Source organism: Canis lupus, chromosome 9 (assembly GCF_048164855.1).
Source record: "Canis lupus baileyi chromosome 9, mCanLup2.hap1, whole genome shotgun sequence".
Lineage (NCBI taxonomy): Eukaryota > Metazoa > Chordata > Mammalia > Carnivora > Canidae > Canis > Canis lupus.
This window is the reverse complement of record NC_132846.1, coordinates 28,320,473-28,731,500: the sequence shown is the minus strand read 5'-3', so window position 1 is coordinate 28,731,500 and position 411,028 is coordinate 28,320,473. Positions and strand designations below refer to the sequence as shown.

At 38.0% G+C, this 411,028-nt stretch overlaps 4 protein-coding genes and 2 long non-coding RNA genes across 33 annotated transcripts; 4 read left to right on the top strand and 2 right to left on the bottom strand.

Annotated features, from left to right (window-relative positions):
• Nucleotides 1–8,922: 8,922 nt before the first annotated feature.
• On the top strand, nt 8,923–27,417 carry LOC140639388 (uncharacterized). 2 transcript variants are annotated; one of them, XR_012036117.1, is made up of 5 exons: nt 8,923–9,063; nt 9,235–9,356; nt 10,625–10,696; nt 10,824–10,946; nt 26,966–27,417. It is a non-coding gene; the product is annotated as an uncharacterized lncRNA (long non-coding RNA). The 2 variants fall into 2 exon arrangements; XR_012036116.1 differs by having other exon boundaries at nt 8,923–9,356.
• Nucleotides 27,418–34,780: 7,363 nt separating this feature from the next.
• Nucleotides 34,781–139,348, top strand: NIN (ninein). Of its 19 annotated transcripts, none has more exons than XR_012036599.1 (33): nt 34,781–34,848; nt 35,214–35,267; nt 44,508–44,711; nt 56,689–56,770; nt 66,057–66,146; nt 67,613–67,773; nt 80,874–80,913; nt 82,269–82,459; nt 86,697–86,843; nt 93,607–93,774; nt 94,461–94,597; nt 94,911–95,051; nt 95,303–95,477; nt 98,048–98,158; nt 98,549–98,638; nt 100,588–100,726; nt 102,515–102,636; nt 103,917–104,422; nt 105,260–107,389; nt 108,646–108,771; nt 108,880–108,949; nt 110,844–111,059; nt 114,185–114,298; nt 116,984–117,106; nt 118,161–118,274; nt 119,237–119,383; nt 120,943–121,134; nt 122,434–122,583; nt 124,540–124,641; nt 128,019–128,079; nt 129,572–129,772; nt 133,289–133,402; nt 135,620–139,348. XR_012036599.1 is itself a non-coding variant. In XM_072838512.1 (33 exons), the coding sequence occupies exons 3-33, from the start codon at nt 44,529–44,531 to the stop codon at nt 135,651–135,653; spliced, it is 6,393 nt and encodes a 2,130-aa protein (XP_072694613.1). In that variant the 5' UTR covers nt 34,781–34,848; nt 35,214–35,267; nt 44,508–44,528; the 3' UTR covers nt 135,654–139,348. The 19 variants fall into 19 exon arrangements, 12 of the variants coding, with proteins under 12 accessions (XP_072694613.1, XP_072694616.1, XP_072694615.1 ...); XR_012036597.1 differs by having other exon boundaries at nt 124,537–124,641; XR_012036595.1 differs by lacking the exon at nt 128,019–128,079 and adding an exon at nt 134,275–134,365 and having other exon boundaries at nt 124,537–124,641; nt 135,620–135,753.
• Nucleotides 124,141–173,466, bottom strand: LOC140639944 (uncharacterized). Its single transcript, XR_012036601.1, has 5 exons — nt 173,317–173,466; nt 172,464–172,667; nt 167,599–167,751; nt 144,886–144,946; nt 124,141–124,599 (listed from the first exon to the last, which is right to left on the bottom strand). It is a non-coding gene; the product is annotated as an uncharacterized lncRNA (long non-coding RNA).
• A 3,962-nt stretch (nt 173,467–177,428) lies between these two features.
• SAV1 (salvador family WW domain containing protein 1) lies at nt 177,429–204,920 on the top strand. The gene is made up of 5 exons (XM_072838530.1): nt 177,429–177,864; nt 181,184–181,627; nt 193,635–193,905; nt 197,153–197,296; nt 203,549–204,920. The coding sequence occupies exons 1-5, from the start codon at nt 177,771–177,773 to the stop codon at nt 203,748–203,750; spliced, it is 1,155 nt and encodes a 384-aa protein (XP_072694631.1). The 5' UTR covers nt 177,429–177,770; the 3' UTR covers nt 203,751–204,920.
• An 894-nt stretch (nt 204,921–205,814) lies between these two features.
• On the bottom strand, nt 205,815–279,942 carry ATL1 (atlastin GTPase 1). 6 transcript variants are annotated; one of them, XM_072838524.1, is made up of 15 exons: nt 279,778–279,942; nt 265,035–265,205; nt 238,132–238,379; nt 235,459–235,593; nt 234,889–234,993; nt 231,533–231,583; nt 228,866–228,922; nt 219,935–220,027; nt 218,764–218,902; nt 213,911–214,038; nt 212,782–212,838; nt 211,832–211,903; nt 209,737–210,168; nt 208,460–208,474; nt 205,815–206,262 (listed from the first exon to the last, which is right to left on the bottom strand). In XM_072838524.1, the coding sequence occupies exons 2-15, from the start codon at nt 265,066–265,068 to the stop codon at nt 206,152–206,154; spliced, it is 1,677 nt and encodes a 558-aa protein (XP_072694625.1). In that variant the 5' UTR covers nt 265,069–265,205; nt 279,778–279,942; the 3' UTR covers nt 205,815–206,151. The 6 variants fall into 6 exon arrangements, with proteins under 6 accessions (XP_072694625.1, XP_072694627.1, XP_072694626.1 ...); XM_072838526.1 differs by lacking the exon at nt 279,778–279,942 and adding an exon at nt 279,703–279,765; XM_072838525.1 differs by lacking the exon at nt 279,778–279,942 and adding an exon at nt 279,331–279,665.
• Nucleotides 279,395–388,954, top strand: MAP4K5 (mitogen-activated protein kinase kinase kinase kinase 5). 4 transcript variants are annotated; one of them, XM_072838520.1, is made up of 32 exons: nt 279,395–279,533; nt 280,535–280,751; nt 306,423–306,480; nt 325,893–325,983; nt 326,401–326,465; nt 330,285–330,340; nt 336,407–336,454; nt 336,540–336,582; nt 337,637–337,709; nt 344,017–344,148; nt 346,391–346,453; nt 348,180–348,261; nt 349,188–349,304; nt 354,335–354,413; nt 359,576–359,634; nt 360,838–360,905; nt 362,260–362,302; nt 362,901–363,111; nt 363,967–364,064; nt 364,258–364,299; nt 365,162–365,246; nt 368,456–368,535; nt 368,818–368,878; nt 372,173–372,287; nt 372,661–372,719; nt 374,843–374,946; nt 375,555–375,732; nt 378,389–378,457; nt 380,587–380,679; nt 383,546–383,616; nt 385,921–385,976; nt 387,320–388,954. In XM_072838520.1, the coding sequence occupies exons 2-32, from the start codon at nt 280,644–280,646 to the stop codon at nt 387,405–387,407; spliced, it is 2,595 nt and encodes an 864-aa protein (XP_072694621.1). In that variant the 5' UTR covers nt 279,395–279,533; nt 280,535–280,643; the 3' UTR covers nt 387,408–388,954. The 4 variants fall into 4 exon arrangements, with proteins under 4 accessions (XP_072694621.1, XP_072694622.1, XP_072694620.1 ...); XM_072838521.1 differs by lacking the exon at nt 279,395–279,533 and adding an exon at nt 280,192–280,283 and having other exon boundaries at nt 362,901–363,054; XM_072838519.1 differs by lacking the exon at nt 279,395–279,533 and adding an exon at nt 280,192–280,283.
• Nucleotides 388,955–411,028: the final 22,074 nt, after the last annotated feature.

The following is a 411,028-nucleotide window of genomic DNA, read 5'->3' as shown; positions in this document are numbered from 1 at the left end:
GAACTACACAGTTCACGCCAAAATTAACACCTTTTTGGCATTTGGTTTCTTCAGCGACATCTGACAAAACCCCACCCTGTATCAGGGAGTTCACACCTGCGGGGTTGGGCCCAGATGCAGGCTTACATATGCCCGTGGCCTAGGGAAGCCACACAGCAAGGTGGGAGGGCAGAGAGGAAGATGGGAATGAGGCCTCGCTCGGATGCAATTTGATGCCAGCATTAAGACTTCATCTTGGAGCCAAGGTGCAACCTCCCCAAGAGGGAAAATGTGGGGGGGGTTTGTGGTGCCGGCGCTATGGGGCAAAGGGCACGCCACAGAAAGTGCACAGGAACCCACCTGCTTGGGGCTCCTAGGCCAGTCTGGAGAAAGCACCCACACCTTTCAAGGAAGGGCAGGTCTCTTCAAGGAGGAGGCCATTTCCTGTAACTAGTCTGACCAGGGGGGGAGTCTTGTTGGCTGCCTCTTGTAATTGCTCTGAGGATGTCAATTTTCTGATTCATATCAAGATAGAAGAGGAATCACATCTGGAAGGACGAAAGGATCTAAGCCTGACTGATGAGCCAGCTGCAGGTGGGTTTTCTCAGGGCCACACCCTGCATGATGAGGAAGGTCCCACTCAAGCAAATGGAAGATTCTACCCCTGCAGTTGTCCACAAAATGGGTCTAGAATCCCATAGAACTTGTTTAGAGAAGCTCTAGAGGAGACCCTGGGCCATACCGTTCGGAGATGGAGCCATCAGAGCCGGGAGCAGCGGAGGAGTTGTAAGCAGCAGCTGCATCTGATCCCAGATTCTATCTCCGTCTGTTTATCCAGGCTGAGAGGGTAGAGGTCCAGGTGCTGGTTAAGCCAAAATGTTGTACGCCCCAAGTCAGACGAAATGTTCGAATGCTCAGCAAAATCTCTGAAGTTGGAAATCACTCTGACCCCTTTTTCTAAAAAAGACTCTATAAATTAGGAAGTTTCGGAGAAAGCATTCCCCAACGTTAATAGCCCCTTTTCAAATGGCACATCCTCTAACTCGGAGAGCAGAGTCTCTGATTTGATTTGGCTGAATCGAAAACACAAGTGATTCATTAATTTACTCAGCATCTATTTACTGTGCAACTTCTAGGTGCCAACTACCACTTTGGGTACAAAGTAGGATCCTGCCTGATAGATTTATCTCAGGAGAAATCACGAGAACACAAAATAGGAATTGAAGAGTGCCCGAAGGGCAGAAATCAGATCAGAGGGTCACAGGGCCTGGATGTGGGAAGAGGAGGTTGAGTCCACAGGGATGTGAGGGAACACTATAGGGTGATGGAAACAGTCTATATCTCAAGTGTGGTAGTGGTTATAGGACTATAAACTTTCACCAAAATTCATAGAATTGGAAACCTTTCAAGGGTGAATTTGACTGAATATAAATTATACCTCAACATACTTGACTGTTGGAAAAGTGTTCTAAGAAATGTGCAGATGAATTATATAAACAAACATGTCTTACATGATTTTGTAGAAATGTCAGGACAAAGCTGTGGGTACAAATACTTCAGAAACCAATATTGTTGTTATTTGCACTTCTGGTAGAAAAGAAATCTCAATTAAAGATAGATAAATTCTACCACCAAGAATTATTCAGAAGAGCACACAGCTCTTGATCTCAGGGTCGTGAGTTCAAGCTCCATGTGGGGTGTAGAGATTATTTACATAAATAAATAAATTTTTAAGAAGAATTATTCTGGGGGCAACCTGAGTGGCTCAGCGTTTTAGTGCTGCCTTCTGCCCAGGGCCTGATCCTGGAGACCCGGGATCGAGTCTCGCCCGCATCGGGCTCCCTGCATGGAGCCTGCTTCTCCCTCTGCCTGTGTCTCTGCCTCTCTCTCTCTCTCTCTCTCTCTGTGTGTGTCTCTCATGAATAAAAAAATAAAATAAAATAAATAAAATAAAATCTTTTTTTAAAAAAAAGAAGAATTAGAAAAAATTAAAAAAGAAAAAAAGAATTATTCTGGAAAAAAGGAATGGGAGATAACACTGTCTCTCAGCTGCCACACAGCTGTGAAGGCAAACTGCTGGTAATAAAGCATTTGAGGAGCAAAGAAGTAGCAAACAACAAATCACCAATTTTATATGACTTAGAGAAAATTTTATCTTGAAAGCAAAATACTCATCCCCCTTGCATTTTCTTCTTTGTTTTACATTACAGCTTTATTGAGACATAATTCACAGACCATAAAATTCACCCTTAGACGTGTCCAATACCGAGGTTTTAGTATATGCAGAGAGTTGCATATTTGTCATCAGGATTTGATTTTAGAATGTTTTCCTCACTCCAAAAGGGAAGCCCCGTGCCCTTTGCTGGGTCACATGGTATTTCTGTGTTTAATTTTTTGGGGAACTTCTAAACCCTTTTCCAAAGTGGCTACCCCATTGTTCAATCCCACCAGCATGAGCGCCTGGCATAGCCCCTCGCTCATCTTCCTCACCCCTCCTCAGCTTCCCAGGTGCAAATAGGGAATTACAAAAACAAGCAAACTGATGCTTTTGAGGTTGAAATGAAGCATTAAAGGGAGTATGGGGATAGTCTCAGGTGATGGACAGTGAGTGAGGTGACTCACTCAGAACACTTGTTTTTCTATGCTGTTAAAGTTTATCTTGTCTTCACCTATATCAGATCTACTTTAAGGACTGATTTATTATAGTTACAAGAGTAGGTGGTTATCCTTGGGTTGAACTTGAGAGTGTTAATATGAGCTTCCTTTTAGCAAAAGAGGTGATTTCTTTGAGAAGAGAGGGTGATGGGAGAGCTGAAACAGGAAGTGCCTCTGTCTTCCCAAGAACCCCGCACATTCCCAGACGTGGCCCATGGGCTCCCTTGTTCCATGGCAAGAGATGGGACTCTGGTTTTCCCCTTATCAGTGGAAGCACTGAGCCAGGATTAAAGCCCCACAGGCAAAAGTCCTCCTCCTCTCTGGATGCTCACTTCAAATTCCTCCTGCCATTCCTTAAAAGTGACTTGTTCCCCAGGCTTCCTTCCTAGCCCTGCTTCTCTTCTTATGCCATACCAGTGTTTCCTTTTTTTTTTTTTTTTTTTTTTTGTTCTTAAGATTTTATTTATTTATTCATGAGAGACACAGAGAGAGATGCAGAGACAAAGGCAGAGGGAGAAGCAGGCTTCCCACAGGGAACCCAATGCAGGACAGCATCCCAGGACCCTGGGATCATGCCCTGGGTCAAAGGCAGATGCTCAACCACTGAGCCACCCAGGTGCCCCCATACCAGTGTTTCCAAAACCACATGCAATTATTTGGGAAGCTTGGGGCAAAACACAATAAAATGTATTCCTTTGGCCAGGATCTCATGTCTCCGAATCTTTACTTGGCCAACGTTTTTGAGAATTTCAAGGAGAATGCTGCTTATCTCCAAATTCGTCTCTTCTCCTCCTTCCCCTAAACCTGCCCTGTCTTGAAGAATGGCTCATCACACACCAGGTTTCCCAAGCCACAGATCTGGGATTCACCTTGGATTCTGCTGCTTCCCTTAAGCCCAGAATTCCCTCTGGATAGAATGAAGATTATTCCTTGTTGTAATATTTATTTATTTAACAAATATTTGCTGAGCATACTTTAGATAGTATCTGGCTTGAGAGGCTTACCCTATAATCCCAAGGACAGGACCCATACACACGAAAAGGTCAGTCACAACCTGAGCTGTATCACAAGGTAATAAATAAATATGCATTACAGATAATATGCTGCAGGCTCATGGAGAAACATCTTTGTGGGCTGAAGAGGTCAGGCAAGGAGTCAGGGAAGTACTGTTCTGTTGCTTGGAAACAGCTTTCCTAATGGAAGGTAATTTAAAGTGGCTATCCAAAAGGCCTCGGAGGATGTGAACACTGGAAGACATGTAAGCAGTCATTTGCCAATACTCTCATTTTACACAGAGGAAGCTGAGACACCCCCAGCCCTACCTCCACCCTCACCCCCTCACTCCCTACCTCCAGAGACCAAATGATAGATGAATGAATGCAGTAGAGCTGCATTCATTCAGTATTTATTGAGTGCCCACTGCATGCAAAGGCATAGCAGAGGCTACAGTCATGCAAAACAGCAGGCAAGGTGAGAGCAATTACCAAAGGGCACATGCTGTCTAGTAAGAAACTGACCTGTGTCAAAGCAGCTCAGGAACAGGGCTGTGATGGCAAAGTTGAGGGACCCACTGGTGGGTTATAATCTGGGTTACTAGTCCTTCCACTTACCCTTGAAAATACAAGAATTAAAAGAGTTAATCACAGGTTAGTTATTTCTGCTTGGTGAGTAATGAGGGTGGAAGAAGTCACTACCACCCACAGTGCCCGATCATCCCATCAGATCTCCAGGCAGGAGATGCTGAAGAAATCTTTACTGTGTCCACTCAAGGGAAGGTGACGTGGCCTGAATTATTGTGAAGTGGAAACACTGCAGGTTGGTATTAGGACAACACAGGGCTGGGGGAAAGTATCACCTTCAGGGTTGTTTTTGGTTTGTTTTTTTTTTTCCCTGCTTCTAATTGAGTTATTTTCTAAATGTCCCTCTAACAAATTCAGAGAAGGGAACTTCCATAGCCACAGCCCAATCTTAGGAAGACAATGACATGGGGTTTTTACTCCCAAGGAAGCCTAACAGGAAAAGCTAACCAAAGGGGTGAAAATACATTTATCTTCCTGAAAATGAAGGCACACTCCTGGAGAAATTGCCGAAGACAGGAAAAAAGTCACAGCTGTAGATAAACAGGAACTGGTTTTGCAATCCCAGGAGAGGAGAGGTTTCCAATTCTGTGCTTTCTGGATGCCAGGCAGGAGTTTGAAGTAATCTATTTCTCATTGTTTGTAGAATCTCCAAAGTCGGTCCTGAAAGTGGCCTCATTGCCTTAGTCCCCCTGTTCGTGCCCTGAGCATCTGTGTGCTCCCAGCACAGCTTGAAATTAGTGTACTTTTTTCATCTTTGTCTTTAGTTTTTCAACAAGCCAGGAGAGACCCCTGGGGACCAGAAGGACCTGCGCACTGGACTGATGTCGGGAGCCTGAGGCGGGGCTTCATTATCCTGGCCCGGCCTGGCTTTGCATGCAGAGAACAACCTGTCCCTAGAGAGGAGTTTTAAAATAATAATATGTAGTGTGAGATGAGATCATAGATATGAAAGCTCTTCTTTGAAGTTAAAAAATTATCAGCCTGCAAATGGGCAGTACTGAGATTACTTATTAATGAATGTATTTGATACTGTCTTTGTCCAGCTCCTAGGCAGATTTGCATGCATTCGTTTAAAAACACAATCATCAGCATTATGGGTTATAGACTAACATAGAAATCTAATGACTAATAAACACTAATACTTACACAGCTGTACAGAGGAGGCCACATGGCCGATCTATTTCATCACCAACCAAAAGGAGTTAAAAATTGATATCACAAGAGACTCTCTTCCTTCCCTACAGTGTGAGAGACAAAGGAATGCCTGGGGGTGGGGGCAGGGGATGCTCTTCCCTCTCCTGCCTGCTAAGTGTCAAAAAGGATAGGAACTCCCAACGGAGCCCTCCCAACCCAGCAGTCACAAATTATTTAGCACACCAGCTCCGGAAAGGTGAGTGTTGAATAGCATTGTGAGGTGACCTGCTAAGGAATTTTTAAGCAGAAGGGCTATAGAGTTTAGCATACAATCCTATAGTCTTGCAATATATGACTCACTTGTTGTGTTTGACATTCCTTGTCAAGTGGGGAACAGCACTGGTATCCCCAGCACCTAGCATAATGCCTGGCACAAAGCAGGTATTTTGTAAGATGAATGAATAATTGGAAAACTTGACTCTGTTCAGCAGCCAGTCCAGTGCCACAAAATCCCAATCTCCCCATCACCATACATTCTTCATAGGCCACTCTGGCGTCCTCTGATTCACACCTATAAAATTCTGAACTGCACAATGATGGGAATGTAGAGCTCAAGACACACAAAAGTGCTGGAAGGTCTAGAGGCCTATTGTGGGTCCACTGCCTTGTTCTCACTTTCCCCACCCAGCACCGTGTTGCAAGCTTAGTATGGCCATCGTGCACTCTGTAAAGGTGGGGTCCTGCCCCACTCTGCCTTTGACCCATCTGAGGATTTGACACATATGCCTTCTGTGCAATCTCACTCAACAAGCATTTTTAAGAATCCAACTGCATATGTTATGCCATGCCAGGCGCAGTGGAGAAGAGCAGAAATTAGAAAATATGACCTCTGATCTCAAGAGCTAAGGTTATAGTAAGGGAAACTCTGCATTATTCTTTACTTATTCTACAAGTGTTTGTTGGGCATTATGTGCTAAGTACTGTTCTAAGTGCTGGGGATTCAATGTGAAGAACCTCCCTGCTCTTATGATGCTGATAGTCCAAACGGAGAAGACAAAAAGTAATCATACAGACAGATACATAATACAAATTCAGATAAGTGCTGTTAAAATGAAATGAGGTCATGGAAAAACTATTTTATCTGAGATCTTAATAACAAGACTTGAGAACAGAGTTCCAGCCAGAGGGAAGAGCAAGTTCAAAGTCGTGCGGGTGGGAACTCAAACTTGAAGAGATCAGTAATACTGGCTGTCTGTTCACTCCATGCCCTTCACAATTTCCCTTTGGGAGCAGACATGGGGTTGGATGTAAGACAATCTACCTTAGGGAAGCTACAGCATCCTACATGGTCACTAAATTTGACTAGAATTGTTCAATTCCTTTGGAGGAGGTAAAGCCCATGTCTTCTCCTGCAGAGCTCTTTTTGGATTGAGCGGTGAAAAATCGATAAGATCCACAGACAGGCACTCAGGAACCACAGAAGGCTGCAGGTAGTAGGTGACTTTGGGAAGCGACACTGAAGCTGCCACTACAGTATAGAAAGAATCTGGGATGAGTGTTAGGAGCAGGTGGCCATTTCCTCCATGCAGGTGATGTTTTTGCAAAAGGGAGCAACGCTTTGATCTGTGTAGGATGCGAGGCATTTTCCAAATTCCATCTAGGACAACATGGTATTCTGTGTGGCTCTCAGTTTCTGTGAAGCAAGAAGCAATGAAATAAACCACATGGAAGAACAAGAAACAAGAAGAATGGGTGCTCCCTACAATCCCACAGAGGCAGGTTAGTTCACATCAAGACAGGGATCCGATCAGCTCACTGAAGACAGAGGTACCAGGTGAGCACAAGGAGGTCACACTTTGATGTGTATTTGTTTGAGCCATTTTTCAGAATTATTTCACATCAGAGACTCTTTGTACAAGCTTGCAATCATCCTGAATATAAGATGTTTATTGAATGGTATAAAATATAATGCACATCAATGAATCAGTCATGTGGTTTCTCTACAAGGGGGTATCATTAGTTAGACTTCTGTTGATAATATAATCATAACCCCTCCCTCTAAGGATTAAATTTTAAATGTATCCTTCCAGCAAAGGCACGATGAATTGAAAAAAAAGAAGAAAAAAAGGTGATACAAGGACGTCTTCTAAAATGAAAGACTTATTAAACCCTCACCTGGGTTACACAGTTCTCACTAACAAGCTTAAGCATTGCTTTCATTCTATGTGATTTATTTTCATGGGGGCTAATAGACTGGTGGGGGGTTTCCACCATTTTATTTGTGAAGAAAACTGTGTTCTGATTCTTAGATCAGACACAGGGAGGCAGCAGTGAGCCAATGAGGCGTCTAAACAATGGCAACCACTGAAAGTTTGACTCTGGATGTTGAGAAGCAACCTGGCTGTTTAAAATAATTTACCCGAACAGAAACACTTTATTTAAAAGGCTTTAGGGGGATCCCTGGGTGGCGCAGCGGTTTGGCGCCTGCCTTTGGCCCAGGGCGCAATCCTGGAGACCCGGGATCGAATCCCACGTCGGGCTCCCGGTGCATGGAGCCTGCTTCTCCCTCTGCCTGTGTCTCTGCCTCTCTCTCTCTCTCTGTGGCTATCATAAGTAAATAAAAATTAAAAAAAAAATAAATAAAATAAAAGGCTTTAGGGACACCTGAGCGGCTCAGTGGTTGAGAGTCTGCCTCTGGCTCAGGTCGTGATCCCAGGGGCCTGGGATCGAATCCTGCATGGGGCTCCCTGTGAGGAGCCTGCTTCTCCCTCTGCCTATGTCTCTGCGTCTCTGTGTTCTGTGTCTCTCACGAATAAACAAAATCTTTTTTAAAAAAGAAGACTTTAAACATTAGAAGAATTTACTGTTGTAGCTTATGTTTTCTGTTCCCTGTTAGAGCTTGATTTCCTTACCTCCCAAATGTTTTTTGCTTTTCCTACTGACGATTTTCTGTTTTAAGATTTTTCTTATTTCCAAGGCATCTCCACACCCAACGTGGGGCTCGAACTTACCACCCTGAGATCATAAGTTTCCTATGCTGTACTACTGAGTGAGCCAGTGGATCAGGATGTCCCTAGCCCAGTAGCCCAGAAAGCAAGCTCCCCGAGGTGCACAAGTAACAAGGACCGCCTCCTGGGGGAGCCTCCTGACAGCGCCCCTCAGGGCAAATTGGTTTCCAAGGGCCCCTCCTTAGGAGAGAACACAGGGCACTTCCTCTTCCTCCCCAAAGAGGAGTCTTCTCATTCCTGCCCATCTGAGAACCGACTGGGCACCGCAGACTGGTACCACGGCCAGTCTGTCTTTAACCCCCAAGTGAGGGTGAGAGAGACGCCTGGAAGCAAAGGATGGGGGTGTTTACTGAGCACAGGCTGGTGGAGCCCAAGGGGATATTGGGAATGACACCCCAGCAAAAGGGAGGGGCTGGGCTCACTCCCCACGTGGCTCTGGAGCAGCCCGCAAGGAGCACCCAGGACAGTCCTCCCTTGCTGCGCCTCACAACAGGCCTTTGTTAGGCCGGCAGGCTGGAGTTTATTTTTAGGCTCCTCCCAGGCTGCCCTGCTGGCTCTGGCCCTGGGCTTCCCCTCGCCCAGCTGTTGCTTCTGCTTGCCCAATCCCTGGCCCAGCTGTTGCTTCTGCTTGCCCAATCCTTGACCCACGGGGCGGGGGCTGTGCTTCCCTCTGCCCTTGTCTGGCGTGACGAGCCACAGGAGTGATGGTAGCTGGGGAAGGTGGCACCTGGGCTGAGGTCCCTCCTTGTACCCACATCCCCGTGCCCAGCCCAGCCCCAAAGAGGCCAGCCTTCCCTCATCTCACTGTGGGCCTCCAACCCAGGCCTTCCTTTCTTTCTTTTTATTTATTTTTTATTTTTTTTATTTATTTATGATAGTCACAGAGAGAGAGAGAGAGAGAGAGGCAGAGACACAGGCAGAGGGAGAAGCAGGCTCCATGCACCGGGAGCCCGACGTGGGATTCGATCCCGGGTCTCCAGGATCAGGCCCCGGGCCAAAGGTAGGCGCTAAACCACTGCGCCACCCAGGGATCCCCCTTCCTTTCTTTCTTTTTTTATTTTTTATTTATTTATGATAGTCACACAGAGAGAGAGAGAGAGAGGCAGAGACTCAGGCAGAGGGAGAAGCAGGCTCCATGCACCGGGAGCCCGACGTGGGATTCAATCCCGGGTCTCCAGGATCGCGCCCTGGGCCAAAGGCAGACGCCAAACCGCTGCGCCACCCAGGGATCCTCTCTTTCTTTCTTTTCTTTCTTTCTTTCTTTCTTTCTTTCTTTCTTTCTTTCTTTCTTTCTTTCTTTCTTCCTTCCTTCCTTCCTTTCTTTCTTTCTTTCTTTCTTTCTTTCTTTCTTTCTTTCTTCTTTCTTTCAGGTTTTATTTATTTATTCATGAGAGACAGAGACATAGGCAGAGGAGAAGCAGGCTCCCTGTGGGGAGCCCCATGGGGGACTTGATTCCAGGACCTGGGGATCATGACTTGAGCCAGGGGAAGACACTCAACCACTGAACCACCCAGATTCCCCAACTCAGGCATTTCTAAATCGCAGCCTCCCTGACTAACAGGGGTGGGTGGCCTGATTGCCTAGAGCATCCTGAAATGCTAGGCTCTCCTTACTGCTCTTTGAGGATGGACCCTTTCTCCCAGGGTCATCAAGGAGAAGGACACAGCCTAGAATGAAACTCTAAAGCCTGCCCTCCTTTCTGGGTGCCTACACCCGCAGACTATCTCTGATGGAAAGGGTTCCTGGACGGGTCATATTTTAAGTTGTTTTCTTCCTTCCAGTGTTGTCTCTCTGGACAAATCCAGGAGTAATTTTACACTTCTGATGTTTTGAGCATGGTTGTAGCCCTACTGAACCTGCAACTGCAAGCTTCCCTGTGTGTATTTTTAAATCTGCACAGAAGCAGAGATTGCCTATGGGAAATAGGCAGTTTGTGTTTGTGTTTTTAATTTCTACCCTTCTGCATTGTTTTTACCTTTTCCCAAGACATGAATTATTTCATCATGTTTGAAAAGGAAAGAATGAGGACAGCTCTGAGTAAAGTCAGGGCCTTTGCCATGTTGGATATACCCTTTGCCAGAAAAGCACAGCAGGTTTTTTCTCTTCCATTCTTAAAAATATGCTTCAATTCTTGCTTCTACTGTTGTAGTCTCCTTTGCTAAAAGAATATAAGTGCCAGTCCTGTCCTGAGGGCTTCCTAGTTGCCCAGCGTCCTGCCCGCCCTCCCATCCCCCATCCCCACACACTGCATTTTTCCTCTTTTTCAGAAGCATGATGCTATCAGGCCCAAGAATTGGCCAGGGAGGAGCTCACTACAGACAGGACCACTCAGAAAGACGGTAAGATAAGTCCACATTGTATACGATACTTTGAAAAAGCAAATTGTCAGGAGAGTAGGAGAGAACTGGCTCCTCTTTATTTTAACACTTTGTCCTTTGATTTGCATTCTCTCTGTAATCCATTCAGCCTCTAAACACTCCCTGAACACCCACCCTGTGCTTGGCTCTCTGCAGTTCCTGGATTACCAAGGGAGGGAGCCACACCCTGCACCCAGAGGACCACACATTCTGTGTGGGATACAGCTAAGTGGTGAGTGGGTGGGGGCCACAGAGCCCCCAGCCTTGCCCTGTCCTGCCAGCCTGGAAGCCTTGCCCGGTCCTTCCAGGTCCTGGAAGGTTCTCAGGAGGAGGAGATGCCTGAGCTGAGTCTTAATGGACTAGTTGGCCACGCAGAAAATGAGAAAGGCCATTCCCCAGGTGGGCAACATGGCATAGTGACAGGGTCCTTCTGTCATTGAGCTTTTCTATACATCATGGCCCCATTCTGAACACTTGGCATGTGTCCTACACTTAGTTCTCACAACCTTGTGGGGCAAGTGCTCTTATGACTTCATTTTATTTTTTTTTTAAGATTTTATTTATTTATTCATGAGAGACACACACACAGAGAGAGAGAGAGAGAGAGAGAGAGAGAGAGGCAGAGACATAGGCAGAGAAAGAAGCAGGCTCCATGCAGGGAGCCCGATGTGGGACTCGATCCCGGGACTCCAGGGTCATGCCCTGGGCAGACGATGGGCATCAAACCACTGAACCATCCAGGGATCCCTTATGACTTCATTTTAAAGCTCAGGTCCCTGAGGCACAGAGGATGGAGTGATTTTTCGAGGTCACACACTGAGTGAGTGGTGCAGTCAGGATTTGAACTGAGGGAGTCTGGCTTCAGAGCCCTTGCTCTAACCCCCAATGATCCTCCAGTTTGGGTCATTCTGGAAGTGAGAAGTGGCTGGAACAGAGTTGCAGAAGCTGGGTGGAAAGGTGGGCAAAAGCCACAGGATGCTAGGGGGCCCAAATTTTATACTGATAATGGGGAGATGATTGGAAACAATGGGGAGTCATTATCAGATTTGGGTTTTAGAGAGATCTGTGTTTCTGGAAGGATTGGTGGGGCAAAGCTAGGGCAGCAGTAAGGTGGCTGTGAGCCATCTGATGCAAATGAGGCTGTCAAGCCAGGTGGAGAAGGCAGATGACTCTGAGTTCTACTGAGAAGACAAGGTCTGATGCTCAGCACCCAGTTTAGGTGACTGGATGGTGGGGGGGGGGAGCTCTGCTCAGGTATGCTGGGAAAACGGCAATAATAAGATCAGGCTGTGAAGGAAGAGGAGGAGCCAATCAGGGGCCTCCATGTGGACAGAAGGACCCTAATTAGGTCAGTGGCCGGAGGATTGGAAAGGAGGAAGCATGTGCCAGAGATCATTTTAAAGCGGGCATTCTTTACTTGGAAAGAACTCAAGGGGTTTGTAAACTTGTGGGGGGGGGGGGAATATTATATCTTTATTTTTACTTTTCTCTTACTAAAGTGTGTTTTATTCTCTGATGATTAATATAAGAACACTACTGTAGCAACGTTAGCAATATTTATGGCTTTGTCCTTAACAGAAATTACAGATTTTTCACATCACATTTCACCGAGAATCTGAGTATTGTTTGTGTTCATCACTACTTGAAAATGATGGTAATTAGACCTGACATTGGATCTGAGTATTTAATAGTATATTAGTGCATTATTACATGTGTTACCATACCAAAACTTTTTATAACTTTGGAAACTATATTTTCAAAAAATTATTCCTTTTGTGACCCTTTGTATTGTTTCATGCTCTAAAAAGCATTATTCTTGAAGCAATCCAAAGTCTTCCCCACACAGTCAAGAGGCTTCATGGTTCAAAAACAAAAAAAAGGTTAAGAACACCTAACTGAAAGGTAAATAAGTAATGCTTGTTAATGATTAGCGATGAGGTGTGAGGGGGAAGGAGGAAAGCCTGGAGTCTTCAAGAGTACCTTAGCAATCAACGGTGGCACCTTCTACCCTGGAGAACATGGGTAAGGAGAGGTGTAGGAAGGATGTGAAGGAAGATCTTCATTTGTGAAGGTGTTAGGTACAAGAAGCAGTTGGAGCTTTCTAGTGGCAAGCTGGAAATGTGGCTACAAAGTTCAGGAGCAACCACGGGAATAGAAATCTCATTGCAGAGTCCACAGCAGAGATTTGTGAGAGAGCAAACAGGCACATCCAGGAAGAGTGTGTGAGATGGGAGACCAATGATCTGAGCCGGAGCCTGGGGGACACTGGCAGGGAACCCAGGAACCCAGGAAGCAGAGGAGGCAAAAAAAGAGACCGAGATCAAGTGGTCCAAGGGGAAGGAGGTGAATGGGGAGAACCGGCCATGGGGGCCAGAACAGAAAGGATGCAGGAGAGGGTGGTGAAGACATTGGCAGAGGCAGCGGAGAGGCCTCATTAGATGAAGACTAATCCGAGGCCAGAGGCCAGCAGTGGCAAGTCTAGGGGACGATTCCCAAAAGCTGCAAGAAACCAGATCTCAATGCAATGAGGAATGAGGAAGCGGAGGCCCTATATCTGAGCTTGTCTTTCAAAACATTTAATGAGGAGAGAGGGCAAGAGTCAGGAAGCCTCTAAAACAGAGGAAGGCAGGGGGTGGGCGTCAGAGTCAAGGGATGACACTTTTGAGCATGCTTGCTCAAAAGGAAGCCAGCAAGGAGCAGGAACATGCTCATCCAGAGGTGGGGCCATCAGTGAGGAGAGAGAGTCACTGGAAGAGGTGGGTGATAGGGTCAGAGGCCAGGGGCCATCAGTGTACAGATGAAGGGAATGAGAAGGGCCATCCACTCCCCTTCTGAGACAAAGGATGGTAAGTACAACAGAACACACAGATCCATCTGGGAGAGGTGAGAAGGAAAAGCCAAGGCATTCCCTCATTCCTGTTTCCTCCTGATGGAAGTAGGTCCAGGCTTGCGTGCCTGTTCGGGAGGAGGGCCTGTTTAAGAAAAAACACACAATTTACAAAATCAAAGTGAGGGACAAAGTGGATATTGTTTAGAATGAGAAAAGAAATCACACAAATTATATGATTTATATTTGTTGACTGGCATGTCCCTACTATACTTTATTTTCCCCTACATGTATGGCTATAGACTCTGATCATCTCTAAAGTGAAAATAACTTTGTAATATTTTCTAAAGAGAGAGTAGAAGAAGAATTCAATGATTTCTTCTCATGTGCTTGGTTTAAATTTATTTCTCTACTATTGATGGGTGGGATGCATAAAGCTCACAACTTCACACACAGACCACCTGCTGTTTGTGGTACTGCTATGGGGTTCTGGTCTGCAAATGCAGGAATTACAATTCTCTCTAATATGATTCCCATTAAAATAGAAAAAAACAAGTTTAAAGTGTGTCTTAGCTTAGGCTGCTATAACAGAATAGCCTAAACTGGGTGGCTTAAACAACAGACATTTATTTCTCACAGGTCTAGAGACCATGAAGTCTGAGATCAGGTGCCAGCAGGGTCAGATTCTGGTCAGAGCCCTCTTCCTGTCTTGCAGATGGCTGCCTTCTCACTGTATGCTCACACGGCAAAGAGAAAAAGAGCAAGGTCTCCAGTCTCTCTTTTTTTAAAGCTTTTATTTATTTATTCATGAGAGACACACAGAGAGAGGAAGAGACATCAGTGGAGGGAGAAGCAGGCTCCGTGCGGAGAGGCTGATGTGGGACTTGATCCCAGGACCATCACGCCCTGAGCCGGAGGCAGAAGCTTAACCACTGAGCCACCCAGATGCCCCACATTCCTGTTTTTATGTTATCAATCCAGTCAGTTAGATTATTTTCCAGTGGCTCGTAGGACTCAGATCATGTGTCATTCAGACTTACACTTTGGATCACACCCTGAGCTGAAGGCAGATGCTCAACCACTGAACCACCCAAGTGCCCCTCTTCTGTCTCTTCTTAGAAGGCCACTCACTCCATCATAAGGACCCTACCCTCATGACCACATCTAAACTGAGTTAGAAGGCCCCATCTCTCAATACCATTATGTTGGGTGTTAGGACTTCAACATATAAAGGGGGGAAAGTCACATAAACATTCAATCCATCAAAACGCATTAATAATTATTAATGTTGCATTATCTAGTATGTTCCTGACAGGGAAGGATTGCTGCCTTGACTATGCCCTGAGAACCAAATCCTTTGCTTATAATTTTATACATCAAAGTATTACAAGAACTTTCCAACTTTCCAGAAGACCAACTTCTGGCTCTGTACATTTCAAACCCTGGTTTCCCCTCTACCCCTGCACATCTGCTGTCACCCTATATGGGACACATTCCCTTCACCCGGTCCTACCCTGCACCTATGGCACGCGCAGTGGGTGGTAGGAGGCCTGGAAGCTGCCTCTACACTGTGATGGCCAGCAGTGACTGAAACTGGTGTGGAAGTGACCAAACACATAGACGTTCCCCACTAAACTCAAACTAAATGTGTCTCCAATTTTATTTCCTTGGCTGAATCCCCAGATCCCTAAAGCCACCTCAGTGCTACGTAATATTGACGTCTTAACCAGTGCAATTAAAATATCTTATTTTAGGGGCACCTGGGTGGTTCAGTCGGTTAAGTGTCTGCCCTCAGCTCAGATCATGATCCCAGGGTCCTGGGATCAAGCCCCACTTTGGGCTCCCTGTCAGCTGGGAGCCTGTTTCTCCCTCTCCCTCTGCCTCTGCTCCCCCTGCTTATGCTCTCTCTAATAAAAAATAAAATCTTTTAAAAATTATCCTACTGAAAAAAAATATGTATCTTACTTTCGCAAACTTGATAAAAGCACCACATGAACACATTGCTAGGGCCTGTCTGAGGGCCCAGGAAGTGAGTGACTTCACCAAGCAAGGGGCATTCCCTTCAAGGTGATTCTATCTCTGCCTCGAGGGCACAGGCTGTGAAGGAGAGAGGTGAGAGCAATGATGAGACAGCTATTTAAACTAGCTGACTATTGTGTAGTGTCTATCAGGGGATATGTTACTTGTGTAGTAAGTCATTTAATCCTCTTAATGGTCCTGTGATATTGGTACTATGAAAATCTTCCTTTTACAGATAAGGAAACTGAGTCATAGAGACATTAAGCAACTTGTCCAGCGCCACACATATAGTAAGTGCCAGACCTATAGGATTTGAATCCAAGCAATCCGGCTCATACTTGTACCCAGTATGGGAAGCAGCCTCTCCACAGCATAGCTCACAACCTCCACTCCCTTCCTAGGATTCTATAGGCCCACCTATAACTTTCTGACAGTATATATTTTACTTATTTGCCTATTTTCCATTCCTTGCTACTAAAATATAAACTCTCTGAGGGCAGAACTGTTTATTTTCCTCACTACTGTATCCCTACACCTGCAATATTGCTTAGCCCACAGTGGATATATAGTAAATATTTTCTGTTTTTTAAAAATTCTTTTTTTTAAGATTTTATTTATTTATTCATGAGAGAGGCAGAGACACAGGCAGAGGGAGAAGCAGGCTCCATGCAGGGAGCCCGATGCGGGACTCAGTTCCAGGACCCGGGATCATGACCCTGAGCTGAAAGCAGACGCTCAACCACTGAGCCACCCAGGTGTACCTATTTATCATAAATTCTTTAGTATTCTTCTAAACTTTTTTAAAAAATATTTTATTTATTTATTTGAAAGAGAGAGAGCATGAATGAGGGAGGGAGGAAGGAGGGACAGAGGGAGAGGGAGAAGCAGACTCCCTGCTGAGCAGGGAGCCCAGATATGGGGTTCCATCCCAGGACCCTGAGATCATGACCTGAGCTGAAGCCAGATGCTTAACCAACCGAGCCACCCAGGCACCTCTATTCTTCTAAACTCTTAAAGAGGTAATCTATTTGGGGGGGGGGGGGAGAAGTAATCTATTTGGAAAACTGCAAAAGAAAGTGAAAATAAGAAATACATACCAAAAAATGGGGAAATTTTGGCCCACATGAAATCCGGGGTGGGGGAATGAATCTTACTATTTTTAATGTATATAATGTATTCAATACAGCTCTGTCCTAAGTGTCTGTGATTCGTGTTATCCAGTTCCATGTGTCTCACATCAGGTTGGTTACACAAGCAATCAATTAGGAGTGATCAGATGGTCTTGAATTGCAGGTCCTCTTGAGTGCCCGGTTGAAGTATGAAATTCAAAATTTGTATTAGCACCTGACTGCATGATTATGTGTTATGTGATTTTCTCCAGTAAAACTTGGGGCCAAAGAAAACAGATGGATCCAAAGTTGAGGATTTGTTGACTGGCTGTGCCATTAAGTCAAAGGTAAAGAGCTTGTATCTGATAATGAGAATGTCCTTCAACCCAAGAGGGTTGGAGGCTATTAGTTGGGGAGGCTGAAGGCCAGATGCCTTGGCAAGACTGAAAATGGGTGAGTACCTGAGGGGCTCAGTCCGTTAAGCAGCTGACTCTCAATTTCCACCCAGGTCATGATCTCAGGGTCCTGAGATTGAGCCCCATGTCAGACCCCAAGCTCAGCAGGGAATCGCTTCAGGATTCTGTTTCTTGCTCTGCTCCTCCCCCTGCTCACTCTCTCACTAAAATAAATAAATAAATCTTAAAAAAAAAAAAGACTAAGATGGGAGGGATGGTGGTTAGGGGAGGGAGGGTATAGGGTTGAGGTCAGAGTGGAATTTCAAAGTTTAAGATGCCAGAGGTGAAACAGTTCTAGGTGATGACAAGGTCTTGTAACAGGATAGGAGATATTGATGACAAGTGAACAGAGCTCTCAAATGAGTCATAGGATATGAGAAAATTTGATATTATATGAGGTAGGCACTAATGCGTAAGTTTATTAGCTTGAGCAATGATTTGTAAACTGTAAAGCCAGCCTTAAATATCATATAGTATTTAAATATCACCTCTAATAATCTACTTTTGATTGACAATACTTTATTTCTGATCTTTCTAAAATAATAATCCTCCCCAGGGATCCCTGGGTGGCGCAGCGGTTTGGCGCCTGCCTTTGGCCCAGAGCGCGATCCTGGAGACCCGGGATCGAGTCCCATGTCGGGCTTCCAGTGCATGGAGCCTGCTTCTCCCTCTGCCTGTGTCTTTGCCTCTCTCTCTCTGTGTGTGACTATCATAAATAAAAATTAAAAAAAAAAAATCCTCCCCAAATTAAACCAGGATACTAGCATTATCTCAATTCAGTAGGCTTATAAAGTCAGGGCTGTTTTGCTTGTTGAAGAATTAATTCTGTTCATTTGCAGATAAACACACACCAAAGAAGTATTACTTCATAGCTCCAGATTAAGTCCCTTTTAAGATGATACTGAAGAATCCATATTTCATTGGGTGTTCCAAATATCATAGAAGATCTGTAGTCTCCAAAAGTGCACATTCTAAGGCTACAAGACCCTCAATAAATGCACAAATATAATGTTAAACAATGGTGGGATGGATAAAAGTACTTATATCTCCCAGACACCCTGTCCATGAAGAGCTCCCATTACCAATATAACCGGCTGATTTTCCAAGAAACAAAAAACTTTACTAGGTATTCTCCAGTGGCTTTTAAAAAAGATAATAGAGGCTTGAAATTGGATGTAATGTCCAATGGGGAGTAAGATTTCCACTTCTTTCTCTATCAGGTGCAGCTGGGGATAGGCAAAGAAATGTTTTGTTTGGTTTTTCAGGTTTTTTCATCCAGTACTTAGCCTGAAACATTAAAGAATGATATCAGAAATCCCAGATCAACTGTAGCCAGTGAGGAAATTTATTTTACTTTAAGAGTATTCATCATAAAAGAGCCAATTTGTATGTTCATTAAATTCACCTGAAATGATAAGAAGTCTTAAAGAAGTCTTTCAAAGTGGGGGTTTTGTGAAAGGCTTTTGCCCTTGCACCCTTTTTTTTTTCTTTTAAGATTTATTTATTTATTCATGAGAGACACAGAGACTTAGGCAGAGGGAGAAGCAGGCTCCCCACGGGGAGCCTGACATGGTACTGGATCCAGGATCCTGGGATCATGCCCTGAGCCTAAGGCAGATGCCCAACCTCTGAGCCACCCAGGTGTCCCAACTTTTTTTTTTTTTTTTTTTAGACTTTATTTATTTATTCATGAGAGACACTGAGAAAGAGGCAGAGACATAGGCAGAGGGAGAAGCAAGTTCCCTGCAGGGAGCAGGATGCAGGACTCAATCCCAAGACCCTGGGATCATGACCTGAGCTGAATGCAGACGCTCACCCATTGAGCCATCTAGGCATCCCACCATTGCACACTTTCTAACCAGGGAGTAACTGAGCAATTTCTTCTCTTCCTGCTTTGGAGGGAAGATGGACAGGACCTGGGTAGTGTAGAAGTTAGAAGTGGAGGAATCCATGCGCCAGATCCTACATGTGAAGTAATTTTTAGATATTTTATGGAGCTAGGGAAACAATTTTGCCCTTTCCATTTTTCCCTACTGAGTCTTCCATATCTCCAAGACAGATGGAGCACATGTAACAAAACCAACCAAATGCAGAGAATGCAATCTGGGATATTAAAAATAAAATCTTTTCCAAATCTTCACAGGCTCCTTTAAAAACACTTCTACCCAAGTGCTAAAGCAGCTAACAGAGGTGTCTAAAAATGGAAAGAAGAGGTGCCCCAAGGGTTCTTTTTTCAAAACCAGTCAGCATTAATATTTACTTCTCAGGAAGGGCTCTATATACAATCAGCAAATATGACCAAATTTAGTCATATGTGGATTGAAGATGAATATATCCTAGAGAGCTCTCCATTAAGAATCTTTAAATATAACAATGTTGAATCCAATCCAGAACTAAGGCAAACGAGCAAATGCAGCTAATACCCAAGTATAATGTTAATATTTCAACTGGCTCCAAATAAACATTCAGTACCATTATATTATTCAAAGAAATCAGTAAAGAAAATATGATTAGCTGGATTTTGACATTGTATTGTTTGCCCTAAGTATAAACTCCTTATTAGACACCTTGTAGCTTATATTTTACATTTTCGTAGTATTTTAATATTATAGTTTCTTAATATTTAAACGTAAGAACCTATCAATCGTGGCTCCTGGGTTTTTAATTTTCTATGTAAAACTAATTTATTCTGAACCGTATGTAATTTCAGATTTTCTAGGGGTAGATTAACCTCACAAGATTGTGTTCAGAAAAAAAAAATTGTGTTCAGATATCACTATTCCATTCCATCATCCAAAGAATACATCAATATTCAATTAAATGTAAATAAAATTAATTTTTTCTCCTTTTTTCCACCGGGGTGTATAAGTAAATTGTTTGAAATGTATTACTGATGGAAATTAAATGTTAATTACTTACTTCTTAGTTTGTGGAATCTCTGTGCACTGGAAACTTATCTAGGTGCTGGGGATACTAGCCATGAACAAGGCACAGTCAGGCTAATGGGGGTGGGGGGGGATTGGGGGGTGGAGAAGACTGGCAACAGCTCTGTAAATAAGCAAATGAATGAATAAGAGCATTTCAGACAGTGTTGAGTACTGTGAAGGAAAGGAAATCTGCTAATGGTATAGAGGATGCTGAGAGAGGGTGAGGGGCAGGGAACAGGGTGGTTGGGGAATTGGAGGCAGTCATGTTTGGATCCCTGGAGGGGAAGGAGCCAGCAATGCAAAGAGCTGGGGGTGAGGATGGGGTACCTCTGGCAAAGGAAACGACTAATGCAGGAAGGAGCTTGGTATGCCCCTATGACCGAAGTGTGGCCCGTGGGGCTGGACTTTGGGGAAGAGTAGTGAGAGATGAGATGCGGGTGTTAGGCAGAGCCAGCTTTTGTAGTAAAGATTTGGAGTTTATTCTAAGAGTGAGAAGAAGCCACAGGAACTGACTGCGTACTTTTAAAGATCACTCTGTCTCCTGCGAGGCAAATGGATGGGACAAGGGCAGGAATGGAAGCAGGGAGACCAGCTGGATTGATGAGAGAGTCTAGGAGAGCCACAATGGTGACCCCAAGTGGGCTGCTGGCAGTGGCCCTAGTGGAGATGGTGAGAAGTGTTCAAATTCAAAATATATTTTAGAGATACAACCTAAAGGACTTGCTGGTAGTTAACTGCATTTTCCCAAACTAAGTTCTCTCTCTTGAGCCACACTTCCAAAGCTTTTCTGAAACAATTTTAGGTTCTGAGCTCCTTGCTCTTACCTCCCTATGCATATGCATGTAAATGCATGCACACCATTTAGGCCTCAGGAAAATGCCACCCTGCCCCCAAACCTCTTAAATCACAGTTGGTCCAGAGGGCTTATCTAGCCTTCCTTCCAATGCATCAAGTACAGATCAGCTGCTTTTCTGTCTGCAGATCTCAGAAATGACTCTCCACACCGCCTTTCCTAGGTCTTGTCACCTTACCATCCATACCCTCCGACAGACTCCTAGGGACATTCCCAATCATTTCATATTTGTGCATGACTTTTCAAAAGCCCAAGACTTCTGCTCCCCCCCCGCCCCGGGGGGATTTTCCTAGAAGCTACAGCAGCCCCAATAACATTATCAAGGCCCAGCTCAATGCTGGGGTCTTCACCAGCCTGTTATGTCACAAAGTGCCATCCTACAGCTGGGAAAACCAGGAATGTAGACATGTTTGCAAACTGTGAAACAATACCCACCTGGGTTTTCAGTCAGGTGAAACTGGGCTCTTAACCTCTTGCTTCTCCAGGAACTGTGGCCCCAAGAACTTGGTTAAGCATCATAATTAGAATACAACTCTTGGAGGCATCTGGATGGCTCAGTCAGTTGAGCGTCCGACTCTTGGTTTCAGTTCAGATCATGGAGTCAGCTTGTCCTTCTCCCTCTGCACCCCCCTCCCCCAGCTTGCTCGTGCTCTCTCTCTCTCTCTCTCTCTCTCTCTCTCTATATATATATATATATATATATATATATATATTTTTTTTTTTTTAAAGCACAACTCTGGAGCCAGATTGCCTGAAATCGAATCTGAGTGTCACCAGATTTTATTTGCTTGACTTTGGACAAAACACTTCACCTCTCTCTCTGTGCTCTGTCCATCTGTAATTGGAGATAACAATATCTGCCACTTAAGGTGGGGAGGAAGGGAGGTACTGTGTATAAAGTGCTTAGGATGGCACCTGGCATAGAACAAGTGCAATATAAGTGTTAGCTATCACCCGCACTATCTTCCTGTCTCACCCACCAAGGTGTCACCCTCATTTCTTATTTGTGCATCGAAAATTCAGTTCTATGATTGTGGAGACATTACCCAGCCCCCTGGGGGTGGTGCACATAGGTAGATGTGGTTAGAAGAGAGCACATTGGGGTCATTACAGAGGAGCATGGTGGGGCAAAGTGATAAGGTGAGCTCACTGAAGAGACACTTAATAAGTTGTGATTAATTTACTCTGAATAATGCATCCACTTGAAGGCATTTTTAAAGCATTCTTCAGATTAAATTCCCTACCATTCTGAGGCTCATCTCACTGAACAGGAAGTGTGTGGAATGGGCAGGGAGAGCCTTTTTTTTTTTTTTTTTTTTTTTTTTTTTTTTTTTTTTTGAGAGCCTGTTTTTTGCAGTAACTCAGAGTTGAGTTTATGTATCTCAAGCTCTTGTCTTCATTTCATTGATTCACTATAGCTTTTGGGATGTTTGGCAGTTAAGCCAGATTAGCTGTGGTCACAACACATTACAGCAGGTTAAAATGATAGTTTTCTTCTTGTTCATGCTAGAAGTCCCCCATGGAAGGGACAAGAAGGTCTTGCTTACTGTGGAATCAGACTGGCAGAGGCCCCATCTCAATAGGCTTCCCGGATCATAGTGGAGAAGAAATGTGACAAACTGCATGTTGGCTCTTGAATTTTTACCTAAAAATGACCCATCATGTTGTTCATATTTCTTTTGTCAGAGTGAGTCATATGACTATGCTTAGGCTTAAAAGGGAGAGTATGTATGATTTTTCTACAGGGAAGTGCCTCCAAATACCTGGGGACAAGTTACCACAAAGAGTTAACTGAAAGTTAACAGAAAACCCCTCTAAAAGCAGCTTAAACAATTAAGGGGTTATTTTCTCATACAACAAGAAGTTTGGAGGTGGATCAAGGCTCAAGTTGGTAAATCTGGTAGCTCAAGGAGTCTTCAGGAACCCAGTTTATTGCCATCTTTTTACTTTTCCATCCTTAGGATATCCACAATATCTCTCCTCATGGTCACAGGATGGCTGCAGCAGTACCAGCCATCATGTGCAGACCAATAACATCCAGAGAAGAATACTTAGTGTTTCCTTCCACCAGTCTCATAGTATTAAGAAAAATCTTTCCCAGAACCTCCAGCTTACCTTGGTTCCTGTTGGCCATAATTAAATCAGATGACTATAACTTAGCCAGTCATGAGCCAAAGGAAAACCACTTCCTGGGATAAGAAAAGGCCTATTTTCCCTTTGTACAAACAACTCTGATTTCTATAAGAAATATGTCACTGAACATAAGAAATGAGGAAAACGTTAACCCAGTTTTACCAATTATGGTAAGCTCCTTTATTCAGGGTGTAAATAAAGAGGAACAACAATTAGGCCAGTATTTGTGCTTACATAATTATTCACAGTCAAATAACTATGGGCAAATAAAGCAAGCAAAACAAGCATCTAATGGGGAAGGATCATTTACCTGAGAGTCAGGGAAATAAGAAACTACTTGGGATTGATATTACATCCATCTCAAAAGAGTTAGCTAAAAGAATTCACCACTCCCTTCTTTGTGTCCACCCCCAACTATAGCCTAAATATTCTTTCTTCATCATTCACTCACCACACTTTATTGCCTTTATCTGTGTACCTGTCTCCAACTGCAAAACGATAAGCTCTTTGAAAGATGTGGCCTATTTCTTCTGTTTATTCCTGTGCATGCCAAAAATAATAATGGGTAACACCAGTTGATTGCCCACTGTGTACCAGAGCCCATTCTAAGTTCTAAATGTAATACAACTGTCCCACAAGGCATATGCTATTATCTATGCTTAATACATAAAGAGTTGGAGGGTCAAACAGTTAAGTCATTTGGCCAAATGTACACAATTATTAAATGATAGAACTGGGGATCCCTGGGTGGCTCAGTGGTTTAGCGCCTGCCTTTGGCCTGGGGCGTGATCCTGGAGTCCCAGGATAGAGTCCCACATCGGGCTCCCTGTGTGGAGCCTGCTTCTCCCTCTGCCTGTGTTTCTGCCTCTCTCTCTCTCTCTCTCTTTCTCCCTCTGTGTGTGTGTGTGTGTGTCTCATGAATAAATAAATAAAGTCTTTTTTAAAAAATGATAGAACTGAATTTCAAGTGAAGGTAGCCTAGTTGGGTTATGCATGACATATTTGCCCCCAAAATGGGTGAACCTAGTATGCTTTAATATACAATATGAACACGTGAGAGAACAGGAGTGAAGGACAAGTGATATTATCCTTTATTTACAAGTAGAATCTGAAATCAAGTATAATAGACTTAAATTATCTGAGGATGGAGATCACATATGTTTCCCTTGCTCAGTATGGTGTCTCTATCTCCTAGTATACTCTCTGGCACACAGTAGATCCTCATATGTTCCTGGAAGTAGAGGAGGGGGAATGGGAGGGAGGAAAGAAGGGAGGAAGAGGAGGAAGGAGGGAGAAAAAGAGAATGAATGAATAAACACAGTTAATGTTCTCTTTCTCTTGCTCCTTACATTTTCTACCATCTTTTCCTGTGTTATTTCTAGGAGTATTTTGGTGTCAAAAATCTACTTCTTACCTAAGGTAGAAAGAAGTATTGGTTGCTCTAAGTATCAAGGGTTCTCAAAGAGAAGTGTTTAAATGTAACATTGTTGCAGAGTAGGGGGACCTTCTGTAGCCCTATAAATTATTTGGCTTTTGAAACAATGTATCTTCTATAAAGTAGATTTTTTCCTTAAACTGAAACATTGTAACCGAAGCTTTTGCTTTTAATTGTGTGCTGCTTGAAATGTCAATACAGTGCATGGACATATTGAATTATTTTTTTTAAGTCAATGCAAGGCCATCAACAAATGAACAGCAATAATTAAGGAAATGGCCACTGTCAGTTGATGGAAATACTACTCTAGCAGTTCCTCCGCCAGTCACGTGTTACAGTAGATAAATGACAGGTTGGGAACACTAAAAGCATGATGTTTCTTCTTGTTTCAGCACCAGTATCATGGGGGTCTGCTTTTGCAGAATGCTCCAAAAAGTCATACAAATGTAATACATTAGATCTAATCTTCAGACCATATAGACCCGCACTCTAGTTTTCATCAGCAAAGTAAGATCCTGGTTAAACTGAATCATTGCGCTGTTGTCACAAGTGAATTTTAAGTGTTCTTCTTTTTTTTTTTTAAGTGTTCTTATTCTTAAAGGGTGTCGAAGTTTTTTTAAAAAAGATTTTATTTATTTATTTGACAGAGAGAGAGTAAGAGAGAACATGACCTGGAGGAGGAGCAGAGGGAGAGGGAGAAGCAGACTCCCTGCTAAGCAGGGAGCCCTGTGCGGGACTTGATCCCAGGACTGTGGGATCATAACCTAAGCTGAAGGCAGATACTTAATTTATTGACTGCCCAGGCAGCTAATTTTATTTATTTATTATTTTTTTTTTTTTTCAGGCAGCTAATTTTAAAAAGTGTTTCTGTGGTCTAACCTTGAACTAGAACTTCATGAGTCTCTGAATATCCCAATTTCCCCCAATATCCCATTTTTCATTGTTTTTTATTCTCAGATGATTTTCAGATTTCATTCAAAAATTTTTTGAGTTATTAGGGATTTTTTTTTCAGACGTCTAATCCAATTTCAATATATCCAAAAATGACCTCACTGATTTCTCTCTCCCATCTGTCTTTCTCTCCTTTTAGGTTCTATCTCTTGGTTGAAGGCATCACTGTTCACTCTTTGATCCAAGCCAACATTTAGTCACTTTGGATAGCTCTTGTTTTTCCACTTACATCCAGTTAGTTGACAAGCCTATTCATTCAACCTCTAGATCCATCCTTCCCTTTTCCTTCCCATGCCCTAAGCCAGTCCCTCATTATCCTCACCCGGAATATTGAAGTGACACCCCGCCCCCCACTGGCTTCCATTGTGTATCTCTTATCCTACCAACTCATCTTTTGTTTTTCCAACCAGTTATTTTCTGTGAGATGTAACATGTTTCTTCCCTGGTCAGAAACCTATAATGAATGGTTCACTATCACCAATTTTTAACAAGTCTAAACTCTTTAATAACATTCAAGATTCATCTTCAGTTACTCCAAGCCTGCCTTAGCACTCCCATTTCCTATCACCCCCTACTATTACCTTCCTTAGAGCTGCACATATATGTATCATCCTTAGATATATTGTGATGTTCCTCAGTTCTATCTACCTGGCAAAATCCAAATTACCCTTCAGGGCCTTGTTCAAATACCTATGGAAAGGTCCTTGGTATCCATGCAGAATTAGTCATTTCTTCTTTGCTCTCCTAGCATTTTGTTTCTATTCTTGTTATGCTCCTGTCTTAGGTTAGGTTCCCAGAAACAGATCCTGAGAGGAGGATTTGTAGGAAAGTGTTTTCTATGGGAAATGTTCCCAGAAGAGATTGGCAAGTGAATGAAAGAAGGAAGCAGACAAGAGAAAGGGACTGAGCAAGTGAAGCTTTAGACAAAGTCCCAGAGGGAGTGGCTCAGCCTCATTTAGTAGAGAAATATGGACATTGTTTTATGTCCTGCTCCAAGGCAAGGGGCTGGGCTTTCTTACCCCTACACCAACTAGTCCCTAGCAAAGAACTCTGCTCCTAAGCACTTCCTCTCTTGGAATAATACGTTTGTAGTGCTCAAGGACATCCGATCCAGGAGAGTCATAGGTACAAACCATTGGAAGCAAAGTATGTCAAAACTGATGCAGGAGGACAGGAAGGGTAAAAAGGGATCCCTAGGCATTCAGGAGGAGGCAGACTGTCAGCTACAGCTCGCTCGCTCGTCAGTATAGGCTTCTTTGTTTCTACCTAAGCACCTTCAGCCCCCAGGTAGTGAATTACTTGGGAGGGAGACCCCTCCCCTACAGCAGGGAAGATAATACTTCACACCTAGAGAGTGCTTAAAGAGCATTTATTGGTTTGAATTGAATACCCCCTTTGTTGGTCGTGTGCAACGTTTTGCTGCTACTAATTATATTGCTGAGATTTTTCCCCCTAGCTGGTTTTAGCTCAGTAATAAAAGATAGGGCTTCTGGGGTTTCAAAACCTAAGGTTCAACTTTTCACCTTGCACTTTTCTTCCCAGGGCAACAATTTGCTCAGCATATCTCTTCCTAAATTCCAAGACAGGCTGCTTGCTCTGTTCAGTCAAGACTGCCAACCCAAGAAACATTTTTGAAAGATCACAGTCAACGTCATTGCCAAAAGAAGAAGTTCTTGGCACACAAAGGACCTGGTTCAATATGAGATGCCAGATGGTGATTTCAACTTCAGCTAAATTCCTGCTGAAAAAAGTGTTTGAACTGCAGATGAGAAAAGCTTCTATGACAAATTTCCAAGTGTTAGAAGCTTCAGAGGGAAATGGCAAGTGTTGATACACGTACCCCCCCCCCAACACATGCACACATATCATAGAACTACTACCTGCATCTGGTAATTAAGATTCCCACAAAGATGCCTCTGCTTTTTAAGAAGACTAAGCTCTAATTTGATTTTTACTAATATTAAAGTGCATTAACTGAGTCCATTGAAAGCAAATACTGTTTGATTGCATGTAGTGTTTCTCAAAGGATGTATCCCCTTAGCATCTGTTGTAAGCTTTTTTAGCATCTGAGGCAGTTCTCATTCCTCTCTCCTAATAACTCTATTATTAAGCCAGTTAATAATCAGCAGGCACCCCTTCCCTAGTTTTCATTTTTTTCTCCCTAACTACTTTCATATTACAGGGAATATATATGAAGTATAAATTGATGGTGTTCTCCTGGGTACTCTTAGGTCCCTGACTCCCTGGTGCAGGAAACTGAAAGCCCAGCTCCCCTGAGTCAAGTGAGGGCACATTCCAAGATGTGGTTTATGCACCAGAGCTCCATTCAAGATTTAGCTGAGGTTGAGACTTTGCCTAAAAGTATACGCTTAGCTGGTTCCTTCTTTTCTACTTTCCCTATCTTGCCTCTCCCTCCCCATCCTTCTTCTCCACCACACTCCCTTACAGAACTAAGGAACATCTCTTCAACAACATTCTTGCACACAAATCCTCAACTCAGGGTCTGCTTCTGGGGAAATGACTTAAAATTCTGTGCAATGGAAAAATTCAAGACATTTCATGCTGATAGAGAGAAGAGCCATTGTTTCTGGAGCAAGAAATGTATGCATACCTACTTTATCAATCGAGATTTAGAAGGAAATAGTGGATAAACTCAAATTAGATATTTAGAGAATAGTTAATAAAAGGACTGAGTATAAAGGAGTGGGGCTGGGTGCAGAGAAACAAGGATAGTGCCTGCCTGGAAACTGATAACAAGGGGTGCCATTACCAACCCAAGGCCCCACTGGCAAGAAGGGAACTGGTAACAGAGTTGTATGGAGAGGACTGTGTGACAGAAGCTGTAATCTTATTTTTTTAAAGATTTTATTTACTTATTAATGAGAGACACACACAGAGAGAGAGGCAGAGACACAGGCAGAGGGAGAAGCAGGCTCCATGCAGGGAGCCCAACTTGGGACGCGATCCTGGGACTCCCAGGATCACAACCTGAGCCAAAGTCAGATACTCAACTGCTGAGCCACCCAGGTGTCCCAGAAGCTGTGATCTTAAAGGGTGCAGCCAGCCTAAAGGACCCTAGAGAGAACAAGCTGGCTAAAATAAATACCCCAATCTCATGCTCCTTCATTCTTCCCATCTTTTACCAGTGACCCCACCAGCTGAAAAGAATGGAAGCCAGGTGCAAAAGAGCCCCTTTGTGCAGTACATCTAAGCTGGCCTCTTAGGGCATAGGGCAGGTGGAGAAGAGCAGACAGGGTGTCCAGAGGGACAAACAGAAGCTATCCAACATATCTATCTACCTACTTTCACACACACACACACACACACACACACACACACACACATGCACGTGCACACACATAAATGCATATACACACACACACAGTTTGTCCTGTTCTTGATTTTGACCTGTGGCCAGACACACATAAATAGACACTGATTTTTCTCTCTGCTGATCTTATTTCTCTTTTCATTTTATTTATACTTCAGGCTGCATGATGTTGTTCATCATACAATCAATAATGAAGAATCAGACATAGTACATTTTTATTAAAGTCTGAGTATGGTGTCTGGGCATCTCAACAGTAGCCCCAAGCCTTAGCCTCTATGATGGCATTTTTTTGTACATCAAAATATGACTCACAGAGCTCACTATATAAAGTGTATCATCTCTTTGGCCTCAGTATTTTGGTATAAAGAGCTCTAATTTATATATCCCTAGAGAACCATACTCATTTTCTTCCAATTGAAAACAAAATACAAATCAAAGATTTATGTTGTTTTTTTTGAAATGACATGGCTGATTGCTGTCTCATCAATCCAGGTGCAAGGATGCCCTCATTATTCCGTTTACTCCCAGATGTCCTCATTATTGGAAGCGATGCTCTCTTTCTATTGGTCTCATTTTCTGTTTTTGAAATGGTCATTTTCCCCACAAGCAGCTTTGGCTTGGTTCAGAATATAAAGCACTGCAAAATGTGCAGATTGAAGACAAAGGGTCACTCAGTTATTTGAAGGTCTTTGAGATTAATCGTGGAAAGCAGAACCCTGGTCCTCAGGATGCTGGCAGGAGCTGATGTGGGTGAGATGAAGGATAGATGATGGAGAAGTACCACTCCCACACATCCCTGGAGGACAGGCAATGCACAGCAGTGCCTTCTGGGCCTCTAGCCCTCTCTCTCTGCTGGGTGCCCTGCAGACTCAGATACAGCTGAACAGAAAACACGTGGGCCATGGGGCACACATTAGCAAATGGCCTACAGGGCTGTCATTTCCAAGTATTAAAATAGTATGTGTTGGGCTATTTTCTTCTGAAATTTTATTTTAATATACTACTGGGGGGTCCAAGGGTTATAGAAGGTGGTGATTTAAAAAAAAATCTCTAAACATCGTGCTTCATTTTGAGGCAGCTGCCTGCATCATCCATGCAGACTCACCACAGAAGGTGAGTGTGAGGGTGGATGGGCTCTGCCTAGAAGCCTGATGCAATCACTATGAGATTATGTAAAGCAAGGCACGTAACCCTCCCAACCCCAGATTCCTTGTAACAAGGAATGAGGTTAGATGAAGTTGGAATCCTCTTATTGTTCTAATATTTCACTACGAACTACAGTAGCCAATGGTCACATATGGTGAGTCTGAACTGAGATGGGTGACCAGTGCCAAAAATCACCAGATTTCCAAGACTCAGTACAAATGCTGGTGTAAGTTATATCATTAAAATTTTTTTATATTGGTTATGTGTTGAAATGATAATAATTTGAGGTATATTGGGTTAAATAAAATAAAAACAATTTCACTACTTTCCCGTTTAAATTGCGGCTACTAGAAATTTTGGAATTATACATGTGGCTTATATTACCTTTCTATTGGACAGAACAGTTTTTAAAATTTATTTATTTATTGACCTATATAAAAATATATGTTCCCAGGTTCCCATTTCTTCTGGATGCACATCAAATTCTAGAAAACTTAAAGTTGTCTTGAATGGCATCATTTTACATTCAAAGATCTTTTTGTAAAAAGGTAAAAATTTCATGTCATGTTGGCTAAGTGTTTAAGAGAGTGTAAGGGGAAGGAAGAGAAATGGTCCTTAAACTAGAATTTCATTTCCTTCTACTTTGAGTGAAGCTAGAGTGTCAGTCTTGAGACATTTTTAATTTTTAGAACAGTAGGACGTTTCCAGATTGCAGACACATGAAAATAGACGCTTCCCAAAGTGAAGAGCAGTCCTCCTCCTCTGCCATGCACACACATGCAACATCTCTTCTCCACTGAGTGCCAAGTATTTGGAAAGCACCTAAATGCTCAATTCATGAGCTCCAGAAAGCACATGTTCAATAACCACTTCCTGCTGTGCATTAACTGCTGAGTCTAATAAAGAACAGTAGACAGAGACAAGGTATAAAATATGCCTTAGGACTAATGATCTGGGTTAGAGAGAGCAGCACAGGGAAGATTCAGAGGCACATGTAAGAGCAGAGTAGAAGGAGGGTAGTTTGTCTGGGGACACTGAGCAAACACTCATCCGCAGGGATCAAGTAGGGAGGGCCTTGCCTATCAGGAAGGAGATCTAGGACCTGACATGAAAGAAGATGGGCTGAATGATCTAACAGAAGCCATGTTTGAGGGGACTCATCCCTCTCTTCCCTGTCATGTTTTATATGGAGATTATCTATCTATCTATCTATCTATCTATCTATCTATCTATCTATCTATCTATCTCCCAACTGGAAGATCTGATTAGAGTCTAATGCTACTTCACACTATTCTGTTACTCTCTCCTATGCATGTTTTTTGCTTACCCAAGGGAGAATGAATGATACAGAGAGGACAAGAGCCAAGGTTGATGTTTCTTTTGAATATCTCATGGTTTCCAGGACAGTAGTAGGTACAGAGTAGGTACTCAATGCTTACTTAAAAAATAATAAGGTAAATTATGCTAAGTCCCTGTGTCCTGTCTTTAGTATATTTCATGAGGGAAAATGGAGAATCCTAATTCCTAACATGGGTTCTTCAGGGGCAAAAGTGTAAATCAGTTTGCCTTCTATTTCCTGTCCCTTTTCTGTGTTTATCTCCTTTCTTCCCAGTATCTTCCTGGGTGCTTACCACCATCATTTTGTCATTGAAACTTTCTCCTAGCCCTTGACTTATGCATCTGGATGGAACCCAGATTTCCCCTTTCCTTCTTTCACCACCCATTTCCTTAGGTCCTCAGGGAGAGTATGATGTCCCTTTACCCACACAGTCCCTGGCTTGGATTAGAAATGATGATCTACTTTAACCATTTAGCCCTCCCTGATGCAGTGTCACTTACGTGAAGATTGTTCTGATCACTTCATATGGTCAGAGAAATAAGAAAGGCATTTATTAAAGAAGTGTAGAAGGAGATGGGAGTTACTATGGAGTGACAGAAGCATTTTTGCTTTGTTTGGTTTTTAAATGTACTGTACGTAAGAAATAACTCATCCCCAACTGTGACTTTGGGGGAGGGTAGATTGAATTTGGTTAGAACTATAAGCTTTCCTTACCCAGAAAAGAAGTGACTCTGTAGATCCTATTAAATTTACAACACCTGAATTTTCTCTCTCTCCTTTAAAAAAAAAAAAAAAAAAATCCACTGTTGTTGTCCTGGCTTTAATCATTACAAAATTACTTCAAGAAGAAACAGACTTTCTCTACCTTAGATTATTCTTTGGTTAACTTTTTAGAGCTTTTAGCCACCTGAGAAAGCCAGTCCAATACTGAAAAATGTTGCAAAAAGCCACTCAAAGACATCACCTGCCTTAATTCGTTAAGCGTCCCAAGTCCCTGAACAGGCTCTTTGTAAAGTGCCTCTTAATACCAGAGGCAGATAAACTGCAACAGATTCGAGTGAAATGTAGTCTGTACAGGCTGGGTAAATGTTTATGTCTCTTTTCATTTTTCCTTCTATTGCATATAATGTAGAATCAGAGCCTGGCTACTATTTCTACTATCTTTATTTTTGTTTAACAGAGGAAAGCTCAAGTGATAGGTTCTAAGGCAAGACCCTGCTTTTTTCCCAATGATTGTATGCTGGACTAAAATTGACCTTTCACCCCATGCAACCTAAATCGCAGGCACATGGTATTAAATTATCTGCCTTGGTAAGATTGTCCTTGCAAAGCTACACCACAAAGTAGCCATGCTCCACACTCTCCCCTCCTTTGTAGCAAGCCTGGGGATTGGATGTCATTTCAAGTGTCTGGTCCCAGCATTAACTCCACCCCATTCACCGCTCTCAAGAAAGAGTATCTTGTGTTTCTCAAATCACACAACCCCCACCAATTCTGATCTTTCTCCATAGAGAGTGAACACCACCTCCAACATCCCCTAGCTCCCAGGAATCACCATTTTGAATTAATGAGCAATCCCAACCTTAAGGATTCTTGCAGGTAAAAGGGATGCTTGGAGAGAGAACCGGTAGGATGAGGCTCCCATGCCAGAAATTAGGTGAAACAAGAAACATGTCTTCATTCTTACCTTCTGAGACTGTTGGCTGTTTCCTTCCCCAGTGAACATTCTTCTAAGATGACAGCTCTGTAAGTATTCCGCTAACAAATTAGCTATTCACTTAACTGTGTGTCTGTGTGTTGTATAACTACTACTGGATGGAACAACTGTGCATTAAGTACATGAGCATGTGTGTGCACAAGAGTATTAAGAAGGGGGCGGAGGAGCATGCATTGAAAGAGAACTGGGTTCTAAAATAAGACTGATATGCCTTATTTTTTTTAAAATTTTATTTCTTCATGAGAGACCAAGAGAGAGAGGCAGAGACACAGGGAGAGGGAGAAGCAGACTCCTCAAGGGGAGCTCAATGTGGGACTCAATCCCAGGACCCTGGGATCATGACCGGAGCCGAAGGCAGATGCTCAACCACTGAGCTACCCAGGTGCCCCCAAGACTGATATGCTTTTTAAAAAAAACCCAAACTTAATTTGAGGACAACTGTAGATTCACATTAAGTTTTAAGAAATAGTGTAACATATATAGAACTTTATAATAGTATATGGACCTTTAACCCAATGGTAATATTTTGAATAACTGTACCAGGAAACTGACATTAATACAGTCGTAGGGCCTTATTCAAAATGTCACCAGTTTTGTATATTCTCATTTGTGTATTTAGTTTAGTGCGATTCTGCTTTTGAATCTCAGCTGTGCTTAGTACTAGCTGTGTGACCCTGAATACGCGCCCTAGCTTCTCTGAGGCCCAGTCTCCTCATCTGCAAAATGGGCATGTCTGTCTCCTAAAGGTGGTGTGAGAATTAGGTAAGATCATTTCTGCTAAGTTTCCAGCACACTGGATTCTCAATAGATGCTACTTTCCTTCCTTTCTATCCCTTGTTCTTTCAGTAGCAAGGGAATGTTCTCCAGTTTCTTCCTGAAATAAGCAGACTTAGGGGTTATCCGGATGAAGCGGCTCCTTCTTCAAGGCCAGTAACGTTTAACCCTGCAGTTCAAAGACAGCACAGTGGACGTCACTTGCCCACAGCTGCTGCCTATAGGCTTGGACTTGGGGTCCAAATCAAAGTGTAAAGATGGGGGTTAGAAAGGAGAGATTTGGGGGGGAGCTGTGGAGTAGGGGTAGGAGGTAGTAAGTACTGAACACTCCTTGGCTGGAGAACTGCCAGTTCCAAGGAATTTCCGAACAGTGTGGCCAGTGACGGAGGTTGGAAGAGCCGCGGAAGGCTGGGTACGGGCTGGGAGCCTCTGAGGACACGGTGGGCAGGTGCGAAGCCGGCCTGGACGGGGTGGGAGGGTCACGGAGGGTCACTCAGCCCCGAGCCAAGTCCAGCGCTCTTCTGTCCCCCGGAGCCCTCTTCCAAGGACGGCCAAGGAGCGCCGAGGGGCCAAGAAATCCGGGACCGCCGGGGGCGGGAAGGGCACCTTGACCCCCACCCCAGGGTCCCGCCGGCCCGGGGCGGGGGCCTTTCCTCGCGCGGAGCCGCGGCTGCCTGGGTGTCCTAGGCTCGGCGGGGCGGGGGGCGCGGGGGAGCCGTAGCCCCGGCTTGGCCGCCTCGAGGCGCCGGCCTCCCCCACCTGCACCGCGCGGACCCGGGCGTTTCCGAGGCGCCACGCGGCGGCCGAGCCGGGACGGGGCTCCCCGGGTTCCCGCGACCCGAGCGGGCCGGGGCGGGGCGGGGCGGGGCGGACCCCGCGGGGGCCGGGAGGCCGCTCTGCGCTCCTCCCCCGGCAGCCCCGGCGCCGCCCTGGCTCCTCCCCGCCGCGCCGCCGGGCCCGGCCCTTCCTCCCCGCGTCCAGAGCTCCGGGTGGCCGCGGCCGAGCCGGGAGCCGAGCGCGCTGGGCGCGGCCGTCCCGCCGCCGCCGCCTCCGAGCCCAGAGCGCGCCCGCGGCCATGGTCCCTGCGGCGGCGCCGGGCGCTTGAGCCCCGCGACGCGGTGAGCAGGAGCCCGCTCCCGGCCCCCCCCCGCGGCCTGGGGGTGCGCGGAGGCCTCGCGCCGCCCCCCGCCGCGGGACGGGCTGGGGCTTCCCCTGCGGCGCGCGGGGCCGGGCGGGAGCTGTGCCCGCGGGGCGCTCCCGGGGCCGGGGAGGGGGCGGGGCGGGCCGGGGGCGGGGAGGATGCGCGCCGCGGCCCCGGAGAGCCGCGCTTTTGTACGCGCCCGCCCCTTACATATGGAAATGACGCCCGCGCGGGTCCCCAGTCGCGTCCTTTTGAAGGACGCCCGCCTGGACCCGCGGCGCCGGCTGCGAAGCATTGTCCCGCGTCCTGAGCCCTAACAAAGCGTCCCCCTCGGCTTTGCAGAGCACCGGAGGCGGGCGGCCGGCGGCGCGGGCGCAACGGAGAGGCCGCCAGAAGGTAGGCGAGCGCGGCGGGGGCCGAGCCTGTGCGCTGCCGGGTGACACAATGGGGCGTCTGAGGTTTGGGGGTGCGATGGGCTGGCGGAGCGGAGGCGCAGCTGCATCTGCATCGCAGGTCGCCGGGCCCGGGGTCCTCCGCCACCCGCGTGGTCCCGGCCGCAGCGGCCCGCGGAAGGCCGCTCCCGTGTGCAGGGCCCGCAGCGCGCGGAGTCCCCGAGGCGGCAGAAGGCGGGGTTGTCCAGTCGCCTTGTGCCACCCAGGCCGACTTGCGGTCGAGACGCGGGGGGAGACCCGAGGTGATGAGCCTGGGCGCTCTGAGCAGCCGGAGCAGTTTGCGGCCCTTAAACGGGGCGAGGGGGTCTTAGAAGGTGTGTGGGGAAAACGCATATAGGACTTCCCCAGCGCAGTCACTAGGAACTAAGGGGAAAAGGACAACACGACACGCGGTTATTGCCTGGAAGCCTTGCTGGCCAGCCCAGCGCCGTGCAAGTGTGGAGCGCTGCGGGGGAGGCTTCCAGGGTTCCCGGGGCTGGGCTTCTGCAACGACCAGACCGGTCTCTGACAAAAGGACAAAGCTGCTGGAAACACTTCACTGCTGAAAGCTCCCTCTGTGAAGTTAGAGGGAGAGGGAGAGGCATTTTCCTAGTCTCAGCCCTGGACAAACCCGGGTAGAGGTGCTCATAAAACGGGAGCTGGAAAGATTGCCCTACCGTGTACCTTGTTAGACAACTTAGCTATCAGGAGATCCTGTGCCTTCCTTATTTAACAGGGGCAGAGGAATTCTTGAGATGGACTCGTATGGCAAATACAACCTAACTCCTGAATTTGTGAAATCAAAACCGATCGCATGGTTATCTTTTGTGACACGGTAGCCTTTTAGGATTAGAATCCTGATAAAGTCCATCGTGGCACAGGGGCTGAGCTTCTGGGGTCATGGACGATTTGTCAGTTGGGCTCCCTTCTATATGTTGACAAAATCTTACGTCGGCTTGTTTCCAGAGGCTTGACAGTCTACAAGGAAATGTATTTTTCCTGTGTCAGCTTAATTTTATCTTGAATCTTCTCTAGTGGCTAGCGTCTTGGTGGATGACCTGATATATTGGCAGATCTTGCTCTGGAGTTTGTGAAAATTTCCAGGCCGTGCATAAAAGTAACGTGACAGGCTGGCTGAAAAACCAGTTATCTCTTCAGCCGTTGTCAATGTTCTTAGGGAGGTGAAGTGAACTCCTGGGGAGTTCCTTTGTAGGTTTATTTTCACCTGTTCTCTGGCCATTCCGCAGGGGAAAGCATTCTTAATGTCAGCAGAGATAAAGGGAAGGACTTACAGATGTTCCACATGGGTTGGGTATCAATAAAGATATTGCCAAGGCAGGAGAAGCCTTTACAGGGGCAATAGAAGGGAAGCCATCACAGGCATAGTCTTTGCATTAAAATGTCAAAGATCAGTCATTTTAATTAGGCACTTGCTCAGAATGGCCTGGTGTCTTTCGTCATCTTTTTTCATTTTAGATATGTGATGACCCATAATGTCAAAAGATGTTAACTGCCGCAGAGGGGGAGAATAGGGCCCCAGTGAATTCTCAACAGCCAACCTTGATTTAATAGGCAATATTCTTATCTTAAGTCAAATGTTGCTAAAATAAATTGTTTTAAATGTCACTGCAAATGACTTTCTAAACTAACATTTCACCAATCTTGATGCTTCCATTTTCTGTTGATAATGAAAATACATTTTATCAGTCTTACATTTATAAAGGGTTGGCAAGTTGAGCCAGAGCATTTTAGTGGGCTTCAAGCAGCCTCTTTGGGAGGTTTATTTTTATAGATGCCAATTCATCTGTGAGCCAGTAAATTATGTGGTTTGAATTCTGGCTATTGAGCTTACATCTGCTGGGCAGGAGCTGGTGGAGAAACTGAGGCTTGCAAAAAGATGTTTTTATCTTATTACAAATAGAATTTTTAAAAGATTATGGGAATATGTAAGTGAGCAACTTTTTTTCCCCCCCAAAATTAGAACACTTCTTTGTTGCAATCTGTATCAGCAGTTAATCATTTATTCAAGCTTTTGGATGGAAAAATTACAAAGTATTTATGTTCTAATGTTCACATAAAAAAACAAAGTTGGGCAACTATTGTTTATAGATGTGAGAAGAGAAGCTCTCCCTGGGGGAACTGTGCTCATAGCTGCAGGCATTCTGGATTAATTCCAGTAAATACGGCTCAAGAAGTGAAAGTTGCTATAAGCAGTCTCTTTCAAGAAAGTAACAAACATGTTTTCTGCTTCTGTAATTTTCTTAGTAGCTGATTACAGGCTATTGATTGAACGTGCGAGGCTAATGATTTTCTTCCTCCAGCTACCCTGAGTTGACTCCCTGTTTGGTAATCTACCTCACTGTTAGATTTAACAAAAGCTTGGTTTTGGCCCATCATTCAGGATAGTAAAATATGAAAAATATTTTGAATGTTTTAGAATAAATGCAAGTAGGATGTAATCAGCAAAGGTGGTTACTTTCTTTCAAATCTATGTAACCTGACTTTTTTTGTGTGTGTGGTGGCATTTAAACTTTTGTGTTCTTTCTGCCATGATTTTATTCTTGGTGATGCTCTGGTGCTTGTGGTATCCAGCTAGAACTGAGGTACTGCCGGGAACTGAGAGGAGGCTACCTCACAGGAGTCATTTTGATGAGCAGCAATAATTTCTGGCAGAAATATCCTATAGAGATATGTAAATAGGGACAGTTGCGTTTTCTATTAAAGCCTTTGCTGAAACTGAATTTATTCTTGTCACTATTTCGTTATATGCTGAAGTGAGTCCAAATTGACAAGACTGGAAATCTTTGCAATTAAAGTGTTTGCAAAAAAGAGAAGAAAAAGAAACATTTTAATTTGATCATTGGCGTTGGGAGGCTCTGACTTGCCAAATGGTGAAAGCCGAAGGCATGAATGAAAAGCTTTCCCAAAGTAAGGTTTGTCCATGTTCACCCCTTTTGTTATAAAGTAACTAAATTAGTCACTTGGTGGTCACTGCCTGGTCTGTGGACCCCCAACAGCTATGTCTGAACACAAATCTAAAAGCATCTATTATGATACCCAAGGAGAGCGGCTGAGCCAAGAGGGGCATCCAGACATTCCTCGTAGCTGTTCAGCTGCTGGACCATCTGGAGGGAAATAAAAGGCCTGGGCTAGGGGCTCTGGCATTGTGTTCATTTATTATTTGGTTTTCCCTTGCCAGACTTTGTCCCTTTTTCACTCCCTCTGGCCCAGAACAGAGTTCCCCTTTGGCTGGGGTGCCATTCTTACAAACTCCTTTCTGTACCTCGGATGCTGGAAAGTTCATAAGTTCATGTATCCACTTCATGTTGGCCTTATGTTGGGGACTTCATTATTCCAGCTGTACCTCCACCTCTTTTCCAGTCCCAGTTGGCATTGTATTCATCAGCCAGGGTTGCCGAGCGGAGCGCAGTAACACAGATCTGTAATGGACATCCCTGTCAGGGGCTGCGCATTTTGGCAGCCCTGTTTTGAGTTATTTGGAAGGAAAATGCTCCAAATAGTTCTCAGTATGGGTGGTTATTGGGTGGTAAATGTTTTGATAAATGGCTCTGTGCATCTGCCTCTTATTTATCCATCCCTAGGTTAAAACTCCAAAATATTGCCACACTCGCCCTTCTATTCCAACGGAATTGTAAAGGCTTTCTGTCAGTTTGATGGGGAAGGTAGATGGTGAGGAGAGGCCCTGGGTTGTGGTAGGCTTTATAAAATTGGAATTGTCCTTTGTGATTTGAAGGAGGAGTTGTCACTCAAAACCCAACTTTCTTCATCTCTGAGTAAGATTTCTGTCTCTGGTGGGTGTCTGTAGGCTTTAACTCTGGAAAGCATTGATGGCACAGATTAGACATACTTAAGTGTTCTGAGGAAGTAATTTAACAATGATCAATTTCTGGATTGTGCCCACTGTTGAAGATAGGGGACTCTTCCCGGTCACTTTTATTAAAAAAAAATGCATTTCTTCTTTGCTCTAAATCCCAACTCTGCTTTGGAAAAAAAAAAAAAAAGAGTGCTTGTTCTGTGTATCACTATGCCTTATAGGCTATGATTATTCAGTAAATGGTTTAGAGAGGTAGGGAGGAAGAAACCCCACCCTTCCCCTCACTCCAATTTGGAGGAGTTTGTGGCCATCAGGTTTTCATGGTGGTTTCTGGTACTTGGTACTCTTTGTTAGCTGATTAACACATGAAGGTAGAGATAAGGGATTTGCCTTGATGTCATTTCAGTGGTTACATTCGTGTGTTGTGTGTGCATGCATAGGATTGAGAGCATAATTTATAGAGTCCAGAGTTCAGATCTCAGCTCCACCCCCATATTAGCACTGTATCCTTGGACGAGTTGCCTGATTTTACATCTTAAAATGGGATTATGATGTCTACTTTAAAGAATTAGAAGGATTAAATGAGATCATTTATGTGAAGTACTCAGTGTAGGCCACACTTAGAGTAGGTGCTCAGAAGTTTAAAAAAAAGTTTCTTCTTAATTCCAACTATATTTCAGCCTTTCTGCTTTTGTTTGATGTTAAATGTATCAGTAATCTGCTTTTTTTTTTTTTTCAGGTTTTTTTTTTTTTTAATTTTTATTTATTTATTTATGATAGTCACAGAGAGAGAGAGAGAGAGGCAGAGACACAGGCAGAGGGAGAAGCAGGCTCCATGCACTGGGAGCCCGATGTGGGATTCGATCCCGGGTCTCCAGAATCGCGCCCTGGGCCAAAGGCAGGCGCCAAACCGCTGCACCACCCAGGGATCCCAGTAATCTGCTTTTAAAGATGGAGGAGGCATGGAGTCTTAACTTGCTGCCGCTAACTATTTATTTATTTATTTATTTATTTATTTATTTATTTATTTATTTATTTAGATTTTATTTTATTTACTCATGAGAGATACAGAGCGAGCGAGAGAGGGGCAGAGGGAGAAGCAGGCTCCACGCAGGGAGCCCGATGCGGGACTCGATCCCGGGTCTCCAGGATCAGGCCCTGGGCTGCAGGCGGCGCTAAACTGCTGCGCCACCAGGGCTGCCCTTATAATATTATTTATATATGCATTACCTGCTCTGTGCATTCTTCTCTGTGAGGCATTCCACAGCCTCTGCTCTGCTTCTCTGAAGGCCGATCTCTGGCTGGTTGACTAAGTTACCTTTCTTCAGTTTACCCCTCCTTTGTCAGTCGCTCCTGTTTTCTTAGTGGTTTTCTCAATTCTACTCTTGTATCAACTTTCTCAGGGACTGTCCTGTCACTTGCTTGCCATCTTTAACCCCCAAGACAGCCCTTTCAGATAGGTATTATTTTTTTTATTTTATGTATTTATTATTATTATTATTATTATTATTATTATTATTCATAGAGATGCAGAGAGAGAGAGAGAGGCAGAGGGAGAAGCAGGTTCCATGCAGGGAGCCTGAGGTGGGACTCGATCCCGGGTCTCCAGATCACGCCCCAGGCTGCAGGCGGCGCTAAACCGCTGCGCCACCGGGGCTGCCCTCAGATAGGTATTATTATCCCTATTCTATAAACAAGAGGACTTTGGAGAGTGTTTAGTTTAGATTCTCCTCCAAAGTCATGTCCTAGAATTCCCGCCCCCACCCCCACCCCCACCCCCAAATCCCTGCAAATGCAGCTGAAGTTTATGAATCTATTGGCTTAATTACTAACTCCTTAAACTCCAGCCAGTTCTGGATGCTACAGTTTGGGATGGATTCTGGCTTTCTACTGCTTAGTTACATCTAAGACTGAAAATGCCTTTGAAAAAAAGGGTTGGATGGGGAAGGAGAGGTGTGCTTGTGGAAGAAACAGGCATTTTAAAGTCTTCATATGCTCATTTTATCACTCATTCAGAGTAAGTTACCACTCAAGGGATCTCCCTACACTGTCAGTCCATGATGTTTACTGGGTCCCTGGTGTGAGGAACAGACTGTACTATGCATTTGGGGGAGGATGTAAAAGAAATGAGTTGTGGACCTTGTCCTTAAGGAAATTTCTGCCAAGTGAGGAGAAAAAAATTCTTGCACATGAAATTACTCATGAACATTTGGGGAATAATAGCAACCAGTAAAAATGCATTCTGTGCCAAATGAGGACTGACAACTTGTCACCATATGTAACATCGTTTGGATGTTTCCGTATGCTCATTTGTTCCGCAGATTTGGGGCTGTTTTCCACCCCTTCAGTCAAAAGAATGTTTTCTGAAGCACAGTGTCTTGGGAAGGAGGGAGATGAAATAAAGAGATAGAAAAGGAAAGCTGCTGTGAAGAGATTGATTTAGTGAAAATCCAATGACCTCCCAAAGATCAGGGAATGATAGTTTATGAAATTCAGAGCTATGGATAAGATCAGGACTTTGCAGTACATGATGAGTTTTAGGATTTTCTTTCATTGGTCTAAATGAACCTATCCCCGCCCCTTAAAAATAATTTGAAAAAGAGGAAATGTTAGAATTCTTTCACTTTTGAGTTTGTTTTTTTTTAATGCAAAATCAAGTGAAAGTCGAATAGGCAGCCTTTTATGAAGTTGGTCAGATTGTAGCCTGTAAACCTGGGACTGTAAAACCCAGAGTGGGGCTGAGAGCTCTCGCAACCCTGAAAATCCCAGCACACCTGGGTGTTCTCAGATCTTAGCCAACAGCAACGTGCAGACTCTGAGTAAATCTCATTAGCTAGGCATTGGCCCTCTCTAAATTCCTAACTTTTGTGGCTTTGCTTAACACCTTGGTGTTTCTTTTCTGATGCTCTGATGTTTATATAGCACTCTCAACTTATTTTGAAAACATTTGCATGGTGATTAGTTAACCCAACAGACCAACCCTGGGAAGGCAGCCAGAGCCCGCAGCACCTTAGTAATAGAAAAGCTGATAATTAGAAGACCCATTCTCCACTTCCCTCTCTCTCTCTCTCTCTCTCTCTCTCTCTCTCTCTCACACACACACACACACACACACACACACACACCCGGACCAGGAGCCTGGATCTAGATGGTGCTACATTGCTTTAATGAGTGGCCTCAGTAAAAACTGAAGAGTGGTGGAACTATTTGAATCCACCTAGTTCTGCTGAAACTCTTGGGATGGTCAAGACTCTGTTTTAGCTGGTAGTATTTTGAACAGTGTCTGTGGGAAGAAAGCACTGCCTAGAGTGGCACTGACGTGTGATGGAAGCTTCTCTCGTTTTCAGTCCTGTCCATGTTCAACACCTGAACTTGCATGTTGCCTGTGTTTCCCATCTGCTCTATGAACATCACCTCTAAGTTAGAGAGTTCCCTTACTCAGGGCTTTTTTTTTTTTTTTTTTTTAAGATTTTATTTATTTATTCATGAGAGACAGAGAGAAAGAGAGGCAGAGACACAGGCAGAGGGAGAAGCAGGCTCCTCGCAGAGAGCCCAATGTGGGACTTGATCCTGGGTCTCCAGGATCATGCCCTGGGCCGAAGATGGCGCTAAACCACTGAGCCACCAGGGCTGCCCACTCAGGGCTTTTGTTAAAGGTGCTGCCTTTTTTTTTTTTCCTTACGATTTTATTTATTTTTTCATGTGAGACACAGAGAGAAGGGCAGAGACCTAGGCAGAGGGAGAAGCAGGCTGATGTGGGGCTCCATCCCAGGACCCCGGGATCATGACCTGAGCCAAAGGCAGACACTCAACCACTGAGCCACCCAGGTGCCTCAGAGGTGCTGCTTTTAAAACTAGAATGGTGATTGCCAGGAGCTGGGGGAGGAGGGCAGTGGGAAGTTTCTCTGTGGTGCGTACAGTTTCAGTCATGCAAGATGAAAAAAGTTCTGGAGATCTGTACAACAACACAACATATAGTGAAGATTGTCCTCACACCTAACATTTTGTTAATAAATTTTTGTAAAATTTCATGTTATGTGTTTTTTTTTAATCATAGTAAAAAATGTATTGGCAAGAAAATATATTTTTTAAAGTGCTGCTTATAGTCAAGGGGCTGATTCTGAGAGCCTTGTTTCAGATGGCTGAGGTCACCGTCTCCAGGGTATACGCTGTGTTTGGCTTTATTGCATCATGGTGAAGGGAGCTTCAGATGGGCAGGTTTCAGGCTTATTACTGGAAGCCACACCACATTAAAAATTAAATACTGTGTAAGCAAAAAAACCCCAGATTTCACTCTTAAGATAGGAGGAACCTAGAATTTCATAATGTATATTTTTAGCAAAAATGATTCTGAGTTCATCATGAGTCCATGTTTTTATTGATCCCAGGAAAGGTAGAGAAACAGAAGGGTTGGGGGTTGGGGGTGGTCCAGAGGACATAAAACAGGTTGACCAGGTGTGCAGATGTGAGATGGTCTGGATAAGGGAGGTTCCCTGAGACTCTGTATGATTCGTCTGGTCTGCGGCTCCTCTGAACCTCATAATCTGAAAGCTTGGAGTAGTGTTTTCCCCTTTCTCTAGGCAACTAGGCATTACCTAAAGCTCCTGGGGACTAAAGTGAGCTTCAGGGACTGCTCTTCCTGTCACACCTCATGTAATTGCACCAGTGAAGTTAATTGTGCTGCTTTTTGAGGAACTTGTGTAAAAGGCGTGTGTCTCATGTAAACAGGGAGGTGGTTTTGTATCAGACATGTTCATCTAGTGCTTCTCGCAGCAAGTCTTCAGGCCAACAGTGGTGGGGGGCATCTAGGCTGAACGATGTGGAACTAAATAGGCTGGCCACAGGGGTGGGTTGCAACATCTGGGCAGGCGGGCTGGAGCTCGCCAACTTGCATGGAAGCTCAGGCCCCACAGCCTATTGGTCTACCAAGTAGTTTGAAAGCACTGAGTATCCGAAGTGGCCTTTCACCTTCTGTAAGTCCAGGGCCAGATGATCTGATAGGAGAACTGCTCTTTTGGTCTTGAGTTTGAGACTGGCTGCCCGCCTGAAGACCAGGCAGGAGAGGAGACTCCCTCATTCTGGTAATGTTACCCCGCGTGACCCGGCCTGTGGCTGTGGCCCTGGTGTGAGTGCCTGTGGGAACTGGGCTGGCCAGGGCTGGCTCCTGGAGAGCCCTACCGTCTTGCTGGGGGTTGGGGCAGGGGATGGCGGGGGCGGGGGGCAGCATCACCTCTCCTGCCTGCCTCCACTGAGGTCCTGATCTACCAGCACCAGGGGCCAGGCCACACAGAGCATTCCTGAGGGGCTGGCCAGGGCACGGGTGGGATTCCCGGGGCTGCCACAACCCGCCCTTGTCTCTGTTCCACACAGGTGAGCGCCGTGGGCTATGGGATGGATGAGGTGGAGCAGGACCAGCATGAGGCTCGACTCAAGGAGCTGTTTGACAGTTTTGATACAACGGGCACCGGGTCCTTGGGACAGGAGGAACTCACCGACCTTTGCCACATGTTGAGCTTGGAGGAGGTGGCCCCCGTGCTCCAGGAGACGCTGCTTCAGGACAACCTGTTGGGCAGGGTAAGGTGGGGAGGGGGAGAAGGCAGGCAGCGGGAGGGAAGTGGGTGCAGCTTCTGTCAGGTGCTGGCGGGGTGGGCGGGGGTAGAGTGTGTGCAGAGCACGCGTGTTGCAACTTGCTTCTGACATCCTGGCTGTGTGTGCCCCTAGCTGCCAAGCTGATAAACAGAGAAAATGTAATGGCAGGACCCAACAGTGTGGTTTGCTCGTGTTATGGAGGAGGGCCTGCTTGGATTTGTGCTCTGGAATAAAGGGGTGCCCTGAGCATCTTAGATGAAGACAGAAAAAGGGGCAATGAGAGCATGTTTTCCAATGCTCGTTCATTGTGGATCATTTTATGGCCTCTGCATTTATCATTGGGACAGAAGGAGGGGACCACGATCTCCCTTGAAGAGAAGGAAAACACAGTAAGAAAATTGCCACTCACAGAATGAACGGATTGCTGTTATGACTTCTACTCCCAATAAAGCTGTTTCTTGTGCAGATTGCTTCTGGGGTGAAGTATTAATTAAACCTTTCACCTAGGAAATAAGACAGGAGGGTAAGTAAATACAGTGCAGGTTCATTTAAAACCCAGCACGACTTGCTTCCAGCAGGGATATGTGCTTATGCTGATGGTAACTTCTGCATTTGACAACAAATAGTCAGTGTTGTCCCCACAGATCAAGTCACAGAAATGAGTACAGGGTGAAGAGGGACCTTTTGAACTCTTGCTGTTAGTGGGAAGGATGTTCTCTCTGTCTCTACCTTATATTGTCTTTAGTTCTTATAATTCTAAGAGCATCATTTGTATGGCTTTGAGTCTTGCTATTGATTTTTTAGAACAGATGAAAGGAAAAGTGGGCAATTCTCCGAGCTCTGTTGTTGTCATTGATGACACTTTGTAGACAATGGTTTTTATCATGTGGTATGAAGTGGGGAAGGAGTTGTGAAATTCAGCTTTATTCCAGTGACTGAATTTCCTTTTTTTCGTTTCATTTTCATTGTCTCTTAGTTGACACGTTGACACGTTGGGTAAGTGACCTCAGATACAGCACGACGTATTGGCTGTCTGTGACACAAGACAGACGGGAGTAGCGATCATCCTAAAATGAATGTACAAAGGACGCTATTCTCAGGGGTTTGGCACTGTGAATGTCATGTTTATCAGGGCTCACACTTAGGAAAAACAAATGTGAGGTGTTTTACGAAACTGGAACCATCCTTGTTCACTCTGGGAGGGGAGGGATTAGTTGCTTGGGGATACATGTGGTCTCTGAAAAATGCTGAAATCTTGCTTCAGAAGCCATAGAAATGGGAGGTTTGGGGATGAAATCCTTTGCTCCTCATCATGCAAGGCACTCAAATGTGTTTTTCGTTTCTGTCTCATTCGCGGACACCTTGGGGAGGCAAGGGAGTCTCGCTTCCCACTGTGATCCTTGGAGATCTCAACCCTTTGGTATACAGGAGTAGTACCAAGAGTGGATCTGTCTCAGCGCTTATTAAAGCCTGAGAAGACAGATACAACCTCACGTTTCCTTGAGAGGTTGTCTCCGAGTCAGCGTAAATATACAACCCTCTGCCGTTAACAGATTGCACCTTGGTAGCACATTAACAGTCTGCTCTCCAGATGTTGCACATCTTTGCCCTCATTCAGCAAACTAAAACAAGGGAACAGTTATCGATTGATTTGTTAACGACTTGACACTATCAGCCCGCTTTTTACGTTTGCTATTTGCTTGTGAATAATGAATACCTAAGTGGTCTATAGCCTGATATTTACTTAGTGAGCCAGTGATAAAAGTTAAATAGATGTATGCATATTGATTTCATGTGGGAGGTCCCTGGTGACTGTCTTGAGAGCAGGGTTGGCATGAATTAATGCACTACTGCTCGATTTGCATTTTTTATGAAACGGAATTATTCTCCTCAGATGATCACATAAACTTGGCCATATGTTCTTAAGATACTCTATATGGTCTATAATTTTAAATTAGAAGGAAAAAATTCCTTAGGACTCACTGCAGAATTCTAAGTGCCAAAACCTTCATGATAATATTGAGTATGGATCATAAGTTGGAAATTTATAAGTTTCTTTTCAATGCCAGTCATCCTTCCTCTCTTTAGCAGGTATTTATAGAAAAACTTATATAAGAGTTCACAGTTTGCTTCATACGCAAGGACAAAGAAATAGCACGACAAATCCAAATATATTCAACTACTCATTAATTCAACAAATGTGTATTGTTGGGGTCCTGCATGTCAGGCATTCTGCTAGTCTATGGTATAGGTGCAACTTATTTATGTTTATCATAGATAAGGTTTTCCATTAGATTGGCTTTTGGATATAGTAATATCCAACAGCTTCCTGGATTTTTAGAGTTTAAATTTATCTTTAAATTTTAATAAGTAGAGTTTTTAAATAAAACAAAACTTCCAAGTTTACCTTTATTGGAATTGAGCTGAATGAATTACTTTTTTTCTTGAAAAAGATAAAAAGCATTGTTCTCCTCAATAAGAATATGAATATTTCTGTTTATTTTTTTCTTTTAAAATCCATCTGTAATAACTTTCTGTTTTTTCTTTAAGCTTAATATTTCTTTTGACAGTTAAGGAAAACGATTGAAATTGACTTGCCATTTTCATGCATTTTGCTACTAGGCCATTTACCCCCCAAATTATGTTTCTTTTTTCTTTTTCTTTTTTCCAAATTATGTTTCAATTCATCTATCTGATCTTGCTTTATAACTTGAAGTCGTATTCCCCAGAGCATGGTACTCACCATATAAGTGTTTGAAATACCTGATGATTGTGGATCACTGATTTGAAGGAAGCAGGACATTGCCGGTAGGTGTTTCCTGCTACATTATCGCAAGGGCTCCATCCACATCTTGGTCATCTGTTAGGCACCTGTCAGGTGGGTGGGAGCCCAAGGCCAGGGACTCCTACGATACTGAAGACCTTTTAGTCTGGTCAGGTAATGTGCCTGGCAGCTGAATGGTCCTGAGAGCAAATATTACAAACATATAAGGAAACAGAACAGCATTGGCTTTCTTATTGAACCAAGTTTTCATCTAAGCAATTGATATTGGTCACAGGTGCTTCATGTTTTCTGTCTTTTGTTATTATTTTTAAAGATTTTATTTATTCATGAGAGACACAGAGAAGCAGAGACATAGGCAGAGGGAGAAGCAGGCTCCCCTCAGCGAGCCCGATGTGGGACTCAATCCCAGACTGAGGATCACGCCCTGATCCAAAGGCAGATGCTCAACTGCTGAGCCATCCAGATGTCCCCTTATTGTTATTTTTTAAAATTCAAGTTAGTTAACATATATTATTAGTTTTAGGGTAGAGTATAGGATTCATCAGTTGCATGTCACAGCCAGTGCTCATTGTATCATGTACCCCCCTTAATACCCATTGCCCAGTTACCTCATTCCCCCATTCATCTCCCTTTCAGCAACCCTCAGTTTGTTCGCTAGAATTAAGAGTCTGTTGGTTTTCCTCCCTCTCTGTTTTTATCTTATTTTATTTTTCCTTCCCTTCCCCTATGTTTATCTGCTTTGTTTCTTAAATGTGTCCTTTCAATTAAATGTTTTCATATGCCTCTCATTAGAAATCAAGACATATGATAGTCTACCTTGGTTTTATTGAAGCTGTTAGTTATATCATTTTTAAAAATGTATTATCCTTTACTTAAGGAATATAGCAACTTTGAAACCAAACAGACCCCTGAGATTCTAAGGAGTTTCCTTGCTGTATTCTCTGATACGAATCTGGTTGCCGAAGTACTCCATGTCCTGGGCACTCTTTAGAATCAGAACAAGCCACCTGGTCACAGAACTCACAGTTGGCTTCCAAAGAGTCCCATTGGTGTGTGGACTTTGCTCATAAAAGGCACTTTGAAATTTTTAGTGTTAAAATCTGATAGCTTTACAAATAAATCATTTAGTGCAGTTTTCCCACCTTCATTTTAAAGTGCTTGGGGCTTCTTTTATAAATATTATGATTAATTTCATGTGGTGGATTTGCTTGTTTGTTTCCAGTCCATTAAAGCTTTTTAAGATTTCCTTCTCTTATGTACTTTAACTGTTTGTAAAGTTAATCAGAAATACAGAAGTACCTTCTGGCCATGATTATCTCAACGTGTGCTCTGTATGCAAAATTACGCTTGATCATCAAATAGTGTCTATTTATAACTACCCAATGTTCATGCTTCTGTTTCATATTATTAATCTGAGGCTCTTAATGGGTTGGAGGAAAGGATGGCAACATTTCTCATGGCATCTCTTGTTAAATGTCTGGAAGTTGCTTTATCTTCTTGTTTAACCACCATAGTTTAACCTGAAATGGTGAAAGGTATTTTCTGATTCCTATTTTGTCTTGTGATTCTGTAAACCATCACTCCCTTTCTTTACAACAGTCTCCGCTGGGTCTGAACTCCTAAGGGTCTGTGGTTCCCAATTAGAGACAAGAAGACGTTCTGGTTAAGAGGCTGCAAGACTTGCTTCTATTCTGTATTAGTACTTTGTTGCCAAACTCATTGCAAAATTAACTTTAGTTTGGCATGCTGCCAACCTCGAGCCCCTCAGAAGTATTTAGCCTGGAGGGAAACCAGGGTGAGGGGAGGGCTGTTGGGAAAACTAGCACGTCTCAATGAGAGGTAGGAACAGGTGTGGAAAGGCTGTCCTCTTCTACCTGCTTTATTTCAGTAATGACTGTCTCTTCCTCTGGAGAAAGTATGGTCCAGAATGCCCATTTGATTTGTGTAGTATTCCACCAATACTCTTATGAGTAGCTTCTTGTTTGGATAGAGGGGGCAGTTCTTTAGTGTCCATCACAGATTTTATTTTATTTTAAAGATTTGTATTTATGCATGAGAGACACAGAGAGAGGCAGAGACATAGGCAGAGGGAGAAGCAGGCTTGCTGCAGGGAGCCCGATGTGGAACTCGATCCCAGAACCTTGGGATCACAACCTGAGCCAAAGGCAGACACTCAACCACTGGGCCACCCAGGTGCCCCTTCATCACTGATTTTAGACTTTAGTGTTCATCTATATGGCAGAGAAACCTTGGAACCCAGAACTTGGAGAAGTACATTGACCTGTCCAAGGTCAGGCAGCTCATTTCAAGCAGCAGCCAGATAGAAACCCAGATTTCTCCATCCCTGAATTTGAACGTGTGTCTTCACGATCTCCTCAGACTCCAGATGTGCAATAATAAATCTCATTCTCCACACCCTCCTGCCCCCACTGCTACCACATCAAGACAGTGTATAGCATTAGAGCACAGTGTTTGAAGTCAGACTCGGATTCAAGTACTGATTCCTGCTATTGTTAGTTCTATGGGCATGTTACCTTATATAGTCTGAGCCTAAATTTCCTCATCTGGGGGCACCCGGGTGGCTCAGCGGTTTAGCGTCTGCCTTTGGCTCAGGTCATGATCCTGGGTTCCTGGGATGGAGTCCCGCATCAAGCTTCTCATGGGGAGCCTGCTTCTCCTTCTGCCAATGTCTCTGCCTCTCTCTTTATGTCTCTCACAGATAAATAAATAAAATCTTAAAAAAATTTTCCTCATCTGTGTAATGGGAAAAATAATACCGTCCATCCAAGATCGTGATGATGGTTGAATTATATTGTATGTGTCAAAGACTTAACATAGAGCCAGCCATACGGTTAATTACTATGTTCTAGTCTGCCTGTACGCTTCTCTCCCTCCCTCCCTTACATACCCAGAATGGGTCTTTGATAAATAGTGACTTCCCAGTAATGATTTCCTGAGAAAGCTCATAGGAGTAGAAAATGGATTTGCTAGAAATTCTCTTGTGTGGCAGCAGTTTACATCTATTTCCATTTATAGGCAGGGCCTCTTGGATCACTCTTGGAATATGACTTCATACAGTTGCTTTAGGTTTGGACTTGTCTTTTAAAATGGACTTCGCCTCCCTTCACATTGTCTGCAGTAAATGACCACAATAACTTGCATGCGTTATTTAGAATAAAATCTTTCACAATTGTCTTTCATTATGAAACTGTGTCTCTTCTCTTTTGCATAATCCTGTAAACATCATTTTCCCACACAGTGATCTTCTGAAGAGGCCCTATTTTCTCTACCGATTTCAGCTAGCACTTCATGTTTTGAGTGTTCTTTCATCAATTTCCCTTTGTATTGTTAGATACGAACCTCCTTGGTGTGATGATAGTTACACGGGCCTTTGTCTCGTTTAATAAGATCACTTGGTTGAACACTTGGCTTAAGCCTCTCATCTTGGGGCTGTTTGAAGTATTGCCTGCACACATGTGGAAACTGTATTTGATCTCTGTCATTGCATGAGATGATTTTATGCAACATTAAGTTCCTTATTCTACTTCCTGTTGCAGGGTTTTTTTTTTGTGTGTGTGTGTGTGGTTTGAAGTAACGTTTCCTTCTTATGGGGTGCTTGACTCTCTTTTTTTCAGAAAGGCAAGTTGTGTTTCTAAAAAAGCATTCAAATGAAATTTGGAGAGGAAAAATAAGGAGGTAAATTTCTATTAAGCGGTGGTGACACATGACAAAAAAATCAGACTTGACTAGTCTTCCTGTTAATTTAGTTTAAATGTCATGTGTGTTTTTAGCCCATCACATAATTTTCCCATTGCTGCAAACTGCCCTTTGAGGCATACAAGATAGAGGAATGCTTGTAAAATGAATGGCAGCAATTATTATTCAAATGAGGGGGTACCAACCAGGGGATGCACAGCTTGGAGGCTTGTTACCGGGTGAGATTTAATTGCATTGTGTATTTGTGGGGATTTCTAAATTTTAACATAATGCAATGGTAAAGCTCCCTTGGAGGAGAAAAATAGTACTTACAAATTCTAGTTCCCCAACTTAGTGAGCCCATTGATGCACATTTCTTCCCGATAGAGGGCATTTATTAACATTTTGGTTCTGGGATGTGCCCTAAGGGGCTCTTCCAGCATATCAGTATTCAGGAGCATTGTAGGAAAGAGCAGTCACCTGCCTCTGTTATAGAATTATCTTCTTGGAAGATGAAGATGTGGAATTTACTGTTATTTAACGTGGAAGGTCTAGTGTCTGTCTGCCCCTGTAGAATGGAAAATAAAGATCAATTTAAGACTTAAGGCTGCTCTAGTTGTTTTGATCAGCTTGCCATGTTTTCATTCTTGGATTTTTAGGGGTGTGTGGGGAGGGGAGGGGAAGAGGTCCATCAGACAGATTGCTGGATTATGAAGAACCTCCAAGTTAATCATGTTTAGTCTTTTACAGACCCTTCTTTAAAAAAAAATGTGGCTGATTTAATAGGTCCATCTCAGAAACTGTTAAGCTCTGCCTGTGAATATCTTAGGGAAGCCAAAAATCACAAAGCTGTCCCACCAGCTTGTTCTTGTATCTCTGGAAGCACTCACCAGGTTCTGCTTTACAGGTGCTAATCTACTTTCTTCTCTCCCTTCCCCTTCTGCCCTCCCACAATCAAGATTCTTTCCAGATTCTTTACCCCTGGGGTCCCAGTGTACTGCTTTACATGGGCTTTGTGTCAAGTTGAGTATGTAACGGAGTAGCACAGGGATTTCCCTGAGAGGCCAGACCAGCAGTGAAGCATGCCTGGGGCATGCAGGGCTGCTGGGCTTTGCTGAGTCCAGTCAGAAGTCCTGGGTTCTGCACGTAACCCCGAGACTTCAAGAAGGGAGGCCTCTATATCTAGCAAGGCACATCCCTTCTTTGTGCTCTGTCTCCTCAATTCTACAGGGAGATGCCTGCTTTGACTGACTCACGTGGGTGTTGTGAGATCAAATGCCCGGGAAAGCATGAACCTGCAATAATATACCTGCTCATCTCGTGTTATCCAGGATGCACATTAATCCAATTTTCTAACAACTGGATCCCTTACCCCATTTAGTGACAGTCTTAAAAATAAAGTTAACCATTTGGGATTCCAAACTTTTTATTAAACATCATAAGGTGCTTTTCTTGATTATTTAAAATCTTTTTGGTCAATCAGTTATTTGTTTATATTATAAGAGCCATACTCCCTGCACTTCCTTACTGGCACATAGATCCTTGTCTCAACACTAGATAATCCTAGCCTATTAGGGTTTTGAATGCATGTCTTTTTAAATAGTTGGTATAGTTTTGCGTGTGTGTGTGTGTGTGTGTGTGTGTTTTAAGGTTTTATTTATTTATTCATGAGAGAGACAGAGAGAGAGGCAGAGACATAGGCAGAGGAAGAAGCAGGCTCCCTGGAGCCTAATGCGGGACTCATCCTAGGGCCCCAGGATCACGCCCTGAGCTGAAGGGAGAAGCTCAACCACTGAATCACCCAAGTGTCCTTGGTGTAGTTTTTAAAACCAGGTTTTTTTAAGTGTAAAAATTATACTTTATTTTTGCTCGAGAGAAGATAGTTCATGTCTTTACTCAACCCCAAGATGTCAGCAGTTACTTCTGAGGTATTTACCTCAGAGCACTCCTCTCTCTTATTTTCTGCTTCAATCTATACTGGGTTGGGAAGCAGGAAAACAAAGCTTATAATAAATCAGGTAAAGTGAGAATAAATCACTCCTGAGCTGGTTTTATGGCATTTTCTATGAGAAGAATGTGGGCTTTCTGATGCCTTCCTCAGCTTTGGACATAACTTGTTTGTTTTCCAACTGTCTGCTCTTCCATTAACTGATAAGCAATCTTCATATGAGATGAGGTTTTACTACCTCGAAGGGTGGTGTGTTTGTATGAGGCCTCAGTGTCCCTACAATGTGGTGTAACAAAGTCTTGGAAGTTGAATGGAATTAATATCCAGATTATAGGTATAGGTCATTTTTCAGAGGGAGTCAAATTGAGGTGCATAGACTCCTGGCCAACCTTCCTGGCTAATACTCACTGAATGGAACTGTGTAAGGACTAGATTCAGGAGGGCTCTCTCTAATAACCTCTGTCAAACCTTGGACCTTTAGAAGACCCAGCAGAGACCCACAAGTGAAAGATAAAGGACTTGAAGTTTTCAAGGCAAGTACCTCCTTTTCAAATTGGAGCCTCTTTCTGTTCAACCTACAACAGGCAAGGAGAGACCAAGGTTTCCTTCAGGTCATTACCATCAGTATCCTAAGGGAGAAGAACACCCCTCTCCCTCCCTGCCTGCCTGAGCTGAGGTCCCTAAACACGGCACACTGGATCAGTTCCTCTCATGTTGATCAACTGTCTGGATCCTGGTGTGGAGGCAAGACCCCTGCTGTCACCCACAGCACTTGGGTATCTTGGTTTCTTTCATGGCCAGTTGCTTTGCTTGAAAATGTGGCCATTTCTCTGGAAAAGTAGAGGAAACAGTCATGCCATATACCTATCAAGTGATATTAATGATCACTTGCTGAGTACCTGATAACTCCCTGGAAATTCTAGACACCTTACATAACTTTCATTTTAATTTCCTCATGCCACTGTGAGGGAGGTGTCATTATAAATAACATAAAACACATGCAGTGCTTTTAACACATTAGCTGCCCAGGCTCCCTGTGACGTTCCTGAGAAGATGCACTCTGTGATGCCAGGTTCTCTGTTATTTTGTTCATGGCTCTGTCAGCAGGGCCTAGGATAGTGCCTGGCACATGGCAGCTGCTCAATAAATATTTGTTGAATGAATCATAAAAATCATTAGAAATCCCCATTTTTACACATGTGTGAACTAAAGCTCAGAGAGGTTTAGTAATTTAGCTGATTTGGAGCAGGAAGTAAGTGGTTGAGGCAGGGTCAGCACAGAGCCTGTGCTCCTATCCCTCCTACTGATCGCCTGAGAGGAAGGAGTGATTCTTTTTTTTTTTTTTTTTTTAAAGATTTTATTTATTCATGAGAGACACAGAGCGGGGGGTGGGCAAAAACATAGGCAGAGGGAGATGCAGGCTCCATGCAGGGAGCCCGATATGGGACTCGATCCCAGGACTCCGGGATCACACCCTGGGCCAAAGGCAGGCACCAAACCACTGAGCCACCCAGGGAGCCCAGGAAGGAGTGATTCTTTTTTTGGGGGGGGATTTTATTCTATTTTTTTATTTTTATTTATTTTTTTAATAATATATTTATTTTTTATTGGTGTTCAATTTGCCAACATACAGAATAACACCTAGTGCTTATCCCGTCAAGTGCCCCCCTCAGTGCCCGTCACCCACTCACCCTCACCCCCCGCCCTCCTCCCCTTCCACCACCCCTAGTTCATTTCCCAGAGTTAGGAGTCTTTATGTTCCGTCTCCCTTTCTGATATTTCCTACCCATTTCTTCTCGGAAGGAGTGATTCTAATAGGAGGTAGTAAATGCCTGGCAAGTGTCCCTGGTTGGGAGAGCCCTTGAATATGTGCTGCTTGTGGACTGGCTGATTGGGAAGATGGCTTTGCCCCTGTAAACAGGAGCCAGGATGCCACAGTGCCTGAAGCCCACACTCAGACTTTGGGCAAATTAGCAGGACATGGCCCTCTTCCCTTCTGCAGGCTCCTTGGTGATTTGTCTCTTGTGAACCCTAATCAACACCACTTCCCTTTTTGCAGTTTCTTAACCTTTCGTTGATTGCAGGGCCCTGGCTCCCTAGCAGATGCCCTGCCTCCCTTGACAGATTTCTTTTCTTTTTAAGAGGGAGAGGAGCCAGGGGAGGGGCAGAGGGAGAAGGAAAGAGGGAATCCCACGCAGACTATCTGCTGAGCGCAGAGCCCGGCGTGGGGCTCAATCTCATGATCCTGAGATCATGACGTGAGCTGAAACCAAGAGTCAGACAGTCAACCCAGTGAGCCACCCAGGCTCCCCTGCCTTGACAGAATTCTGCTCTGGCTTTATGGAGTATACTGATTTTTAGTGTATACTATCTAAAGGAACATAATTTTAGAAAGTAGTTCTAAGTGATCCAAATGGATGTGGCAGAAAAATCACATATACTTTGGGAGAGTATGGTGCATTGCAAGCATATACAATTTTATGACATAGGAACCTCAGTGGACTCCTCTCCTTTGTATCAGTTCGCATGGGTAAGGCATTTGCTTTCTTTCCTCCATTGTTTAGATTACTAATGAGGTTTGCTTCTTTTTCCAATGTAATTTCGAAGTGGTTTTTATCTGTCACCTCTATTTAAACTTCTAGGCAATGTTTTGTAATGATGTCCAAAGAGACCCATAGCAACACAAATATCAAATTTACTGACTTTATATTTACGTATGGGCTTCTATATAAATAGGTGCCACATTATCAAACTAGAATTATGGCAAAAAGAAATACCATCTTTCCCTTCTGCCCCATGGTGAGATCACATAAATTTAAGTTACAGAATATACTTGGCTATGAAGAAAACTCTTTTACCCCTTCAACCAAAGCAATATCCCAATTCTGAGTAGTTACTTAAATAAAACTCATGCTTTTCATCCTTCCATCAAGGAAATTGTATTTTTAAGAATTTAAGAAAATGCTTCCCAAGTTTCTTTTATTCTCTGTGTTTGTTATTGGTTTCTTTCTGTTTATAGAATCACAGGCACCTTGGGAGATAAATATTATATACCTGCCTCAGGCAAGACTATATTCAAGTCATCCTCAAACGGTCACAGACTCTCTTCTAGAATGTCTTTAGAGACGAAAGCATCTTTGGAGCATTGTTTCAATGGATCATTTACTTGGGAAGTTTTTCCTAACATCTAACCTAACATCTTGTGGTCTTGTTCAGAAAAATAAAAGGAGTTGAGCTCAAAACAGATCTTTTTCTGAGTTTACAAAGAGGGTTTTGCTCTATAGCTTTCCCCCTCGGGGTTGAATAAATATTGATACTAACGTTAGTGTTTATGACATTGGGATGTCAGAAATGATCAGTCCACTTTCCCTCCAGTGCTTTAAAGAAACGAAGAAAAGGGAACAAAAGCAGGTTATGACTCACTTCAAGGTTGTCAGGATGTTACCAAATGGTTCTGGTATCTTGAAGATGGATTTACTTCCTTAAGGCTGTAGAAACTGTTTTGAATTTATTTTTTAATTGTTTATTTTTAGGTGCATTTTGACCAATTTAAAGAAGCACTAATACTTATCTTGTCTAGAACTCTGTCAAATGAAGAGCACTTTCAAGAACCAGGTAAGAGCATTCATTATCTTTTCTTCTCTATATTTTCCTTTAAAAATTGTCCAGGGAAGAATTCAGGGACCTTGAAGCATGTCCATGAAAGATTTGGGCATCTGCCTTTTACAGATTAAACAGTTATTTCCAGTGACTGGTCTTTTGATATTATCTTAAGAGCCTTGCAGCTGTCAAACACTAAAATGGGGCTTCCCTACCACAACATAGTATTATAGAACAAATAATTGGATTGTTCTAGGCAATGTGTCAGATGGCATGCCAGTAACTCATTCTTGGAATGAGCAGAGTGAAGCCGAACGATGCTCCCTTTATCCTACTTCCGGTATACATGGAAGGATCTGAGTTGGGGGGAGGATTTTGCCTGAAAGAAGGGTGGCCAATCTAGAGATAATCTCTTTTAGTCTTAGTAGGTGGATAACACTCTACTATAGATGTTATCACATTATATTGTAATTGATAATATATATTTCAAGCGATAGTTCTTGAGAACCATGTTCATTTTTGTATTTTCAGTGTCGAGTAGAATGCTTCACACGTAATAAATGTTCAACGAATGTTAAAAAATAAAAGACTTAATGTTACACGTCACTGTTTTTTTTGAAACACCATAGATTATAAGACATCATTATTTTATGTATCTCTGAAAAGAAATTTTTTTTTGCCAGCTATAAATAGTAAAATGCCATTGATTATAAGACCTATCCTAATGTCAGTGTTCAAATCTGGGGGTGTGGGGTGTCTTGTGGTGTTTGTTGGTATTTTTACTTATTTAAGGTTGTCTTTCATCTTGATAACAATAGTGCTTGTGAGTCTGTCTTAGGATCAGTGAAATATGGTAAATATTTAAAGGAAAGTCTAAATAGGGCTGAACTTTGTATTATACAGTCCAATTTTATCCAGTTATGGGTTGTCAGGCTAGGGGTTGGCTATAAAGGAGTGTGAGGAGATTTTTGGGGTGATGAAACGGTTTCATATCTTGATTGTGGTGGCAGTTACAGGTAGGAGTTTTCCAAACCATAGATTTGGGCACTAAAAGAGTGAAATTTATGGTGTGAATTATATCTCAATAAAACTTATTTTTAAAAAGATACCAAAAATATAGTCCAGTTTTTGAGAATGAAGAGAAATCATTAACATTTTGTCACTACAAAGACTCCTTCAATGTGACCTATCTAGATAGAGCACAGATGGGAACTCATTTCTTCACTGGTGATCTAGTTCTTCATTATACTTTCTGGAATGCTCAAGATTTGTGTCACATGTATGAACATTGCATTTAGCAGTGTTTTGGATTCGAGATCGAATCTCCCCTTTCTGCCTATTGTCACTATCCCTAAGAAGGTTATCAACAACTCTGGGGCTTGCCAGAGTTCTCTAGAAGCGCACAGTGAGCTGGTGGGGGAGGTTATTGCCTTCTGGGGATTTTCTAGACTGAGAATGTCTGTAGAGATCACCACTGCTGGAACATGGGCTTTTACTCTTATGAGGTCCCACATTTTTGTTGTTATTTTTAGGGATCCTGAGTGGTGCTCTGGTGACATGTCCCCATTTTAGTTAATAAGCGCCTCCGTAACCTAAGCGTTAAGTCTGTTGTTGTTCTGTTGTGTGGATCATGTGCCTTTATGTGGGTTTGGAATGGGCAGTCCTGCCACTAGCCCACATGATCTTTTTGCTGCCCTTTCTTCAAAACCTGTGCTGTCACCTGCCGGAATATTCTCGTAATAAATGTACGGTTCTCTGGTGACCACAGATGTGAGGGGTACCACCTAGAGTTGCTCAGTGTTGGGATGTAAATAATAGGAGGAGAAGGAGGTAGACAAAGGCTGGCTGAGCTTGGTAATAGCCGAAAAGTAACATTTATGAATCTAGCTCCAGATGGCAGTTTCAGAGTTATGTGTGTGCCCCACTGCTGTGCAGGTTGAGACCGTAATTTGGATATGTCTTCCTGGACAACACACAGAAGGGATTTTATCGTTTCTCTGTGTGCTCCGTCCTTTGGATAGGCTGCAGCAAACCTTCATCAGGTTTGCTGATGAAAGCAAACCCCCCAAAGCAGTATAATGAAGCAGCAAAGTACTTATCAGGAGCATTTTCTACAGCCTTTACGCGCCTCCCTACCCCCCGCCCCCCCGTGTTTGGCCTGGTAGAATGAAGTCTAGGATTGAGCCAGCACCTCACAGAGAGTCTGTTATCTCCTAGGAGGCGTGAGTCAGCCCTGCCTCCCACATTCCCCGCTTTGCTCCTGAGCATCTCTGCTTTTTCTGTCTGTTGCCCGTCTCTTTCTGGCCCTTCCAGTTGTTCCTGGGGATCATGCAGTTCTTTCCACTGAAACATTCTCCCACCCACTTGAAAATGTGATTCAGCCCCCACAGGCTCACTGCTTGGCTGGCGAGAGACAGAGAAAGAAGGATCAGGACTCAAATGCGGTATCAAGAGTCCACCTGAGTTCACCCCCCATTCCCCTTTATGAAGATAACTATCCCCTAAGTCATAGACCATGTCATCATGGGGCTGGAGAGAGTGCTGACATTATGGATGAGCACACGAGGCCCGAAGAGGCACATTGCTTCATTGATGTCTCCCAGATGGCCGCAGAGGAGGATGGTGACACTATATCACCAAGGGGGGGCTAGTCCTCTCTAGGAAGCTCTGGTTTCAGAATGTTAACCCCCAGATGGATGAACGGGGGGCAGACCCAGTCCTCAGTCAGTACAGCCTGGCCAAAAAGATCCTGACAGTTGGCCAGAGTCAGCAGGAAGGAGTGAAAGAGCAAGTTTCACCTGATCATTAGTGACAGGAATGGCCGTGCCTACAGCATTCGTTGGCTTTTTGGTACTTAATTCAGCTTGTACCGTAAGGGCCAGACCTGTGGTATTTTTGTCTTATCCTTTGAACTCAATAGGCCAGCTAGACTTTGAGAGAAAAGATTGCCCTTCAACTATGGAAGGTGACTGAAAACAAAATGGGGCCACAGTGCACAGCCTTTGAAACAGAATGGGTCACGAATGGCTATTTTATAACACCCAAGGTTTTAATAAGTTAAAAATACCAGATGCTGTACCAGACTAAAATATAGAAAACCCAGCTTGATATGGTGGAAAGGCCCTTGAGCCAGGAGTTATAAAATACTGGCTCTGCTTCTCTAATTGGGTGGCTGTGTATATCACCACCTCTGTGGTCTTTAGTCACTTCATATATGAAAGAGGTTGTCCTGGAAAATACTTAAAATCTGTTCAGCTCTAAGAGTCAGTTGTGTCATCTCTGAATATTGAAATGACATCTAAGTTTATGAGAAAGGCTAGCTTTGTGTTTCTTAACCAGATTTTATGTAACACAAATGGACACTATGAAGTTCTGCTTGCTGAGGACAAATGCCTAGTGGACTTCATGCTTTCATATTCCTCTAATAAAAGACAGTTATATGTAAATAAAAGCAAAACTATATTAGAATTTGAGAGAAGGAGCACTTGGGTGGCTCAGTCTGTTAAGTGTCCGAGTCTTGGTTTTGACTCAGGTCACAATCTCAGGGTCGTGAGATTGAGCTCCATGTCAGGCTCTGGGCTGGGTGTGGAGCCTGCTTAAGATTTTTTTCTCTCTGCCTTCCTGCCTCCTCTCTCTTTCACTCCCTCTTTTTAAAAAAAAAAGAATTTGAGAAAAAATGGAATTAAGTCATTATTTCCATAGACTTGGATCCTGCCACTTATTATTTCTCTGAGGTACGGTTTCTTTATTTTTTAAATTAGTGTGATGATTTTTCATGCTAGATGATTTTCAGCATCTTTTTTACCCTGATAATTTATGATTCTAAGACTCTTAGGGAAGAGTTTTTCCCCTAAAAACACCACCACCAGCACCACAATGAAAAATGCTAATACCCAGTTAGGGACAGGAAAATAGATTGGGGATGTAGGGAATTGTAAATTCCTAGCTGATTAACACCAGTGACATAATTCCTTCATATCTACATGTATAGTTTAATTTTTAAAATTATTTTCCTGGAATAAAAGAAGGACAAAAGCTTAATTATTGATTATTATTTATTCAATTTTCTCTGGCTTTGGATTATAGGATTTTTGTAATGGAAATGCTGGCATGGGCTCTAAGCTATATGGCATCAACATACTGTCTGGATCTGCTCTCCAGAGATTTTTGTCCTTGTTTAATGCATCTTGCATTAGATTTCTGTTCAGTAGTAAATGTTAGCATCATACTGGAAGCCCTTTCTCTCCCTGATATGGTTAATGTAAAAATCTTCCCTTTGTTTACCTGGTGAGGGAAAACTCAGATCTGGAAAAGCCAAATCATTAGGAAAGTAAGACTGTACATAGTTTTGGGGCAGATGACCCTTTTTTTTTTTTTTTAATAATATTCCTAATTCCAGGAGCTGTCCTACTTTAATTATCTTTCTTATATTTTAAAGAAGCTGGAAATATAGTAAACGTATCTTTTCACTCAGCAAGTGTGCAGTGAAGCAGGTCTTTTTTTTTTTTTTTTTTTGAAGCAGGTCTTAATGACCAGGCATCAGGCTAGACCCTGATTTGCAGCAGTTGAAGATGTGTGTTTGCCACTGCATTTAGAGGTCTTGGGATAGGCACCAAAGTCTGGCCGAGAGCCCTGTTTTTAGGAGACATACACACAAGTGGCCCAAGAATTATGTTCTCTTGTCCTCTCTCTGGTTGAGTTAGATAAGTAAGAACTTAGTCGCCCATTCCCTTGGCATCTATGAAATGCTAACAGTGAGGACCAGAACATTTTTTCCAAGAGTTAAAAGCAAAATAAAACCACTACCACCACCACCATCAAAAAAAGTCTTTTCCTAAGGTTGGGGGAGGGGGCGGGGATTGGGAATGCTCATGCCCGTTGCTGGTCACATAAAATGATAGGACCTTCCTGGAATTATATGAAACAATGAACAGGCACCAGAAAATGTAAAAATGCCTTTGGCTGATCAATGCAGTTCTTAGATTTTTATGCTATGGATGTCCACAAAGATATGTGTATAAGGATAGTCACTGAAAATAGTGGGAAAATATATATCAAGAATAAATCATTGATAAGGTATAGTTAGGCAAATTGTGATGTATCTGTAATCAAAGAATAAATAACAATTCAAGTGTGCTGCAGAAGAATGCTTACGATGATTTTACTAAGAATACCTGTGATGATTTTGCATGTGCTTCGTTTTTACTAAGGGCAAGAAGGCATTCATTTAAAAAATACATGTTACGCAAAAAAACCCAAAATACTCACGTGAGGAAAACAGTTGACTCAGAAGTTGTGCTGATGTTGTAAGTTTATGTCAACTCCAGAGTCCGAGAAGGTCTCCAAAGCAGGAACATGGATAATTACAGAGTCTTAACAAACTGACGTGTCCCTCTCATATCAGCCCACGAGTAAAGGGGAAGGAGGTGACAAGGAAGAGAAAATCAGGACAAGAATGATACAGAGGTGGCTCCAGTTTCTGAGATGACAGACTGGGTAACAACATCACTCATTTGCCGCCAGTCTTACCCAGTACAAAAAAATGAGGTTGAGGAAGGTTGCTGCAGGTTTGGGGGTTATGAACTCTCTGACTTTGCTCCACTGGCCCAGCCCACTGACCTCAGGCCACCTTTGGTCCCACAGAAGTCTGGGTTGGGGTGACCCGATATGCGATATGCTGTGATATGCAGTATGTCTGGAGCTTCAAGGTCAGGAGCTACTTGACAGAACAGTGACTGTCCCACTGAGCTCCTATTGTTTTCCTTTCCAGATAAGTAGGCTAAGCCTTTATGACATTAAGTACTCCTAATCTTTGTAAGGACTGAGGATCCTGGTCCAGGTCTGTTTGAATCAAAGCCCAGCCTCTTTCCATGAAGATCTGCTGGGTTGGTAATTCTAACATGTAAAGTGCTTTTAGAAAAATATAACCATCATCATTATGAAATCAGGAGCTATCAACAATATGGGTTGCACTAAATTCATAGGAGAAAAGGTTCCATGAAAGTTGGACCTAAGCAGCTACTTGATAGAAATGAGTTTTGAGTTGAACCTGGAACAACAGGGAGGATTCATTTAAGTGAAATATGAATCCCTGCCTTCTTCCCCCAAATAGCTCAAGATGCATGGCCTTCCAACAAGGATCAGCCAACTGATTCCCCTCGGAGAAGGCTGTGGAAACAATCATACCATGGTTTGCAACTCAAAGCATTTTCCAGTTGATCCTCAACTGCTTTAGGGCGACCTAGACCATCTAGTCAGACCACTCAGCCCTGGGGATTGCTGGTCACGCCCATCCGCCATCCTTGGCACCCTTGTCGGCCTCTGGGTCCCTGCCTTCTTTTCTCCCGCCGCCTCTCCCTTTCCCCACCGTGTCTGTCCATGTCTCCCTCTCTCTCGGTCTTGGTCTTCCTTTAGTTCTTTCTCTTCCCTTTTCTCTTATCTAATACCAGGTATGGGGTTGTGCTCTGTGTAATCCGCATGTGAGGGTATTCACAGGAGGCAAGGAGGTGGGGATGTGCCATGGGGCTGGGTGGTGCTCATTTGCTGCCTGACAGCTCTTTCCCAGGGAAGCTTCTTGGGGCTGCCCGTCCTGAGGCTTGCCTGTGCTTCATTTTTGATTCCTTAGTTTTAAATGAGTTTCAGGAATCCCATGAGCTCAGCAGAAATGTATTATGGAGGGCCTCAGACTGGCATTACTCTGTGCTGAGGGCCTTTGGCTTTGGAAGGGGCTGGTGTCCCAGGGGATGATTGTCCAGGATAACTGAATGAGGCAAGAAGGGAAGGAGAAAGCAAGGGTCTGTACAAACAATTTCAAAAAAAGATCAGCATCAAAGGGCAGCCCGGGTGACTCAGTGGCTTAGCGCCGCCTTCAGCCCAGGGTGTGATCCTGGAGTCCTGGGATCGAGTCCCACGTCGGACTCCCTGCATGGAGCCTCCTTCTCCCTCTGCCTGTGTCTCTGCCTCTCTCTCTCTCTCTCATGAATAAATAAATAAATAAAATCTTAAAAAAAAAAAAAAAAAAAAAAGAATATCAGCACCAAAAAGGCAAAGCTTTCTTCTTCATCCTGGAAATATCCTCAGGTCAATTTTGGGAACAGGGAGGTTTAAATCGAAAAGTGATAAAATATCCATCTTGTCCCTCAACAGGTACAGTATAATACTTTGTCCGTGGCAGGTGTTCAGTAAATAGAAGTTAAATGAATCTACCTGATACTGGAGTGTATCTTTGAAACTCTCCTTTAACTTCCTGTTCATTGAATGAATAAATGATGCCTAGGCTTTCCCGTAACTATTTTAGCTTCCTCTGGGATTCTCATTGTTTTACCCTTTGGAGAGCAGAGGTTGCAAGTGGAGACCTAGCTCCAGCAGGCTGTACTCAGTCCGAGGGGGAGGATGACATACTCTGTACTGCTCGCTAGAGTTGAGCCAGGGAGGGAGTCCAGAGGGGTGGGCAGGTGGGTATCTGGTTTTCCCTGCCTGCAGCTGCCTTCTCCCCTGAGTGGTCATTCTCACTGGACTGCATTTCAGTTTTCCTTTTATTATAAGTGCAAGACCTTCTGGTCATAAATCTTATATATGCATGGTGGTTCATCCTGATTCTGGAAGGTGGACATTATCACAGGTCTGGAGTTTCTCTTCTTGGGACAGACAAGATAAGGAGTAAAGAATGTGGTGTCTGAGCTTACAGATTTTAATTTCTAAAGCTGGGAGAAATGGTATCTCTTTTGAATTCCCCAGGTAGATTTTTTTCCCCCATCTGCTCTGTAGAGACTGTTAGTTGCTTCCATATTTCTCAGCAGTCTTTAGGGGAGTGAATCAAGATTTTTCTGTTTTCTCCTACTCATAATCAAATGTTTAGTTTATGGAATAAGACTCAGATCATCTAAACTAAGTCATGTAGGACTGCTTCAAAGCCATCTTACTGTGACTGGTGTATTTCATAACAAATTCTCCGAGGATGGGGTCCGAGACTCTAGGCAAGTGCAAGCTGGGCTTGTCCTCTTTCCTTCAAAGCCCATTTTTATTTTTGTCAAATAGGAGAAATAGAAAATTGAAAGAAACAAAAATGACTCTGAAGCTTGGCAGTCCAGATAGAATCATAAATAAATGTTCAAGGAAATAAAACATTGAAAGTTTGGCTATCCTTTCTATATTGTTTGTTTCCTGGCATTTTCATCTTCCTCCTTGGAGCACATGATTGGAGCAGTTACTTACACTTACGTTAAAGAAAGCTATGTGACGCAAACAATTTCATTTCTAAGTAAATCAACACCATATTATCCGGCATAGATAACACCATATTATCCGGCATCATTGTTCCATGATGAAACCCTGAAATGTGTAAGTTACATCTGGATGCACTCATAAAATACATGTAAGGGTGTCTGAAGATTCATTTGGTGGACTGCTACTGTGGTCTTTTAAAGGCCTGGTTGAGACTGATTGAAAGAAACATGGTTTTCAAATGTTTAACACATGGACTGCTGACCATGAGTATTCTCTCTGGACATCCTTACTTTTGCTATTTTATTCACTTCTTATCATGTAAATACAGTGACACTCATGTTCTAAATAGGAGAGAGATAGGTGAGTATATAAGTCAAAGAAGTAACTATAATTGGTTTGATTAGTCTAATTCTTTATTGGTCACATAGATGGTTTGGGAAATTTGGTATGAGATAACATTAACATCCCATCTTTCTTTTGTGTATGCTAATGTCTTTATTCCAAAAAAGAGTTTACGGTTTAATAGATTTCTCTAGAAATTGACTTTGTGATGATGTACTTAAATTCTGTCAAAGATACTAACTTAAAGTTTGTTCAAATTAATTATAGTAATAAAATATAAAGTAAATAAAAAATTTAAAAATTCTTGGCAATGCAAACATAAGTCAAAGTAGATCCAAATTTCACAGGGTCCCTCCTAATGGCTCACAATCTATTACCTTCTGTCTCTTATTAAAATTCACCTCGGCTCCCTGCATGGCATGAGGTAGTGGTAAATAACTAGGGAATCATTTCACCCACAGGTGGGTTTCGGAGTAAATTACAATAGTTGTTTTAAGCTGGATGCTCTGTCCCACTACTGTCTTCCGCTGTAAAAGCGCAGCATGCAGTAAGAGCTCCTTTGCCACTTCCATCCCCAGACCACAACTGTTCTCACTCTGGGAAAATGTCATGTTCCATTTTTCCAAACCCACACCCCCATCATCAACTAATGGTGTATCTTGTTGTCTGCCAGTAAACTTTAAGAATGTGTAATAAATTAAGGATGGTTCTGCATTGCCTCTTATCTGACTAGCATCTGTGGGTGTCAGCTGCCAACAAGTAGCTCGGGTGTCTGGGCCGCTCCTGAATACTCACAGGCTGACACACTCTCTTCTGAAGAAAGGTACCTTCAAATATGCATGTGATTTTCAGTATAAATTGTGTATGCTTAAAAACCCTTCCTGCAAGAGAACTGCTCAACCGGAATAAAATGACTTGGCTGGGACTTTTAAAAAGCTGGATATAAATATCACTAGAAATTATAGAGCAAGCATAAATACTTCACTCTGAGCTTTGCTGAGCATTTTCAGAATGCTTTTGACCACATCTGTGAAATCTGAGCTTATACCAGAGGAAGGGCAGGGGGGGCGCGGGGAAGGGCAGAGTTAATCAAACAGGATCACTGGTCCTCCAGGGAAGCTACAAAGTGATGGCTAACGCCTAATGTGGTTTCCATGGTGGTAAAGGAGGTTTCATTCTTTTAGTTCTTATTTCATCAACCACCCTTGTGTTGATGATGTGTGTACATACCTTGTCTGAAAATCTACATGTCTGAGTTGAGACATCTTGTTAAGACTGTCATGTTCAAACAGAACCCACACTATGTTCTCTTGAGAGACACTAGGCTCTTGTGGATGGATGTTAAGAACCGAAATCAAAGTATTGCCAATCTTTGGTATGTTAATAGAATATTTTCTGCTCCTAATTCTGTGGAAGGTGCTAAAAAAATATATCTAAGCTGACATCTGCATAGAGTGAAGTATTTATTGCTTTAATGGTGGTGGTGGTGGCGATGGTGGCAGCAATGTGGTAGCAGCATTGGTGAAGGTGGTGAATGTTGCACTCAACATGTTACATCAGAATGCTGAGGTCCTTTAAGGTCAAGAAATGACTCTCCCCTCTTGCATATTCCTTTTTATTTCATACAACACCGTAGCTCATGACGAGAATAAAACATAATATACTGTTTTTCTTTATACAGTTGTGCACTTACTATTTTATTCCACAGCTTTTAATTTTATAGTGAGATCTTGATGCCAGATTTCATGTAAGCGATGGGCTGTCATTAATTTATCAGGATCCACTGTGTCAGTTTCTTTGTTCTGTCATCCTGCTTGTCTGCTAGATCAGAAGGTGGGAGGGTTAACAAAGGAGTCACTGAGGTACAAGAGGGGTGTGGAAATACGAATAGGGCTGATATGGTGTTTGGTTTTTCATTATTTTCCAAGACTTCCTCCAATGTGTCTCTCCCTTTTCCTTTCTCTGCAAGATACCAGTTTCATAAACAGAAGAACAAATGTGACTCCTCACTTTATCCTGATCTCAGTTCTGCACTCTAAGTCAGACACTCTTCCTTGCTGGTATTGCCTGTCTCCCATTGTATGCAGAGATGTGCTTGGGGTGCTGTCAATCATTCAGAATTAGAATCTGACCTGGTGGCTCATCTATACGCCCACATCCAGCACAACTGGCTAACAGTGGTGGTTTATTTTGGGGCGAGTATAAGAGGCTGTGCCTGACAGCTGTGAGTGTCAGCCAAGGGCTGAGATTGTCATATAATGTGGCCTCAACTCTTGTCTCCCTGCCTAGACTGCTCACTAGAAGCTCAGCCCAAATATGTTAAAGGTGGGAAGCGTTATGGACGAAGGTCTTTACCGGAGTTTCAAGAATCTGTTGAAGAGTTTGCAGAGATCGAGCCACTAGATGAAGAAGCACGGCCCTCACACGCCCCAGCCAGTGACCGCGGTGAGGTAAGGAATTGGATGGACACACCCATCTGGACCAGAGGTGTGGAGACTCACACCTGCCCACAGGTGTGGGGCAGGGACAGGAGAACTCAGGGGTTTATGGCTTTTCTCAGTTACCAGCTACTTGCTAATCTTACCACTTGCCTTTGGGGGTATATATGGCTAATTTTTCTGTTGTTTGAATGTTTTCCTCTCTGTTTCAGCTTCCGGAGAGCTGACATTTTTGTGCAAGCTTTATGTTGATATATCTTATAATTCAGATCCTTTCACCTTATCTGGAGTCTGCCACTTGCAGCACTCCTCAGGGCACTGTCATCTTTAGTTGTGTAAAAAGCTGACCCCCTGGTGCACAATCTGTAAGCCAGCATCCGTGGCAGGTAGGGAAAGGAAGGCGGTGCGCTTATCTTCTTGAGAGCCGCGCCTTATCTCTCATGGTGGGAGAAAGCAGCTTTCAGACTTGGTTCTGTGGCCTCGGCAGTCGCCACGGCTCTCCTCCCTGGGAGTGTGGCACCCAGGCATGCCTGGTAGTCGAATTCACGAGCTTCCCTCATCTCCCTTGTACACACAACACCACAATCTACCAGTAAAGGAGAAGCACTAACATTTTCTTTATTCTTTTCTTACGGCTCATTTACCAGCATGCCATTTACAGAACATGATTGAAAATGCCATGCTGAGCAAGTTCTAAGTATTTCTAGCAAATCCCAGCTCAGACTGGGGATGCAAATATTTCAAATATTAACATAAGCTGGAAAAAAGACAAAGCGCCTCAACTTTCTCAGTAGCTGTCGATTGTGGGTTGATGGAGGTATGTGTGTATGCACGTGTGCACATGTGCTCACTGCTGTCTAATGCCTATGGTCAGCTCTTTAAAGTCCACAGGAAACTTGCTCCAATAATGTCCCCAGCAGTCAGACATCCAGCCTCTTCAGCTTTCCAGAATGCCCACAAACCCACAGTTAACTGAAAAGAGCCCAGATGCTGAACAGAAAGGAAACCAGCCATAGTACTGCAATCTAGAAGACACAGGACCAGCCTGCCAATCCCAAGAAGTTTGCACCATTGTTTTAAAGATAAGGAATACCCGTCCTCACACCAGAGGAGAGAGAACAGTGGCAGACATGGGAGTGAGAAGAGAGGAAGAAACAGCTAGAGAAGAAAGTTAGAAACCCCCCAAATGGTGTAAGAGTCGCATGGGTGAGAAGTGACAGAAGAAGCCACAAGAAGCAAAGATGACAACACTGCCTGGTACATCATGGCATTGGGGCCAGTTGGTGTGGAGCAGAGGCTACTCCCCTGCTTGGGTTCAGTCAGTTTCAGACTCTATCTCAGGTCCCTGTGAGGATTTAGATTTCCCCAGTAAAACCCATGTACTCACATGCACAAAAATTTTGCATATCCCATTTCAAAGATATTTCAGTTCTTGCTGTGTTCAGATTTACCTTTCTGTCGGGAAGAGTATCATTTGATTACATAAAGTCTGTTCCATGACCCTGTGTAGTATGGGATGTACCTGAGACACTTCCCTAAGGGGGAAAAATGGTTAAAATGTGTCTCAACACTTTAGAGTGGTAAGCTTTTGTTATTTGGAAAACACGTTTAAGTCTAATATCTCCTTTCTCCCAACTACTTTCAGTGCCTGAGGCATTATTATTTGGTGCTAAGAAATAAAATGACGACTTAGTTTTTGGTGAGATAGTTTCTAGTTACTACCTGGAGACATCCAGAAAGTTCTTGGGCAGAACTGATTTTGTTGCTGGCAGCTTATTTTTCTTATACTCTTGATTTATCTTACCTACCAACTTCCAGTGAGATTTACTGTTTAAAACTGAGACTTTGGGATATCTGGGTGGCTCAGTCATTGGGTGTCTGCCTTTGACTCAGGTGGTGGTCCTGGGATCAAATCTTGCATCAAGCTCTCCACGGGGAGACTGCTTATCCCTCTGCCTATGTCTTTGCCTCTCTTTCTGTCTCTCATGAATAAAGTCTTAAAAAAAAAAAAGTGAGACTTTGGGCTAATGTATAAATAAAGAGGCCAGAGTTTGGGCAAAATCTTGCTGCTGTGTCTTAGTAGAAGGGCATGCCAGGAAAACCATTTCACACACCACCACCACCACCTCCCCTCCAGCCCCCTATGTACTTCAGCTTCCCTTAATCTTTCAGAACCTCTTCGGTGAGACCTTCTGACACTGTATATAGAAGCTTTAGTGATCAACAACCTCTCTCAATAGAATAGCAAATAAAGGCCTGGAAGGGTCCTTTCTCTTCCATGTCAGTTCTCCTTGAGGACCCCCTACTGCCCCGACTTTGCGAGTCTGTTCTGTCCAGGGTGGACTCAAACCAAAGCTCACCCAGATGCTTTCTTGCCTAAAAATGAAGTGTTAGGTGAGCTGAATTGACCCTGCCAGTTTTCAAAGGGATTCATCACTTTAAAAAAAATCAATAGCTTCACATGTGACATGTTTGAAATCCCTGTTGTCGACAAGAGAGGGCCCGTCCAGACTTTGTGTCACAGCCATGCTCCTAGGTCACGCTCGCTGCCTTCACAGATATCTACAGTCCAGTGACATAGTTTCCTTGGGATGTCAGTCTTACAGCACACTGTTGTGTCAAAACAGCATCCCTTTCTTGACCAGTTTCCACAGGAGCCTCAGCAATTTAGGACCACTCAGTTGGCCAATAGAAATTCATGTTCTGGGCAGCTTGCACCAGAAATACCTTTGTCTTCAGAGTGCCTGGTAATCTTCCCTTTTTTTTTTTTTTTAAGATTTCATTTATTTATTCATGAGAGATACAGAGAGGCAGAGACACAGGCAGAAGGAGAAACAGGCTCCCTTTGGGTAGCCTGATGCAGGACTTGATCCCAGGCGCTTGGGATCATGCCCTGAGCCAAAGGCAGACGCTTAACCACTGAGCCACCCAGGTGCTCCCATAGAGTGCCTGGTAATCTTATTCTAGAGTTGTCTCCATGTGGGAACGATAGGGAGGAGAACATTCTTAATAACCTGTGGAGTTTATTTATTCTTAACTTATAAGCAGTTAAGCATCTGTCAGGAGTTCTTTACTCTTCCATTGGCTTCCCCCACCCCTTTTGGTTTCCTGAGGCCGTTTGTCTCCTGCCCTTGGGTGTTAAAAATTTATTTCCTGAGTATATTTGTTACCAGTGTTCTTCCTTCATCTCAATGCTACTGAGCACTGAAGGAGGAAAGTGGGGATGGGTGTCTCTTGACGTGAGTGAATAATTCATTAAGAGTAGACAGATGGGGAGCCGGAAATGGGCCTTCGTGGTTTTGACTGTGGGTTTCCTTCAGCTGTTGGGTCCTGGCTCAGGGAAAGGTGAGAATCCTAGTTTGCCTTCAGACTACAGTCTCTGCTGCTCTCAGACATGCCTGATTTTTCCTAAAGAGACTTGAGAATTTTTTGGATGATGATGAAAGGACCTGAACTTGTGTCAAAAGTTACATGGGGTGGAATCCTGCCTGTTGCTACCCAACAGACCAATTTTTGCTCTAAGATGAACTATTATTTTATTTATGTGAGTACTTGGAGAGGGATGGGCAATGGAATGGTGTCCTCAGGATACCTTGCTTCCTTCTAGGAACCGATCCTATAGAGACAAGTGAGCAGTTACCTGAAGGGATAAAACAATACCCCTCCCCTTCCTTCTAGGGTTATTCCATAATAGGGGAATTGCTGTGGATTGACAATTCAAGCCTGTGCTCCTGAGTTAGTGGCTCACAACAGTTTTTCTAACATCTTTATTTGGGAAACCTTCTCCCATATGTACAACCAAAATTACAGATAATGCTCAGGAGTTGTACCTCTGCAACTCCACCCAGGAAAACATAGTAGTGCAGACAAATGAGGGTGATGCTATTATTGTAAAGTTTGCTTTCAAGCAACTAAATTTATATATTTATTTTAAAAAATTATTTATTAGAGAGCACGCAAGCGAGAGAGTACAAGCAGGGGGAGAGGGAGAAGCAGACTCCCCCTGAGCAGGGAGCCCAATGTGGGGCTCCATCCCAGGACGCTGGGATCATGACCTGGGCAGGCAGACGCATAACTGACTGAGCCACCTAGGCTCCCCCTAAATTTATTTTTACTCTAAGTCCCATGGGAAGCTTCTGGCTTCCTTTATTACCGTGACCTGGAATCCCTCTCATGACCATTCATGGTACATCACTGTGATGGAACGCCTTGGGTGAGAATGCATGTGGTTGTTAGGGGCTACCAAATGCTCCACCACCTTGACCTCATCCTCTGAATGGGATGTATGAGAATAAACCTTGTTATCAGGTGCTTTTGATTGTGTTGGACTTTTGTTTCAGTTCGTATATATTGAGCTAATAAAAACTGTACACATTTTAGTCCTCTCAGTCCACCTTTATTCCGACAATTTGATTCTTTCCTGCTGAAGTAGCCAATCTCTAACCTAGCTATTAAGCATGCCTCCCCTATGCGTCTAGTTCACAAGGCCATAAAGCGATCACATAGGGAAAGACCACTGTATTCTTTCTAAATTTTCAGCACTAAAATGTGTATTTCAGAATTTCATTTGGAAACCCTGAAGCAGAATGTGCTAATTCACCAGTGACAAGTAATTTCCACCATGAGGCTGAAATGTGCATTCACCTTCCAATGTAGTGTGTTTATCCAACGAATGGATTCCCTTGGGAGTCCGACCTCTCATCTCAGGTGACACAGAAAGGAAAGTGGTGATTTTTCTTTCTTCTTTTTTTTTTTTTTTTAAATGAGATCATTTTCACTCAAGGCAGTTTAGTTGGACATTCTATTCTGAATTAATCCAGACCAACAAAGGGCACATTCTTGATTCCAGCATAAGGTGTGATGAATGAGAATGTTCTGGTGGTTATTTTGCTTTACGTGGTTAAGAAACAGAAGTGAGATTTTAGGTTCCAAAGAGTACCTCCCTCCCTTTTTCTACACATACCTGCAATGGCTACTGAACTGACATTGAATTTTAATTTTGTGCTTTTTTCTAAGGATAAGTGGATGGGGGGGGTGAGAAACCAAACTAATGCCCAGTTCTATTCTGTGTTAACTCACACCTGGTAGGAGAGGTTGTTTAGCGAATATAATTGGGGCAGGGCCACTTTGCTTTCTGCCCTCGTTGAAAACAGGGGACACCTTGTTAACTGTTTTCCTCCAGAGAGAATGTATCAGGTCTAGTAAGATCATTATCGAGAGCAGGAGGCTTCAAACAATTATTTCTTCAACTACAGACAATAGTAGTGTAAGCCAAAACCAGACAGTTTAAGTGAGGACCTGGGAGAAAAGTTGAAGCTGGTTGTTTCATTTGCTTGACAACAGAGGAGCAAATCACAGCTCCGTGTCACGGTGGGGGGTGTGGAGTGGTGGTGGTGGTGGTGGTGGTGGTGGTTTAAGAACTAAAAATGAACAGACCACCCCCCCAAAACTGGTTTTACTACCTCATGTAAAATCACACTTCTTCAAGCCGTGGGAAACTGACTTCTGGTCCCCTTACGTTCATTTTCCTATATGTGTAACTTTGCAATTAACCTTCGTGAATTATTCATTTATATTGCATAGAGGGAATATTTGATGCTGGAGCAAACTTCTTAATAACTGAGCGAAGTTCTGCTAAGAACTTCCATAGTTGAAATGTACCTATTTTCCCGTTCCTCTCATCAGATTCTCTGGTTCTAGTTCTTGACAAAGTAAGCGGTGTCATTACTGATGTGCCATCTATTTCCATCAAACGATATGACATCATCAGGATAGCTTTTTTTTTTTTTTAATGGAATTCCAGCATTTCCCTTTCTTTTTCTTAAGTCTATTAGATCCTTTGGCTATTCCCAGAGGTGAAACACTCATTCAAGATGCGATTGTAGACCACTTGAAAGTGATATAAAGAAGTCCCTTCAGAGCTAATAAGGTAGCTCTCATTCTCACGCAGACTTTGAGGCTTTGCTGTTCTGGTAGTCTTCCTGACTTGATCCCAGAGGGAATTCCCTTGGCGTCCAGCCCCCACCCCCACCTCCTTCCAGGTCAACAACTTCCAGTAATTATTTTCTAGCTAGAAAATAAAACCGACAACAAAATATTAACAAGTTAATTTTAATGGTAATAGTAACATTTTCCAGCTATGCCATTAAGTATATTTTCCAAATGGAAAAACAGGGTTCACTCTCCACCGGAAGCAGCTCTGATGAATAAGATACCATGAGCAGATATATGAAAAGAGCCCTTTCCTTTAGGGACTTTAAAAATCCAATGAACCGAGAACACTCCCCAGCCTTGGTAAAGGAAGAGGCTTAAGGCTCAAAGTCTTTTTAAATTCAGCATTTCTCCACATTGGCAGTACCGAAGGCTTCCTGGCAATGTAGCAGGGCTCTCCTAAATGTGTGTGCACTTAAAAATCATACAGTAACTCCTGTTGTCCCCAGTACTTGTAGCTTTTAATGGCTTTTAAAGATAAAGGAACTGATTCGCTTTCTGGTCATGATCGCCCTGCAAACTGAGCAGCTTGTCCCTGGGTTCGGAGAGGAGACATTGGGAGCTGGGCAGTCAGGCCCTCTGCTGCCCGTTTTGCCTTCAAGGCAGGGTGGCAGAAATGAAGTCCCAGGAAGTGCGGCTTCCAGGACCTGGCTCAGAGCAAGGGCTTTGTAGCTATTTGGGACTATTGGATATGCCATAGATGCCATGTTTTTCAAAGTCTTCAAGTTCTGGTTACAGGCACTCTTCTAAACCGATCACTGTTTTTTCCAGAGACTTCCTGTGCTTAGCTGAGTGTGCTACTCTCGTAAAATGGACGCTGCTGCTCAGTTTGTTTGGGGAGCGTTGTTATCCCAGCAAATTTCCTTCCTCTGCTCTCTGGGCTTGCAAGGCTTTCCCCTTCCAAAAAAAAAAGAAAAAGAAAAACCCAAACATCTGCTTAAGGCTGCTGAGTTCAGTTCAGCAACCTCTGCTGGGAAAGAATAACCCCGTGTGTGCCCCCATAATCGTTTTAATTAGCCATACATTCAGCAGGGCTCAAGGTCTGTCCTGGAGCAGATGGCTGCTGGGGGCCGGGCCTGGGCTATTGTGGGCGGGGGCCTCGGCAGACCTGCAGGCTGCAAGCCCGGGACCGCGAGCCTCGGGCCATCTGCTCTGCAGTCCGGCAAAGCAGGTGGCCCTGCAAAGAAAGCATTCCTGAAAGCGGTGTTGCTGGTGTGGCCCACGTGTGCGGGGCACCCTTGTCAGCTCTAGGGCAGCTAGAGCACTGGCCACAACGGCCGGCGTGACATTGAGAGGCACAGCCCACGGCGGGTGCGGGCCCCTTTGTCTGCCTGAGGGGGCTGGGGGCTGCCTTCTGTAGCAGCATTTCGGGGCCAGGCCGCCCCTGACCCCGTCCCCTCCGTCTGCTCTCGCTGGGGCTGTTGGCCAGCAGCACGCGCGGCCCCTGCCAGCTGCGGCCGCCCAGGGCACCCCGCCGACCTCGGGGAGGCCGCCCCGGGAGGCGCCGCTCCTGAGTGGAGTCGGAAGGCGACGGCTCCCTCACGGCGGCCGGGTTCAAAGCTGTAGCTTCTACAGAGCGTCTTCTGGGTTTGCTCCTAAAGCCGACGCTGGTCTATCTGCTGTTTCTTTTCTCTGCCCTTGGCCTAATTTTGGACACCCAGATAATAGTAGTGACCGGAACATCTACTTACTGACAGACGTTTAGCTCTCCATCGGCAGCAGGCACCGTTTGAAGTGCATCCCACATTGCACACCTTCGGAGGCGGGCGTTGCTACTGTTCCCCCTGAGGTAACCGAGGCAGGCCCCGAGTTAAGGAACGTGTCCGAGGTCGAGCAGCAAGTGGGTGGTGGAGCTGAAATTGACCTCTGGGGGCCCAGCTCTGGAGCCCGAGTCCTTAACCACCTCATCGTTCTGGCTGAACTAATGACAGTGGCTGACAGTTCCTAAGTCCCGGGGGTGTCCCTCCACGTCGGCGCGGCGCCGGGTGGCTCATCCCCTCTGTGGATGAAGGAAGGTGCCCGGGGTCCCGTAGTGTGGCCGGGCCAGACTTGGTCCCGTCCCTCTGCTCAGCCCTTGTGCTCACGCCCTCTGTCGTTCTGCCTTGAGAGTCCACAGTAGCTGAATACCACTGAATGATTTTAAAACATTTACTAATATCCATTTCTCCCGTGCGAGGTGACAGAAGATTTCAGGGGAAGAATTAAAAATCCGTTCTCATGAATTAGTCTTGAGAACACAGGCCAGCAATTGTCCCTCCTTTCTTCCCCGACTTTTCCGGAGATCTTTGGGATTCTCTGCCTTCCGATGCTCACGGCTGATCTGTGCCTCGAGGCCACCTGCCAGCCTTTCACTGCCCTGGGTAAACCGGCAGCAATTAAAAGACCCTGTTCCAGAATGATGCCTCTTTTTATTGGCGTTGCTCTAGTGGGCGAATGATCTAATCCCCACAACCTTCTAACCTGACGTCCCCCTCCCTCTCCCCCTTCTTTTTAATTGGAACTACTGGCTCCAGGCAGTGGGAATAAAAATGAGCTATGAATGAGCTGAATCTCCCCTCCTACCGCCCCATCCTTAAAATTGCAATTTAATAACAAACATTCAGCTGCAGCGTGCTTGCCTCCCCCTTATTAAAGGAACAGACCCTTGGTGGAGACTGGGGAGAAGCACAGCCCTTGTTTCTGGGGAGCAGACTCCATCTCCAACTGAAATGGTCTTGGAGTGAAAATCTAGCTGTTCAGTATAAGCTTGCTGCTTCAAGCAGGTTCTAGCTGGATCTAGGTTTCTTACACTGGGCCACGGGAGAAATGTGTGTGAAACTGTCACCCCTGGCCATTTTTTAACAGGTTCACCACGGCTTACTCAGAGTCCGTGTGAAATTGTGTAAGCTGCCCATGCTGCCTGGGCTTCAGAAGGCTGTGCTGTACGTGATGCCGCCGGGTTAAGCCGCCTCCAGGATGTCACAGTCTCAGACCCCAATTCGGGGCGCCAGTGTCCCTGATCTTTCCACCCTCTGCCAAGCCCGGGAGGCACTGGCGTCAGCAGCTCTCACCCTCCTGAAGGGCACCTGGCCTCCTGCGAAGACTCCTCTGTCGCAGGTCACAGTGCTGGAGGGTGCTGCCGATGTCACAGGGAGGTGTGTAGCAAAGGGAGAGTTCTTCCCTTTCTCCCCACCCCCATGTCACAGGAAATTCATTTGGTGAGAATTTTTTTTTAAGACTTATTTATTAGAGCACAAGCAGGGGGAGCAGCAGGAAGAGGATGAGGGAGAAGTAGGTCCTTCTTCTGGGGTCCTTCCCCACTGAGTGGGGAGCCCAACTTGGGGGCTCGATCTCAGGACCCCAAGATCATGACCTGAGCAGAAGGCAGATGCTTAACTAACTGAGCCACCCAGGTGCCCCCATTTGGTGACAATATGAGGGCAAGGTGGGTAAAACAATAATCGAGGTTGTACTTGTTTATATTGCATAAATATACAGAATAGCAAAGGAAATATAATTGTTTCCCACATTCCCTCAACCAAATGCCTCGATTTTGATTATGTCTATTTCCTTCCAGTCTTTGTCTAATTGTATAAATATCTTTGCCAGCGGCAGTCATGGTGTAGATGGCATTTTTGATATGGTCTTTCATTTAACATTTTATGAGATATTTTTCCATCTCTTACATGGTTTTATAATTATACTTTTAACGATTATGTTATGATGTATAGTTGTACTTTGTGCTCCATTTTTGAATAAATTGTTTTCAGTACTTTTACAAAAAGTGCTAAATGTACATATCTATGCATATGCATTTTTCCTTTGATTTTACTGTCATTGGAAATCATATGAATTATTGGGTCAAAGAACATGAACATTTTTATGGCTTTCAGAGACAAAGCAATTTTCTTTACTAAAAGGGTAATGTCCATTCACATCGCTACCAGTAACATATAAACAGACCTATTTTAAATCATAACCTTGACGGTAATAGGACTCCTATTTTACATACTGCTAATCTAAGGGGAACAAAGTGATTCCTTGGTTTTAATTTATACTTTGCTTTTGAAATGAGTCTTTCCCCATATTTATTTAATTGTGTTGCCTTTTATGTGAATTGTCTGTCTGTATTCTGCTGGACTTGTCACTGTTCTTACAAATTTGTATGAATAACTGATACTTTCCCAGGGCCACCCAAATGAACGCCCTAAAGTTTAAACATGGTAATAAAAATGAAATCTGCAAAAATAAGAAATGAAGGGTGCATAAATACATGCCCAGTAAAAATAAGATCTTATAGTGCTTATTATGTGCCACATGATTCTAAGCATTTTACCCAGCTTGGTAAAATACGTCTTACTTTATTCCCATTTTTTAGATGGAGAAACTAAGCAATTTAGCAATTCATAAATGTGTCTAGGCTAAATTCAGTAAGTAAGGGTGTCTGGCTCCCATGTCCCCACACTCTTATTAGTTGGTGTTGGGGGGTGGAATCAGGGATGGAGGGCAATGGGGCAGTACTTCCTGAGAAGTGAATCAGATATAAGCATCTAGTCCTGTAGACTCAGGAGATAGTTGAAACAGTAGGTTGGAGCCTCTTGTACCTCTGAAGTAATTGCTCACTATTTTAAAATGAATTGAGAAGTGAGCAAATGTAAGAAATAAACCTTTCTGTCAGTATACATACCTCATTATGTTAGGAATTGTTACCAAGGGTTTTTTGAAGGTATGTGTTTATGTTTTTCCATCTGTGTCTCCTAGTGGGGGCTCCCTTTGTTGTTTGGGTCCACTGATGATATATATTCTCCTGTTATTTTTTCCTGTCTGCTTGTACTGTTAAAACTCATCCCCTGCTCATGATTTAGTAGGTTTTATTTTGAACAATGGTTCTTAGATCATAGAAACCCATTTAATTTGTTTTAGGTGGACTAAGGGATTCCATTTTAGGGTGCTTCCAACTTACATGCTGAATAATGAATTTTTGCAATTTGGGGTGCCAAAGTAGTATAAGAATTTAAATCTTTGCTTTGTGGGTGAGGAAGTAAATATGCCAGGACAGACAGGCAGGATGCTTTTATTAGTGGAGCTTTATTGATTGAATCATTTCCTATGAAAACAGTTGAATTGTGCCCAGAAACAATAATGTAAGATGTATGGAGGACTTTTTACCCCACTGCTCCTTCCCCACCCCCACTATGCCCCATATATCCACCAGGTTTGAAATACATCTTATGAGGAAATGTGTACTGCTAACATTGTAATCACAAACAAGCAAACATCACACTGTCCCTAATTCTGTTTCCATAACTACCATGTGTATTAGTGACTTGTAGTTGTTACCTGAAGGAGTTGTAGTGAACTTCTGCATTTTGAGTCATGGCCTTGTAATGTTGTCTTCACGGCAAGAATGATCCATTTCAGCATTGTCACTTTGGAGTTGGAGTATCGTGTAGCGGAACTGGGGAAATTCTCTGGTGGCAGCTTCAGTATCTTTCTAAGTAAAATATAGAACTGTGAAATCCTGGTAGACAGTTGTCCTTTAGTTAATTGGAGAGGACCAGCATAAGTGCATATGGGGAGGAAGAAAGTAGGTGACCTCAACTCATCTCAGCTTGAATGAGATACTGAAAGTCAACATTCAAGCTGAGGATTTTGGGTGACACACTGCCATGAGGGATCCAAGCTCTTGGACACTGAAGTTAATCAGGCTAATTATCCTGTTGAGTTTATTTAGAAGCTCAAGAAATCAGACCATCCTGAATAGTTCAACCATCCCAGAGAAAAGGCTAGGTATTTGTTATCAAAGGCAGCTTCATTCCATCAAGTTAGATCTCTTCTGAGACAGCAGCCAGGTTTTGAGAGGGAGATACACCTTTTCTCAACAGGGTTTCCTACGATGGTTGTAGAACCTTCTGACAGGAGTGATTAGGCAGCTCGCTGGCCAGCCAGAGGCCATTGTGGAGCTATGTGTTGCCGTTGACTGGGAATAGATCTGTGCTATGGTTGGCCAGTGAAGCAAGGGCTGGAGTTTGGTGCCAATTTGTGTCCTTGGCTGGGTGCTTTTGTGTAGTACACGGACCACAAATATATGCTATGACTTGAAAAAGGCCCAGTAGTAACAGCATAATAGGGGCAAGATGGTCCCATTCAGGTAACTTTCACAGCGTTTTTTTTTTTTTTTTTAAAGATTATTTATTTATTTATTCATGAGAGACACAGAGAAAGAGGCAGAGACACAGGCAGAGGGAGAGGCAGGCTCTGTGCAGGGAGCCTGATGTGGGACTCGATCCCGGGTCTCCAGGATCACACCCTAGGCTGAAGGCAGGTGCTAAACCGCTGAGCCACCTGGGCTGCCCACTTTCACAGCTTCTAATGCAATTTACTGGTATCATATTTTGTTTGACTTGAGCTCTCCAGCCTAAGTGTTTCGAGTTGCATCTCTGTCTCTTCCTCACTGTGTCACAAACACACTAAGCTCATTCTTGCCTCCGTACTTCAGCAAATAGTAGCTGCTCCCTCCTTTTCACGTGGCTGTCTTCAGCTCACCCTTCAGGTCTCAGTTTAGATGTTGCTTCTTTCAGGAAGTCTGCCCTGATCTCCTGAATCTGGAGGATCCCATTGAGGTACCGTCATAACATTTTGAACTTCCCTGTCGTAACACTTAATGCTGTACAATATTGCACTTTCCACTTTCTTGTCTGCATGTCTTCATTAGCATATAGGCTTCTCAAGGCAAGAAATGTGTTTGTTCTGTTCATAGTTGTATTCTGAAGATGTATCATAATACCTGGCACCCAGTACACATTGAAGAACAAATTTATAAATGCATGGTATGAATTTTTGTTGGTCAATGGATTCTGAATATTTGCTTTGGCTTGGTTTTATTGGTTGTAATAAGTTTTACTGCTGAATATGTGAATTTGCAAACATGAAAGGCAAATCACTAGTGAAATAGCACAGATGGTTACGTGGCATTTCTTAGGAGTCTCTTCTCAATTGGCTGGTTGACTCAGGAGAGCCCACCTGGAGGGTTCTGAACCATGTGACTCATTCAGGTGATGCTTGCAGAGCCAGAGAGTGCTCTGATCTTGGAAAAACTGAATACGTACTAAAGCACACTAATCTTCTCTTGCCTTCTCTAGCACTGGAAGACACAACGCAGTGAGGAGTATGAAGCAGAAGGTAGGAACTGAATGTGTGTTGAGGTCTGCCATTCACGGGGCACTCCCCATACCCCCCTTTGTGCATCTCTGAGCCTTCTCCCCAATAGCCTCACATGCTGGAGGCCAACTAAAAAGTCACCTTAAGACATCAGCCACCCAAAAATTCATTCCCAGTGGAAAGTTCATAGGTTTAGAATCCTAACATAGAACCTCATTCAAGGTATGGCATCTAAATGTAGAATTTTACTTATGGACTAATTATTCTCTTATACAAACTTTCAAATTAATCTATGAGCAGTCCTAAACTAGAGACCTATTAAAGTGCACCCACTGACAAGTTTCAGATGTATTTAAGAAGCCCTGAAACATGTTGAATTTCTGGGGCCAGCAGATGGCACTGTGGTTCAGGGGATGGACTCTCCCCTCACTTCACAGCCCACTTTACTGGGCATAACTCTACTTAGGTGTAATTACTGTGCATCCTCCAGGTCTCTAACCTGGAAAAACACAGCAGTGATAAGCTTGGTTTCTTCAATAAATAGTAAAGGTAGCACTAAATGCTCTTCTCAACCTCCTAAGGTTCTTCCAAGGCACCCAAAATTGTACTAGTAATTATCTCATGATTAAGTAATGACTTTATAAATCTCCGATATGTAAGTGGAAAATCTAATTAGAAGTGAGAACTTTTAATAGAGGATAAATTTTGATTTTTAAACTAAAAGTTTGATCCTTAAGTGTTCAAATGAAACTTACGCTTAATGTATAGATAATTGGTAACTTGCATTTTATTTTTATTTTATTTTATTTTTTGGTAACTTGCATTTTACAACCATTTATTCTTTCAAACTGGTGTATCTGTAGGTCAGAATATTTAAAGCTGTAAAGATTTCGTAGGCTGATCCTACGACTTTTATGACTGTTTTATGATATTTATCATGAAATCATTTCCTTCTCAGTAAAAGCAGTTCTAGTGCTTAGACTAGAAAGAGTGGCGGTAATGAAGTCTGATAGCTAAAGTTGAGGCAGGGCAAATAAATCTCTTTGGATTAGTTCTCAACTAGCCTTCTGTTCCAGTCACACCAAAGCCTTAAGCCTGTGCATGTTTTCAGTTGGAGTAAAACAAACCTAGAACCTTGGTATGCCTGCACAGATGTCTCTTACATGGTATAGAAAAAAGTGCTGGTTTGCTCTAGTTGCAGCTTGAGAACCAAGGGTTCCATTTCATTTGAACTTGCAGATTTAAACCAAAATGGAATCAGCATTTATAGTCTCTTTCTTTTAATATTTACTTTTAAAAAGCACAATTTCTTTGAGGATAGGCTCCCCCTCTTTGCAATTCCTTTGGGGACAGCACAATATATGTTTTGATTTCAGGCCAGTTAAGATTTTGGAACCCAGATGACTTGAATGCCTCACAGAGTGGGTCGTCCGCTCCCCAAGACTGGATAGAAGAGAAACTGCAGGAGGTTTGTGAAGATTTGGGAATCACCCGTGATGGTCACCTGAACCGAAAGAAGCTGGTCTCCATCTGTGAACAGTATGGGCTGCAGAATATTGATGGAGAGGTAAGCCTTGCATCATATTTTTCTTCAGAAATAATAGTCATGATGAAATCTAGACTGGCCATAGGCTAGGAACAGCCCTATTTTGACTTCCTGTAACATGTTACAGAGAGTCTAGTCTCTTTCTCTTCTCTACGAAGCAAGCCACTGACAATCCTTTCTTTGAGTAGCTCATGTTGTGTTCTGGAAAAAAGAACGCTGATAATAGCTGACACCTTCTGAGCCCACACTACATGCCCCTTGCTGTGCTAAGCATGTTACCCCACATTATTAGATACTACTTTGGTGCAGCCACGATGTCAGATGTATTTGTAGAAGTGGCTTTCACAGAGCAAAGTGTGGGAAAGGCCTGGAAGATGGATTACACAAGGAGTTCAGAAGATTTGAGCTGGGAGAGTATTTCAGGGGCTAGGCTTATGAGTTTAGGTTTTGGGAGAGAAAATCTCAATATCAAGTGTGATATTCTTTAGCAGATTGAGTAGTATATAGGAAAAACAGCTACTGGGAATGGTTTGAGCTTCTTTTGTGGGGTATATTGGTGTCAGGACACCCTTTGACTTGGAGACTGGCCAGGAGCCATTACAATGTTCTGGTCATGAGGAAATGGAAAAGGGTAGGTTGGTGGTTTTGAAGATATACAGAAGAATCTTGAAGGAGGCTCTTAAAGACCCCAGCTTGATAAAATTCTGAGCTTTGCGTTTTCTGAAAAATTAAGAGGCAAACTGGCAGGACTGAGTCCATGAACAGTCATGAAACATAAGAATATAAATAATTCTAAGATATGTCTTTCAAAGAGCTGAAAATAAGGAGGGACTCAGAGGTTAGGGCTACAGTTGTAGTTTGGGGAATCTTTGATCATAATGATATTTGAAACCATACTGTCTGCTTGGTGGTATTATTTTCCTAAACCAGAAAGACATTTATTATCAAAAGCTGCCAAGTAGCCTAATTTGCAGAAAAGCTTTTTCCCCTCCCTAGAATATGTGACTGTTCTGTACCCTTTGACTGCCTTTTTTTTTTTGGGGGGGGGGGACTACCTTTTTAATGGCTCAGTGGTCATTTATTTTTCAGTGTTGGTTGTTGAGTCATAAAATTACATTCATCCTCTTAAATTATAAACTAGTGCAGTATACAGAACCTTGGGTTGTTTTGCCAAGAAATATTGCATACACTTGGATTATTTATCTAAGAACAATTCTTGGAATAAACTGTAACCATTTGTGGGGAGCTGCATTTTCTTCAGTGGTGGAGTTTCCAAAGCCCTGGAAAAGAAGTAGCACATTGAGTTATTTTCCTCGGATCTGAGGATGAGTAAAAGATTGCTCATTGAAAATAGCTTTTACTTCATGTTTCTCCTGCCCCCACCCCTCAAAAAGCATGAAATACTGTAGTACTTTATACTACTGACTCTAGACCACAGAGGAGCTGAAAGTTCAGGATAATCTCATCAAGAATTTGGGATCATAGGGTTTTATGACTGAAAGCAATTTTAGATTTAGTCCCCTCCCCATTTCATAGATAAAATGATGTCCCTGCTGCTTGATGCCATTACCATGAAGGGGAACTGACTCACTGTCTCACGTACCCTGCTTTGCAGAAGCAAGGACAACTGTAGGGCAGGGATGGCAAGCTGTCACTCTAGATACCAAATATGGCTCAAAGTTTTGGGTTTGTTTTTTTTTTTTTCCCCCCTCTGGCCTGCCCGATGTTTAAAAATTAAACTTTTGCTACACTTTTTTCTTTTTTTTTAAATCAGGAAATTTAGTTCTAAGAACCAGAGTATTTGACTCCGTTGTGCTAGCAGGGAGAGGTGGCTGGCTAGCTCCTTTGAATGGAGTATGCACTCACGCATTCAGTCCCCTGCTTTAAGTGGTGACACTTTGTGACATCTCAAGACCATCCTGCCTTATTGGTCTGTGTTGCCCTCCTGGTCTCTCTGGGTATTTGGGTTTACTATCCCTAGCCTAGTGCATCATTTCCCAATGGGAAATCAACCATCCAAGACCCGGCTGGTATGTCATGAGGAGTAAGAATGTCCTCAGGGTTCTAGATTTGGCTCCTACACAGGGTGCAAAGGATGCCCCCATTACACATATGACTTGCATTCTGTTCAGCCCAACCCTGCCTTCATCTGAATCCACAGCCATCTGTTCACCACCTCCCCACTCCCCTGCGTACAGTAACTGGCGGGACTCATTTGCTCCATGACTTTGAGTGGATGAGGTGATGGGTTTTTAGGCAGTATGGAATCTGTGTGTTGATTTGGCCAAGATCACAGGACCAAGCAGTGTAGAGCTAAGGTTAGAGCCGAAATAATGCCTGTTAACTTGTCAGTGCACCTGGATTTTACTGTGACTTCTGATTTGATGGTCCTGAGAGCCTCCTCCTCCAAGAAAGTAAAGTGTTCTTTTGATTGGTAAGAATGAGACAAATGCTAAGAGAAATGCTAAGGGATTTTAATAGCCTCAGAATTTCACCCCAAATACCTTTCCATTGGTTTTCCATATAATTCTCTCTTAGGAACTGTTCTTCTAAAGATTTCCACTCCTTAGAATGGTTTCTTGTTCCAGAGTCCTCCCTAGAGGAAGTGGTATTTAAAAAAGAATAGAGATGGATGTTTTCTATTGGGTGTGAATTGGAAAGAAGCATTTGAGATCAATGCCTCAGGCACTTACATGAAGAATAAAATCAGTAGTTATGAGATGACAAATCCTAGTAATAGTCCAGACTTATGAAATGGATATTCAGAATTTGAAGATGTGTCACAGAGAAGCCTTTGTTCGAATGGACCCCACTGCAGACTGATGCCTCAAGAGTAATTTTGCTGCTTATCCTTTTTCCCTACCATTCAACAACAGGGGCATCACCTGAGAGTTTGTCAGAGATGCAGACTCTCAGTCCCCTGCCCCAGATTTAACTATATCAGGGTCTGCGTTTTAACGAGATCCTCAGGTGATCTGCTTTGTACAACAGAGGAGTTTCTGTAGAGAAAAACTTTAGCCCTTGAAGTAAAGAGGAATCCAGCTACCAGGAAAAAGGAGGTCATTGCCTTTCCTCCCTGTTTTGTGGTATCAATGACTCATGCTGCTTTATTCATCCCTTTATATTCCACTGTTGAGCTAGGGGACAAATCACCTCCTAGGCAAGCCCCTAGAAGGCACTGTAGTCCAGTCTCTCCTTCTCTACACGATGACTCCTTGCTTACTGTTAGAGGATACAAAATAACCAGACAAAATTCTCTTACATCTCTTGGATCCTTCTATTGGGCACACACAAAATCCGTCTTCTCTGATCTTCATTTCTCTTGTGTTAAAGCATTAAAATAAAAACCCAAAACGTGCAGTGTTGTTCCAAGTAGCACTCTAAATCCCAAGTCTTGGGTTTCAGACCCAAACTCATAGATCATTGCAATCTGTCCCAGGCCAAATTCTGCTGTGCTAACATACCAATTGCAAAAATTCAGTATAAGCAAAATATCATGTAGTAACACTGCAATATAATGACTTAATGACTGTCTAAATTCTTTCTTTCTTTCTTTGTTTCTTTCTTTGTTTCTTTCTTTTTCTTTCTTTTCTTTCTCCTTTTCTTTCTTTCTCCTTTTCTTTTCTTTTCCCTTTTCATTCTTTTACCTTCTCTTCTCTTCTCTTCTCTTCTCTTCTCTTCTCTTCTCTTCTCTTCTCTTCTCTTCTTTCTCTGTTTTAAGAAAGGTTGGGGAGGGGCAGAGGGAGAGAGAAACTTAAGCAGGCTCCATGCCCAGGGTGGAGCCAGCCTCAAGGCTCCATCCATCTCATGACCCTGAGATCATGACCTGAGCTGAAATCAAGAGTCAGATGCTTAACCGACTCTGCCACCCAGGTGCCCCCAGTTCAAACTTACTTCTATTATGACAACACTGGAAAGCTGTACCTTTATATTTTTAAAGTAATTTTTTAATCCATAGAATAATGTATAGCTACATTAAAGATTACCCATTTTAAGAGTACGAATAGGAGAAGGAACATTCAATCATTCAAATGCTAAATTGCATGATTATGAAAATGGACATTTATTTGGTTTGTGGAGGAAGGAGAGATTACCAGAAAAGTAAATAAATGTCTATAAAATGAGAATTAAGGTACATGTTCTATCATCTGCAGCCCTAGAGTCAACAGTGAGACCGATTTCTATTGGCCACAGATGTACTTTGGGCCTTATGTTATTTCGAGGAAAATATTGAAAGTAAGTGGTTATTCTTTTCTAGATACTTGAGGAAGTCTTCCATAATCTTGATCCTGATGGTACAATGAGTGTGGAAGACTTTTTCTATGGCTTGTTCAAAAATGGAAAATCCCTCACACCATCTGCATCTACGCCATACAGACAGTTGAAAAGGCACCTCTCCATGCAGGTAAGAAATAAATAGGAAGTGATTTCTTTGTGAGTAGAAGTTAAAACCCATTTGAGTAGTTTCTAATGAATCAGTCTGCTGTCTGGAGAAGAATAAGGAGAAAAAGAGAAGCAAAAGAAAAAGAACGACTAAACCATTGGGAAGGAAAAGTTGGGTTTGAAAAGTGACCATAAATGACAGAGTGGGAAGCCACTAATTATGCCCCTTAATGGTAGCTGTGGGTCAGAAGAAACCTGGTTTTTTTTTTTTTTTTTTTTTTTTTATTGGTGTTCAATTTACTAACATACAGAATAACACCCAGTGCCCGTCACCCATTCACTCCCACCCCCCGCCCTCCTCCCCTTCTACCACCCCTAGTTCGTTTCCCAGAGTTAGCAGTCTTTACGTTCTGTCTCCCTTTCTGATATTTCCCACACATTTCTTCTCCCTTCCCTTATTTTCCCTTTCACTATTATTTATATTCCCCAAATGAATGAGAACATATAATGTTTGTCCTTCTCCGACTGACTTACTTCACTCAGCATAATACCCTCCAGTTCCATCCACGTTGAAGCAAATGGTGGGTATTTGTCATTTCTAATAGCTGAGTAATATTCCATTGTATACATAAACCACATCTTCTTTATCCATTCATCTTTCGTTGGACACCGAGGCTCCTTCCACAGTTTGGCTATCGTGGCCATTGCTGCTAGAAACATCGGGGTGCAGGTGTCCCGGCGTTTCATTGCATTTGTATCTTTGGGGTAAATCCCCAACAGTGCAATTGCTGGGTCGTAGGGCAGGTATATTTTTAACTGTTTGAGGAACCTCCACACAGTTTTCCAGAGTGGCTGCACCAGTTCACATTCCCACCAACAGTGTAAGAGAGTTCCCTTTTCTCCGCATCCTCTCCAACATTTGTTGTTTCCTGCCTTGTTAATTTTCCCCATTCTCACTGGTGTGAGGTGGTATCTCATTGTAGTTTTGATTTGTATTTCCCTGATGGCAAGTGATGCAGAACATTTTCTCATATGTATGTTGGCCATGTCTATGTCTTCCTCTGTGAGATTTCTGTTCATGTCTTTTGCCCATTTCATGATTGGATTGTTTGTTTCTTTGGTGTTGAGTTTAATAAGTTCTTTATAGATCTTGGAAACTAGCCCTTTATCTGATATGTCATTTGCAAATATCTTCTCCCATTCTGTAGGTTGTCTTTGAGTTTTGTTGACTGTATCCTTTGCTGTGCAAAAGCTTCTTATCTTGATGAAGTCCCAATAGTTCATTTTTGCTTTTGTTTCTTTTGCCTTCGTGGATGTATCTTGCAAGAAGTTACTATGGCCGAGTTCAAAAAGGGTGTTGCCTGTGTTCTTCTCTAGGATTTTGATGGAATCTTGTCTCACATTTAGATCTTTCATCCATTTTGAGTTTATCTTTGTGTATGGTGAAAGAGAGTGGTCTAGTTTCATTCTTCTGCATGTGGATGTCCAATTTTCCCAGCACCATTTATTGAAGAGACTGTCTTTCTTCCAATGGATAGTCTTTCCTCCTTTATCGAATATTAGTTGACCATAAAGTTCAGGGTCCACTTCTGGATTCTCTATTCTGTTCCACTGATCTATGTGTCTGTTTTTGTGCCAGTACCACACTGTCTTGATGACCACAGCTTTGTAGTACAACCTGAAATCTGGCATTGTGATGCCCCCAGATATGGTTTTCTTTTTTAAAATTCCCCTGGCTATTCGGGGTCTTTTCTGATTCCACACAAATCTTAAAATAATTTGTTCTAACTCTCTGAAGAAAGTCCATGGTATTTTGATAGGGATTGCATTAAACGTGTATATTGCCCTGGGTAACATTGACATTTTCACAATATTAATTCTGCCAATCCATGAGCATGGAATATTTTTCCATCTCTTTGTGTCTTCCTCAATTTCTTTCAGAAGTGTTCTATAGTTTTGAGGGTATAGATCCTTTACATCTTTGGTTAGGTTTATTCCTAGGTATCTTATGCTTTTGGGTGCAATTGTAAATGGGATTGACTCCTTAATTTCTCTTTCTTCAGTCTCATTGTTAGTGTATAGAAATGCCACTGACTTCTGGGCATTGATTTTGTATCCTGCCACGCTACCGAATTGCTGTATGAGTTCTAGCAATCTTGGGGTGGAGACTTTTGGGTTTTCTATGTAGAGTATCATGTCATCGGCGAAGAGGGAGAGTTTGACTTCTTCTTTGCCAATTTGAATGCCTTTAATGTCTTTTTGTTGTCTGATTGCTGAGGCTAGGACTTCCAGTACTATGTTGAATAGCAGTGGTGAGAGTGGACATCCCTGTCTTGTTCCTGATCTTAGGGGAAAGGCTCCCAGTGCTTCCCCATTGAGAATGATATTTGCTGTGGGCTTTTCATAGATGGCTTTTAAGATGTTGAGGAATGTTCCCTCTATCCCTACACTCTGAAGAGTTTTGATCAGGAATGGATGCTGTATTTTGTCAAATGCTTTCTCTGCATCCAATGAGAGGATCATATGGTTCTTGGTTTTTCTCTTGCTGATATGATGAATCACATTGATTGTTTTACGGGTGTTGAACCAGCCTTGTGTCCCAGGGATAAATCCTACTTGGTCGTGGTGAATAATTTTCTTAATGTATTGTTGGATCCTATTGGCCAGTATCTTGTTGAGAATTTTTGCATCCATGTTCATCAGGGATATTGGTCTGTAATTCTCCTTTTTGGCGGGGTCTTTGTCTGGCTTTGGAATTAAGGTGATGCTGGCTTCATAGAACGAATTTGGAAGTACTCCATCTCTTTCTATCTTTCCAAACAGCTTTAGGAGAATAGGTATGATTTCTTCTTTAAACGTTTGATAAAATTCTCCTGGGAAGCCATCTGGCCCTGGACTCTTGTGTCTTGGGAGGTTTTTGATGACTGCTTCAATTTCCTCCCTGGTTATTGGCCTGTTCAGGTTTTCTATTTCTTCCTGTTCCAGTTTTGGTAGTTTGTGGCTTTCCAGGAATGCGTCCATTTCTTCTAGATTGCCTAATTTATTGGCGTATAGCTGTTCATAATATGTTTTTAAAATCGTTTGTATTTCCTTGGTGTTGGTAGTGATCTCTCCTTTCTCATTCATGATTTTATTAATTTGAGTCTTCTCTCTCTTCTTTTTAATAAGGCTGGCTAATGGTTTATCTATCTTATTAATTCTTTCAAAGAACCAACTCCTGGTTCTGTTGATCTGTTCCACAGTTCTTCTGGTCTCGATTTCGTTGAGTTCTGCTCGAATCTTTATTAACTCCCTTCTTCTCTTGGGTGTAGGATCTATTTGCTGTTTTCTCTCTAGCTCCTTTATGTGTAAGGTTAGCTTTTGTATTTGAGTTCTTTCCAGTTTTTGAATGGATGCTTGTATTGCGATGTATTTCCCCCTTAGGACTGCTTTTGCTGCATCCCAAAGATTTTGAACGGTTGTATCTTCATTCTCATTAGTTTCCATGAATCTTTTTAATTCTTCCTTAATTTCCTGGTTGACCCTTTTATCTTTTAGCAGGATGGTCCTTAACCTCCATGTGTTTGAGGTCCTTCCAAACTTCTTGTTGTGATTTAGTTCTAATTTCAAGGCATTATGGTCCGAGAATATGCAGGGGACAATCCCAATCTTTTGGTATCGGTTCAGACCCGATTTGTGACCCAATATGTGGTCTATTCTGGAGAAAGTTCCATGTGCGCTTGAGAAGAATGTGTATTCAGTTGAGTTTGGATGTAAAGTTCTGTAGATATCTGTGAAATTCATCTGGTCCAGTGTATCATTTAAAGCTCTCGTTTCTTTGGAGATGTTTTGCTTAGAAGACCTATCGAGTATAGAAAGAGCTAGATTGAAGTCTCCAAGTATAAGTGTATTATTATCTAAGTATTTCTTCACTTTGGTTAATAATTGATTTATATATTTGGCAGCTCCCACATTCGGAGCATATATATTGAGGATTGTTAAGTCCTCTTGTTGAATAGATCCTTGAAGTATGATATAGTGTCCCTCTTCATCTCTCACTACAGTCTTTGGGGTAAATTTTAGTTTATCTGATATAAGGATGGCTACCCCTGCTTTCTTTTGAGGACCATTCGAATGGTAAATGGTTCTCCAACCTTTTATTTTCAGGCTGTAGGTGTCCTTCTGTCTAAAATGAGTCTCTTGTAGACAGCAAATAGATGGATCCTGCTTTTTTATCCAGTCTGAAACCCTGCGCCTCTTGATGGGGTCATTAAGCCCGTTTACATTCAGAGTTACTATTGAGAGATATGAGTTTAGTGTCATCATGATATCTATTCAGTCTTTGTTTTTGTGGACTGTTCCACTGAACTTCTTCTTAAAGGGGAATTTTAAGAGGCCCCCTTAAAATTTCTTGCAGAGCTGGTTTGGAGGTCACATATTCTTTTAGTTGCTGCCTGTCTTGGAAGCTCTTTATCTCTCCTTCCATTTTGAATGAGAGCCTTGCTGGATAAAGTATTCTTGGTTGCATGTTCTTCTCATTTAGGACCCTGAATATATCCTGCCAGCCCTTTCTGGCCTGCCAGGTCTCTGTGGAGAGGTCTGCTGTTACCCTAATACTCCTCCCCATAAAAGTCAGGGATTTCTTGTCTCTTGCTGCTTTAAGGATCTTCTCTTTATCTTTGGAATTTGCAAGCTTCACAATTAAATGTCGAGGTGTTGAACGGTTTTTATTGATTTTAGGGGGGGATCTCTCTATTTCCTGGATCTGAATGCCTGTTTCCCTTCCCAGATTAGGAAAGTTTTCAGCTAGAATTTGTTCAAATACATATTCTGGCCCTCTGTCCCTTTCGGCGCCCTCGGGAACCCCAATTAAACGTAGGTTTTTCTTCCTCAGACTGTCGTTTATTTCCCTTAATCTATCTTCATGGTCTTTTAATTGTTTGTCTCTTTTTTCCTCAGTTTCCCTCTTTGCTATCAACTTATCTTCTAGGTCACTCACTCGTTCTTCCACCTCGTTAACCCTCGTCGTTAGGACTTCTAGTTTGGATTGCATCTCATTCAATTGATTTTTAATTTCTGCCTGATTAGCTCTAAATTCTGCAGTCATGAAGTCTCTTGAGTCCTTTATACTTTTTTCTAGAGCCACCAGTAGCTGTATAATAGTGCTTCTGAATTGGCTTTCTGACATTGAATTGTAATCCAGATTTTGTAACTCTGTGGGAGAGAGGACTGTTTCTGATTCTTTCTTTTGAGGTGAGGTTTTCCTTCTAGTCATTTTGCTCAGTGCAGAGTGGCCAAAAGCAAGTTGTATTGGGAAAAAGAGAAAAAGAGAGGAGAGAAAGAAGGAAAGAAAAGAGAAAGAGAAAAAAAAAGGGAAGAAAAAGAAAAAAAAACGAAAAAAAAAAAAAAGAAGAAGAAAAAGAGAAAGAAAAAGAAAGGAGAAAAAAAGGGGGTGGGGGAAGGAAACAAATCAAAAAGCAAAACAAAACAAAAACAAAAACAAACAAACAAAAGAAAGAACCACCGGGGAGTATCTTCTGATTCTGTGTTCTTTAAGTCCCTTGGCTTCTCCTGGAAGTTTTCCGTCTAGCTGGTGTTCTGGGGGAGGGGCCTGTTGTGCTGATTTTCAGGTGTTAGCAGTTGGGGGAGCTGCTGTGCCCCCGCCTGGTGCAGGGCTCAGTGGGGGTTGTTTACCCCGTGAGGCCGCAGGAGGAACAGCCCCAGGCGGGGCAGCTCTGGAAACCTGGATTCAGCTCCGGCAGGAACTCTGTCTGCAGGGCCTGGAGGCTCCGGGGCGGGGCCGCTGATCTGCTCAGCTGGGGCAGGAGCGTCCTCGCTGTCCTGGGCCCTCCCGGCCTCTGCCTGTCCCGGGGGAGGCGGGATCCTGGGCTGTGTCCCGGCGCCCTGTGCTCCGGAGCCTGCGCTGGTGGATTCGCGCTCCCGGGCCGCGCAGCCCCCTCCGCGGAGCCGCCGCCCGAGCCCCTCCGAGCTGCTCCTGGAACCGCGCAGCCCCCTCCGCACGGAGCCTCTTCCTCTGCCCGAGCCCCTCCGAGCTGCTCCCGGGGCCGCGCAGCCCCCTCCGCGGAGCCGCCGCCCGAGCCCCCCGAGCTGCTCCGGGTCCCGCCTGTGCGCTGCAGCCCTTAGGGAGCTCGGCGCACTCTCCTGGGCGCGCAGTTGCTCTGTTACTGTCTCAGGGAACCCGAGGGCATCCTCGCCCTCCTGGGTCCTGCTCCACCTCCCCGCGAGCCCCTTTCCGCCCGGGAAGGTCGGTGCAGCTCCTGCTCCTCCGGGACGGGGCTCTCCTGTCCTGGGGACACTCGCCCCGGCCTCAGCCCGGCTCCTCGCGGGGCCCCTCCCCCTTGGAGGCCTTTGTTTCTTTACTTCTTTTTCCCCGTCTTCCTACCTTGATAGAAGCGCGAACTCTTCTCACTGTAGCATTCCAGCTGGTCTCTCTTTAAATCTCAGGCCGAATTCATAGATTTTCAGGATAATTTGAAGGTTTTCTAGGTAGTTTGGTGGAGACAGGTGATTTGGAGACCCTACTCTTCCACCATCTTGCTCCTCCCCCCAGAAACCTGGTTTTAAGTGGAGACATGTCTGTGTCAAGGAACTCCCCACCAGATCAACTGTTTTTGATAAGTTTTGCATTCTCAACTCACTTTGGAAAGAAAGATCAAAGGGGCTGCATGACTTGTTTTTCTGGTAGTGTTAGGGAGACATGCCTTCTGCTCATCGTGGTCAGGACTATCCAGTTTGGGTCAATGTCTGGTTGAAATGTCAGACCCAGCTCAAGTCTCCTCTTCTAGTCCTTCGATGAAAGTGGACGACGAACCACAACCCCATCTGTGATGACAAGTACCATTGGCTTTCGGGTCTTCTCCTGCCTGGACGATGGGATGGGCTATGCATCGGTGGAGAAAATCCTCGACTCCTGGCAAGAAGAGGGCATTGAGAACAGCCAGGAGGTCCTGAAGGTATTGCAGCTAAAATGGGAGAAAAATGACAAATTAGGGGAGGATTGAAAAATTCTAATGCTTTCTTCCTTTTTTTTTTTTTTTAAGATTTTATTTATTTATTCATGAGAGACACAGAGAAAGAGGCAGAAGCATAGGCAGAGAGAGAAGCAAGCTCCCTGTGGGGAGCCTGATGTAGGACTTGATCCTGGGACCCCAGGATCACGCCCTGAGTCAAAGGCAGACACTCAACCACTGAGCCACCAAGGCGTCCATATTCTAATGCCTTTGAAACTGACTTGAATTGATTTCTCCTTAATGATTCTTATTTTCACAAGATCTCAGAGATCAGAGGTAACTTTTCTTATCCCCTTTAGCCAGGAGTCTGTTGCTAACTACTTTCCATGTTTTTAACTCCTAAACTATTGACAAGTGCCATGCTTTTAATTGATCTCTGGCTAGTAAAGATTAGTGAACAATTGTATTTATTTACAGTGCCAGGTGGTATTTTTTTAAACAGGCAAATAAGTATGTTACTGTTTCCTTAGAACTTAGAAAATTGAAGATTGTCCCTATGCAATCACTAAGGAAATGTAATCCTCCAACTTCTTGACTATACATTCACTTCTCTGAGTTTGTTTCCCCTTGACTGCTTCCATTTTAGAGGACAGAACATGTGATCGTCTTCAACTTGTTCTCACTTCTAGGCCTTGGATTTCAGTCTCGATGGAAATGTGAACCTGACAGAATTGACACTGGCTCTTGAAAATGAACTTTTGGGCACCAAAAGTGGTATTCACCAGGCAGCGCTGGCCAGCTTTAAGGCTGAGATCCGCCATTTACTGTGAGTTGAGCGGATGATTCCCCTGCCCCATTCCCTTCCCTGCTGGTGCAGCAAATCCCTCAGATGCCTGTGACACACATTCTGTATGCAAATGTGGCTAATCTCCTATCCTTTCACTACCATGAAGACAAGGTAACACTCAGATTTGCATTAGGTTTGTGAAGGGAGCCGTGGAAACATCTTTTTTGTTTTGGAAGGGCTTGGGTTGTCTTGGCTTTGTTTTTGTGTTGGAGCAAGCCAGGCAAGAGCTTTTTTGGGTCTACTCGTTGCTTAGAGACAGTTTCCCTTTGACTCGGTCTCTTGCCCATTCTAGGGAGCGAGTTGATCAAGTCGTCAGAGAAAAAGAGAAGCTACGGTCAGATCTGGACAAGGCTGAGAAGCTCAAGTCTCTAATGGCTTCGGAGGTGGATGATCACCATGCAGCCATAGAGCGGCGGAATGAGTACAACCTCAGGTGCGACTGGATAGGGCCAGGTCCCTCTTTTCCCTCCACCCTGGCCCAGGGCATTGGAGCTCAGCCTGCTGCCTGCATGGCCACACCCAGCTGGAGGGATGGAGGTGTGGTCAAGCCTCAAGGAAAGCAGGACACATTCGATACTTCGAGGAGCTTCCTGTCTCTTCGACTCTGTGTTTCCATTTTTTGGTGGATCCGCACCGGACCTCTGAGGGGTTTAACAGCAGCTCATTGGTCTTTCCCTCTCACAGGAAACTGGACGAAGAGTACAAGGAACGGATAGCAGCCCTAAAGAATGAACTCCGAAAGGAGAGAGAACAGATCTTGCAGCAGGTGGGCAAGCAGCGTTTGGAACTTGAGCAGGAAATTGAAAAGGCAAAAACAGAAGAGAACTACATCCGGGACCGCCTTGCCCTCTCTTTAAAGGTAATCACCCTATTAGTGCTCAGGCCTGTGTCCGTGTTAAATACGGCAGGGAAGGCCACGGGTCTGCACAGGGCTCAGTCCCACGATTCCTGTTAAGTTTGCCCTGCTGGGTCGTGACCCACACATGGTAGAGTCCCTGCTGGGATCCAGATTTCAGGAGTATCCAGGCTTCCGGTTTGCCGACACTATTGATTAGCATATCTTGCTCTTTTTCCCCCACCCCCCCCACCCCTGAGTTACACTAAGTCCTTAGGGCCGTTGGGCACCTGGTCAATGCCCTCCTCCTTCCCTGTCTCCACCACCTCAGCCCCCATCCCCAGTTCAGAGCAGATGGCATTGTCTCCTGCCACACAGAGCTCATCAGCTTTGTTTCTTTGCTTCCCAATATGTCTTTTGCCTTATTATACATCCTCCTGTCCTTTCCTGTGTCTCAAGAGAGGAAGTGATCTTTCTCTTTATTGGACTCTGATATGATACAGTGTAGTCTAGAGATAGAGGGGGGTGAGGTGGGGACTCAGACTGCCTAGGTCCATTCTGGATACCACTGCTTACTGGAAAACCTTGATCACGTTATCCCAGCCTGTTTCCTGACACACGGGATGGGCACCATTGTAATACCTACCTCAGAGTATATTTAATATAAGGATTAAATGAGATGCTGCATATGCTGTGTTTGGAAGGTAATAAATAGACATAGACTATTAACTGTTGTTCCAGAAACTCCGTACATCAAACACTGAGCCATTTCTCCCACCCTAACCATCAGATTGCGTCCTTTTCTGAATTTTCTCTTTAATCTACACAATTACCGTGTGCTGTCACAGAAGCTAAAATCTTGGTCACTCTCACTCATCAGTCTCTAAGACCTGCTGATGCTCTGAGAGGTCTCTCCGATTTATCCACTTCCTTTCCATGTCTGCAGCCTCTGAACAGGATTCATCAGGATTTCTCAGCTGACCTATGTGCATCTTTTCTTCTATCCATCCAACCTCTCTATGGCCACCAGAGTTAGCTGACTGAAGAACATGCTGTGACCCTTCGTAAAAGTGCAGCCTGGTAGCACCAACGGCCCCTGGAAGGGAGTCTGGCCTCAGACACTTCCAACCTCCCATCCTGCCCCCGAACCATGCCCCTAATCCTGCTGCACCTGCCCTTGGCGCTCTCACTTCCTCTGTGGGTTTTTATGATGCTCCTCCCCTGCTTTCTCCAACACCACATACCACATGGCTTTTTCACTCCCTTTATGCTTACTTTTTTCTTGCCAGAAGATAGCACATCACAGATAATTAATTGGATCTACGTCTGCCTCCCTCCCCAAGGTCCAGATTGTATTTTCCCTGTGGTCAGTAGCAGAATCTAATTTGTGACTTTGCAGAGCCACAACAGGGGCCTGATACACAGAGATTGCTCCTAACTGTTTGGACATCTAAATTTAGACATGCTTTGAAAGATTAGAGTTTTAGAACTGGCATTTTGGGAGAAGTTTTTTTTTTTTTTTTTTTTTTTTAAGAAGAAAACTCTTCAAGCACATTCTTTTTTTATTCCATATTGCTATGTGAGGGTGTGAACTAGAATGTATTAAAAATATACTGGCTTTATATTCTTTTGGCAAAATATACTTTGAAAAGAATGTTCTTCCAATCAGCCTTTAACACTGGAATAGAACATATGTCAAAATGCACGTCTGTGTGGTTTTATTTATTTTTTTAAGCAAATGTGGGTAAAAAATCTCTTGTTAAAAAAATACTTGTTAGTATTATATATATATATATATATATATATATATATATATATATATATATAAAATCTTTTGTGGACCTTTTGTGATGTGTTATTTTATTATAATAGTTTAAACATACAAGTTATGAAAAACCTTGATATGCAGCTTTTACATCCTTAAGCCAAAATAAAATTGTAAATATAAGTGAAATGGATTTTCATTATTCTACTTTTTATACTTTTCTTAGTTCTCTTTTGCTATCCGATGAACAGGATACCTTTATCCTGCAACCAATTTTGACAATGTTTTTCATGTCATTAAATATTATATTGCAATGCTACCCGATAGAAATATGATGCAAGCTATATACGGAACTTCAAATTTCCAAATGGCCACATAAAATGAAACAGGTGATATTCTGAATCATTTTATTTAATCCAGTATCTCTAAAACATTATTTTGACACATAATCAATATACAAAAATTATTATTGAGCCATTTTACATTTTTGCATTATCTTCTCAAAATCTGGTATTTTACATACTTACTGTATATCTCAGTTTGTACTATATACATATTTCAAGTGCTCACCATCCACATGTGACTTCTAGTGGCTACCATATTATACAGCATAGTTCTGTAGGATCAAAGAAAGAGGAGGCAGACTTTTGGGTTATAAGCTAAATATCAATTTTTTTTATATTTACTTTTGTCTTTTCTCATCTACTGAAACCTTCAAGATGAACAGATTTTCTCAGTCTAGAGCACTACTTTATGTATCACATAAAAAGGTGTAATAGTTTGCTTGTTTTTACTTCTGCACCCATTTAATTTCCCCAAATATCTTCAGGAAAACAGTCGTCTAGAAAATGAGCTTCTGGAAAATGCAGAGAAGCTGGCCGAATATGAAAATCTGACAAACAAACTTCAGCGAAATTTGGAAAATGTGTTAGCAGAAAAGGTAAATCTGTTTAAACTTGATCTCCTGATACACAGCCCAAAGTGTAGTTTACTCAAAAGAGTAGAAGCAATGCCACCAAGGAAATTTCTATTAGGGAAGTATTTAGATGTCTAAAGGGAGCCGTCAGTTTTGCAGGGATATAATTTTGGAGCTTGGATCCGAGGTAAACATTGCCTAGTGCTGAGAAGTGATCCCTGCCTTAGTTGAACACATCACTCTAGTATGTTCTTCCCATCATCCAGTTGGTAATGTTCTGTTTAAATGTCACATTCCTTTCATACTCAAGAGACCATACTCTGGGCAAACACCAGAAACTGGGGCCTTTGGTGGGTTAAAGGTCTAAGAGTGACAGTTGGGGAAAATGAAAGCTATGTCCTTTTCTTTTTCTAGTTTGGTGACCTTGATCCCAGCAGTGCTGAATTCTTTCTGCAAGAAGAGAGGCTGACACAGATGAGAAATGAGTATGAGCAGCAGTGTAGGGTAAGTGACTACAGAGAACCTAATAGTGGAGGAGGGCCTGGGTTTAAATCCCATTTCCTCATTTACTAGTGACCATAAGTAAGTCACTTAATCTGTGGGTGCCTCAATTCCTCATCTGTAAGATGGTAAACATAAGAGTACCCACTCGGTTGTTGTGAAGAGTCAATGAGTGAGTATATATAAAGTGCTTAGAACAGAGCCTGGAACATAATAAGCACTTAACCAAAATGTTAGCTGTTATTATTCAGTATCCCCCAAATATTAGGGAATCATGCAAACTACATTTAAGTCTGCTTTATCTCAGTCAGAAATTGCTAGTGCTTAGAGGAGAATATAGTTTTATTCCAAGTGGAGAAATACGTGGTCATGTTGATGAGTTTATTCCAAAATGAGCCTCTCTTAATCAAATACTTCAGACCTAATCTGATGTAATTTGCTCTTGTCTTGTGGCTTTTGGGTTTTTTTCCTGAACACATTCCTTATTTTATTTACTAAATGCAAATGAAGCAGAAACAACTCCAGTCTTCAGCCAGTAAGTCATTACCAATACCTATCAGAAAAGACAAAAATGTCTTTATAAATAATACGAATCTTTGACTTCTTTCTTTAAAGTAACTCTCCTAAGTTTAGGAATTTGAGATTTTTTTTAACAAGGGTAAGTATAACTGAGTTCTGACTACTTTAGATGGAAATTGTACTTGTGCAGACGTAAGGAAAACCATCACTTCCTTGTGAGGTTGCTCATAGGCTGTCTTCCTAGGAAGTATATGTACACATTTGGAGAAAAGTGAAACAATGCCGCTTTTACAATTAAGTTTTGGCTCTTCGCTGAAATCGAGTAGAGGTGTTTTCCTTATAGATCTTTAAAGTTATGATTTCATTAGTAAAATCTGTCATCTCTATCTCCCCAAATTCCCCAAATCCATTCAGTTATTTTTGTAAAATATATTAATATACTATTCACCCATACAACTCACTCAAAGTGTGCACAGAATTGTACAATCCTTACCCCATAATCGATGTTAGGACATTTTCATCGCCCCATGAGGAAACTCCCACTCCACTTAGCTATAGTCTCTCCATAGGTAACTAACACTCTACTGTAGATATGCCTATTCTTTACATTTCATGTAAATGAAAACCTACAATATGTGGTCCTTTGTGGCTGGCCTCCTTTACTTACCATAATGTTTTCATGGTTCATCCATGTTGTAGCATGTATTAGCACTTCTTTTCTTTTGATGGCTGCATTATATTCCATTATATGGTTATATTACATTTTATTTATCCATTCATTAGTTGATGAACACTGGGGTTAGTCTATTTTGAATAATACTGCTATGAACATCTGTGTGCAAGTTTTTGCATGGATAGGTTTTCATTTCTCTTGAGTCTATATCTAGGAAGGGAATTGCTGGGTCATAAGATCATTGCGTGTTTAACCTTTGGAGGAACCGCCAAACTTTTCCCAAGGGGCTTGCACCATTTTACATTCCTACCAATATGATGGTTCCAATTTCTGCACATCCTTGCCAATAGTTCTTCTTGCTGTGTCTTTTGGAATCTAACCATCCCTAGGGGTTATGAAGTGGTACCTCACTGTGTTTTTTATTTGCATTTCCCTAATGACTAAGGATTTTAAATATCCAATGCTTATCAGCATATCTCTTGGAGAAAGATCTATTCAAATCCTTTGTCTAATTTTTAAATGGATTGTCTTTTTATTATTGAGTGGTAATAGTTCCTTATATATTCCAGTTACAGGTCCCTTAGCAGACCACATAATCTGCAAAAGCTGTTCTCTCACTCTGTGGGTTGTCTTCTTACTTTCATAACATCCTTCAAAACAAAAGTTTTTAGTTGGGGAACGTCCAAGTTCACTATTTTTTCTTTTGCTGCTTGTGCTTTTGCTGTCACATATAAGACTGGTGTTGGTTTTTACACTCCAGGTATTACAAGACCAAGTGGATGAACTCCAGTCGGAGCTGGAAGAATTTCGTACACAAGGCAAAGTGTTGAGACTTCCCTTGAAGAACTCTCTGTCAGAAGAACTTGATGTTAGCAGGGATTGCGTTGAGCCTGACCAGGGTAAGCCATTAGGACATCATCTTTTCAGAGGCTGTGCCTTTGGTTTTTGCTTTTTGGGCCATGTTTGAATGTAAAATTGCACAACTTTGGCAACCAACAAAACCAAAACAAAACATAAAAACCCCTGGCAATACTGTTTGCTTGAGCTGTTTCACTTGTGGTCTGTTTTTCATTTGTCTTTAAAGTCTTTATGAGAATATTTCTATCTGATTTTTAAATGCATCAACAAAGGAATGGAAAAATCAAACCACAAGGATATTTGCTTTGTTAAAAAAAACAACAACAACTGGCCACAAGTCTGAGAATCCAGGCCTTGGGAGTGTTAGAATTCAGACATTGAGCTATTGCTGAATCCTCCCTTTCTTAAGGAGTGCCTCACTGGTCTAATGATGGTTTTGGAGAACAGGCCAACCAGAAACCAGGATTTGGTTTTCTCATGCTGGCTGTGTTAAATATCAGCATTGCCTCTGTAAAACAACAAATAAGTTAAGTAAGTATTGATTAACTGTGCCTTGGAGGAAGATTCTGAGTGGCAAGGTTGAAAGGCAGAGTTGTTTGGAAGCCCCTAGTATTCTCTTTCCTCACTATTTTGAGTTTGAATTTCAGAAAGGGCTCATAATAAATTGTTCTGTCATAGTCTTCCCCACTGTTATAGAAGTATAGGTTCTTCCAAGTTTTGTTTAATCCTTTTCTTATCTATTCTAGAATAAATAAGAGATTGGGGAGGGGACAGGAAGAGGGCTTAAGACCTTTCCTGTGATTCTAAGTATGTGGTTGGCAGCCTTACTATACTGTGAGGATGGACCCCAGCTGATCATATGATGCAATTCAGAAGGTTTTCTGTGTTCCATAGTGTTGGGAGTTCTCCTCCTAGATATGTGAAGCTGTGCCATCTTGGGGTGGTTTATACCCCAAGTATCACTTCTCAGTTGGGGATATGCCAACTGAAAAGAAAGAATATATGAAAAGAAACTCCAAGGCAAGACTGTCAGTCCCAGATGCAAGCCATACCCTTTCTCCTGACTGCCTATGGACCCCCACCTGAAAAACCTTTTTGAATCCCTTGCCTTGAGAGATTTCCACATAGTATTAGACACAATCATCTGTCTGTGTACTAGCTCAGCGTCCAGTTTTTGCTTTAGTGTTCTTCTCAGTCACCATCACGGCATTTGTGGAAGTGAACTCATATGTGTGAGTTGAGAATTTTTCTCCCAAACTGCCTATATCCAAGTTCCTATCCAGCGCCCTATTTTTAAAATTTCAGCTGATAATTTAACACGGGGTTCCACTTGCACTATAGGAAATCAATATTATAATACTCAATCTTCTGTAATTGAGTGGTGGGTTTGATAGCTTGACCCATGAAGCAAATGCCTCCAGGCATCTTCTGCCACAGTGTCCCTCTGCTAATTTGTCACCTAGTGTTTGTTGGATGGATAGAAGGCTGGTTGGTTTAAACAAATTAACTCACTCCATAGAATTTTCAATTAGTAGGTCACCTTTGAATAATTTCCACCCCTACCTCCATCTACTCTTAAAAAAGATGGATTCTATTAAAATTCGGTACAAAGTCTGCACATGAAGGAATCTTACTGTACTGCCTGTTCACCTTCATTTTTATGCTTGAAAACAGAAAACCTCTTGGCTTCTATGGTTTCCTAATAGATCTTATTAGTGGTAATTTAGGCCAAAAATTATTTCTTGGTTTTACTGGATGCCCCTCCTCAGATGCCAGTTGTGTTATTGAAAGCACCTACTTCAGGGTCAACAGATCCCATGTGTTTTCAGGGCTCGCTTCTGAAGAATGCAATCCATTGAATATGAGCATCGAGGCGGAGCTGGTCATTGAACAGATGAAAGAACAACATCACAGGGACTTATGTCACTTAAGACAGGAGCTTGAAGATAAAGTAAGTCCTTCTTACCGTGTCCTCTCATTTCTTTGAGGTCTGACAAGCTTTTGCATGTAGGACATTCTTAATTCTTTTCACTTTCTATACATTTCCTCTTGGGTCTGCTGGCTACCCAAAACCCCCTTCCTCAGGATGGTTTCATAGGCTGGGTATATGAGGCCTTGTCCTCCTCGGAGAGAGTTTCTCCAAAATGTATTATCTTCAGCTCTAGCAAGCGTGGAACTTGAAGGTCAATAGGTTATTTCCAACTGGTTCGAAAACATCTTAATAAAACCAAAAGAGCCCTTTGATATAGTTAGCATTAGATACAAGGTCTGAACCCTCCACCATGTTGCTTCAACATATATTTTTAGTCTTCTCTTTTCCCTTCTCCTCCAGTCAAACCAGTAGTTCACTGTTCTGCATCAGACCATCCTCATTTGTTCATGCTATTACATGCTGTATTATTTCTTTTAGCTCTTGAAAGTCTACTTACGCTCTAGAGTTTATATCAAATGCTACCTCTTACATGAACCCATTCCTGAATACCCTTGACCAAATGTGATTTTTCCCCCCTCTTTGGATCTCCAACTTACACTGGAGCTCTGTTTTCTATACCTTTTATGTTTTTCATTCTGCCTTGTAATATACTTGTTGGCACTTGTCAAAACCATGTCTAGAGTGGTTTCTCCTTGATGGAAGGACTATATCTTACCCAACTTTGTGTCCCCACAAGGCCCACGATGTGCCTATGATAGATGTTCAATAAACATGTGAATTTAATTATTTTAAGTCTCTACATTTATAGTTGGACAGGATGCCTGGGAAGACAAATGGTATCTATGTGAAAATCTAGTCGTTTTTATCAGAGTTGTTCAGAAAGTAATAAAATTTGGGGCACCTGGGTGGTTTAGTTGGTTGACTGTCAGACTCTTGATTTTGGCTCAGATCATGATCTTGGGGTCGTGGGATGGAGCCCTGTATTAGGCTACCTGCTCAGTGCAGAGTCTGCTTAAGATTCTCTCCCTATGCTCCCCCCACACTCATGCACACATGCGTGCTTGCTCTCTCTCTCAAATAAATAAATAAAATCTTAAAAAGAAACTAATAAAATTCAACCAAATTAAAAAGGAAAGGAAATAATGCTTGACTCAAATATATCCTATTCAACATGTTTTCAAGTTGTTACAATGGGAAAACTGAGGAATGTCTCATAGGAAAAAGTAGTTACAGCCCCAGTAACCTCTCCACGGCCTGGAGTTGAATAACCTTGTGGTGGTTTCATTTTCTGACTTTAGGTGCACCATTATGAAAAGCAGCTAGATGAAACCAAGGTCACCTGTGAAAAGGAGCAAGAGAACATGAAGCAAAAGTATGAGAATGAAGTGCATGTCTTGGAAAAACAAATAAGTGACCTTAAAAATGAAATTGCAGAACTTCAGGGCCAGGCAGTGGTGCTCAAGGAGGCACAACGTACAACTATCTGCAGACACGAGGATGAGAAAAAGCAACTGCAAAGGAAGTGGGATGAGGAAAAGACTCACCTGCAGGAGAAACTGAAGCTGGAATATGAGTTGAAACTCAAGGCTAGCCTGGAGCAGGCCGAGGAGAGCTTTAACCAAGAGAGAGAGGGACTCATTCAAAATGGCGCCTGGACAGAAGAGAAGGTGAGAGGCTTGACTCAGGAACTAGAGCAGTGTCACCAGGAGCAGCTGAAAAGCCTGATGGAGAAGCACAGTCTGGAAAAAGAGGAGTTGCGAAAAGAGCTCTTGGAAAAACACCAAAGGGAACTTCAAGAGGGAAGGTAAGAGATGGGGGAAATGGAGAAAACCTGGGCACTGTCCCTTGGTGGCGCCAGAAGTTCCAGCCAGTTAAAGAGACTTTGACTAGACTCGTTAGTTTCTCAACCCCTTTTGCCATTGTTTAGACCTAAGTCTGTCCTGGGGTTATTGGAACTATTCTGTTTCTTTCAAAGACCATACTTCTTGTATCAGCAAGCATCCTTTCATGTTCCGGATGAGAATAATTATTGTGTGCTAAGAAACGCTATTTGTAAACTAAATTCTGGGTTAAGTTCTATTGCTCCCCAAATTATGCCGCTTTGTGCTTACCTTCTTCACAGGAAATCTAAGGTACATTTGAGGGCTTTGATGCTTCATTCTCTGATTAACTGGGTGCTGCTTTATTAAATAAGAAGGAAACATATAATGAATAAGTTAATAGATACGGTTTATAGGACTACTGTCCTCCAATGTATACTTAAGTAAAAAGAAGGAATTGTATATATTTCCCAAGTTAGGGATTAGGTTAAGATGCATTTGATCATTAACGTGAAACAGCAGTTTACATTTTCCATAAACAAATACATTCAGGAGAATGCCAAAGAAGTTGGTTTCTAACTTTTCCCTCTAAATGCAGAAAGAGGTAAGTCTTTTAAATTAATTATGGCTGCCGGTCTTAGCTCTCAGAAATGAGATCCTGTCTCTGTATGAAATTCATTACATAGGAATAAGTGAAGACCATTTTCAGAGAGCATTTAAATTGTTTGCCTGTCAGCTTCTTCTATGCATGGGAAAATGTTTTTTGTTTGCTTCTGGAGTTGGTGGCAGTTTCAGTAATGCTGTGTGTTGACTACATTTAGGGAAAAAATGGAAACTGAGTGTACTAGAAGAACCTCTCAGATAGAAGCACAGTTTCAGGCTGATTGTCAGAAAGTCACTGAGCGCTGTGAAAACACCCTGCGAAGCCTCGAGAGCCACTACCACCAAGAGCTGAAGCAGCTCCTGGAGCAGCAGCTTGAGGAAAGATCCCAGTGGGAGTTTGAGAAGGATGAGCTCACCCAGGAGTGCATGGAAGCCCAGGAGCAGCTTAAGGAGACTCTGCAGAGAGAGAAAGCAACTTCTCTGGTCCTGGCCCAGGAGAGAGAGATGCTGGAGAAAACATACAAGGAACATCTGAATAGTATGGTTGTTGAAAGGGAGCAGCTACTCAAAGACCTGGAAGATCTAAGAAACGTGTCCAGAAGTCAACAAAGCCTACTCTCCGACCACATACTTCAGCTGAAGGGCAGTCATGAAAGGGAGGTGGAGGACTCCGAACAGGGCCTGTGCCAGGCAGGGGCCTCCGAGGAGCTGGCCAGCCAGCAGCTTGAGAAGCTAGAAATGGAACGTGACCGGGAGAGGCAGGAAATGCTGGCCAAACTTCAGGCCATGGAGAGTGTCCACAAAGTGACCTGTGAGAAAGCGGATCAGGAGAGGGCTGAGATGAGCACAGAAATCTCCTGGCTTCAGAACAAAATTAAGGAAATGCAGCAGGTGGTGGCTTCTCTCTCCAGGAGAGAGAGTGGCTGCCAGGCAGTGGCAGGGGAGGAGGCAGAAGGAAGTGGAGCCATGTCCCTGGTTCAGCAAGGAGAGCAGTTGTTGGAAGAGAATGGAGATGTCCTCTTAAGCCTGCAGAGAGCTCATGAGCGAGCTGTGAAAGAAAACGTGAAAATGGCCACGGAAATTTCAAGACTGCAACAGAAACTGCAAAAATTAGAGCCAGGGTCGGTAATGTCGTCTTGTCTAGATGAGCCAGCTTCCGGATTATTTGGAAATTCTGCAGAACAAACAGAGCCCTTTTTACTACAAAATCAAATGAAGCAAGCAGAAGGTGGAAGCACGCCATGCGTCCTAAGTGACCTACAAGACGACGAGGCACGAGATCTGGGAAGTACAGGGACGAGCTCTGCTCAGAGACAGGAGGTCAAAATGGAGGCATCTGAAGCATCAATAGAGAGTTTTTCCGAGCTCGAAAATAGTGAAGAGACCAGGACTGAGAGCTGGGACCTGAAGAATCAGATTTGTCAGCTTCGGGAACAGCTAATGATCTTACGTGCAGATTGCAGTCGAGCTTCTGAAAAGAAACAGGACCTACTCTTTGATGTTTCTGTGCTGAAAAAGAAACTGAAGATGCTTGAGAGGATCCCTGAGGCCTCCCCCAAGTATAAATTGTTATATGAAGATGCCAGCAGGGAGAATGACTGTCTCCAGGAAGAGCTGCGGGTGATGGAGATGCGCTACGATGAAGCACTAGAAAGTAACCAGGAGCTCACTTCCCAAGTGTTCAAACTGCAGGATGAACTAAAGAAAGTGGAAGAGGTGACGGAAACATTCCTCAGCCTGGAAAAGAGTTATGATGAGGTCAGAAGAGAAAATGAGGAGCTGCACGTTCTGGTTTTGAGACTTCAAGGCAAGATGGAGAAGCTTCGGGAAAGAGCAGTGCTACAGTGTGACTGCTTCTCCTTGTGGGAAGCCCACTTAGGGAAGCTGGAAGTCCAGCCTGAGGGAAAGGTGCTTGGACTACAGCAGACACTGGATGAGCATGTGCCAGAGGTGATGAACGTACATCATCTTATAGAAGAGCAGTACCTCGAGCAGGAGAACACACAGCTCCTGGAAAGAGTACAAGCAAGTGAAATTGCCTGGCTACACAGAACAATCCGAACCCATGGAGAAAAGCCCAAGGTACAGAACCAGGTTATACTGGAGGAAGACACTGCTCTCCTAGGCCTTCAAGACAGACATCTTCCACATGGGGCCACCATCGCAGAGTTAGAACTGGAGAAAAAAAAGCTGCAAGAGCTGACTAGGAAGTTGAGGGAGAGGGTTGCTGCTTTAGTTAGGCAAAAAGATGTTCCTTCTCAAGGAGAAAACGAGGAAGAACTGAAGGCAATGATGCATGACTTGCAAATCACGTGCAGTGAGATGCAACAAAAAGTTGAACTTCTGAGGTAACGTATACACCTTGTAAACTTCACGGAATCCCAACAGCACCTCACAACATCTAACTTCCACTGCTTGCTATGCCTAGAGAAACTAACCTGTTAGTCTTCAAGAAGGGAGCACTACCATAGACTTTCTCCTGCTTCTGTGTCGTATTAACAAATAGAATAACCTGGCCTAGGAGGCATTCCCTTCCTCTATAGGAAATAAGTGTCGTTCATTTGGGGTGGCATAATGGAGAGTGTTTGCTGTTTAACCACGTGCATCATTAATGTACTTCAAGTCTTTAACTCTCTTCTAGCATTTTCTTTGGATGGATAGTTTTTTTATTTTGTTTTTGCTAAATGTTAGTTATTTTCCTCATTTGGTAGAACGTGTTCTATAAGTATGCCTTTTGTTTATTAACTCACTTAGTAGATAAGAACTCATACTAATATAGGAAGCATGCTTTTTGTGGCTTATAGTTTTTCACTTATATCACTTGAAGGACATGCTGGTATTCTTTAAACAATGGAAGTTTATCTTAGAATGTATCATTTTATTGAAGAGCGATCAGATTCTAATCATTGTGCTCGAAATAAAAACAAAAATGAAACCAATCTGAACCATTGCTCACTTGACTTTATACAACATGATTGCAATAGTCTTAACAAACTTGGTTTAAAAAACTTATATTACATGTTTCTGAATTATCTTAATGATATGAAAATTTAATTCTGGATGTAGTTTTTCCTCTTCGGACCATTTTTAGTTCTAAAAATCAGGATATAATGAGTTGGGGGAAAAATCACAAAGTAAACATGAGTGTACATATTTCAGTGTGGTCTTTTATTTATGAAGGGAACTTTCTTTCCCTAGGTACCCTGAGGCATGTAACTAAAGCTAAATACAGCTTAGTAAGATGGCTTATGCCTATTCAGAGCCAGTAAGACTTGAGACTGAGATAAATGAAGTTACTTGCTCAAAGCAGTATGCTTGCCACTGAGAAAATTAGCAACCATGGTGGGCAGAGTCTCAATTCCTGTCTCCATGCTCAAGTGTTTTAGCCACACTTCCCTAACGTCTTTTAGTGAAATTCTTAACTTCCCAAAAGAAATGAGTCAATATGTCATAGCTCGACTTCCATTACTAAGAGTCTACTAATTTAGACTTCTCTTTTTAACTGGCATGGAATACTTGTTTTATTGGAAATTACTAGAAAGCATTTTCCAAAGATGCCAGATGACTGCCTTATTATAACTATTTTTTTATCTCTGTAATTCAGATATGAATCTGAGAAGCTTCAAGAAGAAAATTCTATTTTAAGAAATGAAATTACTACTTTAAATGAAGAAGATAGCATTTCTAACCTGAAATTAGGGAAATTAAATGGATCTCAGGAAGAAATGTGGTAAGACATATACTTAAATTTTCTTAAGGCATTTTTGTGAGGACTAAAACTGTTTTGCTCCCACTTTTAAAGCCTAACTCTTAGGTTCTATTTTCACTGTCCTTTTAGGCAAAAAATAGAAACTGTAAAACAGGAAAAAGCGGCAGTTCAGAAGATGGCTGAAAATTTAAAGAAACAGGTAAGGAGGAGATACTTAGTATTTCCCCGTGTTTTTTGATTCTGAAATTGTCTTTATTTGTTATTTATAAATTTATAGGACATGCTACTGCATTAACATGTAGCTAATGATGGTAAAGTTGTAAATCCTGAGTTTCAGAATGGAAACTCATCCCTGCTGACTCTAAACTAGGTTTCTGTTTTTTTGGTGAATATAATAATCTACAAATTATTTCTAGATTCTGAGTGCTTAATACAAGCTTTATAATCAGTGGGAATGGGGAGATGATACCTCTAAAACCATATCTCTGAGATACTAGCTCTATCCCTCACATTCTTGCAATTAATGTTATCTTGTTCCTCTTTAATCACCATGATTGAAACCAGAAAGCTAAGTTCAGATATAGAGTAATAGTTAATCACTATATCTTTTCATAGAATTACAACGTATTCAGTTAGCTTGAGCCATTCAGTGCCCAATTTGTGTAATCTCACAACATGCAGTTGTGCAAGCGAAGGCCATTTAAGAATCTGTCTGAAACAAGGGTGCCTAGGTGGCTCAGTTCGTTAGGTAGCTGTCTTCAGCTGGGCTCATGGTCCCAGCGTCCTGGGATCTCGCCCTGCATCAGGCTCCCAGCTCAGTGGGGAGTCTGCTTCTCCCTTACCTTCTGCATCTACCCCTGCTTGTGTGCTCCCCTTTCCTCAAATAAATAAAATCTTAAAAAAAAAAAAAATCTGTCTGAAACAGCCAAAAGACAAGGATATCCTGGGAAAAGAGCATTTTTCAGAACTTGAAACAGACAAGGTCTTAAGATCCAAAATATATTCTGTACTCTTACAAATAAATGGCAAAACCCAGTTGAAAGCAGATAATTGATTTGAGGAGTCAAGTAAAGGGAAAAAATACAACATATAAAAAGATAACCTTATTAGGGAAGTACAAATTAATTTTCTTTTTTTTCATCTTTCAGATTAGCAAAAATTAAACATAGCATCTAGACTTTTAAAAGGTGTGAGGAAATGAATGTACTCATTCATTCTTGATAGGACTATAAGTTGGCAACAATATGAGGAAGGTACTTTGGAGATACCTATCAAAACAGTAATGTGGGGGCACCTGAGTGGCTCATGGGCCGCCTGGGCGGCTCAGCGGTTGAGCATCCTCCATCAGCTCAGAGCATCAGAGCGTGGTCCTGGGGTCCTTGCGGGGAGCCTGCTTCTCCCTCTGCCTCTGCCTCTGTCTCAATCTCGCTCTGTGTCTCATGAATAAATAAATTAAATCTTAAAACAAAAATAGTAATGTGTACGCAGACCTTCTAAACCAGCAGCCTTACTTCTAAGAAAATGATCCTAAATACAAAATGCTACCATGTGTAAATGAATTTTTCAAAAGATTGTTCTGTATCTTCATAATAAAAAGAATGGTAACAAACCTATACATCTGTCAATGTGGGAATGGAATGTCTTGACACATAGAATATACTATAGCCACTTAAAAACAGCATGTGGTGGTTTTGAATGGACTGAGTTAGAAAGATAAAAGTCTGTAAGTTGCTATAAGGGGAAAAAGCAGGCTGTCCAAACATCTGAAATGATTCAAATTTTTGTTATAAAGAGAAAAACATCTATGTGCATACGAGCTTTGTATATACATAGAAAACAGTCTGGAAAGATACATACCCAGCTGTGAACAGTGGAGTGAGACTGAACTGAGGATCTGTCACTTCTTCATACACTTCCCAGCTGATTGAATATGTAATAATGAGCACTGTATTATTTCTATTATTAAGGGTGTGTGTGTACGTATATACATATAAATCTTTATCTACATAGAGGGAAGAACCAGGTACTTTCTATATCTGTTTTCTCCTACAAGCCGGGTAACTAGTTTTTAAAATTCATTTCAATTTAATTAGATTTCAGAATTAAAAACCAAAAACCAACAGTTGGATTTGGAAAATATAGAACTTAGCCAAAAGAACTCTCAAAATGAGAAAGAACTGCAAGAACTTAATGAACGTCTGGCAGAAATGCTATGCCAGAAGGATGAAGAGCCAGGACACAGTACATTTGAGGAATGGAAACAAGAAAAGTCTAATCTGAAAGAAGAACTGGAACAATGCAAAGCGCAGGTATGGAGTATGGCCACCCTACAGTCTTCTGGGAGGAAATCCCAAGAAATAAAACAACACTGGTATTAAATTTATGTATAAAGTCTTAATAATTAAAACAGTTTGGTACCAGCAGATGAACAGGCAAATAGAAAGTATTGAATTGGACTCCAGTGGAGATGGAAACTTAGTATATAACAAAGGTACCTTCTCAAATCAGTGGGGTAAAGATGAATATATATATTTTTAAATAAGTGGTTCCTGGACAACTCCGTGGACATTTGGGAACAAATAAAATTAGATCCATACCTTATACAGTATGTAAGGATAAACTCAAATTGGAATAGGAGTCTAAATATCAGAAACAAAACTAGGTAAGTACTAGAAGAAAACATGGATGAGTTTGTCTGACCTTAGTGTAGAGAAAAGCCATCCAACTATGACTCATAAACCAGAGACCAAAAAAAAAAAAAAGAAAATTATTAAGAAAAAATTTTCATGGCAAAAAATACCATAAACTAAGTCAAAAGACAATTCACAAACTAGGAGAAAAATATTTATATCACATACCACAGAGAGTAGGGCTAATATGTTTACTATGTAAAAAGCTCTTAAAAATTCATGGACTTAGGACCAAAATCCGATTGCAAACTGAGAAAAAACATGAATAAATAATTCACCAAAAAAAAGAGAGAGAGAGAGATAAAAATAGCCCTCAAGCCCATGGTAAATACCCGAAATCAGGGTGCCTGGGTGGCTCACTTGGTTAAGCGTCTGCCTTCAGCTCGGGTCATGCTCTCAGGGTCCTGGGATCCAGCCCTGTGTCGGGTTCCCTGCTCAGCAGGGAATCTGCTTCTCCCTCTCCCTCTGCTCCACCTCCTGCTCAAGTTTTCTCTCTCTTTTTCTCTCTCAGCCAAATAAATAAATAAAATCTTTTTAAAAAATGCCCCAGATCACTCATAATTAGAAAACTGTAAATTAAAAAAATGCTGATAAATCTTTTCTCACCTATGTAATTGGAAGCAATTTAAAAATAGGACTTTCTATTGGCAACACTTTGGGGAAGCAGGTACTTTTATACATTGCTGGTGGGGGTGTAAAATGGCATTATCCTTCTGGAAGGAAATTTGCCACTACTTGACAAAATTACATATGAGCTTACCATTTGTCCCCAAAATCCTCTTTCTAGGGATTTACCCTAAAGGTACACTTCCAACAATGTGAGTATTCATATGTACAGAGCTTGGAAACAACCTAGATGTTCATACATAGGAGAGTGGTTGGATAAATATGATGGATACAGTGACACCTTAAAGTACTATATGTAGCTATAAAAGGAAGGAAAGAAGGGAGAGAGGGAAACAGAGAGAGAAAGACCTCTATGGATATGAAATTATTTCTAGGACATAATGTTAAGTGAAAAAGAAGAGCACGAAAAAGTACCGAGTGCCTCTGTTCATGTAAGAGAGAAAGGGACGTTGAAAAATACACATATACTTGCTCATTTGTGTGAGAGAAACACAAGAATGATAAACCAGAAACTAAAGATTCGGTCACCTGTAGAGAATGGGCGGGAAAGGGATGGAAGAGAGCAATAGGAATGTTGTCAAAGGAGTGAGGGAAAGGAGTACCATTACCCTGAGTATATCTTTTCACATAGCTCTGGCTCTTAGAATCAAGCAATGTTTTACAAGCTCTTCACATACCCCAAAATAAATGCACAATTAAAATCAATCAAGATGGCAGGGGATACCAACAAGGAATACAAACACTAAGAAATGAACCTAACCATATTATAAATGGGTAACATAATTACAATGGGGAAGAAAATAATTAAGTAATTTGGAAATTATCATCTGACTTCATACTGTAGATAAAGATAGAAAGATGTGTACACAAATGCTGTAATAATCTAGTCAGTAAATGTGTTTGTCATGGGGGAGAAATTAGTAATTCCAAAACTGTGTATGTTAGAATTGAATAAATAACTAGGTGGATTATAGGTAACAGAACTGAGTCTCTCACTGTTGGAGAAGGAAGCTCCAAGTAAGAAAATGGGGAAATTAAAATGAACCCTATGGTGTTAGGCTGGAATTTGAGGCATTAGTATAAACTCACATTTCTTAATATGTGTACAGCTTGAGACAAAGCTTTAGGTATTTGAATATAGATAGAGTGCCCAGATCTTGGGGTCTAAACACCATTCTTCTATAGAAGAAATCAGGGCTCCTTGGAAAATGATTGATTCCAGGGCAGGAGCAGGGAAAATGCAGGATGTGCCTGGAACACCTCATGGTATCAGAAAGAAAAAAGTGTTTAAAAAAAGAGGGCATATTAAAAGGACACAGAGCCCCACCTGAAGGAGCTTCTAATGGTTTGGTTAACAGCTGGAATGGTTTGATCAACAAAATAAGTAATTCTAGTATAGCATAAAATAAATATAAATTTGTATGGGTACATCCTGATATTAAAAGTTAAATAAATGAGGGAGAAATAACAGTTCTTCTTCACGGCAAAATTCCAGTTAATAAATGTAGAAAGAAAGAAGGAAATAGAAAGTCATCATTAGGCAAACACGAGAGTTAATAACTGTTATAGGCAAAAATCCACTGAAGTAAACCAACAGGAGTTTCAAGAGAAACACGATCTTTGTTGTCTCAAGCTATCTCCCCCGGGAGAAGGTAGCTTTGCAGTGGACAAACCTGCAAAACCTACGTGAGAAATCACGTTCATACCGTTTAGGTGCACGATCTTTCAAAAGATAGTTTTGACTGAGGATAATGTTCATAAAAGAAAGGAAAAAAAGAAAAGATGAAATCAGAGAGGGAGACAAACCATAAGAGACTCTTAATCAGGAAACGAACTGGGGATGGCAGGAGGGGAGGGAGTTAGGGGAGTAACTGAGTGATGGGCATTAAGAAGGGCACATGATGTGGTGAGCACTGGCTGTTAAGACTGAGAATCACTGACCTCTACCTTGGAAACCAATAATACATTATATGTTAATTAATTAAATTTAAATTTAAAAAAAGTGTGTCCCTGAATTTGGGCTAGGGTTTCCTGACCTCTGCCTTTTGCAAACCTAGTAAATTTCCCCAAGCTACAGGAAGATGTCCCTTACTTGACTTTCTAATTTTTCCTCTTAGTCCTCAGCTTTAGTGTCTTCTCTGGAGGCAGAGCTCTCTGAAGTTAAAATACAGACTCATATGGTGGAACAGGAAAACCTCCTTCTCAAAGATGAGCTGGAGAAAATGAAACAAGTAAGACTGTGCTGCTTGGAGTGGGTGGCAGCGGGGAAACTCCTAGAACAATATGGCACCTGATGGTCTGGTTTTCTAGCCACCAAATATCTTTTATATAGAGTCCTGTCAACCTGCTTAGTAAAACTGAGGGTTTGCAGAATGAGCCCACTTATAAGAAAGGGCTCCTAGTGCTAATTCTCTGAATGCTGTTCTAGTTGTGTAACTTACATATGTTGTAGACTGGAATTCTGTTACTAGAAATCAATCACAACCACTTCAATTTAGAAATTTGTTGTTCTGCTCTCTTCTGGCCAGGTGATAAAGCAATATAAGTTTATCTAAAAGAGAGTGACTCTCTTGTTCGTAACTTTAGTAACTATTCATCTAGATTTGTGAGACATAGGTGAAGCTCGTCCCTCTTTCCCTTTATTCTTATAGAAAGTTTGAGGCATCTCTCCTGGGCAAAAGAGTAAATTCTAGAACATTATCAGGGATGCAGTCTCACTTAGCAATTTGGCTTTAAGAAACCTATTTCAAAGTTTGAAACAAAGACTTGATTTTAAATATAAGAGGGTTCACCTTAAAGCTATATCCTGAATGTTGTCCTTTTTTAAATTCTTTATTCTGAACAAACTTTGAGCACTCCTGATTTATAAATCAGGATTCTGCTTTTTTAATTTGCTTCACCATAGATTTACTTTGATACTATGACATCCTTAGATTATAAAACTCTCTCACTTGTGTCTGTTCAGCTTATGAGCATAATGGCATCCTCTGAATGCTGAAATATTGAGTCTCTGCCACGGAATTTTATGTTGGTGTTGATCTGTTGACTCCTATGAGTCTTGATTTCCTAATAGGATTGTAATACTTCCAGGGAATTTGTATCTCTCCTAATACCTAGTTTGGTAACTGATAAGGAGCTTTATAAGAACCCTTTCAAGTCAGGTGCTGCTATGCAAGGTTCATTTGTTCCGCCATAACAGAAGCTGTCTGCCATGATAAACATTCCAGAAATTAAAAGGGCCTTTCTATAGTGCACAAGTATTCTAAAACTGTTATGACCAAGTTCATCCTTGTTACCATGGGCATACTTATCTCCTTTACCTTTTGAAAATCTGTTGTTCCGTCTTTAAGATGTTAATGATGGGCTCCAAATCCATAGCATGGGAAATGCGTGTTTTGTGACTTCACTAAGCTAAAGATCAGAAGAAATGGAGTGGATCGGGGAGTAAAATAGCATGAGGAGGACATCATTCAGCACATTTTTATTGTATATTTTTTACAGAGGCGTTGGTATAAATAGTGAAGTGGAAAAATGATGAGCCCTTTCTGCCTTTGGTAGAAGTTGTTTCGTGGCACCTGGATTCTCTTGGATCACAACAGTAGGACAGTTTCCAGCCCATTGTTGCTGCTGTACAGCTTGGGCCTAGGAAGTATGTGCCACTCTGTAGGACCTAATACAAGTAAAAGTATTTTTTGAATGAGAAATTCTCTGTTGCACAGAAAAGAAATACAAGTAGCATCAGCAGAACTCTCGTGCCAGTCTGTACACTCAAAACGGTACCAAGTTTTATGAGGGTCTGGGGGCGAGAAAGCAAGGTAGCTAGCAAAGGAGACCGGTCCTTTCATAAACCAATGCCTAGCTACTTTAAAATACATTTTCCTATGTCCTTCTGACTTTAGATTTGTAAGGTATGCTGGATTTGTTGTCAGTTGAAGACAAGATTCCACCCTTAAAGTCTATTTTGTCATTCCTAAAGCTAAATGTGTAAGAACTTACAGTGTGAAGTAAAATGATGGCCATAAAATCATCATGAATAATAAAGAATTGAAAACGTGAAAGCCAGGTGAAACAGAGGGAAATTTAAAATGTATGAACTCTGGGAAAGAAGTATAAGAAATCATCAGTCTCTTTAAGGCAGTATTTGTGGAGAGATGCAAATTACTCCTCCACCCAGGGACATTTAGCCATGTCTAGGGCCATATTTGGTTTTCACAACTGGTGTGTGGGGAGAGGAGTGCTACAGGCATCTGATAGGTAAAACCAGAGAGGCTGCTAACCATCCTCCAGTGCACAGCACAGCCCCCAAAACAAAGAATTATCTGACCAAAAGCATCAATCCTAGTAAGGCTGATACTGAAACAGAAAAGGAACGGTCTGGTTTGTCTTGACTCCAGTACAGAGGAGGAAGCCAGTGTGTCCACCATTAACATTTTACTAAGCAAGGCAGTTTTGGCCTCTTCCAAAGGGAAAATGCTCATTGTTTTAGCTTTAAAACTTGCCCTTTGATGCGCTGTACTTGGTTCACTGATTCTATAGTCTAGACTGAGACTTCTGAAAAAGATTTTTTTTCTAGTTAAAAAAGTGTGAGGAAAATGTATTGTGCTATAGACATACACACGTTATACTGGTAACAGAATGGCAGTATTTTACCCTGAAGGTAAAAACGGAAAGCCAGGACCACTATGTAATGGTGTCTATCTGTGTGAATCTATTTGGGCAGATATTTTGGCAGTCATTAGAGATTGGAGAGAATCTAGCAGGGAACATTTTGTTAAATTTAATTCCCTAGAGTTTATATGTCCCCTGAAATATCCATGCAGATAGGGAAATAGCAGCAGCCACGAAAATGCCCTGTTTATAAATACCTCTTTATAAGTACAGCCATGAGATATGATGGGATTGTTTATCTCTTACAGCTGCACAGATGTCCTGATCTCACTGACTTCCAGCAAAAACTTTCTAGTGTTCTAAGCTACAATGAAAAACTGCTGAAAGAAAAGGAAGCTCTGAGTGAAGAATTAAAAAGCTGTGTGGATAAGGTAGTAAACATAAGACTTTTTACCACTATTGTACAGTATATACCATAATGAGCATTTCTCTGGACAGTGGCACATGGGCCTCTTACTTCACCCTAATTGTTCCAAGGTCTCCGAGAGCAGCAGTTCGGCTGCCATTATGTGACCTCAGAATTCCTGAGGTCATGATTTTGATAGGAGTCTACATTGGTTAATAATTATTATATATATAGTTTATCTTATTTTAATATATAACCATGCTACTTAATATGTATTATTGAAATGTCTGTGTATTTGTTTGTTATTTATTTATTATTTTGAGCACAAGTAGAGGCGGGGGACGGAGGGAGAGGGGGCCAGAGAGAATCTTAAACAGGCTCCATGCCCAACCTGGGGCTCAGTCTCACGACCCTGAGATCAGGACCTTAGCCGAAATCAAGAGTCAGACCCTTAACCGACTGAGCCACCCAGATGCTCCTTAATGTATGTTATTTAAATATATCACTATTAACATATGATAGAAATATTGTTGCATTTAATAATCTGAGATCTATTACACTGACACTTTTTTTCTATTGTATTTTCCCTAGCAAACCCCAAAAATACTGCTTTTGTCCCACCTGCCCTAATAGGCATTCCATATTTTCCTATTATGGTACACTCTCGAGACTGGAGGGGGAGGTATGGGGAGGGGAGAGGGAAAAAGAGAATCCTAAGCAGGCTCTGTGCCCAGCCCAGAGCCCAACGTGGGGCTCAATCTCATAACCCTGAGCTGAAATCAAGAGTCAGATATCCAACTGGCTGAGCCTCCCAGGGGCTCCTTGAAAATTCTAATTGCCTTCCAACCATTTCTCACCCACAATGAGGCAGGGAGAGAGAAAAATGGAAATTGCCCCCCAAAAAGGAGACTCTTCAAAGTTAAAGTTAGAAAGGGAATCAGGAAAACACCTTTCTTTCACCTTGCCCTGCTCCACCATGTAAATAGATGGTGCTTGATCTTCTCAGCATATGCAGAAGTATATAAATTGAGGCTAGATGCAAATATGCCCTTGTTACCTCTTTTCTTTTCCTGGAACAGTTGGCAAAATCAAGTCTTTTAGAGCACAGAATAGCTACTATGAAGCAAGAACAGAAGTCTTGGGAACACCAGAGTGAAACTTTAAAGTCCCAACTAGTGGCTTCACAGGAAAAGGTATGTGGACAATTCTTGTTTCATCTGCGCAGTTAATATTCTCTTACATATTCCAACAGAGCTCCCCATAGAAAGAATATTCTAGGTGGACTTGGCCCAGGAAGGCTCAGAATGATTCAACTTGACTCATATCTGTCACATGCTATAGTGTGATGAAATAATTTGAACACTTCCCTCAAAGCTCATTATTATAATTATGAGATTATCTGATCATAAGGTGTAGAAATGACTGCTTGTTTCTCATTAAGAAAAAGGATTTTTTTTTTAAAAGATTTTACTATTAGAGAGAGGGAGAGAGATCATGAGCGGGGGTAGGGGAGGGCAGTGGGAGAAGCAGATTACCCACTGAGCGGGGAACCCAATGCAGGACTGGATCCCAGAATCCTGGGATCATGACCTGAGCTGAAGGCAGACCTTAAACGACTGAGCCACCCAGGCACCCCTAGAAAAAGGATTTCTAAGGCAGATTCATGCCCTGTTAAAGATCTCTATCAACATTGCTTTTACAAATTTAAATTATTTTTAATTAAAATAGATATTAGATGTTAGCATGGAGTAGGGTTCTAACAACTATGGATTTTGATTTTCAACTAAGAGGTCCTTTGTTAACCAACGCCACTGGCTAAAACACAATTTCTACGAGATTCAGTAAGGCCATCTTTTGTCTTGCCAGTTGGTTCTCATTGGTTCTATAAGATACCACTTGGTAATATACCAGATGACTATATCAGCAATACCTTGTTATAGAACACAGTTCATCATTGACCTAAATATAACATCCTGGGATTATAATACAGTATAATATCTGGGATTTCCACTAAGCTACTGAAAAGAGCTGTATATAGTAAATAGAAACAGAAGGGACTTTGGAATTCTCTTGTCCTAGCTCATTTGTTTCTGGGCATGCTTTGGTAAGACCACGAGGATCTGTATCACAGTGCAAGATTGTTCTTATGATGCAGGTCCAGAATTTAGAAGACACCCTGCAGAATGTAAACTTGCAAATGTCGCTGATTAAATCTGACCTTCGAGTTACTCAGCAGGAAAAGGAGGCTTTAAAACAAGAAGTGGTGTCTTTATATAAGCAACTTCAGAATGCTGATGACAAGGTAATTTCTTTTTTATTGAGGTATAATTTTATACAGTAAGGTGCACAGATTTTAAGACTATAACTTAAGTTTTATAGATGCATACATGTATTGACATAAATATAGAGTTGACCCTTGAACAATGTAGGAGTTAGGATCCCCAGCTCCCTGTGCAGTCAGAAATCCACATATAATTTCTGACTCCCCCAAAACTTAAGTATAATAGCTAAGGCTAGTGTTGACTGGAAGCCTTACCAATAATATAAACAGTCAACACATATTCTGTGTATTACATATGTTGTATACTGTATTCTTACAATAAAGCTAGAGAAAAGAAAATATAAAATACATTTATGGTACTGTATTTATCAAGAAATCTGTAAAAAAAAAAAAGAAATCTGTGTGCAAGTGGACGCATGCAATTCAAACCTGTGCTGTTCAAAGGCCAGTATGTATATTTTACATACCTATCAGTGTATGTGCATGTGTTTATATTTGCGTAAACACCTCCTAGCTCAAAATATAGAACATTTCCAGCACCCAGCAGTCTCTCTGGTCCCCCCTCCAGTTGATAACCACAAGGGAACCGCTTCTCTACCCTCTGCCACCATAGGTTAGGAATGCCTGTTTCTGAACTTCATATAAATGGAACTGTAGTGACAAGGTTATTTTTTTGTATTGTGTAAGACAGAAGACCATGCTGAGTTATTTTATAGTAACAAAGCATATATTTCGATGTTGTATAAAGTCTGTTGTCTCATTTTAATATTTCACAATTCTGCTTCATCTATGTGTATATAAATGAAATGGAATTACAGATGTCAGCCTTGTGGAGATATTAAGATTTTGTCCTACCATAAAAGTAGGGCAGTTATTTTAATCCAGTTATTTTATATCTTGGTGATATATATATATATATATGTAATATATAATATTTTTTAAGTGGGCTCCACACCCAATGTGGGGCTTGAACTCATGACCAAGAGTCTAAGAGTCAGCATGTTCTTACCAACTGAGCCAGCCAGGTGCCTTCTTTTTATTTTATTTTTTTTTTAAGGAAAATAGTTGTTTCCATTTTTAACTTCTGGGCTGACATTTTTCTCAAAATGAGATTGTAACTTTTCTTTTTCATGTTTTGGCTTTAAAAGCAAAAGCCTTACCTACTTGTTCCCTTTTTTAAAGCAGTTTCCAGGACCCCCTAAAAAATCACTTTGGTAGCTAAAAGCATGTTCTGGAGTTCAGACCTCAATTACATGGACAGTTTGTGCTTAGGATTCTAAGAAAGGATCTGATTGCAAATGTGAAAAGAGTTTAGCTTGTGAAAGCTTTCAAGTTAGCCATGGAGTTTGAAGTTCTCTTTGTGTCCTCTGTTTAACCAAAAGAATGGTTCTCTGGGGCCAAAGTATTAACTCCATAAGTAAGAAGCAATTTTTAAGGCCACCGCACTCTATGCACTTGGGTTCTCTATAGAATTGGGACTTGCCCTACAGTTCTCTTTGCTGTTAAACTTGATGGGGCTCATCATTGAATAAATATACTCAAAACAGAAATCAGCTTGTTTTCAAGGCTTAACTCTTCAGTTTACTCTTAAGAACTGGGCCCCAGAAATAGTCAGCCATCCATCAGGATTCCATAACCAGCAGCAAAGGCTGACTTGGGACAAGATGGATCATCTGGTAAAGGAGGAACAACAGCTGCTTTGGCAAGAGAATGAGAAACTCCATACCGTGGTACGGAACACCAAAGCAGAGCTCACGCACTCCCGGGAGAAGGTGACTTAAAAAGCCACACATGGTAGCAAATGTTTGACAGTACTTAGTTTGATATGAAAATGAATGTTTGATATGATTGAAATGCTTCTAAGGTGTGGGTTTGAGTATTCTGCTATGACAGACTTGCTTTAAGAATACATAATTAGGGAAGCCCGGATGGCTGGGCGGTTTAGCGCTGCCTTTGGCCCGGGGTGTGATCCTGGAGACCCGGGATCGGGTCCCACATTGGGCTCCCTGCGTGGGGCCTGCTTCTCCCTCTGCCTGTGTCTCTGCCTTTCTCTTTCTCTCTCTCTCTGTCTCTCATGAATAAATAAATGAATAATCTTTTTAAAATAAGAATACATAATTTATCATTTACTTGCAAATAATTTTATCCTGGTACATTTAGACAATATTTTTCATTTTGTATAATCAGTTCTATATTAAAATCAGTGATTTTAACCCTCCTCTCCAAAATAGCCTCATGGAAATTATGTTAATCATATATCCTTCATTCAAATAGATTAACCGCCAAGACTGGTAGTACAAAAATAGCAAAATTAGACTCACAACTTGTTGGGCTAGCTCTTCATAAGAGAAAAGGTACCCCTTTTTAAAGACTCTGCGTTTCAAGGTTAGAATGGTCTCTAAGGATGACTTTTTCCAGCCACTAAACTGATGTTTATATTCTTTACTTCTACTAAGTAGCTGACCAACTGTGTTTAACCTATGCTTAAACATCTCTTTGAAGGAAGAGCTCTCCGAAGAGCCATAGAGAGTCATTTAGAACATACTCTGTGCCAGAAACTCTGCTCTCAGTTGAACAATGTTGAACGAGATAGACATGGTCGCTGCCCTCATGGAACTTGGTTGAGATCAGTGCATTGTTTCAGATGTGAACAGTCCCAATACAAAGTTGATGGGACCTCATTGACTCAGTTGATCACCTCATTGACTCAAGTTATGTTCATGTCAGAGAGAAAGTGCCTGGGACTACATCTGTTTTCTGGACAGTCACACTATTGACTTCTAGCAGTTTGGTAGATCCAGAGGCCCCCTTTTCTTTGTCTGATCCTTACAGTGTTGGATTTTTAGACACAACCAGAGTAAAAATAGATTTACCTAGAAGGATCATTTCTTCCAGAATTGGCAGACTTGACTGAAAAAAAAAAAAAAAAGAAGTTTTTAATACAACAAAACCCAAGTGCTGAAAAAAAAAAAAAACTTTGCTTATGGTCATTGTGTTGTGTTGTGTTGTGTTTTGTTTTCTTGCCAGATGATTATATTAATATTTCTTCCTCTCACATATGTTCTTATTAGGTCCGTCAGTTGGAATCCAGCCTTATTCCTCCCAAGCATCAGAAACATCTAAACCCATCAGCTACTATGAAGCCCACAGAGCAAGAGAAGTTGAGCTTAAAGAGAGAGTGTGAACAGTTTCCAAAGGAACAGCCTCCTACTAATAGGAAGGTGAGTTTTGAGAGTTTATTCCATGTATCTATGTCCTTACTATGATGTGTCCCTGAGCATAGGCGTAGGTTTCTTTCCCTGCATGCTTCCAAGGAAATGATTACAGAGTTATATTTTGGTTCTTCTATATATCTGTACCTTTGTAATCTTCTCAAATAGGGTTATAGTTCTTTTTGATTGAGTGATGGTTGAAAAGGAGCAGTTAACTTTAAGCGTACATAATGAAGATGGTTAATCATCTTCAGGAGTATTAAAGCCCTTTTAAATTAGTAGAATATATTTTTTAATATATATATCCTGAATATTAGAAACATTTTAACATGATCTGTATTCGTTACATGTTGCTGTATAACAAATTAAGACAACAAACATTGGTTGTCTCACAGTTTCTGTAGGTGGGGAATTCAGATGCAGCTCAGCTGAGTGGTTCTGGCTAAGGGTCTCATGAGGCTGCAGTCCACATACCAGCTGGGACTTCATTTATCTGAAGGCTTCACTGGAACTAGAGGATTCACCTCCAAGTCCAGTCATGTAACCGTGAGGAGGAGGCTTCTGTTCCTTGCTGGCTGACTACCAGAGGCCTCAGCTCCTCACTGCTTGGGCCTTTTCCCAGGACAGGGCAGGGAGTGATAGGAGAGAAAGAAATAGAGATCCCAAAAGATCATGACAAAAGCTGTAATGCTTTTTATAAGGTAATCCTGGAAGTGCCACACCCATCATTTCTGCTCTATTCTATTGGTCACACAGACTAACCCTCACACAGGAAACTACACAGAGGTATGAACACCAAGAAGTGGAGATCTTTAGGGACCATGCTGGAGACTGGACCAAGTTCAGTTCGCTTTCTGTACTTTGTTCCATGAAGTAGGAGTTCTAAGACCAATGTTACCCTGGGTGTTCTTGTTGTTACTTGTTTTTCTTTCTTAGTTCTTCTAAACTAAAACTCAAGAGTTTTCACCGTTACCCTCCTCTTCTGAAGATTATGGTTTGTATAAAAATCTGGGAAGAATGACGAATGATCATTCCCTTCTGTTATAAAAATTGTATGAAAGTTTTAGGTTTGTGAACCTTTCCATGACCATAGGTAATAAGAAGACTGGTTTGTGCTCTAAAGCTGAAATACTATATGATTTTAGGTTCATTCAGGTAAAGTTTTCAGAAAGACAAAGGGTTTCATCCACCTGCTAAGGGAAAAGTCTAATGATGGGTTTTAACCCGAAAAGTTTATGCTTCTCTTTAACAATTCTTACTCCTCTCCTCAGCTCTTTTTGATAGAAACCAAAATCAGCATTCTAGAAGTGTGGCTATATTTTCTACTTAGCAATATTGTAAATTCCAGGGTCATGTAGGTCATTAGATTCTTCCTATAATAGAGATTTCCAAAAATCTCATAAAAATCTTCTAATTTCATCTTTATAAATGAGAATGGAGTTCTAAACTCATGTTTTATGTACTCTCAGTGTTAAACCTTAAATTTTTCCCCAAGGCCCACTTTTTTCCCATGTTTTTTCCCACTGCGGATTCAGAATAGAAGATCATGAAATCGATTTAGTGAAGCACCAGCCTTTTTTATTCATAAAAAATGCTAGAAAATAACAGTGTACATGGCTCATGGTAAGGATAAATATTTTGTGGAAGTTTTCTTTCAGGGATGCGTACTTACTGGTTATGCATATATATGTAAATATGGGCATGGGCTTATGTCCTGGATGTATAATGGCACTGATGTTTGAAAGCCAGGTGCCTTATTGAATCTGTTCTCTATAAGCAGTGGTGATTAAAAACCATACTACTTAAATGTAATCCGTGCACTGAATTATATTATTTTCCTTCAATGAGTGAACTCCACTTTCTTCCAAGGGTTAAGATTTCTGCCTAGCATCAATTTGTCAAAATAAAGTAGAGCAACTCAAGGGCTTCCTTTTTTAATCGGGAATTTTTTTTGTTCTTCAGCAGGTCAGTCAGATGAATTCCCTTGAAAGAGAATTAGAAACGATTCATTTGGAAAATGAAGGCCTGAAAAAGAAACAAGTAAAACTGGATGAGCAGCTAATGGAGGTAAGTTTTTAAGTAAATGGCCTTAGCTATGAAGAATATTTTAATCCCTGAATGCACCATTTGTTGGGAGAGACTAGCATAACATTGAATTCCTATTATGAAGAAAAGTGAAAAGGTATGCTGCCAAGCTGAATTCTTTGGTGTGTCTTACCAAGTTTGATAGACGTTTTTGCTTATTGCACAGTCACAGGAATTCATATGGCCTGACAGAGGAAAGGGTAACGTTGACTATCCTAAAATGCAGGAACCTGTACTGGAACAAATTCAGGAGGCAGGGATTCTCGCTGATATTAGCCAAGAGGCCCAGAGCTCCCCCGCCCCCTGCTGTGGTTTTATCTGTTTCCTGATCCACCTTCTATATTGTAGTGCTTTACAGGTGGATTGCTAACAACCTCTTTAGCTGGGGAACCCATGCAGGGAATTTGGGAGCATTAGCATTTAGAGGTTTAATCTTCAAGCGCTGCCATCTTTCCTTACTACATTTGTAACTCAGTACTGCCTTGAGGGAGGTACATCTGTTAAACATAAAAATGGGGTAGTAGGGCAGCCTGGGTGGCTCAGTGATTTAGCGCCGCCTTCAGCCCAGGGTGTGATCCTGGAGACCTGGGATGGAGTCCCACATCGGGCTCCCCACATGGAGCCTGCTTCTTCCTCTGCTGTGTCTCTGCCTCTCTCTCTCTCTCATGAATAAATGAGATAAAATAAATAAAATAAAAAATAAACAAATCTTAAGTTTTATAAATCTTAAAAAAATAAATAAATCTTAAAATCTTAAAAAAAGATAAAATAAATAAAATCTTTAAAAAAAAATGGGGTTGTAAAACCTGTTAGCTTAGACACGAGTTTCCAGGCTTCTAGATTTCTTCATGAATACTAAATACTGGTATAGGATATAAAACAACTTATGTACAAATCCTCCTTAATAAGTAAAAGTTTCCAGAGATATTTTGCTTTGAGTGAATGAAAATGTTATCTAAAGAACTGTAAAATTTATTTAAGGTAGAGAGGCATGGGTAGAAAATGTCTTTCTGTACTTTCAAAGGATATAAATATTTTAAAGCTGAATTATAGGATGACAGAGATTTAAATATTTTCTTTTATGGAGCTGGACACATGCAAAGGTGACTTTAAAAAGATGGTTTTCAAGTGTGAAATATGGGCAAATATGTTACACTGACATTTAAATGACCACTGAGGTTTCTGCCAATTTTATGTTCTCTGATTTATCCACTAATAAGGAGATTAAACTATAAATAGTAAAATCGAAACCATTTTTTCTTTCTCTGACAGCGTATAATAAATGTGTTCCAAAGCTTGAGCTGCAGGCTGTGTTTAGATGTAGACATGTTTTCTGATGAAATAATTATATATTGTGATAAGATAGCTGAAGCTAAGCTCCACATGTCTAGTACCAAACTGAAAAGTAACAGGGTATACTTAGTCACTGGTAGATCTTCTCCAAATGTTCTGCCAACAGGCCAGTTCTCCTACCTGCTCTAGCGGGCCTCAGAAACCCCTGTCTCTTCCTGACCCCACCTTACAAGATTAGCCATCACAAGCAATTTCCCTTCATTATTTTCTCTTTGATCTAGTAGTAAATTTTTGCTAATGGGTGAGGTAAATCTAATGTTCTGAATGAACTGAATAACTGAAGAAAAAGCATGAATTTTCCATTGGAACACTGAAAAGAACATCTCATATGCTATTCTAATGAAAACCATGTAGTTTCCCTATTTAAAGTATATAATTCAGGGCCTTGGGTGGCTCAGCAGTTGAGCATCTGCCTTTGGCTCTGGTCATGATCCCAGAATCCTGGGATCAAGTTCCACATCAGGCTCCCTGTGGGGAGCCTGCTTCCCCCTCTACCTGTGTGTCTACCTCTCTCTGTGTTACTCATGAATAAATTTTTAAAAAATCTTTAAAAAATAGGGATCCCTGGGTGGCGCAGCGGTTTGGCACCTGCCTTTGGCCCGGGGCACGATCCTGGAGACCCGGGATCGAATCCCACGTCGGGCTCCCGGTGCATGGAGCCTGCTTTTCCCTCTGCCTGTGTCTCTGCCTCTCTCTCTCTCTGTGACTATCATAAGTAAATAAAAATTAAAAAAAAAAATTTTTTTAAACAAACAAAAAAAATCTTTTAAAAATAATAAAGTATATAATTCAATGACTTTTGGTATATTCATTTTTTAAATGGCGGTAAATCATAACAAGGTGTGCCATTTTAAAATTTAGTGGCATTAACTACATTCACATTGTTCTTCTACCATTACCACTACTTCCCAAACATTTGCATCACCCCAAAAACTCTAACCATTAAGCAAAAACTTCCCCATCCCACCAGCCCTACAAATTGGATTTTTATTTATGTTCTGATATCTATATATTAGGCCACTTTGGGGTACATTACAGTGGTTTTCACACCATTTTTTTGTGCTCACCTCCCCTGAGGGACAGGTACGTTCTTCTCACTGGGTGAGTGGCTAGGTGCAGGCAGGGAGATGTTCCTACATCAGAATCTTTGGGATCAGGGATTTTAAGAAAAGCTTTCGAGATGATTCTAATCTTATGTATGTACTCTCTTGGGGGAAGAATTTCTCCTCATCCTTCTATGCCAATTTAAAAGTCACCGATCCTATGGGTCCCTGGCTGGCTCAGTCATTGGAGTGTGCTACTCTTGATCTCAGAGTTGTGAGTTCAAGCCCGTAGGCTCAAGTGTAAAGATTACTTAAAAATAAAATACTAAAAACAAAACAAAACAAAAAAAAAGTCACTGAGCTAATACAGTACATATCCACACCCTAAGGCAATTAAATTCTTCTATTTCATAGTCTAATGAAAAAGACCACTCCAGGGCTTTTCCCACTACAGGAGGCAATGTCCTATGAACAATTCATTTTGGACATTCAAGAAAAGAGTTACAGTCTGTATCAGCAATTTTCAAGTCTGCAGTGTACTTTCCATAGCCAACAGTTCCAACACTTGAACAACAAAATTGCCTTTTGGAGATGTAGAATATATACTATAAAACAAAAGTCTTCAGCATCAGATCCATCCATACTGGAATCTTCTAAATAACTATATTGGGCTGGGTAGAGGTAAGGTGGTGAGTTCACAAACTAATAACCAAATCACAGTAGGTGAGGCAGCAGTTGCAGGATTAGAACTACAAGACATTTTAATACCTGTAAAATTGATACACAGAGAAATGTAAATGTTGGTCTTTGTAAGTTCTTACTGACTGGAGCACACATATTCAGGTATATAATATACCCGGTTTTTAACTGTTCTCTTTTTATAACTCATACTTTTCTTCCTCTCTTTATGACTCCTGTAATTTTCTTTTGTTTTTGTTTTGTCTGTGGCTAACCTGTACCTAGAACTCTGTGGTTGGAAGTAGCAGAGAAGGGTGCAGTTCTCTGCCTGAGATAGTGTGTGAAGGTATAACATTTGCTTTCAATGAATCTCATAGCATGGAGATATCTCATCAGACTCCTTGTTCATGTATCATTTCCACTCACTGTAACAGTTAATAAATACTTAAGAGCCAGTATTCACTTTCATTTTGCTTTTAACTATGGAATAGGTCTCCATTTACATTTATTCAGGGTTTTCCTTAGTATTTAAAAACGTAGATGAAGAAAATCATCCTGCTGATATAAAATCATGGGATCATCATTCTCCCTATTTTTTATTCCTGAAAATGGTGGGTTTCTAAATCTACAACTCGAAAATTTCAAAATGGATTGTAACCTCCCACCTCAGAAATTTAGATTTAAGGAAATGGATAGTGGCTCTGAAGCTTCATGACAGCGTTTAATTATAATTGTGTCTTATAGGGCCTTTTTCCCTTCCCACAAGCCTAGAGGTGCTTCCTCTTGAATCTGGTACTTGGTCATGTTCATTGCATGCCTTCTGTTGAGTCCTCTGTCTGCTGAATGTGTCGACAAATGTGGAGTGGCATGCTTCACTGGCCAAATGCAGTGCCTTCTCCTCTTCCTCTTTCCTCTCTCCAACTTTGGCATGTGATACGCATATCATTTCCTCATTGTCATGAACAAATACTTCTATTCCATGTACTTCAGTTCCCTGGGGTTCTAGGATATCACCCTGTGTCCCAGGATTTCTTATCTTCTAGTGCTGTTGAAGAGTTTAACATTGTTAAACTAAACTAGGTTACAATAATTTCAGATATGAGATTCTTTGAAAAATTTGCTATCCTGGAAAATATGTAGTCCTTGAACATTTGCTTTTAAGAAGCTTTATGAATGGTAAGTAAAGTGGCAAAACCCTAACACATAACCACTTTCTCCCCTTTGCCTACTCCAACCCTGTCTGTGTTTTTGTTTAAAGAGGCATAATTGGGGCACCTGGGCACCTGGGTGGCTCCATCAATTAAGCATCTGCCTTCGACTCAGGTCATGATCCTGGGGTCCTAGGATTGAGCCCCACCTCGGGCTCCTTGTTTTCAGCAGAGAGTCTGCTGCTCCCTGTCCCTCTGCTGCATCCCCTGCTTGTGCTCGCTCATTCTTTCTGGGTCAAATAAATAAATAAAATCTTAAAAAATAAAGAGGCATAATGGAACGTTCTAGTGTAAGGAGACAATGAAGAAGAATTCAGACACATGTATATTGTCTACTCATACCCTTATAGTCCCTAAAGAGTGAAGAAGTATAATTTTTTTAAGTCTAAAACCTTAAAAACCTTTAAGAAGGCCTGCTTTTTCATTAATTATATTATCTCCTAAGGAAAGTGACTCTTCCCAATTATTTACTTCTTACTCAAGTCATGTACAGTCCTGTTTTCAAGTAATAAGTGGGTCTGAGAAGTCATTCATTAATTCATCAGCTTCATTCACTGTGCTTGACACTTTTAAGAGTCGCTCTGTGCTGGAAAGCACCTCAGCTGACCAGGGCTTCGCCTCTGCCTCCAGATGCAGCACCTGAGGTCCACTGCGATGCTTAGCCCGTCCCCTCACGCTTGGGATCTCCAGCTGCGCCAGCAGCAAGCCTGTCCCACGGTGCCCAGGGAGCAGTTTCTGCAGCTTCAACAACAGCTGCTGCAGGCAGAGAGGATAAACCAGTGCCTGCAGGAGGAACTTGAAAACAGGACCTCCGAAACCAACACCCCGCAGGTATGAGGCTCTTTTTCCCTAACGGTTAACTCAGGTCACCTAATTTTACCTGTTTATTGGAAAGTTGTACCAGTTCAAAGGTAGGGATAAAGACTCTAAATCTCTGTCAGAGAGCTCCACCTTAGCTGTATTACCCGTCTGCGGAACTGCAGTGTTATTTGGGGGTTTTGCTTTTGTTTCTCTGTAGTGATGCACTCGAGCTCTCAGCTTGTAAGCTGGGTAATGAAGCGTTCGGGGCCTCCTTTGCACATTCATCATTGAAGAAGTATCAGGATCACTTGAGCATAGTGTACAACTGACCTAAGATCTTTTGACTTAACATTTGTCCGATGCCAAAAATATTACAGAATTCAAGTGCAACTCTAGGACAGGCATTATTAACAAAGCAACCTGGGTTTTCCTGTACTAGAGGGGCACAACTTGCTGAGTTCCATAGAATTCACAACGGGGCCTTTAAACAACTAATAGGGTGTGCAGTCATTGCCATTAGGTGATGTATTTCATATAACCTAGTTTTTAAAAATGATCAAGTTTGAAAACCTCTCTTTAAGAAAGTAAACATCTTTTCCCCTTTCCTTTGAATTAGTATTATCCTCGCTCACCACAGACACAATCTGATATAACCTGGGTTTTCAAATAGTTCTCTTAAGTGCTTCGTTCATAGTCAAGCTTTTTCAGAAGTCTCTTAACCATTTTTGCTTGCCCAATTTGTTTATTCAACTAGGAATAAAATATACAAACTAAGTTTTTTTTTTTTTTCCCCTAAATTCTTTCTGGTTTGGATGCTTTTCTTCTGTTGTTTCTCAGTTGACTTTTAATAAGGACTTTCCCTACCTCCTTTTCTGTAAATGTCTCAAAGTGGCTTTGCGAAGTCAGATTAGCACTCTAATGATACATTGGAGCAGTTCTGTCTTCCTCTTCTAGTAGTACATATCTATGCTTTGTCATGACATGCTTCTGTCACCTGTTCTTTCAAACAAAACCTTAAAATTATTTTTGTCTTTTGTGCTTTAAGAATTCACGTTTTTGGAAGCTTCCTCTATTTACCTCAGTTTCCAAACAGTAAAATTGTGCTTACTGGGGTGTTGAACAGATGCTTCAACGATTTATTACAGAACTGAGTCATAAAACTTTGACCTCAGTCTTTAACAGACATTTGAAACCAAATGATTAGGCCAAGGTTTTATCCATTGTTTTCTCATACACACAGTTTTCTTTTCTTTTCTTTTCTTTTCTTTTCTTTTCTTTTCTTTTCTTTTCTTTTCTTTTCTTTTTTTACACACAGTTTTCAAAGCCTGTGCTTCCACCCCACCCACCAATTTTAAAAATAATATCCTTTTATTCCAATTACTTCAGGATTAGATAGACAAACGGTTTAGATTTTGTGCTAATAAAAATAAAAAATAAAATTATCCAGCCAGGTGGCAGAGTAGACTACTTACTGCTCTAACTAGACTGCCACTGTTGTGAGAGTCTCCTAGTTCTGGTAACTGACTTGACGCTAATTTTAAGATGACAGACTATTAGAATCTGCACGTTACTTCTGTGTGTGGAGTGATGTGATTTCTTCTGCCTTTGTGTTGCTTTGCTTGCGTATGTAGTGTTAATGTGTGTGCTTTTAAAAACTGTTTGCATTATCAATGTGTGAATTTAGACTCCTCCCAAAACATAATCTTGACATCAGGGTGAAGTGTACCACTTGCCTTCTTTCTCTAGGCCTTGCTACCGGAGCCGCGAGCAGTGCATGCAGATTCCTACAGAAGGATTGGGCACCTGTGAAAACTGGGCTGCTATTGATGACATTTCTAACCATGGCAGATACTCAAATGCACACACCCACACACCCACACACAAACACAGAGACATAAGCTGGAAACTGTTTTGGAATCAAGTGCTCTTTTAAATTATTATTATTATTAATTATTACTATTATTAAGCCTTCACAGTATTATGTCTCTTATTTATTAATGTAGAAATGACAGATTTTGTGAATCAAATTCACGAATTTCAGCTTGTTTTGAATTATTTTATTTATACCATTTAAAGAGTGTGGACTTGAGATTCTTGAAAGGATGTATTCTATATATTTTCTCATTCCATATGCTGTAACTATTTTTAACAAGAGATACTACTTTTATATATGGAATTTGAAGAAAATTCGGGTTATTTATACTGTTTTGTAAAAGATGTATAATGCTTTTTTGACAGGAAAAAGGAAAATTTTGACAAAACAATAAAATAAATTTTAAATATATGACTGCCTCTGTTTTTCCTCTTTCCTCTTTTGCTACATTCCATGTTCTTCAAATTATGTTATGGGTTTTTTGTTTTGCTTTGTTTTGTTTATTTCAGGCAAGTAGAAATCAGACACTTCTATTTATGTTTGAACTTTAAAAAGCTATTATATCTTTTAAAATATAGTATTTTTTTAAAGCTAGATGTTCTCAAGGCCTGATTTCTTGAAGTTTACTTTCTGTGTTAGATTTTTACCTACTACAGTTTTTGTCTTCAAATTAGTCACATAGTTTAGTTGTTTATATTTGAACAAATGCTGTTACTTTATCCAAACAAATGTTGGCTTTCAATCCATGTTTAGTCATTCTGCATGCTTTTAGAAGGAGTTATACCATCAGCCATTAACACCTGAGTTTTGCTTAAACATTTGAAGAACCTTATAAATCTGAAAGGTGGACATTTTAATGGCCTGCCAGAAGGGGCAGTTCGTTGTGCTCTAAATCTCCCTCTGGGTCTTTTGGCTCTCCAAACCCCACAGAAGTCCTTAATCTATTGCTGTTGTGTGAGGAGGGGAAGAGCAGCCAGGCCTCTTCTTCTGCCCTACTGTTTTATCTAGGAGTTGTGTGTGGGGAGAGGATTCTTAATTTTAAATCCATTATGATAAACCCATCCTCCAATCCAGATGTTTGCTCCACACTGACAAGTCAGATTGGGAAACAGATGACTCGAGGCACTGGCAGGAAGAGGCTGATTGTTATGAAGAAAGGAACACTAATACCCTCACAGTCATCAGCCATTTCACATGGGAGCAATGGACATGCAGATTACAAGCTGACTGGAAAGGTTAAGTGATCCTGAATAAACTCAGTTGTGTTTGGTTCTTGAGAGACTCCACAATATTACAAAAGCCCAAATCATAGATGGAAGGTTGCTAACCATATTTTAATTTTCTCTGGATACCTGTTTTACTAAAAGTGCACACAGGTACTAAATTATGGGTTTTAAGAATTTTGCTTTATCTCAGGGGAAGATGGTAACACAGGTAAGATTTTTTTTTTTAATCTTTGACTCTTTCTCTGATAGGGCTTCTTTTCTAAGGTGTAACTCATGCGGTGTTCAGAACCCCCATTTCACCAGAAATCTACCCTTCCAGTTACAAAGGCAAACGTTGACTGCCCTTTCTCTTAGGCACCTTGTAAGGAAAAAAGAAATTACTAGCATTTTCTTTTCAGTGTGGCATGAATTCCAAATGATAATACACTTCTTTTTTCTTCCCTTCAGGGAAACCAGGAACAACTAGTGACTGTCATGGAAGAACGAATGATGGAAGTTGAACAGAAGTTGAAACTGGTGAAGAGGCTTCTTCAGGAGAAAGTGAATCAGCTCAAAGAACAAGTGAGCCTCCCAGGTCACCTCTGCCCACCCACCTCATACTCCACTCTTAGTGCCAGTTTTCCATTCCCTTGTTGCCATTAGCTCGGTCACTCTTGTCAAATAAAGGCAAATTCTACTATGAATGTACAGCAGAATTTAGGATTCACTGTCCCCCTACCACTTCAAAAGGATGGATTCTGGATGCTGTGTTATTTTTCCAAAGCTCTTTTAAGGCAGGTTTGTCTGCAATTTAAAGAACATACATTTGCTAACAGAGACCCACACAGACCCAACGCATTAATTCCTAACAAAGGTCAGTAGCTTAGATGTAATTTTTTGTAGATTTTTTTTTTATTTGCCCAAGACAGGAAAATTTTCTGTTTATTTAAGTAGAATGTTATGTTGGTAAAAAATTGGAGGATCATAAATGGAACTTTAGCTTTCTTGTCTACAACAGCTATGACACCCTCAAAAAGCACCTTATGGCTATAACCATACCCCAAAAGGCTGTGCTCTGAATTAAAATAGGGACCCTGAATTCCAGGACCACTAACCTGGACTGATCCTTCTCACCTGCTGGTGGCAGGGGTGGCCCATGTTTAGAAAGCACTTGTGTGACCACTGATGACATGCAAAAAAAAGGGACCACTTTATAGGAATGTCTTCTAATGCTTTGGAAACTAAGATTAAGAACTGAGGGGTCAGGGCAGAAATTATCCAACCCGATTTTCTAGATACATAAAACTGAAGAATAACCTCATGAGAAGGTCTTAATGCAGAGGGAGAGAGAACTTTCCTTTGTTCAATGTTTTAATCACAAAATGGAAAGAAAGGAAAGTCTTAGACAATAAGCATTGATTCAATCCTTTAATCACTCCTTTTTCAAACCATAGCTACTATGTGCCAAGTCCTGTTCTGAGCACTAGGGATACAACAGAGAAGAACACAAAATCCAGCCCATGGGGAATGCAGTTCACTTACAAGGTATCGAATATTCGGCAAGGGGGTAGTTTCAAAAATAAAGAAAATGGAGTCCACTTCGGCAGAGGGGGACATAGAGAAGAAATACTTCCTCCAACTCAGGGCTTTAAAGCAAGCTTCCTGAAGGCCTCTTAAACCAAGTACTGATGCTGAGTAAGATTTGAACAAGTGAAGAAATGTGAGGAGGACACTCTAGGCTATGGGAACATCACATGGTTATGACAACATATGAGGTGTGGACATCAACAAACGTTTTGGCCTTAATAGTTCATACTGGCCTCAGAGAAGCAGAAGAATCTAGAGCAACAGGGAGGAATGGGCAGTAGGGAACCTTAGGTGCATGCTGAACTATGGAGTTTGAATTTCATTCTGTAGGTGATGAACAGCCATCGAAGTGTTTTTTAAAAGGAAGGAAAGGAGAGAGGGCATGATGCAACATTGTCTTGGAACAGTTCAGTAGAGTAGGTTTTTATGTTACACTTGCCAGTCATCTAGGTCCTGGGCTTCAGTGTTACCATCTTTATCATTGCCTTTTGAAATGCTAATAAATTAGCTAAGCTTCTGATGTTCTGTATTCCCTTAAACCTTTATAACCTTTAGAGGCCCTGGTTAAAACTGGGTGTAAAAGAAGGTGTGATGAAGGAAGGGGGATTGGAATACATTAATAGGAACCATCAGAAACCAATCCCAAGGCTGCTGAGATATTTTCCCACCCCAAATTAGACCATCTACTCAAACCCTAAAAATTAAGATAGATCTTCTAGACAAGCTCTGCTATGCAAAAGAGGAAGAGTTAAGGAAAAGTAACTGCCCAAATCTTACCTCTTTGTTGTATGTAATTCATGGACCAAATTTGAAAATAATCAAAATGGGAAGCTCAAACATCTGTTAAGAACAGAATTAAAGTTCACACCCTATACCTCAGAAGCTAAAAGAAGTATTTTGCTATTTTTTAGAACAATGAGAAAGTAACGCCTAATTTATTTAGGTGAAAAAAGACTTTCAGTTTTGAGCCTTCAAATATCAATCTGTTCTTTTTCTTAGTGGCTTCTACAAACATTATGCAAAGAAACAGCCTGGAATAAGCGGATTTGCTCTACTTGTATCTCCGATGCCAGGTCTGGTGTTAAACCCGTGTTGTAAAATAAAAGAATATAATGGATAGAAGTCATTTGCCTTTATGAACAGCTGTCCTAATGTCAGACCTTAAACTTAATTACAGAAATGGAGTCAAGATGTTTCTGGTTCTATTTCTAGCTCTGCAAGAACACTAAAGCAGATGCAGTGGTGAAGGATTTGTATGTTGAAAATGCCCAGTTGTTGAAAGCTCTGGAAATGACTGAACAGCGACAAAAAACAGCAGAGAAGAAAAATTACCTCCTGGAAGAGAAGATTGCCAGCCTCAGTAATATAGTCAGGAATCTGGCACCAGCACCACTGACGTCTATACCTCCCTTGAGGTCATAGCCAAGCCAAAGGATACACTCATATTTGTGCACTTTACTGAAATGGATGGAACGTTTCAGTAGGTTCTCTCGACCATTTTTTTTTAAACCTTTAATGGTTTAAAGTCTAGCTCAACCTAAAGCTGCCAGGAACAGAACAGGAGTCTCCATTCATTGTAATTAGTTTTTCTAAAGAGACTAAATTATTCCCAAGTGTTGAATTTTTAAAAAATATTCTAATAGCTACCAAAAAGGTAGATATATGAACACAACGCAAGAATCTTACAACCCCAGTTGTGAATGAGTTTTGTAAAAAAAAAAAAAAAAAAAAAAAATTCATGTATGAATCTCTAAATTCCACATATTTTGAGATCTGATTATTCTTTTGATCTTTATTTAAAACCACATGTATGTCTTCTTACGTATTCAAATATGGAAAAGTCATTCTGTTTCTAATAATTTGGGTTATTTGGTAACAGACCTCTGGGCTTAATAACCACAGAAGTCAGAAAAGCCAGAGTCCATAGTACTCTACCTTCTAACACCTATGACAGTATTACCACTCTTGATGTATTATAGATGTAAAACTGATTTATTCAACTGCACTGTTAACTAATATTAAAACTGTACTTTCTTTTAACATATTTTTCCTTAGAAGTTTCACTTTGAGAGCTTATCTTCTAAAAAAATGGATAAAGCCACATTCTTAAAGCATTTGAACTATAGAGAAAGCACTGAACAAATCACTTTGGATTTGGAGTAAACAGCTACTCTTAGGAGAGAGATAAGCAAATGATGTGGGTTTCTCTCTCAAGTCTTGGAGTTCATGAACTCACATGCAAGGTTGCTCCAAGAACTCAGGGAACAATACTTTGAATGGTCTTCTTGAAACACTGTAGGGGCCTCTTTAAGAATTTGAAATGCATAAACCATGTGACCTTATTTGTCTTATATTTAGAGCTATAATTTTTATTTTCACATTTTTAGTGAATTTACTCTTCTGAAAAGCCTTGATTTTAGAGTTAACCGAATTTATGGAAGAGTTGTTATTTGCTTATTTAACATAGGCTAAAATTTCCATGCTTCCTATTCTTCTAACACTTCAAATCTGATAAGAATTTCTTTCTGCAATAAGCACTGGCATGCCTTCTGAGGTAAAAGAGTGTGAAATAGGATTTTCCATTCAGTTCTCAAGACTGGAACTTTATAGAGTAGCAGTCAACCTTTTGAGGATGGGTAACTTTTATTTTCCCCCAAGTCAAATCTTTGCTTCTTAGCCTACTTCAGCCAGCCAGCCGTTGGTGGAAGACTTATGTTTAGGATACTAACAAAGCTCATTATAGTCACCTATTTGTTTTTGTGAGACAGCAATTAGGTAAGAAAAATTCATTCTGATGTATTCCTAGAAGGCTAAGCCCATCGATTTACAAGACAGGTAACAGCAAAATCATACACTGCTTTATGGGCAGGAACAAAAGATTCAAGCAAACTGCCTAAAAAGTCATGTGATATTAAAAAATCTCAACAAAATAATTTGCATCAAGCAACTTTAGGGGTCCTCATGGCCTAACCATCCATTGGTCCCACCTGACAAGTTAGGGGCAACACAGAAGTGCTCACTACAAGAGCTCTGACAAGGCATGGCCATTTCTGGGACCAGAATTCACACTCATGAAGCAAACCTTTTCAGGTCTGGACAGCTCTTATTTTCAGAAAGCCCTGATTTCCCCCTGGAAAAATAATTAACTTTAATCCTTCCCCATAATTATCCTTCAAAACATTTAACATCTGCTATCATGTCTTCACTAATCTTTCTTCCCAGTGGAAACATTACCAGTAAACGCAACTACTTGTATGGCATTGACTTTAAAAGAATCTTTTTCACTTAAAACTGTGGATAGACCTAAGTTACTAAGGTCATAAATAAACTATGCATCTGTGGTGTATTCATGTGATATGCTTCAAGTTACTCAAGGTTATTGCTATCAAAACTGAACACCAAACATTATTTCTCAAATAACTGGCTTTAGCATGTGATCACATGTTGTATTTTTAATTTTTTACATTATGAAAAGTAGGTTAATTTCTCATAAATCTGTATTTATGTGTATATAAAATACTGTATAATGAATGTAAATATGATTTTCTGGAAAGTTTTAGACTACATTTAGAATCCCTTTATCCAAAATCAAAATGCTGCTCAAATGAAAGCTAATTGAATCAACATCTGGGTGCTTAATTTCTTTGTTTACTGCACTTATAAAAGGAAAAAAGATCAACATGAGAAATAGTTACCTTAAATTTATACGTTTCTGCAGTTTATTTTTGTAGCCTAGAGTGGGAATTTAACTGGCAATTTATAATAGCATTTACAGCTTTCAAAAGATCTTTTAAAAGATTAAATTTGAACTTAAATGTTTAGGTTTTGCTTTCAGACTTTATAATAGCACTCTTTAAAATCACAAGTTATCTTTTACAGGCATTTAGCTACTTGTTTATTAAAAGCACTGGTTAAACTTCCTTTGAATTTCTTAAGAGTTTAAATTAATCTGAAAAGATGGGATATTCATTTCAAGGAAAGAGTCAAGTTTGCCTTTGTGATAATATGTTACACTAAGACAAGGAAAATGTGGATAACAAAACCTACATTGTTTTATTTTGCTTCTTTCTGCTTTTTAGAAGCCTAAACTCTTAAGCTCAAATTGTGAGGAGAGAAAAGTGTGTGTGTGGGGGGGGGTAGAATCAATCACAGTATTTTATTTATTTTTCTAAAACTCTTTAAAAACCTGGATTTAAAACTATTTTAAATGTGAATCCTTCCCAGAAGCTTCGAATACATTGCTTATGCATTTAATCTTGAGCATATTTTACATAAATAGATCACAGAATCATAAGCTTTCAAGATATAAAAGGAGCTCTTACAGGTCTAGTGTTTCAGTAATATATCAATACCCAGGTCAGTTATTAAGAACATTTTTTTAAATAATGAATAAAAAGTCCACTTTATGGTGGACTTTAACATGTGGGAATGAATTTATTTTTGTGATTTTTTTTTTTTTTCTGAGTGAAGGAAAAGAGAATTGATAGTATTAAGTCTTGTTTTGAATGGATTACCTGTAATGGTTCATTGGAATAATATCAAGGAATGCCAAAAGCCAAGTCAAAGCTTAATAACCAAAGCATTCCATATTTAAAATTTATTTATCATATTTGGACCTATTTGAATATTTCAACATTTTAAAATAGAAAACTTTTATGGCATATGGATAGCTGTTTAATAAAAGTTAGCCTTTTATTTCTCAGCTTTTTTGAAGGATTTAAGTTAACTTTATTCTTATGGGAAGACATTTTCACACCATGATTTAAAGGAACACTGGTTTTGTGAAAAACCCAGAGTTCATCAAAAGCCATCAATAGGATTCTTTTGAGATAAAAATAATGTGTATGTGTTGATATTGACTTTGTCTATTTTATCTTAGCCATTCTATCTTAAAGGTTTTAATGTGAGCTTAAAATGTAAATAAAGAATTTTGCAAACATGGCTCTTGTTTTCTATGTATCCTGAATTTTTATAAACAGTGTCAGTATGTTTATGTTTGGTCTCTAGAGTTAAAAGCATCAAAACACTGCACTAAACACATTCTACAAATGCAGAATCTCAGCATCCACCCCAGACCTAATTAATCATATTCTGCATTTTAAGAAGATTCCCAAGTGATTTGTATGTGATTTAGAGCATTGGGACCCATTTCTGTTACAGAGTTGATGACTTTCACACCAGCCAGTTTGGGATCCCTGTACTCTGCAGCGGTTCATAATTTACTTCTAGAATGCTGACTCAACCTCAGGCAAGGCCCTACTTGGGTTTTTGGGTGCCTCAGAGATGGCGTTGTCTCACTTTGCCATCTTTATGAGTGACTCAGACTGTCTTAGTTAAGCTGTTCGTGAGTGATGAGATATATACAAGTATAGACATAAAAGCCTGAAAATACATTGTCACTATGTTGAATACTGAAATGTAAAATAGAAATGGTGGCCAAACTAGAGCCATTGCTCAAGACTAGTTTATTTTCAAAGCTTATAATTTTTTAATATATTTTTTAAAGATTTTATTTATTCATGAGAGGTAGAGGCAGAGGCATAGAGGGAGAAGCAGGCTCCCTGTGGGGAGCCCAATGCAGAACTCAATCCCAGTACCCCGGGATCACAACCTGAGCCAAAGGCAGATGTTCAACCACTGAGCCACCTAGGTGTCCCTCAAAGCTTTTATGTCAGCCTTACATTGCCTTTAGAGAGCAAGACACAAAGAGACTAATGAAGCAATGAAACCAAATGTTTGAAAAAAAAATAGGGAGGGGTGCCTGGGTGGCTCAGTCAGCTGAGCATCCAACTCTTAATTTTAGCTTAGGCTGTGATCTCAGGATTGTGGGATTGAGCCCCAAGTTGGACTCTGCATTCAGTGGGTGCCCCTGCCCACTTCCCCTCTCCCTTTGCTCCTCCTCTTTCACAAATAAATAAATGGATAAATAAAATCTTTTTTAAAATAGGGGAAGGGTATGCAAGTATTTGTAATATTCTTGCAACCTTTAAATTTGCAATTATTTCCAAATAAAATTTTTCTGTCTATAAAATAGAAATTTACTAAATGTGGTAGTAGGCATTTAATGTATGGCAGCCTATCCATGTGCCTATGGTCTATTATGTGAAGTTTGGCAGAATCAGATATTTTTCCTATTTCCTTGGAGACCTAGGAAATGGGAAAACGTGAGGGAGATGGAGGCACTTGGCAGAAGAGGTAAAAGCCAAAAGGAAGCAAAGGGGAGGGGGGTCCGTAGGGTCCAAGAGAAGTTGTTGAGGAAATTGATCCCCCCTCTATACACAAATGACAGTCCTAAAGCAAGATATAAAGGTCAGTAGGAGAGCAGGATAAACAGTGCACCCTGTTCTAGTTCTTCACTTGTTAGCACAAAAGTATTTCTTTTTCCTGAAGTAGAAAACACACTTTACCCATCTCTACAAATGCTGGTACTCTCCTGGTACCCTAGGGAGAATAGGATTCAAAGAAACAGAAACTTGTGACAGCTAAAGTAAAAGGGGATTTACTATAAGAAATCATATTTGTTTCATGGAACCAAAAGGTAGAAAATACAGAAAGACTTCATGAGGTATCAAATCAAAGACCTTTGGTGCTCTCCCTGCCACTCAGTCTCCATCTTTATCCCTATCTATCTCTTGTCACCTGGTCTCATTTTTGCTTCTTGCTCTGCACCTGTTTGGTAGTGGGGATGGCATCAGTAGTGCTTTCCTGTTGTCACTATCCTGTTCAAATGCCAAATACAGTTCAACAATTACTTCCAAGTCACAATTCCAAATTCTTTAAAAATCTGATTAGAGGGATCCCTGGGTGGTGCAGCGGTTTAGCGCCTGCCTTTGACCCAGGGCACGATCCTGGAGACCCGGGATCGAATCCCACGTTGGGCTCCCGGTGCATGGAGCCTGCTTCTCCCTCTGCCTATGTCTCTGCCTCTCTCTCTCTCTCTGTCTATCATGAATAAATAAATAAAATCTTAAAAAAAAAAATCTGATTAGAGGGCAGCCCGGGTGGCTCAGCAGTTTAGCGCTGCCTTCAGCCCAGGGCCTGATCCTGGAGACCTGGGATTGAGTCCCACATCAGGCTCCCTGCATGGAGCCTGCTTCTCCATCTGCCTCTGTGTGTGTGTGTGTGTGATGAATAAATAAATAAAATCTTTTTTAAAAATCTGAGTAGATTATGGAAAGGACTGCCTGGTCAATCAACCATGGACAGCAAGGGTCAGGGTCTTGGGGAATGGTATAAGCTGCAGAGGCTACCACATGAGACAGAATACTCTCAGATAAGGGGTTATGATGGACAGTGAGGGAAATTTGGGCCTCAGATGTGTAGACAGTGGATAAAAATGGCTTTAAGAGGTAAGATTTCAAAGACAGATTTTTCTGTTTACTCACATTTTTATGGAAGCCTATTCAAAGTAAGTACCATTTTAAAATGCCACCTGGTGACTAAAGTAGCTGCTCACTATTGCTCATGTTATTCCTATCTTTTGTCCTTGTTCCCTGCCCTTACTCCTTTCCCCTGATTCCTACATTTTCTCCCAATTATCACATACAGAGCTTTGTCAGGGTGTCCATCCTAGTCACGGTGGGTATAATAAATACCACCTACCATAACCTACCTAGGCATTGCAATCCTATAGCAACTTATTCAAAATATAGACAGGGAAGGCAAAAGTTAAAGGTCTTTTTTTAAAGTTTTTTTTTTTAAATTGGACTTCAATTTGCCAACATATAGCATAACACCCAGTGCTCATCCCACCAAGTGCCCCCTTCAGTGCCCATCACCCAGTCACCCCAACCCACTGCCCACTTCCCTTTCCACTACCCCTTGTTCGTTTCCCAGAGTTAGGTGTCTCTCATGTTTTGTCACTCTCACTGATATTTTCACTCATTTTCTCTCCTTTCCCCTTTATTCCCTTTCACTAATTTTTATATTCCCCAATGAATGAGACTATATGTTTGTCCTTCTCTGATTGACTTATTTCACTCAGCATAATACCCTCCAGTTCCATCCATGTCAAAGCAAATGGTGGTATTTGTCGTTTCTAATGGCTGAGTAATAACATCTGTTCCTGATCAAAACTCTTCAGAGTGTAGGATAGAGGGAACATTGCTCAGCATCGTAAAAGCCATCTATGAAAAGTCCACAGCAAATATCATTCTCAATGGGGAAACACTGGGAGCCTTTCCCCTAAGATCAGGAACATGACAGGGATGTCCACTCTCACCACTGCTATTCAACATAGTACTAGAAGTGCTCGCCTCAGCAATCAGGCAACAAAAAGAAATAAAAGGCATTCAAATTAGCAAAGAAGAAGTCAAACTCTCCCTCTTTGCAGATGACATGATACTCTACATAGAAAACCCAAAAGACCCCGCCCCAAAATTGCTAGAACTCATACAGCAATTCGGCAGTGTGGCAGGATACAAAATCAATGCCCAGAAATCAGTGGCATTTCTATACACTAACAATGAGACTGAAGAAAGAGAAATTAAGGAGTCAATCCCATTTACAATTGCATGCAAATGCATAAGATAGCTAGGAATAAACCTAACCAAAGAGGTGAAGGATCTATACCCTAAAAACTACAGAACACTTCTGAAAGAAATTGAAGAAGACACAAAGAGATGGAAAAATATTCCATGCTCGTGGATTGGAAGAATTAATATTGTGAAAATGTCAATGTTACTCAGGGCAATCTACACATTTAATGCAATCCCTATCAAAATACTATGGACTTAAAACAAAACAACAACGAAAAAAACAAAATACTATGGACTTTCTTCAGAGAGTTGGAACAAAGATTTGTGTGGAATCAGAAAAGATCCCGAATAGCCAGGGGAATATTGAAAAAAGAAAAACAGAGCTGGGGGCATCACAATGCCAGATTTCAGGTTGTACTACAAAGCTGTGGTCATCAAGACAGTGTGGTACTGGCACAAAAACAGACACATAGATCAATGGAATAGAACAGAGAATCCAGAAGTGGACCCTCAACTTTATGGCCAACTAATATTTGACAAAGCAGGAAAGACTATCCACTGGAAAAAAAGACAGTCTCTTCAATAAATGGTGCTGGGAAAATTGGACATCCACATGCAGAAGAATGAAACTAGACCACTCTCTTGCACCATACACAAAGATAAACTCAAAATGGATGAAAGATCTAAATGTGAGACAAGATTCCATCAAAATCCTAGAGGAGGGGCAGCCCCGGTGGCGCAGCGGTTTGGCGCCTCCTGCAGCCTGGGGCGTGATCCTGGAGACCCTGGATCAAGTCCCGTGTCAGACTCTCTGTATGATGCCTGCTTCTCCCTTTGCCTGTGTCTCTGCGCCCCCCCGCCCCCATCTCTATGAATAAATAAATAAAATCTTTAAAAAAAAAATCCTAGAGGAGAACACAGGCAACACCCTTTTTGAACTCAGCCACAGCAACTTCTTGCAAGATACATCCATGAAAGCAAGGGAAACAAAAGCAAAAATGAATTACTGGGACTTCATCAAGACAAAAAGCTTCTGCACAGCCAAAGAAACAGTCAACAAAACTAAAAGACAACCTATAGAATGGGAGAAGATATTTGCAAATAAGCTATCAGATAAAGGGCTAGTATCCAAGATCTATAAAGAACTTATTAGACTCGACAGCAAAGAAACAAATAATCCAATCATGAAATGGGCAAAAGACATGAACAGAAATGTCACCAAAGAAGACATAGACATGGCGAACAAGTACATGAGAAAATGCTCTGCATCACTTGTCATCAGGGAAATAGAAATCAAAACCACAGGGATCCCTGGGTGGCGCAGCAGTTTAGCGCCTGCCTTTGGCCCAGGGCGCGATCCTGGAGACCCGGGGTCGAATCCCACGTCGGGCTCTCGGTGCATGGAGCCTGCTTCTCCCTCTGCCTGTGTCTCTGCCTCTCTCTCTCTCTCTCTGTGACTATCATAAATAAAAATTAAAAAAAAAAATCAAAACCACAGTGAGATACCACCTCACATCAGTGAGAATGGGGAAAATTAATGACAGGAAACAACAAATGTTGGAGAGGATGTGGAGAAAGGGGAACCCTCTTGCACTGTTGGTGGGAATGTGAACTGGTACAGCCACTCTGGAAAGCTGTGTGGAGGTTCCTCAAAGAGTTAAAAATAGACCTGCCCTACGACCCAGCAATTGCACTGCTGGGGATTTACCCCAAAGATACAGATGCGGTGAAATTCTGGAACACCTGCACCCCAATGTTTATAGCAGCAATGTCCACAATAGCCAAACTGTGGAAGGAACCTCAGTGTCTAAAGGTCTTTTTAAAATTTAATTAAAAATTTAAATTTTGAGTTAAAACTATGCATAAAAGAAATTCTATTGAAGTTTTTCAAGATATTTTCCCTTACTCTCAAAGTCTGATGTAGGAGCCCCTCCTATGAGCTCACATAAGCACACTATTCCCAGGTGGATCTGGTACCACTCTGTGTAATTGCCTACTTACTTGTCTCATCGCCATTAGACTCTAAGATATCTTAAGATATTCCCAGTTCCCGACTCAATGCCTGAAAAAAAAAATTGTTCAATTAACATTCATTACATGGGTGGAAAAGTTGTATACATCTTTGAGTTTTTCGTCCTGTGATAGCACTGTACTCACAAAAGAGTAGGTAAGCCAATTATCTTATGTATACAATTTAGTGGTGCTCTTCTCAGTCTTTAGTGTTTATTCAAGGACCAAAATTTAAAAAATATATTAGTAAAAAGTTGCAGAAAATTTTCAAAGTAATTTTAAAAAATCTTTTTTTAGCATGATAAAATCAAGTGCTATATTCCAGCAGTTAGTTGAAAGTGTACATTTGTTTTCCAGGCCCATAAATCACAGTTTAATAACTGACAAAAAGTAGTAAAAGCTCATGACATTTACTTAGATTAATGGTTTGTAAGATAGTAGAACAAGTTAAATACCATTTCTTCTAAAGAAAAGGCAAAATTCTAGTGAATTCTTTTTTATAGAGGCACTGGGCTTAAATTATCTCACATAATGTTACAAATTGTTTAATCTTTGCTATTCAAAAAATTGCAACATTCTCACTTTTATGATAAAAGCAAAACCTGAAAAGTTGGTTCATGTTCTGCTTGCATGCAATGGGGTCAGCTTTTGCCTCAAGGTTTGTGTCTAGATGTGATTTAAAGGTCTTCCTACGATAAACTGTCACCCACTCGCTTAAACCTAGCAATCTCATGATGTAAGAAGACAGTCTCTTCCCATTCACTTCTTTATTTCTATTCTTCTGCTCATTAGACATGCCCTTTAAAATGAAGATAGGCAAGGACCAGGACCACTTCAAAATAATTCATTAAAATTTCTCCAAAAAAAAATAACTTTGCATCTTCTTGAATTCAAAGTTGATACATAGGGATCCCTGGGTGGCTCAGCGGTTTGGCGCCTGCCTTTGGCCCAGGGCGCGATCCTGGAGTCCCGGGATCAAGTCCCACATTAGGCTCCCGGCATGGAGCCTGCTTCTCCCTCCTCCTATGTCTCTGCCTCTCTCTCTCTCTTTCTCTCTCTGTCTATCATAAATAAATAAATAAATCTTTAAAAAAAACACAAAGTTGATACATATTTTAGAAGAATATTCCAAAAAATTTTTTTCAAACACTATAAAGTAAAAACTACCCCAAATCCTAATACCCAGTAGGAGCCACTGTTAATATTTTGGCGAAATCTCTTCCAGATCTAATTTTATGCTTACATATGTACATATATGCACACATGCAGTCACACAATTTTATGTAAAGGACAGTATATGCATACATGTGCATACACATGTACACACACATATATATGGTTTGTTTAGTAATTCTCCTGTGTAACAAATGTCACATTATTTTCCTTAACTAGTGTAAATCTAACTTCAAATTCCTCAATCTGTCATAATTGGATGGTCTGCCTCCTTTTTAAAATTGTACAAGAGGGATCCCTGGATGGCGCAGCGGTTTGGCGCCTGCCTTTGGCCCAGGGCGCGATCCTGGAGACCTGGGACCGAATCCCACATCGGGCTCCCGGTGCATGGAGCCTGCTTCTCCCTCTGCCTGTGTCTCTGCCTCTCTCTCTCTCTCTGTGAGTATCATAAAAAAAAAAAAATTAAAAATTAAAAAAAAATTTAAATAAATAAATAAATAAAATCTTTAAAAAATAAAATAAAATAAAATAAAATTGTACAAGAAAGAGTCCCATCTACTAACCTTTAGGCCACTACCCTCCATTACCCCCATTTATTATAGAATTTCACACTAGCTGGAATCATCTTCTTGACAACTATTCCAGTTATATTCTTAGTGACTTTTATGAATTTTATGAATTTCCATATAAATGACAAGAGTCCAAGGAAGGTAAAGAGCGTAGGCAGCAATTCTCTTGAGAAGCTGGGCGATGAAAGGGAGGAGAGTGAGTAAGAGGTAGATATGGCCTACAGAGAAGAACTGTTTCAAGTTAGGAGATACTTAGGTATCAAACTAGAGTCTAATGGAAATCAGACAAGAGAGTACAAAAGGAGGGAATAACAGATAAATTAGTCATGATAAAGGGACAAAAGGGGTTTAGAGGTATGTCCAGGGTAGAGGTTTAGAGAAGGAGCACAGAATCTGAGCTAGGTGAAGAGAGCAGTGGCGACAGGAGTTGGATGTGGGTAAATGGTTGACATATATCAAAAAGAAGTAGAGTCAGAGTTTTGGGATAAAGGCTTTTTGAAGGGAGGAAGCTAAAATAAATGAATAGAAATGTACAAAATGATGCTCCAAGAGTGGGATGTTAAAAGAATTTCTGAGTTAATACACATAAGGGTCATAATGTGGGGAGAGGAAAAGATCAAGAGAAATGAAGAGATCAAGGATCTGAAAGGTCAATGTTTGCTTTCCATCAGACGTCTGTTCCCATCATTTCACCAAAACTGCACTTGTCAAGGTCACTCTTCTAGTTGCCCCATTCCAACCTGTTCTTGACATAGCCTCCAAAAGTAGTCCTTCCAAAACAGAACTGTAGACCATGCTAAAACAAAATTGAACATCACACTCTTGTTTAAAGTCTTCCAGTGTCTCTCCATATCCTCAAGCTCAAGTCCCCATTCTTTAACATGGCTTACATCAAGCCCTCATGCTCAGAACTTAACTTCTCACCTTGGTAACTGGCCCCCACCATGTCCCACAATTAAGCCATACTAAGCTTTGGTCAACTTCCCAAAGGACAAGGCTGTCTCTTACTATTCTATGTCTGTGTATTGAGTAGGGAGGGAAAGGCAGAACAAATAGTTGCCTCTAATTAACCATTCTTGCCTCTTCCTTAAAGTAAGAATGTTGAAATTAAACCATGCATGGAATTATCCAAATTTGAGACTACATTCCCTAGCCTCTTCTGTAGCTGGGTATGGCCATATGACTAAGTTTTGGCCACTGATATGTAAGAAGTCTGAGAAAATGTCTTAAAGGGGATGAGATATACCTTTCTTTGTTCCTACTATCTGGAGTAAAGATGATGACTGGAGATCTAGCAGCTATTTTGGACCACAAAGGTGAGGGCCTCATCCTATAGAGGGAAGAGCAGATTGCTGCAAAGGGCTGATATCTCTGACAAGTTCATGTAGGTGTCATATGAGGCATGAATTGAATCCATTTGCAGTGGAATATTATTTAGCCATAAAAAGAAGGAAATCTTGCCATTTGTGACAATATGGATTGTTTGAGGGCATTATGCTAAGTGAAATAAGTCAGAGAAAGATAAATAACATATGATTTCATTTATATGTGGAATTAAAAACAAAACAAAACAAAAAAAAAAACACAAGCTCATAGATACAGAGAACAGATTGGTGGTTTCCAGAAGCAAGGGGTGGGGAGGAAGACGACATGGATATAGGGGTCAAAAGGAACAAACTTCCAGTGATAAAATATGTAACTCATGGGAATGCAATTACAGCATGGTAACTATAATTAACAATACAGCATTACACATTTGAAATTTGCTAAGAGAGTAGATCTTAAAGGTTCTCATCACAAAAAGCAAAGTTTATAACTATATATGGTGATGGACAGTAAGTTGACTTAGAAGTGGAGATCATTTCAAATGTATACAAATAACAAATTGTTTATGTTGTATACCTAAAACTAATATGATGTTATGTCAATTTTATTTCAATAACAAATAAAGTAGTGAAGACTCCAAAAAGTTTTGTTTATAAGGTTATATTGATCCATATTAAACATATTGGAAATTAAGACTAAGAAATCTATAAAATACTTTTACATAAAAAGAATAAGCTTTTGTTTAAACCACTGTTAATTTAGATTTTACAGTCACATGTAGCCAAACCTAATCCCAATGGAGATCAGGAGGTAGTTGGATATTGAGATGGCATGGTATGATCTTGAACTTCTAATTTGAGCCTAGAGAAGATGTAAGATGCATGACAATCTGTGAAAGATGGAGAAGATCAAGAAAGACTCTAATTCTATAGTAACTTTCCTAGAGAGAGCAGGGTAAATTTTATTTTAAAGGTGATCTATCTACTAGGTAAAGACAAAAGTAGAATTCTGAGAGAGAAAAACAGCAGGCTGCAGTGTTGGAACCTCATTAAGTGCAGCAGTTTTATTTGTACATGGATATCCAATGTGACAGTCACTAGATTCTACTTTTCAAGTAACTTGCCTACACTCTGGCCCTTAAATAAGATTGTCTTAGTCTTGTCAATCGGAGAAGGTCAAACATTATATGGTCTCATTCATTTGGGGAATATAATAAATAGTGAAAGGGAATAAAGGGGAAAGGAGAGAAAATGAGTGGGAAATATCAGTGAGGGGGACAGAACATGAGAGATAACTCTGGGAAACGAATAAAGTAAGATGGGGGAAAGGGAGGTGGGCGGGGGGTTGGGGTGACTGGGTGATGGGCACTGATGGGGACACTTGGCGGGATGAGCACTGGGTGTTACGCTATATGTTGGCAAATTGAACTCCAGTAAAAAAAATTAAAATTAAATTTAAAAAAAGACTGTCTGAGTCTCATTGAACAAAAGGTAGAACTAGAAAATCATCCATATGGTATTAGAATGGTGGCCTTCTGATACTAGACCTTTGTATATTCTTACTTGATTATAGTTCTATTTTTTGTACAATTTTTTTAAACCTGAGATCAAGGAAAATCTGTTTCAACCATTCAAGATTTAAAGAATTTTTCTCTTTCTTTGAAAGCATTTGCATTTGTACTTTCAGATTTTGAGAGTTTGTGATTCTTTTTTACCCCTCTTTCTCTCCAAGATTCCATGCCATATAATCTTGCTTTCCGAATTTTGTGAAATACGCTTTTTACAGTCTTGGCAATAAATATGACCATGTCCAATTTTTCTCTCCTTAACTATTAGAATTCTGTTTCTAACATCAGTCAGTTTTCCTGATTCCTATCACTGGATTTTGCCAACAATTCCTCTTTATTGCTTGTAATTAAATATAGAGCAGTGATTCCCCTACTTGTTATTTCTGTCTTCTTGGTGATTTTAACCCTCGGTGAGTATATATTTTTTTTTTTGGTCATCTAACATGGACCAAATACTATCAATATCATTACATTGTTTTTATTTTTAGAGGACATTGTGACATAAATATTTATATATTATTTCAGATGAAAAAAATGAAGATTCAGAGAAATAAAGTAACAAGTAATATTTTACTTATTTGATCTTATGTACAATATATTATTCTAGAAGCTAGAAATATGTAGATGAAAAAGACACAAAGTCCTTGGGATTTTTTTAACATTGTAGGAAAGAGGCAATCTGGCCGAAGACAGTTTCGCCCAAACTGAACATACTGAGAGCAGAAGGTGGGTAGTCCAGAAAGTAATATTGGAATATATCAGAAGACTTCATGTTACCTGACAAAACAGATGTCTGCTATAAATTTGATGATTGGAATTAATAAGGAATACAAACTAAGGGCACATTGGAGTGAGGAACATAGAGTCTAGAATATCAGAAAGTGTTACCAGAGTAAGGACAAAATCAGGAATTTCTAAAACTTAGTATACTTTGGTACTACTGTTTTGATTCACACTAACACTGTGATTTTCTCTACCCCATACTCTCAATGTTGGAGGGATGAAAGGCAGTTTCATGTAAAGGTTTCCTCAATCCTTGATGAAGCAATAAAAATGGAATTTTATCCAAGTTTGACCCTTCCATATACATCTTTTTAATATTATGTACAATGCAAATAGCAAAACATGATGGTTATCTCAATGAAAACCACTTATGTGACTCTGAGTATCCAAAACTGCTTTTTTCATAAAACACCATTATTACCTAAAAGAATGATGGGCATAAATAGTAAAACAACAATTCAATTAAAAAATGGGTTAAGTACCCAGAATAGGCATTTTTCCAAAGAAAACATTCAAATGGTTCACAGTTAAATGAAACAGCACTCAACGTTACTAATCACCAGGGAATGCAAATCAAAACCACAGCAGACATGATGTCAACAACAATTTACAACAAAAACTCTCAATAAAACAAGTACAGAGAGAATATACCACAACTTGGTGAAGGCCGCAGATAACAAGTTCACAGTTAACATCATATTCAATGGTGAAAAGCTGCAAGCTCGTCCTCTAAGATTAGGAACAAGACAAGGATGCCACTTTTACTCAACATAGTATTGGAAGTCCTAGCCAGAGAAATTAGGCAAAAATAAGAAACAAATAAGAAAAAAAAAAACAAAAAACATAAAAGGCACCCAAATTGAAAGGAAGGTATTAGCAGAGAACATGATATAGAAAATCCTAAGTATTACACAAAAAACTTACAACTAACAAATAAATTTAGAAAAGTTCCAGGATACAAAATCAATACACAAAAAATCTATTGGTTTCTCTACACTAATAACAGACTTTAAGCGAAATTAAGAAAACAATCCCAAATATATAAAAAACAGTAAAATATCTAGAAATAAACTTAACCAAGGAGGTGAATGGTCTGTACACTGAAAACTGAAGGACACTGATTTAAAAAAATTGAATACCAGACAAATAAGTAAAAGGAGATTCCATGCTGGTAGATTGGAAGAATATAATTAAAATGTCTGTACTACCCAAAGCAATCTATAAATTCAGTGCAATCCCTATCAAAATCCCAATGACATTTTACACAGAAATAAGACAAACAATCCCAAAATCTATATGAATCCAAAAAGACCCCAAATAATCAAAGCCATCTTGAGAAAGAACAACACAGCTGGAAGCATCATGCTCCCTGATTTCAAACTATATTACAAAGCTAATCAATACAATATGGTATTGGCATAAAAACAAACACTTGGATCAATGGAACAGAACAAGAGTCCAGAAATAAATCCACACATATATCACCAATTAGTTTATAACTATAGAGTCAAGAATATTGTCTCTTCAATAAATGGTGCTAGGAAAATGGAAAGCCACATGCAAAAGAATGAAATGGGACTACTACCCTACACCATATGCAAAAATCAACTCAAAATGGATTTAAAATGGGAACATAAGATCAAAAAATTCCTAGAAGTTAATGGGTGGTAAGCTCCTTGACATCGCTCTTGGTGATGATTTTTTGGATAGGATAACAGAAGCAAAAGCAAGAAAAGTAAAAATAAACAAGTGGGATTACATCAAACTAAAAAACTTCTGCACAGCAAAGGAAATCATCAACAAAATGAAAAGGCAACCTAATAAAGAGAAAAATAATTGCAAATGATTTATCTGATAAGAGGCTAAGATCTTAAATATATAAAGAACCCCTATAACTCAATAGCAAAAACTAAAGCTCCAATTTAAAAACGAGAACTCTGTATTTTTCATTTTTTTTTTTACAAGAACATGTTATTGGATTTCTGCAGCCAGAACTTGTTTTTCTTCCTTCCTTTTAGAGATCTAATGGTAGAAGAGAAAACTAGAAAGACAACCAAAATTACTAAGATTTTGGGAATTCTGTTGCATGAGGATTGAATCAAATTAATTGACATCCCACATTTTATGTGGCAAGGGTTAAGTGAAATGTCAGTAATACTAGTTGCAGTATATCAAATGACTACTAATTGCCAGACACGAAATAAAGGTAAGTAAATGATGTAATTGAGATTCCAAAAATAAATAAATACATTCCAAAAATAAATAAATACCTAAAATTAAAATAAAAACCGGCAAAAGATCTTAATAGACATTTTTGCAAAGAAGACATTGGACAGCCAATAGGTACAGGGAAAGGTGATATTCATATAATTAATCATTAGGGAAATGCAAGTCAAAATCACAATATCACCTTACACCTATTAGAATACATACAACGCACACATGTGCACAACACCCACACATGAATATTATACAGCCATAAGAATGAAATGTTGTTACCTGTGACAACATGGGTAGATCTTGAGGTCATTGTGCTGAGTGAAGTGAGTCAGAGAAAGACATGTTGTATTTTCTCTCTTACATACAGAATCTTAGTGGAGGTGGGGGGCTCATATATATTGAGAACAGATGGGTAATTGCAAGAGACACAGGGGGGTGAGGGTCAGTTTAATAGAACAGCTATCATCAAAAAGACAATAGAAAAGGTTTGCAAGGATATAGAGAAAAGGGAACCCTGTGCACTGTTGGTGAGAACATCAATTGGTTCAGTCACTTTGAAAAACAATACAGAAGTTCCTCAAAAAAATTAAAACTAGATGGAATGGAAAGACCAAACACAGGAGTTAGAAGAGTAAGAGGCAGAAAATCAGTAAAATCAATTCAAGCATATTTACAACAATCAGTCAAAGGATTCACAAAGGGAAAGGATGTGAAATATGACACCATATACCTAAAACATGGAGGAGGGAAGGAAAAATGTAGTGCTTTTGTATATCAATGTAAACATACAGAAAGATATATAAATATATATATATAAATGTACATACATATAATTTTGAGACGGGGGGGTGTGAGGGCAGAAGGGCAGAGGGAGAGAAGAATCTTAAACAGGCTCCACACCAAGCATGGAGCCTGACACAGGGCTCAATCTCATGACCCTGAGATCATGACCGGAGCCAAAATCAAGAATCTGATGCCTAACCAGTGAGCCACTCAGGTGTCCCTATACTAAACATTTTTTTTTGTTTTCATTTAAACTCTACTTAGTTAACACATATGGTAATAATTGGTTTCAGGTATAAAATTGGTAATTCACGGGCAGCCCAGGTGGCTCAGCGGTTTAGCGCCGCCTTCAGTCCAGGTCGTGATCCTGGAGACCTGGGATCGAGTCCCGTGTCGGGCTTCCTGCATGAAGCCTGCTTCTCCTTCTGCCTGTGTCTCTGCCTCTCTCTCTGTGTGTCTCTCATGAATAAATAAATAAAATCTTAAAAAAAAATTGGTGATTCATCACTTACATATAATACCCAGTATGTATCACAAGTGCCCTCAACACCCATCACCAATATAGCCCATCTCCTCACTACCTCCCGCCAAGTAACCCTCAGTTTATTCTTTATAGTTAAGAGCCTCTTATGGTTTGCTTCTCCCTCTCTTTTTTCCCCCTTCCCCTATGTTCATCTGTTTTGTTTCTTAAATTCCACATGAGTGAAATCATATGGTATTTGTCTTTCTCTGAGTTATTTTGCTTAGCATAATAAACTCTAGCTCCATCCACGTCATTGCAAAAAGCAAGATTTCATTCTTTTTTGATAGTTGAGTAATATTCCACTCTATCTATACCACATCTTCTTTATTCATTCATCAGCCAATGGATATTTGGACTCTTTCCATAATTTAGCTATTGTTGATAATGCTGCTATAAACATGAGCCCATTTGAATTAGTATTTTTGTTTCCTTTGAGTAAATACCCAGTAGTGCAACTGCTGGGTTGTAGGGTAGTTCTATGTTTAACTTTCTGAGGAACCTCCATACTCTTCCAGAGTGGCCACACCAGTTTGCATTCCCACCAACAGTGTAGGATGGTTCCTCTTTATATCCTCACCAATATCTGTTGTTTCCTGTGTTAATTTTAGCTATTCTAACAGGTGTGTGGTGGCATCTCATTGTGGTTTTGATTTGTATTTCCCTGACAATGAGTGATGTTGAGCATCTTTTCATGTGTCTGTCAGCCATCTGGATGTCTTCTCTAGAAAAATATCTAATCATGTCTTCTGTCCATTTCTTAACTGGATTAGTTGTTTTTGAGGAGTTGACTTTGATAAATGTTTATAAAGTTTGGATACTAACCCTTTATCAGATATGTCATTTGCATATATCTTCTCTCATTACATTGGTTGCCTTTTAGTTTTGTTGATTGTTTTCTTTGCTGTGCAGAAGCTTTTTATCTTGATAAAGTCCCAATCTTTCATTTTTGCTTTTGTTTCTCTTGCCTCTGGAGACATGACTAGTAAGAAGTTGCTCCAGCCAAGGTCAAAGAGGTTGCTGCCTGTGTTCTCTAGGATTTTGATGGTTTCCTGTCTCACATTTAAGGTCTTTCGTCTATTTTGATTTATAGTATGATATAATGAAGTGATCCAGTTTAATTTTCTGCATGTTGCTGTCTAGTTTTCTCAACATCATTTGTTGAAGAGACTATCTTTTTTTCTATTTCTATATTCTTTCATGTTTTGTCAAAGATTAGTTTATCAGACATTTGTGGGTCATTTCTGGGTTTTCTTTTCTGTTTCATTGATCGATGTGTACTTTTTATGCCAGTACCGTACTGTCTTGATGATTACCACTTTGTAATACAGCTTGAAGTCTGGAATTGTGATACCTCCATCTTTGCTTTTCTTTTTCAGGATTGCGTTGGCTATTCTTGGTCCTTTGTGCTTCCACACAAATTTTAAGATGGTTTGTTCTAGCTCTGTGAAAAATACTGGTGGTATTTTGATAGGGATTGCTTTAAATGTGTGCAAAGCTTTGGATAGTATAGACATTTTAACAATATTTCTTCTTCCAACCCATAAGCATGGAATGTTTTTCCTTTTCTTTGTGTCTTCTTCAATTTCCTTCATAAGTGTTCTATAGCTTTCAGAACATAGATCTTTTACCTCTTTGGTTAGTCTTATTCCTAGGTATCTTGTGGCTTTCAATGCAACTGTAAATGGGAACAATTCCTTGATTTCTCATTCTGCTGCTTCATTATTGGTTGTATAGAAATACAATGGATTTCTTTACAATGATTTTATCTCCTGAAACTTTGCTAAATTCGTGTTTAAGTTCCAGTAATCTTTTGGTGGAGTCTTTCAGGTTTTCTACATAGACTATCATGTCATCTGCAAATAGTGAAGTTTGACTTCATCCTTGACAATTTGGATGCCTTTTATTTCTGTCGTCTGATTGTTGAAGCTAAAACTTCCAGTGCATTAAACAGTAATGGTAAGAGTGGCCATCCCTAACTTATTCCTGACCATAGAGGAAAAGTTCTGTTTCTCCCCATTGAGGCTGATATTAGCTGTGGATCTTCTGGATATGGCCTTTATGATATTGAGGTATGTTCCCTTTATCCATACTTTGTTGAAGGTTTTTATCAAGAATGAATGCTATATTCTGTCAAATGCTTTTTCTGCATTCCTATTAAAAGGATCATATGGCTCTTATCCTTTCTTTTATTAATTAGGTAGATCATGTTGATTTGCAAATATTAAACCCCCCTGCAGAATAAATCCCACTTGATGGCAGTGGCTCATTCTTTTAATGTACTGTTGAATTTGATTTGCTAGTATTTTACTGAGAATTTTTGCATTCATGTTCATCAGAGATATTGGCCTATAATTCTCCTTTTTTTTTTAATTCTCCTTTTTAGTGATGTCTTTGTCTGGTTTTGGCATCAAGGTAATACTGGCCTTGTGGAATGGATTTGGAAGTTTTCCATTCTTTCTTTCTTTCTTTTTTTATTTTTTAGAGTTTGAGAAGAATAGGTATTAATTCTTTAAATGTCTGGTAGAATTCCCCTGGGAAGCCATTTAGCCCTGGACTTTTGTTGATTGCTTTGTTGGCTATGGGTCTGTTCAAATCTTCTATTTCTTCCTGTTTCAATTTGGGTAGTTTCTATGTTTCTAGGAATTTGCCCATTTATTCCAGATTGCCCAGTTTGTTGGCATATAATTTTTCATAATATTCTCTTATAATTGTATTTCTGTGACATTGGTTATGCCCTTTCCTCTTTTATTTGTGGTTTTATTTGGCTTCTTTCTCTTTTCTTTTCTTTTTTTTAAAGATTTTATTTATTTATTCATAGAGACACAGAGAGAGAGAGAGACAGAGAGAGACAGAGAGACAGAGAGAGGCAGAGACACAGGCACAAGGAGAAGCAGGCACTATGCAGAGAGCCCAATGTGGGACTCATCCAGGGTCTCCAGGATCACGCCCTGGGCTGTAGGCGGTGCTAAACCGCGGCTCCACCGGGGCTGCCCTCTCTTTTCTTTTTGAGAAGTCTGATAGGGGTTTATCAATTTTATTAATTCTTTCAAAGAACCACCTCTTAGTTTCACTGATCTATTCTAAAGGGTTTGTTTACATATTGTTTATTTCTGCTCGAATCTTTATTATTTCCCTTCTTCTGCTGGCTTTAGGCTTCTTTTGCTGTTCCTTTTCTAGTTCCTTTAGGGGTAAGGTTAGGTTATGTATTTGAGACTTTCCTTGCTTCTTGAGGTAGGCCTGTATTGCTATATACTTGCCTCTTATGATTGTTTTTGCTGCATCCTAGAGATTTTGGACCATCCTGTTTTCATTTTTGATTTCATGTATTTTTTAATTTCTTCCTTAATTTCCTGGTTAACCCAATCATTATTTAGTAGGATGTTATTTAACCTCCATGTATTTGCAGTCTTTCCAAATTTTTTCTTGTGGTTGATGCCAAGTTTCATAACATTGTGGTCTGAAAATATGCATGGTATGATATCAATCTTTTTGTACTCATTTAGGCCTGATTTGTGACCTGGTATGTGATCTATTCTAGAACATTCTTCTGCTTTAGGGTGAAATATTCTGATTATGTCTGTTCAGTCCATTTGGTCCAATCTGTCATTCACAGCCATTGTTTCCTCGTTGGTTTTCTGCTTTGAGCATCTGTCCATTGCTTGAAGTGGGGTGTTAAAATTCCCTACTATTATTGTATTATTAACAAACACAAGGAAACTCATTGATAATTGATTTACATGTTTGGGTGTTCCCAAATTGGGGGCATAAATATTTACAATTATTAGATCTTTTTGTTGGATAGGACCCTTAATTATGATATAGTACCCTTCTTCATCTCTTGTTGTAGTCTTTGGTTTAATATCTAGTTTGTCTGATATAGGTATGGCTATTCTGGTTTTCCTTTGATGTCCATTACCATGATTTTAAATCTGGAGGTGCCTTTAGGTCTAAAACAAGTCTCTTTTAAGCAGCAAATGGATGGGTCTTTTTGTTGTTGTTGTTTTAATCTATTCTGATACCCTGTATCTTCTGGTTGGAGCATTTAGTCCATTTATATTCAGAGTAATTATTGAAAGATAATAATTTTGTGCTATTGTATTACCTGTAAAGTCACTGTTTCTGGAGATTTTCTCTGTTCCTTTCTAATCTTTGTTGCTTTTGGTCTTTTTTTTTTCCCCCACTTAAAGGGTCCTCTTTAATATTTCTTGCAGGGCTAGTTTAGTGGTTACAAAGCCCTTTATTTTTTGTTTGGGAAGCTCTTTATCTCTCCATCCATTCTGAATGATAGCCTTGCTGGATGAAGTATTTTTGGCTGCATATTTTCCCCTTTAGCATGTTGAAGGTATCATGCCAATTCTTTCTGTCCTGCCAGGTTTCTGCTAACCCGATTTGTCTTCCCTTGTCAATTAGGGATTTCTTTTTCCTTGCTGCTTTCAGGATTCTTTCCTTATGTCCTTATTTTGCAACCTGTAGTACCATGTGTCTTTGTGTTGGCTGGCTTTTGTTGAATCTGGTGAGAGTTCTCTGTGTTTTCTGGATTAGATGACCAATTCCTTCCCCAGTTTAGGGTAGTTTTCAGCTATAACTTGCTCAAATAAACCTTCTGCCCCCTTTCCCCTCTCTTCTTCTTCTGGGATTCCTATGATACAAATGTTATTACATTTTATGGGGTTGTTGAGTTCCCTAAGTCTACATTCATGATCCAATACTTTTCTTTCCCTCTTCTTTTCACCTTCCCTAATTTTCTATAATATTATCTTCTGTATCACTGATTTGTTCCTCTGATTCATCCATCCTCATTATCATTGCATCCAGTTTTGTATCTCAGTTATAACATTTTTTATTGTCACCTTACTAGTTTTTAGCTCTTTTATCTCTGCAGAAAAGGATTCTCTAGTGTTTTCTATGCTTTTCTCAAGCCCAGCTAGTATCCTTAGGATTTTGGTTTTTTTTTGGGGGGGGGGGTAAAGAAGGAGAGGGAGAGAGAGAATCTTAAGGAGGCTCCATGCTCAGTTTGGAGTCTGATGTGGGGTTCGATCTCACAACCCTAAGACCATGATCTGAACCGAAATCAAGAGTCAGACACTCAACCAACTGAGGCTGCCAGGTGCCACTGATTGTTTTAAATTTTGTTTCAGGCATATTATGTATCTGTTTTGTTAGTTCCCTGGCCATGACCTCTTCCTGTTCTTTCTTTTGGGGTGAATTCCTCCATCTTGTCAATTTGTCTAGGTCATGTTATTTGTGTGTTAGGAAAGCTTGTTATATTTCCTGCTTCTAAGAGTAAGGGCTATAATTAGCAAGAGGTCCTATACTGTCCAGGACCTGGTGTTTCAGGAAGTGTTTCAGACTATGCATTCTGCTGTTCTGCTTTGGTTGCTCTTTCCCTCGGGTCAGTCCTCTGCAGAGTTTCTCCTTGCCTACAGTAGGGAATGTTTGGACTTTGTCCATAGTGTCGCAAGTTTTAACTAGGTGTGTTTTGGTCTGCTTGTTAAGAGGCTAGATCGTATTTCCCCTAGAGCTAAAGTTTTGCAGCACTCTATGAGTAGTAGACCTAGTGTGCAGGAGGAGTTTCTAGGGAACAGGCCTGCTGTGGTGGTCCTTAAACTAACTTGCCCTAGTAAAGATACACCTGCAGGGTATGGGAGTTGGGAAGAATGAAGATGCTTGGTGTAATTGGCTTCTGGAAGTGCTATGTTGCTCACTGGTCTGTCAGTGTTGATGAGGGTAGGGGAGAATGGCATCACCCCACTCTCACAACCCCTCCAAGTGGGGAGTTCACACTCTCCACTGTTCAGGAATCCCTCATAGAAGAGCAAACAATCTCCCCTCTTGTGTCCCTGGCCTCTGTCAGATCCCTTCCTTCATCCTGTCTATGTCCAAGCCGTCTGCCTGCCAGGCAGTACAGTACTCCTGTGCTTTATCTCAGGCGCATGGCCTGAGATAAAATCAAAACTCCAGATTTTAGGGACCTGGTACAGGGTGGACCCATGTTGATCCTCTGGGGTAGGGTCTTGCCACGCTACAGCTGGTGCCAGCTGGTCCTAGGAAAGCAGTTGTACAATCATGCAGCAGCTTAGAGTTTATGGTACAGCACAGCAAAAAGGAGGCACCAAGGTTTGCTACCCTTAGCAGGTATCTCTGTTTCTATACTAATGAACACAGCAGCATGCTGGCACCCACCAGCTCTTTGGTCCCCTGAGAGGCCTCATCATCTCTCCTGAACGCACTCCAAGAAGGTGAACTGCCTCTCCCAGTGCTACCCAGGGGATCTTCAAACCACACTGCCTGCTCCTGGGCCTCTTCCCTCCTTCCCTACAGGAGCATCACTATGCCTACCAGTCTCCACTCAGTGGTGCAGACTTCTAAAACTTCAGACTTTAGGCTCCACTGCTTGTATAACCTTGTGAAAATCAGCTGCTCTAATTTTCCCAGTCAATGGTTTTGTGCAATCCTCTGTACACTCCTTTCTATTTATCTCTCTCTCTCCTCTCCCTGATATCAAGGCTCCCTCCCCTCTGCAGCATCCAGAATTCTTTTCTGCCTAGAAGCACATCTCCATGCCTACTACCTACTATAATGTGGCTTCTTTACTTCCTCTATTTCTGCAGTTTGTTATTTCAGCATTCAGATTGATTTCTTGGGTGTTCAGAATGATTTGATACTTCTCTAGCTGTGTTTTAGGGATGAGTCGAGCCTAGGGTCTCCCTATGCTCTGCCATCTTAATTCCTCCTATTTAGTGATTTTTGAATGGGTTCAAACTTAAGCAACCATCAACTTAATAGAGACTGATACATGCTATATATAAGATAAGATGCTATATATAAACCTAACTGTAAGTACAAAAATTTGTAATAGATATGCAAAAAATAAAGAGAATGGAATTCAAGTATATCACTAAAAAGATACATCAAGCTACAAGAAAAAAGAACAAGAGAAGAAAGGGACAGAGAAGAACTATAAAAAAATCACTAAAACAAGTAACAAAATGGCAATAAGTACATACCTATCAATAATTACTTTGAATATAAATGGACTAAATGTTCCAATCAAAAGACAGCACAGCATGAAGGAATGGATAAAAAAAATAAGAACTATCTATATGCTCCCTATGAGATACGTACTTTGGATGTAAAGACACATGCAGGTTGAAAGTGAAGAGATGGAAAACATTCATCATGCAAATGGAAGTGAAAAGAAAGGTGTGGTAGCAGTACTTAATATTGACATCAGACAAAATGGACAAAGTCCATAAAAAGAGACAAAGAAAGAGACTACATAATCATAAGGGGAACAATCCAAAGAAGATATAAACAATTGTAAATATGCAGCACTCAATGTGAGAGCACCCAAATACTTAAAGCAACTATTAACAAAGGAAGTAACCATTAGTAATCCAATAATAGTATGGGACTACAACCCCTCATTTACATCAATGGATAGATCATCTAAACAGAAAATCAACAAAGAGATGGGCTTTGAATGACATATTGGACCAGATGGATCTAACAGATATATTCTCCTAAACAGCAGAATACACATTTTGTTCAAGTGCATACAGAACATTGTCTAAAATAGATCACGTTAGGCCACAAGATAAATCTTGATAAATTAAAAAAGATTAAAGGCATACTATGCATCTTATCCAACCACAATACTTTGAAACTAGAAATCAACCAAGAGAAAAAAATCTGGAAAGAGCACAAATACATGGATGAAATAACATGTTATTAAACAATGAATGATTTGACCATGAAATCACAGAGAAAAAAAATGCATAGAGGCAAATGAAAATGAAAACAGTGGTCCAAGATTTCTGGAAAGCAGCAGAAGCTGTTCTAAGAGAGAAGTTTAAAGCAGTTCAGGCCTAAATCAAGAAGAAAAATCTCAAATAAACAACATAACCATACATTTAAAGGAGCTAGAAAAAGAAGACCGAGCAAAACCCAAGCCCAGAAGGCAGGACAAAAATCAAGATTAGGATAGAAATAAACAATAAAGAAACTAAAAAAACAAACAAAACCCCCAAAGAACGATAAAAGAAACCAGGAGTTGGTTCTTTGAAAAGATCAATAGAATTGATAAATCTTTAGCCAGATTCTTCAGAGACAGAGAGCAGAGACTCAAAATCAGAAATGAAAGAAGAGAAATAATAACTGACACCTTGGCAATATAAAGGATTATATGAGAATATTATAGAAAATAATAGGCCAACAAACTGGACAACCTAGAATAAACTGGAGCACCTGGTGGCTCAGTTGGTTAAGTGTCCACTTTCAGCTTAGGTCATGATCTCGGGGTGCTGGGATTGAGCCCTGGATTGGGCTGCCTGCTCACAGAGAAGTCTGCTTCTCTCTTCCTCTGAACTATCCCCTGCCCCCGCTCATGCTCTCTCTTACTTTCTCTCTCAAATAAATAAATAAATAAATAAACAAATAAAATATTTTTAAAAATATTCCTAGAAACCTATAACCTCCCAAAACTGAATCAGGAAGAAACAGAAAATTTGAACAGCAGTGAAATTGAATTAGTAATCAAAAAACTCCTAACAAACAAAAGTCCAGGATCAGAGAGATTCACAGGTGAATTCTACCAAGCAGGAAGAGTTAATACCTATTCTTCTCAAACTATTCCAAAAAATGGTAGGGGAAGGAAAGCTTCCAATTCATTCTATGAGGCCAACATTACCCTGACACCAAGACCAGATAAAGTCACTACAAGAAAGGAAACTACAGGCCAACATTTCTGATGAACATGGATACAAAAATCCTCAACAAAATATTAGCAAGTCAAATCTAACAATTTAAAACATCATTTACCATGATCAGCTGGGGTTTATTCCTGGGATGTAAGGGTGGTTCAATATTCATGAATCAATCAACATGATACATCACACCAACAAGAGAAAGGATAAAAACCGTACAATCATTTCAACAGATGCAGAAAAAGTATTTGACAAAGTACAACAACGATTAGTAATAAAACTCTCAACAGAATGCAGTTAGAGGGAACATACCTCAACATAATAAAAACCATATATGAAAAACCATAGCTAACATCATGCTCAATGATGAGAGCTTTTCAAAAAAACTGAGAGCTTTTTCCCTAAAATTAGGAAAAGACAAGGATATCCTCTCTCACTACTTTTATTCAACATATTTCAACATAGTACTGGAAGCCCTCACCACACCAATCAGACAAGAAAAAGAAATAAAAGGCATCCAGACTTTGATGAGGAAGAAGTAAAACTTTCACTATTTGCAGATGACACGATACCATACATGGAAAACCCTGAAGACTCCATAAAAAAACAAAACAAAACAAAATCTAGAACTGACAAATGAATTCAGTGAAGTCACAGGATACAAAAACCAATATACAAAAAACCTTTGCATTTCTATACAACAATATGAAACAGAAGAGAAATTAAGAAAACAGTCCCATTTGTAACTGCACCAAAGATAAAACACCTAGGAATAAACTTAACCAAGGAGGTGAAAGACCTGTACTCTGAAGGCTATAAAACATGGATGAAAGAAATTGAAGATGACACAACAAATGGAGAGATACTCCATCCTCATGCATTGAAAGAATAAATACTGTTAAAATATCCACAGTACCCAAAGCAATCTCTAGATTTAATATCATCTCCACAAAATACCAATAGCATTTTTCACAGAACTAGAACAAATAATCCTAAAATTTGTCTAGAACTACAAAAGACCCCAAATAGCCAAAGCAATCTTGGAAATGAAAAACAAAACTGGAGGTATCACAATCCCAGATTTCAAGATGTACTGCATAGCTGTAGTTATCAAAACAGTATGGTACTGGCACTAAAAAAACAGATATATAGATCAATGGAACAGAAAGCCCAGAAATAAATACACAATTATACAGTCAATTAATCTACCACAAAGGAGGCAAGAATATGCAATTAGAAGAAAGTCTCTTCAACAAATGGTGCTGGGAAACTTGAAGAACTACATGCAAAAGAATGAAACTGGACCACTTTCTTGCACCATAAACAAAAATAAACTCAAAATGGATCAAGGACCTAAATGTGAGACTTGATATAATAAAAATCCTGGAAGAGATCATAGTAATTTCTCTGACACTGGCTGATCTAGACTGATCTCCTGAGGCAACTGAAACAAAACCAGAAGTAAACTATTGAGACTATATCAAAACAAGAAATTTCTGCATAGCAAAGGGAATAATCAAGAAAACAAGACAACTTGGGGATCCCTGGGTGGATCAGAGGTTTAGCACCTGCCTTTGGCCCAGGGTGTGATACCGGAGTCCTGGGATCGAGTTTCACATCAGGCTCCTGCATGGACCCTGCTTTTCCCTCTGCCTGTGTCTCCGCCTCTCTCTCTTTCTCTCTCTCTCTCTCTCTCCATGATACATACACACAACACCACATTTTCTTTATCCATTCATCCCTTGAGGGACACTCGAGGTTGCATCATGTCTTGGCTATTATTAAAAAGTGCTACAGTGGGTACAGATATCTTTTTGACCTAGTGTTTTCATTTTCTTCTGATAAATACCCAGAAGTGGAATTGCCAGAATCTCTCTGACTCTAATGAATAAATTAAAAAAAAAAAAACAAAAAAAAAACAAGACAAGCTACTGAGTGAGAAAAGATATTTGCAAATGCAATATCTAATAAGGGGTTAGCATCCAAAATATATCAAGAACTTCTACAATTCAACACCAAAAAATAATCCAATTAAAAAATGAGCAGAAGACATGAATAGACATTTCTCCAAAGAAGACATACAGATGGCCAACAGACACATGGAAAGATGTTCAACAGTATTCACCATCAGGGAAATGCAAATCAAAAGCACAATGAGATATAACTTCACACCTGTCAGAATGGAAAAATAAAAAATGTAAGAAACAACAAGTATTGACAAGGATATGGAGAAAAAAGGAACTCTTGTGCACTATTTGTGGGAATGCAAACTGGTAGAGCCACTGTGGAAAACAGTATAGAAGTTCCTCAAAAAATTAAAAATAGAATTACCATATGATCCAATAATTCTGCTAAATGGTATTTATTTACCCAAAGAATGCAAAAAACACTAGTTTGGAAAGATATATGTACATATATGTTTACTGCTATTTATTTACAATAGCCAAAATATGGAAGACACTCAAGTGTCCATTGATAGATGAATGAGTAAAGATGTGCCATATATATATACATGTATAATGAAATATTATCCAGCCATAATAAAGAATGAACTCTTGCCATTTGCAACAATAGGAATGGATCTAGAGAGTATAGTGCTAAGTCAAATAAGTCAAAGACAAATACCATATGACCTCATTCATATGTGGAATTTAGGAAACAAATTTTAAAAAGATACAAACCAAAAAAACCCAAAAACAGACTCTTAAATATAGAGAACTGGTGGTTACCAGAGGGGAAGTGAGTGGGGCAATGGGTGAAGTAGGTAAAGGTTAAGATTACACTTATGATGAGCACTGAGTAATATACAGAATTGTTGAATCACTATATTGTACATATGAAACTTCTATAATACTCTATGTTAATTATACTGGAATTAAAAAATTAAATAGAGACATTAAAAAAATTAAAACTAGAACTATCATATATCTGGCAATTCCACTTCTGGGTATTTATCTGAAGAAAATGAAAACACTAGGTCAACTCTGCCTCTCTCTCTCTCTCTCTGTGTGACTATCATAAATAAATAAAAATTTTTAAAAAATTAAAAAAAGATATCTGTACCCCCATGTTCACTGTAGCACTTTTTAATAATAGCCAAGACATGAAGCAACCTCGAGTGTCCCTCAAGGGATGAATGGATAAAGAAAATGTGGTGTTGTGTGTATATGTATCATGGAATATTATTCAGCCAGACCAAAAAATTGAAGAAAATCTTGCCATTTGTGACAACGTGGATAGATGTTGAGGGCACTATGCTAAGTGAAATAAGTCAAATAAAGGCAAATACCATATGGTCTCATTTTATGTGGAATCTAATAAAAGAAAGAAACTAAATTCTAACTAAATTAAACTAAATTCATAGAACAGAGTAGACTGGTGGTTGCCAGAGTCAGAGCTGTGGTGGAGGTGGAAGAAATGGGCGAAGGTGATCAAAGGGTATACATTTCCAGTTATAAGATGAACACATTCTGGGAATGTAGTACACAGCATGGTGACTATAGTTAACAATGCTGTATTGTTTATTTGAAAATCGCTAAGTGAATAAGTCCTAAAGAATTCTCAACACACACATGCACTATAACTACATAGGGTGATGGATATGTTAACTAAAATTATGTTAATCATTTCAAAATATATTCATATATCAAATCATCAAGTTGTGCACCTTAAACTTACAAAGTAACATGTCAATTATCCCTCAATAAAGGGGGGTGGAGAATGACAGGCAGACAAGCTATAATTATTTAGATTTTGATATCTGGACAGTTCTATATGTATACATGTACATATTTTTTTATTGGAGTACGATTTGCCAACACATAGTATAACACCCAGTGCTCATCCTGTCAAGTGCCCCCCTCAGTGCTCATCACCCAGTCACCCCATTACCCTGCCCACCTGCCCTTTCACTACCCCTTGTTCGTTTCCCAGAGATAGAGGAGTCTCACGTTTTGTCACCCTCTCTATTTTTTCCCATTAACTTTCTCTCCTTTCTCCTATAATCCCTTTCACTACTTTTTATATTCCCCATATGAGTGAAACCAAATGATGATTTTCCTTCTCTGATTGACTTAGTTCACTCAGCATAATACCTTCCAGCTCCATCCATGTCGAAGCAAATGGTGGGTATTCGCCGTTTCTAATGGCTGAGTAGTTTCCATTATATGTATATATATATATATATAATCTCACATCTTCTTCATCCATTTGGACAGTTCATAAAAATGAAGTAAGCCTACAATTTTAAGAACTGATTATAGGGCAGCCCTGGTGGTGCAGTGGTTTAGTGCCACCTGCAGCCCGGGCTGTGATCCTGGAGACCCGGGATCGAGTCCCACGTTGGGCTCCCTGCATGGAGTCTGCTTCTGCCTGTGTCTCTGCCCCCCTCTCTCTCTCTGAATAAATAAATAAATAGTTCTTAAAAAAAAAAAAAAGAACTGATTATATTTGTTGTCAATGGCTAAGTTTAAGCTTTCAAGAGAAAACTAGAATTTTGAAAAAACCTATATCTGCCATGGTGGCTTTGCCATACTTCCTGATACTTATAGACTTCTTGGGTTAAATCAGTGGTAATCTTTTACAATGTGCTTTTAAGATATTATATAATGATATACATCAGAATTAGAAGATGTACGCAATTTAGTAAGCAATATTTGATTAATGCATGAGGTTATAAAATCTTGCCAAGGAGTGCCTGGGTGGCTCAGTCAGTGAAGCATCTAACTCTTGATTTCAGCTCAGGTCATGATCTCAGGGTGGTGAAGCTAAGCCCTGGGGTCAGGCTTCCACACTGGGCATAGAGCCTGCATAAGATTCTATCTCTCCCTCTCTCTCTGCCCCCGCCATCCAGCTCATGCTGTGTTTCTCTCTCTCTCTTTCTCTAGAAAAAAAAAGAAAGAAAGAAAGAAAGAAAGAAAGAAAGAAAGAAAGAAAGAAAGAAAGAAAGAAAAATCTTGCCAAGATAAAAAGATCCAAAGTCTAGGACAGACAATAGATATTAATGTAGGAGAACCCAAAAAGTTCATTAGTTTCTGATTCCACATTACAACTTACTTTTGAGGGGCAGCCCGGGTGGCTCAGCGGTTGAGCACTGCCTTTGGCCCAGGGCCTGATCCTGGAGACCCGGGATCAAGTCCCACGTCGGGCTCCCTGCATGGAGTCTTCTTCTCCCTCTGCCCGTGTCTCTGCCTCTCTCTCTGTGTGTCTCTAATGAATAAATAAATAAAATCTTTAAAAAAAACCCAACAACTTACTTTTGAGAAACTACTGTTTGTTGAATGTGGTTTGGTATCAGTGACTAATATCCACAATTATCTGAAAAATATATTAAAATATTCACCCTCTTTCCAACTACTTAACATGTGAGTCCAGACATTCTTCACATAACTTCCACCAAAACAATGCATATATACAACAGATTGAATGCAGAAATAGATGAGATAATTCAGCTATTGTGTATTAACCCAGACTTTAAAGAGATTTCTCTTTTATTTATTCATTTTTTAAAATAGGCTCCATGCCCAATGTGGGGTTTGAACTCATGACCCTGAAGTCAAGAATTGCATGCTCTACTGACTGAGCCAGCCAGGTACCCCTAAAGAGATTTCTTTATAGCTCTTCTCACCAAATATTTTTGTTTTGGAAATATGGTCATTTTTCACAAAAATACATTATTTGTGTTAACATATAATGTTATTATAAAATAATACTTTAAAATTTTTCTCAAATTCAATTCTAATATGGTCATTAATATTGACAGATATAATCCATATAAGCAAAATCTCTTTAATGTCTTCAATAATTCTTAAGAGTACAAAGTAGTCCTGAGACCAAAAAGTTTGAGAACGATTACTATATGTTATTTATATTTAGCCTACAGACAAGCATAATTTTATCAATCTGCTGTCATTTGTTTCATTTTTCACCAAAGAATACATATATCTAGTATCATAAACCGTTGGTTTTAAATCCGTTTCCCACTCATTTTTTCAGAACCTGAGAAAATGACCTATTCCATAAAGAGGAAAAAGTAAAGATGACAACAATTTTTTTCATCAAAAAGAATGCAAGCAATGTATTGGAATACTATCTACTAAGAAGATAAAGAGGATTCTAGCCTAGAATATCTTACCCAATGAAAAAATAAAAACAAAAAACTGTTTAAAAATGTCAAAGGTAGGGATCCCTGGGTGGCTCAGCGGTTTAGCGCCTGCCTTTGGCCCAGGGCATGATCCTGGGAGTCCTGGGATCGAGTTCCATATCGGACTCCTTGCATGGAGCCTGGTTCTTCCTCTGCCTGTGTCTTTGCCTCTCTCTCTCTCTCTCTGTCTATCATGAATAAATAAATAAAATATTAAAAAAAATAAAAATAAAAATAAAAAATAAAAATGTCAAAGGACCTTTTCAGATATAAACAAGCTATAATATTAAATCAACAATAGACCTACACTACTAAAGATATTAAAGGAAAACTTTTACATAGGTAAATAATTATACCAATCAGAAATGTGGATCTAAAAAACAACAACAACAAAATGAAGAGTACTAGAAATTCTAACTACATGGGCCAATGTATTATTTATCTCTTGCTGCTGTAACAAATTACCACAAATTTACAGGCTTAAACAATTTCGTTCTCTAAGTTAGGAGTGTAACATAGGTCCCATTGGGCTAAAATTAAAATATTGTCAGGGCCGCACTCCTTTCTGCACTCCCCCCCCCTTTTTTTTTAATTTATTCATGATAGACAGAGAGAGAGAGAGAGAGAGAGAGAGAGAATGGCAGAGACACAGGAGGAGGGAGAAGCAGGCTCCATGCCGGTAGCCTGACGCGGGACTCGATCCCAGGACTCGATCCCCAATGCCAGGACTCGATGCCGGGACTCCAGGATCACGCCCTGGGCCAAACAGGCGCTAAACCCCTGAGCCACCCAGGGATTCCCCCTTTCTGAACTCTTTAGGAGATTAAAGAGACACACTCTCACACAATGCTGATAGGAAATGCAGTGATCAAAACCTTGAAACTATTTGCAAGCTATTTGCATTAGTTTTTATTAACAAGTTATCACAAATTTAGTGGTGGAAAACAAAACAAATCTGTCACTCACAATTAGAAGTTCAAATTCCATCTGAAGGGGCTAAAGTCCACGTGTCAGCACAGCTGGTTCCTTCTTGAGCCCCACCCCCTCAGCCTCCACCCCCAGGGGAGAATTAACTTTCTTGGCTTTTTCAGCTTATGGACAACGCTAACCTATGTTCCTTATCTGTTCCTTAGCTCACAGCTCATACATCACTCCAACCCCTTGCTCCCACCATTACATTGCCTTCTGTTCTTTTTTTTTTTTTTTAAATTTATTCATAGAGATGCAGAGAGAGAGAGAGAGAGAGAGGCAGAGACACAGGCAGAGGGAGAAGCAGGCTCCATGCAGGGAGCCCGACGCGGGACTCGATCCTAGAACTCCAGGATCACGCCCTGGGCCGAAGGCAGGTGCTAAACCGCTGCGCCACCGGGGCTGCCCTGACTTCTGTTCTTATGAAGACCCTTGTGATTACCTTGGGCCCACTTGGAGAATCCAAGCTACTTTCCCTATCTCAAGATCCTTAATCACATCTCCAAAATCCCTTTACCATGTTAGGGTTCCATATGCATAGGTTCTGGGGATTAAGATGTAGACACCTTTTGGGTGACATTATCTAGCCTACTACACTCTGACCCAAGGATTCTAATTTTAAAAGCTTAATTCATAGAAATATGCACAGGGATTCAACTAGAAGGATGTTCACATGAGAAACCAATCACTAACTTGATTGTGGAAGAATTTCTCCATAACTTCAACAAAAGCTACACTGCTTGTTCTTTATTTGGACTGTCCAACCATGTATCCTCATATTGCACTCAGTAGTATCAGAGTTCAAATATTACTTATTAATACTACTATTAGAATCAAATAAATTTTGGGATTTAGAAGGGAGCAGTTTTTATGTGAAGGATGATGTGTTTATGGGGTAAGAGAAATGAAGACAATAAAGAAAGGAGTTTGAAATTCCTTTCTTCCCTCTACATTCTCAGCCATTGTAAACCCATGTAAGAAATATCCTCAATGTTGTCACTGGAAAAATCACTGATACTATAATTAAGAAAACTCTCCTGGTTGCCAGATACGATCATTCAGTTCTATTAATTAATCATGTATAAGATAGTCAGGCTTGGCATCAAGTCTATATGCGTTCTTAATTTGGAGGAGACTATTATGGAAATTCCAAATGTCAGTTTAGAAGCCTAATAGCATTATGAAGTTAACAGTGCAATACATCAGAGAAATATAGTATTTGAATGTTACTACTGCGTGATTTAGAATAGAAGTTCCAAACAGAACTTCTCAATAGAAGTTAATAAAATTCAGAGGCCTTGTTGTAATACATTAATTAATCATAAGGAAGAAATCTGGGTTTTCTATGCCCTTTATTTATACCATCCTTTCATCATTCTTTTCCAGTGATTTCTGAGACATTCCCTTCACTCTTTTTCAATGGCTCATAGTTTTTTGTTTTGTTTTTGTTTTTTTGCCAGATTCCATGTCTTCTGATATGATATCTTCACATTTCTTTCTCAATTCTATCACTTCCACTCTACTCCCAACTACTGGCTAAAGTTTCACAACTGGTAACTTATCATTTTAAACTCATAAAATTCCCCTCTGACTACAACCTCCTATTCATGCCCTCCCATTTCCTCAGGCCACTGAATCTGCTCTTTGTCTACATTGTTATTTCTAGTTCCTCAACTTGTTTAGCATGAGGTAAACAGCATCACCAGCCAAAGACAAAGGATCCTGATATTTAATGACCTGTTTAGACCTGTCTTGACTAAACTCAAGGTCTGGATTAAGTTTTTAAAGACACTAAGCTTTTTAAAGTAAAATATTTTAAAGATTTAGTGATATAAGAAAGCACAAGACAAAAGCCTGATTTCTTTAACAGTCTTAATTCCCACAACTGTTTAGACTTTTCTATAGTAAAATGTCTTTAATGCTACCCACCAGTTCATTTTCAACTACTCCTCCAATACCAATCTCAAACTTTTTAGAAGATTTATTTATGTTAGAGAGAGGGTGCAAACACGAGCAGGAGGGGCAGAGAGGAAGAGAGAATCTGAAGCAGACTCTGCACTGAGCACAGAGCCTAGAGCCCAACATGGAACTCAATCCCATGACCCCGAGATCATGACCCAAGCCCAAAACAAGAGCTAGGCACCTAACCAACTGCACCCCCCAGGCATCCCTCAATTTTAAATCTGGACAAATCTCTTAGTTTATTGGATTTCACCCTCAAGTAGGTCCTTTGCAGAAGGGCCATGCTATTGTATTCCCACAAGTTTTCTGTGTTTCATTGCCTTTCTTTTATCCCTGAAACTTCAGCCTTTATCATCTTAATTTGTTCCAAATTGTACATATTTCTTAAATTCTATCTTTTCCTAGGTACTACCTCCTAGAGTTCTCTTAATTCCAATTCCAATCTGGATTGAGTTCCAGTTATCCAGTTGTGATACACAGATTTACATTCATTAGTCTCCTGGATTAGATTCACTACTTCTTTAACTCTTATTTTTCTCTTTTTGTTTTGCTTGTCATCTGTATGTGTGAGAGTTTATTCTCTCATTTTGGAAGAAGTTACCTTTGGTAACTTACTAGGATAGGATATATGGGAAGTATACTTTCTGAGTTCCTTCATATGAACTAAAAAATATCTTTACTCTCCTTTTGCTTTTGATTGACACTTTGGCTAGATATGGAATTATACACTAAAACTGATTTTCCCTCATTTATTTGAAGTCATTGTCCCATTGTTTTATAGCAGTCTTTGTTGATGATGAAAAATCTGATGCTAGTCTGATTTTCATTGCTTTATAATTGAAGTTACCACAAGATATGAAATGAAGTAAAGCATTTGAGGCAGGAAGACTCTGAAGAGAGGAGGCCACAGGATGGAGTAGGAGATGGCAGTATTAAAAGACTAGTGAAATCTCCAATAGCAAATGAAGACAGATGAATGTATTGTCTCAATTTCCATTTGGGACTTCTGGACATCATCTTTACAGGAGGCCTCTGCATCAGCATGTAGCAGCTACAGCAAAAGAGAAATAGTGGTGTGGCTTATTTAGGCAGATGGAATAAAGATGGTGTTTCTAAGTATCCCTTGGCTCCCATGTAGTGAGGAAAGGATGCAGGTATTTCCACATTTTAGGTATATGTCAACAGCCCCCCACCCCCCATAATGACGGCCCTGGGAAAATTTTTAATGAGTTCTCAAAACAACAACAACAACAAAAACAAACAAAAAAAAAAACAACCTCTCACTATAGGTCAAGTAAAAATTGATAATTGCAAAGAACAGTTAAAAATAAAACTGAAAATGGCTGAATATAAGACCTAATTTTGGAAGAAAAAAGTTGCTAGGGCTAGAGAGACAGGGATATACAGAAAGGCCTACGAGGACATACAACTGAAGTTAAAAACTACCATTGTCAACCTACAAGACTCATTTTGGCTACCTGTCAAGGTTTCAGAGGACCTCTAAATCTATGCAATAACAATATATAGGAACAAGAGGTAAACTTAGGGACAGAACTTGACTTTTTTTGATCAGACTTACCATACTAAACCTCTACATTATTGGTGGGAGGGAGGACTTATCAGGCAATAAGAGTTTGGGAATCCAACTTAGTTGCTAGTATTAAGCATTTACATTTTCAGAATGGTGTAAACAGGGGTACCTAGGTGGCTCAGTCAGGTAAGCATCTGCCTTTGGCTCAGGTCATGATCCCTTCAAGCCCCTCCCTTGGGCTCTCTGCTCAGCGAGGAGCCTGCTTCTCCCTTTGCTTCTTGCTCACTCTCTCTCCCTGTCAAAGAAATTAATTAACTAAATTAAAAGAACCGTGTAAACATCACACATCCTTATCCTTCATAGGAAACAACTAAAGCTTCTACTTCAAAGGGGAAGAACAAAACTTTATAGGCTTGAAGAGCCCTAGGTCCTCACATAGTTATTACCACTTCCTCATGATTCATATTTAGTTTATCTTGTTACATGTCCCAGGAGAAAGGGTTAAAGAGTAGACACTCCTCTCCTCCTTTTTGAGGAGAAGCTTCATATGTAAGGCTTACTGCCATTTGGTTCTTTCTTGAACAATCCTTTATCAGATAATTTACCCTTTCAAATTACACACTTATAGCAAGAGAAAATAAAAATAGCATAAGAACCTTGACTCTCTTTGAAAGCAGCAATCAGACATGGAATTTTATTTTTATGCTAATGATGATTTTATATAATGCTGATATTGTAACTTTTACTTTCTTTAATTTTAGTGAAAACAACAATAACTATAAATATTTTTAAAGATGAGGGGCCCCTGGGTGGCTCCGTGGTTGAGCTTTGGCTCAGGTCATCATCCCAGGGCAGGGAGCCTGCTTTTCCCTATGTCTGTGTCTCTGCCTCTCTCTGTGTCTCTCATGAATAAGTAAATAAAATCTTAAAAAATATATTTTTAAAGATGAGAAATCACCTATATGCCCATTATCCTACTAGGGCAACTGTTTTAATTTTTGTATATTTCCTCCTGCCTACCTGGCACAAAAATGTGTGGCTGAAAGACACTTTGAAAATCAACTAGTCCAATTTCTTCACTTTCAGATGGGAAAACTATGACCCACAGAGCTATGAGATTAGCCCAGAGTCACACCTTATCATTTTGTTTAAAATAAATTTTAATCCTAAATTAATAAAAAAAATAGTTAAGACATGAGTAAGTCCCTAATTGTTGATTTTCTCCACTGAGAAACTACCTGCAAGGGGGAAAATATCTCTATTATGTAATATAGTATTAGTCCTCCCAAAAGCGGTATCTGGAGAATTATAAATGCAAAGTCTGGATTCTGTAATAAAAACTCCCAGCAGCCCAGGAACTTCTAGAAAACAGATGTGAATTCAAAGCCTCTGGATTTAAGGATTTGTATTAAAAATTTACATACTGCTATGCGTTGCTACTGCTGAGATTGTCTCCAGACTGTGGATTCTGGAATGTACTCTCCTTGATAAGGCAGCAAATTATAACTCAAAAAGAGCACCTAATTGAGGCTTTCTCTGTGCTGTAATTCAAAGAATTGAAATAGCATTGCAAAGGGAGAGTCCTTAGTACGGAACACAGATGGCTTTCAAAACGATGTTAGAGAGAGTCTGGACTCATAATAGTGGGATTCTTACTGTGCCACAGCAGAAAAAGGCACAACATGGGAACAGAAAACTCCAGTTCTGAAGACTAGTCTGCCACTAACTAGGAATATAATCAGAGGCAAAACACTTAATTTTTACAGTTTTGTTTCACATTGATAAAATGAGGTTAGCCTGGCTGATCTCAGAATTCTTTTCCTACTATAAGATTCTGATTCTTGGGATCCCTGGGTGGCGCAGCGGTTTGGTGCCGCCTGCAGCCGGGGGTGTGATTCTGCAGACCCAGGATCGAGTCCCACGTCGGGCTTCCTGCATGGAGCCTGCTTCTCCCTCTGCCTGTGTCTCTGCCTCTCTCTTCGCTCTCTCTGAATGAATAAATAAATAAATCTTAAAAAAAAAAAAAGATTTACAGGGCAGCCCGGTGGCTCAGCAGTTTAGCGCCACCTTCAGCCTTGGGTGTGGTCCTGGAGACCCAGGATCAAGTCCCACGTCCGGCTCCCTGCATGGGGCCTGCTTCTCTCTCTGCCTGTGTCTCTGCCTCATTCTCTTTCCTCTCTGTGTTTCTCATGAATAAATAAAATTAAAAAAAGATTACATTCTTACAGGAGTTATCCTTGATTTCTCTTTCTCTTACACTTCATATTCAATCTGTGAGCAAATTCTGTTTGCTCTAAGTCCAAAATATGAGTACTTCTCATCCTCTCTACTGCTGTTACCCTGCTCCAAGTGAGCGAGAATTTCTGATTGATCTTCCTGCTTTCACTCTTGTTCTTTCAATCCATTCTCAACACAGCATCCAAAGTGATCTTATGACAACATTGTTAGATCATGTCACTCCTCTGCTCAGAGTGAAATTCTTTGCAATGAGCCACAAGACCCTTGAATGCCCTAGCCATTGTTACCCAATTTGTTTCCCACTAATTTCTTCTACTCCAGCTACTTAACTCTTCCTGATCCAGTTTGCCAAGTAACTCCAGTATCTCCTTCTCATGAGCCTTCTCTGGTCATTCTACCAGGGTCTAAAATCGCTGACCGTCTTTTTCTTGTTTTATTTTCACTTCCACAGTTTTTACTATGTAACACAGTATATTTTACTTATTTTCCTTCTTTATTGTCTTTCTTCCCCATGAGAGTAGATATTCCTGTCTCTTTTGTATATATTGCTATATCTGAAGCATTTAGAACAGTGCCTAGCACAGTGGATGCTCAATATGTATTTGTTGGCTATGGAATTAATTGTGAGAAACTCTGTACCAAGGGAGCATAACAGGATACAAAGATGGAGACAGACACTAGATAAAACATCTAATTTGCTTGGCAAAACAAAATTTGATCATCGTCCTAATCTTACGTAGTCAAAAACTTCTTGTTTTTAAAATTGTTTTACATCTCTTTTAGGATGTTTTCGACCTCAGAAAAATCATTCTCCGTTATCAAAGCCTTACCCTGTTTACTAGGAAATGCATCCCCTTATTTTCCAAACGTTATTGTGTACATTTGGCAGCTCCTCTAAGTTAAACAGAAGTTGTTTTATTTTTTTTTTTTTAAGATTTTATTCATGAGGCACACACACACAGAGGCAGAGACATCGGCGGAGGGAGAAGCAGGCTCCATGTAGTGGGACTCGATCCTGGGAGGACTCGAACCTGGGACTCCAGGACCACGCCCTGGGCCGAAGGCAGGCGCTAAACCGCTGAGCCACCAGGGCTGCCCCTAAGTTCTATTTTATTTTTATTTTTTTAATTTTTATTTATTTATGATAGCCACAGAGAGAGAGAGAGGCAGAGACACAGGCAGAGGGAGAAGCAGGCTCCATGCACCAGGAGCCCGACGTGGGATTCGATCCCGGGTCTCCAGGATCGCGCGCCCCAGGCCAAAGGCAGGCGCCAAACCGCTGCGCCACCCAGGGATCCCCCTAAGTTCTATTTTAAATTAAAAATTTCAGGTCTTGACCTTTAGTGCTCCTAAAATCCTTAAAAAATTTTGTAATACTAAATTCCAAGCGGAAATATGTGGCTATTCAATGTAACAATGAAAGTGACGATGAGCTATAAGGCTAACATCAAATTTAGCGAAGTAAAAGGTAGTATAAACTCCATTTTGCTTTCTTCCTGTTTTTCTTTTATCAGAGAGATGCTTCGTGGCATACAGGTGATGATCGATTTATCTGTAATCAGGACTGAACAGAGTAATTTTTCAAGAAAAAGAGGCATCTTGAATTTTTTTGTCACCGCACTAGCCTCGGGGTTAGTAGTGTCCAATCCTATCCGCATTCTGCGTTGTCACGGACTGAGCCGCCCAAGAAACTCCAGGAGGGACGTCCTCACTCAGGGACCACGACGGGAACGCGTCTCCGGGGGGCGTCGCGCGCTCCCTCAAGGGCGCGGGGAAACATCTGTGGGCAGAAGGAGCCCCGCGCTCAGTCTGGCGGACTCCGTCCTTCGTCCTCTCCCGGCCGCAGGACCCGCTTCTTCTCGGAGGCGGCGGCGGGGCCGGCCCGTTAGCGGACAGCGCCGCCCGGCGTCCCGCGGCCCGAGCCGCGCCCGGGGCTGGGGTGGGGGAGGGGCGCGGCGGCGCTCGCGCAGCGTCGAGTTTCCCAGAATTCCCAGCGGCCGCGGGGAAAGTTTACGGGACGTAGGCGGCGGCGGCGGCGGCGGCTGAGGCGGCGGCGGTAGCGGTTACTAGGCGGCCCGCGGCGGACCATGGCCCTGGCCGGGCGTTTCTGGCCTCTGCTCACGGTGTCCTCGGGCAGCCTCGCGGAGCGAGTACATTTCCGAGAAGGAACTGACAAGCGACTGAGTTGCGGCCGGCGCGCTTAGCGCCCCGAACATGCGGCAGTCCCTGCTGGCGACCCCGGGCTGCGGAGAGGCGGCGGCGGCGGCGGCGGCTCGGGAGGGAAGGAGGCGGCGGCGCCGGCGGAGGTGGCGGCGAGGCCGGCCGGCGCCCTTCGCGGAGCCCTAAGGAGGCTGCTTGGCGCCGCTTGGAGCCTCGTCGACAAGGATGCTGTCCCGAAAGAAAACCAAAAACGAAGTGTCCAAGCCCGCCGAGGTGCAGGGGAAGTACGTGAAGAAGGAGACGTCGCCTCTGCTGCGGAGTGAGTGTCGGGTGGGGCGCATCCACACCTGGCCCGACGCGGCTCCCCGGGGCTTTTCTTTCTTGTCGGTCTCTGTGAAATACTTTTTTTTTTTTTTTTTTAAATTGTATTGTGCCTGAAGTGGCGGTCATTGTTTGAAAGCCGATAAAGTGTAAGAAACTTAGAGGAGCCCCTCCCCCGTGGGCCTCCCTAAAAATAACAAACTTTCCCGTCCCCCTCCCCCCGCCCCCCCGTGCCCCGCAAGGGCAGCGTGGTGTTTCGTTTTGATTACTAGAAGAGGTTGTTTCGGAAACAATTAGATGGAGGATTCCCTGATGCTATAGGGGTGAAAGTGATTAGACTGGGGCACACTTTTTCCTCTTTGTAGATACCTCGGGATAGGGCTTATGTTTGCAAACATTTCGGATGTCACTCATCCGTGCTGGAAGTTGTACATACTCGGGTAGAATTCTTTTGCTGGTTGCAGACGTGAGGAGGTGACAGTTGGCCGTCACTGTTGTAGCCGCTATCCAAAGTTTCATCAGTCTTAGGAGTGGAGAAGCCAAAACTCGTGTGTGTCTGGCTGGCTATTTTCATGAGAATTGCTACAAATACCACCCCCTTCCCCGACTCCCCCCCCCCCCAAAAAAAGGCGAAGTATGCAAAAATGATTTCTATCGTACTTTAGGAGAAATTGACAAAACTTTTTTTGTTTTTTTTTTTTAACTCTAATAGTTTTGTTTCTCTGCCTCCCCGCCATACTTTTCAATTTACGCATTTGACTCTGCTTTTTCAGCTGAATCTTTGGAATTTTTAATTCTTGCTTGTGTGTTCAGACATTTGTGAGGTCAGGAACTAGTATTTTGTTCATACTGCATAGTGGGCACTTTGTGTAAGTGCCCATCTTGGAAGCTCCTACTGACCTTGTGACTTAAGCATTACCTCATTCTGTAATTGGGAAAGTTGTTCATAGAAGTATTTACCCGAGATCACACAGAAAGGTGTGGAGAGCATTTTTTTTTTTTTTAAGATTTTACTTATTTATTCATGAGAGAGACAGAAAGAGAGGGAGAGACCTAGGCAGAGGGAGAAGATTGGGACCTGAGCTGAAGGCAGACGCTCAATCCCTGAGCCATCCAGGCATCCCGAGAGCATTTTTTTTCCTTTCTTTTTTGTTTTTTTGTTTTTTAGGGTTTAAAATTTTTTTTTAAATTTAAAAAATGTTTTTATTGGAGTTCGATTTGTCAACATATAGCATATCACCCAGTGCTCATCCTGTCAAGTGCCCCCCTCAGTGCCCATCACTCGTATGTTTTTAAAATAATAACCACATCATCAGCCTTAGAGATTTATCCGTTTATTTGCAATGCTTTCTTAAAGAACAAAAAGATCAGTGGGTACATCAGTAACCGGAAAATTGATTTTTAAAAAAATTTATTTAAGTAATCTCTACACAGAGTGTGGGGCTCGAACTCAGGACCCTGAGATCAAGAGCTGTTCGTTCTTCCTACTAGGCCAGCTAGGGACCCCTGTGAAAATTGATTTCTTTTTAAATTAAATTAAATTTATTTGTTAAAGATTTTATTTATTGATACATGAGAGACAGAGAGAGGCAGAGGCACAGGCAGAGGGAAAGCAGGCTTCTCAAGGGGAGCCTGATGTGGGACTCAATTCTGGGTCTCCAGTACCATGCCCTGAGCTGAAAGGCAGATGCTCAACCACTGAGCCACCCAGGCATCCCAATTTCTTTTTTTTAAAGATTTATTTACTTATTTTAGAGGGAGAGAGCCCAAGTCAGCCCGAGCAGGAGGAGGGGCTGGGGTGGGGGGGGGGAGAGAGAGAGAGAGTGAGAGAGAAGTAGACTCCCCTGAGCTCGGATCTGGATAGGGTACTTGATCTCACGATCCTGAGATCACAGCCTGAGCTGAAGTCTAGGGTCAGACGCTTAACTGACTGAGCTACCGAGGCATCCCTGAAAATTGATTTTTAAACCTTTTTTTATTTGCTTATTTTTCAGTTACATATGTTCTTAGGTTTTCAGCTAAATTTATGATAGCTTTTAATTTGCTGCAAATAAAGTTTATTAAACATTACTTAAAATCATGAACTATGTTAGCCATACTTTATTATTTTTTTTAAAGATTCCTTTATTTGAAAGAGCAGGAGTTGGGGCAGAGGGAGAGGGAGAGAGAGAATCTCAGGCTTACTTCCCACTGAGTGTGGAGCCCCAAGTGGGGCTCTGTCTCAGGACCCATGAGATCATGACCTGAGCCAAAACTAAGAGTCCGGACCATCCTTACCTGACTGAACCACCCAGGCACCCCATATTAGCTATACTTTAAAGCAAATAAGTTCATATGGTATTTTGTTTTTGTTTTAATTTCATCGAGTTTTGAGACTTGTTTATTTGGATATTTTTGTCTAGAGTTAGCTTCTGAAGCTTTTTAATAATCAGTGTTCTCTTATATTCTTTCCTTAATAAACGAATGCAACAGTTTCCAAATCTAGTTTTTTAATGTTATAAAGTTATTTGCTTTGTAACCTGTCCTATCTAAGCCACTTAAGTTCTGTATTCAGAAGTACTGTATCCTGAAGGCCATTGTTCTACTGTTATCTTCTGTTTTGAATGATAATTACTTGTTCTTAAGAGAGCCAGTTTTAGGCTTGGCATTTTTGAATGGATTCAACATTTATGTGCCTCTTTGAAATGAGATCTTTTTTTTTAAATTTTCATAGCTAAATTTCTTACTTTCTAGCTTTTGATTAACTAGTACTACATAATTCTGAGAGGAAACCAGATTAATTATTTTAAAGTCTTTTTAAAGAAATCTACCTTTACATGTTTGGGAGTAGCATTATGTTCTGTTTATATTTTTGAAATTATGATTGGGGTTGTAAAAGGATTTTTGGGAATTTTAAAAATGAAGTAAAATCAAAACAAAGAATAATCTTAAATTATGTTGGTAACTGTGTATCTGTTAAATTATTTTCTATTTTCACACATTTATTCATGAGTATTAACCATAATTAAGCTTACTGACATTTCATATGTATGGTGGTGTGCAGAATACACTTGATTCTGACTGAGTTTACACCTATCCCATTCATACAAATTATAAATTTGAGTGGGAAAATATCGGCCTTAATTTTAAAATATCTAAGCACTATCTTAAATCAGTATTTGCCTAAGTCCATTGAAATTTTTCATTTTGGGGTAATAGATATAAATGAACAACTTTTGAAAAGTGTGGTTATTACTTACTCAAGTGATCATTTTACAACTTTTGAGAAGTGTGGTTATTACTTACTCAAGTGATCATTTTACTCTGTTTTATTGTAGATCTCATGCCTTCATTTATTCGGCATGGTCCAACAATTCCAAGACGAACTGATATCTGTCTGCCAGACTCAAGTCCTAATGCCTTTTCAGCTTCTGGAGATGGAATAGTTTCAAGAAACCAGAGTTTCCTTAGAACTCCAATTCAAAGAACACCTCATGAAATAATGAGAAGAGAAAGCAACAGATTATCTGCACCTTCTTATCTTGCCAGGAGTCTAGCAGATGTCCCTAGGGAGTATGGCTCTTCTCAATCATTTTTAACAGAAATTAATTTTGCTGTTGAAAATGGAGACTCTGGTTCCCGATATTATTTTTCAGATAATTATTTTGATGGTCAGAGAAGGCGCCCACTTGGAGATCGTGCACATGAAGACTATAGATATTATGAATACAACCATGATCTCTTCCAAAGAATGCCACAGAATCAGGGGAGACATGCTTCAGGTAACTTAAATTTATGAATTCTACATTAGTTTAGATTTATTAAAAATTAAAAAGATGCTCTTCTCTGGATTTTCTTGGGAACCCAACAGACACTCCTAGAAAAATACTTTTCCATTTTGCCAGTTTTGTTAAGCCAGCTTGCAAATAATTAGTAATCTATGTTGAGTGAAAGAATAAAAGTTGGTACTTACCTGAAGGCTGTGTAGACTGTTAACACTATGAAACCTTGAAAACCCAGAGAATTTAATGTCTATAGTTGGATTAAATCTAGGTTTAAGTTTGGTAGAATGGGAAGAGTTTCAAAGAACCTGGAGTCAGACCTGAGAAAGGAAAGGTGGAGAGGAAGAATTTGGTGTGGTAAAGATAACATGGGCAACTGCATCATTCCTCAGCTACAGCCTGTACTGTTTCTCTTAACAAAGCTGCTTTCCCAGGTGAATAATTATTTCCCAGATTGGTTAAAAAAAAAACTTACTGTCAAATGGTTAGGTTAATTGTGTGTTAATTCTGTCTTTTTGGAACAAAAATATTAGCCATATAATTTTTTAAAATGTGTTTTCCATATTTGCTAACTTGAGGATACTTGTACAACAACCAGAAAAGGTAGGAGAAACGCACAATCCTACTTTATTCCTAAAGTACTGAATTACACTAGATAAACTGAAGCAAGCTGAAAATTAAACTTTTTTATCTGATAGTTTTTTTCCTGGTAAGTTGCAGGCTTTAAATCTTGGCAGAATAAAAATAAATACAAGAGACACTTTTTAACCTACGAAATTTCAAGCAAGATGACTTAAAAATAGTTTGGAGTGGTGCCTCTGTGGCTCAGTCTGTCAAAAGTGTATGACTCCTAATTTCGGCTCCAGTTATGATCTCAGGGTGGTGAGATTGAGCCCAGCATCAGGCTCCATGCTGGGTGTGTAGCCTGGTTAAGATTCTCTCTCTCTCTCCTCTCTCTTTCACAACCACCACCACCAAACAAACAGTTTGGAGCAGGAATGTAGAAAACATTCATTTAGTATTTTTTTTAGCAGAGGAAGAGGGAAAGAGAAAATCTTAAGCAGGCTCCATGCCCAATGTGTCCCGACACAGGGCTTGATATCAACCCTGAGATCATGACCTGAACTGAAATCCAGTCAGATGCTTAACTGACTGAGCCATGCAGGTGCCCTTATTCATTTAGTAATAACACACAATTTATGTGTCCAGGATTTTCTCTGACTTACTGGTATCTTACTTGGGGAACAAAACCAATATATGCACAGTAGAACAGTTGTTATACTCTGTGGTACTGACTGTAAGTACAATAGGGAGTCAGAAGAGAGATCAGGGTAGGCTGGAAGAGGTAGGACTTGAACTGTGATTGAGCTTGGACTTTAGGTTTACAGGGCAGAGGAAAGGCAGTTTAGATAGAAAATTTGGAATAGCCCAGTGAAGACAGAGTAGGCATGTAAATCCAAGGAACTATGTAGTTCTGCCAATAATGAAGAAAGAAGATGTGAGGTAGGATGGATATTTGTAATCCAACAACATGCTGAAGGATTTAAACTTGAGTCAAACAGCGCCATTGCAGATTTCAAAAAGACAAGTCATTTTATGAAAGAGTTTAAAGATTACTAGTTGTACTCAGATAGATTGCTAGAGAAAAAATGACTGCAGGTAACAGTGGTATTGAAGAGGAAAGGGCAAGTCTTTGATGCTTTTAAGGGTAAAAGACTTAATTATGGGTTTAGGAGAAGTAAATCACTTGAGTTTTGAAAATCGAGGGATGATAAAGAATGATTGGTAAGAACAGCTTATTTTGTGAGAGCTGACATTGTAATTTCATTGGGACATGGAAGAGGAGAGGTTTTCTAGGCATATAGAAATGAGCATGGATGAGTGTCTTTCTGTTTTTTAGATTTTTTATAAAGTAATCACCCAGCATGGGGCTCGAACTCACAACCCTGAAATCAGGAGTTGCATAGTCCACCAACTTAGCCAGCCAGGGACCCCAGTGCCTTTTTGTTTTTTAAAGAACATCTTGGTTAAAGGATTAGATAGTTGCATACTTTGGTGTTTATTTTGTTTGTTTGTTTTTTTTTTTTTTTAATGCCAACTTATTTATTTTTTTTTTTTTAATTTTTTATTTATTCAGAGAGACACAGAGAGAGAGAGAGGCAGAGACACAGGCAGAGGGAGAAGCAGGCTCCATGCACTGGGAGCCTGATGTGGGATTCGATCCCGGGTCTCCAGGATCGCGCCCTGGGCCAAAGGCAGGCGCCAAACCGCTGCGCCACCCAGGGATCCCTATTTTGTTTGTTTCTAATATCAAATAGTTTTAAACCTCAGAAATGATTTCTTACCTAACCAAAATAGTAAGTTTTTAAAAATAAACTCATGTTTTAGCGGAATAGCTGCTTACTGTAGAAAATTTTCAAAAAGCAGAAAAGCTAAGGGAAAGTGCCCAGCAGGCCAGATATTCTTCATATTTCAGTTATTTCCTTCATCTTTTTCTTTTTTTTAAAAAGGTTTTATTTATTCATGAGAGACACGGAGAGAAAGAGACTAGGAGAGTGAGAAGCAGACTCCCTGCAGGGAGCCCGATGCGGGACTTGATTCCAGGACCCCGGGATCCTGCCCTAAGCCAAAAGGCAGATAGATGCTCAGCCACTTAGCCACCCACGCTTCACTCCTTCATCTTTTTTTATGGCATTCTTTTATTTCTTTTCTTTTTTACATTGTTGTGATTATATTCTGTACAGTTTCATATTCCTGCTTTTTACTTGAATGAATTTCTTAATGTTATACACTATTTATGAGTAGTTTCATTGACTCCATAATCTTCCATTAGGTGCATGTTGGAGGTTGTTATTTAAAATGCTAATGAGGACCTGACCTGTGCTGCAAACATTTAGAAAGAGGAGAAGTGGGATACATCTGCATTGATGGGACTTGGCCACATATGGAATATGAAGAGATGAGGAAAAGAGAAGATTCAGATAGGATTAGCATAGCACTTGACTGCATAAATGGTTGACTAAGTGAATGAATCCAGAGATTTCAAGTCTGGAGTCTTAGGCGGTTTTGGGGGCTGAGGGGTAGGAGGAATAATAGCTTGTAACAGTTTGTTTACCATGAATACAGATTGTTCTTCACACTAACTTTTATCATGTGCATTTACATTACAAACATCACTGAGAGTTCATAACAGTTTTCTGCCTAAATGAAAGTATGAAGAATAAATAATACCAAGTTAAAACATTGTTTTAAAATTCTGATTCACAAAGTATCATTGAGGAAATACTGCAAGAACTAAATTTCTACTGATCCTCTCTTGGTGGCAGCCTGACATAGGTTTTATAAGTTTAATGACAGACTTCAAAATAACTTTGCAATCATAAGTTAGAAATAAAATACAATTGGATACTTTTTAAAATCAAAGAATGTCATTTTAGGGGCTCAGTGGTTGAGCATCTGCCTTTGGCTTGCATGGTGATCCCGGGGTCCTGGGATCGAGTTCTACATCAGGCTCCCCGCAGGGAGCCAGCATCTCCCTCTGCCTGTCTCTACCTCTGTCTCTCTCATGAATAAATAAATAAAATCTTTAAAAAAATAAAAAAGAATGTCATTAAAAAAGATTAGTGTTTGTTAGAGCAGTGATAATGTGCTTGAGAAATTTCACTTAATAGGATTAATTTATATCAGGGCAATAAGATTTCATGTTTTACCTTTTAGAAAAAAAGTTTTTCTTTGAAGGAGTTTGAAGGACGTCAGGGAAGAATTAATAACCGGTTACTAACCAAGCAGAAAAGCCTAACAGCTGTCTTTTCCAGAAGGAAAAATCTGAATATGAAACAATAGCTGGAAGTTTCTTGAATTCATCTTAAAAAGACTTGAAACTTACCATATTTTCAGAATTAATACTGAAGAGAGTTCAAGGAATTATAGTGAATGGGAAGGAGAAAGTAAGTTTGTGGGAGGGTAAAGATGTGCTCTAGACAGATTGATTTTCACAACCTTTAAGTTTTGATGGTTGTTACTAATGTAGTAAACATTAAGAAAGTATGGAAGAAAAGAGTTTGATAATGACTTGATTCCAATTACTTGGACGTTAAGGAAATGCCTTCTCTTAAGAGTTAACTTTATTTTATTGTATTTGGCAGCAGCTAAAAATAGGTCATATAATATCTCAGGGGGTTTCAGGACCTAGCAAGTTCTAGGTTTAGCTATGAAATCTGACCTTTAACATTTTGGTCAATGTACTTACTGGGCAGGCACCTACTCTTTGTGCTAAAGGAAGGAATTCTGCTGTTAACAGGAAGTCTTCAGCTGGAATACTAAAGGCAGAATGAATTCCTTTGTTTTAGTTCTATACAGTTTTAAGTAACAGACTTTTAAAACTTTTATTTTTGAAGATAACTAAAGGAATCAAGTTACCAAAATCAAACTGAGCAGTGTCAGCTTTAACCAGAAACACTGAAGCTATGTTTACTCCAGGAACTACATCAATATTTAATGAACCCAGAATTATCTTTGAGAAGGGGTTAATAATCTTTAGGGACACAACATTATTTGTAATTATTTTGCAGAGGGGGAGAAAAGGTAGGTTTCTTTAGATCTCTTTATCAGCATCTTGAATGTAACTAGGGCTATGATGTTCAGCATTTATTATTACCCTGAAGCTTGTGGATCTTCATTAGAGTTCCGGATTCCATTTTATTCTCTGTAGCCGCTACAAAATAAGTAAACCAGAATTTTTGAGCTTTGTCTCTAAGAGCAGGTTTTACAGATATCTCCCTGGTTGTATGAGATTAAATTCTTTGGAGACATATCTAGTAAAGTCTTGGTGTAGAGACAAAATAGTACTTACTTTATCCTTATGTTTGGGAAATCATATCTTTAGCTTATGAATGTATTACTTTATACAAATGGAAGGAATTTGTGTAGTTAATCCCTACAAATGAAAGTTACTTTGAGGATTATGAATGCCACTCATTCTTTTCTGGGACTAACTGAAATAATGGAAAACTAATTTTTTCCCCCTGTATCTCAGAAACAAGTTCTTATTTTTCCACTGATTGAATTCAAAATTGGTAGATAGCTTTTTATTAGCAGCATTCTTTTCTTTGGGGAATTACAGTTGATCTTTTGTTTGTTGATTACATTATTAGTAATAAATTTGTCTTTTGACTGTATATCAATTCTGTGGCTTTAGAAATAACTTGAACCTTTGTTTCCTCATCTGTAAATTGGTAGTGATACTACTACCGATAGAACTATTTTAAATACGAAATCATACATTTGGAAAAGGGCCAGGGACAGAGGAGATACTCGTAATTGTTAGTGCTTGTGTCCTTTATAAAAGTGTTATGTGGTCGTCTATGCTTTTTCCAGATTTGGCATGTTTGGCGATTGAAGTTTCAACTTTCTGAACTTAGAGCAGAGGTCTCTTGTATTAGAGCTTGGTGTCGCTTTTTTCCCCTGTCTTCTAGACCTGTTTTATTTCTAGGAATGTTTTGCTTTAAATCTTATTTATAGTCTTTTTGTACTGTATATTCTTCTCTCAGTAGGTTTTATTTTATATTTTATTTTATTTTATTTTATTTTAATTTTTATTTATTTATGATAGTCACAGAGAGAGAGAGAGGCAGAGACACAGGCAGAGGGAGAAGCAGGCTCCATGCACCGGGAACCCGACGTGGGATTCGATCCCGGGTCTCCGGGATCGCGCCCTGGGCCAAAGGCAGGCGCCAAACCGCTGCGCCACTCAGGGATCCCTCTCAGTAGGTTTTATAAAATTATCCCAAATAGTTTGAAAAAAAAATTGGTGCACGTGGCACCTTCAGAAAGTATAGGCAGAGTGTATTATGGAAAGGTTAGGAATCATTGTTTTACCTGGCATTGGTAAACCTGAGGACGTTGTTTGAAACTTTGAGGACATCTTGGCTCCCTTATCAAATTGTTGAGGTTTAATTCTGAAAAATAAGAGTTTCTACAAAGGTCTTTATGTTTCCTCTAAATATGAATTTCGTATTTATCACAGTTTAAATCTAGTGTTTAGTACCTAATATTGTTTAAATGTACAGGTATATGTGTTTCTAGATTCAGGCAAGTTCAGTATATGGAAATTTGGATTTTCTCAGCAGATGAATAAAATTGTCACAACTTTTTTGTTTTTTTTAAAGATTTTATTTGTTTGTTCATCAGATACACAGAGAGAGGCAGAGACATAGGCAGAGGGAGAAGCAGGCTCCCTGTGGAGAGTCTGATGCAGGGCTTCATCCCAGGATCCTGGGATCACAACTTGAGCCAAAGGCATATGCTTAACCACTGAGCCACCCAGGCATCCCTTTATCCCTTGTTCCTTTTCTTATAAGGACACCAGTCATATTGGACTAGAGCCCCATCCTAACAGTCTCATTTAACCTTCATTACCTCTTTAAAGGCTCAGTCTCCAAATACAGTCACAATCTTTTTTTTTTTTTTTTAAGATTTTATTTATTTATTCATGAGAGACAGAGAGAGAGAGAGAGAGCCAGAGACAGAGATACAGGCAGAGGGAGAAGCAGGCTCCATGCAGGAAGCCCGACATGGGACTCGATCCCAGGACTCTGGAACCATGCCCTGAGCTAAAGGCAGACGTTCAATTGCTAAGCCACCCAGGCCTCTCCAGTCACAACTTTAATAATCTCTAAGCTTGTACAGTTCTTATTACTTTATTGCTATTTACTATAAGAGCTTTTGCTTTAAAAAATGCTGTATTTAGAAATCTGTCGATGTATTTCCAGTAGGACCTCTGCTGGCCAAAAAGTTAATGGTTCTTATGAATAACTCCGTATGAGTACAGTGAATTGACTATAATTTTTTTTTAATTGCTGTCCTTGGTTGTGGCCAGTAGTGCAACAGTTTTCATGATGGAAGTATGAGAACACGTAAACCCATTGCAGCTTTAAAATGTAATTTTAGGGACGCTTGGGTGGCTCAGCGGTTGAGCATCTGCCTTCGGCTCGGGTCATGATACCAGAATCCTGGGATCAAGTTCCATACTGGGCACCCTGCACGGAGCCTGCTTCTCCCTCAGCCTGTGTCTCTACCTCTCTGTGTCTCTCATGAATAAATAAATAAAATCTTTAAAAAAATTAATAAAATGTAATTTTGAAGTTATTTGCTATATGCAATGTGTCTTTGGTACTTTGGCTTATTTCTTTTTTGCTTAAACATTTTTTCTTTAAGTACAGAAATTGCTTCAGCTACACTTATTAAATAACACTTCAGTTGCTGTTTGACAGGAGCCAAGATCAGTTTCACCAAAAGGCTTGTTAGCTTTGTTTTGTTCTATATTTCCCATATGTTTTAGAAATACATATTTTTCCTCTCAAAGGATACTATGGTTGTGTTTATTTTCTTTCTTGCATTTTTCTTTTTGTCAGAATAGTTCATAGATGATGTATACATTCTACTGTATCACTTCCAGAGACACATTCTATTACATCAGTTCCAAAGGCATATAACCACAAATTTCTTTTGGATACTACAATTCATTCATGATGGGATCAGATGTCAGCACAGTTCATTCATCAAGAAGTTCTCCATCAGCCTTTTACCTGTTGATATGGCAGCCATGAATGATAATTGGCTAGATCTAGTATTTCATTAGTGCTGCAAATGGTGATATTCTAATTCTGTCATTTCTTCTCTATTAGTTGGAATTCTATAATGAATTAGCTCTTACCAGTTATTTGGTTGCTATTCATATAAGAAAGGATAAATACTAAATCTTTCCCTTTATTTATTATTTTTTAGAATAATGAATTGGCACCCTATCTCCAAAGGTGAACAGTGAATTTTCATGCTTAGTATCTATGAACTCAAGAATTTTTTTTTTTAATTTAACTACAAGCTTTATTTGGATTTCACCAGTTTTTTTCATTAATGTCAGTTTTCTGTGCCAGGATCCAATCAGTACAACATTACGTTTAGCTGTATTTCCTTAATGTTCTTTGGTCTATGACAGTTACTTCATCTTTCCTTGTTTTTCATAACCTTGGTAGTTTTTTTTTTTTTAACCTTGGTAGTTTTGAGGAATACTTGTCATATTTTGTAAACTGTCTTTCATTTTAGATTTTGTCCCATGTTTTTCGTATGCTTAGACTGAGTTTTTGTTTATACAACAGAGGTGAAATATTCTCATCATGTCAAATATAGGGAGATACATGATATGCATATGACGTTATTGTTGATATTAACATTCATACTTTGTTAAGATTTGCTAGATTTCTCCATCATAACAAACACTGAATGTTTGTTTTTCCAGTTTTGTCTTCATCTTTATTCCTTTCCTGAGCACAGGTTTTATCTCTGTTGCCTTACCATCTTATCTTTTGGGTTCTTGCTTTTTTTTTTTGTGGTCTTCCTTCAAGGAGTTGATTGCTTCCTTTTTCTCTTTTAGTTAATGGGAGAATATCTAGTTGCATTTTTTCTTTGCTTTGGAACATTTTTTTGGCTGTTCTTTTAATAAATTTGTACCTTTTTACAGAACTCTTAAAATTTTCCTTACAGGTTGATGTTGTGCTGTTCATATTATATGTATTAAGTAAATTTAGTTTTCCTTTGCCAATTATTTGAAATCACCTCCTATGATTGCTGGAGAAGGTGGAGAATTGTGGAGGGACAAGGAGAAGTTACCAGAATTGTTTTTCACAGTGCTTGCTTCTTTCTTTCTTTCTTTCTTTCTTTCTTTCTTTCTTTCTTTCTTTCTTTCTTTCTTTTTCTTTCTTTCTTTTTCTTTCTTTCTTTCTTTCTTTCTTTCTTTCTTTCTTTCTTTCTTTCTTTTCTTTTCTTTTCTTTCTTTCTTTTCTTTTTCTTTCTTTTCTTTCTTTTCTTTTCTTTCTTTTCTTTCTTTTCTTTTCTTCTTTCTCTCTCTCTCTTCTCTTCTCTTTTCTTTTCTTTTCTTTTCTTTTCTTTTCTTTTCTTTTCTTTCTTCTTTCAAGATTTTATTTATTTATTCATGAGAGACACAGAGAGAAAGAGAGGCAGAGACACAGGCAGAGGGAGAAGCAGGCTCCTCATGGGGAGCCCAATGCGGGACTCGATCCCAGGTCTCCAGGGTCACGCCCTGGGCTGAAGGCGGCGCTAAACCACTGAGCCACCTGGGCTGCCCTCTTCACTTCTTTCTTTCTTTCTTTTTTTTTTTCTCTTCACTTCTTTCTTAATGTTCTTGTTCTATCTGACATGTTTTTGGCAATTCTTACATGTATATTGAGTCTGAATGTTATACCTCTTCCTTTTTTTTAATTGAAGTTTTTATCAAGGTAATTGTACATTCATATGCAGGTGTAAGAAATAATGCAGAGAGATCCCCTGTACACTTTACAACAACAAGGAAAAACTCATACTGAGCTCAATCTGTGTCATTAACCTGTGGACACAAACTAAATAAATCTTGGAGTCCGGAGTGATTAACTATCCACAGTTATTATATAAGAATAAAACTGTGCAGCCAGGCTATTCTTTTTTCCCCCAAATAACATACAGTAAACTTAAGTGGTTTTTTTCTTTAAGGTACAGAGTTCTATGAATTTTAGATCTATGTAGTGCCAGCACCATTAGTTTTTAGAATGTTTCCATCACCCGTCACTCCTAAAAATACCTCATTGCTGTCCCTTTGTAGTTAGTCCCCACCCCACTCCTAATTCCTAGCAACCACAACTTTATGTCCTAGCACTTTTGCCTTTGCAGTTATTTCATATTAATGGAATCATACAATTTACAGCCATTTGAGTCTGTCTTTCTTTCTTTCTTTTCTTTCTTTCTTTCTCTTTTTCTTTCTTTCTTTCTTTCTTTCTTTCTTTCTTTCTTTCTTTCAAGATTTTTAAAAAAAATTTGTGTATTCACGAGAGACACAGAGAGAAAGAGAAAGAGAGGCAGAGACACAGGCAGAGGGAGAAGCAGGCTCCATGCAGAGTAGCCTGGCTCCTTTCACTCAGCATAATGCCTCTGAGATTTATCCATTCCATGTTGTTGCATGTATTTGTTAAGTAGTTCAAAAACTTTTTACAGTAGATTCCACTGTATAATTGTACTAGTTTATTCTCTTAAAAGACCTGTGGGTTATTTCTGTTTTCAACACTGTAAACATCCCCATACAGGTTTTTGTGTGAAGAAGCATTTTTATTTGTCTAGGTTAAATATTTGAGAACAATTGTTACATCATGTGAAAAACGTATATTTAACTTGGTGTAAGACCTTGAAGTGTTTTCCAGAGTGGCTGAAGTATTTTCTTGTATGTTTCTACCAGCATTGTATGAGAATTTCACTTGCTCCAGTCCTTATCACAACTTGTCAGATATTTTTTCTTTTTTGACCATTCTCATAGATTTGTATGTCCTCTCATTGTGGTTTTAATTTGCAGGTTTTTTTTTTTTTTTAGCGATTTCCCTGATGGTTAATATGATTTGAGCATTTTTTATCTTCTCGTTTACTATCAAATATCTTCTTTGAAGTGCCTGTTCAAATCTTTTGCCCATTAAAAAAACTATTTTCCTAATGTCGAGTTTTGAGAGTTCTTTATAAATTCCAGATTAAAGTCCTTTGTCTTATATGTGATTTGTAAATATTTTCTCCCAGTCTGTAGCTTCATTTTTTTTCTCTTAACAATGTCATTCATAGAGCAAACATTTTTAAGTTGATGAGGTCCAGTTTGCCAGTATTTTTGTTTCATGGATTATACTTTCAGCATCATGGTTAAGACCTAATGAAAGGTCATGAAAATTTATCCACCTTTTTCTTTTAAAAGGTTTATAGTTTTTATGTTTTACATTTAGATATAGGATCCATCTTAAGTTCATTTTTATAGAAAATGGAAGGTATAGTTTGTGATTAATTTTTTTGCATATGGAACATCCATATATTCCAGTGGTTCCAACACCATTTGTTGAAAAAACTACATTTTTTTCTATCTAATTACCTTTTCACCTTTTTAAAAATTGATTATGTATATGTAGGCATATTTTAAGATTCTTTGTTCTATTGATCTGTCTGGCCTTTTGGCCAATACCATAGTGTCTTGATTATGGAAAGTCTTAAAATCATGTAGAATGAGGGGCACCTGGCTGGCTCAGTTGGTAGAAATCATATGACTCTTGATCTTGGGGTCATGAGTTCATATTTAAAAAAATCAGGTAGCATGAATCCTCCTACTTTTATTCTTATTTAAAAATTTTTTTTTTGGCTTCTCTAGTTCTTTTGCCTTTCATATACATTTAAGAGCTTACCTATTTCTGTCTGTATCTCCAAAACTCCTGCTGGAATTTTGATTGGAATTATCTTAAATTTAAAGGTCATTTCAGGAAGAATTGGCATCTTAACTATGTTGAGTCTTCCAATCCATTAACATGGTAGGTTGTCTTTCAGTTCTTTCATTAGTGTTTTGTAGTTTTCAGCATACAGATTCTACACATATTTTGTTGTCTGTATTTTGTTATTTTATATGTAAGCATTTGATTTTTTTGAGCTATAATAAGTGGTATAATTTTTTCCAGTTGTTATTAGTATATGCATATTTAATTTTTATATGTTGACCTTATATGCTGCTAATGGTTCTGGGGAACAGCTAGATTATATTTAAGAAATTATAAACCAGGCCCAACTTTACAAGTTTATTTTTGCTGTTTTAGGTGAAATGTCAAATCTTAAATCTTTAATGAGGTGAAATTTTTCCTTTCTTTTCTTTAAGCAGTATACATACTTAGTAGCCTTGCTAATAGTTAAATGTTTGTATAGCCTGATGATAGAGGCATCAACCAAAACTAATTTCAAAGAGGGAGTCTAGTTCCTTCCTTTTTTTGTAATTAAATTTTAGTAATACTGGCTAGTTTTATGAAAATTCTTACTTATAATTACAAAATCATGAATTTTAACAGAAGAGTACAGTTAGGATAATTAATTTTATAACTGTTTCTTGGATGGCATATTTTTAAGCTTTGAATTATTGTTCTATTTCTTCTTTTTCTGTTTTCCTCCTCAGGTATTGGGAGAGTTGCTGCTACATCTTTAGGAAATTTAACTAACCATGGTTCTGAAGATTTACCTCTTCCTCCCGGCTGGTCTGTGGACTGGACAATGAGAGGGAGAAAATATTTCATAGATCACAACACAAATACAACTCATTGGAGCCATCCACTTGAGCGAGAAGGACTTCCTCCAGGATGGGAGCGAGTTGAGTCATCAGAATTTGGAACCTATTATGTAGATCACACAAATAAGAAGGCTCAATATAGGCATCCCTGTGCTCCTAGGTATAGTATCACCTTTATTTTCAAATTTTTGTTTTGAGATTGTCTAATGTTAGACTTTGAACTCATATTTTCATCTAAGAGAAAGGCACCCTGAGGTTTGATATTTGAAAGCTTTATTTTTCAAAGTTTATGATATTTTTCTTTGAATTTATATTTGGTAATGATTTTAATAATTAAAAACTTATAAAACAGCCTCAGAAAACATGATGAGTACTCTTATGATCCGTTTCTGCTCTAATATGCCAGTGTTTTTATTGTAGATACCCAGAAATTTAAACAATTAAAACATCTGTCTCTTTCCATTTAAATTTCTATAAATTTAGACCTCACTCCTAATGTGTCCAAATACACTTCTGAATTACAACATCTTGCTGTTTTATTCAATTTCTGACTTTTTATGTTGTTTCTTACCTTGCCAGGCAAGAAAGTGAAAATTGGAACTGTGCAAAATATCCCAGATCTGTTTAACAAATGTAGCCAATGATCCTTTGGGCTTATCAATAGGTCTCATTTATGGCCAAACTTTTAGCCCTGTGTATATTTGTAGCCAGCTGTCATATGTAGCTATTTAGCACTTGAAAGATGATTAATCCAAATTGAGTTGTGCTGTATGTAAATGTAAAATACACACTGGAATTCAAAGTACATAAAAAGGTAATTAATTTAGTCATGACATTACAAATATTTCCTTTTAACTACCTCTGAGCCATAAGATTTAAAATGGATAGAATATCATCAGCATGTTGATAGATGTTCCTTAGTATTATCTAGCATAATATAGATCTTTGGTTATAGCAGACTTTTCCATTTTTTAGAACCATTAAAATTATTAAGAAAATACACTGTAGGGATGCCTAGTGGCTCAGTGGTTGAGTATCTGCCTTGGCCTGAGGTCATGATCCTGGGGTCCTAGGATCCAGTCCTGCATCAGGCTCCCCACAGGCTCCCCTGCTTTTCCCTCTGCTTGTGTCTCTGCTTCTATCTCTGTGTGTCTCATGAAAGAATAAATAAAATCTTTGGAAAAAAAAAAAAAGAAAATACACTGTAATATTATCACCTAGAAAACTAAGCTTTATCATTATTGTGTTGTTTCAGTTTTACATATTTGGGTTTATTAATTCAACTTTAAAAAGTTTTTTTTTTTCCCCCGTGATTCCATTTAATGATAGTGTATATTGAACAACTGAAATTGTTGTCCCTTCAAAAGAATCAAACCAGCTCGGCCTGTGTTGGGCTCTAGTCCCTTTGGCTGGGCTCTAAACCATTTCAGACAAGCTGCTCTCCTCCCTGGCCTCTATTTTCAGGCTTGTGACATGGGAGTAATAGGGAGAGTCCCCCTCCTACCTGATCACAATTCCCACCCAAGGACAGGAATGAGTTCCACTTAATCCTGCTGTGTCCCAGCATCCAACACACAGACAGGCACATAGTGGGAGTGCAGCCAGATGTTTGTGGATAAAGAATGATGGAAAATGCAAAAAGGAAAAAAAAAGAACCAAACATGATTACAAATTGCTGTCACCAGGTGCAGAACACTTTGTGGTCCAGACAATCAGATTGGAGAGTATATTGAGCTGACTTTTCTGTTTATCATCAGTAACCTTACATATTATGGAACTGTTAGAGTTTACAAAGCATTTTCACAATTTGCTTCTCTTAGCAGTTCTGTAGGCATTAAACAGGAGAGAATAAATACTTTTCTTAAGCTCATATAAGATAGTATTAAAGTAACTTTTTGATTGTCTCTTATGCTACTCCTTATACAGAACACTTATTCATTTACTGTTGAGAATAGTCATCTTTGGTAGAATTTATTCCAGTTTTATAAATAAGTGGAGTAAACAGTTTTGCCCACATTCATATAACTTGAGGGATTGCCAAACTGAAGTTAAAACTCTCCAGACATATCTGACCTCAAAGCTTCAGTTCTTTCCCACTCCCCAGTTGTGCTATCAAAGGATATTTCAGGAGTGCCTGGGTGGTTAGGCAGGGTCCTGGGATCAAGCCTGCTTCTCCCTCTCCCTGTGTGTTCACTCTATCTGTCAAATAAATAAAATCTTTTTAAAAATGGAGGAGGGGACATTTCACTTTGTACCTACTTATGAAACAAGAGGTAAAGATAAAATTCATTGTCATTTGGACATTGATCTTTAAATTGTTAATCACAGTCTGATACTTTCTTTAATCGTAGTTTAGTACTGCAATGACCTTTTCTGACATACACATAAATATGGATATTTGGAGCAGTCTGTTCCAGTTTTGTCTCCTATTCTGGAATAGATCATTTTGGCCTTCCAAATTTCAGTCTTTAGGCTTCAAGTGATTCAGTGCTTTTTCCTTAGCATTTTCTCATATAACAACTCCCTCCCCACCTTGGTGTTCTTTCTGTCCCACCAGCTAGGCCATTAGAACTAATTATAAGCATGATCTGGTTTGGTTTTTCTCTGTGATTTAAAATAGGTTCTAATCAACTCTAAATCCCATATGTTCTCATAAATTGGTAAAAGCAGAAAATAGTTGATGTGGATATCTCAAGCTTAGTTGTCACTCCTACTTGTATAGATATTCCAAAGCTTCCTTTGAGCCTAAAGGAGGAAGAAAGTAGCCATTCTCATTTTGAGAGAAATTACTTATTTTTCCAGTATAAATTTATAGCTAGTTATAACTAGTTATTACTGAAAATTATTTTAGTGTTAAGCCTTGGTATAAAGGTTATAATTTAGCTCCAAATTTTTTATAGCTTCCTTTTAAGTTCCTTAAAAAGAATAAATACCAGACAAGAAATCTCTTAAGGATATGTAAAGATTTGGGGCACCTGTGTGGCTCAGTTGGTTAAGCCTCTGACTTCAGCTCAGGTCATAATCTCAGGGTCCTGGGATTAAGCCCCCATTTTGGGCTCCTGCTCAGTGGGGAGTCTGTTTGTCCCTCTCCGTCTGCCCCTCTTCCCACCTGTGCTGTCTCTCTCAAATAAACAAAATCCTTAAAAAAATTTGTAAAGATTTAGCTTAGGTTTATACCACTAATGATCTACTAGTTTCCAAGAGAAGGTGGATTTTACTTCACCTTCTGGTGTGGTAAAAAACAAAAACAAAAAAACACCAGACCTTTATGTTTTTTAGGTGGTAGAAGGAATTCAGTTTGGGCAAGAGGCATATCGAAAAACTTTTAAATATTAATTTGTTCTTTACAATTTCTTGTTTAGATTTAGAGTGTTTATCCTAATAAATGTCAATTCTTTTTTTCTTAGCGTACCTAGGTATGACCAACCCCCTCCTGTCACATATCAGCCACAGCAAACTGAAAGAAATCAGTCCCTTCTGGTACCTGCAAATCCATATCATACTGCAGAAATTCCTGACTGGCTTCAGGTTTATGCTCGAGCCCCTGTGAAGTAAGTGAATTTACAGTATAATTTTGTTGAGTGGTGAGTGGAGCCTGAATGGAGTCTCCAGGCTGTTTAACCCACATGGCACTGTTTTTTTCTTTTGATCATATTGGGCTTCTAAGTAATATTTTAATTGAGGAAGGACTATCACATTTTATAATGTTTGAAAATCATTGACTAGGAATGTAAGTTCTGCGAACATTTATTCGTTTTCTTTGTATGCAAACCTGTGTTATAGTAGTAGCTTACATTCTCATAGGGGAGATTAACTTCTAAATAAGTGGTCTTGTGATAAAAGTAAGGACCCAGGGAAATCCTAGGTACAAAAATGAAACAGCAGGAGACACAGGGGTGTTGAGGAAATAATATAAGTAGTGGCCGCAGGTTCTGGGATATGATGATTTGAGTTCTCAAACTGTTTTTAGCTGTTAATCCTGCACAGAATGCTTAACTTCGTTTTGTTTTCTATAAATTGGGGATAGGAATAGTGCCTACTCTTAAGGTTATTAAGAATTGAGTAAAATAGTGTATATAAAGTATTTTTATAACAATATCTTGTACATTAAAAGAGCTTAGTAAAGATGATGATGATGATTACTGGGAGGTAGAGGTATAGAATAATGGTCAAGATCACTCAGGAAGGAAACTGTCTGATTTCTGGCTCCATCACCTGCATACTGAATGGCCTTGGGCAAGTCACTGAACTTAGATTTAAGTCTTTTTCTTTCCTCTACTGAACTATGGGAGAATAAATGATCACGCATTTTAAAGCACATTGGCATGGTAGCTGCCTTGCATTAGCACTTTTTGTATAAAGTTTCTTGTTTATAATTAGTGGACCAAGGAAAGCTGCACTGAAGAAGAAAATATGTGGGCTAGTTTTTAAAGATGCCTGTGAATTTGCCAGGCTCTTGAGGATATTTATTAGGTGCCATAGTAGGAACTATTCTTGAAATTTAATCATACATAAATGACATCTGCCACAAAGAGCTTCTCTCTCTCCTGAAATAGAAGTAGATACTCAGATCAATAACCCAGCATGATAAGGATTAGTAACACTGGTCAATACAGACTGTCATGACTTCAGAAAAAAGGGTTTTTGAAAGTGAATGGTTATTGATTATCCAGTGCTGCTTTTGTATATCTTACAATGCTAAACTTTCACGTTACCTCATATAATCTTTCTAAAACCCATTTTACAGGTTAAAAAACGGATGCTTTATCTCTGCTAAGATCATACAACTATTAAGTGATAGATTTCAGACCTCCAGTTTCAAAGATCATGCTCTTAATTTGTCATTAACAATTCTTATTTAATAATTACTGTATACTGAGTAGCTATTAAATTCTTGTTATACTTGCTAGGCATTTCATATATAATTGCATGTACATTTTAACAACTCTGTAAGGCAACATTTAGTTCCTAGTTTTTGCGGCCTCACTCTTTATTTCCTTTTTGTATCTCAGAAACCAAAATTAACAGCATAAAATAGCTAAGAGTTTTAGAGAGCTTAAGATGATTGGACAGTGAATTTGGGAAAAAAGTTAAATCTCTATAAAAGGAATGTAAAATCTTTCATATATACTTTTTTGAAATAGTAACTCTTTTCCATAGTTTTCAACGGTGATCATTAAAATAAAATTTGTAAGGGATTAAGCCAACTCTGATCTAAATTTTTATCATATTATTATGTATTTACCAACCCTGTATGTGTGTGCACATGTGCACACGCTTATGCATGCATATGTTTATGCCTTTAGCCTAAAGATTCTAGAAGTTATTTTTCTAAATAACTGGCTGATTTTTCTAATAAATGTCTTAAAGCCATTTGTTTTTATTAGCTTCTTTTCAGGCTTTTAATTTGAATAGTTGGTTACCTCAAGGATATGTCTTATAATTATTTGATGATTCTGCTCGTTTAGGCCAGATTAACATTTGTATAAAATTAAGGGTCATTTACTGTGAATTATTTAATTTTTGGCCAACATAAACATTCTTCTCAGTCTCCAAATTCACAGCTGTTAATCCGTGGTCTGATGTGGAGACGAACCATCTTCCAGGGTTGTAGTCTAAAAGCATTGGTTCTTTTTTTCCCCTCTAACTCAAATTTAAGCCTTGAGAATGTAATTTTTAAAAATATTTTAATTATAGGTATTATTTGCAAGATATAAACAGTGCTTTTCTAATGTTTGGTTTTAGTTTATTTGAAATTAGGTACACATTTATCTGTAGAGGTTTAGCTTAGCTTGGTGTCTGGGCTAACCCTGCTGCAGCCTCTTTTATCTCATCCTATTCATCCAGGATAGGAATGGAATAAGGAATGATGGCAGATGGACTTTTCTTCCCTTTTCCCCCGCTCTTCTTTCACTATTGATACCACTTGACCTACCAGTGTAGAGCCTTTGTTCATACGCTGATTTTACGTCATATAGAATATGTCTTTATATTTTCCTTAAGTTTGGAAGAATATATGCCCAACTGTTGCATTTTTTTTATTTCTGGAGGGTTGATAAGATTGAGGAGAATTATCCTTTCTACTTTATAGTCATCATTAGGGAGAAATAATATAAAAAGCATTCATTTTGGGGGGAAAAGAACATACTTAAATGGAATTCCTTGCTGAGAGTCTGAGAAACAGACTCTCAAAGATTATAGCCCTTTCAGTCTGGTTCTGTGAGCTAGCTATAAAACTTGAGGAAATAACCGACTTAGTTTTTTTCCAAATAGATCAGGACTGTCTCAGAAGGCCAAACTGGAACAAGAGAGCAAGTACTTCTTTACTGCTTAAAAACTTAAAATGAGAGGTTTAGGAACCTGTTGCTTTTAGTTGGTCCAAAATTTTTGCCCCTAAAGAAGATGGAAATGGTTGATATTGTTCTGTCAACAAAGAAAGAGCTGTTATCTATAAGTAGATACTGAAGAATCATTTACTTAACAAAAGGAGGGGTTTTAGTAAAAAAAAAAAAAAAAAAAAAAAGACCAGTGTTTTTTCCTTTTGTTAAACAATTGCCAATTTTCTGACTTCCTGAAATTTTAAAATTCTAGATCTAGTAGTAACTTACCAAAACATTTTTTGCATGTACTTCCAGAACTTAGATTATGTTCTAAATTTTCATTTGTGAATTTAAGTTATGTTTCTGACTGCTCCCAAAAGTCTGTAATGTATCATACAATTGTAATCAAGCTGAACTACAGAGTAAACGATAAGGTTAGTATATAACAGGAAAGAGAACATCAGGATCATACTTACTTTCCGTTTATTCCTCATGGGCACACACCCCAACACCAGTCCACAATAGTACTTGTGGCACGGATTGTATTTTATTCCTATGGCTTGGCAGTCCTGCAGTGTCATCATTGCCCCAGCTCTGGGTGAAGGTACAAAGGAAGAGTGGGCACACTGTTACAGAGGACAGGCACAGGGAAGGGACTTAGGCTGGCTTGTGATACCTAGAGCTTGAAATAGCAGCACTTTTTTGGCTCCTTAGAGTGTGAACATATTTTTTGGTAGGATTATAGCAATTGATGTTTGCATATATGGGTTATTTATAAGTAGAATACTGCTGTAGGAAAAAACAACAAAAATGATACAATAAGCATAGGCTACTGAAGTAGTGTACAGCCTATATTCTGAATGATTTCCCTGTGTGTGTGTGTGTATGTATATTTTTTAAGATTTTATTTGAGTGTGCATGTGAGCTCATGAGTGGGGAGGGGAGAGGGAGAAGTAGACGTAGACTGAGCAGGGAGCCCAACAGCGCTCAATCCCAGGACCCTGAGATGATGACTTGATCCTAAGGCAGATTCCTAACCAACTGAGCCACCCAGGCACCCCACCTGTATGTATTCTTTTAGATATTATTTATTGGAGAGAGAGAGAGAGCAAGAGCACACGTGGTGGTGGGAGGAACAGAGGACAAGGGAGACAAGCAGATTCCCCATGGAGCAGAGAGCCCAACTTGGGGCTCAGTCCCAAGACCCTGAGATCAGGATCTGAGCCGAAATCAAGAGTTCAACAATGCTTAACCAGCTGAGCCACCCAAGTGCCCTACCTGTGTATTTAAACCATAAGTGACTAAAATTAAACATAGGGAATTAGATGATTTGGCTAGTTAAGAAGAATCAGAATTTTCTATTTTTCCTAAAAAACAAAAAAGCATATTGGGAAGTATTTATATGAGAAGGGAAGTAACTCCATAGAAGCAGCAGGGGGCAAGATTTTGGAATGCAAATTGGCACACTGCATACTTTTCTCATCTGTTCTTCTGGAATGCTTTTTCTTCTCAAATGATTTTCTGTAATTATTCTGATTTTGTTGCTTCTACCCTTAATCCTATTTTTGATGCTAAATGCTGTGATTGGGAAGTCAGAAAATTGTCTGAAGCTTTTTTTTTTTCCTTTTTTTAAAACTTGAATGTTTATACAGAATGATTCTCATATCTTAAAACAAGTATGATATTTACCAATTTATTCTTCCTTTTTTCCTTGCTAGAAAGTACACAGATGATAAGTGAGCGTTAATGTTCTTATAGAAGTTCAGCTGGCATGAATTTAAGCATCTTGAATCAATAGACATCGCTAAAATTACCCTTTAGCTAGGTAGTTCTGACTGTAGAGGATTAAGGTTTTCTGCTAGGAATTATGAGTTTGATTCAAACAAATAAGATCTTAAGCTACATGAATGGCAGAGGTAACAACTGTTACTTCATAGAGGCTTAATATTTCTTATAGTATCTAATTTATGTTGGAGTTTCTCACTAAAGAGAATATAAAGCTTTCCACCAAGTATACCTATTAGATTTGCAGCACTCAGGTAATTAAGTGGGTAAATTTGGGATCCAACAAGATCTGTTTACCTTGTGGTTCTGCATATTATGCTCCTGGCATTCCTGGTTACATGTACCCAAGTTGTACAGAAATTTAAGTGTGCCAAACAGTCTGTGGTTCATACTGACCACTCATTATTTGTTTACTGTTTCCCTTTTTAAAAACCTTTTAGAGGGTACCTGGATGCCTCAGTGGTTGAGTGTCTGCCTTGGGCTGAGGTCATGATCCCGGGGTCCTGGGATCAATTCCCACATCCGGTTCCCAACAGGGAAGCTGCTTCTCCCTCTACCTAGGTCTCTGCTTCTCTCTGTCTCTCATGAATAAATAAATATTAGAGGATCCTTTTAGAATAATATATTAAATGAATTACCAAAGGATCCTTAGGTGGAAATATTGTGATTATTAAAAATAAATTTACTAGAATTTACAATCAAAGCTTCCCATTATATCTGTTCTGCAATGTGATTTGAGAAGTGTCACTTCATATGATACAGGTATATGACCTGCTGTAGTTCAAGTTCTTTATCTAATCTCAACATTCAAAACTATTACTCTGAAGTAATTTGGTCCACAACTCTGCCTTTCTCATTTCTTGGTCACTAAACAATTTTGCAAGAAATATATAGCCCCATTCGGTTTCAGTTTTTTCATTTGTAAAATGGAAAAATTGGATCTGAGTGATGTCTTTAGGTCTTTCAATTCAATGTAGATTACTACTTTTTGTTGCTTACTTCCCTCTTGGTATGGGATCTTGGTATGGGAAGGAGGACTAAAAGGCCTGAGGTATATGTAAATACAATCCAACAGGAGTCTTTCCCACATATTTCTATAATCTACTAACTCTCATTTTGAAAAGAACTTATTCTTCCCTTTCTGCTTGAGTTTTTCTCTTTTAATACTGTATACTCAACCTCAGGAAAAGAGCCCATGAATGAATGGTTGGTCTTCATTCCACTTTTAGTTCCTTGTTTGCTATTGTGAACAGCATTCCTCAGGAAGCTCTATCAACGGTAATAACACAAGTGACTTTGCCCGTTTTTGTGTATTATCTTCAGGCATTTGTGGTCTAAAGCATTTTTAAGTTCCTGGTAAATTTTAGGTGAATTTATGAATAGCATAAAATATGTGTTCTTCTGAAATTATAGAACCACAGTGGTTTGAAATCTGTGTCTACTGTTGTCTAACGTTAACAGAAAAATTGATAAATTGGTATTTTTTAACTTAAATCAATATGAAGTAGTATCAGTTTTCTCCTCTCCCTTAAAAAATAGTATATTTAACTAAGTTAACAACTCAGTTATTTTTAATTAAAGCTTATGGTTTGTTTAGATATAATAAAGTTGATCTTTATAAAAATAGACGAGTTTGTTTCTATAAATACATATTTATGTATGTGTTGTGAACATATGCATGATTATGTTTTAAAACAGATATGACCACATTCTGAAGTGGGAACTCTTCCAGCTGGCTGACCTGGATACATACCAGGGAATGCTGAAGTTGCTTTTCATGAAAGAACTGGAACAGATTGTTAAAATGTATGAAGCCTACAGACAGGCTCTTCTCACGGAGTTGGAAAACCGCAAGCAGAGACAGCAGTGGTATGCCCAGCAACATGGCAAGAATTTTTAAAAAATAAAATTTAGGTTTTTAAGGGCTTTAAAATATTTTCACAGAAAACTGCAAACAAGAACTTTGGTTAATAAAGGCAGCTTTTTGGAAATTATAAAATTCTAATTTTACATATATTTTGTTATTAAAAATATTTTATTGAGCAAAAAAAATGATTATCATTTTAAGAGCCAACATAGCAAACACTTCTAAATGTAATATAGAAACTGCTTTGAATATTCTGTGGAGATAAATGCAGCAAGAAATGTCTCATTATAACCAGATATTAAATAGGAAATGATCACTTGGTAAGCAGTACCCTTTTTAAAAAAGAGAGAACCTATGCAGTATTTAAAAAAAGAAGTGTACTGCTTTAATGGGGAATATTGTCTGGAATCAGATGGTTTAAATGTTACCATTGTGTAGTTCCAAACACAAAATGGGATTTGGGACCTTAATTGTGATACATTTATACATGTAATATATAGAGTTCCTTCCCAAAACGTAAAAACCCTTTTTAAACATGTTGAGAACATATTTTTGGGTATGAAAAGGTAAAGGGCCTGTAATCTTTCAGGAATAAATTTAGGCATAAAGCCGTAGCCTGTATGGAAAAGATGTGTACAGCACTCAAAGTTGCTATTATTTCCTAACTTTTGACTAGGGCTCTTACAGCATTTAGGAGCATGGCTCTAATGAGACAGTGGAGGGTTCCTGACAGCATATAAACACTGCCATCCCAACAGATTGGGTTGAGCTGCCAAAAATGACAATCAGGGATTCATTAAGATATCTTGGTCATTAAATTGATTTTACATATTTTTTTATCTTTTAAGAATTTGTCACAACTTTAAAACCCATCATTTCCTTCCCAGTGTTTTCCTTTTAATAGTTAAGATATTGTTCATAATTAGTGCAGTACATTTGATTATAGAAAAATTTATGGCACTTTTAGCCTTTATATAAGTCTCTAGGATTCTGTGAATTTCAACATTAATTGAAGTAGCTATTCAGTTATATTTACATGTGTTGTAATTATGTAAATATACTTTTAGTTTAGGTAATCTTCCAAAATTACAAAGCACTCCCAGTTAGTCACCAGTGAGTTTGAATTGATAAAATGTTAAAAATGTTAAATGTTTGATTTTATATAACAAGCTTATTATTAAATATATTTTTGTGGAAACTAAACGTGTCATGTTTGAATCCATGTTTTTACATACTGCCAAAAATATTTGATTTTTCCATTCAGAAAGTCCAAAAGCAAAGGAAGCAGTATAATGAAAGAGATATTGAAAAAATGAAAATAACCAGTAGAATTTCATCAGTTGGAAAAGTTATTTTTCAGAGCATGTAATCAAACTTGTCTAGGATGTAAGCTTTTATATTTATGAACTCTCACATAGTTTCCTATCTTACTCTTTTCTGTTACTCATTATTTTATATTACTGTTTAATTTAAACATGGGTTATCTCTAAGGAAGTTAAAAATTACTATTTTAGAGCTCCCAGATTATGGAATCACTGGTTTAAAAGAACTCAGGTACCTAAAAAGGGATTAGCATACGTTTTTTAAAGTGGAAACAGATTTGTAATGGTGTCAACACTGAAGAAAATGCATTTTTAATTTTAAAAAGAGCGATAAACCTCTATGATTCTATATCAATACCTCCCAAACATTTCTAAATTCAGTAAGCATTTGTTTTTAATCTTAGGAACCAGAGTAAACTTTAATAATAGTTCACATGTTAAAAGAATAGACCTATGAAGAATACATTTCTTTGTGTACCAAATGAAAAAATATACAATGCAGTGAAACTCAAGTACATATACAAAGTGATTTTTTTGTGCATTTTTGATCAAGTTTATATTCTATATTAAATCATAATATAAAAGAAGCAGTAGTTTTTGATAAAGCAACTGAAAAACTCTCCTAAATGTCTTTAAAAATAAAAGCTCATGGTATATATAGGGTGATATAGGTTGAATCAAGCCTGTTGAGTTATGCTATGCTTACATGGATGACTATGTGAAATAATTTAAAAATTCTCCTGTAGAAATTAAATGAGCATATCCAAACATAGAGTAATATTACTACATGGTTTAATTATAACCCAGTAGTAGAATTTAGTAAATTCAAGCAGAACACATGTACTGTCATCATAAATAGACACTTTAAATTATAACAGCATATTCGAAGACCAAATTAAGAAACTGTACATGTTAACAAAATGATATAACCATGCATAAATACATCTGCTTATTAAACACTGAAGTAAAAGAACTAAACCTTTTTGAAGTTTTCAGAGGATCTTGGTATTTTACTCTGTCCTGATAGAAGCACTTTGAATGTTTGCATGGAGACATAAAACTGAATATTTAACTGACAACTGGTCATGCACCTGTACTTCTAAAAATCTGGATTAAATTTTCTTCTTTTCTGATTGTTCAGTAGATTCTGACTTTGGCGCAGGAAAAGCTTGATGATACAGATGTCTGTGGGTTGCTGCTGCACTGTAAAGCTTGTATAAAGCCTAGAAATACAAGAATCAAGATGATAAACACAGCTGTAAAATTTTTCCTTTTTAGTGTAATTAGTTTATGGTACTATATAATTAGTATGCTAAATGTGGAATCTTTATATATCAGTCTATTTAAGATATAAATTAATAACTAATAATTTTAGAACTCAAAAGTATTTTCACTTCTCCAGTATGTGTATGTTTTTGCTTTTGCAGATTGATCTCTGTGGTAAACGGTTTCTTGCTGACTGCATTTTCTTTTACTTTGCATATCTTTTGGAGCAGAGCTTCCTAAACACTGTGCCCCAGGGATGACTTGAGAACTCATATCGCCAATACTACCAGTTCTAGAGTAATTACAGGAGCTCATAACTTCTGACTGCCAGTAGCTACTTTATTATACATGGCTAGACCACTTGCTATCCAGGCTTCTTTAAAGGTTTTTCAGAATGGAACCATTTTTTTTTTTCTCCATTATTGCCTGAGATGGTCATGCAAACAAATACATACATTGCCCCTCCCCCTTGATACACTGGGATCCTTCATTTAAACATATTCTCCTCCTTGTTTCCATTACTTGATTCATATCTTACAAAACATTTTTCAGAAGCATTGCCTCAGAAAAGCCTTTTCTCATTAAAGCTGTCCTTTTTGTCCTTTTCCCACTCAGTGAATGTCTAACATTCATTCCCTCTTTGGACTCTCACATACTGAATACTCCATTAAAACCAACTTTTCTGGGTGACGGGCACTAAGGGGAGAACCTGATGGGATGAGCACTAGGTGTTATATGTTGGTAAATTGAATTTGAATTTTAAAAAAAGGAGAAAAAATAAAATCAACTTTTCTGATGTAATTCTGAGTCTGTAGAGTCTGAATGTTTTTAAAAGCTTGATATCCTTTAAATAATAACCAATGCCCAGGAAATTAATTTTTATCTTTTTAAACTCTTGATGGCTGTTTTTTTAAGTCTAAATAATACCATCATCAGTTCTATGAATACATATTGGTGTAACATGGTACTGTCCTAGATCTATCATAATTCTAACATTCAATTTAATTCCTGTTTTTTTTAATGGATTTGTTTTATTGAGTTTTATATAAAATACTTCTCTATTGACTTGTAAGTATTAAATGTATCATTAATATTGATTAGAGGACATACTCCAGTTATATAGAACAGCAGAAACCGAGGAAAGAATGATGTACTATCTCAGAGTTGTTCGAGATCAGTTTTGCTTCCTGAAGATAATGACCAGAATAACTCTACAGAGATCATTTTTCTTAGGTAACAAATGATTGCTTCCTACAGGTTCAGATTCTTTCCTCAGAGTTTTGCCCATGTGTAGTAGTAGAAATGAACACTAATTACAGGTCAGTCTGAGGTATGTTAAAGTTATACTTTAGCCTTGCCTGGAACCTGCTTAAAAGTGGTAAAGGTAACTCACTCAAAAGCTCAAGTTTTAAAAACATCTAAGGGTTGTAGCTCCATTTAAATACTGTCTACTAGTTGAGTTTCCTCAAGATTCATAACTGTATTTTTGTTTCACTATGCAGTAGAACAAAATACACAATGTTGAAGCTTAAGAATTTTGAAATCTCCTACATATTTAGGAAATAAAACATAAAACAGGATATTCTTGATAATCAACTCGTATGTTTCGTATACAGATCAAATCACATTCAGATGTCTAGAATAAATAGAATATTTTAATCCCATGTTGAAAATTCACAGTTAAAATTGTGAATCTTTGAAGAAATGGGAGCAGCTGTCACCAAAGATTTTTTTTATTATTTTATTTTATTTTATTTATTTATTTATTAAGATTTTTTAATTTATTGATTAGAGACAGAGAGAGAGAGAGAGAGAGGCAGAGACACAGGCAGAGGGAGAAGCAGGCTCCACGCAGGGAGCCCGATGTGGGACTCGATCCTGTGTCTCCAGGATCATGCCCTGGGCTGAAGGTGGCGCTAAACCGCTAAGCCACTGGGGCTGCCCAAAAGATTTTTTTTTAATTTAATACCAATTAACAGATAGTGTATTCTTCATTTCAGAGGTAGAGTTCAGTGATTCATCAGTTGCATGTAATACCCAGTGCTCATTACATCAAAGATTTTTTTAATCCATTAATGGCTAGTTGGCTTAAACAGTAAGAATATCATAATCTTTATAAATATATAGCTCTCAAGTTAAAAAAATTTAACTTACCTCATTTGTACTTCCCTGTGGCAAAGGCAGTTTAAAAGGGGGGAAAAAGGCATATATCTTGCTTCATTAATAGCATTATGATAATTCAACTTTGTTTACAGTTTTTCTGAGCATTTAACAACAAATATTACAGATATTTTTAGTTCAGATTAAGATTACATATTTTTTAGAACCTTTTGAAGAACTCAATTCTATATTTCTCATAGGGTTCAGCATCATATTCAAGGAGAGCTTTGATATAGCCCTCTTCAGTCTTCTAAAGTTGGGGGAGCTATTTTAGACAGTGGCTCAGAGGATCCATTCTTTTTTTTTTTTTTTTTTTTAGAGGATCCATTCTTTACCCAGAGTGCTACCATTAGTTTATCTTAACTAGATTCTTCAAAGGCACATGGTAAATTCATTAGTTAAAATTCTATTATAAAGAATATATGTTAAGTATAAATGCTGGGAAAATTAGAACTATTACTTGCTACCTGCAGAATATAAATGTTCAAAAGTCTTAACATTAAATTTTATGAAACCTCTCAATTTTAGCTTCACTAAATGCCCCTAAATTTTCATGTTACTGAAGACACTTCCAGAATGAGAGAGTGAGTTCATTATTGTTCTAGGTGTGTTTATAATTGTCTTCCCTATCCATAATCAATTATTTGAACAGTGGACCACAGTGACCCTGACTAGGCCATGGTTAATTGAAGCATAAAGGACAACTGACATAAGTAGCTGGTGCAGAAGTTGACCTGGACTCATGCTACAGCCTGGTACAAATGCCTACTTCAAATAGAAACAATCTGAAGTAATCAGATCTTGCTTTTAAGGAGTTTATACTAAAAGACACAGTGATACAACAACTTATGATAGTGGTTCACATATACCTCTAGCAAAGCAAAATGCTAATCAAATGATAGCTTTAAGTATTAAGTAATCTTAGCACATAAACAAGTCACAATCAGCTCAATAAAAACTCAGCTGTGCTTTCTCACACTTTTAACAACTTTAACTTTTAGGATAAAAAAAAAGTGAAAGACCAAACTGCCTAATCCACGGATATTTGAAAATACTGAAATGTTAACTGGAAAACATTTGTGTAAGACTTCATATATTGTCTTATAGTTAGTTGTTTGTATCTAGCCATCTTGACAGATTTTAAAGCTCTTGAAGTCTGGGCCCAAGTCAGGTTCACCTGTTTAGTTCCAACATCTAACATTGTGTCTGGTACACAGATGGCATTCAATTGTGTGTTGCAATTAGTTGAAGAGTATTAAAAGTATTCCTACCTGGTCCCACAAGGCTGCAGCCACCTGGTCTATTACAGCTCCCAGCTCTCGGTATTCTCCGGAGTACCGGATATATGCCCAGGTGCAGAGGGTGATAAGAGTCAGTCCCATTATCATATTGCATAGGCTAGCTATGATGTCCAAACCAATGAATCCAGTCACACCAGCAATCACATAAGTGATAAAGATGACAACAAACAGTGTGGCTGGGGTACGAGCTGCATGGAAAATATTTTTGCTATCATTGTGCTTGATATACTGGATGTAAAGTTCATCTATTTCACTCTCCAGCTGTTGCAGGTAACGACGGCTAAATTCCTCCCCACCCATTTTCTTCACCCCTCGGAATAGCTTCACAGATTCCTCCTTGAGCTCCAAATGTTTGGTCTGTAGGTCATTAGGTGCCAGAAATGGTTTGTCACCACCACAAATCTGTATCAGATAGAGAAGTGCTGTTTATGCAATGCACAGTAAAATTAGCAACTGTATCAAAATCTTCGACTTCGCTAGTTGAATTTGTTAGAACACTATAATCAGGAGTCTACATAAATGTTTTGTCAGCCTGTATCTTTACATACTCCATATAAGGCATAACTGAAAGTGGGACCAGTACTTAATAGATGACTTATATAAGTCCATTCTTAATTTTTATTTTCTTTTTGACCTGGAAAAGAATATCCAAGACTTAGAAATCCAAGTTCCTTAAGATGAAAAGGCATGATTCAAAGTGAACTGCAAATTGAGTTCATTCACAGAATGAATCCAAATCCAAATAAACTACTTACATTCAAGATCCTCTGGGAAATTTATTCTACCTATACTGAAGTATTTTTGGCCAGTGAGGTTCAACTTAATAGCAATGCTATAAAACTCTAATGTAGGGGGGATCCCTGGGTGGCTCAATGGTTTAGCGTCTACCTTTGGCTCAGGATGTGATCCTGGAGTCCTGGGATCGAGTCCCACATTGGACTACCTGCATGGAGCCTGCTTCTCCCTCTGCCTGTGTCTGCTTCTCTCTCTGTGTGTCTGTCTTGAATAAATAAATAAAACCTTTAAAAAAATGTAAAATGAAAAACATGTTTGTTGTCCGTTTCACTGATTTTGTTTGAATGGAGCCCTTTCCGTATTTTCTTCAGGAAACTAAATGGATGTATATATTCAGTGTTCTTGGACCACATTTTCAGTTTTTTCAAAAATTACAAGGGAAATCTGTTACCCATAACTATCACTTTGGTTGAGATTTAACTCTATTAAGCATTCTTTCATTCTAGTTACCCTTTAGTTATGTTGTGAATACCATTCCATATACTGTATTTCCCTTGACTCCTAAGACTCCCATCAATTTTGGATGTAATTTATATAAGAAATATTTTCAGAGGGAAAACTTGTATTTATTAGTAGATATATAATTATTAGATGCATCCTAATTCAGAATGTTAAGAGGAATGAAATGCAGTATGTAGAAACACTGGCTCTTAAAGTTTAATTTCTTTTTTTTCCTAATGGGTTTTGTTTTATTTTTGAGAGAGAGCACGATGAGATAAAGGGCCAGAGGGAGAGGGAGAGAGAGAATCTTAAGCAGGCTCCATGTTTGGTGTGGAGCCCAATGCAGGGCTCAATCTCACAACACTAAGTTCATGACCTGAGCCAAGATCAAGAATCAGACACTTAACCAACAGAGCCACCCAGGCACCTTAATGGGTTTTTATAGTTAAAATAGAAATACTGGGATTATTGCATGAAGGGAGGTGTAGTGAAGAGAGGGTAGCACATGTTATTTTAATTAGTAGAGCTTATAAATTGTGGGAAGATGTGGCAAAAAATAAAAGTATCTCTAATATAGAGAAAACACATTTGAAATGTGTATTAAATTGTGCATAGTGTTACTTTCCTGAAAAATATTTTAGGAATACAATAAATAGAAATGTGAGATACAGAGGCTGAGAAAGAATAAGTCAATGCCACTTCTTTGCATACGTGTAGACAGTGTAACTTGGAAGAAAAAAGAATGAGCTCATGGAAGAAATACTGATTTTTTTTTTAAGAAATACTGATTTTATTTAAAACATAATTTAAAATATTATTTAGTTCTTACCTCTTCCATCTTTTTGTTGTATGTATCCTTGGCAGTTGCCACGGCCGCTAAATTGTTAGCTTCTGCTGTGGCCTTTGGACAAAGTACAAAATATGATGTAAAATGGAATTCATATTTATTAAACCTTCACAGGCAATTCTTATTTCTGAATATTGTGAAAGAAACATACAAGAACACAAGGTCATGAAATAAGTTGAAAGGATTAAAGTATTTCCACTATATTTTTAAAAATTTGTAAAATTAAAATTTCAAAATACATAAAACATAGTTTAACTCAGTAAGCCATAGTTATAAAAATGAATTTTCATTTGGAAGATTTTTTCCTCTTAAAAAAATATCTTTAAGCCTTTCATCAAATGTAGGGGGAAAATCTACAAACCCAAACACATGGGAAATAATATATAGTTCATTTTGTATGAACTGACATATATAAAAACATGTCTTAGGTTTAAGGACTGATACTGATAGAACAATGGATCACTGGTAACAAAAGAACTATTAACTGAAAGTTTTTAGATAAGTAAGGAAAAAGCTAGTTTTTCCTTTCTTAAATGTTTATTTGTAGAGACCATTTGTTTTAAAGCCTGGACCTCTTTTTCTGCTTGTTAATGTGTGAACCTAAACCACGGTATGAGTCTGTTTTCTAAACCAATTTTGTACAGAGAGAATTATGAAAGCTTTGGTATAAAGTGTTTGTATGTCTGCACAAGTGATGCTCCTTTATGTGTATATGAAAATGTTTAGCTTAAGACACAAACAGTTAACAGAAAAATAATCTTCCAATAAATCATTCCACTATTTTTGTTTGCTAATTTCTGACGGCCAGATTGGAGCATATCTTTAGCTTATTATAAATATAAAGCTAAGGAAACCTTAGCTTTAGTGACAAGCAGGTTTTAAAATGTCATGCTTCTTGATTAATACCTGTAACATTAAAAAAAAAAAAATACCTGTAACATGGATTTGGGATGTGGTAATTCTTCACCTTGATAGATCTTTATATAAGCCTTAAAAAAAAAAGATTCATGTTCAATAAATTCCATTCAATATTTTTGTAATTCTGTTAAATTGTATTCTAAGGTCTAAGGTCTTGACAGGCTTAGGAACTATTATCTTTCTCATGTTAATTCTCCTTTTCTTAGTTCTGCTTTTTCCTGAAGTGCCCCTTTCATGTAACTCCACTTGCCAACCCTACCCTTTTTAAAGGCTTACTTAATAAACTCACTCTTCTAAAACTTTCTCACATCCCTCTGCTAGGAGTAACCTTTTTTTTTTCAGTTACTCACAGGCATTTGTACCTGTTGATGTCATAAGTGTTATGGAAGAAATTTCTGTAAGGGTCCTTAATCTGCTAAATTCTAAGCTCCTCCATAATGCTAGGCACAGTGAGAATTCAATTTTCTTTTAAGATTTCAAATTTTAATAGATAAATAACATCATTTATTGCTATGAGTGATGAAGATAAATACACAGGAGGTATGTTGACAGTATTTTAAATGACAAAAATGTGAATTTAAAAAATTGGTATTTTAATCCTTGGAGCATCCATCCACAAATTAGATTGGTAACTGAAATTCCCCACTGTATATGTGGATTGGTTAAAAAAAGTGTAGTATTCAGTGCTACTTAACGTAAGCAATAAATGCAAATAATGGTACTTCAAATCGGCCCCTGGTGCTGAGAGACGAAATGCGTTAAGAATTTTCTCCAATAGGAAGGCAAAGATAACCCCTTTGGGAACATCTTCAGAATGAAGGTAAAATTCTGTAAGGCTAATGACTGAGGCCTACTACATGTTATGGACCTTGAGCAACACCTTCTCCCCCAGCAAAAAAATAGACTTTACCAGCTCAGATATATTCATACTCCAAAATAAATTGCTCTCAAGATAAAGTTAACTCTAAGAGTTTTCTTTAAAATTTTAATTTCAGAAAGCAAGCTCCTCTTGGGAGTCTCATGATTTTTTTTTAATCTTTATAAATTCCTCATAACTTTGTCCCCATATTACAGAGTCTATAATTTGATTGTTTCAAGTAGGAACTGCATTCCAAAACAATGCTCTAGAAATGAGAGTGATACCTTGAAGTACTCCACCAGACCTCGGCAGGTGATTTTGTTCCCATTGATCTCTTTAATATCTAGGCTCTCAGGACTAAGTAGCCAAGGAATGAGTATTTTCAAGTTTTTGATGAATTCATCATCTATTTCTACAAGTAAAAGCACATCATTATTTTAAAAATCTAATCCAGTCCTCCATGCTATACAATAAAACATCCTTTGATCCTCCATTTCTTCCCCAGTGATAAAGCCATCACTTATTTTCCCATCATCTAAACAACTCCTGAAGACCACTTTTCTGGAATAAATGATCGATCCTCCTTACTAAACTACTGTTAGTCTTTATTTCAATTACATATTAACTTATCCTCCAACCATAAAATAGCTTTCTTGATGTTAAACAAATATTTTACTCCCTATTCACATAACCATTTAAGTATTCTGATGTACTTAAGTTTGTTGGTGGTTTTATAAATGGGGAAAAGGCCAGATACTTACTGGCTTATAAGATGTCTTCCCTCCAGAAAATCTATGCCAAAATTGCTGTTTTTCATGTACCCACCTTATGAAAGCATTTAGAACTGGGTAAGGTGTACTAAGTAGAACTCAAGTTCAGAAGGATGGTGATGGTGATACCACCTCTGGTGGTGAAACTCACCAATACAAAATAACGTGGCAAGAGGAGGCCATGAAGACAAATCAGAGGATGTCTATCTAAGCTGTTTACCTACCATGTTTAGGACAACTGATGACATTCCTGTGTTATAGCATTAGGTTTAAGCTTAACCTTACATATTTAGTGAAGTAACACAGAAGACACATCTTCAGAGAAGTCTTTTGAACACTGATAATTTCTGAAATTATTTTAAAAGATACAGAAAAATACACCTACATTAAAAGCTAGATATGTCCAGAAATCTAATATCTAAGTAAATGTAGTAATTGCCTATAATTTTTAAAAATCTGAATTTCAGCAGAGTCACTGAGTTTTCAAGCTTTAGGACTGATGATTTCTGAGGTCTTAAGGATAATGATTCAAATAGTGATTGTGTTCGCATTTTCCTTGCTATTACAACGCCACTATACACTGAAATGGCAATTTACATAAGAATTCATGTTTCAAAAAAAAAAAAAAAAAAAGAATTCATGTTTCTCTTCTCTTGCTTGCTGCTTTTATGTGATGTATGAGCATAATGTTGGAAACCCTTCAGACTTTTTTTTACTTCATGTTTTGTACACCTTTGAAATTTTAGTGACCATATTTTATGAGTACTTGTATAGGAGTTTATTCAAATGTATTTCACTGTTTGCATTGTACCAATTTTTATTGATAATTTTGCTTTGTATTATATTTTGATTTATTCAGATGCATTTATTCAAATTTATTATTGTGGTTTGCTTTCTAGTTAGCAATATTCACTAATAATACTGGTGTTTGTATTATGTTACCACATTCCATGTTAATGTTTGCTGTGCATCAGTATTCACTGATACTGATGAGTTTCTTTTTTGCTATACAACTTTATGTGATTTTTAGCATTTGTAAAATATTACTATATATCTAGAATGTATTAATTCTTCTTGAATTTTTGTATAAAACAAAAACCTTGTTATAACATTACTTTAAGATAACTTCTAACACATGTATTTAAATTCCACCCCCTCATTCCCTTATAAAATGGGAATGGAATAAGATGATATCTATCTGTGTATTTATTGCCCCAGCAAGTGTAATTATCATTAAAGTAACCAGCATAGAACCATATATTTGGATTAAAAGTGTGTTCTGAAGATGGCATGAGCCACAATCTTTGTTCTGAGACCAATACCAGTATTCCAGTTTTGGATTCAGCAAGTACAAACTAAAGATTCATAACATGCACAAGTGGTGAGCTCTTGCTAACGATATTAGTTCAACACAGTAAACATGACCCAGAACATCTATGGACCAGATCAGTTTACAGTAATTACTAATTAGCTCTGGACTACTGCAAGTATTCAAATAAATATGTGTGGGCAGATTATTATTTGTTGTTTTTTTTTTTTTTTTTTTTTTAAAGAGAGACAGAAGGCTCTCTTTTTTTTTAAATTTTTATTTATTTATGATAGTCACACACACAGAGAGAGAGAGAGAGGCAGAGACACAGGCAGAGGGAGAAGCAGTCTCCATGCACTGGGAGCCCGACATGGGACTCGATCCCGGGTCTCCAGGATCGCGCCCTGGGCCAAAGGCAGGCGCTAAACCGCTGCGCCACCCAGGGATCCCCCAGATTATTATTTGGAATGATGTTCTATTTCCATCATTTCTTCAATAATTTTTGCCACAAGAGTAAAACTTTGCCAGGAATTCAGGGGCTGGGCCAGAGTGGTTATCTGTCACAATAACTGGGGATGTGATAACATACTTTATAAGAGCTCTGCAGGGCAGATGCACTGGTGAAGCACTGCTGTGTAAATCAACCAAGGAAGATTTTTTTTTTTTCAGGATTACCTGACTGACAATGCATTAGAAACACCTTTTTAAAATGAATTCTCTTGCAATGGTGTTTGGCTATGCTTCCAGAAGTCTAACTGAAGCTGCTAAGGATGTATCGCCAGAGTTTATGATGTGATTGATTACCTGGTCATTCTACGTATGGTACTGTAACACAGAGCAACCTCCAAAAGAAAGATAACACCTTGTTAATTAAAAGATTAGATTCACTAAGTCAAGAGAGGTATTCAGTGGGGACTCAGAAAGAACTGGTTGACTGTAGCACAAATGAACCTAATCCTTTTGATTTCCTATGTGGGAAGTTGTTAAATTACTAACAGTTAATTTGAATCATAGTATTGTAAGTTTCATATAACATGGGAAATGGTAAGACAATTTCAATGTGAAGGACCATGAACAAATATAGTAATTATAATAGTTATGATTGATAGTGAGCTAGAAAGTTATTTCTATACATTTGTGAAAGTGTATTTGAGAATTATGATCCAACAATTTTTGCACAATTTTTTTATTCAGAGACATTTCTTTCCTAGAGGAAGAAAGTTACTAAGATGCCGACCCTCTGGAAAATGGCATAGCTAATGGACAAGACACCATGGGTAGAAACCACATCAACTTACAAGATTTAGAATGGGATGGAAAAACAATGTGGATAGCTGACTTTCAAAACTGCCCAAGGAGAAACTGAGGCTCATTAGAACATTCTGGCACACATTTGAACACAGAAATTCAGCAGAAGTCCTACAAAGCCTCATCAAAACGCAACTTAGATGGGCACCTGAAGCTGCTTTTCATTTCTTTTTCTCTCAGGCTAGCTACTTTGGTATACTCATAATTTGGGGGTACCTGTAAAACAACTGTGTGGGTGAATGTATGTTTAGACATTTGAATAAAAGTTGATGGAAAACAAATCTGTTAAAAAATGGGGGTTCTAGATCTGTGTGATTTGTCTTAAACTCTCTCCTTGAGCTCTTTCATTGTAAAATATATCAGTTACTTTAAGAACTGTACCTGTATAGTACAAGAATGGAACAAGCCAGAGTACTTTTTTGTTCCAATAAAGGATTGTTGAAAGCCTACCCACCCCCTGCCTGTTTACGACTCCCCAACTCCAGAGAAGAAAGAGGGGCCTGTGGGAGCCCTGTCTTTATGAAATTTATTCAAAACACAATGAAGGCATTAGGTAACTGCTCAGTATCAAGAGGTCTGTGGGCTCATTGGTAGGCTGGAATTCATAAGTGATAGTGAAGTGACAGGATCCTGCAACTCATACATTACTATGTGCCTACTGCTATCTGTTCTGTTATATAAAGATAATTCAAAATGTGTATAGAAATAACGCTGATGATTGAGAAATTTGGGATTCTATTTAGGATACTGTCATAGTTAAATATAAGGTATCTAAGTATAAATGTCATGCATGGATACAGGGGTAAAAAATAGGTTTGCTTTTCAAACCTGCCAATTCCATAAAAGTGATACATGTTATGTTGTCCCTTTTTAAGAGTAATTTTAAAGCCCTTTGAGAACAGTTGTGCTGAAAGCTTGTCATATCTCTGTCTCACCAACCCTGGCACAATGCAGAAAGGCCATGGTAAATTAAGGAAATGTCTGAAATCAGTGGTATGTGTACTCAATGCTAGGCTTATAAATTAAAAAGTCAGAAATGTCTTTGTACTACTTTGTTATTAATTACAAAGCAAATATCTAAAGACCTGGTGATTATTTATAAGGAAATACTCACTTCTGTTTTTTCAGACTTCTACCTCTACCCTACCCCACCACTTTTTCTAACAAGTTGAGTTGCTTTGGAATCTTAAAATGTTAGTAATGCCTCTGCTTGACAAGCCAACTATATACTATTAGTATACACTATTTCAAAAACACTCTAGTGCTTTTGGATTTTCCAGAAACTGGATTTCAGAAATGAAATCCAGAAGAGGATTTCATTTTTAGTGAAGCTTTTAATAATTTAGAATTGTTATTCTACAACAATAATTATAGAACTTATAACATTGGAATAATATAGCTATTTTTCTCCTCTACTGTAAAGAAGGAAAATTTAACAGGAAGACATTAAAGAACACTTCTCAATGTACAAAGTTGAGCAGGAATGTGTGAAAAGGGGGAGTCACTGCCTCCCAGGTGAACACAGGATTTTGCCTATTTTCTCTGTGGATGTATTCAGTACCCATAGAATCCTACAGTTCACTAAGGAGGTGTTCTAGCACCAGCCCAGGATTCCCAGTTCTCTTGATAATTTTTAATCATCAGCCTCACTAAGTGGATAACCTAGATTAGCAGCTGTAAGCCTGGCAGATAAAAATGACAATTTTATAACCAGACTAAGTAATGGAAACATATTCATTAAAAGACAAACCTTTTAGTTTTCCATCAAAGTTTGGATTGGTAGCTACTTTTAAGCCAGGATGAGGTAGCAGAAAACAGGAAATTTTGGTGAAACAGGAATGGATGTGTTTTCGAACATTCTGTAGTTCTTCATGCTGGTTCCCTGAGACCTGCAGCAAATCATTCTGAAGTTTAAACCACATTCATCATAAATTGAATTCCAGAAGAATTCTGTTATATCTCATATTTGCTATGTCTGTCTGGTCCTACAATGATAAAAATGACATGGCAGGGCTGATACTGAAGAAAAAATAGTCTTGAGTGGATGGCCTTATCTAAATATGGCATACATATAGCATTATTATTAGAATTAACAAATGTTTACTCTTAGACTAACTTAGGTGGGCCTTCCCATTTTTTAGTATAAGTTAGTGGGGTTTTATTCTCGCTAGTTCTTACAAATGCCAATTTTAATTCAAAGTACTTAGGAAACATGAATAGATCCTAAGATATTCCTACCTTCCTTTCAGGAGAGACTCAAGATAGCCTCTCCTCACCTGGTAGGTATACATTTAAATTCTAGAAAGGCATCTGAATAGTTGGGTATTTATAAGCTAAACTGTCCTGATTTTTTAAATGTATTTGACAGGTACCCTAAAAGTAATCATAAACTTAAAAAGAAATCTTGATTATCAAGAAAGCTTATTTAATCTTGATTTAAAAATTTTTCTCAGTAGCTATTTGTTGTGATATCTGTCCAATGTAAACAATCCATTCAATACTGAACTATCCTGACATTGAAAATGGACAATCCTCTAATTTCACTTTTTGTGAACTATTAGCAAAATGTTCTAAGATTGACTTTGGGGATTTCAAAATTAGATATTTCTGTTAAATTGACTTTTAAACTTCTAAAACATGAGTCCAGATATTTGTACTGTCAGCCTTGAACTGATTTAATTATCCAAAATAAAAGATTTATCTTGAGGAATAAATCATTGCTTTATAGATATCTATGTATCATAATTACTGATAATATTTAAAACTATAACTTTGAAAGTATTGTATTAAATATCAATCTTTGTTCATAGAGACACTAGAAGGATCAAATAAGATTGTATCTAATAAGTACCCATTCTACAAGTCATTCAACAAAATTCTAGATTACTACTGGTGAAATTTCATGCAAGTAAACAACAAACCTTGAGGCGTTTTTCCAAGAATTTGGAGCCACCTTCAGCTCCGTATGAAAATTCGTATGGGAAACTCCAATCCCGAACAAGAAATATCAGACTCTACAAAACAGGAAGAAGAACGAACTGATAAGGGGACTTTAAATGGCCTCCCTGGGCTTTACACTGAAACCAATTAAATGCTACTACTATCATTTGAATAGTTTTCTATACCACACTATGGAATTACAAAACCAAACATAAAACCTTGAAAATTTCTGAGCAATCTCTTCCCTCTGAGATCATCCGCCCTGTTCTAAGTGTAAACAGAAAGCTGCACCAAAACTGATTGTAGTTACATAGAGCTATTCAGCCAGTTTGAGGGCACCTCTGTCTCTCATCTCTTGGTGGTACGCATTTATCTTGACAATTTGGGGACAGCTTTTTATGAAGGTTCAAAGTTTTATTTCAGGACAGTTTTATCACCTCTTTAAATATTTTTCCTCTATTACATTTGTCCCATTTGCTTCTTCAGAGTGTCTCAGTATACATACATACGCATATGGATAGGAATCCAGGTTTTATGGGGCCTGAAGCTTATATAATCTGTTGAAGGGAGGGTTCAATAGGAAAAAGAATATAACATTGGGCTTGAAAGTGAATATTTAATGGCCAAATATTTTAGCAAATGGATAGACCATGGTTTATTTTGCCATCATCCTAGATGTTTTCCAGTTTTTCTATTATTCTAAGAAATGCATTGATAAGCATCCTTGAAGCTGAATATTTGTTCACATCCAGAAGGATTTTTTAGGGACTGCAGTTTCTAAAATTAGAACAATCATTAGAATCATTGGGAGGCTTTTAAAAGTATAGAATTCTTAAGTCCCACTCCAGACCTCTTGAAACCAAAGTAATAGCAGCTTTCCTTTTAGTGCCTATTATATGTCAACCATAATACCAGGGATTATACACATGATATTTCATGCATTCCTGCAACTGCCAAGAGATAGGTTATAATTTATAACCCTTTTCAGAAGCGATAATATAAAAATCCCCGCCATCTGACAATAGGTGACTTGGCGAAAGGCATTGAGATGGAACAGCTAGCATTTAAACCTGGGCTACTTCAAAACCCCTGCCGCACTGCCTCAACTGGAAGTGTAAAACATGTGCTGTGGTTTACAACCTGAAGTTTGACAAAAGCATGCTTTTAAAAAAAGATTTATTTACTTATTTTAGAGAGAGTGAAAGAGAACACGAGTGGGAGGGAGCAGAGGAAGAGAAGAAGAGACTCTCAAGCAGACTGTGCTGAGGATGCCAGACGTGGGCTCAATCTCACAACCCTGAGATCAGGACCTGAGCTGAAACCAAGATTGAATGCTTAACAGATTGCGCCACCCACATGCCCCTAAAAGCATGCTTTTATAAGATTGATACTTCAAATTTTAGTTTCTTAAAAAATTGAGAAAAAAAATCACTAATTTTTATGAAGTTTGCTATCTTTAAACGATCTTTCTAAAAGTTTATACCTTCTGAGTTTCTAACAGAATCTTTAGTCTTAAAATGTGTTGATATATCTTTAAAGATTTTATTTATTTGAGAGAGAGTGCGCACAAGGCAGAGGGAGAGAAGTGGATTCAGTACTGAGTGGGGAGCCTGATGCGGAGCTTGATCCCAGGACCCTGAAAACATGAGGTGAAGTCAGACGCCCAACCTACGAACCAGCCAGGTGCCCCTGTTAATATGTCTCTTAATTCTCATTTGATCTCTGGGTTTGTCCTCCTTTCTTCTTTTCCCTTACAGTTTATCTATTAAAGTATCTAAGACTTTGACCTGTAAAGTTTCCCATAACTCGGATCTTGCTACTGCATATTCACAGGCAATTCAACATGCTCTTTCTTCTGTCCTCTGGATTTTCTGCAAATTGGCAGCTGGGTACAGAGCCTGGGTCTCAGGTCATATTTCTTTGGTGGACTGCTCTTCTATCAGGAGGCACAGAGTTTATGATTATCTTACTTTTGGTGAAATTATGTCATCTCTGTTAATCTGAAGTTCATTCTTCAGTAGCTTTCTCATTAAGGGCTCATGAAAACAATATTCTTTGCATTCTTACATGTTGATAAGTTTGTGACCTTTTATAACTGTTGTTATACTTTCTATTTGAAAGTCAGTTTTGCTGGATATAAAATCTTTGGTTCACATCTTCTCTACTAAAACCAGGACACTTCTTGGTTTGCATTATGGATTTTTTCCCCCAGACTTTTATGGGGAAAGAAGAGATTCTTGTGGAGAGGAGAGTTTAAAAATACCACTGGGGCACCTGGCTGGCTTAGTCGATCCAGCATGTGACTCTTGATCTTGGGGGGACTGTGAGTTCGAGCCCCACTTTGGTTATAAACATTGCTTAAAAATAAAATCTTTAAAAAATAAAATACCCCATTTGCTATCTTAAACAGTTCACTATATTTAATAGATGCCCATTTTCATCAGAATAAAATAATAATTTGTATTTAGAACACTTCTACCTAAAATATGTATTTTGAAAACAGACGTTAGCTAGGAAGCAATTTTTGCAAACAGAAGTTCATGAACTAGGACAAATGAAACCAAGTATGTGGATTTGGCTATATTTTGCATTTTTCTTGGGAAACTTTAGTTTCATTTTTGGTCTTTTTCACTGGGCATTTTCCTAATTCGATATAATGAGGACCATGTGTAGAACAGGATCAAATACAAAGTCTTACTTTCTGAAATCAGTGACCTATATTCTATCTATCCATCTGTCTACAGTATCAACTTCCCAAGTTCCCATCCAATGATGTGCTGGTAAACTGGCTCTCCAAGAACAACAACAAAATGCCTTGATTTTTTTTTAACACTTGACCATTTCTGTGGTTTAAATATGCCCACTATGGCTCATTTCAAGCTACTAGCAGTTTAATTACTGGCTTATATAATTCCTGAATATTTACTAATTAGTTTTCATGAATTGGTATAATAAGATAGCTATAGCATACTCACTAGTCCCATCCCCTCCCAAGATAATTTGTACGCTTTATATTTATCATGTATGGAATTCTATGAATCTTAGTTCTTATGTCAAAGTCATCAGTTTTTCCACAATACTGAATCTTGATTTGCTCTTACATACAAGTAGAGATAAAAATAAAAAATACAGATTATCCTAATTTGCTCAGATAAAAGTATTTGAGGTCATAAATACTTTTTTAATGAATTAATTCCAGTCCAGCAAATGGGGCAAATGATGGGACCTATGCTATGCATATCCCACTAATGATCACATATATTTTTTTAATCATCAAAAACATTATCTTTGTTAACTTTCCTTTGGAGGCTATATCCTTCAGGAATTATTCAGGAGTGTTACAGCACTAGTATAAATGGTAGAGAAAAACAGAAAAAAATCCAAATGCTCAACAACAGGAAAATGGCTAAATTATGGCATATTAATAGCTACTAATATTATAAATATGTGGAATATATAAATACATGTGTTGATTATGTCAGAATCTTGTCAGTTTGTGAGTCACTGTGCTGAGTCCATAACACAGGAGCAATGACTATGAGATTATTGCTCGTACAGTACTGTCCTGACCTCTGCTTGAGGAACCAAGCTGCTCCTCAAAGCACATTTGACTAACCTGTTAAAGGCTTGTATATATCCAAGCTGGACCCTCCTCCTGGAAAGATGCCTGCTTTCTATTTGTACTGTACTATAACCCTAACTGTTATACTTATAAGAAAAAATACCTTTTTCAAAAAAATTCAGAATAACAGTGGTCATTATGGTGATCTTCGTACATACCAAAATAAATAACTAATACAGTTAAGTGGAGTTTCATAAAAATTAGAAGATGAAATGTCAAACACTCATTAGTTAGCATCTTTAATTAGTAAACTGAGACCTCAAAAGAAAATGCTGAATCTAAGACAGCATCTCTCAATTTGACTCTTACCTTCTGAAACCTATCTTCCTTGTATATGTTTTTTTTTTTATCTCTGTTTTATCTTCAACACTCACTCACTGCACCCCTTCATTCCTTCTGCTCTTTCCCTTGACCTCCTAAACGATTTTCAAGGGACTTTTTTGCAGAAAGGGACTGGCTGCGTTGCCCCAAACAACTTCAATTTGCTAGACCAGAAGGCTGTTCTCTAGAAGCTGAATTTAAACCTTGGTCTAGAGTTGAGTTTCAAGGAATTTCTTTAACCTAAGAAGACAGAAATCTGCAGAATTCAGGATTTTGTTAGATACTTACTGACCCGAACCATCAGTTTTGTTCCAACTAGTTCACTTAATTGTTAGTCCCTCAGGTGGGAAAAAAGTACTTAAAAGCAGGAGGGTAGAAAAAGACCAGGAGAACATTTAAAAAACCCCAACTCTTCAAAATAATAGTAGTAGTAGAAAGAATAATAAATTAAAACATTTTAATAGCCTTTAGAGGGCAAGAAAAAATAGACAAAACACCACGTAAGACCTTTCATTAGACTTTTTTTTTTTTTACAGATTAATTGGTCAAAGATTCAAAGTTGTAAACAATATAAAGATCAATCATAGGAAATATTATAAATAGACTTCAGGAAATTTTCAAACAATCTTTTGGGTATCTAAATAGCTGAAGTAAAGGGAACCCGGTCTTCTCTTTTTCAAATGGGTTCACACATAAAATACAGGAATCAGAAGAAAAAAAAATTAAACGTCGAGGTGTTGAGCGGATTTTATTGATTTTAGGGGGGAATCTCTCTATTTCCTGGATCTGAATGCCTGTTTCTCTTCCCAGATTAGGAAAGTTTTCAGCTATGATTTGTTCAAATACATATTCTGGACCTCTGTCCTTTTCGGTGCCCTTGGGAACCCCAATTAAACATAGATTTTTCCTTTTGAGGCTGTCACTCATTTCCCTTAACCTATCCTCATGATCTTTTCATTGTTTTTTCTCTTTTTTCCTCAGTTTCCCTCTTTGCCATCAACTTGTCTTCTATGTCACTCACTCATTCTTCTACCTCATTAACCCTCGTCATTAGGACCTCTAGTTTGGATTGCATCTCATTTAATTGATTTTTAATTTCTACCTGATTAGATCTAAATTTTACAGTCATGAAGTCTCTTGAGTCCTTTATGCTTTTTTCTGGAGCCACCAGTAGCTTTGTAATTGTAGTTCTGAATTGGCTTTCTGACATTGAATTGTAATCCAAATTTTGTAACTCTGTGGGAGAGAGGACTGTTTCTGATTCTTTCTTTTGAGGTGAGTTTTTCCTTCTAGTCATTTTGCCCAGTGCAGAGTGGCGAAAAACCAGTTGTACTTGATAGAAGCGTGAACTCTTCTCACTGTGACATTCCAGCTGTTCTCTCTTTAAATCTCAGGCCCAGAAGAAAAAAACTTGAATGAGAAATCATCAATTTAAAAATTTCCAATATATAGCTGACTTTTCATAGGGGCTGGAATAGTCAGCAAGGTAGAAATCAAAACAAATTTGTGGCCCTCGAGATAAAAACAAGACAAAATAGCCTCTATTCTTTAAGAATTGGGAACCCATCAATAGGGACACCTACAGATAGAGCAAGCAAAAAATCCACTTGAAGAACCAATGTCCCTTTTTGGCTAAAAATACCTACAGGCTGTACAACTCAAAAAGAAAGTGAAGAATCTCTCTGAGCAAATCACCAAGGACATAAGCAGAAAAACTGGAGAAGAATTTGTAAGAGTCTAGATTAATACCTTCCAAAGCACATAAATCTTTCTTTTTTACATATAGGCCAGAGCAGATATTAAATTACAACATGCATGCATCAACGACCCATTGCCTTTCATGGCCTATTCCCTGATCCAGTAGCCAAGGTTTATCTCCTTGCTTCAGAGCAGTTGCAGTCTTGTCTAACTACTTGAAACATCTTTAGGATCCCCTTTAAATCTGGTATACCATAGACGATCACTATTGCTAACTGAAAACATGTAACCTTTTTCTGTTAGTTTTAACTAATGAAATGCTATTTTATTTTTTTCCGTATTGCCACCCAACAACTGATACTTTTTTAATTAAGTAGGTTCCACGCCCAGCATGGAGCCTAATGCAGGTCTTGAGCTCATGACCTTGAGCTCGAGACCTGAGCTGAGATCCAGAGTCAGATGCTTAACCAATGGAGCCACCTCAGGCACCCTTAACAACTAATACTTTCAATTCAGAAACTCTACTACCTTTACCTACTAAAAGAGAACTTGGTGATTGTGTTTCTCCAGTTCAAGGGGTCATGCCCAGTACAAAAATTTTGGACACTCTCAGACCAACTTATGACTTAATACTGTTTATGGATCTTATCTTAAAAACATAAAGAGGTAATACTAGATATACTGGATATGTAATAGCTAAACCAGACTTTGAATCCAGGTCTTTCAATTTTGAGCCCAATGGATTTACTTCTATGCAAACTATATACAATCCCAAATATGTATATATCACTATGATTAGCAAACATTAAACATCTGCTGTGCGAACTTAGGTGTACTAGATTACAAAAAAGTAAATTACAAAGCTCTTGCTCTCAAGGTATTTATAATTTAGTGAGACAGGATATGCACATTCAAATCTAATACTATGTGATATAGCTCAGTAAGTGCCTAGGATTAGAGAGGAGAGGAGAAGCACTGAAGGCTGGTGGATGTGCCAGGGTGTAGAGCTTGTGGCCTCCCTAGGTTGATGAGCAGCTCTGCAACTTAAAAGAGATTACATGACCAGGAACAAGTTTCTCAACTCCTTTATGCCACAGTGTTTCCTTATCAGTTAAAAAAGAGAAAGAGCAAAGAAGCAACAACATTATTTATTTTTATATAACTATAGTGACTGGCATTGAATAATGTAAGAAACATTCTTAGCACAGTACCTGGCACAAATAAATGCTCAATAAATTATTGTTATACATGTTTTCTAGACATTTCATGGACCTAAACGTGGGCACGGGGAGAATCCTGTTGCATACCAATGACTTGATTCTATCTAGCCAGATGCATACTTATTCCGATTTGTACAGCTTTCAGAGCACCTAAATCACTCTCTGGACGGAACACAGGATAAAGTAGCTTGCTTAGACAGCTGTTCTTTTCCTCAGCCCCATCATCATATCTCTTCCTTTAATGTATAGCCCAAGCAGGCAAACAGGAGCCTTTAGTTTCCTCAGGGAAGTCATGTATTTTTCTCCGGTAGGACTTGGCAATTACAGTCACCATGGATATTTGACCAAGAATATTTTGCCTTAAAGTGGCTGAAATCACTATCAAAGAATTTATTCTGTAGATGAATGTTTTGAAATTGTATGAATAAAGGGTCCTTAAATATAATAAAGTAAACTAATTCCCAATTTTCCATATATAGGCCCAATCTGAATGAGAAATTGTGAGAAACAGGAGGTGTATCCTAATACAACAATATGCTATTATGTGCCTCCTCTAATGTTATTTCCCACCAATTTTCAGTTTAACCATAACACTGGCATGGACTGAGCTGTTCACTAGTAATTAAATCTCCACCAAAAGAGACATGAAAAGTTGGGTTTTATTTTATCTTACAAAGAGGATTCAAATCTTTTTTTCCCCAGCTTTACTGAAATATAATTGACCTACAATGTTGTGTATAAGATCTATAATATGATAATGTGAATATATATTGTGAAATGATTACCACAATAAGGTTAGTTAACATATTCATCACCTCACATACTTATCATTTGTGTGTGTGTGTGTGTGTGTGTGTGTGTGTGTGTGTGTGTGGTGAGTCAAATCTATTTCTAAGGCCTAGGGTTTGGAAGGCCTTTAAGCATATGAAAACGGTTAATAAAAATGCTATGGGAGAAAACTGGGATGAATGAACTAATCCAGAAGGTGAAGTACTTAACACTAAGGAGGTGAAAGAGCAGAGAATACATGTAAGTAGACCTAAAATATGTGCTGAGGAATGAAATAAAGCTTCTAAGAGAAGAGAATTAAAGTCTGTGTGCAGTAAGGTTTTTTAAGGTTTAACCCTTCTTAATTTTCCTATTACAGGTAAACCTCAAGTCACTAACCACTTGTACATACAAATGCACAGAGAAACACCATCCAATTTCTCTGTTACCAGGAATTCCCATACCAAAGATGCCCTCTGCCAGGGTATGCCCCATGGCTAATCCAGTCCTCAAATGATCTGTCTTGCTATGGGTTCTACTTTCTCAGTGTGCTAAATAGTGGAGAGCTGGCTCTTATAGGCTCACAAGGACCAGCTGTGAAAGTCTGAAGAATTTTACGAGTCAGTTGACATCATGTTGACAGCTTGAAATCAGCTGTGGTAAAGGTATTTGTACCTCAGAAATCCGCAAATGCTTTCAATCAGAACCACCTCCTTCCTCCTTTGCCAGCCAGTTGTAAATATTTATCAGCACACCACTGGCTAAACTTTACACTTTAATACAGCTTTTTTTTTTAAAAGATTTTATTTATTTGTTCATGAGAGACATAAAGAGAGAGAGAGAGGCAGAGATATAGACAGAGGGAGAAGCAAGCTCCATGCAGGGAGCCCGATGTGGGACTCAATCCCAGGACTCCAGGATCACGTCCTGAGCCAAAGGCAGATGCTTAACTGCTGAGCCACCCAGGCATCCCTAATACTGCTTTTAAACTGAATTCCCTTCACTTTTAGTTCTCTTCTTAAAAACAGTTTTTAAATACAACAGATATTTTGTTTGCTTGATATAAATTGACTTTTCATTTAAGAATCATTTTTATCTGTTAATTCAGCTTTGTTTCCCTATTTAATCACCTACTTGCATCAAGTAGCATTAACAGAGTTATCAAAGAACTTTTTGAATGAAATAAAAAAAAAGAAGAAAAGTGACCCTCTCAATTAAGATACTTGGTTATACTCTTCAGAAAAATTTAATAAGAATTTACCACCATTTTACCCTCCACTCACCTGAAATGGTTTCAGGAATATTTCCTCCATTGCCAGTCTGCCATACTCAGTGAAAAGCTAGATGGAAAATCACACACATCCACACACATGCGCACACACACATAGAGAAAATATCAGTATCAGCAAAGCTTTACTTCTGTGCTTTTTTCCATTCTTCTTCTTCCTCGCTAAGACATAATACTGTATTAGTAAGGTTACAATAATCATTTTAAGGAACTAGGTATTAGATAAAGCAGAACTACAGTAAATTTTTAAATAAAAAATTAAGGACATAAAGTACATGTTAAAAATTAAGTTTCCACTTCAGGCTAATACCTTTATATCAAGAGTGTAAAAAGTTTTTTGTAGGGAAGACAGGAAAAAAAGTAACATGGAAAGTAACCTTTCAAAGCAGAACTTGCACAGATCAGACCAGAGGGCCATAAACTATGTTGGACATATTTATAAAAGTTGTTGCCTGAGGAAATTTAATGGCACAACGGACTAAATTACTACAAAGGCATAAAGGTATTTGGCTGAAAAATACAATCAGATGTACTGCCTTCTCTTGTTTTTAATTGCTCCCAGTTGAGAGGCACCATATCAGTTTTTGTGTTGCCAGAAATGTAAGGTCTCAGAGAACAAAGACCTGAGGCAGTGACTGTGATTAGGCCTCTGTTGAGCAGTTCATCCAGACCAGCCCACTGGGTTTCCCCAGCTGTACACAGGAAATGCCACTTCATCCACAAGACTGACAAGCCAAAGTGGCTTCTCAGAGCCAAGGTGGAACACTGACACAGAGGATTCCCACCCCTTCCTCTTTAGGATAATTCCCACAGCACCACCCTGCCTCTCTTGCAGAAGCATCTAGGAAGCCAAGGGTAATTACTAAGCATCTGATTAGAGTGACTCAGTGAAAGTCTGGAATATCATGTCTAAAAGGCAGCTGGTCCAGTGATTAACACTCTGATTAGAAACATCTACTAACATAATTGGAATTCACAATCTTTTTCTGAGGAGGCTGAGGTGTTGTCATTTACAGGAAAAATTTTAAATGGTCTCAGAAAAAGTTTACTTACTCAATATCAAAGTCCAAAGTCAGCCTTCTTAAGGAATCCCTACACTGGTATTGAACAGTGTTATGCCATTAACTTGGAAAATAATTGGCTAGGTTATGACACAGGCCTGAAGAAGTAAATTGTACTTATTATAAGAAACAATTATTTAGTTTATTGCCTATTTGTCGTAAATGATCAGGGTGATATACTAGAAATATACGTGGGAACAATTCTCGATATGAACTCCAAATGCTATTTCCAACATTACAGGTTACCTTGCTTTATCATCCTTTGTTGTCTGTTAAATTTGTACATGGCCTTTATTGCCAAGATAGATTATATATTTAAAGCAAAATTTTCTATAAAATATGCAGAGGGAAGCTATCAGAGAAATAGATTTTGATATGTAACCAAAATAACATGCATTGAAAGGGAGCAGAAAGTGTTACAGAGATGTAAACTATCTTAAGGAAATATTTAATCTTTTACTTGAGATTTAAATGTTGCTTGGAGAGTGGAAGGAGCCCTAAGCCCAGGAGATGCCCAGATTTCTAGTCCCACTCTACCACCAATTACCCATATTTAGGCAAGTCATTTACTACTTTCAGCCAAATTTACCTCATCTGTAAAAATGAAAGGGAAATTAGGTGTCTACTGAAGTCTCTTTCAGATCTAAAGTAGAATTTTATGAATTATCATCAGGAAGCTCTTCACAGTTTTTTTTTAAAGATAGATTTATTTATTTACTTATTTACTTACTATTTATTTATTTATTTATTTATTTATTTATTTATTTATTTATTATTTCATGATAGACCTAAAGAGAGAGAAAGAGAGGCAGAGGGAGAAGCAGGCTCCATGTCGGGAGCCTGATGTGGGACTCGATCCCGGGACTCCAGGATCGCGCCCTGGGCCAAAGGCAGGCGCCAAATTTCTGAGCCACCCAGGGATCCCCCAGCTCTTCATAGTTTTTAGGTATAAGTCCATAGGAAAAGAAGTCTGGCATACAACTGATATCAGACTATAATTATTAAATCTCTGACCATAAGCCTTCAACTTCAGGTTTTTTTTCTCTGCATTTTTGCTGTAACAATACTCTGAGGACAGCATATAGAACAGAAATGTTTATAAAATGTATTATTAAAGTACAGTTAACATACAATGTTATATTAGTTTCAGGTGTACAACACAGTGATTTGATGATCCTGTACATTATGCTATACTTACTATGATAAGCATAGTCACTGTCACCATACAACATTATTACAATATTAATGACTATATTCCCTATGGTGTACTTTTCACCTCTGTGAGTAACTTATTTTAAAACTAGATCAACTTCTCATTTTGGGCCATTTTTAAACCAAAGATTCTTTTCTCTACTCTAATTTGCCATATATTTTCACATATAGGGCCAATAGCAAGTAGCTTTACAGTAACAAAGAAGTATGAAAACTGAATCAGAAAGAACATAACCATACAGGGCTGAAACAAGAAGCCTGGAAATAGGACAACCTCCATTTGATTATGTTTTTAAATCTTTCTGTATTAAGTGTTCAAGTAGAAGGCCCAACAAAATACACCCTCAAAAGATTACCAAATATGTAAAAAAGAATATACATATTGTTACCTGGAGGTGCTGAAGATCATCCTCCTGGACATTCTGGGATAAGTTATATACCTTGATTAAGAAATAAAGTCAAAATGGTAAAATAAATAGCATAATCTGAAGCACACACTTTGTCATTCTTTATTTTTATAAATATTAATTTTCATAAAATCAAACTCTCTTACATGTATTTTATATAATGGTATTTATAAGATCTTGAAAGAGTAGTAAAGAAAGCTTGACAGACAATAAACAATGTACAATGTTCATAAAATTGTTCCAGAAATACAACAGCCACCTGCTCTGGAGATGGATATTAAAATTATTTATGAACCTAACTTAATAGTCAATAAAATAACCATTCTTATAAGCACACCAAAATAATAATCTAGATCTGAATAACCCATATGTAAATTTTGTCTTGAGATACCACCTCACACCAGTGAGAATGGGGAAAATTAACAAGGCAGGAAACAACAAATGTTGGAGAGGATGCGGAGAAAAGGGAACCCTCTTACACTGTTGGTGGGAATGTGAACTGGTGCAGCCACTCTGGAAAACTGTGTGGAGGTTCCTCAAACAGTTAAAAATATACCTGCCCTATGACCCAGCAATTGCACTGTTGGGGATTTACCCCAAAGATACAAATGCAATGAAACGCCGGGACACCTGCACCCCGATGTTTATAGCAGCAATGGCCATGATAGCCAAACTGTGGAAGGAGCCTCGGTGTCCAACAAAAGATGAATGGATAAAGAAGATGTGGTTTATGTATACAATGGAATATTACTCAGCTATTAGAAATGACAAATACCCACCATTTGCTTCAACGTGGATGGAACTGGAGGGTATTATGCTGAGTGAAGTAAGTCAGTCGGAGAAGGACAAACATTATATGTTCTCATTCATTTGGGGAATATAAATAATAGTGAAAGGGAATATAAGGGAAGGGAGAAGAAATGTGTGGGAAATATCAGAAAGGGAGACAGAACGTAAAGACTGCTAACTCTGGGAAACGAACTAGGGGTGGTAGAAGGGGAGGAGGGCGGGGGGTGGGAGTGAATGGGTGACGGGCACTGGGTGTTATTCTGTATGTTAGTAAATTGAACACCAATAAAAAATAAATTAAAAAAAAAAAAAGAAAAACTACATTGACTTTTTCATAATTGACTAATTTAGTTAAGGCTAGGGGCACCTGGCTGGCTCAGTGGTTGAGCATCTGCTTTTGGCTCAGGTCATGATTCCAGGATCGAGTCCCGCATCGGGCTCCCCACAGGATTGAGTCCCTCTGCCTATGTCTCTTTCTCTCTCTGTGTGTCTCTCATAAATAAATAAATAAATAAATAAATAAATAAATAAATAAATAAATAAATAAAATCTTCAAAAGAATTGTTAAGTCTATAGAAAGTTCTATCACATTGAAGTTAGGCTCTGAATATCATGCTCATATCCATATACACTACTGCTTCATGAACAGATCACAGCACTAAGATAACATTCTTTGTTTTTTTTGGGGAGGTAATTTCAAAAAAAGTTAAGGATTTTTATGTATTGACACAAAGAGTATACTTTGTGTACTTATTTAAATAACAGACTATTTCTCAGATAATAAAAAGTCATTACTAGGGACTTAAATTTTTCAGTGAAAATATTCAATACCTTCAGGTAAAATATATAAATATTAAAAAGGCAAAATCAATCTTGTCTTAATTGGCTTGCTTATACTGTTGATTATGAAGAAATTAGATTTTAAGTCAGTATTTTATTTTTTTAAGATTTAATTATTTATTTATTTATGATAGACACACACACAGAGAGAGAGAGAGAGGCAGAGACACAGGAGGAGGCAGAAGCAGGCTCCATGCCGGGAGCCTGACATGGGACTTGATCCCAGGACTCCAGGATCGCGCCCTGGGCCAAAGGAAGGCACCAAACCGCTGAGCCACCCAGGGATCCCCTAAGCCAGTATTTTAAAGGCTCATTCAAGAGGTCTATTTTTAAAAGCTAGTCAAACACAGGTTACAATCATGACTTACATCTTAAAGCTTTTTTTAAAAAAAAATTCAGTTTTCCTTCTATCCACCCTCTTGTTGTTCTAACCACGTGAAACCCTTGTTGCTGGTTCACTAGCTTCATTCTCTGCTCATTTATAATTCCAGCCTTGACTTATTTATCCCAACCACTTTGCCTTCCCTACCTTTTTAAACTATCTTACCTCTCTCTAAATGTCCGTTTCTTGGCCACTGTTTCTTCTTGCTCTTTCTAATGAACAGAAAATATCTAAAAACTGTCTTAAAATCTTTCATGCTATATGTTTTATGGCTATAGTAAAACTCTGCAATGACTTTGAGGACAATTTGTAAAGCCTACAATAACCTCAAAAACAATACTTTAAAAAGACAAAGAAAAAAGGAAAGGAAGATAACTTTTTTTTTTTAAAGATTGTATTTATTTATAGAACACAGAAGCAGGAGGAGGGGCAGAGGAAAGGAAGAAAGAGAATACCAAGTAGACGCCGCACTGAGCATAGAGCTTGCTTGGTGTGGGGCTTGATCCCAGGATCCTAAAATTATGACGTGAGCCCAAATCAAGAGTAAGAGGCTCAAATGACTGAGCCACCTAAGCACCCCAAAGATAAAAAATTTTGTAAGGCATTTCCTTACCTAAATGCTAAATGTATATTAAGTGTTTTATTAATTAATTAATTAATTAATTAATTTATTGTTAAGTGTTTTAAAAAGTTGGGAAAGCATCTATAAAGAAAAAAAGGAGGTGCCTCAGTGGCTCAGTTAGTTAAGCATCTGACTCTTGATTTCAGCTCAGGTCATAATCTCAGAGTCATGAGATTGAGAGCCTTGCATCAAGCTCTGTGCTGAGCATGAAGCCTGCTTGGGATCCTCTCTCTCCCTCTCCAACTCTCCCACTCATACATGCTCTCTCTCTCTAAAAAAAAGCTGGGAAAGCATATAAATGTTTTTATACTCAGAAATATTTCTACTGGCTGTATAAAATCACATTTATAAGTCTTGTTGAAACATAAAGGTAAATGTAACTTATAATAGGTAGTTTCATATCTATCTTCATATATTATAAGACAATATTATTGAGTTTGTTGTAGTCTTTAAACAGAAAAAATTATCAATAAGATAATACAAAATGTTCTGACTATAGGCAGTTTGAAAACTGATAAGAAATTAGATGACAGTTACCAAAACAATTCTACTCTTATGGAAATCATAAAAACTTGTATGCTAATTGAGGCAAATAACCTATTTACCATTTCTGTTGTCTTACTACCACATGTATATAGGAATACATATATTCATAAGTTTTAGTTAAAGAAACAACCATCAAAATGGATTTATCTTATTCCATACCTGTATTGAGCTGATCATTGTGCTGAGTGCAAATACTGTGGCTGAATCTCTCAAAGTTGACTGACTATCAAAGGTTCCCTGAGTATCCATCAATAGCACTGCAACCTGTAGGCAAGTAGAGTACATCATTGATATTTTATAGGACAGGTGTAGTGTTAGGGTTACTACAAAGTTAACACTGTAAGGACTAAAGCAAACCATGAACAATGGATACTTAATAGGTAATTTTTTTATATATGCCATGAATGCCACAGAAAATAAAAATATTAATTAGCTCAATACTATAATGATGAATTTTCACAGGTAATCCAATATAATAGGAATAACATTGAAACAAAGTATAGATGTTAGCTTGCTGATCTGCCGTTCTACTGTCCCAATGATTCTGCCACCTTGATCAATAGAAAGAGAAACAGGAACACACAATAGGATGCTACCCACCCCACTTCCCTTTTAATCTTCATGTCAAATAGCCAAAATTAGTTTTCAAAAGATCATTTTTGAGGACCTTGAAAAGTGGTAGCTCTTGTAAGTGCAAACTCAATTTTCTTTATGAAGTTTGCATTATACCTTCTTGCCGTCAGGTTTATTGATAAGGAAGACTTCACTCCATATTTGGATTCCTGTGGTCTCTCGTTCAGACCCACCTCTCCATGAAAAACCAGTCAATGGTTCATTGTAATCTCCAACCCAGTCGACTGATTCCTATAAATTAAGAAATTTTGTGATATGGAATTGGATATGTGATATAGATTTTTCTACACAGCAATTCTGGTTTGTATCTGTCTCCAACTATAGTCAAAAGGAAACAACATATTCACATATATTGTGTTGATACAACTACTTTATTCATCTAAAATATTATTATTTATATATTTTATATATTTATTATATTTATTATTTATTAATATATTATTATAATATATTAATATATTTATATATTTATTATATTTAGACAAGCACCATCTACTATATTATATTGGAAGTCCTGGGAATACAAAGATATCATTCTAGACCAGAGAAGCTCACAACCTAATAAAAAAGACAGACATGCTAATAAACCATCATGTTGCAACATATGCATGCCAAAATGGCCATGTACATTAGGCATAGATAGCACAAGAAAGAAATAACTAACTCTTGGTCAGGAAAGACTTAATAGGAGAGGTGGTATTTGTGCTACAACTTGATGAATGTTTGGGAATTTTCCAGGTGAGCAAACTTGGAGTGGGCATTCTAGAAGCAAAGAAATAAAGACAGGAGAAAGGAAATTATGTCAGGATATACACAATAATATACACAAAAGTTTTGGTATTGGGGGTGGAGGGAGTGAATAGCAAGAGGAGAGGCACCTAGTAGTGCGCTTCAGAAAAACAAAAACAAAAACACAACAAATCTGTTACTTAAATCTGGCAAGTGCTATTTAACACAAGCAACATGACAAGTGTTATTGAGCATTTAATTTTCATGTTTATTTTACAGTTAAAACTATGAATAGCCTAAAACTTATAGTCCCAAAGAATGGAAACTAATACTAATACTAGTTTTGTTCACTTAATTTTCCCACCTGTGTTAAGTAGTATACTCCTGTGGATACACTACAAACAGAGAATGACAAGATTTCTCTTTGGTTTCAAAGCCTAAAGTATTTTGGTAGTGCTATTCCTGATTTGTTTGAACTGAAGCTAGAGATAGAAGATATTAAAGTTAATTTTACAAAACTATTAAAAAAAACCCAACTATAAAAGATCAATCCCAGGGGTGCCCGGTGGCTCAGTCAGTTAAGCATCTGCCTTCAGCTCAGGTCATGATCCTGGGGTCCTGGGATGGAGCCCCAGGTTGGGCTCCCTGTTCGAGGTGAGCCTGGTCCTCCCTTTCCTCCTTGCTTATGCTCTCTTGCTATCTCTCTCAAATAAACAAATAAAATATTTTTATAAAAAAGATCAATCCCAAATGAATAATTATGGTATAAAAACATAACACAAAGTTTCTCTGCCTCCACATCCACATTTGCAACAGAACTGCTATGGGTAAAAGGATGAAAAAAAAAATTACTGGTATGCTCTCCATGCCCAATCTTCTGTTCCTCAACTCTGATCTCCCTATACCCTTCTACTTTTGGTTTATCCTAGATCCCTTAAAGTGTCATTTCTGTGCCCCATTGGTGTCAAATGTTATGACACTGCTGGTTGCCTCTGGGGGTGGGCTAAGATGAGAATCGAGTGGGAAAACATAAGAGAGAACTTCCTGGGGTAACAGCAAGATATACTTGATAGATTTGGGCCCATTTGGCCTATGCATTTTCAAAAAATAATAATAATAAGCAATGTACACCCAAGATTTGTGTATGTAACTGTAATGCAAATTTTATAACAAAAGAAAAAAACCAAGTACTGAAATACATGATAATGATGTATATTGTAATATTCATGAGGAAGTGTACCAATCTCAGCAATTTACTTTGAAATGAATAAAAAAATAAGATGCAATGATGGCTATAAAGAGGGAAGAACAGCTGGAGACACATGTGATAAAGCAAGAATATCAATGTTAATGGTAAAATCTAGGTAGTTAATACCTAGGTGTTCACTGTAAAATTCTTTTAACTTTGCTGCATGCTTGAAAAATGTCATAATAAAAAAAAGAAAAATGTCATAATAAATGCCATGGGAAAATGATTATGATAAAAAAGCTATGATAGAAGTTATTTGACACATTTTAAACATTCTAATGTGTAAGATTGATAATCATATCACTATGCCATGTCTCTTTCTAAAAGAATAAACATGTTTTTTTTTTTTTAAGATTTTATTTTTATTTATTCATAAGAGACACACACACACACACAGAGAGAGAGGCAGAGACATAGGCAGAGGGAGAAGTATGCTCCATGCAGAAGCCTGATGTGGGACTCGATCCCGGGACTCTGGGATCACGACCTGAGCCAAAGGCAGACGCTCAACCACTGAGCCACCCAGGCAACCCAAGAATAAAAATATGTTATATTTTACGGGAAATGTGGCAAAGTGACTTCAGATAAAAGTGGCCTATATAGTGTTTGGTGTCCAAAGCACAGAAGGTCGAATGGTTATACATTTTTTTTTTATACCACCGCATTTTTAAACTAGTTCATATTTAGGGTATATAACAAATGTAAGTGGAAATACTGAGCACTACTAAATAAAAACACAAAGTGACAAAAGCACAGAAACAAGAAAACATTTTAAAGCACTTCTTACATACCTGGTTGTACATGTATCTCAACATGAAGTCCATCAGGAATGATTTTCCTTTTCTGAATGCTCCAGCAACAGATACAGCAACAACCTCCTTGTCCCTGACAGCCTCCGAGAGAAGAATCCGATTTAGTGCAGTTTCATCTAACTCAAAGGAATGGTCATCTTTGACAATGAGGACTTGTACTGGTCCTGCCTTTTTCACTGGCTCCTCCTCTTCCGAGCTCCATTCATATGTCTTTTCTGAAAACCCACCTATTGAATAAAATAGCAATTTATTCAGCTAATCATCTCAAAATACCAAGAAATGTAAAATACCTCTCAATTCTCAAATATCTGAAACAGAGGCACAGTGGAATTAGAAATGCTCATTTTATTTATTTATTTTTAAATATTTTATTTATTTGTGAAAAATACAGAGGGAGAAGCAGGCTCCCTGCAGGGAACCTAATGTGGGACTTGATCCCAGGGCCCTGGGACCACGACCCAACCCAAAGGCAGACACTCAACCACTGAGACACCCAGGTGCCCCGAAATGCTCATTTTAACGACACGCTGATGTCATTAAATGTCTCAGGAAGATTTATGTCTCAGAAAAACTTCTATCTGGTCTTTCCAATTCTGTGACCAAATCAAATGGAATTTTATTCTCAAGAAAGCTTCAAGTGAGGGCAAAGATCTCTGTTTGCAGAGAGAGAAAGAAAATCAAAGCCGAAGATTCTACTTTTGGAGTACAGGAATAAAATAACTTCAGTTCATAATTTCTTTATCCCCTAGAAATAAGTTTACTTAGTCACATAAAGGATCCTTGCAACAGTTTTTAAAGCTGAACATACACAGGAGGAAATACATACAGGAACTCAGAATCACATATTTCTGAAATCGGAATAAATTTTTACAACACCTAGTTCAGCTCCCTTCAATACACGCATGCCATCTACAAATTCTAGATTCTTAAATGTCTCATTTTAAATTATGCCTCATAGCAATGGAATCTACAGATAATTAAATTGGGTAGGCCAGGTTATGGGCAACCTTCAAATCCATAGCAAAGAGGTCTAGACATAATTCATTTTAAAAAAAGGACACTTTTGAAAGTTATTTTGTGTGAAGATCTTATATAAAAGCTACGTGACCCTGGAAAATTACTAAACCCCTCAGTTCTTCAGCTGTAAAATGTAAACTATTAATAGCACCTATTAATAGGGTTGTTGGAAAGATTAAGGGAGCCACTATAGAGTGGCTATAGAGCCACTGTAGAGTGCTGAGATCAGTGCTTGGCACATAGTTTACTCATAAAGGTTAGCTATTCATCACCGCCATTACCATCACAGACCAAAGTAAGTATTCCTATAAGAAGTTTCTGCTGATTTTTCCAGAAATCTGTGTGTGTACATGTTTTCAGAGTTATTATATATCTGATAAAGGGTTAATATCCAAAATACATAAAGAACTGATACAACTAAACAGCAAAAAAACCAAACAATCCAATTAAAAAGTGGATAGAGGATATGAGAAGACTTTTTTATAACAGAAGACATGCAAATGGCCAACAGACACATGAAAAGATGCTCAATATCATTAATCATCAAAAGAAATGCAAATCAAAACCAAACAGATATCACCTCACACCTTTTAGAATGGCCATTATCAAAAAGACAATAAACAACAAGTGCTAGCTAGGACTTAGAGAAAAAGGAATCCTTGTGCACTGTTGATGAGAATGTAAATTGGTGAAACCACTATGGAAAATAGTATGGAAAAAATTAAAAATAAAACGACTATATGATCCAGCAATCTCACTTCTGGGTACTTATCTGAAGAAAATGAAAAGATTAACTCAAAAAGATATTTGAACCCTTATGTTCATTATAGAATTATTTACAATAGCCAAGATATAGAAACAACCTAAGAACAACCTAAGTGTCCATTGATGAATTAAGGGATAAAGAAATTATTATGTATATGTGTGTGCCTGTGTATGTACACAGCCACACATACAGATGATGTGTGTGGCTGTGACTATTACTTATCCATAAAAAATATGAAAACTTTCCATTTGTGACAACATAGATGGACCTCAAGGGCATTGTGCTAGGTGAAATAAATCAGAGAAAGACAAATATTGTATTGTCTTTTATATGTGGAATTAAAAAAAATAGAAACAAAACAAGCTTATAGGTACAGAGAACAGTTGGTACTTGCCAGAATTGGGGGAGGGGAGTTGAGGGTGGGAGACACAGGTAGAGAGGGTCAAAAGGTAAAAACAAAAATATAAACAAATCTTGTTCTCTTGTCTAGTCTTTTTTGAAACTTTGATGCTTAGTTTTTTCATATGTAAGATGGAAAAAAGTTTTCTATTTAATTGGCAGAAATGTCAGTTTTGACTTTTACAATTAATTCTTAAGATACAAGAATTTTAGAACCCTAAATTTTGGCATTTATGGTATATTACAAAACAACTTCAATGTGTCAAGTGACACAATCTTATATCTACTGCCTTTGTGATGTAACTTTGTAAGATCCTCCCACTTTGACTTTGGGGTCAGCCATGTGATTTGCTTTAGCAGACATGACACAGCAGAGGCTTAGAAAAGCACTTGTGTTTTTCCATTTTGCTCTTTCACTTGTGCCATTCACCATGTGAATATTCCCAGGCTAGTCTGCTGCAGGATGAGAGACACTTGCAGCAAAGGCAAACAGCCCAGTCCCAACCAAGCCCCATAGCAAACCAACCCTAAGCCATGTGAGGGACCTCAGCCAAGATCAACAGTTGCCTAACAACTATTTCAACATGTGTGATCAATAAATGCTTACTGTTCTATGCCCCTGAGGTTTTGTGGTTATTGAGCAGCATAACAGGCAATAAACTACTTACTGGTTCAGCCTACAACACTCCTTCCTTTAGAAGGGCCGAACAGTGTAGTGGTGAAAAACACAGGCTCTGGAACCAGAGTGCTGAGATTTGAACAAAGGCTTTCCCATTTTTTTTGGCTGAGTAACCTTCAGCAAGTTTAATCTCTCTGTGACTACCTCATAAGGTTGCTATGAATTAATAAATTCACATAACACATTTAGAACAGTGGCTGGCACATCGTAAATGCTATTAGTATTATTATAGATTTAGGAAACGAAAGCCAAAGATGTAACTGACTTTGCCCAAGAAAAGGATATGGAATTTCTATATCAAGCAATCTACCATGGATTGTGTAACTATTTATTTAGTTTTTTTTAATATTCCAGGAAGGTATTCATTATTATCTGTATTTTTGACACATGAGGAAATTAAGAATTGGGTTAAGTAACTTTTCCAAGAGCACGCCCACTAGTAAGGGGTAGATACGAGTTCACATAGTAACTGTCAATTTGAGATTAGATCCCAGGTATCTAAACTTTAATCCCAGGCCTTTCCACTATAACATTCTGTCTCCTTAGCGGAAATCAAATAACTCTTACAGACCACATAAATGGGCTCATTTGCTTTGTACCAAAAAACACAAAGTCAAAACATATACCAATTAATTTTTCAGATCAAATATATGACCTAGCCTCAAATCAACCCTTAATAGTATTGTGAACAAAACTGGGCTCTTAAATAACTTTTCATTTAAATCTTTGAAAATATATTTAAATAAACATCCTCCATTATGTCTGCAGCTATACCTTGGAAATACTGTGGATTCAGTTCCAGACCACCACCATAAAGTAGGTCATATGAGTTTTTTGGTTTCCCAGTGCATATAAAAGTTATATTTATATAACACTGAAGTTTATTAAGTGTGCAATAGTATTATGTCTAAAACCCACAAAATATATACCTTAATTTAAAACTATTTTATTGCTAAAAATGCTAACCATAATCTGAGCTTTCAGCAAGTTGTAATCTTTTTTGCTGGAGGGTCTTGCCTTGATATTGGTGGCTGCTGACTGATCAGGGTGATGGGTGCTGAAGTCTGGGATGAATACGGCAATTTCCTAAAATAAGACAACTAATGATGTTTGCTGCATTGATTAACTCTCCCTTTTGTGAATGTTTCTCTGTAGCATACTTGCTGTTTGACAGCATTTTATCCACACAGAACTTTCAAAATTGGAGTCAATCCTCTCAAACTCTCCTGCTGTTTTATCAACTAAATTTATGTCATATTCTAAATCCTCTGTTGTCATTTCCACAGTTTTCACAGCATCTTCACCAGGGGTTGATTCCACTTGAAGAAACCACTTTTTTTGCTCATCTGTAAGAATCAACTCTTCGTTCATTTAAGTTTTATCCTGATATTGCAGCAGTTCAGTCCCATCTTCAAGCCCCACTTCTAATTTTAGCTCTCTCCTTGTTTCCATCACATTTGCAGTTACTCCCTCCACTGAAGTCTTGAACTCCTCACAGTCATCAAACTACAAAGTTTGAAATACTGCAACAATTACTAAAATGTGACCCAGACACAAAGCAAGCAAATGCTGTTGGAAAAGTGGTGCCTACACAGACTTGCTCAACACAGGGTTGACACAAACCTTCAATTTGTTAAAACTGCAGTATCTGTGAAGTGCAATAAAATAAAGTGCAACAAAATGAGGTATGCTTTGTACTTAAGAAGTCTTACAGCTAGAGAAAAATAAGGCAATCATATATCTTAGCATAATTTTAAATTAGACTTCAGATCACACATATATATATGATTGTACAACATTGTTACCTATATCTCTCTCTCTATATTGCTGTTCATCTTGAAGACAGTACTATTAAAATATTGCAAATCTAATATATAATTTCAGTTTTTCATTAGTGAAGACAGACATACACCAATACTTTCTGAACAACAGTACAAAGCATCTGAACACAACAGGACAATTGTTTATAGCCATAGATGATAGTTGTTCTCTCAGTAGTTAAGAAAAATTGATTTTATATCCAAAGGATGATAGCTTCCATATTGCCTTATCTCTATGCTGGAGTCAGAAAATCTTTGTGTAAATCTCAGCCTCACAACTTAAACATAAGAAGCTGTGGAAACTATTTAACCTCCCAAGACTCACTACCATCTATCTGAATAATGAGATTATTTTTTTAAAGATTTTATTCATTTCTTTGACAAAGAATGAGAGAGAGCACAAGCAGAGGCAGCAGCACGCAGAGGGAGAAGCAGGCTCCCCAAAGAGCAGGGAGTCTGACCTGAACCAAAGACAGACTCTTAGCTAGCTGAGCCACCCATGGGCTCCTGAAAAATGAGATTAAAAATGGTACCTATATCAGAAAAGTTTTGTGACAATTAAATAATGTTCTTTAAATGAAAACCAAAGACCCTGACAAATAGTACATGCTTAATAATGATCTCTAATACTATTACTATTATTATTATTATTTTAAAAAGATTTTATTTATTTATTCATGAGAGACAGAGAGAGAGAGAGGCAGATACACAGGAGGAGGGAGAAGCAGGCTCCATGCAGGAAGCCTGATGTGGGACTCGATCCTGGGACTCCAGGATCATGCCCTGAGTCGAAGGCAGGCACTTAACCCCTGAGCCACCCAGGCATCCCACTAATAATATTATTATTAATAGTGACTTTTATTAATGCTATTATTTATTATCTTTTCATAGTTTATTCCACTACTACCTACCAACCTAACTTCAGCCTCAGCACAAAGGTCTTTTTTTTTGAGGATGGCAAATATATATTTTCTTTGATTAAACTCTTTGCCTATCATGTTTAGGATCTGAGTACATAACTGATATGAATGAGGGATCTGGGCTAAACACTATTTTGGACAGAAAAATATCTTCCGAGATGAAAACTATATCACCACTTTCTACAGACTGAAATAATTGTCTAAGATTGTTTACATCAAACTACATGTATGTAACAGGTGCTCTGAATGGAATTTCTGAGTTGTAATGTTTTCAAATATTCAACTTTACAGTACTTAACAATTTTGTTAAGTGATTGTACCATTTTTTATTCCCCACCCACTCCTTTCAATTTCTTAGGCATCCTATTGATCCATATCCTTTCCAACATCTGGTTTTGTCTGACTTCTTAATTGTCAGTGGCAAAGGTGCAAAATGAGTGAGTGAGTTGGGGAATGCCTGGATGGCTCAGCAGTTAAGCTCTGCTTTGGTCTCAGGGCGTGATCCTGGAGTTCAGGGATCAAGTCCCACATTGGCTCCCTGAGGGGAGCCTGCTTCTCCCTCCGCCTATGTCTCTGCCTCTCTCTTTCTGTGTGTTTCTAATGAATAAATAAAAATAAAATCTTAAAAATACTCCAAAATGAGTGAGTGGTATCTCATTATGGTCTTGATACATATTTCTCTAAATGCTAATGAGGTGAACACATGCCTTTTGCTCATTTTTCTATTCGGTGTGTCTTTTTCTCAGTGATTTACAGTGGTTCTTTATATATTTTGAATGCTAGTCCTTTGTTAGTTATTTGCATGGCAAAAATCTCCCAGTTTAGAGCTTACCTGTTTATTTTCCTTAAACTGTTATTGGTGAAAAGTATTCTTAATTTTAATGTAATAGATTTTATTAATAATTTATTTTATGAATAGCACTTTGTATATTATGTTTAGGAAATTATTCCTTATACAAGAGGTGAAGATGTTTATATACATTCTTCTAGTTTTTAAGTTTTTCTTTTTGATATTTAAGTTCTTAATCTGCAAGAAGTGACTATTTGTATAAGGTATGAGATAGAAATCAAATTTGATTTTTTCAACGAGTAACAAAATTTTCATAATTCTATCAAAGCCTCCTTTCTCAAGTAATCTGTCATGTGATCTTTGTCATAAATAAGAATACATATGCATACATGTATACATATGCATAAATATATACACATATACATTTATACACATATACACACATAATGACTATTTCTGATCTCTCAAGTCTGATCAAATCAATAATTTGTCTACATCAACATCAATTTGATTAAGATAATCAAAACAAATTTTTGATATTAAAACAATTTTTTTTCTGTAAGATTTTATTTATTCATTTTAGAGAGTAAGAGTGCATGGAGCAGGGAGGGGCAGAGGAAGAGAAAGAGTCTCAAGCAGACTCTGTGCTAAGCGTGGAGCCAGAAATGGAGCTTGATCTCATGACCCTGAGATCATAACCCTGAGATCACAACCTGAGAACAGGACCTGAGATCACAACCTGAGCTGAAACTAAGAATTGGATGCTTAACCGACTGTGCCACCCAGGTGTCCCTCAAAACAGCTTTTTAAAAAAAGTCATTATATATAGTATGACCATATTTCTCTAATTATTATCAGTCTTAGCTATTTTGACTCTTTCCATATAACTATGGGAATCAATGTTAGTTGAATTTTTTGAAGCTATATTAAATTTATGGATCAATTTGGAAGGAATCAATACTGTTATATTGTCTTCTAACACATAAACATGGGTTTATTCATGTTTATTCCAACATCTACATCTACAACCAACCCATAAACATGGGATATCTCTCTTGATTCTCTTCAATAAAGTTTTTATAATTTGGGGTGCTGGGGAAAGTAGGTTTGTTACATTTATTGCTAGGTATGTTAGTTTTTGTTGCTAATTATAACTGGCTTCATTGTTGTTTTTAATTATGTTTTATAGCTGTTGCTTGGGTAAAGAAATGTAACTGACTTTAATAGATTAGCCTCATACTGAAACACTTATTAAACTACTATTCCAATAAATAAATAAATAAATAAATAAATAAATAAACTACTATTCCCTATAAATTCTGAGTAGATACTTTTGGATTTCATTAGTGTAGAAACAGAAATAAGTTTTACAAATAATAAGTTTTATTTCACCTTTTTTATCTTTACGTATTTCTTTTTCTTGTATCATTGGACATTCAGTACAATGTTGAATAGCAGAAGTGATAGTGGACATGACTTCTGATTTTAGTGAGCAAAACCTGATTTTAGTGAGACTGCTTCTAATATTTGAGTTCATAGTTTGGTTTGGTTTGGTAGATACACTTTATCCTATCATATTAAGGAACTTCTCTACTGGCTTACTATGAGTTTTCAAAAATCATAAATGGGAAATGAATTTTATCAAGTCTTTTCGGTATCTGTTGAAATGATCACCTGGTTTTCTACCTCTATTCTGTTAATGTAGTAATACATTTTTACATTTTTGTCAAACCTAATATTTTCAGTGCATAATATCTTATTTGTATACTGTTAATTCAGTTTGCTAAAGTCTTACTTAGGAATTATGCATCTATATTCACCAGTGAACTGAGTCTATCGTTTTCCTTTCTCATTTTGTCTTTGGCTAGTTTAATATTCAAAGTTATATTAGCTTTATAGAATTAATTAGAAGTCTCCCTATCTTCAAAAAGAGTTTGTAACAAAAAATTAAGGTGAACAGTTCTTTGAAATTTTGATAGATCTTGCCTATAAAACTGATGATTTTTAACTGTCATCTTAATTTCATTAACATTTATGATGCAATAGTTATGTTAGTACTAATAAAGTTTTATATTTCTTCTTGAGAAATTTTTTGGTACATTTATCTTTCTAGGAATTTTTCTCTATTGCCCAAAATTTCAGACAAAAAGTCAGTAAAGATGTAGAACATTTAAACAGTATCATTAGCCAAACTGACCAAGTTGACATCTAATAATTGCAAAACCATATACTCTTAAAAGTTCATATGGGATATTTACCAAATAGACTATATACTGGTTCATATATCAGATCTCAGTTCATTTCAAATTTTTAAAATATTGCAAAAAATATGTTCTCTGACAATAGAGAAATTAAACTGGAAATAAATAACAAGTACATATTTAGAAAATTCCTAAATACTCTGAAATTAAGCACTAAATTTCTAAATAACCTATGGATAAAAGAAAATATAATAGAAATTAGTAAACCAAATAATCTAATAAATCTGATCCATTCATCAGCAATACCATACACTATCTTAGTCAAAATAGCTTTATGAAAAGTCATCATAGTAGGACAAGCCCATCCCATCTTCTAATTATTATCAGTTATAGCTATTTTGACTCCTTCTCTATAAATATTAGAATCAGTAGGTTGGAGTACAGTATCTTATTTATACAGAAATTGTGAAAATATAACAGAAACTTGCTTAGAGGAAATTTATACCTTGAAATGCAATTAGTGGAAAAGATGTTTGAAAAATCATAATTTAATATTCATCTTAAGTAAAAACAGAGTAACATTAAATGCAAAGAAAAAGTAGTAATAAAGATGTCAGAAACTAATGAACTAGAAATAGAGATCAAGAAGAATGATTTAATAATCTAAGACTAATCAAAGAAAATAGAAGAGAAAAAAATCACAAATCACCAATTTCAGATATGAAAAAGGGATATCACTACAGATCCTACAGATATTTAAAAGATAATAAGAGAAGAATGATATCAGCATCATGGTGATATTAGTCCTTTTTTCTCTCCTCTTTGATTTACAACTAATTGGACATCTATAACCAAAAAAAAAAGAAGAAGAAGAAAGAAGAAGAAAGAAGAAGAAAGAAAAAGAAGAAAGAAGAAGAAGAAGAAGAAGAAGAAGAAGAAAGAAAGAAGAAAGAAGAAAGAAAGAAGAAGAAAGAAGAAAGAAGAAGAAAGAAAGAAGAAAGAAGAAAGAAGGAAGAAGAAGGAAGAAGAAAAGAAGAAGAAGAAGAAGAAGAAGAAGAAGAAGAAGAAGAAGAAGAAGAAAGAAAGAAAGAAAGAAAGAAAGAAAGAAAGAAAGAAAGAAAGAAAGAAAGAAAAAGAAAGGGCCTTCCTGCAGCTTACTAGGACACCCAAGAGATCCATCCATCTGTGCACAAAAAGTGAGTGGACTGGACCACAGAAGAGGCTACTGGGAGAGCAGAAGAGGCCATGGAACCTAGGGCTGTAGAGCCTCCAGCAAGTACAGTAGCTGAGGCCAGGCACAAACCTTTAAAGAGGTGGAGGGTAAAGGCAGTGAGTGGGGCTCTGCCAGGCTGATTCTACATTCTGCAGCTGAAGAGACTTTTGCATTCTGAGGTAAGACTGTGGAGGGAATGGAGGGAGGGAAAGGAAAGAGAAGTAGGAAGACAATGAGAACTGAAGGGAAATGTCTCTTGTTCACCTCAGGATTCTGGCAAAAGGACCACCCAGGGACCTCCGGGACCATCCCTCTTCCATTCCAGGAGTCCCTACAGGGCTGGCTCCAGCTATGCATACATCCAAAATCCTAAGAGTTACCTCAACTCTACAGCAACCCCCCCCCCACCAGCTTTACATATATTTAAATATTTAAAAGCTCCTGTAAGGGAAATAAAAAACTTGTGCTATAGTGCCACCATCTGGAAAACAAAAGGAAGATTCCTAATTACCAAACGAATTGTTAGAATCAAAGCAAGCAAAACCTTGCCTAAATAAGACAAGTATCTGCAACTTCAAATGTGGTAGCAGAGGCAGTTTTTATCAAACAGCACAAAAAAGTCAAGGTAATATGGTATGACAAAAAGAAAATAATTTTCTAGCCCCAAAGACATGGAATACTACAATCTGATAAAGAGTTCAAATTTGCTGTTATAGAGGTGCCTTGTGGCCCCGTTGGATACGTGTCTAACTTTTGGTTTCATCTCAGGTTTCATCTCATGGATCAGACTGAGCCCCTCATGGAGCACACTGGGCTCTGTGCTCAGTGGGGAGTCTGCTTGAAGATCCTCTACCTCTGTGCCCCCCATTCATGCTTGCTCTCTCTCTCAAATAAAATAAACCTTTTTTTTTTAATTGCTGTTATGAAAGAATTGGAATGAGCTATAAAAAAAAACTCAGAGAAGCAATATAATGATCTCAGAAATAAAATTAATGAACAAGAGTAGTTTACCAAAGAGACTGAAATTCTTAAAAAAATAAAACAGCAATTCTGGAGCTGGAGAACTCAGTAAATGAAATGAAGAGTACATTAGAATGCATTGGAAATACAGATAAAATAGAAGAGAGAATTAGCAAGCTAAAAGATAGGAATCTAGAAGTGACTTGGGAGAGGTGCCTGGCTAGCTCAGTTTGTAGAGCATGAAACTCTTAATCTTGGGGTCATAAGGTTGGTAATGAAGTCATAGCATAAAAAATTTTTTACACAAAAAATAAGAGGAAAAGGATGGGACTTCTTTAGATAAATGAAGATAAACTACTATGAGCAAAGACTTTTTTATCTACAAAATGTTTCATGTCAACCTCATGGTAAGCACAAAGCAAAATCTAAACCAGTGATATGAAACATAAAAGAACAGGACACCGAGCAGAGCACCCTGGAAAACCACCAACTTATAAAGGTAGAAAGAAACAGAAGGAAAAAGAAACAATGAAGAAAAAAATAACCAGAAGGCAAAAGATAAAATAGCCATAGTAAATCCTTGTATATCTATAATAGCCCTAATATAAATGAATTGAACTTACCAAATAAAAGGCACAAAAAAGGTTATATAGATTAAACAGCAACAACAACAACAACAACAACAAACAAGACCCAACTATATGCTGCCTGTAGAAGACTCCTTTTAGCTCTAAGGACACCCTGGTTCAAAGAGAATGGAGGATGCTATTCCAAGCAAATGGAAACAAAATGAAGGTGAGAATAGCATACTTATATCAGACAAAAAGACTTCATGTCAAAAAGGATAACAAGAAAAAAATAAAAAAAATAAAAAAAAAAGGATAACAAGAGACAAAGAAGGTTAGTATATAATGATAAAAAAGATCAGTATACCAGATCATAAATATATATGCTCCCAAAAGCCAAGTACCAAAATATATTAAGGAAATAGTTACAGATCTTAAGGAGAAACATATAACAATAAGATCATTGTAGGGGACTTCAATGCTTCACTATTAGAAATTGACAGATCATCCAGACAGAAAAACAAGAAGCAGATTTTGAAGTGGAATACACTTTAAAACAAAAGGACTTAATAAACATATACAGAACATTTCATACAACAGTAACAGAATACACACTCTTTTCAAATACACATGGTACATTCTCTAAGATAGCTCATATGATAGGTCACAGAACAAATCTTAGGAAGTTTAAGAACACTGAAATCATGCCAACTATCTTCTCTGACAACAATGGTATGAAACTAGAAATCAACAAGAGGAAAGTGAGAAGACTGACAAATATGTGGAAACTAAACACACTTCTAAACAAATATTGGGTCAAAAAAGAAATCAAAAGGGAAACAAAAAATTATCTCATAATAAATGAAAATGGAAATACAACATATTAAATACTGTAGAAGGCAGTATAAAAGTGTTCTGAAAGTTTATAAGCACTTTAAACCCAAAGTCAGCAGAAGAAAGGAAATAGTAACGTCAGAGCAGAAATTAAAGAAAGAGAGAACAGAAAAACAATAGAAAGATCTATGAAACTAAGAGCTGGTGCTTCAAAAAGGTATAATTGACAAACTTTTAGCTAGACTAAGAAAAATAAGAGACTCAAATAAACAAAATTAGAAATGAAAAGGAGATATTATAACTCATACTACAGAAATAAATATAATTATAAGGGACTACTGTGAATAATTACATGCCAACAAATCATATAACCTAGAAGAAATGGATACATTTCCAAAAATGCACAGCCTACCAAGACTGAGTCAGAAGAAACAGAATAGCCACCAGTAATAAGTAAAAAGCTTGAAGTAGTAATCAAAAATCTGCCATCACAGGGAACTCCAGGATTAGGCAGCTTCTACCAAACATCTAAAGAATTAACACCAAACCAATATAAAACTTAAAATAAAAAAAAAAAAAAGAATTAACACCAAACCTCTTCAATAATGAAACAAATAACCCAATATAAAAATGAGCAAAAGACTTGAACCAACACTTCACTAAGGAAAACAAATGGATGGAAAATAAGCACATGAATTTTACTATAAGTATATGACACATTAATTTTTAATAATAAAGTACTATTTACATGTCATTATAAAACCTGATATATCTAGTAATTAAGTGATGTGCTACTAAACATTTAACAACAATCTCTTAGCAGTGAGTGGGATAGAAAAGTCCTGATTTGTGATGTTTGCCAATTTCTGTGGCCATTATGGGCCATTTCAATCTACCAACATGACTCACTGCATATGGAATTAGGAAGAGATGAATCCAATCAGCTCTCATGGGCTTGTGTGAGCTCCTCCAATGTTTTACTGAAATATAATAGAAGATATTTAAGACCTCTACAGAAAAACATAAAACATTACTGAAAGAGATACATACATGTTCTCAGATGAAATGACTCTGTATTATAAATGTGTCAATGTTCCCCCATTGATCCACAGATTGGTTATAATACCAATCAAATTAGCAAGTTTCTTGTATAAATTTTTCTTTACAGATTAACAAGCTCAAGTGGAAAGGCAAAGAGCCAAGAATAACAAAGACAACCTTGAAGAAGAATAAATTGGGGGATATACTCTAAGAGACACCAATGGGTATTTAAAATCTACAGTTATTAAAACAGGATGTTACTGTCACTAGGATAGACAAGTAGACAAAATAGAAAAGACTAGAGATTTCAGAAACAAACCCACACATATACAATGATCTGAATTACAACAAAGATGTCACTGCAATAAATGAAGAAAGGATGATCTTTTCCCAAAATGATGCTATGTCAATTGGATATTCATATGGGGGGAAAAATGAATCTTTACCTCTTGCTCTCACCATAAATAAAAATCAATTCCAAATAAATCTTAGACCTAAATGTGAAATAGGAAAAGTGAAAAAGATACAAATAAGCAATATCAAATGGTCCCACACAATAAAAACATATTCATTCTCATGTAAATTAAAAAGGAAAAGATAGATCAATACTTTTAAAAATATATCTGATTCACAAAGATCAGAAATGTGATAAATTGCCAATACATATTATGAAAAATAACTCAAGGTATAAAGCAATGTGTACAGTATGGTATCACTGGGGGGAAAGTGTGTAGGAGAATGTGTTTGGCATGTTTGAGGAGCAGGAAGGAATACTATATGGATGGAGCAGGCTGGGAAGCTGCTAGGGGACCAAATCAAAAGACTAAGGCATAGATTTGAAAGAACTGTTACAGAGTGAAACTGGGGGTGAGAGGAAGAAAAAAGATTTCAGTAGATGTTGGTATATGATTGTCATGTCCCACTCTACCTTTGTATACTAAGTGTGAATGAATAGATAATTCCAAACTTTTAGTTTATACGCTTAAAGCTTTGGAGAGCTACATTGGACTTAATGAAGAAAAGGGAAATTACATAGTGTGATATAAGTATGTAGTAAAATAAAATAAGTATCTGAATTATGACCATAAAATAATGAAATAGTTTATGGGAAGAAGTCTCATACAATATAGGCAAAATAGCATATTAAATATTTATTTTTGGTAAGAAAACTTTTAAAAATACAGAAATAATTTTTATTAAATAATAGAATGAATAATAAAATAGAATGAATCTGTGGAATGTTTATAGACATAGTTTGCATCTTACCTAAAGTGAAGAAAGGTTTCCTATCTGAAATCTATCATAACCAGCAATCTATACGTTTATCTATGCTAATGTTGAAAACACAATGATAAAGGAAAGAAGCCAGTCACAAAAGACCACATACTATAGGATTTCATTTATATTAAACTCCCAGAATATGCAAATCTATAGAGATAGAAAGTAGATGAGTAGTTGCCTAGGACTGGAGAGTGGGAGGGGATTAGCAGGTGATGTATAAGAGATGTACGTTTTCTTTTTGAGGCTAATAAAATGTTATAAAATTGGGTGATGAATGCACAACAACTCTCAATACACTAAAAGCCTCTGAACTGTACACTTTGAATGGGTGAACTGTGTAGCATATAATTATATCTCAATAAAACTGTTAAAATACTATTTAGAAAAACTTCAGTTTCTTTTTTTTTTTTTTTTTTTTTTAAACTTCAGTTTCTATAAAAAAGGTCAAAATTGAAAACACAGACTAAAAATATCTGGAGAACAGAGACTGTTTGCACTTCTTGAAAAAATTTACAATAGAAGCTCACATAGTAGGTACCCAATAAATATTTACATTAATTTAATATAAAATAACTTTGAAAAGTACTGAAATGCACAGTATTATTAAGAACAAATCTTATGTGCTTGATTCATTGTTCATAACTATATTTCAATGAAGCAATTAACATTTTCTTTGTTATAAAATAATCCAAAAATCCTTGGAATGCATGCCAAGTTTCTTTAGTACCAGATTTCTACCCTCTTATATGTTTTGCTAAACTAAACTTCGTTGCAATTCCCTGAACACAATGCAAATTTTTAAAAGGGGAATAAACAGAAAACAGGTTAGAAGCAAACCAGATGAGAATTAGCATTTTACTATGGATGATAAAATGCATGGCTCACAAGGAGAGAACCAAAAAATAACATTGTTTCACCTTTTTACATACTGGATCTTATATTCACTAAAGGGGCTTCTGGGGCTTTTCTACTCTATGTGGCATTCTAAATCACTGGAAGCTGGCCATGCAGCTATGAATTTATATATGTTGAAAGGGAATCTTCAAAAATTTTAAATATGGAAAAGAATAATTTTAACATACTGGAAATGCTATAGGTGTGTATTTCTAATTTTCTTAATTGTAAACTTTGAAAAAAATTATGCTTCATCTTTCCAGGAAAATTAAACCTCACAAGATGATGGATTATGAGTACATTTGAGCCATTATAAAGAAAAGACATAGCACACCTAGGAAACTGTTTCTTGGCAACTAAAATTAAAAAGAAATATATTTTCTTAAACTATTATGTCTCTTTCGAACAAACTTGAAGAGTGAAAACATTTATTTGTCTGAATGACTGAGAATGACTTTCAACATCATAACAAAACGGAGTTTATATAGAAAGGGACCAAATAAGGAACCAAAAACAAAGTATTAACTCATAAAAATGAATACAAGAGTATTTGAGCAAGAGTAGACATATGAGCTACAATGAGATAGCAGACTTCAGAACACTACAATGCAAACTCTCAGATCATTCTCTTGTTAGCAATGCCCTTGAGGAAGAGGATTACAAGGAATAATGCAAGTCCTGCAACATCAGAGTCTTAGAAGGAATGAGTAAGTCATTTAACAGGCTGTTTATATATACTATTTATATTATATTTATATTATATTAAATAGAATAAATAAATCTCAATAATAGAATAAATAAATCTCATTTATCTCAAATAAATCTTTAAAGAAAACCTCTGCATATAAGTGTTACCAGTATATTTCAAACCCATGTTGTTCAAGGGTCAATTATATACTTAGAATTGGAAACATTCAAAAACATTTAAAAATAAATATTCCCTTTAATAAAACAATTCCATTTCCAGGAATTTATCCTAAGGAAATTATTGCGACTGTGGATATGTATTTATCCACAGAAAGATTCATTATAGCATTAGTTATAGAGTGAAAAACTGGAAACCATCTAAATGCCTACCTGTAAGATAATGTAAATAAATTATGTCACAGTTACACTATGCAAAATATGGAGCCATTTGAAATCATGTTATAGAAAAATACCTAATCAAAAGAATATAAGAAAATACATTCACATATTTTAAGAAAAAAGCATATGGGAAGTGTCATTCCCATTAAGGAAAACAAACAAAAACACACACATTTATAGTTACCGAAAAAGTCAATTTTTGAAGTATTTGGTTTCTAAGCAATTGTCTGGTCCTTTAATCATCTTTGAGTCAGCCATCTGGAAAATGTTGGCTTCTCTTTCTGCTGAACATTGACTATGTCATGCTCAGCTATATCTCTACCATTTTAAGGTGTTCTTCATATTGTAGAGACTGGAAGTGTGAGAACTATATAGCACACAATTCTTATAATCCCTTTTTTTTTCTTTCTTATAATCCCTTCTTAGCAGAGTTCTGATTTAGGTTTTGTCCATGAAAGGCACTCATGACCTCTCGAAGAGACAGCAAAGAAGAAACTTCTATTGTCTTCTAACAGAATGGACAGATATGAGAGTAGATAGCACCCATGAGGCTTGCAGCACATGCCAAAGATATGGAATTGTACGAATTCATGGAGAGTGGCTAACATCCTGTCCAGATGGTCAAGTACTTCAAAGAAGTATGTGTAGACCTTTGGAATGGGCACAGAGTGTAAATATATTCAGTCCCATTTGAATGCTCACCAGAGGGCATTCACTATAGAGGAAGTGCTCAAAAATCAGATGGACAAGATGACTCATTTTGTAGATATCAGTTAGCCTCCTACTGCAGCCACTTCTGCTCAACAGGCTCAAAGACTAAACCAGCAAAAGAAATACAAAGCATCTAGGGGTGCTTAAGTGGCTAAGTTGGTTAAGCATACGCCTTCAGCTTAAGTCATGATCCTAGGGTCCTAGGTAGGATCAAGCCCTGGACTGGGCACCCTGTTCAGCAGAGAGTCTGCTTCTCCCTCTCCCTCTGATCCTCCCCATGCTTGTGCTCTCACTCGTACTCTCTCTCAAATGAATAAATAAAAAAATCTTAAAAAAAATATGAAGCATCTACATTAATATTAAATAAAATAGTCTTTGGGGCAAAAACCATTACTCCAGATAAAGAGGCTCACTACATAGAAATAAAAGGCTTATTTCATCAGGAAGATTAACAATTGGATGCCTGGAAGGCTCAGCAGTTGAGCATCTGCCTCTGGCTCAGGGCATGATCCCAGTCCAGGGAATGATCCCACACTGGGCTCCCTGTGAGGAGCCTGCTACTCTCTCTGCCTATCTCTGCCTCTCTCTCTGTCTCTCTCATGAATAAATAAATAAAATCTTAAAAAAAAGGAAGATGTAACAAGTCCAAATTTGTGTGCATCTAACACAGCTCAAAAGTTAGTAAGAGCCTGACAAAAGACCAAAGAGAAATTGACAAATCCACAGTCATCTTTTAAAATCTCTACTAGAATTTTAAGGTATCTATCAGATATCAGTTATCTGGTGGATCAAACAGTCCAGAAATCAGAGTATGGAAGACATGAACAGTGTATTTACTAAGCTTGAGCTATACGGAATTGCTGAATCACTGCACTGTACATCTGAAACTAATATAACACTGTATGTCAACAACAGTGGAATTAAAATTTTAAAAACATGATTTCACATCAATTATAGCCTTAAAGTGCTTTATATTAATTTATTTATCTTTGAATAAAACCATTATTCATTCTTTTTTTTTTTTTTTTTAAATAAGCTTGACCCAGTGAACATAAGCTTGATACAGAGAACACTGTATCAGAAATTAGAAAACATAAGATGCTTTTCAGGCTTTTGTGGAATATTTATATTAACATGTACTAGAACATAAAGCAAGTTTCAACAAAGTGCACAGCATGGGTGCACAGCATGGGTGTTCTATAAATGTGAACTGCCCAATATTGTAGCAAATAATCACAACTGGCTGTTTAAACTGAATTAATTAAGATTAAATAAAAGTAAGCATTTGGTTCTCATTCTCACTAGTGATACTTCAGCTGCTCAAAAGTTATATATAGCTAGTGGCTACTATATTGGACAATATAGACATGGAGCATTTGTATGACCACAGTAGGTGGTCTGCTATATAATGCTGACTAAAGAAGGATTAAGTTTGAAATGAGCAATAAAATTTTTTTTAAATTCATACTTTCTTTTTTTTTAGATTTTATTTTTAAGTAATCTCTATACCCAACATGGGGCTTGAACTCACAACCCTGAAATCAAGAGTCACATGGTCCACAACCGAGCCAGCCAGGCACCCTGAAAAATCCATACTTTCTATATATTCATGACTAAAGGAACAGGTCATTGCAGACATTTAAAGTACTTGAAATTAAATGAGAAATAATCTACTACATATCAATATATATAGAATATAGCAAAAGTGGTATTTAGAGAAAATCTATAGCCCTAAGTACATATATTAGAAAGAGGCAACAAGCTGAAAATTAATGAGCTCAGTATCCAACTTTTTAAGTTAAAAAAATATAGAATGAAACTAAAGAAAGTGGAAAAGGGAAATAATAGAGATTAAGAATATAAAAGAAAGAGGGATCCCTCGGTGGCGGTTGGTGCCTGCCTTTGGCCCAGGGCACGATCCTGGAGACCCGGGATGGAATCCCACATCGGGCTCCGGGTGCATGGAGCCTGCTTCTCCCTCTGCCTGTGTCTCTGCCTCTCTCTCTCTCTCTGTGACTATCATAAATAAATAAAAATTAAAAAAAAAAGAATATAAAAGAAAGAAAAAAGAGATTAAACAATAAAAGATATAACAAGGAAAACACAAAAGCAGAAAAAATAACAGAAAATTAGGAACAACCTTATGTCAAGTTGATGAAATGGACAGATTCCAAGGAAAACACAAATTACTAAAACTGAGTCAAGAAGAAATAGAAATCTTTGGGATGCCTGGGTGGCTCAGCTGTTGAGTGTCTACCTTGGGCTCAGGGCATGATCCCGGGGTACTGGGATCAAGTCCCACATTGGGCTTCCCGCAGGGAGCCTGCTTCTCCTTCTGCCTATAGCTCTGCCTCCCCCTGTGTGTGTCTCTTATGAATAAATACATAAAATCTTTAAGAAATAAAATAAAATAAAATAAAATAAAATAAAATAAGACTGTCTTAAAGATGCTCAAAAAACTAAAGGAAAATGCAGAAAAAGTCAAGAAAACAATGATTGAACAAAATGAAAATATCAGTAAAGAAATAGGAAACCTGAGGGAAGCAAAAAAAAAAAAAATTCCAGAACTGAAAAGTGCAATAACCAAATTAAAAAGCTCATAAGAGAGAATCATAGGGACATTTGAGCAGATAGAGGAAAGAATCAGCAGCTGAAAATAGGGCAAATAAAATTATCAGGGCTGCAGAAAAGAAAAAAGTCTGAAGAAAAGTGAACAGAGCCTAAGGATGTGTGGGACACCATCAAGCCGACCAACACACTGTGAAAGTACAAGCGGAAGAGAGAGAAAGAGTTGGAGAAATTTTCCGAAGAAACAATGCCCTAAACTCCCCAAACTTGATAAAAGACATGAGTACAAACATTTAAGGCTCAACTAACTCCAAGCACAATAAATTTAAAGAGATCTACACTGAGACACATTGTAACAAACTGTTGAAAGACAAAGACAATTTTGACATCACCTGCAAGGAATCCTCAAGATTATCAGAAGATTTCTCCTAAGAAACTTTGGAGGCCAGAATACAGTGAGTGGGCTGATATATTCAAAGTGCTTAAAAAAAAAAAAAAAAAGGCTGTCAACAATTATCTTATATTTGGCAAAATTGTCTTTGAAAAGAAATTAAGACAGTCTCAAATAAACAAAAGCTGAGGAAGTTTGTTACCACTAGACTTAATCTGCAAGAAATGCTGAAGGGAGTCCTATAGGTTGAAATGAAAGCATGCCGGATAGTAACTCAAAACCATCTGAAGAAATAAAAATCTCAGGGCACCTGGGCGCCTCAGTAGTTGAGTATCTGCGTTTGGCTCAGGTGGTGATCCTGGGGACCTGGGATTGAGCCCTGCATCGGGCTCCCCGCAGGAGGCCTGCTTCTCCCTCTGCCTATGTCTCTCTGCCTTTCTGTGTCTCTCATGAAAAAATAAAAACTTAAAAAAAAGAGAAATAAAAATTTCAGTAAAGGTAAATACATGGGCAATTATGAAAGCTAGTATTATTAGAATATTTGTAACTCCCTTGTTTTCTACATGATTTGAGACCAATATATTCAATAAAGCAATTACTTGTTTAAAAACTACTGTTATTACAACTTGTTTGTAAGCTCACATTTTGTTTTCTATCTAATTTAAGGTGCTAATGCATTTTTTATTACAGTATAGTTGATATACAATGTTACATTAGTTTCAGCTATATAATATAGTGATTCCACAAGTGTATATCCATTAGGCTATGTTCACCATGAGTGTAGCTACCACCTGTCACCATACAACCCTATTACAACACCATAGATTCTATTCCCTATGCTGCACCTTTATCCCCATGACTTATTCATCCCATAACTGGAAGCCTAGGTCCCCTGCCCCCCTCATCCATTTTACTCATCTTCCCCACTCTCCTTCCCTCTGGCAACCATCAGTTCAGTCTATTCTCTGTATTTATAGGACTGTTTATTTTTATTCATTTGTTTTTTAGATTCCACATATAAGTGAAATCATATGATATTTGTCTTTGTGTCTGATTTATTTTATTTAGCATAATATCTTATAGGTCCATTCATGCTGTCACAAATGGCAAGACTGCATCTTTTTATGGCTTAAGAATATTCCAGTGTGTTGAATATTATTACACACACATACATACACACAGAATACATATATTTCAAATTGCAGTTTTCATTTTCTTTGAGTAAATACCCAGTAGTGGAATTACTGGATCATATTGTATTTCTATTTGTAACTTTCTGAGGAACGTCCATACTGTTTTCCACAGTGGCTGCACTGATTTACATTCCTACCAACTCTGTGTGAGGGCTCCTTTTTTCTTCACATTTTTGCCAACACTTGTTATTTCTTGTCTTTTTTATTCTGGCCCTTCTGACAAGTACAAGATTATACGTCATTGTGGTTTTTATTTGCATTTCCTAAAGATTAGTCATATTGAACATCTTTTCATTTGTGGCCATCAGCAGGTCTTCTCTGGGGACTAATGCATTTTAAAAAATAACTATTAAGTTTATGTTTTTGTACACGTAATGTATAGAGATGTAATTGTGTGACATCATTTACTAAAAGGGGTGCAAATGGAGCTATAAAGGAACAGAGTTTTTGTATGTTACTGAAGTTAAACTTATATAATTTCAAATTAGAATGCTGTAACTTTAGGATATTAAATGTAATCCTTATAGTAACCACAAAGAAAATAGTTCTAGAATGCTTAGTTCAGGCTGCTATAACAAAATACCATAGACTGGGTAGGTTATAAGTGGGTTTTTTAAAGATTTTATTTATCTGAGAGAGAAAGAGAGAGACTGTGGGCCTGTGCACTTGAGTGGGGGAGGAGGGAGGAGGGAGAGGGAGAAGCAGACTACCCTGCTGAGCAGGGAGCCCAATGCAGGGCTGAATCCCAGGACTCTAGGATCATGACCTGAGCTGACAGACACTTAACTGACTGAGCCACTCAGGCATCCCTGGACTAGGTAAGTTCATAAACAATGAAATTTATTTTTTTTTTTATTTTTTTATTTTTTTAATTTTTTATTTATTTATGATAGTCACACACAGAGAGAGAGAGAGAGAGGCAGAGACACAGGCAGAGGGAGAAGCAGGCTCCATGCACCGGGAGCCCGATGTGGGATTCGATCCCGGGTCTCCAGGATCTCGCCCTGGGCCAAAGGCAGGCGCTAAACCGCTGCGCCACCCAGGGATCCCCAAACAATGAAATTTAGTTCTCGGTTCTGGAGGCTGGAAGACCAAGATCAGGGTGCCAGCATGGTCAGGTGAGGACTTCTTTCAAGTCACATATTCTTCATTGTATCCTGGCATGGTAGAAAGGGCTAGGGAACTCTGTGAGGCCTCTTTTAAGAGTGCATTATTAATCCCATTCTTCTCATTCAGAAGGTTCCACTCTCATGACTTAACAGAAACAAATTTTAAAAGATGCATTTCTGGTAGAACTTAAACTCTAAGCCCAACATTGAAAGACTGCTTTCTGGGCTACTGCCTCTGATAGTTATCTGTATCCTTTATTTTCCACACTAGTATATTCTTTGCCTTCTTTTCTAGTCCAAGACGATCAAATTTATAGAGCATTGATTTCTCATACCAGCTTAAACCTAGATAGGCTTGTTGCAGCACCTTTTTGGAGTACTATTTTAGTTCTTCATCTTCATCACTTGGACTAGGGAAGCAAACAATCCTGTATTTAAATCTTGGATTCATAACATAAATTAAGGGACCTCTGGCACATATCCTCATGGTCTCTGAGTCTGGAATTCCTTATATATTAAAATGGGCATAATAATGTCTACCTCTGAAGAATGGACTTTCAAATGCTTAAATTTATTTAAACTTTTGGTTCAGGGGCACCTAGATGGCTAAGTCAGTTAAGCATCTGCCTTTGGCTCAGGTCATGATCAGAGGGTCCTGGAATCTGAGCCCCTCATCAGGCTCCCTGCCCAGCAGGGAGTCTCCTTTTCCCTCTGCCCTTACCCCCACTCATTCTCATTCTCTCTCTCTCTCTCTCATTCACTCACTTTATCTTTCTCTCAAGTAAATAAACTCTTTTTTAAAAATAAGAAAAATAAACTTCTGGTTCAGTGTAGATTTATGTACAGGTGTCGGGATTCTCAGTTCTACTCATAGACCTGCTTCTCAGTTGTATCTCTGGGTATGATCCTCAAACAACACCCCATTTCTGAGTGTTAGAAGAGATGCTTTTCTGCTTTGTAGTTTCCATGGCCCTATTGGAACCTAACAGGTCTCTGAATACTCAGATAAAAATATTAGTTGTAAAAAAAAAATATTAGTTGTGATATGGTCCTACAGAATTCTCTGAATTGTAGGCTTCCTGTACAGATTTTGCAAATCTCTCTTGCCCTTTTCTTGGAAATCACTATAGTTGCCAATTCTGGGTAGTCTACCTTTGACTTCCACCCACTGCTTTCTAACTAGTCTGGAAAGTATTCAGCTAGATGACAAGGTTAGTTCACTGTCTTTTTTTTTTTTTTTTTACAAGCTATCATCTGAATTTTTTCTCATCACAGACCCCTGGCTTCTACAAGAGCCTGCTTTCCCTTTACCCTCAACCATGTCCCATTACCTTACAAAATATTCCACAGTATTATGTTATAGATAATAAAGTAAAAAAAAAAAAAAAAGATAGTAAAGTAGAAGACCAACTCTAGGTTCTAATTTCAGTACCTCTAACTTACTAAATATATGATTTTTGCCAATTATTTAACCTACCTGAGATTTAGTTTATTTGCAAAAGGCTATGTCCTGGCAACTAAAGAACCTAAAGATTAAATGCAATAATGCCAGTGACTATGCCTTGAAAACTGTAGTTCTATACAACACAGAAATTATTACCAATTCAGCAAAGACGCAGTAGAGCACAGTGGTGAAGATAAAAGAATCTGAAGTCAAACTGCCAGAATTGGAATTCTGGCTTTATCATTTATCTTTGATATATAAAATGAGGATTAGAATGCCTACTTCATATGATATTAGCTCAATGACAGTAGCTATTATTATTATTAAATGCCTATTGCATGTTGGCTATTGCATTAGGTGCTAGTAATAAAATGGAATCAGGACAAATATGGCTAACATCTTCATCAAAGACCTCTATTTCCTACTCCATTTGCTACACTTTTCTAAGAGATTTATTCTTTATAGCAAAGAAAAACCTCAGTAGTAAAGCATTTCCACAGAGCATCAAGACTTTACAATTTCAGTTTTTCTTTTCTGTGAAAATATCCAATGAACACACAGTGACTTCAGCATTCCTTTTTCTAATTCATCACTTGAGTTGAAACTCTTGATGACTTCTAGATTAACTGTCTGGGACATGTTCCCATTAAATATAAATAATCTAATGCTTGTCAATCACCTAAAATGCTAATTAAAAGGCAGATTCCTAGACCCCACTTCAGACCTATTGATTGAAAAACTCTGACTGATTTGCAGCAACATGGATGGAACTACAGTGTATTATGCTAAGCAAAATAAATCAGAGAAAGACAAATACCACATGATTTCACTCATATATGCAATTTAAGAAACAAAACAAATGAGCAAAGGGGATAAAAAGGAGAGAGAGAGAGAGAGAGAGACAAACCAAGAAACAGACTCCTAACTATAGAGAACAAACTGATGGTTATCAGAGGGAGGAAGGTGGGGGATGAGTGAAACAGATGATGGTGATTAAGCAGTGTGCTTGTGATGATAAGCACTGGGTGTTGTATGAAATGTTGAATCATTATATAGTACACCTGAAACTAATATAACACTATGTTAACTAACAAATTAAAATTAAAACTTTAAAAAATAAAAAATAAATAAAAATAATTTTTAAAAAATTCTGGCTTGACGATGTGGGAATATGCATTTCTAATAAATTCCCAATGTGATTTTTATGCAAATCCCCTTTGAGAACCACATCCCCAAGACAGAAAAAGCTTCCACTAATACGAAATCCATACCCAAAGAAATAATGAAGAATAATGATCTAAAGCTTCACGAAGGAGAAAAATCTTAATACTTAGAATAAATTTTCACATGTATGTCTTTTAACAGGGTTGAGTCAGCAATGCACAGGGATCAAGACAAAACTGACTTGAACATACACACCTTAACTGTGAGTTCAGGAAATTCCTACTCTGGTAGCCAAGGCAAAGGGTGGTGGTGGTAGGAGAACACCGAGAAAGCTCACTCATAATTTCATAAGAAGCAAAGAAAACCGTGTTACTGCAATAGTCACACTTACTAAAATTGGGGTTTGGTAATATCAGAAAATGGGACTGCTCTCTCTTAAATTCAGACAACTAAAGACAGACTTCCCTGTACCATCTCCCCACACTGACCACAAACCTTGGGTTATCTCAGTTGTAAACCTTGCCTAGTGGGAGTTAAGCTGGCCCTGTGACCAGAGAGGCAAGGAGAAATACAGTCTTTTGTTAAAAGTCAGCCCCAAACAACCAATTAAAATTTAAATTTATACCTATTGGTCTGAAAGATAGTTATAAAAGAGACCTCATTGAGACACAGAAGAGAATCAAGGAGCTCCAAACTCCTAGTGGATGTAAACTTTCCATATAACAACTTAAAGGTAATGAGCAAAATATTTACCCGCCAAGTAACAGTGGCCCACGATCTGCTCTGGTTCAGATAATAAAATGCCCTGAAAGGCTTTCGTTCCTAAGATGTTAGTGAGGCTAGCACTGTGGCTATAAGAAAAGGAGAGCCTAAGGCAGAAAAAGACGCCCAATCTGCCCACACTATCCGTCCTGAAGCAAGTGTGGAGCAGGAGAGCGGGCGGGGCCGCGATTTCTCCTGCATCACTGCGTTCTCCCTTCTCCGCCTGCGTGAGCGCCGCCCACCCACTCGCGGCGTGAACCCACTGGGCCGAGCCTCTCCTCCCCCCTCCCCTCGGCCTGGTGCTGAATCATGAGTCCAATATCTCCAAAAGGTATAACCAAAGAACAATGCCACCCTTAGGGCTGGCCTCAATGGGGTACCAGGTTGGGGTGGAGCCGCGGCTGGAAACCACAACTTTGCTTCCCTTCTTCCCAATTTCCCCAGCCAAGCCCCATATTAAAACAAGAACTGCAGCGCTGGGGGACTCGCAAGCGGACGCCCCTTCTCCTGGGTGACTCAGGTCCGCAACGCTCCCCTGCACCTCCCCCCCACCCCGCCCGCCCCCGGCCCGGCGCGGTCTGCCTCATTGTTCCAGCACGCCGCCCGCTCAGGAGCCCGCGCCCCGCCTGGCGGAAGGGCTCAGAGCTCCCCGAAAAGGGGATGGTGGTTAGGAATCCTCACTCCCTCGCCCCTCACCCCTCTCGGCTGGGTAACAACAGCCCCTGCCTACTCCCATCGCCTTCCAGCCTACGGATCGCTAAAGCGGAACCAACGAGTCCCCCGAGGCGCCTGGCGGGTGCTGTCCAAATGCTGCGAGGAGGAGGAATGGGGGTGGGAGGGTGGGGGAGAAGCAGGGGGCTCCGGCCTTCGCCAAGCCGCAGCCCTGCCCCACAACGCGATTCCGGCTACACCGGTACCACTCAGCCATGCTTTCTCCGGCCCTACGGGGAGCTGCTCGGTTGTGGCCCGTCTCCCAGCCCTGGACTCTGGCGCCGATCAGCCCTTGGCCCTCTTGTCCCCAGAAGCAGAAAGCGTCCCCGTGCAGGCTGCAGAAGTCACCATATGCTACTCACCCCAACTGTTTCTGTCCCTGCGGTTCTTGGCCATGGTGGTCTGGGGACTGGTGGCGGTGAGGCGCTGTCACTGCGCTGGCTCTTCTCCCTGGCCGCAGGTTACTGGCAGTGGGAGGCTCTGTGCCCGCGCTGGGCGCAGCTCGCTGAGACTCTGAGGATGTTGCTGTGGCGCTGGTGAGAAGGAGTGGGGAGGAGAAGGGAGGAGAAAGCGGATGAACCAAGCTCAGCATCACAAGCCTGAGTTCACACAAATACCGGCGTCACACCCTCCCTACCTCAGCCCACCCGCATAGCATGAAGACAGGGACAGAGGATGTACTGCAACATTTTCAATGGAAAACACACATACAAACAAAAAGCAGCACCCCCCTCAAACACACTCTCAAAGAATTTAACAGCATTAGCCAGTCACAGAACTACACAAACCAATATACTGCATTATTCAGGATGTTCAAATACCCGTTTTCTAGCATAGTTACACATTAGTGCCAATATGCAAGCAACATTTAAAATATGCAGGCAACATTTATAAAAACGTTAAAATAATCTGCATTTACCTACCAGGCATTATACCCCTCCCCCCCACCCATTTTAAAAGCAAGGTCATGTTGGTAAAGAGGGTTTTGGGCGTTTTTGTACCTGTATACCAAACAGGCCTGACTTTTAAAATTAGGACAGCAAAATTTAGATCAAGATCAAGATAAATGAAAGCTGGAGATCCATCATAATATGTAACTAACCCAACATATAGTGGGCAAAATTACTCACTAGATTTGCAAAGAAAAACTCTGAAGTTATATTGCCAAATACATATATATTTTTTAAAGATTTACTTTATTTATTCATGAAAGACACAAAGAGAGGCAGAGACACAGGCAGAGGGAGAAGCAGGCTCCATGCAGGGAGCCTGATGTGGGACTTGATCCCTGGGTCCCGGGGATCACGCCCTGAGCCAAAGACAGACACTGAAACCGCTGAGGCACCCAGGTATCCCTATATTGCCAAATATTTTAAGTAAAATCATATTACATAGTCTGAGTGAGCCTTGGCAGACACAAAGGTTGCAGTTTTGAATAGAAAGCAAAATGCAATAAACACTTTAAAAAAATTCTCAATCTCTCTAGAAACAGTCCTTTCATGCTATTTGACTCTCAAGATACAATTATCCGTCCCATTCTTCACACAGTTTTCTCCTGCATTTGGTTGTTGCCCACACTCTACAGATCAGTTTTGCCTACAAGATTACTACCGTCTCTTAATTACCAGATCTTTGGTCTCTGCTTATTCTTCATCATAAGCAACTCCTCATTCTACGTTCACTCAATATAACTTGCTATCATGGCTTCAGACAAGATCTCCATCCTGATAATTCCCCAATCTATTCTTCTAGTCTTAAGCTTTCTTTCTTCTTTCTTTCTTTCTTTCTTTCTTTCTTTCTTTCTTTCTTTCTTTCTTTCTTTCTTTCTTTTTTTTGAAAGAATTTTTTTAAAGATTTTATTTATTTATTCATGAGAGACACAGAGAAAGAGAGGCAGAGACATAGGCAGAGGGAGAAGCAGGCTCCATACAGGGAGCCTGATGTGGGACTCCAACCAAGAACTCCAGGATCACGCCCTGAGCTGAAGGCAGGCAGTCAACTGCTGAACCACCTATGCATCCCTAGTCTTAAGCTTTCTTAAAGAGAGAAAATCACCATACCAGAACCAAATTTATAACTGTCTGAGGTCATCTTCACTTTTCTTTTCTTTTAAGATTTTACTTATTTATTCATGAGAGAGACACAGAGAGAGAGAGAGAGAGAGAGAGAGAGAAGGAGAGGCAGAGACACAAGGCAGAGTGAGAAGCAGGCTCCATGCAGGGAGCCCAATGTGGGACTCTATCCGGGGTCTCCAGGATCACACCCTGGGCTGAAGGCTGCACTAAATCACTGAGCCACCGGGGCTGCCCCACTTTGTTTTTCTACTGACACTTCAAAATCAACATATCAAAACCCAAACTACTTCACCACCACTGCCAAATCTTATACATTCCATATTTTGGTTAATGGTTCTAGTGACCTCAGAGCTGTGAACACTGTAAACCAAGTTTACATTATAGTTTTAAAGGGGACTATGTTCAATAGAGATACATTCCCTAAACACTAATGAAACAACATAGGAAGATAGGAATTATCTCAATCCTGTACCTACAAACCAAATTCATAGACTAAAAGAAGTGTGTTCTGCTTTTCTTATATATCTTATTTATAATTCTCAGCTCACATTCCAGTCTGATAATCCCTTTCAGTGAATCTCATTTAAAAAATTATAGTACACTCACTCACACAGACACACACACACACACACAGTTGTATAATTCAATACACATCCTTTTTTTTCCTATATGTGGGCCTTTACAATATATATTTTTAACTGAAAAAGAAATTTATTTTTTTAAAAAACCTCTTTGTAATTAATAGGTAATCGTAGGATAATACTTGAGACTGTGTGACTATCTTGGCTAAGAACTTCACTCAATGGTTTTTAGAATCCATCGATACCCTTCCCTGAATCAAGTTTATATTAGTGATTTTTAAATCATGATTTTAAAATAATTATATAATTTCTTTTACATTTACAGTTAGCAGCTGGCATTCCCTTTCCCATCTTTGTTGAGAACCACTATGGATTTATGAAATCTAAAGCAAAAAAATTTTATTGTGTTATTTACCCTCATTATTCTTTCTAGTTCTCAAATTGCCCTAAATTTCACCAATGGGAATCCCTTCAAGGTAACATCTATGTCCTCTTAACGTCTGTTTATTTGTCTTTGATCACTTCCTTATTTTTTGGCATAAGAAAATGCTTCAAGTTTCCCTTGTATTTTTCCCTGCCTCAGGACTAGAATTAGCCAACTTCTCCAAGAAATTCTGCCTACTTGTAATGAGAAAAAAAAAAAAATTCAGAAACCAAGATCTGGTGCTAGTTGTGCTCATTCTTAGCAGAAATTTCACTGTTTCTAGACTCTGACAGTAGACATTGTTAGAAAAATTTATTTTAGGGAGCACCTGGGTGGCTCAGTCAATTAATCATCTGACTCCTGTTTTCAGCTCAGGTCATGATCTCAGGATCATATAATCGAGCCCCGAGTTGGGTTCTATGCTGGGTGTGGAGCCTGTTTAATAGTCTCTCCCCTTCTGTCCCTCTTCATCTCTTAAACAAATAATAAAAAAAAGAACGTATTTATTTTTTAAAACAATGAGTTTAATCTAGTCCAAATACATAGGAACCATATGAAATACATATGAAAATACATATATACAGGGTTATTTATTACAGCATCTTATGAAATTGCAAAATACTGGAAACAACTTAGATACCTGTATCTGAGAGTGGTTGAATATGTCTATACAATGAACACCTCACAGCTATAAAAAAGAATAAAGAAGATTTCTTTGAACGGATACAGACTCATTTCCAGAATACTATCAAATGGAAGGGGGAACAGTGAAAATACTTTACCTATCCTTAAAAGAAAGAAAAGGATATGAAAGAACAAAGATATCTGCTCATCCACACAAAAGAAATACAAGAAGAATAAGTTAGAAACTAGTGAGATCAGTTACCTATAGGATGGATGAGAATAGAGTGAAAGTAATGGGAGAATGGGAACAGGGTAGTAGAGATGAGGAAGACTGATACTTTCTTAGATGTAACCTTTTTATATAGCTGTTTCTGAGAGCCATGGTAATGTTTCACTTTCTCCAAAATAAATAAATAATTGAAACCAACCAAGATATGGGGGTAGAGGGAGGCCTCAAAATGGAATTACAAACAGTAAATAATAAAATTTTTTAAGTGAACTGAATTATATTACAGGTAAATAACATAACTAGGTGTAGGAAGAATTAATCTGAGAAATTAATTTCAGAATTAATCTGAAAAACTTTAGAAAACAGTATTTTGACTATGTGCTATAATACTAGAGACACAAATTGTATACAAGTATCATACTCCAGTTTACTTAAAAAAATTATTTTGAGTATAGTTGATATACAATGTTACATTAATTTCAGGTATACAAGATACTTCATATTTTTTCCTCCCAAGTCATACATGGGCTAGCAATTCTGAAATTATTTTATATATGCACTAGGATTGAACAAATATATGGTACATAAGCAGAACCAGATTTCTTGCTTTTTAAGATGAAGTTATAATAAAGAAAGGGGTAAGGATAGAATGAATACTGTGGTGTTGAGTTGGAATCTGAAGTATTAGTATGATAGAGTAAAAATACAAATAACTCAATTTTTAAAAATGGGCAGAGGATCTATTAAATAGACATTTCTCCACAGAAGACGTACAAATGGCCAAAAACACATGAAAAGATGATTAATATCCTAGTCACTAGGGAAATGCAAATCAAAACCACAAAGAGAGGCACCTGGGTGGCACAGTTGACTCCTGATACCAGTTCAAGCTTCTCTCAGAGTCATGTGTTCAAACCCCACATTGGGCTCCACACTGGGAGTGGAGCCTACTTAAAAAAAAAAAAAAAAAAAAACTCACAATGAAATGCTACTTCTTAACTACTAGGATGAAAAAGACAATAATGAGAGTAGGTGAGGATGTGGAGAACTTGGCACACCCATACACTGCTGGTGAGAATATAAAATGGTGCAGTTACTTTGGAAAGCAGTCTGGCAGCTTTTCTTTCTTTCTTTTTTAAAGATTTTATTTATTTATTCATGGATACAGAGAGAGGGGCAGAGACACAGACAGAGGGAGAAGCAGGCTCCATGCAGGGAGCCCGATGTGGGACTCGATCCTGGGTCTCCAGGATCACACCCCGGGCTGCAGGCGGCGCCAAACCACTGCACCACCGGGGCTGCCCAGTCTGGCAGCTTTTCAAAAAGTTAAACATAGTGTTATCATATGGCCCAGAAATTCCACTCATATATACTCAAATGAAATGAAACCATATGCTATGTGAAAACTTGTACAGGAAGACTCATGATTCACAGGAGCCAAAAGGTAGAAATAACCTAAATGCCAAATAACTGATGAATGGATAAATAAAACATTGTATATCTAAATAATGGAATATTATTTGGCCATAAAAAGTAATGAAGTACTGGTATATGCTACACCATGGATCTTGAAAACATTATGCTAACTGAAAGAAGTCAATCATAAAGACCACATATTGTATGACTCCATTTATATGAAATGTACAGAATTAGCATATTTATAAAGACAGGAAGTAGATCACTGGTCACCTATGGCAGGAGGGTGGAAGAGGGGTTAAGGAAAAAGTGGAGAGTGATTGCTAGTGAGTACAGGTTTCTTTTTGGGGTGTTTAAATTTTTTTTAAATGTTTGAAGTCAATTCTGTACAACTCTGTGGATATACTAAGAATGACTGAGTTACACAATTTAAATTGGTGAATTATATGGCATGGTATATATTACTAGGCTGCTTTTAAAAAATTAAAGTCAAGTTTATTTTAAATCAGAAAAAAAGAAGAAAAGGTATTTGTACATTAGTACTCTAGCTCTCCTTTCATCCTGACTTCTCTGGGATGTTACTCCATATTTTGTTCCTTCCCTGCTATATCCTCAATGATTTTTTTCCCATCAGTTCCTTCACCATGCTCATTTCTCCCCATCATAAAAAAAGGCTCTCTTCATTCTGTCATTTGCATCAACATGGATGGACTTAGAGTGCATAATGCTAAGCGAAGTAAGTCCAACAGAGAAAGATAAATACCATATGATTTCATTCATATGTGGAATTTAAGAAAAACAAATGAACAAAAAAGACAAAAAAACAGAATCAAATACAGAGAACTGGTGGTTGCCAGAGAGGAGGTGACTGGCGGATGCGTGAAATAAAGGGGATCAAGAGCATACTCACTGAGCACTGAGGAATGCCTAGGCCTATTTAATATTGTACACTTAAAACTAATATAACTGTGTTAATTATACTTCAATAAAAAAAGAAAAAATAATAAAATAAAATGTAACCTCCTTAAGAATGAAAAGGGCTCTCTCAATCACAAGTTTCTCAGTAGTTGATGCTACAACTCATTCCTTCCCTGTATAACTAGCAAGCTTGGAAAAGTATATCAGTTAAAATGCTTTGGGCTGTAACTCAAAATAGCTTAATCCAAATGGACATTTACTGTCACATAATTTTTTTGAAGACAGGTTTGTTCTGTGGTGATTAATTCAGCAGCTTAACATCATTAACAATATTAGTTAGGACATGGATTTGGCTGCTGTAAAAAATTACAATGGCTTAAGACAGATATTCATTTCTCTCTCCTGATATAATCTGAACATAAACCCTCCAGGGCTAATATGGTAGCTTTGAAATATCAAAGAACCTAATATTGGACTTCCATTGTATAAGCCAAGATTGTTACTTGGGCATTTGCATCCTCATTCAGCCAAATAGAAAGAAAGGAAAGAAGGGCATATTTCCATTCTAAAAATATAACCCAAAAGCGGCACATATCATCTCTAGTCAAATACCATTGACAGTACATGTCTCACTTATTTGATAAATATATTATGTATATGTGTATCTAACTAAAATGTAAAAGACCTAATACTAAAGAAAGAAGGGAGGACATCTGGCTGGCTCAGTTGGAAGAATATGTGACTCTTGATCTCAGGGTCATTGAGCCCCATGATGGATGTAGAGATTACTGAAATAAATATTTTTTTTTAAATGAAGGGAAATGGATTTTGGAGAATAACAGCAGGCTTTGGCCACAAGGACCAAGTTTGCACTTCACTACCTTTAGCATGTGGACTTATTTTGTAATGTGGGCTCCTATCAGGGTTCCAAAATGGCATCTGCCATTCTAGTCATCAGCACAGTTAGCCATGCCTAGAAACAGAAAAAGGCATGTCTGTGCCTTATGTACCTTGATAAATACAAGGAAAACCCTCCAGAAGCACTCCCATAGACTTTACCTAGACTTTACCTGTTATTGTCTAGAATTGTCTATCATAAACCATCCTTGTAGTAAGAGAAATGAGGCTAGGCCAATTGAGATTTCTCCCCTAGCATTGGGGAGGGTCTCTGTCTCATCTGATAGACATAGCCACTCAAAAAAGGTCAATAAAACTGTGGTCCTGATAATAAGGAAACAGGGAGAGAAGATAGTTTTTGAGCACAAGGCCTAAGGTGATAATCACAGCTTTCCTTTTTTCCCCATCCTTCAGTGGTATCTCCTCTGATAGGATGACCCAAAACTTACTTCCATAGGTCCAAGTCCTTAGTGGCCTTATCTTTACTGGGTTGCTGCAGCTTCCCATCGTTCAGTAATATTAGACACGTGAATACCAAGAGGTATCTTAGTGCACATGTAGGGTCTCAGACATAGTCCTTCTTGTTTTCTTTGTAGAGCAACAACCAATTTCCCTTAATAGTGAGGACCAATCACTCCAATCGGTACAATGATCCCCTAACTGTTGCCTCAATGGCTAAAAGGCCTCTTATAGGTCAGCTGACAGTTTCAGTTTCCTATTTAATGAAATTGTGACTGTGTTACTGGGGAGTATCTGCCCCTTGGGCCTTAAGATCCACTAAGCCCAATGTTTTAAAGACAAAATTATAAAGTTGTAGAGACAAAAATTCTTCAGGTGAGTTGTTAGGAATAGTAGAAGAGCTACCACTCTCTCCCTTGGTTCCTAAGCTCACACATTCTGAATGTAGGGTAGATGGCAACATACAATGGCTACAGAGTTAAGTCCTATCTCATATCCTCACTGGGTTATCTCCTTGCCAGCACCACAACTGATTCTTCAGCAAACCTTTCTTCCATTCCCTCAAACTAGCTTCTTCTAAGTGATGAATTTCATGTAAGATTAGTTAATTCCATGGTCATGATTTCATTGTTATATTTTCTTCAAAGTAAAAGGAGTTTCTCACTTAAACTTAATGTTATAATACATGATGAAATAAGGCATTCTGTAAACCCATGGATTGTGGTACTAGCAAAAAAAAAAAAAAAAAAAACACCCAAAAACAAAAAACAAAAAACAAAACAAAACTTTCCAGGCAGGGAAGGTAAACCTGTATCTGGAATCTGTATCTATTTCCATGAGAATGAATCCCTTTTCTTTGCATAATGGAAGGGATCTAGTATAATAAATTGCCACCAGGTGGTTGACTGGTCTGTCTAGGAAATACTACCATAATGGGGCCCCTGCAATGGCCTCTGCTATAAGCAAGTTAAACACTCCCTAGGGGTAGTAATATTATCCCTGGCAAATGGAAGTCCATGCTATTGAATCCACATTTGGACTTCATTCTTTTGTACATGGGCCCACTGAATTAGCACCAGAGTGATCAAGTAGAGGCTGACAACCATAGAATAGATCATCTTGTAAACCTAATTATTGGAATGAATGCCCTCTTGTGGGCAGTTATGTGGTTCACAGATATTTTCACATTCTGGGTCCATTTTGGGAATCCATCTGTATTATCTCTCCCATTATTTCCTTTTCTCAGATATTCTTCTTTCCAAGTTACTGGCCCACCTACTAGCCACTTTACATAAATATAGATCTAAACTTCAGGCCATGTATATAGATCTATACCTCCTTCCTAACAAAGAGGACAACCAGATGTTCTATTCAATATTATGCCCATGGGGAGAACTTCTCTTCAACCCTATTTTTCAAGGCCACCTCATTAAGGGTAGTGCCATAATTCAGAGGCTATATGCTTCCAGTTGGTGTTAGTATATCATGCAGACCATTAATAAACGAGGCCCAAGCTTTTCCTTCCTCTGCTATATGACCATGAGAAAAAGTTCAAAAAAGGGGGGGGGTGGTGGCAAAGAAGTAGGGATGGGTACAAAGGAAGTCTGTCCATGCCTTCCATATCTGCTCAGGTCACCCCAGTATACACCTTTCCATTTGATAATGAAATTATGCTGCCCATGTTCAATTAATGATTCAGTAAATTAGATAACACCCAGTTCCTAAAGAGCAGTTCACAAAACATAGTCACTCAGTATCCCCCAGTCAGGTGTTTAGTTTTTGCCAAGGCCTGGTTACAAACCAAGAGTTACCTTTCAAATGGAGAATAGTTGTCAGGAGATGAGGGCACATTCTTGTACCAAAACCCTATCAGTGCAGCTTGTGCCAATAACCTGGACCATCTGTAGGACATTCTGTTTTTCCAAGTCTTATGAAAAACTGGCCACCATATGATTTACATGGTAAATGGGTCAGAGAGCAGCACGTGCAATATGGTGGCTCCAAAATCCAAACAGTCTAACCAAGCACTGTGTATTGTTCTTTGAGGTGGATGTAGAACACAGTAATTCCACTGATTTTTAGAAATTTCACTATTGCACAGGTCTCTGAACTAGGTTTATTTCTCATCCTCTGATAAAAGGGTCTTTTTAAGGTATCTTGGGCAGTTGCTATTTCCTGTTTACTTATCCAGTTTGCACTATGTCATCAAGGTAATAGACTAACAGGATGTTCTACTAGATATCAAGAAAACAAAGGTCCCTCTGGAATTACAGCATATTATAACTGAAGTGTTTACATGGGTCTGAGGTTAAGATAATGACAGTGCTATCCAAGTCATGTGAAGGCAAACTGCTTCTGATTATTTCTTTTAAAGGGAACTGAAATCTACATTCTAAGTGTCAATTCAATAGCTATATTCTAGGTGCCAAGGGCTGTGTTGATTTGCTCTAGTAAAGACTCCACATGTAGAAATACAACTGTGAGGCTTCTCCCTCAATTCAGGTACTCTAGACTTGTGAACTGGTTACAGTTTAAGAATTGGGTGATATGTATTGAATCACCATCACAGTGACCTGAGTTCAATTTCTCATCAGACCTGAAATTTTTCTGCTTACATATGTCAAGTAGCACTTAGGTAGACTATTGGTTTAATTAATTGACATTGATGATCATACACCATCGAAGATCCTTGCAAACACCCTTGATTATCACTTCCTCCTGAGGGTTATCATGGTAATTGCGCTGAACATGCCTTTGACAGTTAAGTCCCACCTGGACTCTACCAGGATCTCAAATATTCCCACTGAAATCATGGATCCTGATTTCGTTGTGGCATCTCCATTATCATTTCCAACCAATTAGGACAGCCACCAAATAATTTTTCAAGGACATCTGTAGCCCTTTATCTCAATGCTTTGATAAAGGCAGATATTATAGGCCCTTATAGGGATGGTATGGATAGAGCATTACTAAGCCAGATGCATATAAAAGGGCAAGTTCAACATTCCCATCTCCGTGAATCTTCAGATTCCTTCCTCTACAGTATGTCTTGGAAGTTCTTGCATCTCAGCATAGAGACTACCAACTTCAAATAGCCAATTCAGAAAGACTACCACTGCTCAAGTCAACCTGAATCACAGGTATTTGGCAAGACCCTGTAATTCCAGCAGTGCAAAAGTTTTCTTCTCCAAGAACAGGTCTTGTCCTTTTCCATCAGGGCTATGCTAAAATCTCTCTGCTTTTTAAAGTTTTTATTTAAATTCCAGTTAGTTAACATACAGTGTCATATTAGTTTCAGGTGTACAGTATAGTGATTCAACACTTCCATACATCACCTGGTGCTCATCACAAGTGCACTCCTTAATGTCTATCACTTATTTGAAACATTACTCTTGTTCAAAGTTCTCAGTGTCATTTATATCTACCCAAATGCCCCCATCCTTATTGCAGGATCCCAGTACTTCTATACCAGAGCTCTTACTTTGGCATAACAGATCTAGGTCTCACATTTAAATACTATTGCAACTCAAGAGCCTTTACTATTCAGCTATGGGCTTGATTCTCAGCCATTATTTCCCCTTCAGCTACATGAGAAATAGGTTTCTTTGAAGCTGTCAAAGAAGCTTTTGGATTTTCTACTCATGCCTTCAGTTTGGAACTCAGGCCATTTGTCTTTTTTTTTTTCCCCCAAGTATTCTCTCAGAGGCAATCAGAGCAAGTGACAGCATGATTTTAGTGATCATCACTACCAAAGCAGCTAAGTGCTAGATATTGGCCTTCCATTGCTGCGCCCTCCATCTCCTGTCACTATTGATGGTTATTTCAGTAATTGTGACACCCTTGTTTCATTTTCCATGGCAAGAAGTTTATATAGGTAATCACCAGATTATGTGAGTAATACCATCCCACAAAGCAAGGGTTTCTTTCCTGAGGTTTCTTCTAATACCTGTAACTATTAATCACGGTTCTGGCAAGAAAGATACAGCACAAAGAGAGAATCTAATGAAAGGACTATTTTTAAAAATGAGAACAGGGTTTAAGGAACTAATAAGGGATAGTGAAACACCCTGAGACTAGAAACAGTGGAATGCCGTTATTATACTCATCTTAAAGGGGCAAGGAAAAAAAGAGCTAGTTAGAACACTGTAAGAGTGGTAGAGGTATAGGATAGGGCCACAGTGAGGCATTGTGGTCTCTTCTGACCATTAGGGCTTCTTGAAACATTAGTTTATATGAGGTGTAAGCAAACTTTAAGCATCCCTTCTGAATGTTATACTTATTATACTGTGAGGAAATCAAGGAACAACGCAAGATTATTTATAACTTACATTTTTTCTTAGTTACTGAATTTGCAGACGGGATCAAGTTGTGAGCCAAATACAGGAACCCTGCTACCAATCCTGATAAAAACCTAAAATCCATCCTGGGAATCAAGGTTAATTTTAACATATCAGATGATCATTTCAAGCTGGATAAAAAAAGGAATATGCAACTGTTCTTTTTTTATTTTTTAAGTTTTTGTTTTTATAATTTAAAACGATTTTAAGTAATCTCTACACCCAATGTAGGCTCAAACCTACAACCCTGAGATCAAGAGTCACACGCTCCACTGATCTAGCCAACCAGGTACCCCCAACACTTCTTTTTTAAAACTCCCCTCATACTGACTTGATACTGATTCTGAATGAGATACATGGTCTACTGCTGTCCAGAACAAAATAGAGCTCTTCTATTCTTCAAAAACATGATTCTTCCCTCAATAGACGACTCTAATTAGTAACAGAAAGAATAGCTGAACTATTTGAAAATTTAAATCATAACTGTGGCAGAAGATGTCTTCCAAAATTTAATTATATCTAACAAATCCATGGAGCAATAAACTCAATCACACAGTGTTACATTTTGCAACTAGTTTATGCCAGAAGGTTCATCAGGAGATTATACAGGTTAAGCCTACATGTTCCATACACAAAACTTAATGTCCTCATGCTCTGTTCTGTCACACTTGAGTTTTGATAAGGCTTTCTATCTTGGATAATTAGTTGCAAACCTTACCTAGGTAGAAGTTAAAAATTTTATGTTCCCAGTTTTTTTTTTTTTTTTATTCAGCCTTGGCTGAAGAAACCAGGAGCCACAGATTACAATTAGCATTTTACTAAAGAACTGTGACAGAATGGAAAAACACTACAAAACACAGAGCAAACCATTACAGGTTGTTATGTAGATGAGAGTAAAACCTGGAAGATATTTTACATGTCAGATATTATGAAGACACAAAGAATATATGATAATGAGGCAGAGATAAAGGGCTTATCAAGTTACACGTATTCTTATTCCATACTTTGTTATAACATTCAGCAGTTTGTAAGAAACTGCTAGCTACAATTTTAAAATTATTATTATTACATTATATTATTGAAAGCTCTGTGCTTAATTGTTTAGAATGTAAAATTAAATTTATGTGCCATATGTTTATTTTATGGATATTAAACTTGAATTTCTCTACCAACCATGTAATATTTAACTCACCAGCTATGATTTCACTGATCTTGTTTAAATGAACTCAACCAGTATTTTTAAAAAAGATTTTTAAATAAGATTCTTTTGGAGTTAGAATAAAACAAATGTTTTCCTCTTTGCATCAATGGCAGTACAAGTAATGATTATAGCAGACATATTTTTAAATCACCATGTAAAATTTCAACTTTTTCCATGCTATCCGCCTCTGAATTGATAGTCAAAGCATATGGATCTGCCATTGCTGGCAACATAAAAATATCTGCACTCCAGAGTCTTGTTGAAGCCTATGACCTCAAACTTTTTATTACTCAATTCGTATCAAACATTGTGCTTCAAGAATAACATGCTTGAAGGATTATCAGACACTTACCCTTGTTTCAAATTGGGAGTTCAGCGTTTCCACTTTATGAAGGCTCATGAGGTAAAATTCTCTAAAGTCTTCGTAGTAGGACAAGATGTGCCTCTCTTGATCAACTGCTTCACTGTGATCTCAAAAACACTATAAAACCCCGCTGCTTTGGCAAATTTGCTGCATTGCTCTAGTATCCTCTTTTCCCTCTCTTTAACATCATACCTATTTCTTCATTTACCTATTTTTATCTTGTGTAATAGTATGTATTTTCTGTATGCTGCCTCAAATTCTCTGGAATAATGCAAGTATAAATACGTAAGAATAAACTCCAGACTAGAAAAAGGATCAATGCTTATAGGGTCGAAGGAAGAAAAAAAAGAATTTATGACTGTAAACAAGTACTAGGATACCAATAGAACATTTGAAAAGATTTTGAGTCATTGAAGCCAAAAGTATGTGCCCACCAAAACAAGTGCCAAGAAGCTTTGAAAGAAGGAACTGTTCTTCAACAATTTTTTCAATGCAGCAAACACATAGGCTTTGTCCATAGAGCATGTAAGTCTGAGCTTACTTATGTTCGCTAAATAAGTGCCTTTTGTGCAGGGAGCACAAGAAAATACATATATTCCTCGTCCTGTTAAGGTGTAAATTTAATTTCTACATTATACAATTAATTACAATGATCACCAACAAGGAGAATATCGCCCAAGAACGGAATTGAATTGGATGCTCAAACTCACAAGCCAACATCCGCAACTTGCTCTTTCCTGATTTTTCAGTTACTAAACGCATTGGCTGAGCATTATCTGGCTTTTCTGTTCGAAACCTCTACTGAAATATCTTTTATGTATTTCTACTGAAATACATAAATCTGGCAACTTTATTTCTACCTTCAGAACGAACAGGACTGGAACTGAAATTGCAAAACAGCTTGTGAAACATCAGCCCAATGACTTCCTCGAACTCCTGTTTCCATACTCTGTGCACTGTGAAGTAGTTTATGACCTCTTATATGGATTAACCCTCTCTATAATTCTGTAAGACGCCTTATAAACACTTTTTTTTTGGGGGGGGGGTGCCAGATACAAAACCTTAACCCCAAAAGCAGCAGATAACGACCCTGAGATATCGCCAAATATGATGTGCTGCCCCAGATCACCTACTGAGGAGGTGGTAGAGCCAGAAGCAGGTTGTGGTCTCTGCTTTTGTTTTTATCTTCTGCAGAACTCCGGATCCCATGCAAGGCGCAGTCCCGCCATGAGGCATAGCGTGTATCGCCAACAGGGATAAAGGCCACTGAGGCTTCCTGGGAATTCAGGCTTTCGGAAATGTCGTGGAAAAACTCAGGAGAAGACAGGTTGTGCAGGTAGGTGTGTAGTGCAGCCTCAAACTGGTACCACCGGGAATGATTTGCAAAACAGGAAGGTGCAGTGGTAGGGTGTGCCGCGGCGCGGCCAGGCCGGCACTCCCGCGACCTCCTTCCCCGGCGCCCCGCGGCCAGGTGACTTCTGGCCCAGTGCCCTCAGCCTACCTACCTTTTCCGTGTTGGCCTGGAGAGGCTGCCCTCGCGCCCACCCTTCCCCCCTCTACCCGTCACCCTCCAAATTTACCTGGCGAATCTGGGGGGGCGGTTTAGCGGAGGCCGGTAGGCTCGCGAAGGCCCGCCCGGGGTGGGGGTGGGGGTGGGGGTGGGGGGCGTCCGTCACCTCAGCGGGGAGCGCAGCCTGGGCGGAGGAAGGACGCGCCCCGGCCGGGGGGGGCGGGGGCGCGGTGGCCTGGCGGCCGGGAGGCTGTCGTGTCCCGACCAGGCCTCAGGGCGGCACTCTGGTCCCGCGGCCGGCGCGCTCGGGCGGGCCGCTGGGCGCCGACCCACGCTGGCCGGGAACGTTTCACCCGGTGACGCAGCCCCGGGTGGGGGACGTGGTGCGGCGGCGGCGGCGGCGGCGGCGGCGGCGGCGGCGGCGGCGGCGGCGGCGGCGACGGCGGTACGCGCCTCCGCCGCCTGCGAGCGGACGTGCGGGGCGGCGGCGGCGGCGGCGCAGGGTCCGCAGCGGCAGCGGGCGCCGGGTCGCGGGTCGCGGGTCGCGGGACGCGGGACGCGGGCGCCGGCGTGGAAGTAGGTCCCTGGCTCCGCGCTCAACAAAGAGCGGGGCCGCCCCCCTCGGGTACCGAGCCGGCCCCAGGCCCCGGCGGGCGGGGAGGCCGGCGGGCTGTTCGCGGACGGCCGGGAGGGGGAAGGGCCGCGCCCGGACGGGACTAGGGGGCGCCGGGGACCCTTCCAGGCCCGCTCGTCCGCGCTCCCCGGCGGGGCGGAAGGGAAGGGGCCGGGCCGCCCGGGGTTGCAGCCTCTGCTCGTCCCTCGTGCAGGCGGAGCTGCGGGCAGAGGCTCCATGTTGGGAAGCGGCGCCGCTCATCCTCGTTAGCGGGACTCGGGGCGCCGGGGGCAGAGCCGGCGGGGGCCGGGCCCTGAGCGAAGATGGAGGCCCCGCTGCGGCCTGCCGCGGACATCCTGAGGCGGAACCCGCAGCAGGACTACGAGCTCGTCCAGAGGGTCGGCAGTGGCACCTACGGGGACGTCTACAAGGTGAGTCGGGCCGGGCCGGGCCGGGCCGGGCCGCGCCGCGCCGCTTTCCCGGCCGAGTGTGAGGCGTGGGGAGGATGCTTTTATTGTCGCATCGTGGGGATGAAGCGGCCAGGCTTCCTTTTTACTCCGCTCAGAGCACCTTATTTTCATTCCTTGCTCTGATCGCTGCCAACACGCAGAACTAACCAGACCTTTGCAAAACCACTGTTGTACTTCTGTGTGTGCTAGGAAGGCTTCTTACGTTTGTTTGTGGTATCGAGGGGGAGTTCGAGTCTGCTTCTAGAGTTGCACTTGAGGACGTGCCAGTCTCAGCAAGGAAAAATGCTGCATCAAAGACAGTAGGTGAGAAAGAATATTGACACGAGGCGTTTGCGTTTAAAGAAAAAAAAAAACTCTTACCTGGTTGAGCTTGAGTTTTAAAAGTCATAATGAAACCAGATCTGTCAGTTTTCACTGTAAACGGTCTAATACCAATCAAAATGATGTGTGCATAAACATTATCCTGTGTAGGATTCTGCTTTTCCTGGCAGATGTTTCATCATTTGTATTTGGTGGTTTGTTTGGGTTTTTTTTCCCCCTACTTTAGCAGTTCCTCTCTCAGGGATTTAGAACATTCCATGACCGGAGAGGGGATAAGAGCTGTTGTCTTTTTAATTGTGTTCCCTGGCATTATTTGCGACAAATGAGAGGGTGAGGTACTGTTAATTTAATATTAAAGAAAAATTATAGAGAAGCAAACAATTCCATAAATCCACTGGGTTCTTGAAGGATTAAAAGGAAAGAGATCGCTTCAGATTGGTTTATGCTTTTTGTTTTTTTCTATTTCAAGAGAAGCATTAATGTAACTCATATGGATATATTAAGGGAAATTTCCTTTGATTTTTGCAACAGCTTTCCTCATTAGATTTAATATGATATATATCTCATTATTCCAAGCAACGCTCCTGCATGTATAGCTTAAATGGTCTTCTGTCATATGGGTAATTTACCGTAGACTCTTCTGGGGTATGTCATTTTATTGCACAGATGGTAGAATGTAAAGAAAACATTGCCTTTCAGCTCCTTTTCTGCTTTTATTGTTCTATTAGTAATAATGATTCGAAGTAGTACATGACAATTCTAGCACTGTGTCATTTTACTGAGATGGACTGTGATGGGTAGGCTTTTTATTCATTAAAAGGACATTTGAGTCTTCTATGCTAGGCACTGTTACAGGAATGGGGTTTTGAACTGTGAGGAAAGTCCCAATTCTTGCCCTGTTGTGAATACCTTTGAATTCAAAGTGGATAAAAATAACAGAATCCTCTTTATGTAGAATTAGAGGTAATTAACTCTGCATTGTTTAGCCATGGATTAGCCCTTTTGTGGAATGCTCTTTAAAAAATTGAAATTCTTATTTTGTCTTCTCATTCCTACTTTTTAGTCATTTTCATCTTATGAGTCACTATGTATTAGATCAGTGCAATTCAGTTCATGTTAATGAAATAGTCTAAATTCCAGTTCTTACATATTTTTTCTTCCTACTACAAGAAAATTTAACATGTTTTCTTCACAAAAATTTCAAGATCACCTTTATTATTATTATTATTATAAATATAATGACTACAGCAATTCTCTGTAACAGGATTTATTCTTGCCAGGAAAAGCAAAGGGGGTACCTCCCTGCCTCATCTCTCTTCCGCATCTCTTAAAGAGAGGATCAATGACTGAATATTTATCATACATCATCTTCACCGCCCCTCCCCCCCATCTCCTTACTCACCACATTCATGCTTCCTCGCACTTACATATGTATACTGATTCCACTCCTGGCTAGTCTCTGATTCCTAAACATCCTCAATATCCTGGTTCCTTATCTTTTGTTTTCCTTTGTTCTAATTACCTGGAATCACCTCCCACCCCCCTTTCAAATGTTACCTCTCTTACCTGTCCTTGAAAACCTTCCTCACAAGCTCCTCCAGGAAGCCCCAGCTGTTCCTCTTATCTCTCCCTCTTCATCTATTACTCTTTACCATCTTCATTCTGTTCTAGCCACACTGGTCTGTTTTCTCTTCCTTAAACATAAGAAGCATCTTCCTACCTTTGGGTCTTTGTTCTTGCATTTTCCTCTGCTCAGAATGTTTTTGCTCAGACAGCCATGACTTGCTCCCTTCCCTTCTTTCTTTTACACTACATCTTTTTTTACTAATGTATTTTTTCTTTGCACTTAATCACCACATAACATAATCTTTATTTTTTTCTTGTTTATTATCTGTTTCAATCCACTAACATACTCCATGAGGACAGGAGTTTTTATCTGTTTTCACTCCTCCCACAGTACCTGGAATTATACCTGCCACAGAGTAAGTGCTTCTAAAAATTCGATAAATGAACGAATGAATAACTCTCAGTAATTCTGTCACCTAGTTGTCTTTTGACGTCACAACACTCAGCACTTAAGACTCTGTGTCTGTCTATAAAGTCTATTAAGATATCCAGCTATATATTTTTAGTACAAATTTTAATTATTTGAGTTCTTTAGGAAAAATATTTCTGGAAAACTATTTCATAGCATATCCATTTGCAGCTCTCTAAACCTTACAGAATTGTGTCAGTTTGTATTTATTCCTTTTTATATACCTAAAAATATGTAACAATCAGAATGTAGTGCTGAAGTTTTGAAACTCAGAGCAGTTAGAGTAATTTTGCTATCACTGTGTTTCTGATGAGCTGAAAATCCTTGGAAGCTTTAGAAGTATTTTCAGTCAGTGATACAAACTAGTAAAATAATAATAGTGAAGAATAATGAAGGTAAATTAGTTACATTCTAGTCAGGTATTATCTACTTTTCTAAATAAATGTTACAACTACAGCAACTATCTGGAGCAGGATTTTATTCTTGCAAGGAAAAGCAAGTATCTTATGAAGCAGGAGCTTTAAAAAACCAGCTTTGAGACTCTTTGTAACTTTTATATATGCTCTTCAAAAACATAGATTCCCCTCTCAATCTCCTGTCTTCCCTGAGAATCTCCAGTGGGGGAGAGCTTAATTTTAAGCTGCATATTCCCTGGTTGAACGTGTAAGAATTCTTTTAGATATATAGAGCAGGAAATGGTAGAGGGGAAAGAAACACAAAAGAGAAAAGAAATGTGGAAGTTGGATGACGGATTAAATTTCAGCTGAGCAAATTTTATTTGTGTTAATGTTAATATTTAAATCTGCCAACCGAAGAAGAAGTCTAGAGATTGAGAGTTTTCACTACCTTTGGTCCACAGAAGAACTAGACATGTCAGGTAATCTAGACAGTTATTGTATACGATATAGTTCGTAATTGTCCCAAGTCATTGGGGTGGTCTTTATAAAAATATTTGTATCAAAATTGTCCCCAACCTCCATTCAAGAGAAGATCTAGGAATTATTTTTTTAAGATTTTATTTATTTATTCATGAGAGACAGAGAGAGGGGCAGAGACATAGGCAGAGGGAGAAGCAGGCTCCCTGCAAGGAGCCTGATGCAGGACTCAATCCCAGAACCCCAGGATCCTGGCCTTTGCCAAAGGCAGATGCTCAATCACTGAACCACCCAGGCATCCCTAGGAATTTTTTAAACCTTTTGTGGGATATAAATTCAGAGAGGGCAAACCCATGTATTTTTTTCTAACTTGCATGCTTTTTCTGATTGATTACGTAGTATGACATGTTTAACTACAAGAAAGAAGGACTAGATGGCTCTTGTTCATCATTGTATGATAGCAGACAGATGCTCAAAAAGTATTTGTCAAATGATAATAGTTATAGAAAATTACCCAGACATAACACTGTTAATAATTCAGTATAGTTTATTTCAGATTTTTTTCCTAATGTTTTTAAACTGATACATTTCTAAGGATCACAATGTAGATCTTTTTTCTACTCAATTGGAACAGTTAGCATTTTTCTCTGGTCATTAAATATTCTTTGAAAATACCATTTTTAAAGGATCTGTTGAACAAACACTCATTTAATGAATGATTCTATTCATATTTGTTGTTTTCAATGAGAAAACTTTTTTGTGATCATAAATAATGTATACTTTGCAATGGAATATTACTCAGCCATTAGAAATGACAAATACCCACCATTTGCTTCAACGTGGATGGAACTGGATGGTATTATGCTGAGTGAAATAAGTCAATCAGAGAAGGACAAACATTATATGTTCTCATTCACTTGGGGAATATAAATAATAGTGAAAGATAATAGAAGGGAAGGGAGAAGAAATGGGTAGGAAATATCAGAAAGGGAGACAGAACATAAAGACTCCTAACTCTGGGAAACGAACTAGGGGTGGTGGAAGGGGAGGAGGGTGGGGGGTGGGGGTGAATGGGTGATGGGCACTGAGGTGGGCACTTGATGGGATGAGCACTGGGTGTTATTCTGTATGTTGGCAAATTGAACAGCAATAAAAAATAAATTTATTATTAAAAAATAATAAATAAAAATAAATAAATAAATAATGTATACTTTGTATAGAAATCTTTGTTATGTATTATGTAGTTTATCACTTCCATAGGTTCTTCTGGGTGCTGGGTGAACTGGGGTGAATCCCTTTTTTTTTTTTTTTTTAAGATTTTATTTATTTATTCATGATAGTCACACAGAGAGAGAGGCAGAGACATAGGCAGAGGGAGAAGCAGGCTCCATGCAGGGAGCCCGATGTGGGATTCGATCCCGGGTCTCCAGGATTGCGCCCTGGGCCAAAGGCAGGCGCCAAACCGCTGCGCCACCCAGGGATCCTGTGAATCCCTTTTTTATATACACCCTCCTTATCTCTCCCTTAAGCCAGAAGTCACAATTCTAAAATAACTTAAGGCATTTTGAAGCATATCCTAGGATCCCATCGTATAGATTCATTTATTCTGGATATACTTATTCAGTGCCAAGTGGATGTTAGGGGATGTGGATGGAGACACAAGAAAGTATACTATCAACAGAGGACATATAATTTAGTCAGGAAAACAGACATGTAAACAGTTATAATATTGAAAGTGCTGTTGTAGAAGTGAAGTCAAAGAAATACATAATTCTGTCTTTACTGGGAATAGGGGAAGGGAAGAGAAGAGAAAGAATTATAATGTGAACCAGGGAGGATTAATAGAGGAGGAGGCATTGACTGGATTGTAAAATAATATGGGGTAATTTTCAGGTGGACAAGATGGGAAAAATATTTCAGGCTATGGGAATAGTGGGTGCAAACACCTGACATCTTGAGAAACTATGATGAATTTTGAGGGATCTGCATTTGTAGATTTGGTGTGACCAAATATGGCAGAGATGTCATAGATGGAGAATACAGGCAATTTTCTGGCAGAAAAGGATAAGATAATGGATCTATATATCATGTCAAAGAATTTGGACTTCTATAAACTGAAGAAACACTAAAGAAGGGAATCTCTCATGGTGTAGAGGCTGGATTAGGTAAAGTTGCTAGAAGTGTAAAGACAAGTGATTGAATAATCCAAATGAGAGTTTGTGCAAGCCTAAATTTAGGCACTGGAACTGGAGATAAAAGGAAGAGATGGATTTGAATCCTATTTAGAAGATGATAAAAATGGGGTGCTTGGGTGACTCACTCAGTTAAGCATCTGGCTTCAGCTCAGGTCATGATCCCAGGACCCTGGGATTGAGCCTGACGTCCTGCTGTTTCTCTCAAATAAATAATAAAATGATAAAAAAAAAAAAGATGGTCAAAATTACCTGGTGATTAATGGGGGGAAACAAGTAATCAATAGCACTTAAAATTCTGACTTGGGTGGTGATACTGCTGCTATCAACAAAACTAGGAAATACTAAATATGTGGGTCTGGATCTTGTGTCTGGTTTTTAACATATGGCATTACATTGGTGGGTGTATCTAATAGGTGGTAGGAAATGTAGCTCTAGGCTTGAGAGATGAACTGGGGATAAAGATTTTAAGAGGTTATTTTTATCATCTCCTGCATCCATTCTTGCTCCCTTCTGCTCTGACTACAATTAGGAAAATATATTGATCTTCAAAAATTATAAATCTGAAGTTTTGTGTCATTCCTCTTTTATTCTCCATGTCCAAGGAATAAAGCCTTAGAATAATACACATTTTAAGGCCTTGCCTATCTTGACATTCTAACCATACTGAACTTTATTTAGTTCCTTATATGTACTCTACTCTCTGTCCTTCAGGTTTTTGTAGGTACTATTTCCTTTTCTTAGAATTCTCTTCCTCTTCTTTCTCAACTGTCTATCTTCTACTCTTTGGTTTTGGTGTTTGTTTTTTTAAGATCTGTTTATTTGAGAGAGAGAGCATACAAGCAGGGGAGGGGCAAAGAGGGAGGGAGAGAGAGAATCTTAAGCAGAATCCCCACTGAGTGCAGAGCCTGAAGAGGGGCTCAATCTCACCACCCTGAGATCATGACCTGAGCCGAAATCAAGTTGGCTCCTTAATTCAGCCACGCACACACCTGTGGGTTTGGTTTTAAACATTGCATTTTCAAGGAGGGCTTTTCTGTCCCTTAAATAAGGTCATATCTTTGTGCTGTATGATTTCTTACCCTAATACTCCTCATTTTCATAGATCATTGTTGCTGTCAGTCGTCATGCTGTATTCAAACTGCATGAGAACAGGGACCTTGTGTTTACCATTCAATTGGCTAGCCTAGCATAGTGCCTACCAGATAGTATGTGCTCAGTGAATATGTTTTGAAGGAGTGAGCAACATGACAGTCATACAAATAAGGAATCAAAAGGGTTCATTAGGAGCAAAAGATTCAACATCAGTAACCTCAGGGAAATGCAAATCAAAACCGAATAAAGTTTTACCTTACACACCGGTCAGAATGGCTGGTATCAAAAAGACCAAAAATACCAAGCATTGGCAAGGATGTAGAAAAAAAAGGAATCTTCTCACACTGTTGGTGAGAATGTAAATTGATTCAGCCACTGTATAAAAGAGTATGGAGGTTGCTCAAAAAATTAAAAATAGAAATGCCATATAATCGAGTAATTCCACTACTGGGTATTTACCCAAAGAAAACAAAAACACTAATTAAAAAAAATTATATGCATCCCTCTGTTTATTGCAGCATATACAGTAACCAGGATATGGAAGTATCCCAAGGGTCCATCAGTAGATGGATGGATAAAGAAGATGTGGTATAGATTTACACAATGGAATATTATGCAGCCATAAAAAGAATGAAATCTTGCCATTTGCAATGACATGGATGGACCTAGAGGGTATTATGCTAAGTGAAATAAATCAGAGAAAGACAAATACCATATGACCTCACTTATATGTGGAATCTGAAAAACAAAACAAATGAACGAACAAACAAAAAAAGCAGAAACAGAGCCACAAATCCCCAGAACAACTGGTGGTTGACAGCAGGGAGGGGTTAGGGGTAGGGGGTTGGGCAAAATGAATAAAGGGAAGTGGAAGGTACAGGCTTCTAGTTATGGAATGAATAAGTCGTAGTTATGAAAGGTAGAGCATGGGGAATATAGTCAGTGGTATTGTAATAGTGTTGCATGGTGACAGATAGTAGCTATACTTGTGAGCATGGCATAAAGTATGGAGTTGTTGTTCAGGTTGTATACCTGAAACTGATGTAACACTGTATAGCAGCTATACTTGAATTAAAAATAAAATGAATTTTTTAAAAGCAAAATTATTGAGGTGTAAATATAAATGGTAAGTAAAGAAGTAGAGGGAATGTAGACTCCTCCTTGAAGAATGTAGCTATGAAAGGAAAAAGAAATGAGACAGACATTTCTTCTACTGTTTCTTTTTCCCCATTGAGACTGATCACAGTTTTTCAGTTATTATTCTTCAGGATTGTTTTATCACCCAAGTGACCAAGAGTGTTGCTGAATTTTGAGAAGGAATTCAACAGGGAATGAAAACAAGACAAAGGATTTGAGAGGAATTGAAAATTTAGAAAGATAAAAGGCAAAAACTTAGGATGAGATTGTTAGGAATGTCGGGAATACTTTTAAAGCTTCCTTCCCTCCCTTTCTTCTACCCTCCCTCCTTTTTTCTCTCCCTCTTCCTTTCTAAAGTAGAGCCTCTATTGATTTCCAGCCCCAGTTGGTTCCCTACAAGTATGGTTATGATGAGGCACATTGATAAATGGGGAGCTGGGGTGGGGGACCAAGTGATGACAGGTTTGAAAGGGGTATTTAACATTCAACCAATATTTAGAGAGGACCTCTTCTGTGCCAGACACTATACTGGGGCCTTGGGATACATAGGTGAACAAAGTAGACAAAAATTCTTGCTCTCATGGAACTTATATTCTAGTAGGGAAGAGGGACAATAGACATAGTAAGTTGTGTATGTATGTGTTAGAAGGTGATTGAAGATATGGAAAGAAGGAAACGTTGAACAGGTTAAGGGGGATCAGGATTGCCAGGATGGGAGGGGGAGCAGGTTGGGGAATTATATGAGGATCATCAGGGTACGTCTCATTGAGAAGGTTAGATTTGAGCCGATATTTGAAGCAAATGAAGGACTTAGCTATGTGGCTGTCTCTGTAATCAGAAGTCTTAAATATCTCTTGATCTTACTGAATCACCTGACCCTATTACTACAGCTAAATTGTAAACTTTAAGGTCTGGAATTAGAACTCAGACATAGTCATTGCCATTGCCATCATCCCATCTTATTGGCTGGTACAAGAGTACATACAGATCATTGTGATTTTAATTAAATTAAGTTCAGCTGTTGAATGTGTTGCCCATTCCAATACCATTTTTTTAAGCATAATTTTGTAAATAAATATGTAGCTGCCTCTACTATGTGTCTCTCTACCAACATTCTCTAATATTTAAATACTAATAAATAGGCGTGCCAATGACCCCAAATATGAAGGTGATAGAAAATGGATGTATATGCTGTTTATTATTTCTCTGACATTTGATATCAAAGCATCACCTACTTTCTTTCTCTCTTTTTTGATAATAATACCATTTATCTGAATATACTGTCCTTCCTGTGCCCTGGTAGGCTGGCATAAAAGATTATTGGGTTTTCATGTTAGGGTGAGGGAGAGTGAATAACTTGCAAAAATAAATTAACAGCAAAAAATAAGGACCGTGTTTCAAAAATCTTAGTTAAATTACATGTTTTATTAAGCTAGTGGGTATCTTATTAAAAGTTATTTATTAGATGTTATGTTAAGCATTATGTAAGGTTACTATGAAAATAAAGTGTGCTATTACAATGAAGTGTACTGTTACAGATGTTTACTATTTTATAAATCATCTGGTTAAATCTTATTTAGTGTTTGTTTTTCTTACTGTGCAGAAGTTGCCTGTTTTATGACTGCCTAAAAAAAGAACATGATTCTGATGTTAGATATGAAGCTCTGGACCATGTCTGAAGACAAATTATTTAAAAACTCTTTTTCTATCTTCATAGAAATGTTGTGAAAACTATAAAAGAAGTCCTTAAAATACTTTCATCTTGGTGAAGATAGACATAAAACAGTGCCATCACTGGTGCAGTTGTATAAATCCTAGTTCCAGAATTGACTTGTGGATATAGCCTTCAGTTTAGGTTTATAATACATTTAAGTGTTTTTGTTAGTTTGTATTACATTTATCATTTTAACTATAACCATCATTTCCAGTGTTTCTGATAAAAACAAATGGGTTAGATTGTGAATTGACTTAGATTTCTTATTCTGCTTTTGCTTTCAAAATTTGTTTCACTTCTTAACTTTAAATTGTGGTTTCAGACCAAATATACAGGAAGAGAAATATGAAGTTTATTAACAAGTGATAAGTTGCATTTTCAGAGCTTTGTTGAGAACTAGTCCAAGTTCTATTAATTGGAGCAGGCACTTCCACTTGGCCGTACTGGACTGTTTGTACGTTTGAGTGTTATTAGAAGGCTGTTTCTCTTCAGTTATGTGAAGTACTATTTAAAAATGTTACTGTGAGGGGCAAGATGAAATTAGGTCGAATGTATCTCTATTTCTGTTAAATGTCATCTCCCACTGAGATTTTGAGAAGATGAATTGGGAAGCCAGGCAGATAGCCTGACCTATCCTTGGAGGGGTTTGAGCTCATGAATCATACTGGCCTCCACCTTCCAACATTTTTACGAAAATAAAGTCCGATTAAAATGACTAAAAGTGACTAATGTTTGTTTAGCTCTTTCATAACCGGTATGTTATTTGTTTCTTACAATAATCCTATAAAGTAGCGACAGGTATATTATCATCTCTGGTTTACCCAAGAAAAAACTTTGTTTTTCCTGGATCTTACTGTGAGTACATGGTACTATGGGGATTTGGATCCAGATTTTCTGATCCTATAGTTTCTGTTCTTTCCACTATACTCAGCTGCCTGGGGGATATAGCTTTAAAATCATTGGGACACAGCCCTTAACACATTGCTTATTACATAATAAACTTTATACAAATTATGGTCAGGTGAAACTTGGTGTCCTCACGCCTCTGCTGAGAGATGAAGGATTTTTTGGATGGATTGGAACACGCTTATATGCTTCAGTTCTCGGCACCAATTTTAAGAGGCTCTTTTTTCTGGTTACCCCTTCTGGTCATTATTCTTACCCTCATATTTTCCTAATCGGAACCCAGGGTTGATTTGCCGTTACTGTGGGGATGACTCAGCTCATGTCACACTACGAGGTAAATAGCTAAAAAGATAATCTATCCTTTATCTTGATTGTTGGGACACTTCTATTGTGCTCTCTCCTGCCCTCGTTTTGTCTGAACTTTAGATGTATGCTTATTGTTACCCAGATTAACTGAGTCCCATAGACTGTATTGTGTAATGCTATTATAAATTAAAATAAAATACTAATTATTTCAGGCAGATATCATTAACTAGTTACTTCTCTGTGCTTCTATTTAAGGTAAATAGGACTGTCTGAGAAGGATGTGACTTTTAGCATTGTCTTGTGAACCAGTGTATTACTTCACACATGCACCTCCTTTTTAAGGGGCACTGTGCCTTCTTTCCCTCTTCTTCTCTTTTTTCCCTCTTCTTTTTTTAAAGATTTATTTATTTATTTTTAAAGATTTTATTTATTTATTCATGAGAAACAGAGAAAGAGAGAGGCAGAGACATAGGCAGAGGGAGAAGCAGGCTCCATGCAAGGAGCCCGATGCGGGACTCGATCCTGGAACTCCTGGATCATGCCCTGAGCAAAAGGCAGACACTCAACCACTAGAGCCACCCAGACGTCCCTGTTTATGTTTTTATTAAAGAGCATGCATATGTGTACGTGCAGTGGGACAGGGGCAGAGGGAGAGAGAGAATCTCAAGCAGAGTTCCTGCTAAGGGTGGAGCTTGTCATGGGGCTTGATCCCAGGACACTAAGATCATGACCTAAGTTGAAATCAAGACTCAGCCGCTCAACCAACTGAGCCACTTGGGCACCCTACACTTTTACATTTTAAGCTTTTCAGTTACTAATTGTATCAGATGATGGAGATACTTGGGTCTCTTACCAGTTTTTTCCAGAAGTAATTTCCTATTATTTCTGCAGTAGCATAGATCCATGAGTAGGACTTGTCTTCCTGTTTTGCCTTTCTCTTCCTGGCCTAGGCATAAATAGCCTTCTTTCTTACCTTTTATTTTTAAAATACATTTTATGTAATAATGTGTTCATTTTAGGAAACTATGATATAGGAACAAATGAAAAATTACCAGTATCTTCTTTGCTAAAAGATAAACATTGCTATTTATATCTTTGTAGACTTTTAAAAGATAATATTAAGGGCAGTCCTGGTGGCTCAGTGGTTTAGCGCTGCCTTTGGCCCAGCACGTGATCCTGGAGACCCGGGATTGAGTCCCATATTGGGCTCCCTGCATGGATCCTGCTTCTCCCTCTGCTGTGTTTCTGCCTCTCTCTGTCTCTGTCTCTTGAATAAATAAATAAAATATTTAAAAAGTAAAGAAATAAAAGATTATATTAAGGGTTTGTACATAAGTTATATGTATAAGCACATATGTAGTATACAATATATAATGTATATATTTGAATGCAGTATATATATATAAATGAATTTAACAGTGTATCACAACTTTTTATGTTAGTAAATATACACATTTTATATTTGTGTATTATTTCCTTGTATAATTGTACAATTTAAAAAATGTTTTTCTTATATATGTTTCACTTAGAAACTTCATTGTACAATTTTTAATCCATTATTGTTGAACAAGTAGATTGACTCCAGGATTTCCTTATTATAAGCAGTGCTGTGATCAGCATCCTTGAACAAATCCTTAACACAAAAACAAAACTGTTTCTTTTCTTTTTTTAAAATTTTTAAAAATTATTTATTTATTCATGAGAGACACAGAGAGAGAGAGGCAGAGACACAGGCAGAGGGAGAAGCAGGCCCCATACAGGGAGCCCGACGTGGGACTCGATCCTGGGACTACAGGATTACCCCTGGGCTGAAGGCAGACGCTCAACCGCTAGGCCAACCAGGCATCTCAAGAAAACTGTTTCTTAAGTAAATTTCTAGAATTAAATTTTCTAAGCTTTTTGAAGTTTTAGTAAATTTTAACCAGTTATTCCTCAAAAATGTTGCACCCAACCACAATGATTCCCTCTTTTAATCTTAAATCCTTTCTTCCTTTTTCTTTGCCATTAGGACATCCAGATAACTAATTCAATTTAAGTAATCTTCTGGATGGAACCCTCCTTTTAATAAAATCAATCTGTTCTAAGAAAAGGTTAGGAAAATGTTTTTCACAGACAAGTAAGTGTCCTAACAGGCTGAAGTTTTAGTGTGTCTTGAGATGTAAGTCATGTGGACAGATTTAGAGTAACCCTAACAGGAAGGCCTCAGGCTCTGAATATGTCTGCCTGGGAATATGTCTTCAGGGAAATGCTGCCATGCCGTCTCTTTCTATAATAGCAAGATCCCTCGTCTAGACCTGTATAACTGTGTGGAAGGCAGCTTGGAAATACTCCACAAAAATTAAGGAATTTGTGAGTTGGCAGGTACCTCTCATACAGTGCAAAAATCCCAAGCCCTATCCTTGACAAATGGTCATTTAACTTATTTAAACAGTAAGGACATACTATGTTTAGAAGCAGTCAGTTCCTTTTTAGGTACTGTCTATAATCTGTCCCATTGAAACTCAAACAGGGCAGATACATCTTTGTAATTCTTTGCTCTCACTTCAGCAATATTACCCTGATATCTAAAGTATCTGATGTATAAGAGGTGCTCAATGAAAAAAAAAAAAGTTAAAATAATGAGTGACTAATCTTTATTTTAAATTTTCATATGGAGGTTATACTATAATGACTCCACCCTTATTATATTTTGTTCCCATAAATTTGATAGTTTTATTGGAAATAATTTCCTTGAAATTCATATAATAATTTATGTAGTATATAATATGTCTAGTGTTTATAACCTCCCTTTTTCCTAAAAGAATTTATAGAGAAATAAGATAAAGTGCTTTACTTTGCTCTTGTTGGAGGGTAAAGTATTCCATTCTGTTTCAAATATAACACCTTCAACATTTATTTTTAAATTTTAAAATTATCATAACTTTATAAAAATTCAAAAGAATCTCCTTTAATGCCATGAATCTAATGTTATAACTGCTGTCATTTTTGTTGGACATCAGACTTTGAGCACTTAAAGTACATAGTAACCAAAATGGTGAGAAGAGTCTGGAAACTATGTGGCATTTTATTTTATTTTTTTCATTTTTAAAAATTTATTTATTCATTCATGAAAGACAGAGAGAGAGAGAGGCAAAGAGAGAGAGAGAGGCAGAGATACAGGCATAGGGAGAAGCAGGCTCCATGCCAGGAGCCTGATGTGGGACTCAGTGTTTGGTCTCCAGGTTCATACCCTGGGCCAAAGGCAGGTGCTAAACCCCTGAGCCACCCTGGGATCCCCTCTATGTGGCATTTTAAAGGGATTCGGTGTTTGTAGTTAGAAGGGAGCTTTTATACATATATTTATTTTAAAGATTTTATTTATTTATTTATTTATTTATTTATTTATTTATTTATTTATTTGAGAGAGAGAGCTTGCAAGTGGGGGCGGGGAATAGAGTAGGAGGGAGAGGGACAAGTAGACTCACCCAGCATAGAGCCTGATGCAGAGCTTGATCCCAGGACCCTGAAATCATGACCTGAGCCAAAACCAATAGTCTGATGCTTAACTGACTGAGCCACCCAAGTACCTCAGCTTTTATATATTTTCTCTGAGCAGGGTTAAAATTAGAGTCTAGCCCCTGACTGCTATAGGGATTATAATAAATACTTATTAAATAAATTGATAAATTTAGATACCTGAAATTTGTCACAGTAGGAAGAATATTCTAAATCAGTATTATCTCACAGTCCAAAACTGGTACCACTGGAGAAATTATAGGAAAGTGGATTTTACTTGTCATAAAAAGCCTTTATACAAGTAAAGTTATCCTAAAAATGAATGTATTAGATTGACTAAATTACTGCCTCAAAGTAGAAGAGAATTTTTTAAAGTTTTTATTTAAATTCAGTTTGCCAGCATATGAGAATTGTTTTTTGGAATGAAGTTGAATTGGGTGATTCCCAAAAGTTTCTCCAAACTGGGCTTCTAATAGAACAGAACTCTAACAGAACAGTAGTTTTTGTTTTAGTTTTGTCTATTTTCACTATTCCTTAAATGTGGGTGATTTTTTAGCATTCTATTCTTAACTTTCTTTTCCTTCTTATTCTCCATATTCTTCCTAAGTAATCTCATCTACCTGACTTGGATTTAGTAATGTTGATGATGTCCAAATCTGCCTCCAATCCAGAATATCTCTTGAGCTTCAGGAGCTACCTATTAAGTGGCTTATAGGATATCACCAGGTGGTTTTCCATCGGAACCTAAAATTTAAATATGTTCAAATCCGAACCATTCATCTATGCCCTTTCACTACCTTCCTGTCTCACCACATAAGATTCTTTGTCGTTGTAGTGAATGGGACCGCACTGTCCACTTAGCTGTGCAGTGCAAAACTAGAGGTTATGCTTAGCTTGCTGTTTCTTTGCATTTCCTATTAAATTGCTTACCAGTTTCTAATGGAGACAAGCTTGAACTAGAGTATAACAGAGGAGGTAAAGGAAAGTGAATGGATTTGATTTATATTTTTAAGCCATCAGGATTTGCTGATATATCAGATGTAAAGAATGTGAAGGAAAGAAATGAAGAATGCCTCTGGGTTTGAGTTTAAGCAACTGAATGGATGCAATTAATTTTATTTAGATTGGGAAGATATGGGAATGAATGGGTTTATGGAGCAGGGATAATCAAGTGTCCTGTGTTAGACATTTTTTATATGTGTATTTTTTTATTGGAGTTTGATTTGCCAACATGTAGTATAACACCCAGTATTTATCCCATCAAGTGCCCCCCTCAGTGCCCATCATCCAGTCACCCCACTCCCCCACCCACCTCCCCTTCCACTACCCCTTCCTTGTTTGTTTCCCAGAGTTAGCAGTCTCTCATGTTTTGTTTTCCTCTCGGATTTTTCCCACTCGTTTTCTCTCCTTTCCTCTATAATTCCTTTCACTATTTTTTATATTCCCTGTATGAGTGAAACCATATAATGATTGTCCTTCTCCAATTAACTTGCTTCACTCAGCATAATATCCTCCAGTTCCATCCACGTTGAAGCAAATGGTGGGTATTTGTCGTTTCTAATGGCTGAGTAATATTCCATTGTATACATAAGCCACATCTTCTTTATCCATTCATCTTTCGATGGATACCGAGGCTCCTTCCACAGTTTGGCTACTGTGGACATTGCTGCTATAAACATTGTGATGCAAGTGTCTTGGCTTTTCACTGCATCTGTATCTTTGGGGTAAATCCCCCGCAGTGCAATTGCTGGGTCGTAGGGTAGCTCTATTTTTAATATTTTGAGGAACCTCCACACAGTTTTCCAGAGTGGCTATTCCAGTTCACATTCCCACCAACAGTGCAAGAAGGTTCCCCTTTCTCCACATCCTCTCCAACATTTGTTGTTTCCTATCTTGTTAATTTTTACCATTCTCACTGGTGTGAGGTGGTATCTCATTTTGGTTTTGATTTGTAGTTCCCTGGTGGCAAGTGATACGGAGCTGTGTTAGACATTTTAAGTTTGAGATGCCTGTCAGGTTTCCATAGATTTAGGAATCTGGAGCTGAGTAAGGAGAGATTTGTCCTGGAGAAGGTTATTAAAGCCATAGGATTACATAGGAGAATGTTAGATAAAGAAAAACTGAAATTCTGTCCTCATTCAGAATAGGTAAGAAAAGGGAATAACAAAAAGGCTGAGGCACTATTAAAGGTTTGAAGAGAGAGGAGTAAAATAGTTCTTATAAAGAGTGGAAAATCAAACCTAGTGGAGAAGTTGTAATTTGAAATTTGTGTTGTGATTTCAAAATAAGACCAGTGAACATTATTTTGTAATTTGTTTATAGTAGCATTTAGCTAGCTATTCAATACTGGTATGGAATGAGTGGATAATTGGGTTTATCAAATCAGGATTTTGCCCAGCTAGTGTGATACAGGGGAAAATGGGAAAGAAGTTAAGGATATTTGTAAGAGAGTGACTGTAAATGGAGTGATGGACCATGAAACCCTGAAAGTAAAGAGAATGTGAGGAATTGAGATGTAATTGGTGGCTGTAGGGGAATGCTTTGACAAAAATGGAAGGACTAGGGGCACCTGGGTGGCTCAGTGGTTGAGTGTCTGCCTTTGGCTCAGGTCAAGATCCCGGGGACCTGGGATTGAGTCCTGCATCAGGCTCCCTATGCCTCTGCCTCTCTCTGTGTCTCTGATGAATAAATAAATAAAACCTTAAAAAAAAAAAAGGATTTTCAGTTTCCTAGTGAACTGAAAGGATAGGTCATTATCAGGAAATACAGTGTTTACTCTTTTTTTTTTTAAGATTTTATTTATTCATGAGAGACACAGAGAGAGAGAGAGAGGCAGAGACATAGGCAGAGGGAGAAGCAAGCTCCATGCAGGGAGCTCGACGTGGGACTTGACGTGGGACTTGACGTGAGACTCGATGTGGGACTCGATGTGGGACTCGATCCCAGGTCTCCAGGATCAGGCCCTGGGCTGAAGGCGGCGCTAAACCGCTGAGCCACCCAGGCTGCCCAGGAAATACAGTGTTTAAAGACAGGATTTAGATAGGAGGTCAAAGAATGAAAAGTGAGGAAGTAGATCTGGAAGATGAAGTCTCTAAGACTTCTCTTGTAGGCAGGAGAAGGGGTGAAGAGAAAGACTGTGAGCAAGGGGCTATAAAATCTGAATGAACAAGGGAGGGTGACCAAGTTAGTAGATGGTAGCTACAGCAGTGGGTGATACAGTCTGTCTTGAGCTTCAGAGGAATCTCATGTCTCATCATTACCTTCTTTACACTCTTAGGTTCCCTTAACATGAGATAATTTTATTTCTTTGAGATGCCCATGTTTTCTGCTATCTGGACACCGTTGCCTGGAATTCTGCCATAGTGATACTATCACTACCACTACCACTATGCTCCTCCCACAACCCCAGAGTCTCTCATCAAGTCTCAGTTTAGGTTTACTTTCTCTTGGAAGCTTTAACTGGGCTCAGAACCCTTCTGTGTTGTCTTATATCACCTTTGAGGACTTTGTCATGCTGTATGGTATTTACTGTTTGCTTCTCTCTCTCTTCAGCTGATGAAAGCCTTAGAAGATAGGAACTTTTTTGTTTCATTAAATCTCCAGTATCAACAACAGAACCTGGCACATAGTCAGTAATATTTGTTCAATGAATAAACCAGTCAAAAACAGTGTTCCATAAAGATTCAGGTATAGAGGTTTTATAGCCTATGACATAATTGACTGTTTACTTTTTTGTGTGCATGAACCAGTACTTTGTATTCTTCAAACCTTACAGATACTGTGTTGCTGCTTTTGTATTGTAGTTCATATTCTTAAATCTGGGTTGCATAACCCTGACCCTGAGAAATTCTCACCCTGCCACTAGAGGTAGCTTGTTAAATACAGAGATGTCTTGATTTTCTATTATGTTAAAGAGTATTGTTGGAGGAAGGGGGCATATGTAAAACTGGTGCCCCCAGTTGGCTTTACAGAAAAGTTTTGTGACCCTAAAAATATGCTGGAAGGAAGCTAATTGGAGATAGGATGAAGGGCCTAATATGAAAAACAATGAAGTTGTGAATAAAGAAAGACTGACCTCACTTACCTTCATGATGACTGTTTTGGTTGCCATAGTTTTTAGATGACTGTCATTAGTTACCAGTTTAATTTTTTGACTTAGTTTTAAGAAGTTCCCTTGTAACTTCATGGCAACAGGAGTGTAATGTTCATTAAGTCTTATCTTCCTACTATTTCTTAAAAACTTGTAGGTGTAAAATGTGTAGATACAAGACCTTTCCTTTAATTATTTTTAGTCACCTTAAAAATTTCACAGCACATAAAGAAGCTCATGGTTGAGAAAACTGACAGCTGCATGATATTGTTGAAATAGAAATGGCTTAATCAGGATGATCAGCATCTTTTTTTTTAACCTTTGCACAAGTGGAAATCTAAGGATAACTTTTTTGTTGTTTTAAAGATTTTATTCATTTATTTGAGAGAGGGAGAGCACAAATGGTAGGAAGGGGCAGAGGGAGAGAGAGACAAGCAGACTCCACACTGAGCAGGGAGTCCGACACAGGGCTTGATCCCAGGACTCAGATCATGACCTGAGCCGAAGCAGATGCTTCACTGACTGAGCCACCCAGGCATCCCTAAGGGTAACTTTTTACTGTAAGTTTAAAAATTCAACACCCATTGGATAGTTAGAGTCAAAAGACTGCTCTAGAAATGTAATTGGTTAAAGGGAAATGCTTTAGCAATGAGAATAGAAACTTAATTTAACTGAAAAGGCTCTTTAATGGATTTTATTGTGACATTGATCCTGTTTATTATTTATCTTTTCTAACCTATTAATTTCAATTCCTATTCAATAAGAGTTAAATAAGACATAAGCTGGGCACCTGGGTGGCTCAGTCAGTTATGATCTTAGAGTTCTGGGATGGAGTCTTGTGCCAGGCTCTAGGCTCAGTGTGGAGTCTGCTTCTCCCTCTCCCCCTGCCCCCTGCTTTGCTTGTGTATGTGCATTGTCTCTCTTTCTCTCTCTCAAATAAATAAAATCTTTAAACAAAAATAAGAGATGAGTTATAGTAACATTTTATTAGAGTTCTGGGTGTTTAGTATACTTTAAGTCTGAATAGTAAATACTGATAACCTACTAAAATAACTGGAATCAAGTATTTTTGGATCCTTTTTGTAGAGAGGTGCTGTGGTACTTCCATTAGTTCCTTTTAACATAATGCAGGATCTTCAAATTCTGTGTGTTAAAAACAAAAATGCTTGAGAATATCAGACCAAACTTGTTGGAGGGAATAGTTAGGGTTCAAAAGCCAGTATTATGTATGACTCTTCTGGATTATAGTGTGAAATTATATGTTAAATCTCTGAAAGATCTCTTTAGTAAATTGAATCTGTAAAGTCTCTGTTTAGATCTTTTTTTTCTGAAAGCCTCTTTTGCCTTTTATTATAAAAGAGCCTGGTACTGCTTTCTGTTTTTAAAATCCAGCTGGAAAATTACAGAGTACGAAAATTTGCCCATCGGTTCTTCATTTGGAGAGAACAGAAGTATGTCTTCAAAATGGAGACTGACATTTAAGTATCCTCTCAGTGGGAGTTTTAGCTTACATTATTTTCTTTACTTTTTACTTCTGTTACTAAATATATTTTGGCTTCTGCCTGGTATAGCTGAATGTTAAAATATCATCTTTATTTTATATGGTTCTGTAATTGTTGTTCATATCCTCCAATTAGCTGTTTCTTTCTGAACCCCTCAGAATCTCTAAAAAACAAGAAACAAACAAAAAACCCCAAAGTGTCCTTGGCCCTGTGTCTTTATTTTGGTTCTACTAAATTCAAACAACGTATTTGTGTTGAAAATTGACTCCAGAGTGTGAAAATATTTGTATATTAAAAAAATAGTTTTATATATATTCCTTTAGAAATAATCAGTAGACTTAATTTTTAGTACAGTTTTAGATTTACAGAATAATTGAGCAGATAGTATGTAGAGTTACATTCATCTACTCCTATCCACCCATGTACCCACAATTTCCCCTTTTATTAACATCTTGCATCAGTGTAGTACATTTATCACAATTATTGAACCAATATTGATATAGTATTACTATAGTCCATACTTTACATTAAGATTCATTTGTTGTATGGGTTTTGACAGGTACATAATGATGTTTATTTCATCACTACAGTTTCACCACCCTAAAAACCCCCTATGCTTTATGTATTCATCACTCTTCACCCAAACCCTTGGCAATAGTTGTTCTTTGTACTGTTTGTAATAGAGTTTTACCACTTCCAGAATGTCATGTAGTTGGAATCATATGGTATTAGACTGGCGTCTTTCTCTTAGTGCAGTATGCATTTAAAGTTCTTATCTTTTCATGGCTTGATGGCTCATTTTTCTTAATCACTAAATAATAGTCCACTGTATGGAAGGAAGTACCACAATTTGTTTATCATTACCTATTGAAAGACATCTTGATTGTTTCTAGTTTTGGTGATTATGAATAATGCCTACTATAAACATTCTTGTATAAGTTTTTGTGTGGACATAAGTTTTTAACTTAATTGGGTGGATCATATGGTAAGACTATGCAGAGACTTAGACTCTAAGCTAAGTAAGCTTAGACTAAGTAAGACTAAGCTAAGCAGCTTTGTAAGAAACTCTCAAACTGTCAGTATGTTCTTAAGAATCATCCTAATTGGGGTGTCTGGGTGGCTCAGTCAGTTGAGCCATTAACTCTTTGAGTCAGGTCATGATCTCAGTGTTGTGAGATCTGCTTGGGATTCTCTCTCTCTCTCTCTGCCTCTCTTCCCCACTTAATCTCTTTCTCTTTCTCTCTAAAATAAGTAAATTTTTTAAAAAAGAATCAGCCTAATTAAAAATCTGGAAGGATATATTCTAAACAATTTACAGTACTTACTCAGGGGGATGAAATGGGGGAGAGGGACTGTCATTTTATAATATTTGAATCTTTTAGAACAAAATATTTTGTAATGATTTTTTACAAATAAAATTTTTCTCTAAAATTCTTAATTTTAATGCACAGTAATAAAAATTGTAAGTGAAGGGCATCTGGGTGGCTTGGTTGGCTAAAGTGTCCGACTCTTGGTTTCAGCTCAGGTCATGATTTCATGGGTCATAAGATTGAGCCCACATCAGGTTCCATGCTCAGCTGAGAGTCTGCTTGAAGGTTCTCTCCTTCTGCCCCTCCACGCACTGGTTCATACCCTCTCTTACTTCTTCTGTCTCAAATAAGTAAATCCTTAAAAAAATTGAAACCAAATTAACATGAATAAACAAAGACTGTTTAAAGCAGTATATTATTAGTGTCATAGCACTTCCTAGTTGTGGAGAATTTTAATATTCTTATTTTTTAAGTAAAGAGAACAAATACCTTACTACAATCATAATTGTCCAACAAATTTATAGAGCATCTACCTGTGGCATAGTTCTTCATAGAATCCTGTCTATAGCTAAAAAGAGAACACACTTCATGCAGCCTTGAGATGTCAAGCAAAACTTCCTGGAGTCCATAATATCTAAATTTCATTCTGAAGGAGAAATCTGAAATAACTAGGCTAATTTGGAGGGGAGAAAGGCAGGGGAAGGAGAAGGTACCAGAATGAGGACAGTGCTTTCAAACTAGAGACCAAGACATTTGCTTCTGGTTAATCGGATTTAAAAACCAGAATTAATTGTTTCATACTCTCAGAGAAGCATATTAGATTTTTTTTCATGCTGTTGGTACTCATTTGATAATCTGTAATTGGGAAGTATGGGCTCATATTTTCTTTTGGTTTCTAGTGACTAGCAGAGTGTATTGCCCTAACACCTGTTTTGCTTTGAAAACTGAAGTAATGGATACCCTGAAGTTATTTTGTTGCTGGAGATGTGTCAGCATCTATCACTGTCAAAAGAGTTAAATACTGCATTCTTTATCTGAATTTTAGAACCTTGAATGGTTCAACTGTCACTGTTTGTGAGTGTACATACATGTTACTTGTGGCATCTATGTCTCTTACACTTAAATCTTTCTTCCCAGTATATAAACTTCTACTATATATCCACAGGTGCTTTTTGTTTTCTATGGGATTCCAGGGATATTTTAAAAATTATTGTTTAGAGAAATACAGAAAGAGGGAAAAACCAGGAAATGTATCAACATGTAGGGATGAAAATGAATTATGTTGGCTAGATTATACTGCAGGAGCCTTAAAAGAAGAATAAGTTGAATCTTGTCAGCTGATATTTTTCCCAATCCTATAAGATAGATTTTAAACATTTTGGAAGGCTACTGATTTTTATTTGGTAACTTTTTCCAGATTATTTAAATAATAATATTTTCCTTGGATCAAATTCAACTCTCAAATTTAAGATCTTAAATATGTAAGAGTTCACAACCTCTTACATTGAAAATCACCATAGGAAATAATTTAATGTAAAATATGATTAGTACATTATTTTCAACAGAAGTCATCCCTCAAGTTTATTAGATATTATGAAATTAATACTTTTCTCTGGTATCAGTTGCATTTTAAAAAGGAAAACAGAATTCTCATCTATTGAAAGGAGCGGTGAAACCTTGACAACAGGATATAGTTACTGGGTTCTAACTCCTTCTCTTTCCCCTGGCCAGTAAAATAGCCTAGAGCCAGTCCCCTAACTTGACTGAGCTAAGTCTTTGTGTTTAAATAAACAGAATTAAGTAATGAATGTAAGAGTTCCTTCAAACTATAAAGCAATTATAAATATAATTTACATCATTATTATGGAATTTGTCTTCTAATACACATTTTATAACCCACTGAACAAGATTCCCAAGAGGTCAGTTATTACTACTTATAACTTCTGGCCATGTTTTCTGTACCAGAATCTCACTGGCATGTGAAATGTTGAGTAGTGGACAGCCTAAATTTGTGTGCACATAATTTTCTATAACCCATGGAAGAACTGAGATACTGAAAGATCTTAGGAATTGGGACAAGACCTAAAGCTAATAGACAATTCTCTTCTCTAAGGGCAAGAAAGAGGAGAGGGTAGTTGTGTGAGGCTTTTGGCTGACCTGTTCCTGTGTCTCTAAATATGTTTGCATTGGGTGAGGGATAATTATATGGGGGGAGTTAAAATGTCTGTTTTCTCTTCCCAGACCCCTCCTTACCCTAATTTACTATAATAGATGAGAAAAATGTGAACTTATCACAACATAGCATATTTGAGACTTCTGTAGAAAATCATTTTTTTCTTCTTCCTGTTTTGACTTTCCTTCTGTATCCCTCTCCCCTATTCTTTTCTTCACCTTCTATATGTCATTTCTAAAAGTATTCTTTGAAGGCTGTTTTCCCTACCTTCTTGGTCATCCTTCTATTCTTTTCCCTTTTTTCCTCTTTCCTCTTGTAACATTACTTATTTAATCCAGCAAATTGGTGTGATTTTACTTTTCTGTTTTATCATATGTTATATTTTATGCCAAGTATGAAAGTTTACATTTGAATCTAATATAGTAAATGAAATACATTGTTATTAAATTTCATTCCACATATGGAATGCCACTGAATGCAGTGAAAATGAGCACTCATAGTAGCAGTGACAACATAACAGTACAGTGCTTTTAGACTGTTTTGGTAGTATGTATTGATGGCCTTAAATGTTTATATGCATGCCCTTAGACCTAGTTAATTTCAAACCCTAGAATCCATTTGAAAGAAATAATCTTAAATAATGAAAAGACTGTATGTAACATTCTTAATCTCTAACAATAAGGGAGAATAATTATATGGACTATTCTGTAGCCATTTAAAATTATATATAACATGGAGAAGGTACATAATTTTAAAAACAATTAAAAATTGGACCTACAAGAGAACTGAGCAAATGTAGATTTCATATCCAAGGTTGATGAGAGTATAAATTCACATAGTTTTGTTGAAGGGCACTATGGCAATACATCCACTTAAAATCCACATACCTTTGACTTAACAATTATACTTGTAGGTTGCCTTACTGATAAATTCTGATATGTGCCAAAATATTTGCAGTTATAATCATTGCAGCACTAATTATAAAAAGTCTCTCCACGGGTGCCTGGGTGATGCACTTTAAGTGATCAACTCTTGGTTTCTGCTTAGGTTGTGATCTCATGGATCATGGGTTCCAGCCCCACCTTGCATTCCCAGCTCGGGGGAGTTTGCTTTAAGATTCTCTCCCTCTGTCCCTTCCTCTACTTGTGTGTGTGTGCACATGCTCTCTCAAATAAATCTTTTTTAAAAAAAAAAAAACAGTCTGTCCATGATTTTTGATTAAGTAGTGAATAGTTTTTTCTAGAAATTTATCTGTAGGAAATAAGGCTGTGGATAGAAATAAAGCTAAGATATATTTATCCCTCTGTTTATTACTACAGAATAATTTAAAACCCTCCTTCAACAATGCCAGATTAGTGAAATACAATCTATCTCCCATTAATAGAAAATTGTGCAGCATTATAGATTACATTGTGGAAGAGTATGATGGCATCATCTTCTACAGTATACATATCTACACAGGGCAAAAAGGGAAACACATGCTCTATTAACTTTTTTCCTCTGGGTAGTAAAATACAGATAATGTGTTTTTCTAAATTTTTCCTTAATTATCTATTATTTATAAAATAATAATATATAAATTTTATATTTTTAAAAAGATTTTATTTATTTATTCATGAGAGACACAGAGAGAGAAAGAAGCAGAGACACAGGCAGAGGGAGAAGCAGTCTCCATGCAAGGAGCCCGATGAGGGACTTAATCCTGGGATTCCAGGATCATGTCTTGGGCCAAAGGCGGCGCTAAACCTCTGGTCTGCCGGCGCTAAACCACCCGGGCTGCCCTAAAATTTATTTTTTATTAAACCATGAGTATTTTTTTAAGATTATTTATTTATTCATGAGAAACACAGAGAGAGAGGCAGAGACATAGGCAGAGGAAGAAGCAGTATCCTGTGGGGAGTCTGATACAAGACTTGATCCTAGAACCCAAGGATCATGACCTGAGCCAAAGGCAGACACTCAGTCACTGAGCCACCCAGGTGCCGCTCCATGAGTATTTTTTTAATTAAGGACAATATTAATTCTAAGGGCACCTGGCTGGCTCAAGGTTAAACATCTGTCTTTGGCTCAGGTCATGATCTCAGGGTCCTGGCATTGAGCCCCAGTTAAGGCTCCCTGCTAGATAGGGAGCCCTCTCCCTCTGCCCCTCCCTCTGCTTGTGCTCCCTCACTTTTTCTCTTTCAAATAAATAAAATCTTTAAAAATATATTAATTCTAGTATAGAGAAAACACTTAGTGGAAGTATAACAAAAATTGTAAATAATAGCTATTTTTGAGTGGCAGAACTAAAGGTAACTGTGTGTATATGTATCTTTTCTATATTTTTCTTTAATGAGAAAATGAATATATTCATTTTGTTGGAAATAAAGGGTTTGCTTTTTAGTTCTGTTCAAAGCATGGTTAATAAGCAACTAATTAACTTAGTGCCAAATAAGTTTTATATAATTAACAAACTTAAAAACATTTTTATTTTCATTTTAGGCTAGAAATATTCATACAGGAGAGTTGGCTGCAGTAAAAATTATCAAATTGGAGCCTGGTATGTATTAAAACTCTCAAGATAATTTTTGAATACTTTTCTTGTGTAGTTCATAAATATAGGACTTAACAAGCACATTCCATATTTTTGTCCTTATTTCCCTTCTTCCAAAAAGAAGTCTTTGTTGTCAGGGCAGTAGAATATCCAATATGGTTATAATTAAGTTCCATTGGAGGTTGTTAGTTAGAGATGAGTTTGGTGTGATAGTTTTGTTGCTAAATAAAACTTGAAATGTGCATGTTCGGAAATTGGAAGACTTAAAGTTACTTAAGTAATTTTCCTTTAAGGTTGCAGTGAAATATTTGAACTTCAATTTTAGCTTTTATGAATATTTAATTAGGAAAGTATTTATGGATGGGGCAAGATATTTGAGAATATTTGAGATAATGGTATTTTATATGCTTGCTATAACTTAGCTGGTTGATTTAAATTTAATAACTCTGGTCTTAGCCTAATGCTTTTTTTTTTTTCCTTGACACTTCTGTGTATCAGAAAGCTGTTTTAAAATAGCCGGCTCAGTCAGTAGTAGAGCACACAACTCTTGATCCTCAGGGTTGTGAGTTTGAGCCTCCTGTTGGGCATAGAGATTACTTTAAAAAAAAACAAAAACAAAAACAAAAACAAAACAAAACCATACTGAGTAATTTGCTTTGGGTAAAACCTGTAACAATTTTGTTGTTTTGGTAACCTGAAAGATTCTGAGAGCAATAGTAGCTTTTTTCCTCCAGTTTTTTTATTGTGGTAAAATACATATAACAGAAAATTTACCATCAAAACCATTTTTAAGCATACAGTTCAGTGGTACAAAATACATTGATAATGTTGTGCTAACATCACCACCATCTATCTTCAGGACACTGTCTTAAAAACTTAAACTTTATACCCATTGTATAGTAACTCCCATTCCAGTCTATTTTTTAGTCCCTAGCAACCACCATTTAATTTTTTGTCTCTGATTTTCACTATTCTGGGTATCTCATTTAAGTGAAAGCATACAGTATTTGTCTTTTTGTGACTGGCTTGCTTATTTCACTTAGCATAATGTCCCGTCCTCAAGGCTCATCCAGTTGTCACATACATCTGAATTTCTTAACTTTTCAAGACTAAATAACATTGCGTTGAATGCATAGATCACATTTTACTTATCCGTTCATATGTTGATGGACACTTGGGTTGCTTTCACATTTTTGCTATTGTGAATAATATTGCTATATGAGCATGAGCACATAAATATTTCTTCCAAACCTTTTATTCTTTTGAGTAATTGCTAGAGGTAATTTGATTTTTTTTATTTTTTTTATTTTTTTTTTATTTTTTTTGGTAATTTGATTTTTAAGTTTTTGAGAGACCACCGTACTGTTTTCTGCATTGGCTGTACAATTTTGCATTCCTACCAGCAGTATTCAAGTGTTCAATTTCTTTACATTTGTACAAATACTAGTTATTTTTATGTTTTGTTTTGTTTTAGCAACCATCCTAATGGATATGAGGGGGGTATCTCATTGTAGCTTTTGTTTACATTTCCGTAGTGATTAGTGATGTTGAGCATCTTTTTATGTGCTTATTTGTATATTGTTTATGGAGAAATGTTTATTTAATTTCTTTGCCAAGTTTTTATTTGGGTTGTTTGTTTCTTGTTGAGTTTTTGAAGTTCTTTGTATAATCTGGATATTAATCCCATATCAGATATATGATTTGCAAATATTTTTTCCCGTTCCATGGGCTTTTTACTGTGTTGATACTGTCTTTTGATGCATAAAATTTTTAAATTTTCATGAAGTCCAGCTTGCCTATTTTTTCTTTTGTTACCTATGCCTTTGGTATCATACCCAAGAAATCATTGCCAAATCTAGCGTCAGTAGGCTTTGCTTTACTGTGAGAGTTTTATAGTTTCAGGTCTTAAAAAGTCTATGATCATCTTGAGTTAATTTTTGTATATGGTGTTGAGTGAGGGTCCAGCTTTGTTTTTTTGTTTGTAGATATCTATTTTCCCAGCACCGCTTGTTGAAAAGATTGTCCTTCCTCCATGGAATAGTCTTAGCAGCCTTGTCGGAAATCTTTTTGGTTGAAGATCAAAAAACCTTTGACCATATGTGCAGGGCTTACTTCTGGATTCTCTCTTTTACTCTGTTGGTCCAGATGTCTGTTTTTATGCTAGTATCACGCTACTTTGAGTAACGTAGCTTTGTAGTAAGTTTTTAAATCAGAAAATGTGAATCATCAAATTCTGATCTTCTTTTTCAGAATTGTTTTTGCTATCCAGGGTCTCTTGAGATATCACATAAATTTCAGGATTGGTTTTTCCTATTTCTGCAAAAAAATGTTATTGGGATAAGGAATAGTAATTTTTGACCAGGTAGATGAATATTTGGTGATTTATTCATTTGCTGCTTCATAAACTTAGACATGTAGAATAATTGTGTGACTAATTATGCCAAACAATTTCTTAATTTGAGCATTTAAAATATTTTTGCATTTCAGATATAATATTTCATCATTATGTGTATGATTCATTAGATATTACTGAGGGTAGCATATGCTGTAACACTTTAAAAATAAGCTTCCATATAAGACACAATATCCTTTTCTCCCCTGGGTATTCGAAATTGTTATAATACTCTCTTAGAGTTCTCTTATTAAGTTCTATCTAGTAAGTATAGAATGATCTCCAATGATGTCACTAACACAAATAGAAGAGAGCATAACACAACTATGCAAGCATTTGCCTCTTTTGGAGGAGTCACTTGAGCAAATATTCAAGTTATGTTCAAGGTATGGTTATAGTCCAGATAATGAATGGGTTGAGTTCTCAGAGGAAACAAAGATGTTTATCCCTTCTCTGCCCTCAGTGAGTGAACTGGACTTGTTTTAGCATAGTTTCACTTATTTAAGATGAAGATATATGGCTTTTGACTATAGTTCATATGATGAATTAATAAATATATTTTAAAAAATCTTACTATACCAACTTTTTAATAAGTCATAAAAGAGAAACTTATCATATGATATTATTTAACACACAAGGGTTAGTGGTTGACCATTAATTAAGACAGTTTGAAAGCTTTGAATTTTTTTGTGCTTTGTTGACCTTATGTCAGAGTTCATTCATATGTAAGATTGACAAATGATTAAATTCTCCCCCTAAAAAGAATAATATAGAAGTTCAATAAATGCTTGATAATGTGATTTTAATATTTGATCATTTTTACATTGTTATTTGCCTGTACATTTTGCCCAGTTCTACCAAGTTATCTTTTATTACCAATTTTTAGATGCTATTTGCACTTTGAGAATAATGACTCTTCACTAGTGTCTCTTCAAAATTTTTGCAAGTGGCTTTTTCTCTAGTGATACTTTTCTGTGTGAAAGTTATTTCTTTCCTCTTAGATGAGTTTAGGTTTTCCTTTCACTATTCTGCTTTTCCTCAGTAGGCTTTTTCTAATAGACAATTCTAAAACTATTTAACTGTAATTTTTTCTAGTCTTCTTTATTTTCTTCCAGCATTTATATATTCACTCCATCAGGAGCAATTTTGTTCTACAGGGTGAAGGAGAGCTCTAAGTTTATTCTTTTTCAGGTAGCTAGACAGTTTCCCAGAGTTGTTTGCACAGACTTGTGTCTTTTATTCACAGGTTCAAAATGCCTCGATTGTCGTAAACTAAATTTCCATGTATCCATGGGTTTTGTTTTCTGTTCAACTGATTGCCTTTCCTTCCTATCTCTTCTTTAGTACCATTCTGTTTTGTTTTGTTTTAAGATTATTTATTCATGAGACAGAGAGAGAGAGAGGCGCAAAGACATAGACAGAGGGAGAAGCAGGCTCCCCTCCTGGAGCCTGATGTAGGACTCGATGCTAGGATCCCAGGATCATGACCTGAGCCAAAGGCAGATGCTCAGCCACTGAGCCACCCATGTGCCCCTGTGCTATCCTGTTTTTGATGACTCTAACTTTTCATTGCATTTTATAATCTTCACTGTTTTTATTTTTCAGTTATTTCCTTTCTGTTTTCATAATATTTTTTCAGGGGAACTTTAAAATCATTTTTGTCGAAGAGAAAAAAGTTTGTTGAGATTAATTTAGAAGATATGTAATTTTAGGAGTAGAAATTCAGGTCTTCGAACAAAGTGTATTATAGCTTGCCAAATAATTCATCTTTATGATATTTTTTGCTGTTAACAAGTGGCATATTCCCCCTTAAACTTTATAGTTGGTTACTGTTGATAATTATGTAAGTCACTGATTTTTTTGGACTTGTTTTCTCTCTGGCAGATAGCTTCTCATACATGGCATTTCATAGATAGCTTTTCATGCCCTTTTGCCTTTAATTTGACTTTATCAAACATTGATTTTGCCAACCCTCCTTCTTATTTATATTTGTGTGGCATATAGCAAATAGAGCTGCTATACTTGGGCTTGTCATTTTACTTTAATCTTTTCTTGTCATTGGTTTTTAAATGTTTCTCCTAATCATACTTGAGTTTTATTTTATAACCCAATCTGATTCTTTCTCCTTTTAGTAGATGAGTCTATTACTGTATCATTGTTTAGTGAGATGTTTGATCCTTTGTTATGTTTTTTTGTTTTTAATAATGAAGCTTTTAAAAAATTATGCCTGAGGTTTCTCTTATCTTTATTGCTGAAAATTTGAAAGGTACACAGTCTACTTTTAACAGGGGATGGCTTACAAGACTTTGATTAACGTGACTAAGTGTATGTTTATTAACTTAAGAAATGAAAGTCATTGACTTTTAGGTTTAAAGATGTTGAGTTTTACATATTTGTATCTTTCTGCCTCTTCATCCCCAATTTTCAGACATTGGTTAGTTTATTTGGAGATTTTTGCCTGAGAATTTTTTTATTATACTGGGGCATTGAGTGTATGTTAGTCTTCATATCTTTTAATAATTATAATATACTAATTATTTGGGCTTAGTTTTATACTTAAGTGGATTCAGTGCTCACTGTTGGTCTTTTCAGGCCATGTCCCTGCCATTCTGACTGGCTTATTTTATATTAGCTATTAATAGAATGATCATATCACATACATTTTCCTGTACGTATTAGCAGTAGTATAATTTGAATCCACAAATTGTTTACCCCAAACTTGCTCCTCTCTCAGCTTTCCCCATTTTGATAAGCAGCTAGCCAAGCCAAAAATCTAGGCATTGTCCTTGGTATTGCTCTCTTATTTGTATTCCATAGTCAGTCTGTTAGCAGGTTACTTCAACTTTACCTCTAAAATATATCTTGCATCTGTCTACTTCTCTTTATTGCTTTCTCTACCCTCCTGGTCTCCCTGTTGCCTCTCCCACACCTCCCATCTTCTACCATCTAGCTGCTACAAAGCCACCAGACTGATCTTTTTAAGATACAAATCTCATAGTGACTCCTGCTTCAAACCTCCCTGAGGCTTTCAAATTCACTTAGAATAATATTCACATTTTTAACAATCCTTATAAAATCTTCTACATGATTTGCTTTGTCTGCTTCTCTGAACTTATTGTGTAACTTTTTCTTTTTTCTACTCTGCTTTCATTTTCTTTTTATTTAAACAGCCCAAGATTAAAACAGCCCATCGCTCTACCTGAAGTACTGGTTTTCATATCTGTTGAACAGGTCATTTACATCTCAGCTTAAAAGTCATGTCCTCAGAGAGACCCATTTCTAACTACCTAATTTAAAGTAACCACTCAAGCCCTTGTTATTTTAGTTCTCTGAAATAAAATTTATATGTTTATGTATGTATATGTATTTATATAATAAATATAAATGAATATATAGTGTTCTCTCTTGACTTAAATTTTAGCACCTGAAACAGTATATAATACAGCACAGTAGACACTCAGATAGTCTTTGTACAAATGAATATTATAAATGTCTGCTTTTTGGTCTTTGAATAAGAATGACCAGTTGACTAGATAAAGTACTATTTGTATCATGCATTCTTCCACCCTCAAAAATCTCTAGACATTTTCTCCATGTATAGTGTTTGGGAAAACTGTAAGGCTGTCTTGGCATTTTTCCTCTGCAGGTCTTGCTGCTTCTGCCTGTTTGCAGCACTAATACTACTTATCTTCTATAAGCTCTGATGTTCAGAAAATATTTATTATATCTTCAGATTCCAATTCATGGTTAATAGTAATTGTAATTTTAGTAAATTTAGTAAATAACAACAAAAAGTTTTTCTTATACTATACATATACTTTTCATTTTAATAAATAGTTTCATTGATTTTCATCATCTGTGCTTTAGAATTTGAGTTGATCTAGTTATGACAAGGATTTTATTCATTTCATTCATTTTATTCCAATATTTATTCATTTTATTCATTGGGTTTTATTGTTTTATTTGTGGATTCTTTCTTTTGTATTTTGCCACTTTAAAAAAAAAGTTTTTCTGTTGACCAAAATTTTTATCTTTTTTTAAAAAAGATTTTATTTATTCATGAGAGACACAGAAAGAGAGAGATAGAGAGAGAGAGAGAGAGAGAGAGAGAGGCAGAGACACAGGCAGAGGGAGAAGCAGGCTCCATGCAGGGAGCCTGATGCGGAACTCGATCCCGTGTCTTCAGGATCACACCCTGGGCTGAAGGCGGCGTAAACCGCTGAGCCACCTGGGCTGCCCTTTTTTTTTTAAAAGCATTTTCAGTAAAGCTAAAGTAGATGGTGTTTTTCACATTTTTGGAAAGACTTAAGGGAATGATTAGGTAAAAATATGTCAGGCTAGTGAATTTTCCCAACATTCAGTTCAGATACTTCAAGTAATTCTGGAGACAGCTGTATTTCAGAAATGAATTCTTAACTGTACTCAGTAGCTTTTAAAAAAAATTGCAGTAAAGCCAGTATAATACAGAAGTGCTTCCTTGTATTGATTTAACAGATGAGCTGCTTTAGAATTATATTTAGACCTGAAAAGATAATTATTTGCCAGTATGACTTAGAAAAAGCCTTGTGTCGGGTAAAACATAAACAAGACTTTTGTTCTTTAACTAAATGTTATGTCAGCTGTAAACTTAATAATACTTTTCACCCCAGTTAAAAATAGATTATTGAGGTTTATACTAATTGTACAGTCTTGAATTTTATTACAGATCTGCCTCACAATTTAATCTTGTAATATTTAAAATTTCACTGAAACAGATTGCTTTTGCAACTCTTTCTAATATTCATAAAAATTCTAAGTGAAACATAGAGTTAAAAGTAAATTAGCACAGGGAATTGGCTTTTTAATTAGCCCAAAAACAGTAGAAAAAGAAAATGTCAGCATTCCTTCCTTTGTCTCCATATTTTTGTTGCCCTCGTATACACAGACAAATGATTATTTTTAAGAATGATTAAATCATTTCTATATCTTATTTTTATAGTAGATACTTAATATTCATACTATCTTACAAATGGTGACATTCAAATGAAGTTTGGCTTACTAGTGATTAGTATTGAAAATAAACGATACTAATGATACCATTTTGAATTTTAGTTTCATTTTCCACTCTTTGGTCAGACATAAGGACTGCCCTAAGAAAGCAGGCAGATACGATGATGCATGTCACCATGTTTTCCTGTCTGTGTCTGAATTGCAGCCTTCCCTCTAACTCATTTTACAGATGCTCATTTTGCTCAACAAGTCTGTAGCTAAGTGGCAGCCAACAGCCAGAACAGAGGCAAGATTCCTGGGAAAGCTGATACCAGAATCCTTTTTTCCCTCTCCTCATTTTCTTCTCCCATTATTACCTCTCTTTTCTGGTGAAACTAAAGGGTAGTATTTTAAAGTTATGCACATGATAGTTTGTTAAAAACTGTGAACAACTCAGTAGCAAAAAGAATCCCAAACTGTTTGATTTAAAATGGGCAAAATCTCTGAATAGACATTTTTCCAAAGAAGACATAGATAGCCAACAGATGTATGAAAGGATGTTCAGCATCTCTCATCATCAGAGAAATGCAAATCAAACCTACAATAAGATATTACCTCACACCTGTTAGAATGACTCTTATCAAAAAGGCAAGAAGTAAGTGTTAGTGAAGGAACCCTTGTGCACTGTTGGTGGAAATTAAATTGGTACTATGGAAGACAGTGTGGAGGTTCCTCAGAAAGTTAAAAATAGTAACTATCCTATAATACAGCAATTGCACTTCCGAGTATTCGTCTGAAGAAAATGAAAACACTAACTCAAAAAGATCTATGCACCCCCATGCTCATTACAGCAATTTTTACAATGGCCAAGATATATATGAAGTGTCTGTCCATGGATAAATGGATAAAGATGTGTATAGATGTAAAAAAAAATGAATGCAGTCCTGTCATTTGTGGCAACATGGATAGATTTAGAGGATATTATCCTATGTGAAACAAGTCAGACAGAAAAAGACAAATGCCACATGATTTCACTTATGTTTGGACTCTAAATAAAAACAAAAACCAAGCTCATAGATACAGAGAACAAATTGGTGGTTGTCAGAGGAGGTTGGGTGGGGGTAAGTGAAATAGGTGAAAGGATTCAAAAAGTACAAAATTCCAGGTATAAAATAAGTCATAGGGATATAATGTTTAGCACAGTGACTATAGTTAATAATACTGTATTGCATATGTGAAGGTTAGTAAGATAGTACAGTCTTAAAAGTTCTCATCACAAGAAAAAAATGTTGTAATTACTAACAAGCATTAAGTAGACTTATTGTGGTAATCATTTTACAATATATACAAATATCAAATCATTATGTTATACATCTGAAACTAATATAATGTATGTCAGTTATACCTCAGTTAAAAACAAAATAAAACTGTGAGCCTTGCTTATGTGGATACAATTTAAATAAAATCATTATCCAGGGTGATTAATGCAGTAAGCTTTTGTTTGTTTGTGTGCTTGTTTTTTAAAATGCTGAACTGAAAATGTTCATGAAATAATTCAGCATTTTTGGGCAGCCCGGATGGCTCAGTGGTTTAGCGCCGCCTTCAGCCCAGGGCCTGATCCTGGAGACCCAGAATCGAGTCCCACGTCAGGCTCAGAATGGAGCCTGCTTCTCCCTCTGCCTGTGTTTCTGCCTCTCTCTCTCTCTCATAAATAAATAAAATCTTAAATTAAAAAAAAAATTCAGCATTTTTAGGTAAAATAACAAGTTAAATGTACTTCATTAATTGAGACGCTATTTAAAATGAATAGGAATCTGTATCTTTGAATGGATGCTTAAAACTTTTCTCCATTGATTCTTTTTTATTTATTTATTTGAGAGAGAGAGTACATGCACCATGTGCAGGTGGCGGGGAGGGGCAGAGGGAGAAGGAGACCCCCCACCAAGCAGGAAGCTGGACTGACAGGACATGGGGCTGGATTCCAGGACCTGGAGATCATGACCTCAGCCAAAAGCAGATAACTTAACCGATTGAGCCACCCAGGCACCCCTCAGTTTTGTTTTATAATACTTCATCTTGTTTGCTAGAAGTATAAGCAGGAGAAAGTAAATTTTTAAAAAATCAAATGTATATAAAGATTTAAACGACCATTAGTTTACCTTGTTCTTGAAGAAATCCCAAAGTAAGAGCTTTGGCCAAATAGGACAAATATCAGCTATTCTCATTAAGTGGTATGTTCTTTTTTAGTATTTAACTTCTATTTTAAAATCTAAGAATTTTGATTTTTCAAAATAATCTGTGAAATTAAGTATTAATATTACTTAAGTAAAATAAGTATCCTTTCTTCACTATTTGGGAAGTTCAAGTATGAATTGGTGGAATAGTTAAGTTGAGGTTACAAATGCCCATCAGTAGTATTATTTTTATTGAGTTTAAATAATACAAAAAACTAATAAAGGCTAAATAGACATTTTCTGCCAATTTACAGGTAAAAATCACTTTGTCATACTAGGGTACTCGGTTTCAGTTAGATCCCAATTTGCTTTTTGAATACAAGATAACATGAAGATGCTTTTTGTAACTATATAATTTGAAAGGTGAACTTCAGTGTCTGGTTCTAAGTTAGTGAATTTAAAACAGATAGGGATTTTCGCTGTAGATGAGTCTTCAGAATCTAAGATAGGCATCCCAAAGAAAATATTTTGTTAGAAATAACTGTTCTATTTACATTCTCTGTTCATTTTGCTCAGTGGAAAAAACTCATATTTCCTTATTACTAACAAAGAAAGCAAGAAGAAAATTATCTGATAATATTTAGCATTGAATTAATTGGTTTTCTGGAAATGATACTGTTAATGTATTAGCTATATAGTAAAATCAGTTTTCTTTGATATCTGTCTTTAGCATTGATTTCATTTCATAAACTTCAGAAATGTATTTAGTACTTACTAGTGTAAAAAAAAGCTTTTTCATTGCTAAGTGTTACAAATACTAATTAAAGGGCTACTTTTTGCATTGTAATTTTACTGTAAATGATACCAAAATTTTTAGGTTACTGGATTTTTATTTTTAAAACATGTATTTGAAAACAGTAATTTTAAAAACTTCAATATCCAACAGTAGTGAAATGGTTAAATAAATTAGGCTATATTCACATAATTTTAAATTATTTTTATTATGATAAAGTATGTATTATTAAGCTTTACCATCTTAACCATTTTTAAGCTTATAGTTTAGTTTTGTTAAGTATATTTACAGTGTCGTGAAATACATCTCTGGAACTTTTCCATCTTGTAGAACTGAAAGTCCATATCTGTTAAATAATTCCCTTGCTTCCTTTCCCTCAGTCCCTGGTTAACCACCACCTACTTTCTATATTTATAAATTTGATTGCTTTAGATACTTCCTATAATTTGTCCTTTTGTGAGTGACTTTTTTCACTCAGCATAATATCCTCAAGGTTCATCCATATTGTAATTAGTGTGTAACAGGATTTCCTTCCCTTTTTAATGGATGTGCGGTATTTCACTGTATGTATAAACTACATTGATTTCTCTCTTTACATCTGTTGATGGACATTTGGGTTGCTTCCATCTCTCCACTATCATGAATAGTGCTGCTATGAACGTGGGCATGCAAATATCTCTGATACTTGCTTTCAATTTTTTTGGATATATACCTAGATGTAGGATTAGTAGATGATACGGTAGTAAATTTTTAATTTTTTGAGGAACTGCCATACTGTATCCACAATGATGTACCATTCTGTAGTACCACCAACAGTGCAGAAGAGTTTCAATTTCTCCATGTCCCTACTAACACTTTTTATTCTGTTGTTTTTTTTTTTTTTTTTTGATAATAGCTTTCCTAATGAGTATGAGGTGATAGCAATATGTTGTGGTTTTGATTTGCATTTCTCAGACGGTTAGTGATGTTGAACATCTTTTCATAAGCTTGTTGACCATTTGCATATCCTTTGGGGAAATACCTTTTCAAGTCTTTTGCTCATGTTTTTTTCTTTTTTTTAAAGAAACTTTATTTTTATTTAGTCACACAGAGAGAGAGAGAGAGAGAGAGGGGCAGAGACACAGGCAGAGGGAGAAGCAGGCCCCATGCACCGGGAGCCCGACGTGGGATTCGATCCCAGGTCTCCAGGATCGCGCCCTGGGCCAAAGGCAGGCGCCAAACCGCTGCGCCACCCAGGGATCCCCCTTTTGCTCATGTTTTAATTGGTTTTAATTTTTTGTTGTTGTTGAATTGTAGGAATTTTTTATATGTTTTGGATATTAACCACTTATCAGATATATGGTTTGCACATACTTTCTCCCATTCCACAGGTTGTCTTTTCACTCTGTTGATCGTGCTCTTTGATGAAAAAAATTTTTAAGTTTGACATAATCCCATTTATCTGTTTTTGCCTTTGTTGGCTTGTGTTTTGGCTCTGTATATAAGAAATCATTTTCAATCCAATGTTATAAAGTTTTTCTCTAAGAGTTTTATGAGTCTTACATTTAGATCTTTAGTTTATTTTGAGTTCATCTTTGTACCTACATAGAGTAAGGGTCTATCTCCATTCTTTTGTATGAAGATACTCAATTTTCCCAACATTGTTTGTTGAAATGACTCTTTTCCTTGTTGAATGGTCTTGGCACCCTTGTCAAAGATCATTTGATCATAATTGTAGGGGTTTATTTTTGGGCTCTCTGTACTGTTGATCTGAATGTCATTATAGAAGTAGCATGCTATTTTTATTACTGTGACTTTGTATTGTGTTTTGAAATCTGGAAGTGTGATTCTTCTAATTCTGTTCTTTTTCAAAATTATTTGGGGTTCTTTGAGGTTCCAAATGAATTTTAGGATGTTTTTTTCTGTTTCTCCCAAGAAGATGTTATTGGGATTTTGATACAAATTGTGATGAATCTGTAGATTGCTTTGGGTATTTTATTGATATCTTAACAGTAGTAAATTATCTTATTCCTGAGCATGAGATATCTTTCTGTTTGTGTCATCTTACTATCTTTTAGCATTGGTTTGTAGTTTTCAGTGTACTTATACCTCCCTTGTTATGCTCATTCCTAAGTGTATTATTCTTTTTGATGCAACTGTAAGTGGAATTGTTTTCTTAATCTCCTTTTCTGATTATTCATTATTAGTATTTGGAAGCACAACTAATTTTTTGTGTTGATTTTGTATTTTACAACTTTGCTGAATTTGTTTATTCTAAAAGTTTTTTTGTGGACTCTTTAGCTTTCTACACATAAGATCATATTATCTGCAAACATAATTTTACTTCCTCCTTCCTAATTTGGATACCTTTTAAATGATTCTTTTTTTTTTTTTTTTTAATTTTTTTAATTTTTATTTATTTATGATAGTCACAGAGAGAGAGAGAGAGGCAGAGACACAGGCAGAGGGAGAAGCAGGCTCCATGCACCGGGAGCCCGACGTGGGATTCGATCCCGGGTCTCCAGGATCGTGCCCCGGGCCAAAGGCAGGCGCCAAACCGCTGCGCCACCCATGGATCCCTAAATGATTCTTAATGACACATACAATTTACAGACTGGGTTGTGAAATTGTACATTAGGAGTCCAGTTTGTATATATGGTGGGAGAAACCTTATACTTTATAGGACTGGAAGAAAACTTCAAAATGTGAATGGGGAGTGTCTCTGGATACTGGATTTATGGGTGATCTCTATTTTGTTCTTTATATTTTTTTCACATTGGCTGATTGTTATAAAAATATTAAGGTTGGGATCCCTGGGTGGCGCAGCGGTTTGGCGCCTGCCTTTGACCCAGGGCGCGATCCTGGAGACCCGGGATCGAATCCCACGTCGGGCTCCCGGTGCATGGAGCCTGCTTCTCCCTCTGCCTGTGTCTCTGCCTCTCTCTCTCTCACTGTGTGCCTATCATAAATAAATTAAAAAAAAAAAAATTAAAAAAAAAAAATATTAAGGTTATACAATAAGAAATAAAATAAGTTTTATTTAGTTTTAAAAAAGTAATTTCCATTATTGATGCCCATATAGAACTAGACATGTGTCTGATAGTTTTCTATGAATTTGTTAATGGAGGATTAAAGTAGGGAATACGAACAATACTTATACTAGAAATACTTTTAGTAGATAGAAGAAGCATAAACCAGTTGATATTTGGTGAGATAACAATTGGAAAATTTGTTTTCACTTTTTGTGGAAATATTAAAATATGCTAAACTTTCTGAAATTTCGTTTGGTATATATTAAGGAATATTTTGCTGGTATTAGTCAAGATTATAGCCCTCTCCTCAAACATTGTCACATGAAAAGAACAGAATTTTAGGGGTTTGAGAGAGAGAATAAGTTTGGAGCTCTGGAGTCAGATCTGCCACTTAATAACTACATAAATTCAGGCAGGTTACTAGGAATTACAGAGTGGTTCAGTTGAGGGAAGGAGGGTATATAAAAATCATTTGTGGAACTTTTTTTTTAAGATTTTATTTATTTATTCATGAGAGACATAGAGGCAGAGACACAGGCAGAGGGAGAAGCAGGTTCCATGCAGGGAGTCTGATGTGGGACTCAATCCCAGGACTCCAGGATCACCCCCTGGGCCGAAAGCAGGTACTAAACCACTGAGCCACCCAGGCTGCCCCCCATTTGTGGAACTTTTGAAAAAACACAAACATTCCGACCTTCCAAAAGCTCCACCTTCAGAATATATCCAGACTCTTAATTTTCCCGCTTTCTTTGCTGACATCCTGATCTAAGCCACTCCAACTCTAGCTTGAGTTGTATCAATGATCACTCTGCTTTAGACCTTAAGATATCACTCCCCCAACTTTTTCCCTCCCCACTCACCCCCATGCACTGTGTTGAAGCTGTTCTCAACACAGAAACCAGAGCAATACTTCTGAAACTAAGATACTATACTATATTACTCAGAAATCTCAAAGGCTTGCTATCTTGCTTGGATTAAAATCCAAGGTCCTTATGATGATGGCTGAAAAGCCATTTCTTTTTTTTTTTTTTTAATTTTATTTATTCATGAAAGACACACAGAGAGGCAGAGACATAAGCAGAGGGAGCAGTCTCCCTGCAGGGAGTCTGATGCAGGACTCGATCCCAGGACCCTGGAATCATGACCTGAGCTAAAGGCAGATGCTCAACCACTGAGCCACCCAGGCATCCCGGTTTTTTTGTTTGTTTGTTTTTAGATTTTATTTATTTGAGAGAGAGCACACATGTGCACTCTAGGAGGGGTAGAGGGGCAGGGAGAGAGAGAATCTCAAGCAGACTCCTACCTGAGCAGGAAGCCCGACTCAGGGCTTGATCTCACGACCCTGAGATCATGACCTGAGTTGAAGTCAAGAGTCAGATGCTTAACTGACTGAGCCATCCAGGCACTCCCCCCTTTATATTTTAAGTAGACTCCATGCCCCATGTGGACTTGAACTCATGACCCTGAGATCAAGACCTCAACTAGAATTAACAGATGCTTAACTAACTAAGCCACCCAGGAATCCCAGAAAAGGCCATTTCTGATCTGGCCTTCTAATTCCTGGCTCATCTCATCTTCTACCATTCTTCTGGTTCACTTTAGAAACACTGGGCTTCTCTCTGTTTTCCAATGTGCCAGACACACTCCTTTAAGCTTTTATATTTGCTGTTCTTTATGCCTAGAATGCTATTCTCTTAGGGATCCAGTTGACCTACTCCCTCACTACATTCATCTGTTTCCTCAAACATCATCTTATCATAAAGGCCTTTCTGACCCTTTAGTCTGTGTAAAACAGCACTTAATTCCATCATTCTCTGTTCCCAAGCCCTGGTTAACTTTTCCTCCAGCACTTACAGTATTTGACATATATATTCACTTGTTTTACTTTTTGACACCCACCCAGAGAGCTAGTGTTTTGTCTGGTTTTGTTTGTTTGTTTTTTCACTCATAGGTTCCCAGTGCTTGACAGCATCAGTGCTTGCCTCACTTTATAGTGCTAGTATTATAACTTTCATACCAAAACCAAAGACAGTACAAAAAAGAACTACAGACCAGTGGCTCTCATAAACATATATGTAAAAACTCTCCACAAGATATTAGAAGATCAGATCTTAAGGACATTTTGAAGAGGCTATCTAGGCACTTGCCAAGGACTTAGTAGTAGCAGGTATGTTCTGTGTTTGTTGGTCCAATGTAACTTCAGGACTTTGGCTTTCCTTTTCTTGAGTAGATGTTACAATAGTAGTTTCTAAATTTTCTAATCATGTTTAGGGTTGTTTTTTGCTTCAAGCATAAAACAAAGAGCATAGACAGTGAGATTTTCCTATAGTAAATGACCAGGAATTAGATGACAGCAAGATGATAAGCAATGATGATAAGAAGATTAAGGAAAATATATGTATTTGTGAAAAAGATCTCCTGATATGGAATTAACTGTCAGAAGGTAAGACAGAAATTATTTATATGCATGTTCATTGCCCTCTTTTCTGTCTACCATCCCAATGGATGAAGGGAAGGAGTGTAAAAGAAATATATATTTTAAAAAATCAAATAATTATGTTTATCAGTAGCCAAATGTTAAACCTGCATTGACAGGTTTGTTGTTCTCCAAAGCAAAGAATGAAAATGCATAATCTTGGAATGGAATTGTTCTGTCGATGTAAATAGCTGTTGTTACAAACTGTTTATAAATCAGGTACTATAACTCAAAATACTTATCCAAACAATTATTTTATTTTACTTTTTTTTAAGATTTTATTTATTTATTCATGAGAGACCCAGAGAGAGAGACACAGACACAGGCAGAGGGAGAAGCAGGCTCCACGCAGGGAGCCCGACATGGGACTCGATCCCAGGTCTCCAGGATCACACCCTAGGCCAAAGGTGGCGCTAAACCGCTGGGCCACCCGGGCTGCCCCCGAACAATTATTTTAAACTGTATTTCTGAAACTTGCCTGATTTAGGAATCCCTTGAAGATTCTGATTCAGAAAGCACAGAGTAAGCCTAGGAATCTCTAGTTAATAGGTGATTTTATGATTAGTTAAGAATGGGAGACAGTGCTTTAAGATATCCAATTTAGAATTTTAATGGGATAAAACTACAAGTGTAATATATAGGCCTTTACATAGTAGTTGGATGATACTAATAAAAAAGTACCTTTTAGCTGTCCTACAGAGTTTGTTTTCATGTTATTTATAAAATAAGCAACAACATCTTCCTAAGAAATAGGACTGGTTCCAATGTCAGCCATCTCAGACACAGAACTACCATCCTTCTTGCTCCCTATGAATTATGAATCTATCACTTTTCTGTCTAAAGACTGTCATTCTTTTTCCCTAGGAGTAAATCAGCCTGAGTTCCCTAGGACAGACAGACAGACACACACACACACACACTCTCTCTCTCTCTCTCTCTCTCTTAAAAGAGCCTAAGGTAATAAGCTTCTGGTCTCGGTGATTTCCTAGCTATCTCTGCCTATGCTTTGGTACACATTCAGTCCCTGGTGGATCTTTTCCTTCTTATATAAGGATATATTCACCAGCCAGGTTTTTCAGTACATCTCTAGTAACCTTAGCCACAATTATTCATAGAATGATGGATATTCCACTTTTAATGTGATTCTCCTGGTTACTAACAACTTACTCAGTCTCCATTGTTCAAATTTTCAAGACACCAGACGTGATTAGCTCATCCCATTTTTTTAGGTCTGTTGTCTACCTCAGTGCCTTCAGCAAGTAAAATATGACATGACACAAACTAGCTCTTGCTGCTAGAGGTCAGATCTCTTAGGATGGCTATGAAGAGGCTGCCAGAGGTTAGTCCTTTAGGGAAAAAACTGTCATTAACACAAATAGAAAGTCCACAGAGAAAATTGGTTCTTAAGATATTGGTACCTTGGAGCGTATTAAATTTAAGGTGCTAGCAAGACATCCAGTTGGAAATAACAGGTACTTAGTCAATACTGCAGATATGGGGTTCTATATTTCTCAGCTAGTCTCATCCTTACATTGCATAAGTATGAAGAATGAAACTTTTTTTTTTGAGAAAATAAACTCCTCAAAACCCATTTATACATGAACAGCAGAGCTGGAACCTATAGCCCTGAGGCATGGATTTTATGCTGTATCTCAAAAGGAAATGGTAGACTGTCATCACCTAATCAGAAGAATAAAGTGAACCCCAATTTAGATCATTTTCAAGAAGCTAATATAAGCCATCAAAGAATAATTACATTTGTGGTAAATAACCATATTTAGCTTATCCGCTTTTCAGGATTACAAAAATAGTATCTTTAAAGAAGTCTGTTCCATGGTATAGTTTCAATTCAAAGAAGATTCACCTCACTTCAGATTAAAGCTTAAGACATTGGTGAAACAGATATATGAAGAATATATTCAAAATTGGAGTTTATTCACTAAGTTAAGTTTATCAAAGAAGGCACAGCCCCAAATGTATGAGTTATTAATGACCTATTCTTGTGAACTCTAGCTTCCAGCTACAGCTGTAGAAAACTGTTGCTCAGTCTCAACAAGACCCCACCTTTTCTGGCAGAAATCTCACGTAGCCTCTGGTGGAACCACAGTTGTGGAGTGGAACTCAGCTAAATTTCCCCAGGAAGTAGTGGTTTGTTATTAGTATTAATTCAGCCATATTACTGGTTTTTAAAGGTCAGTTTAAGAATTTAGACACCATTAAGAAGTTAGACATCATTTGTGAAGTTACTCCTGTGAGAAAATCTGTTCTAAATCCCAGACTTATTTGGAGCATTTTTCAGCACAGCTCAGATATGACTTTTGTATACATTTATAAGTGAGTAGGCTGAAATCAAAAGAGTAGCATATAAACAAAGTTAGGGAATTCTATACTCTTCCTTTGTAATTCAGGGCTTTCTGGTACAGTGAAGGATAGGCTAGAATCTATCTAGCCCACCTGTTAGAGATTAACATGTGTAAATCACCTTTGATGCCAAAATGGAAAAGGCTCAGGTGAAGACAAGAGATATAAGGAGAAACCGCATTCTGGTGTCCAGGAGTGGACAAAGTAAACCTCTAGACCTAGGTGGGCAGGCTTTATACTGCAACTTGCCGGATTATCTCCATTGAGCCCATTCTACTGGCAGACAATTAAGAAATAACCAAAATAAGTCAGAGAAAGATACCATATGAATTTACTCATATGCGGAATTTAAGAAACTAAGCAAATGAACAAAGAAACAAACCGAAAACCATAAACTGGTGGCTACCAGAGGGGAGATGAGTGGCAGGGGGGAGGTGTGAAATAGGTGAAGGGGGATTGAGTACACTTACAATGAGCACTGAATAATGAATAGAATTGTTAAATCACTATTGTATTCCTAAAACATATTAATATAGATAGTTAACGTATGTTAACTAACTGAAATTAAAATAAAAACTGAAAAAGCCCCCCTTCCCACCAAAGACTACTGTACAGAATGAAGTTCAATGGCAACAATACCATTTTAGGTGGTATTCCTATAATAAACTGAAATTCCCGTAACTAATCAGTATTTCATTTTAATATAACTTTTCTTGGTTAAATAACTCAAACAGGTTTGTAATGAACAAATTGGAAAATACAAATAAAAAGAAGCAAAACTACTTTCAGTTTTACCACCCAGACATAAACATTGTATGTTTTTTTACTTTTTTTCTGTATACATATGTACTTACATATTAAACATCCCTTTTCCACTTAATATATATAATGAGCATATTTTCATATCAAAACATTTTAACATGTATTATTTACAACTGTACCATAAGTTATTTAATCATTCTTCATTGTTAACACTGTAGAAAACATTCCTCTCTGTGCAGATCTCCTTCAGAAAAAAAATTTTTTTTTTTTGAAAAAAATTTTTTGAAGTGAAATTATGAGTTCAAAGATTTTATATATTTTTAAGGCTTCTGCGTTTTAGAAAGTTTATATTCCCACCAAAGTATTAAGACTGTCTAATTCCTCATCTCTAACATTTCTTGTAAAGTTTTCCTCTCTTTTTCCCCATATATAAGATGCAAAAAGTAACTTGGTGACTAAGTTTTATCATTTTGTTTCTCAGGAGATGATTTTTCTTTGATTCAACAAGAAATATTTATGGTTAAAGAATGTAAACATTGTAACATCGTTGCCTACTTTGGGAGCTATCTCAGGTAAAAAAAAAATCTGCTCTCCTTGTATTTTATATTTTTTTACTATCCCTCTCCCTCCTTTTCACGTAAATGCTATTATATATAAATTTTTAAAGTTATATTGCCTGAAGTTTTCTCAGGTTTTCTTATTGTCTCCCCTGATATATTAATGACACCTCTGTTTATGCAATTATGTCTTATCTGGTGATAAATATTACAAATAAATGTTTTAGCTTATAAAACTGATTATAATCTAAACCATTTAAGATGAGTGGTTGCTTTGCTTTTCTGTATTTGGAAGAGAGCTTGTCAGTACAATTTCCTGTTATACCCTGTAATCCATTCTAATTCTTGGTGTACTGACAAGGAAAAGCCTTCAGAGTATTTCAGTGATTAAGAATTACTAGCTAATAAAATTTTCTTTTTCTTTCATATTAGTCGAGAAAAACTATGGATTTGTATGGAATACTGTGGTGGTGGATCACTTCAAGATATTTACCATGGTACTGTTAATTTGACTTATATTTTAAAACTGACTTTGACTTTAATGATTGTTGTTTTTATGATTTCTAGTTAACCAGGAATATTGGTATGTAGATACACTGTTTTATATTCTTCCATTCTGTTGCTGTAGTATTATTGCATAAAAGAAATTTAAACTTTCTTTTTGTTGGTTATCCACTTAAATTTGCTGAAGCCTGAACTGAGAAATCTAAGAGTTCTTGTACAACCCAAATTTGCTGTTTAGACGTAGTCTCTAGGATATCTTATGAGCCTCTAAGAAAGTATTTTATCTACAATTGAAACTTCCTTAACTTCCTTGTAAATAAGAATTGAAATACAAAGGCTAATAACTCTTATGTAAAAGAAATTGTATATCTATCTTAAAAATCACTTAACTAAGGAAGCAGTTTAGTTATTGCTATATTTTTATAATCAAAATGTATATATTTTTAAAAATTTGAAGTATTTTTTATTGAAAATTCTGCTAGTTTATGCCATTTTCTGAGTTGAATTAGATTTTACTATTTAGGAAGTCTTCATATTGGCTCTACTAAAAATTAAGCTTCCAATTTTTTTTTTGCTTTTGACAGTTTCCCAATTTTATAGTTTATGAGACTAATCAGAGATCCTTATAAAACAATTTTTCTTTTCTTTATTTAACTGAATATGGAATAAACTCCCATTGCAACTCTGCATAGTATAAGAATTATGTGAAATATTTTCAAACATTTATGTGCTGAAGTCTTTATATTGACAGCCTTCTCAAATTTCATTCATGCAGTTTACACATACAACCATAGAAGATGTAAAAATAAGTGGTTTTCAAGTTTAAATAATATTTGTAGCTTGTAGAGGCCAGATCTTAAAAATATTGATCAATAGAGCAATGGTTAATTAAACTACATGGTACCTATAATATGGAATATTGTGCAGCATTTAAAAATGAAGTAGCTCCATTTGTATTGACCTGGATATATCTCTCCAAGGCCTCTTTTTATTTTTTTATTTTTTTTTTTAAGATTTTATTTATTTATTCATGAGAATACACAGAGAGAGAGAGAGTCAGAGACACAGGCAGAGGGAGAAGCAGGCTCCATGCAGGGAGCCTGACGTGGGACTCGATCCCGGGTCTCCAAGATCATGCCCTGGGCTGCAGGCGGTGCTACACCGCTGAGCCACTTGGGCTGCCCCAAGGCCTCTTTTTAAATGGAAAAAGTAGATTGTGAAAAAATATGTATAACATAATCAATCACACTTAGACTTTTAAAAATATCATTTTTTATGTTCACATTATATATGAATGTTAATGCACAGCAAAATGAAAAGATAAGTATCAAATTAAACCATTACTTCTAGGGGAGGAGAACGTGAGTGGGGCACTTAGGTAAAATTTTGAATTATAATAAAAATGTATTGCTGTATTATTTAATTATAAATTAAGAAATATAATAATTATCTAATTTTGTCACATAACATCCATGACAAAAAAATAGTTGTGATGGATGTCTAAACTCTGACACTGCCTCTTTTTATTTAAAATAATATTTAATACATAAATATTACAAATATATAAAATATTATAAAGAGTTTTTAAAACAAGAATGAATCCTAAAGGCACATGGGTGGCTCAGTCAGGTAAGTGTCTGCCTTCAGCTCAGGTCATGATGCCAAGGTTAGAATCGAGCCCACTTCAAGGTCTCTGCTTGGCAGGGAGCCTGCATCTCCCTTCCCCTCTGCCTGCTGCTCCACCTGCTTGTGCTTGCTCTCTCTCTCATTCTCTGTCAAATAAATAAATAAATAAAATCTTTGGGAAAAAAAATTAACCCCATTTTTTCAAAGAAACGTGAGTTTTATTTTCATATACACTAGTCATTTTCTTATGTATTCTATCATACTAGAATTAATGTTTTCTTTTATTTTATCCTGTTGTTGATTTTAAAGAATTATTGGTAGACAATGGCTCTATTCCAATCAATTTAAAATTCTTTTCTAAAAAAAAAAAAATAAAAAAAAAAAAAATAAAATAAAATAAAATAAAATTCTTTTCTATGATTTTATGAAGAATTATCATTTTTATGAAAAGTTTTTATACAATTATTTTTATTTACACTTTTACAGACTGAAAACTCAAGAAAATAAATAATAAATAAATAAATAAATAAAGCAAGCTATATATCTGGCATTTTTAAAACTAAGTTAAATTAATTAAAACAACTTGAGAATTGTTTTAAGACATTAATCTTATTTCTTTATAAAATTTCTACTTTCCATTATTAAACCTGATATTTGTTGAATTAAACTGAATCTAAGAAGTATCCATCCTTGTATATTATATACTAGATAGCATAGTAATCAAGAATATCTACACTTAAAATTAACTGTTAATGTGGCTTCCCTTCTTTTATTAATATTCCATCAAGTTACTAAAAATCAAAATTTTATGTTCCTGTATAGATATAGACAGCCAGTGACTAAAATATGCAGTAAAATAGTTCTCTTAAGGGAAGATTATATGTAAGTACTTGATATGGCAAACACCACCTCAGATTTCAAATATTCTCATGGTATTAGAAAGCACTTTTTTTAAAGATGTGGGGGAAAGGCAGAGGGAGAAAGGACCCACAGAGCCCAATGGGGAGTTTGATCTCAGACCGTGAGATCATGACCTAAGCCAAAATCAAGAGTCCCATACTTAACCGACTGAGCCACCTAGGCACCCTTTGAAAGCATATTTTTTAGGTGTCTGGTTATGTACTTACAGAAGGATTTTATATTTCATACTAGAGATCTCGTTGTCAGAAGTGACCTAGGAGCACCTTGGTTTCTCAGTCAGTTAAGCATCTGACTCTTCATTTCTGCTCAGGTCATGATCTCATGGATTATGGGATCAAAGCTGCCCCTCTCCCACCCAGCAGGGCTCCACACTCAGGGAGTCTGCTTGACATTCTCTCTCCTTTCCTTCTGCCCCCTCCTCTCAAGGGTGCCTGCACATACACTTTCTCTCTCTCAACCCCTCTCACTCTCAAATCTTTAAAAAAAAAAAAAAAAAGAAGAAGAGGGGGATGCCTGGGTGGCTCATTTTGTTGAGTGACCACCTCTTGGTTTCAGTTCAGGTCATGATCTCGGTCCTAGGATCAAGCCCTACCCTGGGCTCTGTGCTCAGCATGGAGTCTGCTGGAGATTCTCCCTCTCTCTCTCTTTCCCTCTCCTCTGTTCATGTCCTCCCTCTCCCTAACATAAAAATAAGTAAAATCTTTTTTTTTTTTTTTAAAAGGTAGTTACCTGGTTACTTTTTAAATTCTTAGATAAAGGGTTGGATCAAGCTTTGCTGTTTTGAAAAATATAGTAAAGAATTACACTAAAGAAATAATAACTTGACCTTTAATAAAGTATATGTTGTCTTTCAGTATATTTCAGCATTTGGTCTCTTATGGTTCTCTACGCAACTGTAATTAATTATGTAGTTTATCTCCTTTCTTGTATCTGTTTTAGAAAAATTGTTCAGAATTAAGATCATGTCTAGTCTTTTCTATAGAATGTCCTATGATGTCTAGTACTATGCTTTGCACATAATGAATGTTTATATTTCCACTGACCAAAGTTGTTACAGAATAAGTCTTCCATTTTTAAAATATATTTTGATGTTCTCAACTTTACCTTTTTTTTGTTTCCTGTTTATAAGGACAATGTGTGCTCATGGTGAGGTCACCTAGTGTGATATGTATAGAAGTTTTATAATAGCTTGTCATTTTTAAGGTAGACTGTTTTTAATATGTTATATTGAAATGTATAATAATGTGGTCTCTCTTTTTTCCTAGTTACTGGGCCATTATCAGAATTGCAAATAGCCTATGTATGCAGAGAAACTTTACAGGTAATACATTTGTTTATATGGATAGAAAGGCAGTTCTAGTTTCACAATTGAAAACTATAAAATGATGATCTGCCCTAAGGAAAAAGAGTAAACCAAATGATTTTTTATTAACCTCTCATATTGTAATTCTATAAGCCTGGAGTTCTTTCTTTCATGAATGAGTCACAAGAATTCATTTAAGCTGATGCTGGTATAAATAGTGGTGATGTCTGGTGTTCCATTTTGTCAGGCTCAGCCCTCAGTTGCTGCAAAGCTAAGGAAAGCCACAGGTGTGAATTGGTTTTTGTGAATGAATCACCAAAACTCTCAAACATAACAAGTTGTATGAGCTTTTCCTTTAGGTTTTATGACAATAGAAGGAATTCTTTTGCATAAGACATGAAGTCTTACTGTTTTTCCCAAAATGAGAATAAATTAGCAAATCATAACCCAGAATGTTATCTGGAACTTCTAGTTCTGTGTGATTATTAAGTATCATTGATAGCAGAACCCCATTTTATAAGTTTGGTCAACATTGCATTAAACTGAAGTTTCTTTACTTCTTTATTTCAGAGTCTGTGAGAGCTTTTAGTATGTTAAACTAAATTGTGACTCTTTGATAAAGATAGAGAGTATGCAGCATTTCTCCCAATTTATTTATTTTTTTAGTACCTTGAAAAACTCATTAAGAAAATTAGCAAGTAGTGATTTTGTTCATATCCTTTAAAACATTTAAATTAGGAATTTAGTAGTGATTATGTTTTTTATTTTGGTAATTTACAACTGAAAATTGTTAATTGATACTTCTATCCCTGCATTTCCTAGATTGGGTAGTGAAATTGATGTTCTATATGTATTTTTCCATATTTTAGAAACTAGGGGATTCACTTGATTTAAGAGAAAACTCTAGTCATTTCTAAGAGCTGGTTTCCTCATGCTTAGAAGACATACTGTGTCAAGTCTGAATGTTAAATATGTGAAAGTAAATTTGTTCAGTATATATGTGTGTATATGTATATGTGTATATGTATGCACACTCACATATACACACATATATACGTTTATGTGTATATATATATATATACACTCACATATATTTATATTTCTGTAATCTCATAAAGTAGAAATCTACTTTGTGTTCACATAAACTATAAAACACACTCATTGCAGAGAATTGTTGACAGGTTTTTAAAAATTTTAATTTCCAAAGGTCATTGCTTTTTTAAGTGATGGATAAAGTACTAAATAGAAGTAAAAAACAAAACAAAAGCTTGAGTTTGCATTTTGACCCTGGTATATGACCACAATCTATTTTATGGTTCTAATTCCCCAAGAATAAAATGAACTTTGGTAAGGATGCCCTTCAAGATTAATTTCAGTATTTTAAAATTATGTTATGCTGACAAATTTCCACCTTTGGTGTCTATTGACAGATGAATGAATAGAGAATGTATAGTGTATATATACAACAGAATATTCAATCGTGAAAAAGAATGAAATCTTGTCATTTGTGGCAACATAATTGAACCTGTAAGATATTATGCTAAATGAAATAATCCAGCCACATAAAGACAAATACTTCATAAATAAGTCACTTATATGTAGAACCTAAAATAGTCAAACTTAGAGATGCAGAGAGTGAAATGAATGATGATTATTAGGAGGTTGGGGGCCAGAGGGAAGAAATGGAGAGATGTAAGGCTATAAAGTAGCAGCCATATATATTGATGACTAATGTATAGCATGACAACTGTAACATTGTACTGAATACTGGAAATATGTTAAGAGTAAATTTCAGGTGCTCTTGTTACAAAAAAACCCCAGTAACTATGAATTGATGATATGTTAACCAGCTTGTTCAGTAATCACATCAAATCATCATGCTGTACATCTTTATATGTATTATTTTGTTATGTAAAAAATTTTTTTAAATAAAAAGTGCAGAGATTGAATGGAAAAATTGAAGACCCAGCTAGATGCAGCCTGTAAGAAATGTACTTTTATGAAAATACAAATAGATCAAAAGTAAAAGAAAAAGATACACTAACTATTGAAAAAAAAGCTAAATGGCCATGTTAATATCAGACAAAGTAGACTTCAGAACTAAGACTACTTCTTTCAGGCCACTTCATCAAAAGACGTAACAGCCCTAAGTGTTTACGTATACAGCTTCAAAATGAATGAACAAAAACTGATAGAACTACAGGAAGATAGACACACAGTTATAGTCAGATATACCCCTCTCACAATAATTTTGTGGAGCAAGTAGGCAGAAAATCAGTAAGGATGTAGAAGACTTGAACGATGCAACCTGTAGAAGACTTGAACAATACAACCAATCAGCTTGACCTAACTGACATTTTAGTCTAACAACAGTGTGATACATATGCTTTTCAAGTGCCCATAGAGCACTTACCAAGATAGACCTTATTTTGGGCTATCAAATATGTTTAAATACATTTTAAGGGATTTAAGTCATACAAAGCATATTCTCTGACAACATTGCATTAAATTAAAAATCAACAGAAATATTTCTGGAATATCTCCAAATATGTGGAAACTAAATAAAGCACCGTTAAGTAACCCATGAGTCAAAGAAGAAATCAGAAGAGAAACTAAAAAATATTTTGAACCAAATGAAATGAAAACATAATGCATGAAAATTTGAGGTGTTCCTTAAGCAATACTTAGAAGGAAGTTTATAGCACTGAACACTTCTTTAGAAAGAAATAAAGGTCTGAAATCATTATCTTCGAGTTCTACCTTAAGAAACAAAAATGAAAAAAATGAAATAGTGAAAATCAGTGAAATAGAAAGCAGAAAAATATGAGAAAATCAATAAAACCAAAATCTGATCCTTTAGAGATCAATAAAATTGATAATCCTCTAAGAGAAAATAAAAAATAACCAATATGTGGAATGAATATAAAGATTTTACCACAGAATCTACAAATATTGAAAGAAACCAGGATATTCAGTACCCAAGGAATATTATAAGTAGCTTTCTGCCAGCTATAACTTTGAATAAATGAACAATTTCTTTGAGAGACACAAACTACCAAAGATCACTCGATCAGAAATCATCTGAATAGTTCTGTATATATTCCCACAAAGAAAACTCCAAATCAGATGATGTGGATAGATAAATTGTGCCAAACATTTAAGGAAGAAATAATGCCAATTCTACATATACTCTTCTAGAAAATTGAAGAGTAAAGAGTGAATACTTCCCAAATAATTTTATGGATTAGCATTTCTCCAAAACCAAAATCAAATAATATTGCAAGAGAACAAAACTACAGACTAATATAATAGCCTTCATAGCCACAGATTCAGAACTTGAAACTAAGAGGTTAGAAAAGGTAATCCAACAACATATTTAAAAGGATAATACATCATCAGTAAGTGGGGTTTATCCTAGAATGCAATTTTGATTTGACACTCAAAAATTATTTCAGGTAATTGACCATATTAGCAAACAAAATGAAAAAACCACACGATCATCTTAAATATAGACACAAAAAGCATTTAGCAAAATCCAACATTCATTCCTGATAAAGATTCTGACCATACTGGGAATAGAAAGAAACTTGTTCAGCCTGATAAAGAACACCTATGAAAAACCTACAACTTAGTCATACTTAATGGTAAAAGACTATATGCTTTCCCGCCAAGATCAATCAAACAGTGCAAGAATGTCTGCTCTCATCACTTCTTTTCAACAACATACTAGATGTTTTAGCCAGTGCAATAAGAAAAAAAATGAAATTAAAGGCATCCAGATTAGAAAGTAAGAAGTAAAACTGTATTCACAGACCACATAAGCATATATGTAAAAAATGGAATAGACTATACAAAGTAGCTTCTAGAACTAATGAGTGAGGCTAGAATGTTTGCAGAATTCAAGATCCAGGTACAAGATCTATTGGGTTTCTGTGCACTAACAACAATCAGAACTTTTGAAAACAATACTATTTATAATAACAACACCAAAAAATATGACATTCTTAAGGGAATGTGTATGACAGACACATAAACCCCTGCATGCTAAAAACTACAAGACTGCTAAGAAAAATTAAAGAAGACCTAATTAAATGGAGAACTATGCCATATTCATGGATCGGAAAACTCAAAATAGTTAAGATGTCAGTTCTCCCCAAGTAGATTCTCCCCTATAGATTCAGTGCAATCCCAAACAAAATCCACAGAAACATTTTTTTTTCTGTAGAAATTGAGAAGCTTGGGACGCCTGAGTGGCTCAGCAGTTAAGTATATGCCTTTGGCTCGGGGCTGATCCCAGAGTCCTGGGCTTCTTACATGGAACCTGCTTCTCCCTCTGCCTATGTCTCTGCCTCAGTGTGTGTGTGTGTGTGTGTGTCTCTCATGAATAAATAAATAAAATCTTTAAAAAATTATAGAAATTGAGAAGCTCAGTCTAAAATTACTGCGAATATACAAAGGACCTGGAATAGTCAAATAACTTTTAAAAGGAACACAAAATTTGAGAGCCAACAGTAGTAATTTTAGGACTTCTAAAACTATAATAATCAGAACTTGGTGGTATTGGCTTAAGAGTAGAAAAGTAACTCAGTGGAACAGAATAGAAAGTCTAGAAATAAATCTACACATATATGGACTGCTGATTTTTGAAAAAGTTGAAAAGACAAATCAGTGAAGAAAGTATATAGACTTTTCAATAAAGGTATTGGAATAATTGGACATTTATATGCCAACAAATGAGCCTTAAGCTGTAGTTCTTATCACATGTAAAAACCTAAAAGTAATCATAGATCTAAATATAAAACCTAAAACTAGAACTTCAAGAAGGAAACAAGAGAAAATTTTGGAGTCTTGAATTAAGCAGAGCATTTTCAGATATAACACGAAAAGCATGATCCATGAAAGAAAAATTTGGTAAATTAGATTTCATTAAAAATGAAAACTTCTGTTCAACTAGAGACACTGTTAAGAGAATAAGAGAAGCTTCAGACTAGAAGATATTTGTAAAGTATATATCTGATCAAAAACTTGTATCCAGAGTACATAAAGAACTCTCAGAACTCAGTAATAAAAAACAACAGCCCAACAAATAAATGGACAAAAGATTTGAACAGATGCTTTCAAAAAATGGCTAAAAATTAAACAGACTTACCTTAAGAAGGTTGGTGAGGTTATAGATTAACTGGAATTTTCATACACTGCTGGTTTCATTATAAAATGGTACAGCTGCTTTGGAAAACAGTTTGGCAGTTGCCTAAAAGTTTAAATTTATTACCAATATAATTCAGCCATTACACTCCTAGGTATTTACCTGAGGGAAAAAATCATACTAATACTTGTACATGAATCTTAGTGGCAACTTTATTTATAGTAGACAAAAACTAAATAACCTAACAATCCAAATGTCTATCAATAGGTGGATGTGTAAACAAATTCTGGTCTGTACAATGGAATACTACTCAAAAATAAAGAAGAATGAACTCGATATATATATTAACAAGGAATCTCAGATTAATTATTGTGAATGAAAAGGACCAGATAAAAAAGAACATAGTATATAATTCAGTTTACATAAAACTCTAGAAAACTTAAATCTGTAATGATAGAAAGCCCGATCAGTGTTTGTGTCTCAGAGGGACTTTTGGAAATGACTGGTTATGTTCATTATCTTGATTGTAGTGATGGTGTTACAGTAAAATATTTTTACCAGGAAATGAATTTGAAATCTTAAAATACAGTAAACATTGATTAGTAAAAAGAAATTCTTGTATGTTTTCCCCTCAAAAGACATTCTAGTTTTTCTTATTCAGTGAGAATTTAAGTAGGATATATAGGTGTTAGGGCACCCGGATGGCTCAGTTGGTTGCGCATCCTACTCTTAGTTTTGGCTGAGGTCATGATATCATAGGTTGTGGGATCAAGCCTTACATCAGGCTCCACATTAAACCAGGAGTCTGCTTGTCCCTCTCCCTCTGCCCCTAACCTGTGTACTCTCTCTCTAAAACAGTTAAGTAAATCTTAAAAAACAAAGATGATATAGGTGTTAAGTTTGCAATTTTGCTAATGAATACTTTTTTTAACTTTCAGGGTCTTGCCTATTTGCATACTAAAGGCAAAATGCATAGAGATATCAAAGTAAGTTCTTTTAATATACTTAAATTGATAATTTTATTAGAAGGAGTTTTATGCTAATTTAATAGTATTTTTATTTTTGTTTTAGGGTGCAAATATTTTATTGACAGATCATGGTGATGTAAAATTAGGTATGTTACTTCATGTTCCTCACATTTTTTCCCAAAAAGATTTAGTAAGATTTCAAATAAGAATTAACATTATACAAGCTTAATATTAATATCAAGAACCCCAGTAATGTTCATGTTTTGATCTAGTAATTATGTTCTGAGACTCTGTTTAAGGAAATTAATCCTAAAGAAAAAATCTATATTCTTAGAAGTATTAATTATACATTATTTATAATAGAAAAAATTACAAACATAGGGCTAGCAATAGAAAAACTGGGGGCATCTGGGTGGCTGAGTCAGTTAAGTATCTGACTCAGTTTTGGCTCGAGTCATGATCTCAGAGTGCTGATATTGAGCCCCACATCAGGCTCAGTGGGGAGCCTGCTTGTCCCTTCTATTCTTCCTTATGCTCTCTCTTTCTCTCCCTCCCTCCCTCCCTTTCTCTTTCTTTTTCTTTCCCCTTTGTGTGTGTGTGTGTGTGCGCGCGCACGCATTTCCTAAATAAATTTTAAAAATCTAAAAAAAAAAAAAAACTGTTAAAAGGTAATAAATCCACTTACGGAACATTATTCAGTCATCAAAATTAATAGTTAAGGAGAACAAGAGTAGATTCCCTGAGATGTTAGTTAAGTGACAAAAATGAACTGTATATATATATATATATATTTAGTTTTTACAGTCCTGTGTAACAACAATAAAAACATTTATATAGAGAAAAAAAGACTCTTTAATAGCATCAAAATACTACCCTAGTTGTGTCAAAATAAAAGGCATCCAGGTGGGTGGTTTATTTATCTTTTTTTTCCTAATTAACTTCAGTGTGCTTGTAATAAATTTTTTATTAACTTTATTATTTATAAAGTATGTTTCATTCTAGTAAAGTGCCAAAAAATATTTTTCTTTAATGAATATGTTACAAACCAAACAAGAAAAGATTTAGGAATTCAATTTATATACATTTCTCTAGCATTACTGTCTGACTTCTTAATAAGGGCATGCCTAAGGGTGAAATTTAGAATTGTGGGTGATTTTATTGAAAGAATTAAAATTTTATTCAATTTTTTTCCCTTACTAGCTGACTTTGGCGTGGCTGCAAAAATAACAGCTACCATTGCAAAGAGAAAATCTTTCATTGGCACTCCCTACTGGTAAGATACTATTATGATTGGATTTGTGCATTTTCATTTCTTCAGAGTTGGTGGTCAGCATTGATACTTAGTGATACAAGTGATGGTTGACTGAAAGTCTGGAGATTTGCATGCTCCTTGATACTGTTGTACTTCTGATTGGGTTAGGGAACTTTGATACCCATTTTTATTGTCCAGCTTTCCAACTCTGTTAAAGTACTAATAATCCCTGCTGTCCCTAGGATTTTGTATTAAGAGCATACATAGGTATGAGATTTTTCAAAAGAAAGACTCTTAATTATAATCTCTTGTCGTTTTAGTACACTTTCTTTTGGTATTGATTCTATTTCTTGTTTAAAATCTATAAAGCAACAGCCACCTTTCTCAGTGCATCTTACCAAGTACTGACAGGATGATCTTTCTAAAACACTGCTTTCATCAATGAAGACAGGTATAAGAATAATAGAAAACCTAGTAATAAACCTTAACAAGTAAAATAATTTAGTGAATATTATAAAAGGTGACAGTTAAAGTTTGTATGAAAGGTTGGATTTTTGAATATGCAGTGTTTGGGTAACTTACTATTTGGAAGGAAATTTAAAATTTCTTCATACCTCATACCTAATGCCAAAATAAATTATATATGGAAATAGTTAAATATAAAAGTGAAACCAAATGAACTATCAGTGCCTATCTGCTTTAAGAGTTGAGTAAGCCAGGGTGCCTGGGTGGCTCAGTCATTTAAGCATTTAACTCTTGGTTTTGGCTCAGATCATGATCTCAGTGTCATGAGATCAAGCCCCGTGTCAGGCTCTGTGCTCACCACAGAATCTGCTAGAGATTCTCTCCCTATCCCTCTACCCCTCTTCTTGCTCACTTGGTCTCTCTCTAAAATAAAATAAATAAATAAAATCTTAAAGGAAGAGTTGAGTAAGCCTTTATTTACATAAAAGCATAAAACATTAAAGGGAAAAATTGATAGATTTAACTACGTGAAAATTTAAAGGTTCTGTACATTCACTAGCTTGAACAAAAGTGAAAGACAAATAACAAATCAGGAAATATCCACTAAAATATAACAAAATGGGTTTAATATCTTTAATATAAAAGTTCTTAATAAATCAATAAAAAATGTTTCATTAGAAGCAGAGTTATTAAAATAATACATATAAGATATGAAATATGGGCAGCCTCGGTGGCCTAGAAGTTTAGCACCGCCTTCAGCCCAGGGCGTGATCCTGGAGACCCGGGATCGAGTCCCACATTGGGCTCCCTGCATGGAACCTATTTCTCCCTCTGCCTGTGTCTCTGCCTCTCTCTCTCTCTCTCTCTCTCTTTCTGTCTCTCATGAATAAATAAATAAATAAATCTTTAAAAAAAAGATATCCTGAAATATGAAAAATGTCTCCCCTAATGATGACCAAAAAATGTAAATTAAATGAACAATTCTTTACTATCAAATTAGAATATATTTGGAATCATGGGTAATACCTATCATCACTAAATATTTGACAGTGGAAATGGAAATTGGTAGAACAATTTTGAAGGATAATTTGGCAATAATGTTTTTCATAAGCCTTTCACAATGTTTATATTCTTTAGTCTTAATTCTGCTGTAGTAATTTCTCAGAGAGATACACAGATTATTATATAAAAAGCTTTATCACAGTACTTTAATAATAAAAGGTTGAGGGAAGGTATATATATACGAGAAGAATTAAAGAAATTATGAACATTTATTCAGATCAATGGAATGAATTGCTGGGATTAAAAATCCTCTTGTAAAAGGTGAATGGTCAGTGGACAAATTCATGATATACTATTATTCAAAAAAGCAAGATTAAAAATAGCACATGTAAGATTAAAAGTAGCATAATATAATGCCATGTTAAGAAGATGCATGTATAAATAAAATTTACAGATGTAAATATGTGAAACAGTGGCTCTTATTGAGTGGGATTTTTGACATGTTTTCTTCCATATATTCCAAATTCTCTTTACCAACACATATCAATTATAACAGAAAAGAAGCCCTAATAAATATAACTTAAATAAAAGTTTAAAGAAAACATAGCTAAGTTAGATTACCTATAGAATTTCCTTCATCATATGCTGATTTCCTTCCTCAGTCTCTTTCTGTGACTGTCCCCCTCTCTCCCCACGGGAACATTATCCTCTAGTCAAAATTTGTTTTTTGTACACTAACTATATTAGGTATTGTTTATTACCTCCCTAGTATATCTATTGTCTCTGTTTATCTTAAGTCCTGCCCTGTCTTAAAAGTGGCACATACTCTGCCTTTCTTCACCCATGGTAGCCAGATAGATCACAGCTCTGCTTTCCACTGAGCCAGGAATTGCAACACTCCTGGTCAATTTGGTGCTCCACTTACCCACCACTAACTGATTATGGTGAGCAGAAGGACTGAAACTTACATGCTTTCTCTAGGTTCCAGCTCAGCTTTCCTCTCTGAAACTTGCTCTTAGTCATTTTGTTCCATAGTAGTGATTATTTTCTTCTCTTTACTCCTATATCCATTTTTATGTATATAGTATTTGCATATACCAGGTACATCTACATATTAGTATTTTTAGTATACATATTTTATATCCTTAACCACCTTTAAGTTGAGAGACATTGTGCTATGTAACTTTTTGTAATCTAAATACCTATGAAAGGAACTTCTAGGGGCTCTTGGTTGGCTCAGTTGGTTAAATGTCTGCCTTTGGCTCAGGTCATGGTCTCAGGGTCCTGGGATAGAGCTCCACATCCTACTCCCTGCTCAGTAGGGAAACTGTTGTTGTTGTTGTTGTTGTTTTTTAAGATTTTATTTGTTTATTCATGAGAGATACAGAGAGAGAAAGAGAGAGAGGCACAGGCACAGTCAGAGAGAGAAGCAGGCTCCATGCAGGGAGCCTGACAGAGGACTCGATCCCAGGTCTCCAGGATCACACCCTGGGCTGAAGGCAGCGCTAAACCACTGAACCACCCAGGTTGTGCAGGGAGTCTGTTTCTCCCTCTCCCTGTGCTCCTCCACCCTGCTTCTGCTCTCTCTCTCTCAGATAAATAAATAAGGTCTTTAAAAATAAATAAAAATAAAAGCAACTTCTATCTTATGGATATTTAATATAAATATAATTTTAAAATAGTAAACATTAAAAAAGAATATTTCCCCTGAGTATTATTTATACTTTATAACTTCAAATGGCATTGTTATATACCAGTGAATCCCAGAGAACTCCAACTCAGCTTCTAAGTTGACTTTCAATCTTAGGTAAATTTATAGTTATTTAATAATAGCTCTACTTTAATATCCACAAGCATTTTATACTCAAATCAGTCTCTTCAGTCAATCCCTTTCATTCCGTCCCCTCTGCCACTGCCTTTGAAAAGTCCTTTATCTATTTTTCCTTGTATTTTTGAAATAGTCTTCCAACTCATTCACTGGACTCTGTTTTTACCTACTCTCAAACTGTCCTTCATTTTACTTTGAGTATTAGATCAAATTTACCTCCCAAGATTACCTTACCCCATTTTCACTAAACTTCTTGTATAATCAGTAGGCCTTTCATTATCTAGCTCCTACCTCTGAGGTTCATTTTGCAAATACATTTTAGATTCTCTCAAACTACCTGTGGTGAACAACCAATTTTCTAAAATTCCCTGCTTAGAATTAATATTGTGAAAATGTCAATGTTACCCAGGGCAATATACACGTTTAATGCAATCCCTATCAAAATACCATGGACTTTCTTCAGAGAGTTAGAACAAATTATTTTAAGATTTGTGTGGAATCAGAAAAGACCCCGAATAGCCAGGGGAATTTTATTTTTTTTTTATTTTTATTTTTATTTTTTTTCTTTTTTTTCTTTTCTTTTATTTTATTTTATTTTATTTTATTTATTATTTTTTTTAATTTATTTTTTATTGGTGTTCAATTTACTAACATACAGAATAACACCCAGTGCCCATCACCCATTCACTCCCACCCCCCGCCCTCCTCCCCTTCTACCACCCCTAGTTCGTTTCCCAGAGTTAGCAGTCTTTACGTTCTGTCTCAGCCAGGGGAATTTTAAAAAAGAAAACCATAGCTGGGGGCATCACAATGCCAGATTTCAGGTTGTACTACAAAGCTGTGGTCATCAAGACAGTGTGGTACTGGCACAAAAACAGACACATAGATCAGTGGAACAGAATAGAGAATCCAGAAGTGGACCCTGAACTTTATGGGCAACTAATATTCGATAAAGGAGGAAAGACTATCCATTGGAAGAAAGACAGTCTCTTCAATAAATGGTGCTGGGAAAATTGGACATCCACATGCAGAAGAATGAAACTAGACCACTCTCTTTCACCATACACAAAGATAAACTCAAAATGGATGAAAGATCTAAATGTGAGACAAGATTCCATCAAAATCCTAGAGAAGAACACAGGCAACACCCTTTTTGAACTCGGCCACAGTAACTTCTTGCAAGATACATCCACGAAGGCAAAAGAAACAAAAGCAAAAATGAACTATTGGGACTTCATCAAGATAAGAAGCTTTTGCACAGCAAAGGATACAGTCAAAACTCAAAGACAACCTACAGAATGGGAGAAGATATTTGCAAATGACATATCAGATAAAGGGCTAGTTTCCAAGATCTATAAAGAACTTATCAAACTCAACACCAAAGAAACAAACAATCCAATCATGAAATGGGCAAAAGACATGAAGAGAAATCTCACAGAGGAAGACATAGACATGGCCAACATGCACATGAGAAAATGCTCTGCATCACTTGCCATCAGGGAAATACAAATCAAAACCACAATGAGATACCACCTCACACCAGTGAGAATGGGGAAAATTAACAAGGCAGGAAACAACAAATGTTGGAGAGGATGCGGAGAAAAGGGAACCCTCTTACACTGTTGGTGGGAATGTGAACTGCAGCCACTCTGGAAAACTGTGTGGAGGTTCCTCAAACAGTTAAAAATATACCTGCCCTACGACCCAGCAATTGCACTGTTGGGGATCTACCCCAAAGATACAAATGCAATGAAACGCCGGGACACCTGCACCCCGATGTTTATAGCAGCAATGGCCGCGATAGCCAAACTGTGGAAGGAGCCTCGGTGTCCAACGAAAGATGAATGGATAAAGAAGATGTGGTTTATGTATACAATGGAATATTACTCAGCTATTAGAAATGACAAATACCCACCATTTGCTTCAACGTGGATGGAACTGGAGGGTATTATGCTGAGTGAAGTAAGTCAGTCGGAGAAGGACAAACATTATATGTTCTCATTCATTTGGGGAATATAAATAATAGTGAAAAGGAATATAAGGGAAGGGGGAAGAAATGTGTGGGAAATATCAGAAAGGGAGACAGAACGTAAAGACTGCTAACTCTGGGAAACGAACTAGGGGTGGTAGAAGGGGAGGAGGGTGGGGGGTGGGAGTGAATGGGTGACGGGCACTGGGGGTTATTCTGTATGTTAGTAAATTGAACACCAATAAAAAATAAATTAAAAAAAAATAAAAAAAAATAAAATAATAAAATAAAATTCCCTGCTTAGAAATGAATTACTAAAAAATGATCATATATTTGGCCGAGAGTTAATGCTGTCAACTTCTGTACTTATTATAGACTCCTAACAGTTTATGGCTCTGTGTAAGACTGTAGATCATACATTGGGTAGTGCTGTCCTATTACCTTTCCAGGTGTTCCATGCTCTTTTCTGTCTCCCACATTTACACTTGTTTCTTCTGACTAAAATATTGAGGCTCCTCACCCTGCTGTAACCCCCTGCTGATTCATTCTCAAGTCTCACCTCCTTTGGGAACATTTCTGACCTTCATGGGGATTTAGGTATTCTTTTCCCGTATATGGCAAGATTCACAAAACAGAAACTGAAGTAAGACAACACAGTTTTTCCTCAGAGCACCAGTCTTCAGAGAAGATCGAAGATTTTTAAATAATGAATTTTAAAAGAGTATTTCTGTATATATGTGATATTAATTCTTTCCTAGTAAGCGTCTATCAGCCTCTTTCCCTCTTAGTTATTTAACAAAAAATAGCAGATTGCCTATCATTTTAAAAACTAAGATGTTGGGCAGCCCGGGTGGCTCAGCGGTTTAGCGCCACCTTCAGCCCAACGCATGATCCTGAAGACCTGGATGAGTCCCGCGTCGGGCTCCCTGCATGGAGCCTGCTTCTCCCTCTGTGTCTCTGCCTCTCTGTCTCGGTGTGTGTGTCTCATAAATAAATAATAAACAAAATCTAAAAAAAAAAAAAAAAAAAAAAGCTAAGATGTTACATCCACTGATTCCTTCTAGGATGGCCCCAGAAGTTGCAGCAGTAGAAAAAAATGGTGGCTACAACCAGCTCTGTGATATCTGGGCAGTGGGAATAACTGCGATTGAACTTGGAGAACTTCAACCGCCTATGTTTGATCTTCATCCAATGAGGTGTTCTCACTATCTACAATTACACAACTATTTATAAAGTCTTTGGGGAGAATGAAATATTGATAACTTGGGTGTTCCCAGCTCATTTTCAAATATGTCAAAATAGTAAAGGTGTTGTAAGGAACCTAGGGATAATCAATTGAACCTAACACCTGCTCTCCTTTGTTGCTGTTCCTAAGGTAGCATAGAGTGAATGATCTGTACTATTCGAGGTTTTTCCATAAAACAAATCTCCTTTAATAATCATACAAAGACATAGCAATTATCATTTAAAAAGTTTCTTTTAAGTCTTGGAGCACCTGGGTGGCTCAGTCAGTTAAGCATCTGCCTTTGGCTCAGGAGTCCCACCCACATCGGGCTCCTTGCTCAGCAGGGAGCCTGCTTCTCTCCCTCTGCCTGCTGTTCCTCCTGCTGTGCTCTCTCTTTGTCAAATAAATAAAAATCTTAAAAATTAACAAATAAGGTTTTTTTAAGTCCTTACATTGATTCTTCCATCAACTGAGCCTCTTTTTCTGTTCTAAGCAGAATTATAAGTAAATGATAAAAGATGTAGATGAGATTTTTTTCTATTTTTTTATTTTTTTTTCTTTCTCTTGTCAAGGGATAATGAAGAAGTAATTATGTCTAGCATAATTATTATTTACATTTTAGGGCATATGTCTGTCAGAAAAAATATTTGAGAGCCTTTGAAAGGGTTTTTAATATTTTCAAGGAAAGGATAAATTGAGCTAAAATTTGAGCTTTTAAAGTAAATAGTATAAAGTTGAAAAGAAAATCAACAGTGGGGAATGTGTTCTTCTAACATAATAGTGGATTAGTGTATATTACATAAGGAATTCATTTAGAGACTCTATAGGCAAAAGACATGGTTTATGAGCAAGTACCAGATACAAAGAAACTTGGAAAACTATTTGATCTCACAAGTAACTAAGGATACACAAGTTAAAAGGTATCTACTTTTAGCTGGAATGCCATTATAAGTAGAGACCTTCAGGAAAATAATTTGATTTTGCCTGTTATGGGCAATACAAATGTTTGATTCTACTACTTGGAAAATTATACTTAGGAAATAATCCAAGAAAACAAAAAGCTAAGAATTATCCATTTCAGGTTAACAAGGGTGAAAAATTTAAATGTCCAATAGCTGGTGAATTGGGTTTTTAGTTTTATTTTTAGGTTGATGAATTGTTAAATTTTTAGGCATTAAGAGCAGCTGTTACATATGTATAATCCAAAGCTACATAGAAAATTGGTTATTAGTGAAAAAAGTAATATTACCTAATATTATTATAATAATTGGTTATATAAAGACTAGAGAAGAGCAGAAGATTTAAAATAATGACTCAGTGTACTAGGAATGTGAACTTTATATATGAATCACTTCATTTTTAAAAGAGAAAATATCTTTGACATTTAAAAAAAAGACTAAGGAGTTTGCTTAGAAACCCATAAGGGTTTTATAGGAAACACTGAAATAGAGCATTTTAGAACTTCCTTCTTAAATCTTCCATCTTTCTGCCCCATAGCCATAGAAAATGAGTCAAAAGTGAATTCACAGAGAAAGTCTTCTTGCAGGTTGACTTTTCTATCTTTCATTATAAAAAAATGTGGAAAATTTTTTGTCCAAATGAGGGGAAAAGACTAGGAAATGGATATAATTTACCTATACCCAAAATAATTATAGAGACAGATTGTCCATTAAGCATACAACCAAATGCTGGAGTAACATGTCATCTCTGTGTTACAGAATGATCCATAATTACTACATATACTTATGTCTAAGATACAATGCTAGTTATGTATGATAACAGTATTGTAATAAAATCCTTCTCCAACATTTGATAGCTTTACCTTGTAAATAAAGAGCTTGTTTGACATTTAAATATCCTCTCTTATAGCTAGGAGAGGTTTTCTGTAGAGTATCTAAAATATAAAAAATTTAATTTTCAGGGGCACATGGCTGGGTCACTTGGTAGAGTATGCGACTCTTAATCTCAGGGTTGTAAATTCAAGCCCCATATTGGGTATAGAAGAGAATGAATGAATGAATGAAGTCACATCAGTAAACTTTAAAAAAAAAGTCTTTTTTAAAAAATTTAACTTACATATTCCATACCAGTTTTTATCAGTGCCTACATATTTAATAATTTGTATAAATGTATTACAGAATATTCATTCTGATTATTAGATGAAGTAGTAAAAGTATTTCAATATTGCTCTTTAACTGAAATTTTTGTTCCAGGGCCCTCTTCTTAATGTCAAAAAGTAATTTTCAGCCTCCAAAACTAAAGGACAAAACAAAATGGTAAGTTAATGTATAGAGATTTTATATATATCTGGAATTTTACAGATGAAAAGGAGACAGGTTCATTTCCCTTATCTTATAGACGATAAAACTGAAGCCTGTAGCTATTAAATAATTTACCAGAAGTTATATTTCTAATTTATTTGCAGAGTTGTGGCAGGGATATAGGTTTATTTCCTTGACAGTTCCAGTTGCTTAGGAACTTAGAGTAACAAGGAATAGGAAGAAATCCATGTCAATCCAAAAGATTTTTATTATCTACTGCTCTGGTAAAACTCTGATCATATTGTTAGAGTTTTGGAAGCTTGGATAAGAGGTGTGGGAGAAAGCATTGGATATGAATATATTAAAATTCTGGAGATTCATATCTTTGCCTTGTATTCTATTCTGTTAATGATGTGCTGACTTTTATGGAAGGTGATATTAAAAGGTTTCCCAGGTACCATGACACTTTATGACTGTTGACTTTTTCTGCCTTCCTTATCTAATAGTCAAAAAGGTTATTATTTATTTTCATCCTAATCTCTTTTTTCTCTTACTAAGTAAAGCAGTTTACCTCTTCTTAAAGTCCATTAGCACATCTTTAATTGGATGATAAAGTTGAAAATTATTTTTCTGACAATGTTTTCCCATACATTTAATAAAAGAAACCATGCACATAAGTTTCCAAGCTCTTAAATTCAGGAATTCTTCATCTAGATTTAATGGATTTCTCATGCGGGGAGAGTTCTGTATGTATATTCATTCTTCTAGGGAGACAGTCTGTATTTTGTTTCAAATTCTAAGAGGCCTGTCCCCCAAACAGGTTCTAAACTACTTTTTTATGTTTTATTGGCCTGTTTGTGCAAAGTATTACTTAGGAGCCAAGCCATTCTGGGGATGATGCCAGTAGTGAAAGGAAAATCACTCTGGAAATAAAGGAGTTTATATCCTACTGTAGCCCGTGCTCACTTCAGCAGCACATATATATTCTACTGTGGCTGTATTCTTTTATGTTGATATGGATTTCTTCCTAATCCTTGTTACCCTAAGCTCCTAAGCACCTGGAACTGGAGGACTTTATGGCAGGGATGATTGGATATTCATTCAGGAATGAGTGACTACTAGCTGTTATGGCTAAATTCACAGATTCTAGAGCAGTCATTGTCATTGGAGTACATTTTCCAGTCTCAGGGTACTCTATTGACTCCATGTTATCTCCACAAGTCACCAAATATAATACAGTGATTTGATTTCTCCGCAAGAGAACTGTTATGTGGTTGCCGTCGTTCCTTAGAAATTCAGTGACCTTTTAAGATTTAAATAATCATGTATATTACCCACTATCCCTCGATGCCATTCTTCTGGTATAGGAAAACATTTATATTTTATATAAATTAACCTTTGAGAAAAGGCCATTTTGATCCTAAGTGGCACCTAGAACACAAGATTATAAATCCTATAAATGACACAACTACCCATTTCTAGTTTTTATTGTATTTTTTAGAGGTTGTATGTTGCTGTTTTATTACCTAATTTCATTTTACTTAATAGATAAAACTGACACCTGTTTTCAAGAAATATACTGTGCTTTGAGTTTTGTTTTTTGGCTTATGTAGAGCTAAGAAGCCAAGAGAAAAATTGTATGTTTCAGACTTTCTAACTTCTTCTAAACTAGTTTTATTTAGTAACACCAAAAAACTAATATCAGTGAAATATTTTTGTACATGTCTCTTTTTATTTGAAGGTCATCAACATTCCATAATTTTGTCAAAATAGCACTAACCAAAAACCCCAAAAAAAGACCAACTGCTGAAAGACTTCTGACTGTAAGTCAATTTAAATTATAGGGGAATTTTTTGTAGTCATGCAGTAAGTAGGAATATCACTTGAACAAAAGTATCTATAATTTTTAATATAAAAATTTAGTGATCTCCTACTGCAGGGGTCAGCAAACTTTCTATAAAGAGCTAGTAAATGTTTTAGGCTGTGGGGGGGGCCATAAGGTTTATGTTGCAACTACTAAATTTTGCCATTGAAGCACTGAAGCAACCATAGACAGTATACTTGAATTAGTATTGCTTTAATACTCAACACTATTTACAAAAAGAGACAGTGCCCCAGATTTTCCCCATTGGCTTTAGTTTGCCAATCCCTGCCTAGAGAAAACTTTAAAAAGTGTTGCTATCATCTTTCTTGGTTTCTTATGTAAATTTATAGAATGCTCTGTGTCTTTATGTATTATAAAATATTTTTATATTAGAAAAAGTTAATTATTACAGTGGTTTAAGGAAACCTTATTTAAATGTAAAAATTGAATTATATGTCTGTACATTTATATAATATTACGGAGTTAAATGTATGCAAATTTGGAATACATTTACTTGTTTCTTATTGTGATATGGACTGTACCTCAGTATTCATTTGCATACATTTCACTATAATGACATGAGTAATGTATGTCTAGTTGTTATAGCCAAGGTTGTAATTTTACAACCTAATGTAGATCAGATAACTTAGAAAAATTATTCATGTTATAAACTTATTCCACAAGAGTTCTTTAGTTTGATAATATGTGATTGTGGTTTCTCTGATTAATATTTTTACTAAATACATTCTCATTTATTTGTATTACTAGACTCGCATATGCTTGTCTTTTATAGCTACTGGATGAAAAAGCACAGATAACATTTTCTATAAACCATTGATGTAAAAGCATACTCATGAAATTTTATTTTGTTTTGTTTTCACTTAGCATACATTTGTAGGGCAGCCAGGTCTCTCTAGGGCCCTGGCAGTTGAGCTGTTGGACAAAGTGAATAATCCAGACAACCATGCACATTACACTGAGGGAGATGACGATGACTTTGAGGTAAAGAGTGTTTGCAGTCTAATATTTGAAAATAAATGTTTAATATGGTCTGAGAGTTTGTTTTCTAATTTATTTCTTTAGTTGTAACAGATTTAGCCACAAAGATTAATTAGCAATGTAAACTTAACTTATCCTGCATATAATTAACAGTTGATAGATACTTTAAAAAAAATTGCAGTATAACATACATAACATAACTGATTGACACTTTTTCTGGAAAGAACGAGGATTATTAATCTAATTAAAACTACTATCATTTTATTTTCATAGTTGGTTTGCCCAAAGTTATTAAGAGGTAGCCAAGGTTTAGAATCAGATCTTTTTCCCCTCCCAGAAATCCAGAAGTGCTTCCCTTCTCCCTAAATCTCGGGTTCTGAAGTGAGAGTTTGATCTTTCTGTAAAGAGAAAGGACATCTATTTCTTTTCTTTTTTTTTTTTTTTTCTATTTCTATTTCTAAGGAAATAAAAGTTTTTAGGAACATTGCTTTGGACCAAGAAACCAAAAAATTTAGACAGAGCACATATTATTTTTCACAAAGGAGACTCTCTAGAAATCCAATTGGTCATTTTCTAGTTTTTCTATTACACAGATTATTAACAGGAGATAAATAATTTTTAAAAATTGAGATTCCCAAAGGAATTTTATCCTTTCCAATACTTGTTGGAGACTATTATATTTTATATTATTACATGTAATACTGTTCCGGTGTTTTCCTTCCCTGAAAATACTGTAAACTATTTTTGAATATATTCTATTTAACAACAAAACCTGTAAATCAGGAATGAGGGGCTTCCTGCTCATTGGCAGGTAACTATTATGTTTGTATGACACGACTGTACTTTTCCACCAGTCTCTCTTCCTCTTTTTTTTTAGGATTTCTTTTTATTTCTGTGATTCTCTGAATTTGTCTCGTCATTTCTCTTTATGCCTTTATTTCCTTTTATATCTCTACCTCCACTCTGGCAAGACTATAGAACCAGACTTTTTGTATTATTATTTGTTGGAAGAAATGTTCTACTTTATGTTCTTAAGTTTTGAATTATACCATGTAAGTATCATGATAAGTACTAACACTCATTGAGTAGTCATTGTGTATCAAGTATTAGGCCAAATAATTTTCACGTTAACTCATCTAATACTCAAAAAACAGTCCTTTGCAACAGATTCTATTTTATCCACATTTTATAAATGAGAAAAAATAGAAGTAATTTGCCCAAGATCATATGGCCAGTAAGAAGTGGAACCAGTATTTGGATCCAAGGCAAACGAACTCCAAAGCTTATTGTTTAATTAATATCACATCATTTCCATGTATGTATTTAATAGAAATAGACATTAAATGATCTTTGAAAACTAATATTTAAAAACTAATCATCACTGCCTAGTGTATAGTATAGTCTTTGTCATTAGATACTAATGAATATTTTGTTGAGTGTTAAATGAACTTTAACTGAAAAAAATGGAATAAACTCGCCATTCATAGATATTTTTTACTTAAACCTTCATTTGAAGATTTGTAATAATTAAGATTTTAATCCCTTAAATGATTAAAAATCATTAAAATTGTTGTAGCTTAAATGTGGAATTGATTTTGCTTGATTCCCCAATTTGTCTACACTGGTTATGCAAATAACCAGACTCTATTCCTCGCATTATTTTGCTGGGCTTCCCAGATCCACTCTCCCTTCTTGAGTTCTCCATTTCTGTTTAATGATATCACCATACTTTTCAGTTCTTGAAATCCTCTGCCTTCATAGTTGGGAACACTGTGTTGTATGAGATTCACATTGTCCCTACCTTCAGAGAACTTCTGGTATGGTCTCAAAGGAAACTCAGGAATACCAACAAATAATTTACAAGTGTGGTAACTGTTATGGAATGGGAAATATGGTGTGCTGTGTAGCCATATTTTATGGGTGGGAAAGGACTTGCTGAAGGAGTGATATGTAAGTTGAAAACCTGAAGGAGAAATCGAAATTAGAGGAAGAGAGCAAGCAGAATTGTTCTGAGCAGAGAGAATAACATGTTGGAAAACCTGGAGTTTAGAAGACTATATACTTGAGAAACTAAAGAAAGTCTGGTTTGAGTAGAAAACAAGGTAAGGAAGATAGTGGGAGATGAAGTTACAGAGCTTTAGCTAGTCGTTTTAAAAACTTGGGGCTTTATCTAAGGTGGTAGAAGCCGTTAAAGGGTAAGGGAATAGTTGTATATGCATTTTTTAAAAGATCTCTATGACCTCAGAATTCCATTTCTGAAAATCTTTTAAAAGGCTGTTGAGGTCATCTAGGATAGAGATCGGTGGTGTTTTAGACTAAGAGTGGAGAGCAAGGATGAAGAAAAGTGGACTAATTCAAGAATTCTCTGTGAGAGTTGGGGATTTGATGAAGATGTGAGGGTGGGGGATGAATAAAGATTTGAGGTAGGAACACTAGAGTAAAACCAGGTTTGGAAAGAAAGATGAGTTCAGTTTTATGTATGAGTAATTTTGAGGTTGCATAGGAGTTCCAAACAGAGAGGTTTCATGAGGAATTAGATAAGTGGTTATACATTAGGGAGGAAAGTTTAGACTATAGATATAAATTTGGAAGTCACTAAGTATAGAAGTAGTTAATACCTTAGGGAGTAAATGTGATCACTCAAGAGAAGTATGTAGAGTGAGAAAAGAAAAGGCCTAAGACAGCATCCTGAGATTTTTCAAAATTTAAGAATCAATTTGGCTAAGGGGCACCTGGGTGGCATTAAGTGTCTGACTTTGGTGTCAGCTCAGGTTGTGATCTCAGGGTCATGAGATCAAGCCCTATTGTCCAGCTTCACACTCAGCAGAATATGCTTAAGATTCTGATTGCCTCTCTCTTTGTCCCTTCTGTGCTCTGTCTCTCAAATAAATAAATAAATCTTTAAAAAAATCAAGTAGGTTAAAAGGAATGGTGAAGGATTGATAAAGACCATTAAAAGACGGAGGGAAAGTTTCAACAAGAATATTGCCTAGAAGATAATTTTAAAAAATCTTTGGATTTAGGTGGTAGTGCTTGATTACTTCTTTAAAAGGATAATATTCAAATTATAGAGGTGAAACTGGATTGGAGTGGTTTGAAAGGTAAGTATAGCAATACATTTATGCAAATTAGTTGTGAAAGGGAGAGGTAGCATGAACAGTAGCTGGAGGAAAATGAGTTGGTGGGGGATTTATTTAATTAGGTATTGTTTATGTGGGGAAAGTAATTTTAAACAAGATTAAATGCTTATGAAAAGGATCCAACAGATAGAAATAGGAAAGATTTAAGAGAAACCAGATGATTAGGCAAAGTCTCTGAGAAAGGAAAAAAGGCTGGAATATAGACTATGAGACACTTGATTTTAGGTAATGAAACACTTCTCTTGTGTTAGAGAGGAGGATAGTTGAGATTTGCCACTAAAAGATATCTTCTATTTGATGATTCCAGTTTTCTCTGTGAAGTAAATGGAAAGGTCATCTCTTGAAAATCTGAGGGAAAATGAGTGGTTTGAAGAGTATGGAGAGAAGGTGCGAAATAGTAATTGAGAATGGTTGGGTTAAATGATTAAACAAGTGTTTGTGGGCAAAGCTGAAGCCTCAGGTGAGATGAATTTTCAGTGTGGTCTGCTGAGTGACTTTCCTCCAGTAGTGATTGGTATCCCCGTATAAACACAAAGAGTTAATTTAGCTTAATTCAACCATGGTTGTCATTTTGGCATGACAGAGTACTGAAGGACAGTGGGGAAAGGGAATTTAGGATATTGGCAAGAGATTGCTGGAAATTGTAGACCATGAGATACAAACTGGATAGGAAGAAAAGTGAAGACCAGATAAATGCTGATGGAAGGTAACAAGGTAATGGGTCAATGGACTTGGGATTCTAATGTGAACATAAAATAGTATAATAGGAGTGAGAGTGAGCTCAAGGGTGAGAAGTTTGGAGCATAATGTGGGTTTGAGTATCAGAGCTGATGGCAAGGTCCAGAGTGTGATCTTAGGAATCAAGAGTGTATTGAAGTCTGGGAGGGTGTCTTTAGAGATGAGGTCAGAAAACTTAAGTCCCAAACAATGGGCTGTTGAAGTCCCTTGGTATGATAGTGGGTCTTGAAGTAGAGGAAAAAAACACATGAGCCACTATACATCATGTGAATGAGAGTGAGTCATTAGAAATTTGGTAGGTGGCAGTTGAGCTGGAGGTATAGTTTCAAAGGATCAGGAGCTTATGCAAAAGGGTATAACGTAGCAAGCTTCTCACTTGATTTACTACAATATGCTTACTCAGTCTCCTTGCATCCACTATTCCTCCCCCTCTGTACCTTTTGACATTTATCCAATTCCTCTTAAATCTGACTCCGAAATACTTTTTTGAAAAATCACCAAAAAATTTATTTGCTGAGAAAATGAAATTGAGAGCCATTGGCTGACATTTGGAGTCTTTTATGATCTGGCTCTTGCCCAGTCTGTCTGTCCAGCTTTGTTATCTCTTCACTTAATCTTCACTGAAGCCAAATAATAGTCAACTCCAGTCCCCCTGAATGCTACAATTTCTTTTTCTTGCCTCACTTTATTCACATTCTCTCTGCTGTCTAGAATGCTTCCCACACTGCTACACATCAATGCCTACTGTCCTTCAGGCCCAGATCAGATTACAGCTCTGTCATGAAGAAATTCTATACCCCTTCAGGTGGAAGTCATTTCTTTCTCATCTGGGCATTATTAGTAATTGTCTTAATGAATGGCCTTCACCATTTTCTAATCTTATTAAGTATTTGTGTGTCTTAACTGCCTAGACTATAAACTCCTTGAAGATAAAATTTATCTGACTTTCTTTGCATCTTTTCAGTATTTTATACAGTATAAAAATGGCATAAATAACTTTTAAAGTATCTTAGTGTTCATTTTATTATGTTTATCCTATAATTTATTAGTAGGTAGTCATGTTTGTTAGTAAATGATCATTTAGTTGAAAAGTTTGACCTTTTAACTTTATCACTGAAATTTTTTAAAGTGTGTATATTATGCTTATATTCACAGCCCCATGCAATCATTCGTCATACCATTAGATCTACAAACAGGAATGCCAGAGCTGAACGGACAGCTTCAGAAATAAATTGTATGTGTTTGGTATACATTTTCAGTTGGTGGTTTTGGAGGGTTGAGCTGAGTGTTCTTGTGGGTCTTTTGGAAAAATAAAATTTCAGACTAACTGAGGCTACATGCTTTAACATAATCAGAATACCTCTAAAATAGAGGTGGTTTCTCTGGTTTGTAATAGAATTCTGTTGTTTTTTTAGTTAAATGGTTTTTATGTACTAATTATAAAGTAATGAATGTATGTTCGTTTTAGAAAATTTGTGAGAGGAAAAAAATTAACATTGCCCATAATCTCATCACTGGTACCAACCCACAGATAATATTTTGGCTAAATTGCCTTCATCTTTTTCTATGGCTGAATTTATGCATGACTGAATTTACTTAACAGAAGCATTTTCAATATACTGGCTTAGCCTTTATAACCATTAAAGATTGCATCTTTCTTCAATGTGATGTATTGTAGTTAAATAGTTTCCTGTTGTTGGACATTTGGGTGGGTGAGTTTCAGTTTTTTTTTAGTCAGGTTAACAGGAGAATGGAATCTTTTTCTAAAATATATACTTAAAAGGGGAAATTGCTATTTATTCAATAAATTAATCATTTACAAATATTTTATATTAAGGATATTTGTCATTTTTAGCCCAATTAATTTAGAAGAACAGATTTACAAAGAAATTTTCAGTATGAGTATATTGACCTAAATGCATATTTGCTTCAAAAGATATTTTAAAAAGTTTACAATAAAATGAGATTAAAAACTATAAACAGTAATGGAGGAAGATAATTTATTGAATGTTTAAATAATTAGAATTATTGCAGATGAGCATTTTGTTGTAGTCTGAGTTTACCTGAACCCAGATATTTTTAGCTTTCTGGATACAGCTTTGGAAGTATCTAGGTCAGTGGAGAGTTAGAATGTCCTTCCCATATCAGTCCATTCAATCAGACCTTTTCTTAGTTAAACCGGTAATTCAAGATTTTATCTCTTTGTTAGTCCCAGATTGCTGATATTTCTTATGCTGTCTTCTTATATAATCCCAAGTGAACTCTCTGGACTTCAAATACCATACAGAAAATTAGCAAAGTTGCTATTCCATTTTAAAGCTATCTTTATTTTATTCAGGTATATAGGTATTCAGTTAATATTGTCTAGCTTATCTATATATTCTTCTGTAGCTTTTGGATTTTGTGTCATATTTAGCAAAGCCTTCCTGATTTTTTTAAGCCTTCCTGATTTTAAGATTACAAAAGAATTCTATTATTTTTCTTCTATTTTTACAGTTTTACTTTTTTAATATTTAAATCTTTGATATAAGATATTAATTTATTTGGTAAGAGGTATGAAGTACAGATTTAGCTTCAATTTCTTTTTAAATGAGTATCCATTTGTCTAAATGCTAATTATTAAAAACTTAGTATTTTTAAGTGGATTTGACATACCACCTTTATGATGTACTAAATGACCATAAATATTTTTTTATTCTTTCCAGAAATTCTGTCATTGCATTAGTATGTCTAATCATGTGCCAATAGCATAATTTGATCATTTTGTCTTTATATTACCTGTTAAAATCTGTTTGGACTAATCCTCCTCCTATTCCCCTCACTGCCCCCCTCCCCATACATATCTTGTTTTGTTCTTTGTTATATTTGGCTATTTATTTTCCTACATACTAAAAAATTAGCTTATCTAGTTAAAAAAAAATTCTCAGCATTTTTACTGAGACTTCATAAAAGTTCATGTATTAAGTTGGGGAGAGTTGACCCCTTTATGATAGTCTGTCTTCTTAACTAAAATAGACTTTTTCAGAGGTAAGCCCAAGACTTAGTTCTTTCACGAACCCCCGGGATACTGATTAACTTCATGGAGTAAGCTCTGTGTGCTTCACGTACCAGAAAAAAAAATTACTAAAGTTGAAGGTCATTTTATTTGTGATTTATCTTTACATTTTCTCAAGTCTTCTTTTGTGTCTGTCAAGAACATTTTATAGCTTTGTTTTTATTTGTTTAATAGATGTTATATACACTTATTCTTAGTTTTCTGTTTCATTTAAATTTGAACTGGTAACTTACATACAGTAAAATGCATAGGTGTAACATATGATGAATTTTTAAATAGGTATATACTCAGGAAACTGCCACCCAGATCAAAATATAGAACATTATCAGAAAGCCTCTTCCCTTATGCTGCTTCACAGTCAGTGCCCTCTGTCTTCTTATATCCCCCTGCCCTTTCCAATGCCCAGGCTAATCACCGTTCTGTTCACTTACCACCATAGATTGGTTTTTACCTTCATCTGGATCTTCAGATAAATGGAATATACAATTTGTACCCTTTTTGCTTTTTTTTTTGCTCAACATTATGTCTGTGAGAGTCATTCATGTCATGTATAATAATAGTTCATTGTTTTCACAGTAGTATATTTTATTGTATGATTCTAACACAATTTATCCATTCCTTGGTTGATGGGCATTTGATTTGTTACTAGTTTTTGGCTATAGTGACTAGTATAAGTATTCTTACTATGTGTTTTTAGTGGACATAAATAATTATTATGGACTTGGCCTCGTCTAAAACCACCAAGGATGAATGTATAATCCAGTAAAATCAAGTTTGTTGATTCCCTGCAGTGAAGGAAAACATCTATGAGTGGAACTATGGAACATCTCATTAAACAAAGAAAAAGAAGAGTTAGTGGGTTTTGGAAAGAGTAGAGTTCAAGTGAAGTGTGACAACTTAATGCAAAAAAAAGAGATGCTTATGATAGGGTGAATATTAGGTCTAATACTGTAAAAATTGACCCAAAGGCCTATTTTCTTGGAAACTTGGAATGTTGTATTTGCAAACCCCTTTATTTGAAGTCCTCTATATATTTTTCAACTGGTTGTTGTTTCTATTCTCCTGCTTCTTCTCCGGTTATTTTATTATTATTATTATTATTCTGTTTTGAACATTGGGGTGCAACATTGAGTGTCTGGATGTGTCCTCTTATTCTAAAGAGTTAACTGGTATGTCAGTTTGATCCTTTTAAGGCTTGTGTCGGGTTTTACCAGAGTATTCAGCAAGCTCTTTCCTCTGGTTAGAAAGTCAGCTATCTTTCCTGGTACTTTGTGATCACCAGAATCTACATTTAGCTTACAGTACTTTGTTTATGACATAGTTTGTTCAGTCTTGCTTTTTTTTGTTGTTGTTGTTGCTCATGGGCAATTTAGTATTCAACCAAAAACAAAAAGATCTCTTGGCATATTTCTGGAGCTCCTTTATGTAGCTTTCTCGTTTTTTGGCACTCTGGTCTTCAAATTCCCTCTACCTAAGCAGCCCCAATCTCCAGTCTTTGTTTCCTACACAGTTAAGACCGTTACTTTCTCTTTGGATTCCACTTTCTTGTGCCCTACTTTGGAAAGTGCCTCCAGGCAGAAAGCCAGAGTGAATGTGGATCTTACCACTATGTATTCTCTTCTTTCAAGGATTAAAACCTTGTGGTATCTGTTATCCACTTCTCCAAAATAATTGCTTCATATACTTGGTACACACATTGATATTACAAGTTTGTAGTTTAAAGCAGAAGGATAAGTCCAGTTCCTGTCCTTTACTTCATTATGGCTAGAACCTACATCATCTTACAGAAATAAATGAATATGTATAGTAGAAGACCTCCCCATCTTTTGTAGGCCAAAGATATGACCAAAGGTACTGTCAGTATTTTCTTTAAAAGAAAACAATTTGAGGTCCTGCGTACTACATAAAATAATGATATTGGAAGCTCTAGTATTTCTATGCCTTAAGTTGTGGTTGCACTAGTTTTATAATAGTCATAGGAATTTGATTTTTTTAAGGAGTATTTTTCTTATGTGTTAAAACATCTTAAGTATTTTATGAAACTCATTTTTTCTAGGAATTTCTTATAAGTCTTGAAATTTGCTTGATATATAATTTTTACTGTTAAAGATAATAATGACATTTTTCTCTTCTTTTCTACACCTGCTTGCCTGCCAGTATTTCTAGTTGTGACAGAAAAAAAGTTAGCTCATCTCTGTCTCAAATTGAGTTGAAATAGTGAATTAGAATAGTGTGTTTTGAGTTACAGTATTTTTAAATTAGGTTAAGAAATAATTCATTAGAAAGTGAGAGCTTTTTATTTTAGGTTATTTTTGAAAAGTAGATACAATGTTTTATGAATTGTCTTTCAATCTTTTATTGAAAACTTTTATAACAGTGTTTTTATTTAATGAATTATATATGCAGTTTGTATTATTTTACAAATCTTGTTTTAGGGATAAGAACAATTAGATCCTTTTTGAAAATGATTTTTTAATATATTTTTTTGCCAAGATTGTATTTGGGGATCTTGCATTTCTATGATGCAAATATAAATTTTTTTTGTGTTTTTAGTCACATTGGATTTTATAATCTTAAAATTCTGTGTGCTTTATGGGGCTCCTGGGTGACTCAGTCAGTTAAGCATCTGACTCGATCTCAGCTCAGGTCTTGATCTAAGAGTCATGAGTTCAAGCCTCCTATTGGGCTCCATGCTGCTTACAAAAAAAAGCTACTTACAAAAAAAACCCCCCAAAACTGTGAGTAGATAATAAACCATCTTTTATGAGTAGATAATAAGCCACCTTTTTTTTTAATAAGCCATCCTTTTCTGTTTTAGAATATTTCACATAAGAGAAGTTTGAACAGGCCACTTAAAATATACATTAAGCAAAATAGAATATTAAATTTCTAAATACCATTGTAACATTTAATTTAAATACTGTTTGTTCTTTTTAAATAATTACAGTAATTTAGGGAGGTTCATCCCTGCCATAAAGTTGTATGTAGCCTTAGAACGGAGTGTGCAGTAGAGACAGAAAATCCTTAAAGTTTTTTTTTTTTTTTTTTGGTCAAAGTAGATAACTTTGATTAATTTTTTGCAATCTCTTATACGCAAAAAGTGCTATTTAATTTCCTGACTCCAAGTGAGAATGAAGTAGAATTGTTAGGAAAATACCAAATTGTTACCTTCTTTTGGTAAATATAAAAAAAAGGGGTACTCTTGCAGTAAAAGATGAAAAGATTTTGTCTTTTCTTTTTCTTTCTCCCTTCCCTTCTCCTCAATACAAATGCTTCTTGTTATATTTCTGAGATTAACCCTTTAAGATAGAGTTTGTGAATATCTATTACATATTTTGCAGTTGACAAATTACAGTTCGAACCTCCTCTGAGAAAAGAAACAGAAGCACGGGATGAAATGGTAGGAATTATTACTTTTGAAGTACTTTACAAATTAAAATTAGAGAAAATTTGTAGTTAGGTATACTTTGACTAAGGAACAGTTATATACTCTTCTATGCAATAATTTTGATACTACATTTCACACATTAAAGTTTGAAAAAGCATATAGTTATATTTTGAATAGGGTACTATATATGGTATACTGTTTTAACCATTCATTTTGACCCTTCTGAGTCTTTGGAAGGATTTACATGAAGTTATTAAATGTATGAATTTGGGGACGCCTTGGTGGCTCAATGGTTGAGTGTCTACCTTCAGCTCAGGGCATGATCCTGGAGTCCCAGGATCGAGTCCTACATCGGGCTCCCTGCGGGGAGCCTGCTTCTCCTTCTGCCTATGTCTCTCCCTCTCTCTTTCTGTGTCTCTCATGAATATATAAATAAATAATCTTTTAAATAAATAAATAAATAAATATATGAATTTGATGCTCAGTTTTAAGCTCTCAGGATCTTTTTTCTTATCAACTCTAGGTTTATAGTATATTTTTGCATTACCTTACTGGTTTTAATATTTGCTTGTTAATATAGCTGGTTTTTAAACTTTTGCTCTTATTTTGAGGTTACTAGGTTAAACCTTTCTTTATCTAAAAGGAAATAATAGAACAAGGTATTATTAGAGTTGCCTAGATGTTGTAACATTTACTTTATTTTTTCAGTTTTGGCAAAGTATAATTTTTAAAGGAATTGTCTTCTATTAATAGATCTCTTCATTCTTAACATTTGGCAGTAGTGCTCTTCTTACTGTGTGTGTGTGTATATATATATATATAAAATTCTCAATTTCCATGCCATTGGGAAAAAATAGCACCAATAATTTCATGATAGTTTAATAATATGATATGTAGTTTCCACACTAATGGATAAGTGATACAGATAATTAAGTTATGTTTTTTCTGTTTTATTTGGAATATACTAGCATTGGTAAAGAGGGCTTGTTATTTCAAACTATGTAATATGTTTATGGAACTCCTTAAATATAAGTCAACTGATAATGAGTCATTGACCTAAATATGTCAAATGACAGCAACTGTAGCTGGAGATTTAAAAACTGATTCAATGCCAAGATGATTAACAATCATGATACTGAATATTTTCTTGAATCAAATAAGATGATTAATGTCTGTTATAAAGGAACATTTTAAATGATTTTTGTACCTTCATAGGGAGTGTCATCAGACCCAAACTTTGTATTACAGTGGAATCCTTTTGTTGATGGTGCAAATACTGGCAAGTAAGTTATTTTTTAACTTAATAAGTATATTTTACTTGATTATATAAGAACAGTATTGGGAGGGAGTGATTTATTTTAATAAGTTGTAATTTTCATTCGTAAAGAAACTGTGCTGTGCCTTTTATCAGTGTAAATCTGCCTTTTTAATTACCAAAAGGTATCATGTGTTAATCATTAAAGTCTTTAGGCTTTTCTTCTTTAAATCAGAACTTAGTATATGTAATGTTAATTTATTGAAAGAGGAGTTACATGATATCATGGGAAGAAATACTATAGGAGGAATTGGAAAGCCCCAATTCCATCTCTGCAGTGTAGTTTCTTCATATTCTAGACCTGTCTTCCCTCAACAGTTAAGTTATAGAGCCAGCCTAGATGTTCCATACCTGTTTGTGCACTGTAGTAGAAATACACATTTGGAAATACAAATTTCTGGGCATCCCCAAATTCAGCTTATAGATCTGGGGTTGGCAAACTATGACCTATAAGCCACATCTGACCCACTGCATATTTTTTGTGCAATCTGCAAACTAGAATGGTGTTCAGATTTTTTAATAGTTGAAAAAAAATCCAAAGAAGAGTGATATTTTGTCACATGTGAAAACCATATGAACATTTCAGTGTCCATAAAGGTTTGTTGAAACACAACATGCTTATTAGTTTATATATTATGTATGGCTGCTTTCACATTATAAAAAAAGTTAAGTAGTTTTGACCAGTGTATAGACTGAAGTCTATAATATCTATTATCTGGGCCTTTACAGAAAAAGTTTGCCAACCCCTGCAGTAGGATGTAGTCTTTTGGACTGGAATCTAAGAATCCTAAAAGCTTCCTGATAGATTGCAATAACTGTGGATAAGTGTATGGAACCAGTGGTCTAGATCAGTGGTTCTCAAGCATTGATGTGCCTGGAGGATCACCTAAAGATTGATTTTCCATAGGTCTAGAGGGTACATACAAAAGTTTTCCAGTGATGCAGATGTTTGCTGATATGCAGACCCCACTTAGGGTAGCTAAAGGGTTTGATGATATAGATTCATAGTGGCTTCCAGCTCTAAAATTCTGAATCGTGTTTTACTACTAAGTTTAATTTTTATTATATACTTCATATGTAAAGCATAACCATAAAGTAAAGACTTTGTATTCATTTTATAAAAATCTATTTTACAGTCCTACTAGTACAGTTTGACACAATGAGCTCTTAGGTCTTCTTATAGGTTTTAAAAATACTCTTCTTTATGATCTAATTGTCTTTTATATCCCCTGAATATAAACATTTTAATGCACATTTGATGGAGGCTCTGTTTTATGTTATCGTTTATCACTATCTGAATTGCATGTTTCTCTCTGTGTTAGATCAACCTCAAAACGCGCAATACCACCTCCCTTACCTCCTAAGGTGAGCTACTTAAAATTTTTGAATAAATGCTTTTTAAGTAATACAATAATTAAATTAAAAAATGTTACTGAATTTGTTCAAAATTCTCCTAAATATATTTTACATAAATACAGTTTTCTTTAAGAAGTATTACAAAATATAAAGACTTCATGAGAAGTATAATATTTGAATAGCTATAAGAAAAGTAAAAATCAGTTATACACATTTAAGAAAATACTCAGCTTCATGGAGAGGAAATGGAAAGAGATCATCATTTATAATCCTCATTTTCTACTACAATTTGACATTTCATTGGATTCATACTTCATTAAGTCCTTGCTTGTGTCTACTATTAAATATTTTGTGAATTGTTTATATAATTTTATCAGTTAAAATTAAAACCGTTTTGACTTAGGGATGATTAAATAAATCACATCGCAAGTTCTTAATTGTGTTGGGACAGTAATTCAACTCTTGTTTACTTTGTTTACCTAGCATAATGATTAAATTATATAGAAGAAAGGAAAAAAGGCAAAAGTCTTTGATGCATAATGATAATGGAGTGTTACTGTTTTATATCCAAATTTATTAAAGCACTTTTGTGTCTTATTATCACCAGCCAAGGATAAACAGCTACCCTGAAGACAACCTCCTAGATGAAGAAAAATCATCAACTGTAAAACGTTGTCCTGATTCAGAGAATAGAGCTCCCCAGTTTCTCCGAAGACAGAGTAGCCCAAGTTGTGGTCCTGTAGCTGAGACTTCCTCTATTGGTATGGCTAGCAGTATCAGCAGTCCCGGAGTGCATACAGCTAGATACTATGATATGGGTAAATAAATCAAAGCAAAAACTGAAAAGAAAGCCATTTTCATATTTTAAAGAATGTCTTCAGTCAGTCTTATAACTGTTTAAAGCTTTCTGAAGTTACTTTAAAATTCTACATGGATGGGCTATAAATAGAGTCAGTCCAATTCAACCCTAATTTGATCCCTTACTAAATATGATAGGGTCTTAGAATGATGATATTCCTATCCTCCAGAAGTTCAGGATTTGTAGTAGAAGATACACCCATGTACCCATGACATTAGACAATTAGCTTGTATAAGTGTCTCATACAATAATTAACTATATGTAATACAAGATGAGAGATTTTTAAGGAAGATAATGATAGGGAATAGAGGAAATGGGCCCTTGCAGAATATTAAAGGGCTTTGGTTTAGCCTTCATTAGGGGATCCAGTGCTGACAGGCATTCCTGATAAACAAGAAGGAATAAACAAGTGACTGAACCATAAAAATCTGGATTGTATAGTCTAGTATAGGAGAAGTGTGGGTTTTTGAAAGATATATACTGGGAGATAGGAATTGAAAAGTAGATTGAAGACCACTTATGAAACACCTTGAATATCAGCATAGCATTCGTATAGCATTTCTTCTTCTCACAATATGGAAAGACATTTCGTGTTTTCATGGATTAAACCACTGATAAAGATGCAAAGATGCAGTGCTACCTCTGTAGAATCTAGAGAAAGACACCAAAGATACTGGGACTCATCTGCCAATAGAGAGTATTTCCCAGTAAAGGATCACTCAAATGGAATTATATTGGGAGAAAGGGAAAATTATTTTTCATGGAAAGTACTTATTTGTATGTTAATTTGGCTCTTAACCATGATTCTTCTTAGGAAATGGTGATGGTATTTCAAAACTGATTAGTGAAAATACAGAAGGATCAGCACAAGCACCACAGTTACCACGGAAAAAGGACAAACGAGATTTCCCAGTAGGTATAACAGGTGTTTGGTGATTAGTTGTAACTATTACCATGTCCATCATATAAGAGGCAATGTCTGTTTTGGTGGGCAGGGGGGCATAGTCTGTTTAATTCAAGAATTTGAATAACTGAATTTCTAAAAGTAGAGGGGTTTTTTAATGCTTAAGAGATCTTATAGCATTAAAAATTATTTTTCCAACAGAAACCAGCCATCAATGGCCTTCCACCCACCCCAAAAGTGCTGGTAAGGAATATTTCTATGTAAACCATTTGCCAATTTTCATCTCTTAGATGCAGCAGATTTTTTATTTGTTGTTAAGTATCTTGAGGTATTGAAAAGAAGGATTCACAAAATACAAAGGCATTAAATGCATTTTAATATACCATGGATCAAATCATGTACCTTAATTTGAGTGCCTTGGTTAAAATTTGGAGAGTTTCACTTTTTGTAAATATGATATGGCAGTTGGGTTCTCAGATTAGCCTTCAAAGGCCAATTTAACGTTAATTTGATATCAATAGTACTGTGTCCTCTTCATAATGTGAGTTCGGTATCTTTCTACCCCTGAAGCCGTTTTTCACATTGAACTATACACAGTGAAAAGGAACAGGGAGGCTTATGTTAATGCTTGTTCTCTGGCTCTTCAAGGTGGTTCAGCCAATCATGAATGGGATGCTCTAAAAATTGTACCTTTTTATTCAGTAAAAGTCTAATATGTGATGTAAATATTAGACTTTTTGTCTATTTACTATTAATGGAATTATACTGCAATTATAATCACTGTGATGTCTCTCAGAAATATCATCCATTGTTTCACATTATTAAATGTTAGTCCTAAAGATAAGTGGTGACTTAGAATTCCTAAAATGTATCACTGACATATGTAGATGTTTTGATAAATTTGACATTTTTGCCCTGAAATAGTGGATTACACACAGAAAGAATAGATTCTTGGTAGAAGGTGTTTAGCGATATTAATATAGGAATTTTCTTTTGTAATGAGACCTTAAACATTTAAATAAGAGTCAGTTTAGCATTTTGTAATAATCTTAGCTATTTTCCAAGACTATATAAGTAAGTCAACATTTCTTTCTTTATAAATAAGATGGGAGCATGTTTTTCCAAAGTTTTTGATGGCTGCCCTTTGAAAATTAATTGTGCAACATCCTGGATACATCCTGATACAAAAGGTAACATTTCTGAACCTTTACACACAATCTCTAATAAAATATTTGTTATGGGGAAGGATCTTTATGGTTGGTGAACTGAGGTTGTTTACTTTAAAACTATGATTTTAGAGATTAAATAGTGCAGGTACCCACAACAACCTAAATAGGTAAACAGAGTTTTTGTTTAAGGTATTAGAATTTAGAGTACACAGGACATTTTCTGATTAAAGGAGACTGAATAGAGATCATAAGTGATTACAACCATGCTTAGGAATTTTCTGTTCTATAAAAAGAACAGAAATATTAGGACAATTGATAATCTCAATCAGTAAAGTCATTAGATTAGATAATATTATCGTTTCAGTGTTAATTTCCTGATTTTGATCATTGTACTATGTTTATGTAAAACTTTTTTTTTTAGGAAATAAAAAATATTTAGGAATAAATGGATATTGTGTTTGTAATTTAAATAGTTCAGAAAACAAAAAAAAGCATATGGAGAGTGAAAAAAGGATAAAGCAAAATTAGTAAATGTTAATATTTGTGGAATCCATGTTTTAGGAGGATATTCAGGAATTCTTTGTACTCCTACAACTTTTCTGTAAATCTGAAATGATAGCAAAATAACAAAATTTATTTTTAAAAATCTATCCTGTATATTTTTAAAGTGAGGAAGCCTAATGCATAGAGGTAAAAATTTGGAATCAAATAGATCTGGGTTTGAATTCCTGTTCTTTCATTATCATATAACTTGGGAAAAATACTTAACATCTCTGGTTCTCAGTGTGATCATTTATAAATAAGTACTCTTAATACCTTATTGCAAGGAAGGAAGAAATCTACCTCTCTGAGTGTCTGGCAATTAGCAGATAGCCATAAAGCAGTAAAGAGTGTTCAAGAAATGTTCGTTTCCACTTTAACACCATAATAAAGACAAGTCATATAATTATGTACTTTAAATACTATTGTTGGAAAGTATGACAGATAAAAAAAATTTTAGGATTTTATTTATTTGCAAGAGAGAGAGCACACAAGATGGGGGAGGGCTAGGGATAGAACGAGAAGCATACCCTGCTGAGCAGGGAGCCAGATGGGACACTGATCCCAGAACCCTGGGATCATGACCTGACCCGAAGGCAGACGTTTAACCAACTGAGCCACCCAGGCACCATGAAAAAAATATTTTTATCAGTAAGAAAATGTTTTTTTGAGTGCTTATAACTTTATTTTGATATAATTTCAGACTTACAGAAAAGTTAGAAAATACCACAGTGCAAGAAACTCCTCTATATTCAGAATCTTCAGTTGTTTCTATTATCTACCTGTATGTGCAGTTTTTCTGAATTACTTGAGAGTGCTTCCTTATACTTCATTTTGTGTTTTCTAGAAACAAAAATCATATCCACAATACAATTGTGAAGATCAGGAAATTTATAATTGATGTAATCCACAGTTCATATGTATGCATTTTTAAAATTGAAGTATAATTGACATCATATTGAAATTATTGTCTCAAGAATACTCTTTATTGTCTCCCTCTTCCTTTTTCCCCAGTCCAACAATATCCAATTCAAGATCCCATGTTTCATTTAGCTACCACTTCTCTTGAATCTCTTCTAGCCTGAAACATTTCCTTACCTTTTCGTTATCTCTCTTGATCTTGACATTTTTGAAGCTATTTATTTTGTAGAATGTCCCTTAATTTGTGTTTGTCTGATGAGTCCATATGCTGAGATCAGGTAATAATGTATTTTTGATGGGAATATGAAAGAAATGTTATTGTGCTCTTCTCAGTGCATCTTATCAGAAGGCACATTCTATCAGCTTGTCCAAATACTAGTTCTTAACATTGACCTCTTGGTTAAGGTAGTGTTCACTAGTTTTCTTCATTGTCAGTTGCTATTTTTCCCATTCTAATTGCTTAGTAATTGCTTAATTTCCTAAGCTAATTAATGAGTAGTATGGAATACACTTAGACTCTGTAAATATCCTCGTGTTCATTAGACTTTTCATCAACTGCCTTTAGCATTTGTGACAGTTCACTGACAATCCATTGAAATCTATAGACAATTTCCCTTCTTTCCCATTTTTTTGTGTACCTGTATTAGTTTGAACTTCTGAATTATTATTTTTATTCTGTGAGATATGATCCACCACTGTTTTTTATTTTAGCACTTAAATTGTCCCAGAATTTTTGAGCAGTGGGAGTTCCTATGTTCTTTTATTTAATACTTATACTTGATCATTTCCTTAGTTTCTGGCACAGCAAGATTTTTAGGCTCATGTTACACTTTCCTTGCCTCAGGTTGGAATCAATTTTTTTCCAAGCAGCTCTGCTTCTGGTTCTTTTTTTTAGTGGAAGGTAGAATTTAGGAACCAAGATCTGGACACTCAGTGTGCTCGTCATTTCTGGTGTGTCATGATTTATAATTTCTATGTAATTTATAGTTTCCTTCTTCCAAGAGTATTTAAGATATCTAGCAAAAATAGGTATAATGAAAAATCTTTCTACATGATAATTATATTGGAAGGAAGAATTACATAAATTAAGATAAAGCCAGAGTGAATGAGGAACAGAGAATATATCTGCTTTAAAAAATGAGATCAAAATTGGAGAAAGGAGGGATGCCTGGGTGGCTGAGCAGTTGAGTGTCTGCCTTTGGCTCAGGGCGTGATCCTGGAGTCCCAGGATCGAGTCCCACATCAGGCTCCCTGCATGGGGCCTGCCACTCCCTCTGCCTATGTCTCTGCCTCTCTCTATGTGTGTGTCTCATGAATAAATAAATAAAATCTTTTTAAAAAATTGGAGAAAGGGGTAATGAATATGGCATGAATTTTAGAGAACAGTTTTTCTTTGGCTGGGTGGGTGGCTGTCTGACTCTTTTTTTTTTATTTTTTTTTGTCTGACTCTTAATACCGTTAAAGGGGTGCCTGGGTGGCTCACTCTCTTAAACATCCGACTCTTGATTTTGACTCAGGTCTTGATATCAGGGTCCAGGAGATTGAGGCCCCCTCCCCCTTCAGGCTCCATTCTCAGTGGCGAGTCTGCTGGAGATTCTTTCCCTCTGCCCCTCTTCCCATTCCCGCACTCTTCATCTAAATAAATATTTTTAAAAAAGCATTCAAGTAAAAAAAAATAAATAAATAAAAGCATTCAAGTATAAAGCCATTTTATTGAATTATTTCAGAAAATGATAGTAAATTCTGGTGATTTATTTTAACTATTTTAGATCAGTACATTATTTTTGGAACTGAAGATGGTATTTACACACTGAATCTCAATGAGCTACATGAGGCAACGATGGAACAGGTAATTTAGGAGTTTTAACTCAAGAAATTAGTTTGGGTATATTGAATAAAAAATCTTTTAATTTTAAATCAACTTATATGGGCCTCAGTTTTAATTTTTATGATTTAAATATTTAAGGAGGTGAAATTATACTCTTTACATGTTCATGTTACAAGATTTTTTTCTATAAAGCTTTGGTAATTTACTAAAAGAAAATATTTTTATACTACTTCAGACTTTTGGAATTTGGAAGTTAAAATGTAAGGGAATGAAAATTTTAATTACCTTCTTTTTTCTTTATAGTTATTTCCACGGAAATGTACTTGGCTATATGTTATCAATAATACTTTAATGTCATTATCAGGTATGTATATAACAAAAATAATATGAAAAGTAAGCCATAGACAAGCAGAGAAATGTAATTTTTTTTAATTGAAGTATAGCTGACACAAGAGAAATGTAATTTTAATATGCAGCATTTTAAAATGTTTGTTATTTTGGGTAGTTATAGTAACGTTGAGACTTGCAGATGTTTTCTACCAACTTAGAATGGAAAGAAACTTTGAGAAAGGACCTGTGTTCAGTTAAGGTAGCACTTCCCAAACCTGGCCAGGATCTAAACACCTGAGGAATACCCCAGTGATTGTCACCTGAGGCCATCCCCTTCCACTCAGACTCCTCCCTGTCAACTATCCCATCATCATTTGCCTTCCATTGAGAATTAACAGGTGAAGGGAAAGAATCAGAGGATATAGAAGCTTTCTTTCTCTCTGATCTTGAATCAGCCTCAGTTTTCTTAACTGTAAAATAAGAATGATGGTAACAATACCAGCCTTAGGAGGCTGCCATGAGGATTAAATTTAGAGATGATAGGGAGTGCTTAGTAATCAGTGAAGGCTTACACCAGTGTTTGCCAACAGCATTCAAGTTATCATGGACCAGATGGTATAACCATTTTTTGGACTGATGTTTTAAACTCTTACAAACAAGTGTATTCCAGAGCAGCTTATTATACTTGTGATTTTGTGTTTTTCTTTTTTGGTGGTGTTGGGGGGAGGCGTAGATGGTATTGGGGGCTTTTTTTTTTTTTTTTTTAATTCTTACCCACCAAAACCTCTTTTCTTAAATTTTGGATTTAAGTGACTACCTGGAGGTTTGCCGCTCATTTTCATTCTGCTAGAGTACAAGAAAGTTGATTAATTGTTTCTCTCTGTCTGTTAATAATCCTAATGCTATCAACTATTAAAATAGCATTCACTCCTCTCTCTACTTAGAATAACTAATTATTTTTCTATTTCTTAAATTTTTTTCAATTCTTTTTTCAGTTCTTCTCTATATATTGTATATATTATGAGTATTATATCCCAGCTCTTATGTACTATGCTGTCAGGCTTTTTGGTATTACTTGTACTTTTTGGCTACTTAGGCTTTAAAGTATCAGTGTTGATATATAGCCTTACTGATAGGCAGAACATTACATTATGAATGGTGGCCTAATTTAAGAAATGTCATTTTTATAATTTTAAGTGTATCTGTATAACTTGAACTCTTCCACTAACCATGCCTTATAGAGATTCTTCAGAAATTTGTATATTTGAGCTGATGACAGTGTTTACAAAGAACACATTATTTGATTGTACATAAATAACTTCTAAAAAGCTGGGGTCCTTGAAAAAGTATTTAACTGCTTTGATTTTAATTATGCTTCCCCCCCCAGTTTATTTTACTCTCATTTACCAAAATATTAATATATACTATTATGAAAATAAACTCAATTCTGTTTAATAATTCTGAATTGCATACATATAAAATTACTTTTCTCTGACTCTCTTAACTGTTTTTATCCCTACTCGTTCCTGACCTTTAGATATAAACTTAAAATCCACACAGAATACATTTTATATATTTACAAAATAACTATAGGAAAACGGGAAAGTTAGCCTATAAATTAGTTCTCTCCATATTCTAGTTAAAATTACCCATAAAAATGAATGAAAGTAAATAACAGAGCTCAATAGGAGAAAACATTATCCTGCCGGAGTGTCTGCATTTGTGTGGATGTGCACACATATATGTATATTTGTGTTTAGCTGCCTACCTAGCTAACAGGGGAATGGAGAGAGAAAGGGTGTGGCATGGTATTAAGCAGAATGTTTACATTCTAAGAAAATACAGAGGATTCTGTTGAGGACAGAACTCAAAACTGTATCATAAGACTATATCATATACAGTTGACCCTTGAATAATGGAGAGGTTAAGGTCACTGAGCCCCGGAGCACTTGAAAATCCCTGTATAACTTATGACTCTCCAAAAACTTTTTTTTTTTAAGATTTTATTCATTTATTCATGAGAGACACAGAGAGAAAGGCAGAGACACAGGCAGAGGGAGAAGCAGGCTCCATGCAGGAAGCCCGACATGGGACTCGATCCCCGGTCTCCAGGATCACCCCTGGGCTGAAGGCGACGCTAAACCATTGAGCCACCATTGAGCCACCCGGGCTGCCCTCTCCAAAAACGTTTAAAGATTTTTATTTACTTATTCATGAGCCACCGAGAGAGAGAGAGAGGCAGAAACATAGGCAGAGGGAGAAGCAGGCTCCCTCCAGGGAGCCTGATGTGGGACTAGATCCTCAGCCTGATGTGGGACTAGATCCTAGGACTCCAAGATCATGACCTGAGCCAAAGGCAGACGCTCAGCCACTGAGCCACCCAAGTGTCCCAACTCTCACCAAAAACTTAACTACGAATAGCCTAATGTCGACTGGAAGCCTTACCAATAACATAAACAGTTAACACATATTTTATATGTTACATATATTATATATGCTGTTTTCTTACAATAAAGTAAGCTAGAGAAAAGAAAATGTTATTAAGAAAATCATAAAGAAAATACATTTACTGTACTGTATTTATTTTTGAAAAGGTCCATGTATAACCAGACCCACAGAGTTCAAACTCATGTTCAAGGGTCAACTGTTTATTTATTTATTTGTTTTCTAATAGTAAAATGATAAATACTGTTCTGTATTTTTATAATACCATACCATGTATAATAAGGAGTCAGAAGATGTTTCCCTTATCTCCCTCTTCTTAACATATCTGGGTTTTGATTATATGGAAATTGTAGCCCCATTGTCCTGGTATTATGGCATATAATATTAGTTTGCTTTGCTTTTCTTAGTATTTTAATCTGTTGCAGTAAGAATTCATTCACAATTTTAATCCAAGGTAATTTGATAAATTCTTGATAAATAGGTCTATCCCAGAGAGATAATGTAATAGAGTTTTACAGAATTTCCCATGTTATACTAAAATATTCATATGCATATCATTATAAATCAGTTCCCTGAACAACAGTGTTGAACAGTCTTTCTTTCTGTGCTGGCTTCATTAAGGCTTATAAGTATTCTGCCCAGATCACCTATTAGTTAAAATATATATAATTTGTATATTACGAAATGCAATTATCTACCTAAAACTATTATCTTTCAAAATGTATTAACTGTTTTTTTTTTATGTGTTTTGCTATTTTACTTGGCTTTTTGAACATTTCTGGACTCCATATTTTAGAAGGTAATTATGTTTTCTTTTGCTTGAAGATTCTTGTTTTTCCACTGTAAAGGATCCTAATAAAAGTAACATGTTTCTCTTTTACAGGAAAAACCTTTCAGCTCTACTCTCATAATCTTATAGCTTTGTTTGAACAAGCCAAAAAACCAGGATTGGCTGCCCATATTCAAACCCATAGGTTTCCAGACCGTATACTACCAAGGTACAAAATATTTTAGTTCTGTTGGGGGTGAGGGGCATTAGTGTTTATTTTTAAAATAGCCAATTTTCTTTGCCCACTAAAAAACCTGCTTTGTTCTAATTTTGAAAGGTAGTTTACACTAAAGTGTACTTCACATAGAATTCAAAAGATCAGTGTTTCCTTAGATTGGCTGTCCAGGAGAATAACCTTTAGAAGTTTTATAAATACAGATTCCCAGGCCCTCTATCAGTCCTAGAGAATCAGGCAGTTTGGGGGTCAGAGTCTAAGATTGGTTTGGTAAAGCTATTTGACTGGATCTGGTGCAACCAGTTCACAAGTCCCATTGTCTGGGAGTTGCTGCAGTAGAGTACATTTATATTGTCCTGTGTTACAGAAAGTTTGCTTTAACAACAAAGATTCCTGATACTAAAGGCTGCCACAAATGTTGTATAGGTGAGTAAACGCTATTTTTAAAACTGGATAACTAGAACTGAACATTTTTAAAATTCTTTAAGACTAAAGTCATAGTATCAAATAGGAAGGAAGGTAGGCTTTATATCTGTTTTTAATAAGGAGTTAAGGGGCCGTTGAAGCACAAGACTGTGTGGCAGGACAGGGCATAAAAATGTTTGGAGATAATAGCTCTAATGCTTTCCCAGCGTATGGTGTTCCTGGAGTTTTTTAACCATAGTCCCTGAGGCTGTGTCTCGTTAATATCCTAGTTTACCATTTATTACTCACCACTTAACACCTTCAATTATGAAACCATTACTGCTTAGTGCTTTATAGACATTATAGGAGTTTAGCTAACTATGAAGTTAGAAGGAACAATCCACACAAGACCACCCTTACTTCTGACACCAATTGCAAGTTCGGGAAGTTTCCAAAACCACCCTCATGTTAAAAAAAAATTCTCTAGAAGGACTTAGAAGTCACTGGAAGTGGTTATACTCATAGTTACAATTTATTACAGAGAAGGGATAGAAATTAAAATCAGCCAAGAGAAGACGAGCATAGAGCAGAGTCTAGGAATAGTACCAAACATAGTTTCTGTTGTCCTCTCCCTATGGAATAATAGTGTTAATTTTCTGGCAGTGATATGTGACAGTACACATGGAGCATTGCCATTGAGGGAGCATACTCCAACCTCAATACTCAGGAGATTTTATTAGGGCTCCATCACACAGGGATGGTTGTCCACATGATTGATCTCAATATCTAGTCCCTCTGAAGGTCATTTGACACTGCATGACCCAAAGCCCCTATCCTAAATCACATTGTTAGTCTTTTTGGCATGCCTATCCTTCACCTCAAGGATGCCCAGTGTTGCAAGAGCCCTCACCCTAAATCATAGTGTTAGATTATACCACTTATTCAGTAACCCAAGGCCCTAGGCAAACAAAAATACTCACATCAGACATGACATTCCTGAAGTTTAGAGATTACCTCCCAAAGGGGGAAGAGAGGCCAGACCTCTTTTGGGGTAAGGTTAAATTTTATACTATATAATTATTTTATCTCATTTAACCTTCAAACAACCCCATGATATTTGTTACATTCCTAGTAAGAAACAGAACCTAGGATCAGACCCGGTCCATGACTTCAGATCCTGGGCTCTTAACTTCCTATTTTATTCTATTTGTTGAAGTAATGAGCTTATTCAATGACCTTCATGCTGCATAGTTCCATAGAATACTTTCTTAGTTATAAATAAATTTCATGAGCATTTTTCTAGGGAGAATCAGGTCCATATCTGTTCTCAGATTCCCAATATCTGCGACTCAAGAAAGGTCTAAAAGCTTACAACCTAAGATACAAACTCATAAATATATTAAGATAGAGCTTATTTGCAAATAACTACTCTTATAGTCAATATACATAGTCGTTGATGAGAGTCAAATTGAGAAGGAAAGACCAATATGAGTTTTTGTAATTTTGAGTAAAGTTACATCTTTAATAAAATGTAAAATAGTTTATTTTCATCTTAAGTAGATAACTATAAACTACTACAACAGAGATGAAATCATAGATTATTTCAGTTGCTTCCTAGACCTTCTGTTTCAGTCAGTTTACTTAAAAGACAGCTCTTTAGATTACATACTAGTTTAGGTGTTTTAGTGACCTAAAATACTGTCACTTGTAGAAGGTTCCTATGTTTAACAACCTGGTCTATTAAAGATGTTTAGAAGTAAATGTATATAATTTAAATTTGAGATAAGGAAAGAGTAATAAAGCCAAAAGAAAAAACATTATCTTTCTTATTCTTATCCTTGTGAATAGAAACAATGATTTTAATTTAGCAGCTAAGTAATTACTTCAAATAGTTTCTTCTTCAATCCATATTTGGGTTCAATGGCAAGCCATATTTCATTGTTTTTTCTATGTATCAGCACTGCCTTTATTTATTTATTTATTTATTTATTTATTTATTTATTTATTTTAGCACTGCCTTTATAAAGTTTGAGTTAGCTCTTAGATGAGCATACCTCAGTTGTTACTTTTAATGAACTAAACTAATTATGTGTTCATATCAAGGTATTCAGGGTTTCAGTTGTGTCTAATTTCTTTCTTTCCAGTCAGAAACCCTTACACAGGACATAAATACCTCTGTGGAGCTTTACAGTCTGGAATTGTTTTACTTCAATGGTATGAGCCAATGCAGAAATTCATGTTGATAAAGGTATATATGACTTTGTTTATAGTTTTCTTTTTTAAAAAACATTAGTGGTATAACTGAAGCTAAAATTATATCACCTTGAGGTGCCTGGGTGGCTCAGTCAGTTGAGTGTCTTGACTCTCGATTTCAGCTCAGGTCATGATCTCAGTGTTGAAATCGAAACCCTCCTCAGGCTCTGCACTGAGCATAGAGCCTGCTTAAGATTCTCTCCCCCTCTCTGCCCCTCCCCCCTCCTCTCCCTCTCTAAAAAAAAATTAAAATAAAATGTTTAAAATTATATGATATCAATGCTACTATCTAGGGTCAGCACATTTATAATTATTTATGGATGTTTACTTAGTTTAGGGTTTTTTTGTATTCTTGTTAAGATTTCCTCTTTAACTTATGTTAATAAGCTTACAGAAGCATCACAGACATAAAGATGAATCTGGCCAATTCTCTAAAACATATTTTTATAGAAAACTCATCCTTATCATGATCATTTTAGGGGTAATCCTTTTTTAGAAGTAGATCAATCAAGGAGGAAATGAAAGCCTATCTGTTGGCTTTATTCAATAGTATGAATGGGGAGATTGTTTCTAAATTATACTTCTGTTGTTTATTTTTTGTAGCACTTTGATTTTCCTTTGCCAAGTCCTTTGAATGTTTTTGAAATGCTGGTAATACCAGAACAGGAATATCCTATGGTCTGTGTAGCTATTAGCAAGGGCACCGAATCAAATCAGGTTGTTCAGTTTGAGACAATCAATTTGAACTCTGCATCTTCATGGTTTACAGAAATTGGTGCAGGTAAGTGTTTTTAACCTTATGTTAAACTATTGATGCTTTTGCCTATAAAAAAAAAAGCAGAATAAGCATGGGCTGGTTCAAAGAGTCAATCAATATAGTTTCCCAAGTGAGTCCAGAGGAACATGTACATATTATTTATGATCTCTATTTGCCTGAGGCAACTGATACAAATTATTTTTTCAAGGAAAATTTTAACGATTCCTGACATATAAAAGTCTTAATTGTTATCAGTTAATTTTTTAACTTACTAAATAATTAAATTTTCTAAGATATTTTTCAAATTTTATCAGCTTCTCAAGCAAAGAGATTTACCTTCTTTCCTATCAGCTTTCTCCCCAACACTTCCTACAATCATTAAATTCAAATGCTTTTCAGCTTTTGCTCATTTATAGGCTGAATTACAAGAATTCTTTATACAATCCAGCTACTGAAGTTAATGTAGAACAATACCAGTGTCACTTTGAGAATAAGAATCAATATGAACCAGTGGCATCTTGATAAATGTTTAACAACAGGTACTTGAGGTGCAAAGAAGCCTGGTTTGTAGTGTTTTTCAGTTTGTGGGGCGTAAATATTCCCATCAAGAGAATATTTCAAACTACCAACCTGATGTCATGTGGCTCACAAAATTCCTGAAAATTTAACAACCGAGTACAAGCCCAGTTCCAGCATGCACTGGACTATCTATGATTGCTCTCTTTATGGACCAAGTCATGATTTACATTAAAAGATTGTATTCTGTACCCTCCCACCTCTATCTACACTCCACCTTTCTTCTGAATTTATTGTTTAAATGGTTTTAGTTGGGTTATAAGCACCACTTCCTGTATAGCTAACAGAAAGGTGTGAATGACGTTTATTATCATGAAATATAAGCAGCCCAAACAGAAACATGTTTCTATTATGTAGTTACTGCTAAAAAGAAGAGTTATAGATCAGTTTATTTAAAAACCAAGATAATTTTTGGCAGACAGCCCCAACTTTTTTTTTTTTTCTGATTAGTATATAATGGTAGTATGGAGCAAGTCATTTCATACAGTGATCTGTGTTGGCAACCACTTTCTTTTGTATGATCTATGAAGAGATTTCATTGCTCAGGGTAGACATTTAGTTAGTCCTCCTGTGAATTTGGGGGTGGGGGCTTTGAGGTGTTTTGTTGTTGTTGTTGCTTTGTTTTTAAATGCCTAAGGGTACTATTCTATTCAGTTTTAACATTAAGGCAGACCCAAAATTACTTTCTGAGGAGAGCCAGGACTCTGCTTAAGGGTAATCATTCAAATCACCCTCCTGCAGAAGTTGTACTATTAGCATTAGCCTTCTCTATCTTTGCAAATGATGTTAATGTACCTCCCATCTGTGTTCATTATTGAGGTCAGGCCTTGAATTGGCAACATTGTAACAGTTCAAATGAACTCCTAAGACTCTTTCAGTCTCAGTGTGATTTATTATTGCTCTATCTTTATTTCCAAGGATGATATTTAACATATTATCAGCACTCAATATTTGTTGAATGTATATAGATGTATATAGATCTGCTGAGGGAAACTATATTTTAGAGTGTTGCCCAAGGGACCAACGGTTTATCGGTTCTGTAGATCTAAATGCTTCCCTTGGTATGAGCTTTTTGGAAGGTCCACAAACACCCAAAGTAATATATAAAACTTTGTGTTTATGTTCAACTGTGCAGTTTTTAAGGGAGAGGATCCATGGGCTTCCCAAAGAGATGTCATTAAAAATGGCTGCTCTAAATTATCTAAAATCTTTTCTTCAATTAAGCTAGACCATTCAGGCAAACTGAGTGCCTAAAATGAATTGTTTTCCCAAAATGTTTTACAAAAATGTCATCACATCTGTTAGCAGAGCAGCCCTGTGAATATCAGTGAAGTTATGAAAGTTGCTTCCTGCAAAGATGCTATTGACAATATTGTTGATTATGTTACTCTGTTTTCTTAATAAAGGAAGTCCCACTTAGGGACACCTGGGTGGCTCAGCGGTTGAACGTCTGCCTTCAACTCAGAGCGTGATCTTGGAGTTCTGGGATCGAACCCCACATTGGGCTCCTGCAGGGAGCCTGCTTCTCCCTCTGCCTATGTCTCTGCCTCTCTGGGTCTCTCATGAATAAATAAATTTTTTTTTTTTTTTTTAAAAAGGAAGTCCCACTTACACATACAACCCCAACACCAGGAAAGTTTCTCTCTGATCATAGTTTCATTATTCTTTTTGCTTTTTCTTAATTACTGACTATTTTTATCTCAGATGTTGATCTGGCTTCCATCCTCCCATTGGCTACTATAAAATACACAGCAAAATCTAGTCACTGTATAGCATGCATTTAGTTTCTTTCCCATATTTACCCTTGGCTTCATTTTAAGTTTGTAACTCACCTTTCTATAACTACCTGAGGTATCCATTAAATGCAAAGTGGAGTTTTTCTCAAGCTCACTTAGCAATGCTTAGGACTTAGGTTTGTTCTAAGTTGACCTACATACAGTTTTTGAAAGGTAACATAATTACAAAATAAAACTTCTGTGCTAATTTTAAAGACTAGTTTTAAATTACAGAAAAAAAATCAGAATTTGTGTTTCTTTTTTAAGCTCTGGTTTTTAAAGCATATAGAAGTTACAGAATGCTAACCTTGTTTTTTTCCCCTTCCAAGGCAGCCAACAGTTAGATTCCATCCACGTAACACAGTTGGAGAGAGATACCGTTTTAGTGTGTTTAGATAGTAAGTACTATTTTAAAGTTTATTCTGAGTATACTACTTGATATAATAGATCTTTTCAAAAAAAAATAATAGATCTTTTCGTGGAATTCTATTAAAATATTCAAGATTTTCACTTTTTCACCTTAAAAGTGGCTTTTTTTTTTATTGATGAAAAACCTAAATTGGCTACAGATACAGTAGTTAATTGATCTGTTTGTTAATACTATTCTCTGACTTTTTCTTTATCTTGTTTGACCTACTTGGAAACATATTAGGAGTTTGCCATAATCCTGGGGTAACATTTTGTATAAAACTATTCTGTACAAAACTATTCTGAGAGTTTTTTCCCTACTTCATTCTAATTAATGGAAAAAATAGAAGATTATACTAGTATGGTCACTTTGTCATATAACATGAACTTTTGGAGTCCTGTAAAAGTGAGAATCTAATGTACAGACAGATTTGATACCTTTACCTGCTAGTCATGTTTCTTTTGATGCAGGGAGATAGATTATTGTATTGTTTTAAGTATATATTATACTATAAGCAGTGGAGAAGCAGAAAAAACTTCAACAACAGGAATCATTTCAATTTTCAAACAAAGAAGTCTGATTCTTAAAACCCGCCTTATTTTTATGCAGTAAATCATATAAAGTGAAATTCATCCAGACCTACAATTATACTTGAAACTTATCAATTATTGCTACATTTGATCCAGTCCAATATTTTTTAAATTACTGAACTTGCCCATAGGTGATCAGGGTAATTTTTAAAATTGTTCAACTGATGAATTTGCCTGTATTTTTGTTCAAATTTCTGTTCTCTGAAAAGTTCTCTGGTGGCCGTGCCTTATAGGGTCATAAAGATCATCTAATATTATAGACAAGAAAACTAAAACTCAGTTTCATTCACCCATCATCCTTTAAGTACTTTTGTTTCTTTGAATACTGGTAAGGTTGGAGTATTATTCTGTTACCTTTAAGTGAATTTGATAAATTCTTTTTTATCCAAACAAGTAGGAAGTTCAGTACTGATTAAGCAAATAATCAGAGTTTAATATTAATAATGTTGAACCTTTAATGTTGAAATCCCTAAAAACCTTCTGAGTCATCTAAGGAAATAAATCGCACTTAGTTTTCATTTTGTTGATTTATGTATTTTATCAAAAAATATTAAAAACCTTTGATTAGGTAGGTTCTCCATTTCTTATTTTTCAAAGTAAATGGAAAGGTGACTTTCTTGAATTTTTTAAGGTTTTTTTAAAGAAGCAGAATGAGACTTTAAAAATGAGTTGTCAACTATACAGTATATATCAGTTTTAGTAAGCAGCAGTGGAGATAGGCCTATAATCATAAATCATGGTAGACAGATAAGAAAGTAATACAGAGGGATCCCTGGGTGGCGCAGCGGTTTAGCGCCTGCCTTTGGCCCAGGGCGCGATCCTGGAGACCCGGGATCGAATCCCACATCGGGCTCCTGGTGCATGGAGCCTGCTTCTCCCTCTGCCTATGTCTCTGCCTCTCTCTCTCTCTGTGACTATCATAAATAAAAATAAAAAAAAAATAAAATAAATAAAAAGAAAGTAATACAGAGAGAAGGTATTTTCCTAGTCAGAGCTAAAGATAGTTAAATTAAAAACAAATAGATGAAAAATAGATTTGTGTGTACCCACCATCCCAGAAGAAATTATGACCCTTGAGAAGTACTATTTGTTGCCCCTGTGTACCTCTGTATGATATTATTCATATACTAAAGTTATGAGTTACTACAAATATTATTTATCATATGTTATATAATTTGTAAGGGAATAAATCAACTTTGATTGCTAAGTACTTGCTACTAAGGTCGCCACTTTGAAACTCATGCTTTTCAAAAATGAGAATGTATATGTTCAGTATATCCTAAAGAGAAAGAAAAAGGAAAGGAAAAAATAGCAGTAGAATTGCCATTTACTAACTTTTATATTTTATAACACAGTTTTATACATACTAATGACTGTTTTTCAGTGGCCATACTTGAATCATGATAAATAGTTGAACTTTATTAAGAATATTTGCTCTGTATCCATATAAAATCCACATATCAAGTTACATTAAGTTTTACATTAAGATTTGCATTTCCCATTTTGACTTGCTTTTTCTTTTTTTAAGAATTTGTAAAAATTGTAAATCTACAAGGAAAACTAAAATCAAGTAAGAAACTGGCCTCTGAGCTAAGTTTTGATTTTCGCATTGAATCTGTAGGTAAGTCTGCTTTTTAAAAAAAATTTAATTGACATACAATATCCTATTTGTGGTATATGTCATAGTAATTTGATATTTTTATATACTGTAAAGTGATCCCCAGAATAAGTCTAGTTACCATCTGTCACCATACAAAGTTACTACAGTGATGTTGACTATTCCCCGTATTATACATTATATCCTTGTGACTTATTTCCTTTATAGCTGGAAGTGTGTATCTCTTAATCCCCTTCACCTATTTTGCCTAAGCCTCTTTTTTTTAATAATGTGTATTTAGAATACTTGATTTTTTTGTTCATTCCATACTTAGGGTTGTCTAAACCACCACTGTCTCGTAGAAGTTTTAGTGATATAGAAATGTTCTATGTGCTCTTAAATCTAGTTGTCATTAACCACACCTGTTAAGTACTTGAAACATGGCTAGTGCTACATTTTAATTTTTTACTTTTAATATAATTTTAGTGTTAATAGCTACATGTGACTAGTTGCTATATCATATTGGACAGCACAGGTCTAGACCTTAATAAATCTTCTGTTGTTTTCTGGGTATTTAAAACTTGAAATCATTTTAAAAATTTCTGTTCATTGTTCCCTTTGCTGCATGAAGTGAATTATGTACTTCTCCCAGTGTTTTTTTCCAAATCATGAAGGTATTTGTGTGATGTGATTAATGGTATTAGATATGCTATAATCCTTTGCCATGAAAAGTTCTGGTTGGTGTGTGTTGTGTTGATGGTTATTGCTTCTTGGTCCATTTATATTTATAAATAACTATTTTTCCATAGGAGTTGGAAATTAAGATGCCATTTCATTTGCTTCCTTGTCAATGAGTATTTTACTCTGTGCAAGACTCATTGGTTTTGTGATAAAAATTACTATATTCTATTATTGTTTACATTCTCACTGGTTATGTCAGTAAATATTTTCCCCGGGGATGATAGAACTTATGAAAAAAACACCATAGTTGGAAACATTTTACAACAATTTATGATATGACTGTACTACTATAAGTGAAAAATAGTTAAAACCAAGTTGACAGTTTTTATTTGGACCATAAAAAATACATGTATTTTATAATTAAATGTATATTCTTTTAAAAAGGTGTTTCTCATCATTTAGAAAGTTTCTATTTTATCTATTAAATATTTTAATGGTTTCTCAACTGAAATTTTGCCCTATCACAGTGTACATTCATCCTTCTATGTAAACATTTTGCATAAAAGTAATTTGCTTGCAATTGGAAAATCTAATTTATTGAAGCAGGAAACCTGAACATTCTACAGATGATAGGACAAAAGGGATTTTGAAATTAGTTTCTTTTTTTACTCCTTTATGTGCTGGATGTTGCATATACCAGTTTCTAAGATATAATATTTTCAATAGGAATTCTGACATATAGGTCTTTAGTTCCTTTTCATTTTAACTGAAATATACTGGTACCTAAACTTTTTCATGGGTGCCTCATTTTTTTTAGGGAATTTTAATTGTTAGACAAAAGTTTGTTCCTCTTAAGCTACCATCTCTCCTTGCTACTGAACTTTGAAATAATCACAAGGATCTTCCTGGGTTAAAAAGAGTCCCTTTAAATTACTTTAAAAAAAATAAAAGTAAAGTAAAAAAAAAAGACCAGTAACTAGGTCTTTTATTTGTCACAGTTAGTGAAACATGTGATTTGTTACTGTAAAATACTTTTATTTTTATTGAGCTAACTTATATTCCCCAAACATTCTTACATTAACTTTTTATAGAGTCCATATTCTAGTAAGAAACAAAATGCTTCAGTCACTTTCAGCGTAGAGCATATGGCTTACTCTCCAAAAATCAGATGGGTTCTCTCCGTCGTTCTCTCCTCCCTCCCTCACTGTCTGCACTTTAATGACTACAGTATCTGACCAGGAAGGGCCTAGAAACCCTACTCTCCTCCCTCACAATTGTGGGGCCTGCCTACTCTGTTTCTGAACCTCTAAGTTACCCATAATGGTGCCTCAGTGGGTCTAGGCCTATCGCTTGAAACCAAGCAGAACATAGAGATGGACAAGGCACAGCAGGAACAGGTTTCCTTCCAAGACCTTCAGGCCACACCAGGGGAGCATGGGAGATGGGTAGGGAGCAGGAGGGGTTGTAGCATGTCTTGTGGTGGCCACACTTTGAGGTCATGGTTACTTCTGAATCCAAAGTCATTGGGAAGGTGGGCAAGCTTAACTGTGAACCACCATGGGAGCAGTGGGGCCTGCAAGTCCAGGGCAAAGTCCCAGGGGGCTCCAGAGGCCTGAAGAGATGGGGGAGGGGGAGCCCACAGGGCTGAAGCCTGCAGCAGTGAGTATTATAACTGGAAGTCCCTCTGATAAGAATTGGTTCACAGATCTTAAGTATTCAGTGTGTGGTTAGATTTTGGATTGTAAGATAATTTAGGTTTTAAAATAAATTTTCTGGTAGGGAAATATAAATAAAAGACACTTCCTTAATAGCTACTCGTAAATATATGACAATATTTAAATAACCATGTTTTTGATCCAAAAAACCAATTATGTATGTTTTATTTATTTTATTTACCTAAGACAAAAGATAGTATATTAAAGAGAAGTTAATATGTTGATATCCAGCTCAGCAGAAGTTAGTCCCTGTTTAAATGAATGCCTGTTATATATATCTTTGAAAACTTGCATGACCCTGCCTCAATAAATTATTTGAGCTTAGGCATGGCTTAGCCACAAAAATGTTGGGAACTGATGGTCTAGACAGTGGAATTTTGCACCAAGCACTTGGAGAGCTTTACATTAGTATTTATTAAAAACAGTGAAGGAAAATGTATAAAGAATTACTCTGTGCTTTATTTTAGTTTCTGTTCTCTCTAATCTTTTTTTAGTATGCCTTCAAGATAGTGTTTTGGCTTTCTGGAAACATGGAATGCAGGGTAAAAGCTTCAAATCAGATGAGGTAAGGCTTCTCACATTACCTCCCATGATTCCCACAAAAGATTTTAAATGCTGAAACATTCAATTTATGCATTTTCTTTCTGAACCCACATTACTTTGTTTAGTGCCTTTAGTGCTATGAACTGATAGAGCAAAATTGCCAGTATTTTCCCTTCAGATAATGTTTTGTATTCATTGTATGATTCTCAATGACCACAAGGAATTGTCAAACATGAGTTTGCACAATTTCAGTTCTCTAATTTGTAAATGTGGTTGCCAAGGTTACTAATCTTTTCTAAATTTAATAAGCCTTTTCCATAACCTGTAAGTGTATACTTTTTTTAGTATTTAAAATTCTAAATGAATATATATTAGATCACAGGATTAAGGAAAATCTAAAAAAATTAACTCATTTAGTAAATAATTATTGAGTACCAACAACATGCAAGATACTGTTTTTATAGCACTATAAAGCATAATGAAGTATAATTATAAATAATATCAAATCTTTAGCATATCTATGTTCTAGGCACTTTACAAATATTAGCTTACTTGAAGTTAATAATCCAGTAGGATTAGGTACTATTATATTCCCATTTCTTACAGGTACAGAGTGGTTAAGTATCTTGGCCAGAGTTAAATGGCTAGTTAAATGGCAGAGTCTGGATGAAGGGTCTTCAAAAATCACTTCTAGCTGAGATAATCAGGCTACATTTCACGCAGGAGAGGGACTTGGAATCCCACCTTGATCAGATACATCCTAATAGTTAAGATGATACTAACGTAGACATTTCCTATTCATGTAAATACCTGTGTAATTCTTTTATACCATCATCTCATACATTTGTGGACTTATTTTAAGGCTTATTCAAGTTTTCTATTTGAATTATCTTTAGTTTTTTCCATGCTCTTATTTTATATGTGACTGATTATTTATACCTCTTATATGAATATTGAATTAGAATGCTTCCAAGAGAAAATGATATAAATCAGCTGTCTTTGGATATGTCAGTTTATCTAGTTACTCATGTCACTAAATGTCACCAGGTCCCTGCATTAATATAACCTATAGTCCTACTTACTGCCATAAAATTAATTGTCCTTAGATCCTATTTTCAGCATGTCATTCCTGTGATTAGAAATCTATAGAAAATACTTGTTGTTCACTACCTCACATGCAAATTCTGTTTCCTGTTTTTAACTAATCTTGCTTACCTCTTTCTTTCTGTGTTCTCATCTTTTATTTTTTGGCCTAGCTGTGATATTCATAAAGTAATACTCAACCATTCAACCATAATGATTGGAACATTTCTCAACTTAGTACTCTGAAAGTCAGCTCCATGTAGTAAAGCACATAATTAATTTCCTACTTCAAATTTATCTGTCTTCTCAGCTAGACTGCAAATTCATTGAAAACAGGCTATTTTCATACTTATTTTATAGACACACTGCTGTAGTTTGGATTCCTCCAAAAGTTGACCCAAAGACAAAGAATCAAGTGCAGGCAGTTCATTGGGAGTAGATCCCAGAAAACAAGTAATGGAGTGAGGAACATAAGATAGAGAGGGACAAAAAACCAGTAAAGAGCATATTAATAAACAGGTTCCTACGGTGGGCACCAGGGCTTAACCCTAAAGGGACCACTGAGGAAGGAGATAGAGCACACTTCAAAGTAGACTCATTTGATGGTGGGGAGGCTGGTGCAATTATACACCAACTGATGTGTCTTTTGATTAAGCATTATTCCCAGGGGTATAAATTCCCCACACTGTGGAATAGTACCTGCGCATGAGTTTATGTACCTTCTATAGCTTTGGAGAAAACAGCCGAGGAACAACACAGATACACTGATGTAAGACCCTGGCACGTGGGAGTGCCCAGCACAGCTTTGTGGAATTCAGGTGGGCTCTGGAGTGTTACCTAAAGCATCTGCACTGATGCAAAGGGAAGAGTAGGGGCTCTACAGTTTAGCAAGACTCTATTCAAATCCTGGGTCTACCAGTGATAGAATCTTAAGCAAGTTATTCAACTTCTCTGAGCTTTAGTGTTATTCAGTAATATGGGAATTATATATCACAAAGAGTTCTTCTAAGGAAAGTACTTGACCCATACCAGATGTTCCATAAATGTTGATTTATTTCTTCTAGTAGGGCATTCAAAAAAATCTTACCAAAATTCATTTCATTTCAGGAATTGAGCCTATCAAAAATTATCCTTGTGTTTAATAATTGCTCTGTCTAAATGGTTTTTTTTTTTTTTTTTGTCTAAATGGTTTTTAAATTATGATTGGGGACAAAGGTATGACTACAAGTATTTTCTTTCATAGGTTACCCAGGAGATCTCAGATGAAACAAGAGTGTTCCGCTTATTGGGATCAGACAGGTAAGAGTTTGGTTGTTTTAATTTCATTACCAAAGGAGTGCAGTAGTTGTGTTCTTAATTATATTATCGCCCTGTAACTGTTTCAGACAAAATTCTTAGAAGGCTCAGAAACTTAAAGAAATCTCCGTGTAGTCTTTTCACCAGCATGAGGATCATGACTCTAGAGATCTAGTCAACCAAAACAAAATGTGTTAATACAAGTGTTTATATCCCTAGTACCATGACATATTTCAAGTCTCTTCTTTTTCATCATTTGTTTCTAGCTTGTTACCTTCTATTAACTATCACTACATAAACCCAAAATAATATGCACCTCCTGACATTTGCTTTTATATAAGAAAACCTTTGACTCCATTTCTGAAGTCTAAATTAGGAATTTTGTGATCTCTGTGATCAAAGACACAGAGACAAATTTGAAAGACAAATTCCTAAACTGTGCCATCTTAGGAAAAAAATTTGCTAGCCTTTGTTCTCCAAAGTCTGTATTGTCTACCTCTACAACTAATAAAATACACCCCTCTTCCTATTTTCCCATCAAAAGTTGTTACTGCAGCAGAATTATAGTAAGCATCAGTTGTGAGGCAAGGACAGAGAACCTCTGGTCTTCAGTTCAGGCTGGTCACAGAATCAGTGTTTGGATGGGTATCTCTTAGAGTCCTGTTTTATTCTCTAAGCTCTTATTTCACCCTCTTCTTGCTAGCGTATATCATTGATATACCTTGAACAGCACAGGTTTGAACTGCAGAGGTCCACTTAAATGCAGATTTTTTTTTCAATAAATACCGTACAGTACTGTAAATGTATGTATTTTCTCTTATGATTTTCTTAACTTTTTTCTCCAACTTTACTGTAAGAGTACAGTATATAAGTGCATAAAACATACAAAATATGTGTTAATCAACTGTCGATGTTATCTGTAAGGCTTCCAGTCAACAATGGGCTACTAATAGTTAAATCTGGGGGGAGGCAAAAGTTAGACATGGATTTTCAACTCTGGGGGGTGGGGAGGTCAGCACCCCTAACCCTCATGATCTAGAGCCAGTTGTATTCTAAAGCTTTCTTTATACCATTTGTTGGCATATATAAGTAAACTTTGGTTTTAGTTGGAGTAGATAATGAGACTATCCTGAAATGTTTTCAGTATTGTATATTCATAAATTCATCAGTTCTTATTGTTTTGTTTTTAAGCTATAAAGTGGAAAGCTAAATTTGACAGTGCACTTGTGATCTTTATGAGAATATGAACAATGATACTCTTTCCTGGTTTGATATTAGTATTTGAATGAAGCATACAATCTCTGTTTTTACCCTTAAACAAGCCTTTTGTTTCTATTTAATTGCAGGGTTGTCGTTTTGGAAAGTAGGCCAACAGAAAATCCTACTGCACACAGCAATCTTTACATCTTGGCTGGACATGAAAATAGTTACTAAACAACAAAAACTGATCTCAAATACAGGAAAATGACTATACTCCATTGAAAGCAAAAACATCTTAAGTTCAGTACAAACTACACTATGATTTACTTTAACTTTTATGAGTTATATCTCAAATGATCTGTACTTTAAGGTAGATTCAGTATTTTCTGTAGCTGGAAACAGCTATTCTATCTCTTGCCACTGTGTGGTGGTTATATCAAGTTTGCTTAATAAAAGCTATGAGACAAATAGTCCTCTAGTTCCAGGAAACACAGTCTTTTAAAAAAATAATGTTTGTAACAAGGATGCCATGATATTTTTAGATAACTCATGATTATCTTCAGAGAGATAAATTTAGTGACAGTTTTCTTATTTTATACCATGTTTTATTCCTTCTTAATGAACATAATTTGATAAAGAAATTATCAGATAAGCCTTTCACTTTTACATTGGCCATTCTGTATGTTTTTGTAAAATAGAATATTTAATCCTTATTTATTAATCTCTTGCTGGAGTGGTGTAATGTATGTAACTTTTAGCAGAGGAAGGTTTCAGAGCAGCTTAAATTTTTTTATAATGTATAAAAATTTTGTTTACGTTTTAAGAGTAGTACTTTAAGAGGTTAGAGGCAGTATGTCTGGGTTCAGGACATACATGCAGTTTTGCTTAACACAAATATTTTATAATACAGTATCATCCAGAATTGCCTTAAAAGGGAGTTTTGTGTTTTCAATTATAATAGTTGTAGGGGATCATACAGAAGATATTGATAATGGTTGGAAATATTGTTAGGGGGTATGTATGTCTAGATATGACTACCATGTGTATGTATTTTTGACAAGCAGTATAATATACCTGTGATTTTTTTTTTTACATTAGGGATCATGCATAATAAATTAATATTCACATATATTATCATCCCTAATGTAGGGAGGGATGTATTTAACTGCCCGTGATATGTATTTTACTTCTACTATACCAGAGGGGAAACTGTAAAGCAGCTACATGTGTAATCTTGGTTTTTTTCACATATGTAGGTATTTGTTTTGAGTAGGTTTAAGAAAAAAATCTTTAAATGAAATTGAATTCCTGATGAAATAGTATAAATAAGTATTATAAAAACCAGTATTCTAAAAATAAAAAAGGATAGGGCCATTTTTTATTTTGCTTCTCTTTTGCTATTGTTAGTATTCAAAATTAAAACATCACATTGGTACCTGTTGTCTTAATGTATTTACTGAGAACAGTTAGCATGGAGATGATGAACAAGGAGTTAGCAATAACAAAGTATAAATTCTTTTCAGCAGTTACTTGAGAGGAAAACAATGTAACGATCTCATTCAGTCTTTAGCAATTCTGTAAAATAGGTAGTATTATCATCTCTATTTTGCAGATGAGGAAATAAGGTTTTAGCCAGGTTAAGAGATTTACCCCGTTCACACAGCAAGTTGGTGGTTGAGCCAGACCATGAGTCTTGTGACTCTGTTCTTTTCACTATGCAATATGCAAACAATAAAATGTTATGCAAATAAAATATAAAGTAAATTTTCTGTAAAAATGCACATTTGATATGATTTCAGTAAGTGTGTGCTTGTTTACTTTGGGCATGGTAAAGGGGGCCTCTGAACTGAAAGACACGAGATGGCAGGGGACCATACTCAAAATTAAATATTTACATACTAGATACAAAGACCAAGGTCCTCCTTCTCTCCAGGAATCCTGGCAGCCAGACTTTTCCATCGCAACAATATTCGAAGTCTTCTCTGTGCAGTCTAGCCAGTTCAAGTGACATGAAAATCATAGTTAATGTGCCCACCACTCCATGCATCCAGAGCTCATAGTTAGTCTTGTGGTCCTGTGCTATTAATAATGATAAAACAACCAAGACTTCTAAAATATCTGAGGAAAACCTGTCACATACAAGGAAGAAACAGTTTGGGGGGATAAAAGCTCTTAGAGGCAATAGACTATCCAGGACAATGTCAAAGAAAAAAATATATTCTGGAAGATGGTGCAACTATGAACCAAGGGTAGGATACGAAAAAAGGAGCTTACAAAAAATAAAAAGCTCTTAGAAAATAGTATGATAGCACAGCTGGATAAATGAATAGAAGGTTTAGAATATAAAGCTGAAGAAGTTTCTGTGATGAGCACTGGGTGTTATATACAAGTGATGAATCATTAAATTCTACTCCTGAAACCAGTATTACACTGTGTTAACTAACTAGAATTTCAATAAAAACTTGAAACATTAAAAAGTTGAAGAAGTTTCTCAGAAAATAAAAGGAAATGGAAACATTAAGAAGATTAATAACGCAGGAGGCCCATTATCCAGTCTCTCCAAAAAGAAACAACAAAGAAAAAACAGTGGAGTATTTCAAGAAATTTTTCCGGTACTAAAGAACTTCAGATTCTAGATTGAAAAGATACAGTAGATTTTAAAAACCTATACCAAAGCACATCATTGTAAAGTTTCAGAGACACTGGGGTCAAAGGGAATATTTGCTGTTTCCAAAGAAAAAGTTCAAGTTATATACCAAGGAATAAGAATCAGGATCAAATTTCAACAGAAGCTGTGCCTTCAGAATTCAGAAAGAAATTTCCAACCTAAAATTCTGGATCTGAATAAACTATTAATCAAACCTAATGGTTAAAAATGAAGATATTTTTAGTGGTACAAGCTCTAAAAGAAACTTTACCTCATATAGCCTTTCTCAGGAAGCTAGAAGAGGATGTCGCTTCATAAAAATAAGGGCATGAATGAAGACATAAGATGCAGAAAATGGGATTCCACAGGAGGGAGATGAAGGAAATCCCCGGTTGATGGCAATGGGATGTAAGGATGACAGTGCACCAGGCATAGAGAACCTAACTGAAGCATATTAGTAGCTCCTGGAGAGAGGCACCTGAGTGGCTCAATAGTTAAATTTCTGCCTTCGGCTCAGATCAGGATCCCAGGGGCCCTGGGATGGAGCCCGGAGTCAGGCTCCCTGCTCAATGAGGAGGCTGCTTCTCCTTCTCCCTCCACCCTTCCCCCTGCTGGTGTGCTCGCACGCTCGCTCGCTCGCTCGCTCGCTCTCAAATAAAATTTTTTAAAAAATAAAAGCTCCTGGAGAGACTGTTTCAGAAAGATTAAACATAAAATCCCTGATGCATCTCAGTACCTTAAGAGTTAAACAACTAGCAAAGAGTAAGAGGTTTCTCCTAAAACAAACTAAGAAAAGAACAAGGGTAAGATCATTTCCTTTAGAGACCCCAAAAAATAGGCATGAGGGACTTATCTCTTCCAATACTGAGATGGAGAAGTGGGAAAAGTTGATATAGGGGTTCATTATTGAAGTCCTTGCCATGTAGACAATGGCAGCTTGATTCTAGCAGGTCTTCAAGCTGTGTGATAGTTCCCACAATTGCCTCCTGAAAGACCAGTGGTCAGTGCCTGTATCTACGGATTCTCCCTCCTCATGATTAAGTTGCTGCCGGGGCGTTACCTCCTGAAGTGTACCAGATTGCTTCAGGCACTTGTCCAAGTAGGCTCCTTAAGTGTCAGAGGAAGCCCTAGGGTAGAAAGCCGAAAGAGTATGAGATAAATCTGAGCCCATTTAGATCTACTGCCTCAGTGGCAATCAGAGGCGGGGTGGAGGGGATGTTTCTCCAGATCCCAGGGTTCAATCAGAGATGGTATTGTTCCTTATCTAAATCTGAAATCAAACAAAAAACTGGCAGTTATTAACTCCAGGAAGGCAAAATGGTGTATAGAGAAGAAAAAGCCAACTGTGACCAGGGGCATAACCTTGTTAACAGTGAATATTAACCTAATAAAAATTGCAGCATAGTTGTAGTGGGAGAGGAGGACATGGTGTTGTGGAAGTAGGTAGAAAAATTAATCTAGATTGTCATTTTCCACAGTAGAAAATCAGTGGATAATACCTAAAAATTAGAAGTCAAGAAATAGCTTATTTAGTGACAGGGTAAGTAAAATAATCTGCTAAAAGAAGGAAAAGTTGTTTTTGAGGTGAGGGGTGTGGGAGGGGCATGCATTTTGGGTGACAAACCTTAAGGACTCTGGTTATGTGCATGCCTACATTTGGGGTTTTTTGATGTAAAAAAGTTTTAACTTTAAAAGCATGAACCGAAGGGGAGGAGGGCGGGGAGTGGGGGTGTTATTCTGTATGTTGGCAAATTGAACACCAATAAAAAATAAATTTATTTTAAAAAAATAAAAGCATGAACCACTGCTACATAACAAACAGTATGAATAAACAAACAGTTCAGCTATACTGTACCATACACATAGTAGGCATTCAATAAATATTTTTTTTTTTTTTTTTTGCATTTTTTTTTTTTTTTTGCATTCAATAAATATTAACTGATTATAGCTAATGTATACATAATGTGGAAGGAGGCATAGTAATTTGGGAAAGAAAAACTAGGATAAGTAAATCCACAAGGTCTTGTGAGAGAAAATATTTTCATCAAACTACTTTTTTCTTTTTGGCTAAGCCTCCTGTCTATCCTTTCCCACAATTCCACCAAGCACCCTAGAACATAGAAGCCATGATTATTCCAGCTTTTGTGCTTGACTCATACGCTACCCCCCGCCCCAAAATTCTGGTTTGTCACCAAAAATGTAAACCTTTTACTTCACTCAATGCACTCAGTTCAAACTAGAACTTTTACATGACAGCTCTCATTTGCTTAAGCCAGACTGTTTTCTGGTTTTCAGAATTTCTACAGCACATAGAGATTATATATGTCCATGTAACACTCAGTCACCAGCTGAACCATAGCACTTAACACTCAGACAGTTTACCACTGCCTAGGCCTCCGTCTCCTTATCTGTTGATTGGAAATTATGGCCGCTTCACCCGGCTGTTAGGAGGATTAAGTGAGATCATGTTCATAAAGTTCATAAAAAGAAGTTGGCTCCTTTATTTTTCACCAAGAATCTCACTTAAGGGCCTAAAGAGTGCATCTTTATTCTTTAATTGTATTTTCAGTATGTATAATCCTACATTGGTGGACTTACCACGGGGTTTTTTAAATTCTGCTTTTTTTCAAGTTTCTTATATCCTGTTTCATTACAGAAATACCCAGTATCTTGTATTGAAAGTCCAAGAAACTCCCATACCAACCTTAGCAGAAGGAATCATGTTAGATTTTACTGAGAAATTTCAGACTGTTCCTAATAGATCTTAGGAGAAAGCAAGAAACATTTTTTTAAGATGGTTACGTTGACATCAGGAATGAGTCAAGTATTCTCACTCTTACCATTTGTTATTCATTGTACTAGAGATTCTAGTCACTTCAATGAACCTAGTAAACTAAGAAATATAAAAAATAAAAGGTTAAAAGGTTTGGAAAGGAATAAAAATACCATTTGGATATAAACTTAGAAATCATAAGTGAATCTGGAAAAACATCTGGGTGCACTCTCAACATGATATATACATATACTTGTAATAGAGAACAAAATTTTAGAAGGATTCCATTTACAATACAGAAATATAAAAAATGAAATGTAAGAACTGTATCTTAAAGTTAATAAAACATCACTGAAATTAAAGAAGACCTAAATAAATGACAGATGATGCCATGTTGACAAATTAGGTTAGATACTGTAAAGCTGCCAGTTGATTTAAAGATTGTATGATCCCAGCAGATACTTTTATGGAAATTGACAACTTGATTCTAAAGTTACATAAAATGCAATGGGTCAGGAATACACAAGACAGTCTCAAAGAAGGAAAAACAAGCCTGGAAGTCTTAGGCTACCAGATTTCAAGAGATGATGAAGCTGCTCTAGCAGTTAAGATGGGGTAACATTGGCATGAAGAGAGACAATGAGTCCAGAAACAGACCCACACTTACCTTATTTTTGACAGATATATTGCCCTGGAGTGAAGCAAAGGATAGATTTTTCAATTAATTATATTGAAATTTTACTGAAAACAACAAAGTCAAGGAAATCTTGAATCTACCTTACACAATGAAAATACCAAATATTGTAAATAATTTAAGGTATATAAAACTATAATGCTTGTACAATAAAACATACTATCTTCACAAACTGAGATAAGCAAAGATTTCCCAAACAGAACATTAAGACCTTGACCATAAAAGAAAAAGATGATAAAATGGACTTAATTGGGACACCTGGGTTGCTCAGTGGTTACATGTCTGCCTTCTGCTCAGGGCATGATCCTGGAGTCCCACATCCCTTCAGGGAGCCTGCTTCTCCCTCTGCCTATGTCTGCTTTCTCTCTCTCTCTCTCTCTCTCATAAATAAAATCTTTTTTTAAAATGTGGACTTAATTAAGATACTCTTTTATCTAAGGACACCTTTACAAGAAGGAAAGGATGAGCCACAAAATGGAGGAGGGACTGGCTGGCTGAGTTGATAGAGTGTGCAACTCTTGATCTCAGGTTTGGAAATTCGAGCCCCACATTGGGTGTAGCAATTACTTAAAAAAAAAACAAAAAAACAAAAAAAAGATCTTTAAAAACAAAAAAGGCAGACAACTCAATAGAAAAATGGGCAAAATATTTTGAACAAGCACTCCACAAAAAGTAACATTCAAGTAGTCAATAAATACATGGAAATATATTCAACTTCCTTGGTAATCAGAGGAATACAAATTAATGCAGTACTTTTACACACCCACCAAAATGGCCGGACAAACACAAACTCTAGTGAGATTGTAGAGAAACCAAGACATTTACACATTGCTAGTAGGGATGTAAAATAGCACATTTGGAAAATGTTTGGCAAATGGTTTGGCAGTTCTCAAAAGTATTAAACATAGATTTACCATATGACCCAGCAATTCTACATCTAGGTATCTACCTGAGAGAAAATATGTCCACATAAAGATTTGTATGCAAATGCCCAGAGTCACACTATTGATAATAGCCAAAAAGTGGAAGTTACCCACCAGCTGGTAAAGGGATAATATGTATTAATAACCATGCAATGAAATACTATTCAATGAAAAGGAACAACACACTGATAAATGCTACAATGCAGATAAACCTCAAAAACATGTTAGGTAAAGGAAACTAGTCACAAAAGATCCCATACTGTAATGATTATATGAAATGTCAGAAAAGGTAAATATAGAGACAGAAGTAGACTTAGGGGCAGGGGTTGAGAAGGGAGAGTAACTGTTACTGAGCATGATATTTCTTTTTGAGATGATGGGAATGTTCTAAAATAAGGCTGGGGGCATCTGGGTGGCTCAGTCAATTGAGTGTCAGACTCTTGATTTTGGCTCAGGTCCTGATCTTGATGTGAGATGGAGCCCTACCTCAGACTCCACACTCAGTGGAGTTTGCTGGAGACCTCTCTCCTTCTCCCTCTGCCCTGCCCCCTGCTCTCTCTCTCTCTCTCTCTAATAAATAAATCTTTTAAAAAATAAGATGAGACACTGGTGATAGCCGCACAACTGTAAACTTACTGAAAGTCATTTATCTGCACACTTAAAATGACTACATTTTATGGTATTTTAAATATTATTGAATAAAGCTAAACAGAATAAGAACATCCAAGACGTCAATAGACATTGTAAAGGTATTCAAATTCATTCGTTACCAGAGAAACAAATTGAAACAATAATGCCACTATGAAATAAGATCACAGTACAATACTATTATACATAGCACCAAAATGACTAAAGTGAAAAAAGAGGACAATATGAAGTGTTGATGAGGATGTGCAACAATGGAACTCCTATACTGTTGGTAGGAGTGTACATTGGTACAATCACTTTGAAAAACTAAAGCTGGACAGACACAACTCAGAACCCAGTATTTCCAGTCTTAGGTGTACACCTCAAAAATATGTTTGCAAAAAGACCTATAAGACTGTTCATAGCAGCATTCTGCATAGTTGCCAAAAACTGGGAATAACCCAAATGTCCATTTAGGGTTGAAAGGATAAGTCGTGGGATATTCACAAGTCAAGCCCTGCAATTCAAAAAAAATGAACTACCAACAACAACATGCACTTCAACACCTGCCCCCCCCCCCAAAATAAATATAAGATTCCAGGTAAGAATCTAGACATTAAAAACATTAAAAGTATACTGTATGATTTCACTTAAATGGAGTTCCAAAACAGGCAAATTAATCTGTAGTGTTAGAAATCACTACAGGATAGTGGTTACTTTTGCAGAGGAGTGAGGGCATAATGGTTGAGATGGGGCATGAGAAGATGCTTTTGAGGTGCTGGAAGTGTTCCATTTTTCACTTCTCAACACACTGTACGCTGATGATTGGTGCATTTTTTTTTTGCATGTACTTCAATAAAAAATGTTTATAAGAGTCTGTGCCAAGACCTGTACTGGGGAGAATATTGTCTAATTTTCAACATTAACTTTATGATATCAAAAGTGGGGCTCCTACTTTAAAAATGAGAAAACCAAAGAGGTTAGTCGTTGTCACAGATTAAGATCTCTAGAAGGGGGCAGCCCCGGTGGTGCAGCGGTTTGGCACCGCCTGCAGCCCGGGGCGTGATCCTGGAGGCCCAGGATCAAGTCCCACATCAGGCTCTCTGCATGGAGCTGTTTCTCCCTCTGCCTGTGTCTCTGCCTCTCTCTCGGTCTCTCTCTCTGTGTTGCTCATGAATAAATAAATAAAATCTTAAAAAAAAAAAAAAAAAGATCTCTAGAAGCAAACATTAAGGTGGAATTGCAGGAGACTTGGGGAAAGAGCTGTGGAAAATAAACGAGAAGGAGTAAGCGGGAAGGCTTAGGCAGATCTGACACATGTGAAATGAGAAGAGGAAAAAGAAGGATTTTTTAGAACCTCAGACTGCAATGCAGCTCTGTGAGCTGAGCATTGTGACCAGTCAAGGGGGAGCCCCCAGAGCAAAGACTGCCCATTAGCAGATTTTCATATTAGAAAAGATTGGCTCAGCTTTCAAACCCATAGAGAACTCAGTCATTAGCTGGGAGCAGCGAAGGGAAAGCTTGGACAAAGCTGAGCTGAGTTCTGAAGGGTAACTGGTCTCTTGCAACAGGTTCTCTCTTGAGGGGAGATCTGATCCGCACCTATCTATAGCTGCCACACTCGAACACTAAGTCAATTGGAAAGTTGGGGTGAATTCCAGGTTCATGTATCTGAATCCTGATAGTCCCTTTATGACCATATAAATGGAGACCTACCAAGTATAGCTCAAATATCTACAAAAGCCATATCAATCCATATCTCTGAAGAAAATATAGTATTTGGAAACAGAAAGATGGTAGTAAAATGCATTCCAGGCAGAAGAAATTGCATGTGAAATAAACGTAATTGAGAGTTAAGCTTCTGTATCTGTTCTTTGGCTGTTCTTTGGTTGTTATAGATTCAAGAAAAAGCTGCAGAACTGGGCTCAGAGAAGATGTAGTTGCAGGAGCCAGTGCATGGCCCCTTGGAACCTCAGGAGGAATTCACTTCTGCAGTGCCTGTTCTTGCAAGATTCAGGTTCTCAGGGAAGAGAATCTGCTTAGCCTGGGTTGGTTATCCGTTGGCCACGGAGGGGAAGGTGCCTTGAACAACAGTCACACTGAGACACATAACCAAAGAAGAAGGAAGGAATGTTGGGCTTTAAACAGAAGGATAAAGGGATGCTGAGCTGGTAAAAGCAACACATGCCCTGTGTAGTTATAAACCATCACTTAGTGAAGCTTAAGAGAACCCAAACCACTCATCATATGTGAGTGAAATAGTTCATTAAATCATTATGATCTTCACCCACAAATTCTTTCCTTAGCAATGTTGGTAAGTGCAAAATTTAGCACACTCTAAGTATGACATTTAATTTTGGATATATGACTTCATCCTGGTCTTGTTTCTCAAATCTAAATCTTCCTGGATTCATTACTTCACTGTGGTCATTTGTGATAACTACAGGACACACGGAATCCAGTGATCCATGTTAGTCCTTGAGCACCTGCCAGAGCATCCCAACCCTGTGACATGTAACTACTGCACATAAAGCACTGACTATATCTGGCTTCCAAGTATAGATTTCTATTTATGGTTTCTGAAAGCCCACAGTGAATATCAGTGTCTACTTAAATTCCTTAAAGCCCAGTGTACAGTCTCCTTCTCCAGGATCCCACAACCTCTTATGCATCCTTTATGAAAGCTCCTATTACCACATAATAGGTAGGAGTTCCTTTCTCTTGGAGGGATAAGGAACAATGACACTTATATCTGGATCCCCAGCACCTAATAGTTCCTGACATGTAGTAGGTACGTAGTAAATATTTGTTATATTAAACTACAATAGAATGAACATTATGAGTCAGTAATGCAGTAACTCACTCGTGTATAACTAGTAAAAGTTTTCTTTGACTCTTAAGAGTCTTGCTCCTGCAAAATGCAGATATGTTGCAAATACCTTCCCATTTTCTGAAAATGAGGAAAGCATTGGGAGTAAATTAGTTAAAATTATTGAGTCTAAGAATATCAATCAGGGTCTAGGCAACAAAACAAGAAACTACACTAGGTATTTTAACTAGAAAACTAATACGTGGAGTTGTTTCACAGATGTTAGAGGACTAACAGAGCGGAAATAGGACATGAAGAGAACCCAGGGAGAACTGCAGGAAGAAGTTACCACCAGTAGAGTGGGAGGAACAAAAAGGTCCAGTTTGGCATTACTAGAAGCTGGCGACTCAGAGAAAAGCCCATAAGATTGGTGCTCTCTGTGGAGTGGCTGCCAACTGGCTGCCATAAGCTCATTGGGAGCTCAGAGGAAGGGCCCCATGAAGTTGGGGCTCATAGCTTGAGAAGAGAAGATGCCTGGCTAATGCCAGTACCTCTGAAGGTGGGTAATAATTCAGGCTCTAGAAGAGTCAAAAGAAACTGAAGCTATGGAGAACTTCACAGGTAAGGAATAGCAAGAAATGAAAAGAAAGTTTTTTCTCCTTTTCTACTCCCCATTCCTCCTCGTGTCTCCAATTGGTCCAACCTTACTGGAATGGATTCTGAAAATATCATTTGCAGACTTGCAGCCCCAGCATAACAGAATAGAATATAGAAAGGCTGTTTTGGGGGCACTTGGGTGACTCGGTTGGGCATCAGCCTCTCAATTTCGGCTCAGGTTGTGATCTCAGGTCACGAGAATGAGCCCCGCATTGAACTCCACACTCACTGGGGAGTCTGCTTGTCCCTCTCTCTTCCCTTCGGCCCCCAGGTTACATGCTTACTTCTCTATCATTCATTCATTCATTCATTCATTCATTCATCAATCTTTTTTTAAAAAAAGGAAAAAGAGAAAGGATTAGTTTGGACCCAAAAGACATTAAATAGCCAAATAATATATCTAGGAGCAATATATGACCTAGACTGTTATGGAGGGACCACTTCAGGTATGATCGCCAAAAGAGGGACTAACACAATATCTAAATCAATGCAAATAGCAAGAGTGGCAACTAATAAATTATATGTGTCACTTTCCCTTATTTTCTATTATCTGTAAAGTTGGAATTTTAAAGGCACCAAAAGAAGGTGTAATTGCTTTATTCCCATTTTATTATACCCTCCTTTATCTAAACAGTGCTTTTAGGAAGACTTAATAAAAAAAGACTTATGTGATAGTTACTGGCAACTAATGTCTAAGTGACTTCTCTGCAGATAACTTTCTCTTTGTATTATCACATAATTCTCTATATTTCTACACCACTAAGTTTTGGCAAGAGCAACTTAAAACAGAAATTTTCAAGTATCTGGTAAAGCAATAATAAATTAATATTCTTGACATATATCTTAAAATCAATAAAACGTTATCTAATCAATTATGATAAGCCAAAATACAGTAACTCATTCTTTTTCATTATGGTTCCATAAATTCAAATGGTTAGCTTCTCAACCTTTGAAAATGAATATGGAGTCTAGATTCCAGCATATATCATATCCTTTTTTGAGAGAGGTTTCCAAGAATATTCAACTTAACTCAGCATATGCATAACAATCATCTACCGTTGGTGTGGCAATGTACTTGGAGGGATACAAACATGTGTCAACCAAGTCCCTGCTTTCAACGAGCACACAGTCTAATTTGAAACGGACAAAAGCGGAAGAGCTCTAACCCCAGGTGGACTGGCAGCATGGTGGGGGGAGACCAGCTGGAGAACCTGTTAAGACTTTTTTTTTTTTTTTATAACATTTACTTTATTTTTTTATTTTGTTTATTTTTTAAATTTTTATTTATTTATGATAGTCACAGAGAGAGAGAGAGAGAGAGAGAGAGAGAGGCAGAGACACAGGCAGAGGGAGAAGCAGGCTCCATGCACCGGGAGCCCGACGTGGGATTCGATCCCGGGTCTCCAGGATCGTGCCCTGGGCCAAAGGCAGGCGCTAAACCGCTGCGCCACCCAGGGATCCCAAGACTTTTTGTATAATGTGGCGTTTGACCTGTGTCTTAAAGATGGTTTCACTTTTTGAGACAAGTCGAAGAATGCTTTGCCATTGCCATCTAAATAGTCTTAATATTTATCAAGCATAGTATAGTTCACATTAAAATCTCGTCTTCCCAACTTGAAATTGTGTGTGTGTGTGTGTGTTAGATTTACGCATACACACTCTCCTTTATCAAACTCTCCATTTGATCTTAAGATTGTAATGATGGGCATCACTAGACCACAGAAAACGAAGACTTTTTTAAAAAATCGTTGCCTTTTCTATATACAACTCCCCAAAATGCAGATGATTTAAAATAATATAGTACCACACTTTGTACTTGCTTTTATTAAAGCTTACCATACTATATTCTAATTATTTATATTTCTATGTTCCCCTCTGGAATTAATGCCCAAGAACAAAGACTATACATCTATAGTAGGTTACAGAAAATCGTTACTTGATAAATAATAATTAATCTCCATTACTATCATTCCATCATTGAGTACAGAGACAAAGAATCTTTTTCCCATCAATTTATACCCAACTCGTGGGATTTTTGTTTGAAAGACCAGTGTCTCCAATAAGTAACACGTAATGTACCTATTTTTATAATTTCTGAACATTCTTCAGACTGTTAGGGAAATGAATAGCAGTGAATGAACAATGCACTAAACCCCATTTCTAGTGCCACAAGTGGCATTTTTATTCAACAAACTTTAGTTAGAGACCAGCTGTGTACCACAAAGTATATTTTTAGAGCCTATTTTTGTCACACTTGGGCACAATGAACCTATAGAACTCATGATAAATCAAAGATAAGAGTGACATGGATTATTAAACAAAGGAATGGACTATAGAGCGGTTCAGTTAGCAGTGTAAGGCTACATCTGTCCCATCCAGAAGGACAGAATTTCAAGATACCTAAGTAATACACAAAATCTTTCTACTGGAAAAGTTATTTTCTTTTTTTTTTTCTTTTAAAGATTTTATTTATTTATTCATGAGAGACACAGAGAGAGAGAGGCAGAGACATAGGTGGAGGGAGACACAGGCTCCCTGCATGGAGCCTGATGAGGGACTCGATCCCAGGACCCCAGGATAACGCCCTGAGCCAAAGGCAGCCATTCAACCACCTAGCCACCCAGGTGTCTCTAGAAAAATTATTTTCTTCAGGGGTGTGAACATAGGTCTAGTCTCAAGACTTCTGGTATTGCTTCCTGGTGTGAGTGGCCTTAGTGACTGAGCACGTTGAAGCACACAGTCTTGCTCATGGGCTGGCGCTCGCCCATGGTAACAACTGTCACTTATCTGGACATTCCTGAAGCAGGGTGACAGGGGCACAGACATGTTTCTGAGGCGATTCTCAAAGTGGTTGCACTTTCAAATGTAGTGGAGATAGTCTCAGAGGATGACAGTGGTCCTCTGCATCTTTGTCTTGGTCACCACACCAGACTGAATCCGCCCTCCAATGAAGATGTTACCATGATAGGGGCATTTCTGGTCAATACAGGTGCCCTCGATGGCATCCTTGGATAATTTAAAGACCAGATAGATCCATGTTTCTATAGTGTCGCAGGGGTTTCTCCTTGCTAGTTCCTCCAAGCGGAGCCCCTCTTCTTATTTTGAAAGGTGGTTGGCTGTTTTTGGTAGATAGGCTCAGTCTGAATCTTTCTGGCTGCCTGAGAAAAGGGTAATCCAGAATCTTAACTTTTCTGCCACTTATTGTGCTGATGTTTTTACTAAATCCCACATTACATAGCAGCCACAGTGGCATTGGGAAGAGCACACACCACACACACACACCCCATCATTTTGAGGTTCTTTGGTGTCCTGTTTTCTCCCAGGAGTTTGAGATTCCTTTAAGGGCCCCAACATTTCAGCTTTACCCTTTCTGCTCCACATCAGAACCTGCTTTCCAGAGCCTCTACTAATAGCAGTGTGGCACCAAAGAACTCAATGGTGATTTGGTACCTCCCTCTCCTTCTAGTAGAGGGGAAAAGCTGAAAGAAGGTAACCAATTGCTCAGGATCACACAGTTATAAGGAAATGGGATTTGAGCTCAGATCTCTTAATGCCCAAGTGAGTGTTCTTTCCAGCATATGATGTGGCCTTGTATTAATGTGTCATCCATAGAATGGCCCTCCTTTTTCAGGTATTTGTATTTTCTCAAGATCAGAACTTAAGCAAAAATAATAACATGAAACTTTATGTTAGATAGGATATTAGGGGAATCCTAGAGCTCTTTTGAGGTTCCTAAAAATTGTATCCTATAGCGGTCTACCTAACAACCTTCTGGCACACAGGAAGTAACTAACCGCTTACATTTTATTGAGAGAAAGGAGAAGGGTAATATGATTGGCATCTGCCATGTGTCAGACACTGTGTTACACACTTTACCTGTGGGACCTCATTTCATCTTTAAAATGAGTTCATTAGGTAGCTATAATTATCCCTATTTATAAACGGTGTGGGGAAGCACTGCATATATTTCTTATGCTTTGTGGCTATCTTTGAAAATGTTTCCTCTGCTAGAGTAATTTCCCACATTATGAATCTCAGATTCATAGGCAGAAACTCAGACTCCCTTTCCCAGCACCTTCACAGTCAGGGTACAAGTCTCAGTCAAAGTCAGGATGAGAGCAGCATGTATAAGCGGTGCTATCCCACATCCACTTTTCTGGCTTGGATAGTAGAGAGGAGTCTGGTCTTCAGTGACAGGAATGATGAGAGCCTTGTGTGTGATAGCCAGCCGGCAGCACCACCGGCAGCAGCAGTGCTCAGGCCGGACCAAGGCAGTCCTGCATGGACGGTTTGGTGTTGTTTCTGGCTATGCAGCCTCTAGACTTCACTATCTGCCTTTCCCGGAGATTCTACAAACTGTTTAATATCCCTTAATAAATCCCCTTCTTTTTAAACTAGCTGAAATGGCTTCTGTGGTTGGCAACTAAGATCCCAGGCCACAATTCAAAACCACAGTGAGATACCACTCACTCACACCCAGTAGGATGACTACTATCAAGAAAATTTAAAAAAAAAAAAAAAACAAAGTAATAAGTGTTAGGGAGGATGCGGAGAAATTGGGACCCTTGTGTACTATTGGTGGGAATGTAAAATGGCGCCATGGCTGTGGAAAGCAGTATGGGAGTTCCTCACAAAATTAAAAATTGTGAGTAGAATTACCCTACTATCTAGCAATCCCACTTCTGGGTGTACCCAAAAGAGTGAAGTCGAGGTCTCAAAGAGATATCTGTACACTTGTATCCATAGCAGCATTGCTCAAATAGCTAAAATGTGAAAGGTGTCTAGAGTAGTCAAAACACAGGGATGCCTGGGTGGCTCAGCGGTTGAGAGTGTGCATTTGATCAGGGTGCGATCCCAGGGTCCTGGGATCGAGCCCTGCATCGGGCTCCCCGCGGGGAGCCTGCTTCTCCCTCTGCCTATGTCTTCTGCCTCTCTCTGTGTGTCTCTCATGAATAAATAAATAGAATATTAAAAAAAAAAAGTACATCCAGAAAATGGAAGGCCAGTTGCCAGAGGCCGGGAGGAGGCAAAGGGGTGGTGAGGAGGAGCGAGAGGGCAGGCAAGGCAGGGCCAGGGGCCGGAATGGGACGCCGTTGTCCCCTGGGTGCATCGCAGCATTTCCATTTTACAAGATGAACAGAGCTCTAAGATGGTGGAGACGGCTGCACAGCAACATGAAAGCACTTAATACCATTGAGATGTCCACTTAAAATGGTCAAGGTAGTAAATCTTCTGTTGTGTGCCTCTTACCATAATTTAAAGAGAAAGAAAAGACTGACAGCACCAAGCGCTGGTCAGGATGTGGAGCAACCAGGACTCTCCTGTCTTGCTGAGGAGCGAGCAAATGGCTCAGCCATTTCGGAAAATCATATGGCGGCGCCTTGGAAGGTTCAATATACATTTGCTGTATAATCCTGCCATCCCAGCTCTGGGTATTCACCCACCTCGGCCCGCAGAAGGACTTCTTCCCGCGCGGGGCCCCGGGACAGGGGGAAGGGTAGCACTGGGGCACCTGCGGTGGTACCGCTGTCCTGGAGGCTGCTTCAGCCATGGGCATGTCCCGCCGTGGTACTGTCCCCGAGTTCGGCAAGATGTTAGCCTTGGGGGAAGCCGGGCACTTTACAGGATCGCTCCAACTGCCTATGAATCTGCAATTACCTCAGAAAAAAAAAGTTAATTAAAAAAGGGGGGGACAGCTGGGTGGCTCAGCGGTTGAGCAGCTGCCTTAGGCCCAGGTCGGGATCCCAGGGTCCCGGGATCGAGTCCCACATCGGGCTCCCCTCAGGGAGCCTGCTTCTCCCTCTGCCTGTGTCTCTGCCTCTCTCTGTGTCTCTCATGAATAAATAAAATCTTTAAAAAAAAAAAATTCCCGGACCAATACAAGAAGTAATTGTCCTGGTTTTACACGGCCGTTGAAGGTGGAATCCAGATCTGAACCCGCGCCTGACTGGCCCTTCATCACGTGCTGTGTCCTCCCTCTGAGGCCTCGGGGCCGGCCGCTGAGCAGCCTCGTGCCTGGTAGAAAGAGGGTTGCCCTGGCCGCGGGAAGCCCTGGCTTCCTGAGAAGAACCCAAGCCCTGTAGCCTAGGACTCTGGGTGACTAAAGGATGTTCTTGGAATGGCAGGCTTTGAGTGCATCTATGAATTTACACGCTTTCAGTAAAGGATGCCATACATTTTAGCACATGGAGCTCCCGCTTGAACACAAAACAAGACGCAGATTATTACTAGCGTGGTGATGGAAACGGTAAAGGCAACACGGTTTTAGCGCTCAGCCCTCGCAATGACTTGGAAGATAGCTGATTGCTACGTGGCAGGGGACACAAATGAAGCGTAAGGAGGTTGAGCAACTTGCCCTGAGTCCTCACAGATGGCTCATAGGAGAGCTGGAGTGCGGTCTAGCTCCAGGGCTCACGCTTTCACTAGCGAAAGCAGGTCAGATGATTCTGTAGAAAAATAAATATGTTGCTGTGTAAGGTGCGGGATTTCTTATTGTTTGAAGGAAATATTGTTTAAATATGTATATTTTAGAAGGACCCACACATGGATTCATTTAAGATGCCCCCACAATACCTCAACGGCTAATACTTGATGAGCCATTCCTGTGAAAGCGGCTTACAATAAAGGATTTCCTCCTGTGGTTGTAACTATGATCTCCACTCAATCCTTGACATGTACGCAGCTTAAAGATGATCTTATGAAACTATTTAGATCTTTTGGATCAACAGATGCCTAAAAATTCAATGGTTGACATGGGAGATGTATCTAGGATGCCAATGGTTTCTGTTTGTACAAAGAGTTAGACACCAGTGAATAAGCATCACAACGTCTCTACAAGGGAGGGAAAGTTGAGAGGACTTAAAGTATTGGCTGCATTCAAGAAACAAATGCAGTTTTATAACCATCTATATGAAAAGAAATCTCACTTTAAGTGAAGAGTATTTTTTAAATGCAAATAATTCACATTCCCTGTCCTCTCCCTTACCTTGTCACACCCATGAATATTTCTATTTTGATACTGGGTTTTCTTAAGGCAGATTTCTATCTCTTTAGCCACATGTTAGAATTACCTAATTTGAAGCCTCAGTGTGATATGGCAGATGGAGAGTATTTAAATCAGAATTGAGATCCGGTTCTTGGCCTGTTTGCTACCTAAAGCAAATTTTGTTTTTGTTTTTGTTTTGTTTTTAAAAGATTTTATTTATTTACTCATAAGAGACACACAGAGAGAGGCAGAGAGACAGAAAGAGGGAGAAGCAGGCTCCCTGAGGAGAGCCTGACATGGGATTTGATCGCAGGACCATGGGATCATGCCCTGAGCCCAAGCCAGACGCTCAACTGCTGAGCCATCCAGGCACACACCAATTTGTTTTTTGACTCTGAATGCCTTGTAAACATTTTCTGTATCTGTTTCCTCAAATGCCAGGTGTGTCTTCTCATCTTCACAGACCCTTGGGAAGTATTTTAGAAAGTCCTCCGTGTTCTCCTATCTAGTTCTTGCTTTAAGTGGATTTGGAAAGGAAAGCATTTTGTGGGCACACACATAAAATAGTTAATAACTACCATTTAGAGACACTTAGGTTTCCAGCTCAATAACCACACTATCTCAAATCTTTATAACATTCCTACACAGTTGGATATATTAACTGATTGGAATTATTAACAGCCTCATTTTATAAAAGCAGCAGCTGAAGGTGGGGAGGCAGGAGCACTGGCTATGCACACTGACATGGCGTTTGAGGTCAGGGAAGTCACTTCTTGGTCTCCAGTGTCCAGCGTGGTGGCCGACACATGCCAGCTCTCAGGAAAAGCCTGCTTTTCAAATAGCTGCTTCTGTGTCATGGCTTTAAGCTGAAGTTCAGAAAGTCATTAATGTGCCTTTCCTATTTCTTCAGTCTCATAAATTTACCTTTGGAAATTTACCTTCTTTTCCTAGAATGCAAGGATTCAAAATCATAAAACACGGAAATGTACATAGATTGCCTTATTTAAGATACCTATGGTTGGCAATCAGCTGTCCAAGGTGGCAAAGAGATGTACACCTGAGGTTTTGAAACAATTTCCTGAAGAAGGATCATCGTACACAGTGACTCATCCACAGGTAGCCCAGGGCCAGCCACATAACTCTCCCAAGGTTTTAGTGTTAATATTGCTGAGCTCTTATGGCATTTGGGTTCAAGGGCAAAAGTACTGGGTGGTTGTTTTAAAATCTGGAAATGCAAAAAGACGTTGAAGTTTTTAAAGGAGATTCAGGAACAAAGAAGGCTTTTAGAAGAGGTGCTTTAAAAGGATGGCTTGCCATATGTAAAATGCAGTATTTTTTTTTTTTTTTTGAGAGAGAGTGAAAGAAAGCACATATGATGGCAGGAGGGGGAGAGGGAGAGAATGAGAGAATCCCAAGCTGACTCCACGCTGAGGATAGAGCCCTCCTCAAGGCTAGATCTCAGGATTCTGAGATCATGACCTGAGCCAAAATCAAGAATTGAATGCTTAACCTACTAAGCCTCCCAGGTGCCCCTGCAATAAGTATTTAAAGAGAAAAAGTATAGAACAACTAAGGGTATGTTAATTAGGGATGAAAACACTTTATTTCACTGTTGGCTAGGCTCACAAAAAGTCAAGGATGATAGGCTCTTATTTTACATTTATTTTCCAATATTTACATTAATTCACCAGTCTCCAGTTAGGGGGAAAAGTTACTTACATGCCTGGTTTTATAATGGTTCGCAGTGATTTGTCTCTTTAGGCTATTCACAAATGTTCTTAGTTGTCACTATTCCATGTAGCACCTCCAGAGTTTGCGCTTTGGAAATAGGTGGGGTTGGGCTTGAAACCTGCCTTTCTTTTGCCCTGGATAGCTGGATGGCTTGTCTACTGTGACCAAACTCTCAGAGCCTTAGCTGTGTCTTTTATAAAATGGGGCTGTTAATAATTCCAACCAGTTAATATATCCAACCGTGTAGGAGTGTTATAAGGATTTGAGATAGTGTGGTTATTGAGCTGGAAACCTAAGTGTCCCTAAATGGTAGTATTAGCTATTTTTTGTCTGTGTCCACAAAATGATTTCCTTTCCAAATTCACTTAAAGCAGGGAAAGTAAATTCAAGTATTTCCTCAAGCAGCTGTATAGTATCATCTTAAGATCACAATGACTCAACTTCCTTTTCCTTAAGGAAATATAATTGGGGGGAGAAAAGAAAGGCTTCCAGCATTGCCCTGTATTCAGCGCTCAGATGAGGTGTCAGTATCCTGCCCAAGCCTGGGGAGGTTAGTTCCCCAGAGTGTCGGAGCTGCACACAGAGGAAGTTGCTGGGTTATTGTGAGAAAGAAGCATGTGGACAAGACTCCTCTTCCAGGCAGCTTTAAAAAGGGGCGTTACATCGTGCATTGTAGGTCAACTCCCAGTGTCCCATACCTTCATTCAAAATCCTGACAACCACCCCTACACGTTTGGTAGTTTTAGCAAAACAGTTAGGAGCAAAGGTTCTGGACTCACTGCCTACATTCCAATCCCTGCTTTGCAACTCACTAGCTGTGTGTCCTTAGACAAATTACTTACCCATTCTAGTCTCTGCCTTTGGCTCAGGTTGTGATCCCAGGGTCCTGAGATCAAGTCCTGCATCAGGCTCCCCTAGGGAAGCCTGTTTCTCTCTCTGCCTATGTCTCTGCCTCTCTGTGTCTCTCATGGATAAATAAATAAAATCTTTTTTTTAAAAAATGACTTACCCAATCGGAGAAGGACAACCATTATATGGTCTCATTCATTTGGGGAATATAAATAGTAGTGAAAGGGAATAGAAGGGAAGGGAGAAGAAATGGATGGGAAATATCAGAAAGGGAGACAGAACATGAAGACTGCTAACTCTGGGAAATGAACTAGGGGTGGTGGAAGAGGAGGAGGGCGGGGGGTAGGGGTGAATGGGTGACGGGCACTGAGGGGGGCACTTGACGGGATGAGCAATGGGTGTTATTCTGTATGTTGGCAAATTGAACACCAATAAAAAATAAATTTATTATTAAAAAAATAAAAAATAAAAAAATAAAATAAAAATGACTTACCCATTCTAAAACTCCCTTCCTTGCGATAACATTGATGCCCATCGCCCAGGGCTACTGTGAGGCTCACATAGAAAATAATGTCTTCATTAATGTCTTCACATAATGCCTGCCACAAAGTACACACTAGTTGTTGCTATTGTTGTTTGGCAATAGTAGTTATCTTGCACAGTATCAAACACTAGTAAGAAGGTAGAAATCCTAGTCTTCTGACTCCAGATCCCAGGCTCTTTCTCTTACCATGTGTAATAGCTCTACAGAATGTTTATTGCTTCCTTCAGTGATTAAAATACCTCAGGACTGTTTCTGTAATCCAGGGACGCTGAAGGATTCTAATTATGCAGAGCCACAAATAAAAGGTCACTGTTAGTAGAAAAAGACAATGTTGTATCACTGTTCTTTGCTCTTGCTTGAGAAAAAGAACCCACATATCAGACTATGTCTTAGCTCCCAAGAACTATACTTCCCAGGAGTTATCATTCTCGGTTACCAAAATGAGTTTCAGGGGCACCTGGGTGGCTCAGTGGTTGAGTGTCTGCCTTCAGCTCAGGTCATGATCCTGGGTCCTGGGATGAGTCCACATTAGGCTCCCCACAGGGAGCCTGCTTGTCCCTCTGCCTGTGTCTTTGACTCTCTCTGTGTCTCTCATGCATAAATAAATAAAATCTTTTAAAAAACAAACAACAACAACAAAAACCTACAATAAGTTTCAGTCCTGCCAATCAAAAGCACTGCCTGTGATTTGACAGTTGAGAGGCCAGTTGACACCAGAGAGACCACAGTATCCTCTCTGATGCTAATGGTGCCATCAACTATTTGTCTCCCTTGCAAAGTTATCCTCTAATATTTTGCTCCAACTTCCTCCAAACAAAACAACTGGTGCAGCTGCCAGTGTGACTGGCTGGCTTTCTGGTTCACTGCCTACTTAGACGTAAATAAATGGTACACTTGCTCCTCACTTTAACTACCACTGGGCTTGGCTTGGCTCAACTCCAGGCTCCTTGGGTACTGAACCTTGTAGAGTCCATAAAGTTAATTTTCCAGACTAACTGCAACCTCGTATGAACTTCATACAAGGCAGCTCTGGAGAAAGTCACACTGACTTTGCCATATCACTTAAAAATAATTTTTTTAACTGTCAAAAAGAAATCTTCACCAACATAGATCAGTTGCTGGGCCATAAAACAAATCTTAACACATTTCAAAGAATGTAAGTCATACAAAGAGATTTCTCTGAAAACAATGGAATTAAGCGAGAAATAAGTAATAAAAAGATACCTCGAAAGCCCCCAAGTAGTTGGAAACTGAACAACACACTTCAAAATAAACCACGGGTCAAACAGGAAGTCACAAGATAAACTGGAAAATACTTTGAGATGAATGAAAATGAAAATGCAACATATTAAATTTTCTGGGATGCACTTAAAGTAGGGCTTAGAGGAAAATGTATGGCGTCAAAGGCTTATATTATCAAGAAGAAATATCTAAAATTAGGAGTCTAAGTCTCCATCTTAGAAAAAACTAGAAAAAGCAGCTAAAAGCAAAGCAAGCAGAAAGAAAAAATAAGAGATGAAATCAATGAAATTGAAAAACATAAAAATCATAGAGAAAAATCAACTAAATCAAAAGTTGTTTCTTTTAAAAGATCAATAAAATTGATAAAACTTAGTCAAACTGATAAAGAGAAAGAAGGGGGAAAAAATCAAATTACTAACATTAAGAATGACACGGGATAAGCCTGGGTGGCTCAGTGGTTGAGCGCCTGCCTTTGGCTCAGGTCATGATCCTGGGGTTCTGGGATGAGTCCCACGTCATGAGTCCCCCTTGCTTATCCCTCTGCCTATGTCTCTGCCTCTCTCTCTGTGTCTCTCATGAATAAATAAATAAAATCTTAAACACACACACACACACACACACACACACAGACAATTACTTACCTATTAGACTGGCTAAAATCAAAAGACCTGAATACCAAATGCTGGCAAAGATGCAGAGTAATTGGAACATGGCTGGCAGGATGTAAAATGGCACAGTCACTTTGGAAAATATTCTGGCAATTACTTACAATAACATACACTTATCCTGTGACCCAGCAGTACTCCTCCTAAGTATTATTTTCCCAAGAGAAAGGAAAACAAATGTTCACACAAAAGACCATGCATAATGTTCACAGTGGCCTGATTACAAAACTAGAAACAACTCAAATATTCTTCAACTGGGAATAAACAGTCTGGTTTATCCATACAATGGAATACTACTCAGCAATAAACATGAATGAACTACTTATAAATGCATAGATGAATCTCAAACGCATTATGTTAAGTAAAAGAAGGTTAGTTAGCCTCAAAAGGGGACATTTATATGCCATTCTGGAAAAGGCAAAACTACAGAGACAATCAGTGGTTGCCATTTGCAAACAATTTCTAGGAGGTTCACAGACCACCTGTAGCTCATCCCAAGACTCCATCTCTATGCTACTCCGTGGTCAAGGCAGCCACCCATTCCTCTCCTCAGAGCTCCAGCTCCTTCCTGAACCCTAACCAGATTTACCTTTAGGGGCATGCTGCTTGGTGCGGGATTGGTTCCTGTTTCATAGACAGTATGACACTTTTCTCTCCTCAGGTATCACTTCTGGGGCAAACCACCCATCTCAGGGCTGGGCATACTGCA

What these genes read in the sequence shown, in the direction of transcription:
- NIN (XM_072838506.1), top strand. Translation starts at nt 44,529, where the DNA reads ATGGATGAGGTGGAGCAGGACCAGCATGAGGCTCGACTCAAGGAGCTG. An exon ending in AGGACAACCTGTTGGGCAGG is followed by an intron (nt 44,712 to 56,688) that starts GTAAGGTGGGGA and finishes GTTTATTTTTAG; the next exon opens with GTGCATTTTGACCAATTTAA. An exon ending in CAGCCAGTGACCGCGGTGAG is followed by an intron (nt 67,774 to 80,873) that starts GTAAGGAATTGG and finishes TGCCTTCTCTAG; the next exon opens with CACTGGAAGACACAACGCAG.
- SAV1 (XM_072838530.1), top strand. Translation starts at nt 177,771, where the DNA reads ATGCTGTCCCGAAAGAAAACCAAAAACGAAGTGTCCAAGCCCGCCGAG. An exon ending in GACGTCGCCTCTGCTGCGGA is followed by an intron (nt 177,865 to 181,183) that starts GTGAGTGTCGGG and finishes GTTTTATTGTAG; the next exon opens with ATCTCATGCCTTCATTTATT. An exon ending in TCAGGGGAGACATGCTTCAG is followed by an intron (nt 181,628 to 193,634) that starts GTAACTTAAATT and finishes TTTCCTCCTCAG; the next exon opens with GTATTGGGAGAGTTGCTGCT.
- ATL1 (XM_072838524.1), bottom strand. Translation starts at nt 265,068, where the DNA reads ATGGCCAAGAACCGCAGGGACAGAAACAGTTGGG. An exon ending in CAATGATCAGCTCAATACAG is followed by an intron (nt 231,584 to 234,888) that starts GTATGGAATAAG and finishes TTCTTAATCAAG; the next exon opens with GTATATAACTTATCCCAGAA. An exon ending in ATGATCTTCAGCACCTCCAG is followed by an intron (nt 228,923 to 231,532) that starts GTAACAATATGT and finishes TTTTCCATCTAG; the next exon opens with CTTTTCACTGAGTATGGCAG.
- MAP4K5 (XM_072838520.1), top strand. Translation starts at nt 280,644, where the DNA reads ATGGAGGCCCCGCTGCGGCCTGCCGCGGACATCCTGAGGCGGAACCCG. An exon ending in TCATGGTGATGTAAAATTAG is followed by an intron (nt 336,583 to 337,636) that starts GTATGTTACTTC and finishes TTCCCTTACTAG; the next exon opens with CTGACTTTGGCGTGGCTGCA. An exon ending in CACCCACCCCAAAAGTGCTG is followed by an intron (nt 364,300 to 365,161) that starts GTAAGGAATATT and finishes TTTATAAATAAG; the next exon opens with ATGGGAGCATGTTTTTCCAA.